This window comes from Leuresthes tenuis, unplaced genomic scaffold (genome assembly GCF_036924035.1).
Source record: "Leuresthes tenuis unplaced genomic scaffold, fLeuTen1.0.hap1 SCAF_2, whole genome shotgun sequence".
In the NCBI taxonomy this organism is placed as follows: domain Eukaryota; kingdom Metazoa; phylum Chordata; class Actinopteri; order Atheriniformes; family Atherinopsidae; genus Leuresthes; species Leuresthes tenuis.
In genome coordinates this window covers 18,072,079-18,644,459 of record NW_027325356.1, presented here as the reverse complement: position 1 = coordinate 18,644,459, position 572,381 = coordinate 18,072,079, and the positions used below count along the sequence as shown (strand labels likewise).

Below are 572,381 nucleotides of genomic sequence, written 5' to 3'. Positions count from 1 at the left end.
TTGTGAAAGAATGAAATCTGCTTGGTATACCCGTGTTTAAAAAAACACATTTCAACATGCTGCAGTGGGTATATAAACAATAGGTAACCACATCCCATATGCACTTAAGTCTTAAAATGTAACAGAGATGTTACAGTGACATGTTTGAATGCAAATATCCATAACATTGGCTCTGGACTTCTTGCAGAGATTTTCCATCCAAGCTCCCCTGTACAATCTCCTGAACATCAGCAAGTGACACAACATGCAAGCAAAGCAGTGATAATTCAGCAATATTAATATCAACACAACGATGGTTTTCAAGGAGTCTCAGCTGCTATTTATTCCCAGTGAGAAAGCACAGTGACCTACGTGTGTCAGTGCCTCCGCCCAGAACTCTTGCCTGCAGCCCTTCTCTCGCATTCCCAGCTGTGAGAGTGCATCTCTGGCAAAGAGTCTCCCACTGTGAGGTGCTTGTGTGAACAGCAACTGTGAAAAAAGACAAGACCAAAATGTCGATACATTCTCCTGGGTATTTCAGGTGTTCATGTGTGAAAACAGCTTTCAACTTTCACCATGGAAATTGATGATTTTCATTCAGAAATTCAATGGGTCAAATGAAGTGACAACTAGAGTTAAAGTTTGAAAATGCAACCAACTGAACACCCCCCTCGTTCTTCCCTAATTGTGTAGGACAGACTATGCTGGCTGTTAAAAGTAGTGAAAATGCAAAATACCTCCATTGAAGCTGTAATGCAAAAACATGGTGGTGCAATTTGGGGGACTGCGAGGAGTCTGCACCTTTTGTAGTAGTGAATTACTCATAGTTAGATATTGAATACACAGAAATTATTCTTGGTACATAGTTTTATGGTAAAGATAATCTAATCATGAATATCATGGTTGTATTTCTGGTTAGATTTAGGCCACAAAAGTAGGTTAAGTTTAGAAAAAATGGTTTTAGGTTAAAGCTGGACATATCACATGATGCCAGCAGTAGATATTTTGCTTAACTCTGCCATGGGAGGTTGGTTGATTATTGCTTAAAATGGATGCTGCCTTGAGTCTTCAGAGAAGGGTCCCTCCTCGACACATTTTTTTGTTGAGTTCCATTTGATCTTGGATGTCAGAATATCTGAGAACCATCTAGTGCGCTAAGAAGGATCATTTTCAACTTGTAAAATCAAGGAAACCTTAACAGCCGCAATCTCAAAATCCAATATGGCCCCAAAGCACTTACAAATTGGCGGAAGCTGCAATGTATGCATTGCATTTGTGTTTGAATGTGCAGAATACAGTGTAGCACATTTTGTAGAATATATCCAATAATAGTTAGCCTGGTAAGCAAGCTTATCCTGCTGGTTTTCATACTTGCAGCTGGAATATGGTAAACATGAGTGTAGGTCATTCACAGTTTAAGCTTCTGACACAAGTAGAATGCACAACACAAGAGTGAGCAACAGATGATATTATCAGTTTACAGCACTTTGCAAGGAGTTATGCAACATGTTAGATTTTTCACCACATTTATCATGTTATCATTGATATCCTTATTGTTTCATTCCATTTTCTTAGTAAAGATAAATACTCCCAAAATCACACCTTCCACCAATTAGATTTGTAGCTGTTTCTGCTTTGAACCAAAAAAAAAGAAAAAGACAGTGGTCCACCTCTGTTTCTCTGCCATAGAAACTGTGCCAGAAAATATCAAATACAAAAGGAAAATGGTGCTCAAAAACTGCAGCTTCAATTTCATTAACATTCTGAGCATTTTTCCAGGTGCAGCCTGTCGACAACAATGCCCCTGAATATTCTGATTGGGGGCACTTTATGGTTTGTCTAAATCATTACCTGATAGAAAAAGTAGTTTTTCACATTTGCATTCTTTTCCATTTGTGGTGCTCCTAATCTGCTATTATAAGGTCATGTCTCATAGCTGGCTGAAAAATATGAAAGCTTCATGGTTCACTGCTTAAAATGCTAATAAAAGGGAGGAAAGAAAGGGGGTAGGACATTTAAAATCCACAGAAATCCACAGTTCCAGCTTTAATAAACCATCTGACAGTGCGCCTTGAAATCCAGTTATATTGGATATGTCCTCCCCTCCTACTTAACAAGACAGTGTAGCAGCATTTTCTTCCCTTGATCACCTGTCCTGAAAGAATTTTCACAATTTGCTGTCAGTCTCAAGCAGGAAAACTGTGTTCACAGACTGTAATACATAGACTCATTATGTCTCTCATATATAGTTATGATATCATCCAAAACACTGTATATTCCTCACTCTCCCTATCCCCATTATATCATTTTTGCTGTTGCTGTAACTGAAACTCTAACCAGAGTTGGTCTTTTTGAGGAAATAGATAGGAAATAATTATAGTTTGATCTATACAAACTTAAGAAAAGCACATAAGAAATTCAAGTGTTTAGGGGGATCATAATTCAGTTTATTAAGACAGGATGTGCAAAGCTCTAAGGATATATAGCTGCTAGTCAGACAGTCTATGTTTGGAAAGGCAGGGGAGCTGACTAAGCTAACAGCTACTCAAAACAGCAGCAGAAGAGGGGCACATTTTTGGCATCTAACTCAACTCAAACTTCATAAACTGACAGGAGTTCAAGTGAGGGATCACTATGTATTGGATTTTTTCACCACTTCCCTTTAGCCTCAGTTTAGTACTCCAACAATAAGCTTCCTCAAACACAGAACGCCAGTGTTTCAGCATTTTATCCTGTGTGATCTCATCACCTTTTCCATACATATTTGAGAATTTCTAGTCCAATAAATGCAATCCACACAAGGCAAAGTGGGATGCTGAAAAAAGAATAAGATGAAATGGAGTAGTGAAGAAAGCAAAGTGATTGGGGGTGTGAAAACGACTGAGGAATATGAGGAGCAATGACCAATGAGCAGTCTAAGAAAAGAATAAAGACATTACACACACGGTAAGAAAAGCAGTTGTAATAACAGACAGACCTTCACCACCACTGAGCTAAATCACAAACAGTATGAGTGGGAGAAGAAGAGTAACAAAAGACAAGTGCATAAATGAGCGGTTGGGAAAGGAGAGAGCTTCTCAAGGATGTCATATCTTAATTGAAAATGACAGCTTCAATTAAAAGTGTAATCATTCCAACCATTTTCTAATTAAAAGCGAAAAGATTGATAGTATTGACTCATTAACTTCAAAGAGTGGTGCAGCCTGACTGAGTGGGGGAAGTGTATCATTTGCTGAATGGAGCGCCACTGAGTAGATGAGAGGTGGTGAAGAGGATGACGAGGACAGTAGCATTGAAGAAGGATAATCTGCTTGAGAAACAGCTCTTGGTCAGTGAGTGGTAATAATGAACAGGAAGGAAAGAGCAATATTCAGTCATGGAGGTTGCTGGACCTGACAAAATGCAGAATGCTCACTTTCGTATGAGACAATTATTATTATATCTTATTAAAGGCAGCTTTTGGCTCATTGCTGCTGCTCTGAACTAACACTTACAACCCTTTTCTTCTTAACAAGGCAAGAACACACTCACTGAATTATCTGATCCCCATTACCTGAATCACACACATATGACCCTTTCTTTATAAGTAAGCCAAAACCTCCCTGCAGATGACTTGTTCACCTCATGTGGGAAAGACCGAACTGACATGGTCTTGTAATGAGAGTGAGAGGAGAGGGGCATGAGGAGTGATGAGTTAGCTGTGCAGGTGCCCAAACGTATCACTCCAACAATTCTGGTGATGAATGAAAATTTTAGTAGATATTTCTCACTTTCCTCTTGATTGGTCTGTGCACAGTGATCAGGTGGAAACTTATTTTTTGCTGAGAAAATGGATATGTGGTGTGAGAAAAGTGTGAATTGAGTTTCATGCTCAGCATGTGATGGTTGAGTATCTTACTATTTAGTATTCAACAAATACAGAACATTCATTCTGAAAGCAAAACACAGCCCACTCCATCAATACAGCCGCCCCGACTGTTTTCTAGAAACTTATCACAATGCTGTAATATGAATTATTGTTCAAGATAATTTAAAAGTATAAATAAAGTTAAAATAAAGCATTTTCTTGTCAGGGTTTCAGCAGTCTTGTTTATTTCATCCACCGGTGATCTCACGCTTCCCATGATGATCAAGAGAAGAAATGGTTCAAACCTTCTTCTCCTTTCTCTCTGTTTTGTTCCTGCTCTGCATCCTTGACACCTCTTTTACTCATCTGGAGTCAAAAATCTGAAGAAGGGGGCCTGATCCTCGCTGTCTTGCGGTGTGTTACTGACTCTGGACGGTTTTTGCATGTAGTTGAACGAAAAAACAAAACACATCTGTGAACACAAATCAAAAGGTTATATTTATGAGATTACCTCAAGTTTTCCAGTGAGTCTGGGTTACACACACATAAAATTACACAGAGGCAAAAAAAATTGTATGTAACTGAGGAAATTTCCACAGAATCAGTTTTTGTCCTGTCATTTTGGATGAATCACTACTCCTCTGGTTTCCCAGTTACATGTCAACACTGTTGGTACTGGTCTGACTTGCACAACCTGACAGGAACTCTAAAGAGCTTTTGAGCAGGTGAGGAAAGAAGGAGACGGCGTAAAAATCTTGTCCCCATGTAAAGTATATAACTTTATAGAGAAAAAATGTTGGGAAATTGGTACATTTTTAATGTTTTTTGGCAACACTTTGATTTATGTATAAACTAGCTCAGCAGACCTGTAAAAAATTAGCCCAAAACTAATAAGTCAAATCAATTCTGAAGTACGCTAACTGTGATGAAAGAGCTGCCACTGCTGACTGGTAACACCTCTAACACACAAAACGTACATGTGCTTAACGTTGGAACAAACATTTGAGTCAACCTGTAAACTGTAACAAAAAGGTTTACCCTTCTATCTGTGCCAAATTATCATTGTTATGATGGACTTTGTCTGTGTTTCTCCTGTCATCACCATCCAGCATTTCAGTGAGAATTTTGTTTAATCTTTGCACTGTTTGCCTGCCTTGACTATTGTAATTTTGTATCAGCTTTTTGGTCTTTCGTGGCCTTCACTGTCATTATTTTCCAATTTTATGCTGTGTCTCCTGATGACGTCTCCCAGGGGCAGCATGTAAAGATTAAAAAGAATTGGACCTAAAATTGAGCCTTGGGGAACACCGTACATCAGTTTGTATCTTTGTATCTTCATCAATGCTAATAAAAGAATCTCTGCCAGTAAGGAAAGACCTGAACCAATTTAAAACAGTACCAGAGGGGCCAGCTCAGTTCTGAAGTCTGTTTAAAAGTATGGCCACAGTGTCAAAGGCAGAACTGAAGTCCAGCAGGATGAGAGCTGATATTTTTTTTCTTATCCAGGTTCATTTTAATATCGTTTACAACTTTGACCAGTGCTGTCTCTGTACTGTGGTTTTCCCTGAACCCAGACTGGTAAGCCTCAAAGATACCGTTGTCTTTCATAAAATCATTTAGTTGGAAATTTTGCTTAAACATTTTTAACTGGATACAGGTTTACAACTAGGTCTATAATTAAAAATAGGACACTAGAATCACTTAATTTCTTTGCAGACACCTTAATCAAAATCCTAATCCTAAATTTAACCATAACCAGTTAATGATAACAGTAACAATAACTCTCCTAAGTTCTTACATTAACCCGAGCCAGATCCTAAGAGATTATGTTTTGCCTCATTTGAATCAGGTTTTTGTCTCCACTGGAAGTACTGTTCCGACAAGGTCAGAAGCACACACCCACACACAGATGGCACTGCTTCTACACATAAATAGGCTTATGCGCTCGATAAAATCCTGACATTATTCTGAAACATTTTTCCCTCACCTGAAACTGATCCTTAGGGGTAATTGCTACCTGCAAGGACATGGATCATAGTGTGCAGAATGTTGCTACACAGAGTAAATGGAAAACAAGGCTTGACTGACTTTCATCTGCCCTAAGACACATCATTTCAGAGGGATAGACAACAATCTGGTGTCACTTGTATGCTCGAGAAAATCAATTGTGAATGAATGCTGAAACAGTTATTCAGTATTACCTTCTTTACAGCACAAGTAGATCAGTACATCATCTGACATGCAGGAGAACAGTCATGGTCAAGGGTCTGCAGACGATTTCAAGAGATGAAACCAAGGTTCTGATAAAGTTACCAGGTCTCACCTCACTCTGTTCTCCTGAGTTCCATACTGTTTGATTGGGTTTCTTATCATTTAGGTATGCTAAACTTCCACTGCTTTCTTTGGTCTTTATGTTTAATGGCAGCAGGAAACTCTTTGATACTACATAACAACTGACACAGTTTCCAACTGTCCGATTAGCATAGTTGAAGAAGTTATTTCTATCAAGACTTGGTGGAGACCAGAAAAAGGGAGAGGGAATTTTTATGGTGTTTCACCAAAACTGATGCAAAAAAAGACAATTCAGCTAATACATTAACATTACTTCTTGTGCAGGTGTCCCCCATTAGCTGCATTTACATTTTTTGTGCCCAAAGCAGGCCAGTAAATTTGCGTCAGAGTCAATGGTGTCTCTTCTGTCACTCTGGAGTTTAAGCATTCATTGCAGCTTCCTTTGGGCTAGCGGCCAGAGCTTTCAGTTAAAAACAACACACCAATTATGTGGAGGTTTTAGGGCAATGCTCAAGTGCCAACATCCCCAAAATTGAATTGCAAAGACAATTTTAGCTCAGGGTTTCAAGTTTCAGGTTACAAGCAGGGGCTGACTTGAAGATGGCCCAATCTCGCATTGGCCTCAAAATGTAATTGCAGCTACTGAGGCATAAAGACCTCAGGGGATGTCCTGAGGAGTCTGGTTCCAGGATGTTAGCTGGTTTGTTGTGGTGCATATTGCAAATACTAAACAGGACTGTGATCTGAGGAGTTTGGAACAGTTTTGCATGACCTGTTTTTCTGGTGTTTAAGGATTTCTCGCTGAGATTGGCTAAATATCAAGGTTCCCCAGCAGAAAATTTTAATGTATAGACATAATCAATTTTTAAAATTTTATTTTCCAGGCTACCAGTGAAAATGCTAGTATTGCTTTTCGTTATTGTGTACAATCATTTTACATTTTATATACAGTTTGAAGCGAGAGTGAATGAAATATAAGCAATCTCAGCGTAATTATATATCTATTTATTCTTATTGTTGAAGTGATTGTCACTTTTTGAGTTTTGTTTTGTCATGTTTTCAGGTTCTTGGTTCGTTTTGGTCATGTTTTTTCCCCTGTCACGTTAAGTTCCACTCAAGTCACCTGTTTCTGTTTCACAGCTGCACCTCTTCACTAATCACCTCCCCACAGTATTTAGTTTCCAGGTTTCCCTCACTCATGGCAGAATTCTCACCTTACCTCTCATGATCAAGTCACGGATAGTCACAGTTTTGTCAGGTCAGGTTTTGCCTCTTGTTATTTAATCATAATCTTGTCTTGTTTTGGTTTTATTTTATTTTCCACAGTTCAAGATATTTGATATCCAGCTCAGCCGCGTCTTTTGTTCTTGCCTGGTGCTTTTTTGTCAATAAATCAAGTTATTTTGAAGTTCCGCATCTGGCTCCTCCCTCAACTCAATAATTACTGACAGTGATGGTGTTTCTAGTACCTGTGAGTACTTAGTGTTTTACCTTTAGCACAGAGCTTGCAGCACACTCTCAGTTTGGAGATTTATTAAGTGTCCTGACACTTAAGCTACTTGGACATAGATCATGAAAAGAAAACATTTTTTGCCCTCTAATAACAATTCAAACCTCAAATATTTCACAGCAGTTTAAGCAAGAGCTGTATTATGAATTTTTACACTTCTGCACTGTTGCAGAAGACCACAGACCATGTTGCTACTCTTGCTTGAACTGCAATGGCATTCTTAAGGTTTTAGACTTTGCCCGCCAGCATTCATTTCTTCAAATAATACTTCAAACTGAAACGTTCAGATTACTGTGATACATCAAATACTAATAACTCCAACACACAATCTCACTTAAAAAATGTTTTAAATGTACTCTCCTAATGATATTTTCACACAGTGGCAGAAGCATTAAAATTACATAAACGAATAAAAAGAGAAACAAATAAAATAATTTAAATTATTAAAAACAAGCAACAGTCTAGATAAGTTAAAAGATATCGTGCAGATTTCATGCATGAGAAAATAAATGCTTTTAACCTGGATTTAAAAATGTCTACATTTGGTGACAGTTTAATCTCCTCTGGCAGTTTTTTCCACTTGTTTGCTGCATAACAACTAAATGCTGCTTCTCCATGTTTAGTCTGAACTCTGGACTAGACCAGTTGACCTGAGTCCTTGGATCTAAGAATCCACTCTTCCACCCTTGTACATCTATAATGTTGCAAGGATGGAAGTCCAATTAAATGGCAAAGTCAAGCTGTGACCATAGCTCAACTCAACTATCCATGTAACTGTGTGGATTATCTTTTGGACTGTGATCTCACAGCTACGATGGAGAATGTGCTCAGCAAATAACTCTCTACTGCAGAAATGATTCATACAGCCTCAACAAATCATTTATCTCTAAAAAGATACTGATATGTTCTTAAAAAAAGGCCTCCTGCATCTCTCTAACAAAGATGTAATTTAATGCTTGCAGTCAGAATTGTTATCAGTTTTTGTCTATAATGCGAATTTTGCTGAATTTTCCTGTGTCTGTGTCTGCTCCCATTTCTGCCAGGCTCTCGGGCAGAAGCGTGCATGTCTGGTTAGTTAAGAGAGGTTTTTATTTGTCACTGATGGGGAATCCAAAGGCTACCACTGACACAAAAAAGATAAAGCTTTGGAGGATGATGAATGGGGCTGTGTGAGAATGCAACTCGGCTCAGCCAGTCGATTCATGGTGACGGTTTCACTGCAGAACCTAATAAAAAAGCTGTTAATACAAAGTTAACTGAGTTTTAGATTCACACTATTGCTGTGAATAATTGAATCCTCCCTCTAATCAGTGTTTGGCCAATGGAAATTTGATCAGCCTCTGAAAAACCCGCCGTGCTGCTCCTTGAGCAACACTTCACACACACGTGTGTGGTCTGTGTCCGAGAAATGCCCCAGGGAGAGGCAGTCTCAGCCTAAACTGAGATCAAATTAGAATGTGTTAACTCATATTCGAGTTCCCAACTACAAAGTCACAATCTGAATCCGTGTTTTGTGACATTATTCACTGGCATACAGTTTTCAGTGTTAGCATCAAAAAGTGTAGACTCCAAAGTTATAGATTCGCCTCAGTTATAATTTCTATAGGATATGAAATATATGACTGAGCTAAAAGGGAATCACCTTAGACAGCAATAGACAGGATATCAATGAACCAAAAAAGACAGAGTGATCCTAATGAATGGCTTTTATTGAGAAAGACAGTGTGTTAAGTGCAAAAGCTGAGGGCTTGGCACAAACAGAGTGAATGAGGTGCCACTTAAAGATTTCTGGAACGCATACCTGGGCAGAGGCCTCTCATCACATGCCAAGCCACTCTCCTGCCAAAGTCATTCAGGGCTAAAAAAAAAACTCCAAACAGAATAAAACACCTGGGATCACACTGATCAGCCCTCTTTGATTCAGTCAGACACAAACAGATATGATCCATGATCACAACAACACAATACATGACACACTGCCTCAGACTGGGACTGCAAGTTGCTGTCCAATTGAGTTTGCAGGTCCAGCAACAGAACATAATGAGGTTTTCACACTGAGACACTCAAGCTAGAGAGTGTGGGGAATGGGGTTGGAGACGAGGGTGGGGGAGATCAGTGGGTGTGACACAGAAAGAGAAAAGGCCCAATGATAATGTATGAGCTGTCTGCAGAGCTCCGTGGTGGTGGAAAGAGAGCAGTGGTGCATTTAAAAAGAAGATTATCATGTCAAGATACAGTAATACCTCGGCAAACATGGATTTTCATTGGGTATTGGTCCTCTACTTCTTCTGCCTGAGTGTGAACACACAGAGTGGGTAATCGGGAGAGGAGAGTGTCCGAGGGACATGCAGGCATCAAGTCATCCTATAAATAGACCTGGATGAATTAAGATCAGAGCCAAAATCTCTCTCTCTATTGTAAAGACTTATATAGAGAAGTTTAACCAACCCTAAAGAGCCCACAACAGATGTATTTTAAAGCAACAAATAATACATTAAATTGGTAGATGGGCTGTACTTACACAGTGCTTTCATTATTTTCCTTATTATATTATTGTGTACTTTGGCAGTTCTGTTGTGCTTTTTAGAGTTATTTCCTCAGGCACACAAACACGCATGCAAATGGTTACAGAGCTGCTTGTATGCCATCCGGAGAGTTTGGGTTCAGTGGCTAGCCCAAGGGCCTTTATGGCATGTTGAGGACAAGAGGATAAAACAGAAACCTCCTAAGCCACACTGCACACAAAGTTAAAGCAAAGAGAAAGAAGCCCTCCACTTGCCGGCCCCCTTGGAGAATTAATACTAAAGTTGCTTCCCCACTTGGAGTTATGGATGATTACAGAAAGTCTCAGCTCATTATTTAGCTGTCCAAGTCTGAAACTCCTGTGTATTGGTTCACTCTTATTGCTTTAATAGCATAATTTTACACCACATCAGGTCGCTCTGTTGGTTAAAGAAACAAATTAAACAAAAACATAACACCTCACCTGCTCCACACTAAAAGTCAAGGAGGCAGACGAGGTCAACAAGTACATGCTCAATATCATGGAGAATTTTGAAGCTAAACACTTTGTTGATTCCCCAAGGAGTTGTAAAGGCTAAAGACAAATTCAAAACAGTATGAGTGATAAATTCAGTTTACTTTCGTAGCACAGATTCACAACGATATTGGACTTAAATTCATAAGGCCAAAACAAAACTATAAGTGAGTGTTGATGTTGTGTTGCTGGATGTGCAAATAACTGACTGATTTGAACAACTTTGCCATACGGAGATGAGGACAAGTTGATGATGGTTGCTGTATAAAAAACACAGTTTGTTCATGATTACAAAACTATAAATATTGCTACTTTGCATCTACTCAGATTAAAATGTATAATTTAGGCAATATTACTCTCTTGTTTCCCCCTTTCACATCTTTTAAAAATTAAAATGTTTTTAGTTCTTGGTCAGCTTGGTTTGTGTACATTTTCGTCAAGGACTTAAAATGTAATTGTAAACTAGCATTGGAACTACAACAAAATATGTGCAATCGAGATGTACACATGATGAAACCAACAGAAAGGTGGGGCTCATTTGCTGGGTGTCAGCCAGCCCTGAGGCTGATAATGAAGACGAGGAGATGGAAAAAGGAAGCAAAAGTAACATTTGTGTTAAAGTTGCACTCAATCTTGTGTAATTAATGCTGCTCAGCCATCTCTATCAATAATGCAGTTGTTTAAGCTGAATCGTGATCGCGCAGCAATACAATATGCAGCCCGAATGACTAAAATGATACAGTCATAATCGGCAATGATAGTTTAAAAAAGACATTACTTGGAGACAATCTATGCATCTCAGTGTGGATCCGTATGTCGATACACTTAGTGTATACTTTCGACTTTCAAATTTTGCTGTCCAAAATCGATTATGGGGTGTTGTGCATTTACCATAAATGATAGGTGCAGCATTTGACACATTAGATGGCACATAGTTAAGATGTTTTTACCTCTAATGATACTTCTGATAACGAGAGTACAGATAAATAAGCATGCATAAACACCAAAAAACACCGCAAAATGCTGTGTTATTATCTGATTTAAAAATAAAAAGAAGCCCATAGCCCCTTAGCATCAGCATCGCCATGGTGCTGACAACATTTTCTACTACTGGCTGAAAATTGGTTGGTGTTGCCTGCCTCTTTTGTAACCAATAGGGTGGTTCCCAATTAAAGGTGTGCAGCATTCCACACTCAACGTTTTGACCAGCGGTGGACCACGTGGCCTGGCTTGTCAGTGTGAATGTACTTAATCCAAGTTTTTCAGTATGAATTTGAAAGTTAACAGATTACAGAAACGATAGCAAGCTTTCCACCACCCTGAAGTGAATAAAGCAGAAATAGAAAACAGATGCATGTGTGGATAGCAAGCGTTTTTTCAGCACATTTTCTCCAGCCTTTCCTCTTTAGGAATTTATGAAAGACTTTAAAAAAAAAAAAGGCATGGTCAACAGAAGTAATAACTACCTAGTTTTATAGTTGGATTCAGCATTTTGCCGCTTTACTATTTTCTATAATTCTTTGTGCTCTTGGAAACGTCTTTTTTCATGGACATAAGTATTAAGAAATATATTATTAGTTCTACTGTCTTTGAAACAAATAATATAATAATAATAATTTCTTGTTCATTCTTTTTTTTTAAGTATTGGGTGTGTTGTTCTGGCATGAAAGCAACATTTAACAGAAATAGTGTATGTTACTTTGAAAGTTATTGCAAAGCGTTGCATGCTGCCAAAAAGAAACACATTAAAGTCCATTTGCACAAATACAACAATTCATGCATAATTCACAATTGAACAAATAGCACATATTAGCAGAACAGAACCTCCTAATATGTCCTGTTCCTCTGCAACGTTTCTGTTTATCTTGCGTCTTGATGCCTCTTTGGTTGAATTTTTCCTTACCTCTTGCCTCTGTTTAACGTATCTGCTGTGTTTTCATTACTTTTAAAATCATTCCAAACATCTCTTGTGCCCACAGACAAACTTCCTCTTCCTTTGCCTTCATTTCTCGTTGCTGAATCCCACCCAGCTAAACCCTTTCTGCTCACATGAGTGAGACCACTTGACTGCATCGAGCCCAGTTCGACTCCACTACATCCGTCCCTCCCTTCTGTGCCTCTCTAACCCATCAGCTTTCTGCTGTTTCTCTTTTTAATTAATTTGATAACTCACATATCACAGATCACTCATTCCCCTTCCAGAAAAACAAAAAATAATGAAGAAATATAAAGCACCTCCATGTTGGATGCTTGTTCTTACTGAGACCTGCCATATTTATGTGTCATGCAGAATGATCTCGGGCTTTGTGATCTTGGACGTGCCTTTTTTAAAAACATATCATGACAGAACGTAGAGCAAATCGACTACGTGCGTTTGACCTCTACGAGGAATGAAGAATGGGCTGAACATGTAGCCTCCAACATGGCACATTTCACGGAATCACATGTCCCTTCGCTATATGACAAGTCTGCCAAAAATGATTGGAGCAATGCACAGTTGATAATCCTGAATTGGACATTGTTTAAGAAAGGCTTTTTTTTTATCATCTATCTAAATATTTTGAAACATCAGTGACTCACTTGTTAACTAAATTTAAAAGGACTCTTTTTAAAAGCAATTTCAGAGGGTATCTATCAGGATTAATAGCACATTGTACCTATGAGACTTTTGGCCCTTAGCTAATTTAGTTGCTTGTCACAGCTCTGAGAGCACAGTTATCCAAGAGTTAACAGTTTAATAATGCAATTGTGTTTGGGTTAAGTGTTGTGTGAAAAGAGGTAATAATCATTTTAGAGTTGACTAAGATTAAAGTTTGGCTTGCAGCCAGTCTCACCCTGTGTGGGCTGTTAAAGAAGCTAATTAAACCCACATGAAAGCCCCTCCTCAGGAGAAAGTGAGATTAAACATCCTAAAATGTACTTCGACTGCTGCACAACAAAAACAGAACAACCACAAAGCATGCATGGTGCAATATGTAAAACGTGATTATATTAAAATTTCAGTGATGGAAATTATATTGTTAAACGATATAATGACATCATAAGGCTTAAATTTCTTTTTTAAATTTGTTTACAAGTAGCTCCTCAGCGTTGCATCTTTTCAGTTCATGTTTGCGTCGAAGTTGATTTAATATTTTTAGCTGTTCTTGGTTTGAATCTCTTTGGCTCCTGTCTCACATGATTAGAGGACATCTGGCGAAGACACTACCTCCTTCATAGAGCATGTTCCATGTCTTCAGTGTGTGCATTATTCCCCTATTGCCTCTCTTTTAAACAATCATTAAACGAATTAATGAAAGTATAGATCGCTTTGGTTTGTACAGATTTAATAGAATGTGAAGTGAAGCGAGTGCACTGCTCAATTTTCTGGCTTCTAGTCTTTGATATGTGTATTAAGGCAAACACACATGCATACACACACCTATCCACCCACCCCACACACACATGTGTGTATGCGTGTATGCTACAGCAGTTTCCTCTTTGCCTGGCTGGAATTTGTAAGCATTGAGCTCCAGCCAAGCTCCTGTTGCTGAGGGGGAACCAGCTGCACACTCATCCACTAATCCTGCTGATTTTCCTGCTCGTGGAACAGTCCAGTGCACCGCTGTCCACCCCTGCCACAAGATAATATTTGGTACAACCCATTGGTGCTTCTCTTGCTGGTTTGTCACTGACTCAGTAGTATCACAGCAGTCAAACAACAGCCTCTTCATACACACATACACGCACACACAGTTAAAACAACGTACACACACACACCAAGAGTGAGGACATAAGAAGAGTTAAAAGAGAGAAGCAAAGATATCCTTTGGCAATAGCACCTCCGCTCTCAGTCTTCTGGTTGTTTTGCATCCCTGATATGACCCTGTTCAGCCCGAGATGTGAGTATACACGAGCAAATCACTGTATGTGTGTGAATGCATGTGTTAGTGGATGTTTGCATGCTGCTCTGTGTTTCTGCAAGACAGTATTTTTCACTGTGCCTCTCATTTCTGTGCTCCTTCCATTTTATTTTTCTCTCTACAAGCCTTTCAGGCTGTAGTTACTCATCTCTGCACTTGGTCCTGAAACTCAGGCTCTTTTTCATGTGTGCAATTTTCCCTGGCATTCTCCATGTCTACACATGCATGTATTCACACGGGTGTTTGGAAAAAGATGCAGAGAAATATAAAGGAAACTCTATTTTATGACATTGAGATGCAGTCAGGTGTTTCAGACAGATTTGCCTTCACATCACAACAGTGAGATACTTGATCAAAGCGTAACTTGTTCTAAAATTAGCAAGAACAGTACCTGAGGTCTCTGTTTGTGAGACTGAAATGTCTGTAGGGTTATGTTCACATTCTCTGGTGATAGATTATTCATATATATTGTGTTCTTTTTTTCTCCCCTGTCAATCAAATGTAAGCTTTTATAATCAGTTTTCAATAAGAACATTTTTACCAGGCTTTCAGGCAGAGCAGCTACATCTACCTACAACTTCCATGTCGGAGCCAAAACCACAGTCTGTTCAGATCAAAGGCTTTAGGCGAGTTCAATGCAGGTTAATGGACTTTACAGTAAAAATGAGACTCATATTTAGCGCTTTCGCTGTGATTTTGTTGGATGTGCTTTATGGGTATAACTGAGGTCAACACACTACTGAAAGTGTTTCGCTGTAATGCAAGAGCTTTCATTTGTCTCCTGTTCACTACATCTCTTGTAACCTATCTGATTTTTATAGTGGCCACTTGGTACTTAAGCCTGAACTGAGGTCAGTAGCATTGCGGGAAGATGTAGAGAGCAGGTCATGTCAGCAAAAGGCATGCATTCCAACAAACCAGCTTGAAGTGTAGGATACTTGACTGTGGATTAATCAAAAAACCTTGTGGCAAGTGAAGACATGAATGAATGGCCTGTTCGCATCCATAAACAACACCAGCATGAAGGATGTGACTAAAGTGATAACAGAGCATAGTATACCAATGATATGATTAATTGTAATTTTGAATCAAAATACAGGAAAACAAGTGAATGAATGCATTAATTAAAGTAAAACAAAAATTAACATTTTCTATGGCTGCCTGACACCAAATTGAATTTTAATGTGATTAATTTCCTCTGAATAGAATGATCATGATGTCGGATGCTTTAGCTGTACCACAACCAGTAAGAGAAAAACGTCCAGTAATAGGCAGTAATGGTGAAGTACATTTAAAGCTAAATACATTTTAAAATTTAAAAGATCATTGCAAAGACATTCAGTTAGATTTTCTTCATTATACAGCTCAATGATTCAGTCTTTTGGGGCGGGGTGATTAACAGAAGAAGAGTGAGCAGAATTACAAAGCAAAACCTTGTTTTTTTGCTTTTTAAATCAATGTCAGTCACCAGCTCTGGCATATGGGACATGTGTTGAAATAATGGGATTTAGATTTTGAACGGAATTCAATTAATGCAATATGTCAAATGTTTAAAGGTGTGATTCAACCCACTGCATGAAAATCGAAGAAATAGGCAGAAAGTACAGCCAATTTAGGTCTGTTTATTTGATCATGCCATTATCCCTTCTCCCACACGTCAGCGGCTTCAACTGTGTGTGTATGCAATTCTACAGAATATTAGGTGGTAAACTAAAAAAGGCTGTGATGATAAAAAAGGATAACTGTATATAATTCCCCCCTAACACATATATTGCCATGTTAATTAATTACTGTCTGGGTGTTTATTTTCTGACTATATCTGCCAGTTAGGTTGTGTTTTCAGTGCAAGTGTAGTTCAGATACCAGCAAGGAAGATATAAAGACACCAGGGTCTTCATGGGTAATCCAGCCAGTGTGTTTGTCCTTTCTTTGCATCCTTTGGAGTTTTTTCCTGTATTGTTGCTGTTTTGTAATTTTGTTTCCAGGTAGTGCGATTAAGCCAGCTCTCACTCTGGCTCTGTATGAAGCGACAGCCTGGCACACAGCCTGGTACAAAGCACAGTGACAGACTGCAGAAGCTCAGGCTTTATAACTCATTATGGCTGATTGCATGTGACCTTCATGTGTCATTTGCTCCCATTTTACAAACTGACCTTGTAAGTCAGATTGAACTAATGTTTGATGTCTGCGTCACTTTGTTGACCTTTGAATGCGATCTATTGTGCTCGTCCCTTCTCAGCAGAAGTGAGAATTATGACTCATGAAACGATGTTAATGTGGCTATCACTTCACATAAATATCAATGTAATGAAATGGAAAAAATACTAATAAATAACAAGCCAGCTGTCAATTCTCCGCATATACAGACGTGCTGTCGTGTTAAACCAGAGCCATTTGGAGATTGATATGGTATAGCTTTTTCTACTGTATTGATCACAGGAAGGCATAGACAAAATATGCTATAATTATTTTTTTCTGATTTATCTTTGTGTTCAAAGTTTTTCTTGTCCTTTGTTTAAAGTTTTAGACCAAAAAAAAAATAGGAAGGAAAACAGGAGGGGCCGGTGGTTTAGATACCTGCAGCGCTTTCAACCATACATTGTTGTGAGATGTGAGACTGAGAGCAAAGTATGACAACTTTCAGTCAATAACACAAAGTCAATAACGCTTTACCAAAACGCTTATGTCACTTGGTAAGGTCTGAAATTATCCTGGTTAGGGCTAAAAAAAACAATGTAACTACCATCCTCATGGATGTTTTTACCTTGGCTTGTAGTTGTTCTCTCAACCACTAGAGGCCGTATATTCATAGAATGTAATTGTAGGTCAAAGCTGCCAACATGAGAAAATGAGACATTTGCATGTTTTGGGGAGGAGGAAAGTCTCCTAGAATATTACTAGTTTTCCTGTAGTCTGTATTTATTCCAAAAGAAAAAAAAAACATCAATCATTGTTCTTGCATCCATACTTTCACTGTATAGTGAAAGTTTTTCCAGTAAATCTTTCTTAACAGTAGTGTGCACACATGGCGTGTGTGTTACAGTAGCCAAGCAAAGTGGGGAACCCCCCCCAACCTCCAAAAATAAAAAATGAGATAAATAACTATGTAAATATCTAAACAACAGTAAAAAGATATCATAACGTTTGTCAGCATTATTACAGAAGTGATGTCTTTCAGTGAAAAAAGAGAAGACTTCTGAGTCACAGTGATTTTTTATCTGTAGCCAGAAGAGAAATTTCTGTATGTGTGTGTCGAATTATTTGTGGAGTCTGTACCGGTGAAGCTAACTGTGGCGTGTAGAATTCTGTTTACCAAAAGGCTCTCTGATTACCTCCTGAGGTTTTTGCTCCTGTTGAGAGAGACAACTGTGCTCAGCAGCAGCCTTGTCTCTCATCCTGTGTAATGGCTTCATCATGCAGTCAATCATGCAGTCTTCATGTTGCTCAGCAAACGCGTCATAACATTGAGTTGACAATAAAAGTTCTTGAATATTAAATCTAAAGCTGAGTTTTGCTTCGCATTTTGTGCAAAAAAAGCTGTACAGAAAGTACCGCTGCTCCACAAGATAAGATGAACAGAACTATCGGAGGGATAACTGAAGAAAAAATATTTTCCTTGGATTTTAAACAGTTTGCTCACAAACAGTATCCACAAACAGAAATTCCATTATAGGTGCCTTAAATATGAGCACTTCAGTGCATTTTGAAGTATTTAAAACACTATTATGTATAGTATGTTTTCCTCATACTGTATCTAGTATATAGTAGTAGTTTACAGAGTATGCATGAGTAAATGGCTCAGAGAAGTAATAGTTAAGGAGTCCGCAGCAGGGGCCAGTTGCCAACCAGCAGAGACACTATTGGCTGCAGAGAAGTCATCCATCGGAACACTGTTTGACTGCAAACTGTCAGGAAATTATCTCTTCTGTGGGAGGCAAAGGCGCATACACACTTCTAAATTTCCTTTCACACATTCAGACCCATACTTAATTAATTGTAGCTTCCAGCCATTTGACAGTCTCGCTATGAGAGTGTATGTGCAGCTGGCCCAGTCACACTCCATTCACCACCCATCTGTCCGTGTCAGGACAGACTCCTCTCCTCTTTTCTTCTTCCCTTCTGCCTTTTTCTTTCTTATGCTGTTTTCCTTGGTGAATTAATGCCGCACAACCACAGTGCAAGCACTAAACTGTTGGCATATATTGTAATTAAGGTGATTTATGGTTAACTGGCTGGATGAAACACGTGTATGCAGGAGAAACGCAAGAGTCAAAGCAATGAGCTTTAGCTTTTGAGACATAGCTGCACAAAGTTTCTGATGTAACCTTGATTGATGTTTGACAAAAATGAAGGTGACCAGCTAGTTTTAAGAGGCAAATAAAAAGGAGAAAAGACCTGAAAGGTGAAGGAAGATGGGCTGAAAACAGCTGCTGTCAGTCTTGGCCTTAAATCATTATCATGTCAAATGACGACAGCAAGTTTCTTGTCTGCATTTCAGCTCAAATAAACTTAGTGTAGTGTAAACACTGTACAATATGCAGCTAAATGAGCCATTTGAACATTCTTCTCTTTGTGTGCTGTCTATTTCTGATGTCTATGCTAAGTTAATTGGTTGCTTTTTCGTGCAGACATGAACATGAGTGGAGAGCTGAAGTCAAGCCGCTCTAGGGCAGCCAGTAAGAGAGCCAGCAACACCACTTATGGGTGAGTATGACCCCAGCAACCCCACATACACAGACACACACAAACGCTCCTCTACCCCCACATACTCTGAGATAATCATGTGCTCAAATATTTGCTGCAAACCTTTATCTGTAACTCAATGGTTGCATCTCAGTTTTCCAATAAATTGTTGTTAGCTTCATACCTGCTGTGCATAAAAGCTGCTATTGATTTCAGCCAGAGGTGCAGTCAGTCAGTGTTTCAATTTGTCTGTTGATGTATTGCACACATATGATTGGAGCTGATTGCTGTTTATTGCAGGCAGGTCAATACTATGCTACAGAGTTATTTTGACTGTGTATGGCTGAGGAAGGGAACGGAGGGCAGTAGAAGAGTTAACCGTGTGTGGGCTTGTTTGAGTTTGTTTATGCAATCATTACTCTTAACTTCAGGCTTCTACTTTAACTGAATCTCTTAGTCTGTTGACCTGAGTTCCTCTAATGAGCACAAACCACGAAGTACTATGTGTCAGTGTCAGGAGAAGATTTTCATTCTCTTGCTCTTACAGCACTGATTCTAAAAGGATATTTTGTCTTGCAGGTCTTCTGGAAATCCAAATATTGTTTTTCACTCAGTACAGCAATAGAGAATTTTTTTTAGGTTCCTAAACATGTTAACTTTAACTTGGAGTGCATACAATGACAAGCTGAGACTAGAGATGCTGTAGAAAAATGGGGAGACGTTCTCATTAAAGCAATTGAATTAGATCATTTAAAGTAACTTTACCGAACATCCACTTTTGGACTTCAAAATACAAAACTATTCCAAATTTATGAATATTAACAGATGTAAACATATTAAGGTCAGCTTATTCATATCTAGCGTTGACATCTCATTAGTATTCATGATCATTCTGCTCCACATTTGTTAGTAGATCCACATATAGTATTGATATTTTTCCACTAAAGGCAGAAACATTTCTGCCCTACCCTTCTGCAGTACTTAAATTAGAGTTATATATGCTGTGGTATGAGTCATATATAATATACAATGTCCACAGCATGTCTGTCAAAACACTTAATCTCTCTGCTAATAGTCCTTCCTTTGCTCCCTCTGACCTTAACCTAGAATATTTTTCCCCCATTCTACCTTTTACTTATTCAGCAACGCACATCCATGCATTAATGAATTAATAAGGTTGGTCATGCAACACACATGCATACATGCAATGACTAACCACCAACAAAAAACACCTGAGCTATGGCCTGATGTAAAACACATCATTTTTAACAGAAGTGACAAGAGGACAATAGAGCCTGTTCAGCGTGTGAGCACAGAAGAGAGAGTCTACAGCAGTACCTGCAGCTCTGTGAAGCTTCCCAGTCATGCTCTGAGCTGAATCCTAACATTTAAACAGGTTATCAGTGATAAAGTTTACATGTTGATGTAAAACAGGTATAGTGTTACCGTGATCACCACTGCCTATTGGCAAGCTAAAGTTTTGTAATAAACATATAACGCCTGCAGCATATTCTTGTAGAAATACCATTGATTTTGCAGGTATTTGTTGGTAATCCAAAGGATGACATTTTGACACCATGCTGGAATGAGATGGATCAGTGCAATACAACTAGTCCAGAGGAGAACACCAATGTGAGAAGCAAATCCGTTAGTTTTAAAATAAATTTCAGTACGACTGAATTTAGCATACATCTCATGGGAAAAGTGAGGGGATGACCAGAGATGTGCATTTCCACCAGTTAGGCCCATTTGTAGCATTATGCTAGAATGCATATCTTTCTCTTCCAGGATAATCTGTGTCTTGCCCAAACATGCCTATAAGCCTAAAGGATTAGAATTTGTGGAGAGACTTGATAATAATTGTCCAATGACAGCAGTGAGCAGCTTGGTCTTGGAAATACATAAAATGAGTGCATCTTCTTCATACTGTATTATGTGCTTTGCATAAGCATCTAGATAGATGATCATCAAACTGCTTTCCTAACACTCATTAGACTTTTTTTAACAGTGGTGATGCCACATTTCTTTATTTCAACTCTATTTACTGTAGTGTGTAAAGACGTTGCGCTCATTCCATGTTATGTCCACCAGACCAGCCTTTTTGGCCACCCAAGTGGAACCTCTGACAGCAGTGACAGCCTCTGCTGGGTCATGGGTTGGGTCATGATTGGTCATTTTCCAGGAGACAACAGGTTGCTTAAAAGACATTTTCCTAAGCCTAGAATAGGGTTTTGTTGCATAAAACTAAATACGTAGATTGTCGCTTAACCCTCCAACATCCCCACTTTTAGCACCCTGCATGACATTGTTTTCTTAAAACAGCCCCTGGATTTCTAACCATTACTGCCCTTTCCCATAAGATCCGATTTAGGTCCCCACAGGACCCCAATCCTAATGCAGCCCTCTAATGTAAATCCTCCAAACATGGGGCTGTTCATTGCAATCAAATGCAGCAGTGATAAAGAATGGTTCATACCCTTGTTATTTATATAATTAAGTCTACAGACACCCCAGCATAGGTTTAGCATTATGTTACAATTAGGGTACTATCATGAACATACATAAACATGAAAAATGGTTTTAAAATCTCTAAGTGTGTAACTCATAACTGAATGAGTGGAAACAAAGCAACAACATTTGTTTAGCCTGTCGTCTGTATGACAGGCTGACTTTGTGTATTGAACTGCTAAGTCCTGCTTTAATCTTCTTCTATCTGCTCGGTAGGTACTGAAGCCATTGTCACTGCAGGAACCGCTATTCATTTTTTGACCACCTTTAAGATTTATGTCAGCTCAAGGGACCCCGCTCTCCCTCCAAATGTTTTTTTTTCCTTCAGCTCAGTGAAGAAATCCATGTGTTAACCATTGCATGAGAAATGTGTGTCCACAAATCAACTCGCTGATGTTTTTACTGCCGTTGCCTTTGTGGTGATAGTCCATAATTCCAACATATTAGCCTACTTATTACCTACTAATGGAGTGCTTGGCAGATTGTGTTTAGTTCACATTTTTCTGTGAGATTTGGTTAAAGGATCAATGAGACACGGTGTTTAGTGAACAGGCTGGAGAGGAAGAATATGAATATGACATTATTAGTCAATATGTCCAGACACACACCAACAATGAACATTCTAACATTTCATTTAGTAGGTGAAGGTGATTAAGTGCTTTTGTGTTTATTGGAAGTCATCATAGCTCTCCACTGCACACCAAATAAATTGGGGATTTCAAGAAAAACTTGAATAATATTTGTAACATGATCTAACATTCCATCTACATGATTGCTTCCCAGAATCAGAGCCCACTAAAGAGCTACAGCCACAAATGTAAATCATGTCCAGGCAGCTACCAAAAATCTCTTTGTCCCGACTCCAATCACACTGCTCTGCACGCTGGCAGCGGAGTTGTCCGTCTGCTCCCTCCTCCCACTGTCCTTATAGAGCTGGCCAACAACCACTTCTGTCTGTGGCCTAGATTAGTTCACAAACAACATTTCAAGCTGTAGTCTAAGACACTAAAACAGTGTTATCTTCTCATCCAACTCCAAGGAGACTTTTTGAACTGACGTCACTGCTAAAAAGTTAGATTTGCAAACTCAAAATGAGATTTTCAGCCCCGATCTATGGTCAAATCCCCCCAAAACTTTTAACTTTAACTCTTAACGTAGTTCAGATGATTTTATGTCTCATGATGGCAGATGTGTTTTTTCCTCCTCTCCCTCGCTCATATATCTTCCCCCAAAGCTATTTGCTCCAGCATGACCCTGGTAACACATGGGTGTTGTTATCATTTATCATTACTTCCTGACTATCACAGGTACCCTGTAGCTCACTGAGTCCCAGCTGTGGAAACAAGGTTGGGGTGGAGAGTTGCAAGGGTTTTTCAACCCAGGCACAGATGCTGCTACAGCCGTTGTCTCTTTTTGCTCTGATGCACAACTACAAAAGCTCACTGTACTGTGCTGTGTGGTCTTTACAGAGAGGCTCAGGTGCCGTGAGAGGGATCTCAGCAATGCGTGCTTGTATATGTACAATTTACCCGTGACTTTTGTTGGATGACATACTGGAAAAAAGCTTCTACGTGAAAGGTTTTGTTCTTTCTCTAGCTTTGTCTCCTCGTCCACTTACTGTTAAAGAGAAGACAGAAAAATATACCAAGGCACAGCTCTTGAATTCAATATTTACGTCAGTAAGAGAACGCAAACTTTCAAAGCAAACCTTTTTCTTTATTGTGCGTTGTGCAGTCGTAGCCTTTTACAGTCAAAGTGCCCAGCCTGTGTCAAAGTTATTACAGTGCTCATTTCCCAGTCTGCTCCGTTTTGCATCGTAGTGCAGAGCGAGTGAACAAAGCATATGGTCTCTGGTATTTTTGTTTGCTTTCACATATGCGCCACTCTTGATATTCTATCATCTGTTTTAATATTCAGAGGGGCCAGTCACAGAGGAGTTTGAGTTAGGATGGAAGCAATGCAGCAAGCCCATCTGTTGTATAGGCTTAAAGAGGCTGACGCGGGCAGCAGAGGTGAATATGAAATCTGCATTTGCCAGGAGAAGGGGGTGATAATGAGGTCTTGTTTGTTGTGTGTGACTCACAATGAGCCACGACCAAAAGGCTAATCTGATGACTGACATACAGTAGCAGGGATGGAAAAAATTACAAATAGCCAGTTCTGTAAACGGCAAAGATGACGGTGTGGCAGTATTGTAAATAATCAAACAAACTTTAATCTTTTCTGTGTTTTTTTTTCCCTTATTTATTTCCATCTCATTTGTTTTTATTACTCATTTGACACTTGGTCTGACAGATTGTAGATGTGTATCCAGCCTGAGGCTCGGTTGGCTGACATCTGTAAATCCACCACAAGCAAAGGGCAAATGAATACAAAGCCATAGTTCGCTGGTTTTATAATCAGCCTCTCTCAGTTGAATATATGTATTTGTGGGATATCACTCTTTATTGCAACAACACAACAGTCTGCCAACTACTTTGATGTCAATCTAGTTTTACATGTGTTCACCCAAAACCTTGATCATTTTGTTAAAAGCACATACATATTTAATCAAAACAGAGAAATGTATAATGCAGGAGCAGAGTCTGGCAGTGAATATAATGCTTATGAATACTTACATAAATAGGCATTTGAACAGATGGAGAGCCAGCTTCTATGCTTTCCCAGCAGGTGGACTTTGTATTATATTGATGTGCATGGTTGTTTATTGATAAAGTCTAGTGAAAATTCATATTTGTGGTTCTGTGACTAATTTGGGTTTGGGTACATTAGGCATCCCTCAAACCGCCTCATTCATTCCCTTACAGGACATAGTAGTTATCCTGTATCTAATGAGTCTACAAAAATAATTTGATATAATGTGTGAATGTTTATATAGATAAAGGACAAATGTAAAGAGAAGAAAGTTATCTATATTGTGACATTACTTTGGTTTTAGCTATGAGGTATATCAGAGTGTACTACAGTGATGAATTTCTCATCATTTACTTTCTCCTCACAAATAACACTCCGATTCTGCTTATGTCTGCACTGTGGCGAAATGAAGCTAAATCAAGTGTGCCTACAGTTCTTTGCCTGCATGACTAATGTATCAGTGTTTTTTTGTGAGTAGCAATGTTGCTCTGGCAGACAATGAGGCCACTCAGCTCTTCAGACAAACAGCACAGCAAACATGACATAAACTGTGTGTGAGTGTGCTCACGTTTAACATCATGGCTCACTGCAAGCTCACCAAGATTTGAGTATTGTAAAATTCTATATCAAACGTGAGTACACACCTGTCTAATTTCAGTCAAATATCCAAAGATTCAAAATTGTATGAGCTTACAGTGATTACATGGCATCTGAGTTGAACGGTGGAGTATTTGGTTTTTGGTTAAATTAAAAAAAGATTTAGATTCACACTTCCATAAATACAGGCTCCTCGAACCTCAGAGCAGCAAAAGTATTGATGTATTTCTGTATAAGTATTACTGAGGTGCCTTGTCTCACCAGAAACTGTGAACAGTATGCACACTCATGAATACTCCACATCATCACACTGCCACCTTTGTGCTTTATTGTAAGGTCTATGCATTCACTGTGGTGGTCTTAGCCAGGTTTACACCAGACATGCTGGACCCATCTTAAGTTGAATACACTCATCCTGATTATATCTGACCAAAAAAATGTGCTGCCAGTATTCATCTGGCTTCTTTTCACATTCTCTGGTTAAGTTTACTCCTTTATTCTTAAGAATAAAAGGAGTTTTGTGGCTAAAAGCAAGCATGTTTTTTTTTTCCTTGGATGTATCCAATAGATTTTGACTCTATGCAGTGTCCTTCACACTGCCTGAGGTGTCACAGGAACACTGATTTCCACTGATTACCCCTGTGCCAAGGCACTTTGCTTCTGTTTTCCAGACTAGATTATGCAATCAGCACACTGTTAGCAGCATCGTTTTAGGAGCACGACATCGTGGTTCTGTTTGGTAGTGCTATGGGTTGTTCTATGCTGTCTGATTACCGCTGCAGCTGTGTTTTGACAGTTTTTCTTGTCGGTTACCAATGTTCTGGTATCCTTTTCCATCTTTGTGACCACTCACAATCCGATTTTGAGAGACGATAAACGGCAAGCGTATCACCATGGAGGCAGTTTTCACTTATGCTGTGGCCAGCAACAGCCCACTAACTATTCATTAAGGTCTACTGTTACCTCCTCCTTCCACTTTAACCGCAATTTTACAACATAACAGCCGCTTTCACTTCTCTGTCGGGCTTCGCCCTCTGTCCCTTGACAGCTTTCTCTTTGCATGGATAAACAGACAATGTGCTGTTTGCAGTCCATTCCTGAGAGCTGACTCGGGCTGCACTGTAGGTAAAGGTCAGTGCAGCCTGAGGTGGATGGACTGCTGAGGAAAAGGTCACTCCCTGCAGAGAGAGGAGGAAAGTGCATCTGCTGATTTCAGGGCCACTGACAAAGCCTTTGAGACAGTAGAGAACAACAGAGAATGGGAGATAGTGGATAGATTGATGTACTGGCTGCAGACATGTTGTTCTGAGGAGATAAGTTCATGAGGTAGTGGTGATGAAACTAGTGACTCAGGGAACAATGGCAAAAATAATACGATCATATGAAATGAAATATTTCTTAGAATTATTTTTCTGTGTTTGTGTTGGTTTATATATGTATATACTGTGGCACAGTGCATTACCAAGCTAGGTGAGTTATCATATCCTGTCCTGGCTTATCATCCTGTGTGGGTTTGTCCCTCCGCTAATAATTTCATGTCTTACTTCCTGCTTCTTGCAACGAGAAGAAAAGTAAGGCAAGCTGGTGAGTAAAATAGGCTCGAATAAGGATTGATGTAAAAAGGCGAAAAACAGGCAGGGCGTAATATATATTTGGAGCAGAAGACAAGTGAGAAACAAATGAAAGAAAGAGGAGTACAGAGGAGAGAAAAATGCAAAGAGAGAAAGAAATAACATCAGTCAGGGAGTGTGAGGGATGAAGAAAGTGAAGGAGAGAAAGCAAGTGAGCACTGCACTGCGTGTCATTGGCCCCCTGGCGCGAACAATCCATCTCAAATTGATCTTGCAGCTCGGCCCAGCAGGGCATTCTGAATCAATCTCAAATTGATCTCTATGCCAGAGGTCGGGAAAACTAGCAGTGGAGCTTATCAGAAATATAGTGGTGCTGGGAGGATCTGACAGGGAAACTTATCACACCGCACAACAGGAAATGGGCTCTGAGCCCCCAGGGCAGCAAGAGGACGAGCCTGCTCTATATATGCACACAAACCACACACACAATTGCACACAGATTCAATGTCTCTGCATGTACCCAACAAAACCATGCCCTGACACATGCTCCCCAGTGTTCAGCACAGTACAGAGGGAGGGGGGGGGGTGCTGTGTACAGACACAGGCACATAGACAAATCCACTCACACAAGCTCACACGCACAGCCAGGTGTCATTACACACCTACAGGCTGCCTCGGAAAATATAAAGTTTGCCAGAGCATAATATGTCAATATATTTTAAGTTAGACGGGTTAGATTCAAAGCCTGGAGCTCTTAATGACTTATAACACATTTAATGTGTCCTCAGCAAGGCTGTGTGCCCGAGGAAGGACGATCAATACCAGCTTGGGTTTAGACGCTCAGTCAGCTTAGAGGAGCAACTTGCCTCTCCGGGCTCAGTAAAAAACAAAGTCATATCAACAATCATTTAAAAGTGACACCCACCAGTATCTCTGGAAATCTAGAAAAAACAGTCAGGGACTATACGAACTTAACACTAAATGTGCATGTCACAGCTTCTTAAGTGCACTGAAATATTAAAGTCGGTAGACTAAGTACTGTATTTAAGAGACCATTAACTTTTCTGTGCTTTCTCTCACTTCTCATAACTGCCTGGTTCACCGGACTGAGGCTGAAAGTGACTTTACAGACCTCGACCAGGGACCAGAACACACAGAAAACTAGTTCATTTTGCAGGCAGAAAGGTGCCGAATGACACAAAGATAGGACGAGGGGAGCATTAAAAACAATGAGCGACTGAGGGAGTGTAGAAGAAGTGATGAGAGGACGAGTGTGTTTGAGCATGTCAGCATTTGGGAGGCAGCAGGAGAGCCTTGTAACCGAGACTGGAAAAGTTCTCTGTCAGCACAGAGGTGTAATGGGGGTTAGCAGGGGGAAAAGGGGGAGTGAATATGAGCATGTGAGTACATAAAAATTTACATTAGATACATTAGGACTTATATTCGGCATTCAGTACTTGCAGTTGATATGTTTCAAGCTGCAAAAAAGGGGTCAGCATAACAATCATGGAGTATTTGTGGACTGAGGTGATTAGTATTTACAAGTAGTGTTCATGGAAGGATAACCGGTGAACCAGTGACAGAGTCATCTGCACCAAAGACTCACTGGTGCGCATAGCAGCTGAAGGATGGTTCGATCTTACAGAGGAGCTGGTGCAGCTCAGTTTGTTGAAAAGGCTAATGCTATGATAGAAAGGTGTCAGAATACACCCACAGACTTGTCAGTGTACGTGCATCCCAAAGTGTTTACAGTAGGCATATGAGCGTGTAAAAAGGAAGGGTGATTCATGATGATTCATACTTTAGTTTTTTTCTGACATCATGTCGGTGGTCAGGCTTTTATGCATCATTTATCTGGGCGATGGCTGCAGAATAGTAACTAGCTGAAACACCAGAAGGTCAAACGCTCGGGGTAATGTCCTGCAGGGAAGCCTTGGTTCATAGCATTGATGTAGATGTTTTTTTTTTAATACATACCACTTACTTAAGGCCTTTTCACATATGCTATAAATGACATTCACAGCTCCATCAGTCTGATACAGTGATTGCGTTCAGTCATACTCACAATGGTCACCTTTCCTTTAATATTCCTTTCCATTCATTCAGACATCTCTTTGAAAGGGATGAAAAGAGCCATGGGGCACGTGCTGTAGATTTAACAGTGCATAAAGAACAGTCGTTATAGTGACTTTATATCGTCATGATTTTCTTAGAACACCAGAGCTGTCCTGCCACCATAACAATGGATGTTAGCTCGTCAAATGTGCAGTAGGTGGGCAAAACATTGCAGTGGTGGATGGAAGCAGCTGAAAATATAACTTTTCTATATGTTAAAGCATACTGAACAGTCAGTCTTGTACTTGTGAGTCTTATTTGCACGACTGTAACTGTCGAGTTGTTATCAGCGTGAGAAAAACCTTCTGTTTACTTCAGCGGAGGAGCACCACACAGAACTTTGACAGAGTTACAGAGCTTTCATAACAACATATTGCATGGCATAAAAATTCATATCAAGCTAACAGACACGCAGAATTGTGTCACATAAAACATCAGTGAATGAAGGTGGTTAAAAATATCTATATGTGGTCAGACAGAGCGCAGGTTTTAAACATTATTCTCCTGTTTATTTGGCTCAAAAGATAAAAAAAAAACTATTTATCGTAAGTAGAACCAAGGTGACAGTTGACTCAGCATTGTTATTTATTTATTTATTTCATATTAAGACTTGTGGGATTCCTCTGAACATCTGATCCTTACACATCTGACCCCCTCATGCGGCTAACCTGAACTTCCGTATGTGTGCTTACATACTGTTATTTAAATTGATTTATATTGATCCAGCACTCAATGTACAAAGCAGGGTTTCTTACTGCACTGAACCTTGAATGTTGTTTCCTGACTTGCAAGTCACTTTGGATAAAAGCATCTGCTAAATGACTAAAGGTAATGTAGTATGTCAAATGAACCCACCTCTCCTGTGGATGTCTGTCCGTTATTGTCACGTTATTGTTAAAAGTGGTATGCAGCTGTTACTAGGTCTGACCTAGTCGGACTGCCATTTCAAAATGTTACAGAAACGCACCAGCGCGTTAATTCACTCATGAGACCGACATAGTTTGTTGCCATCAGATTAATGGAAAGCAGTGCATATCTGAAAGGGACTTTTGACAAAGATTCACTTACACCCATTTCATCCATCCATTTTCTATAACCATTTAATCCAATTGAGGGTTGCGGGGGGTGCTGGAGCCTGCCCCAGCTGCCATTGGACCATGACCATGGTTCAGGAGGATAATGTGGTTTTATGCAGCACAAAAAACGAAGTCAAAGAGTTCAAGGTGTTGATTTGGCCCCAAATTCCCCAGATCTCCTTCCAATGGAGCATTTGTGGGATGTGCAAGAAAAACAAGTCAATACATGGAGGTTCGCCCTGTTTTGAACATCAGACGTTCTGTATATTAAACCTGAAACACACACATGCGCACACGCACAATCGTCCCACTGATAAAAACACTTGACTCAGAATTTAATAGAAAATGAAAGCCAGAAACTCTGTTAGTTTGTTAAAAAAAAAACACATGATTAGGTGGCATCTTGTTGTGGGCTGATATTTACGTCATTTCAAAACAGCACAAGCTTTTTAATAACCACCTTGTTCTGCTTCAGCAAAAATAGATCGCTGTTTTTTATTAATTCATTCTTAACCTCTGGCCTCCAAGAGGGACACGTGCATGCACACACATACAAACAAACCTCAAAGTCACCTCTGTATCCATAGCTTTACTCTCCTTTTGTTCTCGTAGTCTCACCGGTAACATCTACAGATGAGTGCCTTTCAAAGGTCACAACTGCACAAAATCACACCTTGCCCCAAAACTGATCTTTAGTAAGAGGATAATCAGCTATGTATTTATTTTATTGACAACTTAACCCTGAACTGTCACAACTATAAAATGTCCAACTTTACCGTCAAACTCTTCAACCACTGATTCTAAAATATAATACTAAAATAAGCAAAGCAAAGTTTTCATTGTGCACATTTCATCGTCGGTGCCATCAGCTTGTAGGCAGCAGATGTACAAGATGTGTATGGGAGAGTCTCTCTGTTCGATTGGGTTTTGCTCAGACTCACCATCAGCTTCAGGGACAAACTGCACAGATTAATACTAAAAAGAATCTAGTATTAACTGGATGCTGCTGTGGAACTACATGCATGTAGAGGGTTAATATGTTAATTATTTGCAAACACATTTTTACACCAGGCCTCAGATCTTTGCTTTTATGTCCTCCCAGGCTCTCTTCTTTTTTCTTTTTTTTACCACTCTGAAGGCAGCCTATTTACAAGTGGAAAATTTTCACTCAAGTTTAAACGTGTGTGGAAGCATCTAAGCTCCACTCTCAATGGGCTGCGCGATTTGGCACCACTTTCCCTTTGAATTTCACCTTCCATTCTGAGGACACAGTGACGGCTGAGACTATTGTGCAAATGGAAAACCCAAAAGCAAAACAATGAAGAAAAATCGTACCCAGGTTTTTTGTAAATTTGTACCACAATATAAAATATTATTGCCAAGCATAATATAATTAACTTTCTAGAAAATCAATTGAAAATTGTCCATGGGTAAAAGAAATAAAGAGTTGTGCTGTGGGCCATTCCAGAAAACACAGTGTTGGGGAAATTAAAGTAGTTAATCAAACCTGAAAAAAATAGCGTACATAATCAATCCTGTCGTCAGTCAGTCCTGCTTGTTGATTTGTAACATTTCCTGCAAATGTACTGCAACCATTTATATTAAAAGAGCAACAACCAAGGCATGAATAATGGGGAACAATCTCACATTTAAAAAAAAAAAAAAAAAAAATCGATTTTATTTCAACCACAATATGTCAATGAATCAACAAACAAAAAACAAAAAAAAGAACAACCACTTGTTACCATATACATATATACACTGATCTGATGAAATGTTTCTGTACTTACTTTCTGTACTTAAATTCTGCTTATGTCGACTCTCTTTTTACGATCACCATATAGCTGCTCCGAGCTTTATAAACACAAGTCTCGAAGTTGTACAACCGTCTCCTTCCTTTCACAGATATCTGTTTGTCTCTGCTTCTGTCAGTCTCTGTCCTAACGAGAATGAAGCAGATACACGGAAGGTGTTGACAGAGCTCAGCCAGAAGTTAGATGAGGCGAGAGTTTTTGTCCAGTGAGGATCACGGACTGCAGTCTGAAGTTGACTCAGCAAATGTCAGCCCTGTCGGTCACAGTTAAAAACCAAAGATGGTTCCCAAAGGGCACTTCTGAATGGCAGCTTATGATTTGTCCTGGATATCCCCTAAATAACCACCTCCTCTTCTAATAGCTTCATTTTCTCCATGGGTGGAAGAAAAAACTTTAACAAGACACAACTGCAACTCACACTGACAGCTTTTGTACTTTTGCTGTATGTTCAGGACAATACTTGTATTTCTTTTTTTTAACTTTACTTTAGGTTGAGAACAAATTAGCTAATTTTAGCTCATTGTAGCTTTCCTGCTTTGTGCGTCATGCAGCTGAGCTCAACCAAAATTACTTTTAGCATTTAATACTTCGGTGATTTCACGACAACAGCAAAGTTCAGGACCTGAAAACAATGCAGGACCTTTCATGAATTAAAAAGGCTTGAAGGATTAATTACTCCTGGCAGCATTGGGTAACCTTTTATTAACACGCCACTTTATGTCAGTTCTCTGTTAGCGGAAATGTGTTGTCTCTGCTCTTCACACCCTCTAATAACGTGTGGAAGGATCTTTGTGAGCTCCTTGGTTGTCACTTGTCACATTGTGTTGTAATGCTTCAAATTGGCAATGAATATTTTAATAACTGATATCGGATATTACTGCTCCCACCCTGATGCTCAGTTTTTGATGAATTGCCCCAAACCAAAACAGCTGGAACTCCTGTAGAGAAGCCACTCATGCAGTATGCGTGCATGATTCTTAACAAGCCCCACTGTCCAACTACTTCTCACTCCTTAATGAGCTGCAGTTTCAAAAGCTGTTTGTCAGAGGTAGTTAGAAAATAATAAGAAGCATCATTTTCTCATTTTGTTTTGTATTGAGTCTTGTGCAGATGGTCTTAATTCATGCAGAAGAATCAAACTTATTCCACTCCAAACACCGCCTCCAGGAGGATTAAACCACACTGTTGACACTTTTTTCTACTTCTAATACACATCAAGCTTAATTACCACTCATCTCCATATGCATGTAAATATCATGTACATACACACCTACAGTATACCTGTACAGTACAGCACAGTGTTATCATTTTTGCTGACTTTGCTGATTTAAGTTACCCTTTTTGGAGTTTTTGGGTCTGTGAACTTTATCTTTAGCCCTGCTTTGTATTTCTTTGTCACTGAGGACAGCTGTATGTAGCATGTAGCACATGATCAGAGTAGATCAAAACCCCGCTGTAAACTGAGACATCAAGGATTCATGGTTACAGACTGCAATGGCTCCATTACTGTCTTCACACATCATGTAACAATGAAATTGTTAGTTTTCCTACACTTGCTCATTGCTAATGATGCTAAACACCCACAAAAAAAGAACAATGTATGAGTCTTATTTCTGCCTGACTCTTTGCAGCTGGCCGGCTAATCAAACAGTAGCCATAAAAAGCCTCATCTCTGCCACGGCTGATCCTACAAGCCCATCGTATCTGTTAGGAATGTCCCTACCCTGACAGCTGTAGAAGAATCTGACTCATTCCCCCCAACTGTGTCTTTAACAAATGCTCCACTTTCTGTTGCTGTCCCTTTCGTTTTGCCCAGTCTTGTTACAGAGCTCTGGCAAAGTAGCCTCCCTCTGAATTTGAGTGAGTTTTCAAAGAGTAAACTTATGTGATGAATCCTGATGAAGAACTGGACCAGAGAGCCAAACAAGTAAACGTCTCTCTTAATTATCACTCCATAAAAAGTCTCCTTCACCTCTTTGATAAGAGGCTGCTGTCTGAAATGTACTCCCTGTTATGGTCCCTCTCTACCCCTGTTGTCTAGTCAGTATCCTCTCTATGAACGTGCTGCTCTTCTTTTTGATTGTGGTGGTGCAATTGTACCTAAAGGGCTGTCAGCGAGTCACTAAAGAGAGGAGGGATGACTGCAGTCAGGGACATAACCCTAACCTACAGCCTGTCATTTCTTAGACTGAATAAACTGCACTCAGGCTGTAATTTAACCTTGATGCATGTAGGATATGAATTTATGAGCTCGCTGGGTCACCATTACTCTGTAGACCACTGGACCAAGTGGTAATGGATGGGTAGGAGCAGATTTTATGGTGATGTGTTATTGATCAGCTACTATCCAGCACTTTACCTTGCTTAAAGCAGCAGAGTGTGTGATCGCTGCATGTTTAAGTATGTTCTCAAGAAAGGATGAAAATGTTCTTTGTCAATTGTTAGAACTCCAAGAACATAAATTGTGACTGCGAGACCTTGTGTGTGAGGAGGGGTGAAATATGTCTGAAATCATGTATCATTATACAGGCAATTGAATGTGTTAGATTGCCATGATAATTCATCGTTCTGTTCAGGTGAGAGATCTTTTACAGAAGAATCATCCACACGGGAATGGCAGTGTTAGATCGGAAAAAAATCTAGTAAAAAGCCTAACATCATTGCAAAGAAGCAGTCATGCTTGCTGGTTTGATAGATAACAAACAGTGGGACAAGAGATATAGACATTTGTGTAAAAGGAAAACAAAATGACTAAATGCCTGTCAAGCACAGAGAGCTGGCGTTTATAACATAAACCCAATAATTACAGATGATTGCTTTCTTTTCTGTGGCATACACATAGTGTCACTGTCCATCTGAGATACTATAAAATACAGTTTTGTCGCGCTACATACCTCTATCCACTGAGCTACCGATGAATGTCTGCATTTATAGCAGGTTGCCTGAAGAGGCTCATTTCACAAAAAACAGGGGCAGCGAAGATGAATACATCGTGAAAGTGAGTGGAATGAAGAGACAAACAGCGACAGTGATTAAATGAGAGGGAAAGAGGGAGTAGATTAGCTCAGCGTCCGTCCTTAGAGAGTGTCTGAGAGGGTGAACGAGCTGCCAGCGCTCCCTTCATCTTCCCCTCCTCCCCCATCAAAGCCTCTCTGCTCTCATCTTGATCATACTCACCCTCAACATCTGATGGGCTCTCTTTCCTCTCTTTTTCTCTCTGTCTCTCCCCTAATTGTCAGTCCGTGTACACAATCATTTTTTCTCATTTTTTCATGTTCCCTAGAGGAAAAATCTCATGCATGTTTTCTACACTCATAATATCATTGCATCTTAAATGCCGTCTGTCTTTTTCAGTCTCTTTATGTAGCCTGTCTGGGTTCAAATCTGCTCTTTCTAGGTTACTGTTCTGCATTATGTTTTCCATATATTTCACCATAACCAATGATTATTATCACACAAACTTTACTAAATGACAAATTCACAAAGTTGGCTGTTGCTATAATGTGGTTGGTGGGTGTTATAGTTGCTACATGCAGATTTTTCTTTGATGAAATTTTAACAGATTTTCTAACGTTGGGCTCATCTAAAGACTTTTTTCTACTCTACCATCTAACAGCCTCTTTTATCAGCTGCATTTTGTCATGTTTCATTGTGCTCCAGTTTGACTCACACAGTGACACAACCTGGTTTGACCTTTGTCTTTCTATCACAAATGATTTGAAGCTCTATGAGTCAGAGCTGGGACATGAAACCCAGAGGGAACATGAAAAGGCTCCTAATAATCCAGTGTTTTTTTTTTTTTATTCCATTCAGTCAAATCCTCATTTGAAACCACATTCTCTTCATCATTTTACTGTTCAACCCATCAGGATCACTCGTGCCGTAACCTCCTGCTGGTTAATTATGTTGGTCGAATGATAAATTTTACCAAAGCCATTGCATATTTCCTTACAAAAGAGACGTGTTCGAATTTTTTGCACTAATGTTCACTGAAAAACCTAATTTGGTTTTAAGCTTTTGGATACAGACCATTCTCATGGGATATTTCTGCACTTTTTTCACTGAATTTTACGATTTAATCCCATTCCCTGTTGGAGCGACATTCATCTTGACATTCATCATGAGGAGATTTGTTTGCTTTTGCCTCAGTATTCAGGATTCTTTCATTTCTACATGATCACAAATAATACACCGCAAACACTTTGCACATTTACCTGCTGTTCATAAAATCATAATCCATTTTTCTCTACCTTCCTACGAGCTAGTTGGTGGGTAATGCGCCTCTTTTAGTTAGAGGAAACACTTGGATTTAAAAATATTAAATATTATTGCCAATATGATGTTATTTCTAATCTTTGATCAGTATTGAGGTAATGTGCTCCCTGTGTTTTCTCTTCATTGGAGTACAAACTGCACCACACAGCTGCCTGGCTGATGAATGTATATGGAATATGTAGGCTTGGCATGAAGATACAAAGTCATGAATTCATTTGTATTTCAGAAGGAAAGAGCATGACTTTTAGGTGTTTATGTAAGGGAAAGGAACAAATAATTTAGGTCCAAGTTTTCTCACCCAGTCTCATCGTGTTGTTTTAATAAACAGCTCTGTTTATGACACTAGTTGCAGAGAACCAACTTGTGTAAATCAAAAATCATAGTTCAAAGAGAGCAGCTCCCAATCTCAAAAAGGTATGACTACGAAACAACAGGTGGAGTGTGAGTATGATGTAAGGGCAACCCAATAAGGAGCACATAACATGATTAAATATATGTTAAAGTTGAATACACTGATCATCATAACTGGTCCACGAGCTGTTATCAGACAATTACCAAAACATGACAACCACTTTCAGAGTGTACAGAGATGTGAAAAACACACACACAAAAAACATGTACATGGAGTACATTGTCACATTTGAGCAGTACTTCCAAATTCAAATTCATGTTTATTGTGTTGGTAAAGTTGTGAATCTGAGCTGCTGATTCCTTTTAGTTTCAGATTCTTTTAGACAAGGTTGTGGAAAACATATTTTTAAACATTCCCATTAGCAGAAAATCTCCCAAAAAATGTTCAGTCTGTATTTGCTTGTGCACTTTGTTAATATAGATATGGCCAAAGAGTGCATACACCTCACTTAGACATTGAGAATTTAATTCGGGCTACGATAGAAGCTTATAGAACACACTGTAGTTTTGTCCTAGTTCCAAATTACAAGGTAATAATTAATAAATGTGCTGGTGAGGTTCACTTTTCCTATTGGTTCATTGCTAGTGAAGAATAGACTACTTTTTCTTATCTTCTCCTGTGATCTTCAGCTGCTGCAGTGGTTACTGGACTTGGTGCAGAAACCCTGCAGAGACGATTCAGGAAACACATCAACTTTACTGGAAAAATCTACCAACTAATGTAAAATGACTTAGTTAGAGATATTTTAGAGATTTTCATCATGTAAAAAATGTTTAACTGAACTAAATAAGACAAAGACAGTTGTGGAGACTAATTTCAATTGCAAATTTAAATCAATGATCACAGCGTTTTTGAAGGCGAAATATGTTTCAGTGAAGCAATGACGTCACAAATTCATGTGATCAAGTTTGACAAAAACTACCTCATTTCTTTTTAAGGATGGAGCCTAAACATAGCTGCTGCTTTTGATCTGCAGGTTTGTGTTTTTATTGTAAACAGTCACTGTATTTAGCTTTTTCCATCACTCAGGTATCAACTGAAATTCTGTTGTTTCTTTTTTGTGATGGTTAGTTGTAAATCTCGCTTTGACTCAAATATCAATTTGGCTGTCCAGATTTCAAATTGAAGAATCCCTTGACGATTTTTATTCTTACACAGAAGCTCAACACAAAGAAAGGAATGATTATTTGTCACCAAAGATGTTATCTCAATCAAGACAACAAGAAAGCAAAAAAAATGAGATTCACTGATTCACTGTCAATAAAGTTTAAATCGCATCTGTCAAGAGAGGAAACCAATTTCACTGCATTTTGATCATTTAACCCAGACATTCTCTCTCTCTCTCTATTCTGTTTTCTACCAAATCTTCAAAATGATTAAGTTTTTCTGCCATCTGTGGGTGTTGAGTGTACGTGCAGCAGGAAAATCTCTGGGATGCTTTGTTCACCGAATCAAAATTATCTTTTCCCAGAGTGCACAAAACCAACACACATACAGCCACGCCGAGGCTGGGATGATTTATAGCCAGCCACGTCTAATGGATTGCTTTGGCACAAGAGAAATTATGAAAAGAAATTAATTAGCCTTTAGTGACCCTGCTGTCCATCTGCTGCTCTCTCCTCTGGCTGAGGAGCTCGGATGCTCTCTTTGCATGTAATTGCAGTTTAATAGGCTGTACTTACCTGTCGCAGATTTATCTTTACTAAATCACATGGAAAAAAAACCAACGCCATGCAGTTACTGTACCATGGTGACATTTTAATGCCTCAATCATCATTACAAAATATTTGTTATTTAAGATAAAGGGGTGAAATAACCCCAACAATGTTTATATAGCTAACTAGTTGTATTATACTGTAATTGGACTGTATGATGCTTCTTGGGTCAAATTTGTGATGAATTACTGTTATGAAATGATGATGTGTTAATTCCAGAGACGTCTAATTACACTTAAATTTGTGTCAGTCAAGAGCCTGAATTCTTTGAATTTTGCACCCACAAATCCTAGTTAATATATCTAAATGTTTATGCAACTGGCAAATTATTTAATTCTGTTTTCTTCTATATTTTTCCAACTTCTGGGAACAGGGATTGTATTTGTATCAGAGGGGCCAAACCTCAAAAGGTTCCTGATATGATCATTGTTCATCATGAGGTCTAAAGTTCCAAAGTTCGTCCCACACAAAACAAGCAAAATGGCGCGGCGGAGGTTAGCAGTATTCAGCAGGCTGCCGTTTGTAACTGCGTCCACTGGATGTCAATCGGACACACCTGTGATCGAAGTGTGAGAGTAGAATTGAAATACTTAAATGCAATATTACAACCAACAGGAAGCCATACGTAATTATAAAAAACAAATACATCTGCTTTATTTTTTTCTTACAAAAGAGTGATTTTAATAAATAACAGTTCTGTCACAGAGACCATCAAACTCTGTACACTGAGAGACAAGAATGAATATAATAACAAAAGCATTGAGAAGCTCAGTTTCTCCTCACTGAGGGTTTTGGTGAATAGCTGTTATTTTCTCTCTTCTTGCTGGATTCACTCAGAGAAAGAGAAAGGTCAACCCAGCTGAGAAACTGGGGATCTGCTTGTCTCTGTATTTCTCCGTCCCTTTGTTACAGGCGCCGTTAACTGGTTCAGTATACAAAAGTCAAATTTATCAGATATGCCAAAGATGTTCAACAAAGATGTTTCTGCGGTTTGGCGAAACGAGCTAAAACAACACAGAGACCCTCTTTTTCAAACAGCCAAAAAGAAAGCACTCTTTAAATTCAATTGAAATTATACCTTGCACCTTTTTTGGCAAGTGTGCTGCTCACAAATGAGCGATTTCTTTTTTTTTTTTATTATTAATTCTTTTTTTTTAAATTCTCTGTTCCCTGATCTCTGAAAAACCAGCTGGCGTGAGACAGAAAAGAGTCCGTGAGAGCACTGCTGGAAGGGATGTGATTACGGTCCTCTCCAAAATAACACTTGAGATCCACACAGACACACCAGAGGTTGTTCTGGCTTTTTTTTTTTGTTTTTGTCTCTCTGTGTTTACTTGAGCAAACACTCGTGTGTACGTGTGTGTGTGTGTATGACTGAGACTATATAGAGAAATTCACTTTATTCCCCTGATGTTTATCCTGACAAAAACATTTGCTCGAAGAAAGCAGCTTTGTACAACCAGGAGAAGCACGACTCTCCTGAGAGACGTATAAACAGACAGCAAGAACGTACAGTTGGAGTCCTAAAATGTGTTCAAGGTATTTAAGAAAATGTTGTGCTATATAGTCTAAAGTTTGTCAGAGATGTGTTTCAATTGATTGAATTCTTCTTTTTCTTCTTCTTCTTTTCTCACGGGCTTGTGTGAAGTACTTATGAGTAGTTTTAATCTAACCTGTATTAGGCAGCAGTCAGAGCGCCCTCAGTTTGGAGAGTCAGGGAGGATTTACAACAGATGAGTCAAACTACCTGCTGCTCAGACCAGGGAAGCAGAAGAAGATGTTTTCCACCATCGAAAGAACTCAAACTTCAATAATGTCTTGGAGGCTAAAGCAAGTGTTGAACTGGGCTTTTTTTTTAACAACGTCACGTTCATGTTCTTCACTTATGAAGATAAGTAAATCTGATGCAAAACTGATGCAGTGCAAAAGACAAGAAAATAAACCATGTGCTTGAACAGATACAAAGATTTTGGTATCCTTTCTCTGACCAGAGGTTAGTTTTGGCTTGTGTGACAGGAATTCTCCACGCTGACAGCAAGCCTCCTACTGTATTTAAGACACTAACAGGTATAAGTACTTCACATGACCCCACTTAATGAGAAGTAGAAATAAAACACAAACCATCCCCTTAATTTGTGATTCAAATCAACAATTTGCATTTTAAGTCTTTTTCTGTACAGTTTTAAACTACCATGGCTTTAAGATGCCAAATACCGCTCTGATATTTGACATTTCACATTGACTTTTTTTGCCGTTGCCGTTGATTGTTTTTGGTTCTAAAATGTTCTCCTTATGCTGTTGTGTTCTCTGTCTTCTGCCCCTGTTTTTTAAATGTTGCCATGTTTTTAAAAAAAAAACACATTATTGTGTTTTCTCTTTTCGTGTGATCTTCTAAGATTTATTCTCTTTTTATTTTGCTCCCAACAATGATTTCTTGCATGGATGAAGGCTCGTCTTGTTACAAATCCTTTGAGAAGCTTAACACCTCTCTGCTGTTCCCTTCAGGCCTGCAGTGTTTAGTTTCTTTCGACTCATTGTATTTGTTTCCCGGTCCTCAGTGTGAGTCTTGTTTCTCCTCTTCATCATCAGTGTAGCTGCAGCACACCACTGTTTTTATTAAAAGGTCTCTGATCAACTCACTGTACTTTGAGTTGTTCACCGAGTTGATCTATTAGTGAATCGGTGTTGTGAATAAAACCTGTTCCACAGACCACAGATAGCCAAATAGATGAATGAATAAAAACATTTCAAAACGTTATGATTAGCTGATTCAGCATGAATGAATTGAACCACTGACTTTCAGGACAAATTGAGAGATTAATGCTGAGATTTAGGTCATTTTAACAAAGAAAACATGACAAATAAGCGACAGAGTGACAGAAACAGACAAATGGGAGTAAATCAGCGAGACAGACAAAGCGACAGACTGAGGCTGAAGCACATGCAGGGATTATTAGTGACTCATTGCAGGTATTAAGCATGAATGCTGAGGTCTGACACACCAGAATGTGATCTCGCTGTGGCTTAGTGTCACTTTTCCCTCCTCTACTTCCTCTGGTCTGTTACCCAGGCATGCATCAACCAGCCCATATATGTTCACTGTCACGTCAGTCACTGACTTCCGACTCTTTCTGTCTCACTCACACACATGCCTCACAGCTTATCCCACCAAGATTACACACGAAGGTGTTCAGTGGGTGGTAAAGTTAGAGCACGATCCAATTTCCATGGATTTTCCACATGAATGCTGCAGCAGAACAAATCCAATGTTTTTTCTAGCTGGCTGGAGATCATGAGAACTGTATTCTTTCCAGATGAAGTGGTTGTACCATACAAATATAAATATATATATGTGTGTGTGTTCAAACTGAAATGTATGATAGTACAAGTAAAAGCGCCACATGACGTTTTGCAAATACTTTACCCGCCACCACCTCTGACTCTTTCTCCGCCTCTCATGCAGATCTGAGTTCGACCTGGACTACGACAGCTACCACGAGGACTACCATGACAGGTACTGTCAGAAACCTAGACGTGGTAGCTTACTTACCTGATTGCTTGTCTTTGTGTAACAGGAGGCTAAAGGAAGTAGCTAAGGAGAATTCTTCATCCTGGCAGTTTGCAGTAGTATCAGCCCTTCCTTGCTGTCCGCCTCGCAGCCGTCTGTCACTGTCTGTCTTTGTTTAGTGTTGCTTGTTACTACACAGCATCCAGGAGCTCGCTTCCACTTTCACATTTATAGACAGTTTACTTATTGTAAACTTTATTCCCATTTATGGATACAATGGGGTCACATCTACGCAAAGTGTGGTCTGCCTGAGAAACAGCATTGGTCTGACTCTCAGATTTTCCTGCATTACACAGCACAGAGTGATCATACCGTACTGTAATGGGATGAGATTCGGTCAGGTGACCACCACAACTTCATTTTTCTGAGAGTGCTAAGTGGAAACCTTGTGTATTCAGGTGGGTTTAGATTTTGGAATTTTAGTAGGCTGTGACGTGTCATTGACATCCTTCTCATAATCGTTCAGGAATCTGTAGATTCCTGAGATAAATTTGGACATGAAAATCCAGAGATCCTCAAAAGTGGAATTTGCCTCCCATTTGTTGTCTGTTTGTGGTCCAGCTGGTAAGGCTTTGTTGACATGCATGAAAATGTTGAGTCAAGGCCAAAGAATGTCAAGCAAATTTGGTCAAATTCTGTCCTGAAACCACAGATTTAATTTATCATTACATTTTTATTAGTTTCTCTTAAATGGAACTTTTTCCTTTAGTGACTTGTGCACAGAACAAGACGTCCTGAACGGAAAATCTAATATATGGATATCCACTGCCCATAAAGCTTCTGCCAGTAGATCATTCTTTTGACTCTAGACCATGAGTACCCAGATTGGCCTTTCAATGACCCCTTGTTCCTCAAAATATTTAGAGTTTTGTTTACCCATTAAAGCTTATATTTTCCTCAAATTTGTCACCACTTTCAAGTCTGCGTGTCTCAGTACAACTAAAAGTCATAATCCAAAACCAAAGAAAAACATAGACACAGATAGTTTTGTGTCTTCAGTCCTCAATCATTTCATGCCTTTAAGAGGTTGATTGATTAGAATGGGGCACATTATGGGACACTTTGTTGAGCCATGGCCTCAGACATAGAGAACCTGTAGCATTAACTTATTTCCACATGTTAACATTAAGCAGATTTTTTTATATTAGAGGGCATCATTTCAAATTACTAGTCAGTAACAGCCAAGATTTATTTCTATGCTGACCACCAGTAGTTTTAAGAAACTGCTTCACTCGCTGTTTCCTCACTGCTTTACACATTGCAAACGACCCGGTTAAGATCAGATATTAAAAGCACGATGATGTCGTTCAGGTGTCTAAAACAGATTGCAATAAGCTATTGCATCAAAATGTCCCTTTTCTGGCTTAGTAGCTGCTGAGTCCTGCCCCCTCCGCAAAACACGTAAATCACGTCGGACACACAAATCAGATGTTCAACTGTAAACTTTTCAAAGCCATGCTGCCTGGATGGCGCAACAAAAAGTTTGATTTTTTTTTTTATCAACACACATGCAAAGTTTTCATTTTAATGACTATTTCACATTTTGCTTTGAGACTGGGCTGGCAAGGCGCGATGTACCATCAAGTGTTTATATCCATTTGTAGCACAACTTCAACATGAAAAGACCTCAGCGTGTCCCGCCTGTGAAAGGCTGTCTTTGATAGCTGGGTGAAGTGTGGTTGCACATTTGTTACCACAGTTTGGAGATAAATACAAATCGCATATATTTTAGGAAAAACACATTTTGTATTCCAAACCTGTGGCTCTCTAAGGGCAGCTGCCTCGGCTTTCATTTACATGTAGACTAATGACTTCCTACAAAAACTCACCTCTCGCTTCCCTTTAGGTGAGATTTCAGTCGAGATCCTTTCAGTGATGTTATCAGATACTTTCTATTACAATCTGTGCCAGGTGCTAACACAAGCACTTTTACTTTGCACCTGACATTTGTCCCATTAAATCTCACGGCAGCTGTTTAGCAGTGGCCTGTCATTGGGTTCCGCTCCAAGATAAGTTTAATGCCAACTATTTATGCGCCTATTTTACCTTTTTATCTATCAGCGAGGGGAAAATAGAGTCAAGGCGGAAAAATCTGCAAATCTGACTTGCTGCCTGGGCAACTTGCCAGCAGCCTCAAAATACAGCTCTGAAAAACAGTGAAATCAAATGTACTGTTTGGGACCTCCCGTGAACTCTTGGCTCAGCAGTTAGTCTGCAGTGTGTGCTTGAACTGTAAGTGCAGTGGTCAGGGAGACGAAGTAGTAAGCTGAGCTTCACTCACTGTGGCTCTGTATTATCGGTCATCCACTGAAATTGCTCTGGGACCTCCTACCTCCCCAAGGCTAAACTAATAACCGCTTTACTCAGCACATCTGAATGAGAGGCAGTAACACTGGACACACTCACGCATATAGAATGTACATCTCATTCTTTCACTTCTGTTACACATATTGATGCTGAGCTGTATTTCTTTATTTGTTTTTTTTTTCGATTGGTTTTTCCAAGCTCTGCATTTTTCTGACTTAGGTCAGTGGGGAATACTCACTGTTGATTTTCAATTTGTTTGTAACACAGGGCATGATTATTCCCCATGCTGGTGGCTAACGCCTCCAACAGCTTTGTGAACGCGTGTGTGTGTGTGGAGAAACCGAATATCTGTGTGTGTATGCACATATTTGCCTCTGGGTTGGAGGCAGTGGAAACTGTCGGTGCATGTACTTTTATATGTCTTAGTTTTCTGTTTTACACATCAGTATGTGCGGAAGAGATAAATGAGTGTTTCTGTCCACAGCCCTCTTGTTTAAATACAAAAGTAAAGTGTCTTTCACCACACAGATAACAGCGCGAGCTGACAAAGCTGCTTTCCGTGTGGGGTCTAATCCACAGAGACAAACACTCTCTCAAACACACACTCACACACTTTTCTGTAATCCTCACTCGTCTGCCGGCTCTCATTGTCTGAGCTTCCATTCTGTGGGATGACACTTCAAAGCTAGTGTAACATCGCATTGTGTATCTGCCCCTGCAAACCCCTCTAAAAGACCTTAAACTTCCTTAAGTCTTTGGTCTCTGTGTCACCCTCTGCGCAGACAACACTCAGAGCCTCTAAGCTCACACACTTATGGTGTCTTATAGCACTTTATCCACATGTGACTTTCTGATTTATATGTGCACTCGGAATGTGCAAAGAACACAGTCTGTGCATAAATGATTGTCGAATAGAAGGGCTTCATGGAATACAACAGAACAGAAATCAACATTAAAAGCTTTTCAGGATGCCATACTGTGTTTGAATGACTGGTTAACAGCTCAGTCAGTAAATCTACATCACCATCGAACTCTTGCAGCTGACAGCTTGTCACCTTGTTGCTGGCTTGTACTACACAGCACAGGAGCTTTACACTCCCCCAGCTTTGTAGAAACCGTTTAGTTTGTGTTTCTCTTGTGTCCTTGATCTGGAAATTTACAGATTGTGAGTAGATCCAATTAGGTTGCTGGTACCACAAAGAATTGCCTAAAATTTAATTTGTAGTCCGGTACTGTTTTTTAGGTCAGTAGTAAAATGAATGGATTAAATGTCAGTTAATTGGTTTTGATCCTCTTGCTGCGTTTCACCTGGTCAGTGGGTCAACGAGTGTGGAGGTAATTTTTTTTCAATCACAATCTCATTTCTATTTCCACAGAAACGGCCATGCACAAAGTGTCATTTCTGTAACCACTGTAGAGGTTGAATGTGATACACCCCCCCTGTCACCGGCACTGCTAGCTTGGCGGGGAGCTATTGATTGGTTCTGACAGAACCAATTACATTTAGTGTCAGATACAGACATGGAGCCATCCACAGGGATGAAGCAAAGGAAAAATATATAAACAGAATATATACAGAATAAAAGACAAAAGAACATTGAATATATGGATATATACATTCACACAAGCAGTACCGTTCATATTTTGCTTTACTTTTTAGAAATCTGTTTTAACTGATATAATCTGTGTTTGAGCTAAAAATTAGCGAATTAAAAATATCTAATGCTAGTGCCATCACAACAGTCTTAACAATATGAGTTTTGGTATGAAAGCAAGTGATACTTTTTAACATACAGGAGTAAAACTGCACATTTTTAGTGTTGTGATAATACTCATAGCCATATGACAACCACTTCTGAATCAGATACTTAAACAAAATTGCCAAAAGGCAGTAAATCACAGTACTAATGCATCATGTTGAACAGCAAAGTTTTATATTACAATTCAGATTCAATAAATATGCTGGTTTAATCCAAATAACATTGTCAAAGCATTGCACTATGCCCTGCATCGATTTCACAACTCAGTTGAGGGTTAAACTGACCTTTCATGTTAGAAAAATGCACAACCTGTGGGTTCAAACTTTATCTTTGACAGCCGTGCACTTTGCACAGAGGTTACGGACAATTCAAACTTTCTACAGAACAATCATCTTTTCTGTTGTCCATCCTTCTGTTCAGTGTACGTATGTTTTACTGCTGTGTTGCTAAGAGCATTGTTTCCAATTTCTTGTGAGGACCTTGGCGCTTGGATAGCATAAGATTACAAAAAGGTTTCCCTACAAAAGACAAGACAACACAGACACAACTGAACACAGACACAGTTAAAGCCGAATTACTTCAATACTGTATCTGCTTGATTTGCAGGGCATATGACTACCAGCGTGTCCCAGCATCCATCTCTCCTCTACCCTCGGGACCCAGCCTGGCCAAGAGATCCCGTTTCTCTTCTTACTCTTCTGGGCACAGACGTAGTGGAGACAAAACCCACTCCAAAAGCTCCAGAGCCCAATCTACTAGTTCAAACACAGCCAAGTGTGAGTATTATGAATGGATTGCCACTGAGATTGAACTTAAGCTGCTTAACTGTTACGTAAAATGGAAAAAAAGAACAACAACAACAAAAAAAACATCTTGTTCGTCATTCTGAGGCATTTTAATAAAAGGTTTGATTCTGCACGTTCCCTCTGGTTTTATCAAAAACTCTGGTCGATGTAATGATCAATGTTTATGCATCTAAACCTCAGTGTTTAAAATGGTAAAGATGACTAAAAATGGCCATGCGGTGTCTGATGCTTGTTTTATGAAACAAATAATGCAGTGGGGAAATAGATGTGCCTGAGCCCCAAACCAGAGAGTCAAATTAACCCTGCACCATCTATCTATCCATCCATCCATTTTCTATACCTGCTTAATCCAACTCAGGGTCACAGGGGGGCTGGAGCCTATGGCAGCTGTCACTGAGCAAGAGGCAGGGGGCAGGGTACACCCTGGACAGATCGTCAGTCCATCACAGGGCGCACATAGAGACGAACAAGACACACAATCATGCACGGTCACTCCTAGGGACAATATAGAATCACCAATTAACATAACATGTATATTTTTAGTCATATTTATAGTCTAACAGTTATTAATAATGTCTTATGTAATGATAGTATCGTATTTTTACAACACAACCGTCACCCTGGCTAGAAAGGAAAACTTCAAATTTAGGGTTTTAAAACATCAGACTCAGAGCTAGAATACATTAATTTTACAATGTGACCATTACCTTAATGGGCAGCATTTCACATTTCACATGCAGTTGCTCACTGTCGAGTATCCTTTAACATGATTCCAGGTGGTTTTGGCTTGCATAAGCAAACACCACATGGGGCTGTATTTGGGAGGAGGACTTTCAGTTTCATAATAAAATGTGAGTAACTATGAAAGTCAGAAGAAACATAATGGCGTTGCTCTGGGCCCCATTTATCAAAAACCTGTGTCAAAGATTGTGAACGAGTTAGTGTAAAGACTAGAGACTGACTTTATATGGCTGAGAAAGAGAGTCTTTTGCCATATCTGTGTCAATTTTCATTACTATGATCTATTTACACCATTGAGAAAAGCTCCATGAGCAAAGATTTAGCTTCTAGTAAATTAAGCTAAATAACACTGAAACATTTTGACATCAAAAAGGTATTTTTCAAACAAAAAAATGAAGTGAAAATGTGCTTTTTTGCTAAGACAATATGCTGTTAGTAAACGAATAAATAGAAATGTAATCTAAATACATATGATGAAATCATATGAAGCACATTCCAATCTGATCTTGTCACGTTGGGTGGTGTGCGGTGATGAAGGTAGGACCCGGATGCAGATATTTCCAAAGAAAAACTCTTGATTTATTTCAAAGAACAACAAAAAACGCAGATGAGTAGGAATAAAAAAAAAAAAAACTAACTTCGACAAAAAAAACTTGACTGTGACTATAAAAACCATGAGACAAGGCCTGACAAGTCAAAACCTGAGTAGCTGTGACTTCAGTGACGGTGTGTCTAGGGAAGAACGACGGTGAGGAATCTGGTAATGGAACATGGAAAAACCTGGAGACTAAATACTGAAGGGAGGTGATTGGTGAGTGAAGGCAGCTGACCAGGGCAAGAGTGACCGAGGAAAAACATGGCAAAACTAAAGACTAAACCAGGAACTTAAAACATAACACAACTGACAAACATGACAGATGTCTTCACCCTTAGGAGACAGGATGTCTTTACCATTTACAAGTTAATGCCTGCTGTTGAGAAAGTCTAGCTGTATGTGTAGTTATAAGCCACAATGCTGAACTCTCCCTCCAGATCAAATCATCATTGCTGAACTATGAGTAGAGATTTGTATTGGGTGTGTTTTAAGTTTTTTGCTACATTCAAAACATTTCTGAAAGATATTTGCAGGTTTTGTCATTTCCAGTGTCACTTACGTCCTCTCTCCCTCTTTCACTGCAGTGGGGATGGAGGAGTTGCAGGTGATCAAAAAGGAGCTGACTCTGATAAAGACACAGATCGATGGGCTGCTTGACAGTCTTGACAGGATGGACACACAGAGGAATGACCACAAAGGTGCGACACCCTTTCAGAAAAGCAGGAGAGGCAGATGGGTGCGAGATCAAATGATGGATAATCTATCCATGCATCAAATTCCTTTTAAGGCAGATCGTCACTGATATTCTAGTTTCACATTTCTACGTGATTAGCCGCTCCACTAACAACCCCAATCAAAATTATAAAGAATATGTGCTTCAGGGAAACTGTGCTGCATGGATGGAGCCACTCCTTGTTTTGAAAAATCAATTATTTTCCTCCAGTAAGGATTTTTTTTGTTTGTTTGTTTTGAATGTTGAAGTCAGGTCAGTGTCAGCTAGTGTTGAGGAGAGCTGATATATGGTTTTAAGCAACAGAAAAATACAACATGAACATTGTGGTTGAAGTAACTGTCAGATGATGCCTACCAAAACACATACGGCAGCATAACAGCAGATCACTATACATGCTGTTGGAGTACGTGATGCTGCTGCCCTCATGTGGACATTCTGTCTGTAATTACACTGGCAGAAAGTCAGGGAATGAACAGGACAAAGGTTTATTATCCTACTGATGGAAAGGGTTTTAACTGCAGCCTTAATTAAACTGCTAATAAACTGAAAGACAGTTAACACCACTCAGATGGTGCAGTCCACCCTCATCTGTGCTCCAAATCCTCATTCACTGCTTCACTAAAAATGTTCTTGACTAGACACTGCAATAACCTTGACGTCGTTACTATCACATCTAAAAGAATATACACATGAACAGTGCACTCAAGAGAAAATGTGAGCTGGGCCCAGTGCACTTTAGCAGCTGTGAATGTACATTTGAATAAGTACGTGTGTCTTGTATGTGATCTCGTATCTACTCTGAATAACCTTGGGCAATGATACCTCTCATCTTCACATTAATTTATCTGCGGATTCACTCGATTCCCCTGTTCCTCACTATATACCCCGGCTGTCTCTCACTTCCCTCTCGCTATCTCCACATCTGTCCTTCTTCCTGTCACTTCCACTCTGGTGTTCTGCCTGTCATTCAGTACAAATTCAGCAGAATGGTTTTGACTCAAAGAAAAGAAGTACTTTCTTTATGCTGATGCCAAAGTAGAACCCTTCCTTAATCCATGAGTGCACATGTTTCAGGTTCTCCCCTGAGAGAGGAGAGTCCGGTTGGCTCGCTGTATGCTGTGTCCGCCAGCAGCCCGGAGCATTCCCTCTGCTCCCTTTCCCCACCCAGTTCCCGCCATCGGCTCCATAGGGAGAGCCCCGACCTGAGGGTGCGCGATGATGACCACCACACGGTACATGCACCTTAAGAAAACTTACGTTTTGATTCTTTAAGAGATAAAAAAAAAAATCATCAAAGAGCTTTTTAGCCCACTTTTTTCTTATGATACTCAGACTCATGTTTGTTTATTTCCCCAGAATACTATTTTATGGGTCTAAATGCATGAAATCATCAACATTATCAACTTATTTTCAGAGGGCACTGTTCTGGCTTGATAAATGTCACATGCACTCAACCATATTTCAATCTAACATGGGCGTGACACAAGACTCTGCTTCTACGAAATCAAGTTATATTCTCAGAATGAAATTTCACTGAGTCACTCTGAGTTGGCAGCCAATGAAACTCCTCTTTGTTTTCCTCTCATCGCCCTGCCTCACTGTCTGTCTATCTGTTGGTCTGTCACAGATGAGCAACCACAGCTCTGACCCTGAAGAGGAAATATGAGGGAGAAATATGAGAAAGCGCAGAAGATTTGGATCAAGTGCCAAACATGGAGGAAGAGAACGTAAACCTTCAACCAACACCGGAGGCTCAATGTAGTCTGGGCATATCAGATGACATAGTACATTTATTTGTATCACATCCGCTTGGTTTCACACAGACACACTAATGCAGCTTACTTGTAAACACCAAGTGGAGAAAAATCTTATTGACAAGAATTTGTCAGGTTGACCTGAGATAATGAGAGAAAGGCAGATCTTATCTAGACAGTTATTCTGAAGAACAACTGGAAGCAGAGTGACAAATTTCACCTCCCTACTTGAAACCAATCTATTCTTCCGCATGTGTGGATTTGCGTGAAAAGCAATTTGCCACAATGAATTGAAATGTCCCAGAGTAAAGCAAGACTGTTCAGCATTTTAAAATTGATCATAATCTTTTTCTATTTATCGTATTCACATTTATGTTTTCTTCAGAAAACAGGAAACAAACTTCACACACAGTTAGTGTTTCTGCTGCTTCTCCTGAGAAAGAAAGTAACGCATTAAAGAAAAAAAAACAATGTTTGTCTTTTTGAAATTCTGTTTTATGCACACACATCAATGGAAATAATAAAGAAACATGGACTGTTATAAAAGCTGACATGTCACAGCTTGTCACACACTTGGTCAATGGCCCCTCGAATCATTTTCTGGCTGACGGGTATCTGCTCTGCAGCTGCATGTTGCTGGTTATCCTTCAGTAAGCAACCCGCTGGCTGTAGCAATAAAAAATGGCAAAGGGAAAGCATAATTTTATTGTGTCAGTTTGTCAACAATTAATGGGGAACTGATAGGGTTTGGAGGGAAAGAGAGAGATAGGCGCCTGAATTCCAACCATGTGACTCACTTTCTTAATTTCTACGTCTAATCTTTGTTTTGACATACTTCCTTCTACTACTGTGGCCTACTTCTTTGTTAGGCACTAGTATTAGGTTTAGGCCGGGCAATAAAAGTACATGGTTAAGGATAATTAAACTGAAGAACAGTTAACTGAAGGTTATTTAACACAGATTTAACCCCGAAGCATTCTGCAGCTGTTAGCGCTGCCTCTGGAAACCCTGAAAGTCCAACAGCAATGCTTTGGGAGTTTCCTCAGCTTTTAAAACAGATGCAACGGATTCCTGACCAAGTGTTACTATGGGACAAGTTGGGAGTGAGAATGGGTTAATAAACTACATCAAGAAAAACTTAAAGTCCCTGTGAAATGGCTTGTGAGGTGCTATTTCTTTTTGCTTGATTAAGTATTTCCTGTAACAAAAAAAAGAGAGCTAATATTAGTCATAAACATTGCTTTATTGTTTTTCAGAAAATGACAAACTCCAAGTCCAAGTTTCTTATTATTGAGAATCTAGTTGAATCTTATTATTGAAACATACTAGAATGCATTTTGACATGTAGTGCAAGACCGATCACACAAAAACGCTTAAACATCTATTTTAATTTCACAGGGACTTACAGTTATTTTCAGTGTGGCCATACTTGGAATGATCTGCACATGTACAGTAAAGTGAAAATCCACTCAGTCCTTTGAAACCCAGAAGTTTTTTTTTATATCTATATATCTTTTTTTTCTAGTATGCCTCAGAGAGTTCAGGATTGATCTGACTCGTCATTCAGGAGAGGAAACGGTTTCCTGTATTTAAGCATCAGTGTGAATGACCAGTTATACCTGTTCCACCTTTCAAAGGTTGAAGTATTATTTCTGTTTAACTGTATTAGAGCACTGTTACAATTCTCTTCTTCTATGTTTTTGGCACTGAAAAATGTGCAAAGGCCCAGGTCAGTGTGTAATAATGTGTATTATTGTATACTTTACTGTAATTGTTTAGCCGTCTGATTTTAAGTCCCTTTAGTACTTCTCATGTGTTGGTTTTTTTAAAAGGGAAAATAATGATGTAATTATATAATTCCTATGGTGTTACAGGTTTCTGTTTGCATTGTTAAGATAAACCAAGTGAAAATACTCATTGTCTCTGTTGTAAAAGTATTTTCATATGGAGTATAAATACAGCACATCGGGTTGTGTTTTTTATTATGAAAGGTAGAGAAAAACAGAGAGGAAGAGTGGAAGTGACAGACGTTAAAAACTGTGAAGGATCAACAGTGGTTTTATTAACTGACTGGGACACAACTGAAAACCCACGTATCAACTCAAGTTTATTAATCAAGTGAGGGAACAAAGCTGGAGAATATAAATATATAAATACACATATATATCATGTCAAAGTGGACCCTGCTCACGACGTCTTTCAGATCTTCTTTTTTATATTCAGGTATGTGTTGGTGTTGACATATTCGATGTTTGTGAACTCGTACGTGATACATAAAAAGGCGGAACTAAGTTTAATAGAGACAGTTGTTTAATCAACCAGTTTATCTTTCACAACTTACACAACTCTGCTGATTCAATTTGATGCAGATATGAAAAAAGGAGTGGCGTCACCTGCAGCTTCCTCGTGCCTGTGAGAGATAAGCCAAAGCTAAAGGGACACATCTATAAGGCTAACACGTCCAAACAGGAAAGATAGTTCAGCTTTAGGTTAAATTTAGTCTTTTACTCTTATGAGTAAGAATGTAAATAAGGAGAAAAATGGCCTAAACATTGGTTTAGATTACAGGAGTCAGGAAGCCACATTCCCCAGCAAAGTTATTTTCTGTTGTTGTCGATACTTCTTTTTTACTTGTTTGTTTTGTACTGTTTCTAGTGCCAGGAAGGATGAATTGATATATAAGAATCAGGGGGAAAAAAATCCAGTTATATGATGACTGCAGAGATGTGCATGTTGTTAGTGTTTATGTCTGTAGGTTCCCACATTTTATTGAACCAATTTGTTGAGTTGAAACATGAAGCTTGAGGTTAGGTATTAGTCAAACGCATTTGCATCAGAAAATACAGAAATACCTTATTACTTCATCCACTATCAATTATGCTGATCCTCACAGATCTCAGCCTCAAAGCAAGCCACTCTGATCACCCAAGTCCACCAAGTTCAAAGTGCTGAAAACAAAGTGACAGAAAGAGCTCTTGCACAACGGACCTACTGTTGACAAAAAGATAAGCGCACGTCTGTACACTGGAAGTCATGCTGTGTAGGACAGTGTGCTGAACTTCACGCTGGCAATGTGAGTAAAAATCTCATTCTGGGCAAATAAGCTGTAAAATTAAATTCCTCGGTGAAAGCTGCTGACCTAGTTTAGATTTTATTCATCACTGAGCATGAGTACATTCAGGCTGCAGCAACTGAAGGGTCATATTTTGGCTGAAAATAAGGTAGGTGGGTCACTTTTAAGAAGCATATCATGAAATCTTTTATTAAACAGGCTAATTTATTCTAAATGTTTCAAATGATTTTATGTAGAGAGGCAACAAACTGAAAAATCTGTTTTAAATCTGAAAATATAAAGTCATGTGGTTCACATTTACATCCGCTGCCCTTTTATAGCACAGTGAGAGGTAATTGTGAACCATGTCTTTACTTTCTAAAGAATTTAGATGTGAAGTCAGACCTGGCTTCGTATACTATTGTTTATTTCCGTTATTTTCAACGTTAATAGTTGTCAGACAAAATCTGTATAAAGTACAGATCAGCTTTATTAAAGTATCTTTAGCATCCTCCCAACTACTGCAGATTCTTTGAATCCATCCTTTCTCCCTGCTCCATGTTATGAGGGATACCCTCTCAATTGACATTTAACATTTTGTTAAAGTATTGTTAAATCGTTAAAATGAACAAGTGCATCAAAATATTCCCTTCTACCACATTCAAACTTTTTTTGTTGACCTGGTGGTTGTGTGAAAACTTTGACCGAACAGTTGTGTATACAGGTAAAATAAGAGAGATGCCACCAGTCTTTAGAAGTTGTGTGGACTTATTATGCCAATAGTTAAGAAAATTTTAATATATTTATGTTTCAGATTAGAGCCACTCAATTGCCTAATTGCTTTGTAGATCACAAAAATGGCAGGCTCACCCAGTCCTCTGACCACCCATGTTCTGAACACGGCTTCAGGGAACCCAGGGTCAAACATGTCCCTTAAACTTTACCGACAAGACTCCTCCGCTAACGCCTGGCATTTGATAACCACAGGGTATGAAATCAATCACCATTAAAGAATTATGTTAAATCAACATGCACATAGATTTACAGATCTTCAAATGTATATTTTCTCTACAGGACCACCAACAATGATGGGCGATGCCCAGGACTAATCACACCACAACTGTTTACATCTGGTGTGTACAAAATGCATTTTGAGACTGCTCAGTACTGGGCAAGTATAGGGGAGACTTCCTTTTACCCCTATGTTGAGGTAAGGAAAGGCTTACCTTAAAAAGCTGTTTTTCTGAGTTGCACTGCTAATTCAGCAAACTTGCATTCACACTGAAAATGTTGTGCATGATGGTGCTAACAATCATGGCTATCTGCCGAATCCTGCAGTGGCTGATTTCTGTCTTATTTGTTGTTTTGTTTCAGATTGTGTTCACAATAAATGATCCAGGCCAAAAGTACCATATCCCACTGCTTCTTAGTCGTTTCTCCTACACTACATACAGAGGGAGCTAAAGACCAACGATGAGGCTCATCAGCAGCTGTCTGACACTTAAAGCGGCGACTCGTCCGAGCTCATTCATGGAAGCACCCAGTGGAGTCAGAAGAAGGCTGGTTGGATGTTTCATGAGAGTAAAAGAAGCATTATCTCATTCCAAAGGGGATTTAAGGGCTTTAACTACTGTATTACTGTATACCACTGTATATCTGTGGTTATTCAGAAAATAAAGACCATGATTTGCATGATAGTTTTTCCGTCCATCCATCCTTCCATCCAATTTCTATACCCTGCAAATCGGGGTTGCAGGTGTGGCTGGAGCCTGTCCCAGCTGCCATCGGTCGAAAAGCGGGGTACATCTTGGACGGCTCGCCAGTCCATCACAGGGCCCAAAGAGAAATTAAACATTGAAATACTAAAGTAGGTCAACAAACTTTGCAGAGCTGTACTTTAGAGCAAAACTTAAGTAAAATCATACCACTTGCAGCAGCAGATGGACTGTGAAAGAAATTCAGTTTCATTCAGTTCTAATGATTTCTATGTAATGTCACTGTCAATCAACCATTTTTAATGCATACACTCCTGTTTTAAAAGTTATTCTATTGCACAATGCAAGACATTTTACACATTATTCCATGATAATTCAAAACGGACACGTGCATAACATTTACTATTGAATCGTTTTTTTTTTTGTTTTTTTTTTAATGTTGGACACAGTCTTACATGCGTTTTTCTGGTAGATTAAACTTAATAAAACTGTCATTTTGTATAAATGATTAAATCAGTTATTTTACATGCACTCTGCCTCACCAGAATAGAGTCCTCTGATTCAATGCGCCACTCTGACTCTGTGCTCGATTGCTCTTCCTGAGTGCTGAATCATATCTTCGATGTTGATTACCTTCCCCTGAGCTAGGTCGGGCCTTGCCTCTGCCGGAGGTGTTGTGTGCATTTTAGCACGATTTTCTACCCAACTTTAGACTGTAAGGTCTACAGTACTGTAATAAACAATGGCAGACGAAGAATTAGAGGCGATAAGGCGGCAGAGAATGGCGGAGCTGCAGGCGAAGCACGGGGTAAGAACTAAACGTGAGCTAGTAAGCGTGTCTGCGGCCGCCTCATAAGGAGATGCTGCGTTCAGTGGGCTGCTAGCTAGTGGAGCTAAACCAAGCTCCAGAATCCAGACACTTTCGCCGACAACTGCAATGTCTGTAAACTAGATTAGCTGCTGACTGAGAGTTGATATTTCTGAAAAATCTGTGGCTACAAGACGATACTTCAGTGCCAGGCTTGTGCTGCGTTCAGCGCACACCCCTCTGACGTCTGTAACGTTACCACAATTAAAGGAGTTCCAAAAATAGGCCTTACCAGGAGTAGACCGATGGGTTAAGATTTGTGCCAAATAAGAGTTATCTGTTCTTATTTTTTGCTCTAAATGCAAATCTTAACGCTGCGTGTGATTCAGTGGTGGGAACCGAGGACATCCATTTCAAAATCGTCAATATATTAAACTCTTAAACAGTATTAAAATAAAATAGAAAATGGTTCGTTTTGATCAGTTAGTATTGATTTGTTTCAGTGTGCAGGGTCTCTGATACCCTCCATACATCAAGTACCTTGCAATCATTTTAAAGGAACTTTTTAGGGAATGAGCCAAATTTAGATGGAAAACACGATATTCACATGGTTGTGGACGACATTTGTCTCATTTATGAAAAACGGCAGTCGCTTTGTCTTTGTTTATGAAATGTAAAGAGAAATTCTTTTACTGTTTACTGTCCACCACCATTCACCAACAGGAAAACAGACATTTTGTGTTTGTCAGGGTATAAATTAACTCATAAACTACTGGAAATGGAATAAAAAGCCATCTTGGATACATATAGGCCACACGCACACTTTGTTATTTGATTGTCATTTAAGATCTTATTGTCACCGTACATCACTGTATTTTGTGAGCAGTTGGGTAACATAATAGATCCTTTCAATAATAGCTTATACAACTGACATGTGACTCTGCCGTCTCATATTGTTTCAGGATGTCTCAAATAATCAGCAAGGAGAGGAGGCCAAACAAAGGTAAGATATATAATTAAACAATCTATGAAAAGTAATCGAACCATTACTTCTACTGATATACAAGACAGTTTTGGTGTTAGTTTAATACATTTTAGAAATTATCTTCAGAACTCTGGCACAATGATTGTCCTTATGGAATAAATTTGCTGAACCGTGCTTATTCTAATTATAAACTTTTCCCTGTAACTGTGGGACTGGGTTGATGCTGTGATGGCTTAAATACTTACATGAAAATATATTCTGTCTTCTTTTTACCGGTATCAGTGTAGTTATTTTGTGGGGCTCTCTATTTACAGGGAAACGGAAATGAGGAACTCGATATTGGCTCAAGTTCTAGACCAGTCTGCCCGCGCGAGATGTAAGTATGGTCTCATAGTTGTATTTTGAATCTTAGAATCTCACTGAGATTTCAATTGGAAATGAATGATATTCCCTCCTTTTCTTCTTCCAGTGAGCAATCTTGCTCTGGTTAAGCCAGAGAAGGCAAATGCAGTTGAAAACTATCTTATTCAGATGGCTCGATTCGGAAAGTTGGGAGGAAAGGTAACAAATAGATAAATAAAAGACACTGAACACTTGGGGAGGGGGGCTGTATGTTGCTTAGCTTCTTTTAGATGTCAGCAATCGTCACGGTTTTGTCTTGATATTTCAGATTTCTGAGTCGGGCTTAATCGAGATCCTAGAAAAAGTCAGTCAGCAAACGGAAAAAAAGACGACCGTCACAGTAAGTTCCTCTGAAACATCCCGTATGATAAGATTCTTCTCCTGTCACTTGTTCATGATAAAGGTTTAATACTCTTGTGTCTGGCTGGCAGTTCAACAGACGGAAGGTGATGGACTCAGATGATGAGGATGATTTCTAGCTTCGAACAGAAACCGTGGAATGACCTAAGAGTTCATGAGTGATGCGTTTTACTTGGACTCTGACAGGCTCTTCGACTCGTGTGCTGTTCTTAACGAAACCCTGGGATGCCACACTTTGATAGCTTGTTTGTGTCTTTGAAATGGACACACCATCAAGGAAGAACAAGGACTTTTGGCTGATGTTTTGGCGTGTGGTAGAAAGCACGCAGTGTCCAAGAAGATTTTCTTTTGCAATCTTATCTCAATCAAGTTGCTACAGATTTGTACAGCTTGTGTTGTATCCCTGATAGCTGATGGCACTGTTTGACTCCTTTAGTCCTTCACAATAGTTACTTTTTTTTTTTTTTCCTGAACAATGGTTAACCGTTTCTGTTCTGCTAACATAAGAAGTTAAACTCAATGGAAATCATACTGCAGCAGGTGCTTTCTATCACCACTGTTCTGTGAATACATTGTTTGTTTCTTTATTCAGGGATAACATCCCATAGGCTTTGGGTGTTGCTCTTGGATATTATTTCAAAGGTTTACATAAAAAAAAAAACTAATTTTAAAACAAAAGCCTTAAACTCAAATTTTTTTGTTTTTCCTCATGAACTATTTCTCATCATCTTTCACCACGACGTTTTTTGAAAAGATTTCATGTAAACCTTGATGCATATTCCTGTATCACAGAAAACTTTGCAGAGTCAGTATACACTTACATCAGCAAACTTTTATGTTTATCTGTAGATGATTTAGTCTCTTTGGGGTTTTTCTTCCTGAAACAACAAGTTCACATTTTGAATTTATGTCAGAAACCAGAGTTAACAGATTGCCAAATGTACCCAACTTCTTTTGAAATAAAGTATTGAGGAGAAATGTGCATTTGCTTGTTTTTCATCTCTTAAGTAATTTGCTGCAGTGTCTTGGAAGACTAGATCTAACAACCACACTTTGTCTCCTCAAACGCTATACAGTGATGAGCAGCATAGCCAAAGAGAAGGGACACGACAGAAAAACAGATATCGGAGTTAGCAAAGAGTAACTAGATGTCAAAACCGTTAATGTGTCACCAGCGCGTGTTGTTTTGTTTTAATGTCAAGTTAAAATCCCACTTTTAATAATTTACACTAGTAAAACTATGTAAATATGCTCAACTGTACAAATAATGTTGAAAATAGTTCTCATCGTAACTCCAGCGCCCATACCAATGCCAAGCTCTTGTATAAATAATGCTGATGTATAAAGTAGCATGCTGAGGTTAGAAGTGGTCATGGTAGTTCTAAACTTGATAACTATACGGTAATGTACGTTTTGATAATTTTCCACATTTGTGATTAATGAAGTTGAGTAGAAAGTTCTAGTTTTCCCATCAAAAGTATGTAGTTTGGTGAGTTATGTAAAATTTGTATCATGTAGTAGTACTAGAAAAAAAATCAAGTTATGCTCTCTTTTAGCTGTATTCAATAAACAGTTATTTTGTTAAAATTTTTTCTTTCTTTTCACAATAAATATCCAAATAGTTCAGAATTTAATGATCCAGATTAGTTTAATCAAACTCCACTGTATGTGGATTGGTGTCTGTCCTTGCCCCACTTTGGCACGACCGTGGTCAGATGATTTCTCATTGGCTACTCAGACTGTTTCGTCATAACGTCTCTATTCTGATTGGTGATGGGGATAGCCACATGTTCCCCATCAGCCAATCGGTTGAGCCTACCAGGAAACACTACAGTAAGCTTGACATAGCTTCACTGAAAATGCTCAACACAGGAGGACTTGCTTACAAAAAGGTTAATAGTTTGCAGGCTGTATTATTCTCACAAACATTGGCACATATTGAGGTATGGCTGAAGATAGCATGGACAAGCCATTTATAGTTACATGCACCGCTCCTGTGAATATAGCTGTCATTAAATACTGTAAGTATCACCTCGACTTGTGTTAAAGATTGCTTTGCTTGTAGTTTTACGACTACCACAAAAATCTGATCCTGGCATTTACTGTGTACGGTAACTTAGTCTATTTTAATTTATTTCTTAAATAAATGAGTAGCCCAGTCGTGCACTGTGTATAACGCCTTCGTTTTTCAGGGGGGAAGAGAAATGAAGACCTGATTCTACCCATTAACTCATCATTGAGCGTCACGTTGCACCAAGATCAGGTACTCAAGTATACACTATTTTCATCATGCTGTGTAGAAAAACAGTCTGCTTCCCTCAGTTTTTTTTCTGTTGAGCTTCTTTTCAGAGCTAATGCACAACTACAGTTGTGTTTTCCTCACGTATGAAGACCCCATAAACCCAAAAGTATGAACTGGCACTAAAGAATGCCTTTATTGCATCTTTTAGTTGATTTGGATGGCCAGATTATATCTACAAAACTTTAACTTGCTCTGTGAACATCTGTGTGAGACGTGGTGGCATATCATAACTATGTGATGATAGAAAAGTTGACCATGTGCCACATAAATTATTCAACATGATGTTCATTGATATGTTGCAAGGGTTCAAATCTGACTTCATGGATGTGAGTGAATATGTACAGTTTCACAGCAAAATGGCTTGGGATTATTTCCTCTGTTTAGTTAAAAACTACCACAACAGTGGCAACCAGCAGATCATTTCAGGAGGATCGATTGTGGCTCAATGGCAAGGAGGAGGACATAACTCATCCAAGACTACAGTCCTGTCTTCGAGAAAGTGAGTCGTATTTATGACAGAAATGAATGGCAAGTTAAAGAAAGCGCAGGTCACAGTGTCTTATTTTTTCTGTATGTAGTTCGGCGACGAGCACGGAAAAGGCATAATGATGGAGATCCTGATCCAGATACGACAGGTTTATCTCAAAAGGTTCACATCTGCTCTGTTAACAACTTCCCCACTGCAGCTGGACTCGCTTCTTCAGCAGCTGGATTCGCTTGTCTTGGTGAGTGTGTGTGTGTGTGTGTGTGTGTGTGTAAGCTTTTTTCCAGTGCATGGCTTAAAATGTATTAATAAAACAAGACTATTTTTTACTGAACCAGATTAAAAAAACTTCATATTGTATAATGTTGCTTATGTCAGCCAGTTCTTGCATAAGGATCGCAGTGTTTTTGTGACATTTTAATTATTTGGAGAAATTAAGTCTGCATTTCCTGATCTCTTTTGTTCTTGCTTCCCTGCAGTATACAGCCTAGCTCAGGTGTTTGGTGTGGACGGGGAGTTGTCGGCGATTGCCCGTCAAGGTTCAGGCAGCGCATGCAGAAGCATGTACGGTGGGTTTGTCCAGTGGATCATGGGAAACAGAGACGATGGGAAAGACAGTCTAGCTCACCAGGTGGAGCCAGAGACTCACTGGCCTCAGCTCAGGATCCTTGTACTGGTGGTAGGTCTAATTGTCTGTGAGAATGAGACTACATGTGACAAAAAAAAAATCTTTATGTGAGTCAGTAATGCGCTGGCAAATTTGGGAATGCAGAGAAAGTGTCTTTAATAATGCACAAATGTACAGTTTGATTAAAAGTGGTTAAAAGCTGTATGTGATGCAATCGAATGCACTTTTCCACAGGCCAGTGCTGAGCGGAAGCCGATAGGCAGCACCTCTGGGATGCAAACCAGTGTACAAACAAGCTGTCTGTTAAAGGTACTTTATTCCCCACCTTTTGTCCATTTCAGTATATTATCATTACAGTCAATACTCTAATGTATTAGTGATAACCTCGTGCTATAAGGTAAAATGGTTAATAGAAGAGGTTTACTGTATGTCCAGCATTTTTACGCGTGTTTGTGTGTAGCACCGAGCTGAGTCTGTCGTCCCACGCCGGATGGTGGAGATGACTGAAGCAGTGCGAAGAAAGGACTTTCCTGCGTTTGCCGAGCTAACCATAAAGGACAGCAACCAGTTCCACGCCACCTGCCTTGACACATACCCTCCTATCTTCTACCTCAACAGCGTTTCTCAGCAGGTCATCCACTTGGTGCATCGTTACAACAAGCATTACGGGGAGACGAGGGTGAGCAGCTCCACAGCTCTGTTGTTTTCTGTAGTGAACCTCTTTTTAGTCTGTTTTAATCTAGTAATGAGGCGTCTTTGTCTTCCTTTAAATGGAACGTGCATGTTGCAGTTTCACACAATACCACAAGCTTTCTCGGAGTAACAGGAAGCAAACATGATGAGAAATAAAGTAGAGTGCTGAAAACACTGGTGAAAGCCTTGAAAAATGAATGAAAAAAGAAAAAAAAAGAGGATTCTAAAACATACGCATCTCTAAGCCTCTTTACTTTTGTGTCATTGTCATTAACTATGCCCCCCCCCCCCCTTTATTCTTCACAAATACAAATTTCATGCACCCAAATTTCTCAGATTGTGTAAGGAACACGCGAAACCTGTGAGGTGGTTTTCAGAATGGGGAACAGGAAAGCACGTCTTCTTACATGGCTTTCACAGGCGGTTTGCTCCCTTGTAGGTGGCCTACAGTTTTGACGCAGGGCCCAACGCGGTGATCTTCACTTTACAGCAGCATGTTCCAGAGTTTGTCCGGGTGGTTCAGCATTTCTTCCCCCCAGATACCAATGGTGAAGAGTACGTAAGCAGGAACCACACTTACTTATCTGCACCTCATAATCCTCAAAGAATAAGCTTTCCATACAAAGTAATTAATGTGAAATCTAAAACTATCATACACATATTGAACACTATAGATTATTATTAAAAAATATATACATATATATTGTATCTCTACATATATATGTATGTATGTATGCAAACAGTAGATTCAAAGTCCCTTTTTTTGTTTTTTTAAGCATCTTTTGAGAAAAACCTTTTGGAAAAAGGAAATCTCATATTTGCAAGTTTTCAGGTCCCTTTGTGGTAAGACGTCAGTTTATGGCCAGCTGCATTGTTTGCGTTTATGATATTTGAAATACATCTACTGGTCCCACATTTGACAAATTCACATCAGCATGTACAGAACGACAAGCACCTCCGAAAAAACTCCGTTGAGTAAGAGGTTTGCATCAATGAGGAGTCGGCAAAGACTTGGCTGTCTAATCTTAGTGATCAAGAAAAAAAAAGAGGTGTTGGGAAGGTAGATGACCAACAACACGATAGTTACTCTGAAAGGGCATTTTGACCAAAGGATAATTGCTGTGGTTTGCAAAGGCTTGTTTCAAGCATTTTCAAATAAAAGGTTGGTTTTGAAGTTGAACCAGTCGGCTCTAAACAGGAAGTATTCCTCAACAGTTGTGCTCTTACCAATGACCCTAAGAAGAAAAAAGGAGAAGTTTGTTGCGGCCAGCCTGGTGTGCAGAACTGTTGCTTCGGTAACATTGTATTGATTCATTAAAGAGTGGTTTTATTTTTGGCCAGGAAAACAATCTGCTGTAAAAGCCAGGACTGAAACAGCTCTCTTATGGTCAAAAGAAGGAATTACAGCTTCAGAAGTCCCCAGAAGAGAAAGGAGAGCTTGCTGGTTGGACAGCTAAGCTCCACAGGACTCCCATCGGTCAGGCTGGGCTGGTAGAGGAGCTACACAGAAGGTGCTCTTAAGCTAAAGGAGTATGACAGCACTTTTGGAGCCAGTCACTTTAAAACAGTGAGAGCATGAAGTTTATTATCAGGTCAGAAGAGATAAAAACTGACCCTGGAGGGGAAAACCCATAACACAACGTCTGGCAATGACTTTGCTCATCAACTGGCTAATATCACAATTATGAGGGGGTCTGTTAGGGTCCTTTTCTGTAGTAATTACTGAGAGAACTGAGGAAAGTTTGGAAGCAGCCGAATACAGAGATGGAGCAATGCATCAGACTGTCCTTCATGGACCAATTCAAAGTCTCGGCCTCAGATAATATATGCGCCGAGTCCTGAAGATGGCCTTTTTAGATGCTTCTCACCAAATCTTAGAAGCTTGAGAGGATTTGTGTGGAAGAACAGCTTATAGATCCAAATCCTGAACTGCAAACTACAGACGCCAGTGTTTATATCATTTGTGATATTCTACTTCTTCATTTTCAAGAATTCGCAGACATCTCTAAAAATGTTCTCAATGTTTGTCATTTATGGGATGTTTAATCTCGGCTGATGATCAATTTCAAATGACCTCCAACATAATAAAGAGCTAAAAGCAGAAAGGTCTGAGTACTTTTTTGGTGAATACAGAGTTGCAAATGGGTGACCTGGACTCCACATAAACTGCTAAATAACACGGTTACTAAGGTGTGTTTGCCTTCTGTACTTTTGAGTTGTGTGATTGTGTATTTCCTCCTTATCTGCAGCTTTATTAAAGGACTTCCAGTCAAACATGCTGCTCTCTCCGAGGAGCTGAAACAGGAAATTGGTCTAGAGCCCATTCCAAGGGGAATAAACTACATCATCAGTACCAAGGTACACACATACTCAATAAAAAAACAAACAATTGACCTACAGCCACACAGATAATGAGTCTCGACGTGAGCTTTTTTTCTTTTTTCTTTTTCCTCGTACGTTTAAGGCTGGACCAGGCCCTCGTGTTGTGGAGGACCCCAGCCAGCATTTGCTGTCACCTGACGGGTTACCGAAGAAACTCTAAAGCCCCGCTGCCCCGAAGAGATGAGCTCCAGCAGCCGCAGCGACGCTAATTACAGACATCTGAAATTAGTATTAGTCATATGTGACCGGGTTTTTACAGATCACAGCAGCAGGAATCCTTACCTATCCACGTGGATTCTGACATATCTCCCTTGATTCATCAAGCCGCCCTGATGCGTCTCCTCTCGCAGTCACTCATTGTAACTCGTGTATGTCCTTGTGCAGCTCTCTGCATTTCTCTACTCGACAGGTGGCTGGACCCTGGCATTGTAGATAAAAGTGTACTCCAGCAGTGAGCCATTTATACAGATCACTGCTGGAGCGAGCCTTCTGCTCTTTGACTATGAGATTATTAAAATTATTTCAAATGTTTTTTTTATAAAATGTGCTGCGATTTTGGTCACCAATAACTTTTGTGATATGATGCTGATAAACGCAATTTCAGATAATGGGAACCGTGTCAATTTTATTGCTCAAAGTTTAATAAATTATGTAATTTAGTCTACTCGTGGTGTCTGTGTCGTCTTTAGTGATTTAATTATCAGATTCAGCTCTGGCTCAGCTTTTCTTGGGAGAAAATGATTTTGTATGGAGACGTGCTGTCGTTAAAATGCTGAATTACTCCACATGGCAAATGACAAAGTCAATCTGTAATTCAGATGAAAACACGATACGTTTCAGTTTATGAATCATAAAAGTTAAGTACCAGCGCACCTGTCCGGTAACCTGGATGAGCTGAGCGCTCCTCTGCGTACGCACGCATTTTCTCGGAAATGACGATAGAAACGGGGACTGGCCGACACAAGCCCTGCCCTCCAGCCGGCACATCTGTCTGCACACCTCACGTCTCGTCACCACAGTTTCTTCCTTGAAGAGATTACTGACTCGTCGTCGGGAGAGTTTCGGTCGACTGTACAGCGGCTGTTTGGGTGAACGCAATGGGGAAGATAGAGTGGGCGATGTGGGCCAATGAGCAGGCTCTGGCTGCAGGGCTCAGTGAGTATAAAAACTTTGTCTTCACGTGAAAAAGTGAAGATGATTATTTAGTTTTGTTTTTTTGTTTGTTTTGTTTTCCTAATATAATGAACTTGAAGTTTAATACAAAACAAATTCGTTGACAGGAATTTTTAATTCGAACTGCTGCGCATTGTGTGTATATATCAGGATAATTAAAACATAAGGCTAAACATTGTAAGAGGGCTTGTCTCTTTGCGAGGAGTCACAGAAGGTGTATTGTTTTAATTTTACCTTCCTGTTTCCTTCTTTCAGTTCTCCTTACTGGAGGGATTGTGGGGGTGGCTGGGCAGTTCAGAGGCTGGCAGTTTGCAGCCTATGCAGTGTATCCTTTACACCTGACATTAACCAAAATGTGCTAAACTTGGAAAAAGTAAGGCTCCGGATGACTGTTATTTAGAAAATGTGTAGTAATAGACATTGTGTTTGCTTTTGTTCAGCCTTTTTTGAAACCCTGAAATGAAACGGCACGTCTTGTGAGAATTGATAAATCACAATAAAAAAAAGGAGCCAACTACCAAATATTAAACCCACACATATTTACAATATTTTAAGCAATAGTATTCATAGTGTACAAGAAGTTGGAAATACCCTCTGACTTAGGCCATTTGAATTTAGGACACACCGCTTAATAGGTTGAATACACACACGTACCAAATTAACATTCAGACCTGGCTATGTGTTCCTCCATTAGGGCTTGAACCACTATAATATGTCTTTAAAGTACTTTATTTCTGTATTCTTACCATTGTCACCTTTGTATGAGCCCATTCATGCATGTTTCCTGTTCAATGTGCTCATGATCACTGTAATGTTTGTGTGGGTTTTTTTTTTTCCAGTTCACTCATATGTTCTGTCTTAGTTGTCTTAATACCCTTATGGTATTCATAATATTGTTAAATTGCCTTGACCAATAACAAGTGCTGCTGGGGTATTTGTGTGTCTACTTGAGTATCCCAGAGGCAAGAGGGCCAAGGGCACAAGTGCTGAAAGATCGTAAGTATCGGCATATTTTTGTTGCTAATATGGGTTGTACTATAAAGGTGAAGTTCTGTGATGACCCCCTGTATATATTGTGCTGTCTTTTTCTCTCAGGGGCCAGTACTGCTTCACGGTATGTGTAAAAGCCTTTGGACCATTGACGAGGAACTACTACGTCAGGGCGTTTTTACATGCTGCGTGAGTTTATTTGGCCATTTTGTAAATTAAGAATCTCCTTAAATGTATTTCTGAGTTTGAAAGAAGGTTGAAAGATTCTACTATCTTTGTGACCTTGCTTTTGCTCGACAGCATTCCTCCTATTCACAACCCGTCTATCCAACAAAAGGCTTGCAAAATTAGAGTCTTTTGTCTTTAAATCCCCTTCTTTTGTTTTTTGTCTTTCTTAGAATCTGTGTACCTGGAGGTTTTATGCTCGCTACAGTCCTCGGGTGTGTGTGCCTTGGCATCGCCAGCCTCATCTACCTTGCAGTAAGTTGGTTGCTTAATTGAGCCAGTGAGTCACTGTCAGCTCTGATCAAGTTCTTTGCTGAGGCGGGAAGTGGCCAGTTGATGGAAACAAGGAAATGTTAACAAGGAAGAGATTGTTTCACACTAGTAACTCTGTTAAGACATAGCCCTAAAGTTATGAAACCCGACCAGTCAGGGGTGTGACTTCTTGAATTCTTGAATAGCTCTAAATGTGGAAACCAAGGTTGTGAAGTTTTCTACGTGGCATAGCTTATTTTGAACAAAGATATGAGCGTGTAAACATAATCACCCATTTATAACAATTTACAGTAATGCTTAACTTGGATTAATTTGGTTCTTGGAGCCACTCGTTACGAACGTCTTTTTTTTTGCTCTCTAGGCTGCCATCCGAGGTGAACACTGGGAGCCAATTCTTCCACGAAAGGATGTGCGAAAACCCGTCGGAGAGAGTATCAAGAATCCTCCACAGAATCCACCGCCAAGACCTCCGGTAGATATGCGCAGGAAACAAGCGAAGGACCTGGAGGCAGCAGCTTACGACAACCCTATGTCTGTTACTGCCGATGAGTAACCAGTCCAGCGTCCCGTCCTCTGCATCTCTTGACCTTTAAGCCTGTCACGGTGGGACATCACCAGATTCTGTGACAGCGAACGAACAAAGAGTTTTCTGAAGCTTAGTGAAGCTAGTGAATGGGCAACATGTTGAGTATGCACTTTCTGACCTCATATGAATACTAGCAGAAGAATTCAGAGGAAAATTGATGAAGTTAATGTTGTGTTTTTTTTTTTTTTTTATTTTGAAGAAAACATAAAGATACCACAGAAGGATTAATGTAAAATTTCTCTATGCTGCTGGATTGCAACCAGAAAACAAATGCTGTCTGTTTTGAGGCCTGTCGGCAGGTTGTTGTTCATTGCTCTGAAAAACGTTCAAAGATTTTCTGTTTCAGACACCATATATTTAAGTTTGCGTTGCCATGTGTAGCACTTATAATCTAATAGGTTGATAAATTATTTACTTAAATTTAGCAATCTTAACCTCTTACATATTTGTATCTTTCTTGAAGGCAACTGATTACAAAAGTATTCCGTTCAAACGTACTATATGAATTGGCCTGTTGTTTCCTGGCTGTAACTTGCTGATACTACCCCTATATTTGAATTGTTTCCATCCTTTTTGTGCGATGTAAATAAATCTGTTACTTTCTTTGAGTCAAGATTGTTAGTTTTGTACTTTCATTTTGTTTAACCTCCTCTGGAAAATTATTTAAAGAATGGCATTTGCAACTTCCTTATTTCGCAAACACGCTGAATTTCAATCACTCAGAATTTCCCTCTCATTTCAAGAGCTTTTTCTTTCTTTCTTTCTTTCCTCATTTTTGTTACATTGCCATCAATTGTTTGCTTGTGATGGAAAAATGTAGTATCTATTCACTTGGCGGCTTGACAGACAACGTCTGCTCATTGTTGGCATTTCTTTACTTTTGTCTTCTTTAGTTTTTTTTTCCCTCTTCTTTTCAGTGGTCACAGCTGATCTATCAAGCAGTTACAGTCTGTTCAGAAACCACCAAAATACAACGGCACTTCCTCATTTTAGTTTGGGGACACATAGTATTAATCTTACCGGTTTTTCTATGCATATTTAAACGTGTATCTATAACCAGAGAAGACCTTTTCATGGTAATCTGGCTGTGTGACTCAGGAACTTTTGTTTGGACAAACCCTGCCACCCACTGCTGCATCACAGAACTACAGTTAGATTGTCAGGACCGTTGTAACAGATCTTTGCTCGAAGTTAGGCTAAATAATTTCTAAAGCATAACTCACGCAGTCAGACTGGTTCTTTGTTCTTAGATATTTTTGCTTGGCTGCACCTCTGTGAAAATGTCCACTTCACAGAGGTGTGACAAGCTGGTACTTCTATGTGATATGCGCCAAGACAGTTAAGTTTATCCTTAGATCATAAACATCACATAAAATACAGTATTTTCAAATAACTTAAGTTTCATTTGGCCTTGTGTGCCATCTACAGTTCCTGCTTATAGCTTTGTGTTGTTCTTATCCTTAAAATTGCACCAGTTGTTTAAATTACATCTTCTTTTTCGGTGGGTTGGTTTATGTTTATGTTTATGCATTTAGCAGATGCTTTTATCCAAAGCGACTTACAAATGAAGATAAAACAAGCTATATAAAAACCTAACAATAAACTACATAGAGTCCGACTCTGTCAGAGGTGACAGAGTAGAGATAGAGTGCAGGCATAGAGGGAAGTACAGAAAGATAAAGTGCAGAGATAGAGGGGGAAGGGAAGTACAAGGTAAGTGCTAGGATAGGAGATGCTCTCTGAAGAGCTGGGTTTTCAAAAGTTTCTTGAAGATAGACTGTTCTGGTAGCACTGGTTAGGTCATTCCACCATCGTGGGACGACACAAAAGAGTTTGGATTGTCATAGGCGTGGTGTAGGCACTGCTAGACAACAATCCTGGGACGAACGGAGGGACCGAGTTGTGACATAAGCATTTGCAAAAGCATTCAAGTAGATGGGAGCCGTTCCATCAAGCACTTTGTAGGCTAACATCAGTGACTTGAATTTGATGCGGTCGGCTAAGGGTAGCCTGTGGAGTTCAATGAACTGCTGAGGTTTCACAGCACAGGCTGGGAGACCAGTTAGGAGAACATTGCAGTAGTCAAGGCGGGAGATGACCATGGCCTGCACCAGGAGCTGGGTGGCATGTTGGGTAAGGTATAGTCTGATTTTTTTTCCTATATTTTCAATTTACAATCAGATGCTCCTAGAAAATATAAAAAATCAAGGCAATATTAATTGATGTGAGGATTTTTTTTTGTAATGTGATTACATAATACCAAATGGTATGAAATGGTCACCAACATCCCTGCTTGTGTGAGTTTTGTTTTGTTTTCAAATACTCTATCCAGCTACTTCTCGTGTCTTCAAGTATTCATACTTTTAATTTGAACTGTTTTGTTTCCTCTTTTTTCAATTTATCCCCTTATAAAATTGAGGAAACGACTGAAGTTAGTCACCTAGCTAACATGCAAACACTGAAATTGATAGAAAATGTTCACAACTGGCGCTATTTTTACTGTATCCTCTAGAGGGCAGGATGATTTTCAGAGACGGTAAAATAGCTCAAAGAAGAAGAAAAGAAGACCAATAAAATCCACCGTCATTTAATTGCTGTGTTGTGTGTGTTGGACAGTGGTGTTAGCTAACGAGAAAGCTATTTTAACCAAACACATCGACGTGTATGTGGACTTAACACGTAAACAGCAGACAATGTCTACCCGGGCTCTGCGAAGGCTCAGAGGAAAACAGCGGGGTCAGGAGGCCTTGGACCTCGGGGATCTAAGTTTGGGTGACAGCCCGGAGGAGCAGGCTGACGCTGAGCCTGAGGAGGAGCAGCTGGACACGGCTAATGTTTCTCTCCCACCTGAAAGCAGTAGCAGCAGCCGAAAAGGAAAGAAAGTCAAGGCTCAGAAAAACTTCAGTAATATTTATGAACTGGTAAGATGGCGGCGTACCCACCCAATTTACGTTACATGTTACTGATATATTATTAGCATTATTGTCACTTAGCTTATTTGCTAAAACAGGCTAACCATATGGCGTCAGCTCATATCTTAGTTGGTTTATGATGAACTAAGAAATACATTGTTTGGTCATGATAACTAGTTAGGTGCTGGTCTCGTGATGAAAATTACAAGGAAATTGTACCCGTCATCAATCTAAAAAGAGCTGACAAAAAGGTATAAACTGCTGTCAACGTGTTTACAAATCTGAAAGTGATTCTGTTACGTTTATTAGAAAGTTAACCTTGTTTTTATTGAATCATTTTGCAATGAAAAAGTCTTCTTCGTCAAATGTATAAACAGTCAAATTCATAAGGCTACACATCACAAAAATACTTAAACATATTCTGGGTAACGCAGAAGTTTTACCATGGTGGAAAAAAGTGAATCCACTCATACAGAGCAACGCTTAAACATGAACATGCTAATAAAGGACATGGTATTCAGACAAACCCAGTCGATTCAAAAGCAAGAACAAGTTCTTGAAATAATCCAAAAATATTTTTCCCTCTAAAACATATAGATACTAAATACATCTTTTTCAGCTCTCAGCTAGTGATGATGTTTGATGTTGTAATTTAATGGAAAATGTATGTTGATGCCATACATCTAATAACAACCTGAGTGAGTATATGCTGTCACACCTTAAAGAGTGGATTCCTTCAAGATTACATTACATAACGTTAATTTAGCAAACACCTTTATTCAAAGCGACTTAGAGAGGAACACATCGGAGGGCAACGTGGGGTTTAGTATTTTACCCCGAGGATATATTGGTATAGATTGGGGGGAATTTTGAGCTCAAACCAAAGACCGTTCAGCTGAAGGACGGCCGTTCTACCCCTGAGCAACTATCAGTGTTGTTTACTAGGTTTAGTTAAGTATAACTCCGGTTTTAATGGTGATGAGTCCAGAACAGTTAACATTCAACAGTCTACCCTGACTAACTTGATTTTTTTTTAAAGTCCTAAAATCTGAGTGTTGAAGTCCAAAATAATTAAGCCACAAAGTATTCACAATTTTTCTCCTTTCTTTGTCACCTTTAACGTGTGTATCGTGTGTATTACATCATATCATATATTGGATTTTAAGATCGTTTGGTGTTACAAGGCAGAGCAACACGTTTTTGTTTTTTTGTTTTCTACTATGTTCAGTCGATTTGTTGGGTTTGCACTTATTAAAGCATTAATTTCCCCGGTTCACCATTTTGTCTATATGCTTATTATCTGTCTATTATTATTTAGATATGTGATGCAGAAAATGAAGTGGAGAAAATTTCACCTGACGAAGAGCCCGAAAAAACGGACAAAAATAAAAGAGCTACAGGCAAGAACGATGACGCAGGCTCTGAGAAACCCGATGAAAAGAATGAAGAATTGTCCACAAAGGTAAAATGAATAACGACATGAGAAAGATGTCTGCCAGTTTGACTCAAGTTTTCTGGTCTAAATGAGGACGTTTTCATCTCTTTTATTTAACAGACTGGAGATGGACTTAAGAAGAAGAGGAAAAAGAAGAAGACCAAAGTGACAGCAGAAAATGGAAAAGTAAATTTGGAAATTAGGTCTTGTCCGACAAAAGTCTTGTAAAATTTTGCTCTAGCTGAAATTTTATATTTGCAGTTAGTTATGAATGATTTTACAGATAGACTTTCTTTAGGTCATTCCTGAGTGTCAATCGCTAGACTCTCATTATACTAAACCTTAGCTCCTCTTAGCAAATAAACAGCAGTTCAATGTTCTCTCAATGCATTCACTGATTTCAGGAGGCTGCAGCAGATAATATTGATTTATTGCTGGAGAACCTGGAGCAGTGCAACGGCCTGAGTCTACAAAGTGAGGATTGTGGAGGCTCTGAAAGAAGATCTGTACTCCAGGTGGAGCATAGGTGAGTTTAACAACTCCTTTTATCCTTACAAGATACATCGACTTAACTCTGGTGGTTGCAGAGGTAGTCAAGCTGGATCAATTTTCCAAAATTCAGTTTATTAATCATTACACATAACAAGATTGTATATCAAATATGGCAGACGTCGCTCTTCTAATCCGTGAACAAACAGGAAAAAAAGTTTACCAATGAATGAGTAATTTAGGAGGAGAAGCAGAGAAATATGATCTGATGGTCCAAAATGAGGACGTGGGAGGGATGTGTAGCTGGCAGGAAGGTCCAGAGTTTTATTTTCATCTGGAGAGGATGTTTAGATGCTGGTGGGATTTCGATAAAACTGCTGGATAATAACCAGCGGCATCGTCCTGATTGAAGATCAAACAAAGATTTGGCAAATTTTTAGGGAGCTTCTGAAGGTGTCACAATTTAAACTGTGATACGCTTTAGAATAAACACAAAAAGCATCTGTTTTTTGGAGTAGAAATGCTGAAGTACTTTGTAACCAGTGCACAGCCGATATGATTTGATTTGGACAAGGTGGGTCTAACATAGCCCTATTTTCTGTACCTTTCTGTAATTCTTGAAGCTACCATACGGCGGCGCTTGGCTCTCACAAGTTGGAACATTGATTATTTGGCAACACAAACGGTGACTTCACTGCAGGTTCATTTAATTAGCTGCCAAAGATAAATCATCTGTGTTGATAAAGGACATTTGTTTACACCAGTCCCCATTAACCTGAAACAAGATGTTTATGCACCTCTTAGGCAGCGATGTGGCTCTGCAAAGCCATGACGTCATTGGTGAAATGTCTGAGATTTTCAGTTGATCAACAACCACAGTAAAATTTTATTGAAATCTGCTTCTAATGTTGCCTCGAAGAAGTTGTAATGATATACGCCGCTGCGGTCTGCATGGTGGTTAGTTCCGCCACCTCACAGCAAGAAGGTTCCCGGGTCGTCAGCCCTGCCTGGAGCCTCTCTTCGCGTGTTCTTCCCTGCATGTGTGGGTTCTCTCACGGTACTCTTGCTTCCAAATGACCACACTTCTGTCCACTCCTTGGAGCCTATCTCAGCTGTTATTGGCCGAGAGGCAGGGATGCAGCCTGTACAGGTCGCTGGTCCATCAGGGGGTCAAAAAAGAGACAAATAATTAAAAGTTTGTTTGTGTTTTTTTTTTTTTTTTGACTGTGGGAAGAAGCCAGAGACTGGTTCAGTGAGAGAGGATGCAGTTAGTCACACATCCTGAAGGCACCAAACTATTAGATGGATTGGATGGGCCCCTGATGACCAAGCTGCTTTCTTAATCTTACCATCCACATACTTATATATTTTAAAAAGTCTAAAACATTAAAGGCGGTAGCCCCTTGAAATGCATTTTCTCAGCCGGTCCTCGTTGTAGTTTTGCCTGTCAGAATGTAATTGTGGTTTCGTGTGTTAACTCATCAGGAATCTCAACCCAGAAACGGAGCTGAAGAGGTATTTTGGAGCTCGAGCTGTTCTTGGCGATCAAAGGTAAGAGGACAAGAAAAGTGGAGCTTGTTTGGATTTGAGTGTCCCGCGTCACTTGGATGTACTGCTGTGCAATGAAATCAAACCGCTCTTTTCAACCAGACCTCGACAGAGAAACAGACAGTTTCACCGCAGCACTTGGATGACCAGTCCAAAGGAAAGTTGGCCTCGCTTCAGCCGCCCAGGTAGACTTTTCTGGGGTGTACAGACTTTTTTTCACTGCTTCCTTTGTTGTCGGTGTTAACGAATCCTTCTTTGTTAAAATCGTGACAGCATTATACAAAGTAGTAGACTTATAAAATCCAAAAGTACGTCTTGACCAGCTGATCTTTTTGTGTGCGTGTCTTATTCAAAATAAGAAAAAAAGATGCTTAAAACTGTAACTTCCAATAATCATCAATTCCTTTTTAAGAAGCTTTCCTTGTAGACATTTTAGTAGAAGTTAAATCACTCTGATTGTACCATACAAACCTCAAACTAGTAAGAGCATTAGAGCACTAACCATTGATGGAAAGTTTTAGTTTTTTTGCTATGCGGTCCACAGATGACACAAAGAAATGATTCATCATTGGTGAGAGCTTTAAAAACCACACTGGTAGCAAAAGATGGGCTCAGATTTAGGCGGTGAAAGACTGGTTGAAAAGTTTGGGGGGGGGGGGGGGGGGGGGGAGAGAGATGTCGTCATAAAGACTGCCTCACTGTGAACGCACTGAAATCATCTTTCTGACATAATAAAATATCATTTTAGGAGGTTTATATGAAATGTAAAATCATTTATGTACTTTTTCAGCTCTGTTAGTGTGATTTTGAATATGAGGTTATCTATATTTCCGACTGTATTTTATTTCCAGGTCACTAACTCTGCTTGGGTGTCTCCTCAGGAATCTCGATGAGTTTACTGGAGTCCAAGGATGGTGTTCAGTACTTTACGTTTGAGCACAGTCGGGACTACCAGCAAGTACAGTTCAAGTTCCTGGATGCTGTTGAGTCCATGGATCCCAACAACATAGTGGTAAAAATGTATAGATACGGTTATTCTCTGCATGTCCTGTCGATATGAAAATGCGATTGATCCGTTTAGACAAACAAAATGCTTCCATGACACCAAGGTTTTAAAAGTAATGTGCTGTTTTCACTGCCAGTCCATATATAGACTTCCTCTTTGTGTAATTTTGACTAAATATCTACTTTTCAACATTTACAAGTGTTTTTTTTTTTTGTTTGTTTGTGTTGTTTTTTAATCATTTCTGGGGGGGGGGAGCAACACGGACACACCAGTGAAGAAGGAGAAAAGAAAACAGCCAAAATCAGCACATGAGGGCTACAGTGAAGGCTCTGTGTGGTCTCTAAGCGGAAGTGTAAATCACGTGTTTGCCTCCAGAGAGAAATCCATGCACCAGACACATGATATCCTACTGAAGTTGGATGTTTGATTTAGTCTTTGTAGTGATAGGTTGGTTTCTCTTGGTTATGGAGTTGCTATTTGCAGTCATGCTCTTTTTTTTGTGTGTGTATTATTACCAAAATCACATTCATATTAAGGGAAGACTTTCCTCTTTGGGTTCAACTGATTCTCAGCAAATTTTCCATCTAAAACAGTCAAATCTAGAATTGATCAAACTTGAGAAAGTTTTAATCATAGGAGTAATAAATGACATAATTGCAAACATTCGTGGTCTTTAATGAACGATATATTGGTGGAAAACCTGTGGAACTTTACACCTTACATATGTCCAAAGGGAAGGTTCCCCAGTTCCATTCGTCTGCTACGGCAGTGCAGGTGTGCCACACTCATTTGACTGCAAGCACAAAGAAAACTGCTTGTGGCACAAGGCCCTAACTGTCAACCTGCACCGCACAACTTGATTTGTTAACTTACAACCGTCTGTCTTAGTCGACCTTCATCCCAGTGGCCATTGTGTCCTTCCTATTTCACTCCAGGCCCTGCTGCAGCTCAACCCGTACCACATCGATTCTCTGCTCCAGCTTTCAGACGTGTGCCGGATACAGGAGGATCAAGAGATGGCCCGGGATCTCATTGGTGAGGATCGGGTTTTTCTCCCCCTCATTTCATAACATTAGATTAGCTTGTATGTACGGCCCACTTAAAATCAAGTCTATCCATTAAATGAGAGGAATTTTCTGAGTCTCCTTCAAGAGCAAATGACTCTTAGAGCTCACAGGCAAACTGACAGAGTAAAAGTGTTTGCTAATGATCTATTTTGGCCTGGTTTGGCTGTTATAGAATATTACACCAGGACAAGGTTTTCCATTAATCCTGCTTGTGATGTTTCAGTGTAAAGATGTTCAGGCTGAAACGGAAGCACACACTCGTTGGTGCAGCCAGCCAGACTTTTCTATTTTTGTTGACTCGATACACAAGCTCCTTCTGTTCCAAATTTGTCCCCTTTTACAGACAACAGATTTTGGCACAGACATGAAACGACGCAGTCCTTCTTCAGACATTTATCTGCTGTTAAGTGTAGGCCTGTTTTTCATCGCAGTTTAGAGGACCGGCCAAATACCGCACATTTTTTAATTAAATTTTTTTTTTTTTTTGCCATAGCAGAGTCGGCATGGCTTTTTGATTTTTATCTGTTATGAATGCAAATCGAACCATACTGAGCAACGGAGCTCTATGCTTTTTGCACATAGTGAGTCTACAAAACAGCCACTGTTAACAAGTCGGTGTTCATGCTTCATGCAGGGCACAATGCTACGTTTATCATCACAGGCCCTGTCCTTAACCGGTTATCTAAAATAGTCTATGCAGAGGACCTGAGGGATAATTTGACAAAGGGCGTTTGTCTTCATCTCGGGATAATTTGATTACATGCCATCAGCCAAACTTTAACACTGAACAGAAGAGAGAGACAGTGATTTTCAGTTCTAGTATTTTTCATTTGAAGCCTTTCTGGTGAGGTGATGGCTTATAAGATTTTTGCTGGCACAGCTCATCTGCTTCAATGCTCCTGCTCTCTGTTGACGAGCACATTACGATCTTTTCCTGCCGTTAATGTCATTTTATGTTGATTGTCGAGGTTGAAAATAATAAACTAAGATGTCTTTATTATTTTTTGTTGTCTAGAAAGGGCCTTGTACAGCTTTGAGTGTGCTTTTCACCCTTTATTCAGCCTGACGTCGGGTACTTGCAGGCTGGATTATCTGAGACCCGAAAACAGGTTTGTTGTTTCTATTCATCCCCGTTTTGAGCTTTTGTTACGCACTCGGCAACATCTTGCCGTTGTGAAGCATCAGTTTGACCCTAGATTATTGTTTTAAACTTAAATTGTGTTTTATGGATGCAGCAATCCAGTAATTCAATCACCCTCGTTCGCAGAGCCTTTTATCTGGCCGTCTATAAGCACATGATGTTTCTGGAGAAGAGAGGCTGCCCACGGACTGCTTTGGAGTACTGCAAACTCATCCTGAGGTACAAAGAGTGGAGAAAAGCTTAAGAAACACCAGCTAAAAGCAGAGTTCCGGCTTAAATAAAAGAAGTAGAAATTTCCAAAGAAAACCACTGCTCCCATTATCTCTGACCACTGCTTTAAATTAACCCAAACAAAGACATTTACTGTCAGTTTCTTTAAGTATTAGACATTACAAGTTTTACATCCAATCTTTTGTGTTTCCAGCTAAGCAAGAACTCCAATTTACCACAATTAAGTCTTTAGACACGCCGGGTATTCTTCAAAGTCAGTTAAAAGCTGCATGAAGCAGAAATAAATCTGCGTTCTGATTTTTCACATTCCACATAAATGTGTTGTTCACCAACCAGCCAGATATGGCTTAAATCACGTAACCATCATGTAAATAAAGTTGGGTCTAACAGCAGCGCTCCTTGCTCTCAGATTTCAGGTGTGTGACTGACAGATCTCTCACTGGCTCAAATAAACACACGGGGCAAACGCAGCGCAGTTAACTGCTGGAGTCCCAAACCTGTACTGCAGGTATCAAGTATTTCAGGGACCCTCCAGGTACGGAGGTATAACCCGAAGGTACTACCACCCGTGAAACTCAATGCATTTCGTCTTCACTCGTCTCCAAATAAATCCAGTTTTCCTTGTTCTCGTTTTTATCTTTCAAGTGCAGAGAGTCAGTGAAAACAAGAGTCCACCCCTAAAATTCAGCAAAACACAGTTCTCTGCCTTTTAAACATGTTTTAATCAACTACTGTGGAATGAGTCTAAACTTGTTTCTATGCACATCTGAGAATTTGCTTTACTCCGACTAACTGAAATATTTTTCTTCTGCCAGCAGCAACTTTGCTCGGGACGTATTTTTGTGTGTGTCGGGTCACTTGTAATACAAATAAAAAAAAAAAAAAAAAAACCTCCTGGTCAGATTTGTTCATATAGTTGCAGAATTCTTACAAATGGATGTAAATCGGTACAGAGCGATGCAGGTTAATGTAATGTACTTGACACGGGAGATAACCGTGATAAAATGATTGGGATCGGCACGGTCAGACGAGCCGAAAACAATCCCTGTGCTTGTATGTCATTGCATAAGAACACTTCCTGTAAACCGTCGGTACAACCAGTGCCCCTCTCACGTAAAAGCTGTTCCCACACACTGGTGCCGTAGTTTGAATTCCTCAGTTCCGTGTAACAGGCAGCGGATATCTGAGCTCCATCAGACTTTGTCTTGCTGACTTCCTGAACCGATGCATAGTGGCTCTTTCAAAGTGACAAAGTGCGAATGAAAACTAAAGTTTGTCTCTCTCTCTCAGCAGAAGTTCAGCTTGAGGAATTTCAGGCTGGGCAGCTGCCAGAGAGTCAACATTCACTCTGGCAGCTGACAGTCTGGCTGCGGTTGGTTTTGGTGCTCTCTGCCTTCTCGTGATTTAGTTTGTCACTCGTATGAAAACGAAGACCTATATTTGAGCTAAATGCCTGCTGTAACTAACTGTGCCTTTTTAATGTCTTTAATTACATTTCGTTGTTTATTTTTCGTTGTTGTTTTAAGTCAATTTGAGCCAATTTTCTAAATGTTGTTAAAAGGAAAATGCATTTTGGCCATGTTTCCGTTACCTGATTTAGACCCAATAAATCAGGTTGTGCAATGTCATCAAAAGGCCACGCTATAGGCTATGGAACAAACTAATGCAATAAACACTGGAGTGATAACTTCCCTGAAATAAATCTTCCAGGAGGAAGAGATGAGCAAAAGTGACCTTCGACTATACATGAGATCAAAATGAAGAGAAGTCTTGAAGAGTCATGTTACAGCTGGACAGATTGTGTATTACTTTTTCATCTTCAGCCGTTTTTACCATCCAGAAGGACATTGATGATGACATGTCTGTGGGGAGAGGGGAAACGTGACGGAGGCAGCACTTTGGACATAGAAAGTGTGTGTGCCGACTGAGAGAAGCTCGACCAATGGAGAGCTTGACCAAAAAGCTTATTTAATTTACGCATTTTTGCAGTTAATTTGATGAAAACCTCTTTTATAGCCAAGCTGAAATGGAATCATTTCAGGAAATCAGTAGCTATACTCGGCCCTGTTTGTATAAGAGTAAAGGTGGATGGAAACGAAAGCTCTAAATTTACCTCCACATGTGTTGTGCTCGGTTTAGGCGTTTTTTGCATAATTTCCATCATCTTTTAACTGATTTTTAAAAAAAATAAAAAATAAAAAATTTAAACAACTTTGAATGTTCATTGAAACGCCCGAATGGAAACACAGCAATCGGACATGGTTTCCAGTTTGTGTTTCATGTACCTCCTAAAGGATGGGATGGGTCTCTACGATACATATTTAATCAGTGTCGGTAATAATTTTCTTCTGGTTCTTATCTGTCACAGTTTGGACCCAGACTCTGACCCGCTCTGTATGCTCCTGCTCATTGACTTTTTAACACTGCGTTCCAGAGAGTACAAGTCTCTCCTTCAGCTGTATCAGGACTGGGAGGTAAGGTGTGCAGCTACCGCGCAACATGTGTGTATTTCCACTCGAGTTCTTCAGCATGAGAAGGAAATGATTTCTCATTCTTTTTCAGGAGCACCGAAATCTGTCTCAGCTGCCAAACTTTGCCTTCTCCACGGCACTTTGTCACTTCCACCTTAGTCAGCAGGAAGATCTGGATCCCGAAGAAAGTGTCAAACAAAGACGAGAAGCCAGCCAGATGCTCCAGGACACTCTTATCATGTTCCCCGGAGGTGAGACGCTCAGAATTGAACGGCTACTGTCGGTGTATAGATATTTAGGCATATTTGTCCCACAGTAACTTCCTCATACTATTAAAGACATCTACAACTTGTTACCAGGGACGTAAAGTGTATATGTGTATGTACTCCAGCTTATTTAGCTATAAATATGTTTTTTTCTTTCAGTTTTGATGCCTTTACTGGATCTATGCACTGTGCAGGCAGATGCCACAGTCACCTCCCACAGCTTCTTTGGCCCAAAGTGTCAGATTGGGTAATGTAGGCTCCCTTTTGTTGTCTGCATTTTGTAGCCATGGCAAACCCATTATATGACTGCTACCGACGATCTCTCGGCTATCTTTTTTTTTTCTTTTTTCTTTAGTTCGTATTTGTGTCCGTTTTTCTAGCTTCAGCATTCATCACAGTCTCTCTGTCTCTAGGCAGCCACCTGCCCTGGCTGAGCTGACAGCTCTGTATGTGGGGAGAACATGCAGTCTGTGGAGGGAGGCAACAGTCATGCTTTGGTTGGAAGAGTCCGTAAAGGAGGTGCTGCGTCGAGTTGATGCCAAAGACCCTCATGTGGAAGACTGTCAAAACAAGTACTGAGTCCACTGTCTGCTGTGATACGATCTGAAATATTTCTGCTGAGCTTTGCTTGGTGCGAAAAGGAGACCAAAGAATAGCAAATGTTAATGAGGCAAATATGCTAACATGTGGACATTTTGAGCAGTTGTGTATGGAAATTCTAAATGCGTATGACAGGGGTTAATTCACCAGGGAAGTGCGTTTCACCTCTCTGCTCTACGTCATGTTTCTCCACATTGAGAAGTGTCTCTCAGGGGCTTTAATCTTCATCATTTTGCTTTAGGAGAAAGCAGAGGTACCAGAGTGCACCAAGGAACATCCATCGTCATGTCCTCCTCTCTGAGATCAAAGAGGCCACCTCAAGTCTGCCTCTTGTAAGAAATTCATCATCACACCTTTTTTTTAAGACTGTTTTATTTATGTCCTTTTTTACGGTGACCGATGCAAGTCGCCCTGAAAGAACAGTTATTAAACTCTCCATCAGTGAAACCCTCTAATGTCACCTGATGAAGGTGATGTTGATGTGAAGTCAAAGTTCAATAACAGGCGGTGAACTTATTCCACAATGTCCTCAACTCCCCCTCCAGTAGTCAAAATACAGCATGGTTGCCAGTAGGATTTTGAAAGAAAAAGTTCTCAATATGAGATTGAGAACTGGCATCTTTTGGCAGGAAAAACCTCTGTGGATCTAATTTGAGAAGATGGCGATGCCAAAAGTGAAAATGAATTAAATCCCCAATAAATGCGACTGCATATTGCATTTAGCTCTGTCTCTAAAACCGTAACTAGACCGATTAGTTTGGAGATGCCCTCGCCTTTCTGCTCTTCAATAAAGTTCAGACAACCCAGTTCAACCCAGAATCGAACTGGCCTGAGAGCAGTAAAGTCTTCAGAGCCTGCAGATAGTGCAGTTCCACACAAGCTGAGCTCCACCTGTATTAGAAGTAGAGCTGTGCGTGAAGCTTCTCCCAGAGCTTAGCTTTCCATCTTGCAGTGAGTAGTACGACGGTGTCAGCCGTGTGGCGGCCGGGTGTTTCTGCTCTCAAACTCTCCACCGTTACAGTCGGGCCCTAACTTGTTGTTTTGTTTGACACTCAGGAGGTGACCACTCAGCCTGTGATGGGTTTTGACCCGCTGCCTCCGCTGGATTCAGTCACATCATACACCCGCCCAGAGAGGTGATGCTGGACCCATACGTCTGCGTACATGAAATTCCACTTTTCACAGAACAAACATGCCTCATAGCGTCAATTGCTTTGAGACTAAAAGAGATTTCTGTTTTTTGTTTGTGTGTGTGTGTGCCTATCCAGGCAGCATGTCGGTGCATCCAATGAGAGCACGTTATCACTGTTTTTCCGATCTTTGCTGCCAAACTTCAACTTACAGGTGAGTTGCATGACTCAGGCTAAACGGTTAAGAAATAAAAACAAGTTTATTTGGATTTGTGTTGTATGGGTGGCAAAAACAAAACGACAGTTACAGTCCATGACTTTTAACAAAAATAAAGTGTTTTAGCACATCTGATCAGATATGTACCTATGTTTACTTTTTGGGTTGCAGCTTCTGAATTCGTCTCTCCTCAACCTAAACGGCAAACTGTGCTCGCATTTTTTTTTTGAAGATTGCTGCATAGATGTTGAATAATAGAAAGCACTAATTAAGAACCCATGCTGTGCATGTGGAGATGGCATGTGATTAGCAGCCCCACAAACAACAGTCATTTGTGTCTTAACAGATTCTGTTCCTCTGTGCACTCCAAGTTCAGTCGCTACTCTGACTGTGAACTGCCTGCTGCAATTGGTGTGAAGTGATTCGGTGATAAATATATAAGCAAAAAAAAAAAAAGGTAGTTGAGAAGGATTTGGTATAATGCTGCAATTAAAAAGATAATGAAGTGTTTAGGTTGGTTAGTTTACATGGATGTACAAAGTGCTGTTTAGATCAGGTGCTGCCAGATAGTGAATCATTATGAGGACGTGTGCTGATTTTATAGATTTTTTAAAAAAAATTTTTTATTTTTTTTAAAATTCTTTTTAGCTTGTCAGTCTTCACTAAATGTTTTGTGCATCTATTGATAAGGTTTTTTGTCCAATCAATCAATCAATCAATCAAATACCATCTGGAACATACCTTCCCCCAGCAATGTCAGTTTATTATAAAGACTTTTTTTACTCAAACGTGAGTTTTAAGTTGCATGAATAATTTCTCACTAAATGCTAAATGACTACTTCCCAAGTATTCTGCATTATAGGCAACTGTACCCTCAAAAATTGTGTGTTTCCTCCTTTTCTGAGACAGTCTCCGTCTTTCACACATTCAAGACATCTTATCAATTCCCAACTCCGAGAAGTCATGCAATTCACCAAAAACCCTATTTTTCTGGTGGGCGATTACAAAAAAAAAAAAAAAAAAAAAATGGCACAAATACACACATTTAGTTGCAGTACCCTGAGAGTCAAGTGGAAGCACCTGAGCTGCTTGTAGCTCTGGGAAAAGATCTTGGCACACATCCTTGACTGATGGAACATTTTCTCCAAAAAGTCATGGTTGGCCTAAAGGGAAGACGGTTAAATGATCTGAGAAAGCATGTGACCAGTTTTCCTGTGTGTGTGTCGGTGAAGAGCAGGAGCAACATTTTCACTGTAAAGGGTGTTCAGTGTTTGTGACTTCATTGTCTCCTTGCTGTTTATTTGCAAGGTGAGTTTACGAAACCAAGTCAGTGGGATCAGTTGTACATAATTATCGGACATTTTGTCAGTCTCGAATTGCATCTGGTCCTTTTAACTAAATAAAAGGGGGGAAAAATGGGCTTTTTCAAGCATTGATTACACAACCTATATTTTTGGTTTACACTTGGGCGTTGGGTTATTGTCAGTTGATCTTATGATGATGGCATTAATGCAGATGAAAAGGCAGTAGCAAATTGTTTATTATTCCTTTTCTGCTTATGATTTTTCTCATTTTGTTTCAGAAAAATTGCATGCAAAAGACAGACATCAGAGTTAATCTCACATCTCCCAGTGTTGATCCTCTGAGACTCACTGTATGTGGTGAGGTATTAAAAAGTAAAAAGGTTTTCTCAAAGAAGTGAAGAATTCCAGCATCCAATGTGGCGGTTTGAGTATAAAACAAAACGACTTGTTATCTTGGGAAGCTGTTCGGTTAGTTTTAATGAATAAAAGGGTTTAATTTAGTCATAATCAGAGTGATGAACAGTTGAAACACAGGTGCTTGGCTGCGTTGCAAGAACAGGATCATTTCAACTACGCTGACTGTCTCATTTAGTAAACTATTTTCTCATTTTCCATCCCTATAACCAACTTGGACAAGTTGATCGCAAAAAGGCACTATTTCAATGCTTGAGAAGTGACATGAATTTTCATTCCGTCATGGCATCTGTGGGTCAAGAGGATGTATCATCAGAGACCGAACAGATGGGTAGATATACTTGGCAGAGTAATGCTACAGTATTCAGCTCATGGATTCAGTAGAAGCCACTTTAAAACCCTTTGCCACAATGTGACGCAGTATGAATCGTGTGGTCTTTCCCTGTATAGAAGTGATTTTGGATTAATGTACTAAATATTCTAACCCTTTTCTGCTTTGTTTGTTTAATTTTTCCACAAACAAATGCAAACCATACGAATAAATTCACGGATTACGTTAGCATGTTTCTTGTTTGGGATTCAAACGCTACTCTGTGCTGTTGAGGGATGTGAAGAGGGGAGTCGCCCTGATTTATGTCTCAACAAGAGTGCATTAACAGATTTATGGTGAGGTGCTTATTAAGGGACCGTGTGTACTTAGATTAAAAAAAAAAATAAATCGAATGCATCTTGTCTCATCGTTTCTCTTGTAGTCCACTGGCCGCACTAGAACACATGTATGAGCTGCACCCGCACATACTAATGAACGTCTTGTGGGTTGGCTGCGCTCACTTAATGGAAGCAGATGTGCCCGTGGCATATTTCCATCCGGATAGTCCTGTTCATTCCTATCATATTATCCCCTTATAGAGAGGAAGAGATTCAGTATGGATAAAAGAAACATGGTTAAGACTAAGACAGATATACTGTCAAGTTGTTCTTTTTAGAGTAACATACATGGAGCTGCAGAACTTAAAACGCACTGTTAAATGGGGCACTGACGAGATATTTCAGGAACAGTATGTGAGAATGTTTAACCAATAACTGTCGAGTATTTGTTTAAAAATGCTTAACATGCTGTGAAAGAAACTGAGCGTATTAGCTTATGACTATCCTGTGCTCGTTAGCAGTGTCGGAGAACAACCTAAATGAACTCTACAGAAGTAGGCATGTGACATAGTTGGGGAAAATTAAATTTAGGAAAGAGTTTTACAAGGCCAAGTACTTGAATTGAAAGGGAGTAGACATTTGAGCTTTGCAGATTGACGTTTCTTTCACCTTTTTTAAGGGTGGACCGAGGCTGGAGGATGACATGGAGGTGGCTCGAGCCGGCCAGGAGCTGAACCAGGAAGTGAACCGTCTGATGGTGGCGATGCGAGACATGCTGGCAAACATCCGCTTTCAGGAGCCGCCACGAGACGACAACCCTTACAGAGATGAGGAGGAATGGGACTGAGAGCGGATCGGTGGATCAAGACTTGAGATACAAAAGAAAGTTTTAAAAAAAAAAAGATTGAAGAAAAGATGGAGTGGGACATTTGAATAGTATTTGTTTTTAATCTCAAAATTGAATGCTACACTTTGCTTTAGCTTTGGGGCAATCCAGATGGTTACGAGGATGGGATCTCTCTTACAATGTAAGAAAACAGATTGTTAATTGAACCTGTCGTGTCACCAAGGTTGATAGTTTTAATTCCAGCCCCCTCAGTCAGTTTAGTAGCACCTGAACATACAGGGCATCTTCCTCCCTCTGTGCCGACACAGTTAACTACTTTATAAAGTCAGATTAAGGTTCAAACTGTTGTGTTGAGTGAACAGAAGTTCTGTATCAAACATTCAAAACTGGCAGCATTGTAATACAAATATTTTTTTGCCACAATCCTAAAGCTTTTGTCATTTACTGAGGCTCCTGTAAATGACTCCTGGCACTTAAAACAAATTCAGCTTTAAAGTAACACGAGATAATTCCACATCATTTTCCCACCGCCTATAACTGTGGGATGTAACGGCACTGTCATAAGGAAATGTCCATGTGAGCGCTGCCCAAGTACATCCATACCCATGATTTTTTTTTTTTGTAGAGGCCACAAAGATGCCATCAAAAACCCACCAAAGCCAAACAGTGTGGTGCAGGGCTGGAAAGTCATGCGCTGCTGTACCTAAGACTCCTCCCCCTCATGGGGGGAACTCGTGAAATAGATTTTTATTGTATGTTATTACAAATGAAATATTAGCCTCATTTCTGTGGAGTATATTCATCAAGCCATTCCCTGTCTTTGAGCAGCTTTTATTTAGCGTAAAGTAGCTTGTTCTTAGTTATCGCCTGTTATTGAAATTCAACCTGAACGACCCAATCAAATGTAACAATAATCAATCTGTACGAACCTTGCTGTGGTGTTTAAAAAAAACAAAAAAAACTGTCTGTACGATGAGCAAAGACTTGAAAATGAATCTCATCCTCTAAAAATGACTACTTTCACTTGCCCTACTTGTGATTTTTCTCCCTGAAAATGACTTTAAATCATAGAAAGGAACCCCACAAAAGCAGGAAACCAATGTATTCTTGTGAGTTTGCACACGAAAGGGGAAGGAAGAAGAAGTGAATATCACTGCAATAGTTTAGAGAACTTGCTGCAAATTCTGTCATCAAGAAACCTTCAGGTTTGATGCACAAAAAATGGGTAATTCTCTGTCCAGCCTTTTGCTGACTGTTAGGGAAACTGAAGTGTGGGTTCACCCCCCCCCCCCCCCCTCTTTTTTTTTTTTTTTTTTTAAATTGATTTTATTTTAAGGTACATCTTCATCCCTGCACAAAGCCCGCTTCTTTGCTGCACTAATGTATTCCCTCCCACTCTTCCTTTATTTGGCGGACTCCCACATTTCAATTAGAGTTAAATTGACAGTATTTGATTATTTTCTGGCTTGTTGCACCAAATAAAACTGAACATAAAATTGGCCTAAATTTCCCAGCACTCCAGTGGCTGCTTTTGAATCGAGTTAAATTCAGTGTACAAGAATCTGATGTATACTGTAAAGGTGGCCTGAATCACTGATTGAACTGAATGTTCTCTGTATTCACACTCGGATGCTCTCGTCCTCTCATAATGATAACTTATGCACAGCGTCTTAAACCCGAGGCTGGAGCCTCCAGCATCACTGATAAAAGAGGAGTGCTTTATAACCCGCGCTCAGTATTTTTCACTGTCCACCAACTGTTTTGCTCTTGTCTCGCAGCTCTTTCAGATGATTATCTGCGATAGAATCCTAAGGTTTCTGACAGCGTGCAGCGAGCCCTTGCATAATTTGATTTGGCAGACACAAAACTCTGTCTCATGGTGTGCTTATCTTGTCCTCCTGTCAAACCTCGCCAAACCAAAAATTAGAACCCAGTTCCATAAGAATCACTTGTCTTTTTTTTTATGCAACCTTTATAGTTTTATAGTTCTTCTTATTATTATTGTTGGTCTTTTCAGTCACACAAGGTCCTCAGTGAAAGGCCCAGCTGTTAAACAACCAACCAAGGCTGAAAGCTTCTCAGTGAAACTGAGAACAAACTTTGAAGACTCTAGGCACATACTGTAGCTGCCATACACTAACTTAGCTGCTCAGTGAGCCACATGATGCCAGTGGCTGTACTTGGTGGCCAAAAGAAGCCGTTGTTCTAGTTCACCTGGAGCTATGGCTGAGGCTGGGGGAACTTTTCATGTGATCCTTCTGCTGTATAGAAAGGCTTTCACATAGAGCCGGAGCTGTGTAGGCTCAGAGGAAGTCTGATCTGACTCCAGTTTTTCTTTCACTTCTTCATAGTCACGACTGCATTAGTAATCAAAACACTAACAGTAGTTCAGAACTGAACAAAGGGACACAGAGCAAAGATTTTACTTTTTTTTTGGTTCAGTAAAAACAGATTATAACACAATTCAAACAGGGAAAAGAGTCTATTTATTCAATCTGGTGGTCAGGATCTCACCAAGAACAATCCAAGAGTGCTAAGGGCCCAAGGTTGAGTCTTTATGTGGATAATAAACGGGCTATACTTCTATCGCGCTTTTCTAGGGAATCGAACTGCTGAACTTACAACTAGGAGACGATGCAGCCTCTAAATAAGGCATTATCTGTCTTTATTTCACTAATACTTTCAGACAAATTAATTAATGAACACGTACTATTGCACTGTTAGCTCATAGCCGCTGTGTTGTTGTTATTGGCGGCTATCCGGGGCTTATGGAGGGCTTTCTACACACTCTTCTAATGGGATCACGTCATCGACGCCTGTCGACTCAAGAAATCAAAGGAGTCAAACTCCAGTCTGGAGTTACATTAGATAATAGGTTTTCATATTTAAGGTCATGCCTATATTGCATTTTGAAAGGCATTATAATCTGTAAGGCATTATAATGTACAGTACTTGAAATGCACTATATAGCCAAAAGTATTCGCTCATCTGTCTTTACATGCATATGAACTTAAGTGACGTCCCATAGGGATATTAATCCATAGGGTTTAATATGACGTCCGCCCACCCTTTGCAGCTATAACAGCTTCAACTTTTCTGGGAAAGCTTTAGGAGTGTGTTTATGGAAAGTTTTGACCATTCGTCCAGAAGCGCATTTGTGAGGTCAGACACTGATGTTGGACTGTCTCACAGTCTGCTCTAACTCATCCCAAATGTGTTCTATCGGGTTGAGGTCAGGACTCTGTGCATCTCAGTCAAGTTCTTCCACACCAAACTGGCTCATCCATGTCTTTATGGACCTTGCTTTGTGGTCCGCAGTCATGTTGGAACAGGAAGGGACCATCCCCAAACTGTTTCCACAAAGTTGGGAGCATGAAATTGTCCAAAATCTCTTGGTTTGCTGAAGCATTCAGAGTTCCTCTCACTGGAACTAAGGGGCCAAGCCCAGCTCCTGAAAAGCAAACCCACACCATAATCCCTCCTCCAATAAATTTTACACTTGGCACAATGCGATCAGACAAGTACCGTTCTCCTGGCAACCGCCAAACTCAGACTCATCCATCAGATTGCCAGATGGAGAAGCACGATTCATCACTCCAGAGAGCGAGTCTCCACTGCTCTAGAGTCCAGTGGCGGCGTGCTTTACACCACTGCATCTGACGCTTTGCATTGCACTTGGTGATGTATAGCTTGGAAGCAGCTGTTAGGTCATAGAAACCCGTTCCATGAAGCTCTCTACGCACTGTTCTTGAGCTAATCTATGCACCTCAGCATCCCCTGACCCCGCTCCTATCACGGTACCACGCTGGTATTCATTGAGTTCCTGAGAGCGACCCCATTCTTTCACAGATGTTTGTAGAAGCAGTCTACAATTTATACACCTGTGGCCACGGAAATGATTGGAGCTCCTGAATTTAATTATTTGGATGGGTGAGTGAATACTTTTGCCAACATAGTGTACTTCAGTAGCCTTGCTTCGAACTGTTCTACATCATTATAAGCCTTATTAAGAGTTTTGTAAATCTGTTTAATCAGCACGACCTTCGTAGAGCACTGGAAATGATTTTATCTCACAGTAATAATGTTTCTCAGCCATTCTTGAAACAAAGCTATTTTCTTCCTGCATTTTCTATGTAAGGATCAATATGTAAGGTTTGTTTTTAAAACTCTGAGGGGCAATTAATTATCATCACAATTTTTAAACAGAGTTTTTAACAATGTTGTCTTGGTAATTTAATCTCCTAAACACATTAATGGGACTGTCAGTTACAACATCTCTCAACTGTTCAGCAGCAAGCGGCAATGACTAAAGGCTAATTTTGCTATTCAGCTCAATGTAAAGGAACAAACTTGTTCCGTTCTTCGCTAAACAGTTCACAGGACACTTTGAACTGCCCATTTTTATTCCCTACAGTTTGGAATCCAATGTGCTGTCCACTTCACCTCAAACAGGCTCTATAAAACAAGATTAAAGGTTCTTCTAAATTTTCTGAACATTACAATTACAAAGCTAAAAGCTTTATTACCTATAGCATTGACACGGGCACAACCATCAGCTTGTTGTCAAATGCAGAGCCCATCAGCTCAGATTTGCACTGATGCACACACTCAACTACCTGGAAGAAATGGCTGATGGATTCATCCTGAAATCAGTAATCAGATATTTAGTTTTAGATACACTAATGTCCAGGAACACTCTGCACCAACCAATAAAATCTGCCCCTGCCGACCCATGATTTGGATCTGGGTCCCTACTAAATTATCAGCAAACATAGTTATGGGATGCCTGTCATGCTGGCTTTGGCTAATACTGGTTTGTGAAGATGTCATTGGAGGAAGACACCATTAACCCTCACTGTAAGGGACACTTTCACAGTCCTTAGTCTGCTGAAAATGTGTTTGAGATAATCTTAAAACGCAAAGTGAGGAAAGGTGTGACATAAAAGCAGTCCAGGCCTATAGCAGCTTAACTATGGGATGTTTCAGGGTCACCTGAGCCATCCCTTACTATAAGCTTTGTCAAAAAGGAAAGTTTCAAGCCTATTCTAAACGTTTGAGAGGGTCTCTGCTTCCTGGACATCAACTGGTAGCTGGTTCCACAGGAGAGGGGCCTGATAACTGATGGCTTTGCCTCCCAGTCTTCTTTTAGAAACTCTGGGAACCACAAGTAAACCTGCAGTTTAAGATGCATTAGTGACCGTAGTGGGAAGGATTCCATTAATCTTCTCTCTGATAGAAACAGTTTTACTGGTAAAGAAGCTCATGAAATCCTTACTACTGAGAGTTAAAAGAAAACATGGCTCCACGGAGCTCGGACTCTTTGTCAGCCTGGCTACAGTGCTGAAAAGAAGCCTGGGATTGTTGTCATTCTCTTCAATTAATGAGGAAGAATAAGCAGTTCTAGCTGCTTTATGCAGGGCTTTCTTATACGTTATCGAACTATCTTTCCAGACTAATTGACACCTCTAAATTAGAGGAACGCCATTGTCTCTCCAGCTTTCTTGCTTTAAAGCATGCAGCTGTGAACTATATCAAGGAGCCAACCTCTTCTGACTGATTTCGTTCCTTTTCAGAGGTGCAACATTGTCCAGTGTTGTACGCATTGAAATTGCAGTGCTGTCAATAAAAGAGTAAAATTTAGGTAATATCTGTAATATTTGCCCATGGCAGTGAAGAAAAGGATGATGGAATTAATTATTTAAATCTGGTTACAGCATTCTGTGATAGACGCCTTCTATTTGTAAATTTCTTCTCAGAAGCTTTTTAGTCAAGTAATGTAAACTCAAAAGTTGTCATCCACTGATGTAAAAGGTTCAGGGTAGATTAGTCTCAGCAGCACCGCTCCTGTAGTAAAGCCAGACAGTCTGCTTTAACCGTAGTGACTCAGAATCTATCTTTCTACACATTTTTATAGGGTTTGGAATTTTTTTTAAATTGGACATTAGAGCATAAACACTGAGGAAGATAGAGATGAATATTTATTGCTGTAAATCACGTCTGTGTGAGCTCAACCTGAGCTGCTCTCAATGTTTAAGCTCTGTGTCCTCGTCTGAGTTTGAATGTTCACAAAAAGTAACAAGTAACAAGGGATACCGTCACAGATTGTAGGATCTATTGTGCGTGTTAAACCTGAGATGTTTGAAACGGAAAGGTGACAATATGATAACAGGAGTGCTTGACCAATCAGACATTTTCATCTCTATACCAGGGTCCTTTTAGGACTCTCAGCTGGTCATTTTCACATTACTTTGCATTTAGTCTCAACTCCCAAAGACTGGGGTTTCTTTAGGAAGGGATCTCTTGTGGGGAACCTTTATTATTATTATTTTATTATTATTTTTTTTTTTAAGAAATTGCTTTTAGTTAGGATTAAACAAGAGGTTAATATCAGCAACTGCTTTTCCAGTTTATAATGAGATGTGGTGCAACCATAGCTTTTGTTCTATAGAGATGCTCTTTGAGAAGGGAAAATTAATACAATGGTTTACATTGCATGCAAAAGCACACTGTAGAATGAGGTAGTCATTGTCTTCTGTATTTGTTTATTTATTTGCAGCTCGAGATGTCTTTTGGTTAAAAATGTGAAAGATAAAGTTCAGTTGTTAAAGGCCCCCACGTTGCCCTTCGTTGAAGATGTGCCCCCTGAGCGCTATTGTTATTGCTCCACATTAATTAAGATGCCAATTTTAAAGATAAGAAATGATCGAAACATTTCTGATTATCCAACCATCGCCGCCCGCCTATGTTCGTGCGGTGCTGAGACAAAACCAACCAACAAGTCTGTATAAGAGGAGGAGTCTACTGAAGTCACTCAGCATCTTTCAACTCAAGCAGCCCACTCTCTAATTCCCAATACACCACGCGCACTGCGGATGCTTACTGTCAGGGTGTTCCACAGAGGTGTTTGGGCATGACAGGGTCGGGTGCCCACTGAGAGTTAAAATGGTGAACTGGAAGCGCGATGGTGTCGTGGAGAATTAATGGATCCCCGTCCAAGACAAGCTGCCTCGATAAGACGGAGTAGGATTCGGATGTTTGGATGAGGAGACGCATTTTTTTTTTCACGCGCACAAAAGCGGCAGCTCTCCGGATCACAGCGGCGCGTTCCTTGGACTTTCCCTTCCGCAACTAAGAGTTTACTTTATGACACCTCATCGATCTATTTTGTGGATTTTGAACAGTGAGCGCCTTGATGGGTTTAAGATGTTCACACGTGTTCCGATGAGCTGTTTTTTCACTTTGCTGGGAGGCAAATGGAACTAGATGAGCTGATGAAACTTCCTTACCCGGCTAGGTGCTTTGCTCGAGAAGACCCATAAGTCAGCTTGGAAAATCTGTCAATTATTACGCAGAGTTATTAGACAGAAGTCGGGCATGGAAATGACCAACAGCTCCCTGCATTACCCCTCTATTCTCCATATGGAGCTCAGTCCACTAAATGACATATCGGAGGAAAACGAGACCAACTCCACTGTCGGAGAGCGAAACTTGTTTGGTTGCGTTCAGATCCGCATCCCACAGGAGCTGTTCTTGACGCTGGGGATCATCAGCCTTGTGGAAAACATCCTGGTGATTTTGGCCATCATTAAGAACCGCAACCTGCACTCTCCCATGTACTACTTCATCTGCTGTCTGGCTGTGTCCGACATGCTTGTGAGTGTCAGCAATGTTGTGGAAACCATATTCATGCTTCTCAGTGACCACGGGCTCCTGTACGTGCACCCTGGCATGCTGCGACACCTGGACAACGTCATCGATGTGATGATCTGCAGCTCCGTGGTGTCTTCTCTCTCCTTTCTGTGCACCATCGCCGCTGATCGCTACGTCACCATCTTTTACGCGTTGCGTTACCACAGCCTCATGACCACGCAGCGCGCCATAATCATCATCGTGGTGGTGTGGCTGGCCAGCATCACCTCCAGCATCCTCTTCATCGTGTATCACACTGACAACGCCGTCATCGTGTGCCTCGTTACCTTCTTCTGCATCACCCTGGTGTTCAATGCAGTGCTGTATCTGCACATGTTTCTCCTGGCGCACGTGCACTCCCGGCGCATCACGGCTTTCCACAAAAGCAGGCGCCAATCAACGAGCATGAAGGGAGCGATCACCCTCACCATCCTGCTCGGGGTCTTCATTTTATGTTGGGGCCCATTCTTCCTCCACCTCATCCTCATCCTCGCCTGCCCCACCAGCCCCTTCTGCAACTGCTTCTTCCGAAACTTTAACCTTTTCCTCATCCTCATCATCTGTAACTCGCTCATAGATCCGCTCATCTATGCGTACCGAAGCCAGGAGCTGCGTAAAACCCTGCAGGAGCTGGTTCTTTGCTCTTGGTGCTTCGGCCCGTGACACCCCTTGATGAGAAAATGAAAGTGAATTAGTTTATCCACGCTATAGAGTGTCATATAGCCTACTGAAGCTGAAGGAAGTGGTGATCGATGCATATTTTATCTGGCAGATTATGTCCAAGCGCGGCTACACTCAAGAAAGACTATTGCGCACATCAGCAAGGAATTCAGATCCGATTGATTTATAGTTTTAGTCTATTTATTGTAGCATTAGGTCACTCTTTGTTCAACAGACATCTGAACATTTCAATCCACTAAATGATCCTCTCAAACTGGAGAGATCCTTAACCTGTGTCAGAGTCACTGGACACTGGACTGAATTCCAGCTGATAACCATACTTAGTTCTCTTTTCACGATTCCTTTTTCTGTAAACCTTGATGAATTTCCTGCTTGTAAATATTCGGTCTGGCTGAACTCTGCTTTTAAAAGGCTCTTCAATCTTTCAAGCCTAACAAAAATAAAAATAAATCTTAGCCTGTTCAATGAGATAATCCAGAACAAACGTCCTAAATCACAATTTAAGCGAATAGAAAAATATAGCTTTGACATCCAAAGCTATAAAGATTGTATGGCGCGTAACAGAAAAAATAAAAGTGATGATTTTCCTATAGGAACGTTTGTCCCTGTTCCTGGGCTTATTTGAACACTTTCTGATATTCTCTTGAAGAATTGTGTGTCCACGCAGCATCCAAAAGAGAAAAGAATCGAGTCCGTTTAGAATATAAGGAAGAACTGCGGCCAAAAGCATGATGAATTGTTATTTTTCATTTATCCTCTCGTGGTGCTAAAACATTTAATTGATTGAATGGGCTGTACAGGAATGATGTGGTAGAAACTCGTATATTATAGAGTCCTATTAAAAAACGCTCGCGGTATTCTTGGTGGTTATTGCGTGGGAATTGGTGGACTCAAAATAAATCAACGATTGACTGAAGAAAAACAAAAAAAAAAAGTCGAAGGGGGCGAGAGATCACATGAGCGGCCTGCAGCCCGAGGCTCGTGGCATGAGACGCTAATGAAAAAAGGCATATCAAAGTTAGGCATATATTTTTGGCAACGCGATTCTCGGAAATGTACAAATTGGTGGCGGTTTGGGTTTTGGAGTCTGTGTGGGTCAGACAAATGCGGCACTTGGTCACGAGGCTCGCGGGGAACTTCTGATAAGAGACTGACTGATACACACGGTGATAAAAATGCGATTGATGTAGAATTATGGACTCTGGAAATGTAGTTTTCCGGTTCGTTATAGCTCATTATTTGGTCATTTTATTATTTTTTTTTTTTTACAATTTTGCAGAAGTTGCGGCCTGTGTTTTAGATTGCTCATCCTTCAGACTTTCACATGAAGGGAAACAGGGGTTACCATGTCCCATAACCGGGCTGTCTGCCATGACAACAACCACAAAAATAACATTTCACCTGTGCGATAGTTTAGAGGTGATGGCAAGTGACAGATACGTCATTGAATCATGCTTTCTGTAGTATTTCCTGCCGAGTAGCCCTAATGTACAATTCATACCGTCACCATTAGGAATTCATTTAATCCTTTTAAATTTTTCCCTTTGATTTTTTTTCAATCATAACCACTTACGTATTTTCTTCCATCTCCTTTAAACCGTATTTATTTTGTTATCGTATCTTTATTCCCCTCATTTTCGATTTAATTTCATCGTATTTGTTTTCTCTTTGTTCCTCTTGCAGTAGGTCATGTTGCAGAAAACTGCGAATGTACAGTATTGTTGTTTTGATATTTGCTCAATAACAATGATGATGATGATGATTTAAAAAAAGAAAATGAGAAAAGCTTGTCGTTGTTGACTTCTGAAACCAAAGCGTGTTAATCCATGTTGGCCTAACAAACTGTAAAATCACTGTATTGAAGTATATTTCATTTCAAAAGACTGCAGAAACTGTTTCTTCAATTCCAATGAAAATGTATGCATCGTGTTCTGTATGGTGAACGAACAATGTAAGAGACTTTTCGGTAGAGTTATTCGTTTGAATTTTTCAAATAAAACTTCATCTGTACAGTTTTGCTTAATTTCCACATGTCTCGGATGGAATTTAAATACCTACATTTGACCAACACGTGTACTGTAGTTTTGTTTAACTGAATTCATGCAGTTTGGATGAAGCAGTAGTTTAAATGAATACCATCCTAAAGGGAAAGAAAAGTTTTTGATGTTAAGAAATTTAATCCCGAACCAGAGGGAAGCTCATAATTACTAACCTATTATTGATAGCTGAATTCAATGCATGATTCAGGAACTATTTTCTACATTACCTCATCATTCCTTCTTGTTTGCAAAATTGTCACATCTGTAACTGTTTTTTTTTCCATATAACATAAAAACCAAAAACTTCCTCTTATAATCCAATTGGTATGAGACAAAAAAACCCTACTTTATATTGGGTGGTGTGGTGCTTTGTTCTGTCATCTCACAGCCAGGAGATTCCCTCTATTTAAATCTCATCTGGAACCTTTCTGTGTGCAGTTTGCATACTCCAGACACTCCTGCATCCTCCCACAGACCGAAAACATGCATATTAGTTCAATTGGTGATTATAGATTGACTGTTGAACCTGTGATGGAATATTAGTGGTTCCCTCTACCTTTTGTCCGATGGCAGATGGGATTGGTTCCCCCCTGCGACCCTGAATAGAATGAAGTGGGTATAGAAAAGGGATGGATGGAAAATGTATATCTAGTAGTGCTTACAGTGACGCATTCTGGGTTTATCATGATTGCAACTTCTTTGTTGCAGAAGATTCTACTTTTTGAGCTGTGAATTTTTGCAGCAGAAGGATAGAATCTGACATATACTGACAGTCCTTCTGCTAAGCTGCTTAATAAACTCAAAAGAACAGTACTATACTGCAAAGATGTTCCGTGTGAGACATTGTGTCAAAAGAGATTTGAAGACATAAACAGGCAGCACTATACTGATGGAGAAGGTGTTACAGGGAATAGCCATTAATGATGATGAGGATTTTCCTGTATGGAATGCTGATATTTCAAGTATATTTGAGAATATAATAAATAATCCAACACTAGCAAGTATGCAGATGATAATGTAACAAGGTGGTACACAATATAGCTCAAAAGTTACCATCCAGCATGAAAACACAGCACTGTATAGTACCTACAGTGTATGGTTGCTACTGCCGCTTCAACTCGGTTGTCAGAGTATATCACCATTTAGTCATTTCCTGTTTTATTTTGAAACTTTCCCCTCTCGTTTCAGGTATCTTGCCCCGTGTCAAGCGTCTGATCGTCTCCCCTGATTGCCAGTGTTTCCACCTGTTCCTCTTGGTCCCTCATGTGTTCAAATAGTCTGCGTTTCCCTTGTCTTGTACCAGTATGTTGTCTCTGGTCACGAACTTCATGACTGGCCCCTTGAACCATAGATTTCACAGCCATAGTTTCCTCGAGCCTGCAGTCAAGCGACTCTCCTGCAGCGCGTATTGTTTGTAAGTTATTCATAGCCATAGTTAATTTATATAATCAGTAATTTTCACAGCCTTGTTTTGTTCCTCCGTTTTTGGAGTGTTTTTGTTGTAACCTTTCATAGTTCCTCCCCTAGTGGAGCGATTTTGTGTTTTGTTCTTGAAAGATCTTTGTGCCGCCGTTAGAGGTGTGCCCCCAAGTTAATTGTTTAAGTTTCATAGCGCCTCTGTTTTTTAAGAGCGTCTTTTGTTTAAATCCGCCTAGGAGAGCGTGAGAGTTTATTTGGTTATCGTTCATAGGTTTTCTGTTTTCCTCCTGAGTTGGAGAGATTTGTTTTATAACTTTCATAGCTGCACTCGTCCTCAGCCATATTTACTGAGGAGAGTGCTTGGGTGTTTCACAGCCTTTTCCTTTGTTCTGCTGGAGATCCTCAACCTGCCTTATTGTTGCTATTTAATAAACATCTTTGCTTTTGAACTGACCCTGAGTCCGAGGCGTCTGACAGAAGCACCAGTTACAGCAATATTTGAACACAGCCAACGGTCAAGCAATGCGCATGAGTGTGTGTGTGTGTGTGTGTGTGTGTGTGTGTGTGTCCTATGAACCAGCAACCAGTTTATATCAGGGAGTTATAGGGGTGGTCGTGGAATAAGTCACTGGTCATTGAGTCTTTTTAATATAAAAGTTTCATTCTCACTTTCTGTGTGGTTAGAACTACTATACTAAAATCATTTGGTTAGGGTAAATTTCATGGTTTGAGCTGCTGGCAACGTATGTTTTCATGTGTCTGTTTGCACTGAGACTAGGTTCTTAATGCTTAAATACACGGGAACTTTGTATTTGTGGTTTGCAAAAACATAATGACAAAACTATATCCCTGTGACTGCGCTGGCCACTCCAGAAACAGACCCTGCGCAAAACACTTTACTGTTTGCCTAATCCAGTATGTATAGTCAGGGTTTGAACCCAGTTACGGCAAAAGTAAAGATTTTCTAGCAAACATCTGCCCAATAGTTGCAACGCCCCTGAAAAATGCCAAGACTTGTGACAAATGGATTATAACAGCAGCATCCCTACTAATGTATTTTTAACTTGGGCTATTGTGTAAATGTTGCTGCATGTTGTATGTATAGTTCTCATGTTTACATAATTAGTCTATTTCTTTTTTTTTTTTTTTAAGACTAAATGCATGAAAAAGTCTTCATTCATGATTTGTAAGATTGTAATTAAATTTCTTGGTGCCAAATGAGGAAATAGATCTACAGTTGATCAAATTATGACTGCGCATGGGTTCATACATGTGAAACTTTCAATTCATTAGTCAAAAATCCCATAATAAACTTAAACAGGCATCTTTGAATTTAACTGCATTTACATGCAAAATCTACTCTGTCCTGTTTCACATAAAAATAAATAATTCAAGACAACATTAGCTCTCTGTAGACAGTAGGGCCATTGATATACAATATAACGGAGGCGTTTTAAAAAATGCTCCACTTTTAAACTCATGATCAAGTTTTGTGCCCTTGTTGTAAATAACTGCATTGAACAGAGGGGGAATTCCATCAAGTACAAATATAGATCCTTGTCCTGCCTTCAACGGTGAAATGAAAATAATTTCAATTGTTCAAAATGATGCTGTAGATTTCAGAAGTTATTATAGTGAATTTACATGGGTATTGTTGGGATAGATTCATCATAAATAAATGATAAAGTTTAGCCATTTTAGAGGAAAAACACAACTTTGAGTCATGTTTGTATTATAAATTGTAATAATTTCTAACCTAAGTTTCTCATACACACACATGCACACACATATGTATGTGTGTATATATATATATATATATATATATATATATATATACATATGTGTGTAACTATAAACAGTTGTTTAAACTGACAGTCTTGGAATTGACACTTGGAAATTTCTCTAAGACCAATTCCTGCCCATTTAAATGTTTGAGCCTTTATGTGGGAAAGTGTTTATATTTTGGGTTACTTCCCCTCTTTCCTCTTATAAAAAAAATGTTTGTTGCACAATCATTCTGCCTCAGAAAAAGAAAATCATCTTCTCAGTGTTGCTGTTCATGACCATGATGAGTGACTGTCCTGTACTGTTCCAACCAGCATCATACTTCTATTGCAATCAATAATTAGCTGAAGTCAGGAACACCAAAGAATGGGCTCCTGCTATGGGATGCTTTCCTGCGTCGACTCTGAATTTGCTCGTGGGGTTGTCCCACCCTGACATTTATCTTCATTATGTGCTTATTTTGACCTGACCCGATAACAAAATGCACATTTAACACTGCCTTTAACGTCCTTAATTCAGGTCACCCATGATCATGAAACTGCTTATCGATCAGTTGTCCCATTACATCAGAGTGTGTGAGTAAACCCTTACTCCTTAGAAGTTAATGTTATATTTATGTTTAGCACCTTCAGTTCAAGTTGAAGGTCAGCATTTCAATGCTTCATGTACAATCTACTTTGGTGGTGTACAGAAGCAAAGTTATGAACATTGCACCAGTGTCCAAATACTTATGAAGCCGTCTGAAGACATTATGTGGACCTGCCACTTGACTTTAATTACAGCTAATTACATGAAAGGAGGACAAAAGTGTGTCTGTATGATTTGGAAGCAGCAGCATGTTTACAGTGAGGCAGGGTCACGACTTCTTGCCTCATTCAGCAACACAACACAGCTCTATTCAAAGCACAGAAAATCTCCACGGCTCCCGTCCAAACAATAATGACTCAGAGACGCCACGATGTCGACTTCAGAAAGTATCTTTTTAAGATAACTCTTATCTGCTGAGGTCTATCCTGACATCGGACAGAATTGTAAACCCTTTCATACTTAATTTGAAAGCTCTGGATCCAGACATGCAGCGGTTGTTTTATTGTGCTACTCATTTTAGCATTGAGCCACCCCTCATTTCTTTATATCTTGCCTGGAGAATGAGAATTAGGTGCAGCGATTTACTGAATTGGGAACAGGCACCAATGAGAATACAGTCTGTAAGGCAAAAACAGAGTTTGTATAATTCTTACAAGCTTGACAGTCAGTATTTAGTATGAGCACCTTTTTTTTTTTTTCAACACAGACTGAACCCTCTTAGATGAGCTTTCTGTCATTTCTTTCATAAGTCTTCAGGAATAGTTCTTCAGGTCTCTTGAAGGACATCCAAAAGCTCTTCTTTGGATGTTGGCTGCCTTTTGCTTTGTTCTCTGTCAAGATGATCCATCACTGCTCCCATAATGTTGAGGTCCAGACTCTGGGGAGGATCCATCATTCTATGAGACATGTCAGCACTGATTTTCAATCCAGTTCTTGTGTCTTTTGGCATACACTCATGCTTTTTTCCCACTTTCCCTTCTAAAAGAATGGCCTCTTCCACGGAGACCATTTCTAATGAGGCTATAATGAACAGTAAATGGATCAACTAAAGGTCCAGATGACTCCTGAAGTCCTGTGTTAGATTCTTCCCTGTTTCAGAGGAACATCGCTTTCAGATACTGTTATACAACTGAAAATATTTTTTCTTTACGGTTTCCCCACATAAGCCAAATTCTCACCAAGTATCTCTTTGGGAATCATCTTTTTAATGATAATTTTGTGTCTGTCAAGCTGTACTGTATTTGGTGCTTATTGTGGACTAATGATGCAATTTGAAACAGGTTTTTGGCTAAGTTGTCCGTTATGTGGAGACACAAAATTGCTCCATCACTTGAGTAAGGCGCCCTTTAATGCTTAAATGAGTCATAGGTCAGTGTTGAGTGGCATCACAAACAAGATAACACATTCCCCTGTAATGGTCAGGTACACTGAGTGAGTGAAAATGTAGCCAATGTCAATAAAATAAGTAAATAAATGAATCAATAAAGCTTCGATAGACCTGAAACTATCGGGCAACTATTGCTCAAGACCTCTTCAAAAGACTCCCAGAAGGAAAATTTAAAGACATGAGGGGTGGATGAAGACTACCAACCTGACTGACACGGATAGAATTATTATAGCCTGGAAATACAGCCCTATGCATGTGTCAATGAGCAACATAATTCATTGGCTACATTACTGCAGAAGATCAACTGTGGTCTTACTACTGTAATATTTTTTTCTTATCGAAAAAAACTGGACCTCCAGTCTGTTATATAGTCTGAATATGCAACATGATACCCGAAAATGTTTGCAATGCAGTTAATAGAAGAGGAAGCTACTAAATAACAAAAGTGATCATTTTGATAACTCTTATTTTAAAATAACTGATGACCAACGTGTCCTCTGTTTAAAATGATTTGTCTCAAAAGTCTTTGGCATATTAGAGTCTTCCACTTCTAGGGTGACGAAGGACAATTTGGAGTGGTTGATTTTGAAAATCAACCACTCCAAATTTGCTGAATTTTCCGTGTAGATGTGTCGTCACTTTGTCTTATACTTTGTGTAATGCTCTAAATCCAGGCTCCAATGTGATCCCCGCATGATCACAATTTCCAGGAACGACCTAACTGCTGTAAGCTATGTTTTTCCAAAAGTATTTTCTCTGCAAAACCACCATAACTGAGTAATGCTCAAATACTCAAAACACCATCGGCTGCTTGCACATCAAACTTAACATGTACAAAAATCATTGCAGTGTCAAATGCTCACTATTTATTTAAAGTATTTGTTCATTTAATCATATCTTATTTGGGTTTTGCTTAGATTTTAAAGTACATTTTGCTCACAAAGCTCTTGAACATATTCCAGTACTTCCTTTCGCAGAAGCTTTCATCCAAAGCGATTTGCAAGTGAGAAGCACGTTGGAGGCAACGTGGGGTTATATATATTTTGGCCAAAGACACAGTGAGATGTGGTGAAGTTGGGATCAAACCAGAAAACTTCCAATTAGTTTCCAACTCTCTATCTCCTGAGCTGCGGCCACTTCTTTGTAAAAGACATGATGAAACTAGTTCACATGGGTCATACTGGTGTCAATCTGCAGCTGCTGCGCCATAAACAAGCAAGTTAGGACTATGTGCAGGCTGAATATTTGACTGCTATTGTGAGGGGAGTTGGTGGCTCTTGTATACCCTGGAGGTCCGCTTTTCTCTATAGAATGAAAGGTAATTCAAAATCAATACAAGAGAGAACTTATATCTTGTGATAAAACATTTCTGTCGCAATGGGAGCCTCACAGCTTCAAGTCAAGATGAAAGTGTTCCAATCTACAGGGCATAGAAGATCACTGAATGGTTTGGGGATGAAAAATGAGGTGAATCATATGCTATAGCCTTTGCAGCCTCCAGATCTCAACCTCACTAAATGCTTTCGGGAGATTTTGGATGTGCTCTCCAAACACCAAAAAGTAGAGGGCTCAAAGCCCATTATGTTGTTGTTGTTTTTTCTTGTATTTACCACTTGGTAAATGTGTGTGTGGGATCATTAGTTTTCTAGGAAAAGATCTTATCATCACTTCATAATAAAACCAAATAACATCAAACAGTGTATTTCTTCCTCAAGTCACACAATCGCAGCATGCAGGACCCGATATGACTCAGAATTTTATGTTGGAGAAGAACAAACAAAACAGACAGAAACTTGATCTTTATCAGTTTCAGACAGTCACAAGACATTCGAAGAATTAAACCAAGACAACACCACTTGGAAACATTATATCAGTACAAACAGGACAGCTGTTTATAATCTATTTATTGATAAAAGAAAAATGGACAAGCGCAATTCTCTCATGCATTTACTTTAACTTAACCTCTAATTTTTCTATAGGAATTGTCTGGTGATCTGGGAAACATCCAATGAAATGTCCCACAGGACATCGGGGACGTTTTCTCATCTCTGAGGAGGACATCCTTTGAATGTACCTGCTACCATTTGAAATAGTCTGACAGGATATGGTCACTTTGATTTCTAAATAAAAGCATAAAGCAGTAGGTAATTTAGCGCAATGTAAAACAGGAACTCAAAAAGAACATTATCTTCAAAATCAGATTCAAGTGTCATCTCAGTGTCTGTTTCCACTTCAGTTTCTCCCAATAATATCATACAGCCACCTCGTCATTATGGTTAAATGTTCTTACTCTGAAAATATTAGCCGGAAATTTCTGTCTTTAAAAGTCACGACTTGACACCTTTTAGCCTTGAGATGTTGCCTGCCGATGACAGGGGCTAAACAACACGGGGGAAACTGTCCATGTTGACCCCAAGAGTCGACCACACACTACATTTAACAGCTGCGGTATCACCGATGATTCTGCGGTGAAAAAACGGGGTAAGTTAACAACGCCAATAATCAGCCAGTGTTAGCATCAAAACAACAGAGCACCAGCTCGTTTAAAAAGGCTGCTTAGCTCGTTAGCATTAGCTAGCTGTTGACATCTTTGCTGTGATGTTGAATTGCCCTTTCATACTGGCAGCATTCCATTATAATTCCCGACAAGATAAGATATACTATCAAAGACATTGCAAGCACAATTACATTTTGATGGAACAGACTCCCAGGTGTGAGGTGTGTGAACAGGAAAACACAAGGAATAGTACATAATATACAAATAAGAACGAGGATATAAGTCAAGATACGAATAGATATTGATACAAGTGAACAGTTACGAACGGACTGTAGATTGCATTTAACTACTGTCATAATAAAAAAGGAAAAAGAGTTGGAATCTGCAACTCCGAGTCAGAAAAAGTTAGGACTGCAGGAAAATGAGAATGAGAAACAAAATGTAAAGTATTCCTACATTTTTTTAATCTATATATTTTTTTATTGCAGAAAGAATTGACTCGGGACGTTTCATGCTTCCATTAGCTTCTTTTCATTTGTTAAATTTGCGTTTCAAAACCCCCCAAAAAGCAGAAGCAAAGAAATGTCAAAGTAAATGTATTAATCATTGTATCTTTTTTTTATTTAAATTTTTTTTTTAATGTATATTTTCCATAAGGGGGAGGGTGAGTTCATGAATAGGACTGAAACTGGTTTCATTAAGTGAATGAGCCAGTGTTTTACCGACTTCTTTTTCTGTGGCATGAAAATGTGGCCATGCCTTTTAGGATCTGACCAACAAAAGTGTCAGAATTTATGTTTGACCAGTGTGGGTTTTTCTTAGCGCACGAAAGAAGATGGTCTACACATAATGCCGACATGTTGTTGTTTTCTTTTTGCATTTGATAAAGGGATGGATTTGTACAAAACCATCTCTTTGAGATTTTATGGTTGCTGAACAGCACTTAGGTCCTGAAGAGTGGAGGAGTTTAAGTGGAACTTGAATGGGGGAAAACACTTAAACCTCACCCTAAACAATTACAAAGCAGATGGACAGTAATGCGTTTTGTTCTCCGTAGATGTAGCCAATGAAATGGAGTATGATGAGAGACTTGCACTTTTCCGCCAAACTCGCCTCAATCCCTTCGATCGTGGAGAGGAAGAAGATGGTCCTCAAGAAGGCAAGACACCCCCCCAACATGGTAAAGTTGCCAAATCCCAACTATTGCAAGAGTAGAAACAGTGGCTTTAACGTTGCCTCCATAGCTGAAGTCAAGTCCAAGAAGACGGCAGGAGATTTATTTATTTTTCTGTGACTCTTAATTGATACTAATTGTTGAAATAGAATCTCTCGGGAGCTCATTCTGCTTAATGTACTTCATTAACTATCTTGATGATGAAAATTTTGACTATGACTAGTATGCTTTGGTAGACATAATTTTTCTATCAGTTGTCTGCTCCGAAAATATGACGAATTTGGTCGATTGTGAAAACAAGTCAAGTTAGTTTTATCAGCCATAGTTGAGTAAAGATGTGCAAATGTTCCAGGTTCTGGACTCTCATCAGGAGGGAAGATTGCTCGGCTCATACTAAGATTCTTTTGCTTTATGAACTTGGAAATGAAGTTGAAATATTTGAGTGATATATGTGATATAGTATACAGATTTCTCATGTACTCAACAGATTGCTGTTGCAGTGGGTGGTGTTTTCAGAGGTCAGATCTTTTGCTTCTCCTAAATGTCACTTGTTCGCAGACATAGAGTTGCTCCCAACGCACACATAATTCGACCTCCTTTTCATTTTTAGCTGTTGACACAAATTGAATATTTACATGCAAAACGTGAACCTACTGTGTAAAGAACACGAACACCGGATTGTTGTGACAGACTCTGAGCTCGAGGAACGGGAAGTGGGAAATTCTGTAGCTGAACGAGAGCAAATGAGACGCTAAAGAGTGAGCTGCACTTCGGTAACACTTCCCTTTATTGTTAGGATTTAGGAATCTGAGCCCTTTCTTTGTTGAGCTACACCAATAACGCGTGGAAGACCCACAGACTGCTGGCTGTGTTGATTCTTGTGCTGCGATCGTCTCTTCCCTGGTTAATGATTCTTTCCGCCTGGCACAGAAAACTGTATTGACATGTTTTACTCTGACGTTTATGGAGGTAACTGCATTCGTCTGCACTTTTTTTCTAGCAAGGTGGACAGCAGGCTTGCTTAATGAAATGATTGAAGTAGTTTGAAATGGATCATTTGAGAGAATAAACTTAAGCCACGTTGAGATTCATGTGCTTGCTTTAATTTTATTCCAGTCCAGTTTCCTGTTGATTCTCACTGAAATCCTGACAGTCACGGCACACAGTGTCTTTTGAGTGTTGATTTTGCTTGGACTTGAACTGAGATGCAGGCCTGTACCTTTGCTTCTGTTGTAGTTTTGTAGATTTTTTTTCACCTGTGTTCCGAATGTTCCTCTCTTTTATTTTGAAATCAAAACCCAAAAAGATATTTGAATATGATCAAACGGCCTGCGAGGGAAAGTGTTGAGACAGTGTGCTACAACCGGGTCTAAAGTAGTTAATTACCACGTTCTAAGCTGCACATGCTTCCTCAGATTGAACAGACAGCTGTTGTTTTAAGCTAATTAAGGTTATTTTAATTGCATACACCAACTTCAGTTGTACAAGGGATTCAACCCTCGTTATGCAATGGAAATTTTTCAATATTTCCTCTGTTTTTCAGAATTTGTGTTTATCCGCTTGCTTTTATTGCTTTTGTATCTGTTGGGCATGCTAACGTGTTCGCCTTAACAGCTTTCCAAGGCGGTGTCGTGTTTTCCAGTAACCAAAACTCAAACTCTGAGCAGAAATGCTGTCCTATGGTACCACAGATGAAACAGAGTTTTGTACAAAATAGTTAGGAGGAGCAACAATGAGTTGAGAAAAATGTTGTACTGTGGCGTAGTTTTTGAAACGGGAACTGGTTATGAACACAGATGTGGCTGTAACACAATGCAGAGCACTTCAAAGTTCATTCAGGCAGGGGCAGCAGCAGCTTTATTGACAGAGTCGGCGCGTGTCTTGTCAGGTGGATTTGTTACACATTGCTAGAGCTGATGGGACAATTACCAGCGAGTCCTTCGGTTTCCCATTCCGTGCTCTTGTGCTCCTCTGAGATCTCGACTGTAGGGCGACCATTCTCGTGTGTATCAAATTGGTATAGATGACTGTGTGCAGTTGCCATATCATTGTGAGCACGGTTTGCTCACTGGAAGAACTTGTTGTCATGTTTCCATCTTCGTAGAACCTGAAATGTTTTCAGGGTCCAGAACCCACAGTTCAGACCGCACCATGGATCTTGGTCTAGCTGAGGACCACTTCTCAAGGCCTATGGTAAGTGATGCATTTTTCCTGCTGTCATCCAATCAAAATGTTCCTTATTGAAAAAAAATACAGGCGCTTCCCATGAAGCAGCATTTCTTTTTCTCTTATTTTCCTCCCAAATTGCTGTTATAGGGCTCTTTTGTGGCATCAGACATTGAACAGCTGAAATTGGCCATAGAGGAGTGTAAGAAGCTGATCCTGGAGCTTCCAGAGCATTCGGAGAGACAAAAGGACACTGTGGTGAAACTCATCCACCTTCGCCTCAAACTGCAGGAGCTTAAGGTGGGAACTGGGCAGTGGATGGCACGATATTGATCCTGCTGTTGTTAATGCTGCTTCAGTAAAAGATTTCAAGGAATGAACTGCTGGAAAAAAAAGCTAAATGTGAATGAAAGAATAATTTCCTGAACTGCTTCCAAGGGCATGTGTGAAGTGTAATACTGACAGGCTAAGAATAGCCTAATGGCAGGGTTCAAATGTAACTTTCAAACAGCAGGTAAATATTTTCACCAGCCAATGGATCATCCATTGTTTGACTACAAGTAATAACCTCGAGTTGTTCTTATCCCAGTTTTTTGTTTATTATTGCATTTGGTTTGCAGATGTAACGGTAGATATGGGGGGGGGGGGGGGGGGGGGGGGGCAGTGAGGCTCACACTAAGTCTAAGTCAGCACACAAAGAAACTGGCGGCTGGCTGGTGACCCCAAAGTATTGAACCACCAAAACCATACATTTATTCAAATTACCCACGTGGTGAATGTTCTTTTGCCTAAAGGGTTCATTTGTCCCATGGGGACAAGCGCCCGCTTGATTATTGGAACGGTTGAAGGAATCCCACAAGGCTATAAGTTTCACGAGGTGACGACAATGCACTTTTGGCCTCTAAGCTGCTGACATTGCAGACATTCTTGTGGTTCAAAAAGTTCATCCTTGTAGTCTGATGTGAAGATTAGAAATAGCACTGCATCCATGTCCTAATCAATTAATCTAGTTGAATGGAATGTTTGTTGTGTAGCCATACCCAGCCTGGGCATTTTTGTCTATACTGATGACTCAGCTGTTGCTCCACCTTTACAAAATCTCTGATATCTCTGATAAAACTGTGTTGGTGGCATTCAGGCAACTTGTCATGCTGATTAATGTGAACTAACAGAATATGTTACAGCATTGGTCACGGCTGCAGTAATGCACTAAAGGAACTTTATTTTGAGCTAGGCTGCAACTTTTGAATTATGTCACCAGCCATACATCATTAAAGTAAATCTGATCCATACCCTCTTGCATAAAGTATTTTCTTGTCCTTTTCAACTGTTTCACGTAAAACAGCTGCATCTGACATAGTGCTTTATTGAAATCTTCCTGCTTTAAAGGACCCAGAGGAAGATGAGCCTAATCTAAGAATCCTACTAGAGCACCGCTTCTCCAAGGAGAAGAGCAAGAGTGTGAAACAGACCTGTGACAAGTGTAGCACCATCATCTGGGGCCTTATCCAGACCTGGTATACCTGCACAGGTGAGGCAAAATATACCACTGAATAAAGAACGGCGATGGGTTACAGAGCCAAAGAGTTAACACTGATAAATGTCATTTAGTGTCATCCACACAACAAGACTGTGTACAGCTGATATAAAAAAAAAAACTCCCTGTTTTGACGACATGAGGTTAGTTTTTTCATCTAAAGTCGTTTTTTTTGCCTCACCACAACCATCCTGAGTCAGAAATGACAACATAACATCGAACATCATCTTATGCAATGTATGATAAGAATGTTCCATCTGTGCAGCCATTCACAACGTGACGAATTAATGTTCACTGGTCACAGTGTTATGCATTTAAAGCTTATCATGAGTTAGTGTTATTTAAACGGTAATTACTACAGTCAAGTACAGTAGAAAGTTTCCAATGCGGTGACTACCACGGAGTCACAGCACTCTGAAGAGTCTGATGTGAAGATAAGAACGTATACGCTTTATTTTGATCTGAGGATGTCCAGAAATTGCTTTTTGTTGACATATTCACCATGTTAAAGATAGCCTTTATGTAATGTTTTTTTTTTTTTTTTTATGTTTCTTAAAAATCTAAACTTCCTACTTCCTTGCCAGTTGTATGATGAGGAAATGAGACCAAAAAGGACTAAAAGTTTATTGAAGAAAAACCTGCCAGCAAGCAGGTTTGGTTCACAGAGTCGGTAACTAGCTCAGTCAGAGTCGGTAACTAGCTCAGTCAGAGTCGGTAACTAGCTCAGTCAGAGTCGGTAACTAGCTCAGTCAGAGTCGGTAACTAGCTCAGTCAGAGTCAGTAACTAGCTCAGTCAGAGTCAGTAACTAGCTCAGTCAGAGTCGGAAACTAGCTCAGTCAGAGTTGGTAACTAGCTCAGTCAGACTCAGTAACTAGCTCAGTCAGAGTCGGAAACTAGCTCAGTCAGAGTCGGAAACTAGCTCAGTCAGAGTCGGAAACTAGCTCAGTCAGAGTCGGAAACTAGCTCAGTCAGAGTCGGAAACTAGCTCAGTCAGAGTCGGTAACTAGCTCAGTCAGAGTCAGTAACTAGCGCAGTTAGTCAGTAACTAGCTCAGTCAGAGTCTGTAACTAGCTCAGTCAGAGTCTGTAACTAGCCAGTCAGAGTCGGAAACTAGCTCAGTCAGAGTCGGAAACTAGCTCAGTCAGAGTCAGAAACTAGCTCAGTCAGAGTCGGAAACTAGCTCAGTCAGAGTCGGAAACTAGCTCAGTCAGAGTCGGAAACTAGCGCAGTCAGAGTCGGAAACTAGCGCAGTCAGAGTCGGAAACTAGCGCAGTCAGAGTCGGAAACTAGCGCAGTCAGAGTCGGAAACTAGCGCAGTCAGAGTCGGAAACTAGCGCAGTCAGAGTCGGAAACTAGCGCAGTCAGAGTCGGAAACTAGCGCAGTCAGAGTCGGAAACTAGCGCAGTCAGAGTCGGAAACTAGCGCAGTCAGAGTCGGAAACTAGCGCAGTCAGAGTCGGAAACTAGCGCAGTCAGAGTCGGTAACTAGCGCAGTCAGAGTCGGTAACTAGCGCAGTCAGAGTCGGTAACTAGCGCAGTCAGAGTCGGTAACTAGCGCAGTCAGAGTCGGTAACTAGCTCAGTCAGAGTCAATAACTAGCTCAGTCAGAGTAACTAACTAGCTCAGTCAGGGTCAGTAACTAGCTCAGTCAGAGTCGGAAACTAGCTCAGTCAGAGTCGGAAACTAGCTCAGTCAGAGTCGGAAACTAGCTCAGTCAGAGTCGGAAACTAGCTCAGTCAGAGTCGGAAACTAGCTCAGTCAGAGTCGGAAACTAGCTCAGTCAGAGTCAATAACTAGCTCAGTCAGAGTAACTAACTAGCTCAGTCAGAGTAACTAACTAGCTCAGTCAGAGTAACTAACTAGCTCAGTCAGGGTCAGTAACTAGCTCAGTCAGAGTCGGAAACTAGCTCAGTCAGAGTCGGAAACTAGCTCAGTCAGAGTCGGAAACTAGCTCAGTCAGAGTCGGTAACTAGCTCAGTCAGAGTCGGTAACTAGCTCAGTCACAGTCAATAACTAGCTCAGTCAGAGTCGGTAACTAGCGCAGTCAGAGTAACTAACTAGCTCAGTCAGAGTCGGTAACTAGCTCAGTCAGAGTCGGTAACTAGCGCAGTCAGAGTAACTAACTAGCGCAGTCGGAGTAACTAACTAGCTCAGTCGGAGTCGGTAACTAGCTCAGTCAGAGTCGGTAACTAGCTCAGTCAGAGTCGGTAACTAGCTCAGTCAGAGTCGGTAACTAGCTCAGTCAGAGTCTCTCTGGAATGGAAAACTCAGAGCTTTGCTCAATTCAGCGTTTTCACTTGGTTAGCTTTTAGGTGTCTCAGAGCTCCTGTTGAGTTAAAATGTGCTATGTGTTATTTTTACTTTGCACCCACTTCTTTAATTCAGTTCCTATGCCTTTATCACTTTCTATTTCCAGGATGCTATTATCGTTGCCATAGTAGGTGCATGAACCTGATCACGAAGCCCTGTGTCAGGTCAAAGGTCAGCCACCAGTCGGAGTATGAACTCAGCATCTGTCCAGAAATAGGACTGGATCGGCAGGATTACCGTTGTGCAGAATGTCGCACACCTATATCCCTGAGTGAGTACATTTCTAAGTTGTTAAAGCTCACTAATGTTTTCCGTGTTACTCATGAATATGAGTAGAGGTCAGTTTGAGGTCCAGAAGTTTGGAAATATTAAAAAAGCAAAACCATCAGAGGTTTAGTAAGACATGAACTTACCAGATCTCTGTAATTGCTTCTCAGCTTCAACGTTAGCTTCCACCTGACTTAACTGCTGTGGTGGATTATAGTTTTAGTCTTTTTTTTTTTTTTTTTGACAGTTTGACTTTACTGTGCCTATTTTTCTTTCAGGGGGTGTACCAAGTGAGGCCAGACAATGTGACTACACAGGCCAGTACTACTGCAGCACATGCCACTGGAATGACACAGCCATCATCCCAGCTCGTGTCATCCACAACTGGGAGTTTGAACCACGAAAGGTATCACAAAGAGCCACACCAAAAAAAATCTGCTCAGGCGGGCGTATAAAGTAAAATTAAAAAAAGTCAAATAAACATTGTTTTTACTTTGTCTTTGATATTGTCAAATGAGAACCTGCAGTGACGTTCAGCGCAGCAAACCAGCAGCATGTTCCATTGTTCAGTTAGTACCATGAAAGTAGAGCAAAGGAAGGTGAGAGCCAAAAGACTTGCTTTCAAAGGTTGCTTTAGGTTGGCATGTTTGGAAGCTATGGTTTTAAGGAGAACTTAGCTGAATAAATGCATAAACAAATAGCCCAAATCAAATCTCAGTAGCCTCTTTAGTATTATAGATCTTACTGATTTTCAAATCTATATGTGTTTTAAAACTTTCTGTATAGAATTTATCCAGCCATGTTGAGAGTGAACATAGATAAAATGGAAGAATTTTACACTGGATGGCTTTAGTGGTTTTTATTTCAGCTCATTTTACAGTCTCACTGATCTCAGGTTATATTTGGCCTTTCCAAATCAAATAACATTACTATTATTATTATTATTGAGGCTATTTATCAGTAATTTCACTCTGTTAACATAGATGGTCGAAGGCTATAATTTAACTTCTATAGCTCTTGAATTGAAGTGTGATGGTGACACTTTGTTGTGCTGAATTTCATTATCGGCTTCTTTTAGTACATTAACACAGGCAAAGTGTTTGTAACATTTAGGAAGCAGCGAGCTGACATGTTTATGCTTTAATTAGCACAAGTAGAGTTGATAAAATTAGGCCACAGGCTAAACAGGCACTTTACTTTGCTCGCCGCGAACAGCTGCGGATGAAAAGAATTTCACGCATGGACTTATTCATCTTTTAGACTGAGACAAAGCAGGAAATGAGTGTTTGGGTTAAGTGAACATGTTAAAGACACTCAAATGTAAAACTGTTTTAGGGTATTAGATTTATTTTGTACATTTTACTGCCAAACTGAAGAAATATACAGAATTACCATACAGAAACATTAAAGACACTCCTGGCACTCCACCAGCGCAGTCAGTTTGCCGGTCATGAGGAGCATTACACAACGAGGGAGAATGCGCCATCTATGGCTCTAAAAACAAAGAGCATTTGTAGGTTTGAGAAAATCAATCAAGGAGAGTCAGACTGATGTTATTTAAACTCGGTCACAGTAGGTTGAATTCCCTCATCTAATAGAAATATCTCTTTGTGAAAGCCAGGCAGAATCTGACCTTCTATCATCTTCAACCCAGGTCAGCTGGAGGGTTGCTCACCTTGTCAGAATGGATGCATTGACTTATTCAAGCTGACCTCCAAGTTCAACCCACATCACTACGCTACCACGAAAGGGCTACTAAGGGCTACTGTTAGTTTGTGTGAGCATCTGCAACCAGTCTGTTAGCTGACGGTGTGTCTCTTTCTCAGGTTTGTCGGTCCTCAATGCGCTACCTGGCACTTATGTTGCCCCGACCTGTGCTGAGGCTGAAAGAAATCAACCCGCTGCTATTCAACTTTGTGGAGGAACTGGTAGAGATCAGGGTGGGTAGTTTGACTTATTTGGAAGACCCTTCAGGGGGTTGTAGCGTTTTGAAGTATCGGTGTTCAGATTCTTCAGGGAGTTCAGTATCTTTGACGTTGTTTTACTTGTGCTGTGTTGATTTATCTTACCAAATCTGCTTAGCTCTTCTTCTCCTTTTTGCAGATGATAATTATAGTGATGAAAAAAAACAAAAAAACAATAGTATCAAGCATTACTTGCTCATGCAGGAGGAGAGAACATAAACTGCAAGAGTTTGAGGGCTCTGTGTGTTTTGTGCTTATGTTTGGCTGTGTCCTTTTCAGAAACTTCGTCAAGATATTCTGTTGATGAAACCATATTTTATTACCTGCAAGGAGGCGATGGAAGCTCGACTTCTACTGCAGGTGAGTAACTTTTTACATGATGCGTTTACAATGCCTTTGAAATATGTCGTCATTTCCACAATGGGCTGTTGAAGCATGACGCAACACTACCACCTTGTGGTGGAAGTGGGGAACTTGGACTCGGGTCATGAAAGATTGTTAATGTACTGCATGTTGAACTACTGTATGTGAATAGTTGGTCTGTATAACTTGTTTGCTCTTGTTTCCGCCCTCTTTATTTACACATTTAATATTCTAGAACTTTTTTTGAGTTTTCAACATACTTCAGATGTTAAAAAAAACGACCTAAAGCATTTTCCCTCAGCAAGCTTGAATCTAGTTGTGTTCAGATTGCCTGCAAAGACTCCGTGGTGTAATACGTTTTGCACTGTGTTTTTAACCTCCAGCTCCAAGATCGCCAGCACTTTGTTGAGAACGACGACATGTACTCACTACAGGATTTGATTGACATCTCCAGTGGCAGACTCAGCTGTTCCCTCACTGAGATCCACACCACATTTGCTAAGCACATCAAACTAGACTGTGAGGTGAGATAGATGTGTTCATCGTGCTCGTACTATGATGGAATAGTGAAGAGAATCTAAAATAGTTATGAAGAACTGTAGACGTTCCAACACAAATATGAGAACACGATCCTTTTTTTTTCTCTGGCATTTTGCCTGTGTGTGTGTGTGTGTGTGTGTGTGTGTGTGTGTGTGTGTGTGTGTGTGTGTGTGTGTGTGTGTGTGTGTGTGTGTGTGTGTGTGTGTGTGTGTGTGTGTGTGTGTGTGTGTGTGTGTGTGTGTGTGTGTGTGTGTGTGTGTGTGTGTGTGTGTGTGTGTGTGTGTGTGTGTGTGTGTGTGTGTGTGTGTGTGTGTGTGTGTGTGTGTGTGTGTGTGTGTGTGTGTGTGTGTGTGTGTGTGTGTGTGTGTGTGTGTGTGTGTGTGTGTGTGTGTGTGTGTGTGTGTGTGTGTGTGTGTGTGTGTGTGTGTGTGTGTGTGCAGCGTTGTCAGGCCAAAGGATTTGTGTGTGAGCTTTGCAAGGAGGGAGACATCCTGTTCCCTTTTGATAGTCACACCTCAGTCTGCCATGACTGCTCTGCTGTCTTCCACAGGTTAGTTACCGTCAACCATTTAAACAGAAAAATACTCCCAGCTGATCTGATTGTTGAGAGCTTCAGATGTATTCACGATGATGTAAACTTTTCTTAGAAGTCCAGGTGCTGGTTTAATGTAGTGGTTTTATGAGTTTGTGCAAACTCAACATAGCTGACACAGAAAATAACGACCTACCACAGTTGACATGATTAACATGCTTTTTTTTTTTTTTTTTTTTTACATTTGCTATGTATCTCTGCAGGGATTGTTACTATGACAACTCCACAACTTGTCCACGGTGTGCCCGAATGACGGAGCGTAAGCAGGACGAGGTGCCAGATGTGCGACAAACATAGCTTCAGAAAGAACCCTCTGATTTACTGGATGTTAAACTTTGCCTCACGATCAAGCAAATCTGATCAAACTGTTAAAACTAGCTTCTCATCTTTTTGGTTTACTTAGTTTTATGTTTCTGCTACAGTGTCTCTTCTTCCCTGTTCACTATGTATTGAAGCAGGGTATTTAGAAACTCACCTGGACTTTTGATTTCATACTGAAATTTGAAGTATTGGACACTGTGTACTTATCAGAGTGTGTTGTGTTGTGTTTGTGCACGCATGCCTTTTTACATATAAATCGCCCATAGATAAAAAAACATGAACAGTTAGCAGAGATGGCGCTTGCAGGAGTTGTATATTAACTGTGTGCTGCATTAATCCATACAGCCAACTTTTCAGAGTGCTTAAACTTAACGTTTGTCACACACTAAAAGGTTTGGAATTACAGTATAAAGATAACATCTCCAGCTTTCAATAGACTGACTCAAAATATCAATCAGACATTTGCTTTTCAGCACCCTGTTGTGTGCTTTCCATTACTTCCTGTGTTCAAGTGGACGACCTTTCGCTGGGCGGTTATCTCCGAGCATCTGCTCATTACGTAAGATGTTATGTTTGGATTGTTTGTGTGTTTCCTTATCTGCTCACTCACTGATTGGACTCATAATCTGTTTATCTGTTTATCACTTCATGAGGTCTCAAATTTGGGATTTAAAGTCCTTAAAGCAATATTTATTTTCATTTGCTGGTTACCTCACAGTGTAGGCACACTTTGAGTGTTAGTAATTGTCCTTTAGCCACCCTTCATACCAGGAAAAAGATTACGGTTTATAATTGCGTGACATAAAAAAGACAATATATGTATGTATACACACAGTCATTCCAGACATTTTTTTAAAACATAAATACATATACCGGCAACAGACATATAATGAAAGCATGCGTCTGCCGTGAAATCAATCTTCCTGCAAGGAGAAGAGGTTTGCTGAGAAAATAATAAGTGGGAGCTGTTAATTGTTCTATCCTGTTATTTACAACTGTGAAATAATTTTGTACTTTTGCTACATGTTTTATCCAGCTCTGTTTAGTGCTGTGTGGCAGATAACTGTGGATACATTGTGTGCCTATGATAGTCGAGTTCCAGCTGTTATCCAAACGTCCTAATACCATCATGTTAATGGTTTCAGTCTTAAAGTGCTCATGATGAATTTTGTCTTAACGCCAGCAGTATAGATACACAAAGTGGCAACTTGTGGAAATGTGGATCTTAAGTATTTGTTTTAAAATAATATTCTGGCTGTATTAATTTTCAGCAGCATGGTGTACTGTGTTTTCTTTGTTTTTTTTTTTTATTTTTATTTTTTATTAATGGACATACATGGTGTTGGTAAAAGCAAAGCCATGTTGTAAAACCTCTTACCAGTGCATGAATAAAGCGATTAAATGTATTTCATCTGCAGTGTCTACTTTCACGTTATTAAAATCAACCGTGACAAAGTAAAAAAATAAAATAAATGCGCAGAAATCATGATACATTTTGCTTTGACATTGAAAATACCAATAAAAGTTTTAATGACTGTAAAGTGCAGAAGCTCCACAGACACTTGATGTGTGACCTCACGCAGCTTCACAGACTGCTCTGTTTGGGGTTCTGTGGGGCTATTACGTTCATTCAACTGTGAGCAAAAGTATCCCCAAAATCCAGTATTCCCTAGTTTATTACTTTAAAACTGACAGTAACTGTAGGATTGTAATCAGTGCCATCGAATTATGATCGAAACCTTTATAAAAATAGACTAAAAAGATGACAAAAAGTCAAATAAAAGCTAAATAGAAGACACAATTGACAAAGGTTAACGTTTATAGATTTTAAAGACGTCACACTAGAACAATAAATCTTGTGAATCTTTCACATTTGTTTCAGTACATTTAAGTAAAAAAAACAAAACTTTTGTCACAACTGTCTGCGTGAGAGGTCCGAGCCGCGCGCAGCTGTTCAACCAATCAAAGCGGCGTAGAGCCCCCCCAACCAATCTGTCTGCAGTACAAACTGTCAAAGTGACTGATACAGTAGCTCTGGGACAGACGGAACCATATGAATGACCGGAACAGTCCCCGCTGTGAATCCTCAGTAACTCAAATGAGTCTCTTCTCCGTGAGCGTCTGGCCTCTTCGGAACCGAGTGCGGACGGTTCGGACGTGGAGACGAGACTTTTCCACACTTTCACCTACTTTTCGCAGCTGCGGGGCTCCCACGTTGGTACGTGACATTGTTTTGGGTTGTTACGTAAACTCGGTGTCATTACGAAAGCCATGTTTCTCTTAAAATAGATGAATGGGAACTTTTTCGTCACGTCAACTGTTTGACAGCTTGGTGCAGAAAGCATGAGCCATGCACCTCGGTTGGAAATCTGTCGTGGGAAAGGCTTTTTTTTTATTATTATTATTCCTCAGTGCACAACAGCAAACCCCCAAAAACCTCGAACAAACAAACTGGAGCCTTGTTTGTGTATCATTCCTCAGTTGTTTGTACTCCCGTGGGATGCTGAGGCTCCCTCTGTTTGATGCTGCAGTTTATGAGTTGATTTCCTGTTTCATGGTGTTCTTTTTGCAGAGGGTATGTCTCAGTTAACAGGCTGGATAGGAGATGAGAGCCCCTTTGAAATAAATCTAGTTGCATTTACGTTAAGGATCCTTAAAACCTGCTGGTTTATTTGCAGACCTTGCCTAGAATTGACAGGCACTATAATTAGTAATTGCAGGAAATGTTTTAATGCAAACATTAACAGTTATGTTTGTTATTAGTAGAGTTATTAGTTGTGGCATTGTAATGAGTAATGGCTTTACAAAATGAGGATAATGAGATATAAGTAGTCCTGTAGACAACATTTGGAGGAAAATACAGGGCGGATTTCTCAGATTAACACAGAAACTGGAACTCATGACTAGTCTGCAACACCTCCAGATATTACAGGGCTGTTTCTGATCATTTTCTACCACATTTTTTTGATCATTTTCTACCACATTTTTTTGCTTTAAAACATTCGTGACATTGTAGTGGTTTGTTGTAAACATCTTTTTCCCTCAGATGTCTTCTTGGCTCTACATGCTCTGCTAAAAATCTTCCTCATCTTTATTTCAGAAGACATCTCTCATCCAAAGGAGATGTGGAGGATTACATCAACACAGTTTGCCACTCTCTCGATTGCTGAGCTCGAACAAGCCACCGAAAGGTAAAAGAAGTGTTCAGTGTCCCTCATCAGGCCGTTTGTGGTATAATGAAGCTAAACGGGTGCACGCAGTGACCCAAATCTTTTTGGCCGGCGTGAGGCAATTCATTACTTTCTGTTCCCTGTTGAATTTAGGTTTTGAAAAGTTTTTCCCAAAGAGTGAAGAGAGCACCGGCAGGAGATCTGTTGAAGGTGAGAAAAGTGTGTCATTGTTAAAGAGCAGCACTTTAAAGATCCTGCATTTTCGCCTCTGCTGCAGTTTGTTTGTTTGATTCATGCTGTTTAGATGAAAACACCAAAGGGCAAAACTCACTTAGAATGGAAAGACAGGACCCAAGTGATGAAAGCAACCAAAGACGAGGAGGAGGGAAAAAAGAGGAGTCACAGTGGTGGTGGACACGCTTTCAGGTGGGACTCTTGTCCAGAGCCGAACAGTAACTGCTTTCTTTTCAGGTTTTCGTGAAATGCACCGCGGGGTGATATACAGTAAGACTGATTTTACTGGTTCTCTCTCATGAGTTTGACTTATTTTCAACATGTTATTATCCACCAGGAGGATTTTCCCTTGGATGAGGCGACAGTGAGGAACCTTGCAATGGGTGCTGCAGGCATGGCCACGGCTTTTTTCTACTTTCGCTTCAGAGAAACTGGAGTTCAGATCTCCTGGAAGGATTTTGTGGATCACTTCTTGAGCAGAGGCTTGGTGAGAGGCAGAGGCTTTTCTTTTTTTTTTTTTAACATCCATTTCGCCTTGTTCCCTGTCAACAAATTCATTGTTGTGTTCTCCACACAGGTGGGTCACATGGATGTCGTCAACAAACAGTATGTCAAAGTATTTCCTGCCTGCGGCGTGAACTCATCACAAGTGGTTAGTTCCAAAATAAGCCTGTTCTGTCCTGCTTCTTTCCTCAGAGACGCTGCAGTCCAACTGAAAAGTTTACAGAATGGGGTTATATAGAATGCTTCGTGTTATACATTTTCTGTTCTTTTTGGTGTTTCAGAGCTATTTGTGGTTCAACATTGGCAGTGTGAACTCATTTGAGCATAACTTGGAGGTGGCTCAGCAGGAATTGGGTCTTGACACCCCACATAGAATACCTGTATTCTACACTAGTGAAAGTGACGGGTGAGAGGTGGAGCTCGACTATTATGCATACTGGATTTGCTGATGTGGGTCCTGGTCTAATTGAAGCTCTCTATTCTACCAACAGGGCGGTCCTTTTAAGTGTCCTCCCAACCTTACTTCTGGTTGGCTTTTTACTTTTTGCCACACGACAGGGACCAATGGCAGGAGTACGTGGCGGAAGGCAGAAAGGAAACCCCCTCAGCATGAGTGAATCCAAAGCCAAGATAATTAAAGACGACATCAGTGTTCTTTTTAAGGATGTTGCAGGCTGTGAAGAGGCCAAACTAGAGATCTTGGAGCTTGTCAACTTCCTGAAGAATCCACATCAATATTACGACCTCGGAGCCAAAATCCCTAAGGTGTATGTTTTCAGTTGATCAGTATGGGTTGGTAACGGTTACTAAGCTACCCGAACTCTTGCCCCCTCAGATTTTTAATGGCCATCTAGCGCCACTGTGTTGTATCTGAAGCTCTCACACGTGCCTCTGAAAGTGAATGTTTCAAATGCCGTAGTAACACTTTATATTTTCAGGGTGCATTGTTATCGGGTCCACCTGGAACTGGGAAGACTTTGCTAGCTAAGGCCACTGCAGGAGAGGCCAGCGTTCCGTTCATCACAGTCAACGGCTCCGAGTTCCAGGAAATGTTTGTTGGCGTTGGCCCTGCAAGGGTCAGTACTCAGCTGAATGATCCAGCTCTCAAGGAATCTGGAAGCGTAATTGGATTACAGACAGTTTGTGCCTCATTTTGGCTAAATTTCTTCTGCTGTTTATGTAATAGATAAGGGATGTGTTTAGCGTAGCTCGCAAGGTTGCCCCTTGCATCCTTTTCATCGATGAGATCGATGCAGTCGGCAGGAAAAGAGACAGCGGGAACTTCGGCAGCCAGGGCGAGCGAGAAAACACTCTGAACCAGCTGCTCGTGGAAATGGATGGTGGGCATTTATATAACCTCTTTTATTGTTCTGTTCCCTGTGGAATATTTTACAAGCCTTTTGTGTGCTAAATGTTTCTTTTGTTACAGGATTCAACAGTAGCACCAACATAATTGTGTTGGCTGGCACCAATCGAGCCGACGTCCTGGATCCGGCTTTGATGAGGCCTGGACGCTTTGATCGACATATATACATCGGTGAAGTAGAAGCACTCCGTCTGCCTTATTTGCATTCTCTGCTTATTTCAGCTTTATTCTATCTGTAAATATTCTCTTGGTAAATTGTAACCACGCACCAGTCATGATGCACCACATGCAGCTCTCTGGCTCTAATGTGCATGTGGACCTGGACATAACTTTGTTAGTTTGTCCTGCTTCTGATGAGGTGCTGACCATGACTCGCTCTGGCTTATCCTTATGAAAATTCCCTTCAAGTCTATTGAATTTACATGTGTTTCTCTCGCGCCTGCTCACCTCTTATGCAATTAAAAGCACACGTTGCATTATGTGTGCTTTTATCTTTGGATAAAATGGTTAGTGTCACGGACCACAGGACACAGATGCAGGGTCGTTTCAGAGCAAGAGTGTTTATTTATAATAAAGAAGTCAAGGCTCTCCAGACAGAGCAAAACGAGGGGCTGTGAAATACTAATACACGATCCTCAGTAATTAGGCTTGAGGCTAGTGTAGCTATAAGACTTTATCTTTAAACTTAGTGCACTCTTCTAAAGAGGCAAAACAAACAAAAGTCACTCTCCTTCTAATGGAGGCTCTAAAAAATTACAAATAATTAAATGCAACCGCTCCTTTACCGGAGGTGCTATGAAACATTTAACAAGAACAAAAAGCACTCCTTAATGGAGGAACAAAACAGACCGTGAACTAAACTACAGCTATGGAATAAATTACAAATGAAGATAGCTCTGAAGGAGGATCGCTCAACTTCGGGCTCAAGGAAATTTACGACTTTGGAACACTTGGAATGGCTAGAATGACGAACTCTCAACAGATTGTTGTGACACACTGGCCCAAGACAAGAGAGACGCAGACTATTTGAGCACATGAGGAGCCATGGGGAACAGGTGGAGACACTGTGGGAATCAGGGAAGACAATCAGATGAATGACACAAGAGGAAGGGCAAGGTACCTGAAAGGAGAGGAGCAGTTAGTGTTTCAAAATAAAACAGGAAATGACGAGACATGACATAAATCAAAACCTAAAACGTGACAGTTTGTTTTTCTGTTTGCTAAGATCTAATTTGCCTGACGGCAGCAATGCGGGGTGGGAGGGCGGGGCAGGGTCACAATGAGCAACCTGGTTTTCTGTAAAAGAAGAATTAGATAACATCCAGCGTGAGGGATGGGAAACATCTAGTTTAGTCTGTCTGATGTCTTGTGCAAACACTTGACAGTCAGATGATGTTGCTTGAAACAGTCTCATTGCTCATTAATTTGAGGTGTTATTTGATATATAGCTTCTTAACTCACAATGTCTTTCCATTTAAAACAGAACCAAGCATGTCTAGTCTGCATAAATAACAGACTTTGCTTCTCAGTGTGCAAGCATTGAATAATTATTTAAAGATGAATGTCCTGTATTGGCTCTTGATAAGCTACTCCCACATCCTCTTCCATGTTTCCACCGTCAGTTTATGAATTTCCAGATTCTATGTTTTTGAAAGGCTGTCAGTAAATGTCACTAACTTTATGATCTGTTTGTGACTTGCTGCACAAGTAGATGCAATTAGTTTTTTTCAAACTGAGGCTTACTTCTGCTGTCATACTTATTCTCATTGAAAGAGCTTAGAGTATATGACATTACTTCCTGAGTTGCTGAGTTGCTTGGCATTTTTTTGCCCGTTATACAGGAAAAATGCAAACTGAACAGTTGTTGTATTGTTGTTTTTCTTTTCTTTTCTACAGGCCCACCAGATATAAAAGGGAGGGCATCTATTTTTAAAGTGCATTTGAGACCTTTGAAGTTGGACCCCAGTATAGATGTGGAGGCTTTATCCAGGAGGTTAGCTGCACTAACCCCAGGTTTTACTGGTGAGAAAAGATGATACTTGCTCATGTTTCCATATGCACGCCATTTGGTCCGCAAAATATCTGAAAATTATTTATTTAGCATTGTGCTTCTGATGGTGTTTATGTAGTTTATCAGAGATAGCTCCGATTTAAATGATTTGCAAATTGTTCGAATTTTCTCATTCCATTATACGCTACATCCCACCTTTTTTGGAAAGGACGTTCTATCATTACCCAATGTGTGATCTCTGCCTGTCTCTTTCAGGGGCCGAAATTGCTAGTGTTTGTAATGAAGCCGCTCTGATCGCTGTGCGTCACTCCAGCCAGTTTGTCAATACGAGGCACTTTGAGCAGGCAGCTGAGAGGGTCATTGGAGGTAAGGTTAACATCTATTACCTTCAGTAGAGTGCATCTATCTATCTGTTACTGTTACTGTGCAGTAACTGAGGAGACCGTGCTGTCACAATGTAACATTTCTGTGTTTGGGGCTTCATACATTACTCAATGATTAAAGGGGAACTCCGGTATTTTTAAATCTAAACCTTATTTCTGGCATGAAATATGCTCATCTACTCACCGAGAGTAGTTTGGTGAAAGTCTGTGTCCTTTAGAAGATATTTAGATTCCTCGAGAGCCATATAACGGAGTGAACGGAGCCTCGACAATGCAGCCTCTGAATAAGGCATTATCTGTCTTTATTTCACCAATACTTTAAGACGAATGAATGAATGAACGCGTACTATTGCTTGTTAGTTCATAGCTGCAATGTTGTTGTTATTGGCGACTATCAGGGGGCTTATACAGGGCTTTCTACACACTCGTCTACTGGGATGACGTCATCAATGCCCGCCGCTGCAGCACAGCTCATTTCGTCTAAGCCCCGTTCACTCCGTTATATGGATCTCAAGGAATCTTAATATCTTCCGAAGGACGCCGAATTTCTGTTCTCGGTGAGTAGATAAACGTATTTCACGCCAGAAATAAGGTCTAAGTTTAAAAATACCGGAGTTCCCCTTTAAGTCTCGATGATTCAAAAAAGCTGTGAAGGATTTTATGCACGACTTCAAGGACATGTTTCCTGTAACTGCTTCTGCTACACAGTCAGTGTACTTCTGTAAGACATCCACTTTGCTTTCAGGTCTTGAAAAAAAGACTCAGGTACTGCAACTTCCAGAGAAGAAAACAGTGGCGTATCATGAAGCTGGGCATGCCGTCGCTGGCTGGTTCCTCGAGCATGCTGATCCACTACTGAAGGTCCATTTCAAACCTGTTCTTCCTTGCACACAGCCCTACTCTAATCAGTCTTTCTCTTAATTTCTTAATAAAGCTTTGTAAAGCTCCAAATTCGTTAATTTATTACACTGTTGAAACCAGCTGATTAAAGTGTACTCCATCAGGTGTCCATTGTTCCTAGAGGGAAAGGGTTGGGTTATGCACAGTATCTTCCAAAAGAGCAGCACCTGTTCGCCCAGGACCAGCTGTTTGACAGAATGTGCATGATGTTAGGCGGTCGAGTGGCTGAGCAGGTTTTCTTTCATCGAATCACCACTGGAGCGCAAGACGACCTCAGAAAGGTCACACAGTCGGCCTATGCGCAGGTAATCATTCCACTTTGGAACTAAATCAGTTATTTATTTGTAGTAACAAACACGATTTTTCCAAGACATGAAAGCACATATTTTCTGTCTATATTTTAGGTTGTACAGTTTGGAATGAACGAGGCAGTGGGCCAGGTTTTTTTTTACCTCCCTCAGCAGGGAAACGCAGTAACCGAGAAGCCTTATAGTGAATCTACGGCCCGGCTTATAGACCAGGAGGTCCGCATGCTCATAGACGCTGCCTTCCGGCGAACACATCAACTTATCGTCGACAAGAAAGAAATGGTGGAAAAGGTTTGAGTTGTTTTCTCTTTGAACGGAGATGTGTCAGAGAGAGGTGAAGCACAGCCAGAACATTAACATAACTGTCAGGATGATAACCTGCGTAACTTTGTTTATGTTGAGCTGAATTTCTAGTTGTTATTTTATGATAATCCATATTTAATATACAGCTGATACAGTTAGTATTAGGAATAACTGTTTATACTAACAGTCCACACCCTCTCGAGTATTTTTGTTATGAAGGAAAATGACAATTTTGAATTGACGTTTTTTAATTGACTAAAGTGTTTATGTCTTCATTTAATCATTTTTGCACTGCAGGTTGCAAAACGTCTCCTAGAAAAAGAGAAGCTAGACCGGGCTGACATGGTGGAGCTTTTAGGACCTCGTCCCTTTCAAGATAAGTGCTTGTACGAGGAGTTTGTTGAAGAGTTGGGGGAATTTGTAGAGGACACCTCACTACCTGAAGGACTAAAGAACTGGAACCAAAACAAAAGGGATGAAAACCACCCGTAGCCCTTTACTTGTTTGTAGACGTGTGGCATTCAAGCAAATAGCCCCCTGCGAGTGCAGTACCATGTCGTCTGGACTGCAGAGGTGGACACTATCTTCAAGACGAAGGAAAGAGATTATCACTCAGGTCTCTAAGGACCAAGATTATATAATGTGCAATTTTTTCACTGGAATTTCTATGTGAACGCGGTAGCCTAAATGTAGCTGATGGTGACGTCTGCACCCTCCATACATGCTCTGATGCAGTCTTTCAGTTCAAAGGTCCATCGAAAGGAAAGTAGTAGAGCTTAAGTTAAATCAAATTTAATGGTTCATTTTATATTTTGAACCTAAATTCCGCAGTAAACAACTATCTGCTGAGTATACGCGTTTGGGGTTTTCTCCAGTTAAAACAGACTCCCACAAAGAGGGCGATAACCTCACAGGCGAATTTATTCTATTCTTTCCTAATCGACGCCTTTTGAATGCCGCCGCATTACGTTTCACTTTAGTCTTGGTTCTTTAACTCAAGTGCCACACCCAGTGGTTTCTTCAGGCCATAACGGGATCCTTTAAAGTGTCTGATCAGCCGTGCTGCGCTAGTATCCGCAGCAGTATTTACTGTCAATAGGGATTTATGTTTGTTACCTTAACTGTTAGCCGAGAAAGCTGAGCTAGTTAAGCATCCATGTAGCATTTTGATTAATATATTCTTTGTATGTAAATCCTATGAAGCACATATAGGATTTCAGCCATAACAGTGTCATATATAGGCTTCCCTAACTGAATAGGCAGATTTAATATAAGGCATCACTTGAACTTGTTCCTTGCAGAATGATACTGTAACATTTTAATCATCCGGATGATGATAAAAAGAAAGTGCCAGATGAGAAGAGGTGGTTGTATTTAAATGCAAACGTTTGAAATGTTTGTAGCGTGGCCTCTTGACAGTGCTTTGTTTTTGTCTGATGAATATATATAATGCAGATTATTTATTTTATGAGATGGGAAGACAAATGAAAAGCTAGGCTGTCGTGGCCTATTAAACATTTTTTTGTAGTCCAATCTGTCCAGTTAGTCTCTGTATTTTCAATCAGTACGACCGTGACCAGATGATCCAAGCAAATTCATTTCCTAAAATGCCAGAGTACTGTTTTGACTCACAGCAGCAAAGCTTTTACCAACATTTCATTGCAGCATTAATGCTTGCTTTACGTGTGTGATGCTGTCGCATGTGTGTGAGACCTTCATGACCCACAGAAATTCATTTAATTTTGTTTGCACAGATGATCGTTATTATTAGGAGTTAAGACCCCAGCAATAGTTGCACTACACAAATTCAAATATTCTGTTCATTTAAAAAGTAAGAAATAGCTGACGGCTCAGTGTTTTTACACTACAAGCCACATCGGCAGAAAAAAACACACACACAACGTTGGAAGCATAGGAGGCAACAGGGAGTCCAGCGTATTGTCCAAGGACACTTTGACCACCAACTCTTCCTCCTGAACTACAGGATGATGACAATATAAATCATACAATGAGCCATTTATATTTATGTTTTTATTTAATCTTCAGCCATGCCAGTGTCAGTTTTGATCCTTGTGTTACAGCGTTCAGAATTATTGGCACTCCTGGTAAGAGAAGCTTAACATGCAACAAATAAATCAAGTACACAGCTATTCCTTTGCTGACATAATATCCAATATAAGAAATACTGCATCAGAAGTTATTTTTGGCACTTTCTTGTGTTTTTGGCATTCACACAAATCCATCAGAGCGTGATACGATTCAACCCTCATTTCTACAAGATATGTCTGGATGGATTTTAACTTCAAACCTCAGGATCATGTTGACCATCCTCACAGAAGCGTCCGTGTTGTCTAACATTTTTAAAATGATAAGGAAAATGGGGAAAAAAAGAGAATGTTACAGAGTATTGCATTGAGCTGCTACTTGGTCTGTTTATCATTTTCAGTCATCTGCACCAGATGCCAATAATTCTGGAGGTGCTGGAAATACAATTCAGTGAAAGAAGTGCAATATTTGAGAGAGGCATTTAAATTACAACACACATTCTTCTTTAAGATGACAAAGTTATGATGGACAGCTGGGCTTAGCTAAAACCCACACACCCTCAGCTCAGGTTACTCACTAGAGGCAAAAGAAAACCCTGTTACATTTACAAGCCACACTGTAAGTCTTACTAAGCAGTAAAATATTTTAAGTTCAACAATTCTGTTGATTTATGCTTCATCTCATGTCCTGGTAATTCAGAGTGATCCATATTTTCTGTACACCACAGGGAAGGTCTAGCATCACACTGTGGACATGACTTCTACTGCTATTCTCTCTGTGCCCACCCTGAGGGGCTGTAAGGATGAAGGTGTTGTTACTCTGTTGACCTTTTACCCTGTCTGTCATCTGAAAAACAAAGCATGGAATTGTCTGGTATGCCCAGAGTGCATTAAGAACCCTTTGCAAGTAGAAGACAACGATTGCATTGGGTTTGTTCACTGTATATGTGACAAAAGGAAGACGGGGAGAGAGGAGGAGAGTGTGTGTATTGCACATCTCAAGAACTTTAGAGCAGAGAGCAGTGTCCAGAGTTCAGCCTGACCTCGCCAGCACCATGGAGCATTTTGTGAGAGCACTGTGGCAGATGGAGGCCTCTTGGTCCGCTTCGTGTTACCACTCTGGCTGTGTGTCCAACTCTGGGTTTCTCTCACTCCGGTCTTGTTTTTTCGCATGAGACGTCATGGTTGCTTTGGCCTTTCCAGCTTCATTAAAGGCTCTGCGGTGTCTGAGTCACTGTGGTGCTTTCTTTCTCGTGGAGGCTCGACTTTGCTGCAACGTGTCCACGAGGGTGAGCGCATGTACCCAGCCCGGGGCAGCGCAGGCTGGTGGGGACCTGAGAACCGAACACAGTTTTTTTTTTTTTTTACCTGACCAGAGCATTTCACACCCAAACACAAGTCTTTATATGAAAGCAAAATTATATGCATGCAGCATTTCTAAATAGCCTTTTTGAGCCTCTAATAACTCCCACCATGGCCCTATTTGTAAAAAAAAAAAAAAAGAAAGAAAAAAGAAGCAGGGTCATGGGAACCCATGGCTGACATGTCACTGAAATTCATTTTACGGTTTTGTGGTCATTGCTGTTTCAGACCACTGGGTGGGGATGTCGAACCTACCGTGATGAGAACAAAGCAGCTGGGAATGCCTGAAAGAGTGCTGCCTTTCACCGCACATACCACCCAAATGTTTGGTCCCAGCAGGCATGTGTGTCCGTGTGAATATGTGAACGAGAAACACACGTAAATTGCTTTGTAGAACTCCGAAAAGGTTAAAAAGGCGCTATACAAGTGTGGACTATTTATCACTTGTATCACCCAAAGGCGCATTCATATCGTCTCCTGCATTAGAGGCTGAGACAACAAAAGAAACAAATGGGTGGGACAAAGACGAATATTGATCTTAGACGACTATAATAAAAGAGATATCATCCCTCTCAGCAGCCTGAGACTCTGTGGCCGCATGTGCCATGAACACCTGCTAATGTGTTTATGTTGCTATATAAATATCTGTATTGTGTGAAAGCTAGATCTATATAACTGTGCAACTGTGTAATTCACAACAGCTTCTGCATTTCTCGCGTGCCTTTTTTGGATCTCCCTTGGCGTCAGATTAAAAGACAAGATGGAAAATGAAAACACACTGGAAAGAGTATATGAACATTAAAGTATATCCCCACAACATGGAGAGATTCTGTTTCTTTTCTGTCTCTTGTTCTCCAGCTGAAACAAACATAGACCTCCTAAGCTCTGAAGACACTGCTATATTCTGTTCAGTGAGTGAGAGCGCTCACATGTAATGTTACTCGCTCTTTCTAGTTTGCTCCAACTTATAGGGAGCACAGGGTAAATACCCAACATGAAATTTTATCTTCATATTGGGCGACTGTCGCTCAAGAGAGTGGTTGTTTGCCAATAGGAAGGTTGCTGAACTGATCATCAGACTCAACATATCAAAGCCAGGATGCTCAACCCAACAGTGGTTTGAGAAATTGTTCCATTTGAAAGTCTCTGCAGGATGAATAAACGTAAATATGTGCACGAGTACATGCACTTACAGTGTTTGAGAGAAAGACTGTCTTTTCACCCTGTGATTTATGCGTGCTAATTTTAGCACAGTCCAACCATAGTTTGTGAAGTATTTACCACAGATAATGATCTCTAAAGTCATTACAAGCCCTGGAGCAGTCCTAAAAGCAGCAAATTGAACTGGAATCCGACCTTTTACATTCAATGACGCTTTTATAGTCAGACTCATGCTCCCGGAGGATGAATACCACTGTGTGGCACAAGAAAGAAAAGCAGCTGTTGCTGCACTCTTTGTGGTATAAAACTTAAATTCTGACAACAACTCAAGCTGTGACATCACTGTAAGTGTTGGGTCATAGATGGCAGATAAGCAACCTCTGCTTTTACATCACTGATGAGGGCATAGTTGTATTCTCACTGTGTGTGCTATGCTATTTCATCCTCATTCAACCCTCTGAGGACAAACTATCTCACAATGTAGCCAAACATTATCACCAAAGGATTCAAAAATGCACATCTACCATTTGTTCTCACACAAAACAGTTATCAGCTCTAAAATGACGTCTGTGTAAATAAACAAACCAACAAGACAGAAAGACAAATGAACATAATCTGCTATGTCATAGTTACAACCATGTTATTGTTGCAGTGACAGAATTGTGCATGTGGTGGGGATTCAGGGATGTGGGTAAAGTTCATGGCTCATCAAACTCATTTAAAACAAAGGCCAAACCTACTGGAAATAATCAGCCTTTTGTTCAGTTTCTCTAGAGCTGCTCTTGAAAAAAAAAAAAACTGGATGAATCAGCTATTTGTGCGTTGGATGCTAGCTACTGAACATATTCTCCAATTAACAGTCCTAATAATAGTAATGACATTTATATAAAATCTAAATAAAGACTGTTAATTGTTTAAGTGAATGAGAGTAACATGAGAAAAAAATAAAAATAATATGATGGAACCGGCAGAACAAACCAAACAAGACACACGCATATAAAAAGAATGAGAAAGATGTTTTCCTTGCATTATGATAAGTGTTTAAACGGCTTTTGAAAGAACAGGCCTTGTTTCCAGAAGGGGAAAATAAATTATTTAGGTGCTCGCATTTAGCTTGAACTCAGTGACCCATCTTCTGTATGGGTTGAGACTACGGTTTCTCCCTTTAACCGTTGTCTCAACCCATACATGCACTCAGCGGTTTCCCATGCAGCCTTCTGCTCATACAGTGCACAGAATGACACAGAAAATAATTCAATTCAGATTCCATACTGAGACCATCGATGGCTTAATGTGCAAACTCCAACCCTTTTGTCATTTCATTATACAGCCTTTTTCCTAATTCAGTTAGTCCTTTATGAGTTTCTCTATCCTGTGAAATGATAAAACACGCATGCTTCATATCCTTCTTTCTGCCAAAATATAATTTTACATTAAAACTAAACATATCTTTTACGATCATATGGCTCACTTTAAGTCTACAACTTTGCATATGCTCTGCAGTCATTTTCAGAGCTCGGTTTGTGTGAAATTGTTATCATTCCTCATTGTAAGTCATATTCAAGGAGGATGCAGCGATATTCAGAATGAAAATGAAGGCATGCTAACAACAAAAGGGGAAAGAAAACAGAATTTGTGACTGTAGAAGTGGTTCGCATCTAGAGTTTTTTGGAGTGACACATTTTATGTAAAAAGTTTAAAGACTTCCAACAACAGAGAAATGTTTTCTACATTCTAGGATGGCTGAGCTATTTTTATTCAAGGTAGAAATACACAAGTGAATGAAGAACACTTGTCATTGTTAGGTTGAGTCTGGGATTATTTAACACCACAAAAATCACTGAATTTGTCACTCTTGTTGTTTTTTTTCCCTTCGTGGATCAAAACTGGTCAGCAAGGAGCAGAGTGGCTGATTTGAGGCTGCTACTGAAAAGCAGCAACAATATTTGACCTGTGATTTACCGGAGGCTCAGGAAAGTAAGCTGAAGACGATAGCTAAAGGGAGGGACGCAAGGAAAAAGTGTTTGGCTTTGGTAGGATGGCTTGAGATCATCTTATTTGGCATTTAAAGGATGTGACCTTTCATGGAACTGTCATCTCTAAAAGAAAATATGTATTTGAATCTTAGCAGTTTGATATAACTCATCATTACATTTGCACCAAAATACTTATTATTAAAGACTAAAAGTGGTATTGAGATTATTCTTGATAGTTAATATAAGATACCTCAACTTTAAAGAGTACAGTGCTGCCAAGTCATGCCATGTTTTCTCCAATCCAGTTTAAAGCAACGATAACTGCCAGTTCTGTAATGACAATGTCAGGCGGCACCATGGAAACAATGGCTTAATATGGAAGAAGTTGCTCGTATGACCCTACAAATAAAGAATTATCACCTGTCTCTGCAGTTCCCTGCGGCTCAACTAAGTTTCATTGTGAATTTCAGCTCATTGTTTGTGCTCACTGTCCAGCCTGCAGCTTGTTTTGTTCCCTTTCACCACAGTCATGGAGTTGTTTTCAGCAGCAACTAGTTGCTGTTTGCTGTGATGAAGCTAACTGTGCAGAGGCAGCAGACAGAAACAAAGCAACTATGTGGTAAACATAGTGGGACGTTTAACAGCTGCACAGCCCGACACTTCAGTGAAGAGTTTTTGGAGGGTGAACACAGCAGTTATCAGACCAAAATTCAAAAGGAATCATAACTAAACAACAAGAAAGAATGTGATAATATGTCAGTGTCACCTTTACAGTTTGTCTTTACTGGCACTTAAAGTTGAAAAAAAAAAAGAAGAAGCAGATTTAAGTCAATCTGTTGGTATTACCATCTAGAATAAATGAGTAATGCATGAACATGCAGTACTGTACAGATTTTAGTGCCATCAAATCCGTGATAAGCAAATATTTTTTCATGAAATAATAAAAAGTCTGAGATTTGCTAATCATTGCATTCTGTTTTTATTATTATTAGTTTACACAATATCCCATCTTTTTTTAGAATTGTCATTGTACAAAGACACAAAGCAGTAAGTGGCAGGGGTGCTGCAGGCAATAAGCTGTGCCATGATGTGGTGCATTGGTAATAAACAGAAAACAGTGGAAATGGAGAGAATGGTGCTGTAAAAGAGGGAAGTGCATGGGGAAGGACAGTGAGGAAAAATCTCATCGCAGAAAGTTTGTAGGTGAGTATGAGAATGAGACATGAATCTGGTAACACAAAATCTGTCTGGTGGGATACAGTGGATTTCATCAGTAGAGTCAAATAATTTAGAGTAATAATCCCTGCACACGTGTCCTCAACTCCTCTTTTTCTCCACTTTTGACGTGCTCTCTGTCAGACCAAGTATGACAATTGCTCATCCCTACATGATGGCAGCCCTACAAAAATGTTTGGCATTTTTATCTCCTGTGGTAAAAGGACAGCACTCTCTTTTTTGACTGTAGCACCTTTTCATCTAAGCTCTTTGCAAATGGCTTTAAATGTTTTGCCTCTTATTGATGCACACACTCGCAATCCCAAGAGCGCTCTCATGCAAGCTACTAGCCTGCCATCAGGCGCGACTTAGGGGACACCTCAGCATGTGGACTGAACTGTTGGCAAATCTCTCGAATATTTGACCCACATCTGCCCTCTATCACTTGCCCATGAGATGGACCTTTAAATCTTGAGCTGGCAGGAAATGCAGTATACATACTAAAAGGCAGGCGTGTAAGAGGGTAGAGTTCACCTTCCATATACAGGATGATGTTCGCCAGTAATACTTAAAAGTTGGGGATGTTTGATTCATTCCTTCGCAAAATCTTAGAACTATAAATGCCTTTTTTAGACATTTTTTTACTAGGCACAGTCACAGTGAACTGTCTCAAGTCTTCGATATGCACAAGACCAATCTACCGCACTTAAATAATCTGACTAATATGGGATTGGTTTTCTTGAACAATATGATATGATCTCATTGCTATCTGTTCCCATTATTGTATTACTAGGCAGTTTATCCATGAAACTTTCAGTCACATGACATCTCAGATTGTTATAGCACAGCAGGCCTTCTTAGGACCGTGCTGGGCAATAATGATATGAAACTCCATGACGCACAAACACACACACACACAGAGACACACGCTTGCAAATCTTTTAGATCCTGGAATGGATGGCACAACCCCACAATATGACTGTGTAGAGTACACTTTCTGCTTCTCCCCACTCAATGTCATTGTTTCCTTCTCTTTACCTCATTACTCTTCCCTCAGTCAAATGATGTGCTGAAGCTTTAGGGACAAAATGATGCAAACCTATTCCACTAACAAAGGAAATGGTTTGTCACAATTTGTAAAAGCATACATGTAAATCTGTTTAGATGTCTGCACACCTTCATAAAAAACCGTATGTCTACGTATTTGCTATTTAAAAGTAGCTTGAACTGACTGCATGGTCAAGATTCAATGACTTAATGAAGTAAGAAGATTCATTAATGTCTACTGTTTTCCCTGCCATCCTTTAGAAAATCCAAAATGTATTTGCAATAAAGGGCGATATCCTCCCTTCTTAATCACTTTCGTTAATTGTAACAAATACACTTCATTATGGAAGGCCTTACCTGCTGGAGACTCATTGTGGTTTTCGTCATCAGAGTCAACAAAAACTTCAGCCAGCTCCTGATCAGACATGTCTGTCAGCTCAGTCAGATCCAGGAGGTCAAAGTGCACCTCTAAAGACGACACACTGCTCAGAGGTTCTGTGAGACACGGAGCAGAAACAGCATGCTTTTAGTGTGGAGGGAAGCTAAGAGATTAAAAGAAGACACTTATTACTGCTGACCCTGCAGAAGCTTCTTAAAAGAAGTGGGGGAATAATCTGCAGATATTTTCAACAGCTAATAAAAGCTACTCTTCAATATCTCTTGTAATTAGATAAATAGCCGTCTCTTTTAGTACTATAGTACTTTAGTACTATAATCTGCTTCTGTGCTCGCGTCTGTTCCGTAAGTGTCGCCTGTGTGTCAGCACACACTGAAATGAGAGCTTGGTGGAGATAAAAATAGCCACTTCTTTAACGTGCTGCAATCTAATTTTTCTCTTGTTCGTGTTGCACCTGTGTGTTCTGATTCTTCAGCAGGCAAAACGCTCTACTGCTGCACACAACAGGGTCATATTCACATGCATTTTGGACCTACGTGCATGACTCAGCATTCCAACCAAGCAGCCACAGAGGCTGAAACATCTGAAATTTTAATCTAATAGTGTAGTGTAAAGTAAAAATTTACTCAAAGACTCATGGATTGCACACACATTGTACATAAAGGATTCAAGAGCATCTGCTTGTCTCAGCAACACCAAATTGAGCAACCACTTTGGTGTAATAGAGCTGGACTTATCTACTACTGTAATGAGAGAAGTATCTGAAGGCAGATGGAGTGTGCTTACATTTCCTTAGAAATTGAGGACACCAGCTTGCCATGCAAAGTCAAGTCTGAAGCAAACATGTCACTCGATGTTCATGGGTGAGACTTGGTGGAGAAAACGAAGGGTTACGTGACAGGCTGAAAACTGTTATTAGCTTTAGCTGTTTGCATGCTGTTTTACAGGCTGTTTCAAAATGAGGAGGCAGAGCCCACTCTCCTGCTGCTCTTTGTCTGCTGCATTTAATTCCCTGGATCCTGCCTCCGAACAGACCACATATTGATTTATACACGACTATTCATCACGCCGAGACAGTGACTCGTCAATGTGCCATGTGTCAAATATATTAAGAACACCATCAAGTGCTGGGAGACTCAAGGAATGAAAACATGGCAGCAGCGGCTGTAGGGAATATAATACAACTCTGCTTGCTCTTAAGACACTTCAATAAAGAGTTTAGTGAAGAAAGGTTGTAGCATGCAATTTTAGGTTGAAAAACAGTTTTAGAAAATGTACTTGATGTTCTCATCACTCTAGATCACATCTCAAATCTGGTCTATGAATATGTTTTCCTTTTTCTACTGAATGAGAGGTGCTTGTTAATGGTTACAGGTCTTTTCTACGCCCTTTTTGGGAAATAAGACGAATCTAAAGGCAATAAAACATGGAGGAAATTGTGGAGGAGGAAATGAAGAGAAAAGCGGGAGAGGCAGGATGATGAAAGACGGAGAGTTGAAGCAATAGGTAGGAATATAAATGTACAACAACAAAAGGGAGATGAGAACCTGAGAAACAGGGGAGAAACAAAGGAGATAAAAACTAAAAAACTAAATCATCTCCCCTCCCATTTTCTCTCATCATTTTCTATTGATTCCAGTAGTGTTATTCCCACTCTGCTATGCTTCTTTTTTAACCACCTCTCTCCAGCTCTTTTTTTTGCCTCTGGCTTCTTGAATTATTGATCAGCACGTTTCCAGTTCAACACAGAGACGCTGAAAGAACTACCTCCATCTCTGATGGGGGAGCTTTGAGACATCAGTGGGGAGGACCGAAAACAGATAATTAATGCTGAGACAACACCCCCACAAAAAAAGAGAGAAAAAAAAAACCATAAGGACTTTGCGCCTGAAGCTGATGTAAATGATGACTACGTCCTCTTACAGCAAGCAAGAGGCTGGTGTTCCACACTTTCCTTTCTCCGCATGTGAAAAGACACAGACAGATTCAGCTGAAGGAACAAAGAACAGGGAGGATGTTTAAGACAGAGGGGTTCACATTTGGGGGAAGAAATGGGAGAGTAGGTGGTTTGTGCCCAGCATGTTGAATCTAGGCAATCCCCTCCTATCTCTGGCCTGCCTGAGGCTACCAGTACAGCCTGAGCAGACTGTAATGGTGTCTGGTATGTGATGGAGCCAATGCAAATTAATTAGGGCCTTTTCTGGTCATGATATATCATACTGTAAATGTATTTTTGGATGACCAAACTGGCACTCCTGCACCATTTGACGGAGTTGTTCATATACATTTCAACCCTAACATATAAACCATCAGTAATTTCTAACTCTGACAGCGCACCCAACAAAGTGCAGAACTGTGAGTCTGATGGAAGTATATCAAAATTAAAAGATGTCTCATTACAGTACAACATGCTCACCACCCTGATGAAGAATGTCTGTGTGGATTTCAGCCATTCAGATCATGGTAATCAAAGGAACTTAAGCCTTTCAAAGGAGTGAGCTGAAAATGTTCGGTCCTGTATAGGAAGTGGGGTTTACTGGAAAAGACTTATGTCACATGTTTATAGTTACGAAAGAAACAAGCTTTCATCACAAATATAATTGTTCTTATGACTCCTGCAATGAAAGAAGCTTTCACAAGCAGTCATAGTTCATTCTCTTCCACCAAATCATAATCCTGAAATAGGAACGGATTTGTGCTGCACTTTTTCTTTGTCATACTGCTGACTTTTTTTGTGATTTACTTCCTGCAAACCACGTGGACTCTGACTATTCTGGGATATCATAAGATATTTGTCTTTTTAAGGTATGCTCTTTGCATTGGGTCTTAAAAGAAATGTTGCAGATTACTCAGGAGCAATGTTTGTCCCCTTTTTTGGAAATAACACAGCAGCACGGTGAGATAATCTGTGATTTTATCATTCTGGATTGAGCTTCTGTGGGATTCTGTAGCACAGTGTAACAAACTGAAATGAAATACAACAAATGAGCCAGAGGGCTGATAATCTAGTTGAAATCATCTCTTCTTAGGATACAGTTTCAAAACCTTTGTAGATGTTTGAACTTTTACTGTACTTTGTTTTTCTGGTTTTTGACTTGTCTTCCTCTCTTTCTTTTACCTCTCTTGTCACACAGTATTAGCTGACCTGGCGGCAAGATAAGCTAGTTAGTGGGTTACATTAAATGGTAGAGACATGGACGTTAGTTTCTGGATGAACAGTAACAGTGAAACAGTGTTTAGTTAGTGAAGCAGATAAAGGTGGCCTTGTCACCCATGTAGCCTCTGTATTAGTCTCTGTGCTTCAGAGGCATGGGAGTTTGGCACATACAGGGAAGCCTCTGTACGCCACTGATGCACAATGAGTTCTTTCAGTTGAAACTTTGGTGCAGAGAGGATGAAGGAACAGAATACCTAAAACAGGCAACGGGCATTTGGTGGATTGAAGACCTAAAGATACACTTGGACTGTACTGTGTGAAAAAATGTGGAATGATGTGTGTTTGACTAATGAACTGCGGCGTATGTATCACATTATGTATTGATATGAATACATAATCACCCGTCACTTTTGAAACTATTTTAAAAAACAGTCCTCTGACCTCTTTCCTTACGTCCTTTCTTGAAAACGATTGCTACCGAACAGATAAAATACATTTTCAAATAAATTCCCACCTTTAAAAAATCTGCACTACATTTCATTGCCCAATGAACATCTTAATCTGTGCTTTTCTTTTCCCCTTTTCCTGATACTTACGTCTCTTCTCACTGATGTGCAGCAGGCTAGCAGTGTGGCCGAACAGACTGCCCTCTTCCTCCCCTGATGGGTGATGGAACAGCTCCTTGGATAGGTCACCTGAGCTGGACGGCTTCAGCAGCTTCTGGATATCTTTATTGGGCTCTATCATCACATAGACCCAGAAGCAGATAATGGGAGTGAGAAAACACACACACAAATGTAAAGTTATTGATCACAGGATATTAGATTGTAAAAGTGTACATTCCATTTAAAAGTGCATCGCTCCGTGAGGCATCACAGTAATTCAGAAAAGCAAACTGAGGTAAATAAAGGGAGAACGCACTTAAGGACTTACAGCGCTGAAAGATATTAACTCCTGCTCCTGTGTTTGTCAGTCATCTTAAGTGATAATGTGCTTGTATAACCACCGGTATATGCTTCCAACTCAGAAACCAGCATGTCATTAATCCCCTGGTACAGTACCTGTATCCTCACTCCTTTTTTTAACAGCTTAACTGGTAAACAGTTCATACATGAACAGTTTTTGGTTATGATTTAATATCAACATGGGTAACAAATCAAAAATGTATGGACAAATGTTTCCTTAAAGAAACATTTAACTCTGCATTTAACTTCGGTGCCACAGTCATGCTCTGTGGTGGGAATATACATGTTGAGCAGCCAAAGTTGACTCTGATTTTGGCAAAAAAACAGGAAAGATCATTTACTAGTCGATAATGGACGACAGGAGCCATCAAAAGATGTGTTTCAACCAAAATAAGCTGTACTTTTAGTCCAAAGGACTTTTTTTTAAATTGAGGAACTACAAAGGGTTTCTTCCCCTTTCTCCTAACTGATCTGTACTGGGCCTATAGTTCTTTTTGAGAAATAGGGGCGAACTTTAGACAAATAGTGCAGTGAAGTGACAGTGAAATGAATGAGGATATTTTCAGCTGTACTAAAATGTGGCAGCTTCCTTCAGGCATACTCTGAGGATAGATAGCTTTAACTTGTGGTTTGAGAACTTAACTGCTGTGAAACAGTCTGAAATGGACATTTTTATGTCTCTTATTCACTTCTTTAGTTCTCCTAATCATCCTTCACTTTACTGACTCTCTTTTCTTGCGTGACCAGCGCGGCTGCTGCAGCTACTGCTGCAGCTACTGCTGCACTCTCTCAGCACTCAGCACTTGACCTGAATGGCCAGATTTTAATGTTTTAGTCACAACAACTCCTGTATTACGCCCAAAAATGAAACTTATTTCACAAGTTTGGTCAGAGATTGCCCGTCAGATGACTGAGATGACCAGCAGAAGTAAAACACTTTGACAGCTTGGCCAGTCAGAAATGTTTGGAGACCACCAGGTAAGTATCGGGACTGTCATAAATTTGTAGCCTCTGAATGAAAGCCATTTTCTATTCGGTTCAAATATCTCCTTGGTACTTTAGGCCCTGCAGTTGAAACATTTGGATCAGGAACTAAGTGAGCCCAAAAGTTTCTAGTCCCTGGGAAACGTTCATGCAGTGGAAAGGTTACTATAGACTGCCAACAGTGAACGTATGTTTTAGTATTACACATATGATAACTGTGTTGCTTTTGCATCAGAAGTAAATTTTCTCAGGTGACTAAAAAAAGACTTTGGACCAGCATGTCAGACAGCTCTCTAAATCATAATCATTAAGACACCATATGTGGAAATATGTTTTGGTTATGAGTGTTATGACACTCCAGGGCATGGAATCTGTTCTAGTGTCACACGGTGGCCCAATACCAACCTAGAGCACTTTATGCTGGTTTGTCCTGGTATTTGTCATACATCTGTATGTGTGGCTATCTACAGACAATAGAAATATTGTAAAAAAAAAATTAAAGGAATTTGTTTCAAATGGCTAAGGGCAGATGTCAAATTGATTAAAAGCTACATTTTGTGATTCTATTTCAAGCTCATCCATGAAGCCGGCTGAAGAATTTCTCAAGCATCTTTTCAAAACTCTTCACACAGGCTATTTACAAAGTCTGAAAATAGAAAATACTTCAAAAAGTATGATTTTACATTTGGGAATACACACAAACTCAAAGTTGGTTAAACCTGGATCAAGGTTAAAAACAGCTAAGAACAAATCAGGCGTGAAGACTGGATGAGGTAAGCAGAGATGTGCAGATGTGCAGCACAATCAGTGTGAAGAGGAGACGGGGCTATAAGCAGCAATACAGCTACTTAAGGAAACTGTTCTAAAGTATTACAGGGGGGAAAAAAACATAAACACATAGCTACCAGAAATTATGGCTTAAAATACACAGCAGCAATCATAACATACTAAATGGATGCAACATTGTGTGGGAACACAGCAGTTTTCTGGTGGGCTTTAGCAGGTGGTTAGCATAATTTTTAATTGCATAATGTCCCTTGATTGTTGAGTTTCTTTAATACAGATGACGAGATTGTTAGGGCTAAGAAAAAGGCAGCGTAGGAAAGATTCTGATTTCACTCCGCGAAGCACAGTGGTTGTTACTGGCTATTGATTAATTTCCCCTGTGAGAAGCCACACAACCTGATAGACTATAGCTTTACCTCTGCTGTTATAATGAAATGTTTGCTCAATATTTAGACCAGCAGGATTGGTTTCCGTTTTCACCACTGTATTCAGAAAACATTCAGTTCATCTATCCATCCATCCATCCATCCCACTCGTGTTTTGTCTGTTCATAAATGCTCATGTGTGCTTTTTTTTAATGTAAGACCAATCAGGATAAAAATCAGTGACAGACAAAAATGACTTTTCAGAAAGTCACAGTATCATTCGCACGTGATGGAGGTCAAGTTTACACAGATGGCCGATCAAGCCACCACCTGCTGATGTGTCTGTGAAAAAGCTAGAGTGACAAGTGACAGCAAGTTAGTCGTGGTTTCAAAGAAAAACACAGCTGACTATCATACATGTGTCCTCTTCAGGATCTGTCTGAGCCTGTCTGCTGTGACTGTCTGTGACCAAGCCAACTCTTGGCAGATGGAGGGAAATGCACAGACAGGGAGAGGAGGGAGGCTGACAATGATATACCATGATTATTGCCAAGAGTGTAACTAAATTTAATGTCTTAGATTAATAAATCAATTTCTGTTGAATGTTCTAGCACAAACAAGAGAAATCAACAAACCTCTCATCACCATTTTTGCCAGTTCATTGTGTGTACTGTGATCTTCTCTCTGTACTGTATCCTACATTTGCTTTCTACTGTATAGTAAACCCTGCAGTGACTTGATGGCTCATTTGCACATTTATATTTAGATTTAAATCCTACCTCAGTGTGCATTCTTTCATATTATCATGGTAATGACAAACATCTTTTGCTTCTCTAATGGGATGCCCTATGGCTCAGTACCGGGACCCTGTCTCTGTACAACAGAAACCACCTCCTAGGGCTGAGCCAGGCCATTTCACCATACTAGACCTACACAACAGGGCTGTTACATTTCAAAATGTCAAAAAATGTCATGTCATCAATGTCATCGCAACATCTATTTGATAGTAATTTGATAGAACTGGTATTCATTCTACCAGGCAAATACATTTTTGACCGACATGTGTACATATTTAAAAATCCTGCATATTCTCTGTCTCTCTTTCTAAATATATATACAGTATATAAATGATGCATATTCTCTAATAAAGCACCAAATCATTCTGTACAGGCAATAGGGACAAGAAAGCTACTAACACAATTGACACAATTTATCTGAGTGTTATCAGAGCATTGTACTCCAGAATAACTTCTGTCATACCCAGTACTAGACATGTAGCAGCAGTTGATTCACCACAGTTAACATGTGTACGAAAATACAACGTGACATTTAGAAGTCAGAGTATGTGACCCAGTTCTGCATGCAACATAATAATGATGTTTACCCGACTTCAATTTCGTCTTAATGACAAGACATTCCACCAATTTTTCATTGGCAAGTAATTGCGTGTGTCAGCATGAAGAGAATATGGGGAGATACATAAAGTAAAATGGAAGAATGCCATGGAAGGAAAATTAATCTCCTATTAAAAAGGGAGTATCTGCTAAAGTTGCAAATTTTAGCGGCTGCAGAGACAGTGTTTGACCCCAATGTACCATAAAGTGATAGTGGCGGTTTACTGCTTTGCTCCACTTTATACACTATGCACATCTTTTCATTTATCACAGATGATGCTCTGGTTTACATGGGTGTGTCTTTTAAGGCTCAGATACTATTAACTGACACTGCATTTTGACTAAGCTGTCATTTCAGCCCTTAGAATTATGTGATACAGTGAAATAGTGCAACAAAGGCCACCTTTTTGCTCTATCGTTTGTATCTCAGCAGCCCAGATTTTGCAGGTCGATTTAAAGAGTGTAGGCACAAAAAGAACTGTACTATTAAGCAGTATACCAAACATAAAGTCTAAATGTGAAAATTATTTTTACATATTCTGTAATAGTGTTATTAAACCCAAAATCAGTTATGCGCTTCTCACTAGACAAGAGTTGTTCACTCATATGACAAATTTCAAGATTACGAGCCAACAATGAGCCAACACCAGATACAAACATTCTAGATATATGAACAAATAAACACTTTGTTTTCAGCACAAGTCAGCCAGAGCAGGACAAGACACTCAGCAACAGCTATGTGCTCAAAGCTGGAACGGAGGGGAAAGAAAGGACAGAAAATGGCTCTTACCTGGGCTCCCTGCCCCTCCCTGTGCCTCCATGCAGCTCAGACGAGAGTGTCCTGCTGTTCACCACACCAGCATCGGAGAGTCGAGGAGACAAATGGGAAGGAGATGCGAAGGGAATGTATGCAAGTCTGTGTGCATAGAGTAAGGGGGGTGGAGGTGGGTGGATTCAGCAAGACCTTAACTCTAATCTGACTCTGTTCCTCCTTTCTTTCTTTCTTTCTTTTTTTTTTTTTTTTTTTTTGTCCGCCGTAGTTCTAAATGTCCCAAACAGCTGATGTGGGTTTCTTCTCCAGCTCAGTCCACCTGTCCTGCTCTGCCATCAGAGCTGTGTGACGACTGCACTGCCTCACTGAGAGAGTCCACCGCAGACAGGGAGGTGTGGGAACAGCGACATCGTAGCACATTTCTGAGCCACTTGGTTTGGTGAACGCAGTATTGTGAGCCTCGGCTTGGTATGTACAGAATACACAGAGAGAGATCCGGAGCAAAGAAGGAGAGAAAGAGAAAGACAAGCAGGGAGGCAGGACTAAGCTGGCAGTCTGCCCAGACTGCGAGAGAGCATGGGGCGTCAGGAAGGGCTGTGGACCACTGGAAGAGGGCAAGCTGTGCATGTGATTGAGCATCTGCATAAGTGTGGATACCAGTTTATTCCAAAACAAGCTTTTAAACAAAATACTGGGATAGATTATACAAGTTTAAAAGAGATGCATAACAATCTAATATTATCTAGGATGGAAATCTGATCCAAAAAGCTCCAGAAAAGCGATGCCTCTCTGTTCTGATGGAGATCGGAAGGTAGAAATCGCCACCTAGTGGTAATATAAGGTTCCATCGGGTAGCCATTTGAAAATCTCAAGAAACCGCAAAGTGTTTGTTCACATCACACTTTCTACTTTTGTGACACGTCTGCCACAGGAAGCTGTGCGAGAAAACTTCAGTCCCTTCATAGATAGAAAGCATTGCTAACCGGTGTCAGCAGAAGCATGAAAACAAAGAGACGCAAGCCACAACAGCCAACAAAGAGGAGCCATATCAAGTCCGTTCTAACACTAATCTAAGTGGAATTATTAGAGTGATATATAGTAGCTTTTCGTCCCCTGTCTTCTCAGTCTGCCTCGAAGTTAACATTTGTGGTTTTGATTATCAGACATAACATGCAGACAGCCATGTTTCCCTCAGAGTCAGCTGCAGCCATTTTGGTAATTGACTGACTTCATCCAGCCTCACCATCAAGTCATATGATGTAAGCAAAAAACACCTCTTGGCTTTTACTGTTTTTGTCCAAACAGTAATTCTCTGGATTTTAGTAACTGCAACAAACATCACATAACACCTAAAAGCCTGTAGGTGGTGCTCCAATTTAGTTGAGTTACAGTAAAACTTTTGAAGAGTGGTTTGGAGAGGAGGCAGAAATGATTGTGTACATTTACATTACATGTTGAACCTGATAATTAGAAATATATTTGTCTAAAGAAAACTATAAATGTGTTTCTGACCTTTAAGTGGCTTCTTAAATGGTTCAAATATAGTCTTTATTCCTCATTTTAACTTATCACGAGACCACACAAGTGAGGTATGTTATTGAACACACTTGGAGGAGGAATTTTCTGTAGATTCTAAGTGCAGTTGTTCAGTTTAAAATGTGTTTAAAGCATTATTGCAGGCTTTAAGCAGTAACTTTGGCTGTTTCTGCTACATTAGGCTGGCCGAGAAGCAGTGAGAACAATGCTTTTATGATGTTGTCCCAGGTTTCAAACTATTTTGACCATAACATTTTCCATTGCATGCGTGTGGTTTGCTTCCCAGCATCAAATTAGATTGCATTGCTGTCATCAGATCCCAAAACACAACTATCTGCTCACCAACAGTCACTCTATGAATAAATCTTCATTGACTAAATTATATGTTTTCACGCAGTTGCCTCAACTTACTCATAGAAATATGTATGTTTAACGTCCTAGTCCACATAAGACCACACTTTGATCAATGTTAATAGCTTCTCAACCATTGCAGTTTTACTCAAAGCTACCACTTGCCATGTACTGCTCACACTGAAGCCTCAGGCCTCATTCTGCTGGACTGTCCTTAACAGCAAACCCTTATTTGGACCCTTCCTCATATGGGAAATAATGTGTGTTCTGACCTCTTGCAAACTCATATGACTGGGTATCTCAAATATTTGCATCAGTCCATCCCATCCTCTCTTCAGCTTTCTCATGCCATCTGTATGATATAATCAGTAGCTGTAGACCTGAAAGAATTTGACAAAAAATCTTTCTCATGTTTACTTGTAGTATTCAAATTTGGATGGCATTATATCACCAACAGAAAAAAAAAAAAAAAAAACATTCACACCCCTTGAGCTCTCTCTCTCTCTATATATATATATTGACTTAAAAGAAGAAGATATTTACATATATATATATAGACTTAAAAGAAGTGAAATATATATATATATATTTAACTTAAGTCAATTTGTGTGTGAAAAAGCACTCTGAATGTCTCACTATTTCCGTTTAAAATGCCCATGCGGTTGCCCAGAAATTAGAAGGTACTTTCGCGTTCGCGTTTCGTTGAAGCCATCCTTCCGAGCCGCCGTAGCAGTGATAAACACTGACAAGCAGCTGTTTCTTCATGTTACTGCTCACGTGGAATATTTTACATCGTGAAATCAACGCAGTCGACTGTTGTAGAAGCAACCAGTTTGTATCACTAATACCACAATGGAGCCTGTCATAAAGATAAATCCAGGTACGGTGAATCTTCGTGACGTTTGTTTGGTTGTTAAAATGGACCGTTGATTAATTGTTGATGTTGCTTCGCCTGGCTGTACTTTTTCATAAAGCCCGTTTCTTTCTCCCCCAGGGGCGTCGAAATGGGACATTCGTCAGAAGGTTTGGGACTACATAGAGGAAAACAATCTGGCCAACTTTCCAAGGCCTGTTCACAACAGAATCCCAAACTTCAAGGCAAGTTGCAGCAATTGAGTTGAAGAAGAGGACGTTCATGGCCAACACTGTTGCTTTTCAGAAGTTGACCCAAATCCTGTAGCCTGATAAGGAATCTTCAGCTTTTGCAATGTCTTTATCTAGATATTTGCTTGTTCATTGCCCTTTTCTCCACACATGGTGACGCCTGAGCTTTTAGGGTCATTAGGGTCATTTTGTTTTTTTTGAGGGACACTAAAAATAATTTTGGACAGCTGTTGACTAAATATTGTCAGGAGAGTTGCTAATGCCACAGAGACAGGCCTATACAGTCAAGCTTCTGTTAGTGTAGCAATACAATTTTATCCTTCTCTTTTTACCCACTTCTAAATACTGCCGAATGGCATATTTGTTCACAAATACCTCTAATCCAAGTCTATGAAAGCTATGATGAAACATCAGTAGTTTTCAGCTGTGACAATACAGCTGAAATACCTGTTCGGGTGACATAATTTGGCGGCACACACGCAGCTTGACCTTTTAATCGAGTTTGATTTGCTTAGTGGCTCAATTGTTACGCATGTTGTCAGAAATCTGTTTAGTTGTAATAAAAAACGACCCACATTTAAAGTAGAACAACAAAGGCACTAGAAAACTGTTCCTACATGACCGTGCTGTGCATATAATTCATTTGTGAATGTAAGTTTGTTTAAGGATGAAAGTGGTCATGTTTGTAAAAGCATCGTCGCGTTGCTGCAGCTTTTGACTGTTTTTTTTTCGTTTTGAATGATTAATTGTTGTCCTGTCCATGCGTCCAATGTGTTTATTTTCCTGTGTGCTGACTGGCCAGGGTGCAATTCAAGCATGCAACAGGCTTGCGGAGCTGCAGGAGTTCAAGTCCAGCCAGACAGTCAAAGTAAACCCAGACAGACCGCAGCAGCAGGCACGCTTTGTGGCTCTGGAAGTAAGTTTAATTATAAAAAAACCTTTTTTTTTATTATCAAAAGCTGTTCTCTTCTCTTTAGGGTGCTTTTGTGGCCTGCGCCAAAGTGGCGGAGCTGCAGGCGTTCACCCAGTCAGCTGAGGTGAAGGTGGATCCTGATAAACCTCTGGAAGGTGCCCGACTAGCAGTGCTGCAGGTAGCACTGCACTGCGGGAGGGGGGAAATAGCATGAAGAGTGCTTCAGGCTGCATTAGAGAAAACTCTTGCCTCGTCTTTTCATGTTTTGTAACCATTTCACTTTGACCCTCCACGTGGAAGCTTTTATGAGGAATTATAGATCCTCCTGTAAGTTTCTTTATTACACCTTCTGATTCACTCCTCTCTATAAATGTCATTTCAATCACCACAACCAGTTTGCATCTGCTGAGTTGGAGTCACATTTGCCACTTTACCCATCACTCAATGAATTGTTATGTCATGTATTATCAACCTACAGCCATGTAAAATGATTAAGAATCTTGAGTGTCTCATTTTTTTTTTTTTTGATAATTTATCACAGGCAAGGAAAACTTTATTGGTTCCAACTCCTCGTCTTCGCACTGGTCTTTTCAACAAGATCATTCCTCCCCAGGGGGCCAACAAAGAACAGCTGCGCATATGCGCCTCCTCTCAGGTTTGAATGTATAGATATATGCATCATTTTGTCAACATTTTCATCCAGAATTTTACTCATTGACCTTCAATAATATTGCGATTTATTTATTCTCTGTCTTCTGCTTCAGGGTGTGAAAGACTTCAGTGTGCCTGTTGGCCTGGATGCACAGGTGAAGGTAGACTTGGTGGTGGTTGGCTCTGTGGCAGTATCAGAGAAAGGTTTGTTGGCGCCAACAATTCACCACCTCACCGTAAACTTTCAGTTTAATCATGTTGGGTGCGATATATTGCAAACTGACCTTACTAACAGATCGATTAAAGTAAACCTATCTCAAATAATACATTATTCATGGGGCTTTGTAGTGTTTTAACCAGCAGTAGCAGTAAAATGTCCGATTAGCATCAAAATTAGCAGCATCCTTACTCTGTGCGGAACATTGAACGTCACACTGTCACTGAGCGGTTTCTCTGCCAAAACACTCTGTTATTAGCCAGCGAAGTCACTACTTGGAAGATTTGAACTTATTTTTCTGTGTGGATACTGTATTTCACAGGAGAACATTAAAGGGCCCTGAGTATTTGACAGAGTTCTTCTTAAATCGTCTGTATGAATCTCTGCATGCGTCTCAGCATTATAAGTGTTCTCATCAAACTTAATTTAGCTCCTTTAATGAATTACAAATGCTTCTTTTGCTGCCCTTACATGCAACCCATGTACCATTTTTCCCGTGGTGTTTGCCTCCTCCAGGTTGTCGGATTGGAAAAGGGGAGGGATTTGCTGACATGGAGTACGCCATGATGGCTTCAATGGGGGCTGTGAATGACTCTGCTGTGGTGGTTACTGTGGTCCATGACTGCCAGGTTAGTTTGCTTACTTTGAACTTGCCAAACAGACCAAATGTTTCATGGAACCTTTCAGCATTTACTGTGTAAACTAATTAACTGACAAAGAGATTAGAAATACGATGTTGAGAGGTTTCAAAAATGTGATAAACAAAAGCAAAATGTGAGTACAGTTATATTATAGGACTTGTGTAGTAACCTCTCTGTTAAACTTCTTAAGAAATTAATTATTTGACATTTGTGTTTAAGGTGGTCGATATTCCGGAGGAGCTAATGGGAGACCATGACCTGACTGTCGACTACATCCTCACACCTACCAGAGTTATTAAGACTAACTGCCAGCTACCCAAACCACAGGGAATCATCTGGACTAAGGTAGATGACATTATTTTTTATTTGAATTAAGGTCTGAGAATTACATTTAGCTTCAGTTTGGTAAACGACGCTACTTAAGCTTCGCAAGTAGCTGATATCAAAGTTCAGATCTCGTATGACAAAGTCCATCATACTATTTGAAATATCACAATTGAATCTTTTTAACTCCATGATGATATTTGTTATGATGAAAATACATTAGCTTAATTTCAAAAAGTAAAACTTTCCCTTTTTTTAAAAAAAACAAACAAAAAAACTATAAAACAAAAACTGTATCCAACCATGCTTTGTTTGTTTGTTAATCTCGTTGTCCAGTTCTGAATTAGACGTCAGCTGTCATGTAAAGTTTCGGGTGTTTTCTGAACTGATTCAGGACTGAAAATATTTCTGGAACTTTTAGTGTGAAAGTAAAGAACAGACCCCTGAGGTTTCCAAGAAACACTTCTTTTAGGTGACACTGCCCTCTAATGGACTTGTAGTCTAACTACTCCCTAAAAGAGCAGCCCTTTAGACAGAGGTAACATTTTAATGTTTGTGTTTTATGTAACATTTCCCCGTGTTGCTCTTTTCTTCACTCGTTTTAATTTTGAGTGTAGTTTCATACATTGCACATACAATGTACATTCTATGTACTGAGAGCGGACATTTATTTGTTAAAATCACATTTAAGTGTTTAAATTATGGTCCGTACCTCACACTACGTCTGACTTATTGACACTGGCACATCACGTGATTTTCCTCCTGAGAATATGTCTTTAATTAGACATGATGGGGGGTATTATTCTTGTCATGTGTCCAGATTGTGTGTAACCTCTGGGTTCCTTAAGACACGCATGTAAGTAAACAGGACCCAGTGACCTCACAGACAGGAAGGCTGAGTCTGATCATCAAAGGCTGCTTTGCCCAGCCACCTTGGCTCTGCAGGGGCAGGGGAGCGACGGGTCAAACAGGCCGGTGTAAAAACAATAGGCTTGTATATCCTTTACAGGACTGGTCAGCATCAAAGGCTGCCAGGACACTTGAAGACCCAACAAATCAAGAAAGCAGTCGTTATTTTTAACTACGTGGGAAGTGAAGTATCCTGCTTCTGTAAATGTAGTTATTAAACGTGGCCTGTGAGCTCTATGGACTAATACCAATTAATTTGTCTGCAGCTGGACACGGAAAAGCTGGAGAGAATCCCCATCCTGAAGAAGATGCGTGCTCTGGAGGAGCAGGCAGGAAAGGACGTTACACTCGGGGCACCATCACTTGCAGCCGAGTCCAGTCTGCAGACTGAACAACCCAAAAAGCAGCCCAGACGGAGACCGAGGCGGGACATGCAGCAAGATGTCGAGGGAGAATTTAGTAAGGAATCCACACGGGAGAGAAGAGTAGAGGCAGAACAGAAAACCAGACAGCGACCAGCTAGAATGAGGAAAGACAGCAGAGGAGATGGCAGGGGAGATAAGGATGGAGAAACACGTAAACCACAAAAGGGAAAAAACAGGGAGACCACGAAGGATCAGGGCGTAGAACAAGGTGGAGGTGAAACAGGGGCTCAGCGTAAGCTCCCTCTGAGTGTGACCACAGTTTACCTGGGAGGAATCCCCGCTGGGCTGCGTGTTAGTGAGCTGAAAACTGCCCTCAGAGAGAGGGAAGCCGCCCCACTCAGGCTCACCTGGCAGGGAGCTCAACACCGGGCCTTCCTGGACTACAGTGACCCTCAGGCTGCAGATCAGGCCCTGGAGGCGCTGCAGGGTCTCTGTCTGAATGATCACAATCTGCAGGCTGAGCTGGCCAAGAGCCAGCGTGGAGGCACAAGGTCTGGACAGTCCATTAAGAGACAAAAACCATCCGCTGCTCTGAAGTCCAAAATGGCACCGCCAGATACTCAGAGTGACACTGCTGGGAAGACGGAGCAGTAAAAACAACAGGCAGTACTAAAAAAAACAAAAAAAACGTTTTTATGCAACCCTTAGTACCTTTAGAAGAGTTGAGCCTTTTTTTTTAAATTAAATTTATTTTCTTCTCATTAGAAGTGGACCTCAGTTACTTGAATGTCATTAGTTTGATGAAATATTAAGCAACTACAGTACTAACAATTATGAGGAAATTGAATTGATTCGCAGCATAAAGCATTACCTGCGAGATCTTTGTATTGTCACAGTGCTTAAACACACCTTGTTTAATGCGCTTCGCTCTATTGACGCACACCTCCTGGTCCGTCTGTCCTGACGGACTTTCTGCCTTCGTTGAGAACGATTCCTAAAACACAGCCGACCGTTATTTTCTCTCTCTGATTTCAGGCTGACTACGGTTGAGTAGCTATAATATGAAGATTTATTAAGTTCTTTCTCGTAAACAGCTCTCAATATCCCCTCCTCCGGTAATGTGTTGGGAGACGTGGCACCTTGGCACCACCAAGTGGCCAGCCACATACTTCACTTCAGCTAGTAGTAGATTTAAAGAAAATCTGTTTATGGATATTCATATCAGCCACAGCAGTGCGGGACGGCACCGAGTTGCCTCCATTTAATTATTTTCTTTATTATTATTATTATTTCATTCCTGGGTTATATTTTTTTTTGGGTGGGGTCATTTTTTTTTTCTCTACAGATTTGATCCAAGCCTCTAAAATTTGGATGACTTAATTTTTAATTTGGCATCCTGAAGAAGTTAAATTGATGGAACATCTTCGATGTATGTTGTTGTAAATCTAAACTTTTGTTGTCATTTGAGCCTAATTTAGGACATGGGTACACACGGCCAACGTAGATTACAGTCTACAGAAGGGTGAAGGGTATAAATTGCCATGTTTGCAGCCATGATTATTTCCCCTTAGGTACACAACAGAACCACGGAGAGCATTATTATTATTATCTTGTAGCATTATTTTCTGTTTATGGGTTTTGTTAAAAAACCCCAACTAGAAAATATGTGGAGCATTTAAACAGAGGACTGTGTGGCCTCATGCCGAGTCATTTCTACATGCTTGGTTTTTTTTTGTTTTTTTTTTTTGGATATTTTAGAAAAAAGATATTTGAACATTGGTATTTGTACCTTTTTATTGATAGCAATGACACGTTGATTGCGTTCTGTCCTCTTAGTTCAGTTTGACAACATTCGTCACTAAACATTTGACTGTACCTGTTCAGTCTTTTCTTTTCTTTTTTCTTTTTTTTTTTTTTTAAACAAACCTCATTGGGTTTCTTTAGATTTGCTTTAAAACTGAAGGGATGGATTTTCATTGTTTTGCTGCATTTGAGGAATTGCTCCTGATTGGAGTTGACGCTGCGTTGCCTCAAACCCACTCAAACTGTTGCTTTTCCGAAGATGTACTTTCGGGTCAGAAGATCCACTTAAAAGATGATATTTCAGGCCACCGATGAGATTTTGACTAATCGTGGAAGAGTGCTGAAGTTCACACTGTGCGAACATGCGATTTAAAAAAAAAAAGTCAGCTGAAACTGTGAATTGCAGTGATGGGGGACAGACTTGGAGCAAATGTTGAGAGACTGTTTTCAGAATGATCCTCTTTCTTTATTCATGGAGGGGGAAATTATGCTATTTTGAGAGTGAGATAATCCGCTATAACGTGGGCTCTCAGGCTGTAAAAAGGTGAATTTAAGTTTGTGTAACAAATAAAAATACTTGCCTAAGAACACTATCTTGTACCTCCATTCTTCCGCCTGTGTTTCTGCACAGTTTTCACCTGACAGATGGTCTCTCACATGACAGTCCGTTGTAAAATATGTGTTCTTTGCTCACTGAAGCCTTGGTTGTACGGAGACACAAGCCCACAATGTGTCTGTCTGCAGGCTGCAGGCTTTTTATGGAGCTGTCATCCAGGCCTGGCCTGGGAACAGCTGTGGAGCTCTATCTCTCTCCTGAGCACCGCCAGAGCACTGAACCCCAGCAAATGTCATCAGTTTGTTAATGTGCTGTTCCACTGCTGTCGAGCCTGCTCACTCTGTACTTGGTGGCATTTTACTAGGGTTCAGTCGGTGGTCATGTGCGATTTCCAAAGCAATGCAAGTGTCAAAACGCAGGCATTGCGTTTTCTTGTAAATGTATGCCTGCTCGCAAAAATCCTACATGTCTCATAAAATCCAATTACCAAGACATCTCCAGCGACAAATTCCACTGCTTGATCTAAATTACAAGAGGTGCGCATCAGGTCAGGTTTTCTCAAGTTTTTCTCTGGACATCTCTGAAACAAAAGCAAAGGAAATGTATAATCCTTACTGGTACCAACTCAAATGACTGAAATGAACTAAAACCACAAATTGGGTCAAGTTAGTAAGACTCTGAATATTGGTAGGGAAAGCTGCCTGTGCCCCTTGTGATAAATTGTGGCCCAGTAGTCTATCTGGGTGGTGTGACAAAACATTCAGGCCTCCACGCATTCATCGTTATAGTTGACTTGAATTGGATCTGATTCCTGTGACTTTTGCTGTACAAGGGGAGGTTATACAAAGCTTCCCTTCACACTTCCGAACGTTTGCGCATCTTGCTTGGCACCCTGGAACTACTCATTACACAAGATAAGCGTTCTTTTTGATCAGCACCATTTATTGTGTTCTATTCAGGATAGTAGGCAGAAATGTTTTCGGACAAGCTGCATTTGAGGACAACAGCTGCAGCAGCAGGACGACGGGGAGAGCTGCAGGTTTTCTCTTTACCATGTAACCAAACTCAGCCTGGTTTGTCCTGCCTCCGTCGCTGCGCGCTCTCGTTTCACAGAAGGGAATGTTAAGACTGCGCTTTCAAACACTTTATTTTCAATCAATGAAATCATTGTTTGGTGGAAGATCGGATTTATGCATAGAATATCAATTTACAATATAATTACCAGCTTCTGCAGTGAAAAAACAACAACAACAAACATCATTACGGCAAGTTCAACACTTCTATGTCGCTCTTTGAAGTCTGAATTTGGACCTCATTCGCATTTTGTGCTGTCGCGGTTAAAATGGCGTTTGCAGCTCGGTGAACCCACTTTGAACTGATTCATTACAATCAATCGAATTTGGAGACGAACGCTGTTGTGTTACAATTGTGTTGTTCAAGCCAAATTCACACCAACCCCCTCCTTTTTTTTTCAAAATTGCTTACACGATGTTCATCTTGTTTGTGCCGATGGCTGTAATTTAATCTTATTTGTTTCTACTTATTTAACGACCAGAGATGATGGATGTTTGATCAAATCAAAAATAAGTCTTGTTTTTATTTCATAGAATTGATTCCCGGGCCTGAACAGCTCTGAAGATTAATTCTTTTTTTTTTTTTTTTTTAAACAAATGGTTTGTTGTAATAAAACCTAAACATTAGCCCCCGCTGGGGGACCCTAATTTCCCTACCAATATATAGTAAGTATACAGTGCTGAAAGTAATGGTCTACATATATCTGACACAAACGACACAGTGCTTACAATATATCCTCAATTTTCATTTCAAAACAAATAATAGGCATTCTGACAAATATTGCCAATAAAGCATGTAACTTCTTGGCCAATCCGCCTGAAATTAGAATATAGGCCTACAGAATAAATAAGAAAAAGTTGCGCTTATAGGCAATTCAAAAAGTGCCATCTTTCATTTTTACACAGTATACAGTATATGGACGTACAGTTTATGGGCCTAAGTAGTGTCCATAATTATCAATTTCAGAATTCAACGTTGGTACATTAGTCAAAAAGGGAACTTGTGTCTAATTTGTCACAAAAAAAATAAAAAAAAATGGGGGTAGGGGGTGTAAAACATTAAACGGAGAAAATGGAAGTGCGCTTTTTTTTTCTTTTTCTTTTTCTTTTTTTTTTTTTTTTACAAGATTGATTAAACATGAACAATAGTGTGAAACGATAGTCATCCGCTCTGCAGGACTAAGTACCAAACAACAGCAGGGTTTCCTTCGCCCGCTCTTTGCCCCGCTGGTCGACGATGGTGGCATGATAAAGTTCATATTATCATATATTATTATTAGGTGGCGGCTTCGTAAATTGGCCTGTCTCCGTGTCTCTGTGAAACAGGGCAGGGAAGTAGTCCGGTCTACTTGAGCGCTCTTCGAGGCCGGGACGTGACCTCGCGTCTCTCAGTGGTCATTTGTTCTCTTATCAGTTCATTCAGCTGCATGGCTCAAGTCTGCGAGACACCGTCCATGTGGTCTGCAGATTGTCCACGATCACATCACGCAAGGTTTGATGTCCTGGTAGGCGACCTGTTGGTGGTGGTAGTACGAGCTGCTGCTCGGTGAGTGCATGGCCGAGGACGTCATGGCGTTGAACGAGAACACGAACTCCTTTCGGTCGCACATGCTGGGGGACTGGGAATGGTACCGAGGAATACCTGCAGAGAGACAATGTTAAAAAAGGTCGATTAAAAAAAAAAAAAAAGACTGTCTCAAATGAAACTAACTCTGTTTGAACTTTGGAAGGTTTTTAGGTGAATGTTGGCCAGTCTATGTTTGTGGTTTAAAATGTAATAAATAAAAAAAACAACAAAACATATTGCTTTAAAAATGTTTTGATAAATTTACAAAATTGGGAAAAGGCCATCGGGCTTAACTGCTAATTGTGAGATAACTGGCTTCAGTTTTAGAGAACTACTCCTAATAAAAACGACATTCCTTTTTCCTTTTTTTTTTCCCCCCAGGGGGCCTTTGACACTTTCCTTGAAAATTTGCTTTTTATTTCAAGATAAAGTTTGATGTGTGAAGCTCAGATTTCGACTTGCAGTCCGTCTTAATAACTTGAAAGCGTGGTGTGTTTTCCTCATAGAGCCGAAGTCCATTAAGCGAGCGCGATTACGGCTGTCAGAAGGAGAGGCGGGCTCGCAGGGCTAATTGACAGTGGCCCTCTTGCACGCCAGTCCCGGAGGACTGAGAGCCTCGGGGCAAGGCAGGCTGGACCAAACCGCGCTTGTTTTTCTTGCCAAGACATTGGCATGACTCTAAACTGTCCCGGCAGACTCTCCTTTTCCTCTCGTACCTCCTTTTTTTACAAGGAAAATATAACCGAGCGAGTTTGAAGCCCTCTTGGTATCTGGGTTTTATGTGGACTACTTTGTTATATTCAATTCGTAGCAAAAACCGCGACAGACCTAAATTTCTGTGGGAAAAAAAAAAAAAAAGCGTTTCTTTTGGTTTCGTAATTTTGTCTTAATGACCTTAATTTAAGCCCTTCCGTTATAGAGACACGCCTGCGTTGTTTGACTGTAAAATAAATGCAGTTTCTGCCACAGTTCACTATTTGGGTCCACATTTGGCACAAATGTTTCACAACATGTTAACAAAATATGATCTAAACTCTATCCTAATAATCACACCCCCGACACGCGAATGAAATGTCCCCATTGTGTTTACTCCTCTTATTTTTCAGTCACACATTTTCCTCTTTATAAAATTGTGCCGCACTTTTAGCGAACATTTATACAGTTTTTGTGAGTTTAGAAATGAAACATTACCTTGTAAATCGGCGGTGCTGTGCCCGTTCTGGTGCAGGTAGGGCTGCTCTAATGAATGCGTGGGCAAGCTGGGCTGCAGGGGGTTCGCCCCCGGATTACAAGGTGACAGTGGCTGCTGCTTAATGTAGGAAGCCCCGTTATTCAGTGAGGCTGAAGGGGCCGGAGCCCACGCCGAGGCTGAGCTCGAGTACACGGGATGAGGCTCCATGACTCCCCCGCTGGTGAGCAGAGGGGAGGCGGAATTGTCGTGGTGGGGATAATCACTCCCGGTGGATCCTGTACAACTTCCCATGTAGGAATGTCCACTGTTTGTCGACAAATGTGACATGGAGTGCCCGGACAGACCCATCCCGTCCATGTTACCTGCTAAATGTCCATTCATCATCCCAATCCCACTTTCCAGAGACAAACTGTTGGGCGGGCAGGACAGGCCCCCGCCGCTCCCCTGGAAGTTGTAAGACTCGGGGATGTGGTTGAATCCCAGGCCGTTCATCATGCTGTACATGGGCTTCAGCGCCTGGCACTTGCGCCTAAAACCCCTGGGTCTCCTTCTGAATGATCCTTCCTCGAACATAAACTCACTTGCCGGGTCGATAGTCCAGTAGTGGCCCTTCCCTGGTCGACCGAGGCCTTTGGGCAGCTTGATGAAGCACTCGTTCAGGGACAAGTTGTGACGCACGGAGTTCTTCCATCCTTGATACGAGCCCCTGAAAAACGGGAAGCGGCTTTGCAGGAATTGGTAAATTTCGCTGAGCGTCAAGCGCTTGGTTGGGGAGCTCTGAATAGCCATCACTATTAAGGCTATGTATGAATAGGGAGGCTTCTCTGGTCGTCGGATCCCCGCGTTTGTCTTTTTGGTTTTCGTAGTGGAGGAAGCGGTTTCCATCACCACCGTCTGTCCGTGCGGCTTCTCCGGAGCTGACATCGGGCTGCTCTGGGCAGGAGTCTGCGCTGGCGGCTGCTGGACCTCTGCCGTCATTAGTCTGGCTAGATTTTAATCTTCGAGGTGACAAACAAAAAAACTCTCCACCGATGAACGCGACAAAGTTTGACACTACTTCGCTGACATAAAGAGCGAAAAAAAAAGGAAAAAAGAACAGTAGAGACAAGTCAAAGGCGCGACTGTCTTCTTACTCTGACTTCTCTGTTTTGTTCCTGTCCTGCTGCAGCGTGAAGCCGGACCGCTGTGTGCGCAACACGCCAAATGGTGCAAGGAGTAGAACAGGAGCCTCTTTCCACTTCGGTTGGTGTGTTGTCGTGCGTCCGAGGAGCTCACTTTTTACTTATCTGTTGCCATCGGGCAATGGAAGCTGTCTTGGTCATCCTAATGTTGAGGCCCGCCCAGTTCCCCTCCTACTCCAGTGGTGGGCTGTGAGCATGCACATCTGCGTGCGCTGACTTTTCTGCGATTCTTTTTTTTTTTTTTTTTCCTTTTCTTTTCTTGCACAGAAACCCTGAACTGCTACATCCCATATAGTGCCCGTTATAAACTGCAGTCTATGCGTGATTCTATTCCACAGAGTACAAATAACATCGCAGGGGCATCAACTCGCACTCAAACTAGCCTGAAAAGTTTTCAGCGACAAATTTGGATTGCCTCGTTTTCCAGCGGGGCTTTGCTTTATTTAGATTCTTATTTATTTCTCCTTCATAAAGCGGCGGTTCAAGCAGTGCCTCCTCATTTCAGGCGACAGCGCCAGTGCATCTCTGAAGCTACTGCGAGTGTGCCATGTCACGAATTCCTTGCAATATTTTAGAAAGCAATTTTCAGTGCATGAAAAGCATTTCTAGCAGAGAACATGCCCCTCGCATTGAAAAACCAACCTCCTGATTTCTGTAAAAGATAGACAGGAACACGGGCAGGATGTTTATACAGCAAAATGTAAACATTTTCCCTGGCCTTCTTTAAATGAAAGAAATCAAGCAAAAGCTCCGTTAGATCGGCTAATACTCAAATTGATGCGTTTCCTCGCAATGTCCTCTGTGCGTGTTGGACTTTTTTCTTTTTCTTCTTTTTTTGTGTTTGTTTCTTAACAAATGAATATTGTTTGTATAATGCAGTCATAATATTTACGCAGGGACGCGGGAGGAGTGAGGCGGAGGCGAAGCCGAGCTGTGAGCACAGAAACTCGGACGGGGACTTGAGATCGACGCACAGGCATTTAACCATCGATTGATCCGGGATTTGAGGTAATGTGGATTTAACGAATTCGGTTACGGTGTCAATAACAGAACTTGTGGTCGCTGTAAGTCGCTGCCTCCAGGGGGGAAGCTGCGATGTTCACGTTGTTTTTTGGGGACATTAAAAAATTGCACTGAATGGGTTACAAACCAGACGAGCTTGAGCGCCAGTTTATCTGTTTGTGTCTCCGACGTCGAAAAGCTTTATTTTAGCCCCATCTACTCGTCTGCAGCTGTGAGCGAGAGCTGCTGGAAGGCGATCAGTCCATAGCCTAAAACTGTTGACAGTAAGTTGCTTATTGTTCCCTGGAGAGCTCAAAAGCTGCAGCCTGCAGCCTTTTGGCTATCCGTGCGTCTGGATAAAGGAGCGCGTGCCCCCAATTTACCTGAGTTGCTGCAATGGGATACTTTTGATGCCTGTTGGGTTCGACAAGGTAAAAAGTGAAAGAAAAAGCTCATTTTAGTCATTGCTCCAAACAATAGAAGGCTTCTTTATGGCCTTAAAGATATTAGAAAATATTTATGTTGACATGTTATCAGCGATTTGAAAGAAGAAATCAGGCATCACGTGGTTTATTGATGTTTCAGTTGATCAAACAATGTGGATTCTCATTGCCACAGTGGAAATGTGAAAGCAATTCACTGTTGAATTTTCTGTGTCACCTTAAAAGTAATGGGCGTTCCACGGTTAGTTTTTGCTGCCGTGAATCAGATTTAAAGCCCCCGATAAATGAAAGCACGCATTGTTTTAACCGGTTCCTGGTCGGTCACTCTCTCAGAGTGAGAGCCACATATTTATCAGTGAAGCGGACCACCCAGCGCGCACCAGAGGCAGGCGCGCTCCCGTCCTTTCTCTTCCCACTGCATTTAATTACCACTGATGACTTCATTCCACTAAGGCCTTTGCCTCTCACGCTCAGTCACCTCATGTAATATTACTCCCTACGACTTGTCTAAAGGCCTCAATATCTCTATCTTTGCTCTTGGAAATCCAACCAAAGCCAGCGTCTGAAATGTAAAAATGTTTACGCAAGCCGTCAGCGGTGGATGGAAATGCGCTGCTCTCTGCCGCGTTCCACTATAACCAAACACAGTCGATCATTTTAATCACCCAACATCACTTTTGAATTTCAAATATTCCATACGGGTAACACAGGAACCGGTTGACAACATAACGGGCTGCATCGACAAAACGTGCGTTAAGTCCCGGTATAGAGCCACGTTTAAAAATCCTCTACACGTGAACGAGAATGCCAAAAGGAGAAGTCTGCCATGAGAGCTTCGGTGGCAGATGATGTTCATCAGCTGAGACTTGAGACCCGAGGCCAGAGCTTCCCTCTTGCTCCATCGCAGACGAAGTCATGCACTTTTCCATGACGTCCCATCGTGAAATATTTGACAGCGCTGCATCCTCAGGAATGCTCGGGCCACTTAGGTGGAGGTACACCACAGAGTGCGTGGTCCCGACAGGCTTTCCGGACCGTCTCTTATGTAATTTAATGCTCAGACACCAATTTAGGTCCCTCGTGTTGATGAGATAGCTAATAAACTGTACATTTAAGTGTTTTCTTAATGGCTACCTTTTTTTTCCCCTAATCTTTTTCCTCATAATCTGGAGTCACAACTGACTCCAGTCTTTACTGTGTCACTTCCATGCATGTTAAGCAAGCTAAAGCTAATCATTTGCACAATAAAATCATATGTGTGATGGACCGATGGACCGAATACTTCTGAACAGCATAATGATACATGGCGCCACATCACCTGTGTTTGTCACGACTTCATGACCGTTACTATTCTTGGAGGTTCAGAGGGAACACACCTGGCAACAGCCCATCCAATCACAGACGCAACAGCAATGTCATTTGATTTGGACTCATCGCACACTTGGCTCAGTTCTGCGTGACCGCGCATTTTAAGAGTTAAAGCTACTAAATGCCTCTTTCACCGAGCATCGTGTCTGAGCGATAGTTTTCAGAAGTTTTCCTTCTGGGTGGTGAAAGAGGGCGGCGGAGGGTCACCGGGAGGCTGCGGAGACTTTGTTTAGAGGACAGTGCTGCAGAGAAATCCATCAGGCCGTTAAGTTCGTCCGATCTGAACCTGATTCAAGTGTTGAGGCAAAAATGTTTTATGGACCCGAAGGTATGAATAATTAAATATTTTTAGAAGGTTGGAGAAAAATTAGATGATAAATTCTTATAAAAAAAAAAGAATTAGAAAAAATACACATTTGGGAGAGAAAAAAAAGTATGGTAGCCTAAGTTAATACTATGTCAAATGAATAAAATCATTTAAAGACAAAAGGTTGAACACAAACATTACAAATGTTCTGTATCGGTCTACACATGGTTTGGAGTCTGGACAGAGCAGATGAGTTTTGTTTTCTTTTTTTTTTTAAATCGCACAGATTCAACACTGTTGTCATTCAATGAGTAGTTGTTTGCTTTTTTAAAATCCAGTTTTCCTCCATAAACTAAAGGCTTATGGAGGTTTAAGGAGGCAAAGGCGTAAACGTAACCGAGATAAATATACAAGTGGCAGGTTTGTTTTTGCGCTGACCTCGAGATTGACGAAAGTTTCACTAAATGCGCGCGCAGTTTTATCTTGTCTCTGCGTGCATTTTCAAAAAAAGAAAAGAAAAAGGAAAGAAAATACATTCTTATAATTACACACGTAGCAGCTCATCTCAGAACCCCCCCACCAAATAAGTTTCAGTTGCACTAACTGGTTTTCTGGCTCTTCACCTCCTCACGTCGCCAGCAGTTCACTCAGCATTGTCACTTTAATTGAAAACAGTGTAATGTCGAGGTGGGTACCCCCTCATCACTTTCCCTACGCCGTAGGTGGCCGTGTATATTTTCGTTAAAGTGCTGTTTATGTGATCGAGAAGGGACAGGATTGCTAGCAGACCGCCGTCTGAATCCGCTGCAACAAAAGTGCGCTCTGTGACTTTTTTTTTTTTTACATTTCCAGACGAGCTATCTGCCTTGGATCTTGCTGAGCGTGAAGACGCACAGAGAAAATAGATCCACAAAACACAACTCCTCATATAATTTCTCAGTGAACGGTTGTTAGTATTGTATTGTCTCTAGATAGTCCACCTTGATAGCCATGCTTAGTATGGGAATGTGGGGCCTTATACTGGAAAAAAAAGAAAATCTGCACAATTTGCACTGCTGAAGGGTCCTTGAGCATCACAGTAACCCAAAGCCTGCAATGTTTGTTTCACAGGGTGGTTTGATTTTCAGCCTGTGTGTAATTTTGCAGCTAGTGCAGTCGAACTGTAAGGAGGGTATTGGCCTCATTTTAAGCAAGTGCTGTTATTATTAGTTGCAATCTACTGGTTTAAAAACGTACCAAACTCTGGGCATATTATAATTATCCATAATGGCTTTTTGTTTTATTACCCAACCAGATCCAGTCAGATATAACACCCTAAGGCGACTTGATTACAACTTAGAAATGACATGCATTTCATATTTTCACACCTTCCACCATATGGTCATTTTTAATAGGCACTAAACCTTTTAACATCGCAATAGCAACGATCGACTCATTCGTGTTCTGAGTAACTGGCTGCAGTTTCAGTCATTTCTCATCAGACTCCTGGTGTCACATCCCACTGACAAACACCGTCATGTCCACCTCCGCTTGCACACCTGCGTGGCTGCCATGGTCAGTTACAATCGTGGGAGTGGACAATGAAGAGTTGTAGGAGAGGGTTTTCATATTAAACATCATTAATTCACTTTTGCACTTTAGATTTATTTGTTGATCAAACCGATCGAACGCATCATTAGAAAAGTGATCGAGCTGTGATCCGGTTTTCCATTTGACGGTCATAACGAGGACCATAAAGAATTTCACACTTAGTACTGTTCTATACACAGATAAATAACTTATCACACCAAAATCTAAGAGTCATTTGTATAAACAACACTTCACAGGCCTCCGGGAAATAAACTCCTGCGTGTTTTGTGTGCCATATTGTCAAAAATAGATCAGCCCGTTCCACACATAAAATTCCCACTTTCTTATTTCTGGATTCTGTCGTTTGTCACACGTTGAAGCGTTTCCGTCAGACAATGCTAAAAGAATGAGAGCATATGTAAAATTTTTGCTGGTTTATTTTGCGATCATGGGCAGAAGGCTACCACATAATTTGACACGAAGGACGGCAGTGGGGAGGACTTGGCAGGTCCAGAGTCTTTTCAAATTCCTAACTGTCCAAATGTGGTTAGCACTTGCAGGGAAAATGTTTTATAATCATAAATACCTTATCAGAGCAAATAGGAAACCCTATTTTCTCTGAATGATATGAATGCAGCCAACTGTAGGTTACACTGCACATGTTTGTCTTGTACCATTTATATTTAAACATTTTCTAATATTTTGTGACCTGCAGGTTAGAAACTTGTTCTCATTTTGGTGAAAAACGGGACAAAAGAGGTGGAAAGATAAGAGAAAAAAAAAGAAACAAAATCAATAGGAATATGGACACATTGCACTTCCAGACTAAAGCATGAAGAAGCAAACAAACAAACAAAAATGATTGTGCATTCAGAATATATATTTTTGAAATGTCTGCTGGACAGCGTGTCATTTAATGTTGCCCAATTTGTTCTTAACAAGTTCTATAGTTGAATTAAATAAATCACATTTATGATCATTTTAAACTTCAATAGAATTGATGCCAGTTGATATTTCTTTTTGGCAAATTAGTTTTTTAATTGCCTACATTATGAAATATGAATTAAAATGCAATGCCAACCTTCCTTAGAGATGGTTGCAATATATACTTTCACTAACTCCCAATTGTTGCTATAGATGTTGCTGCTGCCACTGGGATTAGGCCATTTCTGGCATCATTTGGAGGTTTCCCTTTGTTCCATGTTTGTGTGTGATTGTCACATCTGTCTGTGTGAAGTTTGCAGATAAGCCATCGACTGGATGTTTTAGTTTTAAAGGAGAAACAATGTTAAATTTCTAACATTTTTTCTTTTATAATTAAAAAAGGCTTTATTTAAATGTTCAACATCTGAGCACCCACAGTGCCAGCTTAAGCTTACTCGGTGGTCATTTTGAGCTCATTACTCTCAATTTGTACTGAAGATTTTATTGAATCAAAATGATTGTGGTATTTCTTTGACAATTCAGATTTATTTTGCTCAAGTGAATGCCGGCATATTTCACACATCTCTACATAAAAAAAACAACAATGTGCATTGCTTGGTACTCCCTTTTAAGGCTGAACAAACACAGTTGCTTGCTTTCTTGGTTCTTTGCAGCTTTACCGCTCTTCCCTTTTTGCTTTGGCCTCTTCAGTAAGACTCGGTCTCACACAGTGAGTGGGAGCCTGTTTGGTGCTCCACCCTGCAGTCCTGCACACCTCCCAGGACTGGTCCTGTCTAATGTAGAAAGAGACATCAACAATGAGAGCTGAAGCAGAAACCACAGTGGAGAATACAAAAGAGACAGGGAGGGCAGATGCAGGCCACAACTGGCTCTGCTGCAGGTTAGTTCCTTTGATATTGCCTTGATGGCAATTTGATGGGTGCACATGGGGCAACATGGGTTTATACGTACATGTTTACATAATATCTATGGTGTTTACGTACGGCCCACCAACCCTTTTTTTCTTTGCTCTGAAGGGGGATTTTCCTGTGGCATGCTGCTTCGGAAAAAGCAATTAAGAATTCCCAAACAGTACACCACAATGGGAGATATCATTTGTGCAATGTGTGTTCCATGTTCCTTGCAGTTTTTGTCTGGAACGAGTTGACTATTTTTAATCTGCACACAACCAAATCCACCTACAGACAAACCTCAAATTGAATGAAGGGGAGGGGGATGAGTGGGCATGGTAATTGCCTATTGTGGAGCTCAAAGTCCTCTGTTCTGCCATGAACATGTCGGTAGTTCACAACTTGATACCGAATGCTCTAGCCGATGTGAAATTAGGGCATATCTTCATTGTCTGTGGGAACCCATAGCCAGGCAGCGGTTGGAATCAGTCAGGAATGCTTTGGGATGGTAACTGGATTCAGTTGTAATGCCCAACTCTCCACAGTGGAACACTAGGGTGGGAAAAAAGCCCAGAGCATTTCCTGAGTGTGGGGGGGTCCCAGCGAAGCATCACACACATGGCATCATGTGACAGAGACTCTGCCAGGTTAGGCCATGATCCCAAGTAAGGAGAGGAGTGGAGAAGAGAAGAGAACAGCTGTGTGGGAGGTGGGGTGGGGTGGGGGCAGTGGGCAGTGCCAGGGAAGGAAACCAGAGGACAAAAATGAGATATTGGAGCTGTAACCTGTGAAGGAGAGAGTGATCAAGGTTGCAAATAGAGGAGGAAATAAAAAATAGTTGTGAAACATAGCTAAAGTCTGTTTATTTTCCTCACAAAAATAGATTTAATCTCTCATTTATTTTCAGCATACTGATGTCTCAAAGTGAGGCTGTTCACAAAACACAGAATATATGTAATATTTTTTTCAGTATAATCCAATAACCCGTGTAAGCGTGTAAATAACTGGAAACATCTAATGTACATGTAGGATTTAATGAGAGAATGTCAGAATTTCACTGAGCATCTTTGCATAATTTTCCTTATGAATTGGAGCATTTATTCAGAGGAACTCCAGACAAAAATAAAGCATTCTTTCAAAAAATATCGGGCCATAAAAAAACACTTCAGACCATCACTATCTCATTTACTGTCAAACAGCTGAGGTGTAGTGGATCAGATTTAGGAACCTGCACAGCGTTTGTCTAGCACGATCATGCACTGCTTAGCAAATGTTTAAAAATAGTTTCAGTGTCAGAATGTCAAACTCAAAACTATCTGCACATTTATGTTATCAGCCTGCTTGTTTAATTTTTAGTACAACAGAGTAGGGGAAGAAGTTTCTGTTCACGGTAAAAGAAAATTGCACTTAAATAAATTGATAATAATAAGAATAATGATGATTCTAAGAATAATTCAAGCCAAATCAGTACAAGAAGCCCTCCTTTTTTTGTATTATTTCTAAAATGATTTATTGATGTTTAACCGAAGTGGATGCAGAGAGAGTGCCGCTGATTGCAGAAGTGTGCGTATGCGTGGGATAGATGTCTGTGTGTTTTGATCTGACCGAGTTATGGCTCTGAGAGGAAAGGGCTGTGACATTTGTGGCAGTTTGTGTCCATTCAAAACACGAGTTGTCTCTGTTCATGTCTGCATGGTTCCATCTGTTAAGGGACCTCCAGACTTGGTTGCAGTAAACTGCACTTTAATGTCATGTCAACAAAGCATATTTGCAAAAGTGACTTTTTTGTAGCTTAATACCTTTCTCTTTTCATTTTCATTGTTTGCAGTGGTGCCATTAGCAGGAATTAGACTGACAGGTTATCATCTGTGTGTCTCTTTTTCTCTGCAGATGTACATCTGTATATCACTGGCTAGTTTTATGTGCCTGTAAAGGCTGTATGGCTGCATGTGCAAAAAGGAGAATACCGTTGACCAAATATTTGCATATGTGCCTGTGGACGGGACCTGCTCCCTCCTGCTGACCTAAATGTTAACGGTGTTGGGAGAAATGTTACCCTATAGTTCTCTATAGGGCTTTTTATTTCCACCTGCTACTGGCCTCTTTCCGTTGGTGTGCTCCACAACAATGGCAATGAGAAAGCTGCAGAGTGTAAAATGATTGATGTTGGACTCTATTTGGCCCGTCTTCAGATGGGGGCCTGAAAGGAAGTGGCTATCCCTCGCTTCCACTCTAACCACCCTGCAATAACGCTGGGCTTAAGAGTGCTGATCACAACTTTCTTAGACATCCCATTTTAACAAAGTGCCAATCGGCCCAAAAGACAAAGATGGCAGGCACTTATAAACAATGTTTTCTTGACTAATAAATCAATTAGCCACCAGAGGGAACAGAATGATGTTAATTTACGGCGTACAATCAAACTCAAATTTTTCCTCTCCATCTTGTCTCCAACCATCATTGCTCTTTTTCTTGTCCTGTCAGGCACGGAAGAGACGCAGACTCATCTCAACTGCATTCTTTCCATTTTGCTGAAGAGCTGCATGGTAGAGAAGGTAATCTATCACCTACATTGCCGGTCCTTCTCTCTGCCTGTTTCTAACTGTGTTTCTCTTTCTCCTTCCTCCAGGCAGGAGTGGGCAGGCGTGTGGCTTTGGCCACAGGAAGCTGTGAATTCTTTGGAGAATGGAAGATGTCTCATGGAGAGACGTGCTGGCCCCCCACCCGCCCACAAACCACCCCAAAATGACCCCTGACCCTTTCATGTGTTTATATCAGACCGTGGAAGTGAGAAATAGTGATGAGTCACTCTGGCTGTGTGTTTACACTCCGGAGTCACGCAAGGAAGGAAATCAGCCATGGTCTGCTAAAAGTGGCGAGGTGAGAGAGAGAATAGCTGCTGTGATTTACCTCTCGGAGCCAGAATTTATTTCACGTCATCTTTGCTGAGAAAACCTTTGACCAACAAAGGACAGCAGCATGAGAAGCACAGAGGACTGTAGTCGAAGAAAAAGACAACAGCAAGGGCCAAAACATGTAGTCGGCGCAGATAGATGTGTGTTTGCATACCTGCCGTTACCATAGTAATTATATCAGACATTAAAACCGAAGGATAACTGATGTATCAACTGAATGCCAGATCATTCTTATTGTATTTTGTTATATACACACTTGAACAATCGCTAACAGTTGCTTTCTAAAGCCGTCGCAAACATCATGTCTCCACACATTCCAAATTTATTTTGGAGAAACTAGCTTCAGTTTGATGGCTGCCCCTTTCATTGTCTAATTTTTCTGCAGTTTTCAGAATTAGTTGACACATTTACACACAACAGCAGCCCATGTTTTGTTTAAGTAATGAATAGAAGAGGTTTAGCCCTGACGTATTTCACGTTGAGTAGTATTTTTTGTCATTACTGAATTCTTGAAATAAAAAATAAAAATGCAGAAAAGTCATCACAAATTTTAGGAGTCTTAGTTTTATTCATTATCCAGTTGTTAACAGCAGCGATTCATCTTTATCAATATCCAAAATCCAGTCTATAATGTGAACTTAATCTGACATCCAACAAATTCAACTCGAGTTACTATCATTTTTAGATTAGATTAGATTCAACTTTATTGTAATAATGTCTTACAGAAAAAATAATTTTTTTCATTATTGAATGACTGCAGCGGTATGCGATCAGTCTCATGTGATGGACAAATGAGGTATTTTAGATTTGGATTGATGACAAAAAGCAAACATGTTGCTCTACACACAGCTCTGAAACTGGCTTCATTTTGCTTTAAAGACAAGAGTTTATTTATTTAGTTTATTTATGACAGTAGCATGTGATTGTTTCCTTTAGGAGGGTGAAATATTAAAAGAGAATCTGCTCGTGGTGTTATGAAATGTTTTTTTTCAAGTATGTATCATGCATAAAAGCACACTTGATACGTAAAGTGTTATGCTTTGAAGGACTTTAGGTCAGTGTCCTGTGAGGTGTGTGTTGACTGCGGTTTCCACCACTCTTTCAAACATTGTGTCATTGTTGTCCTCCACACTGAGTGACTTTAGATTTCAAATTGCACAACTGTTGTTTTTCAGACATGGCTGAAGTTACAGCATTTGTACTCAGTAAAACGAAGTGACAATTTATTTGTTTCCATCGCTGCACTGGTGCTAGTAGCCTCATTGCTGACTTAAGCGAGTATCCTTTTACACACACCCATACACACCACCACAATGAGAGAGTCAGCAGCTTTTATTTTGGCCGATTTCTCCTGAATTGTAAGTGCTGTCAGCAGCTTTGATTGATAGTTGTGTTTATCACCATATTATTAAGTAATCAGGCTCACCACAGCAGGGCCTGAAGCTCCTTAATTCCAGTCGAAATACACAGCCTCATGCTAATTAAAGGTTTGCTAAGCAGGTTTACTTTTGTGAATTTTTAGAATATAGTTGTCTCTGTTTGAGTGCAGAGTGTTCTGATCGTTGCATTTGTATTCTGTCTTGAAAATTTAGTATCAACCTTTAGTTTAGTGCCATCATCAGAGAAACACAACATGGACAGTAGAGAGAATTTCATGCCACATAGACTGCATAAACATGCTTTTCAACGCTTAATAGTCAAATGTTCTGTATCAATGTAAAAATTTCAAAACAACAGTTAATGTACAAACAGAAGATTCTGTGTATTTTCACACACAGCAAGAAGTTCAATCTCTCACGGCAGAGAGAGACTGAACTTCTTGCTTCGTTAATAGAGCCTGCGGCGGCTGCGTTTGTGTATTTCTGAGATAAACACAGTCACGGCAAAGTGGACACACTGCTGAGTGTGTCCTGACTGGAGACAGAGAGCACTGTGGCACTGTACTTTCTGAGACACTGGCAGCTCTTTCCAGTTGGGGTTAATGTGATGAATGGCCATTTGGTAATTGGCCATGCATTAGGATGGAACGGCTCTTTTAAGAGCTGTAGTTTGAGCCGTTGCTGTGGCCAGTTTGATTGAGGAATCAGTCAGGTAGCAGATGTTTTGTGTTGGATCAACTGTGTCATGCTCTCCCTTTCAACCAAATGAGGGAAAAATTGCTTGAATGACCGCATGTAGCAATCAAACTAACGTAATAGAATTAAAACGCAAGTGACGGCATACCGTGATGTTGGAAAAGGACATTGATTTTATAAAAAAATATTTTTACAAAGGTTTTGAATTGTGTCGGTAAAAATTGTGTTGAGGTTAAAAATGTTACTTGAGTTTTATATTAAGTCTTTATATTAAGTCTTGTACCTGCTGCCACGATTGTATGTACTTTCTATTGAAACCATAGCAGCTTCAACAAAGATGCTATCAGTGAGTAGCTGTTGATTGTACTTTGTAATAAATTTTTATCGCCTGTGGATTCAGTCTTTTTTCTTTTCTTTTTTTTTTCCTCCAAATGACACAAATATGCTGATTACGATTTTTAATATAATTAATTCTGGAGATGTTTTCGGCAGTTGTTCTTCCCTTATTTCCCATTCCTGTTATACCATTTCTCCTCCACTGTTTTATGCTGCACAATGTAAAAGAAATAAATACTTTTGTTCACATTGTATCTTACAGGGGTTAACTTCTGCTGCTATTTTGCTAAGCTTGGAACCTTTGGCGATGCCTTTGTCCATAATTTCACACACGATGTTAAACAAGCTAACAAAACAACATTCACTCATGGGAAACTGGGCAAGGCAAGAAACAGAATAAAGAATCTTCTTTTTCTTTTACATGCAAAACCATCTGTTTGATTTAAATTTAACTTCAGAGTCTTGTTATTTGCTAAATTCAAGAACCACTTAAGGACCTTATGATGACTTCTCTGTTTTTCCATGGTGGGATGCAGAGCATGTATAAACACTGCCAGAAACAAATTCAGTAATTCTGAAGCTGCTGGTGGTCCTGTTATTTATTTAAGTATTATTGTTATGTTTTGTTTTTTTCTAACAGGATGCTTATCAGTATTCATACTGTCCAGTTATATAAATAACTAGACCCTGCAGCTGAACGATTCTTAATCAATAACATCTGCCATGTGTGATGTATAACAGCGCTGCATGGTGCTGATGTCGATATTTGGCCTCACACTTCAGACTTGGCTAAAAGAAGATTCACACTGGTTTATCAGTTTTTCTGAAGAGATACTATGAACCTTCAGCATTCTGATATTCACATCTCCTCTTTTGACGTTTCCCATCATGAAATCAGTATAAATGATCACTGTGTTTGCACTTGTTAAACTTAGATATTTTCTAATCTTCTTGCAACACTGAGACAAAAAGTGGCATTGATCTCAAAGATTTCTTTTTGCTAAATGGATGAGCTTCATTAAAAAAAGGTTTTAGCAATTTAGTTAATCTTGTAATCAGTTTTGTCTTCAATGTTTAGCTGATTGGGATGTAAACCCTCAGAAATTTGTGATGCCAAAATAATGTGGAGATAACCAGCTGCAGTCTTGTGCTGTTCCCCTGTGTCCAAAAAGCCTTATCGCAGGTGTTGAGAAGGACAGACAGAAGGACAGACAGACAGCCACATGGTTGTACTTTGACGTTTGCTAATTTCAGGGAATCAATCCTAAATGACACCTATGGGATACACAGAGTGGATTTCCCTCTGATGCAGATTGGTGGTGGTTTGCAGATGAAAGACAGTAAAATAAATAAAGCTGTGGTGAGCAGGCAAAGCTCTTCTGTCCGCACAATACAACCATAATGGGATACATACTGACATGAAGGAAGATGTGGAGGCCTGCTCATATTTTCACCACTGTTGCCATGGAAATGTTGATGGACTACTGTTGTTTGTTCCAAATAAATGTCTTGACATGTCTTGTGAAAAATATTCTATTTTTCAGTTTCAAACATCAGGACTAAACAACTAAAATAATAGTGATTAGCAGAGAACAGCTCTGTTCCTTGTCACCCCCTCTTCTTCCTGCCACACTGCTGCTGATTCTCTTTTAATCCTAAAGCAGGTCATTAAATCAAACTCAGCAGTATCAAATGGCTTTTTAACCTCCTCCAATCAATCTTTTCATCAGCTGCTGTGCCGGTGGTTGGCCTGCAGTGAGAATGGTAATGGTAAGGCAATCCTTACTTGACTCATCCTGGCTGGGATCATGATACTCCTACAAGTTACACTGACCTTCTCTTCCCCGTCGTGCCAATGCAAATTCAACTTTGTCGCTTGTAACACTGAACTTTTGCCTCAATAATCTCCCAATTTTCTCTGCATATTACTGTTGAGTGGCACGACTTGAAGTTATTTACCGCTCAGAAACATGTTTTGATTATTATTGCTTCAAAACTGAGGCCTGTGCAGTTTGAAACAAACAAAAAAAGGTTTTTCAAAAGGGCATAGATCTGTATGCATATATATGATTTGGAACATCAAAGCTTTTTGAGAAACTAATCCTGTTTATCACAAGCATTTGAACATAGTTGTATCACAAGATCACATTTGATATAGTCATATTATAACAGGTAAGCATGTTAGCTTGTTATGTTTTTTTTGAGCCTCGAAACTGTAATTTTAAAATACTAAACATGTATGGCAGTTTCAAGTAATGCAAAACGCAGGCATGTTACGATTTTGAAAGGCATATTGTAAGCATATATCTAGTTTTTTTTAACTTTATGCCCATAAACTGAGAAATTCTGCATTTCTTACATTTTTGGACCTGGAGTGATGAATAATTGCTTATTTGGATATTTAATGAGAAAGACTAATCTCATTTTAAGAAAGTTTAACCAGCTAATTAAATATGTTTGAAGAAATGACATCAGGCTGGACAAAAAGTCAGAGGATTTGTACGTAATGTGTCTCAAGGGAGATCTTTAAAATAAAAGTGAGCTTAGAAGGTAAAAGTGGTTAAACAATTAGCCCACGTACTGCTCCACAATAGTCAGAGACAGACAACTGTTCCTGCAGATAATACAGGAGCATTATCAAGGTTTTGTCACTGGTGCCACTGACGTGATTTATTCAGATTCTGGTCAACTCCCGTCTGATGCACTTCAACAAATCACAGCCTGAGGTCTGGCAAACCCCCCAACACACTCATCTTTGTCTCCCTCTGTGACCCCCCACACTGCTTGCAATGACAGGGTGTAGCCCCCAACATAGATATCACCCAAAGCTCCAGTGACCAGGGGTCAAGCCATCCTATCCTCAACACCAGAAAATACTATGAATATGTGAACTTAGCAATTCTATAATATTGTGCAGTCTTTTGTCCTTACATGAGGTCAAACATATTGCTGTCTTTCCAAGAAGCCAGAAGTTATTACATTTCTATCAGACTCATCTATTCACAATTAATAGCTGTTTGTAATGATTAAAGTATCTGTGAACACTAAGCACAACTGTGTGACCCAGAGGCTCTGGGTGATAAGACCTCCATAACTCCACTTTATCCCCCTGCTCATTATCAACCTCTGTCCCCAGTCTGCCCCGAGCCCTCAGGCTGCAGCAGGACACGGTGCTCTCCACCCTCCACAGCCTGGAGATTACTGGGGAGACAAACAGGCTGAGTTCAGCGAACACTTAAAGCTCGTTTCTAGGGCAGGCAGGGTGACACATCTTGTAACAATCAACTGAAAAGAAGTAGAACATTTGCCAAGTTATAGCTTATCAAATTAGCGCAATTAAAATATATTCTAATTTGTGTTTTATTTATTTTTGCGTTTGTTTAACTTCACACTCATACCTACTTGTAGCATGGAACATCGGGCGGTTCAGAAGATTTTCAATTGTTTAACTTCTTAAAGTTTCTTTGCACTTCACAAAAGTTTGTTGCCATGATGTTGTAATGCTGCCTATGTGTTAGCGTCAGGCTGCTGAAGAATATTGTATCAGTATGTTATTCATATTCAAGATGCAGCCATGAGAAAATCTTCCAATCACTTGTACAAGTGATGAGTACTTGTTAAAGGCTGAATAATTTTCAAAGCTGATGGTCTGGACTGAGTCCTAACCAGCAGGGCTAATGAGGCTGTCAGTCAGCATAGGGGAAACTTACGTTTTTACTATGCATGTGTATCTGTCACATGGCGTATCCAATTTATTCTTCTTCAAATTCTTGAAGCAGCAAAACACAGGACTGTTGTCACTTGTTTTACTTTTTTGAATACAGATGCTGTCTCACTGGTGACACATAATTGATGTGTATCATATTGAATGATGTGGTTTGACCTTGAACGTAATAGTCAAAATTTGTTTTGACTGTAAGGCATTGTTGTTTTTTCTTTACTCATAGTCTTTGAAATGTACACAGATTGCATCCTAAAATACATGTTTCTCAAAGCTTGAGTTTCTGTTTTTCACAGTTTTAGGCTCATATAATTGTGTTTCCTCCAACTACTGTGTATGTTTTGGTGTGACTAAGGATTTCCTTCAGCTATTCGACTGCTTGTTTATGCATTTGTGTTTATGTGTGTGAAGGAGCGTTTAGGTCAGATTGCTTGTGTGCGCACTTACGTCTCTATTTTATATTTGGTGTGAGGGGCACGGTGACGGACAAGACTCTCAGCCTGATGACCAGCCAAACATTTATGAATGTAATGACAAGGATACTATAATCTGTTTATATTAGAGTGCCTGAAGCAGCGGTGAAAATATTACAAAAAGTTAATTGTAGTGCTTAACATTCATTTAATGATGCCTGCAGATTGTATGATGAAACTGTAGATGTAAATCAGGCAGACACACACAAAAGTTATGAATTGATCAATAAATTAGAGTGTGGTTGATTAATTCAGTTGTCTCAGAGCTGTAGAAAACCGTGTGGTATTGTGGCAGATTCTTCTGTTTCAGTCCCCAAATAGTAATGGCTTAAACAAACAAGCAGCTTGAAAGTTATATATGTACATATATATATTTTTTTAACAAAGTTAAAAAAGTTAGTCCTGAAAGTTAGTCCTGAGTTTACAAAGATAAATCCTGAAAGTTTTGGAGCATTAGGAGTACTGCTAGAACATTTTGATATGAAGCTATAAATGTTACTGGTGTCTGTAGAGATAGATATACACTGCTTTTTAAAGAAAATAAATAACAACAAATCTTGGTTTTATTCAAATTGGAGATAAATGAATAGCACAACCATATGTGTTTTCAACTGACATCTTTTTATAGTTGCAAAACTGGAACGATTTCACTCACAGTTACTCAGCCTTTGGATTTGGTAATATCAGAGTTTCTATGTTTTATTTACATAAAGACATTGAGATTGTATTCGTCAGAGTCTTGTCATTGCAGGAGGCTTACTAGAAAGAGCTTTGCAGGCACTGCGGAACAAAATAAAACTCTGGATAATATTCCTGCCTGATGCCTGAAAATCAATAACCCAGACCCCATTGGTGAATGCACGTGAGACAGACCCCACACAATGCTAAGCTTTTCCCTGTCCTCTCCCACTGCTCAGTATTTGCGGCAAAAACCCCCAAAACAAACTCAGCCCTGCCTTTACATATCCCACGCTATTTGTCATGTTTTTTTTGTTCGTCAGTTTTCTCCTCTCAGTTCTCCCCAGCAGCTGAGCTAAAGAACACCAGTAGAGCAGACTGGGAAATAGCTGTAAAATGATTCATCATTTGGCTGACCTTTACCACACACATGCATTTTTTTTGCCTTCAAGTGCATATTAAGAGTGAGAGAGCTAAGAGTGCAAAGGAGGCGTTGGCGTGCAAATTTCTTGTTTTAATTACTCAATTGGCTCTTAAACAGAGGTCAAAGGTTGTCTTAGCACAACAGCTCTGACAAGATAAGCACCTGTTTCTGTGCTGCTACAGGCCAGAGTTATCCTACTACCCCCAATGTGTAAACCTCTCACAGGACCCGTACACACATGCGTGTGTACTGACGTAAATATGGGAAAACACCAGTATTGCTCTATCAAGGAAAACACTAACACTGTCAGCACCTTCCACCCCCATAACTTCACAGACATCCAGCATTACCTGACTACAAACTCCTCATCAAGGGCTTTGTTTTGAGCTGTATTTGAAGCTTTGTTTACCTCGTTAGTAGAAAATCTGTAATTGAACGTTTCAGGATGCTCATTACACTTCACAAGTTAAGAGAAGATGCGTTATATAAAACGTACTGGCATGGATACCTCAGTGGGCTTGCACTCCTTTGGGTTGGCATTGATGTATTTTTAGGCAGAAAATAGGCACAGAGAAACCACCTTTCTCCGCCACATTTTAGCACCCATAATTTGGCCCTCCCCTTGTTTATCCTCCCTGAGGCCTGTCTAATCTTTTTGTTTTTCTCTTGGTGAATGATGAGGGGTCACAACACAACTGGACAGAGACTCAAAAACAGAGATAGCCTCTTACATCTGTACAAGCTTTTCATCATTCCCTCCATGCTGATACATCAGAGGCAGGCAGGAATAGTTTCATTAAGTTTACAATGGAGCTGACCAGACAGTACCAGCTGCTGCATGTTGGCTTTTGGCTTTAAGTGACACAAGTATGAAGTGTTGATGTAAATGGTTTTAGTTTATGACTGTGGAGGCATTAGACATAGAGGAACTGATGATACCAAATGTGCCCGTTTGGTGCTATCTGTTTTGAGGTCAAATTGTCAACAAAGTGACAGAAGTCTCAGTTTCAAAACACGTGAATATTACTTTACACTTAGTTAGATTTGCACTAGCGATAGAAACTCATAATGAGGTGAAGAAAGTTTACTGAACGTAGATCAGAGCTTTGGAAATTCAGCTGATATTATCTGTGCTGTAAACATCTCCTTTAACTCCTCTGTTACTACCCCCATACAGTGAATAAATGAGCTTTTATGTTCTGTGTTTGTTTTCCTTTTCATTTCCAATCAGACTTCCCTTTCTCTAAGGGCTAAGGTCTTATCCTGTGCTGCAGAGAGTGTGTGCATGTTGCTACTGAGTTAGTGGTCGCTGTGTGTGGTACCCAGCCAAGTAACTTTGTGTATCTGACAGGCAGTCCTGTTAATCCATATGAGTAAGGAGTCATATTGCACCATGCTTCTCATGCTAGAGGGGTATATAGTATACTTATCAGCATGTGTTTGTGTGCATGTAACTGCCTACTCTCACCATTCAATGTTAATTAGGTATGCTGATGTGAGTATGTTGCAGGCATGCATGATCAAAAGCAACAGATTGAATGTGAAACCATACAGGGACGGCAGGAAGCAGTCATGAAAGCCGTCTTGGCAGTTGTGAAGTGAGTGTGTGTGTGTGTTTGAGCATTGTTGCTGTGAACTTGGAGGGAATGCATTCTGGATGCTGAAGCCTTTCAGTAAGTCTGAACTTTCTGCTATATTAGTTACTCTGTTTAAAGTTAGATTCCTTAGCCTTGTGCTGAGATTTAAGGCCTTGACACTCAAGTCTGCTCCTTGTGCTGTCCATCATGAGCGAGTCAGTGTGGTTTCCCACAGCATGTGGTTTCAAATGTGTGTGAATGCATGAGAAGGAGACAAGAAAATTTGACGTGTATGGCTGAGGCAGAGTTGAGCAGATGGGCAGGAGGTGGTAGAAGAAAAGAGGGGGATGGCTTCATGTATTTGAGAGCCAAAAGTGGCAGACTTGATAAGAAGGGTCGGTCTAAATGAATGGGGGTCAACACTAGAGTGGTGTAGTAGGGGACCCAGACTGAGTAAGAGAGGCACTCCGGGGCCCGGGGTCCCACAGGTCACAGAGTCGCATAGACAGGGTGTGTAGCCTTACATTGTTCTGAGGCTGCCTGGCTGTAAGAATGACTGTGTTTTTCTATGCAAGCACTTTCTCACAATTGTCCATGAGATTGTGATTGCTGATGAAATTTATACTCATGTATTCCAGAGCTGACTGATAATGACCATTAAATTTAGAAACAAAGAACAGAATTGCGTTAACTCTTTATTCTGTTCAGCTCATGAGACTAGCGAAATGTGCAGAATCACAGAAACTGAACTAGACAAGGTGGCTTTAAAGCACCTTATTTTTCCTAACACTGTCCTCAAGAATTGTACGTTGTTCTTTACAACATAAAAACTGACTACATGGCCCTTTAAGACAGCCGCACTGAGTAATGCACCACTGGTATGAGCCCACATACAGGCAGTGGTCAAAGCTCAACTTGTACTCTTTCTACATCTAAATTAGCATGTATGCAGTACTTTTTTTTATGTGGGTTCACTGATTTAAAAAAGGTGATTGACATCATTCTCATTGCCAGTGGCCATTTTTGACAAACCCACAGGTCATATACAACAAGACTGAGAGTTTGAGCTGCCAGGTCCTGTTCTGGTAAAATGGATTCTCTGCATTTCTTTAAACAAATGGGTTGGTGTTGATGTAGCCTCCTTCTACCTGACTTTAGGTGTCGTGAATCTGTATTGAAAAAAAGAGAAACGAACCTTATCCTTTCTAGAAGCCTCGAGAGCAGTATCCAATCCAAAAATAAACGTGCCCTCCTGGGTGTCGTGTTCAGCAACAACATAACCAGACAGAAGCCTCCAGCCAGGCACAGAGAGTGAAACGCAGGATGGGCTGGTGTTTTTTGTATGACACAAGTTTGCAGTTATCTGACTGTTTTAACAGTTTTAACAGTCAGATAACTTGTTGTAGCTAGTTAATAGGTAGTGAAATATGAACTATGATGTCTGACACAGGCATGGTCTTGCTCAAAATGTTAATATCTGCCCAGTTTGCTTGTTCACTGCGACACCCGAGAGTCTGAATTGTAGGGGAAAAAAGTTACGTTGAGCCCTGGTAGAGAGGTATTTTGTTTTGTAAGCATATATTGGGAATGACGGGAAGTGTGGAAATTTTTTAATTTATCGTCCTTCCATACGTCTCAGTTTTCCCTGCTGCTCTTTGGAACTGCTGTTTGTGAGTCTGTATGTGTGTGAATTCAACTCTGGGTTGGCAGTGCCAACCCTAATGACCTAGAGCCACCCAATATCATGCCCAGACTACTTTGCTATTAAACCCCTTTCTAAAGTCTTTTCTTGATCACTCTTGTTACTGCAGAGAATCTGTCAGTGTGACGCAGCGCTGGTTTGTCTTGGCGGCCACTTCACTGCTATGGGATACAGATGTTAACGGTCTGTGTGTGTTTCCCAATTAAAGCATTAATCCAAATCAGCCAAAATGATCGCACACAGCTTAACGACAACCAGGGAGGCCCCTATCATTTTCTTTCTATTTTCTTTCCTGCTCTTTCTATCTTCCTTCTCTTTCTTCTTAAATGTCCATCTTTTCTCACCCTGTGGCCTCTTTAATTGTCTCCATCACCTCTTGAGTTCATCAGTGTAATCCACCTCTCTCCTTCCTCCTCCGGCTCCCCCCTGTGATTACCCACTCTGCATTCTTTCAGCATGTATCAAAGCAGCCAGTGCTAAATGTGGAAAAAGTGAATGTGGAGGAGAAGAAGACAATAGTACAGTGAGGCTCCGCTCTGTCGACCATTTAATTTTTTCCTCAATTTCTGAGATTTGAATGTGTTTACATCCCTCTCTCTGTAGCGGCTATGGTTTACTGTATATTAAACGACCATAGGAGGTAATTTCAGTCAATGACAGATTCCAAGTTTCCCAATAGAGGCCTTTAATTCAGTGGGATAACGGGACTTTTAAGGTCCTTTCAAACTCTCATGGTTAATGTCTGGGTGAAAATACATACACACATCAACTTTCCACCAACCCACACTCTGATGTGCTCTCTCACACATGCTGAGGTCCTAAACATCCTGCAGCGGCTAACACTAATTCATCGTGTGTACAAACAAATGTCTTGAGGAGGCTGGATGCACTTCGGCGAGCGACACCCACCTGCGCAGGTCAAACAGTTCACAATTTTGTGGCCACACAGAGACATTAGTACTCGACCAATGTTTGTTAAAAACTGTCTCGCGTTCACGCACACGACTGCAATAGTCCACTGGCACATGCAGCACGCACACAAAACTCCCACCTCAGTCATGTTTCTCAATTCATGGAGCCAGGCAGGCTTAACAATGGGCAGATATGGAGGAATTCTGAGTAAACAGTCAAAATATGGCTGTGGGGAAGGAAAGGGATGAGTTCCATCTGGAGAAGCTGATGTCAGATACACGTGTGTGTGTGCGTGTGTTTTGTGTCAGCATTTTCATGTGTAATGCCAATGAAGATGAAGATGTCAGTGTCCCTGTGCCGCTGTATTACAGAATGTCAGAATGTGTGTGTTCTCCTGTCCTCCCAAACCAAACACAGTTAACAGTAGCATGCTGTCATAACACCCTGCCATTCTGCAATGGAGGCTGCTATTCCCTCTAAACAGGCAGAAAGGAAGAGGAGGAGGAGGAGGAGGGAGACAGGCAAGAGAAACAGGGAGAGGCTGATGAAGCAGCAGCAACGTGGAGGTGAATGAACGGGAAGAGGTAGAGATAAGGTAGGCGTGAGATATGGATTTTGTGTGTAAAAAAAAAAGAGGAAAAAATTAATTAGTGTGCAGGACAACACATAATGAGCTTTCCGAGGTCATAAATTTGTGTGTGTGCATCTGTTTGCATGTTTTGCTTTTGAATGGATGTCAGTGCATTACTGCGTGTATAACTGGCACATCAACAAATCATTGTTTATTTCTATGTGAAGATGCTACATTCTCAAATGACGCAGAAATAAAAAAGACTGAAGCAAATTGAATTTTGTAACATTAGAGTCATTTTGTATTTTATGTTTATGTTATGTTGTACTCATCTGTCACTTGTTTCTTTATATCTAGGTATTAACAGAAAAGCTTGAAATTAAAAATGAAATGTTGTTTTACAGTTAAATCGACATGCAAACCTGCATGTTTTGCACGGGACACAGTAATATACCACAGCAAAGTCACTCTAAATTGCTCTCCTCTGGTAGTGAATTTCAAAATATCATTTGAGGCCAACTCATCATAATGTACAGCCTAAACAATGAAACCGGTGGATTGCACACAGACTCACACACACAGGCCTTCAGCTTGGAGTTCAAGTGTAAACAAAAGTGATATGATTTTATTTTCTTCATTTCCAGTGTCCATGAAAGCAACTTTCACGCTTTAACCTTCTTTTCTATTCCTCCTCAAACTAAGGGAAAAAAGTATGTAAGTTGTCATGCACATTTCACTGTGATTATTTTTTGGCTCATACTGTAAGAGATATGAGCTTCTTCACGATTTCTGGAGCTGAAACATTTGCTCCTTCTGATCATCTATGTCCTTGACATAAATAATTGGAAAATAATGTTTCTTTTGACACAAAAAGATTTATCTAATGTTAAAAGCTTCAAACACAATCTAAACAAATATAAGCATTAATAACACCTTGAAATTAAAGTAAGCTTTTTGAAAAATAAATAAAAGTCCTGAATTTACTTTGGTTGATTTTCAAGGTTTTCAGCAGGGTCAAATGATGTCAAATTAGAGAAAATTTGTAATGCAAGAAATAATCACAACAAAGCTTTCTCTCCACAAACCCTTTAATTCTCTGTATCCCACAAAAACCTTAAATTAAATGTTAAATGACAGAACAACAGAAAAAAGTGTTTTCCTGAATACTAGAGACCCTAAAATTACACAACAGTTTTTCATACATTTTTTCTACATTTAGGTATTTTGAGAATACTGCTAATAATTTTTCAATAAAGATTTAAGATCTTTTTTTATTTTGAAAAATACGTTTTGTTTTTTGTTCAGCATACAACCTTGAATTGTGAATGTGTAGACATAAACTTCATATAAACTCCCATGCGACTGTGTGAGGTAGCCTTTTGTCTCTCATCCTCTCTTGGCCCATCACGGATTACAGGCTTGAGAGTGCCACCTAATAACAGGGTGCACCATGAGTTGCACTCCACACCATTTTGTGGATGGATACCTGATACCTAAATTCATCCTATCATTGTCATCTAAGATGCATGGCTTTAATCAGCTGTAAATATAGGTCATTTTGTCCCCCTCTAAATTATGCACACTGCTCTCTCTTATTAGGGGTCTAGCAGCGAAGCTGCAGAACCCTATTGTTTTAGTAGCTTTTCTTATTATTCTTCTACTTTCCGCCACCATTGAAGTCTATGGCAGCCCCATTAACGCAATGGTAAAAAGTTGTGAAATTTGGCCCATATCTTTAGGACAATCCCATTAGCAAATTCAACAAATTTGGAACCCAAATTCAAAACTCTCTAGCGCCACCAACATGTCAAAGTTTGAAGCCCATTCAGCTAAATAACTTTTGACTCGTTGATCCAAATTTAAAAAACAAGGTATCGTTGGAATCCTTGGATCGTGACGAGTCCAACGCACCCTATGACGTCATTTTCCGTCTGACTAGATTTTCCGCCATCTTGGATTTTGTTGAAAACCTTCAAAAGGATTCTTCGTTCACAAATTTTAACCGATTCTCATGAAAATTAGCACAGATTATCTTTGGACAAATCCGCACAAAAGTTAGGAAGCGGATTTTTCAATTTCGACTTTGTTCACCCACAATAATCAATCAAAGTTGGCGGCGACTACGCCAAAAAGGACGTGAGGCCATATCTCAGCAACAGTTTAATCTTTTGACATCAAACTCATAACACATATTCATAACGCAATCTTGAAAAGGCCCAACAATTTTGGAAACCTTTGACCTATAGGTGGCGCTGTATTTAGCAAAAATGCATTTTTGCTCATAACTTTCGACCCCTTGGTCCAAATTTCACAAATGAGGTACCGTTGTAATCCGTAGATAGAGCGGAGGTAAACGAATTCTATGACGTCATTCGCGCCATCTTGGATTGTCCGCCATTTTGAATTATATCAAAAACCTTCAAAACGCATTACAGGTCACCCAGATTGTCTGATTTTCACGGAACTTGACATATAGAATCTTCAGAACAAGCCTCACAAGAGCTATCATGTGAAATTTTTATATTCATTTCCGTTTGCCCGTAGCAACCAATCAAATTCAGCGATGACGCGCCAAACAGGACGTGAGGCCATATCTCAGCAACCATTTAATCTTTTGACATCAAACTTCTAACACAGACTCATGACCAAGTCTGTATGAAGCCCAACAAGTCTGGTGCACTTCCACCCAGTGGGGGCGCTATAAGTACAAAAACTGCATTTTGCTCATAGCTTTGGAGCCTTTGGTTCAAATTGGACAAATGAGATACCGTTGGAATCCCTGGATGAAGACGAGTTCATCTCAAACACCAAACTTGGTCTATGGACTCATGATGTCCTCCTGAGCAGCCGCAGGCTTGCCTGCTGTTCTGCTAGACCCCGTATCGCTGCTTGCAGCTATATTTTAAATTGCGTTAGGAATTCAAAACACATATAGAAATGCTGAGTATTGGGTGGAATTAGAGATTAAATGATAACCTGCACAGTAAACATTATTATTGAACCCAAAAGTTGGATCTTTAAAAAAGATGTCTCTTTTCAGGCTGAACTTGGCAGCAGTATTGGTGGACATTTTTCTCTGTCAGGCCGCAGGAGTCAGTACAACAGAGCCAGCTGCCGAGACTCACAGCCTGGCCTCTAATTAAAACAGTGGAAAATGAGATAACTCCACAGATCCATCATGGCCGCTGTTGGCTGTCAGAGCGCTCGGGGGCTGCCACCCACCGTATGTTTACATCAGGGCCACTCGGCCTCTCTGCTCTCAGGGTGTTTTTAGAGTCCCGGCCTGATTTCTCTAATGGGCCGAGAGTTTTTTTTTTTTTTTTTTTACCTCTTTCCACCCCTGCTTCGCTACAAACTTCTCTCCGCTCCAACCTCTTCTTCAAGTGCTCTTGAAAGGGTTGACAGGGACTTGGGGTGGCAGGGCACGCCACCCCCCATCCCCTCCCCCTGTATTTCCCACCCACCCTGCCTCGTTAGCTCTTCATTTATTAGGCCCTAATGGAAGCTCGGAGTATTGTGATGTCATACACTAGTACACAGAGAAGACAGCTTTTCTCTGTTTTTTTTTTTCTTCCCTCATCTTTCAGCTGTGCGTCATATACCAACACTTCTCCATTTATCCCCCCTGCTCGAGTGCAATTTTTGTTTTTTAAAAATCCTGCTTAACTTAATTCAGCTGTTCAACATGAGATTTCTCAGAAAGGAACAAGCTCAGTCTGGCAGATCTGTTGCAAGGTCATACACAGGGTGTGAGGAAGGGCACCTAACGCTCAAAAATTCAATTTATGGGCAGAAACTTGGAAAGCGTGTGTGCTGCCTGACTATGTTGTGCTAAAAAGTCTATTTTGACAGCTGCCATTTAAAAGAGAATAAAACTGCTGCTGTGATTACAGTCAGGCAAAAGCTGTCTTCATTCTTGCTGGATAATAGCAGAGTGTTAGCAGATATCCTTCAACCTCTCATGCCAGCCTCACTAATGATCCTAAGGCCTCTTCCATAGCTTTTGCCAAAACACTGCAGAGGAATCCAGCCACCAGCTCTGTTTCCCTTCCACAAGGAGAGAACAGCAGCCCTTTACACTGGAAAGAATGTGGAGGTAAACCTGACAGACCCCTCACAGCTGGAGACGTGTTAGCACCCTGTTAGCAGCTTTGAAATGTCAATTATTGAAAAATAATCCATGAATAAGCCTTTCTAATATAGTCTTGAAAGGAGAAATGTTTTCCGTGTTACTGAGATTTTAATGATTTAGCAGTTAGTTGAATAAAAATGTCTCGTACTTCTGATGACAGGCATCTTCAAAATACATAAATTACATGATTGAGGTGTTTGTTTTTATGACACACAGCTGCTGACACTTACAATAATATCATTATTGTTCAAAAAAGGATTTTTTAAAATTTGCATATTATGGTTTTAGAGACAGAATAACTTTGAAGTATTATTTTTATCATAAAGAAAATTAACACAAGTAAATGAATAGAGATGACCATGAAACACCCATGTTTCTCAGTGTGTGTAAATGTGTGTGTGTCCAGTGGGCCACCCAGAGACAAAGCTCATTAGTTTCAGCAACACATTACTTCATGTTTCAGGCTGAATATCATTACACAAACCCCATTGATCATGCCGCTGTGAATGCAGCTGCAGCTGATGACAAAGACCACAAATGCGATACTTGGTCCTGAAACTGGATCTGGATGTTTTTGTTCTCATTTCAGAGGCGTGTGCGCCCAGCTTGGTCAGCGGCATGTGCCTCATTTAGAAATCAAGCAGGGATCATTACAACACCACCCTCCCACTCTGTCTCTCTTTCTCTCAGTAGTAGCTAACACGTTTTCAGACGTCAACAGATGTCAAATTACTCCACAATTAGCCCAATGGGCCTCGTTGCATGACTGCACTATGGCTTTTGCAAGAGGAGTGCTTGGTAGATTGGGCTTTTGATTTCTGTAAGATGACAAGTCATCCATCACGCCCAACGCTCGCTTCTCCCTCTTCCACAGGCTTGTTCCTTGCTCTCTTTCTCTACCCCTGACCTCACTGCATGCTCACTTGCTCTTTTTCTGCCCCCTGACTCTTTGTCCCCTCCCTCCTGTCACTCTCAGTCAGGATGAAAAAAGGTCAATGTGAGAGTCAGCAAAGAGAAAGAACAGGAGAGTAAACATGGGAGAGAGATCAAGAGTGCTTTACACCCGGTGTAAATATTTGCCGAAATGTGGCTGCAACACGTGGAACACACATGAAGAAAAAGACAGTGTGGAGAACGTTGTTTCAGTCAGATTTCTGCACACAGTCACATGTGACCCACATGCAAGCATGCACATATACACAAAGCAACAAAGTCTTTCTTAAATATTGCTCTATTTAGGGCATTTCGGCTGGCAGAGTAGTTTAGTGAGTGGAGAGACCACCCTTCAACCAAAGGGCTTGTGGTTCAAACCTGTAACAATGCAGTGTCCCTGCACAGAGTCAAACACTGCAGCTACAGCTGCCCATGTGCTTCATATAGAAAACTGCTCAGGTAATTTTCAGTGATTTGTAATATAAGGGGGCAGAATAGTTTCTCGGTGATGCTCATCTGAAATTACACTTGATACTGTGAGCTGCAGATTTGTTGAAGAGCTTCAACTATTTTACTGTCGTAATTTCCCTGTCAGACCCGTGTCATCTGACTGACTGTGAGCCTGGCTCACACACAGCTGGTTTCACTCTCAACATCTCCCCTCTAATTACTGACAAACATGCAAACAGCCAGTGATGCCACTGAGTGTCTTGGCTTTGATGGATGGACAGGTGAGGAGACCCCATCATGGCAATTGTGATAGCTCACACGAAACAGCCGGGTGCTGACAGAGAGATAAGGTTATGCCAGAGGATGATAGATAACATGACAGGGTGGCAAAATGAGTCCTGATGGCTAGTGAGGTGCTGACAGACAGCAAGATGGAGACATGAACAGCACAACTGAGAGCAAGGATGTGCATTTTGAACAAATGACAAGAAGGGAGAACAGAAAAGAGTTTAGTAATGATAAATAATAAAACAGGCTTTTGAAATTCTCTTTTATTTTTCCTAAATTACTTATTTAGTGTCTTAATTTGTAAATAATAGCAGCTACTGGATGGATACTAAATGGATGTGTAACACTCAAACAACCTCCAATCAGAAAAAGTTTGAAACAGTATGGAAAGCCCTTTCATTTGTTAGTATATATCCATGTTTCCATTTCAGACTTACTAAACATGCCAATAAAGGTTTGGATGGTAAAATCACCTGTTTGAAATGAAATCATAATTTTCCTTTTACGTCATTTCTGGCCCCAAATTTCTCCTGTCCCAGCTCTTTTTGGAATGAAGTGCAAACCTTATAATGATAATGAAGGAATGGATATTTCGGGTTCATACCGTCTGCAATTGCATGATATAAAACAAAAATATAGAAGCTAATGCTTTTTCAAAGCCACAGGGGAAAAAATGCACTAACATCCACTAACATCTGGCTCTTGAGTGCAATGAGAAAGTGTTTAATCTGCACCCAGTCCCACGTCAAACGACTCTGCAATAGACGTGGGTTTCATTTGCTCCAGCTGAGCTCTTCACAATACCCGACTCGGTACAACATTCTGATGTGCAGGTAATTTCCACTGAGGACAACAAAAATGGGCAGATCACATTTTCTTTACAGAAACAGACCCTGGCACTGACAGCAATATGCAGCGGACAAAAATATGAGATTGGCCCATTTTTCATAAACTTTATTCATTTATTTATTTATTTAACCTGTCACCAAGAAACTTTGAAGCTTATTCTCTCTCCAGCTGTGTGGGACTGACAACTGTGGTCCAGTCAAACAGGCTGGCCTGATTGTCTCATAATAATAATGATCAGAAACAGAGTCTGCGGGATCCAGTGTAATGCATCCCTTCATGATGGAGTAGTAACATGCCCTGTGGGAGGTAGAGCTATACTGGACCAGTAACTTGCAACCATCAGAGCAGCCATGTTAAAGCGGCCATCGTCTGTTTTTTAGAAGGTGTACCTGTGTTTAAAATGACGTTTTACCAAACCACTTTTTGTATAAAAAACTATATAAGAACCTTGCTCCCCCACCCTTTTGTGATGAATGGTTTTACTTTTACTCTATCTGTCGCTGCACTGAGGAAAAAAGCAGAAAATCCCTGCTTCCATAAAAGGAGGGAAATGTCTCACAGACATGGTAACACATACAAAACAGAAGAAATATGGCTCTCTGTACATTTGTTTCTCCTCCAGTCATTAGAGCCATATTCATTCAGTTCTCATTCTCCATTCTGTTTCCAGCTCTGCAAGATTTGTATCAAGAAGGCTTGGTTGGACCTCAGAGAATGTCTGAGGTACAAGAGCAATACTCCATTGAATATTGTGGTTGAAAAAATGACCCCATATATCAAGAATCAAGTCTCAAATTATGTACACATATGCAATACATGGTGACAAGATGTGTCTTCTCTTTTCAAGTTTGAATGTGTTTTCTTTTTCAATAAAAATATTGCAATCGAGGAGACCTTTGATATAGAGCTACAATTGAAAGAGCAATATTATTTACTAATTGCATAACTAACCTCTGTTTCTTGATTGTAGACATGGGAACAAACAGTGGAAATGTGTCAGTTGTTGATAACCATACATTTCGGATAATTCGGTGTGATCACATATTTCAAGTTGCCTTTGAAGTTGTTAGTTTCTTCAGTATTCTTCAGCATCATTCTATCATAGGTTGAAAGGTGAGTTGGTGAAGTATGCAGACACCATAAAAAGCTTCAACCAAATCCCAAAATAAATATCATTAAATCTAATGATGAAAGATGGGTTGTGTTTTGCAGGAGTGTGACAGGGGAAAGTTAAGCAGATGATGAATAAATCAGTAAACCATCACTGAGAACTTACACAGGAACAATTATTTTATGCAATTAACAGTGGCTAACACACACTGAACCTATGAACCACGACATTCTTTATCTCTGTATATACAGGGTTAAAAGGCCATCAGTGGACTCTGCCTCCTCCCAGTTCAGCCCAATGTAACCTCCAGGCTGCTCATCTGAAGCCTCTAATGCCCTCTACAGCACTGGGTAATTGAGTGGTAAACAGATAAGGAAACTGGCTGAGTTGATTGGCTGGTATGAGGGGGGAGAAAGGCCTGTAGGGGGAGGAGGGGGTCCCAAGAGCATCAGGGTCATTTAGCTGCTCTCCCTGGATTGACAGAGGAATGTCAGAACCAACCAGACACATTTTATAGATCTGCTTACTGAAGACAGTTTAGTGGATGGTCTTTCATTCTTAAAATTAGACCCAAAACTGGGTCTTTTCTACAGAGGATGTAAATATTTATGAAGCAAGTCACAAATACACATCTACTCACACACTGACCTGTCAAAACTAAATAATTTCATGATACAGCTTACTTTTTTTTGCAGGGTCCAATTTGCAGGGTCACAGACTCAGACTAAACTCTGTGTTCATCACCATGCACCTCATTGCAAAGCTTTAGTCCAGTTATGCGTTTCTTCTTTTAACCTCTCGACAGTATTGCTATAAGCTATGTCAACATTCAGTAACAGTCTGTGCATGTTCATCATGTTATGTTGTTCGTTGGTCTGGTAAGAAAGATGTAAAATAAAATTTTTTGATTTGATTTTTTGAAGATCGATAAATTGTGTTGAATCCTGTTCAAAATCTTTGAGCACATATAGAGCAGTCAGTGGTGAGATCAGCATTAAAGGGGAACTCCGGTATTTTTAAACCTAAACCTTGCAGCAGCCATGCGTGTCGATGAAGTCGTCCCAGTAGAGGTGTGTGTAAAATTCCCTCTGTTAGCTCTTCTATAGCTGCAAGTAGTCTTATAACAGTAGCTATGTGCTAACAGAGCAATAGGACGCATTCGTTCATTCATTCGTCTTAAAGTACTGGTGAAATGAAAATATGTAGCGGCTGCATCGTTTTTGCCCCGTTCACTCCGTTATATGGATCGCGAGTTATCTAAATAGCTTCCGAAGGACGCCGATTTTCGCCAAACTGTTCTTGGTGAGTAGATAAACGTATTTCATGCCAGAAATAAGGTCTAGGTTTCAAAATACCGGAGTTCTCCTTTAAGAACCTTAAAAGCAGCAAATATATAAATATATATCCTCTGCTACACGCTTCTAGCAGAGAATATATTTTCAACTATGCCTCCTCCCTCCATACCGAAAAAAGGCACCAAAAAAGAAATCTCTGATTAAAGCATCTGATTTAAAAATCTGACTTCAAAAGAAAGCAACCCAAAGTCACTCGTTATATGGGGAACCTACCAAAGCTGCTAGAGATTTCTTCACATTTTTAACAGTATTCTTTTACCACTTCTTTGTTAACGTGTAATATGGACATTCTTTCATGTAGGAGGACCCATGGTGCTAATAGATAAAACTGGATTATTCTAAGAAAATGAAAACACAACAATTCATTAGTTAAATGAATAAACACAATTAGAAACATGGTCTATCATAAGATAATAGTTTCTTAGCCATAGATGCTTTTCACACTCTCTACAGTGAGGAATAATTACATTCTTGATATTTAACCTTTAAAGCATTAATAGATGCATTGTGCACCTTTGAAAAAAAATCAGTCCAATCTATGTAATAATGTCTGAAACATAGAAATAATAAAAGTCTTCATCACATGATACTGTACAAATGTACACGATGCAAGGTGGAAACATCCATAAGTAACTGCATTGAACTGGACTGTATTTAGTTGGATTGGAATTTAAGGTGTTCACTTTCATTAAAAAGTGGCCTGAGAAGACACTCTTGTGAATTTGTTCTTTTAAAAAAGCAGACGTGAAATGTCTGTCTGTCTGTTTTGTCTTGTGGTGGTTTCTGTGCTGCTGGCTGCGTGCTTCTGAGCGCTGGTGTTTCTGTCACCTCCAGCTGCTCTCCCTCTATCAGATGTCATCACTTCTATAAGACTACCACTGCCAGTTAATTCCCAGCATCCCCTCAATACAGCTCAAGAGCATGAGCTGTATGCTGTATTATTGTTGTGAGTTGCATCAGTTGCTCTCAAGGCTGTGACGTCACCCCAGAGGCAGCTGTTTTTATTCTTATGCCCCCCTTGCAATTTCTCTGTAGGTGCTGAGTAATAGCTTAATGCTGAGGAATTTTTTAGATTCTTCTAACTTGTTATAGATTTAATCACAGTTTATCTAATTTCAACACATTTCATTTCGGGGACTTCATTATTTTTCTCATATATTTTTGCAGAAGTACATACTTTGTTGTTTTGATCTTGCCAATAAGTCAAGACAAAACAAGATTTCTTTCTCAGATTCATTTTGATGATTTTAAGTACACACATCTATATGACAAGTCTTAGTTTGAAATTACAACAACTCTGAGGTGTATTTCAGGCTCAGTGGTGCTGTAGTCAGAAAATAAGGGTAGGAAGAGGGGGGTAATGAACCCTGGGGTCCTGTGCTGGCCCAGTAATGGCCCAGTTTTATCATCCTACGACTTCCTGTTGCCTCATCTCCTGGGAAGGCCTGCTGGAGTTCTGCTGAAAGTCCTCTGATAAAAAACCCTGGCTAATGTTCACATGCTGCTGGGAAAAAGAGAGACAGAGAGAAAAAGTTGAAAGAGCGAGGGGGAGCAAGGCAGAGAGGAGCAAACTGTCATAAAACAAAATGCCTCTGCCTACGCCTCTTTACATGCTCAGAATGATCTGATAAAATGCACTGTGAGGTCATGGTGACAGAAACCATGAGAAAAAGAGATTTGTGTCACATGTCGGTCTTGGTAAGACAGTGGAAAACAGACAAAAGTGTAAGCGTGAACAAATGAGGGGAGGCAAGATTGTTATTTTGGTGTTTTTGGCCCCAGATAAGAGTGAGTCCAGTCAGAGGATAGGCATGTTGGATACCAGAAATGAAAAGCCATGGGAGCTGAGACCAGGAAGAAGACCAATGATGATCACTCAGCCCCAGATAATCCCATGGTACCACACTGGTTTCCTGTGTTGGGAAACAAAGAGGCTGAAAAAGAGATTTAGGAACTGGCATAAAGTGAGGAAAATTAGATGAAGAACGCATCATCGTCACACAATGTTAACAGGTTTTCTCTTAATCATACTACTCTAAGTGCCTTACAAGTGTTTTGAATAGAATCTAATTGAACTGAATTGAATTGAATAAGTGGTAGTCAAAACAAGACAAACAAATCCTGTTAAAAATAAAAGGAAGATGAGAGAGAGGAGGAAGAAGAGAAGAGGACATGCTTAGCTTTGTTTGATGTATATCTCTGTTGTACAGAATGTGACCTTCAGCTGAAGTTGTCAGGATGCATCAGTAAATCTTATGGTGGATTCCCAGTTTGTAAATATCTACATGACATGTATCTGCTTACTTTAAATTGAACTGCAGTCATATTCTTTTGTAGCTGTACTGTAATTCAAAATAATTACATTCACACGACTGTGTATATTGCCTTTGATAAATCAGAACTTTGTAGCCAGTTTCTGCCTATCAAAATTAAGCTTCAGTCGACTCATTAGCTATGAAATGATCCAGTATATTTTTTTTCATCCAAACTTTCATTTTATCTGACCTGTTTTGTTGTTCTTCCCATGTTAGTTTAATATTTTCAGTTACTTTAAGATAGACTTAGTGCTTCGAATCAGAATAACTGATTTATCACTGGCTGTTCCAGCCATACATTTATTTTCTGTACCCACTCCCATCCAGGGTCACGGGAGCTGGAGCCTAACCCATCTGTCATTGGACGAGAGGTAGAGTACACCCTGGAGAGGTCGACAGTGCTTCACAGGGCTAAAACAGAGACTGCCATACATGCTCACACTTATACCTGCAAAATTTTAAGAATCCCTAATTATCCTAACACACATATATGTTTTTACTGTGGTAGAACGCAAACTCCACAGCACTGTGTTACAGATTTTGAATTTTGAAATTTGAAAAAAAGTGTTTCACAGAAATGTGAGAAAAGTCTTTAATACTGTAAAGCTAAGATTAAATTAGTTGGAAAGGTAAGTGACTTGTAATAAAGCATGTAACGTTAGCCACATAAATCAGGCAACTTCATGTTTTTTGTTAGTATATCGTTGCTTGACATCCAGAGGTGCTCTCACTGCGCTCTGTCATGCTAGACCTTATGCCATTTATGGAGTAATGGAATACTTTGAGGTACATGGAAAATTGTCATAACTCCTTCTGTGGACTATGTTACTTAATATAATGAGCTACTGCCTGTGTAACAATAAGGACTAAACTGGTTGGGAGAGGTTTAAATTTAGCCAGAGATAGTCAGGGCCAAATGAGGACTATGACTATACACAATGCCAGTGTTGTTTCCTACTCATCTCCACTTAAAGTTTGTAATGCTACATAGTTCCTGGAAAGGTAGGTGATGGTGTTGATCCTCAGCTCTCCATTAGGCTCTACATTACTATTCAAAGTATGAGTTGGATGGATAGCTATATAGCTTTGTTAGCTTGTTGCATGCTAAGGCGCTCTATGACAATGTGGCAATCATCATTTCAAGTACAACTCAGTTGCAGCATTAAGCCCTGATTTCTGGCCCAACCGCAAAAAAAAAAAAAAGAACATAAACAAGGAAGAAAAATTTCCATTGAAACTAACTTTTTTACTATCTCTACATAATCTACCATCTTGCTGACATCTCAAATTGACATCTCGTATAACTTCAAGTTATATCTGCTTCATATTATACTTATATCAAATTACACTTCTCTCTTGCAATCTGCAAACAGATCCCTCCACCAGTGTGAGACGTTCTTCTTTACTTATTTAGCCCAGGAAACAAGATTGAATTCCCTTGTGAGGCCATAGTGTCAGGTTCGGGTACCAATAGTCCTTAGCAAGGGTTAAAATACCATATTTGGTCTGAAAATACACACTTATGTGTTGTACACCTATAGTATTAACTCTGTGTATCTCATGTGATGCGAAATAGGTTCTGACAAAGCATCAGTATGTGTTGAGTTGAGATGGGCCTCACAATTACTATCTAATCACTGATCTGAAGGTGGAAAAAAACAGAGAAAAGGAGTGATGGGAAATTCAAAACACTGTTACTGGGACAAATGGAACAAAGGCTGGAAGGAAAAGGAGGATGGTATCCCTCTGCAGCATGTTTTGTCATACCAAATAATGCTTTACTTCTCAGGAGATAAAAGGCTTTCTTCGCGTCAACAAAAAACAGTTTCGCCATAGTGCTGTTTGGGTGGGGCCGACGCACAATGTTGAATGAAAGAATTCCATTAGGGCCTAAATTACCTTTAATAATAAAACAACAGGCAATTACTGGGGCACCATTAATGTAGTATTGAGGTTGTTTGCTCGTGCGCATGGCGTGGGCCAAACATATGGTTCGGCTCATGGCAAGCCCATCGTTATAAAGCTAACATTGTCATGACTGATGTATGGTGGCGTAGTAGTGGGCTCTGAAAGATCCATTTGTCTTCTCAATTAAAGCTGAGAGGGGGAAGAGAGGAGCGGGATATGGGGCCAGAGGGGTTAGGGGGCTACCCCCTGTGCGGTCCACACTTAAGAACATGTGGTGGGGGCAAAGCTTGGTGTATTTGTGTGTTTGTGTGTTTGAAAGAGGGAGAGAGTGAACAAGTGTGTGTCGGACAGTTGGATGCAGGCCAGATGAAGCCTGGGAGTTGTTTTGGCAGCTCCTTTTTACCTAAATGCCCCAACCCTCCCACTTTACTCCCTTCTGCCATATCTTTTTCTTGTTTTTTTCCCCACCCCTGTCCATTTTGCCATGCAGTCAGGAATCTTTTCCTCGAGGCAGAGGCCACTTTAATGTGGGAAGCCTGGCAAAGGCAATCAGAGACCCAGACTCTTATACGCCAAACACACACACTCACACACATAAACTTGCACTTAAACATAGACATACACTCAGAGTAGTCTCTTATCTGACTTGACGACATGGCATGCGTGTTCTCTATTTCCCTCCATGATCTAACACTGTCTCACCATCAAGCACTACAAGCTAGATAAGACAAAATGAGGGAGAAGGGGGAAGAAGGGGGCTATTATTACAAGGCTTAGAGCTGCACAAATCAGTTTTTTTTTATCCATTAGGGTATAGTTTTCAACAACTGGTTAAATAATTATACTATCTACAAAGACATTCTTTGATGCTTGTCAGCTCATCCGGTTCATACATGATGGTTTTCATCTCATTTTATCTGTCAAATTAACTTAAATACAGCACCACTTAAGACAAACTATTTTCTCCTTGAGTGTATTAATTGGGGAAGTTGATGAATCAGTCGAGGCAACTTTCTGACTGAGCTGAGAAACCCACCAGGAAAATCTGCCGTAGTGTGAAATGCAATGTAAAAATGTTACAAACATAAATCAGCACTTTGTGATATTCCTGGCTTTGAGTCTGCAGTGAGAAACAGCTCTTACCATATCAGGGTAATAATTAATACCATGACAAATCATCAGAGCTCTCTATATGACAAGGTTGATTGCAAGAACAAGGCATGAGAAAATGTTCACTCAGACCAAGTTTCTCTGTGTTTGCAATGCAGGGCCTGAAGTGGTCTGCACCGAACAACCACTGAGACTAAACAACTTTTTGTAATGTCTCATTTGTTATGCGAAGAAGCCTTTCATTAGCATCACAGCTAAAAAAAAACAGAAATGATCTTGCACTTCTGTCGATTTTATTCTCAGAGGGTATCCTGTATGTAGACTAAAAGGCATAAGTTGGTTTTCTGTAAATTTCAGACTCAAACTGGTGGTGGCAATACTTTTGTCAAACATGAAAATGCTCAACTGGTAATATTGCATATCATAAATTTTGCTTTGATTGTTTCCTCTCATAAAGGCAATCTTATGCTTTTGAGAGTGGAAGCGTATTTCTGCATGCAAAAGATCTGCAAAGTAACTAAGTTTATTACAAATGGAGTTATTTTCTTTCACATGATTGCCAGAAATACTTGTACTACAGGCTTTACTTTTGTTATTTTAATCATGATGTATTTTGTATGTATAATGCCTGCTAACCAGCTATGATTTGACACACCTCAAACATCGAGCCAAACATCTGACCAATCAGTGTAGACCAGGCCTTTCAGGAAAGGGGACCTCCCAGAGACAGGACTAAGACTGAGCATTTCAGAGGGTAATAAGGGGTGCTGCAGCAATGTCCAAGACTGTATTGCCTGGAAAATGGGAAATAGGTGAAGCAATTTATTGAGAGGTGAGCAAGCATAAATAGAAAACCAGTATATAAAAATATATAAACGTATTTACTGCTTTAATGAGCTTGAAAGGCAATAAGTAATTTCTTTAATGTAGTCTTCTTTGGATTTTTGCTGCCTTTTGGTCCGCTCTCAGCGAAGATGATCCCACATTGAGGACCAGTCATTCATCACTCCATAAGACCTTTTGCAACTGATTTTAAGTCCAGTTCTTGAGTAATTTGGCACACCTCAGCCTTTTCTCCTTGTTCCCCTTCCTTAAGAATGGGTTCATGACAACTATCTTTCCATGAAGACCATTTCTGATGAGACTTTTGCCAACAGTGGATGGATCAACAGAATGGTTATATGAATTTTTTCAGGTTCTGTGTCAAGTCTTTGCTGGATTTATTTCTATTCCATAAGGACACCACTTTCAGATACTGTTCATCTGCTGTAAATAGTATTTTAGGCCTAATACTTCTTTTTCTGTCCTCCTCTTTTACAGTTTCTTCAAATTTGTTAAGGAAACACTGCACACCAAGCTGAGATATGACACGTTTTTGGCTAATGGGAAAAACCTTGTTGTTGCAAGAATACTATTTAATGGCTGTCAAACTGTGTTATCTTTGGCATTTTTCATAATTGCAACTAAAGACAAACTAGAACAAATTGCATTTCATTATAACAAACTGCTGGTAAAATAAAGTGCTTACAGATACACTTTTAAACAGGTTCTTTGGCCGTTATGTGTAGACAGAATACTGATCCCTTCAATGTGTCTTTTAAATGTTTGAATGATTTATATGTCAGTCTTAAGTGGCTTAACAAACAAGAGAACACATTCCACTGAAAATGGTCAGGCACATGGACTGAACTGAAAATGAGTGAAAAAGCAGTAAATCTCCAAAACAAACAAAACAAAACAAAAACTTTAAAAGACCTTCAGAGAGCCCGGCGAGCGATTGCTCAAGAAAGTCTGGCTCTTTGGAAGCAAAATATAAAAACATGAGAGGTAGATCAAGACTTTTGCACTGTGCAGTAAAATCTAATCTTTTTTTCACCATTAAAACATGCCCTTCTACCACATTTAACTTATCTCACAATGCTACTGTAAATGAAGAGGACAAATTGAAGGAAGGAGTGACCCAAAATCAGAACTACCCGTTTTCATTCTTGATAAATATCAATATGAAGTTCAATGATGGAATATCAATGATGAAGTTCAGCTACAAATATGCACTGATTGTGCTAAAGCTTCTGAGTAATCATGATAAAGGCAGTACTGTATGAAACTTTTTATCCCATCCAACAGCTGCTAATTGGCCCTTTTCATTATCCAGTCTGAGCTGTGCACTGCTGGTAGTATGCAGTGAAATAGAATAGCACTTCTAAGTGGCACAGGGGAAGTGCACTATATGCTCATGTGTGATGCTTTTCAATTCAAGGTCTCATCCAATTCCCTGTTGCTGCATGTGCCTTAACATCTGGAGCAGGCGTTAACCATTCGTCAGTGCGTCTGATGATTGCTGGCAGCACTGAAAGTTCACAGAAAAAGGGATCTCAGTCGGTGTCCTGCAAGGCCTCAGTCCAACTGCAGAAATGGTGCCATTCTATGGATTTTAAAACATATGTTTGAGAGCAGAAATTACAAAGCACCTCCATTCACCTTGTTTCAACTCAGGCGCTCCTGAGCTGGCTTTCACCATTACAGATTTTAAAAAAACAACAAAACAATGGTCGAATATGTACAGTATTTAGGTAGGTACAATAGATTTTCTATCACAAAGTAAGCTGACACTTGAAGCTTGACGTCACTTTCACACTAACATCCTCTAATATAACACTGGCTGCATTTCCCATCTTATTTATTGTAAAACTGTAAAATAACTTAAGCAAGCGGTTTGCAGCGGAAATATTTTGAGTATGGTCGTCTCGTGTGAAACTGAATCCTCTGCTGCATTATGGAAATGTGAGGCTCAGAGTGAGTGCTAAGCAAACTGAGGCGGCTCTAATAGTGTGGTAGACTCTAATGAAATCAGCAACCCCAGGCCTCAGGAATGAAATCCATGCACCACTTCTCATTCCCTATATCCTCACCCAAGCCATCTTTTCAATGGGGCATTCCAGTGTTGGTATTAAGGAAAAGAGGCTTTATGTCTCATTGGGCTAAAAGGATGAAGGACTATCTCAGAATCAGCAGCACTGAAGGATTTCGAAGGCACTGCGTTTCCTGCCAGGGTCAGATTGAGAACAGAAAGGGAAGAGGTGTATAATGCACTGAATCACAGGCTACCGTGGTTGTGTGCTAAACACATAGACTGTGCTGGAGACATGGCCAAGAGTCGTATTTTTAACTTTATATGGATAGTCTGATGAGAAACAGGACAGAAAAACAGCAGAAAGGTCTGTCAGGTCATATGCTTGTCTCTGTCTTTCCTCTGTGTCTTACCACAGTGACAAAACTCTCTAAATAAAAACAGTGATCTTATAGGCAACTGTATTTAAATGTGTGCTTTCTCCTCTATAAAATATGATATATTTTCTATTGACAATCTGTCAGTTTTAAGCAGATTCCTGAAGCAGAGTAGGAGTTCACGTCGTTCAACAAGCCAATTTTCAAAGGTGTGATGGCCTATGTACAAAGCTAGAAAGTTGTGGAAGAAAATGTGCACTTCTTCTACTCCTTTACCAAAGCCGTGCCTTTAAATGAAGTGACTGATGAATTAGAGTGAGTGGCTTAAATGAGGAGTCAGACCCTTTTAAGGAGGTGAATTGGCAATGTAAGAGACAGCTATGCAGTCTCACAGACAGAGGAACCCTTAGGAAGTCCTGGGTTAATTAGATTTGTTCTACAACGTAGCTCAGCCCTCTCCACTTCAAATATTTATGGATCACACATCAGGAAAACAGACATTTGAGACCTCAGTGAGAGCTGTCTAACATGAATTCCCCTCATGCTGTGCTGCTCGCCCTCCACCGCCTTCAGACTCGCACACTCTCAAACACAAGAAGCAGCAACGCACAACACAAACAAATGACTGGAATCAAAGCATTGGAACTCTCACCCACACGAGAACTGATCCTCTCTCCGGCCATTATGAGCACAAAAGAATGTGGGTAAATTTATATCTAATGGCTTGTGAATCATAATTTTTCTCGCTTTCAAGGGCTCTTGCATGTGAGGAACAACTCGGGTTCGGAAACTCTGAAATTTCATCTGTTTCTCTTGATATAGAAGCGTGTCAAGCACACATTTAGCCGTGTGTTTACTTTCAACATTCTTATTCATATTTCAACACCCCATCATTTCTGATCACAACATAAATCTGTGTATGTGTTTGTATGTATGTTTACGTGTACATGTTTGCATTTCCTCAAACCTGAGGGTGTGTGTCTTGTGTCTTTTGCCTCAACAACAAATAAAGTGTTGGATAGTTGCGTTTTCATTTAGCACAACATATGGGGTGTCAACTGCTGTTTATACAGAAACTCAGGAGGGAAGTCTATATCATTACTTTGCATGCACACATTCGTGTATGTGCTTGGCAGTGTGTGAGTGTATGCCTGTGAATGACAGTGCAGTGTGATAAGGACTCCCTGTCGACTGCTCTGCTCTGTGATGGGTCACAGAAGACCCCAGATTTTCTGTGACCCCCGTTCGACACTTCAGGGACATTCTGGTTACTGTTTCCCCAGACTTCAGCTATATCACCCGCCAATACACACACACTCACGCACACTTATACCCTTAAATAGCTGTGTTAGACCAATGCTGGATGCTCTCTACAAGGAGAGAAACTGATACACGGAGAACCCGCCATAAAAGTGATAGAAAAGGGGAAAATAGATGAGCAGAAAAGGAGAACAAACAAAGTTAGAGAAATTAAAACTTGGTGGACAAGAAAGGCAGAGAGACAGGACTGTCTTGAAGGCAGCCAGATGCCTGTTTGCAGCATGAGAACAGGCCTGTCCAACTATCTCTTTTTGTCCTTTAAAGCTCTACAAGGCCTGGGAGATGTTTTATAGTAGCAATCACTCAGATCCACTTGGCTTTTGTTCCATCTCTGGATTCCACAAGATTGCACTCCATTGCTGTTTCTATTATTAGATGAGCAGAAAAAAAATTAAAAAGAATCAAGCCTGTAAATGATACATTTTGCCGATATATTATTTTCTTCTTGAAATGGAAAATTAGACATCTCCTGTGCACAATTCCTATACATTCCTCTACATTCTGGTGACACTGACCTTGTAAGTTGTCTAAATGTTCGTCTCTGTGTGATATTGAGTGACACAACAGTCCTTTTGTTTCTGATGTCGATGGGAGTGTTAGGCTGCCATTTGATCCAGAGAATGAATGTTTTTTCTGTCCCAGAGGGGAGCTGCTTTTCACTGAGGCTGCTGTGTCTGCTCAGGACCACACAGCCATGTAGCCTGGCACCCAGGGACCTCAAATCATTAGATATAAGAGGTCTGTGAGACGCTCCGTGCTCCCCACCTCTTCGCAGGACTGTTTTAGCCCAATCATGTGCCGCCTGCTGACAGACTGATGAAACAATTATGAGCAGTTATAGTGCAGCAGATATGTGAAAATATGTGGGAGGGCAGACAACCTGGTCACTACGTGTGTGTGTTTGGGTGTGTGCTTGACAGAATTTAAGATACTCCTTTAACTTTGACTTTAATGGTTTTTGACTGATTTTAGAATGTTATCACTAATTTCCTTATAACTCTAGTGTCTTAACTACTTGGTATTCTTGGTATTATTTTCACTTTTGTCAAAAATAATGTTATCGGTCACTGCCTCTGTTAACCAGCTAATATAGCCTGTGCACATCACTGACTCATAACCCTTAATTAGTAAGTCATACTGCAAAGTTTCCCCATTCTCTTATTCAGTCAAGTGTCTGTTTTCACACAACAACCCACAGACCCTCAAAGCATTTTAACGCCATCTAGAGGGTTCTATTAGTAGACTTTACACTCACTCACACTCACACATTTACAGTAAGTGTGTTCACCAACTTTGTTGACAAAGACGAAGTAATTTCCATTGGTCAATACTCTAAGCTTTTACACTTGTCAGTTTCAGAGTAAGTAATTAGTCAATATTACTGGAAAATTAAAAAGAATGTGAAAAAAGGATTTTAAATTCGATGCAAAGTTCACAACATTCAAACTATTTATGTTTGAAGTCAGCTTTTAAAAAAAACATCTTTAAAAAAGTGCGGGTGGGGCTTCTTTTGTGTGTCCAAAATGAGATACAATTAATGAGTCAGGCTTGGACTTGACCTGTAGAGCTAAATACAATGAGCATAACCTCAAAACCCCCAACAAACAGTTGGATCTGAAGGAGAAATTTGAAATAAGGGAAGCGTAATTTACGTAAGAGTGCAAGCTTACTTTGAATAATTGTTTTGTTTAATTTTAGAGCAGAATGATACGTTTGCATATTGCCACAAACATCACTTGCAGCTAAACAAACACTCAATATTCAGATAGTTTTACTCTTAATAACTTTTTAGCAATAACTGTGACAATAAATAATTCTTATTTTCAGCAGCGCTACTCTTGCATCCACCGCAATCTTGCTGTTTATTTGCTCACTTATTTTGTTAAAAAGAAAAGTCGATTTATATTTTTCTTGTTGTCAGTTTCAGCACGAAATACATGCACGAAGCTTCAGACACGCTGGAGTCTTTGAGTTGCGCAGCAGAACAACACAATGTTTTTTCAGCTCCATGCCGCGCAGGTGCTATTTTAAGAGCAGACTTCTGTGTTTCATGCGCAATGTGTTGGTCACAATCCGTGCAAGGATGGACGTGTTAGACGGCAACAATAACCAAAAAGGGGGGGGAAGTCGCCCTCACCTGGAAAGCAGTGAAAGCTGGATGAGATTCCAGACACAGAGTGCTCTGAGTCCACCCGTCCACCGTTGTCTGAAAAAAGAAGTAGAACTCCGACTGTAAATAGGTAAGACCATGAACTATAGGTGATGTAGCCCATAATGTCGGCTCAGCCCATAAATATATAAAGAGATAGATATCTGTGTATACCCTATATACGTTAAAAATGGCAACAAGAATTATTTTTTTAATTAATTAATTCAAATATTTTATACTAAATGCTGAACCAAGATCATTTCCTGGCTTCAGTGTTTTTTAATGATCGTGCCAACATGGTTTGTGTGATGAGGCGGGCATGTGCGACTGACGCAGCATTTGGCAGCGGTCACGGTGTGAAATGTGTTGAAGCACTTTTCGGACTGCGTGCCCTCTTCTGAAGAGGCAAATGAGTCACTTCTCTCTCGTGCCTTCCTGCGCTGCAGCTCTACTCCCTCCGCAAGATTTCCTCGCCAGTCCTCCTTTTCCGTTAAGGAACCAAAGGACAAGCTCGGAGATGTGGGGGGTCAAAGGGAAGTGGCCTACGTGAGTCTTATTAAGGGCGAATTTAGAGAGCTAGGGATCCCTCCTGTCTAGAGGAACAATAGAAGAATCAGAGCCAAAGTCTTTCAACTTTTAATCAGGATCACAGTCTCATCAGAAACTAGAATGTCTGAAAAGAGACAATATTCTGTCCTCTGATCCCTTTAGACAAGTTATCGGCATGTCTCAGTTACCACATTAAACTGAATATCAGTCAATGCATTTTAGTCTAGTTCTTGATCAGGTGAAGAATAGTAAAAATAAAAAAGAAGAAATACTCAACATGGAAATCAGAAAAGTGTTGTTCAAACTATCGATTTTTTTTTTAACTGAAATTGTAAAATCATCAACTATTTGTTGATCACATTTGCTGTTGTCTGTTTAGTCTGTTCTATCATTGGCCTTATCATTATTATTTTTAGAATATTATTTCTAAATACATAAATTCATTAAATCTTAATCAGTCGGTCGAGAATGCCAAAGATCTCTTCTAAGTTATTTACTAGTTGCAGAGATAATTTGTCCAATGATTTTTGTGGGATAAAGGTATTTTCTGTGGACGTGTGTACTGTATTTATGTGTGTGAGAACTTTGCCTCAGCCCGTGTAAAGGGCATGACCTCATCGTGTCGCCCTGGTGGGGACCCAGACGCTCTTGTAGTGAGGCAGGAAGGACAGAGTCTGTGTTATTCTTCCCCTCTACCTGACAGCCATATTTCACTGCTCCGTGACCTTCACCAGCTCTCTGTCCAACAGACAAGTGCCCAGCTACCCCTGAAATGCTATGCTTTCAAGCCCCGGTACCATGGTTCCCCTTTGACTCCCCTTAATTCTGACCTGTCACCATCACAACATTAATAATCTCTATGCCACGTAACACTATTTTGCACTTCTACAGACTGCCTCAAGTTGTTTTACTAAAACACCCAGCCATGACCTCAACTCAACAGCCCCTGACCCTTCCTGTCCAGACACTGAACCGTACCCATGTCCTTGCCCAACTTGACCCTGGAAAACAAACTGTCAACTTCTGCTCACCTCAGAACCACAAAGCCTTTGTTAACAAATCCTAGTCTGAAAGACCCTGAACATCCCGGGTCACCACAACAGTGCATCACAAGACAATTCAACATTGCTCTTGTATTATAGAAAGCCCTCAAACATATCTTACAGATAAACTTGTGGATCCAAGTATTTCATTTGAAGCCAATCTCACAATGATTTCTCAACAATCTTCTTGCACAGCCAGGAATTTTTTTTAACAAGTGTTTTGCCCACCCAGAAATCAGAATTTAAAAAGGCTTGCAGGGCCCTGGACTGGAGCGAAGAATGCAGCTTTTTCCATTACGAGATAAAGGCCAGATGAGGAGGGATCGCAGCCCAAGCTACCTGTCATCCGTTATCATAAATGCTGTATTAAATGTGGAGATAAGCGTTGAAAGAAGAGGAGGCAGGGTGCTGAGGATTACTGATGCATTGGAGGGTGTGTGTTGGAAGCAGGCAGATGGTGCAGTCCAGCCCTGCTCCGCCTGATCCCTCTGACAGCTGCACTAGATCCTCAGTGGAGGTGAGCTTGGACTCGGTGCCGAACTTAGAGTACATCGTGTCTTTCCAGTGGAAATGCTGACCTTGTGTTTCATGGTGTGTGTACTCACATGGTAAGGTGATGCGAGGCAGGCGGCATGACTGGTGGCAGCGGGGAGTAATTGTGATTGAGAGCATTACTCCTTACTCCACCCTATGTCGGTGTAATACACACACACACACACACACATGTTCACAGGCTCTCCCATGGGTCATTCTGACACTGACCAGATAAAGAAAGAGACTGATGGTTATGTGGACTTGAGGAAAGTGAGAGAAAAAGGGTATGTGTGTGTGTGAGTGGGTGTGTTTGTGTGGTATATATTTATTTTTGTTTAGCCTTCATGTGTTAATGTGTTTGCCAAACTTCTAACTTGTGTGTAATGGAGAGATTTGTGAAGCTTGATAAGCTTTTTTTTTTTTCTGTTTTGGACAGCATGATATTTTATGTAATAGTTAAGCCTTGAAAATCATCAATATCTGTGCGTGTTTCTCTGTGCTTTGTTTATCATTTTTATGCTCCTCTAGAAGCCTTATACATCTCGATATAAAATATCAGGGAATTATGTAGGAATATATTTCTGTTCATGCAGATGTATTCAGCATTTAAGAAATACAACAATTTGTTCCAAAGTGATGTGAAGGAAATTATTTAAATGCTGTACCATTTTAATGCCTGCATGTGTAAAGTGCAATCATTTAAAATAAAATGAAACCTTGGCCATCAATCTAGTGGCTGCAGTTTAGCAGGAAAAAAAAAGAGAAAGGCTTGTTGACAGTAGCTCAAGAGAGCCACGACTTTTGATTTACCAATATGGTGATATTTCTCAGCAAATATGTGTGGTTTTCCAGTAGAATACAGTGCATGTCTCCGACATGGAGCTGAACACACTCTCCAAACTGCACTTAAAGATTTGGCAGAGGAAAAGCAGCATACTTATGAATCTCTTCCTGTTTGTGTATACTCACTGTTACAGCTTTGCTATATCGAGGGATTGTGTCTCCAGTCATCAGGTCAGGCCTGCCAGTTCTCTCACACGGAGGCAACGTCAGGGTTCATCCAAGCTAACTGAGGCCAGCTCTGTGCCAGTCTGTTGTTCCTCTGTGCTCCATGCTGCTCCACCCTGACCTGCAGTATGCTTTTGCCCACAGGGGAACCCTGCCGATGGGGCGTGTGCTTGCGTGCATAGGCCCCTGCGCTCCGGCCCCTGTGTGGTCTGGCTGTATGTGTATGTGTGTGGTCTTCCCGGCCCCCTGCTCATCTGTCCGAGGCCTGCTAACGGCCTGCCCAGTGACCACGGCTGTTTACTTTACTTCTGTCTGCACCAACTGAACTCTGATCGCCCGCTTCCTCCAGCTGGGCCAAATCAGGCCCCAGCTCCAGCTCCAGCTCACAGTGGCGCATGGAGAGGCCCTAGAGTATGGAACAAGACAGGACCTTGGGTCCTGGTGGATTAAGACACCTTCTGGCCCACCCCCATGTCCCAATTCTGTTTTCCTCAATACGCTTGCTCCCAACTTCTGAGTGACTGGTAGTCATACCCAGGCATATGGTTGCTGCAAGGAAAAGCTGCCTGTAATTATGCTGTCAGAGGCCTGTCCTCATTGGCCAAGATAATTGGTCTCTCTGTAACAGTCAGTATCAGTTCAGTCTGTCTCATCAGTGGAAACAGACAGACTGGCAGTTCACTCAGAAGTGGGCAATCATATGCTGAAGGTTACATTTGTGTTTTCAACAACATGATTCAGAAAACGTTGGCGTCCTACTCAGAAGCTTTTCCGACAACAATAGGAGAGCAATATTTCCAAATATCTCAGTATATATATATTTTTTTGCAACTGAAATATCAAAAACTGAAATATACTTTTAAACTTCTGATTCCTAACTTCTAGCCTAACTTCTGATAATCTGATCTTGTTCTAATAACCTATGCCCTCTGTGCTGTATTAACCTTTATTCTCTGATGCTGAAATGGTCAGAGAGCAGTTAGCTTTGCATTTATTAATTAACTAATTTACAGTGCAGGTCAAGGAGTTAAGCACCCGAGTGTGCCACTATACGCAGAGCATATGATCCTACATAAATCCACTGAGTAATGAGGCGGAGATGGCGGTATACCTTCTTCCCCCTCCCCTTTCTCCTCTGCCCCTGCCTGGGGTAATTCCTCTTATTAAGGATGGATTGGTGTTGAGTGCGTGTATTAGACTATAGGTCCTGGTTTTGGGAATGGGGAGTCAATTGGAGTGAACAGAATCGGGGAGGCTGGTAGTGTTTAAGACCTGTGTTTGGCCAGGGAAGCCAGGAGAGGCCCTTTGGGGTCACCCTCTACTGCTTTACAAATTGAGGGCTATGCCGGCAGGCGCCAGCGCAGAGCTGAATGAGCGAGCCTGCTGACCTGTGACCCTGGCTCAGCCCTTGTGCAGGAGCCCCTGTAACCTGGGAGAGGGGACCGCTGACCTCTGGGGGTCACATTCCTCTTCTTCCTCCTCCAAAGCTGCAGGGGATTCCTGGGTCTCCCAGCACCCTTCCTGCACAAATTAAATTTAACACAGACCATTCCAAAAATAAACAGCTGGTTTAGTATGGATTTGTTCTGAAGACCCTCATGGTGAATAAAAAAACAGGCTTGAGGAAGTGGTTCTGTTGACAGAAGAAAGCAGGAAGAGAATTGAATTGGTTTTGTGCTTTGTCCAAAACAAAGTTTCACATTCTTAACAAAACTCTTATTTTCCAATGAATATGATGAGAAAGATTTACATTTATATAGGTACAGTGGTCCTGAGCTGCAGACAACACTGGATCAAACAGAACAACAAAACCAAAAACTGCAATGTGTTTTTGCAAAACACAACAATAAAACAGAATCCAAAAAAAGTAAAAACAAGACATTTCAAGAAAAACAAAAACTATAAAGAAGACATACAGTAACAGCTATACAAAAAGATACAAGAATGGAACAGAAAACATGACAACGAAACTAAAAAACATTCAGTTTAAACGTTCAATTTAAAAATGAAGCATCGAAGCTCAAAAAAAGAACATCTAAGCAAACACAGTTTAATGTGTGCTCTCTGAATGGCACAAGCATGCTCCAGAAACCTTCTTGTGTTTTTGGTTTTGTTGTGTTTTTGCAGCTCAAGGCCTCAACACATGGGCATTTAGACTTTAGACACAAAAATTAAAAATACATTCAGTCTCAGTGAAAGAAGAGATAAAAGTCTCCTAAAACCTTCTTCACACAATTCTGAATATCACGAGTACTGGAATTAGGCTTACCTCCGAAGCCCACCACTCCTCAACATGCCTGTCTTAACCTTCCCTTCATTCCTTATCTTATTGCATATACAATGTGAATAACAAGACCTGCGGTTTACTATGTGAAGCAGAAGAACATCTTTCTCTAAGTTTTCGTACCATGTGAGTAAATCCTGACATGTATAAAAAAACGACCACATATCCGTACCCACACAGGCTCACTGACCCCTACCTCTCATGCCAACCTACTGACAGCACTACAGGCGGCTTCTGGTGTGGGTGTCATCAGTCTCCTTGCTGGGCCTCATGTAAACAGCTTCCCACCTCTATAGCGTACCCCATGTTATACTCTCTGGCGACTGCTGCTTAATAGTAATTGCCTCAGGAAGTGTGATCACCACGGTTCAAGGACTCCCTAATTCTATCAGAGGGTAAAAAAAAGTGAGTTTCAGGTTTGGCGTGGGGGAGAGAGTGGGGAAAAGTTACAGAGAGACAGTGAAAGAAATAAACATTGTGTGAGAGGCGCAGAGAGAAAAAAGAGAATAAATGGAGGGGTACATTTTGTGATTGAAATCATATGCCTGTGTGATGAGAAAAGGATTGTCACAGTCCATTAGGCACAGAAACCATTCATATTCTTGTCAGAGAAAGTCCACATGTGGAAGAATGGGAGCAATTAAAATCCAGATCTCTTTTAAATGCAAATCACTGATGTTTTTATCACAGGATTAACTCTAAAAAACAACCCTGGGATGTCCTAACTACCACAGAAGAACTAGAAGAATCACTCCCTTTGGTTTTATTAAGCTGCAATACAGTCACCAAGGGACATTTCATTGGTCCACTGAATCGTCAAATCGTCGTGTTTGCAGTCTTAAAAGTATTCCCAATTACAGGTTAAACTGTGGCTGATATACTGCCTGGTTGTTTAGGACCTTGTATTTGGGTGTGCTTAGGTGGCAGGCTGGTATACACTTCTCCTGACACCCCCTGAAATGAAGAGGCCAAGGGGTGCTGAGAATTTCCTCCACACGTCTCTGAGCGTGTCCACATGCATGGCTAAACTTCTCCACTGGAAACACATCCTGCCCCATCACGTCACCCTGTGGCCGAAATTCTCCTGCACAGCAGTGTTTCCCATGGCTGCCAGTGACACAGACAGCAAGAGGTGTCAGACCACAACCCACAACTGATCCCACACATTCATCCCTTTTTGAGCGTGCATGTGTCAGGCATCTGTGTGGATTGTGTATAAGCATATTTTGTGTAAACCAAAAGTGCGTGAGTGTGCAAAGACAAATCTCTCGCCAACATCGCTCCCATAAGAGTCCACTTCAGAAGGCCCGGTGACATATATAGAATAGCAGGAAGAGAGGACATCCGAGTGAGGCTATTGGAATTTTGCCATTCCATGCGACTTTGGATGCTCCTGCGCTCCCACATATCTCACAGAAACACAGAGAGGCGACGATAGAAAGCGAATGGAAAACAATCTGGGCCTTGTGACTGACTGATTCATACAATTTCTGCAAATGAAATAAGCAGATGTCTGTGACTGTTTTTGAAACAAAGGTAGCTGTGTAATACACTTTATTGAGTGTAAAGAACTTTATATGAAAGGGTGTACACACATTCTAGTGAACTTGAATAAAACTTGCATCCCACAGATGGACCAAGGGAGCACAGAGTGTGAGGGGATTCACAAAAAGTCATAAATGGAAAGAGCACTCCAACGTGCTATGGGTAGTGAACTGTAACCAGCCTGTTGGTAGGTAGACCATAAGAGTCTGCTCTGCTCCATATCTGTTTACTACCCCATAACATCTTGACAGGGCTCGTCACATCATATTTACTGCAACCATTTACACACATGTACACACGTGAACATGTTTTCACAGTGAGCCACACAGCTTGAAAACCTTTACACTTTTCATATATTGATATCTCAATCTTAAGGTTCAACGTCCATAGCTTTCGTAAATATTTGGAGTGTTTTGTTGCCTCCTTGCTTCCATTTTGGTCTGTCCGAGTCTTTCTAATTTTCCAAGTTGGGCATATTAGCTCTCTGTCAAAGTTGACGGCATTGATGGTGGTCAAGTCCAGGTGTGGAGTTGATAGTCTTCTGGTCATGTATGTCTGTGTGTGTGTGTGTGTATATTAACATGCAAAATATATGATACAGACAGAAGCAAGCCAGATGCAGACAGAGAGGGCCCTAACACCCAGACAGCCAGAAACACCCATGGAGCACAGAACTCAAGCAGTCTGACTACCCTTTATTTTAGCAGCAAAGCTTCTCATGACCTGGTTGACTAAGAAGATCTCATACTTTTTAAACCTGTTTCCTGTTTGAGATCATGGAGACATCCAACCTAATAAGAGGCCAGTAAATGTAATACAGTGATTACAATACAGTCATTGCCTACAATTAAAACCTACACACTACTATAGATTAGTCATTTTGTAACACTGAAAAGTGTAAACTAAGTCTAAATTGAAACACTTGTGTGTCCAAATCAAAGTTACTTAGATGTTATGTATACCAGTACACATCTTTTTTTAAATCTAAAACTCAGAAACTAAGAGATAGCAAAACACAACTTTGAGACTGTCTTAAATTGTCCTAAGAGGAGAGTTATGACAGAATCAGCAGATATCTTCCCGGTGGACTTAAACATTTCCTTCCTCTTAACAATTTGTTCCTATCGCTGACTTCCTGCTTGGCCTCTGTCTTCATGCCAGCCATCCCAAAGAGTGATATCATATCTCAATTATGACCCTGCAATTTAGATTATTGTGCTACACAAGAAAGTCTCATCCCCAGGAAGACATTCTGTAGTTAAATATTCAATCTGAGGTCAGAAAATCTGCTAAACTGATGTGTTGGACAGTTAAAACACACATCCGTTTAAAGATGAAACTGAAAGTGACCTTTTGCATTTTCCTGTCAACATATTGACACTGAGTTAGAAGTGGAAGGTGGGGCAGAAATATCACCGCTGTAAGCAGAGAATCTTTCACCACCATCATACCAGCTCTTGCCCTGGTCGCCCACGCAATGTGGTAAAAGTCCTTCCTGTTACCTCCCCATCCTTTACACCCCAGCCATTGTACTGTAACCTTACTGCTTCTCCTTTTTCCTTTCTTTGGTTTTGAGTGTATTTGAATGGCAAAAATTATACAACATTGATGTCTGTGGCTTGTTTTCAGAGTCTGGACCACTGTCTGCACTGGGAGAAAGCCCCTGTTGTCTTGGTGCCCCTTGCCCTTTGGAGTTATTGGCTTGTATTTATGCAGCAAGGCAGCCTTTACAGGTGAAACGCAGCGGGTGGATTTCAGGGAGGTCTGTCAGTGAAACAGGTAGAGAGCAGACCTCTCCTCTGATCTGTGTCCCACTGGGGAGAATTGTGTTGCCTTTGTAGCCCTTGGACATTTGACGATGGAGAAATATTTTCATAACTGATTGTGTGCAAGAGTGAGTGTGTGTGTTTGAGAAAGGGAAGGTGGGAGAGAGGGTGCTCCATGGTGACGTATTCTCTGAAACGACATGGAAAAAATGCAACTGCTCGATAACCCCCACCCTGCATCTCTCCTTCGCTTCTCTCCCTCATTGGAGGGTATTTGTATTTCATACCAGAGATATGGGGAGCAGGAGTGGAATGCACTGAGCTCTGGCTTCTGAGTGAAAGGCGTTGTAATATTTTTGACACTAATCACAGAGTTCACATATTGGTTTGATTTCTGCAGATCAGGCTTTAGTGGCCAAACACTCTCAGGGTTAATCAATGTGTAAGTAGATGGGGTTGGTCTGGGGTCTCACAATCCAACACATCGCATGTGTGAGTCTGTTGCTGTTGTAGAAATCAGGGTTCACACTGAAACCAACAAGATGATCAGTGTGCATTGCCCTGAATGAGAACCGAAGCAGGAGGAGTTTGCAATGTGCTGTGGAGCAGGTTTGCTGTCTGGCAGAAACACAGCTGGACATACACAGTGCAAATAGGCTGGGAGTGAAGACACTCCAGCTGGCTCCACAGCAGAAGTGAGACCACTACAGTGCCTCCCATAAAGTAAAGGTCGCAGGTTCACTCTGAGTTTCTCTGTAAAAAAAAAAGCATAAAACAAAATCCCTACCATGTCAGAAAAAAAAGATACCATGTGTCTAAAAAAGAGAAAATACACAATACTTAGTGCTGAGACTGTTTAAGAAATTAAGTAATCTCTTCTTTAAACATTGGTGAACTTGGTATAAATTATCTGACATTGTACTCAATCATCAGAATTGCAGATTTATAGGTTTGAAGAGCTCACAAGCATTTGCAAACATTTTTTTAAAAGTTTAAACTATCCATTTATGCATGTATAATTTGTAAATTGGTCTTATTTCACCAGTCTTTCCTTCTCTAGGAAAACCAGAACATATACTGAAAACCAAGACCTGGCCTGTTGTGGTTGAGGCTTGAACACTGTGGCTGCCAGACTGTGGGCTTTGTACACCAAAAGGAAAACACCTATATAGAGAATTTCATATGGTAAGTCTGAGGAAAAATATACAACATGACAGAAGCAATCAACATGACCGACAGCAAAGAGAAGCCCATTCAGACATTCTGAGTGTCTGTAAAGGCTACTGATGAATTTAATTAAGGAAATGTCATTATTATTATTACAGAGAGTTTTGTTCTGAAATGTGCATAGTCTCTGACTGATTTTAATCAATACCAGTAATATCAGTATATATGAGCACGGCTGTCCTATCTGTTAAAAGATTTATTTGTGACAGTGTAGAATTATGTCAGTCTGGGCACTTCGTGTACAAATGGAATTTTAAAGTCGCACATTTAAAAAAAATGTCAAGTATTGCAGTTATGATTGCAGTTATGAGAGGGAAGCCAGATTGTGTAAGATAAAACGAAATAGGCAGCAGGCCTGCTGTGTGGCCTGGCTTCACTGAGAGAGTTTAAACAGACAATATGTCTTTCTCTCTTGACTGATTAGCACAAACACATACACATATATACATGCACACAACCTTTTCTGCAGCATGTTGACTGTGTTTATCCCAGCCCAGACACTGGGCAATAAAGCACGGATGTTGTCAGTACTGAGCCAAGTCGTGTGCTCTTCTTTGCCGATAAACACATACACACAGAGCCTGGGCAGATGCTGGACTGAGGGCTCTGCTCTGGAAAGCTTGGAGAGGTTTGGCTGCTAGGCTGATGTGTGACAGCAAATGTTTACTTATTACGGTGCTGACTGTATGTTAAGTGACACTGAGGATGAGTCCAGGTTCCAGAAAGATAAATAATTGGATGGCTGAGCGCCACAAAGCCAATTTAAAAAGCTTTGGTGGTGAAAAAAATATTGTGAAAAGAGAGCATTGGGGTGATAAAGCGTCCCCTTTCCTTCATATGTGTGTGGCAGCAAGCCTGAGATTGTGTAAGAGTGCACTTCATATAAAATCTGTGTATTCAGGAGTGAGGTATCTTTTGATTCAGCAAAGATATCTGCTGCAGATGTACACATCACAGGGGAGATGTTGCACCCTGAGGTGCCTTGATGGATGAAGGCTTTGAACTTGATTGGGAGGAAAATTACACATTGAGAAAATTAGCATTATGGCTTATTTGCAGTTATTCTGTTTTAGAAAAGTTGGGAACCAATGGAAAAACAAGCATATGTTAGCATGGAAAATAGATAACATTTATTGTTATTATTGGGAACCTACCACTTGCTGAAAAATCCCTGACAGCTAGCTGGGTAAGTCATTGCTGATGTCACCAAGAGTTGGTGCAGCGCTAAGCCAACATGTATGTGTCCCTACACATGAAGGAGAAAGCTTGCGTGCATGCATTCTCGGTTGTGTGTGTGCAGTTGTTTTGAAGTGGTGTTTATGTTCAGTGTGATTAACACCATCCAGGTGCTCTTGTTGGCAGAGCTGTTTTAGACATTCACACATTTTCCCTCCTTTTGGGTCCAGCCAGTGCTCGAAGAGCCAACACTGCTGACCACTATTTATTCTTGGACTGTCTCATAAACGCTGTTTCTCCATGGAAAGACAGCGCATGCGTGAGAGCGCAAAAGACGGGTGGGGAAAGAAGAATTCCACAGTTACAAAGAGTGCATGTTTGTGTTTGACGATGGAGGAAAAGGAGGTAGCCAATGTAAGGGAAAGGGGGTGGATGGAGGGAACAAAGGTGTAGGCAGAGGTGTGATGGTCTGCTTCAGCAGCAACAAGTTGAGGATGGATGCCATAGCCAACATTCAGGCAGCTTTCAGACAGCGTTAAAAATTTCATTAACCCTATCTCCACTGGTCTAGACAGGAAGACCAGTCTTAGGCCTCACACAACCGCTGCCCTGTGAGGGGAGCTGGTCAGAGGATGAGAGCTGTGTTTGCCAGCACCCCAGAGGAGCAGAAGGCTGTTTATTCACTGCCGATGGTGGACGGTGATGTGTGTGTATCCACAGACTGTTCTGTAAAATGGTCAGTGTGGTTTTCAGATACACAGGACATTTATCTGTGTCCACACTGCACCCTGTGCTGACTGAATTCATAACCAAGAAAATGTCAGGAAGTGAGAAGAAACAGGAGGACATGAAGAGGTCAGCAGAAGGCCAGTGTACAAAACACAGCAGAAAGGTAGAACCAAGAAAGCCAAGTTATTATTGTACTTTGTTGTAAGCTGAAGGCTGCTGGACTGAGAAGTAAATGGAGCAGGGTAGGGATTGGTGTTTTCAAGGAAAAGGAATAGAAGAATTTGCTGTAATCTTATTATTAGTGTGTAAAAAAAAATGTGTTGAAGTCCTTGAAATTTATTTTTGTTTAACTCTCTCACTGTCAGCATAATCATGCTGCTGAGTCATAAAAAAATCAAGTAGGTCCAGATAGTTATTAAGATTTGGAGAAGTGTATTTTCAAAAGAAAAACAGTGTATTTTCTTTTTAGAAGCAGCGGATTGCTTTGATTTATAACATGAAACAACATAATTGAACCATTTAAAATTTCGAAATGTGTTCAGGTTTCAAATAAACTCTGAAGACAATATAAAAACCCATTTTCTTTAGTTTAAACCACATACTTAACATTTGAAAGAAGACTGTGAGCGTAATTGGTTTCTGATAATATAGCATACTCTTTTTATGTTTTGTGTATATATATACATATATCGTGTTTATTATTGTGTTTTTCAATAGTTCATGTCCAGTAAATTCAAATGAATAATTATTATCATAGATGCTTAACAGGAGTTAAAGTTATTGATTAAAACTTGAAAAGATTCTTATATCTGCTGTTATATATATCTGTGACCTTTGTAATAAAGGCAAACAACCATTTAACACAATTTATGGCACCACAGAATAGAAATTATTAGGAGATGGTATATTTTTGTTTGGAATATGAGGAATTTTATTTTCATCACTGCTACAATTATACAAAAATAATTATTTACAAGTTTAAGGCAAACCAGAAAACCATTTTATAAAAAACTATGGTGTAAATGTAATCTTAACTCGTAATTTAAGATATTGATCATAGCCTTAAAAATCAGAAGTAACTTGTGCCCACAGTTTGGCTCTAAAAGCTCTGGTGTGAGAAAACCAAACAAGTGGTAGAGACTTCCTCCTTGTAAAATAAATATGATGTCAAACAGATGTATGTTATTAGTGGTGTGTGTTTTAATCACTCGCCAGGAGGATTTGATGTGCTTTCAGATTGAGATACTCTGAAAGATGAGCTGCGCTCTCGTATTTTGCTCTAATCAGTAAATAAAAACATGAGCTATGATGTATCATCTTAAACTTTTGTCGGTGCTATTTGTTCAGCTGCATGCTGTCTGAAGTAAGACAAACACACTGCATATTTTAAATATTTCAGCACTTTTTGAAAATTTAATTTTCCATTTTTGTCCCAACTTTTGAGGAAATCTAAAAGGGTCCAGTCTTGTCATTCCCATTTCTGAGAGAGAGCATAACCTGTGTACAGCACTCCCATAAACTCCCATGTCTTGACAGTGAGAGCAGAGCATGCACTTTTGATTAAACTACCACAGCCGTGTGTTTACTTCAAGTTAAGTGGAGGTCACAAGCATTTTTTTTTCTTTCTTTCCCCTCGTCCCCAATAAATCTTTTTCCGGCCGGAGGAGAGGAGGCTTAGGGCTGAGGGAGAGAGGGACCCCGCTCTCGGTGGTCCTCTGCAGCCAGCGCTCAGGAGAGCAGGAGCTAGAAAAATAAACTCTCCTCTCTGGCACTGAGGGTGGGCGATGCCACTCTGCGACAGGGGACGGCGGGCTCTGGTGAGTGTTACTGAACTGTCACAACCCCCATCCCCTTCTAGCGCCCCGACCTCCTGTCACTCCCCATCAATGTCCCTGTGGAGTGGGCGGTGCGAGCAGGACGAGGGGTGGGGTCAGAGCCGAGCATTCTCTGCATTCCCAGTCAGCTGAGGCAGCAGGTACAAACACAAACGTTCACACACAAATGCACACATAATGCACATGTTCCCTCTGCTGCAATATTACAGGCCACCGGAGCACACATCACTGTTGTCAGATTGAACGAGACATAGAGCTAATTCAAACCAGTTCCAGATACACACACATGCACTCACACAAATAGGTACACGCACATTCAGCTGCAAAAGATTCTTATCCTTCACAAATACATAAACAAAGCCTTGTGATATTTTTGTGCGTCCTTTTTCATATTCATCCGTGTGTGCGCGCAGGAGGGAGAGAGGGAGCAAGACCAGCTGCTTAATGTTTAACTGCAGCAGCTCTTAGTGGACTTGGCATGCCCTGACAAAATCCATTTTGTGATGGAGCTGTGATTACAATGATGGGCCTGGAATTATGATGCTGGCTCCTCCAGGCTGTGGTTCACTCACAGCTGTATGCTGCGCCATCCTTTGTGCACACATTGACTTCTCTCACTCTGTCTTTCACCCTCATCTCATTGCAGTCAAGGTTAATTGCTGTAGCAATCTACTAAATTTATATGTGATAGTAAATGAGCACACTGAACACACACTACACTTTGTTGCCTTGTGAGTGCTGTGCGTATGTGTGAAGTGATTGTGCCGTGACGTTTGTTAATATGAGAAAATGTTGAGAATTGTTTCTTTAAGGTTTGGTTGAAACTTTAATATACTATAAATTCTGCCAATCCTAACATGATAAGCAGTAAAATAACCATCTGGAGTCGCTTGGTAATATTCTACTCATTATTCGGTGAGACCTCATCTTATTAGCATTGCGCAGTGAGATGAAGTTGACCTTGTGAACCCCATTCAAATGGAATATAAACCAAATGTGCATTGAGCACAAAGCATCTCAAGCATAAATTGGACTCATTTGAGATACTCTGAGAAATCAAATCCCATCATGCAGAGATGCTGAGATACATTTTTCCATTCCTCCTTGTTCATCCAATTCAGATCTAATCTCTTCCTTATTCTCTCACAGTCTGTTCTGAAATGTAAATACATGATGGCACCACAGAATAATGCGCACCCAGTCTCCATCTTTCACTCATATACACTCAAAACTGGGAGACATATTGGTTCAAAGCTGTAAAGGTCCTGGAATATGCTGCAGTGTAAGTGATGGTGTTTTACTTAACTATCCTTCTACTCTAAACAGTACTTCTACTGTGACTATGTCTGTCCTTCTGGTGCTATTGACTTATTTACTTCCGCTGAAGTGTGTGTACTTGCAGTGATGGAGTCAAAAAGGTAGTTTAATGACCGTGTATTATCCAGGATTGGAGTGGTTCTTATCAGGACACACACACACGTATACACACACACATGTATACACACACCTAATACAACACAAACACACACATACTTCTCTCCCCTCTCATTCCAGGATCTGGGTGTTCCACAGCACAACCCTCTGTCCTCTTGCTTCAGCCTTCCCCTGCACACTAAATGTTATCCTTTGGGCTCCTAATTGCCTGTAATTTGCTCGTTGAAAGAATCTCCAGCTTGTCTGGACCAGCGACGCGTGGTAACCTGAGAACCCCTGAGGGGGAGGCGGGGGAGGAAGAGTGGAGGACAGAAGAAGCCAAGGGAAGTAGACAGATTAAGGGGGCAGGGCATGAAGGTGAACGAGATGAGGAAAGAATCGGGAAACCAAAACGTGAGGTTGGATAGATGTGAGTATTTACCCACGCAGAGCTGGTTTACATAAAGTGTTCTGTTACTGCTGTGTGCAAATTTTCTGATTAGGAGCCTCTTATTGTGTTCTTTCTGTTTGTAAAAAATACCACCAATTTCTGCCCACTGGTGGTCTGTAACCATATAGTTATATGGCTTGGTTTATGGCTTCATGTGATCAGGTTGGGAAATATCCCTCACCAAGAGTTCTTCCTCCACTTAAAGGAAAGTGAAGTAGAATCTCATGTTAACCATCATATCTATGTAAATGTTTGATGAGACATTGGCCCCGATGCAGAATTGTCTCCACAAGTTTTTGATAATAACTTGGAATAAAACCACTGTATCATAAAAAATGCAGGGCTGAAATCATCTCAGTCAAGACAATTTTTCAAAGCCACTGATGAACAACTATTGGACTTGCAGAGTTAATTGAATATATTAAGATGGGTTGCTTGTTTAACCTGTCTATATATTTTGACTATTCAATCCAAATTCTGCTTTGTATTAATTAGACTGGAGGTTTGCTCCTACTAAGTATAAATGAGTCAGATAATGGATCCTCAATATGCTGATATAGCAACAGCCCTCCATAGCTTCTAAAATGGCCTGCAATCATGGCCTGCATGCAGTAAGGTATATCAAAATCCCCCATAGTTGTTCATGTCATTCTGCCACATGAAAATTCTCGATAAGACCATGCGCATATTTTCTCAGCAGAATCAGTCTGTTGTCAGAGCTAAACAATTAAGATACAGTTGGTCTCAAAAATGTGGAAGCCATCCTACTAATGGATATAAAATATCACTGATAAATATCAACAATATTAGCAAAACAAGAAATACACCATCCTCTGAACAATGAAACAAATAATAAAACACCCTTATTCATAAATGACTGATCTTATTTGATCTTACTGATAATTTTAGGATCTCTGGGGGAATATTAATCAATAACAAATAATATACCAAGGCCATATCTCTGTTACATAATCCCTATAAAAGGTAAATTTACTTGATTTCCCTTCATTTGATAATCTATCTTTGAACGGAAGCACGCTCATTCATTTGAACTTTTTTTTTTTTTAAACTCCTGTCTTCCCTTTATGAACCCCCAGGCAAACCTGCACTCACTAGCTCATACATTTGTAAGCTTTTTGATCGGATCACAGTGTGGTCTCCTGGACAGGATATAAGATCTTGATTGTTTGCCTTAATTTCCTGTGGTGAGCGATGACGAGAGCTTGCCTGCCTGCTTTGCCAGCTTTTGCTCGCCTGTCTCCTCCAGCCAGTTTAACATGCCTCTTTCTCAATGTACCAGAGAAAACCAGACACGCATGTTTCTCTGAGTCATCAACTGGAGAGGATTTGTCACCAAATGGGGTCCCTGAAGTCACCTCCCTTCCCCCAACATTTCAGGCATCTAGCTAGCTAGCTCGCCCAGCTTCTGAGGTGGACACAGTAAAGCACCGGGCTCCTGCTCTGTTTAAGCATACAGTTGATTGCTGGGGGATTACACTGCTCCTTTTCAGCTGGGGTCAACATCCTCATGTTTGACAGTTGGAATCACAAGCAAATTGTGTCATTTCCTACTTGTTGTAGCTCTCAGTATGCATGTGTGTGTGTTGCTGTCTGATCTCCTTAAACATCCAACAGTTTGCAGGATATTGTATGACCTGTGAATCTGAAATTTACTTCAAAAGCAACCATTCTACTTTTCAAGAAATCATGGTGTTACCCTTCCCCTCTTTCTTGACTTTAACAACTCATCACGTTTGAAATTGTTCAGCATGCTCCTTAGTTTAGTGTTTGATTTCCTTTCCATCATCATTGCTGTGTTTCTCTTAATGTCAGTGCAGTAGTCTCATGTTGTTTCTGTGGCCAGTGCCAGCAGCATTTGGCCTATTGTAGAGTGGAGCTGGTTTACAGTTTACATCTGACTGTTTGCCTGTCTCCTATACTCCTCCTGACTGGGACCACCCAAGAGAGCGGTGAAGTGGTACTGTTCTCTCTCCCCATTGCTTTTCCAATCTCACACTGTATTTGTTTTCAAATTCTTATTTTTGGTGAAGTGGTGTCTTTCCCAGAGCTTTTTTAAGCTTCCTATGCCCTTAACAGCAATATATCTTTGTCCGTCTAACTTATTACTGGATGCAATACATTTTTATGAGGAAAAAATTGGTCAAAACATCATAAGACACAGAAAACACTAAGAAAAAAAGGTTACCACTTTACTTTTACATGCATGTACTTGGCAAGTAAGAGATCACCACCGTAATGTTGAAAGGGATATGCATGTTTTTGGATTGGGTTGCGTAAAGTCCTGATTAGTCAGTGTCTAATCTGCAGACAGAGCACTCTCAGTTTGGTGAAGCAAGAAGTGGCCAACCAAACGCTTGGTATCACAAAGAACACATGTCAGGATGTAGTACGTTGACGGGCCTGACAAATCAAAACTTGAGGTACATTTAAGGAACTGAGCAGAAAACGTACTTATTGAACACTTTTTAAACTGAGTTTTTTAAACTTGTGAAGCTGCATCGTTTAATTCTGTGGACCAGCACAGCTATTTCACATTCTTCCACTAACTTTAAAAATGCCACTTGCTTTAATGGTATACATCCATATTAACTATGTTAGATGTCCTCACTGTTGTTACTCAGCTCTTCTCAACTCCTCAACTTTTATGAGGCATAAATGAATATACATACATATATACAGAATATTCACTTTTGTCTGTATTTAAGATATAAGAATCATGTTTTTGTTCATCTTGTTTTGCTTTTTTTTTAGGTTGAAAGGCTTCTAAAGGAGGTCCATTGATGCCAAGGTTTAAATTGGACTGAGTTAAGTTCAAACGTGAATTTTATTCAAAGGTTTATATGAAGACATCAATTAAACTTTGCAATTTAATCCAGATTTTGGATGATTAGGAGTACAATGAGAAGTATTCAAATCAACTAGCACTTCTCATAATTTACGGAGCTACGCTGTCAAGTTCATACTACAGTACAACACGAAAACATTGTCATATTGCTGATCGTGTGGAACATTCTGTCAGTGGAGTAGTTGAAGCTGTAAACTGAAATCAAGCAAAAACAAAAAAATCTCTCTGTGCTACAGAAGGTTTCGATAAATACCGCCTCAAATGTTACGTTCTTGTTGTTGCTTGATAGAAACTCTATTCAGAGCTTAATCTGTTCATTGGTTAGTTGATCAAAAAAATGACAGCAGGTGTTTTTTAAGGAAAGATATGAAGGTCTGCTGTTTTCTTGATTATACATGAAAAAAAAACAATTATGGTACTGGCTAGACATTTGATAATAGAAAATACCTGTATGTTATTTTCATAATTTTCTTAAATACTGGTTAAACAATCACCTGATGAAGAAAACATTCATCTTATTGAGTTACAGTGAAAGTATCCACAGGCAGCATATTAGCCTTCTTTTAATATTCTGATTATTTATCATCTGTTTAATAGCAAACTGAGACTGTTTTGGAGATGAGCTGTAGCATGAAGCCAGTCCCACTGTGTCCCTCCTACTGTTTACATTCTGGGTTCATGGACCCTGTAGCAGCAGATAACACTCATATCTCTCTGTCGTGACCTGCTCCTCAGGGATGGCCCATAATAGCAGATCTTTTCGCTGCCATAGATGCACCAGAGATGGAACAAAAATTTGACACGTCACTTGACTATGAGGAAGTTCTATTTTTTTTTTTCTGGTGAAGATTTACTATTGAGTACATACCGTGTGAAGCGTTCGATGGACTTGTATAAGGATAATGTTACACTTTCAGCAGAGACAATTACTAGCTGTTTACTTGGTGTGAACTGATGTTGATGTGACTCCACGCAAAGTAACAAGATTTACCAAATACATGAGTCACCAGTTTTATTTCACTTTTGTGGTGTTTTCTTCACAAATGAAGAAAAAAATAATAATCTAATTTGGTGTAGGAAGCTGGTTAAGTGATTTGGGGTTGCTACACCGTACAGGCGCAAGCACTCACTCTGAAAAACTTCATAATGTGTGAGAGCAACAGAAGAGTGGCCAGCACTGTTCAGCGACCAGTGCCAGTGGAAACAAAGAGTTGTTGTGTTTGGACTGGTTTCCTTGACTGAGTGCACTAGGGCCAGTTGGGTGAGTGGAAGTGCAGTCAGCCTAATTGGAGGAAGGCTAAAACTTGGCCACTTGTGACGTCATGTGGCTTTTGCAAGGGATGTTTCACTGAACACCTAAAATACATTTGCAACCAGTGTTTCTGCTCAGCTGTAGGAGATTGTACAGGTTTTCACTCATAATCAGAAGAATCAGATTTCTGTAATTACAAAGTGAAGAGAATCATTTCAGAAAATCAACAGCTGAACTCTTATACTATTGATCGTATATGCATTGTACAAAAGTGCAAAGTGTACTTTTTCTGTATCAACATGTGCATAGGTAGAATTCATTTTAAGATTGTTTTAGCTGAAATGTGTTGTATAAAGTTTAATAATAAAAGCTGAATATAAGAATAAATAAAATTTGACTTATAAAAAAGAATCAAACTATCACGTTCAGGGGTCATAACTGCTGTATGAAACAGGCTTTTTTTTTTCGTTTTGCAAAGGTTGTCTTTTTCCATCTCTAAAACTGAAAGTTTTATATATGTAGTCAATCTAAAAAGTCTGAACTATCGGTATCTTTGAAAAAGCAAATACTCTTGTGTGCTCTTGGTATATTTGTTGCACCTTGATTGATACATATCATTTTTGTTGAATTTTTTTTAGACAAGAAAATACAAATTTAATTTAAAAACAATTCAGACAGTACAAAAAGTGTCCAATCGCCCTATAAATCTTCTACAATGCTGAAATGAATTAGATTTTTTAAATGACTGATAATAAATAATCAGGAATGGTTAGAATAAATTGTGTATTTCAAATCTTAATGTCCTAAAAACTCCTCCTTTTTTTTTTAAAGGTCCTCACTCTTCTAAAATAATTTCTAAACCTTTATCAACTGTGACAAGGAACCATGTGCAAAACAATTAATTTGTTGTGTACTGACTTTGAAGTCACATTGTATTATGACAATTATCGCTCCGAATATTTTGTAGTTTCACATCACAACTTAAGGTAAAGTGTCTACAGTTGACACAATATCCTGCCTACTGTGCACTCGCCTCAGTGCTACTACAGAGTAGCTTAAGCAGTGAGAATGAATCTTTCATGAAGATATTCTGTCTCGCACATATATGGAAAGGTAGCTGCCATGAGACCTGACCTTGGGTTTGTGCGTGTAATTTTACACAAAACAGAGTATAGCGGTAGCTGTTTTTGGGTGTATGCATGTTAACTGTTTAGAAATTGGGAGGTCATTTCATGTTTTGAAAAAAAAGTTCTTATGAACTGGTAGCATGTGTCTTCCAGTAGGTTTGTTTATCAAAACTCAATAAAGCTGTAGCTGAGTTTCTCAAACTTACATTTACAGAGCGACAGCTTAGTTTTTTTCATAAAATGCTTTTCAGAACACTCAAAGGCAGATTTTTTCTCATCTTAAAGGGAAATCATTTGCATTGTTCACAGACTAAACATTTGAAGTGTTTCTGGAAAGCTAAAAATCACCACTTGTGTGACCTTCACTGGATACATTTGTTTTACCGCCTTTTTTGGCCAAAAGTCTTGACTGAAGAGACAGAATATCTGGGACAGAGTAGGAGAGATGAGAGCTTTCTCTAAGAGCCCCGTGCTTGTTAGCACGTCCCAGCCAATCTAATCAGCCTGCCAGGACTGCAGAGGGGTACAGAGGAGCTCCTTAATTGCTCATTTGTTCTGTATCTCCACCCACTCAGCAGCACTAACTAACCCCAGTCTCAGCCCCCGAGCTCTGACTAACTGCACGCACACATTCACATGCCCACACAGTTGATGTTTACTTGTAATCATGGCATTTAGTTACAATAATTCATTTCTTCGTGTACATGACATGGAAAACACAAATCATAGCAGACCAGGACCCTGAAGCTAAGTTACATTTTTCTGCGAAATACACATTGAGCAGACATTGTTATACAGAAGTGCCTCGACAGAGTGAGCAGGAAGAGATAGTCCAAGCTCTCTATCTATCCATCAGACCAGTGCAGTGGATAAGAATTGACTGAACTTGATTAATTGCAGAACAGCCAGATTGCACTGAGGAGGAATTTATACATGCAATTGGGTAAAATAGCACGACTGACATAACGTGCGCAATGCAACCATAGTGTTTGGTTCTACACCAAGTAGCTTGTTTTATTTTTTTTAATTGACACTTTATTAATAGAATCTGTGTCTTCAAATCTGTGTCTGTTTCCTTTAATATTGTTATCTCTCGAATCACAATGAAATTATTCTGACCATTATGAAAATACCTTGTTTCCAGCTTTACTTCCACATCAAGTTGACTTTTATTTTTATTTGAGTTCTACCCTTATGCCAGAGAAGTACCACAAACCATTAATTCTTTCATTTGTTCATTTTCTGTACCCGCTTTATCCATTTTAGGGTCGCAAGGCGGCTGGAGCCTATCTTAGCTGTCAGTGGGTGAAAGGCATGGTACATTCTGGACAAGTGCTACAAACCAGGGTTTGCTTGATTGTAGTCATTCAATTTTTTCTGCATATATTTGATTACTACATTCAGTGGTGGATTGCAAAGAAAAAAAGAATAAGAAAAAACAAGAGGCTAATCAGATCTGCGGAGGTTAAGATAAAAAATACTACAGTAAAAAATAAGCCTAACACTTCAAGAGGAGACCCTGTAGCAGTTATATGCTATCTCTAATTTATCACTCGAATCTTGTATCATTGCTCACTGTAAACTGTTCCTTCATCTGATTATTTTCTGTAATCAAATTGTGTAAAATACAATCGTTCAGTTTTCTCCTGATACGTTCATGGGCACACACGAGCAAAGCCTGGGCCTGCACTAACTGGGTCACAGGGTTAACACAAGCCAATTACCAAAACAGTTAAGGAGGAGACAGGAAACACAATATTTACCACATGACTGCCAGAGTGATGTACCACTACAGAAACAGGTAGTTTATGCCTTGCTCTTTGACTCTGCCCTTAGGTTTCACTGTAGAGGTGAAAAATAAAGTGAAACTCCACAACAACAACGGATAACTGATAGATAGATAGATGGCAGTGCTGCAATTTATTTCCTACAAACTCAAACCATAATTGGAATATAATCATCTGCAAACAACATCCTCAACAATTAATCTAATTCAAAATGACTTCCAAAACATTTGATGTAGCTTCTTTCAATACACTTTGCATCAAGACAAGCAAGAGAAATGGATTCATTTTTGGAACTTTAAAATAAGAATAATTGCTGAAGTCAACCATCAAAAGTAAGACAGCATGCAGCTCATATCAGAAAATCTGTTTTTGTAACCAAGGAGACAACGTTCATACTATTCTTTGATGTTTTGACAGGACTGATAACTATAAATGTCCGTGTTTCAGACATGTTTATATTGGAGATGTTTGCTATGACCCTGGCGTGTGGCTGTGGGACACTGCGGGGGGTCTCGCTGTTTCCTGTTTATCACATCCTCCACGTGAATGTCAAACAGTTTACCTAACAAGGTACTCTCTCTCTGTCTTCCTTCTGTCACTGACATGCATGCACACACACACACACACATATACAAAACACCCATGTGCACTGCCATGTACAGTAACAGGCACATAATGCTGACATACACATAAGTGTGCGTAGGAAAGCACTCTCTCTTGCATTCGCTCTCAAACTCACACACATAAACACACACACACACACCTGTTTGTACGGGGTTTCTTTAAGACAGGAAGTAAATAGTTTGATCATTTTTCTATAAGTTGGATAAAAGTGTTACATAGGATAGAGATTACTTTCAACTTAAATTGTAGTTGTAAAAATAAAGTTGTAATTCAAATTTGGATTTTTGTCAGGGATAGAGATATTAGTCGTGACGATACCAAATGAGTCATAAATGGTGGTAATGCTTGTTATTGCTGTCACCATGTGAAACTAAACTGCAGTTTCGGTCTAGTAATACAAGATATCAATAGAAAAAGCCAATGTGACTTGATGAGTATCATAAGTGTCAAGACCAGAATTTTGCATGTTTGATCATTTTCATAATTTTTCCGTTTTCCGTGACATTGCTAATCTTACAGGGTGTCTCTTGTCTGGCTCATTAGTAATTGTGCTAGCGGAAAATATACCTTCAGTCTTCAGTCAGTTACTGTGCAACTGCATGTCATCTGTAAATTGTGGTGTGTGTGGGAATCTACTTTGTGGGAATACAACAAAATAGATTCAAAATTTTGAATACAGCAAACCAAGAAGGCGGCCAAAGTTTATGTTATTATTGTATTGTTATTCTATCTGAATGCGCACAAGCTAAAGCACGCCAAGCAACCATTATGAGCAGAGTTTCACTGACGAGGTTTTTCAGGAACCTGTCTTAGTTCCAGGGCTTTGTCCAGATTTAACTGTCTTGTAAACCTTGCAAAAGCTACACAGAGTAACATGAGAGCCTGTGTGTCAGAGGGAGTGGGAGAAGCAGAGGGAGGCAGGAGGAAAGAGGGGAATTGAATGAAAAGTAGGCATGCATGTGAAAGACTGGAGGAGGTGACGGTAATTTGCTGCTCCGTTATAGTGCTTTAGTAGATCTGCCATCTATCTGATATCCACCGTGGATCTTAAATCCTCGGTGGGTGGCTGGATCTGTGTTTGTGTACTTGTCTACCACCGCATAGTTAAATGTGAGGAAGAATTCAAATTAAAGTGAGATTCCTAGTTTTTATTAATCTGGGCTATATATATCTAACCAATGGATGTGTGTATTTCTGTGACTTCACTTTATTCACAAAACATTTTGCTGACAAAATTCACACTGAATTTAAAATTCTGCTGATGGGATGTTACACTTTTGCATTAATGCAAAACATAATGATTTAAGAGATTTGAATTGCTCATATTTTAAGCAAATTAAAGAGCTTTTTAGAATAATGACGTATAGTGTAAATTCAGATGTCTTATCATGATCTTAAGTGTGACTAATGATCATCCAAGATATTTTTCATATGATCTGAAATTACAAGTTCAATCGTTATTACAAGTATGAACAGAAAATTTGAATTATGACCCCAAGAGTGGCATTTAAGAAACTACGGCAACATGCTTTTTTCTTATTATCATTATTATGAAGCATTCATTGTATCATTCATTTAAAGATAGAATAACATTAAAGTCTGTGTAGTTTTTTTGCTATTGCTAACTGTTGTTTCAGTGTGTTCACATTTTTAGAGCCATAGCAAAGTTCATACATCTTCATTGCTGTAGCTTGGTTTAAACAAAAACAAACAAACAAACAAAACAATGATGTGAATTTCCCCCAAAAAAAGAACAATTTTTTTTTTATTATTATTACTGGTTGCCAAACCATTGCTTATCTCCCTGGGTGAGGCTGGTCTAGTTGTGGAGCAGAGGACAATATAGATAGTAATACAGCAAAAGATAAATGGCCAAAATCACAGCAATTACACACTGTGATGGACAGGACAACTAAGGTATATCCACTTGGTGATTCTGGGATACACAGGGACTCATCCTTTCCATCTCTTTTAGTAGAATTTTCCTTTTCTCTAAAATATGATTCTTTTCCATTCTAGAGGATAAATGCAAGAATGACTATTATTCTGTTTGGACAGTGCACGGTGTAACGCCAGCATGTGTGTGTGTGTGTGCATTCATATAAAAGACATAGAGGAGAGGAGCAAATGAGACAGCAGATGAATGTGTGGGCATGTGGGTGGTCTTCTAAAACTAGAGTGCAGGGCCATGGAGGTTCTACTCTGCAAATGTAAGTGAACTGTTAAAGGCCACAGGAGCAGCCTGAATGAAATCACAATATGCCCTGACAAGAAAAAAAAAGAAGAAAAAACTACACTGAGAGGGATTGTGGATGGGTCTGACTGCTTCCCGCTACAAAGCAACTCTTTCACAAGGGGAAACATGCATGGGACGCCTGATTCGCCTAATAAAGTTTCAATAGATTTCAATAGCTGGACAGCCAAGGTTAGCGCTGAGTGGCGTAAAGCAGAAGTCTTTGCATGCTGCTTGCTGCTTTCACTGCAGCCACCTGAGTTCATGTGAGCAGCTGACAAAGGAAAATTACTTGAAAGATCATTTAGGGCGAGAAAAACATCACCCAAGTTTATTGCTTGCTATGCTGTGAAGATGCAGATGATCAGCAGCTCCTCCTCGCTGTTTGTCTGTTGTAGCCAACAGCATCAAACTCTCTGCATCTGTATCCCTCACGTTTCTCTCGTCTCCTCTGCTCTCACTGACAGGCTTCACTGTCTCAGTCTGTCTGTCTCTGTGGATTTCCTGTGGCCTCAGGGCTCCTCTATATCCAACGCTCTCAAGGGACACAGTTTTTCCTTACCACACACTCCAACATATGTAGACATATGCACACAAACACACACACAATCAGCTCAGTGTCTCAGGGGCTGTGATGATAAGAATCTCCACCACTTCCCTCCGGGGTCAGATTGGAAAAGATGCTGCCAATAACAGGGATGTAAGTCTGTGTGTGTGTGTGTGTGGGTGGGTGTGCGTGTGTGTGAGTTATGTCAGTCATTCTTTGTATATGTAGCCCCTCTGCACGTGTCCCCCTGAAAGTTTATCTACATTATAGACCTACTTTTGTCTGCATGCTCTTCTGAGAGGAACAGAGAAATACTAGAATAAAAGACAGAGTGGGAGAGTCAGAGAAGTCTTGCCCTGTTAAAAGAGGATAAAGTGGGCAGAAGCTCTTTTAGCTGCAGGGCTTCAGCCTCTACCAATGGTTTCCAGATGGGTCTCATTTGCCTTGTACTGCCAGTGCATGGACCACTGTCCTCCATTAAGGATGTCTACATACAAACACACGGACTTAGGTACAAAAGATACAACGAAAGAAGTCCTTCAAATCAAACAAGCATATATGTAAATAAATATATATATACATATATATATTTATTCATATATGGAAAACTTGAATTAGAAAGTTGATGTTCCTTTGGATGGAAAATAATGTGGTGAAAGAGGTACTCAGTTAACATAGCGCACATACCTATTAAGGTCTAGTTATGTAATTACAACCAGAGGAGTAGAGAAGTAAATGGAAAACATACACAAGATTTATTAGGATTATGTTTTGGTTGTATTTAGTGTATTGTTTGTATTCTACTGTATTTTGTTTCATATTACATAATCTATTTGAATTAAATTAACAGAAAGACACAACAGAAATAAATGAATCAGCTTACAAAAACAAGTACGGCATGTGTCATATATTATGTAATATTGATATTATTTGATTACATTTAACTCTGTGTATGAATAAAATAAATAATAATAATCATTTCTACAAGTCTGAAAAAATGTATGCACTCAACTCACATACAGATATTTCTTCTTTTTTTTTTTGCATTTAGATTTTGATGCTAAAATCAACATTCATTGTTCCTTTGATGATAGCAAACTGTCCTAGCCCAGCTGCAGTGGAACAGAACCACACCATGATACTATTACCACCATGTTTCACCGTTATGATGAGGTTCTTATGCTGGAATTCACTGTTTTTCTTTCTCTATTTAAATCAGAAACTTGTATCTTTGTATCATCTGTTCATTAAATGACTTTTTCAAGAGCCCTCTTACTTGTCCATGTGACCATTAACACAGCAAAGTGTTGTTTTAAAGAGCAGTGGCTTTCACCTTTTTGGTCTTGTTACGCACACTTGATGATAAATTATTCAAAATAAGGCAAAGTAAGAGAGGCCTTTGATTGTTGAAAAGTTATCCTGGTCTTCCTTGTTAGCTCACAATATGTTACATGTTTTGCTCTTAGAGTGATCCTTCTTATTCAATAACTGCAGGGTGTTTGAGTACAATCTGTGGACTTTTAGAGCGGAATATTTTTCCTTGAACAGACTTCAATAGATCTCTGCTCTTTCAGTCAAGCTGGTCATCCATATTAATATCTAATTCCACCATCCAAGTAATTGCTAATGTAGGAGTTTGCATACTTTGCTACTCATAAACAGATAGGGGGAGTATTTATTTTTGTCCCCCCCTGTTTGAGCATGTTATCATGATCTACTTTTAGGACTTGTGTGATAATCTGATCATGTTTGAGATCTTATTTTAGCAGAAATATGTAATATTATTGTCAAATAGATGTACAAGAGAACAATAGTTGAATGAGTACAATATAAAAGTACAGCTACAACATACACTTACAGCATCTATCCACTGGAATAAATGCACTTTGCTATATAGCATCACTGAAAACTGAATTTAAAGTTGTAGATAAATGTAGTGTAGTGTGTGTCAGAAGGCCTTTCCCACGCAGTACTGTGGCTGTACAAAGAGTCAGTGTTCGGAGGCCTTACAGCGTGGCCATGCGTAACATGGCGGTGCGAAGCTGCCTGTAAAACCCACAGAAACAGGTACGGGTCACAGACAGCAGCATACTTGTAGGGTCAGTCTGCACTTTCTCTCTGTTTCTGTCCTGAGTGTTTGGCTGCATGTTTGTGCAGGGTGGAGGTGGGGGGTGAATGTGTCCATAACTCTATTTTTTGGAAACCGCGTGATACAACACAGCATGTCCACTGGCACACATGGTGCAGCACTCATGGAGGCCTGTCAGTGAGTGTGAGCATCCACAAAACCATCCTTATACCCTCAGCCACCGCTGTGCACACCTACACATTCCAAACACGCACAGTTTTCTGCAGACGCGTCTCACACATGCACACATGTACTCATCATACATTAAGCACCACATATGGTATGAGTTTTAAGTCTCTTTTCACTGTCCAAAACCAGAAGTTATCATCAACCATGGATGGATACATCTGTAAACTGAGGATATATCATTAGCAATAGTTAGCAGCCTCACAGTGTTTACATTATCGATACACAGCTGTTGAGGAATGTCAAACAAGCAGTGTGGATAAATATGTTTTCCAGGTGGGATTCTTGATCACCAAAAAGTTTGTCCCCCATCAACTCGCTGTGCTACACCTTAAGATCGATTGATACCCTCATTAGCCAACTGGAATTGACCCTAACCTTTATACAAAATCTGTGTTTGTTATTTTGTGAAAGAAATGAGTCCAGTGGGGATAGAGCTGGCTTCACTGATAAAAGGACAGGAGGGGTGATGACAGACGGGAAAATAAAGAGAGGTAAGAGAGAAGGAAAGTGGAGTCGAAAGGAAGGAAATCTATAAAACCTCAAATATTAAAGGCCTCCAATTAGACTGAAGTGGACAATGAAAAAAGATGACCAGCTATCTCTAACATTTGCTGCAATCATGTAAATGTATGCACCTTTGGTTGTCTGTTGCCCCACCATACATTAGGTAATGTATGTATTAGCTGGCAGGCTGGCGTAACATCTGGTTTCCATGAGGGGCAGAGCAGACTGAGAGCAGCCAAGTACAGCACCGAAGGTATTAGAGGTAATTTACTTATTAGAGAAAAAAGACTCAATCTCAGGAGCTGTGATTGTAAATGGAGATGGGGCTTATCTGCAAGATAATCACTATCCCTGCAGGGGAAATAAAAGTAGGCAAGCAGTGGCAGTTTAACACAAACACGTGTGTACCTCAGTGCTGCAAACACACACGCAATCGTACAAAAATAAGCACACATCAACACACATACACACACTGAGCAGGATCCAACTCTTTCCTGTCGGATTTTTTCCCTAAATTTATAAATTAGATTTTGTGAACTGCTAAGCCCTTGTGTCAGAGCAATAACAACACGTCTGATAAATGAAGAAGCTCTTTTAACACAGGTCAAGCCTTTACTGTGTAGCAGTTAGGAGCGACTATAAGCGCAACGAGTTAATTCATCACAAACTGTAAAATATTTTGGTTTCTTTTTTTCATGACATGAACCTCTTAATGTCCTGCTTTATCGACTGGGACAACCAGTATGTCTTGTGGTCGTCTTCATAATATTTAAAGTTATTTGAGACCATGGACTGTGTCCATCCACTTACCCCTCTCAACAGCATGCCAACACATTTCCATTATGGGACTTAAAAATAATGCAATTCACTTCGAAGTTTCTTTCATGATTGCACTAGGTTTTGTGTTGTTTTAGGTGATGCCAAGAGTTGTTACCATAGCAACATAAAAAAAAATTGAGCTTTCTGTTTCTAATTTCTCAGATGCAGAATCTACTAAAAAAATTAAAAAAGATAAAATCAATAATGTTGATGGCAGTAGTTGAGGTTTCAAACTTTGCGAGCATCTGTCTCAGGCCTGAGTTTGCAAAATACGTTTAGAGCTTTGTAAATTTAGCTCAACAAAGACACTATTTGCCATCATCAAATAATTTAAATTGTAGTCGTATTTGTAATAATTTTGAATTGCAGAACAGATTTAAAGCATCAATGTCCTTCTTTATATTAAAATGATCCTAATGTAAAACATGTACAAAATATATCCAAGAAACAAATGCAAAACCTTTGGTGGAAATTAACACATGGCTAGAAAAAGTTATTGTTACAAAACAGCATTAATAAATGAATGATGATTTCTTTTTAGGCTACATAAGGCTATAATGTTAATGGGAGTTTCTTTTGGCATTATTCCCTCTGCTTTGCTGCACAGGACACAAAGACTGTTTTTTTTTTTTGTCCTTGTGGTTGTTGGTGTAAGTGATCATAGTACTCTACTTCACACAGCTAACACTACTGTAGTACAACATGTGGGTCCAGACTGAAGACCCAAATTACCCGAGTTTCTTGGAAGGAGGCTTCTTCGTCATTGAGACCTCACCACTATTATGAAAAGCAGCTGTAATTTTCCTATCAATTTAAAATGATGTGCGCCATACTCCACTCAAACAAAGTGGAAACAAACCAGGGGCTGGGCTTTTAAACTGGAAAGGTTACATGAGGGGAGACAAAGATGAATGAACTCTGCTGAAATTGACTTATCCCAGAAAGCCTACTAATATTCTATACTATCTGTACTATATATACAATCTTATCATCATCTGTATCAATGCTTTTACTCTACTTGACACTTCTCTTTCCTCAGTCAGCATGTCATTTCTTTCTCCCTCTTCTTTTATAAGTTTTTTTTACTCAGGAGTATCAAAACAACATTAAAAAAAAAAAAAAAAAAAAGTAACTGTTCATGTTTCTGAAAAACTTTTGCTCTTATCCACTTGTGAATCCGATGACGCTTTTGTGGCTGCTTTGTCTTCATCAGTGTGTGAGTCTACTGCATGCTGGAAACATTTCCAGCTTCCTATTAATGTCATACAATGGACTGTTGGTTCAGTTATGGAAGAGTGCTGGAAATAAGAATGGAGAAACACACGCTGTAGCTATAAGCAGCCAGATTACCACCATGTTCTTTTGTTGTTTCCCAATTACATACATTTCTCTGATATTGTCTTTTTCCCTGACTCATACTAACCAGCATCACTTGTCTTGACTCAACTTAATGGCCCCTGATCTTTGCGAAACACAAGCTCACACACGTCACATTCATCCGTGTCTGATACACTCAGAAAAAAAAACCCTCTAATATGCACGTCATCTCCTCTTTATCTTCCAGCTCCCACATATTCACGTAGGTGATGAAGAGAATAGCACACAGGAGTTGTTCCTCCTGTCAGCACAGATTTGAAGAATGATCGTTTAGTCACTTAACTTTGCAAGTGGGCTAAGTTGTTCACAAATTCTGCGTAAACAACTTATGATTTGTATTTACTTTTTTCAGAAAGCTCTCATTACCATACTTTCATCATGATTATCTCCTGTTTTCATTTGTGACGAGCAATTTGTGTGATTCAGTGCGAGCTAAGCTGACATATTTCTCACCCTACTGCTATCGCACCCTTTATTCACCTTTGCTCGTTGGAGATGTGGTCAGCAGTTCAAGTGAGCAAGATTGGTTCTAATATGTTTGTGTGTTTGGGATGCGAGGGAGGCTGTTGGATTAGGGAAGAGAGTTTTTGGCACCCAGTCCATTGATTGATGAAGTCAATTGGGTGGGCCAAGGCTCACTGAAAGGAGGAGTGTGTGGGTGACGCCTGCCCTCAGCTGTCTGCTGCCTGATCAATTCCTGCACAATGGTGGCCAGAAAACCTTCACTACTGATAAAACAAGCTCACACACGCAGATACACCCACAGATTACACTCCTCTTTGTAATTTAGCACTCATACATGTGTGAAAATCCCTAAACTCACTGCTCAATGCTTCAGTGTGCGTGAATGCACTGGTGTAAGTGTCACTGTCTGCCGTTCAGTGCCAGATTGCTGAAGACTCGCTGCTGGGTTTACGAGGGGAGCTCGTTGTCTGGTCTGTGTCTTTGTGTCAGGGTGACTTTACCACAGTGATCTGGCTCGTTTCTGCCCCTGCAGCACTCCAAATAGTTGTTCTCTTAATTCTTTTTCTGTACCATGGAATAGCTGTTTGGAAAACCTCAAAGAAATGCTAAATTCTGTTCTCACGCTCTTCTTTTTTTACTCTCTACATTCACTCACAATATCACAATCTGTTTTCTGCAGCGCTCAAACATATCAAGACAACTGAATGCTAACACCAACAGCTACAGTATATGAGCGAATAGCTCTTTCCCACTTTTGATTTGGCCAGTTAAAAAGCGCGCAAAGTGTTTTTTTTTAACTTTGAGGCCTGTAATATTTCTGTACATTTATTATACTTGACTTTTATGGTCTTTCTCTCTTTTTCCCTTTATCCATCTGTCTGTCTGCTCATGACTAGATCCAGAGAGATGCTCTAACCACCACTGTCTGTGTGGCCTCCTTTGTTGTAAAGCTCGGCTGCTGCTCCCTTTCCAGAGAAACCATGGTGTGTCATAGCCACAGAAATAGAATTGTGTTTACATCACCTTAAACCCAGCCGGTGCTTGTTTTGAAAGATGTTCTGTGGTGAACTCTGTGGAAAAATTTTTTTTCTTTTTCTCTGGAAAATATGTCACCAGGTATATGTATAATATATACTATGGTTGAATTAATTTAATATCATGAAGCCGAGTCCTTATTTTGGACAGCTTTAAAAAATTTAATTCATATGTTGCAGCTCTGAATATAGATATAAATGTCTCAAAGAACATTTCCTAATTGTTATATCATGACCTGAAGGAGTGGTGACAATGTGATTTTGAAGCCCTCCAAACTTTGTCTGAGTTGGATGCTGTGGATTATGGATGGTGCTTTGGTTTTATAGCATTGTGCAGGACTCCCCCTACAGGTTATAGTTTGCAGTCTAGAAGTTTTGAAGGGGCTTTTGATATAATTTTCTGTGTAAAATGTCAAATTCACATATGTGCAAAATTGGTTACAATATCACCTTTTCATAATACCATTTGTGCCCTCTGTGATAAATTGTAAGAATTAGGTGACTGAGGTATGGCGCACTGAAAAACAGCTGGAGCTCTGAAATGATAACTGATAGAAAGGCAAAAAGTGAACTCCCTTGCGCAAAAAAAACAACAAGAAGCCTGAGCTCAATTTAGACTTCAACAGATTTAAATTCTGCTTGTTATTTCGTCATCATTTATAAACTACAAGTATTTGTATATTATGTTGATTTATACCACAGTGTTAAAGAGATATTACCAGATTAGATGAACAAGTGTACAACATATTTTATTTCTACTATTACTCCCTCTTTCTACATCCTCTAAATAAGCTAACCAGTATGACTTACAACTGGCCTATGGCTTGGATGAGTAAGCGACAATAAGTCTGAGTGTTTTCTGCGTCTTGATGAGTGGCTGATAACATGGCAGGGGTCAAATCTGAGTGGTCATCTCTTCTCCACTCTCAGAGCGTGCCATAAATCACATTATAGTGTCTGGGTGCTGTCAGGCCTGCCTGCTGCCCACCAGGGTTAAACCAACACAGGCCTGAGAGGGGAGGTGGACAGACAGAGGGAGGCTAGGGAAAATTCTGCTTTGTCTTCTTTACTGACAGCAATACCGTAGTGTCAGCAATAGGGAGTGAAGACATAGAAGACACTTGCTTTAGACACAAGAGGAAATTACTCAATATTGACATTCGCTGCTACAGATAAAGTTTTATTTTCCAGATAGCTGGGATTTAAGTGACTTTCCTCTGATTTTATTTTAGCCTCTTTTAGCCCAGCAATAAGTCTTTTCCAGTAAAAACATTTTTAAAAACCCACATTGCTGCATAGGTGACTTTCTTCCCATGTAGTGACTTATTTTCTGTCTCCATCTGTTACTCTGCCTTTCCCTTCCTCTTCATCCCACCATTCTTCCCTTAAGAGCCAAGTGGAGACTGAAGCAGTGACGGCCTTACCCAGAGCTAAAGATAGAGCTCTTTAGAGCCTTCATCTGTCATTCTCTGACAGTATTGTAATCAGGGCTCGGAGATCCTGCCGAAAGGCTGGACCCGACAAGGGGCTTGAGCAGTCCTGAGCCCACTGGACCATAGCCAACCCACGGGAGGCGTGCAAGTAAATGCAGCATAAGCCTCGTAGTCCATCTAATGTCAGAGTACAGAGGACAAATTTATACACTGCTCCTGAGAGCCGATGAACTGTATGATTAATTAGGTCTAACTTGGACTCTATCGTTGCCACAAAAAAATGAGATCCTAATTATGCGGGGACCATAAGTGTCAAAATAAAATGAGAAACAAAATTACTTTTGCAACAATGGGGAATTTACTGTTCTATACAGTACTTTGATTTGGGGAAAAAACAATAAAATTACAAAGATGGCAATTCATGCAAGTTACAATGTTACGACTCCATAAGAAAAAATGATACAAGGAGAGGAGGATTCTAAGTTTTAGTACAGTCATCAACATTGCTCAAGAACCTAAAAATGTCAACTGTAATTTTTTTTGGTTGTACTCGCAGAACTGATTATAGCACAATGTGATGAAAAGCTCGGCCACAGAGAAAAATTTCAGCTGGCAGCTGAAAGTTTTGCATCTTATTACAGCACAAGAACAGTACAGTACATATATCTAATTGTATAAGAACAGTGATGAAAATGCACCTGGGACAATCTTTGAAATCTTCTGGTGGTGGGGGGGGGGTGCTTCCCTGAGTAATACGTTTTGTTACAAAACAGCTTTGCAGTGTTTAAATTCAATTATTGTGGATTACATGGGAGAGCGTGTTTCAAAAGGAAGCTTCAGCATCTTAATGATGGAATTTCCTAAATTTCCTAAATTTGCCACATTGTGTGGGATAAAATAGTGGATGACACTAAATGATTAAAGCAGCAGGCATCTCAAGGTTACTTCACTGGTCAGCCACTTAAGCACTAGAAATAATGACGCATGTTCTTGTTTTCCTTTTTTCGGTGTGTGTTTTTGATTTAGTTTTCTTGTGATCACAATTTGCCTGGCGTGGGTAGAAAGATGGAGGGAGACTAAGAGAGAATTTAAGAGAGAGAGGTGGAGTTTGTTGGATGTTATCAACATCCTGCCTGTGTGACCTGGTGCTAAAGCTCATGTAAGACAGCAATCTGCTGGCTCTGGTAATGCCTCTGGGACTACAGGGAAACAAAACACTTGAGGTTGTGTTGGTATGAGGCTCCTATGTATAGAGAACTACAGCAATGTTATCCAATAATGACGACATTTGAAAAGTGTCAATAAACCCAATTTTAAAATGCACCTTTTCTAATTTGCAGTGGAATTTGTAAGCCTGGGCTTTAAAATATTAATTTCCTAGCCTGTAAGCAAATAATATGATAACAATGATAACTTTTCTTTGAAAGCTGCATCCACCGAAGTAATGATCCTGATGAAAATTTAGCGTTTCGTTTTTTTTAATCTTCTTTTGAATTAACTTGAGTGATGTTTGCAAAAAGAAATTGTCGTTTCAACTGCACTGGAAGGAAGCAGAGTTGTACAGCAAAGTAAGTCTGAAGTTCAGGGACTGGACTGACGGCAATGAGTCTCAGGGAATCTCCTCTGACTTTTCCTCTGGCTCCACCATGAGGTTAAAGTTTGCAGAGGTGGCTGTCTTTTACTGCCATTTGAAACAAACATTCTTGCTTCACCAGAATTTATTATAAAACTCCTTGACAATCCAATTCTATTCCAGCCTGTCTTTTTTATTTAGAATTTGTTGCCTTTTATTGAAATTGTAGGGTTAGGGTCAAATTTGAACACTGAATACATTATATATGTTATGTTTATGCATTTGGCAGATGCTTTTATCCAAAGCGACTTACAGGTAGGCAGATAGGGTAAGGGTGTCTTGCCTAAGGACCCCTATTGGAGGTAGTACCTTTCATGCAGGAGATTTGAACCCAGGTCTCCCACACAAAAGATGGAAATCATACCACTACACTATCCAGCCCCTTGTATATGTTGTATATGTATAGTGTTGTTCTGAGCCCGTTACCAAGCTAATATTATCAATGAGTGTAAACACTAGTATGTAAAAGTGATGTGTAAGGAGCTGCCATCTATACCAATCAAAACAAATTTATCTGCAAGTTGCTGCTAAATATTTTCACAGGGAAAAGTTTGTTTTCTGCAACTGCAATGTCATACTGTTTTAGCACCAGGGCAGATGTCACCTGCATTGAAGTGGAAATAACCCTGAGGATCACAAGTCACTCACCAAACAGATGGATAGTCCTCTAGTGAAGAAGAATTAGCATAGTGAGTGAAAGTGCAAGAAAGAGAAAGAAAAGGTGCCGTGACAGCAAGCAAGCAGTCAGAGAAAGACGTAACCCTCCTGGGAAACATAGACAGAGAGGAGTCAAGCAGCCTCAGCTCTCCCAGGAAGTCTGTTGATGTGAGAAAGATGAGAGCAGCAGGCACGCTGGGTTTAAGGGTTAGGGGTAGGGTTATGGTTAGAGTATGTATGAGCCTGGAGCGGCATTCAGGCTGACTAATGATGAATGGACAGTGCATTAAAAAAAAAACTGAAGGTCGAGGGATGGGGTGTGGGGCCCTCCCTGCTTTTGAACTGACCTTACCAACAGAGGCTGAGTGGCAGCTCAAATTCAAACTCAGTTATTCCTGCTTAACTATAGGCAGCTTGTACCTACACTTATGCTATCATAAACAGGGTGCAGCTTTTGTTCTTGTGACACTATACGTACACAAGGTGGTTACACTAAATATAACAACCTGTAAACATCTTCTGGTAAGTGTCTGAGGACAACATGTTTTGGAGTCAGACATGGGCAGGATTCCCTGGTGTGCAGGTATCATCGGCTGGCATCAGCTCACTTAGAGCTCATCATCTCAAACTGCTCTTTTATTACAGGAAATTGCATGTGAGATGAGCACCAGTCTGGCTCCCTACAAAACATCTGTACTGGGGGAACCCAATGACGTAGATCAGAACTGTAACAGGGAGTGAGTTGGACTCACTAAATAATGCGCGTGCTCATGGTTTGCAGCCTCCACGAGAACCAAATAAGTTGAATACAAAGTGATGATATTTTTCAAAGAAGAAGCTATGCTTACCAATGTGTACCACTTAAAAGGGGTTATTTCAAAAGTTACTTTGAGTACATGGAAGAATAACAATACTGGCCACCTTAGGTTGACGTTGTTGAACTGGATTAAGGTTAGCAACCCTTGAGTTAGGGTATGTGTATTTGTATATATGTTATGTCATGTATGTGTGTGTGGTCCTGGTGACATGATAGATGTATAGAGGGAGGAGTGTGAGGCAAGGGGTAGTAAACAGTGAGACATGTATGTAGGAGGTCTGGATGCAGACTAAATCCAGAGCTGTCAAGTTCCCAGACAGAGATACAGATAGATCCCATCCTGTAGTCTACACACAACTTTATAACCTTCCCAGCTACAGCTGGGCTTAAACACCCTCAGAGCTGTAGATGAGCGGTTCACTATGATGCTGGGGTTACAGCAAGTCTTCCCGACAATTCTTCCTATCACACTCCAGGAAAAATCTAAATGAAAAAGCAGGGGTCATTTTGTGTTTTTTTTACTTTTTTTACGATAAGGAAAGAAGATAAGCTAAGATAGTCTTTACTGTCATTGTACAGACACCTATACAATGAGACTATATTGCTATGACTAAGGTGCATTTCAACTAAAACTATAGTTGCATGAAAAGACACAAAACAGATAAGACACAAGAACAAAATACATTCAAATCAGGGAATGATAAATGGATAAAAAAGATAAAAAGGGGCACAATAGAGTAGAATGGTGTGGAGAGATAGGGCTGTATCGCAAATTAGAGTGGAATTGCACTTAGAATATTGCACTTGTGTATAATAAATAGATAAATATAAGTAGTATTATATTGCACAAACAGATAAGGACATAGGATAGAGAGGGAAAGGCAGGGTGTGTATTGTCCAAGTTCTAGCAGAGTCCTGACAGCCCACAGAAAGAAGTTGTATTTGTAATTTGTTCTGCTTTTTATGCTCCTGTACCTCTTACCAGAAGGCAGCAGGCTGAACAGGTGGATGGTGGTGATCCCGAATTATTTTTTTTTTATCTGGAGAGGCATCTTGAACAGGCAATGTCATCCAAGGATGGTGGGCAAAATCGTTTTTTTAGAAGCTTCTTTTTCGTCAGCTGCTGTGCACCAGCTCACACTACACCCCTACATCTGCACACTACACACGGCTACTTTTTTATTTTCATCTAGGAAAGATGAAACAGAGCTTGGCAGATTTAAATTGGACTTAAGTCACTTCAATGAGGTTACACAATTGTAATGTCAAGGCAAATTTACTGAAAGTCATCAAACTTGCAGTAAACCTCAACAAGGAGAAACTGTGGTCACAAAAACCACACTATAAATCATAAATGATGAAATGAATGATTGAGCTGTTTTTTTGTATAATACTAATGGGTATTTTTGTTTAAGGTTCCAATAATAATATAAAAGTTCCTCTCCTGATTTAATTCATAGTTACATTATGTGCCTATATTTAATTAAACTAATCCCAGCAAGCTTCTTTGGCAGGTTAGTGATTCCTATTCAACCCGGCTAACCATCTAAAATGTATAGTGTACTTTGTGTGATTTGGTTTCAGTTTATTTGTGTGGAAAAATACACAATTTTCCATATTCTTTGAGGTTGTTTGCAATGTTTTGATTTGACAATTTCTTTCAGTAACAAATGAAGACATTCTTATTTTGAAAAATTGTAACTGGTTTCAGCAGGTCATATGACTGTTTTTTTTACATAATAGAATTACAAGCCCTTCTCTTACTAGGCAGTACTGTCTATATTAGGCCCTTTTACTTTGTTGCAGAAATCAATGTGGAAAAACATAACATGACAATTACTTAAAGCTAACTATAGCTCAAAACCTGTATGCCTTAAAAAGATGTGTTTGATAAAAAGAGCAAAGAATGCAGGGTAAAGTAAATGACCTTAATATGTGCCGGTACACAAGGGTTGCATGAGAAGGAGTGAGTATGTTTGCTACATGTGTGTATGTTCATGAGGATGGAAGCCTTCCCTCCTCTGACCCTCTTTGCACCCAGGGGTCACACATTGTTCAGGAGGATGCAGACACCCAGGCTGATGGATGGCCGTTCAGGCTGTTTCCCTAGGTTCAGCGTTCCTCGGGAAATCGTAATTCAGCCCCTCAGAGAGGCTGAGGGCGGACCAGGTCCTCTATTCTGCTCTGCACTATTTTCTGCTGAATCCAGGATGTGATGAAGAGGCTGAGACCTCAGCTGCTTTGGCTGGGCTGTAAGGAGAGGTGGAGTAAATCTTCAGCCACAGCTGTCCCTTCTCCAACTTCCACAAAGTAATGCAGCTCCGAAGACTAATGCCATATATGGTGCAACCAAATATACGGCTTGTTTTGTGTTTCATACATACACATAGCAACTGCCTGAACAATCTTGTATATTTGTACACACTCTTTGTTGTCAGATAATAAGACAACAAGATAATAGAAGCAATGACTGTGCTGAGTATTAATGTATTAAGCATTACATTCCACTATGATGTGTAGTGTTTTTGGCTTTTGTTCTCTTTTGACAGACACAGTTCTAACTCTTTTTAAGAGTTCAAGTCAAGTAAATCCTCCCCTCCCCCAATTATCGACATTGCATAATATATTTGGTGTGTTTTGCAACCTCATAATATCACTGAGAAATTCTATTCACATGGGCCACACATAGAAAGCCCCCCTCTCATGGAAACATGCTTATTCACATGACAAAGTATACTCTCACATCCCCAATCTTTGAAGGAACTTTACATTTCAAGCCTAAAATAACGCTGAAAAACAACCTTCACCTCTTTTCTCACACATCAGTGAAGTGGAAATGTGAATAGTTCTTCCATTACTTTCCTCAGCTTTCCTGTACAAAGGAATCACAGGTCAGTCGAGGTACTTAATGGGGCTAATGAACATGACAGATGATTCCTCTACGTAGTGCACGCCATCACCGCCCACACTCTCTGCCAAGTATTCAATTAGTGTCAGTGAGTAATTTGTAGATGTAGATGAGGTAAAGACCAGGTAAAGTGATAGGCTCATCATGGAAAGTTTTGGAAACGTGGGCGTGCGTAACAAACACGAGACAGAGAGAGAATGTTGCTGTCGACTTGTTAGGGACTTCGTAATAAAATGGCTTTGTGAAAAAGTCACATGAGCACTCTGACAGACTTTGGAGCAGTATGTGGGTTAAGCAAAAGCTAATAGAAAAGGACAAGAAAGCTCATGCAATAGAGTCAGAATACAAACTGTTGATATCTCACATATTCCCGAGTATCATAATCAATAAATGTTGATTTTAGGGGGCAATTTTTTTTACAGTTAAAAAAAAAAGAAGCTCCAGCTGGATTGATAAAATGATTCAAGAAGTTAACCAAAAAGAGTTTTGGTATCAGCCGTGCTTTTATAGGATGAGTGGTTTACAGATAAAATCAGACTCCCTAATGACTTTTACCAAGGAACCTCCTGTGAGACTCTTAACTCTCTTTTCACAGTTGTAATGACAGCAAACATAACAAAGGAGAGGAGTCAAGTTTAAACAGAAACACTGAAAAAAAGATAACATGAGCATCTATGACAAAGTCGTCACACTGTATAAAAGCTGTTTGTTGCAGATGTATATTTTTACTGTGTCATACTTTAGGTAAATCTGTAAGTCTTGCTGCAATAAGTGATAGCTATGTAAAATTTATTGTATAATGTTCTCAGTGGTACAATCGTAGAGAAGCATCTGTAGTGACATGGCGATGTGTTCGACCATTTTGGCTTTTAAATGTAGCAGAAATAACAAATGAACAATTTGCCCTGAGAGCGCACAATCAGATATGATCTGCTTTTCCTGATGGAATCACTTGAAAATGAAGGAATGGAAATGACTGTCGAGTGTGTCATAATGACTAACTCTCCCCAGCAGAAGGCCAGTCCTGTTTGTTATCAGTGGCATACAGGCAGAATTAAAAAAAAAAAAAACTGTGGGCATATCCTGCTTCAAGCATTAAACACAGTTTCCATCTCATAACTCAGATTGAGATGTTGGATCTAATTTATTCATTTGTTTATCTGTCATTTTTTTCAGCACGCGCAAGAAATAAAAATAAAAAAAATAAAAAAATCCTCTGTTCTATTCAAAGAAAGCTTTACATTTAAATTTATGACCAAGTCTTGGGAAAGTATTTCAACAAAAAACATAATAATAATTATTCTATGATAATTTAGAAAATGTCAAAAGTATATTTGAAAAGCCAAAATCTCAATTAGACGTTATACAGAAATGAAGAAATAAAGAAAAAAAAGAGATGAATTCTTTAATACATTTTTCCAAAGTCTTGCCACTAGATGGCAGTATAAAGCTGCACTCTTCCTCAGCCTGGTACTGTCAAATTTGTTTGGATTTGTTTACCCTTACGAATCTTAAAGAGAGAAAAGGCAAAGTAAAAATATAATGTGAAAAAAAATTTCAGTGACAATGAAATATCTACCAGCAGTAGCCCGCCATTCATCAACATTTAGTTTCCTCTTTTTTCATGAGTTTCATTCTTCCTTTCTCATGCTTTTTTACACTTGATTTCTGCCCTGAGTTACATAAGCAGGATTTTCCCTCATTCTCTCTCTATTGATGTGAACTGCAACGATGCAAACCATCATGCTTAACTACCCATAGAAGTTCTGCGCCACTGGTTCTCTGTACACCCACCCTGTCGCTTCTTCAAGGTTGGCACAGCAGAGACAGAAACATGCAAATCTGCTGACAAAAATATCCATGAACCTCTCACCAGGCTGCTGCTTTTAAACATGGACATTTTTCACAATTTCTCCTGTCTGCAAGATTTAGCCTTACATTTCCCAAATAATTTTGACTTAATCTAAATATATTTTTATCAGAGCAGAGTATAGATCTTTGTGCAATCTATACAGTTATAATGACCCAGATTATTTGGAAGATTGTAAAACTGGCTTGACTAATACCCTGATTTGAAGTTGGCACTGTATGAACAGGTAATTCCACAATAGTCATGTGATGGTTATGTTAGGACTGGTATTTCAAAGAGGGAAGTATGCAGTGTGACTGTACTTTCTGCTAATGCCTGTGGTCGATAGACTCCTTCAGCTGTGCTGGAACCAATTTAGAGCAACTTTAAATAATCCATCCCAGCAGCACCTGTTATTTGGACATTGTGTGGCTGCTAAACTCAGAAAGAGGTTGTGTAATCACTGCAACTTATTCAGTTGGTCTAATGTTATAATTAGAAACCAGGTTTCGAGCCACAAAGGTTCTGTTCCTCAATCAATAATGGAATTATGTGTGATTAGCCAAAAATCACTCAGAAAATGCTGCAAAACATACACTGAAATAATCAAGGCAGCACAAAAGCATGAACATTTGTTACATGTTTTAGTGTTTGTAGTTGACTTTTTGGCAACTAACTAACATCACGAGATGTGAGTATAACTGATGTAAAGAGTTAGAACTGAGATTAGATTAGATTAGATTAGATTAGATTAGATTAGATTAGATTAGATTAGATTAGATTAGATTAGATTAGATTAGATTAGATTAGATTAGATTAGATACCAGCAACTTCTTTCCAAACGGTTACGACACTTAGGCAGGGCAAATTAAAAACTTAGTATGTTAAATTTACTATGTTAATTGAGAGTGGCTGAGCGTAGTCAAGTCGTTATACAGTTTAAGAATATTTACAAATGTGAGACTGCCAAGAATTTAGAGATTCCATCAACAACAACGTGCGTTTTCATTAAAAGAGTCTAAAAACGATAAGAAAAGTATTAACTCAAAAACCAAAATGTAATGGGCTCAGGAACACTTTTAGAAACCTTTGTCAATCAACAGTTCACTGTGGCATAAAACCCAACAGGAGAAGAAAATCGTATATATGAAGAACATTCAGAAATGTTAGCCAAAGCTCATTTGGGATTTATTGAGGTGAAATAGAAAGCTTTCCTGAGGCCTGTTGAATCGATATATTTGAACCTTTCTTGTTAAATTATGGATGCTTCATCATCCAGGCTAAAATTTGAGGGGAACCTTCAACAAACAGTTTTAAAAAAACAGAATCGGGGATGGAATGGGTTGCATTAGTGTACATTTATTACTACCTTGTACATCTACAAAGAAACCATTCATTCATAATGATGTATCCTGGTTTTGGACAACATATGCTACCATCCAGACAACCCATTTTTCAGAGTTGGCTTCACTGATTCAAAACCATACTGTGCACACGTTGCAATGTAACCGATCTATGATAAAGAACTGCAACGAGCATGTGGTACAGTATGAAACAGAAAATATAATAAAGGAGAACTCTGACTCCTCATTATCTTAAATGCAGCATCAAGCAAAAAATAAGAGAATATTTCACTTTCACAACTACGGCGATTACATCCCAAACACCTTGTCTTGTTGTTAAAGTCTCACAGTGGTAAAATCTAAATTTATGTGCGTATTTCTCTGAGATTTCTCACCTTCAGTTCATCTTTGCGCTAGTTCCAACAACACGTGGGGTTGAATTGATTTACAAATCGTTCCTTTTTTTCTTTCAGATTTTACACAGATTCACAATTTACATGGAAATTTCTTTTGAGAAGCTTTGTATTTTGTATGTGTGTGTGTGTGTTTTCTCTTATATGTATGCAGTGTTTAAAAGTGTAAAACATATATTCAACATATATTTACTTAAAGAGTACAATGAAAGTACTTGCATCACAGAGGATCTGTTTATCAGGCATTCTTCTGTTACCTCATAACATCACCTTTCTGGCTACCCACATCCCGTCACCTCTGTACTAACACAACGAGCCCTGAACTGTGTCACATGGCAGCTCTCACGCTCCCCTGGCACTAGCTCCCCAGGGACTGTCACCCCACCCTGGTCTTCCCCTCCACCTCAGCATCCATCCTATTTTTCTACTGATAAGTTCTGTTTTTCTTGAATAAGAAACAGATATACACTTATGCAAGCATGCATATTTGCAGCAAAAAAAAAAAAAAGGAAGCTTATCAGTGTTTATTTGCAAATATGTTACAAACTGTACTTGAGTTGTTCAGTGGGTGGCATCTCTGGGAGTCTATTCCCATAGCTTTAATCTGTACATTTCTGCATCAGAATATGGACTGTGATTGTCAGTCTAAAAAATATTTAAAGAATAATGGCCTCTCTTCTTTTTACACTTCACACTAATGAACCAAAGTTTATGAATAGACTTAATTATTAACTAACTCTAACTCTGCTCGCCTGTGTATCAGTTGTTCCTCTTTTCAGGGCAGAAGTTTTGTTTTTAGGCTCCTTCCTGTGTTTCCTGTCCAGTGATCAGGCGGTCAGGGATTACTGTTGACAAAGAGTGCAGCAAAAAGGGCATCTCAGTTGTCCCTTCACCCGCTGTTTTGGCTGCGATTCTTCCGGTATCGTGTCTTTTACATTTGCTTTTATCAGACCTCTGATCACTTTCGAATAATTAATTGTTGTTTTAAACATCAGAAATGTCATCCGTTGACACTCATCCCTCAAACTCAAACTGAACTAGCTGCAATAGAAACAATTAAAAAAAAAAACCTTCAGTTCCTGTGCCTGTAGTAAAGTGGCTTTATGGAAACTGAATGATATTTTTATGTCTATTTTGATGTATACTGATGTCAGATTACAATAAACCACTTTCCTGTTATCTAGCAAACTTCCATGTCTTCACTTTTATATCTCAAATCTGTACTACCACATCACTCATCAACCAATGTTTTGTATTTTCTGTCATGTTGCTTTACATGTACATAAGTACATGTACATAAGTACATATAAGGCAACATGTATGTAAGTACATGGAATACATAATTTCCTGTACAATTCACAGGTCTTTGTCTGAAAACATCAAGAGTTAAGTTGAAGAAGACCTTTAAAGGTGCAAAGCTGGGACCTTTTGCTTGAAGGACATGAACTGATACTAATTAGAGGATATGATCCTTGGTCAGTGTCTACTTTACTATGGTATGTGTGTGTCTCGGTGTGAGTGTGTGTGTGCATGTACACACTTGTGTGGTTAGGTGGCTTTCTCCCTGCGTCCCAGGATGTGGGCTCAGTGTTCACCTGTCTCTCCACTGACAGCGTCCTCGGTGCTCTCCCAGTTCCTCTCTGAATGCCTATTCTCATCTCACCCGCTCTGACTCTAAACCAAAGCTCTCCCCTGAGACACAACCAACACCTTCAGCACCACCTTGCATAACACAACCTCTTCATGGTAAATCACAACTTCCTACCAACACATTATCTGACTACAGTGTGTATAATTGTAAGGTTTTTTTCACTTAGCAATTCTTTGCAAATATAAAACTCCGGACACTTTGTCTTAAAAATAAGACAATGTGTTGCCTGAAGATATTTTGAAATTAGAGAAAACACTATATGTTTTCAAGCGTGACCACACATGTGATCGGACCTTAGATGTTCGGGCCAGAATCTGATGCCAAATATTAAAGTGAGCAGCATGAGGAACCTTCACAAACTTTACAGCAGGATGTCTTTGTTTCTTCAATATGCTCATTACCTGCAATTATATGAAATCGCTTATGTGAATAAACCTGTGATTACTACCGCTGAGTAGTTCTGAGCAGTTGAAGGGACAACAAATTGATGAGTTCAGTCAAATGGTGTATAAATGTATAAACACAAAGTACAGTTAGCCCCCTTAGCTGCCTTTTGATTTAGTGTTACCATGATGTTTCCATTCATATGTCTATTGCACCCACAACACAAACTTTTGAAACAGTTTCATTCACCGCTTGTGCTTCAGACTTGTGCCTTTTGAGTGTAGGGATAGTGTATAGTGAATAATGTACACACTTTCTATGGGTGAGCCAGGGGACTTTAACCATAAAAAAAAAATCCTAAACTGTGACCCGTGAGGAAAACAAAATGGGGAAAAAAGTTTTGCAAGCAAGAGTTCGAGAGTAGTGGATAAAACAAACAAAAACCTTTTTTTTCTACTTTTGGTGACATTTAAACCTTATTTTAATTTTACAGATAAGCCAGTGAGTATAAAAAGGCATATGCCATGGGTCCTTTAAGCTATAAAAAGAAATAAAAAAAAGTCAAATTTGAGTAATTCCTCTTTTTTCTAATTTCCTGAAAGTGCAGGATTTCCTAAAATCAGAACTTCTTTCTTTAAGCAGTCCCTGCAGAAAGCAGCAGACTGAAATGCTGGAGCAGATGGCCATTGTTGCGTATGATGGCAACATTAGTTCTGTTTGTCAAGCGTCTCCAATGGTTTATTGTGGGAAGCCTCAGACGCCACAAAGATATGTTGCAACACTGCAGATGCTGAAAATGTGAGCAGAAAAGCCTATTGTAGCAGAAATGTGCATAAGTGCTGGCTAAATGCTTTTCCTCTTGCTTTCTGTGGGAGAAAGACCAAATCCTGCAGTATTTCAGAACTAGAATTTCTGTAGTTTTGCTAATATCAAAGCTCTGTAACTAAAAGTATAACAGCATTTCCAAGAAATGAGAATCAGAAGTAAAAGTGCCATTTGTTAGAAATAGTCCCTCTACTATGTCCTGTTTGTTGAGATCTCCCTTTCTCTTCTCCACAAATGGCTTTTTATATCATGCTTGAAAGCAAGAAAAAATGTTGAGAGGTTTTTCAGTCCATATTTTTTGTGGCCTTGCTAAAACTCTTATTCTTCTAAATGAAACTATTATCTCCAAAGAATCTATGGGAATCCTGTTTGGTCAAACACTAGAGAGTCAATAATAACTCTCAATTGCAACAGTTTTCATGTAATGATACAATGAATGAGTTTGCAGTCGCTCAAATGAAAACTCTGATACCCTGTTGTGTCAAAAACCTTCTGGTATCAAACACTAATTCAAGTTTTTATTGAGAAATTAATTATGTTTTAGTCTTTTTTTTGTGGAAACTACTACAAGTATAATTTAGATCAGTTGGCAGCAGTGGGCCTGACTCTATGTGTCGTGACTCTGTCCACTTGCCTAAAGCACTAATCAACAGATTGGTTTAAAATGTTGAAATTTTGAATGAAGAAAAGTAAATACCTGTTGCATGTTAAATTCAGAATATCCTTCATAGCATAGTATCCCCCCCCCCCAAAAAAAAAACGTTTCATCACTGCTGACACATTCATTCATATAAGAAATAACTTCATCAAGTAAAAGAAATGTATTCAAGCCTTAGTCCCAATCATGTATATTTCTTCTTCTCAGTCATTTCTGGTATCTTACAGATAGATTCAAGCCTGTCTGCAGTTTCAACATAGCAGATTACATTGCACATGTATATGTATATGTATATGTATATGTATATGTATATGTATATGTATATGTATGTATGTACGCCTCCTAAGTATCTAGATAGACTGCATGTCAAATGTACACTGTGCCGGGGGGGGGGATCCATTTCCTTGGACAGTTTTTTTTTAACTAAGTTCCTGTTCTGTAGAACTTAGACAGTATTCCCCCATGTGTGTAACCACACACCCACATACACAATAATCCATCTGTGTTGTTCGGTGAACCATTAATTTTGTATTCTAATTTAAGTAAGGTTTTATCCAGAGACATCTGATGACATGGTGCACACATGACTTCTAAAACAAGGTGATTTTTGTATGAGTCATTAAGCAAGCTCATTTTTTTTTTGAAAAATCGAATGAATCACCAAACACCGCCTGGAGCAATGCCTTTATACAACAAACGCACCATTTGGGGTTAAAAGAAGTGCAATTTTGGTTCAAGGAATCTATATTTGTTGAATCAGGAGTATTTGTATGCATGTTCTGTATGTGCGACACAATATGTCTCCTTCCCAAGCCTTTAAGGTATTCAGGCAAATTTCACTTAGGATCTCATTTCCTTCTTTTGAGATTTCGCTTACAGTAGAGATACATGTAGTAGCTTTTTAAAATGGCCGCTATAAACCCAAGTTTTCTTGAACTAGGAACTGAAAACACACACACATTAAATGTTCTAAACAGTTACACTGTGGAGACCCAACACCACTCCTGAGACAAAAGAAATAAAAAGAAAAACAAGTGTTCAGTGTAAATTATTGTAGTTTAGTGAGACAGTTATGGTAAACACCAGGTTTAGGTAATAGACTTGGGGTTAAGGAAAGTCTCTTGGAACTTCATGTGTGTGTGTGTGTATATGCATCTACGTGATGCTTAGGTCAAATCGTGTTTTATGCACTTCTCCGCCAATATTTCCACTGTGTGTGTTTGACATTTGAGATGATGCTGTCATGTCCCTGCTGAAAAGACCAACTGGATGAGAAACAGCAGAGGAAGAAGAAGAAGAACAAGGGATGTCATTGTTCCACAGTGAATCATGTAATCACTTGGAACCAGTTGGTTACCTCTCTTATCCTTTCTCCATTAGTCATCGCGAAAGATGTGTGGGGGGTTGTCTGTGAGCTTCCCTGACACAGATTGTCTAGATCCCTCTTTTAGTTTCAAACAGTGTTTTAGTTTCATCATTCTTGAGCCAGAGTGATACATTGAAATTCATTAAATTAAACCTGAAAAAAAATGTTTTTTGGTTGTTTGTTTTTTCATCATCATAAAGAGTTGACAGCTGGGACGGGCTCCAGTGTATTGTTGTCGACTCCTGTGTTCTCCTGGTAGTCTAAGGTGTACAGACTGAAGGGAAATGATAAGAGCACAGTCCCCTGTGGTGCTCCTGTGGTGCTGACCACCTTCTCAGATGCACTGCACTTCAGTTTCACAAAATGTGGTCTGTTTGTCAGGCAGTCAGTAATCCAGGTGGTTGTGCAGGCATCTACCTGAATTTTCTGGAGTTTCTTGTGTAGCAGTACAGGCTGAATTGCATTAAAATCACTGGTGAAATAAAGGAACATGATCCTCACTGTGCTGTCTGCTTTGTCCAGATAAGAGCTGGCTCTCTGAAGCAGGTAGATGATGGCATCTTCAGCACCAACCTCAGGAGGATAAGCAAACTGTCGTGGGTCCAGAATTGTGTTCACTTGCTTACTTTGGTGAGCCAATAGCAGTCTCTCCAGGACTTTCATGATGCGTGAAAGTTCATCTGTAGTCACTTTGGGTTGATGTATGAGATTTTTTAGGTACTGAAACAAATACTATGTGTTAATAGTACGGGACCTTCTCACTGGCGAAATAGTCCCTTGTAATTGTACTTATTTTGTTGTTATTGAAGTTACAAACTTGTCTTATGGGTGCTTTCATAGTATAAGGAAAGTGTTGCTTATTAGTGTGATAAGGCTTGTTCCCCCCAATCAGCTGCTCCCTACGGTCTTTAGAAGTCCACGACAACATTGTGAAACTTTAAGTTAATTTCAGAAGGTGAAAATGTGACAATACTACCTCTTCAGCCCCACATATTTGTCAAGCCAGGCGTCATTCAAACAATGTGGTCGTTTATTCCAAGTTCTAGCAAAAATCCAGAATAATTAGGAAAGAAGCTTAAGGCATTCACAATTAGATTGTAAAAGCACATGCACTGCAACATGTTAGATCAGATGAATCGATTCAGTCATTTGGAGCAGACAAAAATATACAGAATACATTTCATGCAATTCCTTCTAAAAGGAAGCTTTCAGTCTTGCTTACAGCTGATGTCTGAATATACATCAACTTGCATGAGGTTACAAAAAGAAAGTTGCTTTTATTGTCAAATTACTGTTTATTTTATCTGTGTGTTTATGCAACTGCAGTACAATAAAATCACATTATTCTACTCAGTTATTTCTATGTTTTAGATTTGATTCTATTGATTTCTTGCATTTCTGCTGATCTGAGCCTTAGGTCTATGATCCTCCCTCAGAGCATATTCAAAACTCTTAACCTCTGCCCTTTATCCCAGTTTTTCTGTGACAGCATAAATGTTGCGCTACCGCATTTGAGTAATTTAAAACTCCTGGGATGAATAAAACAACATGACTGCATAAAGACAAACACAAGCGCAGTTCAGTAAAAAGTTTTATTTGAAAAGGAGTTTACAAAAAAAAAAGAAGAAATATAGCTCTAAAGTTTAAACAGTCTGATAGTAAAACCTATCTGTACTTTAATGCTGCACTGCATCTAAAATTTCATGGAATTTCTGTCAACGTATATAAAAAAATATTTCTATTTTCTGCATAAAAAAGAAGAAAATGTAATAATAAAAAATCCATCTGGTGAGTTTATGCAAATGGTCGACACACAAAGAATCATCTCAACTGCAGAAACAACAAAAAAAAAGATGATGATGAAGTAAAATCCAGTTTTGAGAACTAAACTGTCTGCATATATCAAACTGCACTGTCATGGGCCTTTATAGATGTGAAGTATTTGGTTTGATTTGTGAAATATATGAACACCTTCTTACAATAATAAAGCAGAGCTTAAACACAGTTTGGTGTTAGCTTTGCATGGACACCAAAATAGACATTACGGAGAAAACTATTTAACTTTTTAGTTGAAAAGTCTTACTGTTGGAGAAATGAGCACTTCCTTATCTTCATGTATATCAATTCAGCTCATCAGCGTAAGTAAAATAAATATGAAATGCCCCTGATATGTTGTAGATTTGGTCTCGTACATGCCGGAGAACTCCTCTCAGATGCTACTGCTCACAGTTCAGGCAGTGATGGGCATGTTGTCCCTGTAGCAGGCTGGCCTTTGGGGAACACTGTAGCTGCACAAGTCCTGGTAGATGCGAGCCATCTGGTCAGTGGCCATATCATCACACATCTCCAGGTTTTGGTTGTTGCAGTAGGGCTGAGTGCGACGCATGTTCATCGTTTCCAGCACATGTTGACAGTTCACCAAAGTGATCTGCCATTGGGAGAGGAGACACAAGCATGTGTTTATTCTAAATAAACCTTAAGTAGTGAATTTCTTTTGTCCATGCCAGTTCTATTCATTTTTTAAACTGTTTAAGTGAAACACTTGTTCTTACTTACCTGCACAATAATCAGTTTGCTTTTGGCACTGCTGAGATCATTGAGGTCCTCTCCAAAACATAGCGTCACTGTGGGATCGGGAGCAGGAATCTGACCTTCCTGATACAGCTGAAGAGCTGTAACATTAAAGATAAATGAATAACTGCTCAGATAAACCTGTCAAGGCTTGCTTCATTAAAGCACCAACATGAAAATCAAATATTAACCATTGATTTTGACTCCTCTAAGCTTTCAAACAACCCAATAAACATGGAGCCTCACCTTGAAAAAACCTTCCCGTGTCAAAAATCTTGACAACAGCATCCCTGTCAAGTTTACCAGGTATGGGGTTATATTGGGAGCTCACTTCTCCCAATCCGCTCCAGAAGACACGGCTCTGGCAAAGCCTTTTGATGAAGATGCCCTCTTGGTTTGCACGGACCAACACACCTCTCTCCAGGTGACCCAGGAGCTTGCGCGTGACATAGCGCTGCCGGACGTACTCAATGAGATCAGCAGAGGGAAAATGAACACTCTGCATGCTGTCTGAACTGTAGAGGGCACCACGACCCAGGTGCTGTTGTGGGGAAATCCGGCAGCCCTCAGGGTGAGTTACCAATGTGTTTTGCATCAGCTTTCCTCCATAGAAGAAGGTGATCATCATTTGGGAGAAAGCTGGAGAGAAAAATATTTGGTAAGATTACAAACTAATACAACATATAAAATACATTTATTTTTGTATTTAGTGTCATTGGTTATCTGAAGAGCAAATGTTGCCTTGATGTTTTCATGGATTACATGAGTGAATACCTGAACTGAGGGTGCCTGATGGCAAAGGGTCCTGATGCAATGGGAAAGCTGTGAATTACAGAAGAAGGGGGGATGATTAAGGTCATTTTTCACCATGGTGAACATACTGTCATGTCATTGCTTTGCTGCATCATCAGAAATACCATTTCTCTAGCACGATCTTACAAAAAAATCAAAGTCAGCAAAGTTCAACAGGATATTAGTCAATACTTCCATTGCCGGATTCAAGAGACAAGCAAATAGCTCCTGTTTAGCACCCAGTGGGGACACTTAGCTGAGCTTTTGCATTTAGGTTATTTTCAAGGAAATCCCAGCTCAAGTCTCACAAATGCCAAACAATCATACATATAGGTTGTGTGTATGTGTGTGTGTGTGTGTGGGGGGGGGGGGGGGGGGGGGGGGGGGGGCAGATAAACAAACCGGACAGACTTATAGCTACAACACCGATTAAGATTCTGTGCTGTAATCTGGATAGAAAAGTTTGAATTTACCATTAACGCTGCCCTGGGACCAATACTCTGGACTGGCCTGGATGGTGCAGCCTTCCTCCTGCAAAAAGACAACATTGTAATGAGCTTCTGTGAGAAGAGCAACTCCAGACACTTTATAGCTGTAAACATCAAGGGGGAGGATGTGCATGTTCAGTGCAACAAGTGTTGAAGAGGATACAATACAGTGTGGTGTTGAATAAAGAAAAAAAAAAGGTGACAAAAAAGCTGAGTGTCAATAAAGGTTGTCAAGCATCTAGAAACTGAAGTGGGGGAGGTTTGGAAAATAGCATGGTAAATGATATAAGTGAAAAGTCGTCTCACCTCTTTAATGAGCTCCTCTATCTCTGCAGGGCTACAGTCCATCTCTGTGATCTCACCAGAGCTGGTGGGCGCTGCCATGGCCATCACTGAGCTTTTGCCATCTGTGGGTGAAAGTGTAGAACATTATCAACCTTTTTTATATGTTACACTAACATAGTGGGTTTAACAGCTGCACTGTCTTTTCATTATTCACGTTTATTAGCTTACAATATGTGTTACACTAATTGTAATAGTGAAAGACATGTTTAGACGTAAGTACAGCATGTACAATACAATCACACATATTGTTGTTTTTCCAATTCTTCAGCTCCAAACATAATACATTGCATTGATGATACAGCACAAGTGCAACACAGAACTAAGAAAGATAAATTGACAAACAAAAGTTCACAACTCACGCTTCTGCTCTTCTTCCGGTACAATACGGTACACTTTATAGGGCTCAGAAATGTCCAGCTGTGACCTCTCAGTCACCTCCTCAAAGTCAGGACTTTTATTGAGGGCACAACGGAGTCTGGTCTTCCATGTTGCAGGCTCAGCCTTGTCCCCCTCCTTAAACTTCCCTTTAAACACTGCCCAGGCCTGTGAAGATAAAAATTAAATGTCAAGCAGCTGCCTGGCGCTGTACTGGATGAATTCATGAATTCATAAAAAAGAAAGAAAGATATATTCACTTGTTTTTCTTATATTATAACTACATTTAAAGAGCCTGATTAACATTTTCATTAGGCTTCAATAAGTCAGACTTGTAAAGGAAGGGCGCTCGAGGGAGCCACAAGTTTTTTTTCCCCGCAAGTTTAGCTTTTACGCGTATTGTGCTGTGTAAACCCAAAACACCCCCACGGTAATATTTCCAGGGAACTACACAAGAGAGCTTTCAGACCTTGAAAATAGATGCGTCAACTTCTTGGTTGTAATCCTGCTTCCCTGCGTGTTTCCATGGAATTCGGAATATGGTGTGGCTTTCATCCTCCCACTGCAGTCCACAGTATTGCGCACTGTGGATCTGCTCCATCAACCACTGTTTCAGTCTCCGACCTCCTGAGTTTGACATCTTGAGAGAATTCTTTTTCTTACAATTGCTCTGTTGCTCCTAGATAAGAGAAATATAATTCGTATTAGAATCGAAAAAAAGATATTGAAATCATTTTTGTCCTAAACTGATTAAAAGTTTACAAATCAAATAAAAACAACTTTCACTCTCGTGACTGAAACTCTAAAGTATAAACACTTACAGTTTGATGGGCAGACGAGCTGCTGGCCCTGTGTGTCTTTGTGTGTGTCTGGTGTTGCTCTCTGTGAGGTTTAATCAAGTGCGTTCCCCAGCAGACGCCTATAAAGTTTATTGTGCTTCGTACCGTTAACGAAATAGCTGAGATAGGACCTGATGACGCGTTCTCTTTTTGACCAATGAGCGCATCGAAGCTCCGGCAAGACAGCCCATTCAGGAAGAGTTCTTCTACGAACTCCGGGTATTTACAAGAAATGGTATGACGAGAGCCATGTTGTTAAAACTACCCACGCTAAAAGCAACGCGGACATGGAGCGTTGATTTAAAAAAAAAAAACGGTAAAGTCACAAGTTACTGTGTGCTGTGGGGGATTTTTGGACTCAGGTCCAACGTCCCTTCCGCGCCCACTCACCTCTGAAGTGAAACACAACGAGGTTGTTGTAGAGATAGCCACAGCGGCCTGCTGTCGGTGTAAGGTCCTGTGGGAGGAAAAATAAAATTGGCAGCTGTAAATGAGTACGGAGACTACAGTTGACAATGAATAATGAATCGTGTTTATTCCATTTAATGTTATTCCAGTATATAGGAGTATGACTTTGGGACTGATGTAAAAACGCTGCGGGTGGATGGAGCTGTAATATTTTACATTTTTCTTCATCACTCAAAAACCAAAATAGTCAATGATAGACTTAAATATGTATTTGGGATTGGGATTACATTTCAGAAATAGTACCTAATTTTGAAACTTGAGACTTATTTATATTTTTGCTAATGGTTAAAACATTTTTAAGTTATAAGGCAATATGAGTTTGTTCACCATTAATAGTGGGGCAAACTGCCATCTCGCCTCTTTGAAATCAAATCTCAAGACTCCTTTTTGCCACCGCATTAGATCGATTTAATTGATGGCTTTGGATCATGAGTTTCACTAGACTGTACATTTTACTGCTTTATTTGTCTCATTTCCTCAACTCCTTTATTGTGCAGTTTGTTGGAGTGTATTCTATGTTCTCTATAAAGCCCTTTAAATTGCCTTGTGCCATATCAATTCATTTGCCTTGCCTACTGAAAATGTGACGACTCTTATCCATCGTACAAACTGACAATGAGAACGGATAACAGTGAAGATGTTAATGATCTGAGGTAAAGTTAGGCCTAAATCAACTCAAAAATAGCAGGGGCTCACATTGCTAGCACGAGGCCACATGGCTATGAAATATCATCTAAACACAGATAAATCAAGGCCTGGTATTGAAAAGGCATAATGAAGTCATTAGAAAGACTTGTTAACCGCAACATCTTTTGTCAAAATGGCTGAAAAAGGTCTATTTGCCCCAACCTTGAAGCCATGGTAAAATTTTATATACTGGCTGGTTCTGCCAGAAGTTTCCACCCGTTGAAAAGGAGTTTTCTTTCTCTCAGTCTCTTTCATTCTCAGGAGAGATGATGGAATCCAAGAGAGGATTTGATGCTCTCTGTTGGTTTCCGTTGCTTGGCAGTTTTTTTCTAAATTTGCATTACAATTCTGATAAACTGGACGAATACGATGAATTCCATTTAATTGGATTATAACTGGACCACAATTGGATTAAATGGGACTGTATTTTAAGATTAGTTTTTTTTTTTTAGGTTTTAAACTCCCAAGTCGTCTAAACGTTCGACAGCACAATAAAAATATTGGCCCTCTTATCCAAAGATACTTTCATGACTTGTAGTTTTTTGTTAAAAGTTCACACTGCAGTCTTCGTGCTAGTTTTCTACAGGCATAGAGAAAGGGAGGAATTGAGCATGTCCTTGATCGGCCGTTCTCAATAACTTTCATTTTAACCAGACCTTTTTCAGAACTAAATGATGTATTCAGGTTTAAAGGAAAATTCGCACAGCCACCCTTTATCTTCTCAGTTGTGAGAACCTGGGCAATTAAGTAGCAAAAAAAATGTAGCAGATATATTGATCTTGTTATGATGACTTAAATGCAAGGTAATTTCCATCATTTCTTTATCGGTTTGAAAGAAAAGCCTTAGTTCACTAGGCTTGCTCTGTCACTTGGAATTCCATGCAACAGTATTCCAGTTCACAGTAAGTTTGAATGCGTGCTGTATGTCTGGGAACATTACTTCCGTGGAAGCCCAGGCAGAGACCAGGCTGCCCCAACTCGTCAAACTGTAAGCATATCGGTAACAAAACAAAACAATCTCCTCACAAGCTTGTCTAGACTAATCCATTTAATTACAATAAGCAAATTGCTCCTCCTTAATGGATTTTGGAGGTCAAACTGTTTCCGATTTGGTAATTGAACTGTTCAAATACGCCAGTGCAGTCGTGAATTTCTTCATGCATAACGAGTACCGTCTCGCCATTTTTTTAATTGCATGTTTGACTTTCATTTATACACACAGATAAGTCACGGTGTTGATAGTGTAGATTTATTATCAATTGTCATTAAAAAACAATAAATACACAATTAAAACACACAATCTTACAACAGAAATCCAACAAGAATTTCATTTAAAAAAAAAAAGCATTTGAACTTCAGAGTGTAATTGTATCTATAACTCAACCAAGCTCTTCATTTTAAGTTGCTGTTTAACTTAAAGGAACATTTAGCAGTTTAAGTTTAAAAACGTACGTGTCACTCTTCTGTGGGCGACTGAGGCAGTCACCCTATGGCTTATCCAATGGTCGACAAATTACACAATTTTATCCTTGTAACCTTATAAAGCTGAACTTTCAGACACGTTTATTCCCCAGCTAACTACCAACATTCATTTCTATCAAACCATTAAGTTCCACAGTGGGGTGTTGGTGCCAGATATAGATATGTTGTGTGTGTACAGTGTGGAATTTTTTCCTGAAAGAGGAACCAAATGAAACGACAAATTCCCACGTAAGGTGATACATGAAAATGTCAGGGTTTCTTTTTTAAATACTTTTGACAGGTGAGCAGTAACCTGAACAGTGGGATGTGTATCATACGATTGATGCCGTCAGCCCGACAAACATGCTAACTTCACAGGATAGCGTGTCCAAATAGCTCACCAGTTTGGGTGAGATTTGTGGATTTAATTTACTACTAGTGCAGACTGGACATAACTAAAAGGCAAAGTGTTCAATTAAGAGAGCAGAAATCCGTCATGTCTGTAAGGCTACAGAGCTCAACACTGCAAGTATAACAACTCGCACAAGAAAAAAAAAAAACCCCAGAGAAACAAGGGATTCAGAATGGCTAAGGTGCTGGAGTGTTTATAGTAAGGCGTCTTAGTGCACCGATAGTCCTGATGAGGCTGTGCTCAGTGGCAGCCACTGCTAATGAACAAAAGCCTAAAATCAGCAACCGTCGCTTAAAAATGGTGAGAAGAAAATGCAAGTAAAGTAGAAAAAGAAAAAATGCCCTTGAAAAGGGCAATTACAGAATTTTATTTAGTTTTTTTTTTTTAATAGTTGCTCAGAGACCTTAATTTTGGGTGTGTATGTCAAAATGAGTATAGAACAGTTCCAGACACCACTGCATTCTGGAGAGAGATGGTCTGTCGAGTGTTTCAGCTGCTGCCTTCAGCATGATCGGTGCTGGGGGGCAGATCACAGACCCCTGTTCCCCGGTTTATCCAGCTCTGGTCCGATGCTCTCCTCTGGCTCTCCTGTTGCTCTGTGTACTGGCTCAGCAGGGCTCCCACCTGCTCCTGCTCATTGAATGGACTGGGACGGAAACTGGACCGTAACCATGCCCGGTACTGGGGACGAGAGGTGAAACAAAAGCTCTCTTAAACCACATTCAAGATTGTCAATGAAACTTAAATCAAGGCACATTTGGTCTGACTCCACATACTGTCATTTTGTATGTGGTATCGATTGGTCTTTAAAAAGCGAGTCATTCCCAGTAGCAATTTGTGACAAAAGTATTCATATCAAGCTCCAAAAACATGTTATTAAGCCAGACAAGAGGGGAAAACAATCTAGATTAAACATTTTTTGGGCACTATTCTTATGGGATAGTTATATTTATTCAATGAAAATAAGAATAAACTTTAAACAAATTTATAAATCAAATAACATGAGGCAATTGGCTAAATGTGTGTTTCTCAATTATTTTTCTGTTCCTCTTTTCTTCATTTTGGTTCAGCTTTAAAAACACAGCTATTTTTCATAAGAATTCACTTGGACCACAATCAAATCTGCTGATTATTTATATTGTAAAAAAACACTTCATTTACATGATCTAAGGTGACAAAGTCTTTGAGAATGCTAGGGATATGCCCCTTTGGACCAAATCTGGATTAGAAGAAAAGAGATCCATGGGCCAAATTTAGATGTGCCCTGGTTTGAACACAGAGAATCGTGAAAAGCAGAAAAGACCCAGCGCTAGAAGACAATAATGGCTTTTACCTAGACTACTTTAGCATGTCTGAATTAGTGGATTCATAAAAAAAATGTTTTTTAAATTACAGTATCTTAATATTTGAAATCAAAGCAAAGCAAAATTGCTTTAGAGTTCATAAAAGTTAGGGAGTTGCAATCTTTAACATGATGTCAAGGAAACATCTCTTCATTCTTGCAATATCCAATCGAGTAAAATGAAGTGAAAGTCACTCAGAAAGTAATACATTCATCTTCCTAAAATGAGTAGTCTCATATTCTTTCTAAAACTTAAACAGCACAGGACTGACTCATGACATGAACACATCTGTAAAAGTGACTAATAAAGCCCAAAATAAGCGTAGAGACGAGATCAATAACCAGACTGATAGTAAACCACCTGCCGTCGACAGTCACTGTGTCATCCTGAAAAATACAGTGCTTTCAGGTATCTCATATCGCGACATGGTTTACAATAAAAGCACCACGCTCATCTGGGGAATATACAGTCCAGTGTGACAGGACTGACGCTCACAGCCCAACAGCTTCAGAGGAAAAGCAGCAAGACACGTTAGCTAAAAGCTAATTATTAAAGAAAAAAGCAAAATCTTTAATAAAAACATTTAACAATAAAAAACAAAACAAAAAAAGGGGAAAAAAAGACTTATATACATTTTTTTACCTTTTTAGATGGAGGTAAAACATTTAAAAAAGCAAGTTCCTTCAAACCTCATTAACAACACACAGGCCCACTGACTTTTTGGTGAATCTGGTGCTGCACCAGTGAAGTTGTACTGGCGAGTCAAGCAGCATTATTCATTTCTTCTTGTTGTGGTTTGTTTTTTTGTTAGATTTGTTAGACACGACAGCACCAGCTCAGTGCAGTATAATCTACACGCCTCATTACTATACTAGAGAAGAAAGTCATTGTCTTTAGAGTCCTCACTTTCTATCTGAGACTCATGAGGGAAAATCACAAATACAGAAAACGCATTTCCCCTTAATCCTCGAAATCAATGCAAGGTCTACAAACAATGAGCAATTTTTTCAGTCATGTTATGTTGCAAGATGCTGACAGTAATGCTAAACACGTGATGAGCAGTACCCGAGCTAATGCAATCCAAGCAAACCCCCTGCAGTTCCCCTTCTCTACTTCACTACCACTGGGACAACGCCACTGTCATGGAATCGCATGCTCAGAGCCTTTACTAAACGAATTCCAACTGTGCAAAATGTTAAAGGTTCCGAACAACAAGGTGTTTGGGGTGCCGACGTTTGTTCCAATCTAAAAAAATTATACTGATGACGGCGTCCTCATCTTCTGATGAATCAGACCATGTTGGGTCACGCTGCACATTGTTTTGAATTTTTCTCTGACTGAAAAAAAAAAAGAAAAAGATTTAATTAAAAACAAAACAAAAAAAGCCCCGGGACAGACCGGTTATAAAAACCCCGGACATTTTAAGAAGAATAAGAGTAAGCATCCCCTCTTATAGGAAATATTAGTTCAAAGTGCAGGTGGGCAAATCAAAACTCAAAGTGGAGTAGAGAGTTTTTCTCAGTGTGAACGACTAGATTAAGACTGTAAAGCTGTTTGTGCCAACCAAAAATCTAATTGAGGTAAACTAAGTCCTAACAACGCTGCATATGATAGAACTCATCATCATAAACTTGAAACAAAAAGGTTTTGTGTTATATTTTTTTACAGAATATCTTACTGATTTACAACTTTTTTTTTTTTTTGCTGGAGCTGGAGCCGACTGACGATATCAGTCATGTCGGCTTAAAGCCACAAACTTTGTCATCGGCCGCTGGGAAAACACAAATACACAGTAAACAATTTGTGGAACTTTGCAACAGGCGTGCAAGAGAGGGCTGGGATCAGCAGTTGACAGGTAAACCACAGGCTGCACTGTGACGGCTGCATGCGTAATATCCTGCGAGCGCCGGGCGTTTGAATCCCATGTAGCACACAAACGTATTTACAGAATGCGACGGTCTAAAGACACCTTGTCTAACATTGTCCTAAAACCCCGTTTTGACGTTTACCTCTGAGACTTGCGTAGCCTGGTACTCATGCAGCTGCTGTTGGAAGCCGTAGTTTGGGCCAACAAAGGAGCGAACAGCCTTGACCGCTGTCAGACACTCCTCCCAGCTGTAGTGGGTGACGGTCATTAGGTAGGCCACCACCATCGTAGTGCTGCGGGACACACCTGCAAGGCTACAGCAACGCAACGCTCCGTTTAATCATCGACATGGAGCAACTTTGTGTTTCAACATCTCAATCCTTGTGGGTAATGGCTAAATAAAGACATTTTTAATGCGAAAGGAACAGCCATTCAGGCTTCGTGTACCATTTTATTCCAATAAGGCTTCTTTTGAGGGCCTGTTTTGAAGAATAGCTCCATCAGCAGTAAACATGACTCAACATTGTTACCTTCCAAGGGGCAGCTGCTTAGAGCTTTAAAGAAAAAAAAAAAACAAAAAAAAAACCTACCAGTGAACGAGACAAGCTCCACCATTCAGGCGACATTCATGGATGAAGCCAATACACTCTTTGAAATGTTGTACTCTGGAAAGAAGAAAAATGAACATGAACAGCTGAAATATTGGAAACGAGGTTTTTCCAAGACAAAGCGTCTCGCATAAAGAACATCACAAACACAGCTGCTCATCACACCAGAAACTCTCGCACACTCACACTAAGGTAAGGTTGTGGAGCTAAAAATGGGTTACACATTATAGGATATGAGAAATGACACCTTGAACTGAAACTCCTGGGCTGAGGCCCCCCGTCACTACGTTTCAAATACACTCCTGAGATTATGACGATGTTTTGATTTTAACTGTAGAAACTGCAAGTTACTTTCATATGGTGCGAGAGCTTTTTTAGAGCCGATGAGGTAATGTCAATAAATCTGTATAATTTTTAAGAAACTGCTTGAGAAGTTGTGACCTCCACCCCCCCCCTCCACCCCCCCTCCCCCCTCGACTACTCCGAGTTGTCATGTGAGGAAAATGTTGGGTCTGCTCAAACGGAGTCTGTGGTAGACCAGAGCACAGACAGAAGGGGCAGACAAGGGAAGTAAAGGCCTTCATTTTTGTCTTATCTGCAAAATTGCATCAGTTTCCAGCTTTGATCTATTCCGTCTATAGATGGTCATGTGAGTCATTTTAACTTAAAATGCAACGAAAAGCGCTCGTCTTCTTGCAACAAGTTGCAAACGGGCGAATGGGAAACATGGCTGCCTCTTGGACGAAGTCGCAGAAATCCTCAAAATGTAACTTTCCTCTGACATTCAAACGGAGCACGAAGCAGCACCAAGAAGTGCAAATGCTCCTCAGATATCCCACCCCATTCGCTGGCAGGAAACCCTGATGGTGTTTTGCATAATCGAGACGTGCATGGCTGATAGCACCGTCTCCTGAGGAGCAGATACCGGTTTCTCAATAGCAGACAGAGTAACAGACGAGAGCTAAAATAGACCGTCACTTTTCTTTTTTCCTCCTTCCTGAGATCCAAACTCCTCTTTAAAACATGTCTCCTCAGCACTTTGTTCTGTCCTCCTAGCACAGAGGTTTCCGGCAGTCTTGTTTGATATGCAGAAAATGAACTTGTGACAAAGATTTGAGGTTTAAACTGGCTGAATAAGGAGAATAACACTGAGAAATACTGATATTCTGAATGCTAAAATAACTTCTACCATTGCTTTTCTTTTTTTTCCCCCCATCTTCTTAAATATAGCACGCCTACAAAACAAAAATCAGCTTTACTAAATAAAGTACAGTAGCTATAACTGTAGTTCATTACACCAGACATGAAGACACCTCGCACAAATGCACATCTCAGTGGAAACGTCGATGCAAATTATGTTACACCTTCATGGTCAGTGCACGCTGTGCATTAAAACCAACATCCTTTTTGTGAATGCTCTCCAACAACAACAAAAAAACATGTTGATATATATATATATATATATATATATATATATATCAACATGTACATTATAGCAACCCTACAAACATTTAAAGCAGTTCCAGGAAAAATCTATTTGTGGGCCAAAATATGTCTGACAATCACAGAAACAGCTGTTTCTGAAGTCTAAGCGAGATCTGACAAGTTATGGTATATTTTTTCCACGTTGTTTGTCATTGTGTCTTATGTTTGGTACATCACGAGGCCAGCTGTGTTTTGGGCCTGTAGAATTTCACCTAATAGCCTATCAATTTCACTCGTTGTATTTCAGGGGAGCCTCAAAGCAGTACTGTTACAGAGCCTATTTCAGAAAGACAGTTCCCACCATGTACCTTCTATATGGGAGGAGCCATCAAATCTGACCATAGGGGCCCCTAGATGAGGGTGAGCATGTCGGGGTGACAGTTGGCCTCACCCTCCCGTCAGTCAGACCAGTGATTGTGACAGAGGGGGTTTATTAAAGCCCTGGGTGGTCGAAGCAAACAGCCAGATGTCACTGGGAGGTTTCCTTCCTCTGGTGCCTGAGGGAAGGACGCTTGATTGCGACAGTAGAGGTCAGACACCCCCGGCTCAACCCAATCATCAACCTCCAACCAACCACTAAAGTTAAAGTTACATTTCAACCAGTTCTGTTTCCTTTTCAAGCAAAGTGACTTCATTGTCAGACCCTCAATAACTTTAGCAACCGGAAGACTTCAGATGTACAGTTACTTGAGGGATTAAGAGAAATCTCAGCTATTTCAGGCATCCAAAACTAAACCAACTCTTTTCAACTGTCAACGAGAAGCTTCACAAGAATGATGCAATGAGGTTTTAGCAGCTCCTGCAGAGATCCCACCTCGATTGGCTGTGCCAGCACCTGACCATCCCAGCCCCACTTTAGTTACAACAACATAATCCCTCCTCTCCAGCCCCAGTGCAGGTTTTCAAAGTCAGTTGCAGATTTGGCCACAAACTCACCGATGGTCAACCTGTCGCCCATGACTGATGCTTAAGTGTTTTCGTCTCGGCTCATGCAGAGCATTCAGTCGAGAAGCAAATGGTGTTGCAGGAGATCAAATGCCATGCACAGAAACAGTCATTACTGCTATGACTAATGTGCTGTGTTAGCGGCAGCGGCGAGGGTGGAGGGGATAGCTCATACCTCTTTCAACACCCAGCGTGCCTTCTGATAAACAATGACACTTTGAACACCAAACGTCTCTCTCTTATGAAATCACACAAACTGCTGTCAGAGTTAAAGCTTTATCCGATGTAGAGAATGAACTTAACGATTCTGAATCTATAAAGTTACTTATAAAGTAAAGCTTTATATCCATACCAGAATCTAAACAATTGAAGCGCAAACTAACCAATATATTATTAGCTGTAGATATAAAAGAAATGATCCAAAGAATTCATGCAAATGAGGGAAGAAAAACAAAACGGAAATCAGTATTTGTAATATCACATGTGTCTGTATACTCACAAGTTCTGGCTGGAAGCATCAGCTGCATGAATACAAAGGTATGTCATGTCCTGTAAAACATTGATAAAACAACTGATATAATAACTGAAAGATACTGAGAGCCAGGCGTACGGGGATGCAATCTATAGATCAGGCAACAACTGTTTATTATGTGTCACAGCCGTTTTGCAGCCCTGTATACTGAGACGTGAGTTTTGGGGCTAGTAAATCTGGCATCCACAGCGATTTCCTGTGAAAAATGTGCAGTAACGGCGTGTGTGTGAAACTCAGATTCCAGCCCTGTCATGCAGGTAAGTTAGAGCCTGGTATTTTCTTCAGATCTGAGCTTCCTAAGAATCCCAGCTTCTGATGTTATCAGCTCCTGGTTCTAAACACACACGCTCCGCAGAATTTACACCTTCACTCTTTGCTAGAAAATCTGTTGAACCAACCGTAACTCATCACCACCCCCAGCTGGCTGACGGGACAAATTGCATTGCTAAAGAGGTCGAATATCCAGGTAAAACTTTCCACAGGAAGCGCTGCTTTGATTCATCCCAAACGGATCATGAAAACATCCAGAAATATTAACCTTACCGGTTTGGCCACTAACCTCAAACACTGGCTTAGCATTGTTGTACACAGAGAGGATGTGGGTGATGCCATTTTTGGACAGACCGTCTCTGTTTTCTGAATCTGTGACAGGGAGTGAAAAGAACAGGAGAATTTGTTATAATCCAATCACAGATATAGAAGTGTGTGCATATATGTTTTCTTATTACATCAAGATGTCTTTCCCTGGAAGTTTTGAACAACTGTCTGAAGCACGTTGTGGTAAAATTATTAACAAAAGATACTACGATCATCATAAACAGGAGCTTCGGGATCTGTGTGGGTGAGTCTCAAAGTTTCACCCAATTTAAACGCACCAGCAATAAAATCAGTTAGGATAAAAGCTGCGACTGACGGGTCTGAGAGATGTGGACTATCCTGCGACATCACTTGGTACAGTCACACCTGTGATCACTTGCTCCTGTCGCTTTGACTAATTTTAGTCGTCTTACTTCTGAGTCATGTGAAGCCGTCATTAAGGCAGCTAAAGTTAGAGCACTACAAATGCCACATTAACTGGGTGGAAGTTGTGCGTCAGTGCAGAGGGTGTGTCAAGCTCATGAAAACAGACGTTGATTTCCAGTTCACCAGAAACACTTTCTGACCTTAGAATTATCTGGTCGATTACATTTTTTTTTCACCCTAAAATCTGTTTCAGAAGGCAAAAAACTTTGAGCTGCAGCATCTGACAGTTTGGCCTTAAGTTCTATAACACTAAAAATAAAAGAACAGCTCCTTTGAATGTCTGTTTACCCTCAAGAGAAAAAAACGGGTATAAAGACTGGACTGAATAAATTTAAGTCTGCGTTACATTTACATGAAGAGAAAAATCTGACATAAAAGAAAAACAACCAGATGAAAATGTAAAGAGCAAGACTACTCAATCGGTTCCCTGTCCCTTCATGCATTCATGGCCTTCAACCTCGGCTACCGAAAGTCTACCCTGACCCATTTCCACTGCGCCAACTTAATCTGAGGCACCAAATCAACTGAAAACATCGTGTTTGTCTTACCTCTGATATTCCCAAGGTAGAGCCCGTCAACAACCTGTGAAGCAGCAGTCACAGACATTTTGGATTACAAACTCATTACAGTTCAGCCTAGAGAAAATGTTCCCGGTCAAGCCAGGTTGGATTTAAGGCTTAAGACTCAGGAACCAAGCAAACATTCTCGACAGCCGTACAAGGCCTGAAGCAGCCGTGCATGATGAATATCACGATGAAGTGATGAGAGGCAAGCGGCCGCTGAGTGCTACTGTACATTTCTACAAGAACCATAAAGTAACCATTACCAAAAGACCATTAAGTGCTGGTTACACACTGCTTAAAGATTTGACAATAAGGCCCTGAATAGAATTGTGGCAGTGACAAATGAATGTAGATATGAAGTTAAATTTTCTATTGAATGGATATGGATGTAATTTTGGAAGTTAGCACTAAACTATTCGACAGCACTTGGCAATCAAATTGCAGCAATCAAACGTCAAAACCGGTTCAACAGGCAAATAAATCAGATTCCATAAGGCAAGGCAAGGCAAGGTTATTTGTAGAGCACAATTCGTACAGAAGGCAATTCAAAGTGTCTTAAGAGGCGAGGTTGTCCTACTGACTTCGACACAGCAGCAGCACCATTATGACGTGTCCATAATCAATAAATACTAAAGTCCACATTACACCACATAGTTTCACTGGTGTGTTATCAATGTGATGAATTACGAAAATGACTTAAAGGAGGGTTGTATCAAGACATATTCACTCTGCAGGCTTTGGCGCAAAGATCATGTCTGACTTGTTACACACTCACCCACACCGTGAAATGTGGGATTAACTATCTTGTTCATGGACACTTTTGACCTGCTGCTGCTTCTTCCGACTCAAATGAGGTAACCATGCTGCTTCCATTGAATATAAGAAGGGAAATAAAAGGCAGAACAATTTAAAAAAAAAGTCCTGTAAATGAACAAGGAAATAAGAGAATAATAATTAAAAAAAAAAAAGTTCAATCTAACCAGAAGAACGGGAACAAAGATGAAAAATGACTGTATAGGCACTGGAACTGCAAAATGTTTAATTAACAGTAGACTATCTGTATCATTTAATCCTCAGATCATATAATCAGAAGGCTAGTGTTCAGGGATGCTCCGGCATTCACGGTTTTCTAAAGCAAACCATATCATTTGCATTACACACAAATGCATAAATTAATTCAACACAAATCAGCATCAATTGAGGTAACTTTCTGAAACTTGAAATAAACCCAGAGGTAGCCTGAGTGTTGATTGTGGGCATTACTGAAACATTCAAATGACGCGCTGTGATCAACTAAAAATAAATAAATAAAATAAATGGTTTGGTCAGTGTTTAACCTTCAGTTTTTGGTCTCTTTCTGCCCATCATCCAATGGAGGACGGAGAGCAAAACATGTGACGTAATCGACAAACGTTGACTGGTAATGAAGGCGTTTCCTGGCCACGCTTTGTAGAGTTTGACCACAAAGAAACAAAACAAAAAAAACGCCTCAAACGGCATATTGTTTTAACAGATAAAAGACAAAAGCAAAACCTACCTTATTCATTCCATTTCCCATGATGATTCGGAGCCGGTCTACGCTGGGTTACACCACTTTTTATATGCTAAACAGCTGCGATATGTTAACATGGACTTCGAGCCCAAAACGCGAGGCGAGACGGAGTGACGTGCAACTCATGAAGCGGCCAATGGCTCTCGCTAAGTTTGCCTTGTACTCAACAGAATCGTTAAATGCGGCCGCGATGCCGATAAGTGTTCCATTAAAATTAGCCTTGACCTCGTTTCCGCTCCAGCAACAGTTCCGTCATGCTTTACCGTCTTCCGGATTGTTTTGACGTGAAACAACTGCAGCTGCGGGTCCATCCGGTTAGTGACGTCACAGCACGTCGTGAAGCTTGTCACCTCATCTGCTCTCTGTGCGACCTTCAGCATCACAAAGAACACTGAAACGCTTCGACTGGCATGTACATTTAATGATAGGACTATTCAAAGCAACCTCGTAGAAATACGACGTCAGCGTTTTAAAGAAAAAAAAATCTTAAACGGGCAAAAAGTTGGATACGCTCTGTTTTACCCACTCAAACCACCTCCACTGACTTGATTTGTATCTGTATTAGTGAGTAATATGCTTTTTAACGTACATTTTTAAAGCAGTGGTGGGGGCTCATAGTCTGAGACAGTATAAGCACCCTCCCTCCCGTTTATGTTTGGAAAAAGAAAAACCTCGGCCACCGTTTCGCTCGGTTTTCCTGATTCCCCATAGACCTGTATGATCATGAGGTTTAATCTCAAGCACTCTAAGCAAATGAGCCAAGGTAACCACATTTAATACATAAACAGTCTGTTCTGAGGTATTTATTAAAGTCAGACCTCATGAAAAACAGCCCAGTTCTTTCAGAGCTCATGCATCTAAGCTTTCCAACCACTTGTTATCATTCTTATAATAGCTAACTTAGTATTTCCTCACCTCTATTTAGAGGAATCATTTCTATTATGATCGAATCAGTTTAGGTGAGTAAGTGTTCATGTGCGAATCAAACTAAACACAGTTAATTGGAGAAGTTCAGTTGCTTTAACAATTTTTTTTATTCTTCTATTATACACGAGGACCTTAGGAGGAAGTGGTCTTCCAAAATGCACAGACTGAGGTAATGTGGACATATGATAAATACAGAAATAGAAGTTTTCTTGTGTATTTGAGTTGGGTCTGCCTTGATCGAGTATGTCTTAGGGTTGTCCGGGTCAATTATTTTTTCCACTGCTTGTTCTCGTAGTCCCAGTAAGCGGAGAAGCCCTGAACTGGGTTAATCCTCATGTCCAGCATCCGCTGCAGCTCCTTCTGCTTGTGCTCTGGGTCAAACGTATGCGGGACAGCTCCATACACTGTGAACACAAAGTGTCAAATGAGTCGAGCCACAATCCCACAATTAAGCAGAGGGGAAACTGGGAAAATGTTGCATTCTTTTCTAAACCCGTATGTGAAAGCCAGAGGCAGCTGTACATGAGATATTATATTTTTACTTGTAGAAAATGTTTTTTTATTTACCATACTTTCTCTGCCAAAGCACAATAAGGCCAGTGAAACCGAGGAAGTACAAAACTCCTGCAACCACAGACTTCCACTCTCCCGTGGCCTTGTTCATCTCAGCAAAGCTCTGGTTGAAGCTGATGCGGTACACTGAACATAGGAGACACAATTCTAGTATTATACGAGTTCAAAAAGGCTATTAGAAGAGTCACACAGTACAACATGTACGTGGCCATATATTCCTAGTTATGAAAAAAAAAAAAGAAAGAAACGAACAGTTTGACCAACAAAACAAAGCTTTATGTCTTTAAGTCCTACATGCAATCTTTTCATCACTAGAGAGTGCAGCCCAGGAGCCCTTCTCCTTCTCCTTCAGGGCCTTCTGCTCCGAATTCAGGTTCTGCACGAAGGTCACATCAGGCAGAGGGTTCTCCCGCCTATCAAAGTAGGCTGGAAGGGTGTACTCCTCCACCTTAGCGACACCTGCAGGAAAGGACAATGACTTATGTAATATCTGATGTCCTCATTTATCTTGAAATGTTACCCGAAATAACACAGATTCTAAGGACAAAATTAAAACAGACGGATGGCAAGGCTCGGCCTTTAAAAATTAAATGAGATGCTATAGCGTTTGGCTGTGATAAATATAAGTACACCTGCATGTGAAAGACTCAGTATGTAACTTGGCATACCCAGTGCCCAAAATCTGAGTCATCACTTACTGTTGCTTGGTACTTTACTTTAACACACCCAATAAAGCACCTGTAAAGTCCCACCTGTAATTTGGAAATGAGTACACTTCCACGTACTGCTGTTTAAAATTGACAGTGGCTCATAAAACAGCTGACTTCAGCAGAGGATCAGCAATAAAAACTGACCCGATGGCTGGAAGTTAAAAGGCAACAATTCTTTGGGAGATTAACCAGAGAGCGAGCTCGAGAAGGCATTTCTTTATGCGTTTATTTTATTCACTCTTGACAGGTAGCATTTATTTCACTTTTAAATCACCAGCCAATATGGCAAAGTAATATTTTCACCAGAGCATCCAATGCTTATAAAGAAAGTATGAAACAGCAGGGTAAAAATGCACTGGGGAAAGTATCCCAAGATACGCTTTTGGTAGTCCAACTCTGAGCTCTTTTTTTTTTAGTTATGGTGCAGCACACCCAGTCTTGCCAGATTCTTCCAGCTGTTTTTCCCATGAGTCCTGATGAATTCTCCGTTACACCTTTCTTTACATATATTTCATATTGGTGTCAAATAAAGAGATTCATAAAAATACAAACGAGGCAATTATTTTCAGTATCAAACTGAAAAAAAAAAAAAACCAGTAAAAATGGAGCCGTTCCAGATTCTCGAACGCGGATGGAAATGCGTTGTTTGGAATAAGGTTATGTTTACATATGCAAATCATCATGAGAAACTGTTTGTTTTGGGAGAAAAACAGTGGTGCAGGAACTCCAGCGCTAATCAATGATCTCGACTTTTGAAAGGGAATTTTTATGCTGTCTAAACTTGATACTTTGGTCAGAAAAAATAAAATATGCACTTTCCCTCTCATGTTTACTTACCATGTCCTCCACGTACACAGACTGATGTGGAAATGGCACGTTTGCCAATGAGGCTGAGGGCTCTTGTGGCCAGCATTCTGTGGATGAGGTCAAGAGAGACATTTATAAATTAAGCACACAGCCAGGTTTACGTGACCTTTCCTCCCTCTACCCAAGAGTTTTTATCTGAACCACTTATAGCATGGATATGAAAAATCATTCAATTTCATCAATATAATAATGAAAGAATAAAGAATAAGCCAAAAGTATCTGGTGTAAGGCTAAAGTGGCGGTTAAACATCATACTTTTCCCCCCATTCTGTTGTTATCATTTAGCATTCAAATTCGTAGGGCCATTATCGGCGTTTAAAGTTAGTTTTATCCCTTGTAGATTAAACCGCAGACCATGTCATTTATATACACAGAGGTTAACATAGTGCGTCCAAACGTCCAACGTTCATCATAAGCCTATGCTAATGTTAGCATTAGCTGCAAACACAAGGTCACAGCGCCCGGTGAAATATAATCGTAGAAAAAAATGGTTCTCTGACACTATACTGTAGTTTGCATCGTTTCCACAGACTGAAAAACCATTAAAGAGAGCTTGCGGTTGAGCACTCAAACATTTCGTACATCCACATCATCTCCCTTTACAAATCTGGTGCTAAATGCTAACGACAGCTAACCTGGAAGCTAGCCGGTCTGAGCGAGCTCGACTCTATACAGACGTACATAGTTGCAATGCAAACTTTCGACTTCTTCAGAGCTATGGTAAGGGTCTACATTGTCACAATACGCGCAAAAGGCAAGTAGCAGTGTATTTTCGTCAGGTCAAAAAGATATAGTTGATTAAAAGAAATACAACCTCCTGTTTCTTCCTTGCTCACGTCCGCCAATGGTCTGAAGGGAAGTGGGGTTCAGAAAGGAAGTACGTAAGACTCTCCGCGGAAGACGTTTTACGACATTTTTTTTCCGGATTTACGGCACCACCGGTGCTACAGAGACGAGTGGAAGGTGGAAGTAAGATTAGCCTTTCTTACTGGGCAACGAATCATTCATTTAACGGAGCAAATTGTTGAAATCTCGGATAATCAAACAGATTAAATGTACTCGTCAGATGACATTGCTTTGACTTCATATTCTGTCAAAAAGGCGACTGCTGAGATAGATATTTACTTTTCTTCGGGCATGATAGGTAACGATAGCTAACGGCTGCAGCCCCTCTTCATCGTGTCAACTAGCCATTCAGCGACTTTGGCAAAAGCTCTCCGTCCACAGATTTTCTTTTCTTCTCACAAACATGCCCGTTCAACTCACAAGTCAGGCTTATTGTAAAATGCTTTTACATACTGCCAAATACCCCCACTATGCCGTGAATGGGTTGCTGGTAGCAGAAAAAACGAAGGACAGAAAGAAAGACAGCCACAGTGATCCTACTCTGTGCGTGGACTGTGTGCCTCTTTTTCACGGCACTCTTGCTCTGGCACCAATGCTTGAAGTAGCTTTGACCCTGGTAAGTACTCACCAGTCCGCCCGTACATTTGGTTCTCGGTTTATTTGATAAAATCCGGATTAAAGTTGGTTTATTGGGTTGTTGCATGACGCTGCTGCTCCCACAGGTGTTGCCATTGGCTCAGTCTTTGCCAGCAGCGTAACTATCCCAGTTCATGTCGCGTTATTCTTGATAGAATTAAACTTCTTTTAAATGAACTGGACCTGTCCCAGCTTCGCAGCCGCTATTTATTTATTGGTTATTGAGCCCTCGGTCGTTTACTGCATACATTAAGATTTTTTCTCTTATTTAATCGGTTGATTTGATGGTTTCGTTGAATGTTTGATTTTCTAAAATTGGAAAAATTCTTAGCTTTGATTCATTTGAGCGCTGTGAAAGCGGTGGAGGCTTGGAGAGAGTTGCAAAAGTAATTCAATTTTGCTCCATAACGATAATAATACAACAATGACCTTGAATTAGAAAGGATTTGGGGGTGAAATAATTTACAACCGAACAGAAAGTGTTGGCCTAATTTATTTTTCCAGAAAATCCACGAAAATCCACGACATCAACTGGTGGTGGTTGTGTGTCGGCTGAAAGTCGGCACACCCAGCAGCACTGACCATCTTTCATGATAAGGAAACATACTCAAGTTGTACCTGTTACAAGCGAGTTAAGACAGCGGTTGATGAAGTTTAAACTAAAGCAGAATCAACAACAGTTTATTAGGTCCGTATGGGTGTATGACATGTATGTTTCCTCCTGTTGGAAATGAAGATGATCTGACCCCAGTTGTCATCCTGTCCTTTCCATGCCGGCCTCTTGATGCATTTGCTCCTTTCTCAGATTGACACTTGGTGTAAAGAAAACAACTACATCATCGCTGCATACTATCAAGCCAATGAACGCACAAAGGATTCAAGGTACAGAGCTCTGACCAGGAATGTTTAGAGAGGGGGAGAAACACACTCATTAATAAGTGCAGCGGCGCCTTACTCTGTACTTCACCTTTTGATCCTCTCTCCCCCCTGCAGACCCAACCAAGTAGCTGAAAAAGTGGCGGCCAGGATCTCCGAGAACTTCAGTGACACGGCGATAGTCATGGTAATGGCACGTCATTCCAAGTCGCTCTGCTGTTTAACGCAGAGCAGCAGCGTTTTAGTGGTTTCACTGTGGGGCAAAATGACATGTTGGCGTTCAGATTTGAGTGAACGCACCCCGGCCGTCTGGGACACACGTCGCTAAATCAAACTGAAACGCGAACAGAGTTATTGGTAGAGTACAAATGTACAAAATGTGCAACACGCGTGCGCAGAATTCCACAAACCGCCGCAAAATCTCCTGTAATTGTCTGCGTGTGACTCCCACAGGTGGACAGCAGTAGATTAACAATGAGCTGCTTCGAGCCCATCGTGCTCATCTACGACCATCATGAAAACAAGTGGAAAAACAGAGAAGTAACTACGTAAGTGTCTCAGACTTCATGTTCGGAGCCTCTCTGCTGTCTTAATAGCTCACACCATTTAGCACAGAGAGCCCAGTTGATGTGTTTGTGTGTCTCGCAGGGATTCCTTTGAGGACTGGAGCGAAGCGCAGAAGATCACATCGGCTCTGCTGGAGGGTCGGTCCTACGAGAATCTGAATGACTTTGACAACCACTTGGATGATCTGAGGAACGACTGGACCAATCCGGTGATTAACAAGTCCGTCCTGGATCTGTGCTAAGACCGCCGCTCTCAGACCCTTCACACACGCAAATATTGCTGCCATTTCAGCATGCATGATGCTACCTGTCAAGTAGCACATAGTCTATGTTCCAGCAAAAGCCTCCTGCACTGACGGAACCTGCAGGCGCCCCATGTGCACTGTCGGCCCCGCCTCCACCTTTACAAGGTGATACTAAGGGTGAAGAGGCCGATTATGTCTTCGAATTAAACATTTTTCTTTTTCTTTCTGTTTTATGCAAAAGATTAAACTTCTGGAGTATTTGATCGATACATTTCTCTTAAATTAAACAGCCAGTAGCCACACAGAGATCAAGTCTAATCTAAATGATTAAAACCACGTCGGTGATAAATTGATGTAACATAAATATATAAAGAGATGTTCCTTGTTCGTTCTCTAGTTTGTCTTAAGGCCTGGAACAAAAATTCCCCGGTGTGTAAATGTAGTTTAAAGCTGCAAAAAGCCGTCCTGCTGTTGATTGCTGACCCAGAAGCTAGTTTTCTCCTGTTGGACTCGACTCGAGTCTTTTGATGCACCAGCAACGACAAAGGGAGGACTGACTCAAAAGCTTTTTACCTTTAGATTAATCAACGCTGACGCATACTTTCTATTATGTGGTATTCTGTCTGATGATGGCGCAGAGGCCTGTAAATTGATTTCGATCACTGGCCTGGATGATTTGCTCCGAATTCTGAACTGAATCGGATCGCAGCAACGTGTGAACTTTATTTATTAAATTTTTTTTTGAGTGAGATGTATTCGCTGACGGTGTGTACTTTTTTTTTTATTTTAAAAATTGATCATTCTAAAATTACTTTTTTTCTTTTTCAAGAATGTTAAGAAAATGATTTATTGTCAGGTTATAGGTGAGCCTTCGCATTTGAGGTTAAAAATGAATCTGTTAGCCCAAACTACTTAAAACTATTATTTGTTCGGGTTTTTTTTTTACACACATTTTATGACCTGAATGTACAATGAAATTAATTTCTAAAATGATGGAAGTTCTTGCCAGATTCATTTTGTCTTTTGTACATTTACTGTGTCTCATTCAACTGTCTCGACAGTTTAAGAAGAAATAATCAATCACCGAGAGGCTGTGGTGTGTTGATGTAGTTCCATACGGTTTAAAAGCTTCCTCTCAAGGCTTTTGGTCACGTATTTGCTGCTGTATCGGTTTACACACGTATCAGGGTGACGGGGTACTGCTAACGGGAAGAATGAGGACATCTAAGATGTCGAGTACAGAAAAGGCCCGACAGAGTGATCAAGAGGAAGTTTAATTGCTGATGCTGCTCAACAGCACTCGCAGCTGTTGCTGCACATTTTTAGCACATCTACATAGCGAAGTTCACAGGCTTTTTTTCTTTCTTTCTCCCATCTGTTGATGTTGATTATTCTTGGTTTTATGAAACAACTCAGTAGAGGGAAATAAGCCAAACATTAGGACCGTCAAACGTGTGTCAAGCCCTCTTGTTTTGGAGCAACAGAAACATCTAATGTCGCTTCTGTTCAGGTCCACGGTGTATTTGAATCATGACGTGACTTAACAAAAGACTTGACTTCAATTCAAGGGGATTAACTAAAGCACTGTAGTCATCTTAGATGCTCATGAGTTGCAGCCATTCAAGTCCATGGGCTCAAAAGTAATTGAACAAGCCGTAATGAGAATGATTTTTAATAGTGGGATAGATGTCCTGCGTAGCTGATTAATTTGGAACCTAAAATTTGGAATCCATGACCAAATACCGAGCCTTTGTTTTACCTTTTTTGCCACTCATGTACAGCAGATACCCTCAGTTGGTATTTGTGGGTTTGCATTTAGTGGTAACAAGTACAGTCACTATAGAAGCCTATATAAAATTTAAAAAAAAGTTATCAATATCCGGTAATTTCACAAAAAAACGAGCTTACTTCTGCTGGGGGGGATTTTAAAAACTACTAAGGTCATGTTCAACGCCCATCTACGTGTGCGAAGAACAAAGGATGTTTAAAGACTAAAGTCCACTGTGGCTGCAAGCTCATCCTGCTGCCATCTGACGAGCGACGAAGAAGAGTAGCTCCTGAACCTATCCGCGTTGGAGCCGTTCAGGAGCTCAGGCTGTGAAGTGTCGAGATTTACAGTACTTGCATTTTGAGAGAAGAATAGTGCATTTTTAAGCCAACGCTAAGTTTAAGTTTGCAGTAGGTTACATAGACATTGATTATGCACAGGGCATGTGACCAGATTGGAAGATATTTTAGTACTCGGTGTAAAAAGTAGTGTTTTAAGTTTCGTAAATGATGTATGCATCTTCAGCCATTGTTCAATGTGTGGCCGGCTGCATGAATATTTTCAATAAATATTCATTTGGTTCAAAACTAAAGAAAGAAGTTCGTGTGAATACCATGTCAACGGTACGCAGGTAGATTATGACAGCTAATAATGAGGGCAGCCGGGTTAATAGAAAGGTGGTTAACGTTGTTATTAAAATATATCACAGCGATTTAAGTGTTTGTATGTGTATGTTTTAGTAAAACATTAAAAAAAAGCAAATATCGTTCTTTGAAAATATTCAGTTGGAGTGGATGTGTTTGATGGACGTGATATCTCCGGCTTGCTTTGACTGTGGTCGGCGGTCACTCCCTGACAGCAACACGTTTCCTCTGCAGCTCAATGTTGCCACCTCGTGGCAAGTCAGTGCCACTGCACTTCCTCCTTACGCGCCAGACAGCGGGAAAGTCAAGTTATGGTAACGTCAGCTTCGTCATCATCAGTCGACCCATAGACATAGTTACATGGAAGCTTCATTGAGCGGGTTGGTCCGTTGCAGCGTACCCCCAGATGTGAAATATGATCGCGTTCAAACTGTGGTTTCCCTCATGATTAAGATACATTATATGCAAGTAAATGCCAACAAAATACGCTAAAAATCAGCGTACATGAGACGGTACAGGCTGCCCCCGGTGTGGTTTCATACTTCCTGTTGATGACGCTATTGGCGTCTCCTTGTTTTCTCTCTCGATTCGTACAGCCTGCAGCGCGGGAACAGTTTTCATTTGGTATGTGTGTGCGAGTTTGTAAAGGTTTTGGAAACACTATAACAAACAGCTATGGATCCAACAGAAGTCGAATTCCTTGCTGAGAAGGAATTAGTCAAGATAATACCGAATTTCAGTCTGGACAAGATCTATCTGATCGGGGTAAGCGGACCGAGTCGGACAAAAACAACACAGAGCTAATACTTCACTGTAGACCGAAAACAAACGGAACGTTAGCCTCATTAGCCTACGGTAATACTTTGTGTATGTAAAACCTCACTTTCTAGTAGCGTTTTTGTTAGGTTACTTGTAATTAAACGACGTTTAATACACACACACGGTGTAGATACTTGTTGTGTAAGATGATAAAAAAAAAAGTCGGACGCTAGTGTGAGAACTTCGGTGTTTATTTCTGTCCTCCTCAGGGCGACTTGGGTCCTTTCAACCCCGGACTGCCTGTTGAAGTCCCCGCCTGGCTGGCTCTTAACTTAAAGCAGAGACAGAAATGCAGAATTGTCCCGCCCGAGTGGATGGATGTCGGTAATGTTTAGTCACCATGATCGACGCGTTTTTCAAGTGGCGAACAAAGCATGATTCTCATTTCCCTTCCCTCCGTGCTGTGCTCCAACCCACAGAGAAGCTGGAGGAGATGCGGGAGCTGGAGAGGAAAGAGGAGACGTTCACACCAGTCCCCAGTCCTTATTACATGGAGCTGACCAAGCTGTTGCTGAACCAGTGAGTCGGAAATGCAGCCTTTCGTCCCGCTGTGCTCTTTGCGGCCGTGGCAGCCAGACTTAACGCGATATTCTGTCCTCGTAGCGCCTCCGACAACATTCCCAAAGCAGATGAGATCCGCACCCTGGTCAAAGACATCTGGGACACTCGCATCGCCAAACTGCGCCTGTCCACTGACAGTTTCATCAGTCAGCAGGAGGCCCACGCCAAGGTAAAACGGACCTGGAGGAGTCTGAGCAGAGCGTTTAGGCATCAGTCTGTAGAGGAGAAGGAGTTTGGTAGTTTTGTCCTTTCTTTGGCCATTTGCTGATCAGATTGAGGAACACGATTATTATTGTTTAAAAAAAAAAGTTTTAAAACTTAAGGTGTACTTGAAATGTAGTGACACTGAAATTGTGGGAAAATGTGTTAAAATGCATCTTTTTAGTTGTTTGTCAGTGAGTCAGTCAGCAGGACCACCAGTGGACCTGTGATCCGTTTAAAACTGAACTTCTGTACATTGACACACTGACATACTTGTGGGGTACTGAGAGCAAAGTGTGGCGTTGACAGGACGTTGTCTCTGCCCGCCTGCGTTCTGAACCCGATCACGTTTCCTCTCTCACCTTCTAGCTGGACAACCTGACCCTGATGGAGATCAACACCATACGAGAGTTCTTCTTAGATTCTCTCAACTGCATGTACAAGCTGCGCTCCAACCTGCAGCCCGGCTCCAGCAAGGGCCAGTTAACCAACTACTGAGCCGAAGCGCCGAGGCCCTGTCAGGAAAGCTTTGGACCTCGTCTCGACTCGGGTCAAACTGTGGGACTGTGGCGTGTTCCTACCGGGCCCTGCATCGGTGGGCAGACCCTCTGCACAGGAACCGGAGAGTTTTACTCGGCCTTTTAAGGGATCGTGCTTCTTTGGAGGAAGACTCGCATTTCTGCCAGCAGATCTGAAAAGTATGTGCACCTGATGTGCATCCCTTTGTGACGCATAGCTCTGTAAATAAATGAAGAGTGCTTGATGTTTGTGGTTTTAGTGCGTGACCAAATAAATGTGTATTCCCCTGCAGTCTTTGATTGGCTACGTTCACTCTTAATGTAATAGAATTTGTGCTGACGAGTCATTTTTTTGTGGTTTGATAGAGGCTTATTATTAAAATGACAGAACTCTAAAAGGGTGGAAGGAAAGGTGCAAACATGGCTCAAACTCAGTCTCTTATTTTTCTCTTTTAAATCTAAAAATGACCACGCTGTTAGTTAATGTCAGATAATGTGGATCAAACACCTTTTCCCTGTAAGGATTCGGCGAGTCTTTTCCACCACTCGGGGCGAAGTTGCCCCGCCCACAACACCAACACCCCACAAAGTTTGATATTTGACATTTTTGAAGTATTTTATTTTCTTTTTTGTCTGAAATCACAGCCATATATTCATAAATACCTAATTACTACATTCAACAAATAATATATTACATTACAATGAATTCAAACAAGTACATTTTTTTTTAAAAACAGGATTTCATTTCACAGCATCTAGACATCCTCCACTGAGTAACGGGGCTATTGCATGGGCGTGCGTGGGTTGGAGACACGGGGAGGTGGAGCGAGAGGCTCGCCTTGCCGCACCCTCCTCTCTCCAGCTAATTGGCAGCTCACCTCAGCATGCATGCTCCCTCATGTACTGACAGGCTGCACTGTTGGCTCTCGACTGCTGTGTAAAAAATAACAGACTACACTGTATTCCTCTTTAGGCCTCATTAAATTAAAAAAAAAAATGCGATTGAACTGATTTTTAGAGATTCGTTCAGATAAACAAATTTAGTGTCAGTTCTTGACTTGCACGTATTTGAAAGGTGTGAGACAGACAGCAGACACTTCAATGTAAAATGTAAAGTCCCTGATCACTGATGTTGGGTGTAGAATGCCCATCGCGTGGACTGCAACTCATTCACATGCTCCCAAATTCTTGAGGCACTTGTAATATAGTGTATGCGTGGGGTAGTTGTGCTTCGTTCTTAAATATAAATGAACTTTTAGTACATTTTTTTCTTCTTTTTTTTTTTAAAGTTTTATATATATATTTTTTCTTTTACTTTGAAATATTGAAAGTCTTCACCCTTTCACGTCAAACATCCCACCACCGTAACCTAAAACTTCAAAACAACGCTCTAGACAACTCACTGATGGCCTCTGGGGGGGGGGGGGGGGGTGCTGATTAGCACATCCGACCGCGAAGCCGACGCGCCACGAGTCGGATGTTGGGAAGTTGGCGTGACGCTCGCTGAATTTCAGGGCAGAGGCTAACAAGAGGAACGGGGCGGATGGATGGAGGGAGGGAACCCCGTTTGATTCCACATGCACCACAAAATGCCAGATTTTTGTCTTGGTAAAAGATTAGAAATCACGCAAAGGGGATGTTGGCAACTTTGGATATAGTAGGGGGGTCCAAAAAAATGCTCAAAGTAGGTGAGTAGTTCAACAAAAGAAGATGGCCATTCCGGCTTCAAAGTTTGGCCACCCAACTGCTACTCTAATCACAAAAAAAAAAAAAAAGAATCCAAAGGGTTTGTTTTTTTTGGCACTATGTCCTTAAATGGCTGCCGATAAGGGCTTGATCTTGTGAAGGGTTACATTAGGCAAACCGTCATACTGTCACTCCAATGCTATGTAATGTCCTAAGAAGGAAAGTGAAGGTCCAATGGTAAGATAAAGCATCAAGAACCAGCTTCATCCGCTGGCTGCTTAAGAGACTCTTCATGTCTTAATATAGTCACGTGACCAACATTAAAAATATATATATACTATATATCAGGGTGGATCTGATTTTTTTGTATGTGGGTATCAAGCTAACTAGTCATGCCAGCAGCAGTGAAGCAGAGCAGGCGAGTTGTTAAAGCAGACTTGTTACTGTGAAGGGATGAGAGGGCAGGAGCCGTGTCTCGGGGGGGCGCCGCAGAGTCAGCTTTGCTGACTTCAGGGGCCAGATGAGGTGGCTGTGGCTGGGTCTCAGCTGCGGACTGCCAGGGCAGAATAGGAGCAGGAGTGTAATCCTGCCTCCTTTCACTCTGTTAAACATCTCACAAAGAGCTATTCTGGCCAGCAGCAGTACAAACACTAAAAGCAAGGCTTTCTTTTTCCAACCCAAAAAACAAAGCATCAACATATAAAAATGGCAGGCTTTTTTCTTTTAAAAGAACAATGATTAACGTAATAAAAACATACAAAATTCTTTTAAGTCTTCATATTATATACAATACAAGGCTGAAGCACCCTTTAAAATTCTTATTTTCAAATTTTCTATTTTGAAATAAAACATTTCCTTAATTCTTTTCCAAAAAAATGTGCATTTTCTAGGTTCTTCCCTAATTTGAACAGTTCTTTGTTGTAACACAGTACCACCAGGTAGTTCTTCAGCTTTTATTCTTAAGTGCATTTCCAGTTCGAAACCTCACGTGGCCACTGATAAAAATCAGTCTCAACTAACCAGAGGCCTTTTGGAGATTTGGAGCTTTCAAGTCTTGTGATGACACCCCTGCGGGGGGGGGTAGCTGCTCCCTCATTGGCAGGATTGTCTATGTAGCTGTGGCGGTGAGGGATGCGAGGACTGAACAGAGCAGCGGGAGCTGAAGAATGTGAAAAGCAGGTGTGTGTTGATCCTTAGGTTCTCCTGCCCCGTGCTCCCACTGATCTTGGCTTGGCTACATTGGCACATGTTAGTGGCTTATGGCGCAGTCCCTGGCAAGCCACACTCCACTGACTCACTGTCCTTCACTGGATGGTCCTGTCTCCTGTGCATTCACCCGTCTGTCTGTTCATTCACTCACTGATCGAGCCAGCCATATTCTCCTTAATGGAGCTATGAAGACCAGGCCATGAAAAATAAACTCTGGGTCTCTGTCTGAATGGGAGGCGGCTGGGGCCTGGGAGTCTTCAGGTCAGCGTGTCGGGGTCACCTCGGAGGGTAGCCTTTGTAATGGCCACCTCTCGGCCAGTGTGCCTGTGGCAGCGTCAAGCACTTCCTGAAGTGCTCCAGCTCTGCTTGTAGCTTCTCCCTTTCCACTGCCAGCTTTTGCCTCTGGGACATCAGCTCCTGTGCGACCAAGGAAAGCTAAACGTTAATCTGAGTAAAATAACGGAAAAAAAAAGGCAGCTAAACGGATTTCAGTTATTCACGTCGTAAACTTCAGAAACAATTTCAGCCATTTTTGAGGGGGGAAAGACGCTCGATCATGAATTACACCTTTCATTATCTTAGATAATGGTTGTATCTTACAGTAAAAGTCTGACCTGTAGGTTGTTCATGCCCAGAGGGTGCAAAGCTTCAAAAAGTATTTGCACCTTATGCCCTGGCAGCATGGCTTCAACCTCCATTCATTCCCTCACACAACAGTCTGTGTGTGTGTGTGTGTGTGTGTGTGTGTGTGTGTGTGTCTTACCCCCATGGAATGAGACAGCTGCTCAGCAGTCAGACTGAGGTTGTAGTTCTGAGCTTCTAGTCTTCGACACTGGCTCTGCAACACTTGTCTTTCCAAACTTTGCTCTATGTGACAACACAGAACGGTGGAGAATAGTGAAGAAAAAATATATATATGCACGCTGAAGCTCGAAATCGAATGCAAGCCAGTGGCAGTTTGCATCGACCTCTGAGCAGAGTCCTGCACTATAGGAAAGATAGTTTCTGCTCATTTCATTCGTGACACATCAGTCACAAAGTGTGTCATTAAGGACTGCGACTGATTGGATGACAGCTCAGCTCAATTTGACCGAATGTGGAAAAATAATGATTCCACTTCTGTTTGCACATTAATGAATTATGTAAAAAGGATAATTACCACCCTCTAGTGATGAGGGAATCCCCCAACAGCTCTTGTGTTTACAGAACAGTTCTTTAGATTTATGTTATTTTTGCATTTTCATGTCGTTGTAGACGGTAATTAGGCTCAAGCCTGTTTTTAACAGATATCTAATCTGTAAAGCAAAAGTTACAACATCAGAATAGAATAAACAGTACCAGTCATACCTTCAACGTATTCCTGATAGGCTGCAAATATAGGTTCAATTCCCTGCCACTTGGAAACGGGTGCCTCCTCTTCCTCCTCCTCTTCGTCCTCCTCAGAGTCCTCCGGACCAGACAGGTCCTCCCTCATCCCTGAGGCCTCCTTGTGGAGGGGCATTGAAAAGTGCTGCCCGTTGGGCTGAGGGTGAGAGTGTGAATGTGGATGGGGAAATGACTGGGAAAGCGTCTGTGATGGTCGGCCAGGGGCGCTCTGAAGCTCGGGAATGTTGTAGTGAACAGAGGTCTCCTGGAGGTGGGACGACTCCGACACCCCTGTGGCTCCTCCTAAAGAATAACCACGGGACACGAGAAAGGAAATGTCAATCCATGGGTTATATTCAATGCTGGTGGTCAACAAACAGAAGAACAGTTTTGGTCAAACATTCTTTTTCATTTGAACCATTTAGGATTTCCCAAATTTCCTAGTTTCTGTGAGACTTTGCGAACCATTTTTCATGTGTTTTATCCAACTGTAAGGACACTTTGGTTTTTTTTTTTACCAGCAAAACGTATAAATCAACCGATTACCAAGTTTATTGACCAGATACAAGTTTAATCCTGAAAAAAAAAGCATTCTGCATAAATGGTGTAACGTAAGTGAGTCCAGCAACACTGTTTTTGTTGTGAACGATTAGTTGGGAATTGCTGGGGAAATTAAAATAGCATTTTTTATATAAAAGATTTCACTCTGCTGTCCTGTGATTCAGAAGTCATCTTTGCAAACATATCCCATCTTGAGCCGTTTACCTTTGTGTTTCTGCAGAGCCTTCTGAGTGGACTGAAGTACAGATTCGTGGAACTGCTGGGCAAATTCCTCCGGGGTGAAGCTGTCCCAGGCTTTTGTGCGTCCATTCACGCTGTGAAGCCCCTCTTTAGCCTGCAGGGGGTGTGGGGGCCGCAAGCTGTTGAGCAGGCTGGAGCTCCTCTTTGAAATCGGTCCCTCACTGGGCCCCCGGGCCTTGTCTGGGTAGACAGCTGGAGAAGGGGGTGCCTTTGGTCTTAATGTGTCTCCAAGGGGTTTTGGATGGCCATTGGGGGATGCGGGGCAATGTGAGGGGGGGCTATGCAGTCTGACATTATGGTGGTCTTCTGATTCAGAGGAGGGCTGGGCGAATGCTGGATCTGCAATCATTTGAACATATGTTATCCATGATGAGGTCAAGATCAACATTCCAACAGCTGGAACTCACTTTACACCACTACATTTACAGCCCCTTTTCATATACATTATGAAAAAAAACACATCAATAAACTACTTAATGCTTCATGTGTATGTTCACTGGCATTTGTCTTACCAGAGGTTTGTGCTGGAGGGCTCTTACACAGCGGGTGAGGTGCATGCCTGATGTTATCCAAGGTTACACTCTTTTCTTTGATGGCTTGAAGCAGCTCCACCACCTTTTCATTGTCTGAGACAGAAAAACGCACTTCAGTATTAATCGTGTCTGCGCATTAGCCTTCATTTTTCCCTGTGTGTGTGTGAAAAATGAGGTTTTACAATAAAGGAGGTAGAATACTGCCATCTGCAGGCTGTAAACAGTAAGGCTACAGGCTAAATTCCCAATTCAGAGAGTGTGAGTGTGTGCTTTTATGGCAATTTTTTAAAGGACCACTTAAAGACATTTCTGAACATTAATATTTGGTTAAGGGGTCCTTAGGCAAGACCCCCTTACGCTACCTGCCTACCTGGGATATGAGTGTAAGTCGCTTTGGATAAAAGCCAAATGCATAAACATGTAAACATGGAATTAAGTTAAGGTAAGGACTGAGGCCAGGTAATTAGTAAGGCTCTGAAATGCTGTGCATCGTGTGTGTAAAAGCAGTTTTGTCTTTCAAACTGGGAAAATGCAAAGCACTATATTGTGCACATATTGCAAAATATACGCTGCACTTAAAATCGGGGTATAAGGTTGACACGGCATTTTCTAACCCCTTATAATGTCCTTTGAGGCTCAAGTCAGCATGTTCATGGGAGTGTGGTGCACATAAAGCTGGTAGAGCTCAGCCGAAATTAACTGAGAATGATTACCAACTGTCCCAGAGCTAAATGAGCATGCAATCAGTCTTTACCCTGCAGGATTGAGAAAAGGGGATACAAGTAATTGATGGAGATGTTTGCTTGGCATGTTAAGGCCACTGTCTTAGTTTAGTCATATAATCTTATAATAGCTTATTCTGTGGTATTCAGATATGAGCTCACTTATGTCTCAAGATATGGTACAAAGATAGATGCGTTAATAAAAAGAAATTCTGTTCCCTTAATTGCACAAAGCTGGCTCCAGTGATCCACCCGTTCTTAACTTGAACAATAAGGAGTCATTGTTTCCATGGAAACATTGTTTCCACGTTGTGTTTTAAAACGTAAAGTTGATTAAAAGTGTTGGATGGAGAAACTGATCCACAGGGTGTATACGCATACCTCTCCTCTGCTGTATGGTGACATGTGATAGTCTGAACATGGTGAGGAATCTCTTTTTATCCTCCAGCTCTGGTGCCCGGTTCATCTCCTCAGGGGTGAAGCGAGTGCTGAGTTGAGAAGGAGTGGGAGTGCGTTTTGATTGTGAGGCAGGTGGGGAAGGGCTTCGCTCCCTGAGCATCCTCCTCCTCTTCCTTCTCTTCTGCTGCACGAGGTCATCATGCCTGCCAACCGTGGTCAGGCCAAACACTCTCAGGAAGTCCATTTTCTATACAGGGAGATGAAAAAAAAAAAAAGAAAAAAGATCCTCTAACTGGAGTGTTTCATCACAATGACTTGTATGGTCTTCCATCATGGAAAAGCTCCAAAAGCAAATGCGCTGGCTGCTATTTTACCTCTGTGGAGTCATCCAGTTTGAGTGGGGGCTGCTCTGCTACTCTCCTGAGATGGGCTCTCACCTCCTCCTCATCACTCTCATCATACGAGTCATCCAGCTCATAGTAGTAACCTGCAGAAATCACAGAAATGACTCCTGAAACACTACTTTTCAGAAAATCCTCTCGTAACAGATGAAGGCTACATCGAAAAGATGTGGTTATCATTTTTTTTAAAGCATGTAAGAGTGCAGGTTATTATATAGAAGGATATGCCTGTAGTGAATACCTTTCTCTCTGGCCTCCCGTCTCCTCTTCTCTTCCAGGTCCAGCTTACTAACAGGCCTCCGGTGCTGCTGAAGTAACTCATCGAAGATCAACACTGTGTCTGGACCCATTCCCAGTGTGGATACCTGTCCCATCACTGGTCCAGGGACCATTCCAACCCCTTGTCCATGTCTGCTCAAACCTGGGTGTCCCTGGGGGCTTTTCAGTCCAGCACTGCTTTTGAAGGTTCCCCCCATTTCATATTGGCTTGTCAGAGAGAGTGATGCCCTCTGCTGGTTGAGGAAGGACTGGGTAGATTTCTCCAGATCAGCAAGGAAGGTGCTAGGCTCAGTCAGGCCTGGAGGACCTCTTAGATGAGGATATTTATCCATTGCGCCCACATCTCTCCTTCGTGCTCCATCCTCATATTTGGAGGGCCCCGGGGGCAGCTGACTGAGCTCGTAGTGTCCCATCCCTGAGGGCTCGTGGCTACGTCTGGACTCTGAGGTTGTTTCTATAAGAGATGCAGGATTCCACAGGGTTGTGGGAGGGTGATGTTCACGTTGTGGCTGTGGAGGTTTTGGGGAGATGAGAGGTGGCGGGGCGCCTAAGTGGGGGTGATGCTCCCGGCTTCCTGGTTCGTGGTGATTTGGTATGGATCTGTAGAGATAGAATTAAACAGGAATTGCACATCTGTTATATGTGGAGTACAGTGCCGCACATCTTTTATAAACATTTATAAAGAGTGCTTCCTGATCATAGATTCTGCACAACAGTGTCCATATGCCATGTCTCCTCCCTTTTAGTCATGTCATTGTGCCTGTGCACAGCAGCGTTATCAGTCCCAGACAGAGTAGCCCAGAGGAGAGTGTGGATGTGGCTAAGGCACACACTGTCCCCCAGATACACAGGCCTCTTTTTGATCTTTAAGGCCTTTGTAGTGAGGCATGCGTGCACACACAAACGCACTCACACCTCCACAGAAAAGAGCAGTATTCTGAGGAAGAGGCCAGTTGAAATAGCCTGCCAGTGTATGAATGACCCAGGGACGGTAAGAAGAGGAGTGGATTTTAAATGAAAAGAAAGGGAATCACACTGAAATGATTGTGGATGAGTACATATGTATTCAAGGTTGGAAAAAGAGGAAAAAAATTACTGGGGGGGGGGGTCTAGAAGCTGTAACAGTGAAGAGGAAAGAAAGGCAGATGGCAGATGGCTGATGGACGCTTTCTTAAGAATATTTCCAAATGAAACCTGCCAATAATGCACACTGCATGACCAGTCAAATTATCTATGGCTCCTGCTTGTGTTTGTGTTTGTGTGTGAACGATTTAATGTGCGTCTTATCTGCAATCTGCAGCCTGTGAGCTGTGATTATGCGATTATACTGTAGGGTTACTGATAGGAGATGTTTGTGCATCACCCCTGTCCTACCAGCATTGACCACAACCTCACTTCTTAATTGCACACAACAACACAAACACACTGTCACTGTAACAATACAGGGTAGGCAGGGGGGGTGTTTTGCTGTGCACGGTTGTGTGGATTAGATGAGAATCAGTCCCTGTGCGTTCATACTTATGCAATTTGGGCAGAAAGAGAGAAGATTTTATGCCTTTTTTTCCCCCCAGACCTGCCCAAGAGAAACTTCTAAAGCATGCCAGCCTCTGAGGTTTCAAAATTGTGCAATAACTCTCCTTATCGGGCAAACAGAAACAGCCCCAAAAAAAACCCCAAAAACACCGAAAACATGCATATATTCTGCTCTCACAGACCCCAAAAGTGCTCATCTCCATCAGATAATAGGCAAAACATCTTTGCAATTGTAAAATCAACAACAACAAAGAAATAAAAAGAAACTGCCACAACAAATGTGTGTTTGTGTGAAATTTCTTGGCTGTTCTGAATCAAGTTGACCTTTAGTGTTGTCTCACCTGTGCGAGTCTGTCCTGTGATCTGGTGCGTCAGCTGGCCGGCCCATGTCCAGATGCTGCTCCAGGACCTGCTGGCGGAATTCAGACACCTGGTACTGACGATCCTCTTTCTCCTGCCGCAGCTTGCGTTGCCGCGCCAACCACCTCTCTTCCTCATTGGTCCTCTGAGCGATCATTGAGGCTGAGAGGCCTGCGGCTACACTGTTGGGCCCCATGTAGAGGCCGTGGCCTGAGATTAGACCTGGAACAGAGTGATGCGATTGAACCATTGAAGGGTGGATTCCAGGTGGGACTGGCTTGGGGGCTGGGAGTGCGGGCTCTTTGGTTTTATCTGCAGAGAGAGAAAAGTCAGCCTAAAAAAACAAACCAACTTGATTTTCCAGATGGAGACAATTGTTATAATCAGTTTTTCTGTTTAATATTAACTGTGAAGAGGTAGGGAAAAAAGAGAGCAAAAGTCTTCAAGGAACTAGTTTCGCCCTGGAAAACTGAACTATTTGTTGCTCTTTTTTTCTCAAGTTAAGTGGCTATTGTCATTACAGTGAAAGGTTTATACATACTGGTTACTAACTAACTACAATAGCAGATGTTATGCTAACATCAATAATAGTTCATAAAGTCAAATCATTGACTTACATAAACAACAGGTAAACTCTACAGGAATATGTTCATGTTATTGTTATCCATTTTATTCAAACAAATGACAATTGTATGACAGACTGCAAGCCAATAATCAAGTTAGAGCTGATTGAATATTTTAGCCCCTTTTCAAGCCAATTATGCAAACTGTTCCTTAAATTGCTCAACTGGTGTAAAAACAAAAGTACCAGCACGTCATTCCAACAGTGGTTTCTTCTGACCGACCACCTAATACTTTGGATATCTGGTTTATTGTAATCAGTGACAGCAGATTAGTCTGACATGGATTAATTGACTGATTTACAGGTCTGTTTCAGCTGTATATGACATGTTTACAAGGACAAGTGTTCATAAGCAGCATGATTGCAGCTTACAAAGGCTACATAGGATGCATGGACACATACCAGCCCGATTAGGGGTTAGTCTCTCAGGCTTGGTCCGTTCTTCCTGTCCCCTCATGGGGTGGAGCTCAGCTAGATAGTGGTTCTCCATAGCCTTGGATGCCTGCAGCTCCTTCTCCCTCAGCGCCCTCTCCTTCTGCCTCTCCAGCTCTTTCTCCCTTTCCCGCTCCTTCTCCCGTTCTCTCTCACGCTCCCGTTCTCTCTCGCGCTCCCTCTCCCTCTCGAGCTCCTTCTCTCGTTCTCTTTCACGCTCTCGCTCCCTCTCCCGCTCTTTCTCTCGCTCGGCCTCCCGCTCCCTCTCTTTTTCACGCTCCCGTTCTCGTTCGCGCTCCCTCTCACGCCGCAGTTCATCCTCCAGCTGGAGTCTAGGAAAATAAAATAGATCAATCAAGTTGGCTAAAAACAAAAGTAGATGTCAGTGACATTAGAAAGAAAGACGCATCGTTGCTCAGCGTATTTGTTGCGGGAGACTTTACCTCTCAGACTGCAGGGCTGACAGAGAAGGATGCGTGAAGTCTCCAGGGTAGCGGACCCCAGGTAGGTGCATGTGAACAGTAGGGGGATGGATGGGGGGTGGATAGAAAGGTGACCTCAAAGCAGAGAGACAGAACGGGTCATCCATCCTGGGATATAAGGATTACGAGTAAAAAGAGAAAAGGGAGAAGAAGAGAAAGTCAGTCTCCCTGTGTGACAATGCAGCGTTCGCTTTCATTAACCTGCGAGCCTCCATCTCCCAAAGAGGCGACATCACGGGGTCTTCCATCTTTCAAGGATGCAGCAGTGTCTGTCAGCTAACCTCAATCACCACACAGCGGCTAGCAGGAGACTGTGTATGTGTGTGACATCTTCTGCCCAAACCCTTATTAAATCCATTATAGCGCAGTGTGTGTGATGGGAACTGCAGTCCTACAATCTTGCTTAGTTGAGAGATCACACACATGGAGACATTCAAACACACACACACACACACACACAAAGACACGCGACCATGCATAGCACTCAATGACATGAATTAGGTTTCATTATTCAACACAACAGTTTTAATTTAAAGAAAGCCTAATTTTGGGATTTCTCACAATCTCACATGAACAGGTTACAAACATATGGAGCTAAGAACAACCAAACTAAATGTAGGACTCCTTTTCTTAAGCTAAGCAAGCGAAAGAGCAACATTAATGGCATTACCACAGCATTAGGAAGTAAACAGATGTGTTATTCATTTTTAATGGGCTTCTTAAAAGCATTTTGACATCGCTGAACCAGACATTTTCAAACACAGGCTTCGTACCAGCAGCTTGTCCAATTATACCCTGTATATCTATCATTTAGGACTCTGAGCTTGAGTGTTGCAAACAGTTACTGTACCAAAATGCTAAGTGCCAGAACTTAAAATTGATACTCTGTCCCCTTTCATTTGGCAAGCTTCACTCCTAATTTGTTACTTTGCCTTGAGTTTACTTAGAACCTGATAGAAATCATTATGCCGTCCTATGTCTTGGTCACATTTCACTAAACTTTACATTTTCTTTGTCTATTCAATATGAAAAATAAAAAAAACATCAGTGAAATATGTTATCTGTGGGAGCTTCAGTTCAAGGTCACTTATGCACTAATGCATTTACTGCTGAGTATTAAACAAATACATACAGCACCATTTGGTCTCTAAGGGAATCTGTGCAAAGTCAACTAAACGAATCCAACGAGAGGCTTACCTGTATGGCGTGAAGGAGGGGTGAGGCAGGTAGCTGGGGTGGTAGTAGGCAGCAGCAGCCGCTGCAGTAGCAGGGTCCAGGCCCAAGGGCAAAGACTGCATCCTCAGGGCATCTTCAGTTGTGGCATAGGGCCGAAAACCCCGGAGGTATTCCTCTGGTACCGGACCTGGAGGCACCGCGTTAGTCAACTGTCTGGGCAGGCTGAAGATAACCGAAGGAGTAAAGGCGAAACATACGGAAAAATATGGTTAGTTAGATTATTACTCGTGGAATCTCCACAGTTTCCACTAAGAATCTATATAAAATTCTGCTGCTTATTCTGGAGCATGTAATATACACATGAATTATTGAGCATAACAACAAAGTAAGTGGTAACAAAAAAACAAGAAGTTGAATTAGCAAAGTCACAGGTAACTGCAGAGAACTGCTTGACTTACTTAAGTGGCTGAAAACGGGAGTCCTGCATGACAGCACCGGGGGTGAGACCGAAGGCATAGGGGTTTCCCAAGAGGTGAGCAGGGACTGAGGGGCCACCTTTCTCCTGAGAGAGGGACCCCTCGACACACAGACGTTCCCTGCTGGCCCCACGAGGCCCCGAGTCAGCCTGGAGAAAGATACAGAAAGAGAGCCTTAGTCATTGTGCGTGAGAACCTGTGACCGTCACAGTTGTCACTGCTCATGAAGCCAATCCTTTGATGAGGGGGGGTTGTTTGTGGCATGGCAGCCTCCCTCACCCTCTCTTGCTACCTTAGGCACTTTAATACAATGTCTGTATCTCTCAGACACACGCGCGCGCGCGCACACACACACACACACACACACACACACACACACACACACCACTTCCCAGTAAAAATAGACAGCTTAACATTTCTCTAAGGAAATACTGTATTACAAAATGGAAGGAGGAGAAAGAGAGTGGTGAAAAGACAGCAGTAAAACAATAGATGACATCTGTATGATCGATGAGGACGTGGTAATGGTAGACAACAGCAGAGCTTCTAGAGATGATGACTTTGATCTTAGGATAAGTGTGTGTGTGTGTGATTATGTGCACACATCTTTCATAAAACAACATCTACAGGGAAGACAATAAAGTCCAAAAAGCAACATCCCTCTGTCTCTGTTTTTGTTTCTCCCCTCTTTTCTTTCACCTCCCTCCCTTTGGCAGCAAGCCTGGTCTCACTTAGCCAATCCCACAACAAACACACACAGACACTCAAGCAGGCACATACACCGTTTCAGAGCTACAAAAGGCATCCCGCTGTGGGAGTACGTTTTCTGAAGCTTTGGTTTTCCTCTGCCTACAAATGCAGCTGCAGAGCTGAAAATGTTACAATCCTTGTAAGTTGTACAAGGAAATCGTTTATGGAGGAATATACCGTCAAGGAGGATTTCCATAAGAACGGTGGAACATTTATCTAATGTTATACAAAACCAGATGAAATTGGCAAGAGAACAACTAGAAAGAGGGAAGATTGAAAAGATCCAGCTAAAGCCATAAAGATGGTGAGCGAGAAGAGAAGGCCGTTCTTGCCCCACTAAATTAACCTCTGGGCTAGAAAGAGACCTTACAGCAGTACTAGCCTCTCTCTCGCTGCCTCTGATAAAACAAATCCCATTTACTGAGCCATTACCTCCACGTCCTGTTCCACAGCCACTGACCCAGGCTGACACTGATGCGCCAACATCCAGTCTTAAATGCCTCTAATGTTCAGGCTCCTCACATCACCCTTTGTTTAAACCCCTCTCCACACTTTTCTGTAGTCTTATGTTACTGTTTGCTCCTTGTGGTTTGTTGCGCTTCGCTACACACTATAGCACTTTATTCCCTCAAAGCACCCCATCCCCTTTCAAAGCTTTATGAGCACAGGGAGAAGGTGGATGTTCCCTGACGGCCCCAGCAGCCAATTGGAAAAGAGGTTCATATGTCAAAATAACTCAGTATCAAATAGTGGCTGTGGAACTGCAAAATGCAGTTTCTGTTTGCTCTTTGCTCTTTGTCTTTCTTTGTACAAATGTCTTATTTTCCTCTGTGTGCCATAAGGTCTTTAGACACACAGGGTGAGTTCATAAATAGATTATTTTTCTTCTAATAATATTTTTTCTAAAACTTACATCCTGTAAATGACCACTATAACGCTCGCCGCCAGGCTATATTTTTTCCCAACATTTCTTCCACAAGAGAACATAGTTTTCAGTCATTATTTCCCTTAATAACTAGTGTTTTATGACAAAAGCAAAACCAATTCAGATATATAGTCTATGCTCAACAGTCTCCTATGAGACGTTGTGAAGTTCCTCTATTTTGGCAAGTCAGCAGACGATGTTGTAGGTTTTCCCCATCTCAGTATGTCGCTTGAAAGGTGCTTAAAGTTTAAAAAAGGATGAAATACTGGCAATCAGCCCACTTTTAGCTGTCAACTACGTTACCTCAAGGGATTATTCTTGTGGAAGCTCAACTAATCCTGTCGTATTCAATATGAATAACAACACTGCGTTAAATGTGTCAACATTTGGGGGTCACTTCTTCATCACTCACTCATGTTGCCCTGTATGTGTAAAGACCAATAATATCCAGTAAATCTTCCAGTTAAACACTTTACTGCTGAGAGGTTGAGGTCTGGCAGCCTTCGTGGCTTAAGGCAAGGAGATGTGTCTTTATTCAGGTTCTTTTCTGAACGTACGGTCTCTTCACCGAGCAAAATCCTTACTGTGATGTACTGTGAGCATTTCCTCATCTCCTTTACTCCTTAGCATCATAAATATAGACTGATATAAAAGAACAAGATTAGTGAATAATGTATTTACAGTAATACGTGCAGTAAATACAGCAGGAGCTGCTTTTATTCACACTGCCTGTGCAGAAAAAAATCAACACGATGACAATGAAAATGTTCCATGGTGGTCATGACTGCTCGAACGTCATCTGTGATGCAGATATTGACGTATGAAAGTCTGTTTATAGGATGGAAAACGTGTTATCTGTGAGTAACCTTAAAATGTGAATCAAAGCCAATGTTGCACCAAATAACACCATCTTCAGAACTTACTAAGCAATTGAAATAAGTTATTGTGCAACATGCACAATGTGAGCGTCACAGGGACTTGGATTAAGATCATTACCGTTACACGATTACTGTAAACTGGGGCCATTCTCAGACACAGATAACCACTCAAATTGAATCAGCTGTTCCTTTTCTAAAACAATTTGACATAAATCTTATCATGGGAAGATGGAAGAACAATAACTGTGGTGTTGTGGATACATAATTCCAACTGACAAATTCAGTTTCTTACTTCAGCAATTTACACTGTAACTAAGAGCCAAAAAAAATAAATCCATGTTACATAGAAGATTACTATACTATATAGCTTTGTAACTACATACATTTTTGATTTTCTGATTTTTCTGAGTCCTCATTTATGGATTTCTGCTTGAATATATGAATGCACACCTACAGAAGGACATACAAAGATGTGGATGCCCGAACCTTCTATCCTCAAGAGAGATGCACTTAGTCACTTTTCTACACATTCAACCAGCTATCCCATTTTGACTTCTCACATAGTACACACTGCCCAACACAAATACAAGAACTCCAACTCAAAGGACACATCCATTAACAGCCATCTTCCACTGTAAGAGCCAGGCCCCTGTAACCCTCAGCGAGGGTGGGAGACCCCGTGCATTGTAGAGTGCTCGTTTACGCCTCTCAGATGGAGCCATGAATCCAAATTGCCAATTATAAAGCAATTACATTCAGCAGCGGGAGCAGACTCCTGCAGTCATTAAAGCAAAATGCCAACGCACCAAGTCCTCCCCCCTTCACTGCCTGGCCTATCACCCCACCTCTGAAAGGCAGACTCCTATCTCAGCCAGAGAGAGACACTGGAATACTTTTCTAACACAGAGAAAGGAGGACACATAACGCGTGTACACACACAAACAGACACTTTACAGGAGATCCAGATTGCACACTGTATGCAGCCTTCTTCCCTTTTCTATCAATGTAGAAAGCTACTCAGAAATCATCTTAATAAATTAGGAACAATTTTATGGTGCATTTGTATGCGTATCCTTTATGGTCCTCTGGCTCTTTCTGAAGCTGCAGCACAAATGGGGAGACGAGGCCTGTTTTCATGACACATCTCCCCTGCTGTCCCCCCCAACCTCTAACCCCTCATTCCAACCTCTTGTCACCATCACCTCCCTTAACCTCCTCATTCTTGGCAGGGTGGCCCTGAACTGCTCATTGGGGCGCCACAAACCCAGTGATCTGACCTTTTTTCAGTTTGAGCTTGACCTCTTAGATACACACACAGCCAGTGTGCAGAAGCACACAAACAAACGCGGAGAATTGGCAACACTGTATGCAGGAAGGAGAAGCCAGAGCTGCGGCCGCTTTTATTTTCCTCCCGCGCTGTGAAATATTGATGCTAAAGGAATGGCAAATAGGGTGACATCACTGTGAGAGTCTCCAGCTCTGACTGACCCCTGAACTGCAGATGGGTTATTTTGTAAAAGATGTGGCTGCAGAGGGTGAGGGTCAGGGGTGATTCCAGGAGAGAGGACAATGGTCTGAATGCTACATATTGCTGGCTGACTGACCCTCTCACCCACCCTTCACTATCCCCCCTTTTGTCTGTCTCCAGGGAACCGTCAAAGTGTCTCTGAGAGTTTCCGCATGTTGCCGAGGACTGTTCATAACCATGCACTTGGCCTCAACCATTAGCCCTGAGCGGAGATAAGAAGGCTTAAAGCAAGAACATAATCTACTCCTTATCAAAGCAAGCAGCTCTCCATCTTTCTCTGTCCAACACTGTATAACCAAGAGTGGGTGTCAGGTTGATGAGGTAGATGATGCATTTGACTGCCAAGGTGAAAGGGGTGAGGCTAAAGCTGAGGTTGAGGGGGTTTAGGAGACACAAGACGGGGACTTAGGAGGGACTAATCCAGGGGCCAAGTGGGAGAGGGCCTCGAGGGGCACAGATGTTAGTTGCCGTTGAAGCTGTCACTCCAATGTCCCAGTGGCAGCTGGCACTGTTTAACGCATGGAGTCGCTGAGTGGGTGGGTGGGGGTACATTCATAGACCTGCCAGCTAAGTCACATGAACAAATGTGAAGTAAATACTTCCATAGTTTATGTTACGAGCCAGCTACCAAATCTGTTAATCCCTCAAGAGCCCGCCTTGATATACAATTGTGCCAGAATGCGACGTGCAGAGTGAGAAGACCTGAATGCTGCTTTATGATCCAAATATGCAACAGGAATGGAATTTAAAATAAATAAATACATCACCAGACAAGAATGGGACTTCTAAAAAGAGAAGCTAAAATAAAAAAGGAGAGAGGAGTCCAGAAGGTTAATGTCAGGGGGGGGTCTCAATGCGTTTACCTGGCGACCTTCGTTCCTCCACAGGCCGTTGCTGGTCTTTGTTGGAGCAATGGTGACTACAGGTGGGGTGTTTGGCACACTGTGGCCCGCTGGGGGAACCAGAACAGGTCCTGGACCAAGAGGACCTCTCTTGGGCGTGCTGACTGGAGAGCTGTGGTTGGTGGCGGGGGAGGATACTGGAGAGGACTCGCTACTGATGGACGATGCGGCTGGAGAAATACAGAGAAATGACACAAGTAGAGTCAAACAGAGCTCATAAAAGTATAGATTTTCTTTACTAAAAACAGGCAAATGAAACCACGCAGCTTAGCTACTTCACAAGGAAACAACAATAGCAACTAATAATGTCCTCACATGCACACACACATAAACAGATGGATGGCCTTAGGCCCCTGACAGTGATCAGAATGAGCAGCCCCATGAGAGTCACACAGCCTCGACATGTAGGACACACACACACAACATGAGAACACTCTAAACCTGAACAGTAATACTGTATATGTATATGCTGTGCTGTGCTTACAACTGCACATTGGACACCCCCCTCCATCACTCATACACACACACGGCAGGTGGTGAAAAGCAGGCCCAATGAGCTTCTCTGTTGGGCCGTGGCTGTGCCACATTAACAAAGCCCTCCGGGGAAACCCTGTAGCGCAGGGTCACGGTCTGGTCACATGCCTCACTTTCAACACATCTCGGTTTTTCTCTCTAGTTCCAAAGCTCTCATATGATCTTGCTCACGTTTATACACTAAAATCTGCAGTTTCACATAGCCAACTGTAACCGCGTAGATGTCTCACCATTCACCTTCTCTGCCTCTCAATCATATCCACTAACTCTTCTTTGTGTTTACCCGTCCTTCTGGTCACGCTTCTATTCGTCACTGTATTTTTTTTTTACCATCTTCCTGTGTTTTAACATGTATGTCGTCTCCATTTCCCCATCAACCCCTTTCTTTCTCTGTAAGCCTTCAGCTTCTCTTGAAAGTACAGTGTGCTGCATATCACCCGCTCTCAGAGCAAGCGCTGCATTACACAGTCAAACTGGGTCATAACCCTCTCGACGGGACAGACACTTTGGTGCTGCAAAAGAAGGACAGCGAGAGATGCGTGCTTATGTGCAAACGTACAAGTCGTATGCTTCTGTGCTTCAACATGTTTACAAGCAGTCATCTTAAAAAGAAAAAAAAAGAAGTCGATGAAAATTCAGGCCAGTTTCAGATCTGCTTCCTCTCCAATTATCACCACCAGAACAAAAACCACAGATCTGAAACTCAACCGCCATTTCTCCCCTGCTTTGGTTTCCGTGGCAACATAACCTAACAGACGATGTCTGCCTGTAGAAGGTGCCGTAGGGACATTTAATGATTTTAAACTCTTCATTCTGACTAATAACACTAAATAATGGAAAGGATCGATAATGCCGGTGAGGTGACATCTCCATTAAAAATCTTTGTGTAATAGGTGGTAGTGGTGGGGGCAGGGGGGTGTACATGAGAGGTGAGACCTAAAATTATGGGAGATAGGGAGCGGTTAGTAAAAAAAAAAAACAGTGACACGGCAGAGGAGGTCTGAGGTGAGAGCTCAGAGATGGAACCGAAAGGAAAGCAGAGATGAGGGGTGCAGATGGGTGAGTGGTGGATGGGGGTGGGGTGGGGACAGTCATATCTTGTCTGCACAATGGCAATTAGTGGCCTAATCCTCCCCCCTCACCTCAGACAGCCATTACTCTCCCCTGCAAGCCTAGGCCAATCAATAGCAGCCCACTCAGCCTGGGGAGCAGAGCTACACTTAATACAGCTCTAGTGTCACAGCCTATTCACTCATATATTGTGTGTCTGTGTGTCTTATATACGCACGCACACACGCGTGCACACACACACACACACACACACACACACAAAATGCATATGCAAGGACGGGGAACAAATAAAGCAGGAGGGTGGGAGAAGGTTGCGTATGTGTGTGTCGAAAGGGGATCACAGTTATTCTCAACTGCTAAGCAACAGACCTGTACTACATCTACCCCCCCCCCCCCCCCCCCCCCCCCCATCTCCTCCTTTTCCATGAAGAGACAGAGCAGACCAGAGAAGAGACAGGACAGACTAAATAATTAAGAGAAGCAGGTGAGGGTAGGAAGGAAATGAAAGAGACAAGAGCCATCTACCAATGGCTTTATTCTCTTCTTGCAGCTTGAAGAATCTGTGTGCACTTCTAAGCTTCTTTCATCGATGGGCATACACATTACAAAACACAAGAAAAAAAACAAACAAACTGCTATTATTCCTTTTTGTTCCTTCCTTCTCATTTCAAACAACACCCCATGCCCCCGCCACCTCTTCACACGCCCCCTTTAATTTTCCTTCTGTTGAGCAAACGTAGTGCCTACCGTCCAGATGAAAATCAGACTTTAAACAGACTTAATAAAGAACTAGCACTTACATCCAATAATGGCTCTGCTCGATTTCAGAGAGAAGTTGCCTTTTTAGATGCGTTCATTTGTGTATTTATCTGTTCATACAATCTCATCATGGCGCCATGTGTAGGACACTAATCCTACATATATATACACACACTAGGCATGTGACTGGCACCAGCCTGGTGTTATTACTTCAATGTGCTCATCCAGTTCCATCTATACTGAGAGAAGATGGCCACACATGCTGGGCCTGCAGGGAGCTAGAGGAGGAAGAACCAAGCACAAGCCTTCCTCCCCAGGGTCTAAAATAGGCTCATCAGCTCTAAACCTGCACTTCATTAGCTCTACTGATGGTGACTTGTTGGGGTGTGTGCGTGGTGTGATAACAGGGTTGGGAGGGACAGAGGAGGTAGACGCAGAAGGAAAAGAGCAACAAAAAGAGAGAGAAAAAAAGAAGAAGAGTCCTGTCTCAGTCCCAAGCTCTGATTAATGTGAAGCTCCTTTCTCCATCCCCACTTCTATTACCCATCCCACTCTCCCAGTCTGCCTCCACAGTTGATTGCTCAAGCTGAGCCGCACGCGCACACACACATGCACACACACACACACACAGTGCCAAAAAACAAACCAACCCAGCTGTGGTCAGACTCAGGGGCCAAGTGCTCCTGCATTGGCAACACTTTTTACCTCTGCCACTGACCCCATGAAAAACAAAGTTGCCACAGGTCTTCAGTGAACCCCTTGATACGCCACACTACCTAATAACACAGCGGAACCACACAGAAAAAAAAACAATTTAGTGTTGCCAAATGACCCCTCCCCATCCTTTGCCTCCACCATCACCTCTGATGAAACAGACGAGCAAACGTCTCACCCTGCCAGGCAGAGGCTGCTCTCCTCCTCCCTGCCAACACACCCAGCCCTCATCTCCTTCCCCACCCTCCCTCCCAGCATGCATTACAACAACATCAGCACTTAATTAAACAGTCCATTTCACACCTGGTGTGCATAGCAGTGCCCAGCCAGCCCTGCATCCATATGCCACCCCACCAGCACAAGCCTCAACACGTGCACTCTCCAACACAAACACACTGATGCACACAAACACAGCACACACCTGCTACTACAGTCTTGGCCATGCGCTGACAACACAACACAAAGCCTGTAATCTGCATCACTGAGTTGGGGGAGGGGAGAAGCACACACACACACACACACACTGTGTGTGTTGCTGTGCCAGCTAGAGAAAGGAAGACGGTACAAGATGGCGGATGGAAATAAGAGGAGCAATCCTGTGTGCCTTCTGCTGACTGTACCAACCGTGCATGCATGGTACTTAAATACCGCTTCACTTCTAATCAGAGTCATGAGAGGTGTTGTGTAAAGTTCCTGTGTACAGAAAGACAGAAGGAAGGGAAACCAAATTAACTTGTTGGTGCATGTTTCAGGGACAGCAAAAGCCTGAAGGGTTTTGCCTCTCAGACACACACACACACACACACACTCACACACACACTGAGCACAGCAAGGCTGTGTGAGCTCCAGGCAGGCTCCAGATGGAGAGGTCAAAGACACACTGCCCTGCTGTCCCAGCATGCTCTGGGCTCCCAGAAAGAAGGGAAGCCTCTGGCCACACACATACACTGAAACACACACAAACACCTAAACACCCCTGGTTTTCACAAATCTACTAATTACTTCCCATTGTTCTTTAATGAGTCCAACTATCGTGAATATCTTTACCACCCCCCCTTTCATTCTCTCACCTGGCAGCATATTGCACTTGGTATGGACACAGACATGAAACTTTTTGTCGTGTTCATGCGGCTAGGAGTGAGCAAGAAGAAACCACTGAGATGATTAAACCCAGATCTGCCCAATTAATCAGATATCAGCAGGTCTGCCTTTTTGAGGCAGTGTGTTAGGTGTCTGTGTGGGTCTGCTGGCACATAAGAGTGTACGCTGGATGAGAGTGTGTCCTTTATGCTGCTCCGATACTCATTATCCATCACCTCCCCTCTTCAGCGCAGCACTCAGTACACAGAGCTATTCATTATACTCACCGCAGACAAGTGCCGATGTATGTGTCTGTGTGTGTGCGTATGGTTGTGTGGGTGTGTATATAAACAGCAGCCGTGCTCAGGGTCTTAAATCAGTTCAGCAGCTGGTGGCAATGATACTAGTACGCAAACCCAACTAATTCCTCAAGGCATTCGAACATGAGTCATGGCATCTCATATATACTGCCCTATTCACCTAGAAGCATAAAGCAGGGGGTGAGAAAGAGAAAAGACGTTGAGTCAAAAGGTAATGAAAGGACAGCAGGCTGCAGCATGCAAAGAAATCACAAGGCTTATAGAGTTGCAAAGACAACTGTTTGTATGTGTGGGGGTGCTTGGGTGTGTGTGTGTTGCCTATAAATACCGGCTCTGCAGACAGAGAAATGACTTAAGCTCCAGAGGCTTCATGACTCTCTGCCCACCCTGGAGCCATTGCTCCTTACACTGGATGTTGCACACCTTACTGTATGCCCGAGGGCTGACTCACTAACACATCGCTACCTACTCCAACCAGGCAGCACAGTCAGCAGGCCTAAAAATATAACAAAGTGACTTAACTTTGCCTTTGCTGAAAAGGAGGTGCAGCTTCATCGTATGACAAAGACCGAAAGAAACTGTGTGAATAGGTGGGTTGTGAATTATAAATAGATATTTACACTTATTCTAACCATGCTAGAAAATGACTGTTAGAGTGTTAGAAAGGGGCGCGTGCAAGTGAAATAAGCTACAAAAACTCAAATAAAAATGATGTATTCACTATAAAATTAAATCGCAGGATTGGATGTGAAGAAGTACATTCTAAAGTAAATTTTTAGTTTTACAGCGGGAGAGAGTAATAGTCAGAAGGTGATAGGGCTGACATGCATGGCTGAAGGACTGAAGAGAGATAAAGGGGAGGAAGATGGAGGGAGGTGAGGAGATGTTGGGTCTGAGCGCTCTCTCTATGAGGGTAATCAATCATTTGCAGGGTTCTGGGTCCCAGACTGCTGTGGGTTGGAGAGCAAGGTGTCCAGGGACAGCAAGAAAGGAGGGGACCGACTGATTTAAGAGCCCGAACAAAGGGGGGGGGGGGGCTTTCTGGAGCCAAGGCACAGAGCCACACACGTATACTTAAACACTCACACAAATATTCACAATGAGAATCCTCACGCTGAGGCTTTTATGTGGGGATCCATGAACTTCTACGTGTGTGCTATCATAACACAGAGGTACTTGGGCTATGAGTTTGAAAACGCAACTGGACATACGTGTGTTTTAGGGATCATTTTTTCCATGTGCCCAACATACAGACAAAAACTAAGAAGCCAGAAACTCCCTGCTCACTGTGTATCTAAACATTTGCAGTGAACATTAAAAGATGGATTTTCAGCTTTAGTAAAATGCTCAGGAGGGTCAAAATATAAGCTGCATCTGTTTGGTGCTGATGCAGCTGACGTGGACGCGTGTAGACGGGGAACAGGAGAGTCATGACATGCACACTGACAAGCACCCCACATCGACACAGACTCGCACACAGCACATTAAATGGCTCGGCTACAATTGTCCATCACACAAGCATCTCTGGGGACACTAATTCAACTAATTCAACACACGGGTATCACTTCATTCCTGTGTGCAACTTTGCATAGCTATACATAAGAGCCCTACATTATACACAAGTGTACAAATATACAGGAGGTGCTGTACCTGCAAAGTTAGGATCTAACACGCAGATGGTCTCTAATGTTTGACATCATCACAATATTCTCAAGGAAAAATATTTTTGCAGACTGACATTAAGACTAAAAATCATGAAAAACTACTAAACCAAACTGCAAACCATAACTTGTTATTTAATGAGACTCTAACACATGGTAATGGTTTAAGTATATCATAATACCAAGTTTCATTAACCGTAAAACTGCTACTGGAAACGTTTATAAGTATATAAAGAGTCAGGAGGTACAAACAGAAATCCTGTTGCCGCTTTCTTTCAGAAAGGGCCGCCATCTAAAACATTTTACAATACACGAATGGACCCGACACCTTTTCTGGACCAGATCCACCAAGTATATATGATGCAAAGTGAACCATGAAAACATTCATCCAAATGCACTTTAGCTAAAAGGTAGACCCGAGCAGGGCTCAAGCCTACAGTTCATCGTGGCTAACTAAATTAATTATCACATCCGATTTGTAGCTTTACCTCGAGGTTCTTCGGCCTGTTTTGCCAATTTACGGAGGGCTGCAGCAAATCCAGAGTGAGCTGACTGGGCGGCTGGGCTTCCATTTGCTACGATGGAGCCGTTGAGAGGAGATGGGGTGAGGGGGCTGACCGTCGCCGTGGTACGTGTCGCCGTGGAGATCATTCCTAACGATGGTGACTTTGGCTCATGGCTCATGCCTACAAATGGACAAAAAAGGAACAGGAAAGTTTAATCAACAATATTACCGATACAACTAATATTAAAGACGAGCAATAAAAGAAATTCAGTTACAAGGACTTCAGTCAATAAAAATGCCATCCGCACATACACAGCCACTCATATTGGAATAAATGTTCAAAGAACAATGCAGACAAACAAAAGCGAATGGCATAAGGGACTTGGCTGTTTCCTTGACACAGGGCAGAGGGTGACGGTGGGTATCTGCTTGTGACAGCTGGGGAGGATGGGGATTGGTGGCTGCATAGCAAGGGTCAGAGGTGGAAGGTGAGAAGGGCAGGTCACTCTTCTTTTGCTCAAAGAGCTCCAGCATTGTGCATATCCGCCAGAGGTCCATTGTCAGAGTTCACACTGAGCATGCACCAACATTGCAAGGGTTGCTTCAGTTGTCAGTGTCAACGTGCCATAGGGGTTGGCAAATCCACATCCCGTGATATGTTCCTTCCTGAGACGCAACAAATTAGCAGCTCTTTGTCTCCCTCAAACAACTAGTTTAAGAAAAGGCTTTAGATGCTTTACGTGTTCGTTCTGATCAATGTTGCTAAGGAGGCAGTTCCAAGAACTTTTCCTAAGAAAAGCTAAAGAGCAAGGACAGCTGAGACATATTCTGAATGCGTCCAATTTCAAAAGATTTTTAAAAATGGTTAAACCTGCCTCCGAGTCTGAGGTGAGACTTACAAGAGCTCTGTGGTGGGTGAAGGGGTGAGGAGGGCTGAGATGACTGTCACTTTCCTTGCCGTGTGTCTGTGTTGTAAAATGAAGCATGCTGACAGCTCCTCTGTCAGTGGAATCCCTAAATGCCAGCACAAAGTCTGATAGCCCAACGTGCTCAAGAAAGCACACACACACACACACACACACACAAAAACAGGGGGTGGCTCAGAGGACAGTGGAAGTTCAGACTTGGGTAGTCTGTGCGTGGAAGAAATATCAACATCAAAACACAAACTAGGGAATATTCCAAATCCTCATTAAATCAACATTCACATTACACCTCAAGCTAAAATCACAGCACCCCATGGTTGAAAAAGAAAAACAACACTACAATTAGAGTTCCTTACTACCAGTATATCGACACCACAAATAGATAAGCACAAGTTATATCGGAGTTTACCCCAGAGTCTGAGAGGGTTATAAAAAGATCAAGTTCCCTCCTGAGAAGAAAGCAGCATCCTGCATGCGCGTGTGTTTGAGTGGACACACACACACACACACACACACATTGGCTAGTCAGGCATGAGAGAGTGAATAGCATTCCCAACACCTCTTGAGTTGTCCTGCCTGTAACCTCCCAGTTACCCAGTGCACTTTGAATGAACCCAGCATACAATTAATAATGGAATCAACAATGACTACTGTCTGAACAACAAACGCAGCACCGCTGACAGACTGACACGGGAGTGAAAACACACCAAGTCCAGTCCTTGTCCAATAACATGACTTTGTCAAGACAATAAGCAACTGCTCCTCCCGCTCTTCTCTCTCAGGAAAAAAGTCAAACATGAGAGTTAAACATACACAGGGAACTTTTGGTGAAACTGACCCACTTCAGAGACAGAGCACACTGCATTTTAAGACTGGCAAACCACACATATAAAACCACAGTGGAGAGGAAAAACACATGTGAGTAACACAAGGAGAAAAAAACAAAAAAAAAACAGGCCGATTTTGACAAATACAACCATCCAAAGGTCTGGCAGTGGTTCCTGAATCCCTCTCATAGATTATAAGGGTAACCAAAGCTCCTTACTGCGCAAAGAAGTGGAGCCGCCTGGATCCCCCATGGCTGCATCTTCACGTTGAGCCCATCCCAGCACACACCGGCAGCGACCAACAGGACACACACCATCTTCCTGCACTCCTCACTCACGTCTATCTCCTCTTGCCCATCCACCCTCTCCCTCTCTGTCTTCCTGTCTCTCAGTGCAGCTCACAAAGACCGTTTAGAGCTTATCTAACAAAGCAACACACCACACATGCTGCCTATCTCTCCCCTTGCTCTCACTCTCTTCCTAAGTGAGAAAACAGAAATTCTTAGGCGAGCAGCTGCTGCGATGTCACATGACCTCATCCCCGCTTCCCCTCCCTCCTCAAACTCTCCTTCACTCCCCCACCTCCTCCCCTCTCAACCTATAATTCCTCAGCCATTTGTAGATAACAGACACAGGCATGCATGCCCTGCCATGGCAAACTGGAAGAGGGGGAGGGGAGAAGGGAGAAGAAGAGGAGGAACAGGGGAGGGTGCTCATTCGGTCACCACATATGACCCCATTGCTGGGGTGTGTGTGCGTCTGTGTGGGTGTATGTAAACGCTCATGTATGACTACACACGGATGGGTGTAGGCAGGTAGGAAACACCGAGATTAAAACAAAGAAAGAAAGAAAGAAAGTTAAGAGAAATGAGGACATGTCTCGGCTCGTGTAAAACCTGACAGCTTCGGATGAATATCTGCTTTTAAACACATAATTGTTCTCACGCAACTTAAAATTCTCCTTTAAGTGAAAACACTCCAGTTCTCCCCCAAACGCGGAAGTCGCAACAAAAGCATGGGCATGCGATCTAACTCCCACAGTATACAGACACACATCATACAGTTACAAGAAGTTGCTATCAGGGTGGAGGATATGCAATTGGTTGAGGGTGGAGGGCTCAGGAAAAGGGTAAAAGCGTGGGTTGGACTTCCTCTCCATGAGCTTCGTTGTCATTGCAGGGGTGTGAATGAGTTGTCTCTTTAGTTATTTCCTCCTTCCGTCACTCGCTACTTTTCTCAGAACGGTGAAGGAGCAAGAGTGAGAGCGACGACAAGAGGGACACAATTTTTCAGCGTAAGGCCACACGGGGGTCAACATTATACCACAAGTTACCTCTTTAAAAAGTGCCTGTGCTACTGAGGACATGGTCTGTCTCCTCTGAGAGAACATAGAACAGACATTCTCTCTGTGCACCTTTTTCTTGTCTAACAGTTAGAAAAGGATCCACCTGGTTTTGGAAACTAGTGTCTCTACACTATCTGAGGAGGCTTGCATTAAGCACATAATGGCCAGGTAGGCAACCACAGGTAAGAGGCTGTGGTTGCTAACATATATTCCCCAAACATTTTGCTTGTTCAATCCCCCTCTGCTGGTAGTCAGAAGCAACAGAGGCATAACCTTAAGGTAAACTATTTCCCTGGTTAGAATCTAGCATTGTTGCCCCTCCCCCTATTTCTCTTTCTTAATTTCCCATCAACTCTCCATGGTTCCATGACCAATGAAGGCAAAAATATTCCAAAAATGCAAACAAAGAAGTGAAGTTTTATGAACATCAAAGAGACTAGTCAGTCACTAATGGTCGACAGTATTTATAGAATTTATGAGTTTTTCCAATAAAGTCCATAAACTAAGAATAGCATTAATAAAGAATTGCTTTGTCAAAGCACGGAAGGGTAAAGAATTTGCATGATTAAACATAAAATCACTCGTAGTATTACAGATATGAGGGTGAAATGAGAGCTGTCTCGCATTTCTCTCAAATAAGGAAATGCACAAAACACGCAAGTGAAGCCCGTTTACTCAGAGTTGGTAATGATGAAGAGCATGATCAAAGCAGCACAGCATGAGTAATGTCTTATGAATCTCCAGATAAGTGTGCCTGTCTTTACATCTTGACATCACAGTTTCAACGCAACAGTCTATATTCTTCAAACATCCAGCAGATGGCATTGTCTCACAGTTAATCAGGAAGACTTCTGTCTGTAAAAAAAAGGATATGTCAGTCATAAACCAACGAAAATGAGATTTAAAAAAAAATAACACCGCTTTGGATTATGAAAAGGACAAAGGCTGCATGGTTAAGACCCTTAATGTGAAGTTCTTAGGCTACCTGAATAAGTTAAGATATTTTGGAAATGCAGCAACATCTCACTCTTCTGTTAACGACTCAAGGGCTAATCAGAAGTCTGTTACACACTGAGCTTCCTGATGCAATTAACTCTGTCACTGCTGCTACGCCCTCAGGGAAAACAAAACAAAGCCCCGACAAAAAGAATGTAGTTTACAACAAGCAACATGCAAATATGATCCACCCAGGCACACACAAGCTTGCTTACTCACACGCACACACACACACACACAGACACACGCACACAACAGATTGACTGCTAAATGGCATACAGTAAACACACAGTTTTAACACCCAGCCGGGAGAAAAGCCGATCACTAACTCTCATAGTCAAACAAACACACAGTTCTACCCTTTTGCTAGTTGGAATGCAGATTACCCTCACACACACACACACACTCTCTCTCTCACACACACACACATCCATACCCACACCCACTCACATCAAGTAAATCCTCTTGGCTCCTGTATGGCCTGGCCAGTGGAGAGATAATGCAGTGGCAGCTCCAGCGAGTGGTTAATCTTTAACCAGGAAGGGATTTGCCTATCAGCTTGTTAAAACTAGCGGTGCAGTGCTGCAGGCTCATCTACCAGAGTGCAGTCACCAGCAAGGGTTGACCATGTCCAAAGCAGCACGGACTGACACTGTATCACATCCAGCTGCTGCCCACACACACAATAGATAACTCTTTTCAAGAGGCTTAGAAAAGCCAAAATGTTGTGGTGCCGTTAAGGAGCATAGCCAAACCGGTGAGTGTGAATTTAATTGCCCCAAGGGGACAAATAAAGTTGTTTGAATTTGACCTCAAATGAGCAATTAAAATATCTTTATAATAAACTGGCTAGCTCCGCGGACATTTCCGCAGGTTTGCTTAGTTCCACTTCTAAATCTTTGTAATTGCTTTTCTATAAAACACAGCAAGATCGCCGTTGTCCGATCTTTTCTCTGCTTCCCTTTCAGAGGTATATTAACCAACACAAAATAAACACTGCGGCTTCACATTCAACAGTTCGTTTTGTTTTGTTTGCTTTTTCGACTGGAGGGGGAGGATCAACGGACGAGTTTTTAAAAATCGCCTGGAGGCAAAGTAAACAAGAGGAGGCTGCAATGAACTTGTTAGTTGAGGAACTCCAGGTAACATCCATTTTGTTTTGAGCGGATCGGTTTCCAGCAGGTGGTGAAGACAAGTGATGTAAGATGGCATGATCTAATCATGCCATCTTGGGGAAAATCCCTCATTGCACGGATGATAAACTTGGATCACAACTGCTCTGCACACATCTGCAAAAAAGTGTTGCATCCCTCAACATGTAAAACCACCCTCCTTGTTGAAATGACTTGCAGTAGGTAGCTCAGGCACTGATTCAAGAGGGATTTAGAATCAGCTTGATGTGTAGATGCAATCATGAATAGCGGACTGTGCTGACAGGGGGATGAAACGGATGGTAGAAGGCTATGCAAGAAGTTCAGCAAGAGGAAACTTCATAGTTACGACAGAGAAATGAAACACATGAGGGTGCCTAAAATATCACTGAAGCTGCAATGAGGATGAAACCACCCAAGCAAAACAGGATGCAATACAGGCTAACATCACAGCCACAATACCACGTGCTTCAACCTAATTTACCTAAAAATGACACCCGGCGTAACGGACTAAATAACAGCAGGAAGCATAGATCTGTGGTTAACAAAATCAGCACTAAGAAACATGGTTTATAAAGGACACGCATACTGTACACTTAAATGGAGTGGTGGGGAAAAGAAAAAGGAGGGAAATAAAAGCAAGAACACAGCAAGGACAGACAGGACTGTTCCAATCGTGAAATTTCAGCAAAGGAATGTGCCCGTCAAAGAAATAATTGCAAATCTTAAATGTGCCCGAAACCATGTTTGGATGTTTCTCTTTGCAGTTAAATCTAAAATGTTACAATCATATCACAGGCGCTCATCAGAATCCATTTGATCAACTATAGGAAGTTAAGCACCTCGAGATAAACACGGGGCACCGTGAAACCGCCGCGGTAGAATGGGGCAGAAATGGTGGAAAATGCCAAGGAAATGGTGACCCATATTACACTTTCATTCATTTCCTGCTGTTATTATAGTAGCAGAAATGACGATTGTAATGGCTTTGTAAAGTAGATAGCCATCAACTCACATCATGGTAATTGAGTAATTATGCAATAATTGTGACAGTTCTTGTTAGACAATTTTGAGACTGGATTTAAATGCCTACATACATGAATACCAGGGCTTGAAAATTAACTGTGCATATTGTTTGTTGTGATCTCACTCATACGCACACAAGATCACACTCATAGCGTATCCAGGGGCACAGCAGGATAAACCTGCTCTGGTAGTTCCAGCTTTGTTTGACTTCTGAGATGAGATGTCAGAGCAATCTACCCTGAGGCACTATACAACGGATGTGTGTCAGTGTGTGTGTGTGTTTTGCACAGGCAGGAACACCTCTGAGTGCCATCTCTTTTCCTCGATACCAAAGACAAAACCCTGATATCAGAGAAATCCTGAAACAGCAGCACTATGGCTGCAGAGCAGCTATATCAAAAGGAGACAATTCCAACAGAGAACAAGGGAAGAATAAAAGGTAGACAAAGACACAGAGAAAGGTGGTGGTGTGTGTGTGTGTGTGTGTGTGTAGAGGAGTGCCGAGCGAGAGATCAATCAAGAAGACGAAAGAGCGAAAAAGAGGGCATTGCCTGTGTCTGAGCTGTCATTATACAGCAGGCCTCCATTATGGAGCTACAGCAGAGCACAGAGTACATCTCCCTCTGACCTGGCCTCACTCACACCGTCCTTAACACACATACAGATCTCTGTGCAAAGAGCAAAGACAGCAGTCCTCCTGTCTTCTGTAGCTTCAAATGATATGCTCCTGTAGGTGAGTGTGCACGTTTGTGCACATCTTATTATTCATCCCTCACCTCCTACTTCTCTTCCTCTCACCTCCACCCCCAACCTGCCTGACAGCAGCTTGCAACAAAAACACAGAGATTTCAAAAGACCAGCCAGAATCTATCTCCCTCTCCTCACCTCCTCTTTTTTTTTTTCTCTTCTTTTTAAAACCAATTCTCCAGCGCGCACACACAGCCACAGAGAAGCAGTATGTCTTGAGGGCAGGCACGAGCTGAGATGACTTTCTCTCCTCTCTTCCTCCCCGCATCCGACTCACCCACCCCAACAGTGCCATTTCCTCTGTCTGTTAATTACATATCAGCTGTGGTACGGCTTGCTGGGATTGTGGTTGTGTGGGTGCGTGCGTGCATGTCATCTGGGGAGTGTGTAGTTGTGTTCTCCGAGACACCGGCGTAGGCGTATGACAGAACAGTCTGGTTACGCTTCACAACGCTGCTTAAAGTGTGAACACACATGAAGAGGCACACATTCACCACACAAGCACACAAAAGAGCCTCCTGTCTGTGTCTCTGGCTTTCTGCTCTATGCCCCCTGGAGTCAAGCTGCTGCCTGTATGGCTGCCCCTGCCACGGCTTCTGTCTGAGGGGAACGCAGTGCTGCCACTCCCCTGATGACAGGCCCAGCTTCAGCCTGGGTCTAGCCGTTTGACCGGGAAAGCAGTCAGAGACTCAGCTCTGAGTCACAGCCATTATTGCCACCATCACCATGTCCTGTCGAGTCTGCCTTTTGATCACCCTCGCCTGCTACAGAGAGACAGAGAAATGTGGCAGTGTGGCCCTTTCCAGAGTGGGAGGGAGATACAACAGATGTTACAGATCACAAACTCAACAAAGGAAGACCTGCCACGGAGCTTATCATGGGTTCTGCACCTGTGGTGTTCTTCAGTACACGTTACGCCACATAAACAAACCCACACAACTCGTCACAAATACACAAATCCCACATATTACTCAGACCTGGATAAATTTCATTGTTCTCAGCAATCCTCTCAGTGCCTGGGGACCTCGCTGCATGTAACATATTTTGGTTGTTATCATCTTTCAACTTTTTCCACTCTCTCTGCTTATCTCCTACTCGGGAGATGAGCACTGTTTTTGCTGGCTCCCCTACACACTCTCCTCACTTCGTCCCGTCTCTCTACTCTATCCTCTCCTTCTCTCTGTGATGTACTCTGCAAGGTTGTAGTTCCCTAATTAGCACTGCAAGTGCTCTGCATGGGCCCTGATTCCCAAGCGGCTCCACCACACACACACACACACACACAGGCACACAAGAACATAGCCCTCACTTGACTTTGCATTGCTGGGTCCAGTTGCTGAGTGTTACCCTATTATAATCTTGTAATTGGCGTAACTGATGTGTGCTCCTGCTCGTGCACGCGTGTGCATGTCCGAGAGTGCTGGTACTGTAGGATTTGATGAGTGAATCTCTTTTCTTCTCCATTATTTTACCTACAGTGTCGCCACATCCTGCCCATAATTCCTCACAAATGACATGCCATTTTATATGAGAAGCGAACACAAACACCACAAAGGGGTGCTTTTTAAGGATTCGAGTAAATGATGGAATATGACTGTGTCATACCCTCAAGAGATTATATAAGGGTCAATTAAGATCCAACCTAAAGCCTAACTACGTTCAAAAGTCATGGAATAATGCCACTTAACATATTAAGAAAGCAGGAGACCTGCAACTCTTGCTGTTGAAATGGCTCTTTATGTCAACTGGGTCTGATGGCTTCTTTGCTGCTCAGCAATATCCCGTCAGTACAAGGTTCTCTATCACTTCTTCAGGTATGCAAATCAAAGTGCAAAACCAAAGTGATACGACAGTGAGAAAGCAGTTCCAACAAGACATCAGTCCACCGGAGTTATGAACCGTCACTAACATCTTTACATAATTGTAGGGGGGGGGGGGGGGTTGTTGTTTACTGGACAAATCCTGATAAAGTAGTTAAGGATTAAATATCACCTGCATGTGAGCGCAAATAGATTCAAATGGACGTAGGCACTGGACTCATTCTCCAAAGTTCCATCTTTTCTGATCTTTTTGTAAAAATAAACAAAACAGTGAGGTGTCCGTTAATACAGCCACATTCCCACATATTTTTGTCATATGGCTGAATGCATCAGAAACTGCGATTAAACATTAGCCCATTAAGACTTTGTGTCTTTCCAGAATGTTGCTCTGCTCTAATAAAACCCTGAATCTATGACTGCAGCATCATCTGACAAAATCCCCATCTCGTGTAACTTAAAGATAACATCCGTGCAGTGAATTTGGTGATACTTACATGTAAGATGATCCCCCACCGACAAAGCTGGAAGTGATGAAATGTCTTAAACGTTTTCTCATACAGTCCGGAGCCTCACAGTGTCAGACATATTTCAGTAATAATAACTTGAACTAGACATGGAAATATTTCAAAGTAATGTGCCCTTGTCCATTCTTTGCTTGCACTTTCAACATAATAGCATTATGGCATGAGCATGAAACTGTGTGTGCTTGGCTGTGTGATTGAGAGAGTCCTCATGCGCCCCCACCATTATAGATTATTCTTAATAGCTCAGGACAAAAGATCTATTTTCCTTCTTATTTTATTTTAAATTTTTTTGCACGTGCATCGTTTCGTTTCTGGCTTACCCAGTGAAACTTGTCTCAAAACAAAATTACACGAATTAATATCAACTTCCTTAAAAAGAGCAGGTCTCCACAATTTATCGCACCCTCACAGGAGATATGTGAACCTTTAAGATAAGGTATACTGCACAGTTACAGCAGGTTTCAAAGGACCTCATAATAAGGCTGAACCATTTGTTCAGCCAACTGATTGGCTGGAGACGAATCTGATCGATTATCATAATAAAATTAGAATCAACTTCAGATGCAATGTGGAAGAACAAGTAATAATGTCATTTATCCTGTTATGGCTTCTAAAAATAGAAAATGGAAAATAGAAAAAAAATTGATTTTTTTCTTGCTTTTTCTATTTTTGCTATATTTAACAAGAATATTGAATACTAAATATATATATATATATATATATATATATATATATATATTGGAAGATTCTCCTTCGTCAGGATCGGTGCCAAGTTACAAACAAAATAATTATCTAAACAAAGAATAAACATGAATAAATTGCCCATTAAGTAATAATAACTGTTATAATAAGCAGTGTGTTATTCAGTTCCCAACACGCACATTCTATTAAAACTATGTGAAAGCCATGTACATATCTTATTTTAGAATTTGGCCCCATTGTGTATTTTTATCCGTTTACTGAATTTTATGCACTTTTCAGTCAGTTCAAGCGCAAAGGGGAACCCCATATAGCTGATGTGAAACGAAGATAAGGGACGGCACATGTGGGACAGAGATAGAAACAGAAATGTACGAAAAAAAAAAAAAAAAAAAAAAAAAAAAAAAAAAAAAGAATAGCTTCCAAAGTGGACTCTTCAGTTATGCAAATATCATCCAGATAAAACAAGCTTAGCTGGCAGCGAGGCCTTCCATGAGAGCACGTTTGACACGACAACTGACACGGGCCCGCAGATCTGTCCGTGAGCTGATCAAAATACTTGGCCACAAAACCCGCTTCACTTCTTCAGACACATGTCTGACCTTGCTCTCATATACAAGGAGGCATGCTAAGAAACAGGCACACGCAATATGACAGTCAGCTGATGTAGCAGATACCTCGGGAGAAAAAACTAAAAAACAGATTAAACAAGAGACACAAACAGACATGTTGTGGAGAGATTGGAAACGAACACAGATAGAGGCACCAAAAAAAAAAAAAAAAAGATGATGGTGTGATAGCACAAGAAGAGGCCTTTATTGAAGAATAGCCGGTAGCACAATGCTGGGTTATACGGCAAGAGTGTGACTGTAAGAAGCACAAAGACAAGACAGATAGTGTGTGCCTATATTCAAATAAAAGCTTAATGAAAGAAGCTCTGCTTAGTGAGAGCAACAGTCAAGTATGGTCAGCACTGAGTGTGTGTATGATTCGCTTATCTGTTGCTCTCATATTGCCAGCGTTACGTTTGTTTTCGCCGGCGCTTATAAGGTTCTGGGGTATGACAACAACAGCAGCAAATATGAGCTACACAAATAAACGCACACGAGCTAAAGTTATCTAAGAGGTGCTTTGATCTGGTTAATGTAGCAAGACTGACTTGTGTGAATGGAAATGTTTTCCTTCTTCAGTTTCCCCCCAGGCTTGAGAACACAAAGTTAACATTGTGGAAAAGTTGCTGGTGATTACTTCACAGCTGAGCACGGTGTTGTGTTGTCTCAATGAAATTACACTTGCCATGAAAGCAGCGTGCCTCAGGTGCAGTGCAGGGAACGGGACTAAAGCACCACGAAACAGCAGTGTGACCCTGTCCAACTCATCTGGCATCTACTATGACTTGTGTTCATGGCACACATGGGCAGTGTTTGGCGAATGGAATGCAGGAAAGGTGCGATAGTGACCGAAGGTGGACGCAACAACGCAAAGAGACAATCAAGCTGAGCCAAAGCAAACAGAAATCTTACTCAGCCTTAACATCAGCTTGTCACAATGGTACACACCCATGTCTAGAGATAAAGATATAAGAGTGAACAACAAGAGCAGAGGTGTTTCACGGTGAACCTACTTGCAAGCCATCATCTGCTGCAGTTCTTTCATTTATCTTGTTTATCTCTGTGAAGAGCATTAGACTATGTGTAAGCCATCTTACACGACAAATTACACAATATTGGTAACCCAACAAACCGAGGCAAAGACTCTTACCTAAAACTCCACTCCCCCAGAAGCAACATCTAGCTGTCAACAACAGCAGGTGTGTAAAAACCTACTGACATATCTGGACAGATTTTAGCACCCTTTCAAGGAAGACCAGCCCTGTTTATATTCCATGTGGCCTCTTTGGTCTAAAAGATTCAGCCACTGTTTGATGAGTAGGATTTTTTTTGATGCAGGTTGATGAGGAGCAGGTTAGGCTTGCTTTCACAGAGACAGAGCCAAACACGCAAAGTGATAAGCCGTTTTATCAGTGAAATATGGAGCAAAGAGTGGCAGGTGTGAGAGCAAAAGTCATCAGTCACAGGAAGTATTTAGGTTTTCTGGCCTACTACTTCTTCTTCTTCTTCTTCTTCTACCTAGGGAACTGCCTGCCTGCCTGGTTGTGTTCCCCTCAGATAAATACTTTATGACCTGTTTGTTCAGCTGTCTTCGCTGCACGTCACATTTACAGCTTATCTTTACTACCTTTTTTTTTTTTTAAAGCACGCAGTAGAGGATTCTTAGGCACACACTAAATCAAATACACCATCTCAAACTATCCCACAGGGAGGAGCCATCAACCAGAACTTAACACCAATGTCAACGACATGCCCGGAGACGCTTCTAGCTGGAGAAACAGAAGAATGGAGATCAAGAGGGGAAAAAAAACAAAAAAGACAACAGCAGACGGAGAAGAGAAGAAAGATGGCAGAGGGGATGGAGAAACGCTGGCCGAGGAAAACCCTCATTTCCTAAACACCCCATCATGGTTTTTCTTCCGGCACACAACCAGACCACACAGAAACCCTGCCCTGACACACAAAGAGAGTGCCGTCTACTCCCAAATTTTCATACCACCTCAGGACATCGTTGTAACGCTGGTAAAAAGCCGAGCCTCGCCCAGTCAAACACATCCCATTCTTTCTCATTGGGAACTATGTAAACCCATGCAAAGGTCCCTCTACAGTCTGTGCTATTCAAAGCTATCAATGTGGGCTGTTGATAAGAAAATGCAAAGTGGGTCACCTTTAACTCCAAGCTCCTTGTGTAAACAGCACAGGGAGCTGCTCTGGACTCTCCTAATCACTCTCTAAACAAAGCCAGGTGCTGTTGCCACAGACAAACTGTCACCAACACTCTGCTCAACACAGCTGCCGTCTAGCCCCCAGACACTCACAGCACTGCAGGCTACCACAGCATGACAAACATCACAGCGACACCTGAAAACAAGCCAACCCAGTAAAAGCATCATCGCAGTATAAAGGTTCAGGAACAGCCGATAAGTAGAAAAAAAATTCAGAGCAAGATTTGCATAAACATTATTACACTTGCCCCGAAGCACCAGGCACGCAAGTCTATAACAGAAGACTATAAATCTGATCAGCTCAACATCCTCAGCGTGAATGTGGCAGAAGGCGAAATCGTCACTACTGGTATACAGATATTTGTGCCTTCACCTTTGGGTTAAAATGACAGGCTCAATATCCATAGAGACATATGCATAACTAATCACATGATAGCAGAGTTCAACTAGATCCGTGGAGTGGAATGTAGTCTTTCAGCCAAATTCCCCACCCCTGATAAGAGTTCAAACATTTTGTTTTCATAAGCGCCACAGACTGATGAAGACAGCTTCTATGCAAATCAAATAAGATTCACGTTTAAGTGCCCTCTTGAAAAATTGTAACATTTTTAGATGACGGCCGTCACACAAACCTAAATAAATAGTTTGAATAGTTTGCAGGTTCAATACTTGGTGAATTATATTTAAAAGTTTAATTTTAAGTAAAAAAATTACATCATTATGCTTCCTAGGAAGTCAGAGAGAAGTTGTACAATCAGAATACACATTACCTCAGTTTGCTACCTTATGACACTGCATTCAGCAGCAAAGTGATGATAAAAAAAAAGGGACAATGTTCACAGCTCAGCATGCAAACGAGCCTAAACTGATACATAAATGTCCCAAATCTGCTACAGACACAACTGCTACACCATCAGTGTAGCATTTCTGATGTGTTAAGCCAAAGCTGCTCAACACGGACTCCGAAATGACAAAAGACAAAGCTATTACAAGTGTAAAGCTGTCGCATAAACAGCAAGTACAGCACATGGCAGAAACTTGATCCACCTTAGAATGAAACACTATAAACCGCATCAGCCAGCCACAAGCTGGAAGGCAAAAACGTGCAGACCTTGTAAAATTTTCTTTTACCTCCCATCTCTTGTTGCAGCTTCCCGACACGCTCACCGGTCCACGCAATTAAAAGGGGCGCTGAGAAATTTGGAGAAAAAAAGGCTCTTGCATTTGAATGAGATCAAAAGACATGAAAATAGAACCTTTTAATAGTTACGTCCGTAAAGATCACACTGACAGTTTCACTTAAAGATCCCAATTTGCAATCCCAAAGAAGTGACACAGGAACATTCTTCAAAACGAAAGCCGAAGGGCAGAAAAAATATTTATTTCCTTTCTCCAACTTACTGATAGGCTATGTAGAAGAAGAACAAAAAGAAAGAGGAAGAAGCCCATAGTAAGAAGAAAAACGTATATCCCCAATTGACTGAAAAAGCCAGGTTGAGTGCATGCTCATTTCCTGTATGAAACAAATGTAGCAGTGACATTGGCTACCAACAGTGGCAAAAGTGCCACTTGACGTCTCACTCTGACCTCTGCTTTGGAGCAACAACGTCATCAAATGTATGCAGCTACTATAAGATACACACATCCACGTACATATGGCTTTTGAAACCAGCGCCTGTAAACAAAGGGGTGTGTGGGGGTGAATTTTCTGCCACAGAAGGGAGGTGAAACTTGAACTCTGAATATTGTATCCGTGACTGACGAAATAGAACAATAACATCTGCTGCTGTAACCCACTGTCTAGTGATGGGAATAAAGGTGTCCCCTCATTCATTTTTAATGGCCCTTTAGTGTCATCTTCTGTACCTGTCCCCGCTTTGAGTCATTTCTTGTTCACGTGGGAGGGAGGGGTGGGGGGGGCAGGATGCAGTCAATTCGTACAATAAGAAACAATGGATCACAGAAATATGGTGGAAAAAAACGACGGCACCTGAAATGCCAGTAGCTGTTACAGACAGCATGAGGAAAGACTCACTGCAAAAAAAAAAAACCTGAAGCCTCCAATTCTTTGCTCTTGCAGTTATGGTTAACCTTATCAGCAGCAGTTAAAACACACAACAAGGCTCCTTCTGGCAGCAGATAAACTCAACCCGCTTCACAGTGTGTGCAGTAAAGCCTGTTGCTTCACCGCTGTGTTTGTAGACCGTGTTTTTAACCCGGGGTGTGTGTGACGAGCGTGATGAGTGGTGGATCTGTTTGCTGTGTGTGTGTGTGTGTGTGTGTGTGTGTGTTCAATACAGAAGCAGCTGTTGTACGCGCCTGCAGTTCAAAAGAGTGAAGGAGCGCGTGGAAAGCGATTCCACACGGTCCACCTGCCACGCGCACGCGCGCGCACACACACAGATAGCTACACGGGGTCAAACCCCCGCACCCCCGAGAGCACCAAATGGTCAAAATGTGTCACTCCAGCAGTCAGTCACAATTATACAGAGGAAATGCCCCTTTCCTAGTCTCTGGGAGCAACTCAGACCAGACAGTAATTTTAAAGGAGCCAGTCAGACTGGAGACTTGGAGCTGCCAAAAAGAAAAGAGCCAACAATACAGTTTTTATAAACTGAAAGGTCTACAGTGAGCGTAACTAGCTTAACGCAGAAGCCCTCGGGGCTGCGCTCGATATAATAATCACTACAGTGCGCCGGTAACAATGTTACAAGAAGTTCATTTGAAAGGGTGGGAGTCGCCCTCAGTTATCCTTTTTTGTTGTTGTTGTCTTAAACCTCTGGGTAATCTACATTTAAAAACACGAATAAATGAAAACCCTCAGTGGTGTGATAGCTCAACACTGAACAAAATGAAAGCGTAAATGGCCACCTGAACGGTCCGAAGCGGCTCCTTCTTTCTCTTTCTGTTGCTCCGACTCGTTTTTCGTGTGTCTCTTTCACACATTGGCGCACACTCACACACGAAGGCTACAAGGGCTCGGCACCGACCTTCACACACACAAAAAAAAAAAAAAAAAAAAAAAATTCACCCGTTTCCTCGATATAGTAATGACTTCCTCAACAAAACCCCCATCGTACACTCGCTGGTTTACACAAACAACCTCCGGGTTTGAAAAGACCCGAATTACAGATTTACAAAGAATCACTCACCGCAAACAAGTATGGGTTATTCCACCAGTGTTCATAAATTTGTAAATTTCTCCCTCCGTTAGCAGAGAAAGCGCGAATCCATCCTTCCGTCGACAACAGAGACTCTGCACTTCTGTCGTCACGCAGGAAGCTCCGACGACTAGCGAGGCCACAGGGACGGAGCACAGCAAAGCAGAGAGCCGGGGAGAGGAGGAGAGAGGCGGCCGGCTGCTGGGAGCCGGGAGGCGGAGCTTCCTCTCCGACAGGGGCCGGACAGACACACAGAAAAGACAGACCAGTTGTAGGGTGGCGGGGGGTTGAAAAGCACCTGCTCCCTCCCCGTCACGCCCCCATGAATCCATAGGGCTCACCCCTCATTGTCATCCCTCGTGGGATACACAATGTCCCATCCATCCCCAACCAGGAAAGAGAGAGTCACTTCCTGTTCTTTGAAATACACCACAAGGAAATATGGGCATATTTGTGTGAATCATTCTTTAAGTCAAATTATGATCAATGACAGGTTACGGAAGAAATACATTCTTCGCATTCATCACGTGCCATAAATAATTTAAAAGAGCACCTGGGTTGTTTTTGATGTTTTTTGCAGACTACATCAGTTACTTCTGTGTGTTTCAGCACGTTTGACGTGAACAGCAACAATCTAAAACATTGATAATATGGTTCATTTAGTTTATTACCTGACAGTATTAATTGTTTAAATCATTAACTAACAAATCACAAGACCATAATCCTTATTTCCCTGCAGATCTGTGGGGACATCATGAATAATACAGTGGAGATCACGAAGGACCGGGATCCATCTTTCCACGAAGAAAGTATTACGGATTCTTTCCGTAAACAACAGTGTCTTTGTTCTCACTGTTATCTCATATGCAGGCTATGGTTTCAACTTATCTTGCAATACATAATTGCGTTTCCCCAATTATACATCCAAACCAACAAAATACCAATTGTCCTTGAAGTAGATCAATAGCATGTGATACTACAGCTGACCAGAGTGATCATGTGGTCATAATAAGCACCTAAGAAATACCTCGTATCTGCACCGATCTGAAGTTTGATTGTGGCTTCCAATAACCAAACAGATAGTAACGAATAAGACTTCTTTGTTTTGCTTGTTACCAACAGATGATCATGCAGTATACAGTAGGTTGAAAAGGGAGAGGGGTAGTTCTAGGAAGTGTCCACAAGGGGACAGCCAACCATAAAAAGCCCACACCAGCCTCTGCTGACAGCCTCTACCTCCGCCTGGCTTATCAATGGTTTTACTGTGGATTAGATACCAGTGACTGCGCAGGCTGTAAAATCAAAGCCACACTTGTAAGCAGTAAAGAGAGGGTGTTCTCCCAATGGCAAAGGATGAAAATAAGGATTAGGAAGGTAATGACTTGGGAGGAGGTGGGATGAAGCCCTTTGTAGCCTATATTGTGCTGTAAACTGGTAATTGTTGGATGCATTGGATCAAATGTAAGCTTAATTGCTTATTGTCTGCGTGTCTCCTGCCATATCCCACTTTCATGAACTAACAGCGAACGCAAGCAGAGCAGAAAAAAAAGAAGCACCAAGCTCACAGAGTGATCTCAGCTTAACCCTCTGTCTACCATCTGCGTAGGTTGGTGCACATGCATGCATTCGTGAACCGTGCGCCCTGTTTTTCATCCAAGGGATGGTGTATCCCTCACCTCTACTTGAACTGTAAGAGAGAGCTGTTGAACAAGGTACCCTGAGTAATAATGCAGAACTGAGACCTGAGCATTGGATGTCACCCCTGTCTGTACACATGGTAGCTCTGCAGACACCATAGAAATCCCTCCTTCTGTTCAATTAGTCAGATAACCAACTGGGTATTAAAATATCTGAGCTGACTCAGAAATTTAGTCAATTAGTCATTTTTATGGTCTTCTTATAAGTAATCACTAATGAGCTATTAGTCTTCAGTCATTTCTGGTGATTAGTCATCGCTATCAGGAATTACGAGAACAAGTCCCACCTCTGGCATCACAACACTATTCATAAATATGTATCACTCCATAATACGCTCAAGATCCCTCGGAATGAATGGATTAATCATTTTAGGGGCATGAATATAAAAAGAATAAGATATTGTTTTCAGTGATATCAACTAGTACATTTGTCGAGACGTACTGAGACTATTTTCAAACCCACCGCAAATAACTACAAAGAATTGGCGTTTAGGTGGAGCGCAGTTAACAAATCACCAAAAGAGTGTGAAAACAGCTCCAAAAAGCTTGCCGCATTCAAACGCAGAGTATTCAAACATTTGCTTTTGTTTCCAGCATGCACACATACTTTCAAAAATACACATTTGAACCGTGAATTTCTCACCATAAGCCTTAACTTAATTACTCTTCCTTCTCTCTGCTGCAGGTGTACCAGCGTAAAACTGCAAGAGACTGCAGGGTATTCCTCTCCTCCTCTTCTGTTCTCTTTCACCAGCCTTTCTTCTCAACCCCCTCCAACCCCTCCTTTGATACTAAACGCCCCTGTTCCTATCATCCCTCGTTGATTTGAGTATTCACCATTTCACATACTCCCAACATTTCTTTTACCTCCCCTTTTGTCTCTGCACTCTTTACTTTCCTTCGCACCACCTCTCCTATACTCCTCTCCCCGGCTCTCTTGCTCTCTCGCAGCAGCGGACCTGGCCTTAGGCATCGTTAGCTTAATTTAATAAAGGGGCTTAAGCTTTTGAGAGGCTTTTGAAGGATCTGACTGCTGTTACATTCATTACAATCTATCAGCCACAAGAGACACAGTCTTGTTACGTGGCTGAGAAAGGGAGTAAATGTGTGTGTCGGTGTCTGTGTGCATGCACAGGTGTGTATATTGAGAAGGTTTTGCCAATAATGGTTCTAATTATTGAAGCTATGATGGAATCACACGACTTGTGAACCTACAATTTGCTCCTGCTTCATCTGGTTAAGGTTTGTCTACGGTACAGATATGTGCGGGTCAGCATGCACAATTTACACGTGCCTGTATGCATATTGGTGTTAGAAAAAAAAAAGTCAGGTGAAAGGAATGCCCAGCTTTGTCAAAGTGTGAACTCTTCCCACCCCCTTACCATCTAAAAGTAATGGCTCCTCACCCCCTTTTTTTTAATTCGCACAATACTTTTAAAGACAAATGGCTCAAGCTTCCCCCACCTTCTTTCTCACCTCCATTATGCTGACGACAAGTGGCAGTTTTTATGGTCTGCGCCATAGGGAAGACACAGTGTGGACAGGCTAAAAAAGACTGCAGCCACCCCTGTGGACATTTTGCCTTCTGCTTTAAGCTTACTATGCAGGCTATCCGAGGTTTGCTTCCTACCTTTATTACCCACACAAAACCCTGGGCAAACCAGGAATCTAAGCAAGCAAACATGCACAAAAACTACAAAAGAATACGCATATGTCTTGTAATGTACATGCTTTTGTGCAGGTGTGACTGCTGGAGGGCATATGCTATACCTCTGAGGAAGGTGTTCCACATTGTTCCCATGCAGTCGGATATTAAATTAAGAGAGGTGAGAAAGGTAATTAACATGCGGATCAGATGCCACACAGAATACGGAAGAGGGTCTGCTCAAAGTGACAGATAAAGCACAAAAATGACAGAGATGTGCTTGAAAAGAGAAAGTGAGAAACGGAAGAAACACGGTCATATAGCTCACCGTGTGACCCCCTGTGTCACCACACAACTGAGCACAGCTGTGACACACAGCTGTGAGTCATTGTGAAACGCACAGAAAACATGCAGCTGTAGCTGATTATTTTAATTGTGATGGTATTTATATGGTTATTTCTTGGTTGTTAGCGCTTTAACAAGACAGTAACAAATAGTAAACGTATTGTACATTATTTTGAAGGAATTAACGTTAAGCTTTTTATATTTAGTAAGATTTTCTTTTTACATGGAAAAAATGCAAACGGAAAACTCTTCTTTTGGACCACGTCTTTGCTCAAATAATAGAAAAGTTCAAGTGTTTCGAGATATCCAGTCTGACTGGTGATACAGACCCTGCAGCTTCTTGGCTTACCTGACCTAACCAAGACCCTCTCATCCACATACCACCAGACACCATTCAGACCAGCAGCCTTTCACAGTCAATCGCATGCCACCTCTGTTTGTGTTGGCCTATTAGAAATGCTGAGGATAGGTTGTCTTTAGTCCTGCGTGTGCTTGAGTAGACTTTGGGGAGATTAGATGAGGGTTGCCCAGTAATCTCGCTCATATTTACTTTACATGGCAGTAAAAATACTTCTTATCGGCCCCTCCGCTTATTAACATGCAAACACATGCATTACCATATGCTGTGGCTCTGCAGGCTTACGGTTAAACTAGGGCAAGGGCCATAGAGGGAAATGAGGAAATAAAGCTAAGGAACACATGAAGATGTGCTGAAGAGACATGGGTTAAAAGAGGAGAAGAGAGGAGGTGTGTGGTGGGTGACTGTGTTCTCTCCTGCTGCCTTCCTACTATGTGGGTGTCTGTGTATGTGTATGTGTAAGCGAGCAACAGGGAAGTGTGGTGAGGCCTATTAACAGACGTAGCAGTAATAGGCAGGGGGAGCCAGGATGTGTCTGAGCCACTGACCTGCCTATTAGCTCTCTCCCGTCTGCTAAGCCCTCACATCGATCACCCAGCCACACATCATTGATCTGGAAAACCAGGCTCGAGCACTCAGACATACCCTCCGTCTCTCACACGTCTGTGTTATTGTGCATGTTTGTGTAGAAGGGGGGGTGGGTGGTAAAAGTGTATGTGTGTGTTCCTAGGTGTGCAACTGCTCGTTTGCTTTTGTGTGTTTAATCTTTGCGAATGTTAGACAGCCCCCTGGGTGTGAGTGGACGAAACCTTTCATGAGACATGCAAAAAGGGGCTGAGGATCGTAAAAGCCTGCTGTATCATTCCTCCCATTATTCAGATTTATTCCACCTTTCCACCCCTCTGCTGTGACATAATTAACAATGTACACTCCTCTATTAGCCATGCTGGCACAAGCTAATTGTTAGCTGTCATTGGGAATGTTGCACGTGTTGCCCTCGCTTACCTAGACAAGCTCAAAACGGATGTAGATTCAGGCGAACACACACTTGTTCACTTACTACACCATCACTTCTTATCCGACTATACGTGGGTGCTGGTTCTGCTCTAATTGCTACAGCCATTACTTAATAGCAGAATCTTTATATGCAATTCTTCAGTGGCTAATTAGATCAAATTGCTCCCACCTCACTGTCATTGTAGAAGTGAAGCCTCACTGCCTGTTCACTTTAATAGGGCAGCAGAGGCACCAGAATAGGTTTTATGCTCTGTCAAAGAGAAAGCATGAGAAAAAAGAAAGGGGTGAAGGCAAAATAGGAGGTTATAGAAAATGCTGCCTGATTGTGATGCTTACAGCAGCGGAGGAGAATATTTGGAGGAGGGGTGTGTGTGCATTGAGACAGAGAGGATGGAAATGAGAGGGATGATCCAGATAATAAATGAAGAACAGAAAGAGTTGGGACCTTTGCAGATGTAGATGTGTGTCAGGCAGCCACAGATACTGCCCACAGGTTTCTGTGTAGAAGTGAGGAAAAAACAAGAATATAGGAGGCACACAGCAAAGAAACGTGTGTCTGAGCCATTTTTACATATGCAAAAAGCTCTGCATCTGAAAATTTATGCAAACAAATTTGAATAGGCGCAGGAATCACTGATGCCACAGCACCAGACAGATGATATAGATGAAGGAGCTCTGGGCTCAGAAACGTTAAACAAAGACTTTGAGGTGTAAAACCAACTCTGATATCCTTTGTTTTTCATTTGAAAGAAGTTCAACATAGCAAGAATTAATGACCCAACCGGATGAAATGGAAGGGAGGTGAGTGTTATTTAAAACCACAAAAACCTTTGTGTGACTTGTGAATCAGTTTCTTTTTGAATAAAAATATAATCCATAAAAACCCCTCTTGCACACACTCACCTCCCTTCCCTCTTACAAACCCACACACTCTGACACAGATGGCACAGGGATGATGATAGCCAAACCAATTATTTATCTAATTATGACTTGTTACTCACAAGCATAATCCCGCCTACAATTGTTATGTATTCAAGTGGGGCCGATAACGGAGGGTTATGTATATCTAAACAAAATCTTTATGCATGCAGCAGAGTAAACAGAAGTATGTTCACTAACATTTTTCGAATAAAAACACTGTGTTAATCTTTTAAGTACTGTAATTACTGTACTTGTAATTTATTGGCAGATGTGTCCACAAATGTACAGTATGTCATTATATAAAGGGTGGTTAATGTACAGGAAATGAAGAAAGGGAGAAGGAGACAGAGATATAGCAGTAGGAAGGGTGAGTTCAAGCCCATGCTAATAGGCTAATTGCATTGATTTCCATTTAGCTGCACTCTCTGATGTTATTTACAGCGTTTAGCCCTGCAAACAAGGCTCCTCTCTCTTCTCTCAGTTTGCTTTTAACCAGCCGTGACACTCTGTGAGACCCTTTTCCTCTACCCTCTGCTGCGCTTCACCCTTTTCACAACTGCCAAAACAGCCAAATACATTATTAGGCCATTAATAGCGGTCATGCTTACACATCCCTCCGTCCCCCTCCCCTCCTCATTCATTCCAGCATGGCAGTTCCTCCCTCCCTCTCCTATTCTCAGGCCTGCTGGCAAGGGGCACTAAGCTGCTTTGAAGTGACTCTCTGTATCCATCCAGTTTGAGATGTGGTGGTGGGTGGTGGGGCGAAGGGTCAGAAAGGTTCATTTCTTTCATGTGTAACAAATGTCACAGCCTTACAAGTTTTAAAGTTAAATTCTGTCTTTTGGTAAAGATGTATTTGATATCTATAAGATATCCTATTGCAGATCAAAAGGTTATGTGGTGACTGTAGCTGATGGGCTGTAGGCTGGTGTATGGTTTCCATATTATTCTCAATTTATTTACAGCACGAGTAATGTTTGCAGATAGTAAAGATAGTAAAATCAAAGGTCACTTTCTTGCTTTAAAGCACTTTCCTTTGAAAATTAGTGTTGTCATCATCAATGTTCTCTCTGCAGCAAAATGGATATAAACATGAAAATGGTGGAGGGGGTAGTTGACAGATTAAAATCAGCCTGTATAGATGTGCCTTCTCTTTCCACTCGATCTCACATGTCACAAAACAATAGACAAAACAAGAAATGGAGACAGTGAGTGCGAGAATGAGTGTAGAAGTGATTAGCATGCAGCAGACGCTGCATCGTATTAGTACTATATTAATGTGGTGGTCACGTCCGGGACACAGACAGAGTGCATTAAGCTCATCATCCCTCCTCAGCACACATCAAGGACTCTTCCAGCATCTGCAACCTACCATATAAGCAACAGGAGATGTGGTAGATCTCTCTGTATGTTGAGAATATGTTACTTTTTCTGGCAATGATTTGTGTTCAGAGACAATGAGGCACAACAGGAGGTTGCTCTGTTAGGAGGAGTACAATATGTGTAGGAGTATTTTGTGCACTCAGGTTGAACATACAGACAGGTGACAAATTAAAGCAGAAACCCGAACAAATGAGTGGTGCTGATGCTTTCACACAGGTGAGCCTTATGGTACAATTAAGCAATTAAAATCTAATTAAACTATGTGACAGACATAAATATGGGAGGCAGGCCGGGTTGATTCAGATTCCTTCAGTCAACATGGCGAGAAGAAACGATGCGGGCGATAGTGTTGGGGCAAAGATGTTGCTGGCAGCATGCATATGTGCAATATGTAAAGAAAAACTGAGGAGCAGCCCTCCCTCAGGTGAACGAAAACGCCAATGCAGGGTGCAATCGGTCTGAGTCCAACAATTATACTGAGGGAAATTATACTAGGTTTACAGAGGATAAACCCATCATTACGGAGATGAAAGCACATTTGAGGGTTAAGTGGTGCAAACACCATCACTGACCTACAGAGAAGTGGAAAAAAGCGATAAGGCCAGATGAGTCATCCCTCTGACCTGTCAGTGAGTGCGTGTATGAGGCGCATGAAGAAAATGTTAAGGCATGAACGACTGGCCCATATATCGGTAAGTTGTGGGGAGCAGTTTGCTGGTAGGCAGGTGGGTCCACTTTATCAGATAAAATGCAGATCAATACAAAATGGTTTTGGCTGATCACCTGTATCCTTTCCATTCTGACGGGAGATTTCACCAGCAGGATGACAATGTCACGCATAGGTCACGTGAGGTTACTGAGTGAATTGATGAGTATGAAAATGATCAGTGCCTCAATGTCAACCCATTTAAACACAAGAGAGACTTCGGACTGAAATGCTCAAGATTAAAAAAACAAATGTGATATTATCTTTTGTAAGAATGTTTTTCTCCCCAGCAGACTTCCACAGACTCGAAGAATCGATGTCAAGACAAACCGAATATATTCTGGCAGCAGTTGGTGGCGCAGCATCTAACATAGGCACTTCATGGTAGTTTTCTTTGTCACTTGTCTGTGTTTGTTCTGTGTGTTGTATTTGTGAAGAGCGTCCTCACATATGACTCATTCCATTAACTTCCAAGGACTGAGTGGGCAGTATAGCGGCTTGGGATTAACACCAAAGAGAAACTCAGATGAAACTGTGCTTGTTATACATACATCTAAATGTAACATATGTTATTTGCAGTACCATCGGTGCCCACGCATTTTTGCCAGTGCCTCTTTTTGTGGGAACCAAACCTCTTCATGTAGCTGTGTTTGCATAGTGAAGACGATCCAAGGTAAGTGTATCTGGATTCACTTTCACACAAGGAAGGGAGAGACCACTAAGAGTGTCAGGGATCAACCACTAAATGTGCTGTAAGTGGAGCACAGTTTAAGACGATTTCTCTACTGGGAACCTTTTTTCAGTCATTTCAAGAGGTGATGGTCAAAGACAACTGGAGAAAAATTTTTTTTTATGGTTTAAAGCTGTTTCATTTTCTTCCTCTTTGCTTCCAAATTTATCCACCTCTTGTTTCCTTTAATTGAATATTGAAGGACAGTTTTCTGTGAAGCATCTTCTTTCCAGTACAGACATCTGATATATCTGCTAGCTCTCTTTCTCTTTTTTAGACATTGAATTAACTCGGCTGATAAAGAGGACAACCATATAGTGGGCCATAATGATGTCAGTTCCCTATTGTGCTTTATAAAGAGGTACAAGGACTAAGCTGTATCAGCAATCATCATGTCCTACTGATACAAGGCCTGCTAAGGCAGTGCTTTTGCAAGAAAAAAAAACAGGTGTGGTGTTTCTTAATCACAGCAAATACAAGGAAAGATTATGATACTTTATACTTGGCGTAGGTATGCTTCTTTCACTCTCCCTGTTTCCATCACTTTCTTTCTCCCTGGGGGCTCAGACAGCAATAGCGAGAGCTGTACTGTAAGACGATAAGGGAGTCTAAGGCGCTTCTATCCCTGCAGAACACACATACTCAGAGGGATAAGCTAAGGACTAGTCCGGATCCCTGATACACACAAACATGAAGAAGCAGACGCTATAAAGCAGAAGCTCTCATCTCACTGCTAAGCAAGCACGAGGAAGGAAGGAGGGAGGGAGGATGGGTAAAGAATGAAAGGATTTAGTCTTCATCTGAGGATGAACATGCCATCTCCTCCTCCCTGTTAGAACAGATTCCCTTGCTTCCCTTTGGTTTTAATTGCCAATTCAGCCCACTTTTCAGCTCTGTCAGCCTGCCCTCAAAACTCCCACTGTCTTTGGTCAACTGGGTGACTGATGACTGGTACATGAAGTGTTTGGTAACACTTTATGTTCCAAAGCAACATAGCTACGTTTATGGACACTGGAAATACGTTATTTAAACCAAGCAAACGCTTCACACTCCTCTGACACACTGTACATGCAGATGGTGAGTGTTTTAGCCCAGCAGGGAAAGTCTGCATGCGTGTCTGCGATGTGCATGTGAACTGGACTGTGTATGCGATCGCTCGACATTGCACCTCGGGGACGAGAAATTAACACAAGCAAATTTCTCCGCGTTCATTTTCATTTTGCCGGTAACAAGACCATCTGCTAACCATCCTGCTCCACACGGGAAGGAAGAAAAGTGGGCTGCGCTGCAGTCACTTCCACAGCCCCTTTCTCCCTTTCCTCTCTCTGCATCCCATCCAAAACTGTGAGGGAGAAAAACTGTGAGACAGCACCTCAAGGCCATAGTGTTGCTGCCAGCCTTTAAAACACTTGGTCTTGTTTTGCTCAGCTCTCTATGGATTCTTTGATGATGGAGAGAAGGCTGATCAGAGGGAAATATAGCTGCCCAAACTCTTGCATTCAAACCAAAAAGCAGAGCAGAGGATCACTGCCCATCACCGGTCACCTACAGCGCAGACATGTGGTAATTTAATGAATCAAATTACAAACATTAAAAAAAAATAAAAATAATAGTTGAATAGCTAAAATTTATTTTTTTTCTTGTAAAACAGATTAAAACTTTTGGATTCTGAAATATCTATCCATTAGTCCATTTTCAAATCATCAGAAAACGGCATCTTGACTCTGAGTTTTTCTTCCACAACTAGTGTCAGGAGGAGAGAAAAGAGGGCTTTTTTACCAGTGGGATGGCACTGTGGTTTGCATCTCACTGACAGCCAAATGCTACCTGAATCCAAATAGGAATCATAATGCCACCGTGAGTGCAAGTACATTAAACCTGCAGCAATAACATACAGTAAACATGAGAAACAGACACCCATTGGTTTGTGAACAGCCATTTTGAAGCCTGGGGCTGGGCATTCGGATGTCACCATCTTGGTCTCTTTGGGGCTTGATGTGACCATTTTTGGGACAAGATGTGGAGCTAAGGCATGATCAAACAAAAATGTGAGTATTTTATACGCATTATCTATTTGATGGTTAAATCATTTTCAAAAGGTTTACTGATCTACCTATGTGAATCTACCTATGACACGTAGATATTTCTCTACAGAAATCCAAGAACTGTTGGACTTCAATCTCTGGTAGACTGAGGTTTATAAACTGGGCTTAACTTGTGCTGGGAAAAAAAAAATGCACTAGATGCAATACTTAATGTTTGCATCAACATAAACATGACATCCCTTGTGTGTGCACGTGTGTATGTGTGTACTAGGATACAGATGGGCTCCAGTGGGCTGTTACAAACCTTTTGTGACAGCGGCTTAACGAGGGCACTGCCTTGTAGCTCCTGCATCTGTGTCAGTGTTGAGCCGCCAAAACAGCCAAACACTGATCAGTAAAAACTGAATTTACAAAAAAAAAAAAGAAAAACGCACACATTGACTCTCAGATCAGTATGCTATGTTGTCCTGATACTTTCCTATAATGACGAAAGTGATCATCTTTCCACTACGTGCAGGAGTTTCTGCACTTTCAGTGTTTTGTTTGTAGCAAATAATGACGCAGACAGGGAGTGAAAGGAAAAGTCTGATCTAATTAGCACCTAGTTAACAACAAAACAGTTGAGTCCAATTAGAGGGTGTGCTGTAGTGTAAGAAGTGAGGAGTTTAAATACTACATTGTTTATCAAGGCTGCTTATTTGTTCCTCTACCAGGAGACACACTTAGTACATTTGACTGCTCGCCTTTGACAAACCAGGAGGTAGCGGAGCAAGTGTTTATTTTTGACATAGAGCTAGCTAAACATCAGTGTGTATGCGATTCTGTCAGCGTGTTTATTCGTCTGCTAGAAGTTTCAGAGGTTGAAGAAAAAGAAAGACTTTGTACTTGCTTGTATACACCTGTGCGCCGGCATTTGTCTCCGTAGCAGGAGGGCATGCATTTGTCTGATACACTTAGACTCCTCATTAACATCCAAAATCTTTAGAGATCATTTCCAGCAGCCCAAAATTGTGCCACGAAATACACCCCATCACTCTCCCTCGTTCTCCGTTCCCTCCCTTCCTCTTGGCAGTGTCTCCCCCTGTCGGCAGGTGCACACTCCGGTGGCAGCCAAAGTGCCAACCTGCCCTCCATATGCCCGCCTCCGCAGTGCCAACTTACTCTTGCCACTCCCCACCAGGATTCAGCTGGCCAGCCCTCCCCAAAGCTGTTCCTGCTCATCCACACTCATCCATCCTCACACCCTCCCCTAGCCTTTCTTCTGTCTCTTTCTCTCTCTCTGTCACACACACACTAACCTCATCCCTCTCATGCCAGCTCTCCCCTTGTCTCCCACAAAGCAATGAAGCACTTTCGGCAGCCCGCCCACATTCACTTGTCTTATCATTCTGTGCGCTTCATCTTGGCCCCTTTTGCCCTTTTCTCACCTTACACTCTGTGTTCCTCTGACTCTCATCTGCTGTTCCCTACCCTCTTAAGCATCCCTCTGTTGTTGAGCTCTTCTCCAAGACCTTCCTTGACATGATGCCGAGAGACCGGAGGAGGCACACTCCGAGCCAGGAGCCAGGCCACATCAATCAACACAGGAGAGCAGGACAACTACATGTCAGATCGATGCATCAGCCTTCAACTGGTTGTAGTCTGGGATTTATAAGGAAACCCGCTCCCAGATGAATGGCGGAGGGCAAGGTTTTATTGCTAGCGTGTAACGCTCTGCATTAATACATAGTGCTGAAAGAAGAAGTGTGTTTATGTGTCCACTTATTTACACCTGCCAATTCAACCTTATCTGACCTCTTATCTTGTACAAATTTCCCTTAGGATGTGACACCGAGGAACCAAGTGAAAACAAGTTAACACAAAACCACAGGACCCAAGATATATCATCAAAACCTACACCTACTCTTTGTTGATATTTTAAAAAAGAGGCAAGCGCCATTCCTTGAGCACATATTGTTTAAGCACATGTACAAACAAAAATGCAGTGTGTGAGATTTATACTCAGCTCTAGCTGTCGTGCTATTTATTCTGCGGTCAGTCAAAGGCTTCCATAAACACAGAGTGATGGAACTGTAATCCTGAGCCTTCTACTCATTACTCATCCTCCTCCTAAGGAAGTCATGCGACCGGCTCGGAGCCATCTATTCAGGTCACAACCATCATCTACCATCCGTCACCGAGTTTCTCCCTGTCTCTCCGTCTTACACTCACTCTCACAGATTTAGTGTGCGACACTAATTCTAATAGGATGTTAGGCCAGCTCACTTGAAAAGCCGCCGTCCAAGAACAACAGACAACAAAAGTGAGTGAGCGAGAGGAGATATGGATGGGCCAGGAGGTGATGAAGAGAAGTAGGAAGTAAAAGGAGAGTGAGAAAGAGACAGAAAGACCTTGCCTTAAGTCATCTCTTGTTGTTAACAAGATGCGATGAGCTCTTGCCATTCTCTTAATCTGTCTCCCATGATTCAATTCGATTTCCTGTGTGCCAAGAGGCTGGCAGCTCGGCACCAATCAGCCTCATAAACCACATGCGCACAACTCAAACAGCAGCATCCTTAGGAAATAGAGTGGACAGAAGTTATTCTGTTATTCATTCATTACACAAGTGACTGTACCAAATCACACTTCCTGCCAACTCAATGAGGTCATTGACTGTTCATTCTTGACCTCTCTGACACTCACACATGGTGACACAGGCATTTACAACCTCATCTATAAACACTGCAGCCACCTCCCTGCCTCCTCCTGTGGGCCCTGGAGACTCACTGAGGGAGATGTGAGGGACCGCTGACACCACACAGGGATGATTATCATACGACACCAGCCAAGAGGCTGCGTACACAGCGAACTCTGAGCAGATACTCATCTAAGAGGGAGGTAAGAACACACTATGTCAAAAACTGCATAAAGAGACAGCAGCTGAACATCTGTATGAGGACAAATACTTCACAGAACAAAGAGGAAGAGAGGCTATTAAAAAGGGCATTTTCTTATATTTGATGTTTTAAGTGAAGGGCTTTCTTTGATTGCTAAGCTCTGAAACCCCATTGGCTAATGAAAGCTCTCAGCTTAAAAGGCTCGCCCTCACCCACAACAAGAAAAGATGAACACAGATGCTTGCTTCTCTACAGTGCTTCTGAGCAGAAAAAACAAGCTTCTATGTTACCCCTTCTCTTCTGTTTTCCTCTCCTCTACCTCATAAATATAGCCCTTACCTAATAACCTCTGGAAGTTAGTGAGTATTACACTGCATCACCCACTAATCTAATTGACCAATTTTTTTGTGCTCATTTCAACATTGGTCATTCACTTATGGTGCACTTAAAGGGCAAACAACATTCAATATCATCGGTATTTGGCAGTTCTCAAGTGTGCGTATATTTGAGAGGGTGCGTGTTGAAGTGGGGGGGGTTTAGGAAAGCTGTTAGGTGTGACGACTCAACTGCTTGGCCTCATCCAGACAGCAGACGCTCTTGCTGGGAGCAAATGAATAAAATGCAGCTGAAGCTCCGTTGTTCTGTAGAAAAAGGTAATCTCGTAACTGTTACTACATATGCATTGTCCTATTGTGTGTGTGCCGGGACGTCAGAAATGACAAATGTACTTTATACAGATGCTGCTTACTCTAAATGAAATAAATGTTTTTGCAAATTTTCTACGTAAGCTGTGGCTACAAAGTATGAGCATAGTTTGAAATGGAATGAAATAAGAATAATTTAAAAGTGTAAAATACTTTGTAAAAAGTGGGAACTGTAGCCGATGTAGTGGAAGGTGGAGAGTCTAATTTAGACTTCAGTGGAGGAAAAATCCATTTATTTTTGCAAATGGTTAAATTTTGCCATAGGGAAATGCATTTCACTCCTCACTAAACAGTTTGCATTCTCTCTCTTGTTTTTTAATCTGTGCCAGTATTAACATGACGTCTTAAATCTATATATATCTAAAGATATATCACCATAAAGCAAATAAAACTGTCCTTTAAAAAGGTGTGTATGTGAAATGGAGGTGTAGGGTAAAAGCAACGGTAATATTGATGCACCAATATTAGCCTTAATCTAACCCCAGAGTGGTTTAATTCTACACATCTTCACCAGTAGGATGCTTTTTTAGGTGTTTTTGGTAACTACAAATGGGATATGAATCAAAGATATGGGGAAAAAAAAGTGTTCTAAACTATCTTAGGTAGAGGCATCTGAAAAAATTAATCGAAAACAAGATTCTGCCTCTTGATATGATTTTTAAGAAACTAATTAATAGGCAACATAAACAGCATCTGTCTCATTTTCAGCATGTGGTCAAACAGCGTGTCTCAAAGTAACAGCTCTTCATATTTACATCGGCTCTTATAAAGGCTAGATTCTTGTGCATTATGCTAAACAGATTTATAAGTCAATATGGATGGGACTGTGACCTCCACATGTCTGGATGGATAACCTGGTCTGCAGGTATGCGTGCAACTCCAATTTTGTGTTATGAAGCATGCTGAGTCAATAATCCTGCAAAGATCCAGTGTAAAGAGTCATGGCTTTGGTGCAGGCTAAAATCAATAAAATGTGCTCATCCTAAAAAGATCATATCCACTCAACCGCCTCTTTATGTTTGTTTGTTTTCATACCTCTCTCTTACTATAGTTCAATAATGATGTATGTTTGTTTTTCTGTTTGACAGACCAATAACACCAATAAAGTTTGCCCAAACCTTGTTTTCTCTCGACGTCCTTTTATTTCACGACCACATTATAACAAACCAATTAGACAATTAGTCTCAGCGAGAGAAACATTGCCTCCATACATTCCACATCCAGTTTCAATTCATTGTAGAAATGCTGGTGGTCAGAAGATGGGGAACTTACAAACCAGTGACCGTTACTGCTTTCTAATGTTTGACCGCAACTCGTCTGAGTGCTCATAAGTGAAAAAGAACACTACAGCATGTGTGTATGTGTCAAAGTGTAATGATGTGCATTCAGTGTGTGTGTGTGTGAACCTGATGCCATCACATGCAGGGAGGGTTTAATTAGAATTCTCTGTAGTCTAATTTGATTAGTGGAAGCAAAGGAAGATGAAGGCAATTAGAGCTCGGCTATTTCTGCTGCTAGAGTAATGTTTCAGGAGAGAGGTGACAACATACATGCACACATACACATTCAGCCGTGGAAAGCATTGCTTTCACATTCCACGGGGGGGAGGGCGGGGGTCATGTTCGCTCAAAGTGACTCAACCCCAAAGAGCAAAGGTAAGTATCCGTCGTGGTAGACGAGTGTTTGGTGAGCACTCAGAGTGACATGCAAGACCTGCCAACTGAAATCCCTGCAAACAGACAGCTGTAAAAGAACCCTCTACCAGCCCACCGCTGCTTCTGTATGTGTGTGTCTGTGTGTGCTGTCCACAGCACAGAGAAGAACAAACAAACCCACATACAGCACAATGGATTACACAAACTGCATTGCGTCTCCCTGGTGCCAAGCTGAAAAGACCACAACAGAGAGCATAAAGGAAGGGAGAGAACTGACTGCAGTCCATAAATCATAGTCACTACTGTAATACCAGTCAAGCCCTCGTTACCCCCCTGCACCTGTTAGCACACTGGATGTGGGCTGGATGAAAACTGTCTATATTCACATCTTTCACTGCAGGAGAACCAAACGTCATGGCTGGGAGGATACGCTGAAAAAGTTATCCATTGTAAGGGTGATAGAGGAATAGTTTAGTCTTATAGTTTAAATTTTTTTTAGCTTTGAGTGATTTAGAAATGATTGGATTTCCATGTTTGTCGGAATTATGTGCACATGCTCACTGTTTATGTTCACAGAGCATGTAACAAAGCACTTAAATATATTTGTGTGACTCGGAACAGTACTTCAGTTAGGACCAAGCTCCTCTGACAGCTACATTGTCTATTTAGATTGCTAACCTGACTAAACATTTGGCAGTGGCGGTTCAACCTTGGTTAATACTTCTGTGGTATCCTCGTGTCTGACTGTGTGATTTAGAATGTCATCGTGTTGCGTCATTCCGATGGGTCGTCTTGAGTCGTTATAAATGCTTTCCCGATGTGATTTTCATTGCTGAAATATCCCCTGCTCTCTTTGGAACTGGCACACGTCCTCATTCACTTACGAGAGCTGAGAGCAGTCAAATCAGACCAATTGCGACTGGGACTCCACACCAAAAGGCCAAATGAAAGGTTGACCCAGCTACTGCGGGAAATTTACCCGACATTACATCAGGCTAAAACCCAATTCAGTGACACCCATGAGACAGGTGCGTCACTTGTAATTAATAAATCAGTTTTCAGTGTTATTCCGATGTTTAGATTTTCCTAGAGTCAGATTATTAGAGTCAGCTTGAGTTGTCCCTTCGCTGGCCGTCCCTGTGGTAGCGAGTCACCTACCGACTACAATCCTCTCAGAATTGTGTCAGGAAAAATAAATTTTTTCCCCTCAGTATATTAAACCAAATTATACACTCTTATTAAATCAAAAGTCACTGAACCCTTGAGATCAAAAACATCACATCTATAAATGTTTCTGAATTGTATAGTACTAGTGTTTGCAGTAAAACTGTGAAACTTCCCTTAAATTGGTCCAAAGTCAGGACACCATGTCAATGTCACTGGTAACTGGCATAATATAAACTGTCCTCATTTAACATCACGATCCGGATCTGAATGAAAATAAAATCAGTTTGTTTAGTGCAAAAAAAAAAACGTCCAAAAACAAAATTGTCCATAGGAGTAAGTGCGAGCTTGTGTGGTTGTTTGTCTCGTTTGTCTCTGTGTGGCCCTGTGATGGACTGGCGACCTGTCCAGGGTGTACCCCGCCTCTCGCCCAATGACAGCTGGGATAGGCTCCAGCCCCCCCGGCGACCCTAAATCGGATTAAGCGGGTATAGAAAGTGGAGGGATGGATGAAATAGTACTATAGAATGCAGAGATTTCTTCTGTGTGGTCTCTGAATTCAAAGAACTCAGACTTGTCCGTCACCACCTCTCAGACCTCCTGATGTAGACTGTTACTTGTTTGTATGAAAACACTCAGAATGATGTTGCCGAACTTGGTCTCTGTGTCTAACATTGATGACTGTGACAGCACTGTAATCAATGTAACGCTCAACTACCCCATTGTTTGAGAAATTAAAAAAATGCTGTGGTTGAGGCTGTTGATATTTAGTCAATAAAGGCTCTATAAAGTTAACTGATACAAACGTGTGTGTGTGTATTTCTGGAACTCAGCTGACCCCGCTGCCGTCTGTGACTTGTATCTGGAACGGAATAGAGGCCACAGGTGTGGAGGGTCAGGGTTTAACAGCCATGGGTTTATGAGGAGGCTAACGGGGCAGCCGGTGAGACACGCCACCGCCGACCTTTACAACCATGATCGGGGCAGTGCCACCTGCGGACTGGCGTGGAACAGATGCCACACTGCGGATGGGTCATAGCTTTTATAGCAAGGGCCGAATGAGGGAGAGTGAGAGGAGGAGAGAAAGTGTGAGGGAGCCAGTAGTCTATCATTGTGACTGGTTTACTGCTGCTTCTGCCATCTAATGACAAAGCTGTCAGAGCACATGGAGCAGGAGGGATGGAGGGACGGCAGGACCGTGATGCACAGGGGGACTAAAACAGATAAATGGATATAATGATAGAGTGAAGTGAGGGATAAAAGCATAGTTGGAGGAGCAAAGGATGCAGAGAGATGGGTGACACATGAGTAGATGCTAGCATAGAGAGAATAAGATGCAGAGGGCATATTAGTAGGAATTGATTGGAGGAGATGGTCTCAGTTAGGAACAGAGAGGAGGAAGGATATTGTAGTTAATTGGATATAATGATTTCACTGCTGCACAGATAATCTTCTAACACAGTATGGATTCCTCTGCCAGATTTATCAATGAGAACTCTCCTGTGGTTAATCTGACCAGCACGGGGTGGTACTGCACATACACACAAGCAAACACACGATATTCAGATTTACCCTTAAACTGTCTGAACACGTTCCACTCCAGCTTTTTTCCCCAAACGAGCACTCAGTAATCATAGGTGATTAGTCTACACTCTGATCCAGAGCTTAACACCCAGCATGGCTCACACACTTATTGATTACCCTGGTGTGAGTGTGTCTGAGAGAAGAGAAAGGCGTTTTGTCCATCTTGTCAGTTCTCCAGGAATTGATTTTAAGAGCCAGTGAGATGGGAAGAGAGAGCACGACTGGCTTAGTGGCAGAATTATCTGTTTATCTAGCTCCTCTTTGAGCACATAAAGAACACTTGAAAAAGGACCTAACATGCTTTTTCTTATTTTGAATCATCTGTATATTGTTACTAAGTCAGATACTAGATTTTGGCAAAGCTTAAAATAATGAGGTAATCCCATGTAAACATAATGCCTGTGAGCTATAAGGTCAAGTCTCAGACTACAGATTTTTGCTTTTCTAAATCAGAAAACGCATGTCTGTGAAGTCAAACAATGGACTTCTTGCTAAATGCACCATTAACAGATAATTCTTCATTTGAAGCCGCTAACTGAAAGAACAAATCCACAGTTAAAATGAGCAGATAACGAGTGAATCTGGAACTGGGTCTAAACGTGTACAAATGGATTTGAGGAGTTGTTTCCTGTTAAGAACTGTGTGTTTCTAGGTGGTAAAATAGCTAGGAAGGGTCTCTGAATAATGCCTAAATGCAAAGTCACACCACTGGTGTTGCAGAATGAAAATATCACGCTGCAAATGAGCATAATAAGTTCCATCAAAGTGAATGTGAGTTAAGAAATTAAGTTACTCACACATGTCTGTTCAATATCCACAAGTAGGTTGGTTTACAAAGTGTTGTCTGAATAAATCCGTCAACTTCAACAGATTTTGTACAGACTTTGACGGGATTAGCTCTCAACACCGAAACCTTGTCAGTTTGCAGCATGTCATAACAAAACTTCAAGTCCTCTTACTCTTTAACCTCACTCCCCTTCTCTACTGTTAGTCTCTGTGGAATGTGGTTTCAAGAAAAAAAAAAAAACTGGAGGCATGGACTCCTTTCTTCATCCCTTTTTCTCAACTCCTCTTCTTTTTGGTCTTTCTCAGTACTCAATCAAGTAGACAGTTTTAGGGGAAAGCACGTACAGTGGAAATTGAGCCAGTACATCTGTACAAGGTTTAATGCAGGTACAGAGGAAAATGAATAGAAAGTGAAAGTATTTTTAGCATTGCAGGAAAGCAGAGGACGATTATAGCAGGAAGAATAAAAATATGAGCAGTGCAAAAATGAGGAGGAGGCATATTGAGAAAGAGTGACCATGACCCATCCACCATTTTACAATGCTTGCTCCCTGGCTCTGCTCTATCTCAGCTGTGATGTAAATGCAACCCAAGTTCAAGTGCTTCTTCGTTCCACCTTTATCTCTACGCTGAACGCTGTTATTCTCTCTAGATACATTTCTTTCTCCACTTTGTCAGCTTTCTTTCTATCAAAACCAGCCCCCAACCCATTCCTCTTTATCTAACCCAACCTTTTTTTGTTGTCAAATAATCATGGAGAACTAGCATGTGTCTGACATGGTCTCCAAGGCAACGGCGGTTAAGACGGGAAGGCAGGCAGGGGCTCATTCAGTGGCTGAATGAAAGAAGAGGGAAGAGAAGAAGCAACCCACAGTGCTGGGCACTCATACACACACATACGCATGTGCGTGAACATACACACATGAATGCACACACCTTACTAGCTTTGGCCTCTGTCACAATGAAGACCTTCACTCTCTGTCTCTAATCTATGTGGTTCTCCTGCTGCAGGCTATGTTGGTGTGGGAGGTTGGGGGAATCACAGTGGGCAGTCAGCACACACACACACACACACACACACACACACACACACACATATAAAAAACACAGTAATGAAGAGTGGGTAAAGGGTCATAAGTACCAAAAGGCAGATGAGGGGACAGAAAGAAGAGAAGAAAAATAAGGAGGTTATTGGGTCGTGACTCCTAAAATGACACAGTGGACAGGTGTGGAGATACAAGAAATGACAGCAAACAACTGAAGCTCTCTTTTTTTTCTTTTACTTTCCTGACTTTGTCACACCTCATCCTCCCTACTCTCTCCTAATTGCTTCACTTTGTCGCTCTCCTGGTTCTTGTTCATTTCAACATTATTCAGTTTAATTTGAGTCTATAGAGCACACTGGTCAGAGGTTTTGACACATGTAGAGAAGTATTGCATAGGGTCTATTATCCCTCCCTGTAACCCCTGACACAAGCACCTTTGTGTGTCTTTTCTGTCTTTATTTCTCACACAGCAGGCTCTCAGTAGCCTTTACCAACAAATATCCATTTCAAAACCCTCCTCCTGAAAAAGTGAGGTGGGTGAGCAAGACTCTGAGTGCATCTTAGAATAGAAAATAAAAAGCTACTAATGCTTGAAAATGACACCATCTTATTTTGAAGTGCTTATTGTGTTATTCTGAAACACAGAATTTCTACTTGCTTTATTCCCCAACCCCAAATATAGTGAATGTGGTGAAACACAAAAACAATATTTTTCCAGTTACCAAGTGTTTAAAAAACATTACAGGCATGGAAGATTATCTGTGCATTTTGGTTCTTTGATTATTTAGCTGTTACACCGCTTGTAGCTCAAACTTGTACCCTTTAGAAGTAGAAGCAATGTGCTTAAGATACAAGAATAGCAATTTTGAGTGAATGCATTTGGACAAAACAGTACACATAATGTTAATATTTGACCTCACCTGCAGTCATTAGCTGTGAGCTAACATCTTCAATCTAATGCACAGTTAACTAAAAGGGCAGTCTGAGGGCACAGTCCTCCAGCAAGGCCAATGCTTCATTACACAATCTCATAAAAAAGCAACCAAGATCTGCACCAAAAATTAAGTTTTTTTTTTTGTGTGCTGAACGTCTCTGTTTTGAGGAGTTCAGTAACGAGTTGTTGGTAGTTTTTGCAGAAATTAGGTTAGAAAGAAAAGAAGGAAGGAAGGAAGGAAGGAAGGAAGGAAGGAAGGAAGGAAGGAAGGAAGGAAGGAAGGAAGGAAGGAAGGAAGGAAGGAAGGAAGGAAGGAATAAGTCCAAAAGAAAGAAAGAGAGAAATAAAGAAAGAAAGTAGCAAAAAAGTATCTAAATAACAACAAATACTGTAAATAAAAGGCAGTCAGCAGGCTAACGATAAAAGGTAAAGATTGCCTCTTAATATAATAATATAAAGGCTGAGTATAAAGGCTGAGTGTATCTGGCAGGCAGAAACGTAAATCAGTAGAGGCTGAGGTGTTGTTGAGTGCAATGCGAGGGTCAAAACTCAACTCAATCTAACAGCACTGCTGATTAAAGTACATACCAAATTTTGCATGAGCATTTGATATGTTTTAAATATTTGCATTATGGGCATGCCATTCAAGAAATGTGCAAGACATTTCCAAACAATGCAATAATCATTCTTTACTTCATTCTCTCTCATTCTCCCTTTCTTCCTCAGTCTGTCATCCTCTCTTCTTCTCTCACAATCCTCTCCACAATCAGTGGCCAGTGAGCCGTGGGACGCACTTAAGCACCGACCGGTGGTAACCTCATACCGCCTTAGCACTCACCCTTTTTCAAGCACACACACTTAGATATATACAAAGACACACACACACATGCAGATATATACAAAGACACACACACACACAATGAACATGCACATATAGACTATACACACATGCAGGAGAGATAAACCTCATACGCAAATACATACATTTTCCTTTCGCCTCTATTCACTCTGGGGTTGTGTTAAATAAAACACAGGCAAGCACTTTATGTTCGTTTTACCTGCTGACTTCTCCACTGATAAAAGGCTGAGAGGGTTAGAGAAACACAGCGAGAGCTGCTGTCACACAGCATTACCAGCACTGGATCTCAGGTCAAAACCTCAGGACTATCAAAACAAAGAAGAGTGTCTCCCTAGATGCACCCCAGAGCTAACCTCAAACCTCCAGTGCACTTTCTCATGACACACAACCGTACAGAAGAACACACAGGCACAAGTATGCGCTGAAGACTGCAATTTACACAACAAATCTATAAACACATAGCATTAAATCACACAAGTATGTTTTCACATCACTCACAATGAACAATAGCTTACCTGGCAAGTAGTAAAGTGGTGCTTTTAGTCCAAACATGGTTGCTGTTTAAGTGTCTGGAAGCGAGAGCAACTTGTTTCAAGTGTTCAGGTGGCAGTCCTGTCCTGGATGACTGAGATAGAGAGGGACTATGCCCTCGCAGCCACCCAGAAACGAGGCTCTGTGTGTGGTGAGGCTGAGCTGAGACTCAGCCTGTCATCCCTGCTCTCTGGTCCTCGCTAACCAAGCGTGAGGCTGGGACCGCCCAGCCAGCTAGGACACACACACATACACAAACCCTCAGATTGTCACGCAGATACACACAGACAGAACAGTGCAAGGGTCAACTCCTGAGCACGCCCCCGTTCTCGACCCGCTTACTCCTGGCCCAGATCCCCTGGGCAAAAGGTCACACAGTCGCTGTCTGTTTCTAAGCTGCAGAAGAAGACTCGCTTTCTGTGGCTTTTTCTTTCATGAACCCACACAAGCACACACCCAGAGCTGGGACAACAGAGAAAGACGTAAAAGCTAGCAGGTCCAGTGACAGAAAGAGGTGAAAAGAGGAAGGAGGGAGAATAAACCCGGGCTGGGTAAATCCTGTAGACGAGACCAGCGACTGATTCCTGGGACTGTCTTTTATCCTTCTATCCAAGAAAGATGATCAGAGGAGAAGCAGCTCTGCTTCCTCCGCTACCACTGCCACTATCTCTCTTTTCCTTTCTTGCTCTCTGATTTTCTCACCCTCCCTTTTTCTCTCTCTCTCTCTCTCTCCCTCTCTCTCTTTCGCTACCGATACAGAGAGAAGGAGGTGGAGGAGAGGAGAGGAGAGGAGGAGAGAAGGAGGGCAGAACGAACTCCCTCCAGGCAACAACACAGCCAGAAAGCGTGAAAGGGTGTGTGTGTGTGTGTGTGTGCGCGCGCGTGTGTGTGTGAGGGGGTTGGTGGTGTCAGAGTGAACAGAGACGGAATAGACAGGGGTACAGATGAGAAGGAAATACCAGCCAGTGCTGATGGTTCACCCGAGGAGGATAGTGGCCACAGTTCAATTTGGAGTCAGGGTGACAGCTGATTGCACAGCCCCAGTGACAGCAAGAGGCCAACGACTATCAAGGGAGCATCTGTTCACACTGTATCAGACAGTAGGAAAGCTTCAACCAATAGCAAATGCAGAGAGAGTGCTGCAGGTCTTTAAGGGCAGCTCACAATAGAACAGCTACGTGTTTGGAGGAGGAAAATATAAAAGATCCCCCGCCTCCAATCTCCTCTCTGAAAATGAGAGTCCTCGTCTCTGTCTGCGAGTGTGTGGGTGCGTTTGTCCGTCTAGGAAACTTGGCTTGTGCAGCCTAGAACACAGACTGCTCGCCATGCTGCGCCGACAACAGCCTATCCCCCCGTCTCTCTTTCACTCGCCTCACAAACACACACGAATAAACACACAAACATCCCGTGTTGTGCCGCCGCCCGCTCTGCACACAAATCTGACGGAGACCGTGGCAGTAGGGGTGAGGAGTTAACTGTCTGTTGGGACGCATCCCTGTCCAACCACAAAAATAGCAGGAGTGGTATCGAGAGAGAGGAAGAAAGAAAACGACGGATGATGGGGAAGTAATCTTGCAGAACAGAGCGCCTCATGGGCTGCCTTTCTCTCCAACCCATTCTATGAAACTCTGTGGGGGAGAAAGACAGGGGAGATTGGCAGGAGTTTAGGGGGAAGTGGCGGGAGGCGCACTGAGGGGGTACTATGCCTTCAGGAAGATTGAGAGGACAGAGAAAAAAAAAGAAAACATGCATCCTCAAGCACAACAAGCACAGTGAGAGTGAGTGGGAGTGCATAAGGCATGCTCATGGGCAAATGGAGCAAATAATCACTAATCAGGACTGATGATTGAAGGAGGAGACAGATAGAAGAGAGCAAGTGTGGAAGGGAAGGAGATGTCTACAGATCAAGATATGGATGGAAGCAGGGGGAAGGGGGAGCTCTTCTGGGAACAAGCTCTTTTCACTAATACAATGAAATTAGTAAATGTTTAATGGAGACAAAGTGTCAACAGTGTCTAGGTGTGCATGATAACAACACGAGAACAGATAAAGTGAAACAGTTCAACGTATTCACATTTATCTTCGCGCTATTGCATACAGCCGAATATGTGCAAACAGCTCACATTATCATCGCTGAAAGGCATGTGCGTGCTTCCGTGCTGTTCTGCACAGGTGTGTGCGTGTGGAAGGTGCTGAAGTGTCTCGCACCTTGTGAGACAGGTTGGGAGGTGACATGTCTCCCTGAGGCGCTACACCAACAAGCCTGATGACACACTGACAGACGCAGACAGACAGACACCTAAAAATGCAACCGCCAGCCTCTGCAAGGTGGACAACATCAGGAAGGAGAACTAGGAAAGGACAAAAATATTCACTTGTATGCCACACATTTAAAGACTTGCCGTATGCCCTCCAAATATTTTTTAAAAATTCCATTAAAAATTTAATATTGATGTCAACTGTCCCTCTGAAGAGGGCAAATCAATCAAAGCACTTTTTTTTTAATACTTTCAATGCTGCAGACTTCTGTGTTTGAATTAGTTTCCTGTTTACCAGCTGCTACTGAAGCTTTGATCAAATTCTATATCTTTGAATACGGATTTTTCTAAAAAATGTGATGCTATCTGTCTCTGGAGGCTGAATCTTATTGCTGAGCTTTCTCTGTGTCACAGTAGCAATTAAAAAAACGCTTAAAATACTACACTTGCAACTGCAATTGCATTCAAAACTGACTTATTTAAAAGATTTCCCTGTGAAATATTTTGAGTTAACTGAACAAACGGTCATTTCAAGTCAACTGTGAGACAAAATAATAGAGGACAGTACTTAGAGGAAAGCATCACAGATTGCTTCGTTAAATAAATCATCTGTTTCCTTTTTTTTTTAACATGCAGCTCATTAATGGATGGGAAAGGCAAAAGAATAGCTACGGTCCCGTTACTTAAGATAGCAATATGAGCCACATTTGACAAGTGCATTGTGGGACAAAGTAAAGCACATGTTCGCACTCACATGTGTACAGACTTACTCTCTTAAAGTGTATAAAAGGTCCTTGGGGACCAAAGCAATGTGTGCAACTGAAAATGCTGTGATCAAGAAGTAACAGGGAGAAGGAGAGAAGAACAAAACAAGTGAAAAGGGAGTGTTAAAAAAAACACGAAAACGGGGGATAGGAGGGACAATACAGTCAGCTGACAGAGACATGGACAAAGACAGAAAGCGCACACAAAAAGCGAACAAATCTGTCGTGCCAACTTCCTGTCAGCCCACTATGCAATTGTCTTTCATGTGCACCTATCCCTCAAAAAGGAAAACAAAATCCCTTTCAAGCATTATTCTGTGTGCATGAATGTGAACGCGTGCACAAGGTCGAGTTTGAAAGTGTGCTTTTTGCCAGCACAGGGAAAACAGTGGAGAGGCATCACTATACTCTTCCCTTGTGAGCACATACAATGCACTCCTTAAACTGAAAAAAAAAAAAACAGCATGTGCGGGATTCTCAGAGGGTATAACAGAGAGAAATGAATTGTGTTTTCAGCTTATTTGCAATCGCAAAAACAAAAATCCAAAAATATCTTCACAATACGATACTGCAGACAGTATCATATCATCACCCAGTCTGGAATGTGGATACAGTTCAGAGAGTGCCACCCGGCATATTTAAACTCAGCGAGTAGATGTCAAAAAGACAGCCTTTATTGAGAAACTAATAAGTATGGGCGGTTTCATTTGAAAAAAAAAAAATTCAGGGTTCCTGCATGCATCAAATGTGATAAGAAATAAAACCTTGTCACTGCTCACTCACCCCTATTTGCTCAGGCCCGCACCCACTCCACCACTACGCAGTCCCATTTAACCTGACCTCTCACTGGTGATTAGAGGCCTGTGAAGTGTGTGAGCATGTGCGCGCTTGTGTGTATCAGCCTTTGTGTGTGAGATGCTTCTCTCCGTATGCTAATCACAGCCTTGCACTGAGAATTAATTTGCAAATGTGTCATTACCCATCAGGCTCAGCAGCAATAACCCTGCAATTACACAACTCTCGCTTGGCCAGCTGAGCACCACACTCGCATGTATAGAGGCAATTGGAGGCGCACACAGCTGCACACACACACATACTACTTCTTCAGGACCGAACAAAATAGCTCTCACATAAAGATGCTGTACTCTGAAAATGTTCTGCTTTACAGTCAGGAGAAAAAACACAGCTCTTCGTATCCAAGTGATAGTCAGCGTGTTTACAGTCTAATCACATCTCCTCACCTCCGTGTCAACAGGACAGCAACCAAGGTCAGTTGTGCACTTTCACTCACTTCTGTTTCTAAGCAACATTATCTGGGAGTGTGGCCTCGCTAAGAACCTCAACAGCATCACACACAGCCTTCAGATTACAGATAAAGCAACTGAGCAATGTGCATGAGCGTGCAAGGGTTTAAGCACTTACCTGTGAAGTGAAATGTCAGAATAAGAGGTGAAGTGTGCAGCAGTCATGAGGAGGCGGAAGGTTGACATGGAAAAAAACCGAAAAAAAAACCTGTAAGTGTCTGTGTGTTTTATCTTTCAAGTTAAAGGACATTTATTCAGATATGAGCTGTAATACAAGTGTTTACGGGAACATTCTTCTTACAGCTTTAAATATTATGTGCTCTGTTATATAAGTAGAAGAGATCTGATGGAAACTGCAAACATTTCGGATGAGTGGCAGTCAAAAAAAGCATGCGCATTTGATCCATTACTTTACATCTTAATTCAAATAGACAGTCATGAGAGATTTGATAGCAGCGTGTTAAAACAATCTTTTGTCATGACAGAATGTGAAATAGGCACATTGGTTGACAGAGCAAAAAAACTACTGTGGCACAGGAAAGGTTACAAAACTGTACAATTGTTCAATTTTCCTTAATCTGTTCCCTACATAGATACAGCTTTTTCTTGTCTCATACTTGTCTCTACATGATGACGTCCACTTTCCACATCTCACCAGTGTTCACTTGGTCACAAAGCATTATAAAGAGGACTGAAGGGAATGGTGGAGGCGGCATAACTTCAGGTCTCTGTCATCCTAAACGCTTTTGTGCAAGAAATAGCTGTTTTGAGACTTCTTGCACAAACATTCTGGTTCCTGCAGGATGTTTTTTACAGTCACTGCACTTTTCAGATACACTTGCACTTTTGATTCCTCGCTTTTTGATTGCTTTTTAATATTTACTTTAGACTCATCCATGAATAGGGGGGTTAGGCAATAAAGTACATGGTTAGGGTTGATTATTGTACATAGTAAAGTTCATATATTACACCTTTAAAATACATGTTTAGAAGTTTACAAAAATCTAAATTGTTATGGTTTATACATCTTGATACGCTGTGTTATGATTCCGGTCATGTCTTGTGGAACCAACAGCAAATTAATACACTGATATCTGAGAATTTACAAACAGGAATTGTGGTGAAACTGCGTTGGTTAAAAAGTGCTTTGCACAGCCATTAAAAGAATGGAATGATGGAGTGATGTCCATTAAAGCTTTGGAATTGCAGTAGTTGCTTTTGGTTTTTACTGTAATTTGTCTCCCATTCACATACGGAATTACATACAACTAAAGGAGCCAAGATCTTTGTAAGCTGGTCCTTAAATATGCAAATTAAGTAGTGACTCAGTCCGTTCACTATTATGGCTTCACAATTTGTCCTCAGACCATTACCCCAAAACAATATTTTAAGATGCTCTCCATGATTCATAGATGAGACCATGTCAGACAGTAAAGCTAAATGCTGCCTCAGTAACCGAATGCAAAGCACCTGCACTTAACATCCACGTCAGACATCAGACAAACTAATACGGTCACAGCTCAATCACACGTTTCTGTGTCCACTAGAGAAAACGTGCTGTGGCACACACTCATCAGAAGCATGTCAGACACCTGTCACAAATACTCCTCAGCACTTCACACACACTCATCTCTGACGCTGGCCTTGTCGCCCAGCGCAGTCACACCTAGCCTGACAGCAAAGGGGTGTAAATGCAAGTGTCTTGTTGCTTCACTAAAAGCTCAACAGGCTTGACCTTAAATTCAAACAAAAATGTCCAACAACAGACAAGCTTTAACTTGAGGATATTGTATTCTCAAGGACAGAATATCTATATTAAAAAACAAAACAAAAAAATGTTAAGATAAATTGACAAGACAAAGAAATCAAAAAGCCATTAGAGGAAGAGGAAAACATTATTAAGGTTAGAAATAAGAAGCTATGTTTGGAAGCTAAGCTAATCCTTCTCACTAAGATGAAAAAATAAATAAATAAAGATAAACACTATAGTCTCAAGTTTCCAGATAAAATAGCTAGATATATTTCTGGCAGTACTGCAAACCAGAGTCTATTTTGACTATTTGTTTTTGGCAAAACAGGGCAGATCACCCTCTGAGTTAATGAACATTTTCAGCAAGAACAGCAGAGGTCTGCAGAAGTTCTTGTCAAAGTATGGTATTATAAAAGTGCCCTGAGCCTAAAGCAGCAGTAACTGATTGACTGACTGCCTGTCGACATGCAGCACATCTGGTTTGCTTTCTGCTCAGTGAAATTTGCATTCAGGACTGTAGCCAGCAAAAAGTTACTGATTATCTGGATAAATATGTATTGATGCGATAGTATACTGATACAGGCATTAGCAGAATAACTCTCACTGTACAGTCACCCACCAGTTACATCTGAGACCAGAGAAGTTTTTGCATTACCGTAACCACTGTAAGTACGTAAACATAATTCTTTTTTTTTTCTTTTAATGCATGACTTCCTTGTTACTTTTATAACATCAATCATTTAGACACTGGGGTCCTGCACCCACCTGACTGACAAGAACCAATGCTTTCAAATACATGCGGGTATCTATAAGACAGCCTGGGTTGTGCCATGAATGTTCCATGGCAGAATGAGATCATCATGAGCCTCTATCATTTTTTTTGCTTTTCAAGTAATGTTTTAATATTCACAATTCCAGCTTGCATGTCTAATGCTCACCAGAACTGCGCCATTCTTGATTGAAAGTGGATTCCATTGTGGCTGACACTCTTACAAACTCACAAAAGATGAAGGAGCCAGGTGGGGGAGCGCTGGCCGATGCTGACAAACTGATGTGCTGTCTTATCATATCCCCTCCCACAATGCCTTGTGGCACACCTGCTTTCTAGCAGAGAAAACAGAAGTGTCCCTGTTCTCAGCTGAGGGAATGAATCGCACCACACATCTCTGCTCTGATTAAGCTTTTTATTGTCACTCAACTCTCCTGCCTGCATCCTCCAACTATTCATCTGTCTCCACATCAAACACATCAGATCCGCCGCCTCTCAGCAAGTCCCGTTGTTATTAGACAGCAGAGCAGAGAACCAGATACAAGGCAATGAACCGGAGAGGAACGGAGGAGGAAATCTTTAAAAGCGCTGCTCATTTGATTAACAAATATGTGTACACACGTGAGCTGCGTGTTCTTCAGTCTAATGTGTGTGTGTGCGCATAGGGTGTGTGCGGCTGTGTGTCTGTGCTAGCGCCCAGGAGCAGGTGTAAGGAATGCAAACGCACTTTAGAAAATCCCAAAAGCAAAGGCAGCAGGAGAATAATGCTTTGCAGCAAAGGGCAAAAAAGAAGGTAACAACAGGCAATGAACGCAGAAACACACATTTATTTCCATGTCCATAAATAAGAATGGCACACGCATTTCAGCTTACTTAATTTAATATATTAAGGCTGCCCCCCCCCCCCCCACTCCCCCACATACACACACACACACAGAGGGAGCTGTTGGCAGTGTGTTTTTCGCCTGACTTGTGCTCTCCTGTGACATTTCTTCATTGGCTTGTTTGTCTCAATTATCCCCGTTTATTGGACAGAGATGGTTAACCCATTAACTTACGGGAGGAGGAGAGGAGCATGAAAGGGAGAAGGCTGGAGAGAGCTGGATTCTAGTTTTGCCTTAGGCGAGTTGTGAATCACACAACTCTGTGAGGCCACAAACACGGGTCTGGCCGGACGCCAAGCAAACACACAGATTTTACATGCATGCAGGCAGCAGAGAGCAGCTGAAGGGGCAGCGGAGCACCAGCACCTCAGGGCCTGTTGCAGGGCCTGAACTGACCTTCACCATGGATTGTTTATGGATTAACACACTATCCTGCTACAAAGTTGCAGCTTTGTGTGCGTGAGCATTGTACAATTGGGGAAGTGCATCATTAGATGTGCCTGTAATGTTTGTATGTTGGAAAGCTCTGTGTGTGCACACAGAAGCTGCCTTGCCCTGTGTCAGACCTCTGCTGTGCTCGGTAAGTGAGGCGTGCTAATACCGCGTGTGCTCAGGTTTCACGCATCAGCACACAGTCGAAGAGACTTACCCGAGGTCACAGACTGTCAACCCTCCTCCCCTTTCTCCCCCTTCCTCCTTTGACTCAATCCTTCCTTTTCTCTCACTAAATACTTTACCTTCAGCCAAGCTTTAGCAATCCTTTTTGCTTCCCCCTCCCTCTTTCCCACTTTGCTATCAGTCCTCCCTTCCTTCTGTCTCTCCTCCCTCCTCCTCTACCTCCCCAGAGGATTCCATCGTGCTCAGTCTTTTAGTATCTTTCATGTCTTTTACCTGTCAACAGAGGAGAGAATGTGCAAGCAGCTCCCCAACAAAGGAAAAACACCCTTCTGTCATCTCAGAAAATGCTGCAGGGTGGAGGGGGGCAGGGATGGAGATCGACAGGGGGACAGAGGGAGACAGATAACACAGGAACCAGAAGAAAAGGGAAATGTTGAGCAACGGGAAGAGAAAAATGAGGCAGAGAATTTGGTTCTTTTAATATATACACAAACCATGCCATTCCTGAACAATTGAGTTGTGTCTTTAAATGGCACATTGTCTTAAACATGCATCGTTCTTCCAAAAGCCTCACACAGGTGGACACAACACACCCAACTGGTAAACTACCTTTGCTCGATGAACCCCAGATTGATGACAAAAAGCCACTCGTGTATGAAGTATCAAACTTGCACTTGTATGTGTCAAAGAACACAGACAAATATTCATGCATGACCTCTTCAGCTTCACACAGCCACAGTCTGTGAATCCGCAGCAGCTCAGTTCAGCTCCACCACGCTCCACAACAGTACCAGCAGCACACATTCACACGGGATAAAACTATAAGCCGTTCAATCCAATAGGCACCTCACTCAGTCTGTGACTGTCCCTCTATCCCATGCCCAGAGTGTGTGTGTGTGTGTTTGTGTGAGTGAATCCTTTGCTTGTACTAATCTGCTGGCACAGTCCCTGTCCTCAGCGTTGCCCTCGTCTCTGTATTATTCTGGGATTAGCTTGTGTGTTAGCCTAGCCACAGCCCACAGCATGAGCTGGAGAGAGGCAGCCATCTTAGAACAATGCCTATTGATGAAACACTAAGAGGCTTGATTGGATTAATCATCTCTCCTTCTTCTTTTTTCTCATCTCTTGCAGTCCCTCTTTGTTTTCTGTTCTCCTCTGTCTCTTTTTGGTGCTTCTGCCTTTCACTTCTCTTCAAAGCGCAGCAACACACAGATTTCACTATTTCTCCCCGGTGATGAGATGATGCTGTTAACGCCCCCCTTGCTGGATAACGAGCATAAATAACAGGCTGCCAGTTTACGAGGGCACTCCAAGGTAAAAAAGTAAACATCTAATTAAAAGAAGAATCAAATAGCTTCTAACTGCTTCTGTGTGGTAGAACATTTTTACATTACGGTATTTAAGTGGTAGGCCTCTCATTGATGAGAGGAAAAACATTGCCTCTGATATTGGCTGAATATAAATACAGCAGACAATATAGTTATAGGCAAAAGGCTGAGAATAAAACCATCAGATTTATGGAGGTTTTGTCTTCTTTTTCTTTCTGAGACACACGAACAACAGGAGCGAACAAAATGTGTGCGGTATGACAGCAGCAGCACAGAAAGAGAGAAATAGGGGTGATACCCCATAGATTTGGCCTTTGTTTAGCCGGGGCATTTTACCAAGTGGCAGTCATAGCCTGGGCGGCCTTTGGCCTGCTGTCCCCACCAATCACATTTCAGTCCCAACTACTCCAGCGTGGACCCACAGCAACCCTCCAATCTGGTGCCAAACACACACATACACCCGCAACCGCAGCTCATGCAAACACTGCAGCCAACTCCATTTTCAAACATGGATAACAACTGAATTAACACTCTGTGATCCTCTGCCAAACCAGAAGGATGTTCCTTTATACATTCAAACACACACTTTCACACAAATTTACACAAACAAGTGCACACACCCTCAAACACAAACACAAGAGGCGATTTGGGCGGAGTTATCTGTGTTTAGATTTTAAATGCCCCTTATGTTTGTCTGTATTGCTCTGCGGCACACCTTTGCTGTTACAAAGATAAAAGGACATTTCTGTCTCATGTTGGTGTTAAAGCATTAAAGCTGTTTTGTCTGTGTGCGGCAGTTCTTTTTGATACTCCAGGATTTGGAATGCAGAATCTGGGTTGAAAATGAGGACAAGTCAGGCCAGTGATGGCTAGGGTGGGGTGAACGTTAGCTGACCTGAAGCCCAAATCATTCATTCGTTTTCCTTTCCCGCTTATCCTATTTTGGGTTGTAGTAGGAGCTGGAGTCTATCCCAGCTACCACTGGGGGAGAGGCAGGATACACCATAGACCATCACAGGGCTAACATAGAGACAATCACACATGCACACTCACACTTCAGTGGTCAATTTAGAATTACCAAACTACCTCAAATGCATGTTTTTGGATGGTGGGAGGAAGCAGGAGTGCTTGGAGAAAACCCACAGATGAAGGAGATGAACATTCGAGCTTAAAACAGATAGGCCCCAGCCAAGATTCGAACCAGGAACCGCACCAACATGCAGTCCAAGCACAAATCACTCAGTATAAAATACAGTTATAATAATGACCAAACACACGTCTCCTTTTTATGCTCTGCTTCCTCCTTCCCTCCTCCACATCATATCCCTCCTTAGTTATTTTCTACTTCTAAGGCAATTTATTTTTTTTAATCCTCCAATCATATATCACATTTCTTTTCTGAGCACCTCTTTATTTCCTTAATTCCTCCTTTCTTCTTCTACCCCTCACCATTTTTCTTAGGCAGATTTTTATCGTATTCTAACTGAACAGGCACGGAAATAATACCCAGAATGTACAAACACATTCACAAAATGTGGAACTACTCTTGTTTTTGGACATTTCAGTTGTCCTAGCCATGGGTATTTAAGGATGTTTTTGCTGCTGAAAATCACTGCAGGGAGGAAGATGCCAGCTGGCTAAAAAAGGGGTGAGACGCTATCCCCCTGACATTATAGCTATTCATCCTGTAGAGCAAAGAGCTCGGGCCTTCCAAGAATCCCTCCTATCCTTTTCCTCTGTCTTTTTCCACAGATTAATCTGTTCAGCTGCCATATAAATCTCTGTACTCACTGTGTTGAAGTGCTCTGTGCGGCTCATTTATGTACGACAGAAAAAAGAAGATAAATCTCCTTAAACTCTGCGCACAAATAAGTCCAAATTGGGCTAAACACAGCTCTGCGATCAGTGAATGGCCAAACCGGAACTCAGGCAGCCACAACATAAACAGTAATGTGTGAGAAGTTAGTTTGAGCTGCCGGTTTACGTTACCAAGCGAGCATGCTCAGGTGGTTGTACTGCCTGTTAATGTGTCGTGATCATTTGCGACTTAGGTCAAAAACGTTCTGCTTTACCAAAAGATAGGATGAGAGGGGGAGAAAGGGATCAACAGACATTGAAGGGGGATTTAAAGTGTTCCGCTGTAACCATGGTGCTACTGAGCTCCGTCACCGTGGGAACAGACCCTCAGCAAAGGATTTTTGTAATAGAAAGGGAGGGGGGCTGTTCCCCCAGGTCCTCCTCTGTCAGAGTTCACAGTTCACTGAAAAAATCTCAGTGTTTTATCACTTTTAAGAGCTAACATGCAAATTATTGGCACTTACAAAATGCAAGACCTTGTACACTAAAATGCCATCTTTAAACTTTAGAATCCTATTCTCAGTCCATTATTATTATGATTTAGTCAATGATATGTGAATAATAAACAAAAACAAAATGTCTCAAGATTGCTTTTTTAACATTAACTTTTTCGGTATGAACTGAATGCTCTTTAGATTAACATGTGCTCATATCCCCTGGTATTCATCAAAAAAACAACTTTTCCAACAATAATCAGTCCTTCCAGGAACTGCTCAACACCACTGCTCACAGGATGGAAATTAGTCTTTTTCACTTTCCCTGGCAGCATCTCCCAAGTGTGTGTTAATCCTTTTGACAGTTGGATGGAAACAGGTTGTGTCTCATAGTAGGGACCTCTCCTGTTACTTAAAGATGATCAGAGCCTTTAATTTTTTGCTTAAATTGAAAGCTCAAAAGCTGGTCGATAGTCAGTCTGAACATTAAAAATCTCTTCTCAGGCTTATTTCAAGCTTAAATATGGTTACGTCATCAATTTGTCACCGAACACCTATTTATTGATATGCGTTAGGTGATTTTTTGTCCAGTTGTGGGTTTGATTAGTGTAATAGTATTTTTCTAAAGGCATACTTGAGTGAGTAGTTGATGAGTGTAGTCTACACAAAGATGTAATTTCAGGGCATTTAGTGTCTCATAAAAAATGTAATTTATGCAGAACTATAAAGCCTTCCGGGATGTGATAATGGGAGCGTTGGTATACATCAAAGTAGAGAAAAAAAAAAACAGTACTGTTTTAACAGCCCGTCTGCATCACAAACTTTTGTCAGGACCCCTTTGTGTCATAAATCAACACAGAGGGAGCTCTTTAGTGTCTGTTCACAATAAGCCAAGCACATTTAATGAAACTATAGATTTCTGCATCGTTATTAAAAAAAAAAACAATGTTGTGAAGTGGTATAAACCAAGTAATGAAAAACTAGTGGCTTTGATGCCTAAAACTTACCAGTGAGTGAGTGAAACCAAAAGTAAACACTGAATGAAGACAAGTAGAAAAAAAAACTGGTCTGAAACTCAGGTCTCGTGATTCATTTCTTTGGTTTTTCCACCTCCTCATGAGGACAATGTCGTCTGTTCGTGAGTAAACACATCAGAATGACATTGACGTGTTGGCGTCCTTGGCAATCTAATATTGCCGCGGCTGGTATATCAGGGCATAGATACCAAAGGGCACTTTGTGTGTCTCTCGGAGACGCTGAGGGGTCCTGGGATGATCACAGTGTTTGAAGCCCCGGGATGACAATGGTTAGGCTGTGATGCGCATGTGACAGTGCGGTTCAGATGAGGGCTGGCAGCTGAAGGAGTGTGAGTAAACCTGGTTTAACCTAACGCAACCTAGTCGGGTCCGCCTTCTTTTGTTTCTGAAATTCTCGGTGAAATGTTAACATTACCTCCCCATTCATTAGGAAAAGAAACAACTTTTTAACACAACTCTTACTGAGATCTATGTGTCCATATCCAGTATTACCATCTGAAATATGGCCCCATCACGGATGAAAGCGGAGTGATTTAAATCATATTTGTTCCTATGAACAAAGCATAAGATGCCTGTGTGTGTGATTGATTTCCTGTCCTTGCTAGTAAACAAACAACTCAAATCTGTCGAAGAAAGGCAGGCACTTACAGCAGTGACCAGTGCAACAGGATTTACAGCACTCTTCAATGATCACACCCTCAATTAGACCTGCAGAATGGTCTGTGGGTGTGTGTGCGCGGTGATAGTGATATTAACAACCATAAAGAAGAGTAGAATGTAGGGGCTATGAGTAAGTGCTGCAACACTTCGATTTCCCCTCTTGCCATGATGTCACTGAATTTATTTCCTGCTCTTGCTTGAGAATATACTTGCAGTAAATCAGACAAACACGCAAACACCCACAGATACACACGTCGCTGTCTATTTGTGTCAGACTTTTTATGAGGAGCGGAGCAACGAGGGACTGTGATGAAGGGGAAACAAACAGAGCGTGGAGACGAATGACGGATGGCTCCACTCATTCAACGAGCCATTCTGAGATGAAAACACACTTGGGCAATATGTCCCCTGGTCTCAGCCAACATCTCCCTGTCTCCTCTGCTGAGACAGATAACTAACACTGTGCCACCTCGATGTGCTGATAATACCACTGCAGACCAGCGGCAGAGGGATGATGTGGAGGCTGATAGGCTGACTGTTGCACACCAACAGTAGTAGTGATGTGACTCGTGGGCTGACACAACTACTGGTGGCTCCCACTGCGTGAGGAATGGAGATAATAGAGGAGGGCCCTCTCAAAGTCGAGCAAGGAACGGCAGCAGGGGGGCTAGAGGTGACCAGAAGGGAGAGTAATTGCCTCACCACACTCAAGGTGCTTGAAATGATCTGTGACCTGTTCCAAGTGTGAGTGCTTGAAGGGAGGCGTGGGGAACATATTGTGCGAAAAAGGCACCGAGCAAGAGAGAGAAATGAGTGTTGCAAATGTCCATTTCCTGCCGCTGCGGGGTCATGCTTGAGCCAGGAAGTGTGGGATGGAGTGGAAGGTGGAAATAACGGAGGGATAATCTTGTCTGAGCTCCAGTGAGAGAGGGCAGGGGTCTTGTTATGAGAAAATGAAAGGGGAAAGGTGGAGGAAAGGAGAGCCATGGGCCATTAGAGACACCTCAGCTACACATAATGGCAGGTAGTGCAGAGAAGGGTGCAAGCAGCTCAATGGGGCTGAGGTGAAAGAGGAGGCAGAGGTTATATGATGCCTGGGCAAAAAATAACCAATATTATAACAAAGTCACACATGCACATAACAACATGACATTTTTATCTAGAAGAATCTAAACATCAGTAGCATGTATTACAGTGACTAACTGTAGGGAGGGATTATTAATTACACGAATACTCCAACATTCAAATTGCAAAAACCCAGACTCACAAAATGTTAGCCTACAACTTTAAACGAATATACAATCAATTTTACAAGTGCACGCCAACAAGTTCCAGATCATTAAGCCTACTATAAGGTAAGCTTGCAAATTCAGATTCAGCTTCGCAATTAATACGGTTGCTGGGGGATCATCTCTCTTGCTGCTTTCCGACATGCTGCTCTTGGTATGAGTTTTTGCTTACACTTTTAACTCTGCCCTCGTTTTTTAAAATAAACACTTTACTTTTCTAAACCTATGTGTTCAATTGACATTTCATGTTGCTTATGGTGAGCCTGCGGTTGAGAATTTAACTCCTGATCGTGAGGCTTATATTCACTCCATAGTTTAGACTATTTACAAGGCTGAAACATCTTAAATCCCATTCTGGCTTTGTGGTAAAGACTAGGAAACTCACTATTTTTCAGAATTCGACTTATTTGTTAAAGCGATTGTTGTTCAGTTTGATCTTACAGTTGTCTTCAAGCTAAGAGTTTAAAAAAAAATAGTCCATGGCTTAAGGGGTTAAACCAGTCACAATTGTCTTGGGAGGAACTAAGCCCAGGATGTATTGAAGGTGTCCTTGCAAGATAAGGTCAAAAGAAGTCAATCTAAAGCTTGATTTATTGTTCTGCCTTTAATTTACACACTGTCTACAGCTTAGCTGCAAACACTAACCTGTAACCTAGACTGGAGTCGAACGCGCACCTCTCCAAAAATGTTACAAGCCACAGTGCATAAGAATAAATGCTCACAACAGCCCAGGCAGCTTGAGTGTGCTGCAGTGTAAGCTCTGCATTGATCGAGTCTGCTATCACCATGTGCTCTTAATGTCTGTCATGCATTTCTTTATGTTTTAACTTTAGGTGCCATGACTTCAGTCAGGGAATAATGAGAGGCTATACAGATGGCACTGGGAGAAACGGTCATTATTCTTAATGGTCTTGGTTTTTTTCTCCAGCCTCTCGCCTCTCATCTTGAAACTGTCCTTACAGGCACAACAGTCTAATCAGAAAGTATCTGCTGGCCTACATGGCCTCGATCTTTAATTTTTTTCATTTTGAAACTCTCTCGTTAATCCGTCTCCTATTCACTCTCATTATCTCTTACTGACTTCTATGCTTCTGCTACTGTAATCTCTACTGCATTTACTAAGCTAATTATTGGGGCAGAGGGTTGAGTGCTATTTGAAACAACTACTTCTTTGTCTCTTCACATGTGGGTAACTACATGATGAGAATGAGAAAGAAACGTTAGAAGAAGCTGGGAAGTGAGTAGTAGTAGTGTTAATAGTGGACTGTGATTGTTTTTCTTGATTTTTTTCTATTATTAATGTTGGGAAAGACAATGCATGAGGTGTAACGTGTCTTTAAGAAAAGGTCAAGCTGCGTAACAGCCACTGGACGCAGTTAAGCGAACTCAAAGCGACCAAACTATTGAATGAGAGAGTACACCCACGTATAGACTTGTGAAAAAACAAACTCACATGATTTTATTGAGTTTCTTACTGTACAAGGTCAAACTAATTAAATGGAATCTCTACAATGTAAGGCTGAGTTATCTGTTGTAAAATGTAGCAGTTTACCTGAATCTCACAATTCTTTTTTTAAAAAAACATATGAAAGTTTGGATACTATCATATAAATTTCATGTAGAAAAAATAAGGCTTTTGAAGGTGTGCACATTCTCTGAGGAAAGCAGTGCTAAGCCAACAGAGTACGCAGCAGAGATGCTCTGTTTTTTTTTTGTTTTTTTTACCTCCTATCTGGCTCAAAAAGTGCAAGTTCCCAAAGTTGCATGTCTTTAACTGCTGGATCCATCCAGCGAAAAAGTGTAATAGAGAAAGCTTTAAATGGAATATAGCAAATTGCAGAGAGAAGCTGAGAAAGAGACAAAGAGAATCAGAAAAAGGCCAGGAGGAAAACAAATGTAGTGAAGCAGCAGGAAAGCAAAAAGCCAGGCTCTTATTAAGAGGTTGTGCTGAGTAAAATGTCACCTTATTATCGGAGCAGAAAGGCTTGCCTCACTTTCTCCCTGCTATCACTGAAACATGATACACAATGCATCTTTACGAAATGCGTGGGTCAGTCAACATGAGGGTTTTTCTATGGCAAGAATAATTTTTCCTCATGATGGGGTGTCTTTTCTGTGATTTTATTTCCTATGTCATACAGCTGATTTACTCTTTCTCTTGTTAAAAACAGTATATCTATCAAAGAAATCCTTGTAAAGCCATTTGTTTCAAATATATAGTGTTTGATCTAACTGCAGTAAAAGGAAAATTCACTGTGCAACTCTTAGAGCTTGACGCTTTTATGTCAAATGATTTGCTATAGTAAAAAAGATTTGCTGTTATTGCTGATCAAACTGAGAATCAAGACTCCACTCTCAGAACCCTTCCTCCATTAAAAATCACAGCATTTAAAAGCACTATAGCTGACACATGTCATTCTATAAAGACCGCCCATCATCCAACAAGAAAAAGGAAGTTCTTTCGGAACTGTAGGTCTTTTCATTTGAGAGCGAAAGAGGAACGTGTTTGCAGAAACATAAAGTATTAGCAAATAATAAAGCATTCCGATTGTGTGATAGAGTGGCTTTGGAGATGACCATGACCCGCATCAGGGTGCCACTCAAGAGGAAGAGCTACATAAAGACTTTAAACCAAGCAGCTTTACGTTGATGAGAGCCATCACGACTCCTGCTCTGGTGAGCTGCAAACCGTATTTTGATTATCTTATTTAAAAATGTATACAAATTAGTCAGAAAAAGTCAGAAAAAGTGTTTATATAGGTGTTCAACACAGTGATACAAAAAACAAAGTGTGTATGCAACATCTACAGCAACTAAACAATGTCTCCATTTACAATAGCACTAAACTTGTAATGGCACTTACTGCATTTCATGTCTCTGTCCTCAAGTCTGTCCTGCAATCTGCAATATTTCTATCAGCTCATATTTCGCCTCCCATTTGACCATTTGTGATCTCAAGGAGATGGAAAATGGCTACCCGTTGCCAGACAACAGACAAAAGCGAAAGCAAGCTGAGAAACCAAGATAGTTCTTAATAAACAATCATTAGCCACAGATCCCAGCTGTTTGCCGATCTTCTCTTCAGTTTAATGCCTCTAATTTTCTGCTTCCTAATTCCATCGTTTTCTCTCCTTTTAATATTCTCATTCAATTCAAACACTAAGATACAAACATACGTTTGCAACTGTAATCGACCGGCTTTCTCTCAGTGCTATGTTAATTTATACTCAGTTTGGACATGCACATGTACAAACTACAAAGGGTTCTTTTTTTGTTATGCTTTTAAATGTGCATATATTTGAGTGGTTGAACCAGACACAGAGAATAATGAACAACTTGCTGTGACAAATTCTTTTTGCAAGATACCACCACACCAGCTGAGCCACGGCATTGCTGTGCCTTTGTGAGTGTGCGTTTGTTTGTATGCAGCCAAAGAAGAGCTGGGTATACACAGCAAGCGCTATTAGCTCGGAGACCACAAAGCAATATGTATCAGGCATGGGGAAACTCAGCATAATAGTGTCTGAATGCAGTATTTCATATTTATTGAATACTATCTTAAACAACTGAACTGACAATAAAACATGAAGAAGGAATCCATAATTTTGAGAAAACCGCCTGTGCTTTCAGAAACTTACCGCTGATGTTTTCACAGGAAGCCTATAGACAGATGGGTTGAACTTCAGTGTTTCTTGTGATTCTTCATCACTGATGCCAACCACTTCACAGATAGTCAAAATCTTTTCCAGAAATACACCAAACTAAAATCATTCATAGGGTGACTGAATAACGTAATACACAAGACATATTCTACCTCTGGTTAACGTATATAAGATCAAATCCAGATTGTGTTAATTTAATATCACATCAAAGTCAGAGCAGATCAGGGTTAAAGATGCTTCCCGTGTGTCATTTATTCCCAAGCTCTTACTTCTCCTTACAGCATTTACTGTCTACTAGCTCACTTGAGCGGTTGATCTTTGTCCCTTTCTTTCTCTCGCTTACACACACCCACACCCACACCTACACACACACTCACATACTTCGAAGACATCCAGGAACCATATGGATGCTGGTGGTGCTGCTGCAGGAGCTTCGCTCGGGAAGGTTATTGATGTTTGCTCTCACAAAGCCAAGGTCTAAGCCATGAATCGCAAACTCCAGCCTCCACTGGCCCCAGACATTAGCAGCCTCAGATAAGACATGAAGGATTGCCTGCATTATAGGAAAACAGCCTCACTGCATCACGCTATCCAAGCCCTCTTCAATGATATCCCCGCAACACACACACACAGATCCACGTGTGTATAAAGTTCTAGAAGGGATTGTTTTTTTATGCATCAAGCCTGCGTTTGTATTGCCATCATAAGAGATGATTTGAGATCAGATGCAAGAAATGGCAACATAAGGTATTTAGCAGAAAGACAGAAATTGGAGAGAGAATAAAAACTTTTGCACTGTTCTAATGTTTCAATAGCAACTGCAAACATGTAGGTCACGAGCAGATACTAGACAGAAATAAGACAGGCTGAGAAGACTGTAAGATCACTTGCGGGGCTGGAAACGGCTCGTCTAATTTGATCGGCATCAGCTATAAAAAGACCAATCCATTTTAGATCTTTCTTTTTTTTTCCTTCAGTATTGAACTACAGCTCTCACACAAGGCTAAATTGTTTTCCCACTTTAAGCCAAGAGTGCAGCTGTGATCTCTACAGCTGTTGTCAAACGAAACAAACAAATGATAAAACGTGGATCTGAACAGAGTAACATCACATTTGAAAACAAGGGCAATGTAATGTTATTCAAAAAGCCAGCGCACCAGCATGACCACACAGCATCATCAAGTAAGCCATACCTTTGACCTTTGCCCCATGTTGATCTGAGAGTCAGAGGTCCTGCTCTGGTGACAGTCTACGGCCTCCTGCTCAGGACCCTGCAGGTCAGCAGAGTTTAAAGGTTGAGCTGCCGCTTCTAAAGCCACTAGACATGTGGTCTAAAGCAATCCATTACTATCTACAACCCCTGGATAACAGCAGGCTTTAATGGCATCTGACCTTTCACCCGGCTGGCATGGAAACCCTGCCCTGCACCTGAACCATGAGCAACATGAGCAAAGACTGAGACTGCCGAAGGCACTCCAAACAGATACGGAGCCAGAGGTCACGGCAGCCTGTGGAATGGACTCATTTCCATGCAGTTTGCAAAAATTTGCATTTTGAAGGGCTACGGAGGGAGCTAAGCAACAAAGGCATCAAGGATGCAAAATTGCAAACTTGAAAAGGGGCAACGGCAAAGCACAAGGCCAGAGTATGACGCAAACGTGCATGTTGCATGAGGTGCATCAATCTGGGCTGTCAAGGGGCTGTTTTCTTTTGAAAAATCATTTCATTTTGAAGGCAGAAACAATACCAGAAAACGAGGTGCCTTTTCACACGCTGATTACATCTTAATGCTCCCAGTGAGTGTTCGTGGTCACATAGGAGTTCTCTGTTTTGCTGTTGTAGCTAACCACACTCTTAGCCTAGAGAAGATTTTTAGCACTTTTCTTGTAGCGAGGATGTGTGAGCTCAGCCCTGATTGCGGTCATAATGAGATGCAGTGCCATCTAAGAGAAAGAAAGCGCATAGATGGATAAACCCTGCTCCCAGTGCTCAAATACACACAAACATACACACACACTCACTTGCTCACATGGGCTTGATCATCAGTGCCAAGCTCCTTCATTATTTAGTCAGAACCACTCTTTGCAGTATCTAAATTATTGAGCAAGTGTATGTTCACACAATCCCTTGCTGAAAGGTAGTACAAGGGTTTTTGGAAAACCCACTACGCCCACGCAGAGCAGCCATACAATTGTTGCCTTTGACTGCTCCCTTTCTCTGCCATCTTTTAATTTCTTCCTGATCTCTTAAGTAATACTTTTACAAAGGAAAGAAATAAGGAAGCTCTGGAATGGGTAACTAATTTGCCATACGTAGCGCTTTCATAACAGATTTGCTGCAAAGAACAGTGGAGTCTCCATCTTGCTTTCCTCTTGGCATGCTGTGGGCTCGGAGAGGCAAAAATACAGTCAAAGGGACAGTGAAACCAATTCAGGTTGCAGATGGACAGGCAGACAGACAGATGGACAGAGGGAAAGACAGACAGACTTCCACTGGCTCTTGGACATAGCAGCACCCAGACAAGGCCGTGACTGTGCCATCGTCTGACTGTAGCACAACCCCTTCCTGTCGCTCTGTAGTCGGAAGGACGGCCTAGCTCCTTGTCCCCCCTGACCTCAGTTCCTACCAGGCTGCAACACCCCCTCCAAACCCCACACCTCTTGAGCGCACACCACACTCCCCACACACCGAGGAGGCCCTCCTTGCAGGAGCGCGATGACTCTTCCAGGGACCAGACAGGTGGTAGGAGCAGAGCGGGCACGCGAATGCTAGCCCACTGCCAAGGGCTCCGTGCCAGTTGGCACACAGTTAACAGCCACACTCACTCAGTGTAGAGCACAGTGCACACATGAAGATAACAGGCCTGCACACACGCCTGTCTTGATGTACTTGTGAGGACCTTTCACTGCATGCTTAACCCTTATCTAAACTTCACTTCTGATTCCACAGAAACCAGTGGATGAGTCAAGGAGTGACAAAACAAAGTCAGCACAGCATCTAATCACATGAGAGTCTGACAGTATCACACATGCAGATACATACAAATATAACAACATGTGCTTGAAATGACACAAAATTAAAGGAAGAAACCACAAACAAAATGAACGTATCCATACTCTTTATATAAAGTAACACAAAGATATGCAACATGATTTGTGTTGCCAGTCACCAGCATTGATATGATGTCTCTGTAAGACAACTCAGCTCTTAAAAACAGTGGCTTGCAAATACACCAAAACTACCTTTATAGCAGAGTAGTGTAGTGTTGTAGTGTTGTCACTAGGGATTCACATGTGGCATCCAAATATCAAAATTTCATGTAATTTCCATCCAACCATCTTGACGTGAACAACATGCCATTAAAACAATAATGTCCGCAGCTGAAAGTATCATTTTAATACACTTTAAAAAAGGTTTTGTGTATTTATTTTCATCCTACTATAATAAAATCTGCAAAATAATCTCTTCTGCCTATTATTTCAAATCCTGGCTGAGCCAAAGTTTCTGTGTCGTGTAACTAAAGTTATATAACTTTTAAATAGTCCGGTTCAAAAAGGACTGTGATTAGTCACTGCTAAGACATGCTGTGAATATCTCATTTAAAGTTAAAACGTATCACGGTCAAATGGTCTGAAGGTGAATAAATTGTAGAGTTCAGGAACTGATCACAAATATTTTCCCCTATTTTAAACACAGAATATTGGTAAATTTATTGTCCTCTTGTGGCCTGAAATTCTCTCTCAATTAGAAATGATTCTAGGAAAACAAAAGAGGCAAAAAAATATATAACTATATAACTATTCTCAGGAAATCTCAATCATTTGCACTGTGCTGCATGAGGCATTTAAAATAATGTCTTATCTCTAAAGTTAAATAGCTTGCATGGATTTTTTAAAAGTTTAATGTAATTTGCTATGGTTTACGGTAGATTATTTTAACTTCAAATACTGTAAGAATACAAATAATCGTTTTCCAGCATGACAATGCTTTTTCTTTTAAAAATGTCACGTCCACAATCTCATCAACTTCTGCACTTAAATTCCTCAAAGCACGTTATTCCAAATCAGTTGTCTGGTGGCACAAATCTCACCCCATACAGAGACATGCATACCCTCTCACACATGTCACTGGCAGATTTTGTGGCATGTGCGCTCATCACCATATGCCAACTAAAAGAGAGGCCTGATGTCTCCCACAACAGACTATCCATGTATTTGACACCCACACACTGTGCCATCTCAGTGATCAGAGATATATTTCTCTCCAAACGGAAAAAAAAAATCCCTTTTATGGGCCATTATATTTACACACAGAAACATTCCGCAGCTCTGAAACACCCCTTGAGGAAGTATGAATTTGTGACCATCTCTTTAGTTGTGTTTCGCCAACTCGGTACAAATTAGCGCACATTACGCTTTTTTGCATGTTTTTATTTGTACGAGAGAGTCTGGACAGACGCTGCTTTTGAAAATTCAATGGCACAAAGTTTAACTTTAAACCTATTTTCTCTATTCAATGCATACTGAAAAAACCGCAAGAGCAATTTTCCTCTTCTCCCTCTGGCGACATTACACTTTGATAAAGGAAGCATTCTTCCTGTATGAGAGCAGAGCGTAAAGTGTCATAATACCATTCCTCAGCAATGAAAGATGTGACAGGATATCTTCAGGAGGTTTTCTGAGATGGAGAAAGCGTGTTTTGTTGCTTTACTAATTCATGTGTTACTTTCATGTTGATACACAGCCTCAGAGTGGAGAACCCAACACGCCATGTTCAGTAAAACATGGCAGAGAACAGAAAATGTTCTTACTGAGTCACGACAATGTACTCCAAACCTCAGCAAGACAACTGAACTTAGATGGGGATGTGCTGGTGTATGTGTCCTGTACTATCATTATCAACAGCACTGCTAGCTTTTATTTTCATTTTACCCTCAGAATCTGTTTTCCTTCCACCAGGGCTTAAAAGTACTTCAGGATAAAAGAGCACCTAAAACTGACAAACTGAAAGAGATATTTAGATTCATAGCCCTCACTCAAAGCATCCAGCCAGCATTTCCTCAACACACATACACACACCATTCAACAATAAACATGTTGACGTATGCCAGCAGGCAGGGAGCGAGGAGGATAACGGTTACAAAACTAACACTGCTTAATGGCTTCTATTCTCTCCTGTTTCAGTCAGAAGTCTCCTTTAGCAGTGTGCTTATTCTTTGCTCTATAAAAAACTCCCTTCTCCTTTCTCCAGGCCTCCTCATCCCCCCTCCGCCTCCGCCTCCCCCTGCTCTTGCTCTTGTGAGAGGTCCTGTCCCGGGCCAGCAGAATTGTGGCCGACCTTTAACCCTTGCTCACTAATTACAGCGCCATGGCGACACTTCAAGTACCTCGTCGCCCCCCAGTTCTACAAAAGGTGAGCGCATGTGCACGCTCAAAGAAACGCACACTGGTCAGGCCTACATTCCAAAACGCAACAACACACTGAACAAACACACGGATGCAGACGCATACAAAAAGCACCGTGCAAGCACCCTTGCACATGAAGCTCCACACACACACACGCGCACACACACATTGTTCCATCTTGCTTGCTTTACGAAGTTATTTAATTGGGGCCTCTTTTCAATCTTGAATTGCAGTGATCCCTTTGACCCCAGCATTACAATAGAGAGTCCCCACTCCTCCCACCTCCCTCTCCTCCTCATGATAACTCCTACTTAACAACCAAGTCTCCCTCCTCTCCCTTCACTTTTCTCATTCTTTCTTCTCATCTTTGTTTGCAGAAGGCAGAAAGGAGAATACAGACACAAAAAGTCTTTCTCCCTTTTCAATCTGCCAGCTAACAGCTCTTCCTCTCCTTCTAAGCCCAGTATACACTCAACCCTTCCTTGCAGGGATCCAGACATCTTGACACTTCTGGGCTTGGCCTCCTGCCCTCAGCTGTGCTCTAAGCACAAGAAAAAAACTGACATTCTGCACTTTGCTATTGCTTAGAATATGTATGTCTGTTTTTAAAGCCACTTCCAATGAAATTAGAAAAATTGCAGGGTTGGAATAAGTCATGTAAGGTCTTCAGTAAAATACCCCTGTCAAACTTGCTGCTCTTCAAAAGATTACTGACAAACACAGCAGAGGCATTAGATTTGTAGTAACACAGCAAAAAAAGATTAGGAAAGGGTGTGAACTCATTATAACAAGTCCGGCTGCAAAAGAGGGGCATACTTTCTCAGTTCTTTTTTTTTTCCAGTTGCTAGTTTGCTGCAAAAGCTATCAAACCATCTTTGAGATGTGACAGAAAAGAGACAGTCCAGATTCCTGTCACAACAGCTGTAGTTGTCTTAGAGCCATTCCTGCAAGGTTACAAAACAGACTCACATTTGAATCCGCTACAACTGCAGAGTGCAGCTACAGGCATCTGGCTTCAAGACCAGCGCCTGTAAGTTAAACAGGAAACACATAAAACAATAGGAGATAAGCTCAGAAAAGCATGATGTCCGACCTTTATTGTCCGAGTCTTTATTGGCCTGAGTATCAGGGTAATCCTTAATGTAGGGAAACTCTACTGAGACCATGTGTTTGCTGGTTGCGTGTGGATGTGCACATGTGCTAACGGTGTCTAACAGGTGGAAGGCTCTTCTTGAGAAAAGCTTGAAAAATAAAATGTCACTTCCTCTGACCATTTGAAGAGCTGCAACACAATCAAACACAAGGAAAAATATGTGTGTGACCAATGCAAGGGTGGAGAAGTGAATCAGGGGCAGTGCAAAAAACAACAACAATGAATAACAGCAAAACAAATAATCAAGACTGGAAAGAAAAATGAATAGCAAACAAAAAAATATATAAGACAACGTGGTACAAAACACAGAAAAAAAAATTCAGAAAACACAACAACAAAAAGAACAGCACATCTCTCTAAATGAAACGTTTCCAAACACAATATTTCAGAAAACTCACATCTGCCCTAAGGGCTTGAGGCTTCATTCACTCATGACTTCATCATTTAAAGCTCACTTTAAAACTCTCACAAGGACACTGATGAGAGTTTTATAGAGACAGGAAAGGACTTGAACCTGTCGCCATGGACTGGGTGTCTGTCTAATCACAAACCAAAAATATCGCCACTACTTGTGTTCTGAAGTGAAATGTTTCCTGTTATCTGGGTAGTTGTTGTGCTTCCTGAATGCTGAAGTGTTTTCCTTTTTTTTTGTCGTATTTAAGGTTTTATTATTGTGTTTTGTGTAATATTTGATTCTTCAAATGAGAACCAGCTTGATGGCTGGGGGACATCACAGAGATACAGACTTGGTATATAGAGAAAGAGAAAAAGGAGCTCTCACAGACAAGTAGAAAATGATCAGAGTAAAGAGGTGGAGAGAGATGATGAGGTTGGGACTGAATTAGACTCAGAGCTACAGTCTTTCTGAGCAGTTATGGATGTTACACCCTTTCTTGCTCTTTCTCCTTTCTGTCAGCCTCTCTGTCTTGCACACATCCAGGGAGGCATGTTAAGAAGGGAATTCCTCTTGACACTCTGTCTTGTGTGCGGCAGATAGAGCATTCATTATGTATGCTCCACACACCATCTCTTTACATGGGTCAGTGCCGCACACAGCCACACTTACTCACATGCGCAGATACACACACACACACACACGACCAAACAAAGATATATGTATGCACAATCATTGTGGCCAACCTAGGGGTTTAGTAAAATGCCAGGAATATAGCATATAGCATTCACCTCTCTCCATCTTCTTAACTCTACACACAAAGACACACAGCTTGCTCTCAGACATTGGGCTTCCCACAAGTCACTGGTACCCAGTGACTGTGCTGACATTCTGCTCCTTTTCCTTTTCATTTTCAGATAAAGAGACATGGGAGGGGGACAGTGTGAGATACAAAGATAGGGACAGTTAGCATGGATGTAAGAAGGGTAAAGTGCTTCCGCTGAAAAATAAATGATTGCTAAGGGATTCATCCTTAAAGATCAGGAGGAAATAAAAGACAGGACAAAAAGAGGGAAAAAAGCCTCAGAACTCATTTCTCTATTACTATGACTCCACCCATCCTCGCTTTTTATTCTCGTCTCCCTCTGCCTCTAATAACCAGGTATATTGCTCTCACCCTCCTCTCTCTTATCTTTGTTTGAGCATATCTGTCGTCTCCAAGCCTATATCCTGCGCCATCCATTCTTCTTCTCCTCCTTATCGGTGCAAATTCATGTTGCACTGCTGCTCTCTTCACGTGTTTCACATCTCTCCACTGTCTCTCCTCCACTCAGTTTGACCTCACCTCTCTCAGTGTAATTCAGTGTCCTCTTTCTCCTTTCTATTGTGCTGACGGCAAAGCCAAGAGACGCACGCTATGGGTTTATGTGTAGATTTTGAAGTGTGTGTGTGTGTGTGTGCCAGCTCTGACCCTCTAATCAGCGTGAGGAGAAACAGAGGAGGACTTGTGCTGCCCAGCAGGGTTAGAGGGCGTGTAGAGTCAGCCATTACCCTCTTTCACTGAGACACACACACACAATTCCTGGGCGTCATGCCCGGTGAGGCATCTGCCTCTGAACAGACAATCTTGTGTACAACAAACTGGCAAAAAAAAAAAATGCACACACACAGATAGATAGGACACACTGAGCCATTCTATATCTGCGTGCTGTTTGACTGCTCTGACCCCAGGCCTCCTTATCAGCTGTGTCTAATCTATCACAGTCTACAGACACGACTCTCACTCTCTACACACTCATGTGCACACACCTCGAAGGAGGCCATGTCAGTTTGTGTTGACATGGCTCCTGTTTCTCCAGCTGACTACATTGGTTTAAAGGGTAAAGAGGCTGAGTAAATAACATCCAATATGACCCAAGCACTTGAAAAGAAATAATCTATTGTATAGGTGCATGTACACAACCAGACACACACCCAGTCCAACGTGAAACTGGATTTTTAGGTTTCATCTTTACTTTTGATTGCATTTAAAAAAAAAATGTTTTATTGGTTTCACAGACAGTAAATTAGATACAATTTAGCAGTGTTCTCCAGAGGTTCATTCTACATAAAGTCCAAAAGCATTCTGCATAGATGACAGTAAAGCATATTACAATGAGCTTGCTGCAGGAGAATGATAACAGGTATGGCGTTATCGTTACTGTCGTCATCGTGCAGCCGTGTGTATTCTCATCACCCATATGTTCATGACAGAAATACAGTCTATGCCTTTGTTCCCTGTTTGATCCTTTCATTTCTCCTGTCCTCTGCTCTGCACTGCTGCCCTTCTCCTCCACCTCTCTCCTCTTACCAGCACCGCCTCTCTCAAAATCATTCTCTTTTCCAGCTCTGTGTGGCAGTCCCACACAGTTCCCTACAGACTAAAAGAAAGGCCAGCTTAACATTGTAGCAGCTTGGCAACCAGACACGAAAAGAGGGGGGGGGTGTAAAAAAATTAAAAAAGCCCTGTGTTTTCCCTTGAGCCTCCTCTTCCCTCCATCTCTGACCCCTCATTTCTCCACCCTCTCTCCGTCTCTGTGATTCTCTCCTCTAAGCTGGTTGATGGCGATGGGGTCGGGGACCCTGGCTGAGTGGGACTCATTACAGACTCCCTTCATTTCCATTCTGAGTGGGGCCTGTAGAGAGAGTGCGCACCAGGGCATTGAGGTGCACTCGCACAGGGAACAGGGCGAACACACTGAGCAAGACACCACTTATGAAGAGTGACGGCCAACAGAAACAGCCCTTAATACCCCCACAGAGGAATAAGAAGAGAAGGGAGGGGAATGGAAGGGAGGCTAGCATGCTAACCACAGAGGGAAGGAAGAGCAGGGGGAGAGACGGCAAGGCGAGCAAGAGCAAAGAGAAGAGAAGGACAAGGCAGAGAGCAGGGCAAACCGTGGAGCCGACACAACAACAAGGCTTATTTAATAAACATGAGCTGGAGCCCTGTGCAATCGGGTGCTACAACGCAAAGCTTATGCAGATGAGAGCCGACCTAATGACTAAATGGAGTGGATGGAGAAAAGAAAAGAGAGGAGGGAGAGATTATAGAAGGAATGGAAGGCAGAGGCGAGGGAATAGTGTTTAAGTGTCTGTGATGGAGTGTAAACAGAGGAGTTTCTCTGCAGTGTAGAGAAAGACTTTGTTAAACACAGAGGAGGAGGAATGAAGAGAAAACAGCTTTGCCCATCATGGAGCTGTGCGGGTTAACACCACAGAATCAAGAGTGTCACGAGGACACAGCTTGTAAGACCTTGTGTAACCTCATCTGGAGAAGAGATGCTTACATGTCAAGCATGTTCTGGCTATGTGTCTACTTTTCAAGAGCTTATTATGTATTCATCAGTGATGTACAGTTGATCTGTGGTGCAAAATCAGTAACATTTTAAAAAAAGCAGAAACAAACAGAATTTTCTAAATGTTTTTGTAAAAAAATGTTGTTTGGTTGTTGTGTTTTGCAAATTTTTTTATGTTTTATATAAAGTTAATATATTTCAATAAATGCATGTATTTTGGATTTCATAGTTTGTTTTTTTAAGGGGGGGGGGGGGGGTATTTTTGTGATGAAAACTGTTTTCTGTGTTGTTGTTGTTGTGTCTTGTGAAATATTGCTGTCTTATCATGAACTGATAAACATCCAAATGGAAAATGAAGTTGTGCAGTAATTCCTCATCCTGCCTCAGACTTCAACAAGACACTCTGTTGTTGGTTGAATCCCCTCATCAGCCACAAATCAACAAACATGAGGCTAATTCGCACCAATTACAGAGCAGCATTTGTGCATCTGTGAGTTCTATTACAGATAAGAAGCCCCCAGCTTTAAGCAAGAAGGAGTCTTAAAGGAACACACATAGGAGAGCTTTTGATGGTGTGTTTAGGAGATGGGTGCGGGCTTTTTGAGGGAGAAAGCTGTTTACCTGGAACAGAAGATTATGTGACAACTCCCTGTGGCATGTTGGAAGCTGTAGGGGCCTTGGAAGGCCAGGCCTTAAATCAGTTTAGGGAACAGTCACAGCTCTCAGAGTTCCCTCACACTCTCTTCGTCAACCCCAAAATATTTATCCCCTTTCCATTCCATTTTTGGCATAGTTTGCTTTCCAAACTTAATCCTTCAGAAAGTATTTCATTTCCACCATGCAGAAGTCATCCATTTCTATCTTGTATACAGTGCAACACATGTGATTTAAAGCTACACTTTTGAAAACTGTAAAGTGAAAACAAACAGAAAAAATCACAAATGCTCTACATAGTCAGCTGAGAGGGAGGTAAATTTAACTTTGCAAAGTTAATAATTGGAAAGATGAACAAAAACACAAGACTATTCTAAATGGAAATTAAATTGATATCCATACAATGACTATAAACTGAGTACATGTTTCTATTATTAAGGTTTTTTTTTCTGCTCAGTACCGATCATGATTTGGAAACATTAGAAATTAGAGATAAGGAGAAAACCCTATGTTCAGGGTATGTAAATTTACTAAAGGCTTTTTATTCACACAATTAGTGACAGCTTTGTCCTTCTCAAGATACAGAGAGACCACAAAAAAAGAAAAACTGCAGTGAGATCAGAGAGTGAAGGAGAGCTGCGGGTGGATGCCAGATAGAACACTCCCACTCCAAAGTGGGACAGTCTGTTGGCAGCATGAAGTCGGTGTGGATGCATGTATCACAATTGTTTCTATTCCCATGTGATAGAATGTTTGCAATCCTCATTTCAGCTTCTTGCCATCCAAAGGATGCAGGAGGATTTTTTTTTCTGTGTGTGTGTCTATTTGTATTACTGAATTCACACCGTCGATGCGAGCTGGCGTATGTGTCTCTCAGTGGGAGTATGTGCCACACTGAGTTTAATTAGCCTGCGTGGTGCTGGTGGGGCTGTGGTCAGGCAGGGCTGTGGAGCAGTGAATGAGAGCAGGTGGCCTTTTCCAATTGGGGGGAGTCAAGAGTCCCATCTCCAGAGTGCGTCACCTCCACCTCCACCACCACCCCACCTGCCCACACAGCCCTGGCCTTGACTGAGGGGGGCAGAAGGTTTAGCTGCATGCCTTTCTGAGCCCCAAGAAGGCTGGAGTATGGCGCTGAATTCGCCATCATGCTGCCTTTTGCCTGCCTGTTTTTCTCGCCCCATAACAAGGGAAGCATATAGGCTTTTAAGTTATTCAAACTGGTATATATATATATATTGCTGTTCTAAAGCAGCAGGGATTCAAGTCGGAGATTGGGTCAAGAGCTGACAGCAATATTATTGCTCAGAGAAAGAAAAAGAGAAAAGGACACATGGTGGTGAGTGCCAGGTGGCAGCAGTGGCATGTCTCTGCCACCTGTCCTGGGGAATACGAACCCCTCTCACTCCTCCTCTTTTCCCGGGAGGGATGACACAGGCTCTCTGTCTGTCTAGTTGGCTCACTGGCTGTCAGCCTGTCCATCTATCCATCTGACCGTCTGTCAGCCTTGTTACTAGTCACTCTCCTTACTAGCAAGCTTGTCTGTATGCCCATTAGTATGCTGAAACAGCATGTGTGTTACACCTGTATCTCCCTTTTTAGGCTCACTCATTGCTCACCACCCACACTCACCGTCCTACAGATCCATCTCTTCTTGTAATTTAGCTTTTCTTCCTTTAATTTCTCCTTTACCCTTTAGCCACCGCTCAGCCAGTCCAAGCACACAAACAAGCTTTAGCTATGCAAAAGCTATCACGGCAACCAGTCATTTCAATTACAGCAACCATACGTGAACACCCAGAGACACATACACACACAAGCAGACGAATACGTCCATGCACAGTGCAATAGAATGCAATACCTCCAGCAAAACACAGAGATAAAAGAGCTTGTTTTATTCTCTGCCAGATACATTAAACTTCAAACAGGTCCTTCTCATTGTTAATATGCACAGTCTCTGCTCTGCAGTCTCTGAGCAAGGAAATGACTGTTTCAACACACTGTGACTGGATTGAAAAATGTCTACGAAGAGGTTACACTGGGGGTAACATTTCCTGACACCTAGCTTGGCAAGAGGTAGGAGTCAGGAAGGACGCTCTACTAACGTAGCCCAAAGCCTCAACTCTGCTGGTGTGTGCAGTACAAAGTGTTGTTTGAAAATGCACAAAGACACAGGAGAATGCATGCTCACAAGCAGAAATGCTCATATACAATCAGTCAAACACATACATGCACACACTCGAGCGCATACACGCGCAGAGGATGGCAGAAACTCCTCCTGCCAGGCCTGCACCATCTGTCTCTCTGTCTGTGCTTCACAGCCGTGCCCAAACAAGGCCCCAGCAGAGCCAGTGTGAAATTAGCTGCCTTTGTGGAGCTTTGTCTGCCGTGCATGTCTGTTTGGGTATACCAGCACGCTTGGTTTAGATGCGTATTTTAGAACATATTTGCAGTCAGTCTGTCAAGAGGTAACCCCTGTTTGAGTGCTAATGCATGCATGTTTGTGTACGTGAAAGAGGTGGAGGGACCAAGCAAATCCTCAGTCTGATCTAAGAGCTATTTCCCCTGACCTGTGACCTCTGGACAACCGTAGGCTTTATACACTCCACCTACACCAGCCTGTGAGTGAGGTGTGTGTGTGTTTACTTGCTATTGTTTAAACAGTGAGTTCCTGCAAGCCTATCTGGCCCTGGTTGGCCAAATCTAGCTCCCAGGGTGCTCTTTGATATCCACTCAGCACTCTGACCTTTTGTGAACTCTGACCTGATCTTGTGATCCCTGGCTTTTGAGAGCTTTGCCCTCCTTCTCTTTGCCTACTAATACGTAATAAATCATGTCTGCTCTGACACACACACACACACACACACACACACACACACAAACGCAAATGACCCAACTGGCACATCATCACCTCACACCCCTTACATTAATGTGTCCAAGGTCAAAGGTTATTGACATTCCTCTCACGCTCTTGTACTGAACACTTCTGCATGGCCCATACACACACACACACACACACACACATACACAGAAATCACAACAAAAGAGAGACTTCCTCACAAAAGCCTCTGGTAAGGTGAAAGCTATAGGGAAAGTCGAATAACTGTATCAAACCTAAAGTAAACATGCAAAGACATTGTACCACACATTGAAGAACACCAGTAAAGCATATTTATAGTTTCAGAGTAAAAAACAAAAAAGAATCCCAAAAAAACTTCCCGGGGTGATTTAGTGTGCGGTCTTAAGCTTACACAGGCCGGTCTTGGCTGTTGCTATCCAAACTGATGAAGAACGCTGCTGTCTTGTGACAGATAATCATTGTGTTCTTCTCTACTGCAGAGTCTTGGCCAGGAGACAAACCGTCTGGCAAACAGACAGCTTTACGACGCAGAGCTCAATCAAACTGTCTCCCTAACCAACGGTAAACACACACACATGCACACACACACACGCACACACACACAAACAGATGAAACAACCTAGAGCCAGCAGAGCCTAACCCAGATTGATAACACTAAACAAATCAGTCCGTCGATTCCCCAGACTGCTTACAGGAACATAGCTTTATCAACAGTGACATTTTGATTGTTGCATACTTTACTTACCTAATTAATTTAGAAGTGTTCTAATTCAAATGCCATTAACATTGTACAGTGCTTGATTTCAGCCATTATTCCTTCATAGATGAGCAGTGAAGTCAGCAGTCATGACAAAAGAGGGGAACCCTCTGCTCCACTGTGCCAAGAGCCCTCTGCTGGACACATGAGGTGTGGCACCACTACTGTGTGTATCAGCAGCAGGGAAGTGGCAACAATCAAAGTCAAATCTGAAAGGGCCTGCTCTGCAGACACCCAGTTCTGTCCCTGAGGAGAAGATGGTTCTCCACAAGCAACACAAAATAGGAAGCCAGTCCACTGAATACCGGGTGTATGATTTATTATTGGTGTTTGTGGAGTGATGTGAGATCAGAACAGCGTCTTTGCAATCCTGTTAGAAATTGGATGAAAAGATTCAACGAGATGAACAGAGATCATGTGTGTGATTGTGAAAACAGGAATAATGGGGGAGAGGAGTCTTTTCCCTCAACATTCTAAGTAAATTCTAAATTTGTGCATAATAACAGGCGTAATTTAGATATACTTTTAATTTGTGTTTGTGTGTGTTTATGCCAAGGGAAGTGTGTGTCCCACCTCTTCCTCTCTGACTAATCACCCCTCACCCTCAACGCCACCTCTGCACCCTGCAACAATTGTCCCTTTGAGGCCCCGAGGCCCCTCTGACCCCTGGGGTTGTGTGCATGTGTATGTGTGAGTAGTTGAAGGCCAGTCACGGCAGTCTGATCCTGGGCTGAGCTAACAGGATTAAAGGAGCCAGGGCTCAGAGGGGAGGAGTCCCCGTCTCTGTCTCTTGGGAATCAAATATGACACTCGGCCTCAGCAGATGCCCTTAGAGCAGCAGACGCCTAACTCACAGTCAGATTCAAAGGTGGGAGTACGAGAGCAACGGCAGAGATGTGTAGACAGCTGCCACCTTGAATCCTCAGAACTGCAGTGAAAACCTTCAGTGGCTGAGAGAAAAGCACACAATTCTTTATTCTGTAGTCAAGACTCCCTTTAGGAAGGTACTTCTCTTAACTTTGGCTTCTCACAATGGCCAAAGCTGGAAGACTGTGTTGAAAGTTGACAACATATTCACATGAGGTAAAGAAGAACAATTTTGGTTTAAAAAACCTGCAGAGGTCACGGTGGATGATTCTGACGCATTTGACAAGCTGAAACTAAATCTGGCCACTTCAGACCAGTTTACATGTGGCTCTAATGACAGCTGGCTAAATCACATTGGGTTAATTAATTTAGGGAGTCTCTAATCAAATCTGTGTGATCTGGCAACAAGACTGACATCCGTGTGTGTGTATATGTGTGTGTATGTTTGTGCACAGATAAAATGAGGATAAAAAATCCATGTGGAGCCAGGACAGGCAGATAAATTCTGTCTAAAAGCTTCTGATGCAGAATGATACAGGGCGTCAAGGCTCTGCTGAAGTGAACATCAAAGTGTGTGAGAAAAGTGCTAAAGGTGAGAGATATAAGGGACATGTGTGTATGCTTATTAAAGTGCATGCATGCATTCATGACTGCACATGGAAGCCAAAAGAAAAGAGGATCTACAGTGACCCTGTTGAACTCTACATAATATACTCACACTCTCATTAACACCCAGCTTGTGCGTGTGCATGTTATTGTATCTGCTTCTCACGGTTATGCTGGGTTTAATCATATGAGAGCTCTTTGAGACAAAAGAGAGCAGCATGAGGTGATCAAACACTCTCAAACACACACAATCAGCGTGCTTATACATACGTAATTCTAAATGCACACAGTCACAAAAAAACAATAAAACCCTTTACTGACTGCTCTGACTAAAAAAGGTCAATTAGCAATTACGATTTCCATATTTAATCAGTCCCCCGTGGTGCTGCTCTGTGGCCTAAGCTTTGACAACCGGGCTCTCTTTTTCTCTCTTTCTGTTTCTGCTCTTCTCACTCTCCCTCTTTTGCTCTATGTCATGCTCCTCTGCTCTTCCCATCAACTACGTCATTAGCATCTTAGAATCTCCTCTTCCCCTGCCCCTCCCTACCATGTCATCCCTCCATCCTCCCCTACTCCCTCTCCCTCTGTCCTATCTCCCTTCCTCTCCCTCTGTGTCCCCTCTTTCGTGCTCTCTGATGAATGCATCCTCTCATTAATCTTGATGTTTTTCCTCTCACTGTGTTCTTCCACAGGCCTTCAAACCTCTCACTAATTGCAATTAATCACAGAGGAAAACAGATGCTGGGAACAAAGGCAACCTGGGGAGGCGGGAGGGGATGGGGTGCATTAGACTGTACATGTGTCTGCATGTGTGTAGGTACCAGTAGGCATGTGTCCTTCTACAAATATGTACAGAAAGATCTTTGATGAAGCTGTCAACTTGTGTGTCACCAAAAAATTTGGGCACCTGCTGACATTGAGGGAAGAGCTGCATTTTTGTGTGATTTCATGTTTCGTGTCTGACCAGTGATAGGGAGTAACAAGATCTGTGATTAAATAACAAAATGAATGTAACTGTTATAGGATGCAGTTAAAATGACAGTTTCTAATCAAAAAGTTGCTGATAACAAATAGTTTACATGTAGAATAAAGTATTCTGCTGCATCTTTATATCTTTTCGTCCAGCAAGAATGCATCATTTTGGCATATTTATGGACTATAAACATCAGCAAATTTGAGAGAAACGTAAATATAACAACACAAAAGAGTAGCTGCCTCTGCTGTTGGTGAAGATAGGCTTCATTCATCTGGGAGCATAGCACTCATGGTTTTTAATTTGTCGTCTTCATCTGCGCAGCTTCTTATCTGCCATTCAAATTAATTCATTTTGCTCCCAGAAACTCTGCCATTCTTGCGACAAGCCATCCACAACAAGGCAGATGGCTGTGCCGTCTGAAAGCAACGTCTTTCAGTGCTTGAAATTCAACAAATTTTTACTTCAGACAACAGAAATGGGAGCTAATGTTACTGTATAATTCAAAGCATGTACCACAGGTAAGAATACAGAATAGACAATCTGATGATGGTGTACAAATATCGTGGACAATCTTAATTTGTGATGTTCCCTATTTTTCCAGAGAAATTCAACAGATCGCAACATTAAATAAACAAATCAAATCAAATGCTGCCTAAACTTTTCCGAACTCTCTGATCTATGCAAAAGTGTGATTGGTTGTGAAATGATTAACAAAGAAAAATCAGATTATTTAGGAATGAGCACAGAGCTGTTTCTTACCAGAACTCTTCCAAGAGCACATAGTTGTGACATTAGTTGTAAAAAGTCTCAATTTCCAATTTTTCTGTGCTCTCAATTGCCAATATTTCCATCACAGTGTGTATTCCTTTGCTTGAGTGACCTTTTTTTTTTTTCTTCTCATTTTTGGTGAAGGCACCTTGCTGTGCCTTCTCGTCATCTTCTGCAATTCTTGCTGAAGAATAGACACCACCTCTTAACCTCTATGAAGAAAAGTTGTACATTGCAAATTTCTGTTAGTTCTGTTAATTCATGAATCTTGCATTTCAAGAGGAGGAAATTCTCCCGTTGTGTTTACAGTTGTTTTAACTTCAGAAAACTACAAATCAATCTGTGCAGTTAAATCAAAGGTAATGTCTCCTTACTCATAAGTATCATTTAGCAAATGTGTGCTCTCTGAAGTGTCAATAAACATAGCGAACAACAGGATCACTTTAGAGCAGGTACGACAGTGGAAAGAACTGTAATCATGGTTCTGCCTAAAAATACTCCTTTATGATTTCTTGGGTACACTTCCTGCCCTCAGTATACAGCCAGAAGCTATATATGTGTAAGTTACTTTGGATAAAAGCATCTGATAAATTAACATTGCATTACTCTAATTTAGCAGATCCTTTTATAAAAAGCAACTTATAACTGAGGATCATATAAGGGCAATGTGAGGTTCAGTATCTTGCCCAAGCATACACAATGAATGTAAGTATAAATGATTATAATTCACTGCAGTAATAACTCTGGATCAAGCAAAGTAACATTTACATTACTCATGCAACATGGTAGCTAGTAATCTGTATCCTCTGTATCCTACAGTTTAAAAGTTACCTTTTCAACACTGTCCACGATCCTGACAGAGATCCTAATAGCGTCTGTTCAAACCTCCTGCCAAGCACTGACATTGAGAGCTCATAAAAAGATAGGGACACGTGTGCGTGGACAACCAGAAAGCAAAGAAAGAAAAAGGCTGCTTCATCTGTGGCACAGCTTACCAATGTGACAGTCATCTGTCTCTCAGTGAAGCCAATTGTTACAATTAAAGTAAACAACATTATTAAATAATCATTTCATGAAAATGATTATTTCTTATGTTCCATCCCTCTCTGTCTGGTGTGTGCTTGAACATCTCAGTGTTATTTTAAACCACCTGCAGGGAATAATCAACCTTTTTACGTTTGGATTTTTATTCAATTTTTTTTCCTGGTCCCTGATTTTCCTCCCTCCATCCCTTCTCCATCTACCTCCCTTCAGTTGTCTGCCATCTCCGTTTGGCCTTCTGTGCGGAGAATCCAGACAGCAGCTCACTCAGAATGTGTGCTATATTTCCGGTGACTAAGGCACGCACACAAACACAGGTGCTTGCATTCACAAACAAAAACTCCATTCACCGCTGCTCAGCTGAATCAGATAGGAGAAAGAGGTTTAATATGTCAGTGTGTGTATGTAAGATGGTATTATCCATCACAGCTATCTGCATCACTTATCAGCCACAAGGAGGCAGAGAAAAAAAGGCTCTGGGATAACACAGGCACTCAAAACAAAATGGAGAAGAAATGAAAAGAAACCACCAGTCATCTATTACACTCTGCGCACACATGCTATGATGCATGTATACACACACCTAAGAAGCGTTGACTCAAACAACACGACTCGAACCAGACGTGAGCACTGAAAAACCCATCAAATAATCAGTGGGAGGCGATGCAAGGCTCTGCTATGTTTTAACACAAGTCTATTATGCTCCAAATCCACTCCAGGATGCAGTGCAGTATCCAACACAATAGACTTGAGCTCCACAGCAGATATCAGACTACTGCTTCTTTTCTCTCATTGCTAAAAGAGGATGATTCTAAGTAGCTTTGAGCCTCTGCATGTAGGGCATCAGCAGGACAATAATGAAATCAAGCTGATCTGATACATTCTCTAGGATTAACACAATACCATGACCCCTACATAACCCTGGACATGCCCCATCAGCCTCCAATTGTAAGATCTGACAGATAGCAGGGATAAAGAGGGAGTCAGGGAACGTATGAGACTGAGCACAAGGGAAGGTAAAGGAGGCAGACTAAAGAAAGTGGCACCTCATAAAGTGCTGAGAGGACGTGAAGCAGATCTTGTGTTAAAGCTCTCAGAGATGTTGGCCTTATCATCTGGTTCCTTGCTCTCCCTTACTCTTTACAACATACATTCATTAAATAAAACAAATCTGAGACGACTAACAGGCTCTTGTAAAGAACTTAGCAGAAAGAAGAATGAAAAATGTCACTTTCAAAACAATTAGTCTAATAATAAAGAACTTTTATGTTTACAAACACTGTCAGTGAGTCACTGGTAATGACAGCACAGAACACATGGCCAGGTCCTGTTCTGCAGCAGCTTCATCTGTCACTGCTACTGTCACACTTCATAGCCCAAAGCATACTGAGCAGTTAATTTCTTGTAAAAGTAAAGTGGGAGGAGAGCTTTACAGAAAGTCTGGAGAGAGCTCTATTAATTTACTACGTTTCTTTACCTGACAGTCCAATAACTTCAAAAAATGACAAAGTATTCGTCCCCAAACACAACACCGACCCCACTTCCCCCACAGACACCGGCACAGTCTCCTGACAATTCCTTCCCAGCACGCTCCACTCAGCCTTTATTCATTTTTTATATATCACCTCCTGTGAGTCTATTGCTCGGCATGCCGCAATCGCTGCACTTAACCCATTATGCTAGGTAACGCTCCCCAGAACGGTCGCTCCTTCCCCGGGATAAATTATTAACTTCCTCCACATCCTACCATTTATCACTGAGCCCCATCGAGCAGAACGGGAGAACCGTTGCTCATATCCATGGCAACAAGGGCCCATTTGTGCAGCAGTTGGATGCTGATGATGAGATGGGCAGAGATGAGGAAGAAGAGGAAGCACAAATAATACCTTTTATCAAGCTCTCTTTTGTTAGCATCAGAGCTTGTTCTTCTTTGTGCACTTAATTCTTCTTCCTTCTTCCACAGTTATCGTACCGTGTGCTTTATTTCTGAGATGCCCCTTGCCTCTTTATATGTGGCTCCTCACACCTCATTCACGCCACCCAGCCTCCTCCTCAAGTCTGAGATGGCAGCAGTATGGGTAATTAGATCAGAGCTTTACTTTTGTCTCCATGGAAATGAATCATACAGTCAAGGTGACAGTCTGAGCTTTAGTGCTACGCGGTAACCTAATCAGAAGGTTTGAACCCCAGCCAGAGTGGCAACATAACCTAATAATACCAACGTGAACCTGCAGTGACCTGCATCCCTGCGCACAGCGGCGCTCATAGATAGGGGTGATGACCAGGTCTGGTTAAACACACCAGGTCACATCCCGCATGTGTGTGTCGGTGTGTTTATGTGTGGACGCGTGCATGAGAGAGAGTGCTTGAGCTTGTAGGCACTCACAGGTGTCCTAATTCATGAGCAATCGAGGCTCATGAATAATTAAACGTAAAATGCAAATGTGCTCCTTTGATCATTTACATTCATGTCTAACAGCATTAATTAATCAAACAAACCTTTTCTTTATCCCCAGAGGAATAAAAAGAGAAAAAAACCACCAACAGTCAGAACGCAGGAGCACTTAGACACACACGCAGGCAGACAAATATTAAGAAAAGAGTATCTCACAATAAACAAGTTCACCAATCACACAGTTTAGCCTCATCTGACAAAATTAAGATTTTGTGTGTAGAACACATTAGCATGAGTCAAATTTGGGCAAAGCACATGGTGAATGTGACTTCTCATCTCTTCATTTGAGATTACTTTAATCTCCTCCAGCGAGTACACTCCCGATAGTTTAATTCAGTTTGTGAAAAAACACAGAGCAATGTAATCTTAAGCTCTAAGGTGAATAATAACCAGATGTCATGCTGTGATAGTAAGAACACTGTGCTGTTTAATCTCACCCACAGATATTGGTTTGTACTGTTCCTTCTGCTGCAAAACACACACAAGTAAAGACATAAGCATAGTGACCAGCGGGCCATGGTGACCATACGGGTTTTACATCTACTCTAACTCATAAAGCGTGACACGCAATGCAGAGGTGTAGAAATGATACTTTGATACTCCTGTTAAGAGAATGAGATATATGGTTTATAATGGCTCAGATGGATAACGCAAGACAAGCACAGAGACACAGACGTGTGTTGATCACAGTTTCATAGGCTTTTTGATATGCTTACTCTAAGAAATGGACCTTATAAACAGCCACTCCTCAGCTGACCTCTGTTTATGGCAACTGTATCATACACAAAGGAAGAGCTCATAAAGAAAGAAACAAATATGTCTCCCTCCTCCTTCCTATCTGTCCACATCTCTGTCTCTCTTAGTTTCCTCCTCTTCTCCTTTGCTTACCCTGACCATCAACTCGTTTTTTTTCCTATAATAAGTCTGTTAGCATGCAGTGCACACTTGTAGAGGCCTCATCTCACACAAACAGACTCCAACACATACGCAGCCATCCTCGTATAACTCCCTGCTGGCACCACTCCCCCTGTCACACTCTTCTGTCATCAGTTTCTCCTCAGTGACATAGAGCGGCGTGCCTGACTTATGGAGGATATCAATATCTCATACATAAAGAGGAAGAGGGAGGGATTCACACCTTGAGCTTCTTTTAGGGCGCCTCGTAAAAAGCTAAATGATAGTTGAAGGGGATGTGAGACAGAGGCAAAGGTGCAGAAAGAGAGACAGAGGAAGGAAAAGCGGGAGATGGTTGTTAACGTTATAGCAGGGGGGCAGTAAATAACTGAGATACAGATCTACAACATGGGTGTGATGTTTGCGTGCAGGGCATTTGGTATTTGGCAGTGTTGATGGTAAGGTTAGAGAGGACAGAATGGTTGACTGAGTGATTGCTTGCTGTTTGTGCATTGTGATTTACATTTGAGCACAGTTAACAATGTGTATTATCCGCCGGCTGGATTTATGCTAACAGCCAGTGTCCAAAGTGTCTACACTAGGCTGTAAATAGCTGTCTGGCTCCGCTGACATTGCCAAACTGTCCATAAACCTATCACCTTGGACAGTTTCAGTCACACAGGACAGGAGAGTCCCGGCAGCCATTAAACTATCAGTTTACACACGCAAGGCAGAACTGTACGTGTAAATGTGTTCATTGGAGTTGGCGCGCTGCGCTGCATGCATTTGCGTCTCCACTAAAGCATTTGAATGTTCTGTGGGAGGAGTGTGTGTAAGGGTAGGGCGTTGTGTGCACTTTTAAATATTCATGATGCTGGTAAAATGGGCAGGTTGACACCACTTGAGATTCTCTGTCGGTACTGTAAACAGATACAATACACTGAATTATTGGTAGGGCCTAAAACACACACACACTTGCACACACACATTAGCTGACACATGCACATGCAGAGGTGCTTCAGAATGAGGTCAAGGAGACAGTGTTGAACTGAGGAGAGGATCAATAGAGCTCTGAGTGTTTGTGCACCTTTTGGTTTCCTCCCACATTTATTTGCCATTATGACATCTCTCCATCTATTTTCTTCTCTGTCTTCCTCTTTTTACCATAAAAAAAACCCTTCAACAATAGCAAATATGCAGAAAAGCAGTGGCCATTACAACAAGGCATTTCTAAAAATCCATAAGCGTACATCTTTGCCATGCCACATAGCTGTAAGCAGCTCTGGATGAGTCCCAGTGGCTGCGCTCAAACCAGGGAGATCTATGCTTGGTGTCTTCAACTTACTGGCACCCCACGAGCAAAAGCCTGGATGTGATAGGCAGATAAAAAGAGAACAAGGCAGTGACAGAACGACAAGCTGAGGAAAGGCAGAGTGAACATGTAAAAGACAAAATGCTTTCTTCCCTGGTTGGGAGCATCTCATTTTTTCTCATTAGGGGAACTCATCTGAGCTCAGAGGATAAAAGGGGGACTGATAGCAGTATTTCTCTCCTCTCCATCCCTTCTCTCCCTCTTTTTCTCCCACTGTGCACATGCCACCTAATTAATTACACCCTACCATTGCATTGCTACAACAACCACTGCCGGCTAATTAACAGCACGCCTCAATCATGACCCTACTTCAAGGGTTCTGGATGTGTTTGTGTGTGTCAGTGTGAGATGTAAGTGGAGTGCATGTGTGATAGGCAGTGGAGAGGAATAGAGGGGAGGAGGTGGGATAGAATTTGAGAAACAAATGAAAATACAGCCAATAAGAAGTGGTGAGACAATCAGTGTGAAGAAGGAATGCAGGAATGAGAAGACAACCATGTGACATGCAGATGCTCAAAAGAAAAAAAGTAGAGATAATAGAAGAAGCTTCCCCTCTCCATACACAGCGGGACCTTATCAGCCAGGTTGGAGACAGGGAGCCTGATGGGGTGTCCCAACAATTGGGTGTCTTGCCCCGGAAACGTCAGTACCAATCCCACTGAGTCAGCCTGAGCCTGGCCAGGCCTCTGTGGGGCTGCAGCCCACCAGGCTTGGCTCCTTGGATCTTACTGCCCTAAACACACTCATAATGATTTTATCAGAGAGAAAAATGAAGCAACGCAGAGCCTATGAAAACAAATATAGGCCGTACAAACTGCAAACCACGTACACCCCATGCAGGATCACTGTGGTTTGACGGAGTGCAAGAGAGACAGAGAGGGAGGCAACAGCTATAATTTGTTTAGTGTATGTGATTGCATTAGCGTTAGGGTCATAATATACTTCACCCACGTCACAAACACAGAGATTTGAAGCCCAATGGTGCAATTATGACATTAATAGTGCTTGACTGGGCCAACAAATGTAGACACACAAACATGTTTCCTGTGTATCTGCTAAACAGTTAGTGGAGAAAATGACAACAAAGAGCTGGAAAATGAGAAGGTGAGGAGAAAAAATTAAAAGTGGGATCACTAAGGAAGGGAATTATACAAGAACAGGAAAATATAGTCAATGTCAAAATCATCATCCATCATCCATCAGAAAATATATTCTAATAAATAGCATTTTCATAATGCCAAATGGCAAAATACTGCATTTCAGTCACTTTAGTAACAGTTATGTCAGAACCAGAGAGCATTTCTTCACTGAAAGAAAAGCAAAGAACAGCATCTCTTGACTGGCTTTGGTGAGACTTTGAATTATCCACTGGCTCCACTCTGTTTATCTGACTGGCTGAAGCTAAACCATGACTGACACAATAGACAGATGGTTTATCTAATTACATGCCAAGTATTTTTTTGAAGCACCTGCCCTTTTCCATGCAGTTTCCTACAACAACTATTCTGACTGGGTAAGTGGAGGAAACCATCTGGTGCACCAGGTCAGTTGGTAACAGGAAGAAACAGATATATTTTTTGGTGTGGTTTATGGAAATAAGGAATAATAAATTCATGCGAAAAAGAAGATATTTAAATACACCACACAGCAAGAGAGTTCATGGTTTGAATCCCAGCTGGGGCTTTTCTGCATGAAGTTTACATGTTCTCCCCGTGTATGCGTGGGTTCTCTCCGGGTACTCTGGCTTCCTCCAAGTATCCAAAAACATGCATGTTAGGTTACCTGGTGATTCTGAATTGGCCCTGGGAGTGAGTTTGAGCATGCATTGTTGTTTGTCTCATTTGTCTCTTTGTGGCTCTGTAATAGACCTTTTCCAGGGTGTACCCCACCTCTTGGCCAATGACCAATCCAGCCCTGTCGCCACCCTGAATTGGATTAGGCGGGGATAGAGAATGGATGGATGGAAGTTATCATATTTGAGTAACATAAAAAGTTATTGGACAGAAATACTAAGTCAACATATGTTAGCCTATTGTGAATTTAAAAAGCCCTGAATCTTTAAAGATTTTTCACTTGATTAGGATGTGAAACCCTCAATTATTGGCCACTTTATCAGCCATAAATTAAAACTATCACAAAACAGCTCTGACATTAATTCAAGATTGTTATATAAACATGCTTCTTTGACATTAGTTCATTTAAATCTTTGTTATTATTGCAAAAAATGTGATAATTCTGCTGTATGCATTTTGGTCATTGTGGGTGTGGGTGGTGGCATCTAAACGGTTCCTAACTGAAATTTTAGGGCAGAAAATTATTAATTTCTATTGATGTAATCAAACGATTAAACACCATCTGTTTAGTTGCAAAATATCACGAGGGCTTTCAGCATGTTCGGCACATATTTCAGCAAAGGATTTTTGAAACTGTATTATAATTTCCTTTATGTCTTTTGGAGATAATTAAACACAAGAGTTCTTACATTTTTCGCTCGCATAATATTAGAATTATGATTAGATAAAAGTGACATCTAGATAATATCACCAGCACCACATAAATGGAAAATGTAGATACAAAGGAAATGACAAGAGAGAGAAGAAGAGAGAGTGAGAGTGAAACAGAATGTACTAGTAATGGACCAACGAGAGGAGAGAAACTGTGTTCGCTGTCAGCCATTAACATGGCCAAGACTAAATTATTCACTGCACTTTGTCACCTTACACAAGCCTGGGCTAACTCAGACTAAAGAGAGCTGTGTGTGCATGTGTGCGTGTGTGTGAAAATGTGTGTGTGACTGAGCAGCGGTTGGTAGGAGGCAGTAAGTGGGCTCAGTATTGCCATCCTGTGGCTAGAACAAGAGCGATACCTTTAAAAGCTATTTCTATTAAAGGCTCCGCACCACCGCTGACTCTCTCTGACACACACATGCAGACACACACTGGAACAAGAATGTGGGTTTAAATCAGACTGGAAAACATGCATGCAAATAATATACGAGCTCCAACCTTTCAGTGCCCTTTGAGGGTGTAACAAACACATACATTCATAAAAGTGCATGGACATGTATTATAGTACACAAAGCAATAGAAAAAAACAGTTTTGTGTAGAGGAAGCTGATTTCCATGTAACCTACTGGTTTATTATGGAAAATGAGAGGGTGGTTGGGAGGAGCAGGTGGGCAAACAATGAAACCTCACCTGGAGTCATTTACATGAATTGCTTGACTGTCAATGCCTACGTGTTTGTGTGTGTGTTGTTGTTATGTTAAGAGGGGCGTCTCCTGTTGCTGCTCTTCTTCATCATGTTCCTGAAAGTGCCGTTGGCAAGGAAACCAGAGTGCAACAGGGGCATGAGAGACAAGTCAAGGAGAACAGTTCCGGTTAAGAGCTAGACAAAATGGGGAAGAAAGGGCAGACAATTGATAAAGCAAAAATGAAAGCGGGGGATCTTGGAAGAAAGAAGTGGCAGGAGGGGTGGGTGAGGGGATAGAAGGAGATGGAGGAGGGAGTTAAAGAGGGGAGGCAAAGAGCATGTGACAGCCTGACCCATGCCTCCTACTGACAAGCTTTATTACAGTCCCACCTGCAGAGGGACAGCAAAAAGCACTTAGTCTCAGTCTAGTTGACAGACAGTGGAGGACAGTTTAAAAGGAAGAAAGAAGAGAGGGGTTGAAGAGCAGGGAAAAAAAAACGAAAGCAGAGAGTGTGGAGGTGGAGACAGGGATGCTGGATGAGAGGAAGGGATGACTGAAGTCATGAGGATGCAGAAATGAAAGCAGAGGGAAAGACAAACAAAAAAGGGAGAGAGAGGGAGAAAATACAAGAAGAGTACACAAAAATGAATCCACACTCATCAGAAGAGACAAAAAGAAAAACAGCTATAAACATCTAGTGTAGACAATGTAAAACATCACAACATCCGGAGCTTTTCTTTTTTCTCTCCGCCTGCTGTAAAATAAAAAGACAGAAACATGTTCACAGCAAAGTTTGTTGCCAGCTATGAGTGTGCAGGCAGGCAGACTTAATCCTGTTTAAACACCTGTTTCCTGGTGAATGCGAGGTCAAAGGTCAGAGCCACAAGGTTTCTCACTAAGTGGTCTTCTGTTTCAGTGCTACTGCTGAAACATGCTTGTAAGCTGACCTCACTGCTCCACAGTGAGAATTAACCTCACATCAGGTGGCCCCATTGCATTGATTCCTAGGCTAAAAGAGTAATTTATAATAAAAAGTATAATCCATAATTCCATAAATACCTTTGTTTTATGCAAGGACTTACTACATAGTGCATTGAACAGAAAGCCTAAATCAAATCCTACTTGGTGTAATCTTACATTGGAAGACTAAATTAGATTTTTGCCGGATTTAATTAAAGGAGGATCAGTCTTCTCCAGCTTCAATCTAGGCCGCTGTAGCTGAGGTACATTAGTTTGGACCAATCAGCATCCTATACATGGATCTTAAAGTATACCTTAGATGTAGATTTTGGTAATTTAGAAATTGTTTAAAAACTGGCGACTGTCATTGGAAGAAGGTAAAAAAATAAATAACACAGCAGGTTGACATTTTTCTCATTCTTATACCAAAATGGCCAGCAAGACATTTGTTTACCAACTGGCTCCACTGGCAACGCATTGTTCAGTTGGAGTTTACTTGAGAGAGATTGTGACAGACAGAGGATTCATCCAATCCTCTGCAAACTATCTTTTTAATAGCTTTTTCCAGACATTTTCCAATTGTGACTGTCCCAGATGGTTCTGTGTAACAAACCATCTGGCACGTCAGGTTAGGTGTGATCACCCTCTAGTTTTAAAGTAGCACTAATTCTTCCAAGTACACTTGCACACAGTTGGCAGGTAGATTGTTCCAAGAAGCTTTTTTTTTTTTTTTTTAAATTTAGGCTTTCTCAACCTTTTTCTCTATCTTTTTATGTAATCCCAAACAATTCTGATGATGTTGAGAGATGTGAAGGAGCCGCAAGCCTGATGCAAAACTCCACGCTCTTCTGGTTTCGGAGGATGGCTCATGATTATTTTGACTGTATGACTGAGATCACTGCCATGCTGCAAAAGTAATGTGGGATTTCAGGCTGAAATGACTGAAAAGAATCTGAACACTGTCTGACACAGTCTGCTCAGAGTTGTGAATAACAACACACTGTCAGATACGTTTTGGTGTCATCGTTTAGTGCAATTTATGCAATATGTGAGGAGGAAATAATTAAGGGAATAAAATGAAGAAAAGTTTATTACTTCCTGAACACCGACAGCTCGCAGCTATTAGCGCTCCAGTCTGCTGATGTATCTGCTGATGAGTTATGGCCAAGTAATGACGTGCTTCGCTGGCTGTGAATCTATAGGTCTCACTAAGTCTACTTTCTCTGGCTCCCAGGTTCTGGATGGAAAATCACAGTCACTAAATCAAACCCATCCGTATGTAAGATGAGAGAAAGTGAAAAAAAGAGGGCTGGGGGTGGGGGGAGAGATGGAGATTGAGTGGAGGTAGAGGGGGTTAACAGCTTGTTTCTCAGCCTTTCAGAGAGAGGAATGTGTTGGAGAGGGGACAAATCAACCAGGAGTGACTGCACAATAAGGTCAGTGTGGCCAGAGGAGAATCCTGACTAACATGCTAGACTTGCACAGAGACATATGCACACAAACAAACACATTAAACACACAAATGCAAACAAAGTGAGTGATTGAGTTGGGGTATAAGCCCATGCCCACCCTGTGAGTGGCTAATAACCGTGGCATTGTGCCAAACCCACTGTCTCCTGACTAATTCCCTCATGCCCGCCAGGACTGGCGCCACACAGCAGAACAGAGCTCTGCTTCTCAAAAATCCTGTGATCATTTCATTACTGAATTACTCAAACAGATGAACGAAAGCACAGCCACACAGGCCATCCAGTGTTCTTGCCCCCTGAAGAAAACATATCATGGAAAAGACAATGGGAATGCTGGGAATTAATATCATTTGTTGAGACTATCGCTTCTCACCTAATACACAAATTGGCCCCTTTGATAGGCTGGAAAAAGAGGGTGGCGATATGGTGCTCTGCCAAGGGTGGCAATGCCAAGAGACTCAGTATACCCTGGTCTCCAGTGGCATTTTAATGACTCACATACACAAAAACAAACTCTTCCATCTGCTGTGCTTCATAGCAGCTGAGACAAGCTTGTCTCTGTCACTGGAAGTTAACCCACCCTCCGTTCCCCGGAGAAGGGGACAAAAGAAAAGAAGAAGAGAGGGTGAGTAGAGGAGGAGTTGCAAGCAGTGGCATTTCTAACCATGCTTCCTCAGTCCCTCTGGTCTTTCCCTCCAACCCCCTATCCACAGCACCCCATCCACCTGCTCTTTCACTTTTTGCCCAAAAGACAGCTTCCATCACCTTTTTTATCCTCACTTAGTGCGTACTTGTGCAGCGCATTTCTTGTTGTGGCATAACTCTTGTCCTCTAAGGTAGTATTTTACCACAGCAGTTAAAACAACAGCTCAGACCCTGGCAAATACAGGTTGCCAAACACTATGAATCACTGCCCCTCTGTGCCCCAACCAACACCCATACCCTATCTTCGGTGGTGCTTCATGCTCCCACAGTGGGTAATTGCAGTTCTATTGAGCTGGCATGCAGCCAAGTGTTCAGGATTGCCAAGTCTGCCAAGTCCAGCTGTGCTGCTGCAATCAGAAGCCGCTCTCATGACAATCACATCATCAGCATGTGTAATTTCTGTGCCAAGACACATACATTAACGCACAAACATGACGTAAATGTAGATATGGCTAATTGTAATTGCGCGATACGACAAAGACAAATGGCTGTGCTTATTCACTGGAAGAGAGCAAAGTAAATGCTGTCACTGGCAAAGTTAATTTCAGAAGAGGTGATGGTTTAGAATCAGAAGAGCAAACTGCAATAAATTTCCTAGCCATACATTTATGCATTCATGTATGTTCTACGTATAGCTCCCTCAGTTAGGTATCTGTATAGCCTGTGGGGCAGGGGGGTCAGTGTAGTCCTTCACCACAGATAATGACGTATTGACTGAGTGGCTGTTTTGAGCCTGAGCGACTCCTGATGTGAACCGCTCAGAAAATGTGCTCACGGATCCATAGCCCCGAAGCACCATTGTGCACAGCTGAGGTGTCATATCCTCTTCCAACGTGTTTTCTGTCTGATAGGGCCTCAAGATGGACTGCAACATGATGCGTATTATGAATAGGAATTAGCTCATTTTAAAATATTTTTTATTTGATGTGGTCCAACAGAGCTCCTTCAGTGACAAAATAAGCCTGTTTCTATCGTCCTTGTATGGCTGCTGCACAGGGACACATTTAATGATTTAAACCCAGCAGCCTTTGATTGTGTACCTCTCTGCTGCACTCTGTATGAACACCACAAGCATGTCTTGTGTCACGTTTCAAGCCTGAGTGGAGGTAATGGGCTGTGTTATGTCGGAGCGAGCTGAAGCGCAACTTGCATGATGGAGAGCACTTAAATAACTCATGAAAACCCCATTCTCAACCCACAATAGACCACTGGGAGGATCGCTCAATGTTGTGTGTGTGTGCGTGGGTGTGTGGTGGCCCCTTTGTCATAACTGTTTAATCAAGTGTGTTTGTGGTTGTGCAATAGTGTCTATGTGTGTGCTCTTATGCCTGTGGGTTCTGTTGGAAACAGAGCTTAAGATGAGTTTCTGTAAATGACGAGGGGGGGCCCTCGTGGCTAAACAGAAATAGCCTAAGAGAAAAGAGAAAAGAGAAAAAGTGGCCCGAGAGCTGTGAGCAGACAGAGCAGTTAAGAAAAAAAAAGTGAAAAACTAACAAAGGAGAGATCAGAAACTTATATAACTACGGTTCCTATAAGTGCAAATATTTACATACAATAGAAAGAAGAAGAGAAGGAAAATTGAGGCAACCAAGAGGAGACAGCCAGCACTTTTCACCTAAAAACACTGATCTCTAAAAATCCACTGTAGTGATGGCTTCCTTTCTACCACCATTGCATATACTTGTGCACATGCCGTCGCTATTTTAATTACCATGTTCTCATCCAAAAGGTTGCGAACAACCTTCTCCAAAAGGCGCTCCCTCTCACTGCTATACTTTCCTAAAGTATGACAGAAATAGGAACAACTGCAAAACCTCTATCTTTGTTTGACACACACAAGTGATCAAAAACTGAGATATGGTGTGCAAGTTTTGTGGTTGGATTTGCAAGTTTGCTTTACTGATAATTATGAGCGGTTGCTATCTCACAATGCAGTCGAAGAGTGGTGATGAGATCAGATCCCCTGTGAATTTGCAGAACAAATTGCAGGCAAATCACAAAAGTCCTCATCAAAAGTCACGTAGCAGCACATGTAGGCTGATATCTTGTTCTCCAACATGATAAAAAATATAGTCTTAATGTATTTTGGTTGAGAAGATGATAGGTATTGTGGGTATACATAAAGGTGGAGGAGTGTGGTTGAGGAGTTTTAACAGGCTGGGATGAGACTGAGGCCCAAAAGCACCGGCCTGTACGATTAACTCAAAAGTCATTTTTGTCGCTCTCTGGTTGGCGGTGTTAGAGCTGCCTTAGACCTCATTTCACTCACTCGGGGGGGTCTCACTACTTCCTGTGTTACCACGCAGCAGGGCAGGATGACTTCTCACGTAGGAAAAAGGAAGCAGAGATAAGATGCCTGCTAAGGGAGGAGATAACATATTTTGAGGCTATGGGTAGTAGATGAAGGCAAAATCTACTTCTGTGCGCCCTGAGTGAAAGGCTTGATAATAGTGGTGGTTACGCACACTGACAACAGGAAGAAACACAGTATTAAATATAACAAGTCAGATAATGCTGCAAGTGGTTGGAATTTAAAAAAAAGTGAATGTAACTAAACTTGTCTGTACATCAAAGGAATGTTGCACAAAAGTTAAAGAAAAGGCAGAATGATTTTGAGCAAAATCAAGAAAACAAAGCAACAATGCCAAAGACTGTAAAAGCAAAGGAAAGCTAAGAAAATAAAAGCTGCAATTTCTGAGAGAAATACTCACTGGAAAGTGGATGGTCAGCTCTCTCTGCCTCTAAGGTCTCTGGGCCTCCAGCAGCTTGCGAGGGCCCCAAACCTGAGTCCGCCTCTTTAGTGACTCCAGTTGAACCAGCAACCACAGCACTCACCTGGATGATATAAAGACATCACTAAAGTCATATTAAGTTTTAGGGGTTTTCTTTTATTTATGTGCGTTGAAAAGCTTTTTTTTTCCTGACAAAATGTGTGTCAAAAGCCTGCATGTTAATGATGCTTTCATACAGAAGACCCTGCTCCTCAACTACCCTGAAATGCCTTCTTGTCTTAAGGCTTTTTATCCTTAACAGCATTAGTGTGAAACATACAGTATGTGTAAGTATAGCAGCATCCTAAAGGCCAGGGCTGGGGTGGAACCAATGTTCAGCCCGGCAGTTTAATGTTCGAGACCAGCCCACCTCTTGTTGATGTGAAGTGAACTGAATAAATGAAACAACGGTTTGGTAATTACTCTCCTGTAGTTTTTGTTACTAATGAGAATACAAATGTAGTTTTTAATGGGACAATAAACAAAGAAAGTGGAAGTTAATTACCAAGTTCACCACAGTATTAGAACAGAATGAGAACACACTGACATGACACACACTCATTGAGTCATGTGGCCCACTGGGAATTCCCCCGAGCCTTCCATTCAGCCACTCTGACATTGCTAAAGGCTGGTTTATAACACTTCAAACAAAGCATTCTCACTTGTGTATCACCCAACCATTACTGATCGATCGGCGGAACAATCGCACCAATCTGTGTCTTTCATTCGGTTGGCTTAAGGAAACAGCAGCCCTTTTCTCATATCGGTTGTGCCTCATCAGCACAGAAAAAAGACATCTTCACTGACTTGCCTCTGTTTCTTTATGATAATTTACACATGTAAAACAGAGGAGGCTCAACCCCGCATCAGTGCATGTTTTCACACATCAAGCCAGGATTGTAGAATTGGCCACATTGCTACTGTGTTTTTGGTTAGAGCCGTGAGTTGCATGATGCTTTTCTCCTCCTTTGCCGTATGCCCCCATGCTGCCTCTATACTTTCACACATGACACCAAAGCTTAAATGTGCAAGTCCAGACAGAAGGTGACAGGAGCATGGCAGCAAAGCAAGGTAATAGTTTTTCAAGCAAATGTATTCATTCCAATAGTCCCCCAGTTGATTTGAGAGAGCAAAATGTGGGCCCTTCAACACACTGTACAGCTAGTAAACAAAAAAGTTGGACTATCAGGATATCCAGACACAACTGTATCATACGGGTAAATTGAAAAAAACCTTTGATTTATCATTAAGATGAGGATTGTGATTCTACTGAACACATGTTCCACCATTATATGAGCTACAATAGCATTATTACCATAATAATTAATGTTTAACAATAAAAACTAATTGATGTTGCAAATATAGCAATTTATTGCAGATGTGTTTTGTCAGCCATTTTTAGCTACTGTCACAGCCCTCAGATTTCAGCTATAAAAAGATAACAACTAAAGGGGATGCATCTCCAGGTGAAGAAGTGTCCCTTCCCTGAAGTGACAGAGCTGCAAAACAGACCGACAGACAGAATCAAAGACAGAGTGAGAGACACAGAGAGAAAGCCTTGACAGACCAAGTCTGTTCTCTACTCCGCTCCCTCTCACTGTTGAAAGAGGGATGAGACTTCGGGAGAGAGACAAGTTGACCATGAAAAGTGGAGGGAGAAGCAGAGGGTGGCTGTCAGCAAGGAGAGAGAAAAGAGTGGGGGGAGATTAAAAGGAAAAAAAAAGACTCTGATGGCTCCCTCCACTGACGAGCAACTGAGAAACAGGCAGGGGAGGTGCATTGCATCTTAAGACAAAGAGGCACCCTGGGCTTATGAAATATACATCGCTCTCAGTAGGAGACAGAGACACAGAGTGACAGAGCAGAGGAGGGCCCTGAATACTGACAAGACTGTCCTAAACAGACACAGCTAAAAATAAAGTACACACTCTCGCACATTTGTAATGACTTTTCATGAAGAGCCGATGGAGTGTGCATGGGTGGGGGGGGGTTTAGTGCTTTTCTTTTGGATGTGTCTGTATATGTGTGTCTGTGTGGTTGAATTCGTACATGCATGCAGGTGTTAGTATCAAGGTGCTTCCTCGTACAGTTACAGCGTGAGCGGGCAATACTACGACATAATAACCCACAAGTGTTTGGCTGTTGGCCCATATGTAAATTTAAAAACTGATCGAGGGGGGATTTTTTTGAATTGGGATTTTTTTGTTGCAACTGCCTCTTTTAGACTTGCCCACCTGTCCTCTCTTCAAGCCCAGACAGCTGTCTCTGCCACACCAGCAGTTAAAAACCATTTAAGCAGACCTCACTTAAGAATAAACTCACCCTTTGTTCAAGGCAATGATCCACCTTCTCCTACGCAGTCTCAGTAATTGCTGTGCCTCTGAAGTATGGGACTCTCATACGATTGTATGTGGCTGTGTTAAAGGGAAGAATGTCATCGAGTATATGCACTTTTTGATTCACTATTTAGCTTCCTCATTACACAGGCAGGGTGAGGCTCCTCCATCTTTATCCCTTAACCGTCATGTGAGGACAAAAAAGATGCCCAGATAAATAGTCATGTCTGAGCTTGGAGATTACCTCTACAGCACACAAGAAACCTGCCAACTGGTTTCCTAACCCTTTCTGTCCGTCACATTTGTTTTAGCCACATTGCTGTTTCACCCCCTCTTTTTTTCCATCTTTGCACACAGGAATCTATCTATAATCCACCAAAAAAACATGGTGGAGAGTAAAAATCAACAATATCTTCCAATGGTTCCACGCAATGTTGTTTTTTGGCCAAGTAATGGGAAAATGGCCTTAGAGATGTTCATAATAAGAATTAAACAGATTTTGCTGGACAGTTCATGTCTCGACATGTCTGGGCATTAGGCCCCTAACACGTTTGCCAGAATCAGCACAGGTGTGCTAGCATGCAAATGCTTGTAAATATGCATGAAAGACAAATTAAAACGTTAAAAAGTTCCGCTGAACTGTCATTAGTATGTTATGTCTTTAGGAATTGCAAAGTTTTAGGACATATGAAGATTTTCTGCTAATTACACATAAATGTCTGTAGAAAGTTTTATGTCAGTCTTAACCCAGTATTGTTATGAAATGTTACCAAAACAGCAAATCCAGAAAATGCCTTAAACAGGAAAAATAATTCATTTAATGGCAAACTCTTTTCTAGATCTACTAGATTAAAGCTATTGTATAGTATTGATTTTTTTTTTCATTTTTTAAATGAATAGAAATGTACTACATTATGTGAGTTATTAGGCACACTTGTGGTAATAAATGCCCTCAGAATAGACCGGGGACATTTAAGATGCAGAACAGGAGTCATGAGGTGAAATGAGAAAGTACTACAGAGCTAGTACTAATTGAGGTTAATTCCTCAGTTGAGCGTTATCTCCTCTAATCGGTAAGGAGGAAGCTGGTAATGGATGATGTCGCAGGACACAGAGAGAGCCTGCCAGCAGAAATCACACAGCAGCGTGGAGAACTGTGTGCCCTCAAAGGATCACAAGACATTAGTAGCTGAGCGCAGATCTTGATTGGAACTTACAGATAATCAAAGGCCCTGCAGGCTTGCCCAGATTAAAGTGTGCTTGCGTGTGTGTGTGCGTGCGTGTGTGTATGGGAGTTCAGTCAAAGCAGTCACAACCTCTCTCAACCCACATTCACCTGTCATCCACTTGAAACAGTGTTGACAACATCTTGCACACATACATTCTCCTCTTGACTCAGTATCACTTACGAGTAGTGACACGCATAGAGAAAGGGGGCAATTTGTGTGCGCATCACTCAAAAATGCATGCACCCTTTGACAATTACCTTTTCTCTCTTGCACACATTCAGCGTGACCTGAAGCTTTCAGGACCATGTCTGTCGATACATAAGCCCTGAACAGCATCTGCAGTTCAACACGCACCAGACAGGGTCAAGCAAAAGGATACGTCGATAAGCAGAAGTGGTGAGCGCACATATGCATGTGTGTGTGTGTGTCACCAGGGAGCAGGGCCATCCATAAACACTGCTGACAGTCCAGACAGGAAATACACTTCGAGGATGTCGATAAGTTAGTCAGCAGGACTGAAGAGAGATCAATAGCAACGCAGCATGATGTCAGTGCTGGTGGATGAAATCACCTGAGGTGACTGAAAATCTAGATTCGAGGAGTTTTTAAATCACTGTATTAACACACCACTTTCAATATCTTGTGTTTTATGGGAGCAAGAAAGGTGGTAGGAGCAAATATTGCACAATTGTTTCCTTGTGAAATCTTGTTTCTCAGATATCTTTATCAAATTAAACATGAAAACTCCTCCAGGACAAGCTGAAGACAAAACAAAGACTGAAAAACAACTATCAAGCAGTCATAATCACTCATCCATACATTCATTTTCTATACCCACTTAATCCAATTCAGGGTCACAGGAGGGCTGGAGCCTATGCTAGCCATCATTAGGCGAGAGGCTGGATACACCCTGGACAGGTCGCCAGTCCATCACAAGAGAGACAAGACAAACAACCGTCCACACTCACAGTCACTCTTAGAGTCAATTTAGAGTCACCAATTAAACTAACGTGCTTTTGGGTGGTGGGAGGAAGCTGGAGTGCCAGAAGAAAACCTGCGAATACATGGGGAGAACATGCAAACTACACACAGTAAGGCCCCAACTGGGAAATGAACCAGGAACCCTCTTGCTGTGAGGTGACGGTGCGAACCATAACAACCCTGTGCAGCCCCGCAATGATAACCAATGTTCATACAAAAAAACAGATTTATTGTCGGCAGTGACCTGCAGGTTCAAAATCCAAAAGCAAAACCAAAAGGGAGACATATCAGAAATACGCATTATTTAACAGAATGCAGTACAACATTATGCAAAACACATTGCATAATGTACATGGTGATATTTTTAGGTTTAGCTTTACAAATTGTTATGTTTTCCGTTTTGTGCTTGTGTTTTTTTTTTTAAAGATATGTTTTAGGTGAAATGTTGTTTCCTGTTTCCCGTTTTATAGTCTTGTTTTACTAAACATGTTTTTGATCTTTTTCTCTCTAAAATCATGGAATTTTGTCTGGAATATTTTTATCTGTGGTCGTGTGGTTATGTTTTTGTGTCTTCTGAAATGATAATTTTATAAAATATCATATTCTATATTTTCTTGTGTTCTCTGAAACTTTGCAATGTTTTCCACTTGGTTGTTGTGAATTCTGAAGTCAATTTTGTTGTGTTTTTTTCCATTGCGTGTGTTTTGTCTGATCTTGCTGTGTTTTGGACCTCAGGGTCAACACTTCCCGCTGACACCATACTGGCATTACCAGTTAAATCCCAACTGCACTGGGCCATTTGATGTTAGTGAACACAGAGGCAAATGTTTATTCATGAAAAAATGTCAGGGATTTTAAGTTCAGGATTATTGAGAATAAATACCTGCAGCAGCTAAAGAAATGATTCTCCCTTGAGCTTTGAGAAAACGAAGGAGATGAGGCTGATTTCACCCGCAGGACATGACTGCCTTACATCCCAATGCCTTTCTTTCATGGTGGCCACGACTGCCTGTGTGCATGCATGCTCTGGTCAATGTGTGTTTGCGTGTGTTCTCAGCTCTGCTGACATTTCCTCAAATGTGGCTGACATTTCCAGGGGATTTGAAGATTTGATCCCGTCTGTGTTTGAAGAGCTGTGTGCAGCCCTCCCCACAACACTGAGAGAAATCACGCAGAGGAGCAGGCAGTGTGCCCCTGCCTTCAGGCCCTTGGTCTACAGCATTTGAATAGTGAATCGTCATTCACCCATAGTATGATCAGGAGAAGACCTGCACTACAGCCTGCCTTTTAGAGCTGATGGGTTCACTGTTTGGTCTATAACTTAGTCTTGCTGTTTTCCCCTGAGCTGTGGAGTATTTCTGCTCTTCTCTACTGAGGCAGAAAAGCTATCACCAAAAGATATGAGAGAAGAAAGCAGATAGAGTTAGTGTGGGAGGGAAAAAAGCAAGAACGTGTGAGAAGGAGGGGGAGAGATCTGTTTCTCCTGCTACAGGCTGGTTAGTGGAGCGAACTGACACAGACTGACATCTCTCTTCCATGGAGACCGAGTTAAAAAGAGCCTTGCTACAGTACTCTTTGTCCATTACTTTCTTGCTGAAACCTTCCACTTTTTCACTCTTTCGGCTGTCCTGCCATCTCCCTCCTCCTCTCTCTGCCCATCCTGAGGCTCCCATGTCTTGCTTTTTCTGCCTGGGTGAGCTATGCAGCAGTGCTATCCTAACCTGGGGCTTAAATTACACTATCCACAAATGCACGCACACACACACATGCTGCATGGACACGCACACAGAAGTCCATACACTAGCCATGAGGAGGCCCAAGGGCCAAACACAGGTCAGGCTTGGGTCAGTCAAGGGCAGGAGCACAGGAAGCCTGACAGATGTAATCCTTGCACTGAGGCTGATCTGAGGACTGCTGGATGGACAAATAAACCCATAGATAGAAAAAAACAAAAACAAAGCATATACCAGCTAGATTTAGGCAGATGCCATTTCAGTAGTGGCTGAGACATTTATGTCTTTTCACACTGATTAAGAAAGAGAAGATGGCTTGTTTACACAGATGGAATACTAACCCCTAAGCTGCATCGTATAAAATGTAATTAGAATTCATCAGTGTGTTATGTTACTCAATCTGCCTCCCCTCAAAATAGAATGTAAAATTCCAATACTGTTAACAATTAAATATATGTGCTGTATAGCCAGATTAAAGACAACGCTGGAGCTGATGTTGGACATGACCTTGGAGTAAGCCAGAATTAGCCTCAGCCCCCTTTACTGTGTCAGTGTTGTGCTCACAAAAACTAAAGCAAACTCCACAGCAGTGCAGAATACTGGAGGTCAGCGGATCGGCCAAAGTGAATGCTGATGCTTCAGCCCTCGCTATCATCCTGCCCTTCGATTGTCAGGGATGCCATGGTTGTAAAACTTGCATCCTGACGGAGAGCAAAGCTCAAAGGAAGGGAAGTGCTAAGTTTGAAGTAAAAACAGGGGACATTTAGGCAATTCTTGTATCTGTTAGGCTCTGGAAACTGCATTTGAGGGTATGAGTGACTCAATGACCGTGATACTTTGTTGACATCTCTGGGGTTTTGTTTCCTCCTTTGAGGCAGGTCATAGTATACAGACCCAGAGGAGGGAGGCATTCAGATTCAAAACCTCCACAGTGACATTGCATATATCTGCAGGCATAGGTGTAGAGTCTTTGACTTGTTTTATACTGAAGCTTAGACTGGCATAACCTAAAGTTGGGTCTCAAGCAAAATGCATGACGATGAACCAGGCTTATTTATGGCACCACAGTGTGTCCTTGAGCTAACTTTTCAAATACATAAATGTGCTTAGCTTTGCTCGGCCTAAGTGACAATGCTCTATAAACAAATAATGCGGGTAGTCACTTGTGCAAACTAAGATGCACAGATACTCTCACACACATGTATACAGAAACACAGCTGAACACGACTGCAGGGCTGTGTCTTCCTCCCAAGTCTATTGGGAGCTTTAACAGGACAAGGGCGAGTGTTAATCAATCAGCCCCTTCCAACTGTCAGAGACAAAACAAGCTGATTGTTTGACTGTGTTTCTTTCTATACAGCATAAAACTAGATGCAGAAACACACACTCAACATAAATATACAAATAGTGCTTGGATTCCGGTTCATCTTAGGTTTAAGAATATACCCGAGGAAGTCAAGAATGAAGACCTTGTTTGCAACTCAAGAGGTTATAAAGAACAGCTACAATTATGCAATAAATAAATACAGACATTAATAGTAGTTATAATAGTATGAATGAATCCTTAATTGGAGATGGTTGTTTTTTTATCTGTTACATATTTGTTTACCAGCACAAGAGTGGTCTTGAAATCCTTGTGTAAACTGTTGATGCCTGAAGCATATATATATATATACATGTAGGCACTAGGTTGAAAGCTAGTATGGAGACGAGCATGTGGGTCAATATAAAAACATTCCTGTGGGCAGTACCGTGACATTATGAACAGAAATCTCTGCAGTACTTTGATGGCATTTTGATGTGAGGCAGAAGAAAGCTGGAAGGATATAAATCACACAGATGGAAAAGTATATGGTAAACAGACTCATGGTGGTGGAGAGGCTGCTCGTTGAGCCATAACAAATCATAGTGAGGGATGGATATAGCACAGTGAATGCAGTTCAACGAGGGTAAGCAAGACACAAAATGGTACTGATGAGCAGACGCCTAACTATGACTTCCAACAAATAAACAGATGTAACACTGGTATGGGGAGAACTAAGATGTGTTGGTATGTAGTAAATGCATAAAAAACATGTAAAAAAACATATGTAAAAAAGATAAAAGATAGTCCATCGCGACAAAAAAAAAAGCTACAACTTTGAATGTACGTCTTCAAATGAAACTGCAAAAGACAACAATTACTAATGAAATTGGTTCTCAGGAGGACCCTTGGACAGGACGACCGAGACTCACATCTGCTGCAGGGGTTTAACATAGAGGTACGAGCCTAAAAAAAAACATGACTAAGGCATACACTGGCATATGCATCACAACATCAGCTCTTTGGACGAGATTGCATGAATCATTGGCGATTTTCTGTAAAGAAAACACTATGGATGGAGAAACACAAGGACTGGACATAAGATCAAACTTCAATATTCTAAAACATTTAAAAACTGAAGGCCCATTGAACCAGTATCACGAGCACAGCATTCTGGTCAAATCAAGGATGATGACCAAAAACACACCTGCAGGCTGTGCAGGGGTGTTGCATTTGATGACCAGGCTTCCATTAACACTCGACATAAACCAAGTTGAGATGAAAATCATTTGGACTACAGAGTGAAAGAAAAGCAGCCAGCAAATACTGAACATATTTGGAAACTCTGTCAAAGCTCCTTATGTGATTGCCTTATGAAGTCGTTTTGAAGAATGTTAAGAGTGTGAACCGCTTTGACCAAAGCAAAAGGTGGCAGCTAAGAGGAATCTAAAATATGAAAATGACATGTTTCTAATACTTTTTTATTTATCTTATCAGGTCATTTTTGGAATTTTGTGATTGACCTCAGTATTGTTCTACAATGCAGAGAAAATAGTCCAAATAAAGCAGCAGAACCAAATATTACTGCCATCTCTAGACCTTTGCCACTAGCGTGAAAAAAAAAAAACATTTCACCATGTTTGACCAGAATATTCAAAAAGTCCTGGCACAGATGGGTGCTGAATACCAATTCTTTTTTCTTTTTTTGTAGCGGACAACATTGCCTGGATAAGAGCACTGTGATGTGAATATCAAATGTTTGAAAATATCGTTTACAGTTACAACTGAATGACAAATTTCATTGGACAAATGCACTACACAGAATTAAAGAATACAGACAGTAAACAAATGTGCACACACAGTCCCTGTCAAAACAAAAAAAATTTATATGAATACTATGTTTCCATTTGATTTAGCTATTCAAATGATGGGCTGAGCAATACTGGATGACCTAGGAGTAATAATAATGTCAAATCCCAATTAATGTGAACTCCTGATGCAGAAATTACTAACATCGTTACATTTGAGCTGTATTTTACTGTTATAGTTTCCTGCTGGCTAAAGTTCTGTACACAGCAGTTATAAATAGTGATGATGTGCGAAATGATTCTAAATCAAAGTGAATCACAGGAGAGATTCAATATTTAGCATTTTTACATCTGCACGTAATTTTGTACATCTAGACTTTATGGCCCCAATTTACTGCCAAATGTGAATGGTTGGTGTCAGCCAAAACCGCTGCTGCACTCACATCTGATGTCAGACCTCACAGAAAAATATACAGTAGGTAATATTGTAACATTTACAGCAGAGCACAGCAAAACAACGCTACTCTCCGGAGGCAGAAGAAAGCAGGGAGACAGTGAGAACAAGATAGAGACACACAGATAGATGAGAGAGAGAGAAATACAAAGGGCTGTTTTCTGCTGGGTGGGTAAAGTGTGTCCAGGGGGCAGCTGAGTGAGCATGCACAACACAAAGCCTGTCATTAGTTCCAGCCTTCTGCAGACACAACAAACTATGTGTGTGTGTGTGTGTGTATGTGTGAGGGGAAAAAACGGAGAGAGTGACGATGCATGCATGTGCACCAACGAGTGCACATGGTTTTGTGCATATGTGTGGAGTTTTCGACATTGATAAAATCCTGTGTTGTTGTGCTTGTCTTCTCTGATGTACAGCTCCTTCAGGATAACAACTCTGTGCGGTCAATACTTGCCCTGCCTGCTTGTGAGAATGCGTGTGTGTGGGATTTGTTGCGAAGTATAGATCCCCTTTGCTCCTCATTCCATCCTCCTCTCCCCTCCCCTCTTTTCTCTCCATCCTACTGCCCGTGTCTTCCTCTGACAACGCCACACACACTGCCTCCTGCTTACCAGCTGCCACTTTGCAGCCATTCATCAGGGCTATGATTAGTGACTAAAGGAATCTCATGTAGCTACAGCCGACTCCTCGCCCCGACCCTGACCCTTCACCTCTGGACGGCCCCTGGCTGCAGCAGCTGCTTTTACACTGTGATGAGGCACTCCATTAAGCCGGACACCTGCTTCTACACACATCAAATCAGTAAAAGATGTACTTTCTCACACACACAAGCAGACACGCACACACAAAGATGCAAACGATGGCAGCAGAGGCAACATACAGAGCAATATACTTATGCCCAGGCACACACACAAACACAATGGCCTTTGCACATGCTAATGCAGCAAGCCGGCCCTTTTATGAGATTACACAGTCATTACAGAGAGAGGGTCATGAGGGGCACCTGTAGCCAAGCAGCTCCACAGTCTATCAGGAGTTTGTGTATGTGAAAAACACTGACAGAATAAAGACACAGAATGAGCACTGTAGAAGCTGAAGAAGAAGCAGACATAGAGAAGTGTTACAGAACTAATACTAGCACCATTCAGCAGGGACTGTGCATATGTTCTGTGTGCAATAAGAGTCTCTTTGTATGAGTGAGTGTTCCTGAGTGTGTGTGTGTGTGTATGTCTGTGTGTGGGCCCCAGGCCGTCTCTGACAGCTCAGTGGTAGCCATCTGCTGGCAGTCACACCAGGAGAAAGCAACCGCAGCCAAACAATGGAGAGCAATGACAGGCCAGGATTTGTGGGTAGTTTTGCATGTGCGTGCATGAGTGTGTGTGTGTGTATTTTAGTGAGGTGTGCGCGTTTTCCCTTCAAAGATCCAAATGAGCCCCTCTCTATGAGCATGTGCAGAGGGGCGTGGCTGTTGTTCATAGGCTGTCTCTGTTACCAGGCGATAGATTAACAAGCCCAAATGGCCATATGTGGAGGATAGATAGCATGGGCAAGTGTGGACTTACTTCTGTGCATCACCTAGCATGTGGTTACCCTGTGTCTGTTAACCCATTTTTTCTTTCATCTTCACTTTCCTTCTGAACTCCCTTGATTTACAACTTAAAAATATGTATGTATAAACAGTTAAAACATTAGGCTGGTGTGCACTAGTGGGCTTTGCTGTGTGCACACAAATATCTTCTGGCACATCATATCGAAGACTTCCTCTGTGTATCTATGCAAGCATCTGACTTTCCAGCCCACAATCCACCAACCCACCCCCCACCCCCACCCGCATTTCTTTTTCGCTCTATATGCAGGTAGAGAGCCATCACGAGTGTAGACAGATGGCTGAATGCTGGAAGGCAACTGGCTCTCTGGATGTGACACACCAGTCTGAGTGTAAGCCTCATCCAGCTGGGTAGAGGCCGACAGTGCCTTCTAGAAAGAGCATGCCAGGTGGCTAAGAAACAGGCTGCTGGTCTCCTGCAGACACTACAAGCAAAACCCTCTTGTCACAATTCTGCTATTTTAACACCAAACATAAATGAGGGCTGCTTCTGACAAACAGATACAAATAAGTCATGACCACATGTCAGGAGCTGAGGCAAACTAATAGTGCGAATGGCTGATTATGAAAAGAATCTCTTTCCCTGCACTCCATTAAGCCAAGCACATTGCCTGTGTTATGTGTGTGTTGCTTTGGCCATCCAAGCCTTTGTATGGCAGCGCTTCAAAGGCAGCCTTCAGTAAGTTTCTGCTCTTCCACCTCCTGCTGTTGCTAGTTTATGTGTATATTTGTGAATGTGTGCACGCAGAGCTGCGCCTCCTGTAGCTGGGGGCCACGGCTGATCACGGCTACCGCAGCGAGGCTGGCATGCCATACCCACTGGCACAGTAACAGGGCACACCTATTTACACAGGCCTAGACTGAAAGGCAGGCATTGTCTGGGTGAGAATGCAACACTTAAGCTCCTGATTAAGGCAGAACAAAGCCCCGAGGGCCAAGAGTGATGCACAGTGAAAGAGCCAGAGTGGGAGGGAGGAAGAGACTAGAAAGGCAGGGAAGTGAGGCTCTATGAAGGGGAATCTCATCTGCTGTTGCTGTGGGAAGGTGAGATACAGGAGGAGAATTTGAGAGAGGAGGAAGCAAAAAAAGGCAAGAGGGCAAGAATTGGCAGCACTGTGAGCAATGAGAGGATAAGCAGGCACAGGAAGTGAGAGGAGGAGAAAGGAGGCGGAAAGGAGAGAAGCATGTAAGGATTACAAGAAAAGGTAGGTTGGGAACCAAGAGGGAGGCACTAAGGAAAGGAGGAGGTGGGGGAAGTGCAGGGAGGCAGGCTTAAGAGGAGATAAAAAGACAACATAAAGGGAGGCAAGCAGTGAGGTAAAGAGAAAGAAGACAGGAGGGAGCTGCTGTCGAGGTATCCTCACTGATAAGAATGAAGTGATGCCATCCTATAAATGCAATGAAGTAAATAGACAGATAGCGCCCTCTAATGGTGCTCGTCTACTGGCAAAGTGCCCTCCATCTTGCCCCCTTTTGTCCAGGGTGTTATCTGCAAGACTGAAATCAATTGAAATGATAGCACCCAACAACCCAGTTTGGGTACTGGTCCGCAGCACATACGCATGTGAAGGACATCTCCATTTTATAACATCAGTGGACATATAGCGCTCACAGGACCACATGCATGCCGTGTGTGTATGTGTGTGTGTGTGTTCATTTGTATGTGTGCAATCTGTGGCACGTTGGCAACATATGGACGAAAACAGAATGCGTATGACAAGGGGTGAGCTACTCTGTGAGTCTGTGTGTATCCTAGCAACAGGACAGACGTAGTACCACAGCAGTGAGCAGCTGGCAGCGCAGGACACAGGGGCCATGATGGATTTAACATGATGTGTGTGAGAGTGTGTGTGCTACGTTTAGCAGATGTGAAAGATTTAGGTCCATCCCTGTGCACTGACATGCTATGCATCCATGCTTGTTAAACACATAAACAGCCATCTCTGGGTCAAGCTGCAAGTTGCAACGATAATGCCACCAGCATCACAGCTTATACATACACTATAACAACCAGCGTCATTTGTTTGTATGTGATCGATAATATATTTGGTTATCCATGAGAAAAAATGTGTCAGTGTATGTGTTGGTCTTGAGTGTGTTTGAGACAATTTGTTTATCAATTTATGGTCATATTGATATTATATACACTTTGTGTGTGTAATATAATATCTATACTTGCATGAGTATAGGACATTTGTAATCAAAACGATGTAAAGTTAAACTTAATGAACAGAGAGGGGTCTCACAATCTGCATAAACAGTCTTTTGATTAAGAACGGATTGGGGTTGAAAGTTTCAAAATGAAAGAAATTGAGGTGTAGTTTTGTCTTTTTTTTTCAAATAACTGTCCACTGACAGTGTTAAAGATGCAATATCAAAATTTGATAGAGCATGCAGGGAAATCCTAAAACAACTGTAATGGAATCGTGGCACACAATAACACACTCATCATTATATAAAAAAGATTCATGTAGTTCCTCATATCATTCATCGTTTATTTGCACGTCATCAGCATTTTATTTGCTCTATAAAAGAATTCGCTTTTTGACACATGTAGAGAAGACAGCTCTTAATCTCAGCTCTTACTGCCATGGATATTCATATTATATCGTAACATTTCTCAAGTCTCATGGACTCGATGCAGAAAATTATACAACATACATACAATGGGCACAGAGCCAGTAATCCTTGGGTCCAGCTGTGCACCAGTAACTATGGAAGTTCACCATGGTAAGAAGGGGCTGGCTTCCAAACCCCAAGCCAGTCAGAGGACCCTGGCCTGGGCAGAACTCTGTCTCCATGGGCCTCACTTCCTGCCAGCTTCTGCTCCATGGATGAGCATCAGGCTACAGCTAATCACCAACTCTAAACCGCTTGCGGAGTGTAGAGCCAAACCACAATAAGGATCTAACACATTTCACTAACACTGCTGCAATCATCTGGCCTCGTACCATATGTCCCCATGTTCTTTTCCATCTCTGTTTGTGGATAATGTGCAGTGGGGTGAAAGAGTCAGTAAGGATGATTTAGTGAAACTTTTTTGCAGTCTTAGATTCCCCCAGATTCAAGCATTGGGTGAGGAGACTGATGACATGCAGTCATCTGCAATTACTTTCTGTGTAAAAAGTGACAGATCAGAATGTAAAAATCCAAACAAGCACATGGTTTATCTTAAAATCCTCCAAGAGAAACAGCAAAAGGTGAGCTGCTTCAATTTGATTCAGAGTATTACATTGCTGGAGTCATAACACCAGTATATTCCTCCTCCTAATTTTTTTTCTCTTTTTCTCCTGCAGGTTGTCATGGGAAGTGTGATTTCTTTGTCTGGAAAAAGCAGCTTCCCTTAAAAGCTTCATTCACAAATGCTCACATCGTTTGTGTATCAAGTGGAATTAGAAATAATAAGAGTCAGAAACAAACAAACAGAGACAGAAATGAAATTCCGGTACAGTCACACTTCTTTGAGCAGAGGCTTCCAGTGTTTATGGTTTGCAACCTCCAACAAACAAAAACAAAAAACTGTGATGTGCTTGATGATGTGCGATGTGCTAAAAATGCAAGTTCACACAATTTGTACAGAACTTTGCTTTGAATTTATCTTTCAAAGCACATTCATTGTCTCACAATCGCCCTAAATTTATCAAAGGTTCCAAGCCCAGGACTCATCGCTTGAAGCTGAACTATAAGCAGTTTCATAAGTGTACTACAAGCCACCTTGAGCAACGTGCTTGTGCAATCAGTCATAACATTATGACCACATGCCTAATTCTGAGTTGATCTCCATTTTGCCACCAAAACAGCTCTTAAGAGTCATGGCATAGATCAGGGATGTCAAACTCCGGTCCTCGAGGGCCACTGTCCTGTGGGTTTTAGATGCTTCCCTGCTTCAACACACCTGATTCAGATTAAATGGATCTCTTCAAAAGATTGTTACATTCTGCACAAACCAGCTAATGAGGCCTCAATCTGAATCAGGTGTGTTGGAGCAGGGAAACATCTAAAACCTGCAGGACAACTGCAGGCCCTTGAGGACCAGAGTTTGACATCCCTGGCATAGATGAAGAAGATCTGAAGGATGATGGTTAAGAAAATGCATCAACTAACCACTAACATGTCACCCAAACAGCTGTTGCTAACACACCTCTACTAGTTTCAAAACCTTTTTGCATGTTTACTACTATCTCTTTTCTTATAGGCTTGTTTGATCACATTAACAACAGTGTTAAACTGATCAGCAAGCCATTTTGTGCTGCGTTCCTGTTGATTGGTTTGTGGATGTAGGTAAGTTACAATACTGACAACCTTGTTTTTTTTATTGTTGTCTGTATTCTGTCCAGGCTATCTTTGACTGCAATGCTATCAAAACAGCAATCTTTGAAACTCTCACAGTGAGTCATGCAGCCATGAAATAAGCAATCATCGCCATGATTCTTAACATTGAACATCTTTTATCTGTAAATGTTTAAAAATAAACACTGATACCACTTTTTCGTGAGAATGAGAGTATTTCCTTTCCATGGGTCTAATTTTGAACCATTTGGAGTTTTTGGACCATTGAGTCACTGCAGAACTTGAACTATATCTTTGGATGATTCCACTGTGCACTGCACAACACCAGGCATGCATTCACAAATACAAGGTTTCTGCTCAAAACTGCAGGAAATCCAGGCTGGCTTTAAACAAGAACAAGGCTCCAAGAATTCTGAATGGAATCAGTTCTGGGCTAATTTGGTGTAAAACATTCATGAGAGGCTCTACTGGTGCCATTGGGGGCAGGACGCAGACATTCATTGTGGATTACCTTTTAAAATTAGTCATATATTATTACTCCTTATCTCATCATGTGATTGCTGTGAAAATAGCTGCCCCGTATATAATGTTGTTACTGCATCTCTTAAATCTTGAGATTTTATCATCTATTCCTCTAATGGGATAAATTATATTGCAAGTCTTAACAACTAACACAAAAAAATGCATTAATACAAATGATACAGACAAGTTCCTCGCGGCACATTTTAAGATAAGTCCAGTCACATCTTTAACAACCAATGTTGTGCTTTTTCAATCCAGATCACAGTCCTGATAGTTAGCTTTTTTATCAAAATGGTGGTGTGCTAACAGGGCAGTCAGCACACGAACACATTCACCAAATCTGCACACAGGCACACAGCTGGCTCACAAGCATGACCTGAGAGACAGACCACAGCCTCACCATAAAATATCCCCACCACACACAGACACACACAAACTCCTCCAGACTTCATGCATCACTGCACTACCTCCATCTCAATCCCATCACCCCTCCTCTAACACTCTACTCTCCTCTATGACTCCTCCTATACCCTCTGTCTCTGCTGCAGACCACCTGATCAAAGCCATTCAAATTTGGATCTCATGGTGTGTGTGAGATGTATGTTAAGGCCACATTAAGAGCAACTCAGTGCAGCCCCTGTGACCATGAGACCGTATCTCCTGATAACACCTACCGACCTGTTCTCTCAATCTCTTTTTTCTGTATCCCTTGCTTCCATTTCGCTTTTCCTCTCTTCCAGCCCCTGTGAGTGTGTCCACAGGATTAACAAGATCGATCACCTCTAGCTCCTTGTACTCCTTGCTAAATCAATGGCTCTTTGTCTTGTTAAGAACTAGAAGGAACACTGCTCTTTGTGTGTGTGTGTGTGTGTGTGTGTGTGTGTGTCTTTACTGCATTAAAGTGAGAATGAGAGGCAGAAGGAACGAACAGAAAATAGTTTGGTGGTGTAAAGGTGTGCTATAATGTAACAGACACTCTCGTGTTGGGGTTTATTCTGGGATACAGAGATATCATCAAAATGAGCAATGGTATACTGTACTTCCTGGAGGAAGGGGGAAGGGGTGGGTGGTGTCGGGGCGGTTAAGATGGCAAAGAGGTGAAATGTCCTGTAAAAAAGGAGAGCAGAAAAACAGTGTGTGTGTGTCTTTGTGTGTGCAAGACTGCGTGCACAGTGTTGAGAGGAGAGAGCCAAACCTCACCACTGACTTGGCCAGGGCCTCTGGAGCCAGAGAGAAAGCCCTACTAACCACAAACTCTCAGTCTCTCACACACACACGCACACACACCCTTGCTGAAAGGGTCTCAATGTGTGAATACGTCATTTCAAAACATGTGTTACTGGCCAGGAGAGGAAGAAGAAGCAGCTTGTGAAAGACAGAGGGTTATAATCAGAGAAAACCTGTAGCAGCTATGACAAAGTCAGCAAAGAACAAAGCAGAAATTCCCTCTTGTCCAGAGCAAAACAAATGTGTTCTCTTGCCCCACTTGTGTTATGCTCTCTCATCTTCTGCCCTCACCACTCCACCGTATTTAAATTCCTGTCACTGTAGCTCATTATTTTTCCCAAATGCACCAAAGTGGGTGGTAGCATCGCTGCACTTTAAGTCAATAGTGGGACTACAGAGCCATGAAAATTAGTAAGGATAGGGGCTCTTCACACAACATCACTGCATAAAAAGGCCTGGGAGTGCTCATATACAGCACGGCTGCTCTTGGCCCATTTATATTTCACAGTGACACTACATTAGCTGCCCCTGGATGAGCACACAGTCTGCAAACAGAACTCTTACCCTTAACCTGTGCACAGATACATAGCACACACCAGGACGTGCGTATTTTGCTGTTGCAGAGTGCAATACTGAAATTGAAGAAGCATAGAAAAGACAACTAAAACAAGTATGCTTCAAGTACAAATGCCACAACTTCATGGGATGCTAACCACAAAACCAACAGGCAACGAAAAGTGCAACAAGAGGCATACAATTGGAGCATGAAGAACTGATTATGGAAAAAAAAAAGAAGAAAGAAATACAGGCCACTTCAAAGGTGTCTCACCTCTAATGGGTTAATCGGAATCCTTAGAGCAATACTGCCTGAATGCCCGGACAGCCCATATGTACACCAAGACATAATCAGAAACACACACCTCTGTTTGTGTCAACACACGCTTGTAGGAAGGTTAAGAAGTGCTGCTAAAGGGAGGTGGGTGCAGTCTTGTCTGTGGCATATTTGTTTTTGTCTTTCCTTTTTTTTTTTTTTTTTTGAAGGTTGAGGGAAAGCAACACAGAACAGTATGTGTATGTGTATGTGTATGTGTATGTGCGTGAGTGTGCGCATCTCGAAGTGTGTTAGCAGACAGGGACAAAAGGAGCATATGGCAGAAGCAGCCAAGGCTGTAAATTAAACATAGAGGAAGATTAGATAATGAATGTGTGCTCTGAGACATAGAGACAGCATTGAGCCGAGGGCGGAGCAGACCAATGCAAGACCAGGACTGTGTGTGTGTACATATGGGCACGCGTGTATGGGTGTGTGTAGCTAACCACATATTAAACACGTCAAGCAATGCAAGTCACCAGTGGGGTGACTCACTGAAATCAAATCATTCTAATGAAATAAAGAGATGTAGAAAAGTGAGTAAGGGTTGTATGTGTAAAGTTTGACCGGTGTCACAAGTCAATGAGAGTGAAAACAACATGAACACGTCCCCCTAAACCAAAATTAGATGCAGAATATTCTCCATAGTCACTTGTATACTTATGCAATTAACATATAACTTAAACATCTACACACAGGACAGACAGACTGAACAACACTGCAAATGATCTGTCACTGCCTCATTACTGAGCCACACAGTGCAAGGAGGGGAGGTGAATATAACGCAATAATAATGATGTTAACATTAATGATAACAATCATTGTCATCGTCATCATAGGAGAAGAGCTGGAGAGACAGGGCAAAGGAGGACCAGGCTATTCTAATTCAATGATGTGAATAAGTTGGATGCAAATGGATCCGATCTGTAGCTAGACAATCATGTTGCTTCTGAGAACAGTAGCAGCTAAAGTAAAAATTTGCCTCATCAGGAGTTGACAGTGAGAAAAAAAAATCTATATTATTATAGTATTGCTTTATTATAAGCAGAAGTGGCACATCAATTGAAAACTATAATGTCTCTGTTTCTCATTACCCAATCACCAAAATAAAAAAAAACTCATTCATTCATTTCCTAGCAAATGATTTTGCTCTGGCGTATCACTTTCAGTCTCATATTTTTGCATACACAAATTTTAGGTTTCATGCAATGCAAAACCATGGCACTAAGGTTAAAATTCAAAACTTATTTCCACATGTGTGTATGTGCATGTGCTAAAATATCCCAGTGCACCGTGAAAGAATAAATCCAGGGAGATCGTCACATACTAACCATATCTATTTCAGAGCCACACAGTCATATCTGAGCTAATCAACTGAATCCATCAAAAACACACACACTATGTAAAACATGTGCAGGCAAACACAAATCGCTTTGCCTGCAGCCACAAACATCACCACTGCCTCTAAGCCAGTGGGGGGGGGGCAGGCATAATCACACATGCTAGGGGTAAAGGTGATCTGCTAGAGCCATAATGAGGGAACACTGTTGTTGGGAGCTACTCACTGCAGCTCTGATTACAGCCTGGTGTACAGTTCCTGTGCTTGGAGTAAACACACGAGAGCACCGCCGTTGTGGGGATTTGACAGTAATCATGCTAACACACACACACACGTGGGTACACTTCTCAGAAAGACAAAGCAACACCGCCGGATCATGAACAACACGGCACCGTCAACTTCAGCCCAATGCACACAACTTTCCCTGCTTGCCGTCTGTCTCTCCGTAAAAGACCTGTAAATATGGCCTTTTTACCCTTTGGTCATTATGCACACACATTTGCATGCAGCCATGTTTTCATCAACATACTTTGGGCCCTTCTGCAGGGCAACTGCACAGGTTGCTGGAATTTAAGAACTAATCCATGTCTAACGCTTAAGATTTGGTACAAAACCATTAGAAAAACCATGTTACCACACTATTGGTAACATCGTCTCTCCTGTAGCAATTCAGTTTGGAAGTGGAAGTGAACTACAATATGCCTTTTTTACTGCCAGAAAAGTGGCTTTAGAGCAGCTTGGCTGCCACCAGGGATTAGTCCAATTCTCCACTCAATCTCAATACTACGTCCATTATATGAGGAGATCTACATGCGTGTGTTTGTGTGTGTGCATAAACATACACACATAGCACATGTTTACACTGCATGTGAGTTAATGTGTGCGTGCATATACACTCGGGTGATATTAGTTAATCATAGCCTTCACTCAGCTTCAATAAAGACCAATTACTGTGCTTCCCTATGGGCCCTTCACTATTAGCGCACTAAAGACCCTAAAGAGTCCTGCCCATAGCTAATACAGCCTTCGTACAACAATCATCCTGCTGAATCACAATGATAAGCACTGCAGAGGGTAATGCGGGGACAGCATTAACACCATCCCAACTTAGAGTAACAACACGAAAAAAATTATGACATCAAAAAAAGTAAGTTTACACCATATTGGTTACAAGTAAGAATCTAAATTCAATTTGCCAAATCCAGGAAAAATAATAATGCTAGCAGCAGTAAATATCTGATTTCCTGGGAGCTGTCAAAGGGATACACTGCATAATGCACTTATTCAGCCAGACGTTTGCCATAATTTGCATCTGCTCTAAACTCTTAGATAATGCATTGGGCTTTTTTAGCAATCCATGTTCAGGAGGTTCGGGACCTCCTCTTTCCAGCTGGGTTTAAACATCACTAATCAGCTTATAGTCGCATACAAACCTATAACTGTGACAGGAATCACAACCAGAGAGTGAGGCCCTCTTGCAAAATTCTATAACAGACTTTAATTGTACAGCTCATCTGTTTTGCACATTTAACTGTCAACTTCTGATATCATTTAGCTTGATAAACCTAGAATAAAACTCCCAGTAAAACAAATACAGTGACCTAGAACTACTCTTCGTTTGTCCCATTCTTTGAGTGAATGTCTACTGTATACTTGTACACAGCAGCTACAGCTGCATGCTCCACAGCACATGCATAAATATCAAAATACACACAAAGATAGTGGACCCTTGCTGGCAGTAACTCATCATTTGAGAGGCCAACCTAATTTGGAGGTCAGGCTCCTCTCTGCCTGCTGGGGAAGCAACAGGGATTATGAGCCTTTATACAGACTAATCTAGTTTAGCCACCCTGGGAGTGGGAATGTGTCTGTGTGTGTGTGTGTGTGTGTTTCAAAGAGCAAAAAAGAGACATGTTAAAAAAATAAATAAGTAGATCGCTGGAGATCACAAGCACGTGTTTATGCAACAAAAAAAACAAGTATGTCCTTTATTAATACTGAGTTCGTACGTAGGAATGAGTGAGTGTGTTTTCCCAGCAAATTAGTCTGTGTGAGAAGAGACAGGGAGGCTCTAAAACTGGTCAGATGACTCCTGACAGAGATGACATACGAACTGATACTGAAATATACACACAAAACTCAGAACTCCGAGACGGATGTCAGACTTGATGATGGTGCTTGTAGAAGAAAAAAAGAGTAAAAGGGTCCTGTCTGTGGTAAAACTAAGTTCGGGAGGTCTGAGGTCAAATAGGCTTCAGGCAAACATCTGCACTCGCAGTTGTGGGTGAATTGGACCCACAGTTGGTTTAATCACACGCACACTAATACAGAGCACAATGCTGACAAGACTATTTCACAATCTGTATTGTGTGGGTATTGCTTGCTGTTAAAAATGTGAGCAACTAAACTGAGTTGTTCATAATTGACTTGTTGGCTGGATCACCCTGTCCGGAGAGGTCATTCAATATGATGCCTGTGCATGTCTGTGTGTGTGTGGTGTTAGTAAGGCGTGAGCAGGAGAGACACATTTCAAACTTCTAACAGGAGAGACAGATCTCATGGCCAAACCAGAGCTGGAACAACTCTGGGAACGACCGAGGAAGAGGAAAGAGATATTGAGAGTTAGTAAAAGGCGAGGATCACAGACAGCACAAGTTATACGTGTAAGTGTGTCTGCATGTGTGTGTGTGTGTGTGTGTGTGTGTGTAAGCACTGGCCTGAGTAATTACAGACTTGCCTGGTGTGTGGAGCCGAGAGTCTACCACAACACAGCCCAAGTGATGACACCATACACCACACGCATTTATGCAACACACACACACACACGCACGCACACACACGCACACACACAGACACACACAACAGCAATTACCGTGCAAAGCATTTAAACAGCTGCTCTATATGCCCACTCCTCAAAACCACACACATTGTTCAGAACAATTTCTAAGCTACCCAGCGGTGCAGACTAACTTGAACTGTTGCATAAGGAGGCTGGTTCTTACAAACTCAAACGGATGTGAAATAATGAAGAGAGGCATAAACAAGCCCAGGCAATTATATTGAGTCTGCTTTAACAAATACCTGGGTCCACTCCCTTGCCGCACACCGGTGGTGTCTCCACTTTTTATTAATGGGAGATCACCAACTATGTTCATCAAGACCTCTTCTGTATGGAGCACTGTCACCATCTGGTGGCTGATCATATAATTACATATTACACAATACATTCCCTGGATGAACTTCCACGGATCACTTGCATTGTAAGATGGAGATATGTGGATACCATTATCTTTTAAAGACTTATTTATTGTAGAATCAGTGAGAATACGTGAGAATAAGTGAGAGTCGCTCCATGTCATAATGAAAGACAAAATGCCTCCAGCAGCAGAAAACCAAAACAGAGAACCGGTCCATACTGCAGTCATTTGGAACAAATTAAACTGCGGTGGCAGACACCGGCGGTTTTGATGTCTGGAATCTGCCACGAGGTCCCAAATCTATTCTCTAACCAGATATTTGCCCGTCACGCGGCACTTCCTAACAGGAAACACTACATACAGTAAGGAGAGAGGGAAAGAGACACAGATGGAAAGACTGATTGAAAAAAATGAAAAAGTTGGTTTTCATATAATCAAAATTCATAACAGATTACAAAAACCTCAGGCACCGGGGAAAAACTCTGATGTCACTTTTACTGAACAGTTAATTGAAATGTTCTCATTTTTCATCAAATCTTTTATTTTAATCAGACCAATATGTTTTTTTGCACAAAAAAAAGCTCGTTCTCGTTATATACATATATGTTATGGCTTTACGTTTAACACACCACTAACGTACTTGACATTTAATTCACTTTACTTGAAGGCTATCAAGGGTGACAAAAGTTATTAATCAATACATAGAAACTGGGATTGTGTAGTAAACGGAGACAGACTGATGAGTCATGGTGGGCACTTTATGTTCACTCCCTCTTTTTCTCTCACACGCATGTGAACACTTTGTCACACACTTTGTTGTTGTTGTTGTTATTTCTTTTTGCTATGTTGCCCTTCTCCTGTCTCACCTCCTTGTGCAGTTTTTTTTATTTTTTACTTTTTGTCGTTACTCACATCCCTCTTTATTCCTCCTCCCAGATTATCTCAGCCCACATTCTCACACACTGATCTTCCCTCTGTGAGTGATTACACCCACTCCTTTCTTATCTGTTCCGTGAGAAATTTGCCATGGAAAGACTTTTTTTCCTCTGGTAAGCAGAATGACTGAATGACTAAATGCTAGACAGACACACACAGACTCACAAATAGAGCTATCAATAGTCATGAAATTGTTCTATTCAGATAACGAAAGATGAATGGATAGATCTGCCAGGTGGAATAAAAACGAGGCATGAACGATATATGGCTTTTACAAGGGGATTAGTGTACAGTAGTACGGGACATGAAGACCCCCACAAGTCATCTCTGAACTTGTTAAGGTAGAACATCTGTGGAGGAAAGAGTGGGAAGGAGGGGGAAAGCAGAAGGTCAGGGTTAAGCAGAGAGAGAAATAGAGAGGGGAGGGAGAGGAAAAAGGAAAAGAGCAGATCAAGGCATGAGAGCTTTGGGCTCCCTCTCTTGGCAAGACTCCGTGGCTGTGTACTTCGCTGTGTGTGTTTGCCTGTGTGCGGGTGCACACACACATGCTTGTGCTTCTGGCAGACTCAGAGTAGGCATTAAAATTATTGGTGCCGCCAGCGTGCCGCGGCCCCTGCTGAAAAGAAGGGAGGTGAGCAGGGAGGGCAGGGGGGAGGAGGAGGGAGGAGGAGGAGGAGGGGAGTCACCAAGTGCTAATCAGAAACATGTGTGTGTGGCCAGCACAGCTCTGAACAGCTGTTCCCATGCTGAGGACCTGGCCACCACACACGAAACACACACATATAATTCCTTTAAGCCATACAGGTATAATCAGTTTCCAGTTAACATAAACACCAGCACTGTCTGCATTATTATAACATATGATAAGTTAACAAATCTAATTGAATAATAAACTAAACGTAGTCGGTAATAACACAATTGTGTCTTTTTTTTATTCCGCCATTTAGTCTCTAATGTTTACTGTCTGATTTTAGTTTTTCCACTAAATTCTTTGGCAATTTAGAATTGAGAATTTTAGTAAGAAAATAAGAAACGACCCCCACAACCCTGAACAGGTTGAGGTGAAAATAGGAAATGGATGGATGGAACATGGAGAAGGAAGATGATGAATTTTAAGTGACCGAAAAAAATTTTCAAAAGAGGCAGAGACGGGGAGAGAACAAGAGTTATGGAAGTGGCATGTCCTTTCCCCTCTCCACAAGGGGGACAACAGGAAGAGCCAGAGAGCAGAGGGAGGAAGCACTTTTATTTATTCTATCAATAGAGGGAGGAAGAGACCCCCGCTTTCCAACCCACCCCACCCCACGACACACACGCACGCACACACATACACAGACACACAACAATCCATCTTACTTTGCTTGTTTAGATTAGCCGTCACAGCTTTAGTAATTGGATCTTTGGGTTGCAACAATGCTCTCTGAAACAGTGATGAGCATACTTAAGAGAGAGGACTTCTTTGTGTGCAAGTGCGCGTGTTTGTGTGTGTCACAAGGTAGAACTGTGATGTGAATTGTGCAATGGGTCTCTTTGTAGTGGGCAGGGAAGTAGAGGAATGTCAGGAATCTCCCCTGAGGATGCAGTCTGTCCGGTCAACTATCACTATCTCTTGCCATCAAGATATATTTCTGTCTTTCATTTACTTTCTCTCAAGCTCAGGGTACGACTACAGATTGTGTGTGCACAGCTCAAACACAGCAGCTGAGATGCGCATAAAAAGATTTTGAGGCAATAAAGTTCACTAACAGCCTGGGAGCAAATAAAATAACGCTCTTACCAGAGGCCCTGGGGCGTGTGTGTGTGCATGTTAAATGAAGGGGATGAAAGAGTTGGTGGTCAACAGCACTAATAGCTTTACCAGATACACTGTAGAGTGACACAACATAGCGCTCTTCACACTGTCTCTGTGTGTAACCCCCCCCCCATTGTTCTTGTCTGTGCTGTGCTTTTTAACCATGATGTTTGTGACACAAAATGTGGTGGCAGCCAGTAAATGCGAGCATCACTCCAAGGTAAGACCTTTTTGCAGATAGTCAGTGCGTTGAAGTTATAGAACAGGCAAGAATTTGTGTGCATGCGAATGCTTGTACATAAATGAGTGCTGAGCTCAGACTCAAAAGAAAGACAAAATATACATGCACAAAGCTAAATAAATCATAGCGCCGCTTGGTTAATCAAAACTGCAAGCAGAATTTAAAGACGGACAAAAAGATGTGGATAACTAATTTGCAAATGTGTAATTTGCACACTGGTTAATAGTCATGGCGTTACACTGAGACAGAGAGACTCAATATAAGAAAAGTTAGACAGAGCTGGTGGGTGTGGAGACTGAGCAAAACCACACATATGCTGCATCATGCACAAAAGCAAAGCTTTCATACACGTACATACAAACAGGCAAAGATGAAAAAGAAAGCAAGATGTCCGGTGCAGCTAGAGGATGGAGTGAGTAGACACAGAGGAAGGGAATGACTTGTGTTTGTAATATGAGTAAGTCCAGACTCCACCAGCAAACAGATGTTAAATCACACATGTGATTCTGTCACTATAAACAATTTTTCTGGCTCAGGGAAACTGATATAACTCATGTTCATCTGTTTACTGCTTCATAATCTTTGAAAATGTCTCTGACAACACAAAGAAAATTAAACAGGGTGACTTCACTTGTTTGTCTCTCTGACGGACACATCTTTCTTCTTCTATTTTTTTTTAAAAGGAAAGGACACAAAGGGAAAACAAAACAAAAAAAAGAGTCAGGTCGACTTTGGAGGAGCCTGGTGTGTGTTTATAGGGCTGGGGTCAAGGGGACATCTGAGGTTAGAATTTAATTAGAACTTGTTACTGAAACCAGAGGATGTTGATGGGTCAAAGGGTATACACATGCAGAAAAATGACCAGTACAGCAGAACAACATGCAGCCACCAGTCCAACAAACAGACCACGATCATGTTAATGTGTATTCCTACAGGACAGTAAAGGAGAGCAGATGTGCGGGAGGGAGATCAGGGACTGCAACAGGGATGTGTGAAATGGACCACTTGACTCCCATCTGCAGCAGTGTACAATAACTTACTGGTGTGTTTTGTTTCTGGGCCTGTAAGGAACATCCAGCTACATTTGAGCTATAAGGATAAATAAGGCAGAGTTCTCACAATGGACATAACCAAAATTTAGAAGCTTTGATTTCAAATGTACCACAAAGGAGCTTCTTCTAAGCAAAAGGTACACCCTATAAGGGTGGATTATTGTCTGTGGTTGTTTTAGCCAAATGTTATTGCAGCTTACAATTACAGTTACATGTAAACTTTCCAGTGGACTTGTCACACTACTAAGTAGCAGTAGAAGTAAGCAGAGCTTTCCACTATAAGGATACTGTGGTGAAGTCTGATACCAACTATAATAATTTCCAAACCCTTATCACATATTTCAAGTACCTGAACCTAACCAAAGAACAAGAGAGAATGTAAGTAAACAGTGAGTGAAGTAAAACTATAATAACTACTACAAAACTGAAGGTCTCACTGTCGTCTCTAATTCAGGTCCTGTGCCTGTTAGCCTTGGGACTTACACCATCATCTCCTCTTCCATCATCCTCTCATCAGCTTCTTTATGAAATTTGCAGCACTTGTTAAATTTGTTTCAGAAATGCTTATAAGGGTTGCATCCGATGTTTTAGGACAAGCAACCTGTAGGTTGTTTGGGTTGGACTATTTTTTGGGCACCAAATCCAAGAGATGCCAGTATTTGGTTCCTGTACAGTAAAAGTTTTAACCTCCTGTGCACCTACCTACAGCTCCTCTCTAGTAAAAACTTCTGCATATCATAAAATTGCCCCCCTCTCTAAACAGACTGGCTAGCAGCCCCAGGACGCGGCATCATCCACACTTTAAAATAACTAGCAAAGAGCTGTTTAAACAGGACCAGGTTACAGCCCCTCATAAAACAAATACACACAGGAATAATTGTATCGACACAGCAACCTGGCAGGGCTGAAAAAAAAAAAAAAAAGAATCTCCATGGGGGGTACCAGAACGCTACTCCAAAGAGTGGTGGTGGTGTTGAGGGGTGGTGTGTGGAAAAGGTGGGAGGGAAGAGGAAAAAGGGGGGAGGAAGAAAAACAGGTCCCACAGAGCTACCGTGCAGGCGCCAGTAAAGACAGCAATGGTGGGAGGGAGGAGAGGAGGGGGAGAAAGACCCTGGTGAAACTCTCAACAGATGCGTGAAGCCCTTGTCAGCATTCCTGCTAGGTAACGCAAGGTCAGGAGCAAGCAGGAAGACAATATGAGGACTATTTGGGCTCCCTGAGCGCCAGATGTGTTTTAATATGACGGCTGCCCTCCTAGCTAATAAGGTCAGCCTCTGGCTCCAGCCAGACGAGCAAACAAGTAGACTCTTGGCAGGAATTCAGCTCCAGCTTGGCACAGCCTCCCTCCCTGCTTCCTGCCTCGCTCTCTCACTCATTCTCTGACTCTCTCTCACAGGCTCGGAGAGATCGATGGAAGTCGACTCTTTCTGTGCGGGTGTGTATGACTCACTGCGTCTCATACGGCCGCCTTTTATTAGACACTTCCCTTTTTTCTCCAAGGGGAGAGGGAGAACTACTGCCTAAAACTGGAGCCTTTGAGAACATCTGTGCTTGGATTGTGCACTGACATGCACACACCCACTCACATGTAAGCGCACACACACACAAGTATAAACACATGATCTACACCAGTTTGCCTACTGCGCTGTCCACGCTGACTATCTTTCACCGCTGAACATGAAAAAAAGTGACCTATAGAAGCTAATGTTGAGAGATAAGTGATGAAAAACTAAAATTAGTTTGAAAAATAGACTCTGAACCAATAAATCTGACTTCTCCAGTGGGGAAAATAAAGAACCAGCATTGGCGCCGCAGAGATTGGCTCGCTTCGAACTGAAACGGGGAAAGATGAGGCAAAGAATGAGGAGGTGGAGGAGGAAGAGTTGGAGTCGAGAGAGAAAATAATGTAAAAAAAAGGACAAAAGATACAGAGATCAAGAGTGAGAAAAAAAAACTCCAGGCTACTATTGCTGCTTATTCATGGGATACAAAATGAAAATCAATGTCAATATTCATTGTCATTTTCATATTGTAAAAAGCTAAATATTTGGGAAAATTATGAAACAACTGTCAAAAATAACTTTCCAAACCATCTGTTTAATTGCCATTCAAAAACAGTGGGGAATGTGTGATTGAGGGGATGCCACAAGCAAAGTGAAGGATAATTCAAGTTCACAATAAACTCACACACACAATCCCACTCATGAATAGCAGTTCATGTAACACTAGTTTGAATGTCTGTCTGAATTGAGTCACAGAGACACTAAACTCCTGGCTCTCTCAGTCTGTGATCCACTGAGGGAAAGCTGACTGACGTCATCCTCAGCCTCACATAAAATCCCCCCCCATCAAAGACAGACCCTCTCCTAGTGGTGCCTGCAGTTCTCAAATATTTACCTCAGGGTTTGGCCATGCAATACCACACACTCAGGAAATCTGCTCCTCTACGCACACGGCCCTCGCTCACAACTATAACTACTGTTGACACATACCAGGTGTGTACACGATCAGCCAATGGAAAAAAGTCTCTTTGCTTTCTATATATTGTTTTAAAGACACCGTTGTCATAAGTATCAAACATCTGAGCTTTCAGAATCTTGCCAAGTGTCTCTCTGACAACTTGATATATAATCTACTATCAACTCGAGCCACCACAAACATTTTGCTAATTTGGTCTGACTACATAGTTCCTCAGAAAAATATCAAATTTCTCTTTCTGTCTGGTGAAGTCTGCAGAAAGCACCTCTTTTACAAAAGCGATTTATAAACGTGCCACACGCGATCTGATTTATGATTAAGCAAAAATATTTTGCCAGTTTAAGATTTCTGGTCCTCTTGAAATTAAAGAACTTAATGCCATCGTTTTCATGAGAAGAAGAATAAAATATTACACAGTAATTTCTTCCTTACGTGCCCATGTTTTAAGTCTTTATATATTTATTGTTTTGTCCATTAGTCTGTATTTACTGGACGTACCGTTGGTCAGAAAAATGTCATCCATCACTGTGTGAGAAAAGCTTTCTGTTCCAGGGGTTAGACCATCCTGTTTTAATGCTTTCAGACAGGGAACATTTGGTTATCTGTAATTTGAGATGACCTCGTCACAGTTAGCTTGAGGTTACAAGGTCAGCAGTCCTTATCATTCAACAGCCGGCCCTGTTTCTGCTCCACACTGATCCTTACTATGCCCTAACCTACACATTTACTCATGCACACACAAACTTGCACACAAAAAAATGGCTGTGTTCCCACTGGTGCAACAGGTCTACTGGTTGATGTATGGCAGCTTGTAAAGCAGGGCTGTCAGTCAGTTTTAACAGCCTATCACAGAGATCCAACAGCACCGCGGCCATGCATGTAGCCTTAGCCCATTGACCGGTTCAGCAACACTCCATAAAAGCAGCTAATACTCCACGCACGCTGAGTCAGCCAAGAACAGAAAAACAACAAAGAAGGATGCCTTTGATCTGTGCTGACAGATCCTCAAGAAGGCACCAGTGCTCAAAATGCTCTTACGTGCGTGGAGAGCTCCTACTGTCTTTCTCACACTATCACAAGCTTATGCATAACTCGGAACAACTCTGGCACCTGCAAAGCTGTGCAGTGTGGGAGCTCATCCAAAGCCTGCTATCGGTCCAACACTGCAGACACATGTTCCACATTGAGTGAAAGTCAAACAGCATCTGATCACTGTTCAGCCAGCGTCAGTCTGTCTGAGGCTCGGGTCTGTAGAAAATGTTATGCCTGCTGCTCCCCTTAGGCAAACCAGCAGGTGGACACCAACTGGATCACCAGGACCCCACCTGGTCTGGTCCATACACAGAGTGTTATATACACATGACAGTGATGACAGATAATAATATCAATGACTTTTTCCCCCATTAAAGACCTAGGGTTCACATAAAGCCATGTTGGGCAGATATCAACGATATAGTCATCGTAGATAAAAGCAGAGGAGAATTCTGAAATTCTTAATAGTATACCTATAAATAGCACATTTTATGCGTTGTGGTGTGAAAATGGCTTTAAAACCTTCAGGTTCACAAAATATAGTAAGTTCTGTCACTGAAACAATAAAAATCCCAGCCTTCTGTCTGAACGTCTACCTTTAGCATCTCAAATAACCAGACTACAACCCTGATACTAAAATATATGCCACTGTACTGACATACGAAGGTAATTAGTGAACACAAGCATAGTTAAAGTAATGAGTCTGGCAGAAGTATAACTGCATCAACTAACTGTAACCTCAGCGGATAAATATTCATTAGCAGGCTGCTAAGCTACCTGACCTGTGACCTACTCACTTCCTCTCCCCCGAAGCTATCAAGGAGCAGCGCTAAAGGCAGACATAATTCTCTCCTCCTCACCTGTCTCTTCTCTTTCTGTTTGACGTGGATCGTCTGCATTTGAAGTGGTTTTCAAAAAACACATGTTGCAGGGTGGAGATGTCGGACAGAAAAGTACCCAAACCCAGCAGAAATGACTGATTCGCCTGAAAAATAATAAACTGAAATAAATAAATAATAAATCAAGATAGCTCCTGTTACAATTAGACAACACTGTACACCCTGCGCTGTGTTATTTCTTTAAAAATGCTAAGTATCAATCAAAACGCATAGCTCTTGTTTTTGTCATGTCAAGTTACTAAACAGGCACAGTTGGTCAAAGAGTCCTATGTCCTATTGCTACTAAAAGAATCTTAAATGGTTGCTGGTCGTTCTTATTAGTCTCATTATTGTTTACTGTTTAATGTTTATCATTGTTGTTTTCTGACATACCTAATGCTCCTTTTCTGCTGGAAAATACAACAATGCCTCTTTTCTCTCCAGGAAGTTACACATTTGTACATCTGCTGGCATTGGGATATCCCAGACCCTGAAAACTCTCACATAACCGGTTTTGTTGGTAGTACTGAGAGTCACTGAACAGAAAAAGCCACTGGTGACTATGGGAAAAGGCCACAAGGGGTGAAAATTAAGCAGATACTTCAACAACAGTTCAGCAAGTGGTGGATGTGGAAATGGGGAAACTAAATGACAAACAAAGATGTTCAAAAAAACATGGAAAAGGAAATTAGTTTGATTGTTAAAGGCAAGAGAATTAGCAGGAAGATGCTGAAGTAGAGAATAAACTTCAGGAAAAAAAGACAAAAAGATAAAACTATTTTTAACTATACATTTAGCTATTTTGCCATACAAGACACAATCTGAACTCACATTCACAAAACATTTCAGGCCAAAGTTTGTAACAGTATCCTTTAAGAATCCTGAATGAATAAAATATAGAGATATGGAGAAAAAGCTGTCTGAGATATTTTAATGCTTATGTGGTCTCAGACCTCAGCAAACTCACAAATGAAGACAAGAGCACATAAAGACTAAAAGCACAAAACAAAAAATATGCAGCACAGAAAACAAAAACATAACCCACAGGGTTCAAGCAGTTTGTCCAACTTCTTCCTGAAAAAAGTGACGAAATGTTCAACCTTGCTCACTAACTCAGCCTTAAAACCATTCATTCATTCATTCCTTTGTTTTTCAGCTTTGATGTCTTTTGCTTCATCTGATTTAGTCATGGAGACCTTTTGCTTTTTTTTTTTGCTGTGTTGAGAAAAGGAGTATATGTAGACAAGATGAGGACAAGTAAAGGACCCCAGGGAGATGAGAAGAGAAAAGTGCAGCTGATGTGCTGAGGGGGAGGTCAGTTATCACATGAGTGACCTGAAATGATGCTACAGGACCTATCATCACCTCCGCAATCAGGGAGTCTGAGTCAGAGTGGAAGATGAAAAGGCACTGTATGGAAATTCAAAATCCAACTGGACCTTATTTCATAAATCATCTGCTGTGTGTGCACGTTAAACTTGTGCATGACTGTGCATGTGCAGCTCTGTCATGTTTATGCTCAAGAAATCCGTCTCTTTTCTAGTGTGAGAGGCAAAGTGCCAGTCATATGGTTGTGTTCAGAAGACCCCCACCAGAATGGACACATCCTCAGTCTTTAATGCCCCCTCATGAGGTGTGAGATCATGTCTGCAGCAGGGACATTGCCAACAGAACACAGAAGCATGGACAAACTGCTGTGTGTGTGTGTGTGTGCATGTGGATGTGCATATGTGTGTAAGCATGTGTGTGAAGCAGATGGGAGGAAAGAGAGAAATTAGAGAGGGGTAAAAGGAGAGTAGCGACAGAAAGTCTGCAAGACCATGTGTGTCTGTGTGTGTGTTGGACTGAGGGGGCTGTCAAGGGTTAGGGGGAGACAGAGGGGAGAAGAGAGGGGGAGTGGTGTGGTTAGGCATCCAGAGTCAGTGAACATTTTTCTGGCAAGCGTCCTCTATGCTCCTGGCTGCTTGCCCGGCTCTGAAGCAAACTTAAACAAACTCCTGTTGCAGCCATCTGCTGGGCCCGCGGGATAAATCACAGCACTGCTCCGCTCTGTACTGCTCAGCCACACCACTATCAGGTTACTGTGTTAGCGGCCTCACACGCACATTCACACACGCACTCACACACGCATTTACCATTAGGCATGCAGGAACACATTACAGTTCTCCTTCTCATCTGCACACACACACACACACACGCGCGCGCAAACACACACACACCGAGCAGCGCGTCAGCCTGGAGCCAGGGCCTGCCATGGGGCTCACACCACCAGGAGAGGCCAGCAACATGTGGCCCTGCTAATACCACAGGGAGAGATGAAGAGGAGGAGGGAGATGAGAAGGGGTAAAAGTGGGATAAAAGGAAAAAAGAGGAAAAGGGGGGAGTGGAGAAGGAAAGGGGACACTGAGGTGATGGGGGACAGGACAGACAAGGAGAGAGATGACACAGCTGGGAGAAGAAGAAAGAAAAAAAAGGAGAGAAAGAGAAGAAGACCTCTGACACCTAACTTGAGCCAAGTGCTATTTTTATAGCCCCCTGAAGAAGAGGGTAACATAAAAACATCTAGAACCCCTCTGCGTCTGTGGACTCATAACAATTTAAGCATTTTATACTCTTGGATATATATTTGAGGAGGAAACACTGGGCTTCAATATGACTTTCCTCAACTCATAATGTTAACAACATATATTCCTCTAAAATGATGCTTCCAAACTGTATCATACGACTCCAGCTAAAGAATATTCTTGCTTTATATTTGCTTATAAATCTCAGTACAAGCCAACTGCAGTGCAGCTGTGTTTCAAGGAGTTTGGAGATCATTTGGACATGTTAAATCTACTCTGGTGGCTTCCTTGAGGCTATGCTCTGCCCGTTAACCATGGCTAGCACATTGGTCTATATTGCAGACAACCTTGGACAATGTGGGAAATGCCACTGACCAAGCTGAAAAATCTTATGTTAGCACAGTGCTAGCCCCATAGCTTCAGATGAGTTTACACCTCCTTTCAATAAGTCATAAACATAACCAGCAGTGGTAAACAGTCACATAAATCCTACATTTATAACATTTCAACAGTGCAGCTTGTTTACTTGAAAGGGAAAGCACAAAAAGCAGCAAATAAATAAAGACAAGAGAATATGTGGTATCTATCTGTCACACGTGCAGAAATGTTAACAGGTTATTTCTGACTCATAACATGGTCATGCCAGTGACGGTGAGTCAGAAAAGTTCAACCATGGAAACAAAGTCTCAAAGTCTGTGTGATCATGCAAGTCTGCGTATGTTTGCGGCTTGGTCATTGAGAGCATTTATCTTTGTTTGCGTGATACTCTGTCAACAGGATAATACAATCATTACCAAAGGTTATGTAATACACAGCACACCGAGCCCAGATTAACTAAAAGTTCCTGTAGAAAGTGTATGACATCGGCTACATGCCAATACTCTATGGATGCTTCAGTCTGAAGACTTTAGTGTAAGGGAAGAGACCACATAAAGCTAAATGTGTCAGAGATACTATGTAGTCTGCATTCTTCCAAAGGTATCACAGTCTCTAGAGACATGTGAGGCTCAGTCCAAAACTCCCTCTCTGTCTCTGTCTTCCCAGCTGTCCCGGGGCTGGCAGGACAAGCTGAGTTTGTGAGAGACCAGGTGGCTGGACGGCATGTGTGGGGGTTAGGGAGAAGGGGTCAGGGCCAGGACTTAGGGATGCTTACAGGAGGAGGGAGTAATACAAGAAGGGAATGTCTTCTTCAGCCAAAATAAGCTCCCACAAGATCACCAGTAATGCTCATCTTTATCTCTTTTTTTGGTTGGCTGACATTAAAGGTGAAGCAATCTAGCAACTGGTTGGTCTGAGCCAGTAGTTGTGTAGTATATTTAGTCCACCAAGGAGGGCTCTTTATCCTGTAGCTGACATCTCCAGTTGTCCTGGCAGCAGGGTGAGGGTGAGTTGTCCCTCATAAAAAGTATAAGTAGGTCGAGCAAGAGTGCTGAAGCATGACACAAGAGAAAAGTGAAACAATGTAGGGACCAAAGGGGAACAGCTAAAAGAAGAAAAATCACATTCACAAAGGCCTTCACCAACACTTAGGAAGTCTGAAAGCGCATGACTAATGAGAAGCACTTAATAGCAATAAGAAATGAAGCAGAGCACATGAGTTACATGTTAAATGTCTGTTAAGGAAATAGGTCCGCTATTAGCTACTGTGCTGCCACACACTCCAGTTGAGTCCAGGTGCAGAAGCACACATGCGCAGAGTGCACGTATACACAGCTGTGGCACAATGCAGCTGCATTTGCCAGCACGAGACCAAACACCTGCCAGTGCTCCCAACCACCTGGTAGACACACATGTACACAAACACACACATCCAAACAAATTTGCAGCTGTTCTTCATGCAAATGACGACAAAGATTATACCCTGTGTGTGTGTATTTAAGTGCAAGTCTGGTGAATGCATGTATTTACATGACAGCGGGTGAATGTGTTTGTTATGACCAGAAGGCAGCCTGTAGCAGAGAGGGCTGAGCTATAGTTGCATTGCACTCTACACACTAATTACCACAGTAAACCAAAGTTTACTACTGTAAAACTCAAACTCCAGGATGGTAGTGACTGCCTTTAAGCATACCTGCTCTTACACATTGGCCACATCAAGCCACGTTCAATTTTGGCAATACTAGAGAATTTATAACAAAGCAGATGTACAGTATGAAAAATGTCCAGGAAAAACATCAGGATATGTGCACTGGCTTAGAACACTATTTCCAAAAAGCACATTGCTTGTCTCTGAAAAGATTTGCTGCTTAAAAAATAAATAGCAGGAATATATTCATCCAGCAAGGTTTCCAGAAAGCTCCTGTCATCAAATAACTCTTAGCTCTCTGCAAAACTCAAAGAGTATGGAGAAAGCAAATAAATTAAGTAACACTTAATTTAATCAAATGACTGCAGAGAAAGAAGACCTCAGGGAAGACTGTCTGTGGAGGCGCTGAACAAATGGATACTAAGAATGGACTGGCAAAGCTTTTAAAACTCTGAAAACAACATATACTTTAGCTGCATTATGAGCTTTACAGCCTGTTACATTTTTGCTCAACAGGGCATTACATTTCAGCAAAACAATACAAACATATATATGGTGTACAATGTGGACCAATCACAGTTTTTTCAGCCTGCAAATGTGCTGTTACATTTCAGGGAAAGTGCACATCAGGCTATGGGGAATCTGAGGCACAGACTTTGGTTGAGGGCCTGATATTCAAAGATCACAACATTCTATTCCAGAGACTTAAACGTGTTATTGGGATTAAAGTAACTGAATTAGACTGGTTTAAGTCATATTTATCAAACAGATTTCAGTTTGTTCTTGTAAACAAAGAATATTGGAGTTTCTCAGGGTAATGTGCTTGGACCAATTCTTTTCCCTTTATACATGCTTCCATTCGGTAACATTATTAGACAGCATGGCAAAAATTTCCATTACTATGGTGCTGTACCTATCTATGAAACCAGATGAAACCTACAGCTTGGTCAGACTACAAGCATGTCTTAAAGACATAAAGACCTGGATGACTCAGAACGTTCTGCTTCTAAATTCAGACAAAACTGAAGTCGTTATCTTTTGACTTGAGCGCTTCAGGGAGAAATTGCCTAGTTATATAGTAACTCTAGATGGCATTTCCTTGGCTTCTAGTTCTACAGTGAGGAACCTTGGAGGTATTTCTGACCAAAATGTATCATTTGACGCACATATGCAACAGGTTTCTAGGACTGCCTTCTTTCACCTTCGTAATATTGCCAAAATTAGGAACATCCCGTCTCAGAGTGATGCAGAAAAACTAGTCCATGTATTTGTTACTTCAAGATTGGACTACTGTAATTCTTTATTACTGGGCTGTCCCACAAATTCTCTGAAAAGCCTCCAGCTGATCCAAAATGCTGCAGCCAGAGTTCTAGAGAATTTAACTGACAGCCACAAGTTTTAAAATTCTCTAGAGAAATAAAGGCTTTTATAGTGTTTTAGCAGTACTATGTGTGTAGCAGTACTCAACATATATTATACTGAACTAATTAAAACTAAAGTCTAAAATCAGTGCAGTAACCCTGGATGCTAATGTGAAACTAATTCACAGCTTCAACAGAGATAAAATTGCCTGACATTTGTGTATTATAAATGACTGTACAACAAACATCTGTCTCCTACAGATGAAACTACTACATCTAATGTAGTTGACAGTCCATTGCAATTGAAGCAGAATGGGTCTCCTGTGCAGAAACCTCACATAGGACCCAGAATATATGCAGCATCACATGAATACACACAAAGTTGAACTGGCGCTATACTCCCCCTCACATGACTTAGTTCTCACAGGATTCCAGCTTGATGGTTGACCAGTCGTTTACTGGCTCAGTGCGTTCACATATTTTGGTGCCAAATGGGCAACCACAAAAACACTATTGAAACAACAAGTACACTGCCCTCTCTGTTCCCTTTTCACACTGCCCAGAACACTGAGTTTGGCTATCACTTTTTTAATGTAATAGCATCCAAAAAAAGTAATTAATTTATTGATTAATAATCTTTTTTTAATCACTGACCAAAGTATTGCTGAAAAATAGATAGAGGCCTCAGTCATAGAGCAAAGCAGTTGTATGGTGGTAGGCAACCACAGACAAAGATACTCTGTTCAAAGCCTTGTTATAACATGAACAAATGGCAGATTGGGTTTTTTTCCCCCTGTTTTCCTCTTTCCTGTGCTTCAAAAAAGGCTGGAAGATGTGACTTAATGACATAATTGCCTACACAAATGTATTTAAGGAGTTGGTTCGATTTATTTGTGCGTTTCATTATTCAAACGTTGTGCAAAACTTTAAACATTTTCTAATTTACCAGAAGCGGGTTATGGCAAAACATTAGACATAATTACATTTTGGTCTTGATCCAGATCCAGATCTGAAATATTTTCAATCAGCCTAGCAGAGATATGAAGTCTCAGACTGCTTCAATTTCTTACAGTTAAATCATTTACTGTCACTGTGTCATATTGTTGTTGAATTATGATCGCACACAAGGAAGAATACAGACAGGAAACAAAGAATCATAGATTTTGTCTGTATGTTCAATTTTTAACAGTTCATGACCGATTGTTTCGTGCAGGACTCACCATTCAATATGAAAACAAAAAGGTTCATATGTAACACTCTGATAGAATGCATGGGCACTGCAGCTGTGAAATCAATAGGTTCTCCATCTAAGATGGTGATTCAAGTCATACCCCCAAAATGTACCTCATACCATCTCGATAATGCAACATGACAATGAGCTGGTTTTCCAGATCAAACATGTTAGAGGACACATTTCCAGTCAAACTTCTACAGACAAAGCAAATGTAATGCAATTAATTAATCAATTAATTAGGTGATTCATGAATTAAAATGCTGTGTTACAGCATTATGTTACCGTTGAAGTGAACTTTCCCGGATCGTATGACATGAAGAATCTGAAGCAACAGCAGCTTTCAATGAGGCCATTGAGAGATGAAAAGAGAAACCTTCTGAGGAACCCCCATCATTAGATTGATGATATCAAATTTGTATGCGTGTACATTTGTAGGAATGAGTATGCTCACTTGAAAATGCTTGTAAGCCTTATAAGAGAGGATTCTACACAGTGAAAAAAATAATCTAACGTCTGGCACTTAAAAGAGTTTCTAAGCTTAATCACAAGGGCTAACCTCATGACATAATACTGTGATTTTTTTTAAGCATCAAAATGCTTAGCAGGTGTCTCATATAGTTTCTTTCCCTGCTGCAACATGTGATTCTTCGTGACCCTTTCACTGAGGGCTGTACCAGATCTACATTCTCTCTCTGCTTGACTCTGCAGGGTTAAGGGTCAATATAAGGTCAGTATGCTATGACAAAATATGACACTGGCAAGCTCTGAAAGCCCAACATACCTTGCCAACATCCTCAGTTTCTCTCAATAATATCGACACCCTTTTGCTGAAATAAAAAGTAAACAACCCCAAAGAAGCAGTGTCAGGCTGACAGATCACTCACTATGATTAAAAGTTTGTAGTTGATGACTTTATACCAACAAAGGGTGGTACAGAACTGCTGATAATGCCTAATTAAATCATTCTCTCCATCCTATTTGGCTTTTCACTGCATTTCTCACTTCAACTGGTAAAATATTTTCACTTAAGTGTCTTTAATGACCCTATTTGGCCTATGTGGATTCATCCAGGCAGACAATGTGCAGCATATGAGAACAGAAAGAGAAAAAAATGGTCTTTTGAGACATTATTCAATATGATATCTGAAGAAATGACCAATTAGTTAAATAGGAACCTTCTTCTTTAATGATTGTTCTTCAATTATAATGTGACTATAGCAAAAAAATTATTCCCAGATGGTGTAATTGAGGTAAAGCTCCAGTATGATGAATTCTGTGTCATAGTCAGCTCAAAACACGACCTATGACATCACAAAGGATTGGAAGGCCAGAACCTGCATGGTCAAACCATTACCATGATAGAGCTGTGTGTGGTAGCCTTATACATACAGTAGGTTCATGTTTAGCCAAGTTGATCATAAAAGGAAAAGCTGGAACACCTCCATTTCATTTTCTCCATACATGATCTGATTTCTCCATTCAGATATGGGCAAGAATGCAGAACTGAGTGAGGCTAGCGGGAAGAGAATGATTAAAGCTTTAAGAGCTAATCAAAACCCACCTCCAGCAGCTTTGAAATTAAGCTCCTCAAATACCAGAGGATTCCCTCTGAAACGCTAGGCTGTCTGTCAGACTGCACTGCTGAGAGTGGGAAGGAGCACAGCTGTAGAAACTTTACACTTTACACGCAATATGAATGGTTTCAACAAAACAATTACATGCATATACAAGTATGCCCAAAGACCGCTCACACCATATGTTAGGGCCACAACAAATACCATGCTTTAGATGAACTATTTTAAAAGAATACCATTTCTGGCTATGGCACACTCTGTGGACACTGTGCGGTTAGATTTGCTTTTATGATTAAACGATAAGAATAGGAGCCCCTTCTCTTCTGTTTTCCTCTGGCTGCAATTTAAATCCCATTAACCCCCCATCTTCTCACCCCCACCCACTCTTCTTCTCTCTTCTTCTTCCAATAATTCACCCTTGATAATTTCTGCCTCTCCTTTTCCAACATCCCATATAAATTTGATGTGTAATTGTTCTTTCACTTCTTCTCAGACTACTCTATAAATCTTCCTTGGTGAAACTGTCAGGAGGCCAGCAAGTTTTTACTGTAACGACACCTACCTCCTTTAAAGGGTAAGGACCGCACAGTGAGAACAGTCAACAGCTGACACGAAGCACGCTTAAACACACAATATTCACAAATGTATAAACATATTCAAATTAGCCATATCTGAAGCACACTTATAAAAAAAAACCAAGCACACTTATAACACACACCGCTGCTATGCATGCAACAAATCAAAGACTGAACTCTGTTATAAACCTAGCTTTCACTCCTCTGACATTGAAAACTTTCACTTAGAAAACCCCCATTAAAAGATAAACATAACATGAAGGTACAGGTACACATATCGTCATTTTATACCATAATGCAGATTTTATCATTGCAACAAAGGTGAAGGTGATGGATAACAGGATTGTGCAGAAGCCAGCAGGCCTAATTTCATGAAACTTAGTAGAGAGTTTGAGCATGGGCATAAGAAAAACACCTTCAATTTTGGAGTGGATCAAGATCACTTATGTTTAAACTGCTAAATGAGGGTGTGGCTCTGCAGGTAAAGAGATCCTCCTCCAACCATAAGGTCAATTAATCAATCCACAGCGAGTCTATGTATCAAAGTGTCCTTGTACAAGACAATGAACCCTACGGAGCTTCAGATATGTTCATCAGTGAGTGATTAAGGAGTTAAAGGTGCTGCAACTATAAAGTTTATGTTTTATGGCCGACGCTTTTATCCAAAGCGACTTACAGTCATATCCCAGGTAAGCAGGTAGCGTAAGGGGGTCTTGCCTAAGGACAACCTACTGGAGGTACTACCTGTCATGCGTTGGGGTCAGGCCAATCACCCACATGAAAGTTGGTTCAGGTGCTAAATAGCATACATATACAGGTTGAGAAAGTCTGAATGAGCATTATGAATGGGTAACACATTGCATAGGCAGTTTGCATAACCTAAACAAGGTTTTAAAAAGTCCTATTGTGCAGACCATTTAGTCTTTGTTATCCATCCATCCATCCATTTTCTATACCGACAGTCCGTTAATCGGGTAGCGGGTGGGCTGGAGCCTATCCCAGCAGTCATCGGGCGAAAGGCGGGGTACACCCTGGACAGGTCGCCAGTCCATCACAGGGCCACTCTTTGTTATCCATTTACTCTTAATGTCGTCTGTGCCCTTATACAAACAGAGGACACATTGTTGACTGCAGGTTTATTTTGGCTTTAGTTAAAAGTCCCAGTTTCTGGGGGCCACTTTATCTATCGGAGGACAGCTTGTTCTTCTTGTATTAGGATATAGTTCATAATGATTGACAGCATGTTTGGGCAAATTGTTACAGAATGATTTTGACTGACTGATCAGACAGCTTTCTGATATGGTGCAATGGTTAAGAATCTAAAAATATAAAGTATAACACATGCATAGTATCATTCAATCCAAATCCTTAAAACAAATGACAGTTTTCATTAACTTACACTTACAACCGGGACAATTAGTGTGCGATTTTAAGATACTAAGATTCCTTCCTAGTGAATGCCATAAGTCGGAGCACTGACAAGCATAAAAGAAACTAAGCCAGCAATTCGATTTCAGGAAAAATCCTTTGGACGCTGTCAATTCTAAGAAAAAGAAGGATGCACTTAACTGTTCTGATGTGCACCTTGTATGTCAGGCAAACCACTTGCAGGGGATTGCGTGACTTGGATAACATACACACATCTGCAGGTGCACCAAAAAGACTTAATAAAACTGACGTAAAAGTAAACTGAAGTATCCCTGTAAAACCTACCGCCCTCCACTATATATGCCATGAAAAGAGTAACACAATGAAATTAAAACCACCTTAGATGTGTCATCAGTAGTTTTGCATTTGTATGAAAAGCTACAGGAAACCCCACGCTAATTACCCTTTTTGTTGAGTCTAGAAAAAATAAAAAGAAGCACATACAACCACTTAAACAGACATTCAAATATGGCTTAGTCTTAAATGTCAATGCATGATAGTGTGGCATGTGCAAAAGCTTGAGCACTCTTTGATCTTTATAGAGTCATTAGGATCAAAACGGAAAATATAAAAAAAAAAACACTATTTAAAGTAGCTGAGTGATAATCTAAAAATTATGTGGAAAAATTGAGGTGGAAATAAGCTTTGGAGTTGTATGGCAATGCATTGTCCAGAAAGGTGACTGTAGCTTCCCCTCACTGATATAAATGGGGTGGGCAAAATGATAGCACACATCACTGCAGCTGCATGAAAACATACATTACATCATCCAACATGACCACAGAGTTGAATTCTCAAAAGTTCAATCAAAATCTAAGCATCAAAGAAACGGAATGGATCAAAGAATAATGGCATGATGTTTAAAGCAGCAGTGTAGTATGTGCTGATATCTAGTGGAGCAAATTGGAAATTGCATCCAAACAAATATCCCCAGCCTAACCAGCTGTAGACCAACAAAGTATGCTTTTTTGTTAGAGGGCCACGGAGGCAACATAGCAAAGCAACATAATGAATGTGGCAAAGAGAAAATTTTGGAGTACAAATTGCTTTCTCTATATAGTTTAATTTTTATTGTATTTTTCTTTTTAAAATTGCACTACTTGTTCTGTTGTACGCTATACGTTGGCATACACTAAATGACATATAAAGTCTAGCCGAAGTCTAAGTCTTTATGCAAATGATAACACAATAACTTTAATTTTCAAAGAAATGAAAAGCAGTTAGGAATATTATATGGTAAATGGTCTGTACTTGTATAGCACTTTTCTAGTCAATCTGACACCTCAAAGTGCTTTCACACAACATGTCACATTCACCCACCAACCTTCCAGGCGACTGCTCTTCCTCCTGAGCTACAGCCGCCCCAGGATAATCCATTTCTGACAATTAGCTACACTACTTGTTATGCGGTATTATTTTCAACACTTATTTTTAGAATCTATTTGCTGCAGGTTGTTTCTTTTTTCTCTCTCTTTACATCTTTTCAAACTGTACAATGATATCAATTCATCCACAGGATCCCCATAAAACTCTATGTATGAAGTTCACAGACTTCATCAGTGGAAATTCTCTCTGAGTTCAAGTGAAATGTCTGCTGACCAGACGCCTGTTTCTGGTCACTGGCTGGTGGTCTATACTTACACACCTGTCAACGACCGTGTTGTCCAACATACTAATTAAGCACATAGAAGCAAAACAGAGAACACGATGACCATCCATCATTTATGGTTGTGTCTATGTCTGTGTGTTACTTTTAACGGCTACAAGTGTCATGTACTAGATCTCATTTCATGTACTAATCCATTTCAAACCAAGCAGGGAAGTGAGACAGCACAGCATCTTACACCTCTTTAATACTTCAAGACATGTATTCACACACCCTAAGCAATAACAAGGGATTAAGGATTTAATTTGTCTCTGTCTTGGTCATTGTCATGTCTCCGAATTCTCAAATTCAAACAGATATTAATTCTCATAACTTTGTGCTGAAATTTTAAAGACTTGGGGGTGGGAGGCATGTCGGAAAACATGAAAGAATTAATTGAATACTGTATGTGAGTGCACGAAGAACTAAGGGGAACCAGATGGGCACTTCCTCCTGAGAGCTCAAACCCCAGCAATGACAGACGATCTCAAGTATAAAGCATGACACTAAAGGACAAAGCACCTGTTATACTGCAGCTTTTGCACAATCCCTTCCCCACACCTCTGGCACTTCTAAGCAATGAGGTCATTAGCTCCATGTGGTCAAACTTGACTTTGCCTCCAGCAAGAGTTCCAATTCAAAATGATCACCTGAAACTCTACCCACCCTACACCCCTGCCATGATAATCCCCTACGTGCAGTTAGAAGAAAAAATCCATAATCATAATCTCCCATGTGATTGCTATTAAGTGAATTCTCAGACAAAAATAAAACAATTATTTTGGGAATTATAACAATGATAGTGCAAATCCAAACACTTTTTAAGGACAGAAAGAATTGGTTGGACAGCTCCAGACAGCTGGTATGAGTGTGCAATGCACAGAGGCTGCTGAGCGTGAATGGCATCCACAGATGTTCTTCACATGTCCTGCGTGGCCGGACAGTCAGCGTTTGTTTGCATAAGAGATGTGTTCATAGGGCCAGCTGGCTGTCTAAATACTCCTCAGCTCTTCATTTACACATCACCATCCTGAAGTGCTCTGAAATGCTCCTCCATTTAGCCCCACAGCCTACAACTTAGTTAACCATCATCTGGAAAATCAGAGCTCTGAAATCGACTTTCCTTTTTGTGCTATTGAGTTAGAAGAAACAAAACTGTGAAAGAAAACAAGACAAAGACCATAAAGGGAATGATGACAGAACCATCTCTCCTCAGAGGAAGTGTATAGATGTACTGTTCACTGAGCCAGCCCATCTGGACCACTTATGCAAGTATTAAAATGACCTATTACCATAGTTTGTCATGAATACGAACTGAAACCAGTAGAAAAACTAAATGCACCACACAATAGCTGTGATGTAATGCAATGTCATCAAACACACATCAGTGCCAAAGTAGCTAAATTAGCCAGCATTGTCTTTGTGAGGCAAATTGGAGTAACATTGTCTCCTTGATACTCACTAAAAGGAAGATGATTGTCTCATGGTGCAAAGAAGAATCAATTGTCGCCAATTTATTGCTAATAGATTAATGACTCAGTTCTAGAAGTGAGCTAATTAAGAGTTAAACTAACAGAATAATGTAATTTTACTCAATGCTTTTAGAAATCCATTCAATAGGTTAGGAATTGGGCTGCATGGTGGTGTGGTAGTTAGCACTGTCACCTCACAGCAAAAGGATTACTGGTTCAAATCTCACCTTGGGGCCTTTCTCTGTTGAGTTTGCACGTTCTCTCGGTGTATGCGTGGGTTCTCTCTCTGTACTTTGGCTTCTTCCCACCATCAGAAAACATGCATGGTAGGTTCATTGGTGTTTCTAAATTGAACCTAGGAGTGAGTGTGAGCGTGCATGGTGACCTGTCCAGGGTGGACCCTACCTCACATGCAATGGCAGCTGCAATAGGCTCAAATAAACATAAATAGACATAAACACAGCAAACAGAGGGCTGGCCTTGGCCTTTAGGTCCCCAATGTTTTTCTCTTTTGTTTGTAAAAGTGAGCTCTGATGAAAATATTTGAGTCTTTTCTGTCTGAGTCTCCTGCCACATGCACAAACACAAGAATTATTCTTTTGTCCAAAGCAGAATTAAATATTGCACTGGCCAGTGAGCAGCTTTAAACTCATTATATCAGTGCAATCAAATATGATCATTACCCTGCATTTCCTTATCACCACTTGTTATTAGATTTAGAGATAGCATCAGGAAAAAGTCACAGTCAGCACTCCGCTATCGAGTGAAGGGGGGGTCAACAGATGACAGGAAAGTGTGTTTCTAAAGAAGCTTATGAATTCTCTGGGTGGAATTTAAAAACAAAAGTAAAAAAGAACCGGGACATCACATCAACCTGCTTGTTTTGTTCTTACCTTGTGCCCAGAGTGAGGCGAGGCCAACTCTTCATCTTTCCTCCCCACAACTGAGGCTCCAGGTCCAAGTCTAGCCCTGTCCTGCTGCATGTTCTGTCCCACCTGCACCATAGCCTTGCATTCAGCACAAGAGCCAATCACCAGCCTCCTACCATCATCCACCAGGAGCATGCGAGGGCTGTGAGGTGCATACAAGAACACAGGTAGCCGGGCCACAGTGACAGCGCACAGCCTACCCTGCCTGCACTGCTCCTGTCTGCAGAAGAAACACACAAAAGACTCACAGCTGTACTGGCGGGCCCAGGGGGAGCTTGGTGGCTGGGGATTAGCACTGGATAAGCTCAAAGGGGCAGGGGTTGAGGGTCCCAGGCCCTTGCTTTCATATTGGGCCCACTGAGAGTGCAGGTCATGGTAGCAAAGGTTACAGGCCGACACCAGGCCTGTGGCGTCAACTGGCTTGGCACGTGGTGCAGGAGGGTGGACTGTGAGAAATGGAAAGAAAGGCTCCTTCTCCCCACAGCGACCAGGTGGGTTGACATGCAGCTGGTATTCTCCTCCTGTACTCAACTCAACTCCACACAGGTAGCACACTGACATGGAGCTGCTGGAGCGCGACGTCATCCCTGTTTGATAGCGGATCAGTCCAGACCCGTCCACAGACATAGAAGCGTGGTACCTGACGAGGAAGGAGCTGACAGATGTGATGAGATCTTCACTGAGGCTGAGTCGATATGCACCCCAGATATCCTCCAGGATTGAATGGCACTGTGGGCAACAGTACACACGGCCGTTCCTCACTCCCTGAGCATTAGGTGGGCAAGGCAACATGTTAATGAAAGGAAAGTACATGACACTGCGGGATTTGCCTACGCCAGCTTGTGCATAAACTACTCTCATATCTCCTCTACACTCCTGACCACAGAGAAAACAGGCCTCGTGAGAAGCCTTAGATTCAGTTGTGCACTCTGTGGACACTGACGTTTTTCCATCTCGAGGTGTGAGCTTGGAAGGATGAAGAGCACCAGAATTCTGGTTGAGGGGAACAACATAAAGGCGCTGGAGGACAGGTATATCAGCCAGCTGGAAGCTCTGCCACTGCTGCATGAGAGACGTGTGGCAGCTACCACACACAAGTGTTGTACCTGCCGGACTAATAGGTACCGCACCGCGGGGAGCTGAGTGAAGCCACAGGAAGGGAAAGAAGGGCTCACCCTGTGCCTTCTCTTGTTTCTGAACACTGACTGTATATTGGCTATCATGCCTGAGCCCAGTGCCACAGATATAGCACACACACTCCTCCGAGCTGGAGTTTGCAGTGTGATGCGCTTGGGCACTCTTTCTGGCTAAAAGGTCTGTGACAGGTCTGAGCTGGGATGTTGAGCCTGTTTTAAGGCCACACATGTCTCTGTCATCATCACTTGTGATGTTAATCTCATCCTCATCTGAGTTGTCAGAGTTATTCTCCCTGGGAACAGTTATGTTACATTTAGGGGTGACAGCAGCCATGCCAACAAAATTCAGCGCAGCATTGGAGTTATCTTCGGCTCTCCCTCTGTGCAGCAGCGATGGATGTCTGGACGGTGCACAGCTGCTGTCGGCCACACACTGGATCTGACGCGGCTCCACATGTCTGACATTCTCCTCTTCCAGCCATCGCCTGTTTCGCATAATGACCCCGTTGTCTCCCACAGGTGTGTCAGAGAGCGGACTGTCATAGCATCGCTGAGGGAATCTCTCCTGGGACTTTGCCAGAGATTCTGATGATTGACAGACATTATTCATAATTCTAGTACCGCGCCTCGCCGGCTGAACACTGTCTGCTTTGGGCGATTCCTGCGCCCCATAAACACCCACCGGGTAGCGCACAGCATGCTGTGAATCCGGGCTGTTTTTAATACTGATGACATTGTTTTTCCTGCTACTGTCTCTTGGCGATTTGCCTGATGCTCTCAGACACTTGTCTTTGCCCACACATACTCTGTCAACTACATCCATCTCCTGATCTGATATGTTCTCGTTTTCAGAAAAAGATGAGAAGTCAGACTCTGCGCCTCCGTCGTAGTTCTGGCTGCTGACACTGATTCTCCTCTCCAGATCATAAGAGATGTTCCACTCCTGTGGGATCCGCCGAGAGTCGCACTGGTAGGGTCGTTTCAGCCAGTACATGCGCTTCTCAATAGGCGTCCTGCTCCGCTCGAAGGAGTTCCACTGCTCCGTCAGAAAGCAGTGGCACACGGCGCACACCAGCGCATGTCCATCCGGGCTCAGTTCGCACGCACCCGGGGCTGGCTCTTGATTTTGGAGAAACGGGAAAAAGGGAAACCTGTCTTTCTGATATGTCACTTGTAACCTTAATTCCTTCCCCGGTGTAACTCCACTTCCACATATAAAACAGTGAACAAGACCACCTAATCCGTTCCGCTCAGTCCTGGAAGCGTTACGAGGCAATGGGCTGTCTTCACCGGGCATTGCAGCAGCCATGAGTCGGTGTTTTCGAGATAAGGGTGCCAGTTCCTGGTCACGGGAGGAGTTCATTCTTTTAAAACACCCAAGACAAGGCTACATGGCATACGGTCCACAGCTAGGTCATACTCGCGATAAACACTTGTCTTCAACCATGCAATGAAATTTTGTCCAACTTACAGAATGATAAGACAGACGACAGTCCATTGAAACAACAGCGTGCAGCGAAGCCAGCAAACCGTTAAGTGCTATTTTTCAGGAACAAGGAGAAATTCACTCAAAACATCCACACAACAGAATGGAAGTCCTTGTTATGTGAAGTGTGCGGTCCGCTTGTTTGTACTGGACATCCACATGACAGAACTTGAGATCACTGGTCGTTTATCCAGCGAACTTTTCTGCCTGCGCTGTGCAACTTTGGCTGCTAACTCGCTCACACTGTACACAGCGCCATCCCCAATTCATGGGACCCGCTTTGACACCCCAAATACAACCCACACCCCCTGCCAGCCCCCAGCGCACACTCCCGCTGAAGCTATCCATGCGTCAAAGACGTGATCATATCCACAGTTTAACTTCCAAATAGCCGTGTATTTAAACAGACTTCCCGCATGCAGGTATCATATGTATGCAAAACTCCGTTACAGCAGTAATTGGCCAAAAAACTCACTAAATCAGCGTTCCTCCACGGATCTGTAAAGCTCATAAGAAGTCTTTGCTTCCCATTTGTGACTTTGTAAAGCCTTTAAGTATTTTTCGAGCAGTTGTCGTTCATATTCGAAGTATATTTATATATAAATATATATACACACACGCACATATATACATATATATATAGACAGTTATAGAAAAAGACTATCTCAAATTTGGCAATAGATTCCTGAGCAGCATAAATAATTTTATCCTTCAGGCCATCATTAAATATTGCCATAGGCAAAAGAGAGTCAAGGAGACTCAACTCGATTTCAATACTGTGTCAAGAATCATTAACACTGTCCCTGTGTAAAGTAGTTCACCCAGATTCATGACATTTATGTCATAGCAGTAGTGAAAAATATATGCAAATTATTCACAACTGTATAAAAATGGGATTTATGGTGTGTGACTAGTCTAAGTTAAGACTTAGAAAAATCAATATTTAACAGTGCAATGGCAACTTTTGAAGAACATGTCATTTGGGCACAAGAATACATGGTACATGCATGTATACACTTAGGTGAAATGCAACATGCCATCACAGTGAAATTTCCCAAACATTAAGCATCATTTCCAACATTTCTATCTATCTATCTATCTATCTATCTATCTATCTATCTATCTATCTATCTATCTATCTATCTATCTATCTATCTATCTATCTATCTATCTATCTATCTATCTATCTATCTATCTATCTATCTATCTATCTATCTATCTATCTATCTATCTATCTATCTATCTATCTATCTATCTATCTATCTATCTATCTATCTATCTATCTATCTATCTATCTATCTATCTACCTACCTACCTACGAGTGCAAAGACATTCCGTTTTCCATTGAATAATTAACATGCAAGTGCTTGCAAATGGTCCATATTCAAATAGTTCTGTTTTCACCTTAAATTCCCACATTGAAAACATCAATGATGTTCCCTCAGCACATATTTACAATGCTGCCTTGCACTGTCAAATCTAGGTACTGCATGATCTGGGAAATCCCCCCTTCTGCAGCCAGAGGCTCATCCAGGCAAATCACAGCTGAGAGGAAGAACAAAAGAAAAACAGTCAGGAAGCAAGGAGTCAGACATCGGGAAAAAATAGAAAGAATGATTTGGCATGGGAAAATCTTCATCATCAGCTTTTGGTTGTCAGTGTGAAATGAATGAATGAATGGACAGATAAATGAATGAATGAATGAAATAAAAAAATACTATGCTACTCTAATAATCATTTGATCTTGTGATATGTTGATGCATCACTTAAAATGGCATCTTTCAGATTTTCAGGCTCCTCAAAATCCTTCTAGAAATCCTTCTTCTCATAACTCTGTTGGTTTCCTAAACTAGGAAATTGTTTTTGAATTTGAAGTTTGTATGAATTTGACTCATTTTGAATTGTATTAATTGGATTAGATTGGATTATGATTACAATGAATTGGTCTCTAATTGGCTTGAATTGGAACACTACCGAAGTGTCTTAAGATGACATTTGTCGTGAGAATATAAATAAAAATGAATTAAATTAAATTGGAAATACACCTGATTTCACAATAGATTATAATATATGATTAGACTCACTAAAACTTGTTTATGTGCACATGCAGGGTATACACTGTCTTTATACATCCATCACTGCAGGGTACAGTTTGTGTCAGTGCTTTCATGTCCATATGGGAGGCATTATTTTACAGCTACACCGCAGGGCTCCACGCTTCACCATTGAGATCTCCTGGGGACTGGACATGTCCGAGGAAAACATTAAGAACAGACACAATGGATATTTCATCAATTTAAGCAACAGTATATATAACAGTATTTATCAAACTGTAAAACTTCACAAAAAGTCTGCTTAAACAATAAAAGCATTCACAGAGGAGATAAAGTTCAGGCAGTCCGCTTGTGGACCATCTTTACTGGAGACGTTATTGCGTGTTGCAGCAGAAAAGTAGCTGTAACAGATGTGTCTCCGTTAACCAAGCCAGCGGTGACGCGCATTTAACAGAAGCATTAAAGCTAAAACTTGTACATCCAAGATTAATCACGCTCTTAATCTGTTCTGTGGAACTACTCAACAAAATCCTTATGGATAGATAAAGGAATCTATCCAAAATGGGTTTTCACGGTCCAGAACCTTTGTTTCGAGGCATATGTGACAGGTTCTTATATTTCAAGACTTCCTAAATGCAGCTGGCTCTCAATTTCAACAGTGCCATGAAACAAGTGTTTTTCTAATTCCCTTTTTCAGACCATATCTACATTAGGAGATTATTGTCACTTTAACACCGGTGAAATCCTTTTACGCTTCAGAGACATTGATTTGCTTAAGCTGGTGTGCCTGTCAATGCTCAGTCCTCCGATTCAAAACGTCACAGCTGCACCTAATGTTTTCTCTATATTTTGAGTGACATGACTTCTCCCTCAAGACTGAGTAGACTTGACCAGGCCAAGCCTGACTGACAGCCCTGACTCTTCTCTAACCCTTTGCCACATAACTCTTTACTATTTCCTTCCTCTTCCTGTCATCTTATTTCACATCCTATTTTGCTCTTGTAAGTTTCAAGCTGTTTTATGCATCACTTTTAAACAATAAGGGCCATTTTCTACCTCGATGGCCACAAAGTGGAAGCAAAGGGTCATGATGTTATGGAAACTGTTGTCCTTCAACACGCAGCACACATACAATGAAACAGCTTTGAATGCAGTTGCTGTGAGTGTCACCAAGACAGTGGTGACATGTCAAGTCAACACCAATGTGCCAACCGATAATTTGTCATCAAGACAAGGTAAATTCCACTAAAGAAAAGCTCTGCCGTATTTTCTCTTTTTTTTTTTTTATTATTATTCATTATCCTACAAAATTCATATGAGAAACTCAAAAACTAAATTCCCAGGTTTTCTTTGGTATTTTGGTCCAATGCTGTGAGAGGAATACGTTTATAGGTTAGAGTTGATTATTATAATACTATTGTTGTTTTACCCTGAATTATCATGGGAAGTGTGCTCAGCAGAATCAGAAAATGTATCTTTATAGTTATTCCAGGAGCTGAAGTTGCTTAAAGACCCTGCTTCGTTAGTTCAGTCACAACTAGGTGTATTAAAGCGTCCATATTATGGAGGTTTCTCTCTGCTTTGTTGCTTTGTGCATGCTCGGAACATGAGATTGAATTGAAGAGATGTGTTGATGTGTTGATGCAATCTTTTGGTTTCCTTAACAAAAAAAAAATTGGAACTGTATGAACTGAACTTTTCTGGATCTTAATTAATATGATTTTATTAGATCATGATTGTATACACTTGAAGCATTGACTTGAAGTGTCTCGAGATGACATTTGTTTTGATTTGGTGCTGTATAAATAAAAATCAATTGAACTGAATTGAATTATGCTGATGTACAGTTTCATGTTGGAGGTCCAAGATGACAAGTTTACAATATAACACACTGTTGGAAAGGGACATGTTGGAGAAGGAAGGTCTGTCCCAAAGAGGGAGACACCTGTTTTTTGGCATGGCTGAACAACTTTGTGGGAAATATTTATCTAGGTTTAGGATCTATCTCTAAGTTGCTGTATGTGACACAGGCAGATGTTTTCAACCTGACCGGGCAGGGTATGCTGTACTGTGAGCAAAAGAGCCCTGATGAGTCCTCACATTTATAGGTGTCATTTGTGTATTAAGGTTTGAAAGCGGCAGGTACCTTTTGATGCCAGAAATAACAATTGTGTTTAGCTGCCAGCTACATGTCTGTATCCTGCCAGGCAGGAAGTGAGGGTGTACATGCTATTACAGGAAGGTAACACAGGACGTAAATCAAGCCAAAGAGTTCAGTTCCTTGATGGAGAGTCATCTCAGAAACCGTGGGGTAGGTTACAAACTGTATACATTGTTAAATAAAGAAACAAAATAAAGAAGTATGTAGCTTGTCAAGTGTGTGAATTCCCTTGAGGCCTGTCACAAGTACATTGAAACAGGAAGCATCTCAAAGGGTTAAAGAAAGGAATTTTATTATCTAATTTTGTCAGGAGCAAAGCATGTTAGACACACGGAAGAGAGAGATCATGTAATGTGTGGGAAGAGGCCTGGACTTTGTCATTGTTACTGATTTATAAATTTACTTCTGTGAGATTTCTTCTTTTTCTTCAAGGTCAGAGGTGCAACTAAGGAATGTGTTTCCTCTGTATGAAAAAAAAAAAAAAACCTGGCTCTAAAATAAGTTAGAAAGGATAAACCTAGTTAAGTTTTGGCTTCTAGTCCTAGGGCACATTTTCTGCAAAGTATCCATTTATGCTTTTTTTGCTCCTCGATTAAACCTTGATTAAACTCACTTCTACTAAGTGAGTGCTCTTCTCAATCCGCATGAAATTGAATTTCGCACAAATGCAAAACAGAGAAAACTGTGGATGCTGTGGACAAAATATAGTCATGTGATATCACTATGTGATGTTGGGGTCAGGAAGCTTCAACTTTCCCTTGTAGTGAACCCCATCACAGCTGTAGTTGACCTTTCCCCTCTTTCCCACAGAGGCATAGCCTGTTTGGAGCCTGTGTATGTGCATGCACATGTGTTTGTGCGCGTGTGTCCTCAGTGACACAAGAATGACCCAAACCACTTTCACCTGTACTTGTCAGTCAGTCAGGAGGTTCCTCCTAGGCCTGAGGCTCCTGACCACCCCCACTGGAGACTTTGAGAAGTCATGACATACTTCTGATGAATATTCCGCTCCTCTCAGGTCACCGAGACCCAGCAGAGGAAGACTCCACCGAGGAAGGGCTAAGAGAACATTTGAGCTGGGGGCAGGAAGTAATAAGGAGAGCCAGAAAATAGAGAAACAAAGAGCCTTAATATGTGGAGAAGGAGAAGTGATAAGTGACCCCATGTAGAGCTTTGCTGCAATGAAATTGACACCTGTTCGCTGTAGCAGATTCTTTCATTTCACTGCAAAATTTAGCAATTTTACTGATACATATTTGCACCTCATAACCTAAAAGCTATGATGATTTGAAATTTGCCAAGACGTAGATTAGGGATAGGAAGGAAAACATTCAGTCTGACACACTCACACACGTATGCACACACTCATTGAGGCTTTGCAGTAACAGAAACCTTTCAGCTGTGGGCCCCCTCCCTTCTCCTTCTCTCCGACACATCACCATCTTTCGCCTGGGCAGCAGGAGCTAATAACCGAAAAATAATGACAAGGATGAAAACACAGGACATCAGGGGCGAGAGGAAAGGCCAGCCGAATCCGGGGATGGTGCTGCTCGTAAAGAGACGCCTGGAATAATGGGAAAGGAATGCAGTGTAACGACTCCCCTGGGACTGGTCCAGCCAAAGGGCCTCTGGCTCGCCAACAACAAACGGGAATGCTTGAGGAGAGCAGGGTGCACACATAAGGGCTTTAACAGTACCCCCCCCCCCCCCCCTCCCCCTCCATACACACACATGGATCCACACACTCACACTCACCCCCACCCGCCTCCCCCTTCCTGTGCCGACCTACTGGAGTCGGCTGTTGTTGTTGGCTGCCTGCCGCCTTCGGAAGAAGCGCACTCTCACCCTCTCCCTCCTCTCCTTCCCTTCCCTCACTCTTTCTTTCTCTCTTTCTCTTTCACTGCCAGAGAAATGCTGATGAAATGACATCTTCAGAGAGATCCTCGGAAAAAGTGATTACCGCCCACCCTGGCCCCTGTCAAATAATCTAGCTCCTTGTTACCTGCCTTTAAATGAATGCCCAACATCCACCCCGTGTCCCTACTTCTTTCTTCATCACCTTACTGCCTGTGCACATGTGTCTGCGTTTATGTATGTGTATACATGTGTGTATTTTTTTTCATGATATCTGGAGCCTGATCACTTATGTTTTGCCCCAGAGAGAAGTCTTTCCTCTCAACCCCTGGCAAACACATTTACACACATGCTTGTCCAGCTGTCAGGAGAGAGCATTTTCTTTTCAGGTTCTGCCCTTTAACCCATGTAATCATGTGTTTAGTGTGTGTGTTTCTGTGTGTCTTCGTGCTGTGTGGACAGGGTATTGGAGCCAGGTAGGAAAGCCCCTTGTCTCCTGTTCATTTTGCTCCAGTGAGCAGAGGTGCTGTCTGATACATGAAGTGCTTGACGTACACACAGCTTGTATAAGGAGTCTTTAATTCCCTGAACACATACACACGTGTGCACACACACACACACCCACATATGCATATGGATACAGAATCTCCTCTCATGGCTTGGGTGGATTCCTGGGGTGTGTTGGTCACGCGAGGAGCCGTGTAAGTGCTGAGTGTGAGCCAGTAGTCAGAGGGGAGCGGGGGTTCAGAAGGGATGGAGGCAAGCTGGGCTGCTGTGCTTGGTTCAGAGCCATCTTTACATTCAGCTCTTTGACTCACAGCTTGGATTCCTTTACCAAAAGTGTTTCCACAATGGATTTTAACTTTCCAGCGGATGCTTAGAAGTCAGCGAGCAAATGGACATGTTTCTTGCTGCAAGGAAGCACAGTTTTATCATAAAACAATTCAAACTTTTCAAAATCAGATAAGTTTTTCAAAATTTAAATGTGGAGTGACTCTTGCAAGACGCTTTAATTTGTTAGAGACCTGCTCATCTACAGGTCCATAATTTTACTTGGAAATCCACTTAAACAGGTTGATAGACGTAAAAAAACAAAACAAAACTGTATTTTCATAATTACGTAATTAATTATGTAAATAATTATGTAATAAATCATAATTACATTATGATATTAATCTATATATTCTGTATAGTACTGAAACACATCTTGTCACCCTCTGTCTAAACACTTTGTTTTTGCTTCTGTCTAAAGTTTCCCTCCATAAGACCTCATTTGATTTGACTGGTTGATTGACTGGTCAAACATGGTTAAGTGCGATGTAACTGTTTATCCTTAGTATGAAGCATTCTTCATACAACTTTATAGTTATGAAAATGTGTTAAAGAAGAAAAATCTGGTCAACAAATTTCAAACAGTTCAATAGCAGTGTGTTCTCTGGAAGAGATTTGGGAGCTTTGTAACTTTGCAGACATTTTTCTTGCACAAAAAGCTACCCAACACACTGAGAAAGAAACCCAAAAAGCACAACGGGAATGCTTTTAAGTGATCAATCTGCTACATCTTATAGTTATCAGCGACTGATTTGTGTTCAGAGCTAATTTACATTCAAGCAGTTTTTTTTATGTGCGGGAATACCTGTTTGATTGACTCATTTTCCATTGTCAGAATCAACAAAGTTACTCTTAGGGTGCTGGCGCTGTAGATTTAGAATATCACTTCCAGGAAATCCCCTCCTGACCACCACAACAACAGAAAAACACAGAAGACTGTGGTAGATCATACATTTTAGTCAGTAGCATTTTCTGAGAAGATCAGTTCAATAATCTTGACTGGACCATAGGAGTCATACGTACATGGTGGCTACAAGCTGCCAGCTGTCATGAAGACAGTTTAGACTTTTTACAGTCTAGTAGGTGATCCTGACCATTTAAGAGCTTGCACGTGAAACATTTATTTCAGTAAATGTGTGTTTTTAAACTTAATTTGTAAATGAGCTGAATGTTGTGGCTCCAAGCAAAGCATCCACTCACTCATCCAATTTTTAAATCCGCTTAATCCAATAGAGGGTATTAGGGAAGGTTGGAGCCTATCCCAGCTGCCATCGGACGAGAGGTGAGGTAACCCTGGACGGGTCGCTAGTTCCAAGCAAAGCATTCTCAGCTAAAGTTGGCATCTGACCACTTGGGTGTCCCGTTTGCACTACTCTCAATAAGGGCTGGAGATGATAAATAAAGAGAGTACTGCAGTGTAATTTAATGCAGGACTGAGCCTCAATTATACCCTTCCCTCTGAAGACAAAACCCAGATGTTAGTGGTTGTTGGTGTGTTTTTGTCATCCAGTGTGCAAGAGCCTAAACATGATAGTTAACATCATACCTCCCAAACATCAGCTCGTTAGCACTGTCATTGTGCTACTCCGCATAACAATCTCTGTGCAGTAATGTCTTTCTATTCTGTGTTGCTGCTGTTATAAAGTGCATCACTGAAATACCCATAAACACAACACTTAGAAATCCTACTTTGACATTTTGAATCTGTCAAATTGTCCCTTTTGTTTGTTTCAAAGCCAAGAAACAAGAAAATTGAGGAGAAAATCCCATCACCTCTCTCAACCTCATCTCCTTTTCTCTATTCTTTTGCTCTCCATCATGACAACTGCTTTCACAATCCCCTCTCTGGAGCCATACTGGGATAAGGGCCAGATTCGTGAGAGCAAAAGACTCTATTTTCTACTTTCTTTCTCTCAGACAACACATTTTCATCGCATTGAAAGGGCTGTCTTTAGTATTTATAGGTCTTGTCTTTTCTCAGGAAACTCTTTGCCGGCAAGTTCCAACCATGTGTCTTAAACAATGTCGCAAAGATTGGCTGTGGGAGCAGGGGAGCAGAGAGATAAAAAGTTGTCATTCTCTTGTTGACTCAAAACTGTTTCCACCATGACAGCCAGCTGTGTGTTAAATCCATTGTTTTATCTCCAATGTTCAGCTTTCATCTTTATCAGTTCCACGGGATAATCGGCTGCATGTTTTTGTCTGTAATGTCTGTCAACACATCATCTGATCTGCATCTAACAAAAAAAAGAACATATTAGCTGAAAATATGCTGAAGGAATTTTGGCTGATAAAGAATAATAAAATTATTACATATTCTTTACCACGTGAGCTACTTTTGTTAAGGTACAACGATAGTGGAAATCAGTCAAGTCGGGCGTGCATACAGAAAATCCTTATGATGATGTGATATAAAATTTTGTTTTAATCTAAATTCACAGTTAAGTTTTTGAGCATTTTACAACAAACAACAAGCTTGATTACCAACAAGTTCCTGTATAAAACAAATACAACACAGAACCATTTGATTTCTTATCGAAACATGACTTATTTTTGACTGCTCAACAGCCCTTTAGCGACGCTGTACAAAAGAGAATTTCTGAAGTCAGTACTCAAAAAGACTAACACACACAATTCCATTGTCCCAGTTGAAGAATGACATAGAATATGGAAAAGTTACAGAAGACGAAATCTGAGCTCTAATGCTGTAATATTTCAATAGGGTCATTGTGACTTTTTAGTTGTCATCACCTGCAGAGAAGTCGCTACGCTCAATTTGTTACTTCAGAGATGATGTAACACATGCAGTAATGATGTCTCATGACATCACACAGGAAAAGGCCGTTGACCTTGACATCTATCTTGACGTCCAGCTTTCATGTTAAAGTTGGCACTGGTTGAACAAAAGAGGACACTTCACTCATTTGCGCCACTAGATGTCTCAGATACTGCAAAATATTGTGTTTTGTGCTGAACCGTGTTGTTTAAAGAGGAGATCATTAATCTTTTCACCAAACCTCAACAGATGAATCTAATGGTCCATGATGAATAAAGTCTGCTGTGCTGTAAATGATCCAGAGCTGTGTGCCATAATGCAGTGTACTTAGTCATCTGGGTTTTGGCTGTGTGAGCTACATCTAGGAATATGCTGTTGTGTTTGTCTGAGCGTCTGTTTGTATTTCCGTGGTATGAATCATATCTTTGATTGTGCATAATGTCTGGGAGTGCATCTATTTAAGTAAGCATGGGGAAGTGTGTGTGCATTCATATGTGGGTGGCTCATCCCCAGATGTGCCGAGCAGGTGGTCACATTACTCTCCTGTGAGTTAAACTGCAGGCAGGGGAGGTCACTCACAACAACTCACTCACATGTTCTCATGTATCACAATCTACATGAGAACAGAAAGAGAGAATAATAAAAATGCAGCCTTCATGTATTCAAGGTTCACCTTATATATGCACGTCTGTCTGCAGGATCTCATGAGTGTGCGTGATTGAGCACATGTGTGTTTATCATGATGCCTCACCTCAGCTCTCCCACAGCTTCCCAGCAGCTTCCCGAGGATGAAAGCGAGTGAAACCCCAGACTAGTGGGGCTCCACAGCCAATTAGGATTGTTTATTTAGCCAGCCACGGCCGCCTAACAGAACAGCAGCACACAGCCAGCCACATAAGCCTGCAGGGGAAACCTCTCCTCTTTTGCTTTCCCTCTTTTTCCCTTTTTTTAAACTCCACTGGCTCCATCTACTCTCTTTCTTCTCTCCACTTTTTTTCTCAGATGCAATTTCTCCGCCATGTTCCAGAGGTCATTAGGTAGTGATAGTGATCAAGTTTGTTTGTTTTTGTTTGGGGATGTAATTGTTGCTACTCCACCCCGTGTACAGAACATACGAATTCTCTCTAAGACTGGATCAATAGATCTTTTTTCTTGACGTTTCTGATATTCATCTTCTGGTAAACTAATAGCCTAGTTGTGGCAAGGTCTGTCATACATTGTTGCAGATCCAAGCATTCTAGCGTCTGCATTAAGCCAGTTTTCAGCTTTTTTTACCCAGAATATGACAGTATTGTGGTTTCTCTCTGTCTGAGTTCTACTGATTTCTGACAAGCATAATTCGTTCAGCCTTTTGTCTGATGTTTTCACTACATGAAACCAAAATGGTGAATTATGGCTGTGCAGGATTGCATGTGTTTTGCTACTATCCAAGGCAGACCTTTTATTTTGGAAGAAAAAAACTTTGATTACATCTCACTCTGGGTTTCTGATGTCCCCGCTCTTCGGCAATCTGATATGCACGATTTTCCAGGTTCAGAACGCACTCAAAGGGAAGGAGGGCAGCTATCGACCAGCATCTTCTCCCTCATCCATCACTGTGATCGGGGCTCTACCTTCTTTCCTTCCCTTGCACTCCTCCTCTAGTCCAACATCTGTCCTTTTTTTTCACCCTCCTCTCATCAGCACAAATGTCCCATGATGGATTGACTCACTGACTGATGCCAGTGGGGGGCCTTGGTGTGTGTGCTCTAGGGTATACGTTGGGACATAGAGTGGAGAGACATGTGTGCCGAGCATAGAGATGGAGTGAACGTGATATTCCAACACAATACATTTATCGTGCCTAAGCTAGTTTCGAGTTAGAGATAGATGAGTTTGAGTTTGAGATAGATGAGTCTTTATTGAACGAACCATTCCAATCACACATCATAAGGTTTTAAACATGTTGTACAATCAAATAGAGGTATAGGGTTTAACAGTCTAACAATCAGTAGAGATTGCAAATGGAGAGTTTACACTAACTTGACTCATACTGAGAACAGATTTTGATCCATATACAAAAGCCTTCATGGTGAGACACACACACATGCATACATAAACACACACACACACACATAACACTGGAGGCTTGTGCTTCCAGGAAAGTGGAAAATGTAAAAGGATCTTTGTGTACCTCTGCACACATCGGCTGTGCCAGGCTGTGCTCCTGAATAGTAGGGGAAGTACCTGTTTACTCCAACACACACGCAGTAACCCAATCAGTGTGTCCGACAAGTACCGCAGGACAAAATGGGCTGCATGCTCCTCGCTGGCATTTAGCCATCTTGAGACAGTTCCATCTGAGGTCAGAGTCCAGACAAATTAAACTCTCCAGGTAAGAAGGTCAGAGTGCAAAGTGGACAAAAGCAACTTAGTGACGCACATTAAATCAATCACCTTTGGGAGTGTGAGCTGGCAATGGACACCTAAGTAAATGAGTGAGTAAAAAACAAGTGACACAAAATTTGAGAAAGTTAGTTGACTCATTGAGCAGCTAAGAGTGGAAATAAAGGCCTGTTCACTGACTCGTTCCACATGGATGTCTGTGGTTTGGGCCTGTCGTGACCACATTGTGCGTGTGTGTGCGTGTGTGTGCGTGTGTGTGCGTGTGTGTGCATGTGTGCGTGCGCTCTAACCCTTCCACAAACCTTCACTCAACAACATGGACAGGACATAGTGGTGGCGAACCAAAGATCATGGAAACCAAAAGCTGCATGATATCGTCTTACAAGACCTAACAGCACTTTGATGAGCAAAACTGGGTGGCTGAGAATTAGTAAAAGACAGCATTGACTAACTTCTTTTCATTCTTATTGTTGCAAAGTTTCAGGGTTAAATGGAGTTGACTTTGGCTCAAAAACTGTGAATTCATAGTAAGATATACTTACTTTTTCTTTTTACATTCTTATAGCATCAAAACCGAGACTTTAAGTTGAGCAGTTTTGTTTTAAACTATTATCATTGATAGAGGTGCTGAAATGTTTGAATTCACATTTAAAAAGTTCCCTTCAAATGGGAGCCTTATATCTTTTTTGTTTTCATATCTTTTTTAATTGAACATGGTATTTGTCCACATTGAATTTGCTGACAATAACTTAAATTGATTATGTCTTTAAAGTATTATGGTACAGTAGACGTATCTAATTCATATAATGCCCAAAAATCTTGTCAAAACATCAGTTCAAATGATGATCGGTGAGATGATGACCTCGGATGTCTTATAACAGCTTGTGTATGTAAATTGTAAATAAAGTATGTGTCAAGTCCCGTGTGAGGGGTTTGGCATGCGTCTTCCTCGTCCCCTGGAGCTTTATAATAGATTTAGGAGTTTAAGAATCTTGCACTGCATTTTTAGCTGTCTTCAGGTGTTCTGCCTTGAATCTGCTGGAAACACTCTCCCAGTTTAGGGGACACACACAGCATCTAATGCTCTTATTAATGCTCGAACAAATTCGGGCTTCACGGTCCACATCTGTTCCAGTTGCTCCTTCCCTGGTATTTTTCAGTCTCTTCAATGCGCCTTGTTCCGGATGCTACTGTCAGCAGGGATTAGAGTATTTATCACAACTGTGCTTCTCTGCTCTTTGTCAACTCACAGGATCTTAGTGCTGTCGTTTGAAGCCATTTTTGGTGTGTACCAGTGGGACCTCTAACTTAATCTTAGCACAGATGTCCCTGTGCCCTAGCCTAGGCATTTGGTTGTGCATGTCAGCTTGCATCTAACTGCTTTGCAAACTACATGTTTGTCATGGTGGACGCCTGCCTATATTGATCTGTTGCGATAGACCCTAATAATGTTGTGCTTCAATACCACATTTTCTATTATCTGATAGGACTTCTTGATATCAGCCACTTCCTCATCTTATTATTTATTTCCCTTTCCTCCCCATCAGCCTCTCCTGCTGCCAGAGGATTTTTCTCACTTATTAGTCCTTAGGGGGAATCTTACTGATATACTTATGGATATTCCATTCTTCATCTTGGATATTGTCTCTCTGACACCCCCTTTCTTTTTGTGAATGGAACCTTCTATGCCCTGTGAGGACTTTTCATGCCTTGACATTAGTGGCATAACATGGCATATGATAGTGTGGTCAGGTCAGATGAGGTAAATGTGTATCTTAATCTGAAAGCGTTTATGGGAAGGGAACTGTAATCATTTCTGCAAATTCTTGGGTCAGTAAAAAAGTACATTCAGCATGTTAGTTACTCACAGAGCCTAATCTCTTGGTCCCTCCAGAGACTTCATGCATAATTTAGATGGCCATGCACAATTCAATCTGCCTCATTCACCAGCAGTGGAAACATCTCAGTGAGAATACTGCCTGGTATGTGTTTGGTACATCGCAGTCTCTCTGACCTACTGTCAGGTTGGCAGAGCTGCTGCTGGCCTGGTGATTGGCAGGGCTATTGTTTCAATTTCCCTTCCATAAAACACAGCCTAAGGAGAAAAAAGAGGGAAAGAAGGAGAGGAGTGCGGCGAGGAGATGAGGGGAACCATCTCGGGAACGTCTGTTGCTACTAGACATAGTGTTTATCATAACAGCTGCTGTCAATAGGGGAAACTTGGCTGGACACATCAAAGGCTCACCCACAGCCCACCTCTACCATCTGACACACAACCACGCAGCTCATGTGTTATCCTTCCTTCCTTACATTCAATGTACAAAAATACAACGAAAATAAAAACCCTATAAAAGACTCTCTCTTAGGTTAGAGGAAGTTATGCCCCAGCCTTGATTACCTAAGCTGTTAGCGCTCAACAGCGAGGTCTGTTTTTACGATTGTTCTGGTTTTTGTGTAAATGAATTAAAGCTCCATTTGAGTGGCGCCCCTTGTATATGCCAACACATTCTTCAGATTGAGAGCTGAGCTGGCCCTCCTTCAACACATCTCTCTCACTGACTCCTTAATGGGCAGCAGTCCTTACAATTCCTCCCAAAAAGACAGACTGGGGGTGGGGGGAGGATAAGGGGAGCTAATAAGAGCGTTTTTATGTTTCACTTTTACCAGACTCCTCAAAGGCTCAGAGGATGAGGTTACCATTTATTTCCTTGTTAACTACTCCTGTTCTTTAGGGGGAATCCAAACATGTCACTATGCTGCCATCGCCAGGCAAAGAACGAGAACTACAAACCCTTTCACCCATACTCTCGGACATAGGCAAACTCATGAGTTTTTATGTCTCTCGAGTTTAAATTTCACTTGAACGATGAAGTTGGCTTTGAATATACAAGTTGATGGAATTTGAAGCATGATGTTATTTTGCAATTACTAAATGGGGAAACACGTCGACATTTGTTCAAATATAGAATTGAGAATTTGTAGATTATTGTGGATCTTATTATTTTTACAAAAGACAAGGAACCCTGATGTGTCATCATGAGCAGTCATTGCCAGGACCTGACAGTCGCTTTAATTTGTTTCCTGGGGATGCCCCAGCCACAACCATAAGTGTCTTTTACATAAATCTAACACACACCCCCCCCCCCTTTATGTTTCCTTTTATAGGACCTTGCTTTTTGTCCCTAAGTGAGGCTGGTCCCTGTAATCTAACAATGTAAACAACTTGTGTCCTCCCCAATGTAATAATAAACCACATACACACACACTCAGTGTGGGAAAATGATATGGATTCACCCACTATAGATAAATAATTATCCCATTGCTTTGATTGTGTTGTAATAATTTATGAGCGTCAGTTTACCCAAGAGCTGCATCGCACTGCATCTTTTTTACAGTGTATCTATGGTCCTGCTATCTGGGTGTGTCCTTGCCCTGAATCTTTCTTTATATTTTCGTCCTGTTTATATGACTCAGTGAACGTCACTGTAATGGAAAAATATATATTTTCAGCTGGATGGCCAATAAATGTAAATTCCCATAAAACAAGTGCTCCAAACCCATCATCCTTCTGCTTCCACTGAATGAAGTCATAATTATAAACAGGCTGTGGTGGCAGCTGAATGTGAATAATAAGAACAGTTGATAGAGGGCAGCTCTGACCTGAGGCTCTGTATTGATTCAAAGTTGGAGCTACAGTGTTTTTTTTTTGCTTTTTTTTTACCACATTTGTGTGTTACAGCAACACACAAGAGCAAATATTAGTATTCTTATACGCAGAGGTTCTGGATACAATACAACTATTTTGCAGACCTTTAAGAATTGTCTCCACAAACACAGGTTTTCGTAGACTAGTTGTAGATTGTATTATTTCGACTGTTTGTCTTTTCATGTGTCTGTCTGCTGTGTGTGTGTGGAAATGTTCTCTTCCTCCTGTCCTTGACGCTGCCCAGCTGAAACAACACAAAGCCAGAGGACAGTTAAGAGCCCTGATCTATCCTCCTCTTGCAAAAGTCTTCCACTCATCTCCTGCCAAAACCGTCGTCATGGCACAGAAGTGTCAGTTATGTGTTGACAGTGGCTGTGATGAATCAGCTGAGAGCTTTATTGTGTAATTCAATATCTGATGGCAGATATGACTGATTAATCACCCCCACCAGATTGGCACACAGAGCTCTAAAATGGTGCTACACGAGTGGCAGTTTGCTGAAGTTGCTCTGAACATATTGTGTCTTTCTTTGCCTTGTCTTGAGAGGCACTTTTTTTTTTTTGTTACATCTGTTAACCAAGTGGTTTGCATGTGGGAGCAGCTGACTGAGCTTTTCAAAGCACAAGTAATGACTGGAATAAGAGCCAAAATGCAGGCAAACTGAACAAGAGACGTGTAAAATGCAGACCAGAGACAAAACAAAGAGGAAGAAGGAAGACGTTTGAACCATTTCTCCCTATGCTCATCATGGAAAATGTGAGATCACTGTCAGATAAAATGAATGAGTTTGGACAAAGGAGGAATATCAATATAATTTGTAACACAAAGGCATTTCTGCAGCAACGACTGTAATGCCCCTCTACCTGACTTTCAGACTGTTCAGACAGAGAAGTAGGAGTAAAGGAGGGAGGATTATAGTGCTTGATAACAACAGATGGTCCAATTCTTGATATGACATTTGTAATAGTGTCCCTGCACCCCAGATGTTGAACTGTTGGCTGCGAGTTTCTGGCCATGTTAGCTACTGAGAAAGTTCACCTGTGTTACCTGTTTTGTGTGTGATATCACAACTTAAGTTGTTGCCAAGCTACAAAAACAACACCCCAATCTATTCATGGCGATCTCTGACAATTTCAACCAAACTTTTACAAGTTTGTCAGCTAATTTAGGTTTATTTTCATTTTGTTTTGTTATCCATATCCAACAGTAACAAATATTTAACACAGTAATTCATACTGAAACTTTATGATTTCCCTTTGGGAAAATGAATGGAACGAAACTGAACTGAACTGAACTGAATTGAATTGAAGTGAATTGAAGTGAATTGAAGTGAATTGAATGGAATTGAATTGAACTGAATTCCTCAAAAGTCCTTTGAGAGATGAAAGTAAAATAAGAGGAAGGGATATGTCGAAAAGCATTAGCAAACTATATGATATGAAAGAGGAGCATGATGGACACATAAACATGAAATTGTGGGTGTGATCATGTTAGTCTGATGCACCTGCATGAGGAAAAGAAGATTTCAATGTATATCCAAGAGCAAAGTCTGACAGTGTGAACATGACTGGCCTGCACACCTCACAGCGAGAATGGTCATGCTAACACATAGAGAAAGACACACATATGAAAATAGAATAGAAAGGACCAGATGGGGCGTGAGTGGGTGAGGGGAGAAAGAGTGTGAGCCCAGAGTCATTCAGACAGATTGAGGCCGAGATGTTTCTCATCACTGACAGGGACAGAGGCAGTTGCTTGCATCTCTGCTGCCAGCAGCCCCATATTCTGGGCTTTGTTCTCTTTAATCTTCTAACCTGTGGCACATCCAGACAAATTATACACATTTATAGATTGTGAGCAGGGACACCGTTTGATGTGGCACAGACAAAGCCTTATTCATTACCCTGGGTTGCACTAAATTTACACCATTTTCAAAGGACTATGCTGTGTGCGCAACTGGCAGGTTTTCACGGAGGAGCTGGTGGTTTTTCCACAATCTCAGCAACAATATTTTGAATCAAACACACTTATTTACCATAGGCCTGTGACTCATTAATACTCAAGGATTTACATGGAGCAGATTATGAAATATCCTTTAAAAAACTGAATGGAGGTGGACCAGATCAAAAATGGGATGTGAAACTAAAATGAGTGAATATGAAAAAAAATGAAAGTGGTGACAGTGCTGGCCTTTATTTCACTGAAATTTTACTTGGATAATCTTTTAATAACTGTATTCCTGTTATTGTCCGTGATACTTGATACAATATTTCTGCTGTACCTCATTTTTGAGCCAGCAATATAGGTTTTTGTTTGATAAGGGCCTGAAGATCACACTAATTTAGCACTGGCTTTCAGCCTGGATCCTTGTACACACACATTTGTTCAAATTTTCAAAAACAATTTTTTTTTGAGGACCTTTTTGAGGAAGATCTGTTATCTTATGACTGCCCATTCTATGGAGATAGGGCTTTTATATGGATATTCTATGGCGCTCTGGTCAAATCATCTCCTTGCCTGCTACTTTTTGAGCCTGTCTGTCTAATTTGTTCTTAAAAACTCTCTTCTATTTTATTATTCTCTCTTCAAACTTTTTTCAAGTTTTTATTCAAATACCCCCCCCCCCCCCCCACAAAAGGCATTTGCATGAAAAAAAATCTTTCTTCATCGTCTTACCTACCCAGCCTGTCTAGCTGCCCTTTTCGATATGTTGTCATTGCTCTATATTCAGTTATATATTGGTTTCTAATCATTTGCAAATAACTTGCTTCTGTTTGTACTTACATTTTTGACAGCATGCTTGATTTTTAGGAAATGACATCGGAACAGACCCTATTGTATTGACATATTTGCACAAGAGAGGGCAGCAGAGAGTGTGCTTCAGACTCCAGCAGTAAAAGACCTGAGTGCACACATGCATGAACAGATCAGTTTGGCTCATCACACAGAAATAGTTTCTTCTACACGTGTGCACATGCTATGAAAAAAAATTCAACTTACAAAAAAAACCAAAAACACTGCTAGTCAGCAGACCATATTCCTGTTTTGATCATGCTTTTTAAAATACATACAGTAATGAGGCCATAACAAGACAACTGCAAAAAAAAGCAGATTTCAGAGGAGCTAGACTGAAACGTATAACATAACAAATACATTAACAGGTGAGGTGGAAACGGATCTTTGGAAGAATTGCAAAGGACGAAACGGATTTAACCAATCTGTACAATACGAGATAAAGCAATACATACCTGCACTGATACTAAATTACACCAAGCCAACTAAACTCCCACACATATGTTGGTGGTGTTTATATCAGCAGCCAAGAAAAGGTGTCAGCATCAAAAGTAAACTTATCTTTTGCACTGAGAGAAGTTCAACTCTATGAACCTTTGTGAATTTTAGCACTCTCTGCACAGCACTGTATACTATCAACTAGAAATGTCTAAAATGTAGGCCCTAAAAGCAAGTTCTCCCTTGTTATAAAGAAAGTCTACAGCACATCCAGTCACACATTCCCTCCATGTGACCTGCCCGTGTCTGTAGGAGAGATTCAGAGAGACATAAGAGAGTGCTTTGGGATGGAAGCCAGACAAACAGAGAAGAGTGTGAGTGCAACAACATGATTATTTAATGAGACCTGTTGTGTGCGCCCTGTACCCAGAAGCAAGAGGGCCCAGAGAAATGCAGCAGCGAGGGTGAAAATGATATGATTCAGGTTACCAAAGTCACACACATGGAGAGAGGGCAGCCTAAATATACACACAGCACTCTCTCACACAGAAATATGTATACGTACATAAACTTGCTGTATTTCTATGTTCATGCATGGCTGCAGCTTCATGCTGGGTATATCTCAAATCTCCTTCCCCATCTGTGAGGGGAGATGCTCGCTAACAAAAATCTGAACCGACAGCGGTCACGTTTTGCTGAATCTCTCACGCGTCGGGTACTGCTCCTTAACAGCAGACAGGGTATTTATTTGGAAGTGAGGGTGGGGGTAGCAGTCAGTGACATCACTTCCTGTGTCCATAATATTCCCACAGGGTTGACAGTTGTGAGTAGACAGAGATGAGCTGCTAAAGTCACCTCGCTGACCACATATACAACAACATGCAGCATAAGAAATTCATGCATCTTTGACACAGATGAGATGAGATAAGGGTGACCTTCTCCATGTGCTGCTGATGAAGACAGGACTAGGGCCTTTAAAGAAATATTGTTCTCTAAGGTTAGGATGCTGCAGAATATAACAGATTTAGACAATAGCACGAGTATCGACAACTGTATGCAGTCCATCAAAAGGGTAGTTTTGATTCGAAGAGGGAAGATTTACTGGCATCACAAAGCCTCTAACCGATTCAACACCTCTGGGACAAATTGACACCCCAGCTGTGAACTTGTCCTTATCACAACATCAGTGCCCGGCACGACTACTGCCCCTGTAGCTGTATACGTGCAAATTCTCACAGTCGGCAAGTGGAAAGTCTTCCAACCTTATTTTTACCTCAGTGTTTTAGAAAGGAATGAAATGAGGCATTCTTCAAAGTCCAATCTTTTGTAGCTGAGCATCTGACACCCATCTGAGAGAAATAACTACATCGGTCCGCAATGCAAAACGTAGCTTTTTTTTTTTTTTTTAAAAAGCAACAAATGTTTACACTATTTTACTTTCTGTGCTGCAGAGTCATTAAATGCCTATGTCTGCCTTTTAGTTTTGTGCTAAGCCAACATCCTGCCGTATATAAAAAAATCTAAATGAGCACATTGTCAAGGCTCCAAAAAAGCAACATGCTTTTCCTTTGCAAATTGCAACAAGCTTTTGTTTTATATGTATAAGTATTATATGTCACAAATCACAAAAAAATGTAAAGTAGGAGAACAGTGTAATAACGTGCACTGTCACGAAAGGGAACTATGTTTGTGTCCCAATACTTTCCAGTGACTTTTCTCTTTTCTACTTCATTGTGAGTCATGCTTTGTTAGAAATAAGTACAAAAATATCAATAAAAATACATTTAGGGTTAGGCAGTTAAAAAACACGCTAGGCTTTAATATTAATAAATACATGGTTACAGGTTTGCATCACCTGAACGCTTCCCAGTCCAATACAAAAGGCAATGAAGAATGTCATCATCTTACAGTTTACAAGATACCCAGCTGAGTTGGGATACATAGGCTCTGTTATGTAATGACTCACTTTTGTTCAGGCAGTAACAGATTTTTTAGGTTTTGCTATGTTTTAGGTATGTGTATAGGGCCAGCTTGGGCTGAATGTGTGTACAGTGTACCACAATGACTAAACACACGAGGTGACTTGAATTTGAGCAAGATAAAGATGTAGTTCAGTTTTTAATGCCTAGTCTCGGGCCAATGTGAGTACTTCCTTCAAGTTATTTTATCTGGCCTGCTGGCCATTTGGTAATTTGTCTACTCTGGCAGTGCTTGATTTCCCTATAATGGTCCAAATGTCGATCATGTAAACATAGTCATTGTCCTCGCATGTGCACACAGCCAGCAAGGCTGATCAATGACAAACTTTGTCACATATATTGGCTGAAGAGAAAATCTGTTTAGTCAGTAAGCAGCTTATCTCAGTGTGATAAAAGAGACACATTTGAGTGACAATGGGAGACCTACGAGCTTGGAACTGAAATGTTCAATGGTCTCTTGATTACCTCCTCAAAACACACAAGATCTTACCATGCATGATGGCTTTTATTTCAATGTGTTTCAAATGTGTTTGTCACTGTGACGCTCTTTATTTTTCTGTTTGCTTATCTCAGTTTCAATGTGATTTTGAGAGAAAATAGTCTGGATGTGGAGGTTATTTATGAGGGTTCCTCTGGCCAAGACTTCTTCAGTGGTGCCAGTGTTTGAAATTTACTGCGTCTGCAGTAGTCTGAATGCTCACTACGCTGTTGAATAAGCAAAAGAGTCCAGGAAGCAAGTAGAAAGTAGAAGGTGAGACTAGTGAAGGACAGATGGAAGGGTGAGGAGGAAAACAGGGGAGAAAAAAGAAGAATGTTTTTTACTGGCATCAGCAAATGTTTCAGATGAGAATCAAACACTGTGTAGAATATAAAATCACATCATTGTAGTGATGAAATAAACAATGTAGATAAGAAAAAAGAAATGGATCAAAATGTAAGGGGGAAAATATCTGCTGCACCTTTTGTTTTATTCAGTTATATTCCCTGGTGCAATAACTCCTACTGTTCTCATACGAGTATCCACATAGGTGGCTTTATTATATTAGATCTGTTGGCTCTTTGGGGTCTGGTGAGAGATCAGCCGCATGCTAAAGAGCAATTTCACAGCTCTTTGGAGTCACATTTTTCACAAGAACGGCAAAGCTCATATTTTCAGGACACTTCCAAAATCATTCCACATTCTCAGTGTCAGGCACTCTACACATCCTTCACACAAACTATAATGTCCATTACAACATTGCCTGCCTGGTGTATACTATAAAGATCTGTACCAGGCCTAAGCAAATCTATGGAGAAACAGAATCATGGTCTGTCATCTACCAACATAAAGTTTGCTAGTTTACAAAGGTTGTTCAGAAAATGGCTCCTCTGATCTATATGTGTCCTTTGGCAGGTGCTCTATCCATTTTCTTGAGTACAATGCAAGGCAGAAGTCAAGCAGAGGTGGCATTGCACTTTTCAGGCATTTCTACATCATTAAGTCATTTTACATCATTCTAGTTAGTTCCTTGTAGCTGTAAATAGACGGGGTTTGGGTCATTCTTCTGTGGAGGCAGCTGCTTTATAACTCATGTAAGTATATTTGAAGTGTGGTATGCAACTGTGGCACAAGGCCATTGTTTTGCTGGGAAACTATTTCTATCTTAGTTCCTTTCCCGTGTCCAAATATGGTGTGTGGTGAAACATGCATCTCTTTTTCACATAAACAAATCTTTTTGAGTTCGAGGGGTGGTGAGAAAGCAGTCAGCTTGATTAAGATTGAGTCAGACTCCTGTCATAGCTGTTTGTTTTTTATCCTCCTTCTAAGTAAATCTAAGTGCATTTATACGTGGCGACATGCGAGTAATTTTTTTATTAGGTTTTATGGAAACCAACATGGCAGCTTACAAACAGCATAATTATTTTTCCATAGTTGTAAAAGATCATTTACCGAATCAATTATTCAGATCCAGCGCAAACTGAGATGAGGTTATGGGCGGAGCCTCTTCTGCAGCCATGTTTGCTGCTGTCGCTGCTGCTGCTGCTGTTTCAGCATCTCATGGCACAACATTCGTCTGAATGTCTCACATAAATAATCTAAACGGAAACCATGAAACTTAAATTGCAGCCTCTGACACGCACCCGCTTAAGGGAGCAGAAGGACACTTTGGAAGAGGTGAGAGAAGCTGTGCAGGCGGATAAAAATGGCCACGGGTCTGTGATCACAGTCTAATAATGCCAGAAGCCTGAGGGGGAGAACAATTAGAGCAGCAGCATCACATGAACACAGCAGTTACGTAAGCAGCTGTTGTTGTTACACAGCACAGACAACGTTGCTTGATTACCACAGCTTGGCAATTGTAGACAGCCATGAACTTTGCTCGTACACATGCTGTGAGTTTTTTTTTTAACATGTTTATTACAAACATTTCCAAAGTCAACTTCACTATGAAATGATTGGCTGATGTTAATACATCTAATGCATCATCCAGACAGTCAAATTAAGTGGTTGGAGCCGAATGATTCAAAGCACAGTCTGATCACACTATGCATGCCTTAATTTCCTGCCTCACTTCTCATTGGCATGAAATGAATCTTTCTCCAAATGTGTATTCTGGGGAATTTTCCCACATGGAGCAAGCAGCTGAGTGGCTCTAATCAGCAGAATTAAATTAGAGTCTTACAGCAGGTTTTCATTGACTGGCCATATGGATTTACGCTGAATGGTTACAAGACCACGTTCTTGTGTTTCAAATACATGGGCCAGACGCAGAGCAGTTTCAATCTGTCAGAAAGCTTTATACACTACTCCAAAGTGAACAAAATTTGACTCAGCTTCCTTTGAATGTGGGCCACACAAACTCACTCACAAAGCTTTCAATTAATTATACTTGATATACTGGATAAGTGTTCAAATGCACAACATCCGGAATATGACTTTACTTTTCATTACTTATATGCAGCCAGTGTCATGATAATGAGTTTGTTGCATGTTAATGAGGAATAGCCATTTAAAGAGAAATGGGTGTTCATTTCAGAAGTCAATTGACTGCATTTGACTGTATTTTGTATTTTATAAAGTACTTTACAGCCTAAATTGCAGAACAAGTGACAGATGTAAACAGCACCATATCAGTAATAATCACGTGATCCTGAGATATGCAGATCTTTTAGAGTGATTATAAGCTTTTACATTTCCTCTCTGGTGAGCATTTGCGTCCCTCTCTAATAAAAAAATTTAGTTTTAACTTTGTTAACATGTCCATTAGGTGCTTTTTATGTGTTACAATGAGACATTTGCAAGAGCAGAGGTTCAGTTAGGTGGACATATGTCAAAATAGCTGCTGTTCCGGGTGCTTCGTGTCATTTTAGCCAGTTGAGCACTTCTCAGTTTTTTGTAACCTGACACTTGCTGCACAAGGAGTGCCTTTGCAAAACTATAACAAAAATGTACTCAGCGGTGTAGTTATGTTTGAGTATGTAAAGTGGACTTCCTACAGGCCTTCTTTAAAAACTCTTCCTGCAGTGTCATGGCACCATTTTCCTCAGTGGCGACTGGCAGCTGCAGTGAGCCTGGAGTGACCTTTTAAAGGGTTCTGGTGCTGTGTTAATGTGACAGCTCAGTGCAGCCAGCATCATTTTAGCTTTATGAAGACTGAAGCCACTCCAACCAATAATCTAGAAAGAAAATAATAATAAACTGGGCGTATGAGCAGACATGTTGTTCAATGCAGGAATTATTTATCAAGATTTAGAATGAGAGACAATGCTTAAAAACAATAAACTTAACAGAGACTGCTATGACCCAGTCAGAGAGACCGTGACGGCTGTGCAATCACCCTGCTGAAAATTTAATCAGTGTAAGCAGGTGAAGTTGTGAAATGTCAAAAAGTCTCTTACTCTGTGTGATAGAACTCTGATCATTATTCCATTGCTTGTGACACAAGGGGGTGTGATTTCATCTGTTCACCACTCGTCCTTATCCATTAATCCTTGTTTTACATTTGTTCATTTTGCTTAAGTTTAACATTACTATTAGACACTCATTAGGTATTTCCATGGGATTAAAGAAAATAGATAGTCATTTGTTAATTTGGCTATTTTTATTGGGTTGCAGGTATAAGTGTTGGATGTTTTGTTTATGTTCATCCATCCCTCCAATCCAGTCCAGTCCATCCTTTTTCTATACCCACTCAATCCAGTTTTAGGTCACAGGGGGGGGGGCTGTCATTGGGCAAGACATGGGGTACATCATGGACGAGTCGCCAGTCCATAACAGGTCCACAGAGACACACAACCATGCACGCTCACATTCCTTCCTTGGGACAATTTAGAGCCACCAATTAACCCAACATGCATGTTTTTGGGATGGTGGGAGACGTTTAAAGGTCTCCTGAGTCTGCCTACCTTCCACCTTTCTTGACCCTTGAGCAAGACTACTTCACATTGCTTTTTGATCAAAACAATATGAGACTAGCAGAGCTTCTTTTGCACCATGGGAAGAGACTTTACAGAATTGGTGAGCTGACATGTGGGTGGTGCCACATTAACATATTCATAGTCATGCCTTATGCAGTATACCAGTAATTACTTTGTTCATGTCAAAAAAGTTTTCAAAGGCATATAAACTATTACATTAACTATTTACAAGACTTAACAAAATATATATATATATATATATATATGATTTTGCCGAGCAATAGCTGAACCTTATCTTCCTTCAAGCTCCAACCTCACCCTCATAAACAGCTGAGGAGCGGTGTCAGGCAGCAATCAATTCAGTGGCATGTCCTCAAGCTGGCCTACAATGGCGGAGGCTTTAGCACACCGCAGTGAGCAGTTTTATGGGGACAAAGAGCTGATATATAAAAATGAGATGCTCGACTAATGGAGTAGTAGGGGAATGCACACATGCACAGCACTGCAGCCACACGATGCAACTGTCAGTGATTTTAAGGAACAAAATGTGTGGTTTCCATCACAAAAGCTTTTATTAACAATTGTTTTTTTTTTAACAAAATACAGGTTACAGTAAAAGCTACACATGAAAATAAAGGTATGTTTCAAGTGGACGTGCAAAATGTGACTAAAAATCACAGCAAAAAGGGACACAAAGTAGCTCACAGTACAGATGTTATAAAACAAAAAGGGTTGCATAGTAATTACAGAAACAAATCTCACTAAGAACGTGCCATTAAATGGTTAGAAATTAGATAAATTATCTTTCCATATGGAGAGACTAAAGTACTACAATGTGCCAAAGACTGGAAAATATTTTGTGTAGAAGCAATCAACAGCAGAAACTGTCATTTATAAGTCGCATCTCTGTCCTTCCCCTCTCTGCATCAGACGTGCTTTGACTGAGTCTGCTCAGTATCAGCTACAATCGTAAGTTACTCATGCAGAAAAACAAACACCTGTCTCCCTTTGATATTTCTCCCTGATATGTCCATCAAAATCATCCAGAGTTCACCTGTTCTACAATCACATTATTCCTCAACAAAGGAGCACTTGCCACTTCCCACCTCTCTTACATGTGCCTGAGTCGGCTTGCTGTTTAGTAAGGCAGTGTACACCATCAAATGTGCACATGGGCTTAAAAACACAAAATACTGGCACATCTCAAGAAAAAAAAAAAAATTGATACATCGAAATATCAAATAAAACACTTTGAGACTAAATATTATAGCTTGTAATCTTTCTATTTCTAACATTAGCCTCATGTTGTTGTTTTTCTGAAGACTGAACTTCACAGGATCATAAGATCAACAAACTTTAACCGATCACACCTATAACTACTGCTTTACAAAGCTTTAAAATATACAAGACACTGAACAGTAATAGGAAGACATTCAAGATGAAACATTTACATACATATGTATATATCTGTGAGTTGTGATGCAAACTGTTACGTATACACTGAGGGGAAAATGTCATGAGAGCACAGTCCCTTCACAGTCTTTATGGTTCGGATGCACCAACAACAACAGCACTGTTGGAGACACAGAGCTAAAACTAAGCTCTAAAATCAAACCTCATCTCCTAAAAATTATATTTATAATTTCCAATTCGCATTGTGATTAAGCTGTGGTTATTTGACACTTTAGAAGCTGACATCAATTAGTCACCTGTGGAGGAGAACACAGATCATCACAAGGTCATTTGTGGCCTTTCCATAAAAAAAAAATCCAAGCTTTTTATTGGTACTGATGCATCCCTCTGTACCCACATAAGTAACCTCATCCTTAATAATAACTGCTATTTGATATTACACAGCATGAATACTTGAACAAAGCATACTAAGCAGATAATATGTGAACACCCAATTATTTGACAACGTAACATACACTGAGCTCTGCCATTGCCTGACCAGATTAAACAAATGCAGTTCTGCATCTCACAAAGCTAAGCTATATTATCTTTACCATCTGTCACCTCATCAAGACTAGTCATCACCTTTACCCCTGTGATCCTGATTTGTGTTGTTTTTAAATCAAACAGCATTGTTGTATTCACAGTGGAACTGCTCCAAAAACTAAGTGGTTACTGGAATAGCCTTCATCACCATGCCGACCTTATGAAATGGAAAGCACCCCTCAGAGGCCATGGTGATGTAAACAAAGGCCAAAGTGATGTTCCGATTACAGTCAGAGCACTGGAGATAAAAGCATGTTGCCTGTTGGTCTTCTAGTTTCTGGAGTCCTAACTTGTGTCTCGTGCACAAACCCCAAAATTAACATGAGTGGGAAAATCTATCTGTATTAAATTACAAAAATGGATTTGCAGGACCGACACCGAATCAATCAAAAGCCTATCGATGAAAAGACAAGCTGTTGTCTCGAGAGCATTGGGTGTAAAATATCACTCAATGGAAATGAATGAAGACGGTTTGAATTTCGACAATTTCATTGTCAGCCAGTGGGGTTGCTTAAACCTTTTTGGTCATTTGTATGGAGTTAAAGGAGCAACACAAGACTATGATGACTATTGAGTATCTTTACAGCAGCAGAAGCCAGTTAAACGTAATCATCTGTCACAGCTAAGTAGTCAACAGACCTCTGTGGAAAACAGGTAGACGGTGCAGTGAGGTACCTTAGATATTTAACAAGCATCGTTTCAAATCTGTGCATGTGAAAATAACATACTTTTGTTTGAACGTAAATAGCATCTGTTCTATTATGATATACCTGAAGAAGAGAAAACCCACAAGAAACGTGAGGTAAAATGAATCCTTTAAACAGCTTATAAATATATTTCCCACAAGGGAACAACGGCCATTTTGGAGGAGCACTTTCAGTGGAAACAACTGAACCTCAATGCAGAATGAGCATGTAACCCATTCCTACCAAGGACAACCCTTAAGATTTAGGGACATCTAAACGTCCTTTTTTTTATTTTGTTGTAGATATCTATATATATATATATATATATTTAAATAAAGTATCTTTTGACTTTGGTTACACGGTGCTGACTTGTAAATGTGAACATGAAAAATACCTCATCTTTTTCTATACATATCAATGCAGCAGAAAATGTGGAAGGATTGTGGGCTATCTGCAAATTTATGGCATAATGGTAGGTTTTTGACAAACTATGCTATCCTTACATCGTTTCAAAACGTAGGGTTAACGATTATAACGATCCAGTGTGTTTATTCTATTCTACTGGAGAAAATATTGCACACTTAATGTATAGCTTCCCACATCATAGCTTAGAATAAGGCATATTTTAATGGAATGACAGTGGGAAACACTTTGTATAGAAACTAATCTTCCGTATGTGCATATCTGCCTCAGTAAGCCTGTGTTTCACCTTAGACTGAAGGAGCATGATAAGCAACGATGCGTTGTTTCCCATTAACTTAATATGTTTGCACACATGCAAAACAAAGTGATTATGTTAGAAATAACATGCCTTAAATGAATTGCACAGCCTCTCCTGGAACGAGTCGTGTAGCCTGCAGCTGGCACTGCCCGGCAAGTTTTCCGTGGCACGTTATATAAAGATGTGAGGATGCCCTCTCAAAGGGCACCAAGCTGCCCCGAGCCCTGACATCAAGGCAAACATCCCACCTATTGGTACCCCCATCAGGCTCATACACTAAGTGTATTATCACATCAGGGCAACGGTTTTGGTGTCAAGGGACGATATTTTTCTCTCAAAGCACCAGTGTAAACTGACAATGGCGGCCATGGTCCAAAAATTTAACAGGCTTCAGTCATAAATAAGGTACCCGGGATCAATTGCGCGCATAATACGGCTGGAATGCGCCGCTAAAGACGACGACTCTCAGATGAAGTGAATCCAACCATTTTCCCATTCCCGAGGTGGAGACATATTGAACCGGTGACGGCGCACTTTGTAGTTGTTCCCATTGTTATTGTCCCAGAACTCCTCGCCGCCGACACAGTACTTAATTGCAAATTGCAGTGTGCCTCCGCTGTCGAGGTAGGTGGGCATAACAATCTTGAAGCGGAATTTATCAGTGACACCGTCGCCTGAGTCGGGAACGTAGATGGCCAAACTGTCCATGAATGTTATCCAGTTGTTCAGAGAATATCGCAAAGAGACGCTTTTCTCGAAAGCCAGATTCAACACACGCACAAACCCGGAGAGGTTGAACTCGCCCGCTTCCACAGTCTCCAACAGGACTTTTACCTCTCTGACTTTCTGCTCGAAGTCGGGGAGCGTGCCTGGGTTTGTGAACTGCAATTCCATAAACACAGACTGTGAAGCAGGACGGGGGAATTTTGTTTCCAAATGATGAAAGGGACCTTTGGGCAATTTCGCCAGTATGCGCTCCGGCACCTCTGGGTCATCTGTGTCATTGAAATGCTTCACTGAAATAAGCTCCAGGCCCAGGGAGTCGGCAAATCTTACTTTTTTCTGACTTGTTGGACTTCTGCTGCGGACGATCTCCAACTTTGCTCTCTCCGTGGGTGTCGGCAGCGATTTGCACCTCCGACGAAGATTTGGGCTCTGTTGTGGCTTCAGGAAAATCTCTCTGCCCCGTGGCCTTTCGTCCACCACTTGGTTATCTATAGGTTCACAGGTGCCGTTGATCATGTCAAAATCTTCCGCATCTTCAAGCCTCGGGTTCGTCGCGGTCAGGCTCCCAAACAGTCCGGCTATGCAGCTGTAGTTCCTCGGAAGACAACTCTTTGGAGGCAACATGACCGCGACAGGACGCTCTGAGTCTGCTTCCATAAAACACCACGGTGTCTGCACTGCAGAGTCCAATGTTTGTGATGAAAAAATCCCGGAGAGTCAAGAGATGAAGCTGTCAGGTGGCAGCGTCCCTCCCGCAGATAGGTGTTCCAGCTGCGTCAGAAGCTGACTCTCTGCAGCTCTGCACCAATAAACCAAATTGTTAGTGTTGGGGCGCATAGAACAAGTTTTGCTCTTGAAATTCGGTCACCTTAAATACACAATTACGTGAAAAACGCAAGAGGAAAGGATGGGCTACTTACGTCTTTGTTTGCATTTAAAAACTGACCGTGCGTCTTGCAGCCTCTCGCGTATTACGCCCACTGTGCCTCACTGTCGCGTACGTGCAGTTTTTCACGTTGCGCTTAACCAGAAATGGTTTCCTCCTTCTGAAGCGATAAGCTGACTGTCTTCTTCTTTTCACGCTGTGACGTTATAAAAAACCCTCTAACACCTGCAGGACAGAATAACAAATATTCCAAAACCATCATTGTTGAATTTTGTCGTTATTATGTATTGAACAGGAATCACCTTTTTAACGGACGTTTTCCAATAGCACAGGCAGATGATGAGCAAATCTTTACTCTTGGTTACGTCATGCAATCACAGTGTCATTCACGTGATGTCGGGGGCACCCTGTAACTTCATATTTAATGTATGACATATACGACAACATGCAGCAGCACCTGGTTGCGAGCAGCAGAGGCGCGTGCGGCCCTCCCCCTTACCTACGTCACATTTTCCCTGCGGAACCTTTAGTTACCATGACAACGGCGCTACAGCTTGTCAGTGAAGGCATTCGCAGCTTCCTCCGCTTCTGCTCAGGAAAACACTAATCAAAAGGCAAATTAGCACCAGAGATTTTTTACATGATTTGTCATTTTCGAAAGCGGAGTAACGTACAGACCCATTGAAAATGGAACGGGGATTTAGTTTGCTTTATTTTGGCAAGTCAAGACAGGATTGGACATTTGTGTTAACTTTCTATGACTTAAAGGAATACGTTTGAGAGGTCTGTTCCGGAGAGCAAATCAGCATTTGTCTGATGTACTTTTGCAGTTCATCGCGAGCTAACTACAATATGATGATCCAGCAAGAAGATGGTCAGACTCCTGTGGACAGAGAAGGCGAGGAGCTTTCAGCGAAAGCGGACACAGTGGGGTCGCAGCCCCTCAGGACACCAGAAAGGAGACATGTTGATGCCCTCCTAGATATCAGTGAGGAGAACTCCATGAGAGAACTTGAGCCATATGAGTACGATAGTTACTCTCGAGTGGAAGACGCTGTAAGTGAATCTTCTGAATGCAAGCCGATTTCTTACCTGCCTTTATTTAAACCAGCAGCACAGTCTGAGGGAAGGATAGTGCTACCTAATATAAAGTTTTAAACTAAGTTACAAAGTTCTAGATAAACAACAGTACAGTGCAAAAGTCTTGCACCCGTCCTAATTTTTCTTTACATGTGGCCAGACTTCTTTTCAGTCTTTTGAAGTGATCTTGAGCAATAGCTCTTCAGGCTTTCTGAATGCCTTTTAAAGTTTTTCCTTCAACACTAGCTGTTTTGTCACTCATTTTCATTCAAGTCCTTGTACCTTAGCATTTTCAGACTAATGTGTTTTCATGTTTGTTAAGCAGACTTAAAATGGACTTGTATGCCATTCAAGAAAAACATAACTGCATTGCTGAACCTGTGGTGTGTCTAAGCATAATGGACAAATTATCAAGTAACTCATTTTACTTGAATCTTTAGGCTCTTTGTTTAGTAGCCACAAAGACCTTTTTTCTTTATCTGCATCGAAGAAAAAATGTCAAAGATAACCCAATTGGTCAGACATTAAATACTATTTTTGCACAAGGGGATTCCCAAAGTGGAGGACAAAAGAAGAAAAGGCAGGCCTAAAAAAATATGTGCAGCAGATGAACATAACATCTTCAGGGTTATTGTTTTGGTGCATTGTCCAATTTCTCCCCAAGATATCTTCCAGCTGACCTCCAACTCGTCCAAGTCATCAGGGAAACTGTCTCTCTGCTTGAAGTCCTGTCTTATAAGCAGTTGTTGTTCAATGGGGAGAATAACATTTGTCTTGAATCCCCCCCCTTTCTTTTACCCACTCTCTTCCACTGCGGTTGGTTAGTGTCCAAAATTCTAAAGACACAGCTTTATAACCTTCTCCAGCCTGATGAGACAGTTTCATCCGACTATCAACCCAACTTTACATACAAATTCAAATGAACCACTGATCACAGAAGTTCACATACGTTTGCTGCACACCAATATGGCATATTGGATCATTTGTCTCAAAATGAGTATAATGTAATATGTAACAGAGTATAATATTTTTCTTTCATTTGTTTAAATGCATTCTCTTAGTTGACTTTTAAGATTGTTTTCAGTCAGATCTGTGCAAAAACATTGAACATTCTACAGAGTCATAGTGTCATTGAACACATACAGTTTACATAATTTCATATATTACTTATCAGTCCATATCAGTTTTTTCAACTTCACATTTCAACTTATGGCTGTAAGAAAAGCAAGGGAAGATACTAAAAACAATAATGCCACCGCTTTGTGACGCGACCGATTCAAATCTTATAGCAGGCCATCCCATTAGCATCATGTTGCTCCTGGCTTACCCAGTCTTCACCCCGCATGCCATCAGTCACACTTGTGTTTCTAATGCTTGGTGCAGGATTTTGACTTGGCTTTTCTTTTTTTTTTGCAACAGGTTTGTGGTTGGGCCAGAGCTGCTCCACTGAGCTGCATACTTGTGATTCAGAAGAACCACAGGAAGCCAAAGCCAAAGGAGGCCGACAATCTGACCCTTTTGTCCGTTAACCCATTACCGGCTGGGGCAGACAGCGCAGCCAGCTTTTCTGAGCAGCCCTGCGAGTCTCACGCAGGCCTGCGTAACTTTAAGAAATCTGCGTCACCAAACCAGCAGACAGGATCCTGGGGTCAAACCAATTTTGCTGTCCTGTATGCCACCCGGAAAAACGTGACGCATTTATTCCATGATGAAAAGCTAGATGGGGCGGGGACACTCCAACGCACCTCTTTGCAGCCTCGCCAACTGTCCTCAAAATACTCAGTGATGGAGAACAGGCTCACGAAGTCTCAGAAGCCCAGCTATAAGCCCAGCTATAAGCCCAGCTATAAGCCCAACAACACCACGGTTCCCATTAAAAACTTCACATTTTTGCCACCTATCAAGCACCTGTCACCACAGCTGCATCCCAAAGAGAGATATCACGTCTGCAAAGGCAAGAAGGCTCCCGATGGAGAAACCTTTGAGGAAACCTTTTTCATTTTTGATCGAGGGAGTGGAACTAAAGGGACAAGAATGGACACTCGAAACTCAGACCTTCACACGAACTCTGCCGCCCTGACCTCGGTTTACCAGACATGTCAGGATAACCCACATTTGTTCTCTGCTTTTCGTGTCTCTGTTCCCAAGAAGTCTCCAGTACCCGTGTCCCCCAAACCTGACGCCGCACACCCTATGATGGGCCAGAGCCTCTTACAAGAAATTACACAGCAACTAAGTGCTGTCTAGCTCTGTGAGACAACTGTTTAACATAAATGATAATAACATTCAATAAATTAATGTCTCATTAAATTCTCAGGATATATGTAGACACACAGCTTTATCCATCCCTTCTTAAAGCTACGGTACTGATCTTTTCCGTTGGTTACAACTGATTTCTCTATTACTACAAAACCATTTTATGCTCCATGAAGCCTGCAATCAGATACCCACCAGGTGTCTGATGAGTAGAAAGCCGATGCTCCACGTTTAAATATTACTGGCTGCTGTTCTTCAAAGAAATGCTACAGCTGTCTGGGTGGGATGGCATGCAAAATGTACTGCAAATTAAGATAAAGTGGTTTCAGAAGGATGAAAGTTAATGCTAAAACATTATTGTGAAAATTTTTTTAAAATCACTGTACTAGCTTTGAATAATTTCAGGGTGAACAAAGGAAAGGGATGCCACATTAAAGCTTGGGAATCCCAAAAGATTTGAGCTCTCGGATAACTTTTACTAAGGTCCCAGGCATTGATCAACAGGGTCAAACCCTATGGTTTCACCACAGGCCTCGCTGAGTAGACCTTAAAAGAGGAGAGCATGGTAGATAGCCAAAGAATTCCACAGAACGCTAAGCCCTTTGCAGGGCAAATGAAAGAGCATCCCGCTAGCCAGAGCGGAGAGACTCTTGCAGACTACAAATTATAAGCGGAAACGTGACAAAGGGGGTGTTTCTAAGTACTAACAACACTGAAGAGTGCTAAAGAATATCATTTCAAGCCTTTTGCCGGTGGATCAACAGTGCATGCATCATTTACTCGATTTGCTATCCACAAAAATGTACAAAGAGATGCTCGGTCTTTTGCACGGGACTGTTCATCATAAGTTTTCCTTCAAAACATCGACTCAGAGGAATTTCAAAAGTGTGACGACTATTCGTTCAAGTTCCATACTGCAGAGTTAAGAGTCACAGATCACGATAACATTTCCAACAGTTATGCGAACAAAACACTAAAATATGAGTATATCAGACATCATTTTGTACCGACCTTTATTTTTGTTCTGGCCTTTTCCCACAAGTGCTTTTGCAGCTGTTCTTGTTACCTAGCAACGATGCAACTGCTGTGCTGTTGCATCAGTCTGTACCTTTTTCATTTTGAAGGGTTGTTGGAAATTCAGTATTTCATCTCACAATTTTTAAATCAGTGACTACACATCTAATGGAGAATGTATAAATGAACCAGGTCATACAAAGATCAAAGATTGCCATTGCAGTATTATCTGGAAATCAGAAAACTTACCACAGGTCACTTTGGATTCCAAAAGCCAGCCAGGTTGTCTCAATTCCGTTTAAACTGAAATGATCATGTTGTTTGGATTATTGGGAAATTTTCTTAAGAGTTATACTGTTAATCAGAGAAAATGCTTTTCCTCAATGTGCATGTAGATTAAGAGAACACCGTTCCTAGATTTCATTAAAAGCAGTATTTAGTGTTTGCATTCTTCATGTGCAATATTCATCAGATTTCTCTGTGCTCTAGGTGTCTAATTTTAGCATTAAAAAAAGGGTGAACATCAAAGAAGATACCATGTGTGTGCACCTAATTTCTTCCACTGTGCTGAACTCGTATCTCAAAATAAACTGATGTGAGTAAATGAACCATTTCTCTTTTTCCACATCGACTGTGTTTACAAAGTAACAAAGAGCACAATAGTCACATTCCAGCATTTTATTGACAACTTCTGTAGTGTAGCTTCAACAATTAATCAAGGCATCAATTAACTCTATATAGGCAACAAAAAAACTCTTTAATTCTGCTAAAACAAATATTCAGTGCTGGAAAACTACATGCATGCACTCCCTTAGAGGAAGAAAGTAAAGCACTGTTACTGACACCTAAGACTTCTTCTACACACAGTTCTGTTAGAAGCAAGGCAATTCCCTTTTACCACGAAAGCTGTTGCAGCAATGCCGAATCTGCATTAAAAAAAATAAAAAAAATCACAAACTAGAAGGGCAGATCTTAAAGATCATATCTTAAAATCTAAGATGTGTTCAAAACCTTAAAGAAAAAGAAAGAAAATAAAAGGATGTTATACTGGGGCACAGAAAGGGATGGAAATTGTTAAGAATTTAGCAATTCCAGTTCCTTATCAGTTCTCTTATCAATTCTCATCCAGTTATATGAAGCACAAATGGCTTTGCAGTAACACTTTAATTTCAAGTACGCACCAACATTTTATCTATTTTCGTCTCTGTCATTTTACTTTTCCCTGTCGATGAAGGAATAGCTACAGGGGTCTTTCATTAATATTATTATTTATAGTATTATTAATAACTACTCTGCTTGGACTCTTGGGAGACGTGCTTGTTTCCTGCCGTTTCCATAGCGATAGCGGCACGCCAGAGAAATTTATATCATAATTCTTTTTCAGCGTGAGAGAAATGTGTGGCGGGGGTGCGTCACAGAAGTCAGAAAAGCGTGACTATCACACTCAATGCGTTACCTGGGACTTTTGAGATGGAAGACGCTGTGCCACGAGCTCCCCTGCGAGAGTTCCCGCCATCGCTTAGCAGCGTGTCAAAGCCTTTACATTGATGCAAAGTAACTGCATGCTGTGAGGTCAAATGTTTCAGCATGTTGGAGGCATCTACGTTAGCAGAACCTATAAACGGGACTGTTCGGCAGGCAGATTACAGATTTCCACGGAATCGAATTACTGGTAGCCGGTTCTTCTTGATTCCCATCCCGAGGCACAGTGCAATTTTTCTCTGCAGTTCCAACAAGCCTCTTGAAAACTGGAACAGCATGAACCACCTGTCCATAAAAACGAATGAATGGAATCAAAGAAATTTCATCGAAGAAGATGCTGCATAGCAGTATTTTCATGTGTAGGAACATCAATCTCCTCCGTACAAAGTGTGGAGAAAAGAGGAAGGGAGCAGTGCTTCATGCAGCCATGATGGAAACACTACTCATGCAGTGTAAAGACCGAATGCGTGACCGAAAGGATTCTGACATTTATTCAGGTTCAGAAACGAGATATTCTGCAATTAATATCATTTTAAAGCAGCAAATGGTCTGTAGCAGAACTAAGGTTAACATCTGGATTTAAGGCAGCAAAAAAAGAAAAACAATGTACAAAACAAGTCCTGTAGAAGACCATAACCTGTATGTGCTGACTGCAAGGTTACAGTTTTAACAACATATAAAAACACAAACAAAATGCTAAATCTAGCCACGAGGAGAAGAGACCAAATGAAAATAAATTAAAATTAAATACTGTGCCCAAATGTTATGAAAGCTAAATCTGACATTTGACAGGAGTCATTTCAGTAAGTGTCAGGTGCTGAAGACATACAGTGACTGTGCTAATCTATTGTAAAACTGCACAGTAACACCGCTGCATCGCTTCAGCTGTATACACTTACATGCAGCTCATGAATAAGTCAAAGACGCTGACAGCAAAGACTGCTAACTGATTTGGACTACTTGGCAAGAGGTCCAGACTCACAAAAAAAAGTGACATCAGACTTCACAATAACATTTCAATGCAATTAGTGCAACAGATGACAAGAAGACGCATTTAATTTTTACTTGTGCCACATCCATATGTGTAACGCTATAGTTGAGAGATGCATGTTAATAGCTTCAAGCAACGGCCTGCTTAGTGTTGGAAATATAATAATAATAAAACACAAACAAAAACAAAGTTGGCGCTTGCTGGTCACGTTTTCCATCGACTTAAAGCCACAAGGGCAGACGTGTATGTTTTTGTGCTGCTGACCTCATGAAGGCTTTATGCAAAATGAAAACTAAATGTACAATATTGCACTCTGTACAGATCATTGACACAATTTTAGAAAAGCTATAAACAGAGATCTAACATTTATGAAATGTTAAGTCCGTGTTGAACTGCCAGTTAGACCAAACGGCACAAACTAGTCACAGTGGTTATACACCGACTTACACGTTATGTGGCATTTTAGACAGGACGCATACAATATGTTACTTCATGTGCAAATAAATATGTAAACTGTCACAGGAGCTGATAAATCATGCCCACCGACCTAATAAAGTGCAGCAAAGCTGTCAGGATAGACACAAATATTCCTGGAAAGGCTTTGGACATGAAGCCCTAGTGGAATGGTCAAAAACATTTTCACAGACTTCTTACTGATATGACAATTGGCCCGATAGAGGACAACATAAGCCTGTTCCGCTCAAAGGAAGAGGCAGAATTCAGAAAGATGCACTGCAAAGCCTTAGAAAGCCTCACCAACAGGATCTCAGCTGTTGGGTTTCTCAGGGTGCTGAAAGAGAGCACAAAGCTCCTCGCATGTCTGCGTTTCCACAGAGCTGAAGTGGGACTCCATATTCCATGCCAGGTCCGCTGACATGAAGTCATCCATAACAGTCTGGGTTTCATTGCTGGTCAGGAAGAGGTGTCCCAGGCCTTCTGCTTGACTGGTCACAGTCTGAGTCTCAGTGCTGCTTAGCAACCTTACATGCTCACCCTGATCTACATGCGTCTGCGCAGAAGGAACTGTGGCTAGTGAAGGAAGATCGGTCTGCGTTTCCGTGTCTGAGGACTCGGTGCTGATAGAAAAACTTGAATGTCGCAGGATGCTGCTCAGGGGCATGTTGCTTCCAACATTTAACAAGAAATTCAGGTCAGTCTGAGTCTGAGTGTCAAACAGCTCCAGGTCATTAGCTTGGGTTCGACTTGGTCCCTCGCTTTGGTCCAGTTCATCCATAAGAAGGAAGTCTGTCTGCGTCTGAATGTCGAGAGATTCCAATGGTGTGTCACCGCCCAGCACACCCAGCTCACTCTCCTCGGTTTGTGTCTGAATGTGCACAGCATTGAGGAATTCTTCAAAGTCAAAGTCTATTCCGTTGTGTTGCTCCTGGACAGAGCTGAGACCGGACCCACAGCCTGCTGAGGTCTCTGCCAGCACCTGATGGCCTGACATGCTGCTAGAGAAAATGTTTTCAAGATCATTTAACAGGGTCATTGTTTGGGTCTGGTTGTCTGCCATGTTGTTTGCGCTGAGCTCATGTGTCTGCACCCCAAAACACATCCCACCTGCTGATTTTGAGTCCTCATACATATTGCTCCCTACAGCACTAAGGGCGTCTATGTCCAGGGCTGTTTGGGTAGAGACGCTGAGGGACTCATTATCAAAGAGGTCAGAGCACATGATAGCCTGGTCCTGGGCTTTCTCCTCCAGTTGCGGCATGGCAAAATACGTCTGTGTCTGACTGGTTTTGTACGGGAGCATGGATGAGGAAGAGCAAGGAATTTGGCTCAGGCACTGGCTCTCTGTCTGAGCTCCGATAGACGATGTGGATTTAGCTCGGGAGAAGAATGTCTGCGTTTCAACACTGACTGGCAGGAGGACTTGGGCACTCACGCTGATGTCTGTTTGGGAACAGGATGAAACTGAAGACTCGCCCATAGTACACAACCCTATTCCATCCCCAACCCCCACCCCAGTGAGCATTTTTGACAAATATGATTTGTCAGTCTGAATATTCATAGAGGTGCTCCTTCCCCGTTGTCCTGCTATGCTGCTGGCTGAATCTTCTGGACTCTCAGGATCCAGATTGACCTGAACCCCTGTGCTAACTGGGCCCTGGCTAGAGCGGGAGGTCGGCATGCTATCTTTGAAAGTCAAACATTTTGTATCAAGTTGGGGTACCACCGCGCCGGTGGTTTGTGGCAAGAGCTGAAGGGTGCTGACAGAACCTTGGCTGTCTACTGCAAGAACAACAGATCTCAGGCTCCCACCTTCTGTAGAAGGAAGGAGGACAGGCAGGTGGGCCAGCTGCATCACAGGAACACTGACCAAAGCCATCCTGGGCTTTGGTAAGAGCAACTTCTGAAGGCCTCTATGGGGGTTGGAGTTCTGGTTCACGGGATCTAGGATATCTATCGTTGAATCAGAGGGCAGAGCCGTCTCTGTCAGTTCCTTAGGAGCAGGCATTATTTGAATAGCTGAATCATTGATCTTAACCTTTTCAGTATCACTTAACAGTTTCTCCAACTTTCGCTTTTTTACTGGAGGAACTCTATAAAGACAGAAAACAGAGAAAGAGAAAAGTCAAAACTTCTTTTCTCCGACAGCTAAATGCAACAGATCAATAAAGCCCTGTTTGGTTTACATGCCTGTGTTCTGAAGGGATTTCATGACCAGTCCTGTAGATATGTGACAGCAAAGCAGCCCTGCTAGCATAGGGGCAGCCACATGTACACTGGTAGGTCTTCCCACAGTCTTCTATGTGTCTCTTCAGGTCCCATTCTGTGCTGTACCCATTGTTGCACTTGGAGCACTTGTGTTTCTTCTCTGCATGCATCTTCATGTAGTGCTACAACGACAGGTAAAAGAGCAAAAAAGATTCAGCCACAACATTAGAATCATTGACAGGTCATGTAAAAGAAAACGTGTTCATTAAAAAGAAAGACATTTTCTATTGGGGAGCCTTTGACACCTCCCATGACAAAAACACAGAAGCAGAAGTTCAGAAGCAGTCCAGTCCACAAAAACAACCCAGGAAGAGCACAAGGAACAGGACAAAGCTCTCAAGATGTTGATGCAGCCTCCAAACTCCCCAAATGCCAGTCTGATCAAACACCTGCAGGAGGTGCTGCGACAAGCCTGATCCACGAAGACACAAATGTGTGGAAAAAATGCTGGTACTGGTAAAAAGAGTGCATGAAACACAACAGCACAATATCTTTAAATATCTTTTAGAAGTCTCTCCATAACCTATTCTATCATTAGCAGAGAAAATATAACATGGTTTGCAAAACTGAACGCTGATCATCAAACTGTATGCTTATCTTTTAGTCCTTCTATATGCCACAGCTTTGCATAATGGGTTAAACATTTCAAAGATCTTTTATCAAGAACAAACAAGCAGATCATTCATCTCCACATTGATAGAGAAAATACTTACTTGTTTAACCAGGGAGAACTGGGAGAAAGGTCTGTTCGGTCCCCTTGGACAACCCTCAATTGGACAGCAGTAAAGCTTCTGAGAGCCCTTCATATCCTTTCTAACCGTGGGGTTGACAATACCATCCTGAAGGTACCATTGACAGCAAAGGGTAAAGAAAGAGGACAGAACAGAGTTTTGTGCATTTAACAAGTCTGGAATACAGTAACATCATCTCAAGCATGGCAACAAGTCCAAAAGAGTACCACAAAATCCATGAATTTACAATAAACAATGCAGTGCTTCTAAATCAAAGAATCACATTAGAAATCGATAATCTTTATCTTGAGTCAAACATTGAAGATTTTAGCCGTTAAGCTATGATTTTACTTTGCAAACAAATTTTTTTAATGTAAAAGCTAAGATGGTACCAAGTGCTTAACGTGGCAAAGACCAAAGAACTGGTTGGATTACCACCAGCGGAGCCAGTGTGGCGATAATGGGTGACTACAGATATTTGAGCTTGCACACAGACTATAAACTGGACTGGGCCAAGAGCACCAATGCCCTTGACAAGAAAGGCCAGAGTCGTTTCTATTTTCTGAGGCGAGCGAGGACTTTCAGCATCTGTCTGACTCTCTCCCTCTCACCTTCCAGACCTACGAGCTACATTAACAAAGCATCTTCAGACCTTCTGTGTTACATTAACGCACAGTCTATTTATATGGGACCACTTTGTATATCTGCAATTGTATATCTGCATTGATAGTATTTATAGCATTGAGCTTGCACTACAGCTCCTTATTTTTTAAAATTCTGTATATACATTTATATTGCTGTACTTAATACTCTGCACCAAATACACCAAGTCAAATTCTTTGTAAGTGCAAGCCTACTTGGCAATAAACTTGATTCTGATTATGCTCGGGAGGTTTTAACAGTCTGCAGTGCTTTTATCTATGGTGTTGCATCATGGAGCAGATGACTAAGGGCAGTTGATGCCGGCAGGATAAACAAGCTGATCTGCAATAACATTGTGGGGGTAGAATTGGACTCTTATATTGGTTTTTGAGAGAGGGAGGTTATCCAAGTTATGGAACATATTGGACGACACTTCACACACGCTCCATGGTGTGCTTGTCAGTCACAGGAGCACATTCAGCAAGAGAATCATTCCACCACGATGCACCATTGAACATAACAGGAAATCATTGGAGCCTGTGGCCATGAAACTGTACAACTACTCCCTCTGACACTCGTTTATTTGCAGCCTCCCTCCAGCAGCTGCAGAACTCTGTAAAGCTCATCGGTTTTCTTGAAAATATCAGCTTTTTTGCCATGAAAAAAACCAATGACCATAATATGGCATGAGGTATGTTTTTTTTTTTTCCATGGTCTTCCTCATCCCGTTAATGGGAATTTCTGAACATGATAATTAGATCCAAGCACTCATCGGCTTATCAGTAGATCCTGAAAGTCTGCTGAGACTGCAAAACTCCCCGTGCTACACTAACTGTAAAGAACAAACAAAATAATGACCAGGGCTGATAACTCTCCCTCACTAAGTGCCAGAATTATGGGCTTTCACATTAGATGTAGCAAACGGTTGCATTTTATTCATAGTTACGTTCGTGGCTTCTACCAGATAAAAGGCTGGAACAGCAACACACTTTATAACTAATCTTGATGTAAAAGTTGTTTATGCGTAAAGTTTGTGAAACAGCTTTCTCAAAAACAAGGACTGCAGACCTGTGTCCTCTGGTATTTTAACATTTTTGAATGAGACACGAAGGCTTAGACAATCTGATTTCAGGCTATATGTCACGCTTGCCAACCAGAAGAAAACACATCGACTAGCTTCTCCTATAACTTGCGAGAGCCACACCCAGCTAGCAGTAAGAATTAGTTGGTGGTGGCACCCAAAAATAGTCTGTAAGACCTTCAGGCTGTCTGACGACGCCTTTCTGAGGCGAGGGTGTTGCTCCACATTTTCAATGCAAAATATCCTCAATCATAGCATTGATGGCTGGTTTTACTTGTGATCTGTCTTATATGAATATCAACATGGGGACATAGTTTATTTTTAGCTAAGAGGGACTTTGACAGACTGGGACCTAGGATTACTTTCATAATAAACAAATATCTGTTTAATAACCGTAAAGGCAGTAACTATGCACACAGAAATTCTTGAGCATTTCCTTTGCATATTTGTACAACTACTCTGCGTTTTCACTCAAGTTATCTCACTGATATTTCAATGATATCTTTGGGACAACAAGGTTGTAAATGGTAGCTCTACACTTGAATGATATATCCATTAATGGTTTGATGTCATCTAAGAAATCTGTTTTACTCTTAACTGAAGAACACAAACATGTTAAGATTAAACATACTGCTACAACACTGCGTCTCTCATGTTAATTCCGCTGTCTGCACATTGTAGGATTAGAACGCAGTGGCCACTGAATGATAAGATAACATGATTCTTATCATTAAAAAACAGCACCAACACTTCAGGCAATTCCCACTGAAAATGGGCAGCATCATCACATAAAGCAGCCATTAATACTGTTGCTTTCCAGTTGCCAAGGTCACCTCCATCCGCTGTAAAACTAGAAGGTGCTGACCAGCTGACAAAACATGCTCGGCTTTATCGGAAAAGGTTAGCGACAGAAAAATAAAAAGACACATTTTGGAAATTATATAGCTTGCTGCAGATTGCCTCACATCATACGGTCGTGGGCTGAAGCCTGAGTCATAACACGACATTATCTGTCCTCAGCTGAGGAAGAAAGCCGATATTTACCGGTTTTGCCACAGCCATGGCCTTTAAGTTATGATTCGCAGGATCATTTCTGTTATGCAGGGAATACAGTCAGAAGTGAGCGTAAGAGTCTAAATTCTGCTTCTCTTTGGGATAAAAGGATGGGAGATTAAAGGAGAACTAAGAGCCAAGGCAAAACAGTTCATTAGCCTTATGAAAAGGAGTCTAAACTCGACTGAGTGCACAAATTCAAATAAGATTTGTCAAGTCGTGAGAGTGAAATAGCTACCCAGTAAGAAACAAGAACAGTGTCAAATAAGCTGCTGATGTGAAAGTATTCGTAATATAAATATATGTATTGTCCCACATTTGCAGTCTGACGTCATGAATAATTCATAAGAACCTCCAGAGTCTACGAACTTTATCACCACCAAAATATCATTACCACAAAGAGCAATTTCCCTCTGAAGTGGATTAATCTGTCCAGGCCTTCTGACACAAAGAATATCACTGCTGTTGGCTTATTTTCCTCTCTTCCTCTCTTTAAAAAAGGTACAATCTGCAATGAAAGTGTGGCTATACAATTCCAAATAAAAAAAGAATAAAAATGGCACATAAATTGTAAATGACGAAGATAACAGATAAAAAACAAAGAAAAAAACATTTAACATAGCCTTTTTTTATTTATTTATTTTTTAAATTTGGCTCAGGGCCAACAAACATTACCATCTTAGGATCAGAAGTTGAAAACACACCTGACAGAAGCTCAGATTTACTGGGTAAAAAACAAACGGTTCTATTGGGCTTTTAAACAACTCCTGCAGTCCACCCGCATTGACTGCTGAGAGGCCAATTCAAATTCTCACATTTGCCTCTTCTAAACAAAGAGCTTAGTCTAATGCAGGACAAAAGACAGCTTTTCCCAGCAAAGAACTTCATTCACGGAAGGGACACAAGGGAATTACAGCCTCCCACAGAAAAGCCCGGTCCAGTGAGGACAGAGGAACCAGGATCAGAGGTAGACTTTGGGGCAAAAGCTTAAACCGTCTCTACTTTAAAAATGGATTTAATTCAACCAACTTTTTCAGCCTCAGATGCCTTCAAATAAGAGCCAGCTTTTCCCCTAAAACGGGCAGATGAAGCGGATATGTTGTATGTGTCTGTTCCGTTGTTCAATCTTCTGCAACAACGCCTCTGATTAACTGTTTAAATGTCACATTTCTAAAGCAAAAAGTTAACACAACTGATTGCAGCGCAAGCGTTATGCCGTCCTCCGTGTGCCCTGCTTTCAGAGTAGCAGGCCATTAAAAAGCACACTGCTCCACCACTACTGCGTATAGAGGTTTGTTGTGATGCGGTAGGCAAGGAGCAGTTGTGCATTTACATTTTTGGACGAAGCTGGTCGTTGCGATGCTCAATGAATTTTCTGTCTCATCTTAAGTATCGGTAATAAACAGTGTGAGCGTTTAGTTGGCTATCAAGCATAAATAAACTCCCGCATTGAGCTAACACGCCACTATACAAAACCCTTCAACGTCACGGTAAACGTCAAAGAGCAATTGGTACCAATAATCACGTGATCAAAAGATAATTGATAGCACGTGTGGCTAGTTTGAGTGTAGCCAGCTTGCTAATCGTGAAACCACCGACTGAACGTTAACCACATAAAAAAAAAACTAAGTTCGGTTTAAATAAACGTCCACCGTTTAACGTCTAATAACGTCTATTTGCTACATCACTATGTGCTAGCAAATACAAAGTTGGATGACTTGCGGTTTTTTTTTCTATCATTTTTTCCACTACAGTTTTAGGGTCAGCTTTGACAGCTAGTCAAGTCGGCGCTTCGGTTAAATTCACACTTAAACCACACGAATAACCAAGTTTACCGACTGATTACCTTTACTCTGTGCGACTTCACGAGATGCATGTTCAACGCAGGTGTGTTGGGGAGAATCTTGCCACATCCTTCCACGGTGCAGAGGATGTTCGTCCTCACTTCTTTGGCTAACTCCATGATTGTGGGTTTTATTATTTCCCGACACTGCGACAAAGACTCTTCGTGGCATTTGAGGCCGTCCGTCGTCGTCGTGTTGTCTCTTTTATTCGTTTTGCCCGTTGCAGAGGCGGCCATGTTTCTGTGTTGACAGTCCATCCTGTGTTTGGCAGAAAGCCCCTGCAGCAGCATTGGATGTGTTGAAGCACTTGTCCCTCAGTTTTAACTGAAAGGCATGCCTGACCACCTTCCAGCAGAGGCTCAGTCAAAAGCAACGCGACGTTGCGTCACATCCGGGAAAACTTTCTTACTTCCACTTATCAAAATAAAGTCTCGCACCTTTACGTTTTAGATATTTTTTATTTTTTAGTATACATTTATAAGGCGTGGGTTAGATAGTTACAAGCGATTTACAATCATGAGTATGTATTCAAATGATAACATGCTAGCTGTCGACGCATTATCGCATAAAAATTCCTCTCAGGAAAAATGTGCAGCTACACTTTAAATTTGAAAACTTGTGAAGTAAGTCTTTTAAAAGGGCAACAACTTCTATCAGTCAGCAGAGCAAGTCTGCGATGGTTTAAGTGAGGTGATATTTAGAGGCTAAACACTGCTACATTTAAGGTGAAAACATACCGATTATACACTGAAGTTATTAACAGGATCAACTTGTCACTAAAATTATTGCTAATTCTGCCAGTGTAATTGCATAGTTTTCCTTACCAAAAAACGCACTAGAAGTATATAAATTCTATTTCTTGAAATGTCATTTTTTTCTCTTCTTTATGACAGCTTCTTATGAGAGATTGTGCTAATTTGTAGAGTAATCTGCAAGACTGATTCTGAACCACATAAACATAAGAATATGATTTCATTATACCACAGTAGCAGTAGTATTAAAAGACTTATAATTATATTGTTCAATTACATTTGTTGGCAATGTTGTTGTTATTTTTTCAGGTGTGAATGTTCACTTCATCCCATCCAGGAAGTGACTTTCTCAGATAATTCTCGGGACAAAGTCAAAATTGTGCATGGCACCGTTTTGTTTTTGGTGATATTCCTCTGCCTGTGGGTCCTCATCTCAGTTGTTATATTCTTCACGAAGCATATTTAGAAGCATAGTTCAGTTGGAAACAAAACATTGTAAGTGCTGATAACACAAATCAATATCAGCTCATTACATAGAAAGTTCCACTGCTCTTCAGTGGCCAGTATATAAGAAATTACAGCACAGAAAATCAGACAGTTGTTAAAATACCATAATCAAAATTGTGAACTATTTCATACAATCTATATTTCAAGCAGGCAATAGACAGCCAGAGCCATTTGATTAGCTATGAAGGGCGAATGGGAACGAAGATCCCTTCCTTTGTCTCACTCAGTCTGCTGCAGCCTGAAAATAACCAGCTGAATGTTAAAACATTTAGTTCGACACATAGCATGAACTCTGGATTTTTATCCTCCAGCTGATATGGGGAATTGTGTAAAAAAATAAAATAAAAAAGGGGGAGCTTGTGATTTGTAATATGGATAGAAGAACAGTCCCATGTTTGGGCTTGTTGTGAACGTTATTCATGACAGTTGTAAAACATTTAAAGATATATGTTAGATGTTTGCAGACATAAGTTTAAAAACATCTTGAAACCAAGTGCATACGTAGAAACGTCGACTTCTGAGGGGCATGTTTATCTCCAATAAACATGTCATTATCAGACATTACATGATACGGTTTGTCAACAAAGTTTAGTTAAACTAACGACAAATGCAGTGAATTTATGTTACGATGACTTATGTGTTCGGTTAAAAAAAGGAAAGAAAAAAACAGTTGGAAGCATATAAAAACACTAAAACTATCCAGAATATTTAAAAACCTTTTATTTTCATATTTACACATACAGTAACATACATACATACAATAGTAACAATGAAATGACAATCGAGTATTGCTAACTATCACCAGCTTTACATCTGAGAGAAGCAAGCATTCGTGGCTTCTAAAACTAATGGCTACACAGAAGCGTCATCAACACTGAGTCCAATGATAGAAAGGTAATCACAAATCATTGGTGGAAGTAAGAACGGGCACCACCGGGAACCCTTTGTCATCACTCAGTTCTGCGTTTGGCGCATTCGTGAGGACGGACCAGGGGTATTATCTGTAATGACAAAGTAATTCCTTCCTTTTAAGGGAATAGATGAGAGCAGGGGTGTGACGGGGGTCGAGGCAATTCCTGCAAAACCAAGAAAAATACATAAGATTAACTGCCTGTTAAAGAGTTGTAATCAGAAACATGAGGCAAGTGTTTGTTCTGTTCTTTGTAAATCAAACGGGATAAAAGAACGTGAGAGGAACATTTTCTCTACTTTCATCAGGAGCATCACCTATCGATTCGCCTCATCATACATAGTATATTGATATTAATTTCTGAGAGACACGAAGTGCGTTTCAAGAAATTTTTCCCCCCTTTTTTTCCCCTTCTTCTTTCTTTTTGTTGCAAAGTTCTAAAAATTCAGTGAGATCGTGTTTAAAAAAGTATGCATTCCCATCATAAATGGTGTCAGTGAATAGTACATTAAGGCTGTTATGTTACCACCTCCTCTAAAGTGATTGTGTGCCCCCTTGTGGGCATTTATAGAGCTGACAGTGGAAAGAAACATTTAGGGATTAAATTAACACAATTTCTTCTTAAAGTATAAACCGTGTCCTTCATGGCTGTGGCTGATGAATTATCGATACCTGAGGATGCACAGTGTCTGAACGACTCCAGGAGATTGGTGCTTGAAAATTTAACGACACATCTGAACGGCTCTGCCCTCTCCGTCATAGCCTTATTGGTGGGGTCTCTGAATTTTGTTTCCAGCTGAAGAAAGATCCAGATCAAACATAAAAACATAATTCAGATGACTACAGGACTGAGTGGCTGTTAACAGCTTGCTTCCATCTAGTCAGTGTACCTTGTACACTGCAGACTGTAGCTGAGGTAACGTCCCGTCACCGAACGCTTCACCTGCCATCCGATGTCTGTTTGCAGCAGCCTCGGCTTGTTCCTTTTCTACGTGCAGATCTGAGCACGGAAAAATTAAGCCAAGTGCACAAATTCATCATACAGAACTGTACCAGAAATACAGATTTAAGCTAGCTACAATGTTAAAGACAATATGACGTCATAGATTTAAATAAATAAAACATAAAATACCAAATACAGAGCTTACTTAACACAGTTTGATCGTTCTCCACAAGAGGGCTGGGATACTTTGTAGGAAACACCTAAGGACAAAACAACAAATAAATAAAACAAAGGAGAAGTTTAAATAAAAGGAGGGCAGAAATCTAACTTGAACCAGTAGAACGTTCCACAACAGTCACAAGAGGCTTACTTGTTGATATTGCCTCATCAGCAGTTCTCTGATGGCAGTAAGCTTCCGCCCACTCAGGTTGGCATCCTTAATTGCTTGATGTCTTGTGGAAAGAGTTAAGGCCTGCAACAAACACTTATCTCTTAGAGGATGGAAATATATACAAACACGCATACAAAACAAAAGCAGAACCCAGCCACTGTGCCTGTGCAAACAACACGAAGGGCACGACTCATTTCTCACCTGGGATAGCAGAGGCTTTAGCTTCGATTTGAGGCTGCTCACAAAGACATAGGGGGTCTGAAGATAGTGAACAACATAAGTTGGTTTCAGGTGGTTGGGCCGAGAGAAGCCGTCTCCCCATGCGATTCTAATCCACACAGCTTCATCTGTGTGCTTCTTTATTTTGACCGACACCTACAATGGAACGGAACAGCTTATTGTTGCATGGTTAACACAGAAGCAGATGCTACGGTACAGAAATAGAACAGATGTCAGGCTTACGTGTCTTATGAGCTCTTTGAGGTGGGATTTAAATTGCTCTTTGAACTGTGTCAACTCCACACCGGGAGCGTCATCTAGAAAGCAGAAATGTATACACGGACTTAGAACACACAGATCGATTCTCATGGAAAATCTGCTGATATTTTTCTTTCTACGGTCAAGCTTCAGTTAACCTCTTAAACCCACCTTGATGGCTATAGTATAATCGAGTCAAGACTTTGACACACAAGACAAGAAATAACTGGAATCATGTACAAGACACAAGCAATTCAGCGCAATAATGCAATTGAGCTGTTAAAATGAGAAGTCTAATAGCAATCTAAAACTGTATTCTATCAGGTTATTTTAGAAGAACCTGCTTCCGGCAGAAGGTGCATCCTTTGATTAAAACACTTTTCCAGCCCTTAACAGTATAAGAAGTACATTCTTGCTCTGACGTACCCTCAGGGTCCACGAGCTGGAAGGTGTACCACATCCCCTGGTTTGGATTCTCAATGATATCTGAAACAGTGAAACCAAAGCAACATGAGAAGGTTTGTTGGACCGATGACATCAGATGATCCCTGATTTGAGGACTTCTTTTTCTAAAACCATTTGTTGACCACATATGTATATTTTTTGCATCACTTTTTGTATCATCCTATGGAGCCTGATGTTTTTGTGTCCTCTCCCTGTGCCTTAACAGTTCTATTTTTGTCTCTTCCATGGTAAAAACCTAATGGCCAAAACGCCCGTTTATCAAAGGTTTGGTGAGCGCCCGTCTTAGTGAAGTGAAGTGAAGTAGTACACAGACACAGTGGATTCACAAGGATTACCTTAACAGAGACCCTATTTTTTGGCCTTGCATTTGCATTCTTGCCAACACATGGGCAATTTTTTGACTCACTAATATCCTCTTTTATTTGAAATTTTCTGCATGTTGGCAAATGACATTTCAAAGCAAACTGGCATGGCTTTAGAGCATTTCTCAGTTTTTCGAAGCAGCCCAGTGTGCAGCCATACTGGACGTCAACAAAGGAGTCTCAGTCCAAACGCTCTGGTATCTTTCATTTCCCTTTTTAATGCCCCCATGACAACACAAAAGAGGAATGAGGAGAAACAAAAGCCAATGCTGATACACACAAAGACCCACATTTGAGAAATAAAGTACATTGATAGACACCGAAATAAAGGGTCTCCGAGCACATTGGTGAGTGGGATCTACAAGGACTGATCGATAGATCTGAGAATCAATTTAGTTTCCCCTGCAGTCAGATTATTGAGTAATGCTCCTTGGATTTAACAATGACATAATAAACTATAGACGTGTGGGACCAGCTGTTGTTGATTGGAGTGTGCTAAATAATGGAAGCCAATTACAAGACAGTTACGAGTAGCAAAGAAAGCTTGAGTTTGCTGCATTTTCAAAGAATTTTGGAAAACTGTCACCATATTGTTTTTTTTACGTTATTTCCAAGCCGCGGGTCACAAACCTTTACTAAACTTACATATCATCTCGAGTTCAGTTATGTGTTTCATGGCCAATGCATTTTCCTGTAATGAAAATGGAAAAAAAAGAAACATTTGATGTTAAAAGGTAGAACACCAACGCTATACAATTTTCAGTTTTAAATACATTTCAAACAACGGCTAACAGCGAGTAGACATCACGGTCACTCCCACTTTCAACAGAAGACGTGTTAATGCCGAACAACCAGGTTGCCTCATCGTACAAAAAAAGTGTTTAAAACATAACTGATGACATTATATATCGTCTAACAGGGGAAAATAAAGCGCCGCACACCTCGCCAATGGTGAACAGTGTTTCTGTTAAGGCCAATTTTGACTGAGTAAAATCCAAGGATCGACGCTGTGCTGCCGACAGACGGCCCCACTTTTCCAACGTTGTTTCGAGCATTTTAGTTGGTATTCGTCGTACGAGACGTTGCAACAACAGTTTCGCGGAGTCATCCATTCTTCCGCATAAGGTAGTCCAAAACCAGCCGCTGAACTGTACAAGAGTACTTGAGTTTAATCGAACAGTCGCCTTTTCTTTCTCTTTTTTGCAATTCCAAACAAACCGCCTATTAAAGCGGGGACGAATCAACCAATCAGATATGAACAAAAACCTTTCCGCCTTCTCTTTAGCGCCCTCTGCCGTACTGGAGTCGTATTATATATGTTTTGAAAAAAATCTAATTTTAGAGCTGTTTTCAACACCACAATTTAGTTATTACTTTCTCTAAAGTTCTAACTTACAAACATAAATTACAATTGCAATATAAATTCTAAATTAACCTATATATTACATTCTATCTATTATAGCACAAACATGATCTACAATCTATGTAATGTAACGGTCACAAATCTTTAATAAATTGATCACAAAATGGTTTAATAACTCAAAACAGTTAAGAAGATTTGATTAAAACATTTTATGTTTTTGTTGCATTTGGAAAAAAACTGTTTCAAAAAGTGATGTTAGCTTAACCAAATTGTCTCCCCAAACCAAACCTTGGAGATAGGCTTATATGTGAGTAGAGAGATACACACAGAAATATACGAACACAATACTAAACATATGCACACAGAAAAATGACAAAAGACCCACAAAAGTACAAAAATGTGTAGCTGGAATAAACTGGATTAATATGTTTTCTATAAAACAGAACACAAACTCATATAAACATTTAAAAGATACTGAGACTTTACAAAAGCAAAAATATATTTATGTTCATTCTTAAATCTTGTCTGTGGGAGGCTACTTGAAACACTTTCTAAGTTACATCCTGGTATGCTCTACACAGCAGATATTAAGAGCAGTCCCAACATAGGGGGAATGTTTGTCCCTTGACAGGTTCAAGGTCATACAAAGATCTTTTTTGTTTTCTTACATTTTACAAACTAGTCCTGATAGTCACTGAAGGTGAGTTTGAAAACGTTTTCGTAAAAAGTTCTGTTTGGTGTCTTTAGTTCTTTGAGTGATTTTGTTTAAGTGATATTAAGTGCAACTCTGGTAGATATGAATGGAATTCAGACTAATCAAATTATAATTCTTCTTTTTTTTTAGTTCAGAAAAAGTGTTGATGACAATTATAATGAAACTATTTTTTATTTAACACAGCAGTTATGAACTCCACCCTGTCGTAGTACGAAAGGGGTATGAAATGGTGATCAAAGAGCTATCATTGCTCTTAATTCATCTTAATAAACAAGGACACGTACATTACATATCACAACTGTAATAACTATGCAATAGTCAAGTAAGAAAAAACTGGAGGAAGAAACAGGGAAAGAAACGAATTAGTGGACGAAGAAGGATACACCTGAGGAGGAATCTTCTTGTATTTCCTGTAGATTTCCACTACTGCAAATCCCGCCTCTTATCAAAAGAACGCACACTATTGGTTGATCAAATAAAAACGCGGACGCCGATTCGCTCTTGCTTTTTGTCACTCAATTCACCGCCGCTAACACTTATGCAAGCGTTATAATAAGCAGCATGTCCTCCAGGTTCCTTATGCTCGTGTAGGTTACACTGGCGTTGGTGATACAACTAGAAGGTTAAGTAAAATCTAACGAGGCATTAGAGAGACCTGGACAGTTATAGTACAGGGGGGAAAGGTGCTTTCTTGCTGGTTGCGTGGAATTATTGATTCTGCTTTAAGTCAGTTGAGGCCTAACAGTTAGCTAACGACACATTTCTCCGCGGTGTGTTGGAAAACCTCTCAGATGACACAGCTTTTTCACTGGTAATATACATTTTTCTGTCACTAAAGAGCTTATATTAGTATGTAAAACAAAAGTTCTATGTCGTGTAAACGGACCTTAACCGGCCCCTGATGGTTTACAGGAAGCCCCATAGGGAATGTAGGTGGGAAACAGTGCTACGGTAATGCCTTTGTTACAGTGTTGTAAAGTCCTCTCTTCTGTGTCTGCAGGTAAGTGTCCATTGGAAAGTCCAACATCACAATGTCAGAGCAGCAAGGAGAGGGATGGGGAGGCGTTAGTATCCTTTAGACATCTAACAATGTTGACATGTACTGTACATGAAGCGTTGCTGAAATCACTAGTAGAAGGATTCACTCATGCTTTTATAGAGCAGCAGTCAACAAGATGTAACGCCGCCACGTGTTGAGGATATCTAAACTATTTGTGGGTATTTTAGAAATGTAAAATGAACTCTCAGTGCTTCTGTTGTTTGTGGTTTTTCAGTACAGCTGCAGTGATTTTATAAGCCCTTAACTCATCATGCACTCCGACCTGTCACCTCACCTGCACACAGATGAGTGTAATGAGCTCATAACCCTTCTGAAACAGTGCCACATGCAGGTACGTTGCCCTCCTTTGTCACCATGCGCTCGTACATGCACGAACGGCTAAACCTCATCTTCCCTCATGTCTCTCATCAGCACAATTTCCAGAAGTTCTTTGGCAAGTGCAACGAAGTGGACCGTGCCATGCGTCAGTGCCTCAAAAAAGAGGTCTGTCGCTTACCTTTTCTGCCTTTTGCGAAATGGATTTAACAAGTTATCTTATCATTTGCGTCTGATTGTTTTTTTGATCAATGCTTTCTTTGGGTCCCTGTCGTTTTATAGAGACTGGAAAAACGGGAGCGCAGCAAGCAGCACGCTAAGGAGATGAAGAAGAGGGTGAAAGAGGGACCAAAGGAGCAATTCTGAAGAATGTGTTACTGTAGCATCGTCACCGGCTCTGCAAGTTGAACGCTGTCAAATTTTGGGACTTTAAATTCAGCATGAGATTGTTTCAAAGGCCTCCCCTGCTGCTTTTCTGTCAAGACAGAGGAGAAGGTCCAACTAAGTCTCTCTGTAAATTAGTGTTGTTGTTTGTTTCAGCATTTGAAGGTCTGAGCACCATGTATAACTGTACACGGCTACATTATTGTTGCATATTACCTCCGTCATGGGGTTGAGCTTTGTTGAGGAATGTTTTCAGTGCTCATTGTTGGCTCTTCGGTCTGGCAGCAAACTACCCGGTGGGTTTTCTGATGCTCAGTGGAGAACTGGCAAAAGAAGACACTCTGACCCGTCGAGATCGCATTTGTTTTGATGGGTTTGGTTGCAGAGTTGCATATCATTTAAAGGTGGATTTTGTGCCTTAGCAGAGGGCTTTGCTCTCTGAGCGCACTTACTGTCACTTTTCTTTTGACAATGGAAAGCAAAAATAGCGAGAAGGTTACTCAAATGTATGGAACACACAATTCCAACCTTAGTTTTCTACTTTCCGGGTCACGTTTTGAACTTTTTAAAACTTGCAGTGTTAATGAAACGTTTTTAGGTCAACGTGAAAACAACTGCTTCTCTTTCTTTAGATTTAAAGCTCTTCTTGGCTGTAGTCAGTCATTTTCCCCATTCTGTTAGCTGCGAACCGCTGCTCCCCATCAGAGGTCATTGTAGCTGTAGGCAGAGGCCTTTCATCCAGCCCCTGTGTCTGTTCACAGGATCCCTCAGGAATCCTCTGGTACCTCTGAAAAACTGCTCATGAAAACAGGAATGGGTTAGTCTCAGAATCGACAGACACCCGTAAATATAGCAATTGTTTGAGAGTTTGTTGGAATGGGGAATCACATTGATTCAAGATGAATTGTTTTAAATTAAAGTATCACCTAATTGCAGAATCCTTGTTTTGCTTCATATGTCAAACAGGTGTGGGGATCACAAGAAAAAACAAATATGAATATTTATACTGTTCTTGTCTAATGTTATTATTAAAAAAGATTTGTGTGAATTATTCTTTTACAGTTAAAACCACATAAAACATTTGCAAAGCGCAGCTGAATCTTAAGGTTAGGTGAACTGAGGAGATTATAAGGCCACTACAGACAAAAACCTAGTTACACTGGCACTGAGAACGGTGGTTAGATAGTTATAAACCTCTCCGGACACGCAGAGAATGAAGAAATACTGTCGGCAACTTCATGGACTAATATGCAGGAGACAATGATGAGTGCTGGAAGAGTGGGCGGAATCTGGAGGATAACACCAGTCAGGCCGGTAATGTTGCGTTTGAGGAGTGTTCTTATTAGGATTAGCTTTACTGTAGTTTAACTGGTGGCGGATTCAAAGAAAAGCGTGCGGTGGGGTGTAGACTGATGCTGTTAAATGTAAAAACTGGGGGAAAAAGACCCAAAACAAAACAGGTCAGGTAATGAGAGGACGGATGAGAACAGTTGGTTGTTTTTTTTTTTAAGAAAGAAAAAACAAATGCACATTAGTATCAGCAAATGTGAGGTTAAAGTGTGACGTTTTGGGGGCGGTGGCTTGCAAATACAGCCTAAAATGTGCATTCTTAATTTCCAATTAACGTTAAAAGATGGGAGACGAGGGTTGGGTCGCTGTGCACTTAAAATACCGGAAATTGTCAGGAAAAAAAACCCTGACGGGTTTGTGTTTGTGCCGAGATGTGGGAAGGACAGCATGATGAGGAAACATGATGAGAAGCATCCTCATGAGCAGTATAAAGGTTTCTGTTTGATGTGGAGGAAAGCTAAGGGTGCGACTTTAAGCTGCGTTGTTGTGTTTTTAACTAACAAACTCCGGACCACAAGGTGGCAGTAATGCACCAATCAACCAAATGACAACTGCCATAGAACAAAAACTAGAAACGTTGCCCACTTTGGGCCTTTAGTCATGCAAATCAAAAACACAAAGTGAAAGCAGATTTTGGTTTATTTGAGCAGCTCGGTTTTACCAGAATAACACACGGATTGTTCTTCGACAGATATGCCAATGTCGAGGAACCCCAAGTGTGATTTTAGGGACTGTAGAAAAGAAAAGCGTGAGCTATGGTGATGGTGGTTAAAAAGACGAATGACCAGCTTAGTCATTTATAATAAATAACGGAGCAACAAAAAGTAGTTTTTTTTTTAAAGTTGTTTCATCAATCACTTCGGACACATTTGGAAATGGGGAATTTGGATCTGGAGTCTCGGAAGAAAAACAGTTCAGAGGAAATGCTTTTTTTTCGATCTTAGGTGATATATTTCATACAACAAAATAAATAAATGAATAAATACATAAAGCCCCCTGTCTTGGAGGATCAGTGTGACTCACACTCAGCAGACCTGAGCGATTTGCATTCATTGATGCTGTACAGTAGTCGCATCATAAACATCCCACTCACTTCATCGCTGGGCTCTCTTGCAAAGCAGGAACTGGGGATATTAACAGTTATTTACAGTCAGAGGAGCAATACAGTCTAAGAATGCAGAAGGAAAAAAAAAAAAAAACAAGTCCCCAAAACCGATTGTCATCAAGATATATCGCAACGCTTCAGTTCTCTAACCGGACAAACCGACCATTTAGATTTTGCAAGTTCTATGGTGATCTTAAAGTCGGGATAAAATTATAGCCGTTTTTGTCATTTAGAAATTTAGTTTCACACTGAAAAATGTCCCAAAAAATGCTTAATTAATTAAACCATCTACCCTTTTCACCAGTCGGTGACCTCAAATGAAAATCACTGCATCAACACGGTGCAATAACTGTCTGGTACGCAGCGACCTGTTCGTGGAGCTCAGTAAAACACAACATATATATTCAATTATTTGCCGTGCTTCTTACAATTTGCATGGGAAAGCATTTTGAAGATATTAAAATAAAAAAAATAAAAAATAAAAAAAAACAGTCAAATTACAAAAGGGATTGTAATGTTGTTTCTGGGGTTATAATTCAGAAAGAGTGATGAAGAGTGTTTGCGGTGCCTCTGGAGCAGAGGAAGCAAGGTGCGGCACCGCACGTTCAAACGCTTATCTAAATAAATACAAAAATAAACGGCCACGTTTCTGACAATTCTTACAACGCCGGTACAAAACCCACCCTGAAATACAACGTATTCAGACAGGCAACACATTTTTACATTATAATACATGCGGTTAGTTACAGAAAGCAGTCTACACTATACACAGATGTATTTCTATAAAGAATTCTTCACTGTCAAACGGACAAGCCTTACAAAACAATTCTTTCTTTTTTTTTTTTTTTTAATAACACAGACCTGCACGCATTTACACCTCAGTAAAATAAAATAGATCCTTAAATATAATACACATAGCAAAATATAACATTTCTTGAAATCTTGAATCATCACATGCAGACGAGGAGAAGAGGGACTCCAACGGCACAAACGTTTCATTTCCACAATGTTGTTCAGACATTTGATGATGATGAAGCTACCATCATCTCGTTCTTTCACGTGCCCCTGAAAAGGCATCAGGAAACGGGCAACAAGATCACCAGGTTAACCTTTCTTTCTTTTTTTTTTTTTACAAAATAACATCCACAAGTAACTACATACGGACCACCACAGCACTGCATGTAAGGCTGCGACTGTATGTGTGGCTCAAAGTGGGATAAAGTACTGCTACACTTCCTGTGTAATATGCTCTGAAGGTTTATCTAATTATGTATTTATAAAGCCTGCCCAGACTCGGCTTCTAGTGTTTACCACGTCCACCAATTTCCTGATTCTCAAACAGTTCTTGCTGCATTTAAATGAAAACAAATTGGTTTATCATCATGTCAAATATCAAACGTTAAATTTGACTGGCACAGATTAAAGAGAAGCTGAACCCTTGCCTGCTTTGCTCCGACAGAAGAATGTCGACATTTGGGCGCTGTGTTGTGGTCGTTCAGCAAAATCCTCAAACAGCTTTAATCTGGAGTTCAAATTGAACATTATTGATGGTGATCATACCTATGATAGTCACAAGAAAACTCCCTTCTGTGGAATAAAGCCTTGTGCGGTAAGAAAAAAAAAGTATTTTGTTTTAAGTTTCCAGATCAATTCACTGGTTTTTCCAATAACCCAAAAGCTGCTCCGAGCAGTCTCTGAATCTGATGAACCAACGCGTTGGAGCATCTCTGGGAGGTTTTCTTTGCACCATAGAGACGGGTGGGAATGTGCATGAGCAAGCAACGGTGACCTCATGCAAAACTTTGGTTTACACTTCAATTCAAAAGATTAAGCCACGAAAAAGAAAATCCTGTAAATGTAGCTTATGTACAGAAAGCAACTCTTTTCTTTTTAAACACACTTGAAATAAATATACACAATATATATTAATATATATATTATCACTTCATCATGTGCAATCAGGCATACTATGAATTCATACATTCTGATGACAGTGCAGAAACACGCCCTGCTTTGAAGCAATGCACATTTGGCCCTTTGCTGTTCGACTGTTGAAGTACTCAAAATGTCCATCTGGACAGGGAGAAAAAAAAAGAAAAAAGACTATAGTGGAGGAATTTATTCTGTTCTTAAGAGACGTAAGAAAGCAGAAGTCCAGAAAATCCTCGTGGTTGGAAACAAAGGCCCACCGCGCAGTTTGAGATCACAGCTTTCTTGCACTGGATGTCCTCCTGCAGGCGGCCTCCAACACACACGGACCAGCTTCAACTTCCTGGGTGTGGGTGGTTACTTTTCATGGGTCTTATTCTGCAGGTAACTGAAGAGTGCCTCCAGCCCTTTGGTCGAACACCACAGCTGCTTCAGCATCTGGCACTCTTTCTCATTCACTTCCTCCAGGACTGGCACGAGGATGCTCCTCATCAAGCATTTTGACTCTTCTAGAACCTTTTGAACACACACACACGGAGGTGAAAAGGCTTATTAGGTTACACTTAAGAGACAGCTTTGGCCTCTTGGCCGTCTCCATCAGCACCTACCACTGCATTGCAGGACGCCATCTCCCTCACACGCAGCATCACCTCTTGGTTGAAAGTGGTGGGCCAGAAGACCTGGGACACCAGGCCTCTACTGCAGGCTTCTTGTGCTGTGAGTTTTCTTCCACAGAACAGCATCTCATTCGCCTGCAACAAGAAGAAAAATGCGTTTCAGTTCGCCAAGCAAACCAAGATGGTTTGCTTTGGGCACACACAGATGCATAAAGGACGAGGACACACAAAAACAATGCATACAATCTTTCCTGAACATGAATTGGTACTTATAAAGGAAGACTGTGTGATGAGAGTGTGAGCGCCTTGTGCAGTTTTCAGACCTCGTGTGCGTTTTTAGAGCAATGTAACCCTGCTGTGTGGAAAAAAATAGAAAGAGGGACCATGTTATTTACCAAATCGAGAGAACAGAGAAATTCATGGGACTTGCTTAGCATGTCATTTCTTAACGTTCTAATTGTTACGTTTAGCTATAAATAAGTGCAGCCATCTGGGATGATTGTGCTTAAAGATGGCTATGGAGGACCTCTCTTGTGAGCTGATGTTTCCTCTCATGTATAATCTAACCTTTTCTCTCTCTTTTTTTTTTTTTTTACCTCTGCAGGGTCCTTTGATTTCAGTTTAAAGAATCGGTCTCTGTTACTTTTTCCATCTAGTCGTTTATATTCCGTTTGAGGTTCGAGAACTGTTATCACATCATTCCATATCTCTACTTCAATGGTGAGGATTTTGGTTTTACATTCCATTTTGTTTGTGTTTTCATTATTGTGCCTATCAAGTTGTGGTGCAAACAATGTTTTGATATGTAAATAGAATAGAATAGAATATAGAAAAATACTTTTTTCATCCCCCAGTGGGGGAAATTCAAATTTGTCAAGTAGCTCAAAAAAAAAATCATAAAATTATAAATATTTACAATGATTGTATATTAGACAACAGCAACAATGCTACTACTACTACTACTACTACTACTAATAAAAAAGCCTTATGGCAGTGGGGACAAAGGACCTCTTGAACCTCTCAGTCCTACAGCTGCAGTGAGATGAGCCTCTCACTGCAGCTGCTACTCTGTCCTGCCAGGATGCTGTGGAGAGGATGTTCATTATTCTCCAAAACACAATATAATTTCCTCCTCATCCGTTGCTCCACCACAGCACTGAGAGGGTCCAGCCTTCTGCCTACAACAGAACTGGCCTTTTTCACCAGTTTGTCTACAGTTTTTGTCTGCAGTGCAACTCCCCCAGCAGACAACAGCATAGAACAGTGCACTGATGCATGATAGTGTGATAAAACATGCATAACATACAGACATTGAAGGACCTGAGCCGCCTCAGGAAGAAGAGACGGCTCTGGCGAACAATGACTGACGAAAGAGAACCATATGTACACACGGTTTTATAAATCTGGCAAAAATAATGGATGTACACATTTCTGCCTTTGTGTGTTCGCCCAAGTTTCACGAATCTGGGCCATCTTGTTCAGGCGGTTTTAAGCTGAACCCTGGTACCCACCAGAGCTACACCCAGTATCTGTGGGAAGGTGTAAGAGGAGCATCCAGAGGGGGTGAGGTGAAGGGCAGCGCATGGCGTTTGGAACCAGGCCCTCTCACTGGCCCACACCACATCGCACAGTGGCAGGATGGATGCCCCTAAGCCCATGGCAGGCCCGTTTATTGCTGCCACAATAGGTTTCTTGAAGTGGATGAATGCCAACACAAAGTCCCTAAAGGAGGTCACAGAGAGATAATTGCAGACTCCGTCGAGACTAATGGCACGTGATAAAAGAGTCAGGGTCGACGGTGGAAAGATTTCCTCTTACCGCAAAGCATCTGCGATGCGGGTGCTCTCTTTTCTGCGGTCAGTGGATAGACGCCCTATCAGGTAAGACGGCTCCAGGCCACTGCAGAAAACAGTCCCCACAGAGCTGAGCAGCAATAACTTACTATCATCAGCAGCTGCGTTACCCAAAGCTCGACAAACTTCCTTCATGATCTGTGGAAAAAAAGAGCATTACTTGCATTACTTTCTTGATATTGAGACATTTTCACGAGTTCCACATTAGTTACTCTACTTTGTGACTCCGGTCGACCGTGGCTGATTTGATAGACAGTAACTGCCGGCATCTTCAGGGGTAGAGTATTAAAAAAAGACAGCAGTAAAATGTTAGGGAGTGGTCTGAATGCCCACGCAACACTTTTACAGAGCTCACACGGTTTCATTTAGAGCAACAAAAAGTCACTTCTTATAAAGCAACATAATAGTGAATTGACATGAACTGTTTTTACAGGATAGAAAGTGCGCTGCTGCCAGGAAGAAGATCAAATAAATTCAATCTCCTCCAGGAGAACAAACAAATGAAATGATGGATCTGAAGTTTCGAGTATAAAATCACATCAGTCATCATGTGTGTCAGTAAAGCCTTGAACCAATCAGGACACAGTTGTGTTATCACAGAAGTGTTCACCAGTCGCTGCAGCGCGATCACAGCGTGAAGTGATGGCGTTTCGCAGCACAGGTGAAACGGAATATTTCTGACCAGTATGCGCTGCTCGCACACCTTCACACATCTCATTTAGTGGAATTCCCTTCCCTTGGACCAGCGCACAACTCCACAACAGATTGATGGCATTAGTCCTTCCCATGCCACACATCGGCCAACTGTTAATCCTCCAGTGGTGCTCTTTGGATGATTGCGCTTTCAAACTAGAAATCACTGCTATGTCACAAATGTCCCAATGCCAAACAAATCGATGGTTTAGACCCAGGTGAGAATGTCACATTCTTATCTCACCTGACAGATAAGAAAACACAGGGAAGAAAAAAAAAAATGTAATTATAGATTCTGGATCCTTGGGGCTTGACATTAATCAACTGAGTTGCGATTCCGGATAAAAGCCTGAATGAAGAGTCAGTGATTAGCAATGACCACACAGAAAGTAAGAGACTGGTGGAGGCTTTTCTTCAGGCCTTTTAATATTCACATCTGAGATGTTTCCATTTCAACTTGACGAGCAGCTTGTTTCCTCGACAGCCTGCCGGCCAGCACCACCTGCCTTAACTTTGCAGACAGCGCCTACTCGTCCGCTCAGTACTGTGGTACAAACAGATTATATTATATATAAGATAGTTCAAAATGTTTTCTCAACTTAGAAATGACAAAATGGGCATGTTTGAAAAAAAAATCAGACAGGCGTTATTCGGCATAAGAAGGCAAGTGTTTGGCCTCATGTTGTCTCAAGCCGGGGAGAGTTAACCAATACTAACCCCAGCCCCCACATCCCTGCCTGCAGTCAGTCAATCAGCACACTCTGTCGCTGCATTTTAATCAGATTACCACCCTCTGACCCATATTAACCATTCAACCTCAAATTGAACTTAATATCCCATGTCTCACTGAGCACACGATCTGGTACCAGTTTGAACTGGATGTGCCTTCTGTGTGTGCGCGCACTTATTTTACATAAATTTGTTGACACAGTCCCATCTTCCTACCACTGAATAGATGCGTCTAGCTGGGAAGTTTAGACAAGTGGGTTCAGCTTAAGGATGTAATGGTAGGGTTAGGAGATAGGAGATGTCTCCAACACAATGTCCTCTGTAGTGATGGAATCTGCGTGTGGGAACAAACTGTGCTGTTTTAGCGAGATTAATTAAAAGTCCCGCTCACACACACAAAGCAGAGATGGACAGATGCTAGATGCAGACAGAAGGCAGACAGCAGTCAAAGTGACATTTGCGCACAGTCAGCAGAGATCGTGATGTTTAAAAAAAAAAAAAAAAACTGTGATAAGACTAACAAAAAAAGAGTGAGGAAGAATGGGCTGCGACCCATCTCACGCCATTGGTGAATGTAGACTTCTGTGAATGTTCCCGTCATACCCAAGCCTGACAACGTCACCTGCCACCAGTTAATCTGCTCATTGTACAATCTTCCACAATGAAAGTTAATTCTATCTCCTTGATATTCCTCCATCTTTCTTTGCACCTCTCCCAACTTTTCTTCATTTGCTTCAATGCTTAAAATACAATGAAGTCGGTCTGTTTGTCTCAGTGAATAATGGTTCAAATTAATTATTACGTTGGAGATTTCAAGATTTCTAACACTTTAGAAAAACTTCCCAACTTTTCTGGAACTGAGATTTGAATCATTTCAAATCGAAAGAACGGAACTGAAAGAGGAAAATACTATAACTGTCCCAATTCCAGTGATTTGTATCATGAAAAAAAAAAAAGTCGAGTCCGTCTTACATAACCTTCCTTCCTGTTCTCTGAAGCAGGGACCAATGTCAGGGTTTACTAAAGCGTAGAGATCACATATACATGTCATATCCACAGGTTACGGAGCCGTGAGAACAACTTTCCCCTCATCTCATGGCTTTGCTTACAAACAGCAGGTCGGTAAAGGGACATGCTAAATGGTTAGGGTTACAATGAAACAGATGGCAAGGTGCCACCCCCTTTACAGCATATAACGGGAAAGATGAACGCCATAAGAACGCAATACGACAGGTAGCATGTCACGGATTGGCATGTCGTTACTAATGCGCTGTTTCATGGGAAAAGTTGCTCAAACTTTGTTTTTTTAAATTTTTTTACAAATTATTACACCGTGCTGAATCATTATAATTCATCCTAAAATTCAAACAAATGAATGTAAAACAAAATGTGTCAGTGCTTCATGCCCTGATAGTATCCATATGACACAGAGCTTCTTCAGGATAGAGCAAAATACGCAACAACCCATCATCTTGTGGCCACGAGTTATGAAGAAGCTTCCATGCATCATTTATCACTTTTCCATCCAGCAATAGCTTGCAGCCATAACTTCATTACGCCCCCCCCCTACACATTCTAAACCTGCGGCCTCAGAGTAACGCTTAATTCCCACTAAATACATATTTCCCACAAACAGTCTCAGACTCATCAAAGTGGACTTATGTAATCCAGTGGATGCACAGTTTAAGCAGTTTCCAGCGACATACAGATGTTGGTGATGAACACGACAGGGGACAAAACGTGAAAGCACATCAGGCCAGAAAGGTGACACAACATTACCAGTTAAAAAGCTCACGAGACTCACATTTAAAGTAGTGCTTGTGAAAAAATGCAGAGGGATATTTTTCAAGATTTTCCCATCTGCAGTCCCTCAGGAAGCACACCCATAGACTCTCTTGTTCCTGCAGCTTCAAAGACCAAGAGACACTATCCGAGCTGTTTGATAAGCCCACAGCTTACGGGCTTACTGTCACACATGAAAGCACACACACACACACACACACACGCGTGCACACACAGTTAAGGGCTCTTGAGTGCCTGTGAGGTACGGGCTTCCTTGTCTACAATGATGTATCAAAGCTAGAACAGCCATCTGCGGAAGATCTGAGACACAACCTAACCATCTGAGTGGAGGAAAATCCTGTTTGCTTTGAGTTATGAGCCAGAGGTGGAGGACTCTGGCCAGCCTCGATTATGCTAAGATACCTCGAAGGAATCCGTCAGAGAAGACGAATAACATTTCTGCACAACTAAAAATTCCTATCATTATTTTACTCATATAATGAATGCTTTTTTTTTTTTGTTGTTGTTGTGGTTTGTTTTTCCAACAGATGAAAACCGTTGCTGGTATGAAGCTGGAGAAAGCAATCGATTCCTCAGTATATCTTTAAAAAAAAGTAGCTTAACCGGCTTGTTGCTGACTGGACTGTGGACATGAACATTCGATCACAGGCTGGAACGTCCCTGCAGGCAACGTGTTCAACAAGTAAACCAACACAGTTCATGCAGTTGCAGAGCTGAGACCCATTACATCCGAGACTCCCGGTACTCCAGGTGGACACGATCTCCCTCTCATTTAAGTATTTTGTTTCTTTACCGTCTTTACCGAGGAGGGCCTGTAGTTAACCACATGTTAACACAGTTCTTTGGAGTTAATCACTGTGACAGACAAGGAGCAACTTTTAATATTCAGGCTCAGTGTTGATTGTGCAGCAGGAATTTAAATGATACCGTGCCGGCAGATGATCAACAAACTGCTGAGGAGTCCGTGTGAATACAGAGAAAAAGCCAGAGAACGCAGCTTGGCTCAGATTATTCATCCCTGAATGCCCCGTAGAGAAGACACAGCTGGTATATATGACCTAATCAAAAATGCTTCTAAAAATAGTGAGAACCTGCTTAATGAGTGCAACGTATTAAATATTTACGAAAACTTTTTGTTGTTTTGTGTCTCAGTCTCAGGAAGTACATCTCTTAGGATCGAGGAATTGGAGTTGGGTACATCGTTTTGCATGTTTAATCTTATATACTCCTGTCAGGAGAGGAAGAACATTATTAGAACGGGACAGTATTGGGAAAATGTCAATCTGCAGCTGCAGTGGGAGCACAACACAGCAGTGGAACGGAAAACTGCCTCAACTGTCATTGCATGTAGACACACAATGATATCTGCAGTCTTTTAAAGAGGAAAAAATGGCACACATTCACTGGCATGCTCACACATTTAAGGAAATGTAATTCAACAGAAGAGGAGTGATGCTTTCACCTGTATATGGAATCTATTATATATCTGATTGGAATGTTATGTCAAGTTAGAATAAATGCAAATTCTTCAAGCAATTATGTTTTGCCTGTAAGGACAGCCATTATAGAAAGCTCTTCTCTACGAATGTGCAGCAGATGCAGATGCCATACCACTGGATTGAATGTACTGCACCCCAATTACTTGCAGAAAGCTTGTTTTTTTCAGCAGTGCCGCTTGTTAGATTCCTACGGACACCTCTCATACCCGTCAGCTGTCACATATAACCACAGCTTTTCTGAAACCAGCTGTTAATGTGGACGTGGCGACTCTTGGTACATTTTCATCACAGTAAAAAGCAACTAAAGGGCCAAACAGACGAGAAGGAAGAAAGAAGGAAGAAGAAGAAGAACAGGATTTTCACATTGCACATGGCTGTTCTCACCTCTGGCGTAAGAGCGTTGTTGTCTGTCGTTTGACTGGAGAGCAGGACGTGCGTGAAGCCCTCCTCCTTCCTGACAACAATGTCTCGGAATCGGCAGTTGCTCTCGTTCTGTCGCACGTTGTACCTGAGCCGCTTGTCAAAGACATAACCTTTCTCCTCACCCAGCTTCCGCTTTACCGAGCTGTGCAGATGCATCTTTCCGTTGGCCAGAGCAGAGCCTGACACAGATGAGGGACGACAGAACAGGTCCATTTGTTTTCAAGGTTATTGCAACTATTGACAACTACTGACATTCATCGGCAACGTTACGTTAAAACTCAGTCAGACTTTGCATTGTTACAGCGATGCAATATCGTAAGTTAAATGTTTCGATCAAACTGATAGAATAACTAGATCTTCTTGATTACTCCTTCTTTAAAGAAAAAGAAAAAAACTGCCACCACATATAAATTGAAACATGAAGTAGCTTTGTGATGTGTACATTTTAAGAAAAAAAAAACAACTTCTTTTTCACTTCAAACTGAGAAATGACCTAAAAGAGCAGGCCGTATAAGTGGACTTTTAAATGCTGTGCACATCCACAGGTGGACAGAGTCGTCTCATGGAGGGTCATCTGAGAACTGCTGTTTCTCCTCCTTGCATTGCCTTGTATGTGCTGCTCAAGTGTGGCCTGCATGACTTAAAAGTAAGTCAAGTAAACTCTTCCACAGTGCGAAGTTTTCTGTGTGCCTTTGTGAGAGACGTGACCTAGAAAGACCCCACGGGGGTCAGGCTCGCTGAGCTCAAAATACTCTGTGAGGCGACTGGGGGGGCTGAATGTGCAAAAACCTTCTCAAGGAACACAGCCCAGACAATACTGGAGGGACAGCACCGTACACGCACCCAAACTGAACACCTCCGAAGAAGCCATCTAACCCGACAGAGCTGCAAATCCTCGATGCATATGGCAATATTTCAGTTTTTCCTTTTTAATAATTTGCTAGAATTACTAGCAAACCAGCATTTGGGATAAGGAATAAGGCTACTACACATGTAAATCTGAGCCATCGCTGTGGGGTTCAGTGAATCCGAGCCTGATTGCATTAACATTCGAACTTTGAGAGATTTAACACTCTGCAGTTGGGTTTCCTTTTGATCTCAGGTTTTACATGTGAGAAGCAAGTCATTTTCTGACCTTTTCAGATAGAGAAGCCCCAATTTAAAGAAGGGTTAGTCTTTTCATACACACACACACGTGTACATGTACACATAAATACATATTTATATGTACACAACTATTATGTCCCATTATTATTCTCATTGTCTTATTTATCACATTATTTCTGCCAAAACACGACCTCAGCTCTGGACTCTCAGGTGGAAGGATGAAACGATAACTGAAGTGATTCAGGCAAACCTCAGTTTTCTCAACACAAAATGTGGCCAATAATCAGAATGATGAAATCAGTACAGCAAAAAAATGGAGACTTTGACATTACGTATAAGGAGCGTCCATCGTCTTTTTTAAAGCCTAAGTGACTTCTGGATGAATAATGCAGTATACCAGGGGAGAGAGAGGCAATAACCATGCATATAACCTCTTCCTTCATGCAAGGTGGTGCTTATAAAGACAGAATGTGTGGCGAGCATTCTTCAGACCCTGCATACGGGTATATCTATAGCGATAAAATCCTTATACCGTATTAGGTGGAAACATTGTCTGTTTTGCACAAAACAAAACCCAAAATGTTACAAAGCTTTTTTTCTCTGATGTAGTCCCTGATTGCCAATTTAAATAGTATACACTTATTCAACTGTGGGTGGTATAACGAACTGCCACCATGTGTCATGGCTGCACATAAAGATGGCTCTTGAGGATTTTAAAAAGCAAACGAGTATTTGGAGAGCTTTCAGATTTTCCAACACAAGATTAGCTCAAACTCTGCTGCTTCCAAACACTGTTAAAGAAAACACACCATCACCCATCTGTACATCCGTGCCTCCCTCCTGATCACCTCCAAGCAAGGCTGTAGCTATACTGTACAGGTTATGCGTTCATCTGTTGCAGACAAAGCAGAACTTGCCAGTTGTTCTTCAATAGCTCCAATGCTTTCGTTCTGAGTTTTCTCTCGTTTATTATTCCTCATTTTCAACCTCTGCCGGGTTCTTTGCTCTGAATTTACAGAGTTGGCCTCTGTTATGCTTTTCATTTGGAAGTTTATGTTCTGTGCGCGATTACACCACGGAGACCACCGAACTAAACCGATTTCATACTTTTCTACTTAACGGATGAGCGTCACATCACAGCTTTGTGTCGGCCCGTGTTGAGCTGAAATGGCAGTATGTCGTTGTGGATGAGAGAGTCTCGTCCGCTGGCAGTTTGTTTCCACAATAACCTGTTAATGTGTCCTGATTACAAGGTCATTGTGCTGTATGCGCCCTATGAGACGCTGCAATGGATTTTTAGTTTTATCGATACTACAGACTGTGTTCCGACAAGCATGAGAGCGCAAGGCATATGCCTGTCCTGCGCTGGGCAAATTTCTAAGCCCTTAAAACCACCTTGATCACCTCCACCATCGTTGTATAGTTTGCATTCTGAGGACATGAGAATACATCCAAGCTAGATCCAGCATACCCCATTTTAAAACACAGCTAAACACTATTAACTATGAATTAGATTTGCTACATAGAAAAAAAGCCTATGAATTGCAACGATAATTCGAGTAATAGAAGAAGTTACCGAGAATTTAAAAAAAAAAAAACACTGCAGAAATGTAAATTTAGAAAAAACAGACTACAATCTAACCACATTAACCATATGAGTTTACTCCGGTCTGACATTTACTCTCTGCTGTGTCTCAGTGGTAAATGATCATGTAAAAAAGAATGTGTCAAAGGAGTCATATGACCGTGGAATGTCCCCCATGACGTGTACCATAGTGGTCAGAAATGATAGTCGATAGTAAACCAGGCCCCTCGTAGGTACTTAATAAATAGATAAGTGACAAATTGAGAGAAAGCTGAGCACTCGACCCCACAGTAAAGGGATCTGGTGCCCCAGCTGGGAAAGGTCTCTTACGGGATGAAAATGGCCCCCCATCCATAGAGCACGAAGGATCAATGAGTGATCTGACAACCATGAAAATGATGTGAATCATGCTAGTGATTTCACAGTCACCCGAGTGCGAGCAATCTGAACCACAGAAAGAGCTGTCTGTGAAACGTCATAATGGAAAACACCACATACGGGGATATTCTTTCTGAATGATTTTGAAATCCCCAGTAGAGTTCCTGAGATCTATAGCGGTAGTGCCAAAGAGCACTGAGGGTGCTCTGGAGGCATGTGATGGTCCAACACCTCACAAACACAATTTATTCTTCAATTTAAGACCCATCTGCACACACATGCTCTTGAACATGCATTCTACACAGTCTGAGGTATGGCAACTGTTAAGATTCTGGCACCTGGAACTCTATTTACAAATTATTATAGATATAAAGGAAAAGACAAAAAAAAAAGCCTCCATAATTCTACCACTGACTATATCCTGGATATCTTTATGTTGTTTCTGAAATATTGAAAGACAAGGCTTCGTTCTGATGTGGATTTACTGCTCAACAAGTCAAAATGGCTTGTTCAAAACACAAGTAATGATTAACTTTTGTGGTTCAGACCATGGACTGTGACCCAAGAGTTAAATTTATAGGTGTTATCAGCTCTCCTGCGCTAAAGAACCTCAATAAGAGCTTTTACAAGCCATGTGACACCACAGTACTCTGCGAGGTAATAATGTGCACCTGCTAAACCATACAGCATGTCTTTCACAAGCAATGCAATCGATCATGTAACTAGACATGTATGTCTTTGAAAACCTTGAGATAACGTGCCATTTTTGGAATTGTTGTAGTAGGACGGGGTATTTTGTGAGGCCTATGGAATTACTGGATTTTTGCATTACTTAATCATAGATTGTGGTCTCAGCTTCACTTCATTCACAATTCAGCTAAGAAAAAAAAATACGTAAGCGTCTGCTAATAGCTTTTACAAAAGCTACTTGGACTCAGATGTTTCAACAAAGAAGATGAGAATGGTAATGAACATGTACAGCTGTTTGACCATCAATGTAAAAGCATCAAAAGTTTGCTTCAGTCAGTTCTTTGATACTGACAACCTTACGGGAGAAGCATTGTAGAGAAGGAAAAGAGGTGATGAGCCTTTCTGTACACTTCCCGGTTCATCCCTTTCTGATAAAAGAAACTGTCTACAGTACTTATGGTAACCCAGTACGATTGTAACTCTCCCAAAGAGTGGGTGTATTACCGTGTACAACACTAGCAGCAGGAGCGCAATTCTAATTCTAAGCAGAGGAAAATAAGCCAAGGGTGGGAGCAGAACACCTGCAGAAAATTCTACCAACTTGGTCAAATGTTTCTCATGTGAAAACTAAACCTAACGGTGTTAATAGAAGGACACCACAAAAGTGATGCTGTATGTTTCAAGTAAAAAAAATAAAACTGGATATTCTACAATGCATGTGGAACAGATGAGACTAAATTAACCTTTTCAAACTATTTCATTTCTAAAGAGCACTGCACACCAAAATCAACAGTGACTCACTGCTACAGCCAATTTGCAGAACCCTTTTTAACACATGTGTTGGCGCAAAAACCCTGACACCACCGTTCTCCTCATAATTCCCACATGGCAAAACACTAGCGGCTCAGGCCCGCATTGCTGTGTCCTAACACGCATCGTACCAGCGTGGCAGAATCAGCTGGTTAGAGTGCCGCGTTCTCAAAGCCAAATCGATGTGTTTCAGCACTTATGCGGTGGGATCATTTTGCCTCCGTTATTACCTCCCTTGCCGGCTTTGAGGCATATTAGCAGCGGATTGACTTCAACTCGCCGTTCCCCCCTCTGTACTTTCGCAAATGACGCTCTCGACAGTCTCGTCTTTAAAAGGCACATGTGGAAAAGGCTGTTGAAGTAGATGGAGGGTCATGATTTGAGGCTGCTTTGCTACCTCAGAGCTTGAACACCATTTAACATCTATTTCAAACCTATATCAACACATTTTACAGCTAAATGTCAGGGCAACAGTCGCTGACCTGAAACTTAGAGACTCCTGAATTAAAAGAAAAAAAAATAAAATCGTGTTTTGTTGTGGCTAAGCCTTAAACTGAGATGCTGTAGCATGACCCGTTTCAAAAGCTGCTGATGGAGGTAGCTGCTGCAAAAATGATGTAAGAAAGTTTAATACATTGAGGGATTACTCAGCATGAGCAGACAAGTACGTCTGTTCTCAAATGATGTCATTTTTATCTTTGATTAGATTTAAATAACAACCAAAGAGGCGAGTTGAATGAAATGAAACATTGCAAACAGATGGAAATTGACAAATGAAGTGGATAGTGTAGTAGTATGATTGCCACCTTTCATGTGGGAGACCTGGGTTCAAATCCCCTGCATGAAAGGTAAAACCTCCAGTAGGGGTCCTTAGGCAAGACCCCTTTACCCTATCCGCCTACCTGTAAGTTGCTTTTGATAAAAAACGTCTACCAAATGCATAAACATAAACATAAATCTAGTATCGTGACCGATTTTAAGTTCCAAAGCTGGATTAATAGCATTTTGAATGGGGTCCTCTTCTTTTCTTTTTGAACACAAGGACAGGAGTGGTGCTCTCACCTGTTTTAGAAAATCACTTTACATCTGACTTGAATTTCATTTCTAGCTAGAACAAATACAATTCATCCTAGTGAGCATGTTTTGCCCGGTTCATGCTTCAGTCAGCTGTCCATGATGTTAAATATCGGATTACAACATCAATATCCAGTTTATGAAAATAAAGCAACCGTTTCATCTACTTTCTCATAAGCTTACCTATTTCAGTAGTGAACTGTGGTCCAGTGATATCCTTGTGTCCTAAATCTTCTTCCACTCTATCTGAAGGCAGTCTATGCGACTTTGCTGCTGTCCTGTACATTAGAGGCTCCATCTCTCCATTTGGGAGTCCATTATGAGGAATCCTCAGAGGAGGAACAAATTGAGGTGCACCTGATGGAGGAGCCTTGTATGTCATGGCTTTGCTCATTCTGTCACCTAAAGCATGTTTCCCAGCTCCGACTCCCACTTTCCTTTGTTTCTGAGTGGGTTCCGACCCTCCACTTCCAATCCCCAGAACGGATTCTTCTCTCATCCCGACAGCTGGACCACAAGTCCTTTTCTTCTTACGGGCCTCAGGCCGAGCTCGGAAACTTTCGCTTGCAGAGGCATGACTGCTGATGATGGGCTCCCCACGAATTTTTGGGACCTTGGGTCGTTTGTGCGAGTGCCGTCTCAAGCTGTTGAAATGGTCAATGAATTCCTCGCAGTGCAGTAGGTGGTGCTCTGGTTCCCAAGTGTCCTCCTTACTTCCATAACCTTTCCACCTAATCAGATACTCCCACTTACCCTTCTTGTTCCGCCTCTTGTCCACGATCCGCTCCACCTGAGGGCCACAGACAAAAGGGAAGCAATTAGGAAAATCTCCTTGATCACCTGAAAATGTTTGAGTTAAAGATATTCTACCCTTTTCGAGGCTCAATGAAAATGGCTGCATTATAACTTGGGCATATGAAAATCATTCAAAGTCTGGCCACATTTTTCTGATCCGATTCCTCTACAACCTGGACTTAACCTGGAAAAAAGCTGAGATGCTGCATATAAAATGCGAATTAAAACAGAGTGCAATGATTTGCAGATCCCAAAAGCTAATATTTGACTGACAATAGAACATAGAAAACGTCAAACATTGAACTCGGGACGTTTTACCATTTCATACAAAATATAAGCTCATCTTGAACTTGATGGGACAAGGACAGGGCAATAATTACCACTGTAGCATCCCCCTTCAGTCTGGTGTACAATTCAGGCTGTTAAACAGTCCTGGAGCTTGTTTATTGTATTTTGTGTTTCATGAATCGTCAGATGTTTTCAGTTGGTGAAAGACCTGGACTGCAGGCACACCAGTTCAGCACCCGGACACTTCTATTACAAAGCCACGCTGTTGGAATAGTCTTGCTGACATATATAAGCCCTTCCTTGAGAAAAATGTCATGCAAATAGGAGCATATGCTGCTCTAAAATCTGTATGCCTTTCAGCATTGATTGTGCCTTTCCAGATGTACAAGTTGACAGTTTCATAGGCTTGAATGCACCACCGTACCGTCAGAGTTACAGGCTTTAAACTGAAGAATGATAACAAGGGGGGAGGGGGTTCTTCTCTTTAGTCCAGAAGACGCATCATCCATTACTTCCAAAAAGAATTTCACATTTTGAGTCATCTCATCACAGAACAGTCAACTGTGCTTCAGTCAGTTTCGAATGAACTTCAGCCCAGAGAAGATGGCGGTGTTTCTGGATCTTGTTTCCTTATGGTTTCCTTGTTGTCTCTTCTTTGAAGATCACGGGCATCCACTACTGATTTTTGGCTGTGTCCCTTGCGCACAGATTTGTCTCCATATTCTCTGAATCTTTTATACATGTAAAGATATTATGCTCTGTAAATCAATTTAGGAGTATCATGTTGCAGTATTATCTATTGTGAGTAAAATGCTCATTTATTAGATATGGAAATCATTCTTTTATTATCTACATGGCATCCAAAACTTTTTGCAATTAGGGCTGTGAAATGCTGTCTCCTACTTGTAGGACTCATGCTGACCTTATATTACATTACATTACCCCCCCCCCCCCCCTTCAGATTCAGGTTCTCATTGCACTTTCTACGACTGGTGATTTCTGATCAATTTACCACTCAAGTTACAAGACACACTACTGAATAAACAATGGTCAAATGGAAGCATATTAGGTGGGAATCAGGATTCAGTGGGGAAGTCCCAATGGGAAACAGATAACTTATGAAAAAAAAAACCTTAGTCCATAGCCACTAATAAAAGTAGTTGCTACTAACGAGCCCTTTGGCTGTGGGTGGCTATGACTATATGAGCCCTACATGAAAGCAGCTGCATGAAAGCAATCTCTAGCCAAAGTCTGACTGAAAGTCACTTTAATTCCACAACAGATAGTGGACAAAGTAGACAATTAAGGGCTATAATTAGGGGCAGCTGCGGCACAGCTAGTGGAGTGGTTGTCTTGTGATAAGAAGACTGGCAGTTCAATCCTCAGCATGTGCATTGATTGAAGTGTCTTTGGGCAAGAAACTAAACCTCACATTGCCCCCCGATATGTTAATCTGTGAGCGAATACAAAGATAGAGGGCGTATATATGATAAGCGCTGCAGGAGCATCTGCTTGTAAACGAGAAACAAAAGTGCTCTGAAGAACCTTTAAAAAGGGTGCTACAAAAGTGTGGACCATTTAGCATAACATCCAGCAAAACACCAAAGAAGAAGAAGATCTGTCAGTCCAGCACAGACAGTTAAACACAGATATACTGAGCAACAATGTGAATGAAGAGTGAATGTTTTTTCCGAGTGCGTGTGTGTGTGGTTCAGAAACACCTGATACAGAAACGGTATCAGCTGTTGGGATCAGGACCAAGGCTGGGTCTTGGTGTATGTGTTCATATATTAGTAACCGACACAAACCAATTCTGTATAACTAATTTGAACATCGATTTCCACGTGTGGGTGAAATCAAATGACGAGCTCAAATACACTGCAGTCAGATTTGGAGACATTGCAGGGCAGTGTCAAATCTTGAAAAAGGTACATTTTGTGACATCTGTCAAGTTCAAGATAAGCGCCAACTCCCCGTAAAGCACAGATAAAGAGACCAGAGCGGAGTCCAGAGGAGCTGCAGGCTGCTATCATGAGGAAACCTGGAAGGTCAGCGCTCTGAAGCCAAAGCAAGACGAGAAAGAGCATTTTACAATCGCATTAGGCCGGCACCTGAAAATACTTTAATGCGAGCGCCTTGACACGAACGGTAACTGAATAATTAAAGAGTAACAAGTGACACTTGGCACACACACACAAATCTCAGCCAAAACAACGCATGAAGAATAAACCAATGATCACGCTCCAGATCAACAGAAAAAAAAATCATCTTGATCAAACGCGATGTTGCAGCCAAGACCATCAAAAGCTTGTCGAACAGCATGGCAGCAATTCCTGTCTTATCATACTGGGTGCATCCATCTCTTTTTCTGTAAACTACTAAATACTTCATCATAACAATAAAATGATGGCCGTTTCTTTCTTAAATGAAATTAAAGAATACTTTATTCATCCCAAAGGGAAATGGCATCATTTGTGCATTTCTAAAACATATAACGTACGTTTTCAGTGAAAAAAGGAAACTGTTGGTGAACAAATGACCCAAATTGCTTGATTTTCTGACAGAACAACAATGATGTTGTCGTCAACCAGCTACGCACAACGTGTGACTAATCACTCGAAGGACTGAGGACATGCACATCAAATGAGAGCGTGGATCGTCTCCCTTTGATTGCATTCAACCAGATTTTGGCAAGGTGGTAATTGGAGTGAAAGTGACATCTCTGGGTGACAAGATGTTCACGTTCCATAACCTGATAAAGAAAGGGTAGCCTCTTATTTAACAAAAAAAACCTTGCCTGGAAGCTTCTTTTTTTTTTTTCCTCTTTGGCTTCTTCATTGACTTAATTAAAAAAAACAGCTTTTAAGTGTGACAGTTCGGAGGGAAATTATTTTCCAGCCGTGACAGAAAAACGGGGGAACGGATCACAGAGGCCAACTGGAAGCATCTTAACCAAGCTTTGTGGAGGAATGCAATGTTTAACTAAACGTCTGTTTAGACATTTTTTTTATACAAAAGACCAATCTTCTGTGTTGGTGTAAACAGAGATCGTGTACAAACAATTTCAGAAATGGCCCTTAGAAAATAGCTTCCATATTTGATACAGAAAGATGAAAGTCTGTGTCTGATAGACCCACAGGATCTTACCCCCCAACTATGGAGGCATCTCCCACTTTGACTTTGGAACTTCCAACCCACACTCAGTACAGATGTTCTGACACACTTCTGAAACACGCTGCTGTCCCAGAGGCCTCACCGTGTGGTCCAGCTGGGGACTGGGGTCCAGTTTGCTGTGGTTGACCCCGGCCCACCTTGTGCTGCCACAATTAGTGCCTCCACATTCTCTTTCAAACCAGCCTGATAAGAAAAAGTGGTGCTTACAAGAAGCCCGGCCTCGTGTCAGTTATCAATCATACTGAAGACATCTGGAAGCGTACGCTGCAGTGTTTTCCAATGGAAGACATGCGCCAACGACTTATATTCCAATGACTGTGTGCCACTGATAGAACAATTATCACTGAATGAACAGAACTCAACCAAACACCGAAGTTTGAACTTATAAAAGTTGCTGGTGGCACAACTGTCGCCTCTTTTCATCACATGGTTGAAAAGGTGGCTCTCGCTGCCTGTGCAGAGTTGAACTTGTATGATCTGCTGGGCAGAAAGGATCACAACAAGCGCAGGAAAGTCGATTTGCAGGAGCAGCAGATCACACAGTCACCGGTTCTGTGTTGCGTTTCCATCACTGTACTGAGTTGGAAGCTTGTTGTTAGCAAATTGCAGTGCTTTCCTGTCAGAACCTGGACACAGGCACCACTAGAACTGCCATTACGTCACTTTATCGGCTCGCCATGTTTCACTTATATAGAATAATAATTTAGAAGAGAAGAAACTGGAAGGTGTAAAGATGTGATGAGGGGCTGAAAAGCTCCAGTGCAAAAAAACAAACAAAACAAGAGTGACAGAATTTTCAAGGGAACAAACAAATAATAGAACTGGTTTGTAACGAGTGGATGATGAGTCTGACAACTGGTCTACTCCTCGCTTTGTCATCATGTTGCCGAGCAAAGTCAAATCACCAGGCGCAGAACTCTCTTTAAATGTAATCTGAAGTGTGAGGATTAAACATCTTGGAACATGTTCAATGGAAAGAGGAAAAAAAGCAGCACACAACCCATCCCTTTCCCAGAATGATAACTCTGAGATGAGTTATGATGAATCTCAGGAAACATGTGACACCAGTTTGAAATGAATACATGTGGACAGAAGTGACTGCCGTGTGGTAGGAGGAGGAATACACAAGCACACGATGCACAGATGGGTTTTACATACATCCGTAATGTCGAGAGGTCGCAGGTGTTCAGTGACAGCGGAGGTCTATCAGAGTAATCTACCCAAAACAGTTTTATTCCCACATTTCAAACACATAAATTCTGCGTGCAGCCCTGAAGCTTCAATTATTTTCAATGTTTAAATCAATAGTTCAAAAACCGACTTAAGTTGTCTGTGAGAGAAGCTTCTCAACACTGACGTTTGTGAAGAACAGGTGAAGAGGCTCTCAGATTCAGAGAGAATAGAAGCGTCTCTGTTCCTGTATCTACTGGAAATAACAGGAATTTTTTTAAAAAATTTAAAAAAAGCTGCAGAAACCAACACAGTTCTAAAGTTGTACTAATAATTTAAAAAAAAAAAAAAGATAGAGGACCGCAAGAACTGTCGTTTTATTTAGCAAACCTTCTCCTCATCAAAAAGAAGAGAGCTGGGCTGAGATATGAAACTCCCAGGCTGAAAACTGTTCCCGCTCAGGCCCCCGAAGGCTGCTGCCTGCGATTGTACAGCAACAACCATCGATTTTTATGTATCTTTTATTCTACTTTCTATCAAACAGCGAAAGAAAAGAGAGAGACTGAGAGTGTGCAACACAAACACTCATTGGAGATTAAGATTTTAGCAGGGCTTTGGCCATGGGACTAAATATTTGGAAGGGTTGCCCGTGACATCAGAGTTGCCAGTAGAGCTTTGGCGATAAATGCTCATCGCGCTCGCAAATGCGCTGCACACATTAACAACAGTAAACAACCTTTGATGGCTGAGCTGCAGGAGTGTCGGCAACAGAAACCCCCCCCCCAAAAAAACAAACAGATGATTAGGCTGCTTGTGGTGCCACATAATGTCACACTTAATGCACAGAGAGAGAAAAGACAGGAGCGAAAGACAACGTGGGAAATTAGTGCATACAGACCAGAGGGGTTTAAAAGCTCATGATGCTTTGAAGCTGTACAGAAGTAAAGTAAATGGGGGGACTCACCACAGAAAGCATAATTCAGTGTCTAAACAGAAAAGCTCCGTCAACATGAAGCCATCAATGATTCAAAACCCCATTTTTCCTGTGAAAAGTCGTCTCTGTATCTCCATACTATAGTATTTCTTGCTTGTTTTTGTGACCTCTCAGTCTTGACCTTCTTTTCAGCCAACAGAGAATGCGAATCGTGTACCATTACCGCCACGTGGAAAACAATTCCACTAAATCCCACCAGGAAACGGACAGCTGAAATAAAACCAGCAAAATAAATCATAACCAGAGTCTGGATACATCGAACAAAGAAACGCAAGCGAAGGAAACAAACACACTGACGCAGATTAGAATGGAAACTGTACTCTGTGTTCAGACACTTGGGTGTTTAGAAGGAAGAGAAAAATATCCACGCACTCGCAGAAACACGAAGCTGGCATTAGATGATTCATCCTTTCTAAAAAGTTATTTTTGAGAATGTTTTGAAGGTTGAGCCCTGTGATGGATCGGCAGCCTGTCAGAGTGTATTCTGCCTGTCCCTAAGACCTCAGAGTGCAATAAGGCAAGTCATCAGGAGATTCCAAAACCCCACCAAACAAATTATGCACCGTTTTTGGTCCAATGAAACGATGGCAGCCTCTCAACTGACGATAGCTCGGAGAGGCTCCGGGACACCCCCCCCCCCCCCCACCCCACCCCACCAACCCTGAATAGGATAAAGTGGTTATAGAAAATGAATAATTATTCTAAATGAGTGAATAAAGTTATGCAAACAAAGCAGTTTGATGTTTTGTCCCAATTTTGCCGATGAATTTGTTCAGCGCCGGTGATATTAACTTCGCCACGGTTAAGAAGTTAATTAGCCCATTTAGTGGTCATCAAAGACAACATTCAATGCATTATTTTCACTTTAATTTGGTCCAAAAAGAGAGCAATTTCCAATACATCAATCATAGTAAAAAAAAAAAATGCCAGAAGTAAATTTGCGTATGCAGTTGGCCATCGTATTGAAATGTATAGAATTAAAGAGCTTTTTGTTATCCATAAACAACAGGTATTAAGACTTTCAAGTGCAATTCCATCTCTTTTTGCCACAATGATTTTTCTATTCTTCACACCTGTTGTTGCTCACGTTTAAGGCAGCGCAAATTCAACAGGAAAAAAAAAAAAGGCGAGCATCAAAAGTTGTACCATGTAGTAAAAAGTCCACCAAATGGCACACTGTTGCATGCAGGTCTTTTCTGGGACACGCTCGGCCTCGCGCTCATGTGAAAATGTCAGATTATTGGGCTCAACAGGCACTGACATCATTCACACCTGCTCGGTTGAGAAATGCGGGTCACTGGTAGTGACAAATATACAGCTTTTTGTGTTCGCTTGTTTATTCTGACACCAGCAACTTCAGTTGATAATGTTTCAACTTAAGCTGTGTGTCTGATCAATAAGTTATTTTTGTGAAAAAATCTTTCTTTTCTTAAATATTCTGTGTCCATTTTTACAACGATCAAAGCTTTTTGTGTCTGAAGTAAGGCCCAAGCTCCAAGCACCGTCATATTCTATTAAAAGGAATCTTTAGGCGGATAAATGATTGCCGCTCTAAAGGGACCTATTATGTTCATTTCCAGCTCTATACTTTTATTCAGGGACTCCACAAGAGTCGCTTTCCATGATTCACAGTTTTAAAATGAATCTTTATGTGGTTTATACTGGCTTTTTTATACAGCCCATCAATTCATTCTGTGTTTGAATTCGAGCCTCCATAGCAATCTCCCAAGGCTGTGAGAAAAGCGTTGCATATTTTCTTCTTTGTTTTTGGGTGTGCAGTATCTAAAAACAAACTGTAGACCTCTTAAAAAGCCTTTTCCTGTACTTAATGGTGAAAGTAACTTCCAGAATGCATCTGTACTTGTTTCACTTGTGTCTGATCATGATTAAGGAAGAAAAGTCAGTACCGTAAGCGAAATTTCACCTACATAGCAATGTGAAACAAACCCAAGCAGAGAATCTAGAACCAGGTAAGTCAGACTAAAATCTAAAAAACTGAAATCGGAAAAGGTCACCGATGCACATTAACGTCTGTGAAATTCTGAAAACCCCCGATAAAGTCTACTATTTGTTGAGATAAAAATTGCCCATTTTTCCAATGGGGGGTTCATTACAGCTGTAGTAATACTTGGGGCCAGATGCATAAACAATGTGCACGGATCTGGCATGCATGCAGTGAGATGTACGCACCTCATACCTTCTTCAGACCACGTGTATTTGGGTTAAATAGCAATGAAACAAACAAAAAAATAAATGGCCATATAATTTACTGTAAAAAAACCGAAAAAAAACCAAACAAATATACTCATGGAGCTTCCTCGCTATGTTAGTCATCCTTTTAAATGATTTTATTTCTCATCTTAGCTGCTCATTAAGCTCATTAAGTGGGTGTTATAAATCACTGCAGCCATGCATTATATGCAATGGCAAGGTGGGGGGGCTTTTTAATGTGTCTTTACAAAGAAAATGAATAATCAAAGATCATTTTGGTTTTCTGGCACTAGTTGTCTCATTGGCTTCCACAGGGTTTGGACAACAGGACCCATTGGTGTCTCTTCTGAACATTTCCAGGTGAGTCATCCAAAGCAGATGAAAGTGGAGCTGTCAGTCCTCCACTGTAGCGCTGCTGTGATGCACAGCCTGATGCTCATTTTAGCCACTGCTTTATGATCTAATCATCTGTATCTACCCCTGCAGGGTTGCTTACTCCAAGATCACAGAGCTGATCACTTGTTACGTCTTCAGTTCGGTGTTTTTCCTTCTGTTCGGGATTACTGAACTAAGATCACCAATTAAAAGGATTTGCTTCTTTCTCAGCTTCACCGATGAGCTAAGTTTTATAAACAGTGAAACTGCGTCTTCCTTACTGTTGCCTCCATTAGCATAGTTATTTGCAGTGCAAACTATGTTTTTAATAGAGCACCGCCTGTATCAAAGGCCTTAGAAATCTGGTGAAAAGAATATGCACATTTCTGCCTTGGTGTGTTTGCGGTTTTATTAAGGACACGACACGCAGTTCTCTGCATCTGGCTCCTGCTCACCATGTTCTCAGATGCTCTGAGGTCATTAACAGACTTATTATCACACTTAACAACCCAGAGGAAAGAGGAGGCGGCTTCACACACAAACCAGAGAGCTAAAGCAGTGTTTAGTATTTTTAGTACAATGATGTGGCGTTTTACATATTGTCCCTCAGTGGCTAAAGCCCTTGTCAGCATCCTCCAGCACAAATTATATATAAAAAATAAATAGAAGATCTGTTAAAAATTTCAAAGGTGTTAATATAAAAATTAAAAGCTGACATTAAAAGCACAAGCATTTCTCATGCTAGACCTGAATCTGCATCATCACTATAACTTGCAAGACAAGGAAGTAACTAGCTACATGCAATAATGCTATTGTACATGTTTGCATGTAGCCAACAAACAACTGAAATCAGTGTAGTATCGTCCAACATACAGTAGATACAGTGTAAAACTATTTCTATGTCATGGTACAACATGTAGGGCTAACGTTGAGAAGCAGTGCATTTTAGCCAGACCATGAACTCCTAAACCTAAAAAAGTGGCTTTTGGTATCAAAACTTTAACTGTGGTGCTCGCACTCAACTAGACAGCGATTGAAAAGAAAAGTTTACCAAGAAGGAAAAGAGTAAAAAATAGACAAATAAAAATGTGAAACGATGACTGTCCCAGACTAGTCCTTGAGCCCCTGAATTATAGAATCTTTATCTACTTTTTTCAACATTGTGATGTGAACTTTGTTACTTGTCATCAAAAATACATTCCAGAATGACATGGCGTTTTTTTCTTTTTCCAAGCCGTCAATATTCGAGCACCTTCGCTGCAACAACGGCATCTCAGCCATACCACACATCTGAGATACCGCTGGCTTTGACTAAATGGCAACATTTGAAACTTTGGGATGTGAACAGGTCAGAAAAGCAGACGCCATATCATCGCTTTCCACTGCTTCGGCAAAAAGAGCTCCAGTGCAAGTTAACAAGGGGTTGGCTACACTGCACACAACAATTTCACATTGAACGGTGATAAACATAAAGGACTCATAACACGCAACACGCTCAGCCCAGAGGTTCTTGCAATACAAGCTGGTGATCAACAGAGCTTTGTTGATCTGTTGTAGTGACTCACTGCTACTTGGTTAGTGGTGGACGTGGTAGTGTTAGAAATATGTGGCAGAACTGGAAAAAGTACTCCCCATGCTGTCATTGGTGTATTTGATAGGCCCTTGGCATGGAAAAAGCAGAGAGTGTTGTGGACAAACAACTTCCTTGTAGATAAGTGAAAATGAAAGTTAAAAATAATGGATTTATGACAGGCGTCGTTACTGGAAGTCTGTTTGATAGAAGGATGGATTCTATATAGCCTCATCCCACTGAAATCTGCTATGGATTAGGAAGAGAGCTATGCAAGTGGACACCAGCGGGGAACCACAATACAGCCTTCAGACAGCTGTGTTTTGAGCTCTGATTCCCATGTCTCTGATTCCCATGTATTCTCATTATATTTACAATACTGTGTTTCTCTACTCCAGTTCTTGGGGCCGCCGCCCTGCATGTTTTAGATGTTTCACTGCCCCAACACACCTGATTCAAATTCAACCAATCCTCATCTGCTCATCTTCAATTTCAGCACAAGTCCTTTAATGACCCATCGATTAGTGCCAGGTGTGTTGGAAGCAAAGAAACATCTAAAACATGCACGGTAGCGGCCCAAAATCTTGTGCCAGCCAATCAAACAGATATTGATATTACTGTATAAGTGAAACCTTCTCCAGGATGAACATCTGTCATTAATATTCCTCTTTTGGGCCATGATGGATATCAAATGACCTCATTTTAGGGTGGCTAAACATGAAGCGGCTACAACCGGGGCTTCAACCTTCACAACGGGAAATGTGACATGTGATGTAACCATCACTAGCAAGAATGGTGAAGATAAAATAATTAAATCCATTTCAGTCTTTACATTTCAAGTATACTACACCTGATGGTTTTCTTGAAGCATGTCATGAAAATAGCTATGCCTCAAACCAAATGGAGGCAAATGTTTGATGCTCTATTACAATGGTTCCCAAATAGTGTCCCATGGGATACTGGCAACAAATTGCTGCTTTTAATTAACCACAGCAGTGCTTTGCACACACTCGTTGCCCCAAACAAAGGAGATTTCTTTAATCTATGAAATCATCTTTGCAGGTTAGAGATTCTCTAGCAAACAGTGATTTTTTTTTTTTACAGCATGACACATCAAAAGCCATGATTGATAGCCACAAGAAGAACAAAATTCATGGGGGAGGCGGACAATTGATTGCCTTCTCACAATTTGCCAACAGCAACAAAGCACCAATGCAAAAACGGGAACAACTGTAAACAGATGGCATCATGAAAGTCAATCGGACCTGAAAAAAGGATCATATTGGCAGATATTGTCTATTCACACCGGGAAAATGTAGCTGCCCTCAAAAAAGCTGGAGGCCTTGCCTCTGATAGACAACACAGGAAAGTGAAATGCTTGCAGATGAACTGCTCCCTGTCATTTGAGGGGGTCATTCCAAATGACCCCCTCAAATGACCTCAAATAGAAGCATAACCTCTTGTTTATATGCAAATCAAACTAAAGAATGTTGAGTTCCCCGACAACCTGGCGCGAGACGGTTGGATAGTCGCAGTCCTTACAAAGCTTTGCGTACTTTTTCTTCTCTTTGTACGATTTATAGATGAGAATACCTGGGTAAATAGATCTTAGATCCAGTAAAAGTCTTCAATAGACCTTGTGTATGTAGTGCTTTACTGCTCCTGCTGACCACTCAAAGAACTTTTACACAACAAGCCACATTCACCAGTTCACGCACTGTACATAGTACTATATGTTGTGCAGTGATTTTCTCTATCATAGACATTCATCCATCGATGCAACAGCCGCCTGATCAAATGACCCTGCGGCAGATGCAGGTACTTATCAGTTCCCGCTCGGAACATTGTCGACGGGAACACAACACCCGGGTTAACTGAAGATGCTACAGTTAAGGCTGCATTTGTGAGCACAGCTTACATTACTTTCACAGAAACCCATCTCTTATCAACTGGAACTTCTCATATGGAGACTCTGAAACTGATAGCGACGTGGACAAAAAGAGCAAGATTTATTTAATCGGTCTTCAAAACAGCTGGCAGCTCATTCTCAGTCCTACTGAGTAGGGCTGGCATCCACGGACCAGCCAAAAATAATAAACTGGTCCAATTATCTCGGAGTCGTGCTTATCGGAAACGATCATGTTGTCATAGTTAAAGGCTTGTTCCCTGGGGAGTCGTGGTAGTTACTCAACAAAAGATCAGTTACTACATACTCACAATCAGCGATGGGAAAGGATTTAATCGGCTTGTTTTCACGGTTGTACCTGTATTTAAAAAAAAAATCTGTTTAAACGTGCTACTTTTGGTGTACAAATGGTATAAAGCACCAAGTTCGGATTGAAAAAAATTAATCCCGGGGCCATCTAAAAATGTCTAAATGAAATCTTAATTAAGTATTGTTGACACACATCTCTCTGGAATGCAATGATTTGGTCAATGGACTGCGCACTGCAAGTCTTGCGACTGAATCCAGCTTTGGGTGTGACGAAAGACTGGATTTATCTTCCATGTTTTAACCAGCCTGTGTGCCAGAATGAAAGCCTGCAGAATGTGCAGGGGCTCAAAGTGCTCCCCTAATAGTAGCTCAGATCTACTGACCTAGAAGATGACTACTGAAGTCTAAATAGAAAGCAAAAGTATTCACATATTAATAACTCCACGTATCCAAGCACATTATTTACTTCTTGTATAAATATGTGTCAGCATATCCAGGCACACGAGGGGCACAAAGTCTCCCAGGACTGTCCATTTTTCATTAAATAAACTCATTCAGTGGCGTTTTAACATTATTTTAACCTTTTTTTTTTTTAATTTAGTTTCCACCATCTGTGTGGCTGAGGACACTTTTAAGTTAACTAGCAACAGACCTCCATAAGTGGGGGTTCCTGTGGCCTTAAATCGCATTCAGTCATAGTTGAAATAGCAATTCTTGATAAGCTAAACAGGCCACGAAATTTCTGTGGGTGTCGCCAAATTTACACAAACCTTTATCATTGAATATTAATCAGCTGATACCTAATTTGGCTCATATATACAAATCAACACCCCAAACAAGAACGTTGAATTTCACACTAGGGGATATTAAACTAAGCTGAAATTACAACAAAAGGATTCTTTTTGCACACATCCTAATAAAGGTGGGTCTTCAGATTCCGGCTTTCCTTTCTTGTGCTTTGAGACCGAAATATGAAAACCGGAGCTCTAACAGATGTCAGACGATGAACTCACAGTCTCTTTCGTAAAAACACACAAGACACAGCCTTGAGGATTTAATATTGAATTTGGACATATAATTACTAGCCAAATATTTAACACTTTCCCCACTCTTGAAGATTGACAGCAGAGTATTGAATTTCAATATCCAACCCGGGGTCTCAGCTGATCTCACTCCATCCCAGCGGGCACTGCTTTGACATTTCATAGCCCCCTCAGCCAGGGCTTCACATAAACCGAAAAGACAGCTAATAGCCAACACCCTGGTTTAACAACATCTTATTTGAAACCTATGACTGATGTCACAATCTTCTCCTTTTTTGAAGAACATGCTGGCTTGTTATCAGATCATCAACTTGGCAGAGAAATAATTAGAAATCTGTAAATCCCCCGGGTGTGTCCTCACATATAAATGGCAATACTGTTTAAAGTCACCTGCTTTTGTCTCTACTGGAAATAATTAATTACAGCTATGAACATGCAAGAGTCTTGTAACGCATAAACCACATCACATTTCTCGTTTTGCCCGTCCTTTAATCGCACACTGTTCCAGCAGCACTTAAAAAGATTTAAAGTACTTTCATGTTTTGTTGCATTTTGACATGCCAGATGGGGTCTTTAACGGAACCATCTGGGAAGTCCTCCGCAGATACCATTAAAAAAAAAACAAAAAAAAACTGCAGGCACTTTAAGAAGAAAAAAAAAGACAAACAAACAAACAAAAAGATACGTCAAATGAGTCAAAGTCACAAGCAAACTTCAACTAGTCGGATTAATGAACCAAAACCTCCCAGATTCGATAATCGAAACTTCCTTGTTAGATTGTTGTCCAGTATAAGGGCCTTACTGGCCAGAATTTTCAGTTTCCAGCAGAACACGGAAAGCTCGGAGCCCAGCTCGATGGGATTTCTCATGCTCATCATCTTGCAATCATCTCATAAGAATCCAGCTGTTTTGCAAAAGTATTTCTATTTGCGTTTCATATTTTGCATTTTCTCATCCTAAGTTTTAAAATTTTTGTCTGTAAATTTGCTAAGTTCCGCCTTCTGTTCATTTCTTTTGGCTAAGTTAAGTTCATACCTAGCTTATTCATACCAGACAAAAGTTTTTTAATTCTTCTCCGCAGCTCCAAAGATATACTGAAATAAACGCAAGGGGGTTTCTGTGGTGGGCTAAAAGATGCATTTAGCATTGCATAGTGTGGAATAGAGCCTGTGCGCATCCCTGAAGAAGACCACAGTGGTTATTATCATTTGAGGACATTAATGTTCCAACATGAAGTTGGAAATAAAGTTCACTGAAGACAAACACATTTACTGACATCCGGCAACAATTCTCCTAACGGACCAGCAGCCAAGCAAGTGGTAGACAGGTGGACACCACTAATCTGACTCAACAATCCTATCCTATATGTATCCAGTTACTGAGGATGTCACCATCACTCCTGACCTGATAAAGTTTCCCATTGTTACTGATGGAGGAACCGCTCCCTTTTATTTGGGTACGTCCACGCTGCAGGACCGTAGAACAGTAGTCATTCTTAGGGGGAATTCATGCTTTCCGTGTCAGCACACACCAACCAATTGGGACTTTGCAGACATGAACACACATGAACATTTTCAATACATACTACCTTTCAGTAATATGTGGTAGCTGTAGCGATTCTTTTGCTTAATATCTTCTAGTATCTTGTTTTCCTAATGGTAGATCAATCCAATGCGTAAGTGGTGCGCTCAGCCCCCAAATATCCAAATATTTGGGCAGCCAGCGGCTACAGAGGGAACGCTCGGGCCATTCCGGACTTGTGGGGATAATAAATGTACGTCACTGAGGCACTCGAGGCTGGACACATGAATCATTTTCAAGTCCTTCCTCAGGGTAGTTTAGTTTCCCAACAAAAGAGAAACCAAGAGCGAGGTGGTGTGCAGCGATTGGTTCGGATATAAGTGTATGTTAACGGGTTGAACATGTGATTGCTGCACTGGCAACTGGCATTTTAAACAGAATTGTTTAAAAGGTCATTAGGGTAAAGAGCAGCTCTTTATGATATCCTATAAAGAAATAAGATTAAAAAAAAAAAGCAAAGTAACAGTGAAGGCTGAGTTTTATTGACAATTAATGCCCCACAGAATATACAAAGTAAATTTGACTCATAAACCAAAGCAAATTTGACTCATAAATCAAAGCAAATTTGACTCATAAACTGCTGTCTTAGGAACCTTTGCCCAGAAGTTTAAGCCCAAAACAATGTCCCAAACACAGCAAAAGATAGGAAATGCAAGCAGTGGTGTCTCTGCAGAGGAAAACACCACCACGTAATTGCACGATGTGCTGCATCATTGTGGTAGCAGACTGCCGCAGCTCAAATTCTATCGAGCGTGTTTCATATTTTCTTCTTTTCAAAACAAAACTTTGATTTTCGAGAACGAGAAAAAAAATAAATAAATTTTTTTTTAGTTATTCTTGCAAATTTGTAAGAGACAAATACAGCTCCTCTGTCCATCCTCCGTTAGAAAAACCCCTCACCTCAAACAAAACAGCCACTTTTCAGCGGCAACCAGCGTCTGCACGGACTTTGAAGAGGTGGTCTCTGGATGCTGCACGAACTCTGAATAATTACTGAGTTAATCGCATGAAAAAAAAAAAGAAGATACAAACAACTTCATGATTGTAATTTCCCTTGTCTGTGATGGCATTTCGTCTCTGGCAAAGGACCCGCTGTGGCTGACCGTGCCCAACATAGACTTGCTTGTACGTGGGGCGTCCGCTGCTTGACTTTGGCAGGTGGCAAACCAGCAGTGAAGTTTGCAGATTTGTTGTCACTGAACAGTAAGAAAGCTGCTCTTTTTCTTTTTTTTTTTTGGACAAAACTCAATGAATGGACTTAGTCTGCGACTGTACCTTTTTGTCTCAAATATAATCTCAGACTGCTTCTCAAATTCCGTGCTAGTTTCCTCCATCTTTATAGCAACACAGCTAACGTAAAATCGCCAACATGAGCTTCTTTTACTGAGAACTTACCTTGGCACGCAACAGGCCAAACTCACTCTCGGGTGCAGTCTGCTGGATCACAAGGAAAACTAGTTTTCACCATCAGATACATCTGTTTGATTGTTCTAACTTTGAGGGGAAAAAGTGACAGACCCCACGACCAAATAGAAGCCACACGTGATGATATGATGATAAACCAACAAAGACAAGTCTACAAGTGGGAACGGTGTTAGAGAACATGTCGCACCTGCAGTCTATGCAGCGCAAGAAGCAAGCTCAGTGTGGGATTCATACCTAAAAACAAAAGTACCACTTCTCTCAGAACTATGTCACTGACACAAAGCAAAATTCACACATGGATTAACAGGTCAACTGTTTTGTCCCCCCCTCGTAGCAACAGTAATAACTAAATCATGAACTGAATGTGCCATGCAAAAAAAAATTGCTTTGTTGTAGTGGATGACCGCGAGAGGTCAACCTAAGAGAATTACAACTGATGCAATATATAGGAAATGAAAATGAAAAAGGTAAGTATGAGGTGAGGTGTTTTTTATTTCAGTCTTGAGAAAACTGTGCAAATTGTTACCAGAGGAGGAACAATAACTCAAAAATACACGGTTTGGGAGTCTTAACCCTATAGAAACTAATAGTATAAGGACAAATTTTCGTGCCCCCCCTTTAGTTATTTAATCTGTTGTCTTCTAACTGATGTCCTGCTTGACTCATGGATTTTTTTTTTTTGTCAGTGCCATGAGCAGATAATGTTATCTCCACGAACATGCAGAAGAACCTCGAGTTTCTTCTGAGATGGACTTTTTTTTCTGTTGCACGTTTACAACTGTGTGTGACATATAACGGACAAAAAACGCACAAAAAAAAAAAGAAACACACGATCGACTTAAGCATATTTGTTATGTCAACACTGACACTCAAAGACCCTCCATCTCTCTGACCTAAAACATATGACAACAAGAAAAAAAAAGAAAAAAAAGAAATAAAATAAATTTTAAAAAAAGCTAATGAAACTAAGTGGCTGATCAGATAAAGCCGACGTGGGGACCAGGCTTTCTGGTACCGGTTCTCTCAGAGTGATGTTGCGCACGAGGGCAGCGTGACCTTCCTGCCACCCGTTTCGGCAACTTTTACACCCAACACGGTGGGAGTCACATTTTCACAAATGCACGCATCGGCCAATGGCAGACGCACTCAGACTTGTTTCCACCGCTCGATAAACAAAAATAAACCGGTGTCTTAACAACCAGAAGAAGAAGAAAGAACAAAACAAACAAACAAACAAACACTTCAACAGCTGTAAAGGCTGCGATGACAAAATATCTTTTTGGCGTGTCTGCGCACCTTGAAAAACCCATCACTCCGCCTGTAGCAATTCACCATACCCGTCCGCTCCGCGCTGCTGTCACTTTACCACGACTTTCAACTCGGCGACAGACTGAGGAGTTCAGCCCCTCAATTGCATCTCATTCGCCACACTCGCGAAGAATTATGTCAAAGTATACCAGAAGCGACTTAAAGTGCGAGCACAAATTAACCAACCTCGTCTGCGAAAAGCTTGAGAGGGGTTAGTTTCGCCTGTTAAAGGGCTTAGGACACCGCTTTTTACATACGTGACGCCCTTCCCTTTACTTCCTAATTCCATTATTCGTCAATATTGCAGAGCGTTTGCCGAGGATGTGCTTTTATCTTACCTCGTAAAGGTCTCCCGAAGCCATTCTGGGGTGCGGACCACGGCGGCGCGGCGTTCTTGCCTGCCCTGTTTGATTTTTTTGGACCCTACTCTCTCGGTGTTTCGGCGAAAGCCCCGATAGACGGGAATTAGCGAGCAGCCTTGTTATTCTGAGCAATCCGCAGTAGCAGATCAGCAGACAGTGTCAATCGAGCCCGGCGCTGTGCGATGGATCGTTCCACACTTAAAACAAACAACCTTCGGGGCGGTGCTGTTTACCCAGACCCAAGTGGAGGACTGAAAATTAGTCCCCGGCTAAAGAATGCAGAGCGTGATGGTCTGCGTGCGCCCAGCTATTCCGAGCTCTGTTGCAATCCAACTACACACCGGGAGATAATGTGTTAGATGTCCTGTATTTACCCACACCAACTGAGTCACATCCCTGTCTAAGATTCACTCTACCTGTCCACTTCCCTGCAAGACACCTGACCTAACCTTAGTTTCGTATTCATACGGGGTAACATGGAACTAGAATCAATGATGACCTACTCGAAGCAGCAAAACTCAGATCTCAGTGCAGTGATCTGTGCATCGTCATGCGGTTGACATCAATCTTGGTTATTAATTCTTAAAACAAATACAAAAAAAAAGAAGAAGAAAAGAAATGAAATGAAAAAAATCTCAATATAATACAACCGTAAAGGCAAGGTTTATCTTATTTTCATTTTGAGGTCACCATGTTGAGCCTGACAGGAAGCTCTCAAGCAACAAAGGCACGGCAGGTCTGCTGCATTTTCAATGTTTTACTTTTATTGTAAAGGACGGGAATATGGAAACACCTTCTGGGGTTAGGGATCATGGGAACCTGTTACTCTGAAATTAAATGTGGCTCAATGTTAAGAAGTCACTCGCTGTCAGTTATGTGTTCAAGATTGTAGGTTTTCCTCTACATGTTCCCCACTGGTGTGTTCTTTTAAAATATATTCGAAAATATTTATAATCATTGTAGAAATAAATTTGAAAAGATCCAGTTGAAAAAAGCAGTTTGGAAAGCCATTTGTGATGTCCTTTCATTTCTAACACTGTCTACTCATGCTTCTCTATGCACGAAGGCCACAAAAAACAGACTAAAAAGTCACTACCTGAAACTTCAGCTGAGTCTAAAAGTCCCACTTTTAAATGATTCAGCAAGGTGTTCCACTATTTCACTGTGTGCCTCAGAGCAAATAAATACTCCCTGTTTCAGATTATTGATGCTGAGATCTGGAAAGTATGCCTGATTTTAGTATCTATTTTTTTTTTCTTCCTTATATTTGACACAAGTCACTGAAAGCCTTGTGTGAGCTGGAACATCACATAGTGGGCATTCTACCTTTGGGTAAAGAAAAAGGTGGAGTGTCTGATGGGTTTGATTTCAGACTCAATGCGGGTTTACATTCAATATGGTGTAAAGGTTGGGATGAGGTATGCTGTTATTCAGTTGCCCCAACTTTAGTTGTGCTGTTAAGGGTCAGAGGCTGTGGAATGTATTGTCAGCCAAAGTCCTTACGGGTATTGAAGCTCACATTTGACGGTATTTCTGCTTGTTTGTGCGAGTATGTTCACAGGGTTTCATAGGGTCCTGTGACACCATTTATTCTGTCCACTGAGGCATCTTTTACAGTGTCCTTCGTGAAAATCTTTCTTTCAGTGCAACTGAAGTCTGTTCTTGTGCTTTATGAAGCTGTAGAGATATATTTTCTTGAATATGATTGAAAAATGAATGTGTCACACGGGGAAATATAGAATAAACAAATAAAAATGGGTTAAATAGTTGCAGATGAGTATCATACCAACTGTTTTGTAAATTGAACCAAGCTTAGATGTGTGGGAACGTGGAGGAAATGACAAAACAGGAACTGTTTGTCTGGATAGATTTCAGTTGAGCTGTGGAAAAGTAAATTATTGTAAAAGAACAGTGTTCTTGTTTCACAATATACCACAAAATGTGCAAATCAGTCATTTTCAATGATCTGTATGCATAAAATTTGTCCTAAAACATGATCAGATACTCTGCAGTTCCATAAAAAATACAATACAGTTCAGTTTAACATACTTAACTGAAAAGGGTCGTGATTTGCAAGGTGCATGGTGTTCATGGCTGCCAAAGAACTCAATGATACTCCTATGCACAAGTGAGACGTTTTTGGTTTTGTTTTGTACAAATTAAACTAAGTAAACTCAAATTAATATGCTTGAGGAGAACACACATTACTACATGTCACTGCATACTGACACGAAATAAGAATTTGAAAAATGGAAATACAGAGGAAGCATGATGATTTGTGATGTTTCGCTGCCTCTGGTCCTGGGCAGCACACAGAAAATGAATATCCAAGTCTATTATGTCATTCTCAGTGTGCATGTTTCTTTTTGTCATGTTTGTCTCCATGTTGGCCCTGCAGCGGATTGGTGACCCATCCAGGATGTACCCTACCTTTTGGCCAATGCCAGCTGGGATAGGCTCTAGCCCCCTGGCAACTCTGAATTGGACTAAGCGGTTTTAGAAAATGGAAGGATGGATTGATCATGGCATTCCAAAGACAAGCTATGGAGGCTATCCACCAGCTGTAGGTGGTGCAATCGTACAACAACCTACTGCTAATCTGCTACACACCAAGAATACGCCAGTCAGAAGCTCGACCCTAATCCAATAAAGATAACCTTCAAACTGCTGTTCTGTTGATAATCCTCTAACAAAATCTATTCTAGTGCAAGGAAATGTCTAGGAAATGTTAAAAAGTGTTCTGCAAATACAAATGTATTTTGAAGTGAGCTCAGAAGTGGCGTGTGGACTCAGGCTGAGCAGGGTGAACAGCGGGGAGTGGGGCAAGCAGGGTCTTGGAGATGAGGGAGAGCTCCGAGGAACACAGTGACTGCCTTAGAAAAGAGTTTGGCTGAATTAAGGAAAAGCTGGCAGCTGTATGATAGAAAACCAGAGGAAAAGTGATTGTCACTGTGTAAAATCTCAAGGAACCAACCAAAATAAGAAAGTTTCCTTAGAATTTCTAGCTACAACTAAACAATTTGGTGAACACTGGGGAGCTGGGGTTAATATGCTGTAGGTGTTAATGTGATATGGATGAGTAAGTAAGCTAAGGATGATTAGGTTGCTCAGGAGCAGGAGGGAGTGGCCACAACCACATCTAAACAGAACAGAACACACAAACAAAGAAAGGGCCACAGAGTACCACAGATGACAAGACAGGAGGGGAAAAACAGAAACAGCGAGAAAACACTGGGATCATGTCAGGAGCCTAACTCCTTCACACCAAGAATTCGAATACCATGGCTGAACTGAAGCAGTTCTGTTCGAAAGAATGGTCTGAAATTCCTCCTGGAATCTAAAAGGCTGCAGGACATGCAAAGTTGCAAGTCTGCATTTTGCTGTAAAATAAATAGGGGTGAAAAACAGTTGGGAGAAAGGTATGACGAGAGCCAGATAGTTTTCTTAAATAACATTTTTTTTCAATATCTTAAATTTCATGATGTCCCAAAAAGGGCGAAAAACAAGTGGTTTGTAATGATATTTCAAGGAAGTTGTCAACCAGCCCTCTGACACGATTGGGCGCACAACATCAGGGGAGTTGCCTGAAAAGTTTAAAAAAGATAGATAAGGAAATAACTGAATGTAATTTGAATTGTAAGAAATGGATGGATGGACCTCGGAAAAAGATTACATTTCTACATGTTGACATAAAAAGATGAAAAAAATAGCCAAAACAATGTTTTTTTTTTGCTCAGTACATTACTTTTGTATAGAAGTGGGCTCAACTAGTGGTGGTTAGCACCGTAGCCTCACCGCAACACGGTTCCTGGTTCAAATATAGGCCTTTTTTTTGTGGAGCTTGCATGCTCTCCCCGTTCTCTTCAGCTCCCTGCGTTAGATTAAGCATGCATAGAAAATGGATGGAAGAGGCTAAAGCATGTTGGTCAGCTTCAGGACAGTGTGCCTTGAGTCTTTGTACAGTGAAATCGAACTGAAAGGGGATTGTGAAGAGGCTCTCATTAGCCATCACTGCCAATGATGTCTCCTCCAAATGAATATTGATTCAAAACATACACCTAAAGAATAAGAGGGATTAAAGAAAAATATCGAACTGTACTGAAGTGGCCTTGTTTGAATCTTTGTCTTGATAGAAACTACATACGAAGGTTGCAATTTTTTTCTCTATACCATTTTGTTTAAAATAACATGCCACACTAAAGGCAAAAGCATAGTGTTGCATTAAGAGTAGAATAGTGGATCTGACAACATGAAGGCAGAACAGAGACTAGTAATGGCTGAGTTTTACTGTCAGAATTTAGGGAGGGGATGATGGTGTGCTGGTGATACCTTGCATTACAGAGGGGACCATGTAGATATGCAGAACAGCCTGGAGATGAAGTGTGGCAGGCAAATGAAGGCTGAATAAGCAGATAAGAGTGGGCTGAGCAGAGCAGAAGACTACAGATTGAATGTAGCTGGCTGGGTAAGAGAACCTATTAGGTACCAGGCACTTTTGTGCAACATTGGCAAAGACAGTCAGAGTGGAGGAGGGACGAGAAAAAAAAAACAACCCAAAAGAACAAAGCTTAAGTACTGAAGCTCGATGAGGTAACAAGAGGCAGGTGTGTAGGCTGATGCAATCAGGAGCAGAGAAACACCACACCCCTCACACACAAGTACAAACTGCAAATACTTAACAGGAACCACAACTCTGCTGTCACCAACAGCCAACCTAAAAAAAAAAAGTGATTTTAAGTTGAACAGTTATACCAAATTAAAGACTAATCGTCTATTTTATTGCTGTTATTTGGTGACACAGGTTACTCAGTCCTCCTCAGCATGGTGGATACACATGTTGCACAAGAGCAGGTTATGTTTTCAGTTTTCTTCAGCTGCTCTTTGCTGGAGGTGTTGTGTTGCTCTTGCTCCCCTTTCTACTTCTGGAATATTCTAAAGGTGTTGATTGGCCAGGTCATAGTTTTGATCTTTTTGTCTTGTTCAGACTTTCTTAGGTGACTTTGGCAGTGTGTCTTGCAACATTACCATACTGGAATATTCTTCCTCTTCCAAGTTTCCATCGATACACATTTTACTCATTTAGTTCATATCATCACTCTGCCATCTTGCAAAGTCATGACATTTTTCTTCTCCTTTTTTATTTGGCATTTTTAGCATTGAAACCATCCAGCACATTCTCCAGTTGGTGCTTGTATTTTCAGTGTAGCCTTCAAAGCCACTCCACTTGCCCTATTTTACATAGTCATACTGACTTCTGTTGCATGCTGCCTTTTAGCGAAACATTTTGCCAACAATTTTGGACTCTTCCGTATGTTTCTATTCAACTGTATCTGCTGTTGAGAGTGGTATGCAGATCATGCAGGCACAGAACATCTGTGAAAAAGGGAAATGAACTCTTTCTTTTCCTGTGCTCAAAGAGATGTGCTTTCCTCAGTCATTGGTATCGGGCCAGTTGCCATTATCTGTCTTAAGTTGTAAATGGCCCAGCGTTGAACAGACATGACAAACTTTATATTGTTTGGAAATCAATGAGTATGTTCAGCTGTCAAACACTAAACAAATGACTTTTTAGTCAAAAATATTCTGAGCTTTGTGCTCACAGAATTGAAAGTCTCGGCTCTCTGATTTGCTTGCCCACTCCACTACGTTTTGTGGAATTTACAGAGAAAGACGTCTATCAAGATTGTAAGAGACTATCAAAAAGAATAATTGAAGATAATAAGGATCAAAGAATATCTTCATTATTGTTAAGAAGTGACCTATGGAGTTTAAGTACCTTGTTTATGACACATTTTCAGAGAAAACCTTATATTTGCTCTCAGTAAGCTCTATTATTTGCTCTCACTGATTCATCGAGTTGAAATGTTTTAACTTAATTCAGTTCACAAGCTTAATTGTCTTTTAGGCTTGAACTAATTAGACTGCAATTCACAAAACTGTTCTTTTCTTACTTTGAATTTGTCAAACTCATGACATATGAGTATGATCACATTCCATGTTTGCTTGTACAGGGTTAAGGGTCATGAGGTCAAAAAAACATGGCCACTAAGTTGTCTGTGCTTTTTTTTCAATGAAATTATCAGATTTATATTATTTGGAAATTATTGATCTATCTTTTTGTTTACATTTTACAGCCACCTCTTTTGGAAATGAGCTTATAAAGTAAAATATGAAAGCTGCATTTCTTGGTTCTAATCTAAAACTCCCGCTTTGCCGTTGGTAGTCAGCCCACCGACCTATTTGAAGTCAGTAAGCACCACTTAAGGTTTCTGGGTCAAGCTACTAAGTTTCTCATAAAGGCCACACAGTCATCTGCTAAATCCATCGCTAGAACAGCTGTAGCTCTATGAACAAATAATTGCTCAAAACACATACTGTAGTTTTTGTCAGAGGCAACCTCTGCAAAACTACAAATCTTTGTCTCACTAAGCAAGAAGATTGGATGCTTAAAATAGTAGGAGATATACATACATTAGACTCTTGATTCACAGCTCTTTGGATATTATTACTATCCCTTGCTATCATGATGGATGGCTCTCCTGTATTCGAGTCTCAGAGTTACAGAAAAGTTACAGAAAAGTCTAATACGACCTGTACATTTACACATTGTCCTAAAAAGAGGCCTAAATATTTATTCTGCAAATATTCGGAGTCAAAATTGTTCAGTATTATTTAGTTGGTTGAAATGATATATTCGTGTTAAACCTGACATAGGGAACAAAGAAAGGGGGAGAGCGAAGAAGATAAAACAGGAGACAAAGATGCGAAAGATAGAAAACACCACCAACAATAAATGTATAAGAAAAGCAAGACAAAAGCAGACAACCAGCTGCTACATCTGAAGAAAGACTTAAAAGAAAACATCCTAAGGCCTGTGTGGGGAAACCAGTGGAGAACCAACAGGAACACCTGCAGGAAGACAAACGGAGAAAAACACGAACAGGAACCCCAACGGCAGCAGCGAGAATATGAAAACATAACTGTGGATACTGATGATTAAAAACACAGGACAACACAGCAAATGTAAAATAAGCATGTTAGTAAGTGAATGTGTGCATGTGCATGAAAAATATATGGCATAGGCCTTACATGAATTGTGTTTGATAATGGTGCAGAGGGGTGCAGTGGTGGCCACCTCCAGGGATTATAAGCAGGTAGAAAGGGCCCCAGGACCCTGGCAACCAGCAGCCCCCACGGAGCATGGAACCCAGGCAACCCACTGCAGGAACAACTACGTGCCCACCCAGAACAAAGGAAGGCCCGAGGCAGAGCCCCAACAGCCATGGAGGAAAGGCCCCAGGGAACCAGCTACCCAAACATGAGTGGAGTACTGGACCCAGGGCCAGAGAACCACCCAGTCCGCAGCAGAGGCACCAACCGACATCCGAGAGGACTGGGCCACCCCAGACAATCAGCCAAAGCAGGCCAGTGCCCGCCCTAATGGCCCTGGCAGAGCACCCCGGGTCTCACAATGGCTTCCTTATGCAATAGATACATATGGCAAACAAGTCCACATGAGTGGCAGTGTATCAGCTTACCTCTGCTCCCTTATTTGACTCAGCTTTAGCAGTTATCAGCTGTCGTCTGTCGAGTGGCTGCTTCTCAGTGTACCCCAAGCTTTACCACAGTTAGGGAAAACTGCATTTTTCTCGCTTTCGCACCTTGGACACCAAATCATCTGCAGAAGGAACTCAAATCCGAAATCCAGATATTGTTGTCTACTGATAATCTTGACAGCATTGTAAGAAATATGGTGACGTAGACATACAGTTCCTTTCTTGAGAGGTTATTTTTTAAATGCAATTTTATGAGTTTATTGTGATTTTTGGGTTAGGGTCTGTTTTATGATGCATTTTAACATGTTGGTTTGTATAGCTGCTATATTGACGGTGATCGTGGAAAGGTCTCCCTTAAAATAGAAATTTTATATCTCAAAAGGTTCGATTAAATAAAGACACACACACACCCACACACTATATCATGACATCTCTGTCAGATTGTGGTCACTATTTCAAATCGTCATAGCCCTGTGGCCCTATCTGGGTCTGGTTAGTGTGGATTGTCCAGGGCCTCAGCATAAATGGCCCATTCAAGGCACCAATAAAAAATAATCATACAACAGACTTGATCAGATAAATAGCAGGATCAAAGGTCAGAGGCAGAGCAGTGTAAATCCCCAGCAATTTTGTGCCAATGAGTAATGTGTAGCCTACATAGCGCCACGCATTCACTGTCACGAAAATGCATTGGAACCTCATGTCACAACAGAATCCAAATCAGAAAGTAAGGCCAAGCCAACAGTTTGAAAACTATGGTCCTTAGAGAGAACTTTTTGAATTATGCTCAGCTCATACACTACCAAACTCAAACAAAAATGAATAAATGTATCAAAACTAACATATGTGCCAGCAAACGTTTGGCTTAATTTTCAGTTTCTTTCTGGGGGGCCACTTTAACCTTCAAAGAACTGGAGGAACACAACGCTGATGTCATTAATGAAGATTCTCTTTGGAGCAGTTAAGGCAATGCAATGTCAGAAAGCGTTGCAGCAATATGAAAACCTAGAAGAACAGCTGATATTTTGATGCTGCCAACCGTTGTTCTCGACGTACTCTATTCTGCTGTAAACTGGGGATCATTGAGAGCTCATTCACAGCAGTTGTTATATTGGAGCAGCCAGGATGGAGACTCGAGTCTCGATCGACGCGCACGGATTTGAGGAACACGTCACCATACACTGTTGACACAGTTGTTGTTCAAAACAAAAATGTGCTTCAAGTGTTCCAAGAACTTTAAAGCTGAGGACAGTCGCGAGTAAGAACCAAGAATGTGAGGAAAGTAAATGTCCACAACAACGACGACTCTGAAATCTTGTGTTGACGCGTGGAAAGACAGCAAACATGCTGGACAAGCCAGTTTGCAAACCAACTCATCTGGATTCTGGATGCGTCTGCATGGAAGCAATGAAGAGAAAACACCTGGCTCGAGGTAAGAGCAATCTGATAAATATTGCGGAGTTTTGCGATGAATTTGGTCGCAACGGGTCGTAGATTAGTAGTGATGATTGAAACGTTGGCGGTTTCAGCTTGTGCCATTCAAATTAATTTATGCAGCCGGTGGATTAGGCCACATATTGCACTTCTTCCAATGCAACAGTTTGAATGCAACACACCGGTTCTTCAAGAGATTACGAAATTATCAAATATCTTCAAAATGTCTATTACTTTATCATTTTAAGCACTTACAGCATCTCTTGAGAATTTTGCAGTTTTATTAGCTTTTTCCTCCCCCTACAGTTGAGACTATTATGCAGTGGTCCTAAAAACAAACCTTTATCTGAACCCTGAACATGCACAGTTCAGCTGCTGTAAAGTTAGCTTTTTTTCTGATTTGATTTGATATGTTGTATGTGTGAAATCAATACATGGGCAATGCAATGCTCATTAGATTAAAGACAGTACTGCGAGATAGCAGAGAACATCCCGAAAGGGATCAAACTACTTCCAAAAATGAACAAACGTTTTTACTTGAGAGGAACTTATTTCCATGTTAGTCTGACACAGATCAGAGGTGTTAACTGAGACATTATCTTCGAGGCAGAGATTATGAACAATATGGTTAGAACTCTCATGTCAACCTCTGATGATGAATGACATAACTGGGGATGAACATGCTGCTGTTGTAATGTTGTGTATTTCAGAGCAGTGAAATAAATGTTCGGAGTATCTGAACAAGTTTAATTAGCTTTATTATAATAACCAACCACAGCTTCAGTCTCCTCTGATTTACAGCCTACACAGAGCAGATGGAGACATGGTCGTGATTGTTTTCTTTTCATGAGTTTAAATCCATGCGCTGGTGACTTCACTTACAGAGTCAAAGAAAGCAAACATGATGGAACAACAAGGCTAATCAGTTGTTACTTACGGAAAGCAACAATGCAATACTTAAACGAACTCTGCATCTGTCTGTCATCCTGATTATTTTCCGAGCTCTCTCCAGCATTAAAATCCAATCAAATGTTTTTCCTTGTCCCGGCTCTTGCTCGTACACTTTATCTCTTCTTCCTCATTTCCTGCCATTCTGTTGTTTTGGGTGTATTTGCTGCATCTGACACACAATTTAAAAAAAAAAAGAAAATTGAAAATTGAATTAGGTGTATTTTTCCCAATAGCCTTTTTGTCATGGAGAGTGTCTTTCTTTTTCTTTTTTTTTTTTCACCTCATCATGGCAAAAGTGTTGCCATGTAGTTGCTGGTGTGTTACGTGGTACTGTAAATCAAAACAATGTTGAACTTGGCTGGAAAACCAAACTTGTGAAGTGTGGTATTATTGCCAGGGCAGTTTCAGTGCCTATTAACGTTTGTGTACTTCAAAATGAGTCAGAAGTGCATAGTTTTAAGGTCATAACTCCTATAGTATAGTAGATGCAGAAATGTGAAATTAATTTGACATATTGGCAATTAAAGAATGAAATTGTATTGAGTTTCTTGAAATGGCTGTCAGAGCCACATCATCACTAAAACTAACATCTGAGCCAGCAAATAGCTGTATTTTACAGCTCATCCCCAAACTGTCCACCTTGGAAGATCTACCCACAACCTGAATCATCTCCTGTCTGTGTACAAACCAGCTGTGACCCACACAGTGAAGAGATGGTCTGAGGAGACATTTTTGAGTCTTCTGTGTGGCAAGTAGTCCACGAGGCTCATGGGGAGAACATTGACAGTCTGACCAACACAATTTGGGTCTACATTAACTTCTGTGTGGAGAACACTGTACCCACCAAAACTATACGGTGGTTCTCTAACAACAAACCCTGGATCAGTCCTGAGATTAAGGCCCTTCTCAAGGAGAAAAAGAGGGCTTTTAAAACAGGCAATAATGAGGAGTTAAAGACTGTACAGAGGGAGCTGCGAAAGAAGACCAGTAAAAGGAAGGATGGCTATAGGAGGAAGCGAGCTGCAGCAGAACACCATCAGCTGAGCCTGGAGAGGCCTAAAAACCATCTCTGGGTACAAGGAGCTAGACTCTCAGGCTGTAGGGGATGATAAGTGGGCCAATGAAATGAATCTGAATCTTTCAACAGGTTTGACTAGCCCAGCATCTCTCCCCTGCACCTCAACAACTGCTGCAGCACACACAATTGTCATCTACCTGCAGGACAGAGCTCTATCTCACCTGGAGAAGGCTTGGAGCACTGTGAGGATAATGTAATTTGGTTTCTCCACTGATTTCAACACAATACTGCCAACTCTGCTGAAGTACAAACTGGAGCACGCTGGGGTAGAGCTCCACCTCACATCCTGGATTATCTAGCTAATTGACCCCAGTATGTAAGAACTAAGAACTGTGTGACAGGCATAGTTGTCTTAAAGGTAAAGACAGATAAAGTTTTTGTATATATAGAACAGCTATGAATAAAACTTTATAGTCTGTATTACGACATATTTTGAGGCTCCATAAGAATTTAATTTGGCGGAAGAGGAGACAAAATGGCTCTTTTGACAATAAGATCAAAGTAGTGTCCTCCCAAATGTGTATAAATACCCGTCTGTGTGGCAGGGAAATTGATTTTAAGTACCTGATTGCACTGTTAGGCATGGGGTAGTTTTTTTGCTGGCTTTATAGACACAATCCACTGTGTAATGGAAATGTAATTTTTAGATCTCCCATAAAAATCCTGGGCAGAAAATCTATGAAAAACTGTCTGATTACTCGACTCCACAATTCAGAAAAACACCGGCCTTTTAGCATGGTCAAGCAACTATAGTCAAACACAAATAACATGTTTTTCTTTTTCTTTACTTGAAGTTGTTGCTGTTTTACCTTAGTACAATTCTTTATTGAAGCTTTGAAAGCCAGCACTGCATGCTGGGCCATCCATAATGCTTGCTGCTTTTAGGCTGCTGATCACACCTCCTGACTTCCCTGTCATCACTGTTGCTTTATCAGTCACTCATGTGACCAGTTTATGCTACCACCTGTCATCCCCACAGACACCTCACATCAAGTTATTGTGAAGCTTTCTCCATTTCCCGCTTTCACCACCTGTGCTCCAACAAAAATGTAGCTCCACCTTGCCTCTCTTTCACAGAAGAACATGTAAGATTTCCTTTTTTGTCATGTCTGTGCTTGTCGATATGTTTTGCATGAGGGATGGAAAACCAGTTGCTTTTAGCTCGGCTCTGAGAAAGTTTAACTTATTTTTATGCATTTGATAAACACTGTGGCCTGCTTGGTGTTTACATAAGTTCAATTCAGTCCAGTTTTACTTATATACCGTCAAATCGCCACAAGTGACGCCTCAAGGCACTCCACAGATACAGTCAAATTCAGGTAAATCAATCAGTAAATCAGTTATAATCCAATTAATTAAAACCCCAAGTTAGTCCAGTTCATACTTTGACAATTCAGAAGACGTTTTCTTGACAAGGAAGCCAACGAATCACGTTGAATCTTCCCTTTGATTCGGACCTTGATGAGCATGCATGAGGTGACAGTCGATGCCCTCATCTAGTTTACAATGCATACAAATGGATTTCAACAGGGAGATCATTTATAAGGACCTGATGGTGTCTATTAAAATAATTTAGTGGTTTAGACTCAAATGAAACATCATCATAAACTAGTCTCATAAAATAGAAGACCGTATGATTGTTTTATAATATCATCATGAAGCAGTGTTTGTGATGATGTAATTGATCTAGACTGCTAGTTACTAGTTGTGGAGTTACGACTGTCAACAAAGGCTGAGATGCCCCTGACAACTAGGATGAGGAAGAAGACCGGGAAGTTGAAAAAAGCCAGAATGGCAGAAATGGCAATGGTTGCCTTGCATAGAGCTGGCATGAAGATCAGTGGGCCTGAGTTGCAAAGATAAAATTGACAGTAGGTGCTTTAAATGGCAAAAGACAGAAAATGCTTCGGTATGAGCCTATACACCAAGGAATGAAGACAGGCGTGAGGGATCATATCTTTTCTTAATTAACATATGCAAAACCTTTTATTAGCATTAAATGCCAACTGGGAGAGTCATCTGAGCATCCCACTAACTGCTGCCTGCAACACTATGTCTGCTTTGCATTTCTACTGCCAGACAATGGAGTGTTACTGTGTTTAAAAAAAGGAAGCTAACTCAGGTTAAGACACCCATGAAATACTTTACTGGCAACGGTTATTTTCAGAGCCTTATAATTGCTGAATGCCCTTCCTTCCACACAGTGAACATTTTGCTTCTTTTCGATGGAATGTAACAACATCTTGTTGATGTTTGTCAAAGGCCCCCCTTTTTGACTGCTACCGTGGCAGGAAGGCTTATTTGATTCATCTGTCATCACACAAACTCGGTGCATTTGGCCTTGTAGCAAGTGGTTATTTGCAACCATTATAGATTCTATGAAAGTTTGTTTGGCTAAAAGAAATTGCTGTAACTGTCACACATCTCAGACACAGGTATGTGTTTGGTAGTTAAGATAATTTGCTTTTAAAAATCTTGAACGTCAGTAGATTTGCAGAAACTGCATTTTTTTTTCTCTTTTTAGCTTTAACATTGTGTAATACAGCTCACTGTGGTACCGCTGAGCGAAAAGAGTTTAAAGGTGACATGTCAATGAGGCTTAGACTACTGTTTTCCTGCAAGACTTTATATATGCATCTATTTGAAAATGCCACTAAATTAATACTTGAAAATGAAGCTTAGTCAGCAGATGGCAGCATTGCCTCACAAAAATGATAGTCTTTCAGTAACGTTAGAGGGGAGATGTGGTTAAAGTGACGTTTTAAATTTTGGATTTGTTTCTTAAAGGTGGAAGAAGAAATGGTTTTGTTCTTTTCACTTATTTTCAAAGTAAATCTAAAAAATGAATGTAATAGTAATAATAAACTCATTAGCAAATACCCTCCTGACATGCAATCAAATATCAGTCAATTATTATTTTTTTTAATGAAAGCTACAAGAAGAGAGGGAACGCACCAATGACAATAGAGATGTTATGTGTTATTTCATGAGAAAAAGAAATAGAAATGCAACTTAAGATAAACAACATTTGCAACATTAGACCAAAATGCTGAAGCGGTGTGTGGAAAACACTAAGCTTTTGGCAGTTTGCAGGTCTGTGAGCATTCAGGGGTGTGTTACAATGCCAAGGAGGAAAGACGTCAGAAATCATCTTAGTGAAGAAGTTGTTGCTGCCCAGGAACCTGGAAAGGGTTGCAAGACAATTTCCAAACAATATGGAGTCATTCATTTTGTAGTGAAAAAGATTATTCACACGAGCGAAACAAGCAAGGTGAGACCAAGCAATGATCAGAGAAATTACGAATAAACCCCCCCCCCCAAAGGCTACGTCCTCACACTCCACAGGCCTCAGTTAGCTTGGTAAATGTTAAAGTTTGTCACAGTACAATTAGGGACTAAACAAGTTTGACTTATTTGGAAGGGTTACCAGGAGAAAGAGTCTTTGCCTGAAACAGAACACGACAGCACTGGTTAAGTTTGCAAAGTTGCAGTTGGACAAGCCACAAGACTTTTGGAATAATGTTCTTTCGAGAGACTGAACCAAAGAGGAGTTGTTTGGCCATAATACGCAGCACCCCATATGATGAAAATGCTGCAAGTCAGCAAAAACACTTCATACCGACTGTCAAGAACAATTGTGGAGGGTTGATGATTTGTTCTTGTTTTGCAGCCACAGGAGCTGGGCACCTTGCAGTCATCGAGTTGATCATGGCCTCCTCTGCATGCCAAAGTATTCTAGAGTTTGAAACAAGGAGAAAACTTGGCTGAAACTGGTCATGCTGTAAGATAGTAGTCCCAAACGAGGTGTTGCAATGGCTCAGTTAAAGTCCAGACCTCAATGCTGCCGTGGGACTTTAAAAGAGCTGTGGATCAACAAACAACCACAAACCTCAATTAAGTAAAGCAGTACTGTAAATAAATGTGGGTGAAAGTTCTTTCACAGCGCTGTGAGAGACTGATAACGTCGTGCAGAAAAGGATCGTGTCGTGTTTTTGCTGCTAACGGTGGCTTTAGAAGCTATTGAAACGTGGAGTGTACTTCTTCATACTGTTTCTACATTTTAGCTTTTGTTAAAAAATAACACATTTTAGTATTTTATGTGTTGGATATGTGTACAAACAAACTGATGTAAAATCCTCAGACTGAAAGAGTGTATTTATTATTATTTTTTTCACAACTGGACATGACAATTCCTCTCCTTTTATGTCCTGTCTTGTTTTTTTTTCCGATGGAGTTGGGCAATATCAGCTGTCCATGAATAGTTGATGGTAGCTTGTTTCGCGCAGTAGTTTGTGTAACACGATACGATACAAATATGATGGTCTACCTCCTTAAAACGTTGACACGGTAAATTAATAACTTGCAAAATGCAATTCATGTGCTAACTGGGAACTGAATAAATCGCTGCTGCTCTGTATTTCCTGCACTGTCCACACCCCCGAGAGCATGAGAAAAAATGTCAGTTGCACGAGTTTTCTTCACCTGTTGTTCACAGAGGGTGTAAGTGTTGGCAAACTTTGTGTGAAGCCATAGCTCCAGCACCCTCAGCAAAGACGGGAGGTATTTTTTCCTTTTGCTACTTTAAATGTGTAGCTTTGTCTGTTTTAATGTTTGTTCAGACCACGAAAAGAGAGGTTTTAAGGACCCCGACAAGAACAAAAACCCTGTTGTGAAGTATTGGTAATATTGATTCAGTTACTAATCATCTTGGATAAGTAGACTTTTGCTCTGCTTTTATCCATAGCAGCAAGTTTAAAGTCGTGTAAAGTCTCTTTCTGAGTTTCTGATGGAGGCCCATGAGAATATGTAATATAACTAATTAACTTTGTAATGAAAGGTTTTATTGTAATACTAAACTTTTATGTGATCCAAGTAAACCATTTTGGGGGCATATTGAATATTATATTGCTACATAAATGCTTTTTTTCTTATGCCTCTAGGGCAAGTCAAAGAACACTGGAGTGTAAATAAATCATTGTTCAAGGTAACCTTTTTATATAGGCAACTGTCTATAGAGCATCCTAAGGGTGTGGGCCATCATCTACATAATGTTAAACGAAAATGTAACCAATAATCAGTGTGCTTCCTGTCCTGAAAAGAGAAAAGACACAGAAATTGTTATCCAGCAGAGGGCAGGCAAGTGCCACAAATCTCACTGTAAATGCTCACTGAGTTTCACTTTCCTCACCCCTCGTCTGCGCATATACAGTAAATAAATATGTATATTGCTTTAATCAAATGAAGTCATTGTTGTATATCTTGTGATTATGTTTGTTTTGTTTGTTTCAGTATCATAGTGTAGGGGGGGGGGGTCGATCTGCGAAGTCATATTGTAATTGTTATCAGTTTTGTTATCAGTTGGTATATAGAGTTCTTGAGGGCCCTTGAGAACATAATTATAGCTTGTGTGTCTCTTTAAATATTAACTTAATTTGAACAGATAATACCACGTTGGTCTGATAAATAAAATCATCCTGACTCCAATTAGTTGCTTTTCTGCTATGAGTTCAACTCTGCCACTTTCAGCTCACCTTTTCAGGTCCCTGTACTCCAGAACACTGAGGATTAATTATTCAGCTACAATTAGCGTGATGTCGATAGTAATTGCCACCAATGCAGCGCTCTCCTGACCCCAAAATGTTGTGAGACGAAGCCTATGTTTCTCTCCTGTTTAAAAAAAAATTGACATTTTAGTCAAGTTGCTGCATGTGTTCTTGTTATTTTGCACCCGGACAGACTCAAACGCACGCGCACGTACATCCAGAAGGGCCAGGCAGGCGTGGCAAATAACCAACACACAGTAGTTATAGTAACATATGGGAAATAAATTACTGTAAAATGTAGACGGGTATTACTCATTTTCTTTTCACGGATTTCAACGTAACTTTGAACGTGGACATTTTTAACAACAAATTCCCCCCCCCCGGAATTGTGTTGCTCTTCTTTTTCATTTTTTGCTGAAAATGAAACGCTGAAAAACACAAACAAACAGTAATATGCATTTGCATTAAACAGAATTAGTGTGGCAGTGCCCCTGAGATATAATTACAACCCAATTGAAACCTAGAATTATCATGTTACCTTTATCACTTTTTGGCCTTTTCAGGAGTAATTTTAGTTCACTTTCATGTTCATACGCTGAATGAGAAATTCCGGTTTGACATGCTGTTTGTAACAATTATGTGTAACGTTGATGAATGAGAAAGAGACTATCTCAACTTAGAAGAAGCTTTGCTATGGCGTGAATGTTTGCTGTCTTTCACTTGTTTCTTTGTATAGCAGGGTGTTCTTGTGGACGTTTAAAACCTCCTTCCATCATCAATTTTTGTCATCTTTGAGTCTACTTTCCACTGAAGTGCTTCAAATTGGATAGAAGATTTAATTTCTTCATCGAACAAATCTGCTTCTTCAAAGAGGAATACAAGGCAGTTGTACTCGTTGTTTTTACACACTCTACAAAAGTATAGAAGTGCTTTCTTTGCTCATTTAACTTATCTTACCTTCCACATTCACTTGTCTCTGGGTCACCAACCTATACCACCCAGACGTGTTAAAAGGGCTAAACTACTGGATCTGCAGTTTTTTTCCCCAATAGGTATCCACTTTAATGTGTGAATGGTTTGTCCAGCATTCAAACTAAGTTATCAAGTTATCACCTGAGGTCGAGGTAACTTCAGATTCAGGTCTGGATTTTCGACATCTATAAACAGATTCACCTCTTCCTGGCTTGTTTTGCCATCACAGCTTCAGCTGGAAACCGAGATATGAGATCAACCCAATCAATTAATTCTCTCAGAAAATCACAAAATACAAAAAGACAGCGCTTCACGGACACTGGGGGAGTCACTTTGACTCCGGCTGAAGTAAATAAATGACTCTGGTGTTTGATTGAGAAGCATCTTTATGGGAAATATCTCATCAGCAGGGAACGCTTATGTAACATAAAGCAACAGAAGCTGATCACTCTAAAATCATCTCGGATCGCTCTTGCGTCAAATTATGTATTTACATTCGTATTCTTATCTACATGAGTCTTTTATTATGTTTGGAAACTAATTAAGATCACTAGACAACTAAGACCTGTTTGATTTAGCATTTTAAAGCCTGGACGACAGAAAATTCACTCAGACATTTACAATAAGTCTACTGGCTTTAATAATTTTCCTTTATTTGCTACATGGAATGTTAAAGACAGCCAGCGGTGCATCTGAAAGAATAAAATATATATTTTATCACATTTCTAAATCGGTTACACCTGCAGCACATTGATTTGATAAACACACAATCATAAATTCTCATATCTACCTGTGCTTTAATGTTAAGAACTATTCCATCCATCCATCCATTTTCCATACCCGCTTAATCTGTCGGTCGGGTTGCGGGGGGGGCTGGGGCCTATCCTAGTGGTCATCGGGCGAGAGGCGGGGCACACCCTGGGCAGATCGCCAGTCCATCACAGGGCCACACAGAGACAAATGAGACAAACAACCACACACGCTCACACTCACTCTTAAGGACAGTTTTAGAGTCGCCAATTAACCTAACATGCATGTTTTTGGACGGTGGGAGGAAGCCGGAGTACCCGGAGAGAACCCACACATACACGGGGAGAACATGCCATCTCCACACAGAAAGGCCCCAAGAGGGGATGTGAGGCGACGGTGCAAACCAACACACCACTGTGCAGCCTGTTAAGGACTATTCATTTATTGATAAAGCTTATGCATTTATGCATTCAGTTTTTCTTTCATTCTGCCATCTTTCCTGCCTACTTTGGCTGCAGCAGCTCTGTGATGCTCCTCAGCCTGCAAGAAATATGACTGTGGTTGTTAATCTAATGGCAACTCCACCCATTTAACATGAAATGCGCTAGATAAAATCTCTTGTTGGTTAGTTGAACCACCCCACCTAAAGAAATCCTGGTTATGTTCAACCTGCTTCATGATACCCCTAATGAGACCCCAGGCCTGCAACAAAATCTGGGTTTGTAGGTCGAGATAATGGTGTCATTTGGAATTGTGACAAATGATACCATTGTCATCTTTTTGTTGCTGCTGTAATCATGATATAATGATGCAAGTATAACCTTTTCTAAAATGCAAAACATTTTTGAAGTTCTTTATCTCAATGGTTGGGTATTGCAATATGAAAAAAGTGAAAACATTTTTTTTTAAATGATCTAGATAAATAAAACAAAAAGCAACAAAACGTGAGTCAGAAACGGTCTCACAATGGCATTGAAGACAGTGGTGTCTCTTCTGGTGTTATGGTGACATTCCCATGTAAATAACTATATATGTTAACGCAATGGGCAATAATCAAGTCAGTAAAAAGGATTCATGTTCTGATGTCAATGTATTGTATAATAAATTGATAACTAAATTATTGTAAGAGGGCCTGATGTTGCAGTTTAGTTTGTGCAGCCTGGTATAAATGAAATAAAGACTCCAAGCTGCAGCCGATAGTTGTAAACAGGGCAGAACAGATTTATAAATGAAATGTTGATAATGCTGGATTTATTATAAACTTAGTTGAAGGTTTGCTGTTTCAGTTCTCTGTCCAACAAAAAAAAAATCCTATAAATGCTGTAATGTTATTGTAGATTTGTGGGCTAATTTTATGGCCTTTGTGTCTGTTTTGAATTGGGTGTTGAAACATCCCACCATAGGGCCCCGGGTATTGATGGTGGTGATAAAGACGTAATAATGCCATAAAGCCAGAGAGGACGAGGAGCTGTAAGTGCAGATCTGCTCAACAGTGTAACCAGTAATCAGTCAGCAGGGTGAAAAATGACAAGGCCAATGTGAGCAGACAGAAATGGGGAATAAAACATGGGGCTCATGAAGGCTGAACAGACCAGAGCAGGAAGAGGGCGGGGGAGTAGAGGTGACCTGCTCTTAGAGGGGACAGGCCTGTCGCATTTCCTGATTACAACCAATAGGTCTCAATTTCACATGACAACCCCAACTACTCATTTGGGGCAGTGTCTATAATATAACGGTTGGGGAAGGGAGGGGAGGTGGCGATTATTGACCCATTGGGTTTGCAGTACCTTCCTAAAAGAGTAACCTCTATGGTGACTCTATAGTGCTTTTTTGTGACAGCATTTTTCCTGACTAGCAGGAAAACAGGATTTAGTCATGGATATTATTTCATTTTGGATGTGAATGTATTTTCTGTAGCATATTACTACTCAATTGTTCTTGTGACATTGAGATTGGTGACGAGATCCAGTTAATGCGGTGGCATCAACCCATACAAAAATATGAAGAAGGTGCTTCCAGCATAGACATTGACTTTTGTTTTTCTTTTCATGTTTTCTTAGGTCTTTCTGAATAATAATTCGTCTGAATAAAGTTTTTGAAGTTGGACCGTTCGTGGACTTAACAGGCAATAACACTGAAACCACTGCTTCTGTTACCCCCTACGTTTTTCTACAGATAAGACTGAAGGCATTCCCCTCCCAGAGCTGGATGGGTGCCCAGTATGCAGGAGTTTATCTGGCACGCATGTCCCTCCCTCCGTATTTCACTTCTGCTTCTTCTCTCTCCTTGTGATAGCTTTATCACTGCGGAGGGGTCAGATGCTGACACCAGCATAAGGGCCGCTTAAATCGCTCTAAACAACATCTATCATGGACCCTATAAAATAAGCTTCATGGCACACACAATACCATGGCCTTGTGCTTGGAAATGCTCATCGATCACAGGGCTACTTGACTCCAGAAAGGTTTTTTTTTTTTTTTTTTTTTGGTGATATGTTGAGGTTTCAGGAGGGAAATGTTCTGATTTGGCCCTAATCAGTCTTTATGAGTAATTTTGGATACAGACTGCACAGAAGATCTATCACTCAACAGGAATGAAGATTTGGAGGTGATGAATGATGTCTGCTTGCACTTCTACTTATTGATCAGGATGAAGCTTGATATCAGTAAAACCCCTTTGGATAGCTGAAAAAATATATCATATAAATGCAGTAGAAGTTGTTTTCAAGTTCCAAAGGCTTGATGGAGTAAATGGGCATAAAAGGGAAAGAAGGAATTCTGTATTCTGGCCTTATATATTGACATGCAGATATGTTACTGATATGGATTAAAAAATGAAGAAAAAAAATGCTGTGCCGGTCCTTGACAAGTGAGAAGATAGATTTGTGCCCCGTAAATCACACAATCCTGCAGGCTGTTCAGGACCTGCTTGATTAATAGCTAGATGGCAAGAAATTGCACTGAATTGTTAGTCCAGAAAAAGGGAAACAAAAGCCAAACGCCTTGGTGTGTGATTTGTGAAAACTCTCTGGTTTTGACATTCTTTATGCAATGAACAAATGTTCTGAAAACTGTATCTATGAAGATGGCACTAAGGTATCTATACTCCAAAGGCACTATTAAGATTTCTGTATCAGCCTGTCACTTTAAAGGTTAAGCACTGCCATTAGTGGGATACAAGTGATACCTTTGGCAGAAATAGATCATAGAAACTGAAGGTGAACATTTGCAGAATTTGATAGATAGGTATACTTTATCCATATACTTAAATTCTGATTTCTGTCATCCTGATGAATTCAGACATAAAATTCTTGTAACTAAAAAGCTAATCCTAATTTATGTTATATCCATGTACATTGTATTGATTTAAACATTGGGTTGAATAGTCCACTCTTGATCTATAGGTAGAGGGATCTTCTTTAGTGGTTATCTCTTCTACTAAATGGCAACACCTTAAAAGTAATTGATTAATAGCTAGCTTTTAAGTTTTTTTGATAATTACAGTTATTGAGTGAATAACTTGTTTCAGCAGCAAAGTTGGAAATCCAAAGAATACAAGTTCAGGGACCCTGCTTGTCGCCCAGTGACAGCTGGGATAGGCTCCAGCCCCCGTGCGACCCAGAGTTGGATAAGGGTTTAGAAAATGGATGGTTCAGGGGAAAAAAAATTTTAACCGCCACATTTCAAAAGTAACAACTATAAAAGCTCAACCCTTTGCATTTCTTACAGGCTTGACTTGCTGCAGTTATTGGGTATAAGGGAAGGGTCCTGGAATATAAATCTTAAGTAGAGGAGCAAAATGTGTCTGGAGGAGCCAAAAAAGAGAACAATCAATGATCCAGAAAAGAGAAATTATTGTCCAAGCCAATCACTTAATTTCTTTAAAAGCCTTTTGAGAAGTCAGAACCGCTCAATGTGCATCCACTAAAGTTAACACTCTCAGTATGCCATACAATTTAATTATTAGGACATGATTCATTCAGTGAGTGGTCACCCATTCAGTGGGACCATTTATGGGCCGGCTTATTCTTTTACAGCTCAAGAATCCTCCTTTTGGTCAGTAATCACTGAACTATACAAATGTAATTTAGATACTTGATTGAGGAAGAGATTTGCTAATTAAGAGTTTTTGTAGAGTGCATAATCATTTTGGCTGGCTATTCATCAGGAACAAAGTGATGATTAGCCCTCATGGCAGCCCAAGTACCGCTTATCTGCTACAAAGAAAAGTAAGGTCTCTTAAAGGATCCTTTGGCCTGGACTATAACCAATCAGACTTTGTATGTTTTTTTTCACCTTTCTGTTCCTTTTTGCCAATCTGCATATCTTTATCACATAAACATATTAATCAAATAAATGGGCCTAATATGGAAATGATTCACATTCACAAATACAGGCATACTGCATTCATAATAAGAAAAAATAAGAATAATAATTTAGACGACAGGGGCTATTCTAAAAATATGTTCTTTGGTACCAGGTTAATACAAAAAATCTGAAAACATGTTGAATACTAAACTCGTGTTTCTATGTACTAGAAAGAACAAAAGATAACAACAAAACCATATGGAATATTAACAGTAAGTGCTGATGCAGTACCACGTCTATTGAGAAAGGTGGAAATGCAAGAGTTGTGTATGGAGATATTTTGCATTCAGAGAAATATCCCAGACCAGTTTGAAAGAAGGAAAAAGAAATGTGTTTTTTTTTTCAAATTAATTTATTCATTATTTTTATGTGTTTGTGAGTTGTAGCACTGACAGAGAAGACTGGTTGACCATCTCAGACTTGAATTCTGAAACTTAAAGTAACTATCAGTCCATTTACATCTACAGTTGAGTCAAGGTACAGTCAGAGCTCAACCAGCCATTAATCTGGACCAGTGTCCTTGTCCCAGTAAATGTGCACATGGGCCAATGTATGCTGACGCTGAGATGCTAATTGGTCATGTGACTGCTTTGTATTGCACTTCCTCTGGTTGACCTTTTACCTCACAGACCAAAACAAGTGGCAAATTGTTGTCACCATGTCAAGCAGTGAATTGGACAGTTACCCCTTGTGACTGTTCTTTGTTGTTACTGACTTCTTCTTCTGCTGTGTACTGGTGTCCTCTGTTATTTCTGGGTCAAAGCTCAAGATGGGAATTGTTAACTCAGTCTTTCTACAGTATTATTTTCATTCAGAAATAATAATGATAAATAATAATATACTTATAATAATAATAATAATGAAAGCATTAATAGATAATATATAAGAACAGGAAATTGGTGAGTATTTATGTTGACAACTATAAGGGAATGGTATGAAAATAGTTGGCTACTCTGTTACCGTCAACATTTCACTTCCAGAATTAGAAAACTCCCTCTTTAGCTTATACCTCTGGCAAGGAAAAGCTCCTCTTTGTTAACAAGGGCCTCTGTTTTATTGCTATTTAGCTGGAGGAAGTTGCTGTTTTATCTTCTCGAGATGGGTGGTGAGGGATGACAGGGCTGCAGAAGGGTTTGGAGCAGTCTTGATGTAGAGTTAGGTGTCATCAGCATAACAATGGAAAAAAATCACGGCCAATGGGGAGCATGTAAATGATGAAAAGGATGGGCCCAAGGACTGAGCCCTGTGGAACACCACAGGTGACTGACATCAACCTGGACTTGCATCTTCCCGGTGAGATATATTCAGTCCTGTCTTCCTCTCTTTCTTTTATTGATTCTGAGCTGAACTGTAACATAGTCAAAATAGGATTCCAAGTTGGTCACATGTTTTTAAGCCCTCCAATAAAAAGGCCTATTGTTGATATTAAATGATATATAATATAGCGGTCGCTGAACTTAAACTGCAAACAAGATTTGTTCAGAAAGTGCATCAGGATTGTTTTGGTGTTCCTTTATGAATTGCTGAATTTTGTGATGAGAAAGAATTTTCTTCTGAGGTGATTCCACCTTTAAAGTTCTATTTGTTCAGGTATCACTGTACAGAAGAACAATTCACCACCAGTCCAGGGTTGACTAAATGTCTTCTTATATTGTTAGAAAATGTTATCTTTCTGGCAATATGAGCAGTTGACTTTGACACCTTCTTGCCCACCTAACTTTGGCCTCCACCATTCCTGTTCACTACCTTTTCTTAATCATATGAAAAACTGAAAACAGCAACCTGAGAAAAGTGTTTTCTTTGTATAGCTTCCATTAATCCCTGGGTATCGGTTGTTTTAGTTTTCATGTATGAAGGAAGTTGCTTAGAGGATGCTGATTGTTGGAAAAGGGTCTGAGTCCGAGTATTTAAAAAGCTTTGATGTTACATCTGATAAGCATTTACAATAGCCAGGCCTCTGGTAAAAGTTATTTGAGAGCTCAAGTCCCTTGTGGTGCCAAAACTTTTGCATGGTGCCTCTTTCCTTTTTTCACTCAATACTCAATTGGCTCAAAACAATGCTTGAGTTTTAACTTTGTCTTGGACATTTGTACATCTTCACCCCACCAACTTTTCACAGTAACAGGTATCTTGATAAGGGGTGTCCAGATTGAAGTTAGCTTTAAAAGCATTGATACTTCCTTGATTACACATCCTCAGAAATATATTCATGAAAAAATTCAAATCTCAGAAATAATTAAGAGACATTAAGAGTCATACGAAATGAAGTGAAAATATAAATGCACTTCTTTTCATCAAATTGTTGCCAGCATTTGTTTGGTATAACCGAAGAGTGGGATGATTATCTCTCTCTGTTTTGAAGGACTTACTTGACTAAGGTGAACCTCAGAGGGAAACCCACCCAATCCATTTCACCACTTGGGAAAATTGTTGAAAAAAAACGAGAGACAGAATAAAGATCAGCATATTGTAGACTTTGTCTTGGCAGAAGACCTATGATTCTATTTACGGCTTTTAACAGAAATCTGATTAACGGAGGCATTTTAAGCAGAGTGACCTGGAGGAGGAGTGAGGAATGGGGAAAAGAGGAGCAGGCGCTTTCATTAAATCAACAATCGATGCCAGTAGTCCTCAGAGACCAACATTCAGGAATAAAGGAATAGAATAAAATGTAATAAAGAAACCATTTCCCGTTTTCATCCAAACTGTTTGTCTTTGAGCTGCACATTCAACATTTCTTCACAAAAGGGAGATTTGTGCGTGTCTTAGTCTCTTGTCTGTTTACCCTCTCTGCTAAATTGTTTAATTTGATATTTGTGACAAGATTACATAAACTAAACCTGTCTATTTATGATGTTGAGCAGGATTCATTTTAGTGATGAATAAAACTGATGGTCTACCAGCCAGCTACCTGCTAAAAAGACATGACAATATAGCTCAGTGATCAAAACATGCCATTATGAAACACTTGACAATATTCCCTGAAATGGACCTGAGGCGATGGCCTGAGGGGCTGCTGAGAGAGCTGTCTCTCCCCAGCAGATAGAGCCATTCAGCAGTACATTATGAGCCCATTAGACATGGCCATTGCACTGAATGGTTTGCCCACCACTGATGCTGTTTCTTATCATGGGTGTGCAAAAGCAAGAAAGCAAGAAGATGTATCAGTTTTCAGGATTAGTACGCAGTACATATTTCTCAAAAAACAAATGTGAGGAGCAACAAAGACCTGGTGTTGCAAAGTAAATCTGTTTTTAAGCGCAGTCCTGTCGTTGAGTAGATCATTACAGGTCAATGTGCTGGTTATTGGGTTGGATTTAGCCGACTACAGACAGATGCACCTGTGTATTGTGAAGTCCCTCTGTGTAATTAGCTTCAGTGTACAAGAGTGGAAGAGAAAGTGTCGTTATGGTAAAAGTGCTCATTAAACTATACATGGGAGAGTCTAAATGGCAAAATCTCGAAGGCTGCAGCTTTGAGAATTCAATGCAATGCATTATAACATGATTATTTAGTCTTTTTTATTTTTAAATGTCCCACTATGCTGGTTTTTAACCTCCCCCCATTTTCTTCTTTCAGTGCAATAAAATTGTTCTGGTTATGAAGAGAGGCAGTTACTGGCACACACCGCAGTCATTCATTTACTTTACCATATCATGGATACTTATTTTCTTAAAAAACATTATTAGAAAAGGAGCCAAACTGTGCAGCAGCGAAGCACGGCGCCTTTATCCATGTGACTAACACTGCTGTAACACAGACAGATTGCCCCCTGGAGAGGGTAAGTCTGGTGAAAATGATATGTCTCCTATTTGTGTGTTTTGTGGCAAAATCTGCTACAGGGGAGCAGCATGAGTGATACACAGAAGGAGCAGGGATCACTCTTTTCGCTCTTTAGCATGACGCATTCAAATTACATACCTCAGGCATATAGGAAGACATTGAATTGGACAGTGGAACCTCTTAGGTAGGCTTGACCAAAGACTAGAGCTTTTTTTCCTTCAACAATATTTTTGATTTGTGACACTCGGGCAATGCTGGACTTTTTTTTTGGAAGTGATATTGATTGGCTTGTTGCCTTGTCATGCTTTGTGACACAGATGTTCTCTTCATTGTTGCGCTTTACAAACGGCAGCAAGCATGCATAGATTTGAAAGTTTCTGCAGTTCAGCGTAATTCAACATAATTCAAAGTCAAATGGCAGTGCTCAAGTGGTGCTGAAATCTTAATTTCACCACAAGGCCAGCTGTAAAAGTCCTTTTTTGGCTTACCTCAGTCATACTGCTTGTCCTGATTCATGCCTCCTGATTTTCTTGTGTGGGCTGATGGCATTGAGGAGAAAGAATGGTTAAATAGAGTACAGGCAGGGTGAAGAGTGACAAGTCGAGTGGCCGCTACACTGACAAATTACCTTGGTTTTATTTAGCTCCATCTGTTTAAGGAAGGCTAAGCACTCTCCTTTTAGCTCAAGACTCTCAGAGAGATTCTTATTGCTGGACAGGTGGGCTTGGTATACAGCTCTCCTCTTTGGATAAGCACCTCTCCTTTAGCCACATGCCTAATGATCCTCATCAGCATCTGGCAATTGCAGCCTCAGTGATCCTTCATACTAGAAGAGGAATTGACAGAAAGGTTCTATTTCCCGTGCTCTGTACTGTCCAATATCTTCGTCCCTGCTTTTGATCTCCTGCTCTCTATTTTTACCAGCCCATTATGTCATTTTTGGAATTTTGACATAAGAAACAGTATTTACACTGTCCAGTTTTCTCATTTCAGTGCTGTTCCTATAGTTTGATTTGGTCTGTAGTGGCAATTCTGAGACCTGTAAACTCTGTTGGAGCATAAAAACAGCAGATGTGCTCCTGGCTGAAGTTGTGCATCGGCAAGGAATCTCAGAGCCACGACAGGAAACAGGTTTGGGGAGAATGCTCTTATAAAATTAGTTGGAATATCTTTTGTATACGTAAGCAGGACACTTGTCCTTGTGGTTCACTGTAATAGGTCACAAATCAACCCGCTCCTTCCATTCAGGAAACATTAGGATGCCAGAAATGACTTCTCAGTCAGGTAAGAAGCACGAAGATTCCGAGGAGGCTTTCTCACAAATTGCACTTAGCTGTGTGAAATAGCACTAATGACATCTGTAAAACAGGTTTAAATGATACTCCTACAGCACCTGAAACATATATTTTTTTGGTAATTAGCACAAATGAGATATGTTAAAACAGTAATAACAGAAACAGACTTAGTGATGTAGTCATATTTACCTACTCCTTAACTAACCCACATGACAACTATATCCCTTCCCTCACTGTTATCAAGCAGTCAGACACTGTTGTAATGATAGTGCAGCTGCTACGTGTGCTTACCTGGGAGGAAGCTCTAGCTGACATCTTAGCATGACTGCTGCTGTTACTTTGTATTATTTAACCCCGACAGACACGGACCTGTGAATGTGTGCTGTGTCAGTGATTTGTTTGTTTTTTTGCTTATTCCACCTGCTGCAGTGAAGAAGGGAGGTGAGCTTCACGATGGGTTGGCACATGGTGACTTCACCGCATCCATCAGTGATGCGAGTTTGGTAAAGTTGCAATATGACTGTAGCTTTCAAGCAGAGGAGCAGGGAAACAGTGTGAAACATTCAACTAAAGGAACCCTGTAAACAGAAACAAAAAAATATTTTGGGAAATATGCCATGCAGGGTTGGGTGGAAAATGAATGAGGAAAAATTATTTCTAAAGGATAACTTAAAGTAAATGTAAAGTATGTAAATTACACCAATAGATGATAGAAATTCCACATATTAGCTGACTACGAAGTCCTCTTAACCAGAGGAGAGCCACATACCAGGCATTTACACCAAAATGGATAAATAAATAAATAGTTTGCAAACCCTAAATCCTGGTTCCTGTTAAGAACCAAATGCCTGTCGGATCTGAACGGGGATCAAGAAATCACTGGCACAGTGTGGTAAACTTGTGAAAACAGACAAGCTGACTGGAGTGTATAACTGGTGCAAAACTAATGTTTTGGTGCAGTATAGTACCAAGTATGAACCACATTGGTTTTCCTTGTTGAAGTAAAGCACCAGAAGGCTGCCTTAGAAATAAATTTTCTTGGCCTTTTTCTACATCCTTACCCAAGATGTTCTCTTAAACAAATCCAAATGAAAGTGCCAGTGAAGTGCCTGTGATGCTGTTGTCATCACCTGAACCAAACCATCATGTAGCCCAGAGTTCAATCTCTCACTGATTGAGCTGAGAACAGGAAGATTAAGTCACATAGGCTGATTTATTCTTGTATTTCTAGGCAACTACTTTATAGTATCTAACATGATTTGTATTAGACTCCAAATGCTGCATCCCAAAACAGTTTGGGGTTTTATTCAAAGCTTTTTTTTTGTTGTTGTTGTTCTAAATGACTAAATAATTGATTTCAAACCTACTCATGTAAAATTGTGAATCTTTGCTCCACAGAAACAAGGACCTCATTTAGATTGAACATGCCTTTGCTTATGTCTACTCTTATTTATTTATTTTTGCTTAACTTTAACACTCAGCTCCGTATTTAACATGTTCTTCAGAATTTCCCCCAGATTCTGTCTAATTTAGCCACATCTCTCCCCTCGTTTAGTTTGATATGCATAAAGAATGCAAATTAGCCCCTTAGTAACCACATCAATTACCCACCTGGCCTCTTATCAGCCCCACTGCGTTCTTTGCAAAACACTCGTTACGGTCTTGTGGTGATCAAGGTGGACAGTCGATGGTGGAATCCGTGTTATAGTTTGCTTTGGAACCAATTAGCACTCAATGCCCGCTGTCTACTGAGACCCATAAAACCGAGCAGGATACCGAAGCTTAAAACAATAATGTACGACTGGGCCACACCTAAATGATATTCCTATGCATGAAAATGATCAAACAAGGATTATTGTCAGTATTACTCGACTCTATCACAAAGTGTGTGGACGGTATGCTTAGATGAGGAACACCATCCAGAAAAACACACAAACAAGAAATAAAAAAGGGGAGTTGCAATATGTCAGCTGTTTCACATTTATTTTTAGAGATAGTTAATCTACTCACTACCTTCCTTCCAGGTTCCCTCCTCTTGAAGATGTGACGTAAGCAAATAGCTTTTTACAGCCCTTCTCTATTTCTAGAGAGAGGATCGGCCTGGTATCATCCGGTTGTGCGCTGGGTATAGGTCCTATATCTCCGGATGGCTGAGCAGGGAGATGGGAAGACTTAGCTTTGGGAGGAAGAGGAGAAGTAGATGGAGGTGAAACCGATCTGTCTCTCATTATGTCCTCTGTCTTTGTCAGATAACCCAGGAAACATCTCAGACTTATATGCAGCTTTTAGAAGCTTGATTTAGATCCTCTCTTCTCTACAAGCTTGCTCAATGAAACAAAAGAATTATGGTGGTATTGTTAGACACAGGAACTCTGTGTGCAAAGCATGTGAGTATCACTGAGAAGGAGCCATGTGTCTCCATGTGTGTGTGTGTGTGTGTGTCATACAATATGCTATGGGAAGGGTTTCTGGTCTATGAAAGGAACATAGCTTTGGTGAACCCTCAAGAGGTTTAACCTCCTGTGTTACCCTCTCATCCTATGACTTTTACTGCCTCGCTTGCACAAAGGAGAAATGTTTCTAGTTTATAAGTGCACCGATCATTGTATATGTAATGACACAAAACAATTAACACGCTTTTGGTAATAATCAGGTAATAGTGATAAATAAATCCACTGAGTGATGAGATAGAGCCAACAGCTAAATTTCAGCAACATTTGTCACTCAGATATAATTAGCGGAATTTCAGTTAATGCAAACATCCGCAAATTCCATATCTTACTCTGTTGGTGTACGATTAGCTGTCAAATAAACATCTTGGAGAGTATTTTCTGTATTATGACTTGTCATCATTAAGATCTTAATGGTGCGCCTATTCTTACCAATATTGTTTGTGAATTTGTATTTTAAGTGGGATCTTAGATTATTTTCAGTGCTAATTTAAAGAAAAAATTTACAAAATGAATCTAAAAAAAAAAAAAGGTGAATATCGGGATCTTAATATTCATAGTACTTGTCTGTCACTTTTTCCCTTTTAGTGAAAAACTAAGAAAATAAACTAAAGACTTTAACCTCGGAATTATTTGGACAGTACTTTGGTCAGCACGGCAGTGTAAAATGTGCTTTATAAATCAAATCAAATTGACCTGATTTGACTTGACTAAACCCAACATGCTCTTTGCTCGTGGGGAAACTTTTCTATACAAAAGCTGATATTTTAAAAGAAAATGAGACACGAAAGAGCAGGCCCATGACTAACATCATATGAAAGATATACGCTATAAGTGTACATAAACTATAAGATTCAGATCTGGTCTGCACTAACAACCTTCTGCTTTGAATGTGGCTGATTCCCAGATGAAAAGACTTGTTCCTCCTTGGCACTTGTGTACAGGCTAAGGTACAGAGATCACTTCTCTGGAGCGGGCAGAAAGCGTCATTGACTGATGTCTTTAAAGAGAAACGGAGTAATACTTATGTAGCAATAAAGAATATGAATTGTAGGAAAAACAGAGTTATGTGACACCATGTAAAACCAAAATCTGTACCTGAAAATCACAAATTCCAAGCTGAAAATGTCTCCAAATTCGAAAATGTAGTCGTGATCTATTTCTGAGACCATTTTAGGGCTCAGCACTACACCAAAGCTGTGGTAACCTAAAACAAAAGAGACAGAATGGAAAATTGATGTTGAGAAAACTGTTATAAAAGAACGCTTTCTGAAATAGTCCCGGACACCAGCAGCAACTATGCCAGTTAATCACCAACAGCACTGTGAGACAACATTACAGTCAAGGCCCATGACCCATGATTCATGACTCTGACTAAGGTTGAGTGTTTTTTGTTGTCTTGCAACAAACTACGCGTTCTGAGTTGGGATACATTTCACACAATGCAACTGCAAGAGACTGCTCTACCCTGATTAGCCAACCAAGGACACACATTTTAGTGGTCTGCTTCAGAAAGGTGGGAAGTGAAGGCAGCAAGTTGAGTCCATGAGAGGAAGAAAAATCCGATAAGTATCATGCCCCACCCACAGTTTCACCCCCAGCCCAACCCATCTCACCCCCCATACCAATAAATGAATAACTGTAATATACTAAGTAAAAATATCTCAATAAAATCAATTGGTAGAACACAGGCTAGATATTTTCTCCATCACAAATTGACGCCCACAATACACACATCTTTTTTTTTTTTTTTAAGTGAAAAATGTTGACCTGCTGCTGCAAATTTCCCCCTCTTTTTCTAGAACTTCATTAGCTACACCTGTACTTTGGAAGTCGCACTCCATCCAGCCTCCTTTTTTCTTTTCCGCTTATGCTTCAAATAAAGTGCAGTTTCAAACACCACACCATATGTGTATTTTCCACACTTTGGAATATGTTATATATTTAGTTTGGTGGTAATCACTCACGCTTTGGGACAACAGAGGTAAAGTACTGACTAAGAGAACAGAGGAGGAGAGTCGCTGATGTTTTAAAACATGTATGGATGATTAATTACCTGGAGGTGCTGGAGGAAAATACTGGTTTTAAAGAACACAGAGAAAGCTTGCTACAAAACGAGTATTTCCTTCCTTACACTGGAATAATTGAAATTTGATTAAATGGGAAACCAGATCCTTCTTTTGCCTTGTAAGCAAAATACCCACAGTCAAATGCGAAAGTATCCTTTCCTCCTTCAATATGGTAAAGTGTCCATCAGAGTTTGCACAGGGTCATTTGCCAAAGGACAAGAAGGGAAGTCATTACTGCCTCTCCCTTTACATGTAACCTCCAACAAATGCATATTACATTGAGTGAGGTGCAGTCAATCAATTGTGGCCATACAATTACTATATATCAACAAGGCTGTCAGGTTGAGCAGATCCCCAGGCTGGAGTTGGTAATGATGAGTTCAAACACCTGAAACAGGTCTTTCAAGTCCCCTGTACTTTGTGTGAGTATCTCTGTGTGTGTGTGTGTCAGAGAGAGAGAGAGGGAGAGAAACAGGGCTCTAGATGTAGAGACAGGTTGAGAGTGTATCAGATGAAACAGAAGATTGAGGAGGAGCTTATGTGTCTTTCGATTGTTTTCCCTCAATATCGACTAGATCCTGTGCATTTCCACACTGAATAGAAAGGTCCGAGTCACTTCTGACCTGCAATAAACCCCATTTTTCTGTATTCTATGAAATGTGGTGATTATTCCTCACAGTTTTTCTTCCTTTGAACATAGACCAACTGGAAAAAAAAAAAAGCGAGTCAAATTTGTACTTCATTGCCGTGACTGTTAACAAACTGTGTTTTCGACACTTCTTTCCCAACAGATGGTCATGTCATTCATGTGGTGAACTGCACTATGACATTCTTAGGTGTTAGTTTGAAGCAAACTACATTACAATTTGCTATAATTCTGTGATTGTGCCAAACTTATTCTGGTTGTTTTACATTGTTTTTCCATCATCCCAAAGACTCTTTTTAGAACTTCTGCTTTGATATGGCCTGTTAATATGCACTTGAAGGATATGAGTTTCTGGGGTGGAGGCGGAATTTTATGACTTTGAAACAACAACAACCCAAGTGAATTCCACTTCATTTGTAAATCTCTATTTCCTGTCACCAACCCACAAAAGCATATCATACACTCCACTGCAGACCTTTCATTTGAAACCAAGCACCGCAAATTCCCAAATATATTTGTGCAATGACCTAAACTGCACAAGATAGCAATGCTGAATAAATAAATGTCTGGCTGGGGCAATGGGTGGAGGTAGGCTCCAGGAAATGGTTTGCTGGGGGGTCTGAATGTTTCCAGGTTGACATCCCTGTGATGGATCAGTGTGTCTTGGAATGTTCGAATGGTGATCTGAAGTGTAGCTACAGTTTCAGATGGATTAATAAGCAGGAGTCTGCCCAGCTGTATCCATGCCCACATGGCCTTAATCAGTGGGGCTCTTTGCATGCTGTATCAAATCACAGGACACCACCTATGGATTAAAGGGGTGTGGATAGACCACAGAAATGCTAGTAGTTCACCAAGGACTTAAAAAACTATTTCAAATTATATAAACAAAAAGAAAAGAAGTCAAGGCTGCCTGGGAAAAAAAAAACCTTGAAAACATGACTCGATTGACTATTTCTTGCTTTCTGTCCTTGAAACCCTGCAGATGACAGCCAAGCAAGAGGTCATTTATGTGAAAAAAAAAGCATATATATTTTTTCAATTTTAGTTTTCAAGAAATGTAAAGCTCATGTTTAATGAAGAGGGTTTATAAACGAGCATTCCCCCATGTCAGGTGATTTTTATTTTTTAAGAGTTTGTAAAGAATTTTTTTCCGTATTTACACGTGCACCAATTCAGAATTAATTTTGTGTGACTGTTACCCTGCACAGTTAAAGTCTGGAAAGAATATTACAGAAAATAAGTAGTCTTCGTTTACTTGTTGCTTGTTTTCCCACATTGCGTTGTCATCTCTATCTTTGTTGCGCTGTGTGTGTGTACATGTTGCAATGTGTGGGCTTCACTGCATATAATATCACGTAAAGGTGTTTTTCTTTTTTTTAAAAACTTTATGAGGTACTGTATTTGCATACATATTTACTGTTGCAGGCAGAAGGTGATGCTCTGGCATTAGAATCGGGATAAAAAAAAAACAAAACAAAAACACATCACATCTTACAAGTTAATCCACATTTTATTATGGCTGCTGAGCCGGCGAGGGGTAGATTAAAAGCAACATGTTTTTGAGCAGGTTTGTGAATCATCTATATTAAAGGGGAGATTAGTTTGCCTTAGAGATTAAGTGTGAGCTCACCACATTATAATTTGTATATATGAATTCGTGCAGGATGACTGTGGCTCGATGTTTCCGCTTCCCAGCACATTGTTATTTCTCTTCCTGTAACGTGCAGTGGATTAGATGGTTCCATAGCATGTAGCTGACTTTGTCAGGTAAATCTATCTCTGCCATGTGTGCTCAAGAGTGCAACCAGTTTGATAGCACATGTGACCAAAATCTCTATAAGACTACTTTTTTTTCCACATATGTATGTCTGTATATGTGTCCTTTTTACCCCAAACTCACAGGCATGGGGAGAGAATATCAAGGTAATAGCAAATTAAAGACAGAGAAGGGGCAGGTCTTCACCTCTTACTGGCTCTGCTGGTCGATGAAACTGAGTGAACCGATAGGTGTGCTTTTGAAGCTGCTATCTGTACATCCCCCTCTCGGAGAGACACATGACACCAATCAGTCAAAACGAAAAGGTTCTGGCTGTTGCAACTCGACATGAAGGGAAGTCTCGTTTTTTCTTTATTAAAAGTGCTGTTCTGCCTGTAACACATATCCTCTATCTTGGCTCTGAAAGCTCCAGCCTTGGGAGCTTACACAGTCAGTTGAGGTAGAGTAACTGTTGAACCATCCCCCGTCCCTAGTAAGATTTTAAAGATCTCCACTAGCTCAGAATTTAAGGTAGCATCAGACTCTGAGCCGGAGCAAAAAAGTAAGTAAGTAAAGAGTTGACAAAGTATTTATTTCGGAAACACTGGTTTGCCTGATTTTTGGGCCTTACACCATAAAACTGTCAATGTAAAGAGCTGCATCTATGACAAAAATTGCGGCCAAAACATGGCTAGTAGCATTTAAGTTAAAGACCAAGCTTCTGTCTTAACTAATGGAGAGAAAACCACAACTGCAGCTTCAGGGGTTTCTTGAATGTTATGGCATTACCAGCTTCATCAATGTTTTACAGAGGTGATTACCAGTCCATATATATATATATTTTTTTTTTTACTTTTCAGGAGCTATCACACCTTGGTTTAAAAAGCAAGTAATTACTCCTGAACAAACGCAGGCATATCAAGTGCAGTTTGATCAAGTTCAAATCATGGTAAGAAGATTTTATCATTTCCCAATGCTGATATTAAATTGAAGTCCGCTTAAAGTTTCTGTTTTGGAATTTAAATTATTCCCTGGCAATTGAACCCTGTGGCGGCTGTTGTCTGTCTTTAAACACTGTTTGCTGTTCAAACAGTGTTGCACCACTGCAACAACAGTTCAAACACTTTCACTGCTGTTACTGCTTGTCTTAGGAGCCCAGCCAATGTAATAACAAACCTGAGCAGGCCGGCACACAGACAGACCGGTCTGCCAGTGTAAACTAGCTGTTGTCTAAAGACTTCATCATTAAACAGAATGAAACGGGTCACACAGTAGCTTTCACAAACTCTTCAACTACCGTGACTTTGTCCATCGGGACGAACGGATAGATCAAATTTTCCATAGTTAGAATATCTCTGGACGGTTTACCCTCAAGCGTGTCTTGACTGAAACCACACACACTGGAACGCATACATTTCCATCCCGCTCGCTCCCAAACCAATGCTAAACTAACCTGTTCTAACACCTCTCTGGGGGACTTGTTGGTTGGCAGCCTATGGACCACACACAGTTACACACATGCCCACACAAGCAATTCCACACACACTAATTTAATATCCATAACAACATAACCTTGAAGGATAAAATGCAGGACTCATTTAAATGCTAATTTGTTTGTTAACATAACATCAAGATTCCGTGTGGGACAGGTTACGGAACCAGGCTGTCACTTGATATGTATATTTTATTCCGGTTTGTTATTTTTATTGGAACTTTGATTATGATAATACAAAACACTAAATAAAACATTAATATAAACAGGAAGGACTTGAGTAACATCTTTTATGTATTCAGGCGCTTATTATCAGGCAGGAAATAAGAATGTCACAAAAGACTGTGAAAGATAAAGGAGTGGAGGATTCTGTGAATATGTCAATATTGAAACTGATGGGCCAAACCATATTTATGTGTTTGGTGCTTTATATGCACACACTTTAACCTCTAAGTCTGTAAAGGGACATAAAAATCTCCATGGTATATAATGACAATATTACAGAGCAAGCTTTGATGATTATGGTATGTTTTTGATATATTTAAAGGGTCGATTGTCTTTGTCATCACTCTGATTGCCTGCTCTCAATTATTTTGTTTACCAGTGGCTAGTCCTGAGTAGTGATTTATTTCCACACTCTTAACTGATATTAATACTAATATTAGATATTCTCGTAACTGTTTCCTATTGTGTTTCATTCTCTTGATAATTCTTTTTTATGTGTCAGTTTTTTATGTGGAGATTCTGAGATGTGGAAATGTAAACGAGTTCTCGAGTTCTTTTTTTGATAGACTATTATTATTTTCTATCCTAAACAACGTTGGCTACGTTAGCTAGCATGGCTGTTGTGGTTCTGTTCATACACAGATTTTTTTTAAAATTATTGTTGTTAACAAACTATAAGTTTTTACAAACACACCACTGTATGAATTGTTTATCATTTGTACTGTTCAATATTGTTCCCAGTAAGTAAGGTTAATGCTTTACTTGTCAGTTTGTACTAACTAGTGAGACAGAACAAGCTGAAACGGTGGGTAACAAGAGCTCAATGATTAAGAAAAAAAATCTTTTCTACCGGTGCTTCAGGTTTGTTATTAAATGGTAGTCGTCGCGACTGAGACGACGATGTGCCGACACCACGGGGATAACATCAAAAGAAGTCACGCACGAACTACAGTATGCAAAAACAAATGTAATAAACTGTCGTAACTTCTTTGGTTATGTTGGGTCATACAGATGCTTGCACACTTTTTCAAATGCGTCCCTCACACAGCTTACATCAAGATACAAAAATCTGCATCCAATGTAAAGATCATAATGGGAATATTTCCTTAATTAGGTTTTATTGCCTTATTTAGATTAAGGTCAAAAGTGCACATGTTGCTGATCATGTACGCATTGCCACTGTATGGTGAATATTCCGATATGAAAAAGTATTCTGATCGATTGTATGATTTGGTAACCGTTGGCAACATGTGCATCATATTCCTCTCCTAAACTATAACTGTCTGTGCTTGGTTATTGGGAACAGTTCAGAGCTTAAACTATAGAGCTTCCTTGTAATATAAATGAAGTCACATTTTCTTGAATGAGAATTGGAACAAAAACAAAAGGTGAATGATATGCACGCATCCAGCTCACCCATCCACACGATGTAAAAGAAAACATTAGACAAAACCATCTTCTTCCATTGCTCCATACAGCTCTGTCCCCCACATGTCCATTGAAGTTAGTTTTGGCAGTGTGCAGGGTTACTTTGATGGCTCCGCTGCTCCATATGCAGCAAGTTGTGATACACTGCGTACTGATTTGCATAGTAGACAGTTTGTTTTCACTCTTCGCAATTCTTGTGGGAAACTTGCAGGATCACGTTCATAGTGATGGATCCAGTGTCGGTTCGGTGCTCACAGCCTCTTAAAACCAATAGCACCTATGACTTATTATTGTGGCTTATGAATATGGCTAAAATATTATAAAAAATATATATATTTTACAGTCTGCATGGGCAAACACAGATCTCTGAGTTTGGAATTTGATGATAATAGACATTTCTTTCACCAGGTATGGGTGGTGTCCGTTGGGACAAAATGGCTGTCAATAAAGTGGCCTGTAAGGAACAAAACTGTAATGAAAAAGCACATGTTGGAGTGTTATATTTTTTTCTTTCATAAAATTGCTCTTCTGCTTTATTGTCTCAAAATGAAGCCAGTGTATCACAGCCTCTCATAATCAAAGTATCATTGTGCGTTTATGGCTTGAGTGATACATTGGTGCCAGATATGATCAGTTGGGCCATTGCCTGTGTCTGCCTGTCATTGAGGGCTTATGTAATCCATATTTTACCCCTCTCCATCTATTTTTTATGTGAGTTTAAGATGTTCTTGTGACCCAAGATCCTCCAGTGTGTTCTCATCAGAGATGGACAGCCTTACTCGAAGTCAGTATAAACAAAACGTCTGCCTCCAGCAGCAGTGATACTGTTGTGAGTGGGAAACGTCAACTTGGGGAAGATTTTAGTGGTGGAGCGGTGGTGGTAATGGCTATGGGTTGCATCTGGCATGACTCCTCATTACACGTCTCTCCCATTAGAAACCAGATCTGTTTGTTTGGCTGAGTCGCCCTATAGGGCATTTAGCTGGTGGGGCAATATGTGCAAGTGTTCTGGCGTACGTGCAGTCGTGTGATTATTATATCCCTTACCACAGTTCATCTAAGACACATCACTTCTGAGAATGTTTAACTGTTGCACCCAGCCGTGGAAAATGTTGAGGCTGATTTGCTTTCCCTGTTGCAGGAGGGGCATGCAGTAACAGTGTAGCCCTGTGTTCCTTGGTCTGTGGTTGTCATTTGGTGTTGTTTAGGTGTTTGAGTGAGCAGCTGTGTGTGTGTTTATGCATGTGTGAATTTTAGCGTGTATGTGGACCTGTATATATGTGTGCATGTGTGTGGTCTATGCTCTTGTGCCTGTATGAGTTTCATACCACACACAAATGCATTAGTACTCCAGAAGCGAGGTTTCTCTGTATTTTCATTTCAGTCTGAATGAGCCCACTTTAGGAACTGGGGGAGAGCTCTCTGTCCCTGATGATCTATAGAGTTAGTGGTTTGGACGAGCCTCCTCTTGATGTAAGCCCCACTCCAGCTCAACTTGCAATATGTCAATGTCGACTGCAATACACTGAACCATATGTCGACTCATGGGCTTCTTACGCAGAGCCAAAGACTTTTCCTTGTCACTGTGGCACAACATGTTCATCATTATACATTAAGAGCATCCCCCGTGTCATCACATTCAATGATTGTACAAGGGATTTTCACACAGGGTCATTTGTCCCCATGGCTACATGTTGTAGCTGAGGTGTTAAGGTGTTGGCAAGTAAGACTTGGAGACTATGGAAGTACCTGAGAGGACAGTGATGCATTGCATTCTTCTCAAGCTCTATAGTCTTGACAGACACATGCTTGATATTACGAGCGTTTGCTGCTGGTTATCTTTAGCTGGGCCATATAAGGCACAGCCTATAATCTGCACATGTCAGTATGTCAGTGATAAAGTTAAAACAGTGGTTAGCTAGTTGAGTCGCTGTTGCATAGGAATGATGTATATATATATATATATATATATATATATATATATATATATATATATATATATATACTGTGTATATGAGAATATAAACAAATTCCTTTTAATTTGTTAACTTAGTCAGATATAGCCTTCACCAAGAATGCACAACACTAAGCGGTAACTATGTGCTGGAAAGGGTTTTATGGGATATACATGTATTATTGATGTAGAGAGCACGAGTGAACTTTAAAATATATAGAAATATTTTAAAGTATGTAACTCTTGTTTTTTATCTTTTCTTTATTTTTTTTTATCTTTGTCCCTAGGCTGTGACATTATGTTAATTCTAAATGGGTTTATGGTCTGCACTTTTATAGCATCTTTTTAACCATGTCTTGGTTCTACAAATCACTTTAAACTCATACTGCACTTCTTATTATATACACTCTATGTACAGTATGCAGATGTTCTTCTCTACAAGTACACACCAATTGGCTTACTGGGGGAAGTGTATAGCTCACTGTCTTGGCCAAAGACAGCTCAACTTATAAAGGTGCTGGAAATCAAGCCACCGACCGTCTGGTTCCCACAGAACCACAGCGGCCCCTCCATAAAACTTAACAATACACTATATTGCTTACATTTGTTTTGCAAACTTAATCGTGTGCTTCTGGAATACTTACATAAATACACAAATGACGTTCAGTTCAGACATGTGGTGTTGGACGTTCTACAAAAAGGTTACCAGGTCAGATGAAGTGAGATTGGCATCTTGACTTCTAAAGTTATGAAATGGATGGTGACTGACAAGTTCATGTTTATGTTACAAGTTTATGTTATATGGTACCTGTGTGAAAGAGGCTCAGAGGTGTAGATACTGAACTGATATACAACCCCCTAGAAAAATTGAAGATAGCAACAAAACTCTGAAAAAAAGTTTGGATTGAAGCAAAAAAAAAAAAAAAAAGCCGAAAGAAATAACTGTTTGATCATGTTACAATTAATTAGGTTATCTAGCCACAGCTCCGTAACATGCACGTCTTTTTCCAGGAAGGCCTTACATATTTCAGCAAAATAGTGCTAAACTGCACACTGCATCTAATACAACAACATGGTTTCATAGCAGAAAGGTCTGGGTCCTGTACTAGCCCATCTGCATTCAGGAACTTTCACCAGTTGAAAACATTTGACGCATCGTGAAACACAAAATATAACAAAGACTACATAGGACATATAGAACTATATAGGACTATATAGAATCCCATATAGGACAACACTGGGACAACATTCTTCTCCGAAAGGTTCAGCAACTGGTTTCCTCAAATCCCAAACATTATCCAGGGTGGGGGTGGGTGGTTGGGTCGGGGTGTTCTCTCTTTATTGGGGACTGCTTGAATGGACCTGGGGTGGTGGGTCTTGGACCCAGGCCATTGTGTACAATGTTGTGGTTGTGAATGTTGTGATTAAATGCGGGGCACTGGGTAGTGGGGGCCAGGGACCCACCTGTAAATTTTCCCTCTGGGGTGGAGTGGCTCTCCAAATCTTCACGCTGCTCACAGCTACACCCACCTGTGGCCACATTCTGGTCCACAGGGTGCTTTGCCAGGGGCAGTGGGGCAGGTGCTGGCCTGCTTTGATTGGTTGTCTGGTGTGGACTGTTCCTCTTGGGAGTTGGGCAGGTCGTCTGCTGGGGGGGCCGGGTGGTTCTCAGACTTAAGGGCCTCTGAGTCCCGCACTCAAGTCATGCTTAGGTAGCTGGTGCCTGGCGGGTACGTTGGGCCATTGCCCCTGGTTCTCTGGGGCCCTTGCTCTATTGCCATGGGAGCTCCGTCTGGATATTTCCTTTGCTGTCTTCTGGGTGGGCATGTGTTTGTGCCTGCGATGGGCTGCCTGGGTTCCATGCTCTGTGGGGACTGCTGGTTGCCTGAGGCCCTTTCTGCCTGCTTCTAACCTTTGGAGGGGGACATGAAGTCATGTCAGACCTATGCCATATTTTTTGCACGGACATGCACTCACGCTTGCACACATGCACTCACACACTCATTGGCTTGCTCATGTGCTTATTTTACAGTTGCTGTGTTGTCCTGTGGTTTTTATCATCTGTATCCACAGTTATGTTTTCATATGCTTGTGGCTGGTGTGGTTGCTGTTTATGTTTTTTCCCCATTTCAGTTCTGTGTTAACTTTCTCTCCAGATGTAGGAACTGGTTGTCTGGTTTTGCTTAGTTTTTCTTCTACATTAATTGTTGTTAGTGTTTCTACCTTTTGTATCTTTATCCTTTCTCTTTTCTTCACTCTCTCCCTTTCTTTGTTCCCCCTGTCAGATTCGGCATTAATATATAATTTCAACAAAAATAAATAGATTTAATCAGTTAGAATTAATCAGGGGAGCTTTATATCCATAAAGGTTCCCTCGGAAAAGCAAATGTGTTTGACACAACTCTGTATTCAGACCATTGCTTGCCACGATGCCGGACAGGACTGGGTTTAGGAAAAAAAAAAAAAACCCTGACGTTTTCAGACTTTTGTTAAAAGACGAAGGGATGCCACATATTGGTAAACGTGGTCCTGTTCCAACTCTTTTTGAGATGTGTTGCTGCCACCTAATTAGGGATGAGCTAATATTTTTCACGAAATAGTAAAATGTCTCACTTTCAACGGCTGATTTAAGTTTTCATTATTCTATTGTGAATAAAATACTGGTTTATGAGATTTTCAAATCATTACGTATATTTTTATTTACATTTTAGAAAGCATCCCAACCCCTTTGGACTGTCTGTAATCTGGTCTGAATGTCCAGACGATGGCAGGGTTAGATATGTCAGTGTTTGCTTATGTAAATATGCTTGAGCGGTGGACAAAGATCAAGGCTGGGAGTGAGGGCATGTAATGGCCTGAATCATGTATCCTGCCAACATTTACAAGTTTTTCAAGTCTGTGTACACAGTCACACCCAACATTTCTGCAAGAATACCTTTACATTTACATGCATCTTTGCGTGAAGCACACCAGAACACCCATACATGTGTTACCAATTAAGTAGACAGGCAGGAATATAATGGTAAGTGGCAGGAATGGGGTTGGGTTCCCCATAGGTCCTGCTGCACTGTGGTGGTTGATGGGTTTAGAAGTGGGTCCAAGAGTGTATTTACATATGGGTTTTCCAGAGAGAGAGAGTGTGTTTGAGATTGGGTTGTTTTCACAGAAGTATTGGTGGAGGGAGGACCCACCCCGAGCCATGAACAGAGGGCTGATTGTGTGAGAGTGGGCTCGAGGGTCTGAGTCGACTCTGGAGAAGGTATGGCAA

The 572,381-nt window shown here is 41.0% G+C and overlaps 24 protein-coding genes and 1 long non-coding RNA gene across 34 annotated transcripts; 15 read left to right on the top strand and 10 right to left on the bottom strand.

Annotated features, from left to right (window-relative positions):
- The first annotated feature begins 14,342 nt into the window (after positions 1-14,342).
- LOC140301840 (RNA-binding Raly-like protein) lies at positions 14,343-52,130 on the top strand. Of its 2 annotated transcripts, XM_072380466.1 has the most exons (7): positions 14,343-14,546; positions 19,196-19,271; positions 41,431-41,481; positions 46,209-46,378; positions 48,329-48,442; positions 49,552-49,709; positions 50,105-52,130. In XM_072380466.1, exons 1-7 carry the CDS (start codon positions 14,525-14,527, stop codon positions 50,141-50,143), a joined length of 630 nt encoding a protein of 209 aa, XP_072236567.1. In that variant the 5' UTR covers positions 14,343-14,524; the 3' UTR covers positions 50,144-52,130. The 2 variants fall into 2 exon arrangements, with proteins under 2 accessions (XP_072236567.1, XP_072236568.1); XM_072380467.1 differs by lacking the exon at positions 41,431-41,481.
- A 1,076-nt stretch (positions 52,131-53,206) lies between these two features.
- uraha (urate (5-hydroxyiso-) hydrolase a) lies at positions 53,207-55,391 on the top strand. Of its 3 annotated transcripts, none has more exons than XM_072380469.1 (4): positions 53,207-53,304; positions 54,132-54,271; positions 54,358-54,493; positions 54,658-55,389. In XM_072380469.1, exons 2-4 carry the CDS (start codon positions 54,141-54,143, stop codon positions 54,745-54,747), a joined length of 357 nt encoding a protein of 118 aa, XP_072236570.1. In that variant the 5' UTR covers positions 53,207-53,304; positions 54,132-54,140; the 3' UTR covers positions 54,748-55,389. The 3 variants fall into 3 exon arrangements, with proteins under 3 accessions (XP_072236570.1, XP_072236569.1, XP_072236571.1); XM_072380468.1 differs by having other exon boundaries at positions 53,246-53,452; positions 54,658-55,388; XM_072380470.1 differs by having other exon boundaries at positions 53,247-53,456; positions 54,658-55,391.
- A 223-nt stretch (positions 55,392-55,614) lies between these two features.
- On the top strand, positions 55,615-58,531 carry pdcd5 (programmed cell death 5). The gene is made up of 6 exons (XM_072380471.1): positions 55,615-55,806; positions 56,769-56,809; positions 57,106-57,167; positions 57,261-57,352; positions 57,462-57,533; positions 57,625-58,531. Exons 1-6 carry the CDS (start codon positions 55,741-55,743, stop codon positions 57,670-57,672), a joined length of 381 nt encoding a protein of 126 aa, XP_072236572.1. The 5' UTR covers positions 55,615-55,740; the 3' UTR covers positions 57,673-58,531.
- Positions 58,532-59,377: 846 nt separating this feature from the next.
- Positions 59,378-64,612, top strand: mvda (mevalonate (diphospho) decarboxylase a). The gene is made up of 10 exons (XM_072380465.1): positions 59,378-59,574; positions 59,746-59,816; positions 60,240-60,354; positions 60,434-60,580; positions 60,819-61,018; positions 61,202-61,276; positions 61,428-61,646; positions 62,100-62,215; positions 63,910-64,018; positions 64,125-64,612. The coding sequence occupies exons 1-10, from the start codon at positions 59,499-59,501 to the stop codon at positions 64,200-64,202; spliced, it is 1,206 nt and encodes a 401-aa protein (XP_072236566.1). The 5' UTR covers positions 59,378-59,498; the 3' UTR covers positions 64,203-64,612.
- Positions 64,613-65,062: 450 nt separating this feature from the next.
- Positions 65,063-67,902, top strand: cyba (cytochrome b-245, alpha polypeptide). Its single transcript, XM_072380458.1, has 6 exons — positions 65,063-65,197; positions 65,471-65,540; positions 66,137-66,211; positions 66,311-66,394; positions 66,604-66,685; positions 67,065-67,902. Exons 1-6 carry the CDS (start codon positions 65,140-65,142, stop codon positions 67,254-67,256), a joined length of 561 nt encoding a protein of 186 aa, XP_072236559.1. The 5' UTR covers positions 65,063-65,139; the 3' UTR covers positions 67,257-67,902.
- Positions 67,903-69,861: 1,959 nt separating this feature from the next.
- tcf25 (TCF25 ribosome quality control complex subunit) lies at positions 69,862-85,438 on the top strand. The gene is made up of 18 exons (XM_072380463.1): positions 69,862-70,210; positions 71,520-71,663; positions 71,757-71,822; positions 72,041-72,162; positions 73,611-73,676; positions 73,776-73,858; positions 74,555-74,685; positions 75,615-75,714; positions 76,762-76,855; positions 77,014-77,106; positions 79,487-79,592; positions 79,681-79,840; positions 80,015-80,102; positions 80,269-80,427; positions 80,697-80,787; positions 81,512-81,591; positions 81,724-81,799; positions 84,848-85,438. The coding sequence occupies exons 1-18, from the start codon at positions 69,983-69,985 to the stop codon at positions 85,013-85,015; spliced, it is 2,055 nt and encodes a 684-aa protein (XP_072236564.1). The 5' UTR covers positions 69,862-69,982; the 3' UTR covers positions 85,016-85,438.
- A 6,376-nt stretch (positions 85,439-91,814) lies between these two features.
- Positions 91,815-93,524, top strand: mc1r (melanocortin 1 receptor). Its single transcript, XM_072381245.1, has one exon. The coding sequence runs from the start codon at positions 92,390-92,392 to the stop codon at positions 93,365-93,367; it is 978 nt and encodes a 325-aa protein (XP_072237346.1). The 5' UTR covers positions 91,815-92,389; the 3' UTR covers positions 93,368-93,524.
- A 9,415-nt stretch (positions 93,525-102,939) lies between these two features.
- def8 (differentially expressed in FDCP 8 homolog) lies at positions 102,940-115,740 on the top strand. The gene is made up of 12 exons (XM_072380457.1): positions 102,940-103,084; positions 104,158-104,280; positions 106,379-106,467; positions 106,591-106,740; positions 107,830-107,971; positions 110,394-110,558; positions 110,833-110,960; positions 112,381-112,494; positions 112,798-112,878; positions 113,265-113,405; positions 113,862-113,971; positions 114,217-115,740. Exons 2-12 carry the CDS (start codon positions 104,172-104,174, stop codon positions 114,308-114,310), a joined length of 1,323 nt encoding a protein of 440 aa, XP_072236558.1. The 5' UTR covers positions 102,940-103,084; positions 104,158-104,171; the 3' UTR covers positions 114,311-115,740.
- Positions 115,741-116,399: 659 nt separating this feature from the next.
- On the top strand, positions 116,400-125,870 carry LOC140301829 (mitochondrial inner membrane m-AAA protease component AFG3L1-like). 3 transcript variants are annotated; one of them, XM_072380454.1, is made up of 17 exons: positions 116,400-116,552; positions 117,435-117,525; positions 117,658-117,714; positions 117,809-117,930; positions 118,076-118,225; positions 118,316-118,390; positions 118,524-118,648; positions 118,734-119,007; positions 119,181-119,318; positions 119,429-119,582; positions 119,672-119,779; positions 121,505-121,630; positions 121,875-121,985; positions 122,748-122,863; positions 123,007-123,207; positions 123,307-123,501; positions 123,811-125,870. In XM_072380454.1, the coding sequence occupies exons 1-17, from the start codon at positions 116,433-116,435 to the stop codon at positions 124,003-124,005; spliced, it is 2,358 nt and encodes a 785-aa protein (XP_072236555.1). In that variant the 5' UTR covers positions 116,400-116,432; the 3' UTR covers positions 124,006-125,870. The 3 variants fall into 3 exon arrangements, with proteins under 3 accessions (XP_072236555.1, XP_072236554.1, XP_072236556.1); XM_072380453.1 differs by having other exon boundaries at positions 117,658-117,723; XM_072380455.1 differs by lacking the exon at positions 118,524-118,648 and having other exon boundaries at positions 117,658-117,723; positions 118,801-119,007.
- dbndd1 (dysbindin domain containing 1) lies at positions 125,534-141,701 on the bottom strand. Its single transcript, XM_072380456.1, has 4 exons — positions 141,158-141,701; positions 136,470-136,613; positions 132,677-132,814; positions 125,534-126,892 (listed from the first exon to the last, which is right to left on the bottom strand). The coding sequence occupies exons 1-4, from the start codon at positions 141,186-141,188 to the stop codon at positions 126,738-126,740; spliced, it is 468 nt and encodes a 155-aa protein (XP_072236557.1). The 5' UTR covers positions 141,189-141,701; the 3' UTR covers positions 125,534-126,737.
- Positions 141,702-143,752: 2,051 nt separating this feature from the next.
- Positions 143,753-150,543, top strand: mthfsd (methenyltetrahydrofolate synthetase domain containing). Of its 2 annotated transcripts, none has more exons than XM_072380451.1 (8): positions 143,753-143,906; positions 144,021-144,124; positions 145,108-145,221; positions 145,585-145,698; positions 145,808-145,898; positions 146,428-146,540; positions 146,772-146,897; positions 148,052-150,543. In XM_072380451.1, the coding sequence occupies exons 1-8, from the start codon at positions 143,879-143,881 to the stop codon at positions 148,802-148,804; spliced, it is 1,443 nt and encodes a 480-aa protein (XP_072236552.1). In that variant the 5' UTR covers positions 143,753-143,878; the 3' UTR covers positions 148,805-150,543. The 2 variants fall into 2 exon arrangements, with proteins under 2 accessions (XP_072236552.1, XP_072236553.1); XM_072380452.1 differs by lacking the exon at positions 145,108-145,221 and adding an exon at positions 144,933-145,046.
- Positions 150,544-152,152: 1,609 nt separating this feature from the next.
- foxf1 (forkhead box F1) lies at positions 152,153-155,679 on the bottom strand. The gene is made up of 2 exons (XM_072380450.1): positions 154,341-155,679; positions 152,153-153,224 (listed from the first exon to the last, which is right to left on the bottom strand). Exons 1-2 carry the CDS (start codon positions 155,317-155,319, stop codon positions 153,061-153,063), a joined length of 1,143 nt encoding a protein of 380 aa, XP_072236551.1. The 5' UTR covers positions 155,320-155,679; the 3' UTR covers positions 152,153-153,060.
- Positions 155,680-156,144: 465 nt separating this feature from the next.
- Positions 156,145-165,605, top strand: LOC140302415 (uncharacterized). Its single transcript, XR_011914965.1, has 3 exons — positions 156,145-156,530; positions 161,847-162,036; positions 164,531-165,605. It is a non-coding gene; the product is annotated as an uncharacterized lncRNA (long non-coding RNA).
- A 64,512-nt stretch (positions 165,606-230,117) lies between these two features.
- Positions 230,118-494,143, top strand: cmc2 (C-x(9)-C motif containing 2). Of its 2 annotated transcripts, none has more exons than XM_072380449.1 (5): positions 230,118-230,127; positions 492,004-492,257; positions 492,721-492,837; positions 492,918-492,989; positions 493,104-494,143. In XM_072380449.1, the coding sequence occupies exons 3-5, from the start codon at positions 492,757-492,759 to the stop codon at positions 493,185-493,187; spliced, it is 237 nt and encodes a 78-aa protein (XP_072236550.1). In that variant the 5' UTR covers positions 230,118-230,127; positions 492,004-492,257; positions 492,721-492,756; the 3' UTR covers positions 493,188-494,143. The 2 variants fall into 2 exon arrangements, with proteins under 2 accessions (XP_072236550.1, XP_072236549.1); XM_072380448.1 differs by having other exon boundaries at positions 492,447-492,837.
- Positions 248,606-252,530, bottom strand: irf8 (interferon regulatory factor 8). Of its 2 annotated transcripts, none has more exons than XM_072380446.1 (9): positions 252,420-252,530; positions 252,068-252,277; positions 251,583-251,766; positions 251,185-251,285; positions 250,864-250,921; positions 250,373-250,420; positions 249,845-250,237; positions 249,584-249,699; positions 248,606-249,455 (listed from the first exon to the last, which is right to left on the bottom strand). In XM_072380446.1, the coding sequence occupies exons 2-9, from the start codon at positions 252,236-252,238 to the stop codon at positions 249,258-249,260; spliced, it is 1,269 nt and encodes a 422-aa protein (XP_072236547.1). In that variant the 5' UTR covers positions 252,239-252,277; positions 252,420-252,530; the 3' UTR covers positions 248,606-249,257. The 2 variants fall into 2 exon arrangements, with proteins under 2 accessions (XP_072236547.1, XP_072236548.1); XM_072380447.1 differs by having other exon boundaries at positions 252,068-252,238.
- Positions 254,902-265,679, bottom strand: dusp22a (dual specificity phosphatase 22a). Its single transcript, XM_072380445.1, has 7 exons — positions 265,369-265,679; positions 263,817-263,850; positions 262,805-262,887; positions 262,213-262,262; positions 259,266-259,340; positions 258,818-258,989; positions 254,902-256,146 (listed from the first exon to the last, which is right to left on the bottom strand). Exons 1-7 carry the CDS (start codon positions 265,387-265,389, stop codon positions 255,955-255,957), a joined length of 627 nt encoding a protein of 208 aa, XP_072236546.1. The 5' UTR covers positions 265,390-265,679; the 3' UTR covers positions 254,902-255,954.
- On the bottom strand, positions 266,399-269,359 carry cox4i1 (cytochrome c oxidase subunit 4I1). The gene is made up of 5 exons (XM_072380444.1): positions 269,275-269,359; positions 268,431-268,507; positions 267,178-267,342; positions 266,878-267,009; positions 266,399-266,714 (listed from the first exon to the last, which is right to left on the bottom strand). The coding sequence occupies exons 2-5, from the start codon at positions 268,504-268,506 to the stop codon at positions 266,578-266,580; spliced, it is 510 nt and encodes a 169-aa protein (XP_072236545.1). The 5' UTR covers position 268,507; positions 269,275-269,359; the 3' UTR covers positions 266,399-266,577.
- On the top strand, positions 269,395-272,639 carry emc8 (ER membrane protein complex subunit 8). The gene is made up of 5 exons (XM_072380443.1): positions 269,395-269,922; positions 270,748-270,824; positions 270,936-271,005; positions 271,272-271,366; positions 271,467-272,639. Exons 1-5 carry the CDS (start codon positions 269,710-269,712, stop codon positions 271,624-271,626), a joined length of 615 nt encoding a protein of 204 aa, XP_072236544.1. The 5' UTR covers positions 269,395-269,709; the 3' UTR covers positions 271,627-272,639.
- gins2 (GINS complex subunit 2) lies at positions 274,532-276,364 on the top strand. The gene is made up of 5 exons (XM_072381244.1): positions 274,532-274,806; positions 275,070-275,184; positions 275,280-275,379; positions 275,464-275,590; positions 275,992-276,364. The coding sequence occupies exons 1-5, from the start codon at positions 274,717-274,719 to the stop codon at positions 276,118-276,120; spliced, it is 561 nt and encodes a 186-aa protein (XP_072237345.1). The 5' UTR covers positions 274,532-274,716; the 3' UTR covers positions 276,121-276,364.
- On the bottom strand, positions 276,738-439,369 carry gse1b (Gse1 coiled-coil protein b). The gene is made up of 17 exons (XM_072380442.1): positions 436,614-439,369; positions 390,477-390,600; positions 300,227-300,424; positions 293,561-293,769; positions 288,599-288,765; positions 288,162-288,362; positions 286,926-287,072; positions 286,453-286,814; positions 285,410-285,740; positions 283,498-284,135; positions 283,230-283,342; positions 282,838-283,102; positions 281,714-281,827; positions 281,166-281,540; positions 280,383-280,703; positions 279,799-279,902; positions 276,738-279,452 (listed from the first exon to the last, which is right to left on the bottom strand). The coding sequence occupies exons 1-17, from the start codon at positions 439,146-439,148 to the stop codon at positions 279,312-279,314; spliced, it is 6,345 nt and encodes a 2,114-aa protein (XP_072236543.1). The 5' UTR covers positions 439,149-439,369; the 3' UTR covers positions 276,738-279,311.
- On the bottom strand, positions 466,704-469,910 carry LOC140301819 (protein phosphatase 1 regulatory subunit 3E). The gene is made up of 2 exons (XM_072380441.1): positions 469,698-469,910; positions 466,704-469,576 (listed from the first exon to the last, which is right to left on the bottom strand). Exon 2 carries the CDS (start codon positions 469,432-469,434, stop codon positions 468,517-468,519), a length of 918 nt encoding a protein of 305 aa, XP_072236542.1. The 5' UTR covers positions 469,435-469,576; positions 469,698-469,910; the 3' UTR covers positions 466,704-468,516.
- Positions 470,248-474,628, top strand: cunh16orf46 (chromosome unknown C16orf46 homolog). The gene is made up of 2 exons (XM_072380440.1): positions 470,248-470,719; positions 472,163-474,628. Exons 1-2 carry the CDS (start codon positions 470,480-470,482, stop codon positions 472,988-472,990), a joined length of 1,068 nt encoding a protein of 355 aa, XP_072236541.1. The 5' UTR covers positions 470,248-470,479; the 3' UTR covers positions 472,991-474,628.
- Positions 476,780-484,913, bottom strand: atmin (ATM interactor). The gene is made up of 4 exons (XM_072380439.1): positions 484,564-484,913; positions 479,924-480,049; positions 479,133-479,332; positions 476,780-479,035 (listed from the first exon to the last, which is right to left on the bottom strand). The coding sequence occupies exons 1-4, from the start codon at positions 484,849-484,851 to the stop codon at positions 477,253-477,255; spliced, it is 2,397 nt and encodes a 798-aa protein (XP_072236540.1). The 5' UTR covers positions 484,852-484,913; the 3' UTR covers positions 476,780-477,252.
- Positions 486,775-490,556, bottom strand: cenpn (centromere protein N). The gene is made up of 10 exons (XM_072381243.1): positions 490,310-490,556; positions 490,014-490,059; positions 488,968-489,027; positions 488,527-488,600; positions 488,266-488,439; positions 488,044-488,145; positions 487,879-487,933; positions 487,621-487,730; positions 487,403-487,526; positions 486,775-486,896 (listed from the first exon to the last, which is right to left on the bottom strand). Exons 1-10 carry the CDS (start codon positions 490,478-490,480, stop codon positions 486,775-486,777), a joined length of 1,038 nt encoding a protein of 345 aa, XP_072237344.1. The 5' UTR covers positions 490,481-490,556.
- Positions 494,144-495,397: 1,254 nt separating the features above from the next.
- LOC140301815 (chromodomain Y-like protein 2) lies at positions 495,398-529,614 on the bottom strand. 2 transcript variants are annotated; one of them, XM_072380438.1, is made up of 7 exons: positions 529,338-529,614; positions 511,034-511,640; positions 505,168-505,385; positions 500,025-500,197; positions 499,718-499,928; positions 498,198-498,341; positions 495,398-498,105 (listed from the first exon to the last, which is right to left on the bottom strand). In XM_072380438.1, the coding sequence occupies exons 1-7, from the start codon at positions 529,359-529,361 to the stop codon at positions 497,947-497,949; spliced, it is 1,536 nt and encodes a 511-aa protein (XP_072236539.1). In that variant the 5' UTR covers positions 529,362-529,614; the 3' UTR covers positions 495,398-497,946. The 2 variants fall into 2 exon arrangements, with proteins under 2 accessions (XP_072236539.1, XP_072236538.1); XM_072380437.1 differs by lacking the exon at positions 529,338-529,614 and adding an exon at positions 528,988-529,218.
- Positions 529,615-572,381: the final 42,767 nt, after the last annotated feature.

Excerpts from the sequence above, each read along its gene's own strand:
- LOC140301840 (XM_072380466.1), top strand. The coding sequence starts at position 14,525 with ATGACCCTGTTCAGCCCGAGAT. Across the intron at positions 14,547-19,195 it reads GACCCTGTTCAGCCCGAGAT|ACATGAACATGAGTGGAGAG; the intron begins GTGAGTATACAC and ends TTTTTCGTGCAG. Across the intron at positions 46,379-48,328 it reads TAGTTCAAACACAGCCAAGT|TGGGGATGGAGGAGTTGCAG; the intron begins GTGAGTATTATG and ends CTTTCACTGCAG.
- uraha (XM_072380468.1), top strand. The coding sequence starts at position 53,399 with ATGAGTACATTCAGGCTGCAGCAACTGAAGGGTCATATTTTGGCTGAA. Across the intron at positions 54,272-54,357 it reads TGGCATTTGATAACCACAGG|GACCACCAACAATGATGGGC; the intron begins GTATGAAATCAA and ends TTTTCTCTACAG. Across the intron at positions 54,494-54,657 it reads CCTTTTACCCCTATGTTGAG|ATTGTGTTCACAATAAATGA; the intron begins GTAAGGAAAGGC and ends GTTTTGTTTCAG.
- pdcd5 (XM_072380471.1), top strand. The coding sequence starts at position 55,741 with ATGGCAGACGAAGAATTAGAGGCGATAAGGCGGCAGAGAATGGCGGAG. Across the intron at positions 56,810-57,105 it reads GGAGAGGAGGCCAAACAAAG|GGAAACGGAAATGAGGAACT; the intron begins GTAAGATATATA and ends CTCTATTTACAG. Across the intron at positions 57,534-57,624 it reads AAAAAAAGACGACCGTCACA|TTCAACAGACGGAAGGTGAT; the intron begins GTAAGTTCCTCT and ends TCTGGCTGGCAG.
- mvda (XM_072380465.1), top strand. The coding sequence starts at position 59,499 with ATGGCTGAAGATAGCATGGACAAGCCATTTATAGTTACATGCACCGCT. Across the intron at positions 59,817-60,239 it reads TCACGTTGCACCAAGATCAG|TTAAAAACTACCACAACAGT; the intron begins GTACTCAAGTAT and ends TCCTCTGTTTAG. Across the intron at positions 60,581-60,818 it reads AGCTGGATTCGCTTGTCTTG|TATACAGCCTAGCTCAGGTG; the intron begins GTGAGTGTGTGT and ends GCTTCCCTGCAG.
- cyba (XM_072380458.1), top strand. The coding sequence starts at position 65,140 with ATGGGGAAGATAGAGTGGGCGATGTGGGCCAATGAGCAGGCTCTGGCT. Across the intron at positions 65,198-65,470 it reads GGCTCTGGCTGCAGGGCTCA|TTCTCCTTACTGGAGGGATT; the intron begins GTGAGTATAAAA and ends TCCTTCTTTCAG. Across the intron at positions 66,212-66,310 it reads GGCACAAGTGCTGAAAGATC|GGGCCAGTACTGCTTCACGG; the intron begins GTAAGTATCGGC and ends TTTTTCTCTCAG.
- tcf25 (XM_072380463.1), top strand. The coding sequence starts at position 69,983 with ATGTCTACCCGGGCTCTGCGAAGGCTCAGAGGAAAACAGCGGGGTCAG. Across the intron at positions 71,664-71,756 it reads ATGAAGAATTGTCCACAAAG|ACTGGAGATGGACTTAAGAA; the intron begins GTAAAATGAATA and ends TTTATTTAACAG. Across the intron at positions 71,823-72,040 it reads TGACAGCAGAAAATGGAAAA|GAGGCTGCAGCAGATAATAT; the intron begins GTAAATTTGGAA and ends CACTGATTTCAG.
- mc1r (XM_072381245.1), top strand. The coding sequence starts at position 92,390 with ATGGAAATGACCAACAGCTCCCTGCATTACCCCTCTATTCTCCATATG.
- def8 (XM_072380457.1), top strand. The coding sequence starts at position 104,172 with ATGGAGTATGATGAGAGACTTGCACTTTTCCGCCAAACTCGCCTCAAT. Across the intron at positions 104,281-106,378 it reads CAAGACACCCCCCCAACATG|AACCTGAAATGTTTTCAGGG; the intron begins GTAAAGTTGCCA and ends CCATCTTCGTAG. Across the intron at positions 112,879-113,264 it reads AAGCTCGACTTCTACTGCAG|CTCCAAGATCGCCAGCACTT; the intron begins GTGAGTAACTTT and ends TTTAACCTCCAG.
- LOC140301829 (XM_072380453.1), top strand. The coding sequence starts at position 116,433 with ATGAGTCTCTTCTCCGTGAGCGTCTGGCCTCTTCGGAACCGAGTGCGG. Across the intron at positions 118,226-118,315 it reads ACTTCTTGAGCAGAGGCTTG|GTGGGTCACATGGATGTCGT; the intron begins GTGAGAGGCAGA and ends TTCTCCACACAG. Across the intron at positions 119,008-119,180 it reads TCGGAGCCAAAATCCCTAAG|GGTGCATTGTTATCGGGTCC; the intron begins GTGTATGTTTTC and ends TTATATTTTCAG.
- dbndd1 (XM_072380456.1), bottom strand. The coding sequence starts at position 141,188 with ATGGAGGCACAGGGAGGGGCAGGGAGCCCAG. Across the intron at positions 136,614-141,157 it reads GGGAGGGGCAGGGAGCCCAG|AGCCCAATAAAGATATCCAG; the intron begins GTAAGAGCCATT and ends ATGTGATGATAG. Across the intron at positions 132,815-136,469 it reads GCACATCAGTGAGAAGAGAC|AACCTCTGAGCAGTGTGTCG; the intron begins GTAAGTATCAGG and ends CGTGTCTCACAG.
- mthfsd (XM_072380451.1), top strand. The coding sequence starts at position 143,879 with ATGGAGCCTGTCATAAAGATAAATCCAG. Across the intron at positions 145,699-145,807 it reads GCATATGCGCCTCCTCTCAG|GGTGTGAAAGACTTCAGTGT; the intron begins GTTTGAATGTAT and ends CTTCTGCTTCAG. Across the intron at positions 145,899-146,427 it reads TGTGGCAGTATCAGAGAAAG|GTTGTCGGATTGGAAAAGGG; the intron begins GTTTGTTGGCGC and ends TGCCTCCTCCAG.
- foxf1 (XM_072380450.1), bottom strand. The coding sequence starts at position 155,319 with ATGACGGCAGAGGTCCAGCAGCCGCCAGCGCAGACTCCTGCCCAGAGC. Across the intron at positions 153,225-154,340 it reads CAGCACCGCCGATTTACAAG|GTATTCCTCGGTACCATTCC; the intron begins GTAATGTTTCAT and ends GTCTCTCTGCAG.
- irf8 (XM_072380446.1), bottom strand. The coding sequence starts at position 252,238 with ATGTCAAACTCAGGAGGTCGGAGACTGAAACAGTGGTTGATGGAGCAG. Across the intron at positions 250,238-250,372 it reads ATCAGGCACCCTCAGTTCAG|CTTTCTCCCAAATGATGATC; the intron begins GTATTCACTCAT and ends TTTTCTCTCCAG. Across the intron at positions 249,456-249,583 it reads GCAAACTGATTATTGTGCAG|ATCACTTTGGTGAACTGTCA; the intron begins GTAAGTAAGAAC and ends TCCCAATGGCAG.
- dusp22a (XM_072380445.1), bottom strand. The coding sequence starts at position 265,389 with ATGGGAAATGGAATGAATAAG. Across the intron at positions 262,263-262,804 it reads ATGCTAAGCCAGTGTTTGAG|GACATGACATACCTTTGTAT; the intron begins GTTAGTGGCCAA and ends AATGTTTTACAG. Across the intron at positions 258,990-259,265 it reads GGAGCTTGTCTCGTTCACTG|CCTTGCAGGTGTGTCCCGCA; the intron begins GTAGGTTTTTTT and ends GCGTTGCTGTAG.
- cox4i1 (XM_072380444.1), bottom strand. The coding sequence starts at position 268,506 with ATGCTGGCCACAAGAGCCCTCAGCCTCATTGGCAAACGTGCCATTTCC. Across the intron at positions 267,010-267,177 it reads TAGTGATGAAAAGATTGCAT|TGTACCGCATCAGCTTCAAC; the intron begins GTAGGACTTAAA and ends TCCTATGTTCAG. Across the intron at positions 266,715-266,877 it reads GCTTTGGCAGAGAAAGTATG|TGTATGGAGCTGTCCCGCAT; the intron begins GTAAATAAAAAA and ends TTGTGTTCACAG.
- emc8 (XM_072380443.1), top strand. The coding sequence starts at position 269,710 with ATGCCCGTTCAACTCACAAGTCAGGCTTATTGTAAAATGCTTTTACAT. Across the intron at positions 269,923-270,747 it reads TTGAAGTAGCTTTGACCCTG|ATTGACACTTGGTGTAAAGA; the intron begins GTAAGTACTCAC and ends CTCCTTTCTCAG. Across the intron at positions 270,825-270,935 it reads GAACGCACAAAGGATTCAAG|ACCCAACCAAGTAGCTGAAA; the intron begins GTACAGAGCTCT and ends TCCCCCCTGCAG.
- gins2 (XM_072381244.1), top strand. The coding sequence starts at position 274,717 with ATGGATCCAACAGAAGTCGAATTCCTTGCTGAGAAGGAATTAGTCAAG. Across the intron at positions 275,380-275,463 it reads ACCAAGCTGTTGCTGAACCA|CGCCTCCGACAACATTCCCA; the intron begins GTGAGTCGGAAA and ends CTGTCCTCGTAG. Across the intron at positions 275,591-275,991 it reads AGCAGGAGGCCCACGCCAAG|CTGGACAACCTGACCCTGAT; the intron begins GTAAAACGGACC and ends CTCACCTTCTAG.
- gse1b (XM_072380442.1), bottom strand. The coding sequence starts at position 439,148 with ATGAACTCCTCCCGTGACCAGGAACTGGCACCCTTATCTCGAAAACAC. Across the intron at positions 284,136-285,409 it reads CACAGGACAGACTCGCACAG|ATCCATACCAAATCACCACG; the intron begins GTGAGACAACAC and ends CTATCTCTACAG. Across the intron at positions 283,343-283,497 it reads ACGGGAGGCCAGAGAGAAAG|GTTACTACTATGAGCTGGAT; the intron begins GTATTCACTACA and ends TGATTTCTGCAG.
- LOC140301819 (XM_072380441.1), bottom strand. The coding sequence starts at position 469,434 with ATGGAAGCAGACTCAGAGCGTCCTGTCGCGGTCATGTTGCCTCCAAAG.
- cunh16orf46 (XM_072380440.1), top strand. The coding sequence starts at position 470,480 with ATGTACTTTTGCAGTTCATCGCGAGCTAACTACAATATGATGATCCAG. Across the intron at positions 470,720-472,162 it reads ACTCTCGAGTGGAAGACGCT|GTTTGTGGTTGGGCCAGAGC; the intron begins GTAAGTGAATCT and ends TTTTTGCAACAG.
- atmin (XM_072380439.1), bottom strand. The coding sequence starts at position 484,851 with ATGCTGCTGCAGGGGCTTTCTGCCAAACACAGGATGGACTGTCAACAC. Across the intron at positions 479,333-479,923 it reads AGTTCTCCCTGGTTAAACAA|CACTACATGAAGATGCATGC; the intron begins GTAAGTATTTTC and ends CTGTCGTTGTAG. Across the intron at positions 479,036-479,132 it reads GAAATCCCTTCAGAACACAG|AGTTCCTCCAGTAAAAAAGC; the intron begins GCATGTAAACCA and ends CTGTCTTTATAG.
- cenpn (XM_072381243.1), bottom strand. The coding sequence starts at position 490,480 with ATGGATGACTCCGCGAAACTGTTGTTGCAACGTCTCGTACGACGAATA. Across the intron at positions 489,028-490,013 it reads AACTGAACTCGAGATGATAT|ATATCATTGAGAATCCAAAC; the intron begins GTAAGTTTAGTA and ends TCACTGTTTCAG. Across the intron at positions 488,440-488,526 it reads TCAAAGAGCTCATAAGACAC|GTGTCGGTCAAAATAAAGAA; the intron begins GTAAGCCTGACA and ends GTTCCATTGTAG.
- cmc2 (XM_072380449.1), top strand. The coding sequence starts at position 492,757 with ATGCACTCCGACCTGTCACCTCACCTGCACACAGATGAGTGTAATGAG. Across the intron at positions 492,838-492,917 it reads TGAAACAGTGCCACATGCAG|CACAATTTCCAGAAGTTCTT; the intron begins GTACGTTGCCCT and ends GTCTCTCATCAG. Across the intron at positions 492,990-493,103 it reads GTCAGTGCCTCAAAAAAGAG|AGACTGGAAAAACGGGAGCG; the intron begins GTCTGTCGCTTA and ends GTCGTTTTATAG.
- LOC140301815 (XM_072380437.1), bottom strand. The coding sequence starts at position 529,026 with ATGGTGAATTGCTACAGGCGGAGTGATGGGTTTTTCAAG. Across the intron at positions 505,386-511,033 it reads ACAGTTCACTACTGAAATAG|GCTCTGCTCTGGCCAACGGA; the intron begins GTAAGCTTATGA and ends CATCTGTGTCAG. Across the intron at positions 499,929-500,024 it reads CGCATCGCAGATGCTTTGCG|GGACTTTGTGTTGGCATTCA; the intron begins GTAAGAGGAAAT and ends GACCTCCTTTAG.